This window comes from Podarcis muralis, chromosome 14 (genome assembly GCF_964188315.1).
Source record: "Podarcis muralis chromosome 14, rPodMur119.hap1.1, whole genome shotgun sequence".
Classification (NCBI taxonomy): Eukaryota; Metazoa; Chordata; class Lepidosauria; order Squamata; family Lacertidae; genus Podarcis; species Podarcis muralis.
Window position 1 is genome coordinate 23,070,213 of NC_135668.1, and position 572,079 is coordinate 23,642,291.

General features: G+C 43.2%; 6 protein-coding genes and 1 long non-coding RNA gene across 41 annotated transcripts; 3 read left to right on the forward strand and 4 right to left on the reverse strand.

Annotated features, from left to right (window-relative positions):
• Positions 1-14,035: 14,035 nt before the first annotated feature.
• On the reverse strand, positions 14,036-55,651 carry ASB7 (ankyrin repeat and SOCS box containing 7). 8 transcript variants are annotated; one of them, XM_077918978.1, is made up of 7 exons: positions 55,161-55,469; positions 47,876-47,964; positions 46,232-46,342; positions 44,992-45,086; positions 43,497-43,763; positions 33,256-33,861; positions 14,036-18,488 (listed from the first exon to the last, which is right to left on the reverse strand). In XM_077918978.1, exons 5-7 carry the CDS (start codon positions 43,705-43,707, stop codon positions 18,349-18,351), a joined length of 957 nt encoding a protein of 318 aa, XP_077775104.1. In that variant the 5' UTR covers positions 43,708-43,763; positions 44,992-45,086; positions 46,232-46,342; positions 47,876-47,964; positions 55,161-55,469; the 3' UTR covers positions 14,036-18,348. The 8 variants fall into 8 exon arrangements, with proteins under 8 accessions (XP_077775104.1, XP_028562370.1, XP_028562373.1 ...); XM_028706537.2 differs by lacking the exons at positions 46,232-46,342; positions 55,161-55,469 and adding an exon at positions 55,627-55,651; XM_028706540.2 differs by lacking the exon at positions 46,232-46,342 and having other exon boundaries at positions 44,992-45,078.
• A 25-nt stretch (positions 55,652-55,676) lies between these two features.
• On the forward strand, positions 55,677-141,245 carry LOC114584561 (protein Lines homolog 1-like). Of its 7 annotated transcripts, none has more exons than XM_028706527.2 (17): positions 55,677-55,790; positions 57,985-58,506; positions 58,603-58,692; positions 62,256-62,397; positions 62,621-63,211; positions 67,424-67,595; positions 107,197-107,379; positions 109,356-109,473; positions 112,411-112,529; positions 115,628-115,685; positions 116,247-116,297; positions 116,993-117,085; positions 120,593-120,721; positions 122,057-122,163; positions 124,060-124,216; positions 130,596-130,646; positions 139,049-141,245. In XM_028706527.2, the coding sequence occupies exons 2-17, from the start codon at positions 58,075-58,077 to the stop codon at positions 139,172-139,174; spliced, it is 2,619 nt and encodes an 872-aa protein (XP_028562360.2). In that variant the 5' UTR covers positions 55,677-55,790; positions 57,985-58,074; the 3' UTR covers positions 139,175-141,245. The 7 variants fall into 7 exon arrangements, with proteins under 7 accessions (XP_028562360.2, XP_028562366.2, XP_028562358.2 ...); XM_028706525.2 differs by lacking the exon at positions 55,677-55,790 and adding an exon at positions 55,816-56,098; XM_028706529.2 differs by lacking the exon at positions 55,677-55,790 and adding an exon at positions 56,173-56,492.
• Positions 141,246-155,218: 13,973 nt separating this feature from the next.
• On the forward strand, positions 155,219-328,785 carry ADAMTS17 (ADAM metallopeptidase with thrombospondin type 1 motif 17). Of its 3 annotated transcripts, XR_013390667.1 has the most exons (25): positions 155,219-155,575; positions 159,823-160,190; positions 168,800-168,965; positions 187,454-187,626; positions 194,363-194,446; positions 195,359-195,516; positions 201,969-202,012; positions 231,311-231,416; positions 248,538-248,678; positions 249,839-249,989; positions 255,840-255,941; positions 257,571-257,716; positions 262,142-262,308; positions 263,112-263,239; positions 266,990-267,110; positions 270,222-270,296; positions 276,800-276,880; positions 284,214-284,371; positions 291,318-291,477; positions 292,620-292,755; positions 299,000-299,204; positions 305,756-305,908; positions 319,281-319,458; positions 322,747-327,106; positions 327,514-328,785. XR_013390667.1 is itself a non-coding variant. In XM_028705340.2 (24 exons), the coding sequence occupies exons 1-24, from the start codon at positions 155,491-155,493 to the stop codon at positions 322,896-322,898; spliced, it is 3,438 nt and encodes a 1,145-aa protein (XP_028561173.2). In that variant the 5' UTR covers positions 155,219-155,490; the 3' UTR covers positions 322,899-328,785. The 3 variants fall into 3 exon arrangements, 2 of the variants coding, with proteins under 2 accessions (XP_028561173.2, XP_028561174.2); XM_028705340.2 differs by having other exon boundaries at positions 322,747-328,785; XM_028705341.2 differs by lacking the exon at positions 270,222-270,296 and having other exon boundaries at positions 322,747-328,785.
• LOC114583954 (uncharacterized) lies at positions 319,282-342,033 on the reverse strand. 2 transcript variants are annotated; one of them, XR_013390668.1, is made up of 4 exons: positions 339,488-342,033; positions 329,140-329,193; positions 323,357-323,410; positions 319,282-319,411 (listed from the first exon to the last, which is right to left on the reverse strand). It is a non-coding gene; the product is annotated as an uncharacterized LOC114583954 (long non-coding RNA). The 2 variants fall into 2 exon arrangements; XR_003703616.2 differs by lacking the exon at positions 329,140-329,193.
• A 104-nt stretch (positions 342,034-342,137) lies between these two features.
• Positions 342,138-348,492, forward strand: LYSMD4 (LysM domain containing 4). Of its 3 annotated transcripts, none has more exons than XM_028706717.2 (3): positions 342,138-342,250; positions 345,567-345,855; positions 347,059-348,492. In XM_028706717.2, exons 2-3 carry the CDS (start codon positions 345,580-345,582, stop codon positions 347,641-347,643), a joined length of 861 nt encoding a protein of 286 aa, XP_028562550.2. In that variant the 5' UTR covers positions 342,138-342,250; positions 345,567-345,579; the 3' UTR covers positions 347,644-348,492. The 3 variants fall into 3 exon arrangements, with proteins under 3 accessions (XP_028562550.2, XP_028562551.2, XP_028562552.2); XM_028706718.2 differs by lacking the exon at positions 342,138-342,250 and adding an exon at positions 343,372-344,476 and having other exon boundaries at positions 345,565-345,855; XM_028706719.2 differs by lacking the exon at positions 342,138-342,250 and adding an exon at positions 344,496-344,974 and having other exon boundaries at positions 345,565-345,855.
• A 4,688-nt stretch (positions 348,493-353,180) lies between these two features.
• On the reverse strand, positions 353,181-448,040 carry MEF2A (myocyte enhancer factor 2A). 9 transcript variants are annotated; one of them, XM_028705210.2, is made up of 12 exons: positions 447,565-447,752; positions 431,332-431,389; positions 418,448-418,647; positions 410,610-410,813; positions 388,518-388,655; positions 385,896-386,115; positions 385,728-385,787; positions 368,815-369,005; positions 367,980-368,024; positions 364,426-364,552; positions 361,154-361,280; positions 353,181-359,330 (listed from the first exon to the last, which is right to left on the reverse strand). In XM_028705210.2, exons 3-12 carry the CDS (start codon positions 418,499-418,501, stop codon positions 358,982-358,984), a joined length of 1,515 nt encoding a protein of 504 aa, XP_028561043.2. In that variant the 5' UTR covers positions 418,502-418,647; positions 431,332-431,389; positions 447,565-447,752; the 3' UTR covers positions 353,181-358,981. The 9 variants fall into 9 exon arrangements, with proteins under 9 accessions (XP_028561043.2, XP_028561044.2, XP_028561046.2 ...); XM_028705211.2 differs by lacking the exons at positions 431,332-431,389; positions 447,565-447,752 and adding an exon at positions 447,817-448,040; XM_028705213.2 differs by lacking the exon at positions 431,332-431,389 and having other exon boundaries at positions 368,001-368,024.
• A 57,889-nt stretch (positions 448,041-505,929) lies between these two features.
• LRRC28 (leucine rich repeat containing 28) lies at positions 505,930-558,680 on the reverse strand. 9 transcript variants are annotated; one of them, XM_028707206.2, is made up of 10 exons: positions 558,541-558,680; positions 555,832-556,055; positions 553,259-553,299; positions 548,337-548,374; positions 546,385-546,522; positions 528,193-528,399; positions 519,829-519,931; positions 516,430-516,605; positions 514,388-514,547; positions 505,930-509,163 (listed from the first exon to the last, which is right to left on the reverse strand). In XM_028707206.2, the coding sequence occupies exons 2-10, from the start codon at positions 556,021-556,023 to the stop codon at positions 509,091-509,093; spliced, it is 1,128 nt and encodes a 375-aa protein (XP_028563039.2). In that variant the 5' UTR covers positions 556,024-556,055; positions 558,541-558,680; the 3' UTR covers positions 505,930-509,090. The 9 variants fall into 9 exon arrangements, with proteins under 9 accessions (XP_028563039.2, XP_028563040.2, XP_028563042.2 ...); XM_028707207.2 differs by lacking the exon at positions 546,385-546,522; XM_028707209.2 differs by lacking the exon at positions 528,193-528,399.
• Between the last annotated feature and the right edge of the window lie 13,399 nt (positions 558,681-572,079).

The following is a 572,079-nucleotide window of genomic DNA, read 5'->3' on the forward strand; positions in this document are numbered from 1 at the left end:
AGATTGAGGGCACAAGCAGAAGGGGACGACAGAGGATGAGATGGTTGGACAGTGTTCTTGAAGCTACCAGCATGAGTTTGACCAAACTGTGGGAGACAGTGGAAGACAGGAGGGCCTGGCGTGCTCTGGTCCATGGGGTCACTAAGAGTCAGACACAACTAAACAACAACAACAACAAATCATGTCAGCATCATGTGTCCTCTATTTTTTATTGGCATTGTGAGAGATTCCCCCAGATGCTTTTCTTGACCACAACTCTGAGCATAGCCAGACACTATTGCTAGTGGGTCAGGGATTTGGGAAGCTGAAACCCCCCACATCTGGTGGACACTATGATAGTTGGCTACCCTTGTGCAATAGTATGGTGTCATGTAAAATAAAAAGCTGTCAGCAATGGGTGGGGACTAGAGAAGAGCCCTATTCTGCACAATTTACAAGGGGAAGTCACTCAGCAATGTGAATAGAAAATGAGAACTATAGTTAGCGGTTGGGCATGAGCTACAATCCCAAATAGGAACCACCCAGGAAGCTGCCATATAGTGAGTTGGACCATTGGTCCATCTTGTGCAGCAAATTCACTAGCAATCTGCTTATGCATTCTCTTGCACAACAATGTTCTATGAGTGCAAAGCATTTCAACAGTGGGACAAATGTACCATTAAGTGATTTTAACTTAGTGCTACATTGGATACAACCCACTGTGCTCAGTGAGACTTGCTCCCGAGTAAGTATGTTTAGGATTGCAACCCTATTCTCCTGAGCTTTTGAATTTGGCATGTTTCTCTGCTTTTCAGCTGCTGTTGCTGCTTTTAAAAACCGCCTCATGATTTCCTTACTAGTTTGCTGTTTGGATCAAATGTAACTTTTTAAATTTTATGTAACTTTAAGCAACTTCGAAAGCATTTAATGAAAAGTGGAATAGAAACCTTGCTGATAAATACATAAACAGGTAAGACTAATGGAAGAGTCTATTAAAACTATCTGCAAATGCGAAAGCTTCAGAAGGCAGTCTTCTGAACCAGGAGTGGCCCTCCAGATGTTCCTGGACTCCAACTCCCATCTTCCCTGGTCATTGACCATTCTGGCTAAGGCTAATGGGTGTTGGGAATCCAACAACATCTGGGGGGTATAGGTTAGCCACTCTGGGAGGAATTCAATGTAGTTCTAATGTGTTTCACCTTCTCAGATGGAATTATCTCTCCTCTTCTTCTGCTGTGCTCTGTCCTGGGAGTTCCCCTGACACCTCACTGGAGTTAATTTGGTGTGTGGGGGCTGGGGTGGGGTGGGGGGAGGACAGGGAACAAAAAGTCCTGTTGCGCTAGCAGAAGAACTTGAAACTGGCCCCCTGATCTAACGTGGTTCACTAAAGAAAAGAGAACCCACTGGGGTATTGATGACGTTATTCCCACTCTTGGTAGAACTGTTCTCTCATTTCCAACAGATTTTTCTTTTCCTGGCAACAGTCCTTCTTTAAATGGGTAGATTAACTTCATCCGGGAAGACAATACGACCCCAAATGTCACTTAGCCAGCTCACAAATCTCTCTTTATCTTGCCTTCCCCACAAAGGTTGCCCCCAGAATTTTGTAGACTAAACAGAAAGGATGCGTAATAGCTAATACAAAAGGGTGAGAACAGGCAGGGTATTGAGACCGAATGACACTTAAAATGAACAGGAGGCCCATTTGGGGTGGGGGTGGGGGTGTGAAATTAAGTCTATCTAGTAACTGCAGTGAAGGATGAATAATGCTCCTTAAGAAAGCCTTCTGTATCTAGGAGCAATCTTTGGGATTTTGTCACTTGGTCCAACCATTTAGTCTTGCCTAAGTAACAGCCTCCAACTTTCCACTGCTCTTTAGAACAGAGGGTGGCTAACCTGTGGCCCTTCAGGTGTTCTTGGGATCTCTCCTACCATCAGCCATGGCCAGCATGACCAATGGTCAGGGATGATGGGAGCAAGGAGTCCAGCAACATCCGGAGGGCCACAGGTTCCCCACCCCTATTCTAGAGTGACAAAACCACATAAGCTGGAATAGGGGTGAAAGGAGGCAAAAACTGCCTTTTGCCCCACTTGTAAGAGCCCCACAGATATGCTAATATTGTCTTGCAGCACCTGGAAAACCAACGAATGGATTGCAGCATAGGTTTTCATACACTAGAGCACACCTTGTCATAGTTACAAAGTCTTATATGCAATTGCAGATGTAGATGTGTGTTGGGAATCAAAGGTAGTGGTGGTGATGGAAGAGGAGGAGGAGGAAGCAGCACGGGAAACAATGGGACCAAAAGACCCTGAAATGCAAAAGGTTTGTGACATTTCTCCAAGTTTTTTTGATTTCATGGCGTCACCTCAAAAATGATTTTGGAAAGTTGGGAAAGTTTCAGAAAAGGGCAATCAAAATGATCAAGGGGGCTGCTTCTTCTTCTTCTTCTTCTTCTTCTTCTTCTTCTTCTTCTTCTTCTTCTTCTTCTTCTTCTTCTTCTTCGTCTGCTGCTGCTGCTGCTGCAACCACTCGTAGCTGAGTAAGATTTTCTTCAATAAACACGGTTTGAACAGTCTGTAAGAAACTGTGGAGGCCAATTCTGGATCCACACGTCCTTCCACAGTGGGGACATAGGTTTCTGGGTGGGAGTTGATCATGGTGAGGGTTTGCCAAGCGTGCCTTCCTCTTAGCACGTTTCTCCCTTTCGTCCTGAATTTGAGCACCTTCAAAGTCGATGACACCTTTGGTAAAGGCTGTTCTTCAATTGGAGTGCTCGCAGGACAGTGCTGTGAGTTAAACCACAGAGCCTAGGACTTACCGATCAGAAGGTTGGCGGTTCAAATCCCCGCGATGGGGTGAGCTCCCGTTGCTCGGTCCCTGCTCCTGCCAACCTAGCAGTTCAAAAGCACATCAAAGTGCAAGTAGATAAATAGGTACTCCTCCAGTGGGAAGGTAAATGGTGTTTCCATGCGCTGCTCTGGTTCGCCAGAAGCAGCTTACTCACGCTGGCCACATGACCCGGAAGCTGTACGCCGGCTCCCTCGGCCAATAAAGTGAGATGAGCGCCGCAACCCCAGAGTCGGCCACGACTGGACCTAATAGTCAGGGGTCCCTTTACCTTTACACTACATTTTTTAAAGATTTGCCTTGAGGCAGTCTTCAAACCTCATTTGTTGACCACCAACATTATGCTTTCCATTGTTAGTTGCTTTGGAAGGCATCCACACAACATGACCGGTCCAACTCCCATATGAAGGAAGGTTGTAGCATTGGGGACTTCGTCATTTAAAGAAAAGGAGAGTAAGATGTGACATGATAGATGTTTATAAAATTATACATGACACAGAGAAAGTGGATAAAGAAAATCTTCCTCCTTAGCACTAGAATACCCAAGGAAGCTGAATGTTGGAAGATTCAGGGCAGATAAAAGTCTTCACACAGCACATTGTTAAACTATGGAATTTGCTCCCACAAGAGGCAGTGATGGCCACCAACTCTGATGGCTTCAAGAGAGGAGTGGACAAATTCATGGAGAAGGCGGCAATCGAGGGCTGCTAGCCATGAGGTCTGTGTTCCAGTTGCTAGAAACTGCAGGAGGGGAGAGTGTTCTTGTGCTCAGGACCTCCTTTCAGGTTTCCCACAGGCATTTGGTTGGCCACTGAACAGGAAGATGGACTAGATGGGCCATTGGCATGATCCACCAGGGTCTTCTTATGTTCCTGTGGTGTTGGGTCCCAATATTTAGGGGGGTTGCCCTCTGTATCTAACAAGTATAAATGTCTGCCAGTAGAGGATAAAACTTACAAAACACCTGTGATAAAGCAGACTCTAGTCCTCAAAAACGTATGCCAAAGTTATCAAAAAATCTTGAAGGTGCTACTGAAACTTGCTAAGATGGCTGTGTTCTGTTACAGGCATTTACTGACATTCTCTCTCTTTGAGATGGGCTGGGCCATAAATCAATAAAACGAATAAAGGACAGGAAACTGGGGTGACAGAAATCATGTTCACTAACTAAACCGCTCAAGTTTGCCAAAGCAATCTGGTTTTTCATTTCCTTCGCTCCTGGTGCTAACCAGATTGCCCATCCCTGAAAGAAACAGGAGGCTTGTGGAGAATGAGGAAGCTGCTTTACAGAAAACAAGGAGGCAGAATTCATTACACGGCCCATTGTTCTCATTCTCAGTTGAAAAGAGTGCCAACATACCAAGCGTGTCTCATCTCACAAGGCTGCTGCCAAATAATTAGAAAATGGCAGAAGGAAAACCCCTGTCATTATCAACTTAGGGGCAGTACACATATTTACACTTGCTGGTCAGTGTGGATTCCTGATTTGCACAATTCCTCCCTCTCAGTTATAGGGGTGGAATACAGTGGTGCCTTGGTACTCAAACAACTGAGAATCCAAACACTGCAAGTTTTCCAGTTTGCGAACTTTTTTCAGAATGCCACATTTCTGTTTTGAGTGTTACGCTTCTGTTTTGAGTGTTACACTTCCATTTTGATTGCCACACTTCCGTTTTAAGGCTTACGCTGACAATTTGATTGTTATGCTTTCAATTTGAGTGCCACACTTCCGTTTTGAGTGTTACACTGAGGTCTGTCTGTTTTTGCTATTTATTTTGCCTTTTTGTTTTTGCGGCTTTTTTGTTTTGTTTTTGTGACTGTGTGGAACCCAGTCCAGCTACTGATTGATTGTGTGACTGCAGGACATTGTTTATTGCTTTCATTTTAGGGCTCAATGGTCTCGTTAGATAGTAAAAGTCATGTTAAATTGCTGTTTTAGAGGTTGTTTTTAAAAGTCTGGAACAGATTAATCCATTTTGCATTAATTTCTATGGGAAAGTGTGCCTTGGTTTTGGAACGGGCTTCCAGAACAGATTAAGTTTGAGAACCAAGGTACCACTGTATTGCAAAAATCAAGCTCACTCATGTGTGGGGCTTCAGGTACTGAAAGGTCAAACTCACACCATAGAGTTAAAGCGTATAACTTCTCCCAAAGAACCATAGTTTGTTAAAGGTGCTGGCAATTGTAGGTCTTTGGGGAGTAACTACAGTTCCCAGGATTCTTTGGAGTGGGTGGGTGCTTTATGATGCGGATGTGACCAAAGTATGGTGTTGTTGTTTGGTCACTAAAATAGAGCTAAATGACCACGATGGCGAAGTTTGGATTTCATCGCTCAGTCGTATGGTCACTTCAACTGGTGCATGATCAGTGAACTTGATGTTACCTATGTTCACTGATTACATGAAGGGAATTAACTGTGGAATGAGCAGCAAAAAGTCTAATCTGGATTGGGAGCCATACAGGCATGAATGAAATGTAAAACTGAAACCTTTAGGTTTTTCTTCGCTTCATGTCAAAGGTACTCCCTAGGTACTCCCCAGCCAAAAGAGATAGACAAGGAAGTGTTAACTAGCGTCTAGGCTGGTATCCCCAAGTCTGTGCTCTATGGAGCAGCTGCAGCAACAGGGGGCTGCTCCCCCTTCACCAGGTTATGTAAAGGTAAAAGGTAAAGGACCCCTGGATGGTTAAGTCCAGTCAAAGGCAACTATGGGGTTGGGGCGCTCATCTTGCTTTCAGGCTGAGGGAGCTGGCTGGTGTTTGTCCACAGACAGCCAAGCTGTATAGGATACCGTTCTACTTGAGATTTGGTTAAAGTCACAGGGTAAGTGTATTAGTGATATCTGGAGGGTCTAGTAGGAATCTGCTTGGGGTGTTGTAGTGGTCTCCTCTGTTGTTATGTGTGAGGTGTTTGCGGGATCTTTTGCTCCTGTTTGCATCCTCCCAAACTCCATCAGAAAGTTCATCCTGTTTTTCTTCCGTTGCTTCTCCTTGCTGCCATTCCAGAGATAGGTCAATTCCAAGAGTGTTGAGGAGAGCTGTTGCTTCCAGTCTGTTTGCTGCCATGAGCTGTGTTGATCCTCTCATGATGTTAAGGCAGAAGTCGAAGCCCCAGCAATATTTAATTTATTTTTGCAGTTTAATTATGCAAGCACATAGTTTGTTCATCTTTTTCAGAATCCAGATCCTGAATCATGATAACTGAGCTATAAAAAAAAAATAAGTTATGGATATTAGGTTGATCACTTTGTTCCATTTTGTTCCTCCTTCTTCCTGCAACAGGCAAAACAGACAATTATATCATGGGGGGCCCTCCCTCCCTCAGTTTGGGACCAAGTGCCCTGTTTGCCCCTTCAGAATCATCAGCAGAGATTATGAGGTCTGGAAGCAGGGATTTAAGCCATGAGGCAATAAATTGTGCAGGATCATTCTCTTACACTCCCTCTTCAAAAAACCAAAAATGCTAATTAATTCTTCTTTTTCGCTTTTCTGCATCTTCAGGTTTGCTGTGTACATCTGTATTTTCCTTAATTCTTTGATCTTTTTGCCATGGATTTGGCTTAATTATTTTGTGACTGCAATTGTTTCTGTGAAAGAGTCAAGCTTTGTGTTAAATTAGAGTTGACATATTCCCAAAAGTGAAGATCCAGACAAAAGGCTTTTTTGATCATTTTTAAAGTTTTGTTTTTTTTTTAATCGACCTACTTGCCATACATCCGGGTTTTCCCATTTTGCCAATTCAGCAAAAATCCACCTGGACACCATTTTGCAGCCCGATTCTTGGATGTGTCTGGGAAAATCCGGACATATGGCAGCCCTATTTAAGTTCTGTCAGTTTTGTTTCCATTGTAAGCATTAGTTATTTCCAAATATTTTTTTAATAAGCTCTCCTTTATGGCTCATTGTTGTGCTGCAAATACTTCTTTTAAGATATTGCTACTGTTTTCTTTCTCCAGTGAAGAAGAGGCCTCTTTTGAGAGTGGCACCATCTTGGCTGCAGCCAGCGAGCCTATTATCCCAGGGCAGGAAGAACTGAGTGAGGTCAGCCCATTCATTTTGTTCTGTGGGTTTTCCCAGGTCTTTCTGCCATACTGTTTTCATACCTTGAGGGAGCCAATCGGTTTGGCAAAATACACCTCTGGACCTTTGCTCAGTGGTAGAGTTCAGCCCATGGCATCTCCAGGCAGGGCTTGGAATGTTCCCTATCTGGCCCTGCCAATCAGAGTAGACAGTACTGAGCTGGATGGCCCAATGGTCTGACTCAGTCTAAGGCAGCTTCCTACATTCTTAACCTGCAGCTTCTTTGTCATCATTTAGGCACCAAGCCTCTCACCCAAGCTATTTAGAGAGATGGGCTGATTTTAACCGAACTCTGCCTTGCACCGTTTAACTGTAGTTGTAGTGGCTCCTTGTTTTGTTGATATTGTGTTTTATGCAGTTGTGAACTGCTTTGAAATCAACAAATACATGTTTGAATAAAGGGAAAATGTTATCTCCCAGCAAAGTCGTAGCACATATTGCTTTTGCAATCATGCACAAAGTAGCTTGCAAAGGGGTCTCCCAAGATTCTTTTTATGCCTCTCACTAAATGATAAAGTCTGACATTTAGGAAACAAGGTGTTGAGCCCCCCCTTTCAAGTATCCCCCCTAATTAGGCAAGGATAAAGGAGGTTTTAAACAATGTCATGGCAGATTCGTTCTCTGCATTAACCTCTGTCATAAAGCAGAAAGGGGCAATCAATAAGAAACGAAAAAGCAGGAGTTTGGTTTTAAGTTCGTTTGTTACACTCACTGCTTTTGAACAAAGTTGTCCTTGTGGCCCCTAAACCACCAAGAAGAACAAAAGTCAAGGTCACAATGGCAATACAACTGGGAGGTGGGGGATGGGAGAGCGATGGACCCAAACGTACTATGATCATCCACTGGAATTACTGAACATGGAAAACACAGACAAGACCACCAACCCTTTTATCTGATTATTATTCCACACCAGTATCCAGGAATGGACATATTAAGGTGCTTTAAAAGTGGTTAATTACATTGTTGATCCAGGCAGCCCCTTTGACACAAGTACCTGGAATGCAGAGCTGTAAGTATAACCATCCCTTTGATTCAGTATCCATAAGACCAATTCATGCAAAAACAAAACAAAACAAAACAAAACAAACAAACCCAATCACCCAATTTCTTCTGTATAAATGCTCCATCATTTCCACTGGGTGTCTCCTCTTCCAAATGTAGTTCAGTCTTACCATTCTGCTTAATTTCCCAATATATCTCTAACCACATCCTTTATCCCCCTGCAAGCCAATTGCTTCCAGATTCTAAGCTGCTCCTTGTGGCCAGAGTTCTCATTGTACCCATCACATGTGATGCCTTCTATCACCCGATCAACAAGTATCACCACAATGCCAACAATTCACATGGTTTCAAACAGCAGCAGCTGGATGCACTGGGGTCAGAGTAAACAGTAATGTAAAGGTAAGGTAAAGGTACCCCTGCCCGTACAGGCCAGTCTTGACAGACTCTAGGGTTGTGCGCCCATCTCACTTCCGGGTCACGTGGCCAGCGTGACATCGCTGCTCTGGCGAGCCAGAGCCGCACACAGAAACGCCGTTTACCTTCCCACTAGTAAGCAGTCCCTATTTATCTACTTTCACCCGGGGTGCTTTCGAACTGCTAGGTTGGCAGGCGCTGGGACCAGCGGGAGCGCACCCCGCCGCGGGGATTCGAACCGCCGACCTGACGATCGGCAAGTCCTAGGCGCTGAGGTTTTATCCACAGCGCCACCCGCGTCCCAACAGTAATGTATGCAGAGTGCAAACAGGTTAAATGGGCACCTATCAGGAAGGCTCTAGAGGTGGATTTCCTGCACCACCAAGGGACTGGATTAGTTGACCTCTGAGATACCTTCCAGCTCTATGCTTCTATGCTTTCCTCCCCTGAAATGTGTAGATGCTTTAGAAGTTTGAAGGAAGCAAACAACCAAATCAAAACCAGACCATACAGCCAAAGGCCTGTTGCGATGGGTTGGCAGAATCTATTTGGCAGATAAAATAGCTCATCTTTCACAAGGCATACTTGATTAGTAATGCTCCTGATATGAATCGGGGGGTTTTGTTTTTGTTTTTAATGGTCAGCCATTATACCCAGACAGAGCCTAGACGACAGCAGTCATTACAATGAGTTTCACTGACAGGAGATCAAGCAAGTGAAAAGCAGAGTCACAACGTTTAAACTTCTCTGTAGAACTGGATAAATATCCCTATTGTGTGGTGCTGTGTACAGACTGGGGGTTTTGTGTGCCTGCCATGAGGACGGCTTCCAAAGCAAGCCTATTTAGCAGACCAGCCCTACACACAGACGACTACAATGTTTTAAGAGTGTATACTAAAAAAATAAATGTGACATACCAAACCCATCTCTGCTTTGAAACTGGCATTTGTGGCTTGCAACTGGAGTTGGACCCGACTCCCTCAAACTGGTATTTCATATTTAGCATTTTATATAGCACATCTCAGGTATTCAAAGTGTTTCACGCAAACTGTCCAAGTAACCGGGGCAGCACATCCCATTTCGCCACCTGAGGCAAAACGGAAAGTGCCACTGCCCTGCTGCTGCTTCCACCACCACCTACCTGCTCCTGCCGCTGTATCCTGCTCTGCTGCTGCCACAAGCCCTACCGCATCCACCACTGGGAGAGAAGCACCACCGCCATTGGCACCAGTTTGGGGGAAGATTGTGCCGATTTTGACTGAGATCTCACATCTTGTGTGCTTCGCAAGATCTTGTCTGATTTCAGGCAAAATCTCACCCAAAATGGATGTAATCTTGCCCAAAATCAGTGACTGGGAGTCAGAAGACAAAGGCAAAAGTGTCGAGTGCTGATCTGATGGAGCCTGCAAGCTATTTGTTAAGGAACAGCAACATCTATACAAATGCAATGTACATATGCAATGCCCTCACTTATGCCCAGGAAGCCTGCCAAGGCCACTTACCAGCTCCACATGTTCAAGAGCACAAGGCAGGCTAGAGGCGTTGGGGTCTCATTAGTTGCCTGGAAGAGAATCTGTGGCTGAATTAAAGGTAAAGGGATCCCTGACCATTAGGTCCAGTCATGGCCGACTCTGGGGTTGCGGCGCTCATCTTGCTTTAGTGGCCAAAGGAGCCGGTGTACAGCTTCCGGGTCATGTGGACAGCATGACTAAGCCACTTCTGGCGAACCAGAGAAGCACATGGAAACGCCGTTTAACTTCCCGCCGGAACAGTACCTATTTATCTACTTGCACTTTGACGTGCTTTAGAACTGCTAGGTTGGCAGGAGCAGGGACCGAGCAACGAGAGCTCACCCCATCGCGAATTAGGTCAAGCCTAAGTGTCCGTTTACTCAAGGCACAGTCATGGATACACAGTCCAACCTCTTTGTTTCCAGCATCTGCTAATTAGCACATACCAAGTGAGCAGAAAAATCTGTGAGGGAAGAAGTCCTAGAACTGTATCAGCAGACTTGTCTTTTTTGGAGTGGGGTGGGAGGGAACTCAGCACTGAGCTTCTCAAGTAGACCGGTGTACAACAATAAGCTTGATTATCAGTCTCTCAAACTGAAGGGGAGTGACCTAGTTAAGCCTGGCAGGACAGCTTACTCTATGGCATTAACCCTTTCATGCATTAATTAGACTTAAACGTGTTGGTTATGCCCCTATGAGTTCTCAGGCATATTTTTAAGGGTAATTGGTTTTAATTCTTCGTTCTGGTCAAAGTCTTTTATTAATTTTGCTAAGTAAGCAGGCTAGTTCACTTCTTAATATGATAAATTGATAAATTCAATCTCCAGGGAGGGCTGGGAGAGATCCCTGTCTGAAACCCCAGAAAACTACTGTCAGTCATCATGGAAAATACTAAGCTAGATGGACCAATGACTCCATGTAAGGCAGCTCCCTATGCTCCTAGTCAAACATATTTATGGAAAGAATGCGCTATGCCCTGTATAAATTTCGTTTCACCAACAGCTTGCAGAGAATAATTTCTGTAAACAATAACATGCACCATTAATTATTCTGCAGACACAGGAAACATTATACATCAACTGGGACATAGTTTTTAGCCCAATACAGTTTAGCAGTCCATATTCACCGAAAGCACTGCCAATGGAGGGGGGGGGCCTCTTGAAACCTGGCAAGAGTAAATTTGTACAGCTCACTTCAGCACAATTCCTGTGTCTCTTTGTCCATCCTCACTTTTAAGTATTTTGCTTTGCTTTCCAGTTGGAGGCTGTTAAAAGATACTCAGTGCATACTAGCTGTCCCAGAGAATTATGGATTACTGGTATGGCAGTTCCAACTTTAAGAGCAGGGTTTTCCAAATCGCCAGCTGTTGGTGAACTACAATTCCCATCATCCCTGACTACTGGCCCCACTAGCTAAGGATGATGGGAGTTGTAGTCCAAAACCAGCTGAAGGCCCAAGTTTGGAAAACCCTGTTTTAGAGCATGGTTTTTAGAGTCACTACGGGTTTCTTCAGGGATCTTTATAAGGACCCACCTTGCTGACCAATTTGGACAGTTAATTTGTCCCACTTACCAGTCAATCATGTGACTGATAGGTGGACGGTCAAGTGGGCCCATGCAGTCCTTGGTCCAGAGCGAAAGGTGTTCCCTGTCTATGTACTAAATGTTTGAACTAATCATTTGCACAGAGCTGTTGAAATTTGGTCCAAGCCCAACAAGCAGCCTTAGGGAACACATTGTCCATTTGAGGTATGCATTTTTTTATTATTAAAAAAACGAACTACTAGGTGAAGCTGGCCTTGTGGTAGTATTAAATCCTCTGCATTCTACTGTTAACTTGGTGTCAGAACCCAACAACATATCCTAGGTGGTGGGCAGGGGGAGAGATGGGAACAGAAACCATATTAGAAACTCTTGTGTGTTTCAAGTAGGAATGGGAAGAGCCAACAATATCCTCTTGCTTATGCTAACAGAGTCAACAAAGATGTCATAGAGAAGTTGGAACAATAGTGGAGCTGAGATCAGTGCTGCTTTAGAATTAATGCAGAAAACTCAAGTGAAGATAGAGGTGTGTGTGTGTGTGTGTGTGTGTGTGTGTGTGTGTGTATAACAAGTGCTAGATCAAGTACAAGCAGGAAGAAGGGACGTAGGACATTTGAGACAAAGCAAAACAGCACCTCACCTTTTGGTAGTCCAGGACAGGACAGGTGTTAATTAGTGGTATCAAGGCCAATCAAGGATGCCCAACTTGAAGCCTATGATTCCTCCCCTGCCCACCCACAATGGTTCTGTCAGAATGACAGAGCACCTGCTGCATCAAAAGCAGCACTCGTATGCTCTTTGACCAGGGTAGCAAGCCTTCCCAGGCCACTCTTTATCCAGGCCAAAAGCTGCAGAAGAGGGGATCACTGTTTGTCAGTCAACATCAACACTCCTACAGCTAGGGGATGGGAAACCTGTGGCCCTACAGCTCCCATAATCTGTGACCACTGAGCAAGGCTTGCCGGGGCTGATGAGAGTTGCGAGTCCAACAACATCTGGAGAGCCACATGTTTTCCATTTTTTGGCTAAATGCAAACTTTCTATCTGCCACTGGGAGAAGCATAGCTGGCTCTTTCAGATTCTTAAGATACACACAAAAATGGTTCATCATTGCTAAAGTATTGCCATGGGATACAGAGAGTTCCCTGCTAGGACATGACAGCTTGCATAAGAAGAGGTTTTATAATACTAGATGTGTTTATATACTGTTCCCCTGAGTCAATTCTCACTTTTGTACAGGGTGGATAAATAAACCAGATTTCTTTTAAAAGATTCAGTTATGAGTTTGCTTTCAGAATAAATTGATGTTAAATGCAATCTGCACTTAATGCAAACATATGAAGACGACCCACATATGAGATGCTACTTTTATTAGTAAACTAGGGATAAATCATAATCATCAGTCACTACACATCCCAATAGATAATGAATATATGGCTTGTTATCTGGACCAAGGACTGGCAAGTTAGCCCAGTGATGGATCACCATGTGAAATTTTACTCTTTTTTCATGCCAAACTCCAATTAGCCTGGAGTCAGTAAATATTTATGATTACCTCATTGCTAACCTTCTGGAAGAGGTCACATACCAGCAGTGGGAAGGGCCAGTGTGGGTGGGGAAACCCACTCTCATACACATTTATCACACACTTCCATTCATGCACATCACAACTTATCACACCACACATACCTACCCTCCCACCCCATATTAGGCTTGAAAAAACATTTGAGTTTCCCCCAATTCTAATTGTGAGGAGGAAGGGGAGATTTTCACAGACACTGCAGGGCATGACTATCATATCTATCGTATGCCCTACTCCAGCTGCAATATACATAAAGATCTCCCCACTCTGGAAGCAATTCGGCTTGAAAAACAGACTCCCTATTGCTCCAATGGGGTACCTTTTCCAAGCCTAATTACTGTGATGGAGGGTTGCAGGACAGTTGAGCATGTCCCTGAGGCTGCACTTGGGATACAGGCTCCCCTCACCCCAATTTATAACCAAGCATCAGCCAAAAACCATTGACTTTTACCTTCCATCTCATGGTCTGTCTCCGCTAAGGACCACCTGTCCTTGTGTCTGAATGAGATTGATGTTTTGTGGTGGGGGGTGGGCAGGGCAGTTATATGCCCCACATGTGTTTACTTTCATTAAATACATTTACGGTGATGCAGTGCTGTAACAGTGCTACAGTCATCCAGTTCTTCCCATTAACAGACAGTAAATCTAATCTAAAAATAAGCATTTCTTTTACACCACACTTAGGAAATGTATAGTGTACCTTCTGAAAGTTTTAGGTCATTTTTTGTGGGAACAGGAACCTTCGTGTGCAATTCTATTTAGGGAGTATCTAATAATAAATGGAGAATTTGGATTTTAATTGATTACTTGACACAGACTTTCTTCTTGGTAATTTAAATTGCTGATATAAATTACTATGGATTAAATCCATCCATCCTAGGGGTTTTTTTTCTGAGACAATCACTAAATTCCAGGTCTGAGAAGTACACAATTTCAACAGCCAGGGAAAGATCTAAGTCCAGAAATTGATGGTCATACATTTACAGAAGGCAGCTACTGAGGCAATCTGCCCCAACCGTTGCAATATAAAGAATAAAAACTTTTGAATGGTTTTTTTAAAAAAAGAAATGAAGCAGATTTAAAAGAATTTGGTAATTATTTTAATTCAAAATGACCCAACGCAAAACCTTACATTACAAAAGGAAGAACAAAATATGTTACGATGCTGCTAACACAGAAAGAACTGCATGGAAGATAAGAATGGCGGGCAAAATGGTACATCATCCTTCTCACAGTGAAATTTGCAACAAACTGACCGTATTGAGTTAGACTGGGATTTCAGGTTTCATTAGCCCATCCTTCATTAAAACCTGACATAAAATCCACAGCAAAGGCCTCCATCTCAGGCTCCGCTGAAAGGAACCGGAGCTTGCCACAGACAAGAACCACCAATTTGCTTCAAGTGTGCTTCTGTAGGCAACATTCCCAGTGGACTATATTCTCAGTCACTTGAGGCTGGTGCAAACGAAATGCTGGCTCTCTGTAAGGTAAGCCATGATTTGTAAACATGGCTTTGCTTAAGGAATGTGGGTCCTTCTCACTCCTTCTCTATCAGGGATTATTTCCTTCTCCTTGTCCAGTGTCAGCTTTAACTATGGTTGAAACATTGCATCTGCATTGTGGTTAATGCTAAAACAAGGTTGCCATCTTAACCAGGATCTGACACAGACAAGGGGAATCCTGGTTAGCACTGGTGCAGATATAGCTTTAAACTGAATGGGGGCAGTGGAAGAGAGTTTGTGCTTAGAGAAGGAAAAACTTGTTCATGTAGCTGGCTTCTAATTTGCAAATCAACACTTGCAGGGAGCCACAGTTACTCCTACACTGGGCATCTTTGTATGTATGAAGTACCAAAAACCAACAAATACAAAATGCTGTGTCTTCATGCTGTCCCTATGAGGGCAGATTGTTCCTAATATGAATAATGAAATAAGTCAAAAATGAAAAATGAAACAGAAGCCTTGGGAATTTACAAATATGGTCTCTAATATTGTAAATAGATTAGAAATATGGTAATTAAATAATCTAAAAAACAGACTCTTACTCTGCTGTACATTTATAAACAGAAATATTTACAAAACTCTGGTTTTGTTTTTAAAAGAATGAGGTTTGTGGTTTGCTAATGATCTTCATCTTGTCCATTTCTTTGGTGTGTTTGCCAATTTGTGTTTTGTTTTTTTAAAAAAGCTATATAAAAATGTTTAATATTAAAGAAGTGGGATAAATGCTCTTATCTTTTTTTCTTTTTTTGGAATTTAAGCCAAAACATTTAATGGAAAAGCTTCCATCATTTTTAGTGGTAAAACCAAAATACGTCAACATCATTTCATTCTGATTCTCTTCTCAAAAACAAGTTATGTTTGCTCAAAGAGGTACAAATCTTTCAGGCTGTATAATTGGGTTGCAATTGAGTTGGGCTTGCATGGAGATATGCACAATGCACATTCAACATGGTGCATATGCTATGGAATCTCCTGTACATTAAAAAGAAAGACGACCAACTACCCAGTTAATAAGTCAAAGGCTTGATTTTCTTAGGAACTGGGACCGAAGGTTGCCCCTCCCCACTTTGCCTTCAGCTAGTCAAATGGCTTTACTGAAATAATGGATAACACAGTAGGGTTAAGGGAATTTTACTTTATGGCCTAAGATGTACTTCATTCAAAGTGTGCCAATTATTAAAACATTGGGGCAGGGGGAGAGACACGAAAACAAACCTCAAACAAATAAATAAATGGAATTATACATTTCATTAAATAGCACTTTTGTTATCAGCAATACATTTTATATATATTTTTTGAAGTCACAGCAGCAAGACAGAATAAAATTCACCTTACAATTGATCCCTGAACCAGTAAAGACTACTAGGCTGGTAAGAATGCACCATCACTTTAAGAAAGTCAACCAAACTGATCAAAGCCTGAATCTCCAGTAAACTGGATTGGGGCCTTAAGATACCAAAGAACATAAAAATTCGAAGAGATTGGGAAGCTTTTGTGAACATTTCCTTGAAGATCAAAACAGACGAGTTGCTCCTAGCTCCTTATCACAAGAAACAGGGACCTTGTTGTCCAGACTTGCAAAACCCTTGTATTCACTAAAGACCATCTGATGAAGCATACATAGCTTGAATGCTGTTCCAATTAAGGGCAAACTAAATAGAATAGAACAGAATGATGTACTAGTTGGCCACTGAAATTCCATTTTTTAAAACAAACAACATACATTCCTCTGAAGTAGAATCTTGGTAAGAGAGGGGGGAGGTATGTGTGTTGGGAGGAAATATCTTGCACTCTAAGTCAGTGCTTGCTGAGCAAAAAGTTGTCATTTGCTACCTTAGTTCCTTGTAATTGATTGACAGCAACAGGATTGATGCTTATGAGAATGGAAATTAATGCTGCAGTCATGTACCACTGATTACATAGCTCTATTGATCCTAAATTACTGACTTCTGTTCCCCTTTAAGAAACGAGTGGTGGGAAAGTGACTGGAAACTGCAGAGAGAACTAATAATGTTCCCCAAGTGCAATCTATGTTGAATCTCAGATGGAACCCCAAAGCTCAGGATGCTAAAGCCACTGACATGCAGAGGATAACTTTTATAAACTCATTTCCTTTGTAATCTCAACTCCTATCAAACTGCAGGCTTTACCCAAGGTATGACTAGTAACCTATGCCATAATTAAATATGTGCCAGTTTCAGCCTAAAAAGCAAAGGCTGGGTTCTTGCAGATTTAGATTTTTGCTCAGAAGCTTATCATCTTCCGAGTGAGAAAGTCTCATTACAGTGGGGTTATATATAGAATCTTCAAAATAAAAAAGGTCCAGGTGCTGTGGCTAAGTTTTCTATGGGTATATTATTTATGCTTCAACATACTTATGGAACTTAATTGTTCACACAAGGTTCCCCTTTAGATCTGTGACCTACAGATTTATAGTAAATTTTACACAAATCTGCATGTCAGCAAAGGTATTTTGAGATGCTGTATTTACACCATAGCCCATAAGAACAAATTAGGGGTTTGGTGAATCAGCCCAAAGTCCTAATTAACATCAAGCAAGCTGAAAACACAACAGGTTTCAGGTTATGGAGCCCTTTTAAAAATATGGAAACCCAATTGCTAGGCCAGATTCTGGTTTTAAGAATACCACAGATTAGCCTCTTGCATGGGGGTGAGGGGTGGGGAGGATGAAGTGAGCCACAACAGTCCAAACTAGATGCCTTTGAAATTTGGGAGGGGTAACAAAAATATCTATATATATATCCCAATAAGCAAGCAGCAATTCCAATAAGTAACGAACATCATATTGAGACCAGGGTAGGAATGTGTGTGAGTCACATGTGTGATGGAGAAAATATAAATCGGGGGGGGGGGGGAATTATTGCATATGAGAAACAGGATGCATCGGCTTTGAAATTAGATTAGTTTTCCGTTAATGTTTTTATAAAAAAAGAAATACAGAGAGACCACAGAGGCATCTGAGCAGTGTAAAACCTAATTACAAACAGCAGCGAACATACTGGCATCAAAGGAAGGATAAGACATATGGACATCGGAACTACAATTATTATGTTAAAGATCCAACTTGGGGTTTTTTTAAGAAAAAGGAAGAAAAGGAAAAAAAACAATGAAGGTGGCAATGTTTCCAAAGAGCTATCGTGTTTATAGAAAACTCTGAACACCCTAGTTACAAGCCTGAGCCATGATTCTGAGAAAAGCACCTTATGGGTAGAAAATAGTGACCATATGGAATCCAGTCAATTGTCAGGACTCCTTATGAGGAATAAGCGGATACCCATATTGGTCCTTGGCACGGGAGCAATGCTAGTGGGCTTAATCCAGGAAGCACTGCTGCTATGTAGATCCTTCATTTCAGAGGGTCTTGCCTAGGATTCCCCATGGAACAGAGGCTATACAACAGTAGTGTGTTGTGGATTACTTCCTTAAGTCTCCTACTTTTACTTTGTTTAGCATTCACTCAGCCATCTCACAGTATTACACATGCTACATTGGGGTAGGGGAAGGATCCCTTTGAACAACTGACATTCTGTCTTCATTTCAAAGCTGCAAGTTTAAGTGTTTAAAAAAAGAAGAAGATACTCACCCCTGTGGAGAGGGGTTGGAGAAACCAGACTACAATCGTAAAGTTGTATAGAGAGCTTGGATCTTGTAAACTTGGACCAAGAAATAATAAAAAAGTAAGACCTTCTAGCATTTGGTATAAAACACCCCCCTCCCAAAGAAATTGTATACCTGCCTTCTGACTTCTCGGGGAAAACAAAAAATCAGAAATTGCATAGGATATACGTTGTGCAAGGTGACCAGCCTTTGAAAGGTATCTGGAATATAAACTAATCTTGCTTATCGTCCAACGTTTTTGCAAAAATGTCAGATATCGTCAAATTTGTGTTTTAAGTAGTCTTTCATAACCTTGGCAATTGGTAGTTCGTCAAGTAGTTTGAGGTTTTGAAGGCCTATACACTGGCGGATTTTAATTCGGCATAGATCTTGTAAGTTCCGTGGCTGCCCTGAAAAGAAGATAAAAAGAATATGCCATCATTAAAAGGTAATTGAAAGCTGAAAGCTGAAACAAACAAGCAGAAACTCTCACAAGCACTATGAAGCAGAACAGCTAAATGTGTAGACCTAGAAACTGGTTTTTGTGTGTTCAGTTAAATGTCAGGTTTCAGCTAAACTATCCAAGTTAGAAACTATTAGCAGCAGGTCTCAAGCAGAAGTCTTTCCCAACCTTGCTACCCAATAGCCTTTTTAGGATGCCAGAATGAACCTTGAACCTTTTGCATGCCAACTATTACTATGCTCTAACACTGAGTTGCTCCCTTCCAGAGTTGCCCAAGAACAAATTTTAAGCTAACTGCAGAATGAGATGCACAGAACTAATAAAAAAAGTATTCCCAACTCAAACTTAACCATATAGACATTTGCTTTTAACCACTAGTGCATGATTTTATATTCACATAAATTTATGGTATTTACAGGTGAAGACTGAAAATCCCAGAGAGATTTCATGAATATTGGGGGGGGGGGGCAGGGGAGTGAGAGGGAGATTGAGATTTTCTCCTTTTCTGGACATACTGTACTACAGTGATTGCTAACAACTACAGTTCAGGAAATTTTCAAACAGTATTATCTCAGTAGTGTTCAGACATTCACAACATTTGAATCAGATTGTCACATCAGCATTCACAAGTGTACATTGAAAGTTGAACAACATCTCACATCCAAATCTGCAACAGATCTCCTGAATAAAATGGAAGGGGGTTGGCAGACAATCCACACTTAGGGCAGAATTCCTTAAGAGCTGATTATTAAGCGTCTTGACATTTCCCCCTGATAAGCTGAAGAGCATTTCCTGGGAATGTGCTAACAATGGACATTTCCACTGTTAAGCACCAGTTGCCACATCTATTGGCTCTTGGTGTCTAGAGAACTTATTCATTCTTGGTTGCATTTGAATGAAAAAGGGAGGGGAGGGGAGGATTATAGACCAACACCAGTGAACCTTCATTTGGCAAATGTAAAATGTTATTAGTAATCGGGCAAAAGCAATACAAGTGAAGAAGGCAACAAATCAAGCTCTATCTAATGATGATTAAGAGGTAATACTAAGTGCAGAACCTCTGCCAAGTTTGGAAAGATTAAAAGGGAGATTAAACATGACAATTAAAAGACTTCCAAAGCCAGCACATTCAGAAATACAATGGTATCAAAACTAATTCCATTAACCCTTCTCTGTCTGCTTCCAATGATGGCACATGTTTGAACCATCAAATTTAATGAAGGCTCTTATTAGTAAGTTTTATTCTAGAAGTATAGGCAGCAGCTGTCTGTTCCTTTGGTACAGGCAACAGTTAAAAAGCCTGATTTAAGCAAACACTTATAACCCACCCTATCCCAGGGGCTCAAGTTCAGTGAATGCAATACTACTTCAAAGAGACAGAAGCTGAGAACTGTCAAGCTGGGTACTCCAAAAACTGCAGCTGCTGTCAGGTGAGCCTGCCCACCTTTTCCAGGGGGGGGGGGGGGGAGGCAGCTAACAAGCTCCATTTCCAACACAGACCAGCCACAGCAACTCACTTCCAGGTGTGTATTTTGTACACCTGTATATGGCTGGAGGCCACCTCACCAGTACAAGTGACTTAGATCATCAAAAGGTGCGACCATTTCATAACACTGTTCAGCAAAGTCTGAGAGTTCTGACTATTTGGACCGTTAACCAATATTACCATGAACCTATTCGGAAATGCATGTCAAAAACATTACTACATACTAAATTCCAATTTGATTTTGTGACTGTTATTTTCTCAACTAATAAGGATTTGGAATTTCAATGTTCTTTTTTATATGGATTTGTTGCAATATAAATTATAGTATGTAAGGGATAGTGAAATATAGTATTTAGCTGAAAAATGTTTATAGTTTACAAAATGTCCAGCATTGATGCAACATTATGCACTTCATTTTCTACAATTTTCTTGTATATGGGAGAAGAACAATATATTTTATTCGAGATATGATTGGGAAGTATTGAAATATGATTATTTGAAAAAGAATTCTGAAACAAATTGATATGATACTGATTCAGACTGTGGGATGGATGAAATGAAAGATTTACAGTTAAGATTGTCCTGCTAATATATTGGGGAGTGAATGATTCAAAGTTGATTTGTGGCTATGACTCCAAAAATTCCTGAGAAAATTAATTGGGTATGAGATCCCAATATAGTCTCTTGAGGAAAGGGAAAAAAATATTTAATGAAGGAATTCAAACTTTCAGAAGATAGAGACACAGATAAAGAAGAAAGAATATACTGAGAAACCTAAGAGTGTCAAAAAAGAAGATTAAAAACATCAATGAATAAAGTACATGTTCATGTAAACAACTTTAAAGAACTTGGTGATAAATTGGATAGTTTAGTTGAAAGAGAGAATGATTTTGGGGATATTGTTCCTCAAGTGCATTAGCAAAGAGCATTAGGATGTGCTCAAACTGAAAAATGGTTGAGATTAAAATATTTGATATATTCAATAATTTTAGAGTTTTAGATTTAAATAAGAGATCAGCTTATGATTTTATATGATTATGCATAACTGCAACGTAAAGATACAGTGGGAATTCCATATGTTCCTTTCAATGTGCCCAATTCAACATATGAGTCCTCACTCCAAAGTTCTCCGCTCACGAGGCATAATGGGCAGCTATCATGAGCAGGGCCTTTTCCAAACTGGCACCCACCATGTGGAACATCCTATCAAGTGCGATCTGTCAGACTCCAATACTTTGATTTTATGTGGTTGGTTAAAAAATGGCTCTTTAGGAGGGCATTTGGGCTTAACACATTAGAAGCTACCTGATGTAGAGACAGACCTCCAGCCCATCAAGTTCAGTACAGTATTGTCTACATTGACTAGCAGCTGTTCTCCAGGGTTTCAGACTAGGAACATTCTGAGTCCAATCTCAAGATGCCAAGGATTGAACGAAAGACTTTCCATATTTAAGGAGATGCTCTTCCTCTGAGCTATAGCCCTTACCAAATACTTGTCTTACAAAATTGCTGCTTTCCCCCTTATAACTGTGGTTTTATGAATTACTTTCCATGATTAACACTGTTCCTAAATTTCTTCCATTTCAGAAATTATTTAAAAAGCTGGGCTGCCATCTTTTAGTATGTTGTTTGATGTTCTAATATGTAAGCTACTTTTGAAGTTTTTGTTTTTTAAAAAGTTACTTAAATAAATAAAATAAACTCATAAATTGAGAGATGACTAAATCAGAAATATTTCAATTTATTAGCTGTAAAGTGAAAGTAGCAACTGTAATTCTTAGTTACAACGGACAAAGCATTTATCAGAAGGAGGGGGGGATTACCGGATTTTCAGTCAGCTTTATTAAACAGAAGTAGAGTATTTAGATTTTTGGACAGATACGCTTTGGATTATGTTTGTAATAAATGGGTCGTATTTAAATTGGTAGTATCTCTCAAGAAGGTAATATGTAATGGTAGAAGCAAGTAATGGCACTAAAACAATTATATCTTTTTGAGGTACTACATGTATATTAAGAGATTTCATTTTTTTCATAAATTCAAATTAATATTTATGTAGATTAGTTGAGTTTTTTAAATATATAGATGATGCCCCAGTAGCATTATAACTGGATGCTTGTAAATACAGTAGTCAGATGGAAGACTATATGCGAAAATTAGATAAGCTTTTATTACTTGATGAGAAACTGTTAGAACAAAACAAGCCACAGAAAATCAAATCTCTTAATATACATTTAGTACCTCGAAAAGATATAATTATTTTAGTTAGTGCCATCACTTGCTTCTACCATTACATATTACCCTCTGAGATACTATCAATTCAAATACGACCCATTTATTATAAACATAATCCAAAGCGTATCTGTCAAAAATCTAAATACTCTAAAAAGCTAGAATAAAAACTATGGCAAAATATTTGTAATGGGTTTATTCAGCAGGGGCAGAGGGGGGAAAGGAGGAAAGATCTGGGATTGCACTGGTTATATTACAGCTGAACCTGACCAGCTTTCGTGAAGTTCTTCACCTGCATTTTCTCCCTCTTTTGTGAGTATGTGGTGAAATTCTTCACTACTGTGGGACTGGTTTCATAGCCATATTCCAAATTCTATAATGTTAAAACTTAATTTTATTTGTGATTCTGAGAATCAAATTTGTGAAACTCCATTTGATAAAAAAATAGCTTTTAATGACCTTCTGGGAATATACGTTTAGGTATGTTGTAAGCCATTATCATCATTTTTGGTATGATCTTGAAATTGTTTTGTTAGCCTTTTCCAGGGTATTAATGTTTATTCCTAATGTTATGCAATTTCAATTTTAGCTAAAGGAAACAAAAAAGTAAGACAGAAAACACTGTGCTCTAAAGATTTGTTTTGGAAACTAAGGTGGGGGGGAAGGGAACTGAAATGCTGATGCAATCATTAACAACCTCCTAATTCATTTATTTCTCCCATCTTTCACTGGGCAAGGTGTTTCTTCCATCCCTAACCCCATTTGGGGGAAGAGGCTAGGGCTCCATCCTCAAGAAGGAAGAGGGAACGATTTGTGAATTGTCGTATCTGGCTGTAGCAAGGCGAGCCTGTGCTGACTCCCCTCCTCTGGGTGAGGAGGGTGAACCATTTATTTGGTATCTTGATGGTCCACCCCCATGGCTATTGTGGGGATGGCTACCCTCTGGGGCTACCCTCTGGGGTAAGTCGGCTCCTTGTACTGCTGTTGATATGTTCCACATATGAGTTCCGGCACAACTGGATGGTGTCTGACAAACGCAAAATAAAATCTCAGAGAGGGAACAGTGACTGAGAAATCTAATTAAATTACTTTCCATTCATACAAATATTTGTTTCTACTCACCTCCCCACAAGTTAACTCCTCTCTTAGACTCTTCCCAAGGAAGCCCAATTCTCTACACAAACATTACTTCCAAGTGAGAAGTCTTTGCATTTACATTCTCCCAGAATACAGGCGTACCTATGTCAAATTAGCTGTGTTTCTATGCCATGGGAACCCACAGCCAACTCTTTCATGACAGTGTATAAATATGACGAAGCAGTTGGAGTTTCATGAGTGAGGTCACATCTGTGTAGAAAATAGTCTCATGCAAATTTCTGTGGTAATTAATAAAACTGCCTTGATGTAGTGGTCAGTGACAGGCTATAACCAGGGAGATTCAGCTTCAATTCCCAGCTCAACCTACCTCATATGGCGGCTGTGTGGTTGAAGGGAAAGGGAGGAACCTGGTGCATGACCCCAAATTTGTTGGAGGAAGAACAGAACATAAAAAATGCAATATAGTACATTAATGCTTCTAGACCTGATCATTAGACAATATACTGGAGAACATATTGCACATATTACATATCCAATAGAAGTTGAACAACAAGCGTAGAAATTTCTTTCCTGAAAGCACTGGGACACCAATCTGAGCACTGCTTTCTTTATGCATGTAATGGGGCCACAATGCACAGCTGCACAGCTAGCCTTATATTACAAAGGCTTAAGAAAACATGAATTTGTGCTAAAAATGACCTTATGAGTCACCCCTCAGCCTGCATATTCACTCATCATAGATAAAACCAAGAGATTCCAGAACACAGAAATCAACAGTGTTGTGACTTTTCCATTAAGTGGTTTTGATATTATTCTGCAGTCTTTATAAATAAAGTATACGAATGAGTTACAACCATGAGCTTCACTTGACTTTAAAAGTAAGTTTGCGTATTATGTTACCACAAGAAGCATTTTTAAAATAATCTGAATGGCAGCCACCTTTGAACATTTTTCTGTTGTGGGAAAGGACAGTGAGAGTTGAAACCTCAGCAATTTAAGACCTGCTTAGGGGAACCCTTTAGAAAAGCTAACTTCTCCTGCCGCGTTAACCAAATCTGGCCATTCTCCAGAAAGAAGCTGATTCCTACGAGTGAACAGTCTAACAGATATATGTTAACAGTGTATTTTCTAGCATATTTCATCTGACAGCAAGCACAGACATGTTATAGTTATCATCTGAAGTATCTGAGGGTGGGTGGGTTGTTGTTTTAATGAAGCAGATACGGCAATGGGAAAGTTAAAAAAAAAACACCACTAATGACAAAAAGCTCCATCACAAACAGGAAGGCAGGCACAAGACTAAGACAACAGCCCAAAGACCTAAATATTTTAATTAGAGTCTACAATTCAGCCATTAATAAGTTTGTAGTGCCTTTGTGATTCAGTTACCTAGCACCCTTAATATTATCCTTATACTTGTAATATATGGCAATTTGAAGTCTACAGAAGTTACTAGACCACAAAGTTTCTTATAGAAGCAGAAATATCTTTTTTTTTTTAAAGACCCAAAAGCTCCCATCCCTAACAACTTTTTGTAATGTTTTCCAGCCTGGCCTAAATATACATTTTTTTGTTCACCACAGGCAACGAAACCTGCTGTGATTTTCAAACCTATCTGGCAGCTAGATTTTCAAAGTAGTCATCATATTGTTGTAAGCGAACACCTGCCCTGCTCTGAAAATCCATTCCCATACTAGGGACATGGAATACTTTTCAAAATCTTGTTCTGCCTGGAAAGGGGGGACGGGACAACTTCTAAGTTGTAGAAAACTGATACCAAGCATTATTGTATTTAAAGCATTTTAAGTTACTTTTTCCAAATGCTGAAATGCAGCAATCAAAAAATGAAATACGTACGATACCAAACCTCCAAGAGATATATTAAAATAAAGATAGCTATAAGATAGGATTCAAAACTCTACTTTTGAGTTTGCACAAGATCTCTGGTATGCTCAGCGAGGTGCCTTCCCCCACCCCAACCCTGAAAGCTAGATTTTCTCAAATCTAAAGCCCTGTCCAGGCAATACAGAGAACATGAAAGAATTGCATGAAGCATGTAGGGGGAGTGAAGGTGCATGCTGGCCCCACCTTCACCATCCCCATCTATGCCTTGATCTTTCTGTGTTGAGCAGGAAAATCTAAAACTGGCTAGCGAGCACATTCAATGCAATGCATTTAGAAACCTCCCCATTTTTTGGAAACTGGGTAACACAAATACCGGTATGTTCAGCTAAGCCAATGTGCAACTTCCCTTCAGTCTCTTTCGTTGAATTTAAAAAGGTCAGTTATGCGACCCCCAAGCTTTTAACGTGTGATATTTTAGTGTATTTTTGGTTTCTATGGAAGCCGCCCAGAGTGGCTGGGGAAACCCAGCCAGATGGGCGGGGCACAAATAAAAAAATTAAAAAATTTAAGGGTGGAGTAGGCAGAGGCAATGGGGTGGCATGTATATACCCTACATACTTTACACCCCCATGCATTTTTAACTGCAATCAATCCAATCAATTTCAAAATAGGTTTGTGATGCAGAATGGGGAGGATGAGGAACACAAACTTAAAACATCTTTTGGCATGTAGAACTAATTTTGCAGTTATTTGGATTCTAGCAAAATTTAAAAACCCTCTCCCTCCCTTGAAAAATCAATCAAATAACCATTAGCTCATCAACACTTTTTTTTTTTAAAAAAACTCCCTCACATCTGATGAGCAAGCATTCCAAAACCAGGGGACAACTTTGGCAAAGGACCTGCTCCCTGGTACTGCTGGCCTAATTTGATGCACCGATGGATTAGTGAGCAGGGCCTATTGGCATATAGGCATATGTATGAGGACATGGTCAATTTATTATGGACTTTAAGCACCATCACAACTTTAGTCATTCTAGGCTTCTCAATAGCACACAAGTCGTTCCCCAGATCAGCAACAGTCCCATTACAGGATCACAAGAGCAGCAACTGACCTGCAAACTAGACCAGAAGCACACAATTTGGTTTTCTGTCTGCGGTCTATATGAGGAATAAAACCATCATTGTCAAAAGATAAACTGGTCTAAAATTAAAATACGAATGAATCAAGAGTATCAAAAGCAGACCAATTATGTACTTTCATATGCTGGTATATTATATTTCTCCTTCTCTAGTTTTCCTTGATTGATTGCTGATTCGTGAAATCATTTTAGTTGTGCAAGAGTGTCAATTTAAAAAAATAAAATAATTGCCCTACTTGCCCCCAAAAATCTACCTCCTGCAGCTTGCTTTAGATTCTTGTGGCCAATGATATAACAGAGCTTTATAAAAGAAAAAATTCTCTCTCCCAGAAGAGTTACCTCAATGGGAGAAAGCTAGTGTTTAACCCTCCATTTCAAATGCATACCAAAGCCTGGTTTTAAATGATAGTTTGAGACCAGAAACAATGAGGTTCTTTCTCCAGTATAACATTTCTTATACTTAGCATAGATTAAAAAGAACTTTCCATCACTGCAAAATTTTGCACTGATCATCTGGATGCCCACAAAGACCCAACGTTTCCACTGAAGGCAAAGAAGTGCTTTGTCTTTTTGTTTTTGTTCCACCCCCCACAAAAAAGTAACAACCTAAAATGCAATATAATTCCACATAGCTGGAAAAGAGCAGACTTTCCCCCCTCTACCCACCACCATTCTTCTTTCAAAAAATGTTTTAATTGGTTTCTCAAAAGGAATGTGAGATCATAGCTCCCCCCCCCCCCCCGGTAAGAAACATTTCCCCTCCCCGCCCCACACCCACAAAGCACAGAATCTATGGAGAACATTATTCCAAATGTGAGTTAGTTAGATGCCATGTTTTGTCTAGCTAGTAAAGGTACTCATGTATTTGGTTAATAATAAATTTCAAGGTAGCGATGAACTATATTTGATGTTACTATCTACTGTGTAAAAGGCTTCAAAACAGTAATATTAAGCAAAAGGAAAAAAAAAAGGATAGGTGTGAAATTAAAGTTAAACTAATTTATATCTGCTTTAAAAATTCATATAAAAACCAAAACCTCTTTCATTAGATAATTCAGGTGAAATCTGCAAGTTAAAACGCCATCATAAATGGGCACCAATCCCAGAAAGCTGTTTTAAGGAAAAGGCAATTGTCATTATTTTGATTGCCTATATGATTTATATCAAGTGGAGAGTGAGGTAAAAGAAGCAATTCACACCCCTACGAAATGCACTGTTGCCTTATAGCAATCAAATGATCTATTGCTATTTTTGGTTTCGAAGTAGTGTTGCTTCCACTCTCCCCACTTCATGATTTTAACAGAGTGCACATTACAATCAAATACAAAAAATACAGTTTGATGATCATTTAAAGCCTGAGACATTCACATGCAGGGTTCCTATAGCTTCATGTTCAGTCTTGCATCTGCACTGGAATAAACTTCAATGGTTTTTATTTATGGAACTGCTTTTAAATGTCTGTTCTGTTTTTATATATGGAATTGTGTGTAATTGTTTACACTTTTGTTTATGGTTGTAACTATTTTGTTTTATAATTGTATATATTATTGTTGTAACTCGCCCTGGGAACTTGCAGTAAAGGGCGGGTAAGAAATTGAATAACTGCCTACCCATTTATATTTATGTTAAATCTGCTTGCAAAACTGAAGGGATAAGTACCACTCACCCATTCATTGTTTGGTGACCTGAAAATGCTGCAATTAAACTCCAGCTCTTTTAAAAGCCTCAAGCTACAGGTTCACAACACCTTTTTAGTATACAGACTGATAATACTGTTGCCTATCGCAGCGGCAGGCAACAGCAACTGTATGCAGATCAAAATTCAATAGGAATGTAAGAAATCCACCCCAACCCCAGCATCAGTAAAAGTAGAATATAAAAGTGGTTGAAACTAAACTCCAAAATCCTGAGATAACAGCCGTTTGTCGCAAGGTCTCTTTTTTGTTGAAAGCTTATTTCACTTTGTAGATCAAGCCCAACAGAAGTCCGGCTCATGCTCATGGTGTTCAAACTTGCTGCACACAGTGTACAATTATACATGGTGGTACACTTACAAATGCATTATTTAAATCAGCAAGACTTCAGCATATGTTATAGCTTAGCTCCATTTACAATTAGTACACTGGATATTTCACTTTTATACTGTATTGCAATGCCCAAAGCCAGCCCAACCTCCCTGAAACAGAGTACTTTGGGGGGGTTTGAATAAAGGGATTGTTGGGGATAAACACACAAAACATACGGCAATATCAAAGCACCTACCTGAACAAAAAGCCCAGTTATGTTCTTGAGGCAAACATGCATGCTTTGAAAATGTGCTTGGAATATGATAGCCAGGGAGTTTGCTTTGACTAACAGTCACCCACCTCAGATGCTACATAACCCTTTGAAAGTTTAGCCTCCTATTTTCCATGCCCAAAAGAACCTAGGATGTCTCTTCTCTGAAAGAGTCTGATCCATCTCCAACATACATAAAAGCCTGCCCCCGTCTCATAAAACACTATTTATTTTAAAACTGGCATTTGACTATCAGCTGCCTAACAAGGGGAGATTAGTACTGCATGAAGAGTCTACAATATCACATGCACTATAACATTAGTTCCATAAAAACAACATCTCTGCAAGAGGATGAACTAAGCCATCAGCTACAACCTGACTTGAAAAGCAGAAGAAGTTTATAACCATTAATTGAAGTAAATGATTTTAAAACTTCGTATTAAGTTATAGAATATTTTCCTACACATTGAAAGATGCTGATGCAGGAAAATTGCCCCATTGACCACAACTACATTCCATGAAGTTCTCAATTTCAAAGGATTCAAATTACGTAGGAGTGGAAGCCACTGCACGACTTAAAAACACGGAACACACTTTTTCAAATTTTGGCAAAGAAAATTTAGATTCATTTCAGTTGTAGGTGTCTAAAGAAAGGGGGATCTAAAAGGCTTTCAAATTACTTTTCAATCCACAAATATTTCAATTTAACAAAGGGAGTACAGTAGTATAAAAGATACAAAATGTAATTAAATAATCTCCCTTGAGAAGACTAACTTGTTTAAGTGTCCTCTCTGATTATGATTATCAAGGAAACCACATTCCAAGCATCCAGCCTTAAAGCTGCCTGGTCCCCTTCGATCAATAGAAGCTCCTTAGAGCAGTAATGTGCCTTTTGCTTATACTACTGCAACACTGTAATAAACCTCGTAACTACAGCTTTATACTTTGTTGCCACAAACAGTTATTACCACCTAGTCAAACTGTCAAAGCCAACCTAGAGTGAAATGGGCAGAGGGATGCGTTCAGACACTATCACATAATATAAAATACAGCGCTACCATCATGGCTACAGGTGACAAAGACCTTTTCACGTTGGGGCTTGGAGTGTACAGTGGTGCCTCGCAAGACGAAATTAATCCGTTCCGCGAGTCTCTTCGTCTTGCGAAGCACGGCTATTAGCGGCTTAGCGGCTGTTAGCAGCTATTAATGGCTTAGCGGCTATTAATGGCTTAGCGGCTTTAAGAAAAAGGAAACAAACTCGCAAGAACTCGCAAGACTTGCGAAGCAAGCCCATAGGGAAATTCGTCTTGCAGAACGACTCAAAAAAAGGAAAACCCTTTCGTCTAGCGAGTTTTTCGTCTTGCGAGGCATTCATCTTGCGGGGCACCACTGTATCAACATTGAAGAGCCTTCTCTCAAGCTGAAAGTATTTGCTTTCCCCACATTGGAGGTTTTCGCTTAAGGAAGTGCTGCAACTCAACTAACCACTCCCTTTACAAAAATAAGAATGAGTTTGCACCTTGGCTTTTCATAAGCCTGTTGCAAGTTTGCCAAAAAAGCTGGAAGTGGCTCAATCCACTTACTAATGGACACATCCTGTACTGACTTTTTGTGATGGGAGTACTCTCCCTGCGGTCTTGACTTAGTTAGCTAAAGTACAATATAAACAGTGGTTAAGAGCGGTAGTCTCGTAATCTGGGGAACAGGGTTCACGTCTCCGCTCCTCCACATGCAGCTGCTGGGTGACCTTGGGCCAGTCACACTTCTCTGAAGTCTCTCAGCCCCACTCACCTCACAGAGTGTTTGTTGTGGGGGAGGAAGGGAAAGGAGAATGTTAGCCGCTGAAGGGGAGTGAAAGGCGGGGTATCAAATCCAAATAGCATCCCAGAGGCAGAGACAAATGCAGTAAATCTTGGGAATAAGGCCTAAATCAGGGGCAAGGAACCATGTTCATCCCAAGGGCTGCATGGGGAACGGGACCAAAGGCAAGAGTGGGCCAAGCAATGGATGTGACTTTCCTTTGTACAGTTGCCTACACTGCAGGCATGCTAAAGTCAGCACACATGCACAACCCTTTCCACCCTTTATCCAGGAAGCAAGAGGCATTACCACAGTTCAAGGACACATTCCTGCCAAGTCAAAAGCATTTAAGGAGGGTATGCAATAGGACCAACATGGCCAAGAGAGGCCCAAGGCCATCCCTCACTGGGTGTGCTACACATGGATGCACTGGGCATCAGAAAGAGGAAAACAACAGGTGTAGGGAGGAAACCAGTGTGACTGCTGATTCAATGCTTAAGTATTCAAAGGGTTGTACAAGGGTAGTGCTGAAAGTATGCCAAGCAGAATGTGAGCAAAGCAAGCCTTAGAAGGGATAGGCTCAGAAGAAAATAAGCACAGAGATCTTTCAGCTCAGCCATTCCACAAATCTTAGCCAGTGCTAGTGTGGCATTACATTTTGATGAAGAAAGGCATACACTCAAAATCAGGAGAATACATGCCTACAGCACTGAACATGTTTAAAGGGTTAAATGATTATGACAATAGAAGGGACGTGATGGAAAGAAAAAGACAGTATAGAATCCATGTACAATCCATGAAGGACACTGAAAAAGATCAAAATTACACTGTAGGGTTAAGGAGACCGAGAAGTTTTTAAAAAGGGAGACATTGATAGGAACAGTGCTACTAAAAATTACTTAACTACAGTGGTGAAGGGCAATCCAACATACCTTAGTCGGAAGTCAGTTCGATGGAGTCTAATGGAGCAAAATTCAATCTAGGTGTTTAGGACTGCAGCCTTAATGTTCAAAAATCTGAACATATTAAGCACAATTTTTTTAAAAAAAGGTTTAAGTGTTCAAGAAAAAAACCAATCCTAAATTCCCACATGACACACAGAGGAGGGTGCTAAGCAGGAAGTTGCTAGGGTAGGAGGAAAGTAAGCTGGAAGAAAAACTCTGCAGAGAAAGTGCCTGGATACAAAGTAACTAGGATATGAATGCATTGTTATATGCAAAGAAAACTGGGTGAAATCATACTTCAGAGAAGAAGAAAATGAAGGAAATCTACAAGTCCAAAAAAAAACACTGACAATGCAAATGGCAGTAACCTCTCTCTTTGTTTTAAAGGAAAGGATTAGTTTTCTGGGACAATTTTTTGTAAAATAAGGAAATGCTTTAAAGATCTGCGTTGTTGTTGTTTTTTAGATGATGATAAATTAATGGTTTCTGTAAACTAGAGAGAACAGTGGTATAGTGACGTGAGGGAGAATGAACAAAAGCCCAAACTTCATTAAATAATGCTGAAGCAAAGTTTAGTATTACACCTGTTACTAAATCTGTATGTTAAAAATTAATCCCTCTATAGTTTCAAAGGAAGTACAAATTCAATAATGTGAGCAGATAATTTACATACCTATGACATGCCTCCTTGAGCTTATTTAGCAATCAAACCCCATACATACACATACACACACTTCTTTAATGTAGGAGCCTCAGATACAGCTGAGTTAGTCTTACCCACATCTCAGCAATGACTAGAGAAAAGACAAGTGATTGGTACTGAACAGAATTGGAACTATGGGCTGTTACATGCTTCCTACATTTGACAAGTTCCACCTACGGTGAGATATCATTATCATACAGTGCACACGTAATAGGCTGATTGTTATAATATGGTTTTGTCACAAAAACAACTCTGGCTCTGCTCTATTCTGTATACTCTAGATTTTACTTCAAAAGTAAGCCTGCAGTTTGAGTGGGGTTACGTTCTCGGGATCATGCCTAAAGCCAAAAATCACATATAGGCAAAAGACACTGGATTCAATGGCAGGTGGGATTACCAAAATCATTTTCCTCGAAACTCCACTCCTTTTTTTGCCATGCATGTCAAGCTGAATGTGCACAAGTTAAATGTGCATAAATTGGGGGCTTAGTGACAAAGGAAAACAGTACATATTAACCATGTCAACACTGCATCATAAGCACAAACCAAGAAGAAATATTGTGTCAGGCAACTGCTGGAAAAGGAATTGGTTTGGTAAAGTTTGATCGCCAAAGATGAGCAGAAGACTGATGGTGAAAATAATACTACTTAGTAGTAAGTGGTATCAACCACGAATTGCTTAGATCTGTAATTTAAGAACCAACATACACATGTTAATATCACTGTGAGGTCCAAAGGATGTCAACACAATAACCAGGCTCATTTCGCAGCCCCAAGGGATAAATAATTCAGTATCATCTCCCATTCTAATGAAGAACAAAGAAAAGTGAAAAATAATTTATGAGCAAGCAGCAGTTTTTGAACATTCCTTTGTAAACCAGAGAAAGACCTTGGAAAAATGTATTTTACACTTCTCAGCCTTCATTCTCTGTTACCTTCCTGCCACATGCAGAACTGCTGATTGACTAGGACTGACCAAAAAAAATTCAGGATTTGAATCCAAGTTAGTTCAGGAGGAATGTATACAAGTTGAAGTACAAGCATGATTCTGAAGGGGAAAATAGTGGTTATTCTCTGGGCCTGCCTAAACTTTCAAGTAATAACCAGCTAAGTAGGAAACTCATTTTTCCACCAACTTCCCCCAAAGACCATTGGAGGACTTTGATTAAAGATTTCCAGTATACATACTTGTTACTTCCTGTAGGAAATCCAAACAAGGTCGGCTACTTCCAGAAATACTTATTGAAACTGCCAGCGGAGTCTGTCCTTCATAGTTCTTTGTATTAGTGTCTGCACCATAGTTGTATAACATCTGTGCACAGAGTACATCATCCCTAAGAGCAGACAAGTGCAATGGTGTCTGCCCGTCTTCTAAGCGCCCCAAGTTTGTATCAGCCCCTCTCTGAAGGAACATCCGGCAATAAGAATGATTGCTTTTGATCACAGCATAGCGCAACAGGAAGCCGTTCTGAATGTCAATGTTGGCATTGTGATCTAGGAGTATTTTGACACAGCTGGACCTTTCGCGGATAATAGCCAGTTGAAGTGGTGTAGTACCTTTGTCACTGAGTGGATCAACCTCAGCCTTGAATTCCAGCAGGAGACGGACAAACGAGTCTCTGCCGTAGTGAGCAGCCACATGCAGAGGAGTCCAGCCATCATTACTTTTTGCATTAATGATATCAACGCGGTAGTCTGATTCCAGCATTAGGCGTGCAATCCGAGCTCGGCCGTGCATAGCTGCATAATGTAGAGCCGTGAAGCCTCCAATTAAGTCTTTCACTGTGGGATCAGCTAAAGTTAAACAAAATTGCAATGGGTTAGCTACTATCAGAAGAACACAAAAAGGCATCTGAATTTTTTTCTATACATTGTTACAATTCTTGGGAGGGTGTCCTACTAAATCATCTTACCCAACTATCTTGCAATTGATAATAATTAGTACTTATATTATGCTGTAAGCTGTTCGTTTTATTTACTTACCGTAATAAAAGCAAGCTAGCTAGCTAGATGACATAGATAGAGATATAGAGATATAGATAGATGATAGAGATATAGATAGATGATAGATAGATAGATAGATAGATAGATAGATAGACAGATCTAAAAAGTTAGGGGAAGAGCTAGTCTTCCTCCTTTTTCACTTTCACCAATTGAAAATATGTAAAATTTTACTTTATGGCTTTCTAGTCTTAGCTGATCCAAACAATTTGATAATATTGGCACACAACTGTTGTTTGTATGCAATTTTCCAGTTCAGTAGTAACCCTCAAAATACAAGCTGCTTTACAACTTCAGAGAATTTAAGATGTGGTTTGGCAGAACCAGGGCAGAGGCTGTTGAATAAATAATAATAATAAACCAAAATCTCAGGTGCAGGCTGTATTTTGGAACATGGGTCTATTTGAAAAAGTGAATTTTATTTTTATTTATTAAATTTCTATACCACCCTTCACCCAAGGATCACTGGATGGTTTACAGTAAGAACACACAAAAATACACAACGTAGTAACAAACAAAATTAATGTATTTTAACTTACGGATGAACTCACTTTCCTTTTGAACAGACTCAACATTATTGCATATTAGCCTGGTTCACACATAATGCTGAACAGCAGCTTGTTTAGCCAAAGTGTGGCTTGTTAAGACATCTGAATGCAGCTCAGCAGACTAACCATGATTTGTTGTCTGGCAACATGATACAATGCAAAGTCATGGCTTGTTTTAACCACAGGTGCTAGTCGGTACCTTTCTTGAAGAAGTCTTTGCTCCTAACTCTGCCTGGCAGCAGGCTCCTTTTCTGGCCCAAGTCCTCCATGACAAGTCCCGTCCCCCCGCCATAAGCCAAACCAGGAAAAGACAAAGATGGGGGGAAATGTAAAAGCTACTGTTCTTCTGTCTAACTATTATGACAGGGCTGCACCATCTAACTGATACTTTGCTACCCTGATTGCTAAACCTACTTACAGTAGAACAATGAACTCTTTAGCAGAAGGAAAACACTGATCTTCCACACTATACGCTTTATTTTGTTTTTATAAGGGAAGTATGTGCTTTCAGAAAAGGTGTTAATATGCATGCATCATTTTAATCAGGCCTTTTTAATTGTTTTTAGTGCTGTTGTGATTTATAATGTTTTTAATGGGAACACAGGAAACTGCCTCATACAGAGCAACTATCCATCCAGCTCATGCAACAGCTCAAATTAGAGGTAGATTCACTGAAATTCATATTTACTTGAAATATGAATTAACTGATGCAGAGTTCTTGTATTAAGCTTCATCTCAATTCACATCCTCAGTTTCCACATCTTGGTCAAAAACAAACCAAACAGGAGTACATGGTACAGATTGCTCACGCCGTCCAAGCTCCCCGACCTCCACTGTGCATCCTAAATGCAACTGCTCAAGGTATTTCTATGCATCAAAGCTCCTTCAACTCTAAAATGTCATGCTTGTTTCTGTGTTCTGTTTTGCCTTGCGCTTCATGGTCTTAAAAAGAAGCATGTGAAGTAACATCTGCTGGCCCAAGATGCAGATGTATTGTGGTCTGGCAAGATGAGCTTGTATTTTTTTTTTGGGGGGGGGGGAGTGCACAATGCTGTATAAGGTAAAGAAAGAATGCCCTCTGTGGTTCACAGCATTTCCAAAGTATGTAAGCTACATGTTATTTCAGATCATCTTGATAAAAGCATTTTCTATAAAATGAAAATAATCTGGGTTTGCCATTTCACAAAATTAAGGTTTTTCAGGCACGTAAACATCCAGCCATAGGAGAAAGAAAATAAGGTAACAAATAATAAAAAACAATATCACAGATTTCCCTCTACCCCCAGAAATCTGGATTCATTCTTTAAAAACCCACCAGTGTAGAGTTGATATTCTAACACAACACACATATTTCCCCCCCCCCTCTCACACACAACCTTTCTAAGAGTAGTTTTGCTCGTACATAATTGCCAAGGTGCCTGGCAGTCAGTCCTGCACAAACACACCAGCATTATCTGCATACAAGATTGAGAAGATATTTGCAAGGACAGTTTAAAACATTGGCCTGGGTAAAATACAACTTTAAACCACTTTAAAAACTAAGATTCAGTGCAAACTTGTGCACACTGCTCAAACACCTCTGCTTTGCTTCTCGTCTGCTCCTAACTCTGCTACACTTAAGAAGGAAACAAGCCAGAGGCTGACTACAGGCATTCCATCATTTATGTACATTCAACATGTGTGTGTCACCAGGTATATGTGCATTACGCCATACCTGTGAGTGAATGATAAAAATCGCTGAAACAGCCTCAGAAGAGGCATGAAACAGTCAGAAAAGGAGCGGAAACAGCACCTAGCAATCGCACAGGCCTTTGTACTTGCAGTTCCAAGAGCCCTTGCACCTACCATTGAGGCCTGTGGAGAGTTAGGCGTTTGAGAAAGGAGGTAGGGAGAGAGCAATTGTGTTGGGAGTTTTGGGGGAGTTTTTTAAAGCTGTTCTTTGATGTGGCACCTAAACACAGCATTGCCAACGCTGGAGGAGAAATTGGAAGTGCTGGACTGTTTCTAGAGTGGCGTGAGTGTGTGTGCTGTGGCATGCAAGTTTGGCAGGAATGAATCCAGAATATGTGCCATTAAGGTACAGGAAAAAATAACAACAATAATAATTTATTTATACCCTGGCCATCTGGCATCGGGGCAGCAAGTGCATGTACACATGCAACTGCCATAGTCCCCAACTACATGCCCAGTGTTAGAAACAAGATATGAAAGCTAGGAGCTAAATGGCAACTTAAACCTAGGTTATGGGTGCAACGACAGAATGTCTAGGTGTGTTTTTTTTAATCACAAGAATACAAAGCTGAAAATGAATGAACTGCAGCTAAAATATGATGTTCGTTTTTTACATGGTCTAGTCCTTCCCCCGCTCACCCCCCTAATATTCTTAAGAGGGTCTCTTCTCCAGTCTTCAGAGAGTAGCTGGAAGTGGGGTGGAAGAAAAAGGTCCTCCTTTCCTTTCACTCAGAAGTTCTAATCTGAAAACTTAGGCGCAGGACTGCACCCAGAGCTCAGAAACTGTTTATGCTAATTAAATTACCAGTCACAGAATGTGCCTAGAACAATGGGAGTTTTGAACATTGAGGCCCTGGTGAAGGCACATGAGGCACTGAACCTGTGTCTAGAGGACATAAACTGCTAGAGTATCCCCATTAATGGCAGCACCGTGCACAAGAAGACTCTCAGGCTGCATGTGTGCTTCAAGCAGCCTGCAAATGAGTTCTGAGCTAACTGCGGTTGGCTAGACCGCTTCAAATGACATTTTAATTTAAAGAATATTGGCACCTATATTGAAGCTGCATTTGTGGACCAGGAGGCTGCCAAACGTGCCCTGACCAGCTGAAGAGACTAAAGTGCCAGCTGCCCATCCCCATGTTCTTTTGCAATACACCATCAGCCCCATCAAGTGAATCTGACCCACAACCAAGCACTTTGGGGTACCAGTCTACACTGCTTGTCATTGTGTGCAAATTGTCCTCCTCCAGCAATGAGGAAGACTGAGTGCCACCATTCCTGCCCGTCTGGTAGGGCTGCTGGTTTTTAAAGGGTTTTTTAAAGGGTTTCCAGAGCTTTAGAGGGTGTTTACAGGCTTTTACAATGGGTGCTATTATACATGACTTCCCGTATATGCACGGTGCCTCAGAACGAAACCCCTGCATAAATGGAGGGTTGCCTATATATGTTAAGTGCAGACCAGTGCTGGTGGTTTGTTTCTCTCAAGACAAACAGAGGAAGCAAAGGAGGAAAAAATGAGGTGAAAAAACAGGGGTAAATACTGTGGTGGCCAGGAAATGAATTAAGAAGTTTTCACCAAGTGCTTTCCCAATGGTGTAGCAAGCCTGAGGTCAGCCCAGCTGCTCCAAACCTTAATCTCATGTTCTTCCTGCATGTCCCTGAAGTTCTGTTCAAGCATAGTTTTTTTGGTTGGCTTTACTGTGAAGCTTCCAATAAAAAAAGATATTTTTCTATGCAATCATCTAACAGGGCTCTAGAACTTCAGGGTAGAGCTGCCATACGTCCGGAATTTCCTGGACATAGCTGGGATTCGGCAGTTGGAAACAGTGGCTGGGTGAAAATCGCTGAAATGTCTTGGAAAATCCGGACGTATGACAGGCAACCCATGTCAATTTTGGTGAACTTCCTTAAAAATGAGCAAAACTTAAAAAAGCTCAACAACTTTTCTGTCCAGATTTTCACTTTTTGAAATATGGCAACCCTACTTTAGGGCAACACTGTTAACGTAACTATCTTGCTCTGTTATTACCTTGTGCAGGTGTTAAACCAAGCACTTTTAAGACTAGCTTTTAACACAAACACACAAAAACCACTCTGCCCAATGAACAATTCCAGAAAGTATATAAGTACTCAGTAGCCACTGGAAGGAATAGAAGAAGCCAATCTATTTAAATTAGACTATTTCTGAGAAAGCATCTGCATGACAACTTAAAAACTCATGCTAAGAGACAGTATTATAACAAGTGATGCTACTATAATCCTATTTAGGACCATGGGTCTTCACTACTGTTGTTGTTTTACTCAATTTTAATCTGAGAATTTGAATGCTTTGAACTTGTTGGTATCTCTTCAATGAAGCCTACCCCTACCCCATCTATCAAACAACATTTCATGTTATCAATCAAAAGTTATACGATTAAAAATATAAATGATTACATGTCAGCTTTTCAAAATCTACTATTAAATATTACTGCATGCTCATCGTCAGCACAATGTTACAGAGTAGAGTGATTTTGAAACTTTCGCTGGAAGACAGTTTGCCCACCACTACTGATCTTTCCTCTGCAATGTGTAGCCAAGGGGGAATGAGGCAGCTAAGCATTGCCCTGTGTGAACTAAGCAACCACCTTAGAACATGCTACAGAATGCTCTGTAATGTCCAGGAGCTGTATCAGTATTCCCTTCATAAAGTCTGAAAACCACTTTAACATACCACTGCCTACCAGCTATCAAAGTACAGCTAATGTCAAATACTTTTTAGGAACTATCAAATATAGCTAATATAAACTGGCAGATATCAAATAGTGAAATAAAAAAATCACTGTATATCGAAGCTATCAAATATTCTGATGAATATTTGCATAACTAGGGAACAGGTGGAGATTATCAGACATCAAGACTCACACAGTAATTTTGAGGAGTAAATTCATTGCAGTTCTAAATCGGTTTTGCAAACACTTGTACTGCCATCTTCTGGCCACACTTACCACAGGAAGGATAAAAAGCGGTCATAATATATTCTACTGGACCTTAAAAGATCATACAATTTGCAATACTTGAAGTTTAAGCTAAAACTTGCCAACTCAATGCATTTTGATCATTTATAACAAGCTTCCTCAAACTCAGCCCTCCAGATGTTTTGAGAAGACAGTTTTTGTAGTTTGTATGTTCTGAGTTTGAGGAAGCCTGATTTATAAGCTCTGCTTTAAAGCAGCAATAGGCTATTTCTGTGCTATTCTCCTAACTAACTAGTAGTATATTTCATGGCGAAATCAACCCCCTCATTAAATGTTCAGTTCCATGTTAGCACCATCTAGAAGGAATGGGCTTCATGTTTATGCAGCACATGCACTCAGACATACACGTACAAGATCTAAGAGATACAATGATAAAGCATGAGAACTATTTCTTGCAACACAGAAATATTTTTCTTTTTCTTACAAATATAGCCAACGGTAAGCAAGCGGAATCTACTCTACTGGAGCAATGTAAGATAATGCAGAAGAGTCTACAATAAACATACTATTGTCAACAGAAGGTGGGAGCTACATGAGCAGAACTGAAAAATACATAATCATGCTTTCCTTGAGTGTTCAAAATCATTCCCATAGTAAAACCTCAGCCTCTAATAAATTTATGTATATTAGATACATGAAGGGGTACTTATGTGGCATACAAAGCTTTGTTGCATTTTGGCAAAACATGATTCACTTGGATCCGTTTGTTCCCTAAGTTCTTGCCTCCAGAGAAATTTCCCCAGTAAGAGGCCACATAAAAGTTCTCAGAGTTTCCCTTTCGTTAAATTCCAGTTTTTCTGCCATCTTATCTCGAATTCACCAATTTTACATTTTAGCACATAGGCTCCAATCCACTTTATGTACACAGTGGCCATGTTCATACATTCCTGGAAACCATTAACTATGGCAGGGGTGAGGAACCTGTGGCCCTCTAGACCAGTGTTTCTCAACCTTGGGGTCTCAAACCCCAGCTGGTTTGGACTACAACTCCCATCATCCCTAGCTAGCAGGACCAGTGGTCAGGGATGACGGGAGTTGTAGTTCAAAAACAGCTGGTGGCCCAAGGTTGAGAAACACTGCTCTAGATGATATTGGGCTCCAAACTTCCATCAGTTCCTGCAAGCACAGCCAACACTCAGGAATGCAGGAGCTGTAGTCCAGCAGCTTATGAAGGGCCACATTTTAGCCACCTCTGAACTGTGGCTTCCCATTAATGCACAAATGGCTCTCTCTTTGCTTCCCGCCCCCCAAGTGCGAACACAAACCCTGGTTTAACCGTAATACACACAATTTCTTTTGTTCAATCCCTGTAGTACAGAGTTCTGGAGCACTGCCCTTAACTAGGGATGGTGAGTCTGTGTCACTTTCACATTGTTAATTCCCAGGTTGTTTGTTTACTATTTGCAAGTTTTAAAACAAAAATAAAATGTCTGTACTAGAATCACATTTAGAATGGTACTTATGTTTCACTACATAGGCTGAAGGCTGCTTTTAAAAAGACAGAAACTTTAAACTGGTAAAATAGCCATTCCCAAGGAGCTTTCAAGACCAGCTGCTACTGTGACTATGTTCAAATAGGGCTGCAAATGACAATGGAAATGATGCAGAAATATACACCAAGCCTCCCAGTGACACTGTACCGGTGGGGGTGGGGTGGAAGAGAGAGATGGGTGCTCTCATGGGTCCAAATCAGATCTTTACACTCCCAGGAGCTCCCTTTGAACATTTGCAATGATGGCTGGGCTTCGAAGCTGCATAGAAAAACTATGTCACCAGCTCAAAGAAACCAAAGACACAAAAACAGCACACCTCTTAAACATTACTACAGTGGAACCCTGGTTTTTGAGCGTCTCGGAAGCTGAATGATTTGGAAGCCGAACGCCAAAAACCCATAAGTGAATGCTTTCGTTTTTTAATGCGCCTTGGAAGTTGAACGGCTTCTGAGGCATGTTTCTCCATTTTCTCAATGGAATTTGCCAACCGCCCATTGTGCCTCGGTTGTAGAACATTTCGGAAGTCAAACGGTCTTCTGGAACGGATTATGTTCAACAACCGAGGTACCCCAGTATCATCATCTACATTTGGTAGTTGGTTTAAACAAAAGTTTCAAAGCACTGCTTTGCTGTGGTTCTGTTCCTTCTTGGATGTCTATTTCCCAAGGGTGATATTTGAGGAATGCTCTTCAACCCCATGGAGCCGTCAATGTGGGGTTTCTCAGAATTAGATTTTATCCCACATTCTATTTAACACCTACATGAAACAGAATTTTGGAGTACATTGTCAGCGATATGCTGATGACACACAGTTTTACTTCTCCCTTACATCTATAGGTGTCTTGGACTGGATGAGAGCCAATAAACTGAAGCTCAATCCAGGTAAGGCAGTTAATGGGTGGTTTTCTAGATTGGATAGATGGGAGGTTGCCTGCTCTTGATGGCATTACACTCCTCTGAAAGAGGTATACTTCTTGAGAATACTACCGGATCCATTGCTGTCGCTTGAGGCTCAGTCCTTCGGTGGTGCAGAGTGCCTTCCATCAGCTTTGGCTGGTGGCCCAGCTGCACCCCTAACTTCTGTTGTCTATGCTCTAGTAACCTCTAGGTTACTGCAACATGTTATACATATGGCTGCTTCTCCAAGTGGTTCAGAAACTTCAGCTAGTGCAGAATTCAGTGCCAGGTTGCTCACCAGGGCAAGATGGTTTGAGAATGTAACACCAATACAGTGGTATCTCGGGTTAAGTACTTAATTTGTTCCGGAGGTCCGTTCTTAACCTGAAGACCACTTTAGCTAATGGGGTCTCCCGCTGCTGCCATGCCGAAAGAGCACAATTTCTGTTCTCATCCTGAAGCAAAGTTCTTAACCCGAGGTACTATTTCTGGGTTAACAGAGTCTGTAATCTGAAGCGTATGTAACCCGAGGTACCACTGTACTGGCCTGATTGCACTGATTGTCAATTTGTTTCCAGGCTCAATTCCAAGGGTTGTTTTTGACCTGCAAAGCCTTAAATGGCTCAGGAATGCAAGACTTCAAGGATCGCCTCTTTTCACATGAACCAACCCAGATCCTGTGATCATAATCTGAGGTGCCCTTCTTCATTTGCCACATCCATGAGAAGTCCAGAAGGTGGCAACTAGAGAACAGGCCTTTTCGATGTGGCTCTCTGTTTGTGGAACACTCTCCCCAAAGAGGCTCATCTGGTGCCTTCATTACATATCTTCAGGTGCCAGTTGAAAACATTCCTCTTCTCCCAGGCCTTTGGCTAATTAAACAATCTATTGCCTTTTAAACTGGGGGGAGTTTTGTTCTGTTTGTGTTTTTTATATTGTAAACCGCTCTGTGCTCCTCAGATAAAGAGCAATATATAAATTTAATAAATAAATAACTTTACAAGAGAAAACTAACATAGCCTAGATGCAAAGTGAATGGATTCCTTGAGAATCCTTGCAACCTGTTATTTCTCTGGTATGTACAGTATTCAAAATACTTAACAGAGGGGAGCCCCCTTGTGGTGGGTTTTGCAATTCCATAGCTTGCTACTCACTTTTTTATTTTTTAGTTCACTATTAGATTTAAATTACAGAAAATTAAAAATACAGAAATTAAGTCCTACCCAGCTTACCTGATCATTTTGTGAAGCCAAATGCAAAAAGAGCCACATTCAGATGATAAAAGCCTAAGCTCAGCATGAGTGAGCTTCATACAGGTATGTAGTTCCTTCATTTCTCCCTCCAGCGAACAAGCCAGGAAGCGGCAGTTAACAATAGCTTCCCATTACACCCAACCAGGAACTATGGTTAATTGCTTTCAGTCAAGTCAAGATCTGGAGGCTAACTTTAAAGTGATGGTCTCCAGATTCAGGCATGACTGGAAGACAAGCTGCCATTTCCCATTTCATTTCCATACTCACACCAAGTGGGAAGCAAAGAGTTCATGAAGTTTGCACATATCTTGACTTACTATGCAGAGATGTGATCATCTGAATGTGGCCACTGCCACAAACAAACAAACAAACAAACAAACAAACAAACAAACAAACAAACAAACAAACAGCAGTTTAAAGTGAAGGTGCAAAGGATAAAATCCTTGATGCTTGGTCAAATTTCACCCCACCTCACTTAAGTCAACCAACCTCCATGTTCGAGGAATACACGGACACATCTTTCTTTTCCTCTTGCTGCTGAGAAATGGAGCAAGGTCCAGCCATTGGCATCTCGACCATTTGGAGAATAGCCCTGCTCTAGCATCTTGCGCACAGTGTGAACATCTCCAGCAGCCACCGCAGCCTGAATCTGCAATTCTTCCTGTAGTTCGGGGTTCCTCCGGCAGTGGTGATGTAACATCCTCGCAGAATCTGCCTCCTAAAGAAGGATCATGAGGTCTCACAGGTCACCTGCAACTGAAACACAGTAAATACAAATCAGAATTGGAGAGAGAGAGAGTGCCAATAACACTCCATAGCAACATTGATAAATGCTACAGGATCCACAAAGCTGCACCCCCCCATGTGCCAGGGCTTTTCAGTCCCCACTACCCCACTGTACCCCCAAAATAGCCATTTGAGAAGGCTGAAGGATCAATTATAAAGTCAACTTTTACATAATAAAATTTAATGGTACTCAAGGTTTTAGAAGCTTAGCATTTTATTACATTCCAAATGAATTCCTAGATATTTAAATTCATGCCATTGGTCAATCAGTTGTTCATCCATTGCCCTTCAGTTTCTGATATTTCTTTCCAAAAATCGTAACCTTGATTTTTTATTTCACCAAGCCTAGACACTTGCCCTTTTACACCTACATGTTTAAGACTGTGAGGGTGATCTGGCTGTGCCATTTAGGCCCCTCATTGCTCTTACTTCCTAAGTATCAATGGACACAACTATTTCTAATAAAATGTCATGCAGCATTATCTACATGTTCCTCAGGAACAGTGGAATTAGCTACCCTGCAATTCACATGGACTATCTATGCATTTAAAAAAATCTTTGGGTTCTTTTAAGATTTGCGATGTATGCATTTGCATTATACAAGTGAACCAACAGTTTTTCTTCCTCCGACTTAGATTTGTGCAAGTGTAGAGGATGGTTTGCCAGTAGAACCAGTAGAAAACTGTTACTGTTCAAAAACTACACTGTTTTTTTAAAAAAAATAGGTTTCAGAAACACTTCTACATACACAGAAAACCATAACTAAAATTGCTTTGCAATCTTTAAAGTTGCTTTGCAGTTTTTAAACATTCTTTAAAATTTGCCTGGATGCTCATATTTTGAGTAGCAACAACTTGGGTAGCCACACTGGCTGCTGACAAAGTTTGGTATTTAGTATTTGACATTTAATATCCAGTATCTGAAGTAGTTTTTTCTCTCTCATAAAAACTGTTTTTCTGTGGCTGGGTATCTATAACATGTTTTATAATACAAATCAAGTCAGGGAGGGGGGAAATTGCAATGAAACTTTCATTTATTGTTATTTGCCTTGGCCATTTATCCCTAATGTTATCACTGAAGATAGCACTGAATGAGTAGATCCTGGATGTCCTCCACTGTTACTACCCTAAGAAAGAGGCATTTTAACCTTTTCTAAAACAAATCAAAGTTTCAAGTGTTCAATTAAAAAAATAGTTACCTTATAAGCAGAGGTCACTTTTTGTTAGTTGTATTTCCCATCTTCATTATACATAACCTTGTTGGCAGGTATAATGTGTCAAGCGAACTGCTTTCCTTGAAATAAAGAACGTAGTCTTGTTAGATCAAAGCAAGCAAAAATAAAAATTGTTCATCAACTCTCAAATGTCACATAGATGTCATGCATCTTAACAACAGGGTGTCTAAAACAGGGTGAAATAACGGAAGCGGTTTGAAAAAAGATGCTTAATTTAAGACATGTAACTTGGCAGGGTAGAACATGGAGGAAAAATGCAGGGTGGACAAAGAGAAGGAAGAAGAAACAGTAACACACACTGGCACATCAGCACCCCATCTTTTTTCTAGTAGGCACATAGATGTACAAGCATCAAAACCCTAAAGGTTATCCTGTGAAGAAGATGGCAGGTGAATGATGCCTCCTCACTATAGTCTACAACATGCTTTCTAAATATTTCTGGGTAAGAAATAATTCCCCTCCGTGAAACCTCTATATGCCAAATAATCAAGTAATAAGTTATGGTTACAGAATAGAAAGGTTATGGAATAGAAATGCCACTACCAGTTTAGGCCTGGTTTGGGGTCCTAAAGTAAGGTTATGGAATAGAAACTACTTTGGTTCCCTGGATGATGATCTCAACCTCTGAGTTGCTTTCAATACTATCAAGCATGGTATCCTTCTGGAGGGACTGTCCAAGTTAGGGGTGAGAGTCTTCAACAACTCAAGGACCACCTATATGCATAAAAACTAACCTGGATGCTGTGATCGCCATCTGAGGCCCTTCCTCGTGTGCCTCCTCTGCAAGAGGTCCGGAGGGTGGCAACACAAGAATGGGCCTTTTCTGCAGTGGCTCCCTTCTTGTGGAATGCTCTCCGCAGGAAGGCTTGCCTGGTGCCTTTGTTACATATCTTTAGGCACCAAGCAAAAACATTCCTCTTCTCCCAAGAACTTTGGCTAATTGAACAATCTATGCCTTTCCAGCTGTGGGCCTTTTGTTTCTGTTTGTTATGATGGCATGTATTTTTGGGTTTTACATTGTAAACCACCCTGTAAACTTTGTATAAAGGATGGTACAAAAAAATATTATTATGAATAATAATAATGGCTTGTATACCCACATGGCCTTTTTATGCACAGGTCATAGGATCAGAGACTCAGTTCCTTTCTCAGGATTATAACTGTCAACATATATAGACAATGTACAACATTCCTCTTTCCTGACCTTCTTTCTCAGTTGAAGGCTCACTCCTATACTTGCAGGGAGTCCGTCAACAGAGCTTCAATGGCACATTAGTGCATCTGGCACTTATTCAGAACAGGATTTGACTTGAATCTAGAAAATGGTATTCAATGCTGCTTTACTGATGTTCCATTTCTGGTGGTCCTATGCAAGTCACTCCAGCTAAACATCAACTAGCCAACTGTAAAATGGGACTCAATGTCCCACCTCAGTGGAACACCGAGTAAATGAGTTAATGATTATAAAGCACTAGGCATATTATTGGTGTGCATATAAATTAAGATTTGAATTCCAATTTAGACTTGTTAATGTTAAATAAGTGTATGAACCAGATCTAGGTTCCCTGTGAACTGTTTCCTTCCCCACATGTTACTTTGGTCCCTTTTGACATTATTAAACAGGACCTTTAGACTGTGGACAGGATGATCCAGTTCAACTATCCAGATTTTATCTTATTTGTATATAAAATGTCATTTATAATTTTATATGCTCATTGTTTTAGAATATGATTGCAATTTAAACAAGTGCAAAAAAAGCTCCTCAAGATCACAAAGACTCCATAAGAGCATTGCAATATAAAATAGCACAAACATTTGAATATACTTTAGCCTTCAGATAAATGTAAATATTTAACATAAGATGAATTTCAATCAAACTAAGATAAAACACTTAAGGCCAATATATTCCACCTTTTGTTGTTTACTTTGCAAATCTTTTGCTGGTGACATATCTTCATATTCCTGCAATACTAAAAAGCCCCCGTAAAACACACTGACCTCACTGAACAAAAACAACATTTGACTCTTTCACTGCTAGAGTATCAATAGAGCCCAATCTCATCAAGACATTTTTTTATTATAAACATACATCAGTCACAGAGGATATCCAATTTCCAGGGATATGCACAAAATGCCATGGTTCAGACAAAAATCTCAGCTTAATAAGTGAAGATACACATGATTTTTGCCCCTACAAGAAATGGGCTGAAGACTTTCTGGTTTAATTGCAGTGCACCAAAAAGGCAATGCAAGATGGACCATGCAGGCCCAAGGTTTTTCCATATCTTAGCATATACTGTACGAATCTGTGCTTAATATCTGAACCAGACAAGTGAAAATTGATGCTCAGAAAATAACAGATCCAGCTAGAAGTTAATCCATAGCTATGAGTTTACTTGGTTCTAGTTGCACTGCCTTCTCTTCACTTTGAAATCTAACTTGTACTACAATAAGTTTATTACCTGTATAAGCAAAAAATATCCAAAATGGAGACCTTTTTACATGAAGGCCACAATCCTATTGGAATACAATGGAGCTTCCTTTGAAGGAAACATGCATGGAATTAGTCTTCAATAATTGCCTATATTGCACACAATACATGCTATGTAAAATTTAGAACAACTAATTCTAGAAGGCCATCCAAATTTTCCAGGGTAACTAGCCAAAATACAAAGAGAAAACAACTACGCCACTTGCATCTCTCAACATTTTGATCATTTTATCACAGTGGAAGCTATGTAAGACATCAGCCAACAGTTACAATCCACTGTCAGCAAGCCAAGAATCTGAGTAACAACACTCACAAAATAGTGTGAAAGCATAAAAAACCAGGATTGAAGTTTGTCACCTGGATACTGGATTCTTCCATTACATCTTTGTCTCTTGACTTTTGTTTTGGATTCAAAATCTGCGAATTTATTCTGCAGCGGCATGAGCCTGGAATGACAAGAAAAACCAGGGTTGCAGCTGGTACAAGTTAATTCCTTACTCTACACTTGTTTTATTACATTTTACTCTACCCTTCCATCAAGGAGTGCAGGGCAGTTTATTGGTCTCCATCCTCAACCCCAATTTTTTCTCCCAACAAAACTCTGTATTTTGTTTTATGCTGTTTCAATTTTTTAAAATAAAAATTGGACTCTATATTTCTAATCTCGGACCTTTGGATGAAGGGGAGAGTATAAATAAATAAATAGTAAATAATCCCTGTGAGGAAGGTTAGGCTGAGAGATGGTAACTATCCCTAGGTTGCCCACAGAATTTCATGATACAGTACAAAGTCAAAACCAAAGTCGTACAGGCCAATTAACAATATTAAGTAGATCCTGCAAGATTAAAAAGGGGGAAGATGCTTAACTCTGGCTAGGCCAGAGGTTTTCAACCTTTTTGAGTCCACAGCTCCACATTCTTTCTGTGACACCCCTGTGGGGCTCAGGAGCCTAAGAGCACCACTTGCCTCCAGAGCTGGCAGCCTCTCACCCTTTTTCGAACACCCTCCCTTGTGGAGTGTTCCCTCAGTTTCCTCTCCTCTCCCTTCGAAAGTCCTCCAGGCAGCTGCTGTTGCCATCCCTGGTCTCTGAGCTGCCCCCCACCCCCAAAAGAGGTGCCTCCCAGAGGCACCATTCGCCTGTAGAGCTTATAGCCAAGGCTGCTGCAATAGAGCACCACTTGCCTCCAGAGCTGGCAGCCTCTCACCCTTTTTCGAACACCCTCCCTTGTGGAGTGTTCCCTCAGTTTCCTCTCCTCTCCCTTCGAAAGTCCTCCAGGCAGCTGCTGTTGCCATCCCTGGTCTCTGAGCTGCCCCCCACCCCCAAAAGAGGTGCCTCCCAGAGGCACCATTCGCCTGTAGAGCTTATAGCCAAGGCTGCTGCAATAAACAACTATGCAAGCCTTTGTGAGGCAGAGACACGAGAAAGCATCAGAGGAGGGAGGGAAGGAAAGAGGGACAGAGGCCATGGCACCCCTGACCATCATTCAAGGCACCCCAGGGGGCCACAGCACACTGGTTGAAAACCACTGGGCCAGGCTATAGAAGACTTCCATGTGATAGTTTTAAAAGACTATGGCTGCAATCCTATAACAGCCTAGCTGGGAGTCAGCCCCATTTAACTCAATGGAACTTATTTCAGAGCATATACATATAAGAGTGTGCTATATAAACAACCACCTAAGGATCATGTCAGAAATGTAAAACAGATGGCCAAAATAATAAGCTTCAGAAATATAGATCTATGATTCAAACACATTGCTGTTATGCTTCAGTAGTCTTAGAGCTACATGGAAGAGTATGTGCAAGTTACTTCTGCATCTACTTGCTGCTTTCGCATACATGCAGTATATCCTTCACTTACAGAGTACGACAAACTTGAGATACCTGTATACATTTTTCATATTTGAAAACTGGCAATGTGTTTGGGACTATTTTGTGTCCTTTTCTGTTATAGCTTGAAACTCATAATCTGCCCCCCAATTAATAACTTATAAAAATTGAAGCACAGTTTCTTTGGAATCTAATAGCTTGTGGGCCCCAAAAAGCACTCAGGAATAACATCAGACTTGCTGACTGTGTGCTGCCCTCCCCGCAAAATTCCTGGCAGTGAAGGGGAAGGGATAAGATTAGCAAACACCCCATTTCCATTTTTTCGGATTTTGGCAACCCCCAAAACGGCAAAGGTTAAGCCTGATCAGTATATTTAAGTCCAGGCCCCTGGAGAACAAAGGAGGAAACAATTATATTTAAAATTAAGGAAGGAATGAGGTTATGACAATACAGTGGACGCTCGGGTTGCGAATGTGATCCATGTGGGATGCACGTTTGCAACCCTCAGCATCCGCAACGGTGCTTCTGCACATGCGCAAAGCACAATTTAGCGCTTTTGCGCATGCACAACTGCCGAAACCCGGAAGTAACCCGTTCCAGTACTTCCTGGTTTCGGCGGTCCGCAACCCCCCAAAAAACGCAACCTGAAGCATCTGTAACCCGAGGTATGACTGTATTAAGTGGATCAAACGTAAGCAGTATTGTTGGTCTGTTGTAGCATATATTACCATGGCACCTTAAAGCAGTGTTCCTCAAGGTTTTAAACTAGGGCTCCTGTTCTGAATAAAAAGTCAGGCCTCTAGCTCAGTACTATCTACACTGACTAGCAACAGCTCTCCAGGGTTTCAGGCATGAGTCTCTCTCAGCCCTACCTGGAGATGCCAGGGATTGGATCTGGGATTTTCTATATAAAAAGCAGGTGCTCTGCTGCTGAGCTACAGCCCTTCCCCTACCCAACCTTATGGCTGTCCCCCAATAAACTGTCTTATGGGTGAGAGTGTGGAGATTCTTGCTCACATGCTGCCTGTGGAAATCTAGGGACGGTGGTCCTAATTGTATACTGGTCTTAAAAAGGGGAATCAGTTACAACATTTCCACCAATTCCCCCCTCCACAAGAAGCAGCCTTACAACAAAGCAGCAGCTATAGCAGAGCTCCCTTATTCCCAAATCATGTTAGTATAATGTGGCACTGGGAATACAGTCATACACACCCCTCCAATATATCAAATGTGGATGCTCCACCAGAGAGCTTTCAAACTCACCCAGATCCTGGCTAGTGAGGGAAGGAAAATCCTAGCTTTTCAGCATCCTGTCCTGAAACTCCTCCAAAATTTCAGGTGATCTGTGCCCTGCACCTCCCTCAGAGCAGCCTGCTGTACAATTTGAAAATCACTCCTTTAAGACTAGCATACTTGCTGTGGAGCTTTCACACCTTGGAAATTCACTGCTACTGTTAATTTGCTGTGTCATACTAGCATTTATTAAATATTTTAGTTTAAAAAAATCTATTTCTATGATCTCCTATATGAGCTGAACATTATATTTAAAGAACTAGAAGAATATCTCCATTTCATGCCTTATGTCTTCCTCTGTTGCCCTCCTCTCTTCTCCTCTCCCCACATCACAATTTAGAGTGTAAGCTCCTCGAAAGAGGAACCCATCTTCTACATCACTCTGTGAATTGCCATATACAGTGGTACCCCGCAAGACGAATGCCTCGCAAGACGGAAAACCCGCAAGACGAAAGGGTTTTCTGTTTTGGAGGCGCTTCGCAAGACGAATTTCCCTATGGGCTTGCATCGCAAGACGAAAGCCCATAGGGAAATGCTGGCGGTCGGGAGCAAAGACTTTCGCCCACAGCCGGCCTTCAGAAGAGGACCTCTTCTGAAGGCCGGCGGGGGGCAAAAGTCTTTGCTCCCCCCCGCCTGCCTTCCCCCCGCCTGCCGGGGGCGATCTTAAAATGCTGGCGGGCGGGAGCGAAGCGTTCGCTGCCGACCCCCAGCATTTTAAAATCTCCAAGGGACAGCAGAGAAGTCTCTGTCCCGGGGAGGTTTTAAAATGCTGGGGGTCGGGAGCGAAGCGCTGCCGACCACCAGCATTTTAAAATCTCCCCGTGTCCCGGGAAGGTTTTAAAATGCTGGGGATCGGGAGCGAAGCGCTGCCGACCCCCAGCATTTTAAAATCTCCCCGTGTCCCGGGAAGGTTTTAAAATGCTGGGGGTCGGCAGCGCTTCGCTCCCGACCCCCAGCATTTTAAAACGCTGTTCCGAAGGGGGGGGGGGACACCTGCCCCAGCCGCCCCACTTCGGAAAGCTGTTCCGAAGCGGGGAGGGAGGGCGGGGACATCTGCCCCAGCCGCCCCACTTCGGAAAGCTGTTCCGAAGTGGGGAGGGGGGGCGGGGACATCTGCCCCAGCCGCCCCACTTCGGAAAGCTGTTCCGAAGCGGGGAGGGAGGGCGGGGACATCTGCCCCAGCCGCCCCACTTCGGAAAGCTGTTCCGAAGCGGGGAGGGGGGGCGGGGACACCTGCCCCAGCCGCCCCACTTCGGAAAGCTGTTCCGAAGCGGGGAGGGGGGGCGGGGACACCTGCCCCAGCCGCCCCACTTCGGAAAGCTGTTCCGAAGCGGGGAGGGGGGGCGGGGACACCTGCCCCAGCCGCCCCACTTCGGAAAGCTGTTCCGAAGCGGGGAGGGGGGGCGGGGACACCTGCCCCAGCCGCCCCACTTCGGAAAGCTGTTCCGAAGCGGGGAGGGGGGGCGGGGACACCTGCCCCAGCCGCCCCACTTCGGAAAGCTGTTCCGAAGCGGGGAGGGGGGGCGGGGACACCTGCCCCAGCCGCCCCACTTCGGAAAGCTGTTCCGAAGCGGGGAGGGGGGGCGGGGACACCTGCCCCAGCCGCCCCACTTCGGAAAGCTGTTCCGAAGCGGGGAGGGGGGGCGGGGACATCTGCCCCAGCCGCCCCACTTCGGAAAGCTGTTCCGAAGCGGGGAGGGGGGGCGGGGACACCTGCCCCAGCCGCCCCACTTCGGAAAGCTGTTCCGAAGCGGGGAGGGGGGGCGGGGACACCTGCCCCAGCCGCCCCACTTCGGAAAGCTGTTCCGAAGCGGGGAGGGGGGGCGGGGACACCTGCCCCAGCCGCCCCACTTCGGAAAGCTGTTCCGAAGCGGGGAGGGGGGGCGGGGACACCTGCCCCAGCCGCCCCACTTCGGAAAGCTGTTCCGAAGCGGGGAGGGGGGGCGGGGACACCTGCCCCAGCCGCCCCACTTCGGAAAGCTGTTCCGAAGCGGGGAGGGGGGGCGGGGACACCTGCCCCAGCCGCCCCACTTCGGAAAGCTGTTCCGAAGCGGGGAGGGGGGGCGGGGACATCTGCCCCAGCCGCCCCACTTCGGAAAGCTGTTCCGAAGCGGGGCGGGGGCGGGAACACCTTCTGAAGGCGGGCGGGGGGCGAAAGTCTTTGTCCCCCCTGCCTGCCTTCCCAGGGGCTTTTAAATCGCCTCGGAGAGCGGAGAAGTCCTCCGCTGTCCCGGGGTTTTTTAAAATGCTGGGGGTGGGAAGAAAAGCCCTTGTTCCCCCCCCCCCCCAGCCTTCAGAAGAGGTCCGGGGACAGACTGTCCCCGGACCTGGTCTGAAGGCGGTTTCCCTAGGAACGCATTAATTGATTTTCAATGCATTCCTATGGGGAACCGTGCATCGCAAGACGAAAAAACCGCAAGACGAAGAGACTTGCGGAACGAATTAATTTCGTCTTGCGAGGCACCACTGTACTTGGATGTCAGTATATTAACTCCCCCCCCCCCAGACACACCAAGAAGAGTGCTATAAAAGGCCACATGTCCACTCAGAACATAGAGAAAGTGGGTAATGGGGGCAGATGTGTTAATCTGCTATGCAGAATCAACTTCTTCCATATCCCACATATGATCACTGCGATCTGCAGGGGAGCTTCTCCTACAACGTCCAAAGATTTCAGAAGCCCACTCCATAGTAATTTGGAGCAGGTAGCAATGTGGTTCTATGGAAAAGCATTCCTTTCAATATATGACAGATGCCCACTACCTGCACTTTCCAGAAACAATTGTAAACATGCCTTCCCAGCTATGTGAATATGTATATCCTGTAAGTGTCTAGCTGGTATAGCTGTTTTATCTGCTGCTCTTTTCTTTACTGTTTTAAACTGCTGAGCTGCTTTACTGCATTCTCTACATTTCCGTGAGACGTGTGGAAGGTGACAAAAATCCTAAATCTCTGAGGTACTCAGAAAAGGCTTCTCATTCTAAACACATAGTTTTTAATCCAAAGAAAAGAACTCACCATTACTTTTCAATTCCTTCATGCCAGAGAAGGGGTGGAACTTGAGCAGAGGTGACAATATAGGTCACCTCATTCCTCACCACATACCCTTCCCAGATCAACTCATCTTGATTTACCTGCTTCCCTTCTCCCAGAGATGGGAAACCCGTGGCCAGTCAGATGCTGTTAGAAAGCAAACTCCACCCGCCCAAACAGAACTCTTATTAACACAACTAACCCACCCCATCATCTTTCCGATTCTTCCAAATGAGTCACATTTATTCCTTCTGAATCTATTCTTATAATCTCCAACTATGTTCCCAAGCTTCCAATTTGCCTCTGACAAAAAAGTGGCCACATTTCATAACTCCCCATCAACACACAACCTAGCACTACAATCTTAACCACATCATTAGAAAGTAAGCCCCACTAAACTCAATGAAATGAACTTCCAAGTAGACATGTACAGAAATTGAAACTAAAGAAACTAAACTAAAGTAAAAGCTTCCTGGTAGCACAAGCTGTTGAACAGTGAAAGACTACTGTACTTCAGAATGTGATAGGCACTTCAGCATTAGAGCTTTTTAATCAGAGGTTAGATTGCCACATTTGGGGGATGCTGTAGCAACAGCACTGGCAGAGGTTGGATTAAATGACCTTTAATGTACCATCCAACACTATGAGTCTTTCACTTTGGCAGGGGGAGGGATATCGTTTTCAGACACTATTATAAAATAATTAAGTTATTTATGTGGATACAATAAAGCAGCCAAGCAACAATTACAGGATAATAAACAATGGTAAGTTGTTTCTTTAGGTTGTACTGAAACACTAGCTCACTATGGCTAGGATGAACTACAAGCAGAAGACAACTAGCACAGAAGCCAAAGAAAAATCAGGGAAGAGAAGCCCCCTCCTCAGCACAAAAATGCAGCAAACTACTACAGGAGAAACAAAACACTCTCTCTGCCTGACCCCAGAAGGGTTCTAACATTTTTTCCACCCTCAGACTCTTAACTTTTATAGCCATTTTTTTCCAGTTTCTTACCAGCCTTTCCCTGCAAGGTCTACATTTTTTTAGTAGCCTTCTTACCTGTCTGTCAGCCAGAGGTCCTAGGATAGGTTATAAGAGTTAAAAACAAACAAACACAATTACAAAAACAAAACAACTACAGCCATAAAGCTAGGTTAAGGAGCGTTCACTGAAATAAATAATTAAAGAAACAGCAGTTGCAAAGGAAAACTGGGTAAACCTAGCCACCCCTTCTGATATGGCGAAGGGGCTAAGCACCCTACCAAACCTCTAGCGGAGCAGGCCCCTCTCTAGCTTGCAAGCAAGGAGCCAAGGCAGATATCCTATCCCTATCCTATCCCTGCCCCTCCTCCACCATCCCAGGTGAGGCTCACCCAATAATAATAATAACAGCAGCAGCTGCTGCTGCTACCGCCTCTCCTCTCCCCCAGCCCGTGCTGCTATTGGGGGAGGGGGCCGCTAAGCCCCTCCCTCTTCGCCGGCCGTTACCTGTCTGTCTTTCCGTCTCTCTCTCTCTCTCTCTCTCTCTTTTTCAGTCACTCACGGGCCCGGCCCAGCCGCCAGCCCGCGGCCACTTCGCCCCCTCGCTGGCGGGGCAAGGGGGGGAGGGCTTGCGTACTCGAGGAGGAGAAGGGAGCCGTAGGCACTGCTGGGAGGGCGAAGAAGAGAAGCGGCTGCGGAGGGAGACTCACTTTGCACCGACCGACTGACTGACTGAGGAGGAGCCACCTCCTCTCCTCACTCCGGGGTCACCGGGCAGGGGCTGACCCCGGCGCCCAGCCAATCAGCGGCCGCGCTCGCCTCCCCTCCGCCTCGCGCCGCAGCCCACCGCCTCTCCCGATTGGGCCGCGCGGGGGTTCCGAGCGCTCCTCCCCTCCCACATCCCCGTTCCCTCCCCCCCCCTCGCTCTCGCTCTCTTCCTCTCTGTCCCCCCCACCCACTCCCTCCGCCTCACCATAAGGGGCACAGTCCCGCTGCACTCCCTTTCGGCACTTCCGGAATCATGGCAGTAACTTTTTTGTTGTTGTTGTCTCGCCTGCTAACGCCGGGTGTAGAAAAAGAGCTTTTCGTTCAGATAGGCAGTGGGAGAGCGGCTCCCCACATACAAAGCGATGGCCGGTAGCGATTTTCCGTTTAATTCCCCTAAAGTTCATGCTGCGCGAATTTACTCTAAACTTTTCTTATCTCTATGGACTCCCACCGGAAGTTCCGGGTATTGGTGTCACTCTATTTTTTGAAAATTAAAAGATCTATATGTTCTACGGTTCGCTGCTAAGAGAAAGAGCGGGGCGGAGCCTTCCTTATCTCCCTCAGTGCCGGAAAGCGCGAACCAGGGTTGTTGTTTTTTGCGACGGGGAAGGCGGGTCGCTCGGACTTTCCAAGAGGAGGTGTTAGCGCTGCTTCGATGGCTAGGCCTAGAAGCTGGGGTGGGTTGCCTAGCAACGCACGGGCGTTCGTTGTAGTGATGCTGTTGGAGGGCCTTGCGGGGGGGGGGGACGGCTTTTCGCTCTCGGGACGCGGTGGTAGAGCCTTGAGCGGGTTGAGTGGACTGTACCACACTGCAGGTTTGGGGGGGGGGGGAAGGCTTCCTTTATTATGAGAGGCAGCGTGCTTCAGAAAACCGGCTGCTGGGGAACGCGAGCAGGAGAGGAGTTACTATGTTTTGGCTCTGCTTGTGGGCTTCCAAAGAGTCAACAAGATGATGGACTAATCACTAATGTTATGTTGCATTTATTTCCCACCCCACCCCCCCCCCGCCCAAGGAGCTCAAGTTGTGCTTCTGCTTGTCTCCTTCTTTAATCCCCACAACAACCCTGTGAGGTAGGTTAGGCTGAGAAGCAGTGACTGATTGCAATATATCTACATGGTTGCAATAATTCAATAATAATAATTTATTATGTATACCCCGCCCATCTGGCTGGGTTTCCCCAGCCACTCTGGGCAGCTTCCAACAAAACACTATACAGCGGTACCTTGGGTTACATACGTTTCAGGTTACATATGCTTCAGGTTGCAGACTGCGCTAACCCAGAAATAGTACCTCGGGTTAAGAACTTTGCTTCAGGATGAGAACAGAAATTGTGCTCCGGCGGCACAGCAGCAGCAGGAGACCCCATTAGCTAAAGTGGTGCTTCAGGTTAAGAACAGTTTCAGGTTAAGTACGGACCTCCGGAACGAATTAAGTACGTAACCCGAGGTACCACTGTATTGGTGTTAGCACTGTGGCCAAGGAACGAAATAAGAACTTAACCTGAGGTGCCACTGTATATCAATTTAACCCCCCCCCCCCAAAAAAAAAACAATTTCCAGTCAGAAAAATAGCCAGGTAGAAGGCTAAACGAGCCTTCGGTTTGATCCAGCAGGACTCTTACATTCTTAATGAACTGTCCTAGTTAAAAAAATAAAAATGGAATTATCCCTCACCAACCACTAGCACATCACAGACGGAGCTGTTATCTGTCATCAACTCCATCCTGTGTGCAGTTCTGTTCATCCTGTGCTGGTGCTGGACTTCAGATTTTGGTTTTTGTAATATATACAGCGTACAAAAGTCCATTCAGCCCCTTCAGGATCCTACCACCTCATTGTGCTCTGTAAATGTATCAGGTTTCAAGGAAGGACTACCAGGAAGAGATGGGTATATTGATAAGTTTTAAGATGAGGCATATGAGGGAAGGAGTAGGATGCAAAAAAGTTCTTGTGCTTTATATTACTTAATATTTGTAGCATTTGTTATATAGCACTCTAAAGATTTCAAAACGCTTCCTATTACAACAGCATTGTGCCAATCATAGTAATAATTAACCTAAGAAACAACCTAGGTTGATTAACCTAGTAGGTTGCATCCTTACTTCTCTTAATGGTCTCAGGTATGGGTGAGTTTTCAGAAATGAACATAGTTCTGAAATGTGTGTTTGTTTAGCTGAAATGTGTATTTGTTTGGCTGAAATGTTTTATTTGCCAAAGCCATGTGTTTTCTTGATAAATTGTATGCAATAGTAGATTTAGACTGCGATCTTATACATACTTTTCTAGGAGGGTGACCTCATTAGTGTCTGCTTCGAATAGACTTGTAAAGAACTGCACTGTTGGGCTGCAGTATCTATTTTTATTGCTATATCCAGCCTTTCTTTCAAGGAGTTCAATATTCATAGTTCTGATATGCTTTATGTCCCCCATAGATATGCATAAGATTGCACTGTTTACAAAAGTACTTACTTCCCATCAGATAACTAATCTAAACTGTTTGGTCTTCTTGCTGATTTAACAATTTCCTGCTGATGATGATATTCATTATTGCCTTTAATTCTAGATGCACCAGAGAAAAAGCTGCATGAAATGATGAACTTTCTCTGCTTATTGGAGAAGCAACTCAGATCTCTGTAATGTGAATGTGCAAAGAATGACCGAAAATACCAAATTTTCTCACAACTGGGCTTCTCTCCAGCAAATGTATGATGATATGCTGGCAGATGCCTTATTTCTGAAAGATAGTCATAGTTGTGCAGCTCTTCTAAATCCTCCTATATCACTGCGACACTTGTCATCAACAAATAGAAAATCATGGGCAATGAGTCTGTTTTCTCCTAACACTGGTGCTTGGAACTCTTCTGATCCAGCGTTTACAGCCCTCAAGACAGATGATGAGCCGGACACATCTGAAAATGTGATTCATTCAATATGCCATTCACGAGAAATTATGCTGCTTCAGTTAACCTTGATCAAGATGATGCTATCCAAAATGCAATCCCAAGGGGTGGCAGTTGAATCAAAACAGAAATATGTAGAGATTATTAGAATTCTTTTGAAAGAAGCCAACATAGACTCAAAATTAGTAAGTTTTGGGGTGCTTCCCCACCCCCACCCCCCAAATAGCTCCGTTGCTAAGATATCCCTTATCTATAATTCCTCCCTTTTCCACTTATTGCAGATTCATCTGTTACTTATTTCTGATAAACAACTGTCTTATCAGGCTTCCAAAGCTTTGGTCTTCCTTGTGCGTTTTCAACTAACAGAAGAGGTGAGTTGCAAAGTGGGCTTTGGGCTAGTTCCCACTAAAACAGCTTTCTGCTTCACTCTTTGTTTTTTGAAGTAGGTGTGTAATTAAGTCAGCTGCATCAATCAGTTGATTTAAAAATCTGTTCAAGTAATTAGGGGATCCTTTTTAAATCAATCATAATGTTTTTAAAGTTCATTATTTTTTATTTAAGTACTTTAAAATCTGTGGATGGCAGATATCTTCTTAGAAAAGGCTTTCTTTTGCACACCAGAGGGAATTATGGGATTTTCTGTTAAGTTCAATGGGGCTTACTGTTGTGTAAATGGCTGCAACTGTGTACCTACATAGAACTCAGTGGGGCTTACTTCTGAGTAGACTTATAGGAGAATGCTGTTAATTGATTAAACAGCCAATATTTCTTTACTTAGCAGGGCCATTTTTAAGGTGGTGTTTGAGAAATGAATCACTTTTTCTTCTTTTAACTAATCAGATTTTGTAATGTTACTCCATCACCCTAGGCTGGTTTAATGGGGGGGGGGTGCTTCTTTACTGTGAGGTGTGAGGGTAGAACAGTCACTCAAAACATGGTCAGACAAAACACTTGCGTCTTCAGGGGCAAGAGAGAGAAGGGCTTTCTTCATGGTAGTGCCTAGATTGTAGAATGTCTTTGTTGGTGAGAGCTTCCTCTCTACTTAACTGTTATTTAATGCTTTACATTTACAGCTTTTATTCTGTTCTTCAGTTGCAAAGACTCTGAGTGGCTTATATAAGATAAAAGCAAGACTGCCTCTGTCTTCAGGCTTACAGTGTTGAAGAAGTGGACAGACTTCATATATTGATGATCTACTTTGTTGTTTTTGCTAGAACCCCAATATACATTAACCAGAATTGGGTACAAAATACCACTAGCATTGAAAGTACAAGGTCCTTCTGACCATATTTTGAGCCTAGGAATTTGTTTTCACTATCTGAACTGAACTTGCAGTCCTTCCACACAATAGTCTGCTTTTGGTTATTCTGGGCTTTATTTCAGTAGTCAAATTGAGGTGGGAAAAGACATTTGTTGTTGCTGCTGTTGTTGGGAGTCAGAAATCGTTGCTATAGCAAAGCACTCAAATATCTTCTGATAGATCCTGATCTACCTTCTGTTCACTCCTTGTCTTAGGTACATGACACAAAATGAGAAAGTTTATGGAAGGAGACAACAGAAATAATGACATCAGTTGTTAAAGCTGCACTGTAATTTTTCTAATGACCAGCTTGAATTGAAACAATTCAGGGAGAGGAGCAGATAAATGCAGCTTGTCTTGAAGGCATTGGCCACTGCCAATAACAGATGAGGAAAGGAAGAGCCTGTCCTGTCTCCAAAGAGCTAGTGAAGTAGCCTTGCTTCCCAGTTCTCCCTCTGCCACAGCCTGCTAGAGTTAAGACTGTTCCTTTCAGTAGGCAGGGGGTAGGACAGCTGCTTTGAAGTACAGTGGAACTTTGATATTTAAACATCTTAGTTGTTGAAATGTGCTCCTGAATGTTGTTGAAATCTGCTCCCGAATATCGAAAACCTGGAAGTCAGTGTTCCTGTGTGTGAATGTTCTTCGGAAGTCGAACGTCCATCGTGACTTCCGCAGCTTCCAATTGGAAGCTGCGCCTTGGTTTTTGAACCATTCCAGGAGTCGACCGGACTCCCGGAATGGATTAAATTTGAGAACCAAGGTACCACTGTATAGATTTTTGTATTGTGCTTTTAGTGCTGTGTTTGATTCAATTACTGTTAGATATATTGAATATTACGTATAGAAATGCAGAATATAGTAAAATAATATTGATTGCTACTCCCTTTACAATTTTCTTAAAAGAATACCAGCATACCCAGACATACCTGCATGTCTTGTGTCTCATTTGTTGCCTGCCTTCTCTCTCTCTATATATATATTTTTTTTAAAAAATGAACAATTCCATGCACATAGAAAATTATCATGTCAGAGAGAAGGCTAAGCTAATTATTCTATTTCTGTAGGAGAGCTATGGGTGATGGGTACTGACTCTGGTGATTCTATAGTGGCAGCACACGTGGCCCCTATTAAGCATGAGCTCTGTGTATGCATGCACAGGGTTCTGATGCAGATTCTCTCCCATGTTCAGCCAACTTTTGCATCCTCAGCGTTTCATCCAGGTGGCCAACGCAGGTGAAGCCTATTCTGCTGTTTCACAAGCCTACTGTATTAGCTTTCTTTTGGTAGTGCAGTACCAGAATAATCAGGCAGAGGGCTTCATAACATAAGAGAAGCTAAATATTTGTTATTCCGTCTTCAGAAGCGTTTGCACACTTAAGGGGCTGATCAAGACAATGTCTGCACAGTGCATTAAGGGTTGCAGTATCTCATGATCCGCTATCCAAATGCAAGACCTTCAACTTAAGCCCAGCAGCTGCTAAGTAGTGGGTGACAACTTCCTCGCAAAATCTGTCTGTTCCCTACAGACCCACTTTCTACAGTTTCCCCCCAAAAGATTTTTATTGAAGTAAATCAAAATCAAACACAATAAAAATGAGAGAGATATGAAAGGGTATCGGGTAGATCATAGAGTTGGAAGGGACCATGAGGATCATCTAGTCCAACCCCCTGCAATGCAGGAATCTTTTGCCCAAGACCATTAGGAAAGCCAAATTTTATGTTGTACTGTGGAGAGGGAGTCCTGTGTATCTGTATTTGTTGTATTTAAGATAAAGTCCCACCCAACATCATAAGAGTTTTTCAGAGTCCCCAGAGCCTTTGGCAACACATAATTTATGAGGTACACCCCCCCCCCCACAATGCTAAACGCTGCATCCTCATTTTATATGAAAGTCTTGTAAGGTTGTCTGTCCATTTGGGGGCAGTGAAAGTTTTAGTAGCTACCAGCATCCATGCCAAAAGTTTCTGAAAGCTAAAACCTTTCAGCTGATTGTCCTATAGATACAGTAAACAGAGCTGCAGTGAGTTAGAATATTTCTAATGATATAGCTGAGCTCTTGCCAAAGGACCGAGCGATTTCCATTCACTTCAGTATTGCCTTCATAGTTCATAATTTGACCCAGAGAATGCAGTGTTCTTTGCTGTGAAAACGTCAAGCCTATTACAGAATGGCCTATCCTCCGTTACCTTCCCACGGCAGCGGTACCTATTTATCTACTTGCACTGGCATGCTTTAGAACAGCTAAGTTGGCAGGAGCTGGGATGTTTCCATCACAGAGTTCCATTGCGCCAGAAGTGGTTCAGTCATGACGGCCACATGACCTGGAAAGCTGTCCATGGACAAATGCTGGCTCCCTCAGCCTGAAAGCGAAATGAGCACCACAAACCCACAGTCGCCTTTGACTGGACTTAACCATCCAGGGGTCCTTTACCTTTTTTTACGTACTATCCATTGTGGAAGCCACCATTGGTCTTTGTGTTCTGAATTCAAGTTGTGGATATTGGGTGTCTCAAGGCTATTCACATGCTCCCAAATGCTCAGGGGTAGGGGAAGAGGTCAGATTGCACCTCTTCAGGCCTATCAGTTGCTTGAACCCTAATATAGATAATTGTTTTCTCTCTCTCTTTTTTCAGGGTTCCCTGAACAGTCCCTGGTTTGCTTTTTGTTCAGAGGCTTTGTCTGGGTTTCCCAAGAGCAGTCATGTAGCGGAATGCCTGTGGACTCTTACAAACGTGATCAGAGAAATTTTAAAAGATGAAGGATTGTGCAAAGGAGGTATTGTTTGAACCAGGTTTACTTTGTAAATAACCTGTAGGGGAAGAAGGCAGCATGTACTAGAATAGTTTGTGTGCCTGAAAATATTTACTGTGAGCTTTTCTGTCTAGAGCAAAAATCAATATTTAGAAGTTTAAGATTTTACAAAGCTGCTTTAATTGAGTAGATGAGCCAAACTGTCTTAGAGATGGTCCTGAAACACTGCTTGATGCTGTCATTATAGGTGGGCTACAGAAGATTCTTACTTCTCTTGACAAAGTGCTTGAAGACTTTTACAACCGCATCCCATCTTCTTATTCTGAGATTGCCCAAGTATCTGCAAAAGCCACAAATGACTTGAGCAGCTTTCTGGACCTCCTTGAACTACTTGTGGCCTCCAGAACTCAGGCACCACTGAACCTTGTCTGTCAAAGGATGTTGCTTTTGAACGTTTCATGCGTGTTGGGTCTTGTCACTTCACCCGTTCATGATTTAATCAAGAAGAAAGCTATCGTGCTGCTTAAGAAATGCATTCTTCACAAGGCTGGCGAAGACCTAATCAAGGGAAAGGTGCCTTCTTCCTCCCACCCCGACCTGCATTTTGACAAGGACAGATTAGTGTTTGCTGGTGTCGTTCTGCAGTTTGTAGCTACTGGGTGGCTGAATCGTTTTTCGCTTAGTGAAAAGGCGAGCCACTATGGAGGCCGTCAGGTGAAGCCAGAAGTGGGTATCTGTTGCAGTCCTGCTCAAGTGACCCTAAGAGCCCTAAGCTTGGTTTTGCTTAAAGCTTTAGAGGTTAAGATAACAGATTCTGCATCTGAAGCTGAAGCCCGAGGTAAGTTTTCAAAGTGGCTTAAACCCTTCCCAGCCATTAGTTTTGTGGGAGAGGGGTACCTTTAGAAAGGAGTGAAAGGTCATAGGCCAATCTCCCTGACTGCAGAAGATGGCGGACTCTCCTTCATTAGAGGCTTTTAAACAGAGGTTGGATGGCCATCTGTTAGGAATTCTTTAGCTGTGATTCCTGCTTTGAACAAGATGACCCAGGGGTGGGGGGTCCCAACTCTACAAAAATTCTGTGATTCCCACATCAGACGGTTACCATTTTCTCTATGTGCCTCTTCTCTAGATTAACAGTTCACGGGAATGGCCATTCTACTTTGTATTGCCAGTTTTACTTCTATAATTGGTGCAGGCTCACAGTTTTGGCAGCACGCCACATAAGGCCTGGCACTGTTGTAGTCTTGGAACAAAAGAATCCCTTCTACCCTGCAGTCGAAACACTTCCATCTCTCCCTTCTGTTTGTGAGTTGCAAGAGCTGCTGGAAGTAACCATTTAGACTAGGGTTTGGCAACATTACACCCAAGGACACAAAGTGCTTCTGAGCCTCCTCCCCAACTCATCCTTGGTCCTGAGGGGGTGAGTGGTTACCTTCTCTGTTGAAAAGTATGTGCTTACTCTTAACCTTATGCCCACCGGAAGTACATATGGAAGAAGAACAAGGAAAGATTGATTAATTACTTGAAATGAAAGTGACAGCGCATATGGGTGGTGCTTTCAGACAGCAGAGTTGCAATATAAGTGGGCAGGAAATTGTACCTGTACATACACATCTTGATCTAAAGAGGAAAAGGAATACTTATCAAAAAGCTTAAAGGGAGAGTGAGCATGACTTTTGCCACAGACCCATGCTAAAAGTAAAGTGAGAAAGGGCAGAAGAAGGGTATACATGCCCTGAAGTGAAGCATAGCATCATTCTGGTTCTTCAGAGTGTAGAGAAAAGGGGGTCCATGTTGGCGTTTGTGAACTAGCCAGCCATTAAAAATCAAGGGTATATGTCCTATTTTGAGCCAATGTACTCTTATTGGGGGGGGGGCTTTTGAATGAGCAATTGTCAATTCATTTTATTCTTTCGTTTCATTGTTTATTTCCTACAAGTTCCTATCCCCCCCCCCCCATTTTGATTTCTTTGGTCAGTTGGTAATTGAAAGGACATACAGTGGTACCTCAGGTTACATACGCTTCAGGTTACAGACTCCACTAACCCAGAAATAGTATCTCTGGTTAAGAACTTTGCTTCAGGATGAGAACAGAAATCATGTGGCGGTGGCGCGGCGGCAGCGGGAGGCCCCATTGGCTAAAGTGGTGCTTCAGGTTAAGAACAGTTTCAGGTTAAGAACGGACCTCTGGAACGGATTAAGTACTTAACCCGAGGTACCACTGTAATCCTAGTGAGAAATTTCTGTTTGTTGAATCCTAAGTTTAGATTCTGTTGTCTGTGCAGGTCCCCCACAGGGGATATTAATTATGTTTGGTAGTAGCACAAGATTACTGTGCTGATCCTTACATTAAAAGGCAAGGAGTTTACCAATGCATTCCAGGATGCATTTCGGCTAAGAAGTAGCACCAGGATGGGGTTAGCAACGGGGATCTGTTTTTATATCAAGTTATGCCGACTGTACTGCTGCCATTATCTACAGTAATAAACCATAGGAAAAGTTCATATTGGCACCCGCATCTACATTTCTTCCTGTCTGTGTATGGGTTAGAGGATAACCAGGAGTGGAGCCCACAGCACTTGCTCAGAAAACCAAAGTGGAGCTAAAAAGTTTAATGATTCCTGTAAGGCAAGACATTGCCTGAAGGCCTATCAAGGCACCAGATAGTTGCTTGGATACATGCTCTCCCAGTACTTTGTTTAAGCTGCAAGCTTTAATCAGTAAATTAAGACGGTTGGATGGTGCCTTGCATGTCTTCTTCAGGCAACTCCTACAGCCAAGCTAGTGCTGGATGTACTGCTCTGCTTTCCTTTGGACCACATCAGTGAGGTCAAGAGAGGGGTCTTGTTGTCTGGGCAGCCCAGGACCTTCGTACACGCTGCCCAGGCTTGCACGCGGGGCGGGGGGGTCACTTCAGTGCTGCTAACTCAGTGGTTTGACTACACCCCAGAGGCACCCTCCATTGTCTCTCCAGACAGACAGATACCAACAGCAAAGCAGCTAAAGCTTTAGTTATGTAAATAAGGACCACTTTAATTGGTGAGGACTAAGCAAAGGTCACTCTTTCCCCCCAAAGGTTGTTGTTTTTTAATTCTGAAGAAGTGTGCATGCACACGAAAGCTCATACCAAGAACTAACTTTGTTGGTCTTTAAGGTGCTACTGGAAGGAATTTTTTTTGTTTTGACTATGGCAGACCAACACGGCTACCTATCTGTAACTTTAATTCTGATGTTCGTATTGCTGTAATAGGAAGTTAAAAAGAAGATGCTAAAGGTGGTTTTTAACAAGTTGTTATAGGTTTTGTATATCAAGTAGTGAGATCATGAAAAGAACTTTGTCTTGAAAATTCATAGAAATCCTAGAACGATGAATTGCTTTTGTGTGTGTGTATCAGCACCCGTTCTTTGTTACTCTGCTAGCCAACTAAAATGGCTTTTCAGATTTTGAGATTACTTCCATCATGGCTTTGGGGGTGTATGTGGCCAAGTAGTTCCAAATGGGGGTGGGAGTATGAGCTGATGTTGAGAGAAAAGTACAAGAATTCAAATTTTCCATGCAGTATAATTTGGCATGTCGCTTCTCTCTAATTAGAAAGTTCCACCCATAGATGTCTTGATTAAGAAATTGGAATCAATTAATTCTTTAAAGGAGAAGCTAATGATATGTATGTATAGAACCAGTTTTGCACATTTCAGAAGACCTAGCCCTCAGGGTTCCTGTTTGTTGTCTGTGGCAGACAATCTGCTGTGTCAGGTCCTTTTTTTACCCTTCTGAACAAAGCATCAAGTTTCACTTTCCTAGAAGCTAGAAACTAGCCTAGGTTATGGAACTCCTCGCCTGCTTGTTAGTATTAACCAAGCACCAAACGTACTTGGTTTCAAATATCTGCACAAGACCCTTCAGTTTTGCCAGGCCTTTTCTAAAGTGTAGCTCAGTCCACCCATGTGAAGCCTTTTATGCTGTTTTATGGCTGTGTTGCATTCACTGGCTAGATACTTGTTTATAGGGCTGTGAGATAAATATTAACCCTTTTGGGGCTCAATCCTGATTTGTCTCACGCTACCTTTTAGTCCAGGGACGCAGGTGGTGCTGTGGTTAAACCACAGAGCCTAGGGCTTGCTGATCAGAAGGTCGGCAGTTCAAATCCCCGTGATGGGGTGAGCTCCCGTTGCTCTGTCCCTGCTCCTGCCAACCTAGCAGTTCGAAAGCACGTCAAAGTGCAAGTAGATAAATAGGTACCACTCTGGTGGGAAGGTAAACAGCGTTTCCGTACGCTGCTCTGGTATGCCAGAAGTGGCTTAGTCATGCTGGCCACATGACCCGGAAGCTGTACGCCGGCTCCCTCGGCCAATAAAGCGAGATGAGTGCCGCAACCCCAGAGTCGGTCACGACTGGACCTAATGATCAGGGGTTCCTTTACCTTTACCTTACCTTTTAGTCCACCTGGTTGTAAATGTTCAGCAGCTGCCCCTGGAATAGTGGTAAATATCTCTAATGAAAGGCAAATAGTGCAAAAGGGGATGCTACTGTGGCACAAATTAACCCCTTTCTTCCACTTACAATTTATTTGTTATCTGCCTGCTTATACCTCCACCGAGCCTAAAAGGCCCATATTGTCACTGGAGTGGGAGGCACAGAGAGAGCAAGAACTATGGTGGTGCATGGATGCATTTCTGGCAATTTTGTCTCCTTTCGCCAGCCAGCTTTGGCAAGATTGCCTGGGTTCGAAAGGCTGTTTTATCATTTAGGCAGGCTTAGGATAATGCAGAATGAACTTAAATTAATGTTACGCCAGATTTGTTCCACAGGCTTCCAGTTGCCTCCCATCACAAGGTATTTGGAGGTAATATGCAAATTCACACTATTTCTTGAAACTTTCCCTCTGTATTCCTTCTGAAACCTTTTAGTAGAGCAGTTAGTGATAAGTACCCAGTCTTAGAGCATGTGCAAAAGGCACACTTGGGAACACTCAAAAGTGAATGTTTGGTTTGATTAAAGGGAGCTTGGCTCACAAGGATCCTTTCTTCTCCTTCTCATTTTTGCTTTTAGTTCATCTGGAGAGTATTATGCACCCACTGCTGGCATTCTTAAAGAGCCATGTGTGGTCATCTCACGCATCTGAACATCCTTGCGCATGGCTCTCTACGCTGTTCATAGAACAAGACGACGACATGTTGGAAGCTGCGAAAACTTTATTAACAGTTCATTTAAAGTTTGAAAGGTTAGTGTCCATTTTTCACTTTTCTGAAGTCATAAACCTTTTATTTATTCATTTATTTATTTTTTAAAAAAACATTGGGCATCACAAATAAGAAAATGATTTCATCTATATTTCAGGTAACAGTTCAGCCTGAAGCTAACTTCAGGGAGTAGGGGTAAAAGGTAGAAATGGGTTTAAAAAGGACGCCATGTAAAAATGAATGTATTACCAAGAAAGTTATTTTTGTTTCAATCAATCCTGGTGGTTGGCAAGACGGAATGTTTCAATGTATGGCAAAAAGGTATTTCTAAATATATGGCAAGGGGAAAAACTGAAAAGATAAAATATTGATAAATGTGAAAGAGAGAGAAGGTTTCCCCCTGCCATATATGAGATTATATTATGAAACATCTTGTCTATGCTGGTTGAAGGAATGGTTGACATTGGAAAAATCTGCATATTTTAGACTTAGAAGGTCATGATGTTTTTGGTTGGCACGCTTATTTGTGGTATGAAAAGGTGGAATTACATAAAGGATTTACAAACCATATAATTAGGAGAAATTTGTATATATGGGATAAATATAAAAATCTGTTGGAGGAAAAAACACCACTTTGGCTTTCACCATTGGAAGTCATAGGAGTAAATAAAAAGATTATGACGGAAGGTGGGCAACTTATAGAAATTTATTAAGAGAGGATGGATGGAGGAGAATTTAAATTAAATGAATTTAAGGATTTATCGGGAATGTTAACAACATGGATACAATATCATTTGAATGAAGTATTTAAGAAAGATGTGAAACGATTTGGAGAACAATTATCACAATTGGAAAGACACCTGTTGGAACGTAATGTTAAAGTGCCGTCTAAAATGTATAAGATATTGGAATGGGAGACAAAGGATGAACAAGTAAAATCATCAATGATACATTGGGCAATAGATTTTTGTTATAATACAGATATGGAAGCATGGGAACAATTGTGGAATACGGGCATAAAATTTACAATATGTTATGCTTTAAGAGAAAATTATATGGAAATGTTATATAGATAGTATCTAATACCTAATAGATAGGAGAAAATGTATAAATCAAAATCGAATTAAGTGTTGGAAATGCAAAGAGAAAGAAGGGTTTTTTTATCATATATGGTGGTTTGTAGTAAGGCTAAAGCTTACAGGGAAATGATATATAATGAGTTGAAAAAATATGTTTAAGATAACATTTGGAAAAAAACAAAGAACCCAGAAGCTTTTATCTTGGAAATTAGAGGTGCAGAACTACCCAAACAGTATAGAAATTTATTGTTGCTTCAAGAATTACAGTTTCACAACACCAAATCAAGGAGTATCATGTCCTTTGGGCTTGTGGGGGTGGCTGAGGTTTTTTTTTAAGAAACAGCAACAGGTGTCTCTGCTGCAGAATTGCAATTGTTGCATTATATATTGGATTTTTGGTTTTATATTTTGATGTTCTGTATTCTAATGAAATAATCATGTAGTGTTTTAGTAAACGGGAACCTTTGTTTTGAAAGCTGGGCTGCAAGTATAATGAATAAATGCAGACTGTAGCATTGATTAATATAAGCCTTTTGATCAGGTAAAAAAAGATTTAATCTGTTTCAAGTTGGAAAACCTTCTCTAGGTATTTCATCACATTCATGTCTACTATGCATGTTGTTTTTCCATACTGATTTGCTTAGTATTCATCGTAGTAAATCATTCTAATAAGTTCAGCATTTTTTTGTTTATTTTAAACCGTAAGAATTGCTTTGCTGGATAAGGCAAAGGATTCACCTAGGCAAGCATTTTTACTCGAACAGCACACAGTCTGATATCCTTGGGAAGCTCACAACATGGAGTAATGCACTGTCCTCATGAGTCCAGATCACTGACCATGAACCAGGATGCATCATCATCATCATCATCATCATCATCATCATCATCATCATAAAATTTTATTATTCATACCCTGCCCATCTGGCTGGGTTTCCCCAGCCACTCTGGGCGGCTCCCAACAGAACACTAAAAACAGAATAAAACTTCAAACATTAAAAACTTCCCTAAACAGGGCTGCCTTCAGATGTCTTCTAAAAGCCAGATAGCTGTTTATTTCCTTGACATCTGATGGGAGGGTGTTCCACAGGGCGGGTGCCACTGTCGAGAAAGCCCTCTGCCTGGTTCCCTGTAACCTCACTTCTCGCAGCATATATTGGTTTCATAGCCTGCTTTGTAGTAGGAGATTAAGCCACAGTTTCCTTGTTTAGATATAATTGGAAACTATGGTTTGACAAGCCCTGGAAATGTTGACGGAGGATGATGTGCATGGGCACCATGCATTACACTGAACTATGGCTTATTATACCAATCTCATTATGTTCGGACCAGGCTATGGTAAATGACAGAACTTTGCTAAAATGTTCACTGATTCAAAAGCAATGAATTGCTTACTCTACAACTGTTAACTTTCTAGGTTCTGGCACAAAGCTGGTCTTTCCTTATATCATTCTGATGATGGAACCTGGGCTGCTTTTACACATCAGAATGGCTGCAATCCCCATTGTATCTTCTTATTTTTGCTGAAAAGTATTTCATTTGATGCCACAGTTCTACTTGATTTCTTGATTTCATCTGAAACCTGCTTCTTGGAATATTTTGTAAGATACTTAAAGCTTCTTGTACAAGACTGGGACCATTTTGTCAAGATTTCTAAATACTTCAAGACCACCTCTAATGGAGAGCTCAGCTTTTCTATGGTGAACTTGCCCTGCCGAGAAAAAAGTGCCTACCGGCTAGACTCAGATTTGCAGGATGCTTCGTATGATCCCCCATCCGGTACTGAGATCCTTTCAACCTCTTTCCCAAATTTTTCTGCACTGTGGCATACTGACAGTCAAGCTGTAAAACCCAGCAGATCTAACCTTTTGCAAGAGTCTGATAATACATCTTTGGTGGGAGCCCTTCAAAGGCTGGTGGATTATGAAAGCTCAGAAGATTCTGAGGTGGAATGGATAGAAGAGGAGAGTTTGGCAGACATGAGGCAGACACCTTTAAATCGAACTTGTGCAGAAGTCACTGGCCTTATGGATGTGGGTGGCCAGACAGAACGATTTGTGTTGCCTCAGGAGACTTTGGATACTTCCTCACCTTTTCACTCCACAATTTTGCTAAATAAACTTGGATCAGAAGAAGGGGTGCTTCAGAAATCAGTGAAGTGTTTCCAACAAGTGCAAGAGTCGGTTTCTAGACTACACCGAAGAAACCTCTTTCCGTACAATCCAAGTGCACTCCTGAAGCTCTTGACTTCTGTTGACACTATTAGTAGCGAGCACAGATCTGCTTCAAAGAAGTTCATAGTCTAAGGATCTGTAGTGCCCATCCCCCGCCTTCTCCCACTTAATAGTTTTCAAATGAGTTTTTCCAGAAGCTTAAAGTTTACCAGAACCTATGGTCAGAGGCACGTTCTTTGGGATTTGTCTATGGGTCATTAAAAGCTGGTCCAACTGGATGAGAAACACGGACTCTTTATAATGACTAATCCTTTGATGTGTTTAAGTGTGGAAGTGTTTGACTGGAGGATATGGTCTTGCCTGTGGGTATGTATAATTCAGACACTGGGGGTGAATTTTTAAAAAGAAAATAATAAAAATAAAATAAAACCCTGAATTTTATTTTTGGTCTCCTTGATATTCCATCCCAATGGAAAGGCATAACATTTCTCAACAGGAATAGCTATCACTTTTAAGAGATAGTAGGGCAGCTGTGTGCTCCATCTCTGGACAGGCATGTACAGTGTCTAAAATAATTAAACAGAATCAAAGTTAATAGTTTTATCCAGTACTGCTGTTCTGCTTATGCAACAGACTTCCTCCTGCACATTGGAACTTCTCCTTCACCTCCCCCCTTGCTGCACCCTCAAAATCTGCTCCAAAAGGTTGAGGGACCAGCCTGAACAAATTTTGGAGGTGCACAGGGAATGCCTGTTGCTCAGTATTTGATGCAACTCAAGAGTTTCAGTCTTTTAAAAAGGTTGTGAAATGAAAGGCATGGGCAAAGGAGATAAAAGTACACTTACTTGTGGCTGCTGCAGAAAATCTGGATCCTGGGAGTATTCTGCCTCTAATAGTCTTTTATAACTTGTTACCCCACTTCAAACTGAACACAGTCCACTTACCATATATGATGGCTTAGCAGGGAATCAACGAGTCTTCTCTTTTTCACCATGCAGGCAGGAAAAACACTGAGTGTACCAAGCACCTGAAACATCACAGCACTTCTCTGGGGACTGTGCTCTGCTTGGTGGGTAACCACAGGTCTGCAGATGTTGTTCTTTGTTTACCTGCTGCATCTGATATATAAGAACAACTCACTAGATATGTATCAGGTCTGCAAAAATTGTGATTCTCGAAGTCAAATGTTGTCCATCCGTCATGATGTCGACATAGGTCCTCGTTCAAATGTTATAGGTAAAGGTAAAGGTACCCCTGCCCGTACGGGCCAGTCTTGACAGACTCTGGGGTTGTACGCCCATCTCACTCTAGAAGCCGGGAGCCAGTGCTGTCTGCAGACACTTCCGGGTCACGTGGCCAGCGTGACAAGCTGCATCTGGCGAGCCAGCGCAGCACACGGAACACCGTTTACCTTCCCGCCAGTAAGCGGTCCCTATTTATCTACTTGCACCCGGGGGTGCTTTCGAACTGCTAGGTTGGCAGGCGCTGGGACCGAGCAACGGGAGCGCACCCCGCCACGGGGATTCGAACCGCCGACCTTTCGATCGGCAAGCCCTAGGCGCTGAGGCTTTTACCCACAGCGCCACCCAAATGTTATACATGCATGCAAAATGCCCAGAGTTGTGCAGTCCATAGGAACATGTCCATTACACACCAATTTCAGTGGGAAATGCCAAGAAAACACAGGCTTCAGTTGCAGGTTTGAAACTTACTGAGTTTCTTACAAAACATTGGGCAACTTAGTATATACAGAGGTAAATCTGTGCAAAGATTCCACAGGAAAAGCCTGGACCGACAGGTTTACTTGGAGCAAGGAAGAAAGAGAAACAGGTAAGAGGCAAGGAGAATTACTGGGAGGGGAGCGGCACTAGGGGTGCAGTAGGCTGCAGTGAAGCCCTAAATGCGATGGGATGGACTCTGAATGTAGTTGGGAAGCAGAACTCACTTTTTCAACTGTCACCTGGGAGCAGTGTTGTATTAGATTGTCCCAGTGGGAGATACAGGAAGCAGAACTTACTCCATCAGCTCTGCTGTAACAGACCAGGTCCCTTGAGCACCTCCTACCCCTGAACTGGGCCAGCTGGTCTTTGAGAACAACTGTTTAAGAACTGGCTTGAATTTGATTCTCTCTTCCCCACTTCTCCCCTCCCTGACCCTTTCCCCTTAGGTTGTAAGCCTGTAGGCAGGGATTGCCTTGTTCTAACTGACTGACGTAAGCCAGCCTGGGAGCATTTTTGTTGGAGGAGAAGGTACAGATTCTGCGAACAAATAATAGTAATAATATATTATGCCAGTTGAGAAAAAAGAGAGAGAAATGGAAAGTTTGAAGTGACCTGCTTCAAAGAGAAAATTACACTTCTCAAACTGCAAAATATTGTGGTTTGGAAAGAATGTATTTCCCATACCAGAAATGTTTCTTCCTGGAAAGAAGATATAAGGAGGGCAAGGAGTTATCTACATAATAAATTGTGCCATTATTTCTCATTTGAAAGCATTTTGTCACTGCACAATGTATTTTTGTGATATGCCTAGTGGGAAAGTAGCAGGAGATAACATTTCTTAATCTTTGCGATTATCTTCAGCAACTTTGCATTGGCACATTGTGGAGACTTAAGCGCCATGCTTTGCTTAGGTACAAATTGGGAAATCTTTTTGCATGTCAGTGATGTAAGCAGGGAGTGTATGGGAAGCTACCGCACATGAATATCTCGTTTTTCAGGTAAAATTGATACTGAATGCAATTTCCAGTTTTAAGCATGGCGATAGGATTTTTCCATTGTAATAGCTGAGAATTGCTGCTGTTTTAAGAAAGCACTAGAGCTTGCTCTTAAGCGTATTACAAATAATTAGAACAATGAGATGCAGTAGAGGGAATATTAGATTTAAAGGTGGAATCCCAGCTGAACCTGTGGACTATGCTCTCTCAACATTTATCTCCCTTTTTGTGAAAAGGGAATCATCCATCTCCCATCATGTTTATGAGGATGGTTGAGACCAGGATTGTGAAAAAAACAAATCTGGAAATGTAAATATAAAGTAGAACAGAACACTTAAAAAGAAAGCATTGTGAAATCCCTCTTAATTGTAATGTTAGTTCATATTATAAAGTTTTTGTAATTTTAAAGTTATTCGTATTTAGCCCTGAAATCCAGTTTCGGATTGAGGGTGGTTTATACATTTTTAAACTAAATGCAACACCGAAACCTCATTACTGAAGAGCAGCAAAGGGACAGTAGAGTAGAAAACATTAGATAAGAAGGTGAGAAGTCAGATCACCCATGAGAATGGAAGGGATTGTGAAGAGAAAGCCCTCTCCTGCTTGTCTCTCTTCCACCGCAGCTGTCCAGCCCCTTTGCAAGCTGCCTTCAAGTACTTCTGCGAGCTTATTCAATCTGGTTAACTTCCCATGTTACTTACTGTTTCCAACCCTAACTCTGTGGAAAGCCATCTAATTAGACTTTAATTTGATTTTGACCTGTATTTTAATTTATTGTTCAATTTTATACCAATGTTATATATCTGACGTTAGCCACCCTGAGCCCGACTTTGGCCAGGGAGGGTGGGGTATAAATAAATTTATTATTATTATTATTATTATTATTATTATTATTATTATTATTATGGTGGGGTTGTAGTCATGGCGCCAATTCCCACAGCCTTCCTCCGAGCGTGGGGCTGAGCAAGGTAGGCTCACTTGGGCTGGGAGGAACTTTGATGGCCAACTCCCTGCTCCCCAGCAACCTAAGATGAGAACTGTAGTCCAGGGACACCTGAAGAACGCCACATAGGCTACCCCTGCAGTAGTTAATACACTTCTAGTAGAAGTCTAGTAGAAGCTGGTGGCTGTGCCGCAACTATGGACTGGAGTAGGCTTTTTCAAGAAGACCTGGGGTGTTGGTTGATTCAAAATGTTGGGCTTCCTGCCCAACACCCCAAACTAGCTGTGCAGGTGACCATAGTCAAACAGTGTCAAGTGGCTGAGCTCTTGTGACAGCATTGAGATTAGACGGTATAATCCTTTCTGTACTTCTATCACTGATTTAGTGGCATTTTTTTGCACACCCCTCCATCATGGTCTGGGTAACCTTGCATTTTATATAGCGGGAGGCTAATCTGCGTTGACCTCTTGAAAATGTCTGAGAACATTGTACCATCCCCCCAAGCCCAAGCATTGACAAGGAATCTCAGGATCAAACAGTGTGGGAGGCAGATTCATACAATGTTAGATATTTAATTTGATACCCATTACATTACCGAAGCAATTTGTTGTCTGTTTTTGCTGTGCTACTTCAGCAAACAGGATTGCCCTGGAGAATGTCGCTTGAGAAAAGCATAGCCTATATGTTCCTTCCTGGAAAGAATCTTTCTTAATGCACTCTTTATGTAGACAGCCCTACAAAGTGCTGAGCTGGGATTGTCTGTTGCTTGGTTGAATCTAGTGACATCTAGCTCCAACAGTCATCGAGTTTCAGGGAGCTGGATCTAGGCAGCAAGGTGTGGCCCTCAGGACTCTTCCCAGGCTCCACCTTTTTTGACCCTGCTGCGTACCCTCCGGTAGTTCTTCCTGGCTGGAAGGTGGTCTTGAATATATCTATATGTCTTGTAATAATATCTCTTGCTTGCCAAGATGGAATAAGCGGGTGAGGATTGCAAGGCTGAAATGTACCCTACTGTACAAAGGTCAATTGCTCCACTCACCTTTTTTTGCCTCTGGCATTGCCTCCCATTGTTATCTGGCCCAGTGGGTTGGAGTGGCATCGTTGAAAACAGTTCCCCACCCTTTCTCCAGGATAATGATGATGAATGACCAGAGTCACTTCAACATAGTGTCTCTCCCACCCCGTGTCAGCACTGTGAGGCTTCCCAGAAGGATGTTGAAAGCTGCCAAGGAAGAGAAATAACTTCTTTATGTATGCTACAACAGCGGCAAGAGTCTTGATTGCACAAGGATGGAGGAATGAGGAAACCCTGACAAAAGAACAGTGGCAAGAGAAATTGATGAACTATGCAGAACTGGCAAAATTGACATGCAAATTACGAGACAAGGATAACTGTGACTTCAAAGAAGAATGGGAACCCTTCACAATTTTTTTAAAAAGACAACAAAATGAATTGGACTCCTTGGCAAGTTTTGAATAAACATACACAAATTTATTGAGTGATAACATAGAAGATAGATAAGATAAGGATGTAAATAGTTTTATCATATGCAGAAGTTCACATTGAATGAGAAATCGGAGAGAGGAGCTGAGGAACGTCGAAGGGGAGGTGGGGGGGGAAATGGGGGGAATAATGAAGATTTGTTTTGATAATTTGCTATGTTGAAATTGTGTATGTGTGTGTATATCTATCTATCTATCTATCTATCTATCTATCTATCTATCTATCTCCAAGGGAATCAGCAAGGCCACAGTGTTCCCTAACTGCCAGTGCTCGCTTGACTATTTCCATGACAGTTTCAGTCGCCTTCCTGTCCAGGAGAGTCCAGTGGCCAGCCTGTTGCACAATGCCATCCCAGAGTCTGAGAATACTTCATTACTAGGACAACATGCCAAGAAGCAATTCTGGTGGCTCACCACCACACTGGGCAGAGTCATCGGTTTCTTATTCTAGCGTGGGCAGCTTCTGTCCCTGACATAAAGGACGGCTAGGAAGTCATTTAGATCCATTAGCCTCTGGCGGAAGACCATTCTAATAGGTCCCTCACCTCTATGCCATTTAGAAGCCATTGAAAGTCAAAACTTAGCCGAACAAGAGGTTAGATTACCAGCAGAATTTACATTACAGGGATGGGGAACCTGTGGCCCTGCAGGTGTTGATGGATTACAACTCCCATCATCCCTGACAATTGGCCATGTTGGTTAGGGATGATTTGAGCTTGAGTCCCAATAGCATATGGAGGGCCACAGGTTCCCCCTTCTGTGCTCTCTTCAGGCACCCAGCATCAAGTATGTGGACTCAGAATTGGCTGTCCAACAGGGTTCCCAGTAAAGGAGGTAGAATCCCAATAGACCACAGCAATTGTCCGACAAGAATTGTGGCTCTGCCAGTTGTGAGATACAGGGTGGCATCTCTGGGATCCCAATGCTTGCAATATCTTGAGTAGCCTTCCCACAAGAATAATTAGAGTATATAGTTTATGTCATTTATACAGTGGTACCTCGGGTTACATATGCTTCAGGTTACAGACTCCACTAACCCAGAAATAGTACCTCAGGTTAAGAACTTTGCTTCAGGATGAGAACAGAAATCGTGCTCTGGCGGCGCGGCAGCAGCAGGAGGCCCCATTAGCTAAAGTGGTGCTTCAGGTTAAGAACAGTTTCAGGTTAAGAACAGACCTCCGGAATGAATTAAGTACTTAACCCGAGGTACCACTTGTACACCTGTGGTCCCAAGTGCCTGTGGAATAATTTATCAGGCAAACCTTGTCTCCTGGCTTAAGTTCTTAGTAACATTTCTTAGTAACATGCACTTAGTAACATTTCTCAAATAATGGGCCTGGGGAAGAGCAGTAGGCCAACTCCCAGTGTGGTGTAGTGGTTAAGAGAGGTGGACTCGTAATCTGTGTTGGAAACTGGCCCCCTCGGGGGGACCACTAGGGGCACATTGGAAGATGGCCGACAATAACATCTCTCCGACCCACACGAGGTAATTAAGAGGCTGTAATGGGAGTATGCAGCCTCCCTGCCCCCCCCAAGGGAATGGGGGGGACTGCCTTTGCCTGCTGTGCCCATAAATCACCCCCAGATTCGAGGGGGTGTGGGCACTAGGCTGAACGCCCTTGTGTGGACTTCGGCTCTCCTGGACGCTGTCTCTGATCGCGCCACTAGCTGCAGCAACTGGAAAATAAACAATTAGGAAGAAGCAAATGCACATATTTCAAGTGAGGAAGGGGGAGTAAAGACTGCTAATTGAAGGGACCTCTACGAAAGAAGACGGGTCGGATAAACAGGAATATATCATGAGAAGACACATCAAGGCTCGGTATGTCGGCAGTGGGACTGGATGGGGGAGGGGGGAAAACTTTTCTTTCTTTCTTCTATGTGATTAACCAATAATCCCGCCCCATAAATCTGAAATGCCGATCAAATGACCTATGCTGGATGATTTAAGACTGTGTGAAAACAAACTCTAACCAAAAGCATGTTTTAAGGAGACCGAGGAAAGTACAAGAGCTTTGGGATGACGCAGCAAAAAACAGCGTCGCCATTTTGGCAAGTTCTGTCAAAAGATTTATGTCTGGGAGGAGGAACGGGTCTGTTTTTATACTGCGGGTGAACCTCAGAGGACTAAAGAAGGCGACAGATTTGTGAAGATTAATGATGGAAAGAGCGCTTTTATCTATGGAAGTGATGATATATGGAAACCATCTCGATATGGCTATTGGACGAACGGGAAAATTCACACAGGATTACAACTTGTTTTATAGCTGCTTAAGGAGATTATCAGAAGAGGTCGTAAAGAGAAGGGAAAATATACGAAAATAACAAGATGAGATGTGGGAAACTGCAAGATAGGATTGGATAGAATTATGAACATTATTTGGACAGATTTGTGGACATTAATGCAGCAGCAAGAAGATGATTGGACCCCCCTTCGGAACTTAAAATATGGGTACCCCCCACAAAAATTTTAAAATTCGGCTTTGTAATTTGGAATTTATGTGATGTGATGTGATGTGATTTGATTGGTCGGTTAATAAAAATTATTATTTTTTTTTAAAAAGGAAACTGGCCCCCTCGGGAAAGGCTGACTCCTCTTCCCAGGCACTCGGGGCCTGTTGCTGGCGATCTACCCTGGCTGGCTTCCGGACAGACCAGGGAGGTCTTCAATAAGCGACCCCTCCCTCCTGAGAAGTGCACACTTCCCCCTTGCATAGCAGCAGGAGAAAGAAAACAGTCTGAAAAGTAGTCTATTTGGTTCTACTTTACTTCACAGACTGCACACTGTACAAAGACAAGACTTCTCTCTCAGAACCGGGTTCGCGTCTCTGCTCCTCCACATGCAGCTGCTGGGTGACCTTGGGCTAGTCACACTTCTCTGAAGTCTCTCAGCCCCACTCACCTCACAGAGTGTTTGTTCTGGGGGAGAAAGGGAAAGGAGAATGTTAGCCACTTTGAGACTCCTTTGGGTAGTGATAAAGCGGGATATCAAATCCGAACTCTTCTTCTTCTTCTCTTTTTCTTCTTCTTCTTTTTCTCTTCTTCTTTAGGGCCTCAGCACTGCAGACTTCACCATAATCTTTTGTTTGTACCAGTGCAAGCTCCAGCTACTTCCTGCATGCTGAGTAAAAGCGGGAGGGGGGAGAAGAGAAGAGGTCTCCCTCCTCTGAGAGGAAAGGGCCAGAGGAGGTGTTGAAAGAAATCAGAAAGAGTGATAAAAGATTATTTTTCAATAACGATAATTAAGCAGAATAGAGAGGAAGGGATGAGGAACATAGAAAGCCACCTTACACAGAGGCAGCCTGTAGGTCCATTTAGCTCAGTACTATTTGCACTGACTGGCAGCCTCTCTGCAAGGTTTATGGCAGGGGGTTTCTCCCAGTCCTACCTGCAGATGTTGGGGATTCATCCAGGGTCCTTTTGGTTTCGAAACGTGCCTTGCCACCAAAGCACGGCATTTCTCCACTGGCAGAGGTGTGTGTGTGAATAAAGTACAAGGTAATTCGAATCCTCGCGACGGGGTGAGCTCCCGTTGCTCGGTCCCTGCTCCTGCCAACCTAGCAGTTCGAAAGCACGTCAAAGTGCAAGTAGATAAATAGGTACCGCTCCGGCGGGAAGGTAAACAGCATTTCCGTGCGCTGCTCTGGTTCACCAGAAGCAGCTTCGTCATGCTGGCTGTACACCGGCTCCCTTGGCCAATAAAGCGAGATGAGCGCCACAACCCCAGAGTCGGCCACAACTGGACCTAATGGTCAGGGGTCCCTTTACCTAAGTGTGAAAGGCAAAGCGGGGAAGAAATTGTACAATATGAGACATGTCCACTGCCACAGACCTGCATATGGTGGCCAGGACAGAAGGTGGTGGGGGTGCCAAGGAGATCATGCCAGCCTGAAGTTGGTGCAACATTTGGACATGGTTTGGGCGCAACAATGGCTCGGAACGAAATGGATCCCGAGCTGGCTCCACCTCACCCCTGGAAAGGCCTGCTTGGGGGCTTTCCATTGGCTGCCAGCAGCAGGGATCATACAGACAGCACACCTGCCTGCACATTCACTACGCAGAAGGGAAAGCACAGTGGCAGTGGAGTAATGCTAATACCTGCTTTCCCCCCCCATCCCCGTCCCGCGGATGGCAGTAGGTTAAGCCTAGCAGGACTAGGTGGAGGGACACCTCTTCCCAGTCCAGCCCCGAGCCCAGCAGCAAGAGGGAGCTGAGTTGCTCAGAATAATTCAAGATGCTGGCAGAGATTGTCCTTATGAGACGGGGACTGTGGGAAAAGCAGATAAAATGGATATAGAACACGTTGTAAATGTGCTGGAAGCAATGCAGTTCCCAGAACAAGCAATATTATTCTACAGTGTTAGCCTTTAACGAAGGGTACCATCCCATACATACTTACATGGGGCATAAATCCCATTGAGCTTAGTGTGGCATACATTTGAGTAAGATAATCATATGCTTACACCGCATGGTCTTTGATAATGTTTATGACTCAGTGTTGAGAAATGAAAGTATAAATTGTAAATCTAATCTGCATTAGATCTAAATTTCCTTTTAAACTTTTTTTTTCCTAAAAGGCACTACACTTTTTACTAAAAACCGACCAAAACTCTCATTTAAATAAATGAAATGAATTTATTTATTTAAATAATTAAATGAAATGAATTTATTTAAATAAATAAATAAATGAAACGAATTTATTTATTTATTTAAATAAATAAATAAATGAAATGAATTTATTTATTTATTTAAATAAATAATGAAATGAAATGAATAAATGAAATGAATTTAAATAAATAAATAATTAAATGAAATGACTTTATTAAATAAATAAATGAAATGAATTTATTTATTTAAATAAATAAATAAATGAAATGAATTTATATAAATAAATGAAATGAATTTATTTAAATAAATAAATGAAATGAATTTATTTAAATAAATGAAATGAAATGAATGCAATTTAAATGAATAAATTTATTTATTTTTAAAAAATGGATTCTTATCTATCCTGCTGACATGTCAATTAAAAGGAAAATATTAAAGGTGGCTTTTGCTGTTAAGAATCAGTAGTGCACTTCATAACTATTTCAAAACAATAATTACATTGCAGTTTTGGTCACAGTTACAGACTGTCTTCTTGCTTTTCAGCAGCATTTCTACTGAATTAACTTTCTTACTTGCTGAACATTACTTTGTTTTATGTAACTAAATAAATGCAAATCTATTACTGTCTCTCCTACATTTTGGGGGAGGGCACTGCTTTTTCCTTGAAGTGCGAACACAGGGTAGCAAAATGGACTTGGACCTGAAAAATTGTGCCTTGTTTCCAATGGACTAATTGCACCATTGCTTAATTACTCCACGATTAAATGTCCTCTTCTGCAATAGCAGTACTGGTTTGATTGCTCCATTCAGGGCTGAGTTTACAATTTGACATATAGATATTGTAGTCTCCAAAAATATGGTGTTATCTTTCATGCATGGAAAGCTTAGATTTCCTCCATTCATGTAAATTTCATATGCTTGCTTGGCCAGATGAGCATCATAGTCATGAAAAGATCTACCGTATCCCAAGTGGGTGTTAATGTTGTTGATCTTGTTACACGGGAAAATGTAGCCTCTCACCTAAAGCATGAAGCAACTTGCTGTTCCCTTCCCCAATCCAGTTGGGAAATATCCCTAGCAAGCCCCACAAACAGAGCACTTAGTCACAAATCTCTTGTGGGAAAGAGCTGGAGGTGATTTGTTCAGTTGATTTGTGTTGCCTCCTCCCATTTAAATTAAAAAGAAATGTTGCGCTTATTACAAAATGCTGTCTTGCGTCAAACCAGTGGAAACCTTTGAGGAATCCACTGACCATGTACAGAAACGTGTGTTGAGATTTCTTAAAATAAGCAACAAGGAAATGGAAAAGACCTTACCTAAACTGAACCTGTTGAATACACAAAGCTGTAAATCATAGGACAAATCTTGGTTGCAGTTCACGTTTTGCCTGGAGAGAGCTAAATCTCAAGCCCAGGTCTCCAAGTGTCCTGGTTTTCCAAGGACAGTCCCAGAATTACAGAAGCTGTGCTTAGTTAGTCTCTAAGGTGCTACTGGACATTTTAAAAAAAATTTTATATATACAGTGGTACCTCGGGTTACATACGCTTCAGGTTACATACGCTTCAGGTTACAGACTCCGCTAACCCAGAAATAATATCTCAGGTTAAGAACTTTGCTTCAGGATAAGAACAGAAATCGAGCTGCAGTGGTGCGGCAGCAGCGGGAGGCCCCATTAGCTAAAGTGGTGCTTCAGGTTAAGAACAGTTCCAGGTTAAGAATGGACCTCTGGAACGAATTAAGTACGTAACCAGAGGTACCACTGTATTTCGACTGCGTCAGACCAACACGGCTACCTACCTGAATCTAGAAGCTGTGCTGGTTTTGCTTTTTCCTCCCCCGTTGTTTCAGTTAAAAGTGGTGGAGAGATAAGGGAGCTGGGCATGTTTAGCCTGGAGAAGAGGAGGTTAAGGGGTGATATGATAGCCATGTTCAAATATATAAAAGGATGTCACATAGAGGAGGGAGAAAGGTTGTTTTCTGCTGCTCCAGAGAAGCGGACACGGAGCAATGGATCCAAACTACAAGAAAGAAGATTCCACCTAAACATTAGGAAGAACTTCCTGACAGTAAGAGCTGTTCGACAGTGGAATTTGCTGCCAAGGAGTGTGGTGGAGTCTCCTTCTTTGGAGGTCTTTAAGCAGAGGCTTGACAACCATATGTCAGGAGTGCTCTGATGGTGTTTCCTGCTTGGCAGGGGGTTGGACTCGATGGCCCTTGTGGTCTCTTCCAACTCTATGATTCTATGATTCTATGAAGACACCCCCTGTCCTTTTAGGAAACAGGAGACCTCTCTCTCTCTCTCTCTCTCTGTGTGTGTGTGTGTGTGTATGTATGTATGTACGGGCGAAAATAGAGTCCTGTTTAAACTGAAAATAAAATACCTGCACCAAATGAAAGTAATAATAATAATAATAATAATAATAATAATAATAATTTATTATATCCCGCCCTCCCCAGCCTTAGCCGGGCTCAGGGCGGCTAACAACAATAAAACAGTACAAAAGTAGTGGTGAAGCTGGCATACGAAGCCCTTCCTAGAATTTAGAAACCAATCCACTTAAAATTCTTTAATTGCAATTCATCAGCAGACAGCCATTTCTTTTAGGAAATGCACAGAGTGTTTATTCCTTTATTGTAAGTGCAGCCTTATACCGCGAGCCATGTGTCCTCAGAAGTAAGCCCCACTGTATTCAATGGAGCTTACTCCCTTGTAACTGGGTAGAGACTCTGCAGCCTTACACTGCAATCCTATACATTTTTTCTCAGAACTAAGTCCCACTGAGTGCAATTTGGGATTTACTCTCTGGTATGTTCCTGATCATTCTCGTCGTTGTTGTTGTTGTCGTCGTCATTACCTGCCTTTTTCCCTGACAGGGACTCAAGGCAGCTTACAGCTAACATTTTATTTCATTCCACTCATCTGTTGATGCCTTCCCTTGCACATTTTTTTTCCACCACAGTCCTGTGAGGTAGTTTAGGCAGAGAAGTTGCAATGGGCTCAAGGCTACAGATGTATATGCACATATATGAAATACGTGTGTCCAGCAGATCAAACTCAGGAGAAGCTTCCTGATGTAGAACAGAATGTCGCTATTTTCATCTGAATATTGGAAGGTGTCAGATGTCATGCTAAGCCAAAACACAGCTTAGCTCGCAGGATTACAACAGCCGGACAACTGACAAGAGAAGAAAAGCAACCACAGCCTCCTCTTTGGGACCCTACATATTTCTTTTTAATGCCATGGTTTGGCTTAGTGTTATGTGCAAACCGGACTACGTTGTGATTCGTCCTTGGCTTTATTTGTTTACTGCATGTCTGTCCTGCACGTGAGCTCATAATAATAATAATAATACAGTGGTACCTCGGGTTACAAACACCTTGGGTTACAAACACTTCGGGTTACAGACTCTGCTAACCTGGAAGTAGTACCTCAGGTTAAGAACTTTGCCCCAGGATGAGAACAGAAATAGCACACTAATGTCGCAGCGGCAGCGGGAGGCCCCATTATCTAAAGGGTTACCTCAGGTTAAGAACGGTTTCAGGTTAAGAACGGACCTCCATAATGAATTAAGTTCGTAACCAGAGGCACCATTGTAAATATATAATAATTTATTACTTATACCCCGCCCATCTGGCCGGGCCTTCCCAGCCACTCTGGACGGCTTCCAACAGAATATTAAAAAGGCGATAAAACATCAAACATTAAAAACTTCCCTAAACGGGCTGCCTTCAGATGTCTTCTAAAAGTCAGATAGTTGCTTATTTCCTTGACATCTGGTGGGAGGGTGAACCACAGGGCGGGTGCCACTACTGAGAAGGCCCGCTGCCTGGTTCCCTGTAATCTCACTTCTCACATTGAGGGAACCACCAGAAGGCCCTCGGAGCTGGACCTCAGAAGGCTGAATTGCTTACCAATATAGTTACGTGGATAATTCTCATCTAGGAACTGTTCTACTTTAGTTGCTCTTGATAGCCTTCTCCTCCCAAAATTTGTTTAAATCTCTTTTGAAGCCATCCAGGATAGCTTTGGGAGTGAGTTCCACAGTTTAACTATGCATGGCTGAAGTACTTTTTTTTTTAATCTGTCCCAAATCTTCCAAATTCAGCTTCATTTGATGCCCAAGAGTTCTAGTGCCGTATGCGAACAAGAACAACTCTTCGCTATCCAGGTTCTCCATGCCAAGCATATTTTAAAAAACATCTGTCACATCACCTCTTCTTCATCTTGTATCTAAACTAGAAAGTCCCAAATACTGCAACTATTTCTGCATAGAAGAGTCGCTCTACACCCTTGATCGTTCTCCTTTCATTCTTCTTTTCTGAACGTTTTGCAACTCTACAACTTGTATATCTACAGACTCCAGGCTTCCTCAACGTCTGCTGATATCTCTCTTTCATGTGTGTTGGCTTTTTGGCTACAGAAGGACATCTGCTCGTCTGCACTAAGTAATATATATGGTGATGGCGATACTGATTTGTAGCTTCAGGCAATCAGTGAGGAAAATTAAGATAGCAATGGGTGGTGGGTGTGGGAAAGAAAGATACCTCCAGTGTTCATAGTGGTGTACAGTGGTGCCTCGCAAGACGAACGCCTCGCAAAACGAAAAACTCGCAAGACGAAAGAGTTTTCCATTTTTGAGTCGTTCCGCAAGACGAATTTCCCTATTTCACAAGAAGAAAGCCCATAGGGAAATCTCCGGGGACCTCTTTTAAATGCTGGCGGTGGGGAGCAAAGCCTTTCGCCCCCCTCCAGCCTTCAGAAGAGGTCCAGGAAGGCTGGCGGGGGCCGAAAGGCTTTGCTCCCCACCGCCAGCATTTTAAAATCGCCCCGGGACAGCGGAGGCTTCGCTGCCGCCCGCCAGCATTTTAAAATCCGCTGTCTCCGCTGTCCCGGGGGCTTTTAAAATGCTGGCGGTCGGCAGCAAAGCCCTCCTGTCCCTGGAGCTTGCGGGGCGGGAGGTGGGGAGAAGGGCTTTTCTTCCCACCGCCAGCCTTCAGAACAGCCTTCTGAAGGCTGGCGGTGGGAAGAAAAGCCCTTGTCCCCCCCCCCCCGCCTTCAGAAGAGGTCGGGGGACAGACTGTCGCCGGACCTGGTCTGAAGGCGGTTTCCATAGGAACGCATTGATTGATTTTCAATGCATTCCTATGGGAAAGAAGACGAAAAACTCGCAAGAAGAAAAAACTTGCGGAACGAATTAATTTCGTCTTGTGAGGCACCACTGTATACTCTTCCTGAAAAAGAGGGGTGGGAGAGAAATTATTTCAACTTGCATTTTAATAAGAACCTACATGAAATCCACACTTCTTGCACCAAAACGTGAACTACAAGGCAGTGCTTCTTCAAAACAATCACAAATCTCTGAATTTAGCACTACATTTCTCCAGCTCCAAAAATATATACATATTGGCAGAAAGTGCATGCAAAAATGTTTTTATTTATAAGAATAACATATTAACATGCATCATATTCCAGGAAATTGCTTGCAATAAGGGCATATATTAGGAGCAATGGACATGAAAATTTATGTATTTTTTTTAAAAAAATGGAAAACTGATGATGAAATGTGGCAGATACTTGAGAAAAGGAAATGAAATGGTCCAATTTGTCAATACATGCTGAAAAACAGTGGTGAACTTTCCCCATGGATTCTCCCATAGCCACCAAGCAGCTGAGGTTAGGACAAGGTGGATCAGCCAAGTGGCTGGGTACAGAAGGAGCAGCTCAGGCTAGAGGGGTGTGGGAAGAAGATGGGGCTGGTCTGCCATCCCATTTCACTTCTCTCTGTGATCTTTCACATTTCCCACATTTTGTTGTAACAGCTGATACAAGAGCCAATGGACAAGATCCAGCTGGCGTACTGAGAACATGGGTGAAGTGGCTTCCTCTGGAAAATTCAGCACAGGCAAATGAATACTTTCCCATGTTGCTGCTTGCAATTAACTGGTGTGTGATCTCATTTAAAAAAGAAAAAAGAAAAGCCCCCCCCCCCAACAACAACACTTGTTGATCCTGTCTGGTCTTTGACCTCAATAACGGTTGATTGATTGACACTTCTTGATCTGTGTTGTTGTTGTTGTTTAGTCGTTTAGTCGTGTCCGACTCTTCGTGACCCCATGGACCAGAGCACGCCACGCACTCCTGTCTTCCACTGCCTCCCGCAGTTTGGTCAGACTCATGTTTGTAGCTTCGAGAACACTGTCCAACCATCCCATCCTCTGCCGCCCCCTTCTCCTTGTGCCCTCCATCTTTCCCAACATCAGGGTCTTTTCCAGGGAGTCTTCTCTTCTCATGAGGTGGCCAAAGTATTGGAGCCTCAGCTGTACAGCTCAGCTATTGGGGTCACAGACTGTTCACTGCCTTAGGGCCCACAGCTCTTCCTAGCAACTGTCAACACCCGTAACAAATTACACTTCCCAGAATTATTTGGTGGGAAGTATAATTTCCATAGTATTCCAATGATTGTTGAATGTTACTTGATTTGATGTAAAAATATAAAAAAAGGTAAAGGACCCCTGACAGTTAAGTCCAGTCACGAACGACTCTGGACTATTTGCTATAGGTTGCTTATTTTAAAGTTATGTTTTATTGTCACATTTTTGTATGGCATTAGATTGTTATAGGGTGTACATTCTTTGTTTCTTCGGCTTGTAAACCGTCTTGGGTATTGTAAGATAGAAAGACGCTATACAAATTAAGAAGGGACGCGGGTGGCGCTGTGGGTAAAAGCCTCAGCGCCTAGGGCTTGCCGATCGAAAGGTCGGCGGTTCGAATCCCCGCAGCGGGGTGCGCTCCCGCTGTTCGGTCCCAGCGCCTGCCAACCTAGCAGTTCGAAAGCACCCCCGGGTGCAAGTAGATAAATAGGGACCGCTTACTAGCGGGAAGGTAAACGGCGTTTCCGTGTGCGGCTCTGGCTTGCCAGAGCAGCGATGTCACGCTGGCCATGTGACCCGGAAGTGTCTCCGGACAGCGCTGGCCCCCGGCCTCTTGAGTGAGATGGGCGCACAACCCTAGAGTCTGTCAAGACTGGCCCGTACTGGCTGGGGTACCTTTACCTTTATACAAATTAAAAGTGATGATGATGATGATTTGTTAAATGGTCTCATAGTGCTTTGAATGTATGGTGTGAATGTGGCGCAGGATTCTTCACCTGTTAAAATGTTGTGCACCTTTCATATGTATCTATTAAAAATGCAGTGTCTGTAATACATATGTACCTTTTTAAAAAAGAAGCTTTTCATATACCACAGGAATGCATCCCATGAAATTGGAGCTCATTTTGGCTCCTTCAGGGTATTCTTTAGGATCGAAGTGGAGTTTCTTACATGAAACTCAGCTTTAAGCTGAAGAATCCCCTCCTGCCACTGCTATATTTGCCTCCCTGATTAAGGGATACCATAAAACAACGACTCTCTCATTTTACAAGGTTGGGACAAGCACCAAAGGCAGCAGATCAGCATTGTTCCACTGGAGGTGCATCCTAAGGTTTTACACAATAGGAAGATTGCCCTGAGTCAGGAATCCTGAATTGCAACTTTTGTGGGTGGGACGCTGAAGAATTTAGAATCATGCACAAATGGGGCGTTACCACAGAGAAAGCCGCTGTGCCTCTTCAGTCTTCTTCACTGGGAGATGTAACGTACTCTCTGGAGTGAAACGGCCAGGTAGGACTTTTTTTGTCTCCTTTCATTCTTGAGCTTCATTCTGCAGTAGCTGGGACTGCTGGTTTGGTTCTTTCTCTTTTTAAGGAATGCAGTTAACGCTAACAGTTGTATGCTGCGGGTCACATTCACTGAAATTAATGAGTTTATGCCAAAAAGAATGAAACAGCTCACCATCCTAATGAATGGCAGGTGTACTAACTGACCCGAAATGCTTTAATAACAGCAAAAACATGTAGGATCTTGACATGTGTTTTAATCTGGCCTTTACCGTGTTGTTGATTTTATTTTTTTGAAGGCTTTAAAAGGCCGTTTTTAACTTTTTTTACTGACAATTTAATAGTTTGATTCTTTTTGTAAACTGCTTTGGGGGTTCTGTCATCTCAGACAAATGGTGTTTGTGTGTGTGTGATTAGATAGATTAAATAGAGAGATGATAGATAGATAGATAGACAGACAGACAGATAGATAGATAGATAGATGATAGATAGATAGATAGATAGATAGATAGATAGATAGATGATAGATAGATAGATAGAGATAGATAGATGATAGATAGATAGTTACGTTTTAGTATTTAGTTACGTTCTCTTGTCACCTTGTAACTGCTGAAATATTTTAATGCAGCCATTGATATTACTTTTTCCTGGTGTTTATTAAAAAAAAACCAGGTAACAGATCCATATGATATTCTGGGAGACAGGGAAAGACTGCTGCTTGGGTAGAGTGCTAAAAACCTAAATTAATGATTTTAGATGGATAAAGTCAAATAGGATACTGTGAGTGAATATGTGTTGCCTCACTCTTCTTACCTCCTAATCCGTTAAACGTGTTGAACTTGTTGTACCTGCAGGTGGTAGAGGGGGAGCACATGTCTACTTTTACATATTGTGTGTGGTATGTAATAATAATAAAAAAATGTTGGCACATCCAAGGTTGGAGAGAGAAGGCAAGCCTCCCACCCTTCTACCAGATACCGTGTTCACTATGTGCTGGGTTTTTTTAAAAAGAAATATGTGCAAGCCTTATTGTGTATTGATAAGTCATAAAAGGGACGCGGGTGGTGCTGTGGGTTAAACCATAGAGCCTAGGGCTTGCCAATCAGAAGGTTGGCGGTTCGAATCCCCACGACGGGGTGAGCTCCCGTTGCTCAGTCCCAGCTCTTGCCAACCTAGCAGTTCAAAAGCATGTCAAATTGCAAGTAGATAAATAGGTACCGTGCAGTGCTCTGGTTTGCCAGAAGCGGCTTAGTCATGCTGGCCACATGCCCTGGAAGCTGTCTGCGGACAAACGCCAGCTCCCTCGTCCTATAGAGTGAGATGAGCGCCGCAACCCCAGAGTCATCCACGTCTGGACCTAATGGTTAGGGGTCCCTTTACCTTTACCTAAATCATAAAAACTGTACACAATTTACATTCTCACAATCAGCTACAGGAGCAACACTAAATGATTAATTCTCAGAAAGCACCTGATATGAAATTATTAATGATACCACACTATTTCTTGGCTAGAATAAATATTGTTACACGCCACACCGATACCAGGTTCTGTAAGTATTTCCTTTTGGACAATGAAGCACAGGAGAGACTGTGGCGTCTTCATGAAATGTGGTGCATTTACACAGATATACAACCTGAGCCTAGGATAGAGGGTGCTCAGGATTACACCCCAAGAGGGTCCATTGCTTCTCTCATAGGTGCAGCATGCTTGGGTCTGCAAAAGGAGAAATCAGTCATGCCCTCTGTGTTTCCTTGTTACAGCTTGTCCTCGCCAGCCCACATAGTGTTCTCCTCTCTTGCTCTGCTTGCCAAACCGCTTGCAAAACTGATAAGCCTTTTGTGTTCACTTATGTCATTCACCCTGAAATCTGAAACCGCTTTGGTCTCTGCCCACCACCAACGCACAGCTGGGGGAGGGGCTCCCCCCCCTCCTTATGTGGCGCATTTTTGCCCTCTTGGTGGCTTCCTGGATGGGCTAATGACTGGCTGTGGTCAGCCTTTCGTTCTTTCAGTGAGCCTCATCTGCTGAGGTGGCCTGGCTCGTTAGGATAAACCAAATTAATCAAACCTTGATTAATTCTAAACTTTTACTTATTCCAGGATTGATGGGTGCCTTGCACACACAGACTCTGGCCTCCAAAATTTATTATGTTATAAAGAACACAATACGTGATAACTATAATAAATGCTGCTACTGGTGTTCCTCAGCATACTATTTTCCTTTCTTCACAAATTGGTATACAGTGGTACCTCGGGTTACATACGCTTCAGGTTACAGACTCTGCTAACCCAGAAATAGTACTTCAGGTTAAGAACTTTGCTTCAGGATGAGAACAGAAATCGTGCTCTGGCAGCACGGTGGCAGCAGGAGGCCCCATTAGCTAAAGTGGTGCTTCAGGTTAAGAACAGTTTCAGGTTAAGAACGGACCTCCAGAACGAATTAAGTACTTAACCTGAGGTACCACTTTATTCAGTTCCCTGGCCCGGAATTTCCAAATCCCTTTATTGTATACACTGTGTTATTACTGGTTACTTAGTCACACTTTCTCCCTTCTTGAGCACAGTAGTTAGTCCGGCAACGCTTAGCTTTCCCCACACTTTCTTTATCTGATCTGTTTTATTAGGCTTCTTATCCCCAGCATGCATTTGCATATAAATATTCTGGCCAGAGTTATAATGAATAAAGCTTCATTCTTTTATTTACATCAGTGGTTCCCAGTTAGCTAAGTACTGTGGGCCCCCTGATTTTCAAAAGCAGAAGCCATGGACCCCCTACTTTTGACAATTTTGATAGTTTTTGTTATGGTACCACAGAACCTCAGGGGTCCGCAAACCACCCATTGGGAGCCACTGTTTTACATAGTTTAATGGCAAATTCACACCATACATTTATTTTTTATATATATAATTTTTATTAAACTTTCTGTTTTACAATTTAGAATATTCATTTAAACAGCCTTAAAATATCAATGACTTCCCTTCTTCTCCTTCCATGGTTCATTTTGCATATCACAAATCCCTGCATATTTTCCATAAACTAAACCATTCAGTATTACATTATTACATCCATCAAGACTTATTTGCACTCTTGAATTTAACTTAATACTGCCATTGTTTTCAAGTGTACACAGTCCCCCATATATTCAGTAAACATTTTCCAATTTTCTTTAAACACCATACATTCAAAGCACTACACTGCCGCTTTAAACAATCATAGTTTCTCCCAAAGAATTGTGGGAGCTGTAGTTTGTTTAGGGTTCTGCCAGGAGGCTCTGTGTGGTCAGCAACTGGGCTATGTGTGCCTAATGATGAAGGTAAAGGTAAAGGGACCCCTGATCATTAGGTCCAGTCGTGACCGGCTCTGTGGTTGCGGCGCTCATCTCGCTTTATTGGCCGAGGGAGCCGGCGTACAGCTTCCGGGTCATGTGGCCAGCATGACTAAGCCACTTCTGGCAAACCAGAGCAGCACACAGAAACGCCGTTTACCTTCCCGCCAGAGCGGTACCTATTTATCTACTTGCACTTTGACGTGCTTTCGAACTGCTAGGTTGGCAGGAGCAGGGACCGACCGAGCATCGGGAGCTCACCCCGTCACGGGGATTCGAACTGCCAACCTTCTGATCGGCAAGTCCTAGGTTCTGTGGTTGAACCCACAGTGCCACCCGCGTCCAGTGCCTAATGAGACCAACCCCCAAATCAAGGACTCATGGGATATCAGCCATCTAAGCTGTGCATGTCTCACTACAAGGGAGCTGTATTGAGTGGCGTAAGGGCCATAGCTCAGTGGTAGAGTATCTGCTCTACAGAAGCAAGGAGTTTCCAGGTTCAGTCCCTGACATCTCTAGGTAGAGATGGGCATGGTCCCTGTCTAAAGCCCTAGAGAACTGCCACACAGTGTAGACAATACTGAGCTTGATGGGCTGAAGGTCTGATTTAATACAGTGGTACTTTGGTTCCCGAATGGCTTATTTGTTAAACAAATTGGCTCCTGAATGCCACAAACTCAGAAGTAAGTTTGCAAACATTTTTCAAAAGCCGAGCATTTGCCGTGGCTTCCGATTGAGTGCAGGAAGCTCCTGCAGCCAATTGGAAGCCGCGCCTTGGTTTTCAAACAGTTTCAGTAGTCGAAAGGACTCCCGGAACGGATTAAGTTCGAGAACCAAGGTACCATTGTATAAGCCAGCTTGTACATTCCCATATTTATGACAGATACAACATTTACAAGTGCTTTAAAAGAGAGAGGGCATTTAGTTATGTATTTAAATTAGAATTCTATTACCATTACAGCAGCCCAAAATTACAGTAGCAGGATATTACATCATAGCATATATAAAGCAAAAAGTAAGTTAAAGAAAGGATGACACACCAGTATAAATGAAGACATCCTCATTTCCCAAGCAGGTGTGGATGACGAATGTCGAGCATAGGAAATAAAATCCCACCAGATGACATGAAAGCATTCTGGAGCCTCCCTGGATATATGCAGTTCATGTTCACATTTTTCTGCAATAGCCAAGTCCAAAGACAAACATAGATTTTTCAGGGTTTTCCATGGCTGAGCTATTGAAATTCTAGCAGCACCTAAAAGTTATTTAGAGCAACAAGTTTTCATGTTGTTAGTCCACATATTCAGTGGATATGTTGTGGGGAGACCTAAACCAGTGATTTAATTATTTTAGATATTTCTCGATATCCTTGAGAACAAAATAATGACACCCAAGGGCATTTTCACCAATGATGGAAGAATGTCCCTCAGGGCCCACAGCTCTGCCAGCAATCCTGTGTTGACCGCAGTGTGATAGGAAGCATCTGCACAGGTGTACAAATGCCATTTGTGCAGAACCACACGTATGGTGAAACAGATTTATAAGGCCTAGCTAACCACAGAGATTTCCATTCAGACTCCTATATTAAGGATTTAAATCCTTCTCCCAAGAACACTTCAGACCCAGCAGGGGACCCAGTGGTAAGTTCTAAAAGCACTATGTAAGTAATAGAGACCAGTGCTTTGCCTCTGTGTCCCTGACTCAATACAATAGATTTAAAATTAGTCAGAGATCTAGAAGCTTGCACTCAAAGTGACTGATCTCCCAATATATGCCAGAGTTGATACTTTTGTAAACAATTGTGAATAGTCTACAGTACAGAGGAAGGTGATTTACAAAACAGCAAAATCCATTACTCCTTATGAGACAACATTTCCTCTTCAATATACCAGGTTTTACCGAGAACAGTGCATTTATAACATCAGAATGACATGAAAATCACCATCTCCCCCGAGTTACAAAACATATGTTTTTGTCTGAATATGGTACCCAAACTGGATTTTTCCTCCATCATTTATATAAGCAGCATCTTGATAACTGTGAATACAGAGTAGCTCCTAGGAAGAGGGCCTTTCACCCAGTTCCACTTACCCGCCCATAATAATCTGTTTTTAAAACAGGTTTTGTAAGTTATGTCAAAGCTGTCTGTGGCACCACTTTCTGTAATAGTAGGGTCTGCTAAGCTGAACTTCCAGAGACTTTTGCCTGTTACATGTTCTTGAATGAGCAGTCATGCTTTTTCATTTCCATGCCAATCTTTTCCATTTCCTGGTTTCCATGCCAGTCTTTCCCATTTCCTGGTTTCAAGAAAAAGGCTTGAATCAGAGGGAGCTTTTAGGCTATGTAGAACATGACTCAGTGCTTGAGTCCTTTGCATGCAGAAGTTCCCAGGTTCAACCCCCAGCAATCTCCAGATATGGCTGGGAATGTCCCTAATCTGGAATGTATTTATTATTATTAATTTATTGCATTTATATCCCACTTTTCCCTCCAAGGAGCTCAAGGTGATATACAGTCATACCTCATGTTAGGTTTGCTTCAGGTTGAGGGTTTTCAGGTTGCGTCCCGTGGCGACCCAGAAGTACCGGAACGGGTTACTTCCGGGTTTCACCACTCGCGCATGTGCAGACTCGCAAAATAACGTCATGCGCAGAAGTGGCGAATCATGACCCGCGCGTGTGCGGACGCGGGTTGTGTTCTTTTCAGGTTGCGAACGGGCCTCCAAAACGGATCTCGTTCGCAACCAGAGGTACCACTGTACATGGTTCTCTTCCTCCTTCTCATCCTTGCTATCTTTGCAACCACTGTGACTGGCCTAAGGTCTCCTAGCAAGTGTTGTGGTTGAGTGGGGATTTGAACCCTGGTCTCTCATCACTCTAACCACTACAGTGACTCGCTGCAAGTCAGCATAGACAGTACTGAACTGGATGGGCTTTTGGTCTGACTCTGTATAAGGCAGCCTGCTACTGTGGTAGAATCCTCAATACCTGTCAGTTCGTGTCCAGATGGGAAATAACTGGGCGAGACCAAGATATGAAGCAAGGCACCCAGTAGGTTATATTTATTAATTGCCGCAGCAAGTTCCAAGTCATCCAAGAAGGAATGGGCTCCATCCAAGGCTCTTCATAATCCTTTTTATGCTTTTCTTAGGGTGTTTTCCACCCATGCACACAAGCTTATTTATTACAGCTTAATATTTCTAAAATGTTCATTGTTATTTGTCAAGTATGCTAAGGGCTGGTTTCTAGCATCTGCTTTGCTCACCAGAAGCTGTCTGCTACTTATTTCTGCTTCTCGCTGGGTAGCTCATGTCCTCCAATAACCAGGGAAACCAAATGGGAACGCTCATTTTTTTGGTCAGCTGCTCTGGTGCAAACCAGCTGACTCCCACCAGAATGCCGAACCAAAAGGCAGGACATTCCAGGATTCTGTAATTCCAGGATGTCCCAGCTGAGCAGTATGGTAGCTGTGTATGTGCCTTGTCAGTACAGTGGTACCTCGGGTTAAGTATTTAATTCGTTCCGGAGGTCTATTCTTAACCTGAAACTGTTCTTAACCTGAAGCACCACTTTAGCTAATGGGGCCTCCCGCTGCTGCCGCGTCGCCGGAGCACAAGTTCTGTTCTCATCCTGAAGCAAACTTGGAGGGTCTGCTGTCATTACACTGAACCTGGAAAGATGGGGAAGGGTGTGTTGCAGGAGTGGGAAGCTCCAAGTTCTTAACCCGAGGTAATATTTCTGGGTTAGCGGAGTCTGTAACCTGAAGCATATGTAACCTGAAGCGTATGTAACCCGAGGTACCACTGTACTTTTGTTGTGACCTTTGCTCTATTGAATTTGTTCACTGTGCAGAAACAGCTATGACCAAGATGGCTCCTCTCACACTATTTTTATGCCAACGTACACCGAAATGGCACCGCTGCAATAATAACATCCTTATGTGCACTGTCATGTCCTATCTAGGGTTTACTCACACATTCACTTTGACAATATCACTTTGGTTTGGAAAAGTAACCCAAGATTTATTCTTGAGTTTTCAGCTCTGTGGTTTGTTTGGAGGAGACAAACCACAAACTGGATTCAGGAGGCATATTAAACCAAAGCATGCATAGCTCAGTTGGTTGGAGCATGATGCTGACAATGCCAAGGTTGCAGGTTCGATCCCCACATGGGACAGCTGCATATTCCAGCATTGCCGGGAGTTGGACCAAGTGATCCTCAGGGTCCATTCCAGCTCTACAGTTCCATGACTTAGCTGGCAGCAGCAGCAGCAGCAGGACCAGAGGCTGTGATTTCCTTAGCAACAGCTTGCATGCTTGCACATTCACACTAGGCCATGCTCTGGCTGGGCGTTACTGCAAACTGAGCCTAAATCTGTGTTGCTCTTATCTGCTGTTTCCCAGGGGCTCCTCAGAATTCTCTTGAGTTAAAGTCTTGTCTTTTCGCACAATGAGTATAACATGACATCAGGTTCTAAGGCTGCAACCGTGTGTGTAGCCCCTTTGAACACGGTGGAATTCTTTTCTGAACAAACATACACAGGGCTGTATGTCTTGGAACGCATCCATCTGATTGTTTCATTTGATTATTCCGTTCCCACTCCTGCAACACACCCTTCCCCATCTTTCCAGGGTCAGTGTAATGACAGCAGACCCTCCAAGTGTCCCTATTTTCCAGGGACATCCCTGATTTAGAGAAGCTGTCCTGGTTTCTGATTTGATCCCAGAACATCCAGCTTTTCCTTAGGATGTCCCTATTTTCATTGGAGAAATGTTGGAGGGTGTGGTGTTATCCAACCCTCGAGTCGTCTGAAGGCAATCCTGTATTGGGAAGTTTTTTTTAATGTTTAATGCTTTATTGTGGTTTTTATAGATGTTGGAAGCTGCCCAGAGTGCTGGGGCAACCCAATAGGATATGTGGGGTATAATTAGTAAAATTATCAGTATGGAATGGGACATCCATATTTTCATCAGAGAAATGTTGGAGGGTGTGTGATAGAGCTAGCAGTCTGTTGATACGCCCTGAATGTTAAGGGCTTGGCAGTTTGGGGATTTGCCCTGGAGTCACATAACCTAGGCAGTTCCTTAGGCCCATATTTTTTCCCCTTTCTAGCAGAGAGTCTTAGGGGCTCCTCTGAATAAAGCTTCTTTTATAAAAGTGCTGCTCATTCTTGGTGCCTGTTGTTGGACCCAGAAACACTGTATGGTGTCAGAAAGTGGATAAACATTAACTGGCAGAAACAGGGGTGCCAACTTGAATAAAATGTTGAATAAAATATTGGCCGCCTCAAATATTATATTTTGTGAGGAGTGAAGGGACCTCAGTCTCCTATGGGCAGAAAGTCTTCTGGCTGAAGGGCTACAAACAGAAGATAAGAAGCTGTCAGAGCTGCACCCAGAGACAGTAAGATCTACATAAATGTTGTTAAACCTTTGCAAAAATGAAAATGCTGCAGCCCCCATCAAGCCTGCCATTGTCAACAGATATTGCAGAAAACTGGAGAAAGTTTAGACAAAGATTTGCACTGTACATACCTGGCAGCAATAGGGACTGAAGGAAAAACTGATACGATCAGTTGCTGTGGTAGGAGAGGAGGCCCTAGACATTTATAATAACTGGGCTCGCTGAAGGAGAGAACATGAAGCTGAATGTAATTATTGATAAGTATGAAGGGTCTGCATGCCTAAAAGAATGAGACTTTGGGGAGGGGGTGGAATAAGTTATTCAGGTGTATACGGAAAGCGGAGCAAACAATGGATCAATATGTAACAAAATTAAGAAAGCTGTGAGTAAGAATTGTGCTTTTGTGGACCTGGGAAAGAGTTTGATAAGAGACAGAATTATTTGTGGTATCAAAGATAATGTCATTGGAGAGCGGCTGTTGCAAAAGGGGGATCTGCTCCTGGACAAGACTATTCAGATTTGCAGGGGCTCATAAACTGTGAAGCACAGGCTAAAGATCTGGACTCAGGGAAAGATGTTGTCTATACTCTGCATATTATTACAAAAGATGGGTGCCAGTGGCATATGCATCTCAGTCCCCCACTGGCACTGAAATTAGATATACACAGATGGAAAAAGAGCTACTTGGTATACTATTTGCTTATAAAAGATTTACTCAATATATGTATGGGGTTACAAAAGTGGGACGCCACCCCCAATCTCTGCCAAGCTGGGGCAAGATTCCCGGGGGTTGCATACTACTACTACTACTACTACTACTACTGCTACAGTGGTACCTCGGATTACAGACGCTGCAGGTTACAGACGTTTCAGGTTACAGACTCCGCTAACCCAGAAATAGTACCTCGGGTTAAGAACTTTGCTTCAGGATGAGAACAGAAATCGTGCTCCGGCAGCAGGAGGCCCCATTAGCTAAAGTGGTGCTTCAGGTTAAGAACAGTTTCAGGTTAAGAACGGACCTCCAGAACGAATTAAGTTCTTAACCAGAGGTATCACTGTATTATTAATACCCTGCCCATCTGGCTGGGTTTCCCCAGCTACTCTGGGCGGCTCCCAACAGAATACTAAAAACACGATAAAAGATCAAACATTAAAAACTTCCCTAAACTGGGCTGCTTTCAGGTGTCTTCTAAAAGTCAGATAGTTGTTTATTTCATTAACATCTGGTGGGAGGGTGTTCCACAGGGTGGGTGCCACTACCAAGAAGGCCCTCTGACTGGTTCCCTGTAACCTCTCTTCTCACCGTGAGGGAACCGCCAGAAGGCCCTCGGAGCTGGACCTCAGTGTCCAGGCTGAACGATAGGGCTGGAGATGCTCCTTCAGGTATACAAGGCCAGGCCATTTAGGGTTCTAAAGGTCAGCACCAACACTTTGAATTGCATCCAGAAACATACTGGGAGCCAATGTAGGTCTTTCAGGACAGGTGTTATGTGGTCTCCGCGGCCGCTTTTAGTCTCCAGTCTAGCTGCTGCATTCTGGAATAGTTGTAGTTTCCGGGTCACCTTCAGAGGTAGCCCCATGTAGAGCACGTTGCAGTAGTCCAATGCAGTATTTCCTAGGTGGTCACCCGGTGTCTGTGTTCCTTTGAGAAGCAAGACACACAGCGGAGGCTGTTGTAGCTTTAAGAAACATGGTTTATTCACAAACCTTTAGTTTGCATGGAGCGAGTACAGAACTTGCAGCATAGTCATATCAAGAGGGGCTTGTTACCCACAGCAGTGCAGCACCACAGCAGTCCAAGGCATCTTTTCCAGCCTCCGCCACCAAAAAAAAAAAATGGTTCCTTCACCACCTCCTGGTACCACCCCTCCATTCTCCTGTTCCTTAAAACTAAGCCTCCTTTATTTATTTCCATGCTAAAACCCAGCTCTTTTGATGTTTAGAAGCACTAATAATGGTTAATCCCTGCTTTTGGGACCCCGTAGCAAAGGAGTTCACCAGATTTCATCAACACTTGTTGATTGACTAGGATTAAAGGCACACACTTGGGACATTGATGTAGTTTAATTAACTCGCCACATGCTAATTGCTGATGCTAATAAGTTGTTGTTGGCATCAATCTGTCTTGAGAGACTATGGAATGCACCTCAGAGGCCTAAGCTTAATCACCATATGGCAGCTATGGTAGAAGTTTGTTCACTTGCTTAAAATACAGGTAATGTCAACAACCAGGGCCACTGAATCCACACCCAGCTCCTCAAAGGGCCTACCAGAAGATAGGAACTGACTTATTTACAAGGCATTCCAAAGATTACTTAATATAGGGCTGCCATACGGGAGGGAATTTCCGGAAGGCGGCAAGTAAACCGAGAAATCATGTTTTTGTTAAAAAACGGATTTTTACTTCTTGAAATATGGCAACCGCAACTTAATAAAAGGTAAAGGTACCCCTGCCCGTATGGGCCAGTCTTGACAGACTCTAGGGTTGTGCGCCCATCTCACTCAAGAGGCCGGGGGCCAGCGCTGTCCGGAGACACTTCCGGGTCACGTGGCCAGCGTGACAAGCTGCATCTGGCGAGCCAGAGCCGCACACGGAAACACCGTTTACCTTCCCGCCAGTAAGCGGCCCCTATTTATCTACTTGCACCCGGAGGTGCTTTCGAACTGCTAGGTTGGCAGGCGCTGGGACCGAACGACGGGAGCGCACCCCGCCGCGGGGATTCGAACCGCCGACCTTTCGATCGGCAAGCCCTAGGCGCTGAGGCTTTTACCCACAGCGCCACCCGCGTCCCATAAAAACAGATTTTTACTTCTTGAAATATGGCAACCGCAACTTAATAGTCACAGATTATTGTTTTCTCTTTCTATAAATATGCACACTGCAAAGTACCAGCAGTAAATCGGTGGCTGCCAGCCTGACAGGGACCTTTGCCAGGCATGGTGTTCCCGATGAAGTCTTCAGCAACAATGTTCCACATCTGCTCAACCATTTTAATGGGAAGGTTATTAGAGCTAATTTGCAGATACCTGAAGATTTACTACACCCTACAACTAATGAAAGTCCCAAAAGAAGGACGGAAACCCAAAAGATAATATTTTGACCAGAAGACCCATGCACTTCCAGAACTTAAGGCAGGAGACAAGGTTTGCCTGATAAATTATCCCACAGGCACTTGGGACCAAAGGTGTACAGTGGTACCTTGGGTTAAGAACTTAATCCGTTCTGAAGGTCCGTTCTTAACCTGAAACTGTTCTTAACCTGAGGTACCACTTTAGCTAATGGGGCCTCCCGCTGCCGCCACGCCACCGCCGCATGATTTCTGTTCTCATCCTGAAGCAAAGTTCTTAACCCGAGGTACTATTTCTGGGTTAGCAGAGTCTGTAACCTGAAGCGTCTGTAACCCGAGGTACCACTGTACAGTTGTACAGCATCTATATCCAAAGTTTTAGGTCTTTCAGAGGAACAATAGAAACTTTGTGTCCCATAACAGTTTTTAATTAATTTAATTTAATTAAACAGTGTTTAATGAGCCTTCCCTGAATGTTTCCCAGAAGTATCAGAAAGTACTGATTCTGACTGCAGTCAAACAATTAGTAAGTCATCCTGTCAAGAACAATCTGATAGCAGAGCCCGCTGGATCCCTATGATGGACAAACACAGACATGTTCTACCATAAAGATAAAATCTCCAGAATGGCTTATAGAGATGTGTTAAAATGTATTATGTACTGTAATTCATTAGCCAAGATCAGTTATCTCCCATAGTAGATGTTTATACAGTTTATGCAGCATAATGACCATACATATCTATAATAATAATATTAAGGTTTTCCCCATACTGTATTTGTTCACGTTTTATAACTTGTTAAAAGGGGGAGGTGTAATGATAGAGCTTGATAACTTGTTGACACCCTCTTAATGTTAAGGATGTGGCAATCTGAGGACTTTCCCCTGGCTCTGAGCCTTCTTCCCTTGGCGGGGGGGGGGGGGGTTTCCCCAGCTGGCTCCTCCCACATTTCCTCTGCGTCCAACCAGTCTGGGACATGATGGTACAACATGCAGGCCATTAAAACATCAAGTTGCACCTTTCTGCTTCTCTTTAGAAACCTCTTCTATATTCATTTGATTTGCAGTTTGTGATTAAAAACTGCACCATTTCATGAATTTCCTTGTAAACAAATAAGGAAATTCTCAGATCCCCCCCCCCCCAGTCTTTTGGTGTCTTGTGTCTTACATACCGGAGTTGTAGACAGTTTCAAGGATATTTATTATTTATTTGCAATCAAGTGGTTTATAAATTTTATGAAATAAATATAAACAAACAAACATAGGGGTCCTTATATTGTTAGAATGGATCTGCATGGGGTAAACAAGGTTGGGTCATTTAGTTATGTGCTGGGTGTGTCATAGCCTCTGGGCCAGTTTCACCTCCAGATGTTTAATGCATCTGGTTTAGCATAAGCTGCTTGTGGATGCGAGCTGAATTGCATATCTGTTTATTCTGATTGCAGGTAAGCCTGGGCGGCATTCAGCTAAGCTTTACTCAGAGTACACTCACTGAGGATAACAGGCATGACTAAGCTTGGTCCATTAATTTCAGTGGGTCTACTCTGAGTGAAGCATAGCTGAATAGCGACCACACATCTCTTATTATTTTTCAGAACTGTGTAGTTTCAAGTTGTGAAAGCTCATCTTGAATGTAATGCTGAGGTTGTATAATCAACATGACTTCATTTTGGGTGTTTGCTGATGCCTATCTTTTCAAAAAGTTGTAATATACTCCTCAGTATTGGCAGTAGTAAAGAATGCCAGGGCAAGTAGATAAATAGGTACTGCTGTGGCGGGAAGGTATATGGTGTTTCCATGCACTCTGGCTTCCGTCACAGTGTCCCGGTGCGCGAGAAGCGGTTTAGTCATGCTGGCCACATGATCCGGAAAGCTTTCTGTGGAAAAACGCCGGCTCCCTTGGCCTGAAAGCGAGATGAGCGCCGCAACCCCATAGTCGCTTTTGCCTGGACTTAACCGTCCAGGGGTCCTTTACCTTTACCTTTTACCTCTCACAGTGGCCAACCAGAAGCTTGTGAGAAGGCTGCAAGCAAGACCTGAGCACCCGTGCTTCCTCCTCTCCTGCACTTTCCAGCAATTGGTATTCAAAGACATAACGCCCCCTACTGTAGAGGTAGAATCATAGAATTATGAAGTTGTAAGGGGTACCGAGGGTCATCTAGTCTAACCCCCTGCAGTGCAGGAATCTCAACATGCAGTTCCCCCATCCAGCTTGAAAACATGCTGGAACGTGCTTAGCTTTGCCAATGTGCTAGCAGTCTTATTGCTGCACCTTTTAAAGACTCTTATTGCTGCACTCTTTTAAAGACACCCAAGTCGGTTGCCATCACTGCCAGATGGGCGGAAATTGCTAAAAAAATGTCCGGGGGAAACATTTTTTTTGTTTCGTTTTTGTGAATTTGACAACTTTGGCAGGGGGGGGGGGGAAACTCAACAACTTTTCTGTCCGGATTTTCTCTGTTTGAAATACAGTGGTACCTCTAGATACGAACGGGATCTGTTCCAGAGCCCCGTTCGCATTGAGAGGTAAATGTAACTAGTGATGGTATGTCTGCGCACGCGCGTCACTTTTCGATGCTTCTGCGCATGCGTGTGACGTCATTTTGAGTGTCTGCACATGTGCAAGCGGCAAAACCCAGAAGTAACGCGCTCTGTTACTTCTGGGTTGCCAAGGAGCACAACTCGAACGCGCTCAACTTGAAGCGTATTTAACCCGAGGTATGACTGTATGGCAACCCTAGCTAGAGCCCACAGCATGGGTATTCTTCCAAACTGCAGATCTGATCACTCACCACTCGGGGCAGCCATATACAAGGCTGAAGTTTCCAGCTCCTGATAGTATGCTGAGTGGCGGAGGAACCTTCTCCAGCACCCGGGGTGGCGCAGCCCATACAGACTGCACATGTGCAGAATCCCATGCGTGCGCACTCCATACAGAATGCCGTACATGCACAGCCCTTACAGACGTGTGAGAGTGGCAGCCCGTACAGACGCCATGTGAGCGGCGCCCACACGGACTGTGGGCGCCCTTTGCTGCTCTACAGCTGGGCGGAGGCAGGGGCCATCTTGTCCCCCCTCCCACAGTGGCACCCAGGGCAGATCGACCCCTCCAACCCCCCTTCCTACACCACTGAGTATGCTCCCCTTTTGTTTTGCGATAAGGCTGCCTTATGGATTAGCTGCTTGTTCATTAAAAGTGCCCAAAGTCCTGTTAAACTTCTGAAGTCCCACTGAGAAGTGTGGCAATACACTGGTGCACAGCGTGACTTGTTGTAATATAACTGCCTCAGCATCCTTTTGCCTAGCCAGAAGGACGAGTCTAGCCTGCTGTATTCCTTTCATTTCTGACTTATTGGAGAACAAGTTGCAGAGCCACCTGGTGCTCTTCCTGTAGCCAGGGCTCTGCGGTACTTTGGCAGCCAGAAAAGCTGGTTTCTGGAACTTCAGTTGTGCAGATGCTCTCTTTTTGCATCATTTAGCCTGCAATGGTTTCTTGTCAGTTTGCCCTTCTGAAAACTGCAAAGCTCTGTGATGTTTGAACGCTGGCAGGGTCAATATAGTAAGCACGGTCCTTCTACATTCCTTGCAATAGAATCAAAGAATTGTAGACTTGGAAGGGATACCGGGGGTCATCTAGTGACTAGTCCAACCCCCTGCAATGCAGGAATCTCAACTAAAGCATCTGTGACAGATGATCACCCAACCTCTGCTTAAAAACCTCCAAGGAAGGAGAGTCCACAACCTCCCAGGGGAGTCTGTTCCACTGTCAAACAGCTCTTTCTGTCAGAAAGTTCTTCCTGATGTTTAGTTGGAATCTCCTTTCTTGTTGCTTGAATCCATTGGTTTGAGATGTACCCTCCGGAGCTGGAGAAAACAAGCTTGCTCCATTTTACATGTGACATTGTGTGTGTGTGTGTGTGTGTGTGTGTGTGTGCGCGCGCGCCTCCAGAAAAGGGAATCCTATCATGATCACCTTACCCCAAATGTATCCACTCATCAGCTTCAGTCGGCAGAACTGACAGTATTACAGAATCCACATTAGACCCATTCCACATTTGTAAGAACCTGATATTTTAGTGTGGCAGCACCTACCCTTTGGAATTCCCTGACTATTGATATCAGGCAGGTGCTTTCACTGTACTCTTAATGATATCTGCTAAAAACATCTTTGTTTAGACAAGCCTGTACAGATGTTTAGAAAGTTGATGTGAGTCTTAATCTATTTTTAAGTCTATTTAACCTTTTTTTAATGTCCTAAATAATTGTTGTTAATTTTTCTTAGTTGCTGTTTTTGTAAACCACTTTGAAGTTTATTTTTTACAATCAATGGCGTGTAAATTTTATGAAGTAAAATTAGCCGCATATGTAATTTCAATTGTTTCCCCACGCTTTGGAGAGTGTAGAGCTTTTTATGTGTGCACATTGCACTATGTTCATTCAGCACTCGGCCAGTGGAGACCCAATTTATGTGGGCAAATGAAGCTCTGCCCCACCAACCTCTGTTAGCTGCCCAGCAGCCCCCTACTTGCCTTGTTACTTACAACCAGATGCAGGCAAAAAGAAAAAATTGTTGCCTCTGCCCGTCATTGGCTCTGGCGCCCCCTACTGTTAGGCTCCCTGCTTTCTGCCCTGCCAGGCACAAAAGGCACCAGCTGCTATGGCACTTGATATATTCATGGAGGGTAAGGCTGTCACTGGCTATGAGTCATGATGGCTACCTCCACTATTAGAACTTAGATAGTGATAGGCCGATTAAATGGGGAGGGGCTATGCAAAATAGGACTGACTCCATTCTCATTGGCTCCTATCAAGATCTGTGGGGTCAAGTAAATTTGGGGGTGCTGTTGAAGAATGGGATGGGGAAGCTGGGGGGAGGGGTAAAATCTGTCTTCTGCCCCCAGGCAGTGGGTGGCCTAGCTTTTCGCCTGCCACAATGACTGGCATTGTGTCAGTTTTCAGATATTTCAGGGTACTTTCGAATGTAACAGAATTACACCCCAAAGGCCTCCTTTTCATATTGTGTTCTGACTTCTGTCAGACCTGCATTTGTTTTCTGTGGGAGTTTACTATTACTGATATAAATTTTTTGTTAAGTCATTTTCTCTCTCACACACAAGCACACAATCAGTTGTGACTGGCATGCTTAAAGACCCTTTATCTTAAAGCCTATGTCTAAACAGCCTCTTTAAAAGGCTGGCTTCATTATCGTGGCATCTGCTCACCGTGAATGAGTGCCTTTCAGAAGTCCCCGTTATAAAGTTCAGCCTGCTCTGGTTTATAGTTCAGTAATAAAAATTTGCTCAAGGCTGTAAGTTGGGGATACAAAGCATTTCTTCATACAACAATTGCGGTTGTTTTTCATAAGGTATTGATGCATGGCACTCTTACAAAAGTTGTTCAGTATGACTTTAGTTTTACCTCATAGATTTATTTTTTTTAAAAAATATGTTTCAAATGTTTGAAATGCTGGCTGCTTTGCATAGGAATCTATCTGTATACACACGAAAACACACACAAAAATCCCTAAAGGCAAAGGGTGAGGGTCCCACCCTCTCTCTCTCTCTGGCTTCTCTCTGCCTACAGAATCCTCCACCCCGTCCTCCTCTTCTTCCTCTTCACCAGACAGCAACTCCCATCCCAAACCTGCCCCTGAGACACAAGCATGAAGCATTATCACAGCCCAGTGACACTTTCCAGCCAGGCAAAAGTACTTTGAGGCTGCATAGCAGAGGCAGTGAAACATGCGGCTTAGTGGCAGGGATCATGGTCCGGGGAGAGACCCAGGGCCAGACAGAGAGGGCTCAAGGGCCACATTCAGCCCCTGTAAGAACACCAGATGAGCCTGCTGGACCAGGCCAATGGCACATCAATTCAAGCATCCATCCTGTTGCACCTTAGTATTGCACAAACCTATCTTAACAACGCAGTTAACTTAACCAGCAGAATAATTTCTTGCCATAGCTTATGCAAAAAAGTCATTTCTATCAGGTGCTTTCCCACAGTTTGGCAAGAGGTATTCAAGCATGTGTATAGATAGAATTCAGATAAGCAAGTATCGCTTCATGTGGTACATGAGAAGTACTCTTTGTCATGTGTCCATTAGTTCTAATGCTGGAGTCACAGTTATGTCTGCAGTTGAGGACACGCACAGGAATGGGAGAGAAATTTGATTCAGTTTGAATTTAAAAGTGAACCTACCTAATTTGTGCATTCTGAAACAGTATATGAACTGAAACATAGCCATCTTTGAAACGAGCCTGTCTCCAAATTGTGCAATGCAAGCAGCAAATACCAAAATAATAATAATGCACATATTTGCGTAAAGTGTGCATAAAAACGTATATATTAGTGAAAATAATACCCAAGAATGCACAACATTAGGGAAAATTGCTTTGCAAAAATGCATATACCGTGCAAAATTGCACGAAGGAGAATTTCATATTAAAATACTGACCTTAAAAAATAAATCACATATCATAAAGTTATAAAATAAAAATTAGGAAGCCACGCATGGGTGAAGGGAAGACATAGGGTAAGATAAGACGCAAGTAAGAAATGACTAGATATTGGTACATAATGAAATGAAAAATGTGAATTTACAAGTATAATGTATATGTAATACTATGTAGACATTTTGTATATGTATTGAGATATCAATCAATCAACAAGGAAATATTGAGAACTCATATGGAGAACCTCCATGCACCCATTATGGGTCACAGTCTCAAGAGTCAGGGTCTGATTTGTACCAAGAAAAATTATCCTTGTAACTGATGTAGAGAAATGCCCTTAGGAGAGGACAACATGACGGGACAGAGGTGCTCATCTGATCTCCCGGCAGGTGAGTCACTGCTATTTAGCAAGGAGGGGCAAACCACACCGGCAGACGCAGCCTGGTGTTTCTGCCAGTGCATTTGCGTCTCTCCTGCTTCTCACTGCCTCACCTGTTTCCTCCTCCCAGGTGAACATTGTCGCCCCACCACAGCTTCCACTACTGATACTTAGATGTGTATATACTTGTAAATTGATTCGCATTGTTTAGTTGGCATGCAGTTGCAGAAGATCCTGTCGTGTTCATGTCTAAATGTTACAAAGCGGTCGCAGTCTCGGTGTGTGTGTTTGTTAATAGACTAGCACGGACTAATTTGCCCTCTTTTCCTTCCACTCAGAATGGCACACATAATAAAATTCGTGAATAGCTGGTTTTGGTGGGAGAACATCTGGATGCCTGCCAACTGTAGCTGGTCGGACTATGAAGATCGCAATGGATACATCTTTCCGAAACCACACCAGTTATTGGTCACAATTCCATATGCTTTTGGGATGTTGGCTCTTAGGTTCTTTGTTGAAAGGTATCTATTTCTCTTTTACTTTTATCTATTGCTTTTCCAAAGCTCCAAGAATGCGAAGGCAATGGGAAGATTGCTTCAAATTGCCCGCATGTAGCTGTAATGTTACGAAGCTGCGTGTAGCTTCATTAGAATTTTTTCTTGTTTGGTTTTGAAGCCTCTTGAAGTAAGTGCCTTGCTCCTTTTTCCCATTCTGTTTCTAGCTGAATAGATTTTTGTAGCATTGAGGTGAGGAGATTATACCTTAGACCACATGCCTCCCAAGGAGCGTCTCAGGATCTAAAACTGAGGTGTGGGCCCAACCTAGAGCAGGTTACTGCATATATTATTATTATTATTATTATTATTATTAAAGATAAGGTGGTGTAGAAAGGCGAAGGCATATGTAAAGAAAGAAATTGAGGGATAAAATACCATAAAACAAAAGTTGCATGCATTAATTCACAGTAATATGCACCAAGATAGGAATCAATGATATTATTATTATTATTATTACTAATAATAATACCTCACCCATCCTTCTGGGTTACCCCAGCTAAGGCTGACCTCACTACTTTATTCATTTTATTAAGTTTCAGCAATGGAAATGAAGTCTTTTGCTATTGCACTGTCATGTCTTAAAATATTTACAAGTGTTCCAAGAAAAATGAATGAAGAATATAATATTTCAACTTTGACTTCTTGGGGAGAGGAGCTTGGCTGAAAGCCAGGAAGGGGTGGAGCCTCCAGTTCTCCTACCCAGGCCATTAGTCTGAGCTGCTGCATTGCTGAAGCAACATCTCTTGGCCACACTCCAGACATCCTTCTCTGGAGAAATTAGCTGGAAAGAGATGGGAGCAATTATATATACGGATATATCAGAAGCAGTTTGTTTGGCAGGTGTGGAACTGCTATGCTAACTTCTTGGCAGGTGCGTTGCTGCTACTTATGAGCAGGGAGGGATGAGGTGGCAGAGAGGCAAATGCACCAGCAGAGCCAATCTGGGCGGTCCTTAATCTTTGCACTGTTCTGACCTCAGCACCACCTCACCTATTTCCCTCCTGGTAAGCAATAGCAATCCTCTTTCTGCAAAGCCAACGCAGTGGCTCCACCTCTCATGTTGTCTCCCTTCTTATCCAGCAGTACAGTGGTACCTTGGTTCTCAAACTTAATTCATTCTGGAAGCTCGTTCCAAAACCAAGGCACACTTTCCCATAGAAAGTAATGCAAAACGGATTAATCTGTTCCAGACTTTTAAAAACAACTCCTAAACAACAATTTAACATGAATTTTACTATCTAACGAGACCATTGATCCCTAAAATGAAAGTAATAATCAATGTACTGTACTATAAAATAAATAAGACAGTATAGTAGATAATAAAAATTGAAATTAAATATTTTTCTTACCTGCACTGATGATAGTCCTTGTTTGGATGGGGGGGCTTTTATCCATTTCCACGGTCACACAATCAATCAGTCAGGAGCTGAACTGGGTTCCACACAGTCACAAAAACAAATGAACCGAAAAAGCCTCAAAAACAAAAAACGCAAAATAAATAGCGAAAACAAAAGCACCAAACTTAATCTGTTTGACTTCCGAAATGTTCGAAAACCAAGGCGCAGCTTCTGAGTGGTGCAGGTGCCCCGGAAACAATTGCTGACAGCCGTATCGGATGTTCAGCTTCCAAAAAACATTCGAAAACTGTAACACTTACTTCCGGGTTTTTGGCATTTGGGAACCAAGGCGTTTGAGTGCCAAGGCATTTGAGAACCAAGGTACCACTTTATTCCTAAGTGCAGCACAGTCCAGCTAAAAGAGTGGCTGATTTTCCATGTGAAACCCTTTCCATAGTCACAGGTATCATTTCTCGGTGTTGCAGTAACAGTAGGAAAAGCAAACTCATCAGCAGATAGCACAGTTTCCACTGAAATCTATTAGAATCATTGCCAATTTTTTTCTCCTTTTTAAAAAAAGGCTCCTCTTTTGCATCTTTCCAGGTGCATTGCTGCTCCTCTAGCAAATCTCATGGGCATAAAGAGTGTGAAGCGTGTCCGGCCCCAGAAGAATCCCACGTTGGAAACCTTTTTCAGGAAGTGCACGAAAAAACCATCACAGGTGAAGGCTTCTTTAAAAGGATGCATCTTTAGTAGATGCCTGTTCGCAAAACCATCGTCTGTGCTTGTCTGCATTGGAGGTATAAGAAGGCACCGTTTTCCATTCCACCCTTCATCTGTCGCATGCAGCACTGCTTCCATTCCGCTGCAGTTCCTCTTCCACCAAAAACTGCATTCTTCGTCTTGCTGTCTTTTTGACTTAGCAGTTAGTTACAGAAATCATGCAAGTTACACGGTCATTACGTTATTCAATCCCATGTATTTCACGGTCATTACGTTATTTCAATCCCATGATTATACATAATCATGTATAATTTGTGGAGTGAAAGCAACAACACAGATTGATTTCTGTTCTGGACAAGGGACAAATATGCAGACATCAGCAATATCCATCCCCATTTCTCTTGAAATTCTCCAACATCCCTAGTTCTGAATGCATATGGCTTTCTAAAACTTATATATCCCACTCGCTAGACCAGTACTGGAAATTCCAAGTGGCTCTCATAAATACATTTTTGTGTACATTTATGTTATGTTTTTATCTTGCGTTTTAGGCCCCAAATCATTAACTTAATAATGAAAATCCTATTCAGTTTACAATTCCCAGCACAGTACAAAATGCAGTAAAATCTAGAATAACAACACCAAAAATTTGAAAATGCTATACATCCATGCAGTCAGTTCAAGTAACACACATTCCCGCTGGTGCCGGTTTAACTAATCAAAGCCTTTCTGGAAAGGAAGACTTCAACATGCTTGAGGCAAGTGGACTCTGAGGCATTCCTGATTTGCCCTGTAGGCTTTGGAGGAGTTGCAGCCACATTTGATCCTCACCACTTCCCCCCACTCCTCTCTTGCTCCTGCCGCCGCCCAGCCTGAGTCCTTGGGCAAGGGCTGGATTTTCAACTCTTAATTAGAAACCAAAAAATGTAAAAGCTGTACATCAAAAGTAGTGTGGGTGAGTGGAACTGACCCCCCCACTCTTCCCATGCTCTGATCCTTCAAGGGACTGTTTCTCACAATTCAGGGAGAAAACAGCAGCAGCATTCAGGAAGTTAAGGCACATGTGAGGCAGGACTGAATCAAAGAATTAAAGAGTTGGAAGAGACGCCAAGAATCATCTAGTCCAACCCCCTGCAATGCAGGAATCTCAGCTAAAGCATCCATGACAGATGGCCACCCAACCTCTGTTTAAAAACTTACAAGGAAGGAGAGTCCACCACCTCTCGTGGGAGTCTGTTCCACTGCCAAACAACTCTTACTGTCGGAAAGTTTTTTTCCGAATGTTTAGTCTTAATCTCCTTTCTTGTAATTTGAAGCCATTGGTTCACATCCTACCTTCCAGAGCAGGAGAAAACAAGTATGCTCCCTCTTCCATATAACAAAGGTAAAGGGACCCCTGACCATTAGGTCCAGTCGTGACCGACTCTGGGGTTGCTGCACTCATCTCGCTTTATTGGCCAAGGGAGCCAGCGTACAGCTTCTGGGTCATGTGGCCAGCATGACTAAGCCGCTTCTGGCGAACCAGAGCAGTGCACGGAAATGCCGTTTACCTTCCCGCCGGAGTGGTACCTATTTATCTACTTGCACTTTGATGTGCTTTCGAACTGCTAGGTTGGCAAGGGCAGGGACTGAGCAACGGGAGGTCACCCCGTCGCAGGGATTCGAACCGCGACCTGATCCCAGGCTCTGTGGTTTAACCCACAGCACCACCCGCGTCCCTCTTCCATATGATAGACCTTAATATATTTGAAGACGGCTATCATATTTCCTCTCAGTCTCCTCTTTTCCAGGCAATCATACCCAGCTACTACAACCATTCCTTGATCTGGAAACCCTGAGTTCCACCCATTTGTATCCTGCTTTTCCCTTTCCTTTCTTGCCTCATTCGCACATCACAGTAAATCAGGGGTGGCCCTCAAGGTATACTCCAATTTCATTTTTTAAAAAGACTGAGGAAGTAGAAAGGTCTCTGCCTGATGATAAAAAGATGTTAAGCTAGGTCCCAGGAGGACCTTTCTGGGGAAACAGTGTGATTTACATAGATCATGTAATTTCACCACAGCAGGCAGTGAGACCATTAGCGTAGCTTCTGTCAAAAGACGAACTGCAGCAGAACGGAAGCAGTGCTGCATGCAGGGAACAGGGGCAAAACAGAAAACGATGCCTTCATACATCCCTAAGGGGGCTACTACTGAAAAGGCTCTTTCTCTCAAATGCCAAACACACTTTCCCCACAAGCATGGGAAGACTTTAATCAGAAATAGAGAAGACGATGGTTTTAGAAATGGTTAGAGAGCAAGCACCATAAGATAGCAGAAGCACATGTGTTGGAGTAAGAAAGGGGAGGCAAAAGTTGGCTGGCAGGATAGTAAATAGAGACAGGTGGGGGGGGGTCCCATTTTCCCAAAGCAGCTTCTGAACCAGTCCTATAAACAAGTGTGGTATATCTCAAAATGGATCAATTTAGGCTGACATCCTGTACACAATTATATGGAACTCCTGCTGAGGTTAGTTTCAGATTAGCCATGCTGTTGGTTAATCTATTGTTGTTATTAATTAATTTTGTATACCGCCCCCAGTGCTTTTTTTCTGGGGGGCCAAACAAAGCATAAACGAAGAGTCTTGTGACACCTTGAAAGACTTAACACATTATATGCCATGAGCTTTTGTGCTCTTTAGCCCACTCTGTCCAGTGCTTGAATAGCCATGAAATCTTATGCCACAATAAATGCACGAGTCCTTAAGGCGTTGTTTTCACTGCAACAAACTTGAGTCAGCCCCTGCCCTCCAGAAAACGTGGAAAATCAATGTCAGAAAGAAGCGCCTACTTCCTAGTGGTGAAAATTGCAGCCTTAGAAATGAGAAGGCCCTTTCTTTTTTGTCTTTACTTTGCCTCTAACCTGTGACACGTGTGTGCCACTGACTTTCCCCACAGTTGGAGATACGTGGATTAGCCAAAAAGTGTAACTGGACGGTGCACCTGGTGGAGAAATGGTTCCGGCGGCGGCGAAATCTAGAAATCCCAACTCTGCACAAGAAATTCCAGGAAGCTTGGTAAGAACAGGCAGCACGGCCATCTGTGTGTGTAGAAAATGAGTGTGCCAGGGAGAAGAAGATGAGGCTAGGAGGACCTTTCTCTGTCTGTCTCTCTCCCCCCCCCCCCCCATTATAGTTGCATGGAAGAGTATTCCACCAAGGGAGCCCAGGGGAGCCTGACTCTTCAGCAGGGGCTGTACCAATTAGGGGATGGGGGTGGGTGGGTAGAAATTCAATTCAGTTCACATTTAAAGGCAAACATAACTAATTCACACTTTCCAAAAGAATCCAAGAACCAAAACGCAGCCCTTTGCATTATTTTCACAAATATATGAATTTGCCCTTGAATGTATGTTATACATATACAAATATTTGAATGTACCCTTTTGGTACACATTTCTTGTCTGGAGAACTGCATTACAAAATTCAGAGAAGGGTGTTGGATGAGTGTGTTTCATTTCGCTTATTGTTTTGAATTTGAATTGAACTGAATAGGATTTCTCCTCCATCCCTACATATGACTAAATCACTCAGTGTGGGAGAGCTAATATTTCATCATTCTGAATATTAAGAATAAAAATTATCCGGTTCTCTGTTCCTCCCATTCCCGCACCCAAAGCTTTCCTGTATTACATCACTGTATTTCCACAGTGCAGGAGTAAAGGCAATTTAAACCTCACCTTGTTTGCCTTTCACGGAATCTCAGCAGGTTCAAACTTGCAGAAGCCTGGCTACCATTTTGTTTTTAACTTTGCCTGTTTAGTTTTCTTCTCAGATCTCAAAATAGCTAAGCGAAACTGAGTTCTTGGTTTCAAAAGCAAAAGCTTAGCTGCCAAAGACCCTTTGGAAATAAGTCCCACTAAATTACACGAGACTTACTTCCAGGTAAATGGCAGAGGTTATTCCGTGTGTAACTTAAGGGTTCATTCTGCTATTCCTTCCAGTAGCACCTTAAAGACCAACTAAGTTAGTTCTTGGTATGAGCTTTCGTGTGCATGCACACTTCTTCAGGTATCTGAAGAAGTGTGCATGCACACGAAAGCTCATACCAAGAACTAACTTAGTTGGTCTTTAAGGTGCTACTGGAAGGAATTTTTTTTCTTTTGACTATGGCAGACCAACACGGCTACCTATCTGTAACATTCTGCTATAGTTCATGTCAACTGGCCAAGAGGGGGATGGGTAGAGGTGTTGCTTAGCAACTAAGCTGAGTGGCATGATCTTCACTAGTAGCGCATCTCTGATAGGCTGTTTACTTCTGAGGGAGTTTTCATCTGTACGGCCCTGGCTTCCAGTTCCTGAGGAACAAACACTCAAAGGAGAATTCTTCCCAGAGACTTTAAAGTGTAGATTGCAAATCGCTGGGTTAAGGCACTTCAGGCAATACACACAATTAATCCTGAATGCACCTAAAGGTCAAAAGATGCTGTCACGCCCTTGCTAATCCTATAAAGAGGAAAGGAACCAACCCAGCTTAATGTAGCAAGTGTTTCTGGAATATCTCACTATGCCCAGTTGGTGGAGCCCTCTGTCCCTTTCGCCTTTGGTATCTCTTAGATCTAGATGCCTGGGGAGGTGTCTCTGCCTCCTGAGAGGCAGCCAGGCCCGGTGGTGCAAAGGCAGAGCTTCTCCCAGTGTCTGACAGCATTGGGGTGGGTGGCGTGGCAGGCACTGTGGAAGTGTCAGAGACAGACTCTGACCTGTGAGGAAGCAGGCAGGACTCTCATTGTGGAGAGGGATGAGATGAGAGAGCAGGTTGAGGGACCCCCACCCCATCCCAGATCTTCACCACCAGGCTTCCCCAATCCTGGCAGAGACACTCACATCATGCTGGAGCCTTCCCCCAGGTCCTCAGCAAGCCCTCCATGTACATCATCCTGACTTGGCCAGCCCAGGGCAGTATGTTTGGTTGAATGTCTTCCTGCTTTGTACAAGGCTTGAACTAAGAAAGTTGAGTTTGCTTAGTGAAGTGTTATCAGGACTTTTTTCTCCCTTAAATGACTTTGCCAACAATGCATGGAATCAGTCTTTTCATGTAGGTATTGCTTTCCCTTCTTTGATGCTGGCTCAGTGGCTTGCGGGTGGCCATACATCTGCAGTCTACCAACAATATTCACCTACTCCTTCCTTCTTCCGCTTCATTACAAATCTTCCACTTCCTTTCATTGGGCTGTGTGATTCTAGCTAGCCTTATATCTGCACCCCCAAAGGCACACTCCTCCGTTGTCTCCTGAGACAGACGGATGCCAACACAAAAAAAATCTGCACTGGCATTTTCCACCAAAAATTAAGGAATGATATTTGACGATTTTAAGTTGTCTTAGCTTCTCATTTTTCCAATCTTAACCTCAGTTCTCCACATTTCTACAGCAATTTGTGTTTGTTTGTTTGTTTGTTTGTTTGTTTGTTTAAAAAGATCATTAAATTTAGCAGCATTTTAATGTGAATTTCACGCACCAAACACATTCGTGTATGAAGTTTTGTCTAATGTACGCATTTTTGCAAGCCACTTGACCTAACACAATGCATTTTGTATGTTATTTTCCACAATTATATGCATGTATATGCACAGTTTTCCCTAATGTAAGTGTAAAATTCTAAAGCATGTCTGTGTGTTCTTGTGTTGTTTCAGAAAGCGCAAGTTTGTTAGATTTGCCTTTAAATGTGAACTGAATCACCCCCCACCCATGATGACCATCAAAACTGCACTTTGCAATCATAATTAGAAGTAGGATTTTTGAATCAGTTTCAGCTAACTACTAGCAGTAATCAGAAACAATGTTAAAGCTCACCACAATTTACCATATTTTTCCATATATAAGACTAGGGTTTTTTTTAACCAAAAAAATTGGTTTAAAATTGGGGCTCCTCTTATACACGGGTAGTGCTGAGGGGTGTTTTCTTAATTTGGAGTCCCCCCAAATAGGGAGCGTCTTATACACGGAAAAATACGGTAACTTTGAAAATGAAAGGAAGGAGTTAGGATGAAATGAGAAGGTGGAAAGAAGGGATCTTTTTGATCTCCAAAATATGTACAGAAAATTGGGCAGCATTATGTCTACTCCAGATGTGTGACTTCTGTGTTCTTAAATCCTTTTTTCCTTCTTTTTTTGCAGTTGGCGATTTATATTCTACTTGACATCATGTATTGCTGGAATTGTATTTCTCTATGATGTAAGTTAAATGGGAGATAACAAGTGAATCTTCATCAAAACTAAGGCCTGATCCTGCTTTCTCTAAAGCAAGATTTGCCATGTGCCCAGAATTTTTCCTTGTTGCAAAATAAGGGCTAGATTCCCAATTTCTCGGCAGTTGCTTGTCATGATAATCCCAAATCTAGTCTTATAAATGGGGATTTATGAAATTTTATTTGATTAAGAAGAAGCCAGGACTGGGGAATTATCCTGCCCTCCTCTTAGTCCAATGCATGTTGTGGTATAGGGGTTTCTCCCCCACCCCCCGACACTAGAACTCTTCAGGAAATCTGTAAGCAGGTTCTCCCACTAATAGTAAAAAGAACCCTGTAAGGTAGGCCGGAACTACCACCCTCATATTGCAAATGGCGGTGAGTGGCAGGTGAGTGAGAGTGGCTTGTCGCAGGCCACTTAGTGAGTTTGTGGCAGAGGTGAGATTTGAACCAGCTCAGTTGCTCAGCCAGTGTGCTGCGCTCACTCTGTAACATGGAAAATAATGGTAATTATCTGCCTGATTCTGTTTTGTTTCGTTTTCCCCTAGAAACCCTGGCTTTATGATCTTTGGCAGGTTTGGGCCAAATATCCATACCACGTGAGTGCTGTTTCTGCTGCTTCTCTTAGAGTTCTAATTATCCCCTCTTTCTGAAAAGTCGTCCCACAACGCTTTAATGGGGTCAGAGTAACCTTTTTGCAAACCCCATGTTGAGTTTCGCATGCCCACTAGTCAAAAAGAGAAGAGTGCATAAGAACATAGGAAGCTGCCTTTTCCCAGGCCAGATTATTGGTTGATTCAGTTCAGTACACTGACTGGCTCTTTAGGATTTCAGATAGGGGTCTCTCCCAACCCTATGTGGAGGTGCTGGGGATTGAACTGCATGCAAAGTCCTTGGCCTCATCCCCCGTAGAAGGGAAAATCTATCCCAGGGCCATAACTGGCCCCTTTCTTTTAGGCATCCTTCTGTTATTCCTTGGCCACAGTGCTAACACCAATACAGTGGTACCTCGGGTTACGTACTTAATTCGTTCCGGAGGTCCGTACTTAACCTGAAACTGTTCTTAACCTGAAGCACCACTTTAGCTAATGGGGTCTCCTGCTGCTGCCGTGCCGCCGGAGCACGATTTCTGTTCTCATCCTGAAGCAAAGTTCTTAACCTGAAGCACTATTTCTGGGTTAGCGGAGTCTGTAACCTGAAGCGTATGTAACCTGAGGCACCACTGTACCAGTGTTTTCTCCCCTCCCCCAGACTGTCTGACTCAAGAGGTAATGGGCATTCTTTCTCTTTCCAGTCTTTGCTGGCGTCCCAGTATTGGTACTACGTCCTCCAGATGAGTTTCTACAGTTCGCTGTTGCTTACTCTTGGATTTGACACCAAAAGGAAGGCAAGTCGTGATGACGGTTCACAATTTACAGTCCACAAATGTTTTATGATTTTCTGCCTTTTTTATTGGAGAAGAAAAACGTTGCACTGCAGTGTTCCATCAGTGCTATACAGCCGTACCTCGGAAGTCGAACGGAATCTGTTACGGAAGTCCTTTCGACTTCCAAAACGTTCGGAAACCAAAGCGCGGCTTCTGATTGGCTGCAGGAAGCTCCTGCAGCCAATCAGAAGCCACAGAAGCCCCACTGGGTATTCGGCTTCCAAAAATAGTTTGCAAACCAATACACTCACTTCCGGGTTTGTGGCGTTCAGGAGCCAAAATGTTTGAGAACTAAGCTGTTCATAAACCAAGGTACGGCTATACTTAGTTTAGTGCTGGGAGAGAACTGGACGCTGAGAGTGCAAGGGCTCATGATAGCAACTCAGAGAAGCCAGGGCACTATAGGGTGAAATGCACACGCCAAAGGCATTTTGAGAGACATGATGTGTATCAGTGTTGATATGTTAATGCTAGGAGACTCCAAGCCAAGATGGCTCCAAGGAACAATTAATGGACACAAAGGAAACTATAGGAAGGACAGGGAAGGGCATACTGAAGGTTATGTTGTTCTCTGCATCAAAGAGGACCTAGAGTTCAACAAGTAAGAAAATCTCAAAGGGGCAGGCTTTTCCCACATAATCACTGTGGGTGGTAATGCTATTTATTATTAATAATAAGTTTTATTCTGCCCTTCCTCCTACATAATACTTTCGGGGACTTCTTCCTGCAGAGGCAAATACACCCATAAGAATTCATTAAAAAAAAACAGTTTCTAAAAACAGTTTCAGCTAAAAACATTGTAAAAACATTCTGCTACCAGGTCCCAAGAGTAATTTAATATTGCAGGTGTTCCCTCGTGAAAGAAGGCAACTTCTTTCAGAACATAAAATTCCCTTCAAATATAGCAGCTTGGGTGGAGGTGTGAACAGGACTGACTTTCAGATAACCTTGCTCCAATACTGTCACTTGCAAGCATTGGCGTTGGCTTGTGCCACAGGTCAGCTATGCCCCACCACAATCATCTTGCTGAATACACTCAGAAAAAGAGACAGAAGGCATCCAACACTGTGTTGGGGTTTGGTAATTGATGGAGAAGTAGTAGCCATTAACAGAGTCTCATCAAGCAAAAGCTAATCAGGACCCTGGACAGCTTCCAGTGGGTCTTCCTGGATGAGCTTTGGAAAATGTTGTCTCAGCACAACATTAGCTCAAGAAATGTTGCAAAACATTGCCCCCCCCCAAAAAAAAAAATCACATATATCAGGCTGAAAGGTGTTTAGAAATGAATAGTTGTGATAAACTGCATGTGAGAAAAGATTTTGTGATAAAATATGTATTTAAATGTCATGCTTTTTAAAGATGTACAGAATAATGTGGATGGGATGGAACGACCTTATGAATTACCGTATTTTTCGCTCTATAACACGCACCTGACCATAACACGCACATTGTTTTTAGAGGAGGAAAACAAGGGAAAAAACATTCTGAATGAAACAGTGGATGTATCATTTTTGTGCTTCATGCTGTGGCCACAGACATGTGATCTGATGGTGAATTTGGGGTGACCCAATGCAAAAATCCTGAGAATTCCTGTGGATCCATGCTTTGTAACCACGTTTTTGCACCATTGTGGCCCCAGGCAACAGTGGGTGCGTGATTTTTTGGGTGCAGGCTGTAGCCATGGACATGCTATGTGATCTGATGGTGAATTTGGGGTGACCCAATGCAAAGATCCTGAGGATCCATGTGGATCCATGCTTTTTAACCACGTTTTTGCACCATTGCAGCCCCAGGCAACAGTGGGTGCGTGATTTTTTTGGTGCAGGCTGTAGCCATGGACATGCTATGTGATCTGATGGTGAATTTGGGGTGACCCAATGCAAAGATCCTGAGGATCCATGTGGATCCATGCTTTTTAACCACGTTTTTGCACCATTGCAGCCCCAGGCAACAGTGGGTGCGTGATTTTTTTGCTGCAGGCTGTAGCCATGGACATGCTATGTGATCTGATGGTGAATTTGGGGTGACCCAATGCAAAGATCCTGAGGATCCATGTTGATCTATGCTTTGTAACCACATTTTAAGTGGGGAGCGAAGGAAAAACAAAGAAGGGACATGAGAGGGGTGTGCAGAGAAGCAGCTGGCTAAGAATGCTGGAGAGGGATAACGGGTGGGAGGAAAGAAAGGCAAAAGTTCCCCCCCAAGCCAGCCATCTCTCTCTCTCTCCCTCCCTCCCTCCCTCCCTCCCCCCCTCTCTCTCCCTCCCCCCCCTCTCTCCCTCTCTCTCCCTCTCCCTCCCCCACTCTCTCTCCCTCTCCCCCAGCAGCACCGGAGCACAGAGAGGAATTAGAAAGAACGACACTCTGCTTGCCTGGAGGGGAGGGGCTTTCCCTGCTCTTTGTTCCGTTTGAGCAAACACAGCAACGAAACAGAGAAGGGTGGGCAGTAAGACCCTGAGGCAGAATGCAGGAAACCAACCACTTCCTCTTTTCAGGTTTCCCTTCTCCGTGACTCCCGATTTGACTTTTGCTTGATTTTTTGGCTCCAGGGACCACACATTCGCTCTATAACACGCACAGACATTTCCCCTTCCTTTTTAGGAGAAAAAATCTGCGTGTTATAGAGGGAAAAATACGGTAACACTTGTGACATTGATACATACTGTGAATAGACTGATTGGTCCTTACCAATCGCCCATGTGTAAATTTTTGCACAGTTCTGTCTTTATGAAAGATGCATCAACTTCCACCTTCAATATGTATCTGGTGGCTGAAAGTTGAATATTTTATGCTATGCTCCTGCACTATACAATATGCTCTATGCTTGAACCAAGCAGTGGTCATCTGCACAAGCTACAGAATGGGGATAGTGGCAATGATGCACTTCAAAGCAATATGGTCCATCTTCAATATGGTACTAATGGTCCCTATATTGATGTGGGTTTGCTACACCTGCAAAATGTAAAGGAGCCAGAGTTTCTGGAAGGAACACAGAATCAGGCAGCCTTCTTTTTATTTATACAACCAAAGCACTTACCCAAAGCGTTGGCTTCTGTGCATCTACCCAGCCCTGTTTTCTTGAGTTCAGATTCCGTGTTTAGGCAGGGGACAGTCAAGATGCTCTCATTTGGCTCCCTTCCTGAATGTCCCCTTTTCGCCACCGCCACTGTTGCTTTTTCTGACTCACTAGCCTTCCCCTCTGGGCTCAATCTGCAGCATCTCCCAGAGCTGATAGAGAAACCATGCAGATGCTACTACTCTTTGTCACCGCTTGCTCAGACAAAGGCAAGTGTATAGGAGGCAGCAGCAAGGGATTGGCAGGGCGCCCCTGGTGGATCATGGGTTTCAGGAGGTGCCCATCAGTGCTGACTCCTGACACTGACCATGATGTCAGGTGTAACAAACACATTTCTGTTAAACTTGTTTGAAGAAGAGGGTTTGAATCATTATTTATTCTTTTCTCCAACAGGACTTTAAAGCCCATGTGATTCACCATTTTGCTGCCCTTGCCTTGATGTTCTGCTCCTGGTGTAGCAATCACGTCCGCATAGGAACGCTGGTAATGCTCATCCATGACTCTGCGGATTTCTGGCTGGAGGTAAAAGCTGTTTGGTTCCCAGTGCCTTCTATTTATAAGATCATACTGGGTTTGTGTTCTTTGCTTTGCTCGTTCAGACATTTGCAAAGACAGTCAATTTTGGCCTATGTCGTTGTCAACCAGTTCTACGTGAAGGGCAGCTGATGTCCCATTGGGAAATGAAAGTGCTTTCCTTTGAAAATTATTTTGCACTTTCAAAGGTCTATATAACAAGCATTTGAGAACTTCTCCCTCAATCTATTTTGGTTGGCTGAGTCAAAAGTGGTAGATGGATCAATGGAGGCTGCATTTGTTTTGATTCGTATATTTGCAAATGATGTGAGACTGTGTGAAGCATTGGTCAGTAGTGCTATAGCCAGCTCTAAGTCTACCCCCCCCCCTTGTTCCTCATGTAAGATGTTGTTTTTGAGGAGCCTAGCAGGTGTCTTGGCTAGGTTTCTAGCATAAAGTTTGGAGGGAACATCCAGAAAACTAATAGGGCGATAATTTGGGGGGAGAGTTTTATCCCCTTTCTTGTGAAGGGACTTCAGGATGGATCTCGAAGCATATTCCTCCCCCCAACTATGTTCCTGTTCCTTCAGAGGGAGTGCAACCCTGTCCAGAACTGGTGAACTACCCAACTCCCAGACCCGAGAACCACTCATTCACAGTGCCTCCATCTCACCAGGATTCAGTTTCAGCTTGTTGGCCCTCATCCATCCAGGCACTGTTTTAAAAGAGTCAGAGCTTCTCCTGAGTCATATGTAGCAGAGAGTTAGAGCTGGGTGTCATACTGATGATACCATGCCCCATATCTCCTAATGACCGCTTCCAGCAGCTTCATATTGTTATTGAACAGCATTGGAGAGGAGCACTGCAGGGAAGATGCTGGCATAGGAAGAATTACACCATTGGTCCCTCCCTATCTGCACTGGGCCAGAAGTATGGAGTGCCGGAGGTGTCAGTACCAGTGGGGTGGGACGGAAGTGCAGTGAGATATGCTTTGATAGCTCTCGCAGGGAGGTTTAGAAAGGACTGGGAGTGGCAGACTGCAGATTAGATGAAAGCCTATGGAAGTAGGAAGCAAGCTGCTATTGATTTATCGAGTTCAATATTGTCAGCACTGACCAGCAACTGCTCTTCAGGCTTCCAGACAGGGAACATTCCCAACTCTACCTGGACGTCTCCAAGATTGAACCAGGGACCTCCTTCATACAAGACAGAGAACCACACCAAGAAGGGCCAGCTCATGGCTGTTCTAGCGCACTGTGCAACCGTTTGATAATCCTGGAGATTTGAAAGAGGGGAATCTCCTAAATTTATGGATGTTGCCTAATGGATTTGTTTGCATTCCAGGCAGCAAAGATGTTCAACTACGCTCGCTGGGAGAAAACTTGCAGTTTCTTCTTCATTGTCTTCTCCATTGCATTCTTCATCACGCGAATGATTTTCTTCCCCTTTTGGTGAGTTGCTTCATATGGACTAGCAACGTGAACACATGTTCAGGGTAAAACAAAGGGTTGTATCCAATGTAGCACTACATAATGGGCCTATCCAGATAGGAATTTCCACTTTCTCAATAGAACTCCCCTGCCTCTCCTGAAAAGTGTTCTACACTTCCCTCAACCATCTGGAGGAGATTTGGGGAGGGTGGGGAGAGCAGAGAAGAGGAGCAGAGCCTAAAGTTCAATTGCGCAAGCGGAGATCCTTACACTGATGGGATGCATTAGTCGGACACCAATATTACAAAATTCAACTTTTGTTATAGTAGTGATTGTGCCCTCTGTTGGCTGTGTTCAAGGGTGAGTGGCATTTGCTATTCAAGAAGGAACACCTAGTCCTGCATCAGCCTGCCTCGGTCCTTAGATCAGAGATGGAGATCAATGGATGAAAGTCAGGTTAAAAATGCCCTTAATAAATGAATGAATGATACTGCCTGAATGGCACCACCCATAAAGAGAGGAAGAGACCTCCTTGCAGGTGTAGAGGGGTTCACTGAGATAAACAGAAGTGGAAAAACAAGCAAACAGGAGCAATTTGAATTGAAAAACTGAATGAATATGGCAAGTTCTGTAGAGGTTATTTTAAATTTCTTTTTTTACTTTCCTTTTTTTTCTGATCCTTTTATATTTCTGAAATAATGAGGCTTGGGGGCTTCCTTTTGAAGAAGGAAGGCACAGAGCACCAATGTGCCTTTGCTTCTACACATGGTCCATGATCTTTGTGTTGCCGTTTGGTATGAGAGGAGCATGATGAGCTTTAGGATAGAAAACCTTTCCTGGCTGCCTTTGATTTGAGCTCTCATCTGTGTTTGTGCTCTGTCAGCATTCAAGTGCGTCTGTTCTTAATTTTAGCATTGCCTTTTTTTTTTAAATAGACTTTTTGTTTTGTTCTGCATTTTACTTTTAACTACTGTACACTGCCTTGATGCCCTAAGGGCAGCATAAAAGTCAACCACAATTACAGTGATCCATGATGTTCTTTGGAAAGTGGCTTGTCTCTCTTCTCTGTGCATTTGGACACCTCTTGCAATATTGCAACCAAATTTTGCATGATGGTTCCTGAGATCAAGGAGAAGGATTTCATCTGTATTTGGATACAGTTGGACACCATTTTGAATCAAGGCGGCAGGCTGAACAGATGGTTCCTCAATCCTTCCCCCTGCAAATATTTATATTTTTATTGACTTTTCAATAATATACATTAAAGGAGCACAATAATATCCATACAAAGAAAAAAAATGTCAATACCCCCCCCTCTTGCCAGAAGTCAGGTAAGTATTATCCATATTCTATAGTATGTCCTTGACCCATGTTTGGTTACTATCTAGTTTTGTATCCCTTCAACACGGTTTTTTATCATAGTTTCTATCACTCAACAGAGATAGGGCACACACCAACATAGTTTTGACAAAGGAAAAGCAACTAGGAAGTCAAGATCAGTACTGATGCAGCCAACATAATGTTCTCCAGTCCACATGTAATCAATGGCCACCAATTGGCCTAGAAAACACCCGGTTTCTCTCTTTTCCTTTCAATACTGCTGCACCATGAGTTGTTTCCTCTGCAAGTGCTAGTCTCCAGGCATTTTTGAACCATAGTTGAACCTCATTCCTGTGATGAAGGGCCAGGTTTTCAACCATGCTTGGGCATGATTTGGTGCCATCTTGAATCAAGATGGTAAATTGAACCTTTCAAGGCTGCACAGATTTCAGCTGCTGGTATCAAAATGGCACTGATCTCTTTGTCTTGTGGAATTCCCAAGCAAAGCAGGGCATGGGGATGTTAGTAAAGGCATACACTGCTTAAAATCCACCAGGGTCCCATGCACACTTTGTCACAATACTTTTTCTATTTCAGGATTCTACGATCCACATTGATCTACCCTATATATTATACACAGACATTCGTCCTAGCATATATCGTCTACAATGTACCTTTATTGATCCTGCAAGGTCTGCATCTGTACTGGGGCTACTTAGTTTTCAAAATTCTGAAGAAATTCATCTTTATAAAGGTAAGACTTAAGCTTCAGCCAAAGCATCCGGTTAAGTGTATGATTTGGGCAGAAGTCCATTTGATAATGATAGACTAGGAAACTCCCAGTTCTCTTAACTCTTCACTTTTTAAGAACTATCATTTACATCAAGGGCAGGAAAACTCAGGTCTGGGGTCCAGAATGCAGCCCTCCATGCCCAGGGCTACCAACTTCAATAAAATATCGGGGGGGGGGGCAGGTAAGTCCCACCCCTCATAACTGATCACAAGACCATCTGAATGGCAATGGCCAGCCCCCTCAATGCCCAGCCCCCTCAAATATTTTATTGGGGGGTCGAAAGGACCTTGGCTTCTAGTTGTTGGCTCCTATGTCCATGTCTCTCTGTATGACCCCTGTATGTTTGTGTTTGCAGTTTTACACAATATTTTAGAAATGGAGCATCAAAACAGCAGTTGTCTGTACAGTGGTGGTCATAATACCGCCCTTCCTTTGCCATCTGGGATGACTTCAGGAGGCTCTCCCTCCCATCTGTTTTCCAAAGGGTTTGCAAAGTTGGCTGTGAAGGCGGCTTGTGTCCCCAAAGCTGTTAAGCAGATTTCAGAAGCCACTTGCTTGGCAGGCCATGTCACAAGATCATCTGTTTATAGAAGTTGGCACTATGCTAGATATTTAAATGCACATCTCTCTGCAGCCATCCCCACTGCTGCAACTACATATTGCCAATTAGATGTGGGCCTCGATTTAGCAAGATTTTGTCTCTGTGTCTAGTTACTTTTTGGTGGTATTCATTCAGGAAGCAAAGTTTATTTTTTATCAACAGCAGGAATTAAGACAATTCCAAATTGTAACCTCAGGGGCAGTACCACTGGCTGTAGGAAATGTGTGACCATTGCCAAAGTTTTCCATCTCCTCCTCTTCCTTGTATCATTGATTCATGCAAAATGAACAAGGTGATCCCTATTTCACTTCATTGGCTGCTGCTTCTGAGGGTAGGGAAACTGGTAGCATGATGAAATCACAGCATGTATTTCATATCACTACACAAAAACCTTAAGAGGAGCGCCTGTAGCTCAGTGGCAGAGCCCAAAAGTGTCCTGGTTCAATTCCCCAGCATCCCCCAGGACTTGGAAAGACTCTTGGCTGAAACTCTAGAAAGCTGCTGCAAGTCTGTGCAGGTCTAGCTCAGGATAACACAGCTTCCCATGTTCTCAGGGGAGAGGCCATAGATCAATGATGCTGCAGATAGATCAATGAGGCCATAGATCAATGATGCTGCAAGAAAAAGATTGAGTCCATTGAGTCCGTGGCATCCTTCCCATACGAAACTCTGGAGAGGGCTGAAATCAAATCGAGTTTGTAACCTAGGCAAATGCAGAGGACATGGACATGGACTCATTATGACAGCACCCTGTGTTCCAGCTGTCTGGCATGCTCTTTTCAGCAGCAAGTAGATGCATATCCTCCTTCATCTCTAGTTCTTTACATGTAGGAACATCAGTTCTACAAGCAACATTTTATGGCTGTGGTTCTTAACCATTTTGGAGGTCATTGACCTCTTTGAGAATCTGATGAAAGCTATGGGCCCCTTTCCCCAGTAAAATGCAAATAAAGGCATAACACTAAGTTTATTGCATTGGGGAATTTTGTGTGTGTGTGTGTTGTTCATGGATGCTCTGATGGTCCATGGACCACAGGTTAAGAATGCTGGCTTTGTGGCTTCAAAATAACCTTAACAACTGTCTGAGCCTTTATATCCCAGCCCAGTCACTGAGATTATCCATTCCAGATGTATTAACACATGTTACAGAGACCCGATTGGCCTACACTGGATGTTGGGCATTTTGTGTTGCAAGTCCGCTGCCTATGAGATACTCTTCCAGCATATATTTGGCAGAGGCATTCTCACTTTTGACTTTCAGACACCTCTTGGAAACCTTTGTTATGCAGACAGCCCTGATCGGTTTTTAGTTTATCTGTATTGGTGTCTGTGTGTGTTTTGTCCTAAACCCCTGGCCTACCTGGCAGCAAGTCAGCTTGTCAAGTATAAAAACCAGGGGTTAATCCACACAAGAAATGTCCAAGGGTCAGGAAACACAGTCCAGGATTAATCCAAGTAGCCAAGTCTGAGGTCCAGGAGGCAGTCCAGAGTCAAACCCGAAGCACAGTCCCATAGAGAGCATCCAAGTCAAGGTCCCTCAACATGGGCAGCTGAGCAGACACAACCCCTCAGCTCTTGTTTCCCTTTTGTTCTTTGCATGCTGATTGCAACATCTGGGCTTGGTGAAGCATGTGACACTCACCTGTTCTGAGCCTACTGAGGAATCACACACCTCTTCCCAGAGCTAGCAAGCCCTACCTGGCTAGCTAGTGAGCTGGGCTGTGGGCTCTTGCCTGTCTCAGTTTCCTAGAGTGCTACTCCTGCTTCTCCCTACTCCTCAGAGAGTAGAGAGGGGCCCCTTTGGCTCTGGTGATGGGTCTCAATGCTCTTGTTCCTGCACATTGATCCCCATCTCCTCGCCATCCTCTGTCACCCTGTGAGTACTTCCTTCCCCATCCCCTTGCCAGGATCCCATTTCTCCTCCTCCTGTCTTCTCCTTCTCCTTCTTCTTCTTCTCATCCTGCCAGTTCATGTCATGTTTTAACTTTGTACACCACCCTAATATTTTGTGATATAGAATATCATTTGTGGTATAGAAATACTTTTATACATAAATGTACTATGCACTTGTGAAGGGCCAGTTCACCAGTTGGATTTCCTGAATTTGTCACCAGTTGGATTTCCTGAATTTGTGATTTTGAAGAAAAGCTTTTGTTTGCCATGTCAGGTTAGGTTAGGGAATAGTAACACAGAATCCACTCCCCACTCACAACCCCGTTTTGTGTGGTATGGGCTACCATCTTGATGTTCAAGGATTTCTGTTGCTAAGAAGCCCATTTTGTTTCTGTAATACAACTCCCTCTTGCAGTTACAATGCCCTCTTGATTCAAGCTTCCAGCATCACTGAAACATGTCCAGAGCCATAATATCTAAACATAGGGTGGATATTTTAGGGACAAGCTTTAAAACATGTGGGGAATTGAGGATGTGGAATGATGTACTGGTGGAAAGTATCTTGCCAAAGAGAATGCGCTGAGATTAACTGCTTTCTTTCCAGAGCTGAATGAATGAGTATAAAGGATGGCTATGCATCTATACTACTGAGGCAAATTAAGGCAGGGCACTTTTAGAGCATGGCTATTAAAGGATACTGCCGTTGTCTGAGATGTGCAGAATGCCTGTAGGTTTTGAGTTTTTGACTTATACCCTATGCAAGCATTAGATTGCCAGGCTGTGTGTTGTGCCACACCCGCAGCATCCAGTTAAATCACTCATATGCCAGCCATGGCTTCCCAAAGAATTCTGAGAACCGTGTTTTGTTGAGGGATCTGATCTCATGAACCTACAATTAACAAACAGCTCCTAGGATTCTCCTGGACTCTTAAAATGGTATAAGAGTGCTTTAAATGGATGTGTGGATGTGACTTCAGAATAGATGATCATGTGATAGAAAAAGCCTAGCTCCTCCTCCTTCCTTTGAGCAGAGCCAATCCAGTGGCTTGGGAAGGAGGGGTTCATACAGATGTAAGTGATCCCTCAAACAGCCCGGTCCCAAATGTTTTAGGGCTTCAGAGATCAAAAACAGCCCCTTAAATTATCCAGCATCCTAAGGAAGAACCAGTCACCTGGGTCTTGCCCATAAAAAGCAAGTCTAGAGTGAGGGCAGGCATCCCCAAACTCGGCCCTCCAGATGTTTTGGGACTACAACTCCCATCATCCCTAGCTAACAGGACCAGTGGCCAGGGGTGATGGGAATTGTAGTCCCAAAACAGCTGGAGGGCCAAGTTTGGGGATTCCTGGACTAGGGTGATGCCTGCTGTTTCCAGGAACTCTTTAACATTGTGAGACTTTTTGTGTGGGTGAGCTGAGAGTTTGTTTGGACCGTGGGCGAGACCCCAGAGGCTGAGAGGGAGGTTGCGTTAGAAGGAAAATGAACTGATATTGATTTATACATATTAGTGACAAAAGTCACAATTTTATATATAACTCTGCATTTTTTGTCTGTTGTTGCTTCAGTTTTTTGTACACCGTTTAGAGGTGTTTTTATGTTTATGGAAACCAAAGAATCAAATCCCTCAGACCAAATTGGGGCAAATGACGCCCAGGGCAAGTGGCGCATTTTTGTGTGTGTACCTCATCAATCACGTTCTTCTTATGTTCTTAACTGACTTTAGAGAGGATGTGCAACCCTCTTTAAAACTGGTTGCAAATCTCTTTCCAGATCAGCTGCCTTTTGGACCAACAGTACCTCTATCTTCTTTGACTTAAACATCGGGGCTTTCTTTTTTGCCCTTATCCAACCCAGAATTGCTTCCAGTCAGATACTCATTCTGGATTTCCTCTGCTTTCTTGGAACTTGTTAATGGGAAAGCAAAGGCAGAGCTCTAGAGAAAGCAGCTCGGATCTGGATGTGGAAGTCCCCCAAGATCAAAAGCCTTGAGGTCCTCAGCACTACCTCTGAGATCAACCCCACTAATCTGGGCAGAGAGACCATTAGAAATGGGATGGATAGTGCACTAACAGAATCCCAAACCTGCCTTAAACCTCTGATGCAGTGGTAGCCGATGTGGTGCCCTCCAGTTCTTGTGGACTGAAACTCCAGCATGGCTATTGGTCAGGGATGATGGTAGTTGTAGTCTAGGATGTCTGAAAGGCACTATGTCGGCTACCCTTTCTCTAACACCCGGGACTGACATTTGAAACTGATGCACTGGGTGGGGCAGATTTAACGTGAACCTTGTGAAATGTTCCTTGGGATGTCTCCATATCTTGCACCCAATTTTGTTTGTTTTTTTTGCTTGCTAGTATTGTCTTGCTTGCAAAGCCTTCAGGGTTCAGAAACTGCCATATTTTGAGCCAATCAGCAATCTCATTTTGAGTAAGAACCTTAGCTTGGTGTTGCTTCAGCATTTTTTGTTGGCTCCTCTCCAAGGGTGTTTCCTACCACTGTAATTTTGGTCTGGATGATTACAGCGTTGCTAACACCTTGTGAGAAGCTTTGATGCGAAGCGATAATGGAAAATCCCAGCGGAGCCAAACTGATTGTATGCTAATGTTTTTCTTGGTATTGGCCATCAAATCTGCCTGTAGTTATTTCTGCCCCAACCACAGATCTTTCACCACCACCACTTCTTTGGCTCAAGATTTTCCTCCCTACTTTTTTCTCTCAGTGTCATATCCGAGATGTTTCCGCAGATGTTTCCACACTGGTTCCATTCAGTTTATTGTAATAGCTGTCAACTAAAAAGATGTAGCAGGGGGCCTGGGAATCCTGCAAAATATCCAGCAATCGCTTGTGGAGAAGTCTTGGTGCCAGCACCAAGGAGAACCTTTCACCCTCCAGATGTTTTTGGACTACAGCTCCCATCATCCCTGACAATTGGCCATCTTGGCTGATGGGAATTGGAGTTCAACAACATTTGAAGGAACAAAAGTTCCCTACCATTGGCTTAAGGTGAGGGTCTTGCCCACCTTTGGTCCTCAAACACACACACACACACACACACATCTGAAGGTGCCAAGGATTAAACCAGAATCTTTATGCATGCAAAGCATGAACTATGAGCTGTCTCTAATAAGCTCTTTAAGAAAGTAGGGTGAGATTGTCTTGTTTTTCATGTTCTCCTTTTGAAAACAGGTTTTCAGGTTTACCTCTATGATCATGCCATTTGGGGGCGGATGGATGTGGGCTAATGGAAGCTAAAGACTCCTGATGATTTTATCTCAGTCTTTGCATAAGTATCAAGTAATGCGGAGAGCATTGTAGAGCCTGGGCCACACCTCTGCCTTAAAAACCTCAGGTTGGGATAGCTGTGTCAGTAGAGCGTGAGACTCTTAATCCCAGGGTCTTGGGTTGGAGCTCCACGTTGGGCAACATATTCCTGCACTGCAGGGGGTTGGACCAGATGGCCCTTGTGGTTCCTTCCAGCTCTACAACTCTATGAGTCTAGGTTGCCATAGCCAATATCTGCCTCTCTTTCTACCATAAACATTCTCCACTGGTTAAAGGCAGACGCTTTTGTAGAAAACCCCAGAGACGTGGTAAAGTATGCTACCGTATTAAAACATTGTCTTCTCCTTCAAGTTCACTCTTGAGTCCCGTTCCCCCCAGTTGTGACAGAAGAGTCCTTGCTGCTACAGTTGCGGTACGTCGCACCATCTTGCTTTCCAGTGTGTGAAGCAGCAGGTCAGGAACTGTTCCAATGCAACAACAAATGAAAGCAGAGCAAACTCAGCATCTTCGGAGCTGCTGTTCACATGTTGGTCACCAGTCATTTTATAGTCAGTTATCCTTTCCAGGTGCTTCCTATCTCACATATCCCAGCCTGGGCTAAAATTGGCGATGACAAGGTAAGCACCAGCTCTGGCATCCGCATGCTCACCCTGGATGCATGCTCCGCCCTGGCGTCCCGGGGCACCTAACAGAATCTCCAAGCCAATGGTAATCATTTGCAAAACGGCACATCAAATTGAACTACTGATTCATCTCCTCTGTGATGCAGCTTGTTCTGTAAATCATGTCTGTGGTGCTGATTCTCTTGAGTTCTGTATAAATCATATTTACCCACAATCGTCTTTTCCTCTTAACCTCTTGTCCCATTGAGATTCACTGGCCTCTCTGAAGGCTCACCTTTTCCTTTTGTTTATTAGTAGACTAACCGTCTTCCAGTAGGGAGTTAGATTGCCCCAGAAGTGGGAGAGATTTCCTGCTCTGGGACATATGTACCGAAGGATTTGGCTTCTGTTCTCCTTTTCGTCTTTACTGATTTGGGACACCGTTGTTGTTTCATGGTTGATCAAAGAAATTACTCAGAACACTTTTGCCATTTAGGACCTTGTTTGGTGAACCAGCTTCTTTTGGCTTAAGTTTCTCTTTTTTTTTTTTAGTAGGTCATTTTTTCCATTAGAGGTCTCTACAATTAGACAATTCTGTCTCCGAAAGTGGCAAGTTCTGTTCAGTATCGAAGAAAGTAATGCACGTTTCCATTTCCTGTTGCTCACATTTCCATGAAGTTAACTGGGAGAGTGTGGGTGGCTATTGTGGTTGTCTTTACCAAGAGCTGTTGAATTTTAGCACTAATTAAAAATCTGATTATACTGCCAGGGATCAGCACATCCTGTGTCATGGAGTTGCAAATCCTGATTCTCCTTTTAATCTTACACCACTTCATTTTAACTGCACCGAGAGTGGCAACACCTTTGCTATTCACTTTCCCCCAAACAATTCATCAATTCCCGTGTGTTCTATATCCCTGGAAGCATCTCTATAGTCTTTCCAACCTCCTGCCACTCAGAATCTCAGATCAGACTAAGAGTGCAGGATCAGACTAAGGGTGCATTTCCTCAACACCCTGTTTCCAGAAGCAGGCAGCCAGATGCAGCTAGTGTTCCATGGACCACAATTTGGGAACCTCTGCTCTAATCTTATGATGAAAAACCTATTGCTCTCCAGATGTTGTTGGGTTCCAACCTTCCATCATCCCCAGCCAGCATGGGATGATGCTAGGGGCGATGGGAGTTGGGAATCCAAAAACATCTGGAGGGCCACAGGTTTTCACACCATTACCATAACATAAAGCTATGGTTTTCCCAGTAGTGATGTATTCCCAGTAGTGATGTATGGAAGTGAGAGCTGGACCATAAAGAAGGTTGATCGCCGAAGAATTGATGCTTTTGAATTATGGTGCTGGAGGAGACTCTTGAGAGTCCCATGAACTACAAGAAGATCAAACCTATCTATTCTTAAGGAAATCAGCCCTGAGTGCTCACTGGAAGGACAGATCCTGAAGCTGAGGCTCCAATACTTTGACCACCTCATGAGAAGAGAAGACTCCCTGGAAAAGACCCTGATGTTGGGAAAGATTGAGGGCACAAGGAGAAGGGGACGACAGAGGACGAGATGGGTGGACAGTGTTCTTGAAGCTACCAGCATGAGTTTGACCAAACTGCGGGAGGCAGTGGAAGACAGGAGTGCCTGGCGTGCTCTGGTCCATGGGGTCACGAAGAGTCGGACACAACTCAATGACTAAACAACAACAACCATAACAGCCATTTTGTTGAGCATCTTTGGTGCCTTATCCCACTCCACTCCACCCCAACCCCCAATTGTGGTATTTGAAGCCTTGTTTATACAGTTTAACAGGCTCAAGTAGTAAATATTTTATTGGGCTGTTTAGCTTCAGGCCACATGTGGGCGTTTGGGTGGGGTGTCCTTGTGTTCAAATGTTCCTACAAGGAAGAAACTCCCTGCATATAGATAAACGAACTGTCAGGGAGAAATGATGCTGAGCCTGTCTTAATAACCTGCTAGCTTTCTATGTTTGTGGAGCTTTCATTGAAGGAGAAACTGCAGTCTTCCTACTTGTAACCTGAAAAGATTCAGACCAAGATCAGCTTTCCTACTTGATTCTACAGGGATTCATCTTGTTAACATCTCCTTATTCATCTTGTAACTTCACCTATCCCAAACATCCTGTGACTTATTTACCTTCCACTCAGCAAATGAACACTTGGGCAATGTTGCTTAAGCAACTCAGCCTACCTGGAACACTGTGGAACTGGCGGCAACTTTGCTGGTGAAAGGATACAGTTTTCACACACGCCACTTGCTGCTCCTATCCCATTCAACTTCAGAATGGCTTTGTTAAAAGAGAGAGAGAGAATAGGGAATGGTGCCATTTCCTCTTCAGCAGCCGAAAATTCCAAGAAGCTGGATGGCTTCTATATAGTGTGAAGCTCTCCTCCTTTTTTATTGACTTCCTCTTCAGTCAAAAACAAAAGCAAAAACCCTTGGCTTTTATACAACATCCCCACTCTGGAATGTGTTTCGTGGAGAGTAAGTTGGCCAACGTTGGAGTCCAAGATCGAAATCTGATGCTGCAGTCAAGAGTGTAAAATGTTCCTGCCAAGGCAAAGATCTTCCTGAAAAGAACATGCCGGTCTCCACCCAATGAATTCTTTTCAGTTTATAGAAAATCAAAGAAGAAAGCGTTTAGTTTTCTTATTGGCCCAGAAACCTGTCAGTCAAGCGAGCTGAACAGGATATGTGGTGAAAAGGAACATCTCAAAATGCCGCATGAAGAGAATCAGCAAAGTGACCTTTTCTCACACTTTCTTCACTTTGGTACATTATCCGTAAACACTTGCCTGGTAAACTCATTCAGAAACCATTCTTACTCCCCAAAGCTGAACGTTCTTGTGGCAAAAGCAATACCCCTTTCAGAGGATTCCGCCCTTGAATGTTTGAGAAAAATACTTGAGGGCAAAAAGCATCAATGGAAGATGTACTTCCTCGGTTTCCTGTACAACCTTTTGTCTTCTACAGGTTTTTCCTCAGCACTTTCATGGCTTCACATAGCAACTGGAAACAGCAATGCAGTAATAAGGGATCTTGGGATTCCTTTCTGGATGTAATATCACTCGGAAAAATCACAAAGGGAAGACTGCAGCTTTTGTGCAGAGAACAGTGCTTTCGATTTTGTAGGAAAATGCTGCCCAGAAAATCCATACCAACCAGATCCACTTCAGTAGTGGGGAGGGCGGCAGTGGTGCTCACCTGACCTCTGGTTCCTGTGCTGCTGCCATATGCCAGGATGGAGAAGGGACAGGGCAAGGTTGGCACATTGCAAATACATCAGCAGCTCCTCTCTCTCTGCAACCATTTGTTCAGACTTGTGAATGTGATTCTGTTAATCAATTCAGGTGCAAGTTCCAACCAGACTCTCAGTTTCATCTTTGTATGTCGCTCCTGCATGACAGGAGTCATTCTGCTCCCATGCTAACACCCTTGGCATCACACAGCAGTGTGCTTTGGTGCCAGCCCCAAGTTCCCAGAAAACTTGATTGTTCCGGGAAACCCCATTGACATGCAAATAATAGTTAGCTTCTTTCCTAGGATTCCAGGCAGCTTGCTTCTCTGTGTGTGAAGATGAGAAACTGTTAAATATAAACCACTGGGTGCAGATTATGTGGGCAAGCAGGCAACTTCCTTCCTCTCCAAGTGGGACAGAGCCACTGTGCCAGCTTCCCAGTAGGTGGGTCACAGTGGCTTAGCAGTGTGGGGAGGCAGAAGGGAGACTGGTGCGGTGCAAACACATTTGCGGGATTGCCTCCGCTGGAAAGTCTGCACTATTCTAACCTCCCTCCTACATTGCCCCTCTCTCCTTCCTGGTGTGGACGAGAGTATTTGAGAATTATTTTAGGGTTGCAAAGATCTAGAATTACAGAGATGGAAGGACCAAAGTGTCATCCAGTCTATTCAATTTATTGAAAGGCTGTATTGCTTGTGAGGAACAGGTAGAAACCCAGCAGAGAGTCTCCTTCTTTAGGTAAATTTCCCCAAGGGAAGCAGGCTTTTTGCACCCATTTTCATAGTCAGGGCTTTTTCTCAGCCGGAACTCATGCCTCCATCCCAAAACCCAGCACCTCACTTACCCAGTTTTGGGGAAACAGAGCAAGGGCTGGCGGGGGGCATAGTGTTGCTGAGGACCACCAAAAGTGACCAAGGGCCGTATGCGGCGGATCACTGTTAGAGCATGAGACTCTTAATCTCGGTCATGGGTTTGAGCCCCACATTGGATGAAAGATTCCTGAATTGTAGGGGGGTGGTCTAGATAACTCTGGTGGTCCCTTGCAGCTGGGATTCTGTGAATGTAGCCAAGCTGTTTCAAAGAAGGTTTTACTTCATCATGCCAGCTTCAGCTAACCTTGCAGTTTTGTTCTTCCAGCTACATCCCAAGAATTTGTTTTCGATAACAAGTTCTGAGAACACCACTTTTCCTTTGTCGCGTAAGCATCCAATCCCCGTTCGCTTCCATCATCACCCCTTGTCAGCAACCTCAAGCAGAAGGTTTTCAGGCCTGGGGTCTTTTACTCCCACACCGATAAGCAAAAGTGACCCTTCCTCCCCCCACCCCACCCCCACTAGGAACCTGGCCAAGCAGCTCCATCCCACCTTGCAAGCTAAGTATGGGCCTAGCCCCATCTGAAGGGCTGAGCAGGCAGAGCCATTTCAACTGCCCAGACGATCTGCGATGACAGCACTCTATAAAATGCACCCCAACCCGAGAAGTCTGTTTTTTGGCTAAGGAAGCATTCATAATGTGAAACAAAGTCTAATAACAAGGAGCTCTTTAGCTCAACTCTAAGCTTTTGTCTTAGGGTTAACAAAGAAATTCCGTAACAGCACCAAAATGCTTATTATATCGGCCTTTGTTTCGTTGCCAGGAGGAGATTTATAATTGGACTCGCTGGGGAAGCAATGGGATGTGATGACTTGTGCGGGGCTGCCTGAGCTTTTGACATTCTCCCAAAGTCACATACCCTGGAGTAGTTAGCGGATTTCAATAACAAAGCCAGCAGAATTTATAGGAAGCCACGGAGTACACGATTAATTGTGAATTATTGTAGTCTCCACCTGGTTAAAACTGAGCAGTAACTTAAGAGACTAGTTTGATATTGAGTGCTGTTGGCTTTTCTGGATTCTGGAAAATGAGAGACGTGGAGGTCATAGAATGGTAGCGTTGTAAGGGACCCTGCGGGTCATCTAGCCCAACCCTCCTGCTATTCAGGAAACTCGACTAAAGTATCCATGGCAGGTGACCATCCAACCTCTGTTTAAAAATTCCAAAGGAAGGAGATTCCAGCACCTTCTGAGGGAATCTGTTCCCATGTCAAACAGCTCTTACTCCCCTGATCCACCAAGCTTGTAACTCTAGCAAAAAAAAAGGGGGGGGGATGATATTTGTCTGGCATGACTTGTTTCTGAGAAACCCATGCTGGCTTAGTAATCACAGCATCCTTTTCTAAGTGCTCGCAAACCAAATGCTTGAATTACCTGTTCAAGAACCTTCCCTGGTATTGGTGTCAAGCTCATTGGTTGGTAGTTACCTGGGTCTTCTCCCCCCCTTTTTTTTCTTTTCTTTTTTTTAAAATGGGGGCAATATTTGCCCACCTCCAGTCTGCAGGGACCTCACCTGTTATCCAAGATTTTTCAAAGCCTGTAGACAGAGGCTCTGAGATTACCTCCGGAAGCTCCTTTAGTACTCCTGGGTGCAGCTCATCAGGCCCTGGAGATCTGAATTCATTTAAAGTAGCTAACCACCTCTTTTCCTAACCTGGGCTGCAGCTCCCTCCTCACATCTTTATTGTGTTATCACCAGGCTGGGCACTGTGAGGCAGAGGAGATAAGTAACCTTTTCTTATTAGGCTTTGCAGGCTTGCAGAGGCAGGAATTGAAACAACCATTTTTTCCAGTGATACAAAGGGAGCAGGGCAAACAGATTTCTCCTGCAACTGGTGGAGATGGGAAAGCTTTTGTTCTTTCAGGATGACCTCACAATCAAACGTGTGGCTATAATTCTTTGCACACTTCCTTAGGAGCAAGCCCCATTGGAGATGGTGGAACTTGTTTCTGAGTAAAGAATCACAATGGGTCTGTGTGTTGTATACAGATCAATGCAGACTGGATTGTACTGATGAACTCAAAAGTTTTAGTACCATTCTGTAATTCTCCCATGATGCATCTGGGTTATTTGAAACTCCCCTCCCATGTGACTATCCATCGTACGCTACTGTCAATTAAAAAGGAAGATTGTCTTATCATCGCATGAATGGATTGTTAATAGGCCAACTGAAGGCCATCACCCAGGCCTATTCACAATAATTTTATTTTATTTTTATATGTGGGGATTAACACGAGTTGACTTTCTCAGTGGATTTAGGGACCTGGAATTATTATCCTTGTAACTATTCAGCCGGGCTTCGAAATGTAGCTCAACACATCCTAGCTTGAGGCAGCTGTTTTTATAGAACGTCTCGAGTCGTGAACTGGTGACATTTCACATAATTTCAGAGCAGATTCCAGAGTCCACTAAAAGAGAGAGAGAGAGAGAGCAACGAAATAGTCTTGAACATGCAAAACAGGCAGAAAGATCTTTTCTTGTGCTTTTCCTCTTTTGCTTGCACTACACAAAAGCAACAGCCTTCTTTATGTGTTCATGGATGAATGTCCCATTAATATTTCAACGAACTTCCAGTTAATACACTGGGGGTGGGGTGGGGTGAGGAAGCATTTCCTCATAAACACAGCCTCGATATCTTTAGACCCATAGGAAGCTACCTTCTGCTGAGTCAGATCAGGGGACCATCTAGTTAAGGATTGCCTTCATTGACTGCCAACAGCTGCCCACTGCTTCAGACAGGACATTTCTACCTGGAGATGCTTGGGACTGAATTTGGTACCTCTTGCATGCAGAGCAGACGCTCTACCACTGAGCCACAGCTCTTCTTGGCTCAGTCACAAGCAAATCCAGCATGTGCACACCCAGAACTGGACAGTAAGCCCAGTTCCTATTCTCTCTCTGTGCTCAGCATGCCTGTTCTTTTTTAATTTGTGGAGGCTTTCCTCCCTGTGCGCTCCTGTGGTAATCATCGCGGACCCCCAGAAAACATTGTTGCCTTTTGACTGCGAATGCAAAGTGAGTCCTTAGCTCAGGAAGTGCCAGTGGGCGATTTGAACAAAATGATACCTCATCAATTGTCTGTGCGGGGCTTTTCCTTTCCTTCTATCTGATGGTGTGCCAAGTTTATCCTACAGTATTTACACTGTGATTTGTTTGTTTGGATACCCTTGTGAGCATTGCTCTGGAAAAGACAAAAGAGAGAACCCCAGGAAGTTTATGTTTTGCGGTCAAGCTGGTAGAGTTTATGCTTTAATTTTCCCTCCTAGCTTTACTCTGTCTTCATGGAAACTTAATAGATAAAGGGGGGTGGGGGACAATGATGGACAATTGCCGTCAGACCAGCTACTAACAGAGGAGTCTTTTACTAATTGTAGACCTGGGACAGATCTGAAAGGCCAGTGAATGAATGCCTGCACTTGTTTTGCAATTTTTATCCCAAAATGTTCTAAGGCCATTGTGCGCTTACCTGTGAGCTCACGAGGGCTTACTTTTGAGTGGAGATGCATGGGATTGCGCTGATGTTGGGTGGAAAAGACTGAAATGGAAGCACCGGGAATATTTCCTCCTGCAAGAGATTGGTGGGTGGAACTTGCTTCACGTTTAAAGTGCAGTGGTAGAGTCGCACAGCTATTTCACACAGCAATGGGTGTTCATTGAGAGAAAATCAGACTTAAACACTGATGAATTTTCAAATGCCTAAGAAAATGTGGAGAACTGAGCATAAGAATGGAAAAATGAGAAACTGAGGGAAACCGAAAGTTGCCCAGCCCTGAGAAGTACTGATGAGACAAGGACAATGTACTGGTAGTGCTAGTACACTCACTGCCCCTCCTGCATCCTACTTGTTCATGAGTATTTTTGATGGAATAGAGTTCCAGTTTTACATGAATCAGTTTTTACTGACCTGTTTTTTCTTCTCTTCCTCCTTCTCCTCCTCCTCTGTATTTTCTACCAAATTATTCCTTGTTCTCAAGCACCTTCGGTTCAAATGTGCCTGGCCTCTGTTTTAGTGCAATGTAACCTGGGACGATGTAAGTTAATCTGTACATTGAGTTTCTAAGCGTGCGGATTCCGGTGTAGGGTGCAGATTTGGCAAGTGTGTTTTCAGATCAGTTTCAACCTCTGATTTGCCGCCTCTTTCTTCTATCAAAAGTAGCCTGTTTCCATTCCTTCTGAACAACACCCCGTGTCCTTTGGTTTAACTATATGTTCTGCTGCTGTAAGCAATGGATGTGTGTGTGTTGGCATCTGTGAACGTTGACTAATACGCTTCCTCCCCTCCCCACTTAGCATGTGAAAGACGAAAGGAGTGATGAAGAAGAAGAAGATTCCTTCAGTGATGTCGAAGAGGAGTGCACCAAAAACGGAAGCAAGAATGGATTGAGCTACCCTCTCCTAAACAACAACAATCATTAGCGTGTTGCCAGCGCCTTCTCCTCAGGGTGCTGTTTGCTGCGCCTGAAACCCATCCTACAGTAGAGAGCTTAGCGTCAACATCTTAACTGGAGTCCATGATTGATTTTATTGCCGGCCAGTTGAGCTGGAAGAGAGCCCAGTTTCTTAAAAGAGCAAGAATAATTTGCTTAACTCGACAAAATGTGTTTAATGGGCCACTTTCTAACACAGTGCATACGGGTGCATGGCAAGCCTGACCTTTTCAACTCTTGAGAATTCTCAAGGATCGCCAAACAGTCTTTGGAGTGTCATCGTTTTGAACCGAGCTGCTCACACATGTAGAATTTGATAAGCGCTTTAAACAGTTTTGCCGAGTCTCTAATAATGTTTTAACATGGTTTCATAAGTGCAGGGTTTTATGTGAAGTTGTTGCCACCAGAATTTTTTCAGTAAAGCATTAGGCCATCTTTGTTGAGTTTCAAGCCTTCATTGGTTGCTTACCTGAGAATTGCTTCTAATTCTCTCTTGGGAGGGTTGACCTTAGGAAGAGGCAGTGGGGACCAAACTCTACCAAGGTTCTTTGTGACATTTTTCTCCAGAATGACGATTGACCATTAAGCCGCTCTGGGAATTGTTGTTAAGTTGGTTTGTTACTTGATGGTAGAAGCACAAGACGTTGTGGGAGGGCCCAGCGGCCACCCTGGTATGTGGGGAGCCTGAGAACATAGACTTTAGACTGAGCCAGATCTATCTTGTTCAGCATTTTCTACACAAGCAGTTCTCCAGGGTTTCAGATAGGATTCTTTCCCCAGTTTTACCTAGAGATGCTGGGCATTGGGCCTGGGGCCTTTTTCATGTAAGGCAGATGCCATACCTTGGAGCTACAGCCCTTCTCTGCCCTGGAAGATGGTCCAAATGGCATATCTGTTGGCTTACCACATGGTGGCTGCATGGAGAGCTGGGAGCTCCTGGTCCTAGCCCAGGTGGTTGCTGACAGCTCGGCACCACCTTCCTACCTCTCGAGTTAGAGATTTCTTGCTGGGCCTCCAGCAGCCTTGTGCAAATTGTGGGTGGCAGTGATCCCATGCATAGGTCATTCTGGAGTTGAAGGACATGGAAGGCCTTGGTTGGGCTATATTGCTTCTTTCTCGGCTCAGTTGTGCCAAGTGGGAATTGCATTTTTTTAGGAAAGCAGCTCATTTGACGATGCCTTGAAGCCCTACAAAGAATTCCTCTTCCTTTATGTTTTTGTTACACTGCTTTGCAGTGAGGTGTCCATTGAAGCCTGCTGCTTTCTCTCTCTAAAAACAATCTATCCTCCAAGAAACCAAGTAACACATCTGGAGTCCATGACTGCCTCTGTTTCAGGTTGGCATAATAATAATAATAATTTATTTATACTCCGGCCACCTGGCTGGGTTTCTGCAACCACTCTGGGCAGCTCCCAACCAAATATTAAAAATACGATAAAAGATCAAACGTTAAAAACTTCCCTAAAGAGGGCTCCCTTCAGATGTCTTCTAAAAGTCAGGTAGTTGTTTATTTCCTTGACGTCTGTCTCCCATTCCCAATGGGCACCAGCAACCACTAGGCCAAACAACTGCCCAGTGAACGAGGCACTGCTTTGTGATACTTCACTGACTCCTACTTTAGAATTGGCCTCTTTTCTTCTCACTTTTGCATCATCTCTGCTCCAAAGTGTTTTTTAAAAAAAACAAAAACAAAAAACCTGAGGAAACTGGAAATAATTATTCTGAGGTTACACAATTCATCCCCCAAGAGATTCCGCAGGTGGCGTCTCCCCAAGCCCCGACTCATTCGGCTGCTTATCTGGTAGGGAGAAAGGGCAGCAGCAATTTCTGGATCAGCCTTCTCCAATCTGATGCCCTGAAAAGTTTTTGGACCGGAACTACTATCAGCCCCAGATTTGGGAAGGCTGATCTAGAGCAACAATATTGGCTCTGTATTCGTGACTTTATCCCCCCCCATTTGAACTGCACAAGTGTTGTAAAATCTCCCCTCTTTGGCCTGGGAGGGGGTGGGATGTGTGTATATTCTGTATGTATAAATTGCAACGTCACCTACCTGTTAACGTGTGTACGTATTTATTTATATATTTACCTCTGCCTTTATATGAAAATGCCCAGCGAGTTGCTTTTTTTGCTACGTTTAGACAAACGTTCAAGAGAGCTAGGACTAACCTTATTGTTGGACCAATCTTAGGTGGAAGCCTAGGACCGCACTTGATGCGAGGAGCTATCCCTTCTTGGCAGTGACTTGGCGTGTTCAGTTCGGCCACTGATTGTCAGCTGGGAATGAAAGAGGGACAGAAAGGGAAAAGGTCAGGAAACAGCCCTGAGCTCCTGTCTCAGCAGCAGCAGCAGCAGCAGATGGATCGATGAGGAGCCTTGTGGAATTGACCAGCATCTGAGACGGGTGAACAGCAAGTAGCCTGTAGGACCAGTGACTGGTTTGGGAAGGGCCATAGCTCAGTCGCAAAGCGCTCATTCTGCACACAGAAAGCCTCAGGTTCAATCTCCAGCATGTTCAGGGAGGGCTGGTGAAAGCATTTTGCTTGAAACCTTGGAGAGCTACTGCCAGCCATTGAAGACAAAAACTGAGCAAGATAGGCCAGTGAACTGACACAGCATCAGGCAGCTTCCTATGAAGAGAAGGGTTGAGCCAGAGATCTTAAGGTGGCTGCCTTGTGCTACTGTATATTAGAAAAATGGGTGGGTGTGGAAAAAGGGCCCCACCAGGGCTGGCAAGGCTGCTTGTCCAAGTGGGATCAGTGAGGAGAACAGAGGCACCAAGGAAATCCAGGATCCAGTGCAGATATGGACATGCAGTCTGTGGGTGGGTGGAAGTTATTATTACTTTAAGATTTCAGGATGTTGTACTTGAGGTTCCAGTACAGAAACTGGTTTTTCAGTAAACCTTTTAAAAAAAATGTGTTGTCTCGTCTTCTTTTGTTACATCAGTTCCATTGTGATGATGATAGCCTGCTTTATTTTTTTATGAATGGTTCCCCGTAAAATTCCTGAAACGTGATTTTGCAATGAGAACATCAGCAATAAAAAACAATTAAAAACAATCCATATGTTAAAAAAAAACATAAGAAGAAAATAAAGAACCACCTGGTGTGTAGTGGGGGTAATTGCAAAGAGAAGGTGCCACCACACTAAAGGCCCAATTTCTATACCATACATACAGGATACCTCCTGATGAGATTTTATCTGCAGTGTGCCTTCTCCTGCAGAGTGGAATGATTGGGGGGGGGCATATAATGGGTGAGATGATATTTTAAATGGTGGCAATTAGAGTTTAAATGTTTGAACTGTGCACTGAAATCCCTGCTTGGAGAAGAACCCCAAGACCTTGACTGTGGAAAATAGGAAAGCTAAGTTTATTACTGGAAATACATGCTGGATAGAAAAGAACTTAGTTCCGGCTAATTCAAGTGGAGATTGCCTCACCAGACCCTCCAAGTGTTCCTATTCAGGGATAGTCCTGGATTTAGAGAAGCTGTCCCAATTTCTGATTGGATCCCAGAATGTCCCACTTTTCCTCAGGATGTCCTTATTTTCATCAGAAATACGTTGGAGGGTATGTTACCCCACATTTGGCTGGTTGACATATCAGCAGAATGGGCGCTAATACAAGTGCCACCACTACAGGGCTTTATATACTAATAGTAACCTTTCCTGGTATCAAATCGGCAACCGGCGCAGATCTCTGAGCACAGGTTTTATATGCTGACAAGGCCTCACTCCTGTCAGCAGTCATGCTGCAGCATTCTACACTAACTGCAGTTTCTGGATCTGTCCTGAACCCCTGGCCTACCTGGCGGCAAGTCAGTGTGTCAAATCCAAAGTTAAAAGACCAGCGGTCAATCCACACAAGCAAAGTCCAAAGGTCAGGAAACACAGTCCAGTGTCAAACCTGAAGCACAGTCCCATAGAGGTTCAGGAGCATCCAAGTCAAAGTCCCTCAACATGGGCAGTTGAGCAGACACAACCCCTCAGCTCTGCTTCACTTGTGTACTTTGCATGCTGATTGCAACATCTGGGCTTGATGAGGCATGTGACACACACCTGTTCCAAGCCTCCTCCAGCTGAGGAATCACACACCTCTTCCCAGAACTAGCGAGCCCCACCTGGCCAGCTAGGGAGCTGGGCTGTGGGCCTTTGCTTTCCTCTGCCTCCTGGAGCCCACTGCCCTCTACGTCTCAGAGCCTGCCGTGTTCTGCTGCTCTGGTTCCTGTGCACTGACACCCATCCCTTCATTATCCTCCATCACCCTGTGAGTACTTCCTTCCCTATCCCCTGCTTCCCCAGTGTGTCCTAAGGGGTGTAGCCAGGATCCTCTTCCTCCTCCCCGTTGTCCTTCCAGTTCATGTAGGGCTGCCATATGCCTTTATTTTCCCAGACATAAACAGTGTCCGGCCAAAAATTGCTGAAATGTCCAGGAAAATCCAGGCGTATGGCAACAGAAGTGTAGATTTGGGGGCAAAAAAAAAAAAAAAGATAAACAATTTTTGTGTCCGGATTTTCACTATTTGAAATATGGCAACCCTAAGTTCAAGACAATATCAAATCCTACAGTGCAATCCAGATAATGAACCAGACAGAGAACTTCTTCAATATATCATGGTTTGTTTATGTGCTAGAGATGAGGGAGGAATTCAGTTCAGATTTTAATGTAAACGTACCTAATCCCCACTTCCTAAATCACAGCTATCTTTTGAAATTCATACTCCTCTAAAATTTGCAATGCTGCTCTCCAGCCAAAAGATGTATACTAAATTTTAAAAACTATATTGGAGGAACATGTGGATGAAAGTTCATATATGAGTAAAAATACATATTACAAAAATGCATTATCTTTGGTAAAATTGCTTGCAAAGAATTGTGCGTATGCCCACTGAAATACCATTGAATCTTTGCAAGAATCACAAAGGGAAGCGGAAATGTGAAGACTGGGAAAAGGAGAATCAGAAAGGAAACCAAAATTGATAAATTTGTCTGTCCTTAGTGTGTGTACGCACATAGATAGATAATTTAGATTTCCCATCCAGTTATGTAAAAACAAAGGGGAATATGTGAGTTTTGGCGTTATGCATGTCCCAAACTGTGAAGGAGGGAAAGGTAAAGAAATTGTATTTTGCTGATTTTGAAAGAAAAACAGGGTCTCCACAGGGATTGTTGCCTAGTTACTTCAGCTGCAGATGCTCAGAACTGTTGACAATGAGTGAATAGAAGTATTTAAAGCACATATAGATATATAGGATTATATGAATAGAAGATCCCTAAGGATGAATATATTGTTGAACACCTACAAAAAAGGTGATGACCACCAGCTGGAACTATTTAAAAAATGGTTTCAGAAGAATTATGGTACTTAAAAACACAGCCATGCACCAAAAGCTATGAAAATCATACATGAAGAGACCCATTTTCCATACCGTGTAAACAGTAAACGTGTTCTACAGTCTCTCATATTGGCATGGCTTAGCCTTGCTTAGAACTTGGCCTCAGGGAATAATTAAACTATGGAACTCACGCCTGCAGGAGGCAGAGATGGCCATCAGCTTGGGTGGCTTAAAAACAAGGATTATAATAGTAATAATAATTTATTATTTATACCCCGCCCATCTGGCTGGGCTTCCCCAGCCACTCTGGGCGGCTTCCAACAGAATATTAAAATACAATAACCTATTAAACATTAAAAGCTTCCCTAAACAGGGCTGCCTTCAGATGTCTTCTAAAAGTCTGGTAGTTGTTTTTCTCTTTGACATCTGATGGGAGGGCGTTCCACAGGGTAGGTGCCACTACCGAGAAGGCCCTCTGCCTGGTTGCCTGTAGCTTGGCTTCTTGCAGCGAGGGAACTGCCAGAAGGCCCTCGGCACTGGACCTCAGTGTCCAGGTGGAACGATGGGGGTGGAGACGCTCCTTCAGGTATATCAGCACCAACACTTTGAATTGTGCTCAGAAACGTACTGGGAGCCAGTGTAGGTCATTCAAGACCTGTGTTATATGGTCTCGGCGGCCGCTCCCAGTCACCAGTCTAGCTGCTGCATTCTGGATTAGTTTTAGTTTCCGGGTCACCTTCAAAGGTAGCCCCACGTAGAGCACATTGCAGTAGTGCAAGCGAGAGATAACTAGAGCATGCACTACTCTGGCGAGACAGTCCGCAGGCAGATAGGGTCTCAGCCTGCATACCAGATGGAGCTGGTAAACAGCTGCCCTGGACACAGAATTAACCTGCACCTGCATGGACAGCTGTGAGTCCAAAATGACTCCCAGGCTGCGCACCTGGTCCTTCAGGGGCGCAGTTACCCCATTCAGGACCAGGGAGTCCTCCACACCCGCCCGCCTCCTGTCCCCCAAAAACAGTACTTCTGTCTTGTCAGGATTCAACCTCAATCTGTTAGCCGCCATCCATCCTCAACATATTCACGGAGGATTCAACATATTCATGGAGGAGAGGACTATCGAAGGCTACTAGCCATGATGCCTGTGCTCTGCCTCCATGGTTGAAGGTAGTTATGCTTCTGAACACCCGTTGCTGGAAGCTATAGAGGGGAGAGTGCTCTTGTGCTTGAAGCTCTGCTTGAAGGTTTCCCACAGGCACCTGTTCTGGTGAGAACAGGATGCTGGACTAGATAGGCCATTGGCCTGATCCAGTAGGCTTTTACATTCTTCGCTTTGATGCACCTTCACTTGCCTGAGGCCTTTCATCAATGGACTTCCAATGGACTTTGTCAATCTGAAACGTGGCTTCTCTTAGCTATTGGCGATCCAACTATTGGTGTTGGCAGCAAGCATAACAGAGCAGTTGCAACAGACCAAAAGCGGTGATGGGAACAGGGTTGGAGGTGGGACTACAACTCCTGGATGGATGGGATTTGGAGTTCAACCACATCTGGAGAACCACAGGAGCCCCATGCCTGGTTTAAAGCCTGCAACTTAAACTGCAGAGATGAGATTTGAGGTGGGGGTGGGAACTGGCAAGAACTCTAGGACCCCCTGCAAGGGAGAAAAGGGGGGGGGGCGACCCAACCTTTCTGCTTTCCACCCTGTCTTCTAAGTCAGCCTAGGTATTAAGCAGCAGAGAGGAAGTGAAGACCTTGACGTTAATCCCTTGTCAAAGAGTGGGATTCCCAATCAAAGAGATGGGGAGATCAAAGGCACCTAATCTCCCCCCTCCCTGACCACAGAGGGCTCCAGTAGGGTTCTGAGAGTTTATTTAGCTGACAGCCCCCCCCCCCCTTGACAGGATTACTGGAGGCTGTGGGTTTATTAGAAGGTGAGGCCAAAGAAAGTGGCCTGAGCTCCAACATATGACTTCTTCTCTCTGCCCACTCTGAACGTGAAGTCATAACAATCTGCTATAGGGGCAACGTTGCTGATGTTCGGTTGCTCCCAACTTCTTCTTTCCCCCCCCCAAGCGGAGAAGATATATCATCTATTTACTCAGCTGGCAACTTCTCCATTCGCCCTGCTTTTTGCTGGGCTGTCAGTTGTTTGTGGGGCTCTGTCTCCCTTTTCCTCATTCTTCATTCATTGCAAGTTCAAAAGGCGTCCCACGGAATAAGAAGGCACCAAATGCAGCGAGCTTTGGCTTTGATGTTCGGGAGGCTCATTTTCATTCCAAGGGCTCAAGCATTTTGGGAGGCCACTGGGTAAGGATCACCTGACCTTCTGGAAGGTGATGTGATTTCAGAAGGAAAGATGAAGAAAACAATATTCTGGCTTTATACACGTTTTGTCTCAAGCCGAGACCCCCTCAAGTATCAAGAGTCTTTGCTATCAGTCATCCTACCCTCTGTTTCTGATATCCATGCTCAGACGGCCACTTATAGGAGGCAAAAATGGCACCACCCACCCAGTGGCGTAGCGTGGGTTGTCAGCACCCGGGGCAAGGCAAGTAATTTGCGCCCCCTAACCCGTGGATTTGCGCCCCCTAACCCGTGGATTTGCACCCCCTAACCCGTGGATTTGCCCTAACCCCAGATGTTGCGCCCGGTGCGGCCGGGCCCCCCTGCACCCCCCACGCTATGCCACTGCACCCACCCAAACACATAGCTGGTGGGGGAGGAAGCATCAACAGCCTCAGGGGGAAACCCTATGTTTTGCAGAGGTACAATTAAAGGGGGACACATTCCAAAACTGCCCAATTAAAAACTGTGTGATCAGTCACCACAGACTGCTGACTGCTGTTTTGTTGTTGTTTTACCTATCACATTTATCTCTCACTTTTCCTTCAAGGAAAAGGGACGCGGGTGGCACTGTGGGTTAAACCACAGCCTAGGGCTTGCTGATCAGAAGGTCGGCGGTTCGAATCCCCGCGATGGGGTGAGCTCCCATTGTTCGGTCCCAGCCCCTGCCCACCTAGCAGTTTGAAAGCACAAAGTGCAAGTAGATAAATAGGTACTGCTCCAGCGGGAACATAAACGGCGTTTCTGTGCGCTGCTCTGGTTTGCCAGAAGCGGCTTAGTCATGCTGGCCACATGACCCGGAATCTGTACACCAGCTCCCTCGGCCAATAAAGCGAGATGAGCGCCGCAACCCCAGAGTCGGCAACGACTGAACCTAATGGTCAGGGGTCCCTTTACCTTTACCTTTCCTTCAAGGAGCTCAGGTGGCACACATGGTTCTCTCCCTCCCTGTTTTATTCCTCACAACAGCCCTGTGAAGTAGGTTAGGCTAAGAGTCAGTACCTGGCCCAAGGTCATCCAATGAGCTTCATGGCCGATTGGGAATTTGAACCCTGGTCTCCCAGGTCCTAGTCCAACACTCTAATCACTACACCACACTGGCTCTCTTTAGCATCACCCAGCAGAACAGCCACAATGCAAGAAATCAGCCAAAGAATGGGCTATTGACTTCACATTAATATTTGAAAAATATTTTTCCCCTGCTCCACTCTCATCCTCTGCATTTGGTTCATACTGCCTTCTCCTTTACCAATGAATTCCTCAAGCCATTGCCTACTCTGAACCATTCCTTAAGCAACTTTGCCTCATGGATCTCTTGACTCCCAGCACCCTTCTTTTCCAGGATCACTGTCCTTTGCCTGAGCCACAAAGCTGCTCTTGCCTCTGCAAATTTTTAATCTCAGCCAGACCAACAACAGTCTCTTCCCTCATAGTTACTAGACTGTGGAGATTGTCAGCTTTGTTCCTTGAACACTTAGAATGTTTGTGAAGACTTTATCATCACAGAAGCTCAGCCAATCAGTGTAAAGGTTTCACGACCAACAGCATAGTGCACTATATTTTTTACTTTCAGTATCTGGCTATATGAGAATTTTAATTGCGATCAATTATCTTTTATCAGTATTTATTTACTGGTCCTAAAATGTCTATCCTACTTCCCCCCGCCAATGGAGATGCTTAAGGCGGTTAACCCTATATAGCAAACAAACAACTTCAAAAGTAAAAAGAAGAAGGCACATCCCCATCCCTGAAACAATCATATTATTATTATGATTATTAAAATGTATACATTGCTCTTCATCATAGGATCAAAGGGCAGTTTACAGCATAAAAACACAGAAACACCTAACGCATTAACAAACAAAAACAATAATCCTCAACACCACCACAGTTTAAAAGGCATAGATTGTTTAATCAGCCAAAGGCCTGACCGAAAAACAATGGCACCTAAAGATATGTAATGAAGGTGCCTAGCGAGCCTCCCTAGGGAGAGCATTCCACAAACTGGGAGCCACCACAGAAAAAGCCTGTTCTCAGGTTGCTGCCCTCCAGACCTCTTGTGCAGGGGGCACACGAAGAAGGGCATCCTCTGAAGAAGGGCCTCAGATGATGAAGGCAGGGTCAAGGTCAGTTCATATGGGGTCCTTAGCTGTTTAAGGCTTTATAGGTCAAATCCAGCACTTTGAACTGGGCCTGGAAACTAACTGGCAGTCAGTGCAGTAGGACCAGGGTTGGTGCCATTTGCTAACTCCCATCCTCCTCCTATTGCTGTTGGTCAGCAGACCAACAGCAATAGGAGGAGGAAGGATGGGATACAGTATTAGCAAATGGAACCAATTATGCTCTATTCAGGTCAAGGGGACTTACTCCCACATAAGTGTGTTTAGGATTGCAGCCTCAGAACCAGTTTTGGTATTGCTAAAAATGATCACTAGGTGGCGGTAGAGTCACACTTCTCTGTATAGGAGAAGGTGAGGACCAATCTTAAGAGACTATGGAGAAGAAATCATCCCCCTCCATTGACTTTGTAAGCAAATGACTGTCAGGATGCATAATGGAATCTGCCAGGTTGCCCCCAAACACTCTGAAACATTCCCCTTTCCTAGGGGCCTGATCCTGGTGAGCCTCCTGGACTGTGACTCCTTTAGCCATCACTGGCCATCTGGGAATCGGACTTAAATGACCCATGGAGGTCTCCCTTCCCCTGCAAACCTCACTGCCTTTATATCACCTAGATATGCACATTTTTTTACAGGCAACACATTATGCAAATACTCATTTAATACATGCATTGTCCTCAATTTGAACAAATTCCCTTGATTTGCACAACGTATCTTGAGCCCAGTTTTGCATAATTATGATTGCAGGTGACCAGAGCTGGTAGTGGAGAAGGAAGAAGAGAGGTACAGTGAAACGTGGAACGTTTAATTAGTATTGTCAAGTAAACAGAGGCCACCAAGAAGAGAGATGTAGCTTGACCGAGCTCAGAGGTCACTGCAAAATCTTGCCAACGCTGACTCTGGGTTTTCAAATCTGTCTGCACATCCATAAGAACCAAACATCTTTTATTTATACAAAATAGAAATTGTGGTGCACTTCCCATACTCACCCCTCCCCCCCCCCAAAAAAAATCATCCAGAAGATGGCCAACTCTGATTATAGGTCTGAGTCTTCGGTTATTATAGACTAGCCTGCCATGACTGCGTTATAGGCTGAAATGAGCAACACACCATGTAGAGTTAATTATAGGTAGACTTCATTGGGCTGTCAGCAGTCCTTTCAATTTTATTAATTGGCGAGCCAGGCTTTCTCTTAAAGGTCTTTCTGTGCCGGCTTTCCACAACCCACGTTTTGAACTACAACTCCCATCATTCCCAGCCAGCACAGGAAATCAGATCAGGAGATAAGGTTGCAGGGACTTGCGGGCGAAAGCTGCTCTATAACCCCTCTGCAGTGCCACAAAGCCAACTCAAAGGTGTAATGTTGGAAAATGTCAATCATTTCTCCTACCTAGGCAGTTATCTTTCTGATGCCAAAATCCAGCATTGCATTGCCTGAGCTTTGTGAGTGCAGCTTTCTCCCAATTGAAGTGTAGCATGTTTGAGGACCAGGACATTCGCAGGGAAACCAAAATGCTTGTTTACGAAGCTATTGTACTACGAACCTTACTGTATGCTTGTGAAACATGGACCACATATAATCACCATATCCACTCCTTGAAAGATTCCATCAATGGTGTCTCTGAAAAAAAATTACACTTGGGAAGACAGGCGAACTAATATCAGTGTGCTGGAAGAAGCAAAGATCTCCAGTGTTGAAGCAATGATTCTTCAACACCAACTTTGTTGGACTGGTCATGTTGTGCGGATGCCTGATGATCGTCTTCCAAAGCAACTACTCTATTCTGAACTTAAAAAGAGGTTTAAAGACTGTCTCAAGGCAAATCTTTAAAAATGTAGTATAAACACTGACAACTGGGAAACACTGTCCTGTGAGTGCTCCAGTTGGAGAACACTCTTTACCAAAGGTGTCATGGGCTTTGAAGACATTCAAACTCAGGACGCAAGGGAGAAACGTGCTAAGAGGAAGGCACCCTTGGCAAATCCACAACGTGATCAACTCCCGCCTGGAAACCAATGTCCCCGCTGTGGATCCAGAATTGGCCTCCACAGTCACTTAGGGTCTCATTGTTAAAACCGTGTTTATGGAAGACAATCTTACTCGGCTATGAGTGATCGCCAAAGATACTATATTGGTTTAAAACAGGCTCAAAGCTGAGTAATCAACACAACTCCCAATCCAGGAGCTCTGGGTGCTGTATTTCTGCAACGATCTAAGGATCTTTGGACAGAATTCACAGCTTATTGGTTTAACCATCAATCCCCTTCCCAGGGAACTCTGGGAATTATAACTCACTTAGGGAAAATAGGGCATAGGGTTGCCATATTTTGAAGAGCAAAAAAGAGGACACATTTGCCAACTTCTACTTTTAACTATGGATCGCTATGATGACTCTCGTTTTACATACCCCTGAAAAAGAGGATGTGTCCTGGAAAAAGAGGACATATGGCAATCCTAAATAAAGGCCCCATCACAACTCTCAGCACCCTAAACAAACTACTGCTCCTATAATTTTTGGGGAGAAACCATGACTGTTCAAAGTAGCATCATAGCGCTTTAAATGTATGGTGTGGGCTTTGCAATTTTGTGGGTACAGAAGGTTACCCACACAATAAATCAGGCACACAAAGGCTTGATCAGGTGCTGAAGATTCCTGTGTGCTCTCATGAGAAAAGGCATCAAGTCACGACTATGTTGCCATGTGTTTGTTCTCTAGGAAGGCCACAAAAATGAACCAGATAGCAGATAAGAGCATTTTAATATATGATGCCTAAGTGTTTTTAGGGTTGATAGCAAGCTCTGTGATATGGCAAGCCCAGATATGGGCTTTCCCCTGGAATGATCTGCACCATTTTGCTGCCTAGCTAAAATGGGCAGAATATCAAATGGATATGCCAAAGGTTCAGTTCTTCTGTATTACCCACCCACTTCATTCAAACCATGCTTGGGAAGGACAGCTGTGGACCCCGTTATATACCTGATGATGCAATTAGGCACACACCCCTTGCACCCCTAGCTCTGCAAGCTTCTTCTGCTTACCCCAGAGACAGGGATGTGGCTGAAAGGATCCAACTTACTCTGGGCGCAGAGGGTATTCACACAACCACTTGATCAGGCATTAGTCCGATGTAGATAGTGTCTCAGACTCACAAGACTATACAAGGCGATTGTCCCAAGCCAGATCTACAGCCTCGTGCATTAAGCACAAGGACAAGCATGGGTGGCTGGAGAACATAATAACTTAATCTGCAGAAGCAAAAGTTCAACCCCATTCTTACCACAGTTGCCTGTCTTCTCTGCCTTTCCCCTCAAACCTCTTCCTACTTCACTTACTTTTTCTATGTATTACTGCTCCCTGTTCCATCACACACTTCCTTCAACCACAGGAAGGAACAGGGGAAGCTGCCTCCTACTGAGACAGACAATTGGTCTAAGCTCAGTACTGTCTACACTGACTGGCAGTGGCTTTCCAGGTTTTCCCAGCCCTACCTGGAGATGCTGGGGAAGGAACCTAGGGCCACCTGAATGCAAAGCAGATGCTATATGGACCTTTCCCTGGAACCTTAGAGAGTTTCTCACACACAGGCTAAAACCATAAAGTTATTCTGCAAGTTTGTGGCAGAGATGACCTCTGAAACTATCTTGTCCCTGGGCTGCTTACCCTTTAGTTTCCCCACCTCCTGAGTTTCCTTCCAAAGCTTTCAGTCCTTAATACTGTCCCTTTCAGTCCATGGGAAGTTTCAGCCCCAGTCAAACTGCCAATGTTCCCTGCTTTCAGCAAAACTGGACAGCAGCTAATCCGTTTCAGAAGCTCCACTGTCACAAATACAATGCTACATAGATATCCCCTTGAGAGGAAGCCAGAGATGCTATCTGGAAGAGGGGAAGGGATGTAGGGAGGAAAGTTACTTTGATGAGCAGCCAACTTAACCCTTGCTTTCCAGGCCAAGAGCCAAAGGGATTCTTATTGCAAAGATGTCTATAACATATGCCTGATGTCTCTGAAGGCTTACTAACTTTGCAATAATGGTTGCAAAACTTGGCTTCTCTGCTGGGTATTTAAGATGACAAAGAGGAGTGGGGGGGGGGGAAGAGAGAGAATAAAATGTAGAACAAGCAGCAGTGGAAAGGTTTGTTTCCTATAAGATAACTTGAGGTAGTCAAGTAGCACCCAGAGGAGAGTGCAAGTCTGGGAGTAAAGGAAGGCCTGGGCACTAAAACAAGGTCAGTAAATGGTTTGGGTCATGTCTGGAAATCCATAGGGGAAGAAGAAGTAGTAGACAGTACTATTAGTACAAGAGGGGATATCTTCCAACACTTTGAAGACAAAATCTGGGGTGCCATCTTCCCCATATGCCCTCTTCCCATTTTTTATCCCAAAACCTGGTGGTTGTGATTGCCTTGCCCCAGATCAGATCCAGGAGCAGAGCTGGTGATAGTGTCCTAGTCTGGAGGAGAAAGCAGCTGTTGCCCTCCAGTGCTGCATTTAGAACCCTCACAGGAGAGAACTTCATGGAGTCGTCTTCTAAACTAGCTGGAGGGTAACAGGTGAGAGAAGGCTTGGCTGCAATTCCTGGCAGCGGTTCTCTGGGGATTCGAGACAGGAGTGTTTCCAAACTGTGCCTGAAGATGCCAGAGATTGAATTATGGATCTTCTGCATGGAGAGCACATCCTCACAGGATGAGCCAGGCATGATCTAGCAGCCTTCCCCAACCTGGTGCCCTCCAGCAGTTCCTCAGGTATCCTGGGTCTGAGCCGTTAAGGGTCCTCCTAAAAGGTAAAGGTAAAGGTACCCCTGCCCATACGGGCCAGTCTTGACAGACTCTAGGGTTGTGCGCCCATCTCACTCAAGAGGCCGGGGGCCAGCGCTGTCCGGAGACACTTCCGGGTCACGTGGCCAGCATGACAAGCTGCATCTGGCGAGCCAGAGCCGCACACGGAAACGCCGTTTACCTTCCCGCTAGTAAGCGGTCCCTATTTATCTACTTGCACCTGGGAGTGCTTTCGAACTGCTAGGTTGCCAGGCGCTGGGACCGAGCAACGGGAGCGCACCCTGCCGCGGGGATTCGAACTGCCGACCTTTCGATCGGCAAGCCCTAGGCGCTGAGGCTTTTACCCACAGCGCCACAAGTGTCCCTAAGGGTCCTCCTACCTGTCCATAATTTGAGGACTGAGTCAACCTCTGTGGGCATAGCATGGTTTCTGAAGAGTTGTTCCCAGAAGCAAGCTGGCAGCCAGAGAATTGGGTGGCTCTTCCTGTCATTAGCTCTGGTGCCACCTACTGCTGGACTCCCTGCCTTCTGCCCTACGAGTTCAAATGGGCACCAGTCACCCCTGAAAGCAGGATGGAAATAAATATTGTACATAGACAAGCGAACTTTGAGCAGCTTACTCTTGCAGACTCCTCCAAGTCCCCAGCCTCAGAGTGTTTCTTGGTCAAAGAAGTGTTTCCCAAAAGGCTCTGCTTTGACCTCTTTCCAGTTGAAACAATCATTCTGGCAAGGTAACTGGAGGCAAAAGGAGGATGGCAGGGCTGCAGGGCTTTTATTAGCTGGGCAAAGGAGAGAATTTTCTGCAGGTACAGCTTCTCTCTCATGTGACAAACCACACACTTGCTGACATTCCTTCTCGTCTACCATTAAAAATGACAACACCCAATCCGCTTGTCCTCTGAGACAGGCTTTTGTATGTAAAATAAATAACTGTAAAAAGGAATCCATCCACGGTACTTTATCTCCCCTCACCCTTTCCTGGTCCTGTACTGTACTTTCAACAGCTAGCTAACATGCGGAGGTGAATATCACGGCATGGCCATAGGGGTTGCCAACTTTTTTAAGCCGCTCCTGTGGCAATGCCTTTAAACAGCAGTCAGCCCAATGCACAGAAACACAGAAGGGAAAACCCCTTTTTTTTCCAGGCACCTGGTCTCCAAGCCAAGTAAAACGTCTCCTGCTGAACTTCTGCAGGTCAACCTGCTAGGAGAGCCCGAGATGGCTGCGCGGCTCAACCCGCCTCTGACCCAAGCGCACCTGAACCCACCAGGTTGCAAAACCAACCAACCGGCATCCGCCTCTGTGGCGCCACCTGGCGGCGGCGCTTCCCTTCGCCCGCAACCCACGTGTACCGCTTCTCCTTTTACAACCTCGCTATTTACCCGAGTGTGTTAATTCCGACGACCAATCAGTGGGCAGGAGGTGTAGCTCCGGGAGGTTAAGCTCCAATCAGCACCTGCGAGTGGAGAAGGGAGGAGATGCTCTCTCCCTCTCTCTCCCCCGCTTCTCCCTCCCCCCTTTCCTCCCTTTCTGTAAACCACGTTGAGTTTGTAGCGCTAATTAATTTTTCCAAAGTCTGGGAGGGCTTCGCTGCAAGTCGGGATTCCGCTGCTGCTGCCGCCGCTGCCGCCGCCATCAACGGCCCTTCTTCGCCTTCCTCCTCCTCCTCCTCTTCTCCCTGCACCGCAGAGCCCAGTTGCGGAGGCCCCTCGGCTGCAATAAAATGTTTGACGGCTCCTTCCTGTCTCTTATATCTCCCCTTCTGTTGCGGCTGCTACTGGTGCTCTGCGGACCGGGCACCCATACAGGTAGGGGTGGCTCTGCGGATTTTCTCCCCACTTCAGTCTTCTGCCTTCTGTGTCGTCTCCCTGGATTTGACATTTTGGAAGCGGGCGCGGGGAAGGGAAGGTTTTTTTTTTTGGGGGGGGGTGGCGGACTGGACTTCAAATTGCATGCATTTTCAAAACGCACACCAACCCCTCGAGATACAATCATTTTGGGGAAGCCCCATATTTGTTGCATCTCTCCCCCGCCCCCTTAACAAGATGCAAAAGTTTGCAGAGCCAAATGGCATGTTCGTTTCCTTCTCTCTCTTTTCCACCCTCCCTTCCGTTATATGGCTCTGATCCCAGTTTTCCTTATCCAAAAGGATGTATCTGTTTCCAGACTTGTATATTCTTTATTCCTGGCTGGTCTTCTTGCAAACCTCAAACCCCCCCCCCCTTCTCTCTCTCTCCCCTCTCCCCTCTCTCTTCTTTTTTAATAGGTTTGGTGAAATGTGAGTACCCCCTCCATACTCTCCCTCCTTCCCTCTCCTTGTGTGTGTGTAATATCTAAAATACTTTTCTTGAACGATGCAAGAAAACTCTGGCGTTGTTCGGTTCTTTATCTCCCTCCCCCACTTTCCCCTTTATGCTGCACAACTAAAAGAAAAGTTGTAGCTACTGGCGGCAAATAAAATTAAAAAGAACCATCACCTCTCTCTCTCCTCTTCTCTTCTCTGCCTGCAGCTGGCTCAGAACTTCCAGGGCATTTGATCTGGGAATATATCTCGTTTATTTCTTAAACTGCTAAATGGGCAGTGCATGGGATGTAGGGAGAGGATATGTGACAAGTTAAATGGAAGGTGATGTGTCAATGGCTACTGACCCTGATGGCCGGAGGCATTATGCTTCTGAATCCCAGTTGCTGGAAACCGCAGGAGGGTAAAGAGCTGTTGTATTCGGGTCCTGCTGCATGTGCGCCTCCTATAAGCATCTGGCTTGCCACTGGGATAATGGGATGCTTGGCAAGGCGAGCCACTGCCCTCATCCAGCAGCAGACTCGTCTTCCATCCTTACGATAGGTAGAACTATAGAATCGTAGAGTTGGACGCTTCCCTGAGGATCGTCTTCTAATCCAATCCCCTGCAATGCAGGAATATGCAGTTGTCCCATACAGGGATCGAACCTGCAACCTTGGCGTTATCAGCACCACGTTGTAACCAAGTGAGCTATCCAAGCTTCCCTAGTAAACGGAGCTTCAAAGGCAGTCTAAATTCTGAGTGTCAAGATGCTAGGGGCAAATAAAGAAGGGAAGGCTGGCAGATTCATGGAGGATGAGTCTACCTGGGACTGCTAGTCATGTGATGAGTGCTCTAGTATGTATGTCTCTTGATGCTGGTGCTGAGAATCACAAGGTTGGGGGCTGGGAGTTGTTGCACTCTGATCCTCCTTGCAGACTTTCTATAGGCACGTGGGTGACTACGGTGAGAACAGGATGCTGGGGTAGGTGGGACTTTGGCCTGATCCAGCCTGGGCTCTGTTTATGCTCTGAGAGGCTACCAAAAGTCCCATGGGAAAGACCTAGTGCAATTGTTCCATTGGTCCATCTAGCTCACAGGATTGCATCAATACTGGTTGCTGGGATTTGCAAACAGGGAGAGTGTTGCCGCTCTCAGGTCTTGCTTTTGAGCATCCCATAGGCATCCGGTTGGCCACTGTGAGAACAAGATGTTGGGCTAGGTAAGAGTTTGCCAGACTTATGGTCTAACTACAGCTAGAGGCCCAACTCCCATCATCCGTAGCTAGTAGGACCAGTGGTCAGGGATGATGGGAATCGTAGTTCAAAACCAGCTGGAGACCCAAGTTTGGGAAACCCTTGGCTAGATAGACCTTTGGCATGACCCAGCAGGGCTCTTGTGTTTCAGCATCATGAGTATGTAACAGAATGCTGGGGAGACAATCCTTAGCCTGACCCAGAAGTGCAGCAGAATGTGTATGAACCAAGGGAATTTAGGTAGCTCAGTTGGATAGAGCATGGTGCCGATAACACCAAGGTTGCAGGTTCGATGCTGCTATGGGACAGCTGCGTATGCCTGCATTGGTCCTCATGGTCCCTTCTAACTCTGTGATTCTTTAAATGCTAACAGGAGACATAAGATTCCCCACCCTATCCTATGCTAGAGAAGAGTCCATAGGTCAGTGCTAGAGCAGTTGCTGTGCATACATAAGGCCCCAGGTTCCATACTTGGCATCTTCATGTAGGGTTGGGAACATGTATACTCAGGTGGCGCAATGGGTCAGTGTGTCTGGCTGTTAACCGGAAGGTTGGTGGTTCGAGCCCACCCAAGGCAAGATTCCTGTCTTGCAGGTGTTTGGGCTACATGACCCTTGAGGTCCCTTCCAACTCTACAATTTTATCGTTCTATGATTCTATCCCTTTCTTGGAACCCTTCGGAGCTACCTCTGGTCAGTGTAGACAATATCAAGCCATGTCACCTTTCTATGTTCCTTAGAGAGCCAGTGTGGTGCAACGGTCAGTTGAATTAGGGCCTCAAGACCACAGTTCAAACCCTACTCAGCCCTGGGTGACCCTGGGCCAGTCATGGTCTTCCAGGGTTGTTCTGTGGATTACATGGGGAGAACAATGTATGCCACTTAGAGCTCCTTGGAGAAAAAGATGGGATATAAATGTAATAAATAAATTGCACACAGAAGGTCCCAGGTTCAATCCTTCTCATCTTCCATTGAAAGAAAAGAGGTTCAGAGAAATATTTGCCCAAGACCCTGGAGAGGCCCAGCGAGTCAGAGCAGAACTGAAATGGATGGGCAGATAGTATGGCAGTTTCCTTTGTTCATTCCTATGTGCCTTTGAGCATATGCAGAGTGCTTTCCATTGCTATTAATAGTTGCCAGAGTAACCACAGTTGACCTTCTCCTCCTCCTCCCCCACACTGACAAAGCATCATCAAAAGATGGACAAATATAAAAAAGGATCAGTTTTAAAAAGTAGTAAAGTTAGAGGTAAAGGACCCGTGATCGTTAAGTCCAGTCACGAACGACTGGGGTTGTGGCGCTCATCTCGCTTTACTGGCCGAGGGAGCTGGCGTTTGTCCGCAGACAGTTTCTCTGGGTCATGTGGCCAGCATGACTAAACTGCTTCTGGTGAAACCAGAGCAGCACATGGAAACGCTGTTTACCTTCCAGTCAGAGCGGTACCTATTTACCTACAGTGGTACCTTGAGTTAAGAACTTAATTCGTTCTGGAGGTCTGTTCTTCACCTGAAACTGTTCTTAACCTGAAGCACCACTTTAGCTAATGCCTCCTGAAGCAAAGTTCTTAACCCGAGGTAATATTTCTGGGTTAGCGGAGTCTGTAACCTGAAACGTATGTAACCCGAGGTACCACTGTACTTGCACTTTGACGTGCTTTCGAACTGCTAGGTTGGCAGGAGCTGGGACCGAGCAACAGGAGCTCACCCCGTCTCAGGGATTCAAACCACCGACCTTCTGATCGGCAAGCCCTAGGCTCAGTGGTTTAGACCACAGCGCCACCCACATCCTTTAAAAAGTAGTAGTACTGGGCAAATAAGAATGATAATAAATGTCCAGCATTTTCAATTTATGACCAGAGAACTCTGCCTTCTCAGTCACAATGTACCAAAGGAGGTTGCATGTTGTTGGAGAGGGGATTCACTCTGCATATGTACAGAGGTGCCCTCTTCTTACAGATTCCAGTGTAAGACTGGCTGGTTCTAGCATTGCGAATAAGGTTCTAAAAATAGGCTTGGCTCTGGTGAGGTTGTGGTTTTAATTTAGACAGGGGTGGGAAACATCTGGCCTGCAGCCTGGCCTCACCATTTGACCCATGCAGATGCTCAAGCCACCAACCTGACTTCGCAGATTTCATGGGGTTGCAGCCCCAAGCAGGTATCTCCTTGCGTTCTTACGACTAACAGTGAATACAGTGGTACCTCGGGTTACAGACGCTGCAGGTTACAGACTCCGCTAACCCAGAAATAGTACTTCGGGTTAAGAACTTTGCTTCAGGATGAGAACAGAAATCGCAGGGCAGTGGTGCAGCAGCAGCAGGAGGTCCCATTAGCTAAAGTGCTGCTTCAGGTTAAGAACAGTTTCAGGTTAAGAACGGACCTCCAGAACAAATTAAGTTCTTAACCCGAGGTACCACTGTATAACCGTCTACCTGGGAGTTGGGTTCTTTGGCCTGTATTGCTGATGGCTGCTAATGCTCTCCCACCCTCCTTTCTTCTCTCCCTCTGTGTCTCTTTTTGCAGTCAATGCGGACCTGGGTGTGGTGATCATCCCGGAGCAGGTGCCCCTTGACAAGATCCCTTCCCTGCAGGTCAGAGGGATCCACTCTGAGGAGCATAGGAGGCGACGCTCTGTGCCTCTGCAGCCTGAAGAAGAGGCCGAGGTGCTGATCGTCCGGCTTCCCGCCGGGCTGGGCTCCGATCCAGGCTCTGACATCTACTTGAACCTTCGCCGAAATGGGCAGTTTTTGGCACCGGGTTTCTCCGTGGAGGAAATTGGCGTGAGCCGAAGCAGCCGCCGTGTGGACTTGGATCGCCTCTGCTTCTACACAGGGCACGTGCTCAACCGCAGCGCAGACTCCTTCGCTTCCCTCAGTGCCTGCGGCGGGCTGGTACTTGTCTCTGGGCGAATTTGCCCTCGATGGGCGCAGTCTGGTGTTGCGGGAGGCCGTTGTTTGGGGAAGAAGAGCCTGTGGAAGAGTGTGTTGGGTGGGGCATGGAGTTAAGGGAGTCGAGAGACAGGAATGTGAGAAGGCGGGTGGGTCCCCTGTACCTAGAAAGTGGGGAGTCCGGTGAGGCTAGGGAACAGCGTTGCAAACCTGTGTTCATTCCCTTACTATTTTCAGTTAGTTACAGGTTACGCTGTCAGTTTCGTACTGACAAGTGGAAGAAAATTGTAGCAGTCTGGCCTGCTACTGATATCAGAACTACAGCCAGCCAGCCATTCCCTTTTCTTAGGTACTCCATTCCATTTAGCCATCATGTTTTCCATTTCCCCACTCCAACCTTCAGGCAGCATTTTGTGGCTGCTGCGTAGGCTCAGTCCTCTTTGGACAGTGCCTGGAGTGCATGCCCTGGAACAGGAGGTGCTCTTAATGTTTTACCCCTGGGGCCTACTTAAGAGGGCTGACAATTGCTGAGGCCTACCAGTCTCAAAATGGTGGAGGCGGGAGGTAGCGTCTGGCTTAATTAGGTGGCTGCTACTGACATGGTTTTCTATTGATCCCTAATCAGCCTCTGGTCATTGCTAAATCCTTTGCCACAGTGTTTTTCATGTGGCAAGGAGTTCTGTAGTCTATCTTGCCTGTATTTCAAAACAAATGTTCAAAACAAATGTTGCTCATCCTGGGGATATTGTAAGATGAGTTTGCTGATCTAGAGGCTCAAAGTAAAGCACACTTACATTCACTTCCTTTTGCTGCAGTTACTCTCTCTTACCCTGTTCCTTTCTATTCTCAGATTATTATTAATTAATTAATTAATTAATTAATTTTCAATAACTTTTGCTGTCTCTAATTTCCTTCAACACCTCCTCAGGTCTTTTCCCCTTTGAGAAGGGAGGCCTCCCCCCTTCTCCCCAAATTTCTCTGACCCTCAGCCATCTTGACTCGCCATATGAGGAGTGCTGACATTAATGCAACCATTAGACCCACACGGCCAGGGGACTAGATGGGTCACGGCACCATGGCTCACTAGTCGTCTCTGGCCCAGCGATTGGGAAACTCTATGCTAAACTATTCCTCCGACGCTCCTTCGCGTTGCTGGCAAAGAGGGCAGACCAGCTTCTGCTTAAAGATCTGCCCTTATGGATCGCATTGCAGAGGGAATCCTGGCTTCGTTTCTGAGGAACGGCAGGGTGCTCCGGGAGCACACCTTGTAAACCAGTAGGGGGCAGCATTCTAAAATTGCAGGCTTAAAAAAAAAAGAATCTCCAGTCTGCAGGAGCTCTGGCCCCTTTTGCTTCTTGTCACCCTGCTTAGCCCTTAGTGATGAACGAGCATTGATAACTCAGTTGGTTAAAGTGTAGTGCTGACAATGCCAAGGTTGCAGGTTCAATCCCCGTATGGGACAGCTGCATGGCAAGGGAGTTGGACTAGATGATCCTTCCAACTCTATGATTCTGTTTTGGGACTGGATCCCTCTATGGGACAACTGCGTAGGAGTTTGGACTTCCAGGATCCCTCCCAACTCTATGATTCTATGGGGCTCAGTTTGGCCTCCCAGTCTTCCAGTCGGTCTAGTCCAGCGGTTCTCAACCTGTGGGTCCCCAGATGTTGTTGGACTACAACTCCCATCATCCCTGAGCTCTGGCCTTGCTAGCTAGGGGTGAGGGGAGTTGTAGTCCAACAACATCTGGGGACCCACAGGTTGAGAAAGGCTGGTCTAGTCGCATTGTGGGTCTCGCCTGTTAACTTTCTGTGGTGTTTCTGTGGCTCTGTAGGAATGCCGATGAGGCTGGAATTCTTCACAGCCTGTCCACCCCGCCCCTTCCCTCCCGCCTCCCCACCTAATGCAAGCGTTGCCCCTCAGGGCAGGAGTGGGCGGAGCAGGGGGGGTGCTTAGTTTGGGCAGCTGTGCTGTAGACAGTCCTTAAGGAAGGAGGGGCAAGCCCTATGCCTCAGGTGAGCACCTGCATCCAGATAATGGGATACCAGCATCTTTTGTGATTGATGTTGGAAGCTGGAGCTGAGCACCACCAATCTTGGAGCTTGAAAATGAGAATGCTCCTTCCCCCCCCCCCCTCGTGAAATGCTGACAGGGTTCTCCACCCACCTGTCCCTTGCTGCAAAGCACACTTTGTTAATCTCATTCATAAATTACCAAGCTCTTAAGGCTCTGAAGCCATCTGAAAAGTGTACAAACGGAACAGGGGGGGGGGGGAGCCATGTAAAAATATAAACTAAATGGGAATTCATTTGTAGTGGCAACTTTTATTGCTTGAGAAGTGATGGTGGTAGAAAGGGAAATTAATAACACTCTGCTGGCAGTTGGGGAATATGTCCCGACCTCACTTACTTGGGAGTAAGCTCCTTGAATCCAGTGGGACTTACTTCTGAGTAGGCATGGTCCACATCCACACCAGGCATTCAAAATGCTATGATACCACTTTAAACAGTCATGTCCCCCCCCCCCAACGAATTCTGGGCACTGTAGTTTAAGGGTGCTGAGACCCGTTTGCCCCCTAGTGCTACAATTCCCAGAGTGGTTTAACAATCAGTCCTGCTTCTCAGGGAACCCTGGAAATTGTAGCTCCCGTGTTTCCTTGGGGGAAGCTATGACTGCTTAAAGCGGTAACACACCTCTTTAAATGTATCCTGCGAATGGGACTGTGGTTAGGTTGACAGACTCTGAATTGTGGAGGGAATTTAGGAAGCTCCTGAAATCTACAATCCGGACGCCCTAACACCCTTGCCCCCATTTTACCTTGTAATTAAAATTGGCAAACTAAGGGTGTTGCCACACAAAGTTAAGAGATGCAGTTCCCTTTTGTATCCCCTATAACATGGGCAGCACAAAAAAGGGTACACAGCTGAAATGGGAAGAATCTCTATACCGATTTGAGTTAGGACCAAACCACTACCACCGACAACCTTCTTCCCTTGCAAGGAGATCAATAACTTTTTTGCCTAGGAGTTGAGATTCTTCTGGATCCTGACATTTCTCCAGATAATCAATCAAATCTTAAAACAGGTATACTGTTCCACTTGTCTGGGAAGCTTCCACAGCCAATTCCCCAGACTCTAAGGTAGTGGGGACCCTTGTGGGGTGTCAAATCAAGACTCTTGCTTTGGCAGGAGGGATTAACTGACCAAACAAAAGTGCATTGCAGCTTGGGGGGGGGGGTCACAGCTAGTTAAAGAGAGATCCTCCCTTGGGCCATAACATGGGTGGGTCTGGGATAACTTCTTGAGTAAACAAAACAGTGCAGACACCAGACTGCCCTCATCAACCAGGCGCAGAAAGACATAGTGGAGAGACCACTAGGGGAGTCATATCACAACTACTGTTTTAGGAGGTGATAGCAAGAGCTAAGGGGAGTGTTAGAAGAAGGTAGGGGGCTGCCTCTCCCCCATGCAATCCAAGCACTGGGTGGGATACAGAGTGGGAAGCAGCTGTTGAGCAGTCCTTTGTACATTTCGCTTTGAGATAGTTCTCCTTTTGAACTATTTCCCAACAGCATCTGAAACATATGCAGCTGCTTTACACGGAGTCAGATCAGTGTTGTTAACTCTGAGTGACAGTCTCCTTCCGGGGCCTCAAGCAGAGGTCTTCCCCAAGCCTGCTGGCTGAGATCACGTCAGCTGGAGATGCCAGGAACAAGTATATAATCAAAGCACTTGTTCTACCACTGGAAACCCCTGTGAGCAATGGCCTACCAAGGCACTTTCCATTTTGGAAAGTTGGGCAGAGCATGGTATTGTCCCGATTCCTGCCGTGACAGCGATGCTCACTGTGTACCATGATCCGAAGCTGAAATAGCTCTGCGGTGATGATGAGCAGGTTGCTTGCAAGCCCTCTGTCTCCTAAAAGCCAGGCAGCATAGCTTTAACTGGAATTCCATCTGTGGAAGAACAAAACCAAGGGTTGTTCGCGAACAGCAGTTGCGTCCGTGACATCTGTGTGCCATGCGTAAGTAAAATAACATGGGCTCAGCAGTAAACTAACCACAACAGATAGGAACATGGACCCTCTCCTATTGTTGGTCCTCTTCCAGCCCTGCTAACTGCATCATTGTTGGCAGAGAACACATTGCGGCAAAAACTACATATCCTGAAAAGCACTACCAAACACATGGGATGGAGGCGCAGAGAACATGATCCTCTAACTATGCCCAGCTGCTGATGCTGGGAAGACCTATCCAGATGTTCAGTGGGGAGCAGTAACTATGGTTGCCTTGATGATGTGGACAGGAGGGGGAGCAGGGAGCTGTGAGGCACTGAGAGAAGAGGATGCTTGACTAGATAGGCTGTTGGCCTGATCCTGCAGGCTTTTGTGTTCTGATGTTCCTGTTGGTGCCAATGGGAGGTTGTTTCTTAATGCTAATTGCCACCACCTCTCTATGCAATTTGTTCCAAAGCTAAACCGTTCTTACTGCCAGGAAACTTCTTCTTGTGTTCCACCTCTAACTTACGTCCAGGAGATCCAGTCCTGTCCTATGGGGCAGCAGAGAACTAATTTTTGCCCTGTTTTGTGTGAGAGTCCTTCAGGTATTAGAAGAGGGATATTACTTCCCACCTCTGTTTTCCCTGGGTGAACATACATAGTCCCTTCAACTTTTCCAAGTAGGCAGGGAAAGGCACTTTGCTCTGGGAAACTGGGGCACTACTCTTTCTACAAGCAATGACAACTCTGTTTTCTGTCTGGTTGGAGCCTGTGTGTGTGTGTATGCATATGCATGTGTGCAAAAGAGAGGCAGGTGGTGGATGATGAATGCAGAGCAATCCTATGTAGGTCTACTTAGAAGTAGTTTCCGCTGAGTTCAGTGGGGCTTACTCCTAAATAAGCCCACATGGTATTGCAGCCTTGTATTTCAATTAGTATTTTCATTGCTGGATTTCTTTGAACATTGCAGATGGAAATAATTGATGTCCTTAATGCCGTTTGCAAAGGAGGAGAATGAGGGGAAAGCTATCATTAGTTGTCTCCTACCACTGTGATTCCCTTCTCCATCTATCCTTAGTTACCATTTCCTTGGCCCCACCTGCCTCAGCAGGCACCATTCGCTGCTGCTGCTATTTTGTGTTTCCTGTACCATGGACCATCTTCATTGACCTCCTCTGAACTTCTTCCAGTTTGTTAGTTCTAGTCTAGTCTCCTCCCTGATCTGCCAGGAATGCATTTGTACCAGAGGGAAACATAGTCCTTGTGAGCGGCCAACCAACAGTCTAGAAAAGCACAGCCCAATGCTGTTACCCATTCCTAGATATTTAATGGTGGCAGAGCTAAGAAGTCCACCTGTGCAACGATGCCCCATATTCCCATGCTATGAAAGGCCTCCCCGGTAAGTGTAATGTGATAGTCTTTTAACTAAGGATGTAAGAAAGCAGTGCTTTCCATTCTATGTTGTGCTGTTTCCATCCCAATGCAGTTTGTCTTCCACCAAAAGGTGCATTAGTTGTGTTGCTGTCTGCTGTGACAAATTTATAAAACGTACCGTATTTTTCGCTCTATAAGATGCACTTTTTCTCTCCTGAAAAGTAAGGGGAAATATGTGTCCGTCTTATGGAGCGAATGCAGGCTGTGCAGCTATCCCAGAAGCCAGAACAGCAAGAGGGATTGCTACACAGCGATCCCTCTTGCTGTTCTGGTTTCTGTGATAGCCGTGCAAAGCCTCTTCAGGGCAGGGGGAGCTCTATAAGACACACTTTTCTCCTCCTAAAAAGTAAGGGGAAATATGTGTGCGTCATATGGAGCAAATGCAGGCTGTGCAGCTATCGCTGAAGCCAGAACAGCAAGAGGTATCGCTGTGCAGCGATCCCTCTTGCTGTTCTGGCTTCTGGGATTCAGAATATTTTTTTTCTTTGTTTCCTCCTCCAAAAACTAGGTGTGTCTTATGGTCTGGTGCATCTTATAGAGCGAAAAATACGGTATATAATTTACATAAACAATCACATTTCAGTGCAAAGGAAAAACGATGCAAGGGGGTGGGAATAAAATGTAAGCAATTACTTACTGTTTGCAGGCATAGACTGCAAGATGCAACATTTTATTCTATAATCTATAATGGAGACTGGGTCCATGTTTTCTCTATGTAGTCTATGCACGATCTTCTTGAGAAAACGGGTTTCATTCTGAAAATAACGGCTCACTGCAGATTGATTCTGCATAACCCCACATGGTACCCATTTGAAAACAGATGTAGGTGGTCCTGATAATGGCGAGGTGTGTATTAACACCTGCTTGATGTGGTTGTGGGTGGGCGTATATCAAGATCACAATCACCGCTTCCTTCTTCATTCACCTGGGGCTAGCTCAGGAAGGAGAAGGCATGGATAACTAAATCAAGGGTTGTATCAGGCAACCACACCCACACTTGTAGACGGCAGGCTCTAGAATCAATGTAAGTTGAAAGCAGCATGTTGGAAGATGAGCATCAACAACTGTGGATTGAGAAAAATGACATTTCTGTGCCGATTCATTTCCGTTCTGGACACAGGACGAATAAGCGAACATTGGCAATTTCCTGTTTCTGTTTCTATTGGAATTCTCCGACATCCCTGCTTTTAACTCTTCCATAAGGAATATTCTAGTTAAGTGATGCAAAATGTTATCAGTTGACATAAACAGCTCCTCAAATGTACTGCAACGCACTTCAGGGCTGTTCAGCTCATTCTAGCTCACTGCGCAGGAGCCCACAGGGTGGTTCTCTTCTGAATGGATAGAACAGCCCTGAACAACATGTGAGCCACCAACACTGGATAGCTCAGTTGGTTAGAGCATGGTGCTGATAATGGCAAGGTCGCAGGTTCAGTCCCCATATGGGACAGCTGAATATTCCTGGACTAGATGATCCTCAGGGTCCCTTCCGACCCTACAATTCTATGATTCTATGGCAACCTGAACGCAGCTCTGCAGCCGTGGATGGGCCTCCATATGCCCAGCTGCTGCCCTGGTTTTTGGATGCCCAATCAGGCATCAAGAACAGGAGGCTTACTGAGGCCTGGGTAGGGCTGCTGGGTCACAGCTGTGCGGGGCCTTTTCAAATGAGGTACCTGGCTGGATTTGTCTGATCTAAAGCAGGCCAAGATTTTTCATTCAGCCAGATCCTTCTAATGTTCAGTCAAAATGTTTCACTGACTGGGGTGGGGAGGATGTGTGATCTCATAGTAAGTGGGGAAACATGAGGGCCCTTCTGGGGCTCATTTGAAGTTTGTTTGTTTTTTGTACCTGGTACCAGTTTGGTTTTCAAGGGAGGGGAAAATGAGCCTGTCTTAAGAACAGAAGATTAGCTCAATTGGCTTGGCCCAATGGCCCATCTAATCCAGCACCCTGTTTTCATGGTGCCCAACCAGATGGCCATGGGAAGCCCATAAGCAGGGCCTGAATACAACAGCCCTGCAATATAGAGGAGGATGCCAGGGCTCTTCTTAAATTGTTTGCCGGATTAGACAAAATAATGAAGGATAAGGCTATTGACAATTTCCCCAATTGGGTCTCCGGCTGGTTTTGGACTACAACTCCCATCATTGCTAGGTAGCAGGACCAATGGTTAGGGATGATGGAATTGTAGTCCAAAACCATCTGGAGACCCAATTTGGGAAACCCTGCTCTAATCCCATAGGCATTTGGTTGGCGACTGTGAGAACAAGGGCGTTGGACTAGATGGACCTTTGGCTTAATCTAGCAGAGCTCTTGGTATGTTCTTGTTCATTTATTGTGATATAGTGATGCCCCAAATATTAGCTTTCCTCTTCAGCAACTTCCAAAGTAGAGAGCCCACACTGGAACTGTGCTTCAGTTATTAGTGTACCAAAAGCACCCTAGAATGTAAATCAAGAGAGGAGAAAGACCAAGCTGATTTATGAACTTTATCCTCACCAGTAAAATTCAGCAATCTTCTTCTTGCCTTGGCTGAATTCTCCTGAAAACGTTAAAAAGAAATGTGAGCAGTTCTCTTATTTTAGTTTGTAATCTTCCTATGAAGCTATATAGCTAAAGTATGTCAATGAGACTGCCCTGGTGTAAGTGAAGACAAAGACTAGCGTGTTGTGTGTGTGTGGCCTGTGTAATTTATAACACATATGTAATGTAGATTGTAAATCACATTAATGCAGTCAGCTGTTCCACATCCCAGCAGTCATATGTACGTGCAGAGAACTTATTTGGGTGGCTGCCTAGCTGGTATAGAACTCTCTCTCAAAAACAACCCCTCCCCCTTGAAATATCTGGCCTTATTCTCAGTCTGTACCCATCTGGTGGGTCTTGCATACAGCTGTAACAGTAAAAAAAAGGAGATGAACATTTCCCTTTTAAAAGTTTGATGTATGCCTGAGCACGCAATGGTGGCCCGCTAAAATTTTTGCTAGAGCTCTAAGTGTGATGTGGTGATAAGACTTAGCCCAGTGAGCTCATAAACATATAGTAGAAATGTTTAAACATCTTTTTTTCTTTTTTTGCCTAATGGAGTGGATATTTCCCCCCCTCCTGGCTGCCAAGTTATTGGATATTCTTGGTCAATGTGATTCCAATGACTTTTTTGTTTTGTTTTTGTGGTGAACAGGTTGGCTATATCCAGATTGGATCAGAACAGGTGCAGATACAACCAGTGAACACTTCCGAGACCTCGTTTGATGGGAAAGAGCACTTCATCAGGCACAAACGAGCCACCAGATCGGCACATCCCGGCAAGCCGGAGATCCCAGTTGAGCCCTGCAGAGTTGTGGCAGGTGGGTTATTGGAAGTCGGTGTGTGAATGAGTGGCCTCCTTGGAGCAGTGGTGGTTGCCGCAGCTAGAGTTGGCCTCGCACACCTGTTCGTTTGCTTGCTTGTATGTTTGCAGAGTTGGAAAAGGTTCAGAAAAAGGTGACCAAAAGGATCAATGGGATTGAGTGACTCCCCTATGAGGAATGGTTGCAGCCTTTTGGACTTCTTAGTTTTGAGAAAAGGAAAGTAGGCGGTAACTTGGTAGAAGTCTATAAAATAATGCATAGCATGGAGAAAGTAGGTAGAGGAAAGTTTTTCTCTTCCTCCACTAAAACTTGTAGACATCCAGGGAAGCTGAATATTTGAAGATTCAGGCCAGATAAAAGAAGGTACGTATTCACACAGTACACGGAACTCGCTCCCACGGGAGGCATTGATGGCCACCAACTTAGATGGCTTTAAATGAGGATTGGACAAGTTCATGGAGGATAAAGCAACCAGTGGCTCCTAAGCAGAATAGCTTTGCTCTGTGTCCATGGTGAGAGGCAGTAACGCAGCCAAATTCCAGCTGTTAGAAACCAAGGAGTGCTGATCAAATCCTACTTACATTTACCAGCAATAAAAACAATTTCAAGTCCAGCACAGATACATAGTAATATAAACATCTCAATCTGAAAGGCTTGAAAAGTGCTGAAAATATACAGTGGTACCTCGGGTTAAGTACTTAATTCGTTCCGGAGGTCCGTTCTTAACCTGAAACTGTTCTTAACCTGAAGCAGCACTTTAGCTAATGGGGCCTCCTGCTGCCGCCGCACCGCTGCCACGCAATTTCTGTTCTCATCCTGAAGCAAAGTTCTTAACCCGAGGTACTATTTCTGGGTTAGCGGAGTCTGTAACCTGAAGCTGTTCATCCTTACTCATCCTGTGTAACCCTTTGGCCTGCCAAAGAACATGGATATACTCTTTTCATATCTATGTTCTGTGCAGGTTGAAGTGCTAGCAAGGTCCAGCTCACAAGGGCTTGAGAGGTAGCAGATGTCTTGAGCAATAGAAGCAAAGATCAGGGGAACCTTATAGAAGTATACCAGCATATCCAACATGAGGGAATGCAGCCATTGTTGTAGCTATAGAGCGGGCAGTGACATGACTGGCCTTCTAAGGTCATCTGATCTCCCAACTGATGACGAGGAGTGTTGTGGTCTGTAGCTTTTATATTCTGACATGAACTCCCCGCCCTGATGGGCATAGGGAACTAATATTTAACCAGTAGAGGCTGCTGGTTTGATCCTTGGAATTCCTTGCAATATACAGTGGTACCCCGCAAGACGAACGCCTCGCGAGACGAAAAACTCGCAAAACGAAAGGTTTTTTCGTTTTCGAGTTGCCTCGCAAGACGAATTTCCCTATGGGCTTGCTTCGCAAAACGAAGCTTGCCCCGGGGACAGCGGGTCTTCTCTTTTGAAGCAAGGGGCGGCGGGGAGATCGCTTCTCCCCACCGCCCCTTGCTTCAAAAGAGGTCTGCCCCCGGACCTCTTTTGAAGCAAGGGGCTGCGGGGAGATCGCTTCTCCCGGTGCTCCGAAGCCGGGCGGGGGGGCGGGAACACCTGCCCCAGCCACCCCGCTTCGGAACGCTGCTCCGAAGCGGGGGGGGCGGGAACACCTGCCCCAGCCGCCGGGCTTCGTAGCGCTGCTGCGAAGCCGGGGGGGGCGGGAACACCTGCCCCAGCCACCCCGCTTCGGAATGCTGCTCCGAAGCGGGGTGGGGGGGGCGGGAACACCTGCCCCAGCCGCCGGGCTTCGTAGCGCTGCTGCGAAGCCGGGGGGGGGGCGGGAACACCTTCTGAAGGCGGGCGGGGGGCGAAAGTCTTTGTCCCCCCTGCCTGCCTTCCCAGGGGCTTTTAAATCGCCCCGGACAGCGGAGAAGTCCTCCGCTGTCCCGGGGCGATTTTAAAATGCCGCCCGCCAGCATTTTAAAATCGCCCGGACAGCGGAGAAGTCCTCCGCTGTCCCAGGGTTTTTTAAAATGCTGGGGGTGGGAAGAAAAGCCCTTGTCCCCCCCCCCAGCCTTCAGAAGAGGTCCGGGGACAGTCTGTCCCCGGACCTGGTCTGAAGGCGGTTTCCCTAGGAACGCATTAATTGATTTTCAATGCATTCCTATGGGAAACCGTGCATCGCAAGACGAAAAAACCGCAAGACGAAGAGACTTGCGGAACGAATTAATTTCGTCTTGCGAGGCACCACTGTATTCGAAAGCAAGTCATAGGATGCTGCCTATTGCCAGGCCACGTCTAGTACTGTCTACATTGACTAGCACCACCTCTCCAGAATGAGGTATTTCACCATCCTACCAGGAGAAGGGGGATGCGGGTGGCGCTGTGGGTTAAACCACAGAGCCTAGGATTTGCCGATCAGAAGGTCGGCGGGTCGAATCCCCGCAACAGGGTGAGCTCCCGTTGCTTGGTCCCAGCTCCTGCCAACCTAGCAGTTCGAAAGCACATCAAAGTGCAAGTAGATAAATAGATACCACTCCGGTGGGAAGGTAAACGACGATTCCGTGCACTGCTCTGGTTTGCCAGAAGCAGCTTAGTCATGCTGGCCACATGACCTGGAAGCTATATGCCGGCTCCCTCGACCAGTAAAGCGAGATGAGCGCCGCAACCCCAGAGTCGGCCACTACTGGACCTAATGGTCAGGGGTCCCTTTACCTTTACCAGGAGAAGCTTGGGATTGAACCCAGAACCTTATGCATGCACAGTCTACATTTTTCATGCTCTACATCTGAGTTATGACCCCTCAGCCAAGTTCCATCTATTTCAGAGCCACCTCCTTCCTAGCAGCATCAGACTTCAGGGTACCTAGAGATGTCTTTCCTAGCACCTGTTACCTGAACATTTTTAGGTGGAGACCCCAGGCATTGAACCTGGGAGTTTCTGGATGCAAATAATGCCAATGAGTTCTGACCTCTCTCCCCTCCCCCCAAGTCCTGCTGATTTCAGTACAGCTTCCTTCTGAATATATAAATTAGGTTAGCCCCATCTGATTGGTGGGTGCAAGGCAGCCTCCCAAAACAATGCTAGAAATAGCTGTGCCCTTGATTCCTATTCTAGGTATGTGACACTTAATGGGAACTTAGAGAGTGAAGCGTGGCTGAACATTTGGAGCAAAACATCAGCAAAATCCTGAAGTAAGCAAAAATGCCAATAAGGCTAATTACATTTTCTGCACACCCCTTCTTGTAAGCAATGCAGATCAGGACCCTGATCAGTTCCAAGTGAGCTGTGCTGTGTTGGCTAAGCTATGAAAAACATTGTTTTAGCAGAAGACTTGATTCTTATGAAGACGGGCAGAGCCTTGACTTCCAGCGGCCTGCCTCCCTGGAAGGCCTGCATGGCTGTGGAGCAAAAGGAACTATAAGAGAGGGCACAGACTTTAAGCTTGTGACATCTGCTTTGTGTTTTACTGGAATCCCAAGATATACTGACTGCAGCAAGGTGTGAAAGGCATACAAGTTTTATAACATCATTCTATCTTAGCTGCTGTTGAGCGAGCAAGGGGTTGTGAGCAACAGAGCAGAGTTGTGCTCACAGGCCGCCACCCCAACCCCCCCAAATCCATTTCTGGTTACCCCTAAGTGCTATTATGCTATTATGCTTTTATACTTTTTGTTTTGTATAAAGCAACTGAAAAATGTAATAAATAAATAAAAATAATTGCCACCCAATTTCAGTCAAAGTGAAATTCCGAAGAGAAACTAAGAACTTCTTAGTTTCTCTTTGAAATTTCAAACAGTAGAGGCAGAAATGTTCGGATTTACAAAAATATTCTGGGCAGGAGTTCTCTACGCATCCCTAGTTAAGTGCAATAGTTACAGTATCTTCTAACTAAGTATTTTCCAGCTAGCCTAGTGAATCTTAAATTTCATGAATTGCCCTTAAGCCCTTTTCTTATTTGTGTGTGTCTGTGTGTGTTTTTTAAAAAAACCATGATTGCTTTTTCTCCCTTTTGCTTCAAGAAAGATGTGATGTCATGGCTTCTAATAGGCTTAGTGTGTTAATGACCTAATTGACTCCTGTCTTGTTTGGATTAACGTTTTTGTGCCTAAGAGGGGAGAGGGTGGGGAAACCCTAATCTGCTGTGACACACAAAAGAGCCTATTCCTTATGACATGATTTGGGGACCAGGTGATCTTGGAGCACTTTTCCAAAGGTTCTTATGAGAATCAAAGGCCTCATTAGAATGGCACCCATCAGTGTGGACAGGAGCTGGCCAGGATTCCATAAGAGACCTTTGGTTCCAGAACATGGTATTTAGGCTGTCACATCTAGGCACAAACTTAAGTTATTCAGAGCAGAAGCTGAAAAATATATATAAGGGCATGCTTTTCATGCCATGAAAATTAATGTGTATATTTGTATGAGGAGGAACCTGGAAAAAAATCTCAAGTATTTTAGGGTAGGCTGTTGAAAGAGCTTTGATGACCAGCAAAATTTATCTTGGTCTTGTATCTACTTCCTTGTGATGATAATATTTACAATGTTGTGATTACAATGTTTACAAGATAAGCATGTGTGACTAATGGAGTGGTGTGTGCATTGTGATGTTATATTTTGAAATGTATTACTAGATGCGAAGACATAAAATACAGGCGATAAAAAAGGGGGAGGAAGCTTTGCAAAGAAATATGTATATTGAACCCAATGCATTTCAAATATCTTCTTCATAACTAGGCATAAACAGCTTGAGTCTTATTTTTCCAGCTCTGGCGGAATTGTAGTTTATGGAGTTGAGAATTTGATGTACAAACCATAGTTCTGTGTGCATTTATATTGCTGGAAACGAACGGTCATTTGCTTGCAATTCTTTTGTGGATAATGGAAGTGACCAAAATGTGGCAATCTTGCAAATGGATTCTATCACTTTGCAGAAAAATCTGGTTGGGGACTATTAAATGTTAAAAATAGCTCTGGCATAAACTGATTGATTTATGTTAAAAAAGACTCTAATTTGTGGGTTCTGAAACAGCTATACAAGTTATGTTACATTTATGGGAGAAAAGAATATCTCAGGTATTTACTGGGGCCAAAGATGACATTCTTGTTTAAGTAAGTGTAGATATCAGACACTAAAAGAAAGGCATGCCTTCTTAAATTAGCTATAAATGTGGTGTTTTCTCTAGGAAATTTGACGTGCCTTTCTTAAGGTCTGTTCCAAAGGTCTCAGGTGGTGATTTAAAGTCCCATTACCTAGAAAGGACTTCTTATAAAATGTGGCTCAAGAGTGTGAAACAAGGCAGATCATCTTCTGAGGAAAAGTGATAATTTAATGCTCATGACACCAAGCTCATAAATTACTCTTAAATGTGCAACTGCCTAAAATTTGGCTCAACTGAAACACATTCTTCATTTAAAGCCTCGAGTCATACTCCAAGGAGAGGTAGGAATTTATTACAACAGAGTAAACTATTTTTAAGAAGTGGGCTAACTTTATTTTTAACACACTTCTTTCTGCACAAGCAAATATAAATGCAAACAATGCATGTGTCTGAGCTAGGATCTTTTTTTCCTTGGGAACCTTGTAATTTTTTGAGAACCTGTAATATCTGCGAGAAGATTGGTAGTAGTGAAATAATTTTTCATTACAGCTCTTCTCCTGTAGTGCACAGTGTATGTGAGTTTGATATGTTCTAGATTGATCATGTTCTTCAAGGCTGGCCCATTAGGACCAACAAGGCCCTGCTCCACCGACCTCAGCCTGCCATTAGCCAGCCCCACCTATTGCCTTCTTAAAGATAAAGGGACCCCTGACCATTAGGTCCAGTTGTGGCCGACTCTGGGGTTGCTGCGCTCATCTCTCTTTATTGGCCGAGGGAGCTGGCATACAGCTTCCGGGTCATGTGGCTAGCATGACTAAGTCGCTTCTGGCAAACCAGAGCAGCACACTGAAACGCCGTTTACCTTCCTGCCAGAGGGGTATCTATTTATCTACTTGCACTTTGACGTGCTTTTGAGCTGCTAGGTTGGCAGGAGCAGGGACCGAGCAACGGGACCGCACTCCGTCATGGGGATTCGAACCGCCAACCTTCTGATCGGCAAGTCCTGGGCTCTGTGGTTTAACCCACAGCACCACCCGCGTCCAATTGCCTTCTTACTTATATCCAATAAAGGAGGTGCCACTGCCTTTCAGCTTCCTCCTCCTTCGTCTCAGTGTTGCTAATCTAGAACTCATTGAAGAAAAACTAGAATTAGCTGGCTCTGCATGTCATTGACTCCAACTGTTCCTGGGCTCTTTGTCTTTTGCCTTCCCAGTCTGTAGGGAACTAGGCAGTTTTTCAGGTATGGAAGGCCCAAGTCATTTAGGGCTTTAAACATTAATGTGAGCACCTTGAATTGGGCCTGGAAATGAACTGGCAACCAGTTCAAAACGGGTTATGTGAGATCTAAACAGAATCCCAGCTAGTAATCTGGTCACCGCAATTTGAACCAATGGAAGTTTCCAAGTCATCTTCAAGGGCAACCCCACGTAGAGTGCATTGCAGTAATCCAACCTGTAGACACGAATGATCCAGCAATGAATCTAAGATTGCCCAAAGGACTTTTACCTCTAAATTTGTAAGCCTATAACTGCATTTCGAACATGGTGCCAGAAAGTTTGAAATTAAAAAATAAAAATTTGAAATTTCCATATAAGGTTTAGTATTCCATTTCCCTGCTCCACCCTCATCCAAGGGTCCAGGTATACATATTCAGGTATCAGTTGTGGGCCATTTCCCCAAACACTTATTCATTGTGACCACATGTTATTCCAGCATTAAGTCCTCTCCACCCCATGTATTTTTAATGATTCTCTCTCCACCATGTTATTTTTTTTCCTGTAGGTTTAACTTGGCTTGAAAAACCCATTGTTATGGCCAAAGGCTGCACGTACTAAAAATAGAATGCAATGTAATGAAACCTCTATTATCCCATATTAGGAAGTATCTGTTGAAATATTAACGAGTGCATTTTTTGATGACAGCTTGTGCTCGATGTATCACGAATTCAGTTTATAGGCTGTGGAGCTTTCAACCATCTTGGATGCCCATGTGAAATTCCCTTACACCATGCTAAATCATTTAAGAATCTAATAAAAAGGCACACCGTTTTTAAACAACTCCCCACTCCCCAATACCTTTGGCTTCTTATTAAGTGACAACACTAAATAGCATAATTTATGGGTGAACAACTTTAGTGGTCCAGGGCTGCAAGTGTAACACAACTCCTGTGGCGGGCAGTTAGAGCCAGGGTGGTGTGGAGGTTGCTGGTTCTGTTGAAACATCTATTCAGTGTGGAGTTCAGTGGATGAGACTTCAGCCATGATGTCTGTGGTCTGTCTCCAACAATGGAGGCAGCTTGCCTCCATATGCCTGTTGCTGGGAATCTCAAGTAAGGAGAGTGCTGATCCGCCTAGGTCCTGTTTTTCAGACTTCCCTTATTTGTTTATTTCCAATTATAGGCTGCTTACTGTCTAGAGATGTCAAAGTAGCATCTGGTTGGCCATTGTGACAAAGTAGCATCTGGATGGACATTGGCCTCATCCAGGTGGCTCTTCTTATGTTCTTATGAGACAGGAACATAGATGTAGCCTTCTACCAAGTCAGACAAATGGTCCACCTAGTTTCAGTACTGCCTACACTGGCTGACAGTGACTCTCCAAGGTCTCTCTTAGCCCTATTTGGATATGCCAAGAATGGAAGCTGGGACCTTTTGTGTACAAAATAGATGCTCAGCCACTGAGCTACACCTCTTCCCTTATAGCATTAGGGTCTATCCCATAGTATGTGAGATATTTCTTTCTCATCCAACTGTGGAAAACTTCTGAAACTGTAAGCAATCTCTGCCCCACTGTACTTTGGTCAAATCACATATTTAAAGCACATGGCTTCCCTGAATAATCTTGGGAACTGCGGTTTACCCTTAACAGAGCTACAATTCCCAGCACTCTTAACAAACTGGAGCAGGGGCATGTGCCTTAAATGTGAGTGTGACATTGGTTACATCTTGGCAGGGCAGATGAGGGCCAGATAAAAATGCTTCACAGCCCGGCCCCCCACCCCCAGCTTAGCCATCTCTGTTACGAATACAGTACCTGGGCTCCAAAGAAATTATTACGAGAGTATAGCATCCAAATGGGCAAAGAACACAACCTCATGTTCGCGTGGAAGATATAAAAACACAATAAACACGATTAAATAAAAATATAAAGCATCATTTTAAAATACAGTAACCAAGATTAAAAATAATAGCTCCCAGATATGAAATAGTTGGCAAAACCTGGAACTGAAAAAGACATCTTGGCACCAGGTGAGCTTTCTTGGGGAGAATATTAGAGATCCAGGGAGCCATGCCAGAGAAAGACATATTCTTGGCATCATCTGCCTCGTATTTGAAGGTAGGGTTATCTAGAGAAGAGCTTTAGAAGAAGACCTTAATACTTAGGCAGGTTCATGTGGAAGGAGGTAGTCAAATAGCTTAGAGCTTTGAATGTTAAGATTAGCATGTTGAATGTTGCTTGGAAACAAATCAGGCGGCACCAGCATAGTCGTTTTAAAACTGGCAGGAAGTGTTTCACAAACCCATCCCCAGACAGCAATTTAGGCTCTGTATTTTAAACCAAGTGGAGTTTCTCCAGTCTCCAAGGGAAGCCCTGTTTGTAAATGTAAAAACGCAGAAGGTTGAGCCGGGGAGGAGGGAAGTCTTAGGCTCATATTGCCAAAAGTTTATTGTATGGTATTGTTTTATGAAAATGGTATTAAATTTGGAAAAAATGTAAAATTAATAAAAATTATTATAAAAACAACTCAGAAGGTTGTGCAATTGCACAGATTCCATTTTTAAAAAGAAAGAAATAAAAGAATATGTTTTGTATTGCTGATGCTTCCTTTAGTTACTTGGTCAGCACTTTGGGGACACTCTCAGGGACACTTTGAGAAGTTAGAGGGAGATGAGCTAAGGCCCCACCTCCTCAGTTTCCCACAATGGACTCCTGGCAAGTTCCATGGCTATAACCATCTCTTCCTATACACCTACCCACTCACACACATCAATAAGTTGGCAAGAGGGATGAGGGCAGAACTTGGCAGCTCAGGTTGCTGGTTGCTCATCCTCTACCTTAGTCGTTCTGATTACTTGGGGTTCTTAAGCAACCTGAGAGCTGGTATTGAATTATCCCCAGTGGAGCCATCCTCTCTCTCTCTCTCTCTCTCTCTCTCTCTCTCTCTCTCTCTCACAACTTCATAAGGGAAGAATGCTGAACTTGCAGGGTCAGGGAGCTTAATCGTATAGCTTGGCTGTGTAAATTGACAACTCCTTACTCAGCAAATCTGCTGCCTGGGTAGTCCAAGGTATTTGCTTACATTACTAGGGATTACAGTGGAGACTACTTGTTAATAATGCAGTTGGGGACAGCACAGGGGAGTCTGCCCCTCCCCAAGAGTTGCAGCTGGGATCCCTTCTGGACTGTCTGTTGCTGGTGGGATGGAGAGTGGGAGGTAGCAGAGATGCCAGCTATTTATTAGTAGTATTAGTAGCAGCAGCAGCATATGTGTTTAATAATTCCCTGACAGGGACTCAAGGCGGCTTACAGATAAAATAGAAAAAGCTAAAAGCAAAGGGGGGACGACGACAATTTTATCATATCTATCTAATCTATCTATCTATCTATCTATCTATCTATCTATCTATCTATCTATCTATCTGTCTATTAATTACAAACACATAATATCACTTAAAACAGGGTTAGGCAGCCTAAGGCCCAGGGGCCAGATGCAGCCCAATCATCTTCTCAATCTGGCCTGCGGATGAATCAGCGTGTTTTCACATGAGTAGAATGTGTCCTTTTATTTATAATGCATCTCTGGGTTATTTGTGGGGCACAGGGATTCGTTCATATTTTCCCCCAAAATATAGTCCGGCCCACCACATGGTCTGAGGGGCGGTGGACCGGCCCACGCTGAAAAAAGTTGCTGACCTCTGACTTACGGTAAAACATATAAATAATTACAGTGAAACATCACAGCAACAGCCCTTTCCTTCAAAACAGCCACTTCCCCAAAACCTGTCGGAATAAGAAAGTTGTCATCTGCCAGTGGAAAGACACATAGGCGCCGACTCCATGGGGCCTGAGGGGGCCCGAGCCCCCTCAAAAATTTTATTGGGGGGGCTCTGCCCCCCCAATAATTTAAGAAAATTATTGGGCGCGCGCAGCGGAAATGTCCTCTGCCGGTGACGTCACCCGGGCCTTGCGGAAAAGGTGCTGCGGGAGTCGCCGCTGCCGTGGCGGTGCCGCTGCAGAAGGGTGAGTGGCGAGGGCGGGACGGGGCCGCACGCTCCTTTCCTCGGCTGCCCTCGTCGCGCGCCTTGGCTCCCGCGGCCGGCGAGGGGAGCCCGGGCCGCGCGCGGCTGCTGCTGCCGCCACCGCCTCTCCTAGGGGCGCCACCTCCCCGGGCGGGAATGCTGCGGGTGCGCGAGGGAGGAGGGCGGCCCCCGGGGGCTGGGAGAGCCGGGCTGCCGTGGCCGAGAGGGCTGCTCTGCCGGGCGCCGCTGACATTGGAACTTAGAAAACTTCCCGGGGCAGGACCCCGGTATGGGCCCCCCCCAATATTTTTTATAAGTCGGCGCCCCTGGAAAGACAAGGAGGGAGCCACAAGCTCTTTGCATATCACTATAATCAGGAAGGTGAATGTTGATAGAATTCAGGACAGGCAAAAGAAAGTATGTCTTCACACAGTGCATAGTTAAACTATGGAATTCAATCCCACAGGAGGCAATGATGGCTACCAACTTGGATGGCTTTAAAAGAGGTTTAGAGCCAGGGGTCAGCAAACGTTTTCAGCAGGGGGCCGGTCCACTGTCCCTCAGACCTTGTGCTGGACTATATTTTTTTTTGGGGGGGGGGGAGATAGAGAACGAATTCCTATGCCCCTCAAATAACCCAGAGAAGCATTTTAAATAAAAGGACGCATTCTACTCATGTAAAAACACCATTCAGGCCCCACAAATAACCCAGAGATGCATTTTAAATAAAAGGACACATTCTAATAATGTAAAAACACAGAGATTCCCGGACTGTCCAAGGGCCGGATTTAGAAAGTGATTGGGCGGATTCATAATAAAGTTTCATACCACAGGTATGAAATTTACGGCATGTAATGCCTTAAGAGAAAATTTAATGAAAATGATTTATAGGTGCTACATGACACCAGTTAAGCTTCAAAAAATCTATCATTTGCCCGATAACAAATGTTGGAAATGTAATGAGACTGAAGGTACATTCTTTCACCTTTGGTGGACATGCCCAAGGATTAAGGCATTCTGGGAGATGATTTATAATGAAATGAAGAAGGTATTTAAATATACCTTCCTGAAGAAACCAGAGGCCTTTCTCCTGGGCATGGTCGGCCAATTGGTGTTAAAGAAGGATAGAACTTTATGTATGCAACAACAGCAGCAAGAATACTCATCGCGAAATATTGGAAGACACAAGATTTACCCACCAGGGAAGAATGGCAGATGAAGTTGATGGACTACATGGAATTGGCGGAAATGACTGGCAGAACCCGAGACCAGGGAGAAGAGTCGGTGGAAGAAGACTGGAAAAAGTTTAAAGACTATTTACAGAAATACTGTAAAATTAATGAATGTTAGAAAAATGTTGGAATGAAGTTATACGGCTTTAGTAGAAATGTTATAAGGAATTAAGTTTAAATAGATTATTAGAGCATTAAAGGGAAAAATAAGGTTAGAATGTGTTAAGACAATTATAGGATAGAAAATAGAGGAAGATGGAAAGGAATTGCTGAAACAATCAATAGAAGTGGAATACAAAAAGGGAGGTGTGAGGAGGTCGTGGAAATTAGTGAAAGGAGGATAAAATATTGAAATTGGACTGTGTTTTAAATGGTTTTTGTTTTGTTATGTTAGTTGTAGGTTAGTGTTTTGTAGTTTTTTTCTTTTTTGTTATTATTATTATTGTATGTTTTTTTTTCTTTTTTTGGTTTTTTGTAGTGTTGTGTTTAATTTGTTGGAAAATTAATGAATATTATTATTTTTAAAAAAATAGAAAGTGATTGGGCCGGATCCGACCCCCGGGCCTTAGTTTGCCTACCCATGGTTTCCAGCCTTTCTCAACCTGTGGGTCCCCAGATGTTGTTGAACTACAACTCCCATCACCCCTAGCTAGCAAGGCCAGAGCTCAGGGATGATGGGACGTCTGGGGACCCACAGGTTGAGAACCGCAAACTCATGGCAATGGGCTTCTGAATACCAGGTGCTGGAGGCTGCAGGAGTGGGGAGTGCTGCTGCACTCAGGTCTTGCTTGTGGGCCACTGTGAGAACAGGATGCTGTACTAGGTGGGACACTGGCCTGATCCAAGAGACTTATTTACGTTGCCATCATCACTGTTGCATTTTTCTATATAAAAAATGAAATGTACCCAGTTTACTCTGTACTAGGGCTTATTTCAGGATGCTAAGGCTGATTACATCATGCAGTTGGTTAAATAAATACTAAATAAACCTGGGGAAATGGTGCAAATCCCCACTTGGCCACCCAGTTCAGTGGGGTGACTTTGGGCCAGCCACAAATTCTCAGTCTAATCTACCTCATAGAGGGGTTGTTGAGGATCATATGGAGGGGAGGGGGCCAATTTGAGCTCTTTGGAGGAATGTGATTATAGAATGAATTAATGAATGAAAGTAAGTTTGCTACTCCTGCTTTGCATAAGGAAGGACCGTCAGTTCAGTGGGTAGAGCATATGCTATCCATGTAGAATGCTTCAAGTGTCAGTCCCTGGCATTTTACCCAGCTCTGCAACATTTGAAAGAGCCTTCAGCAATTATAATAATAATTTATATTAATAAAAAATTTATTATTTATATCCCGCCCATCTGCCTGGGTTTCCCCAGCCACTCTGGGCGGCTCCCAGCAGAATATTAAAAACACGATAAAACATCAAACATTTAAAAACTTCAGATTTTGATGCTTGTTATGTACGTTTCTCTGCCAATCGGTCTTCTGCTTGGGTTTTATGACTTTCATGCTCACATTTAAACATCTGAGTTGCATGGCTTTTAACGCCCGTTTGGCTATTTGTTTATTTTAGCTTGGGGTTTCATTGGCTTCACAGAGGGAATACCATTCCAAGGTTCATAAATCAGATACTCCCAGAGGAGAAAGGGGAGATGTGCTGTTGTGCCTTCAGCCTTCTTCAGCGCTGCTGGAGGGTTTTCAGAGAGCTTCCTTCTTGTCTTGTAATGACTGGAGGCCAGGCCAGTCCAACATAGACCTGCAGGATCCTTTCAGCCTCACTAAAAGAATTCCAAATACTGTTGTTTGTGGCCCTTTCCATCACTCTGTGGGAACATCTAAGGTCTGCCCAAGTCTCCCCAAAACACGGTTGAGTAAAAGACAGTGCTGATCTTTATCCCATTTAATGGAGGATCTGGGATCACTTTCCCCCAACCTCATTGTAGTTGTGAATTCTTGGGGTCACTCTTCTGGCTGTCAGCCAGCCCAGAGTGGTTTAACAGTCAACCTCTCTTCCCAGGAAACTCTGTACTAGGGCTTAGTTCAGGATGAAAATTGTAATTCTGGGAGGGGAACAGGGGTCTTAACAACTCTCAGCCACCCTCAACAAACTACAGCTCCCAGGACTTTTTGGGGAGAAGACATGACTGTTTAAAATGATATCATAGTCCTTTAAATGTATGGTGTGAATGTGGGCCATTCTTCCTCTTTTAGTTCCACACATTTCTTTTTGAAGGCTTGCTCATTGCCAGGCACAGATTTCTTTTCTTTTTCTTCTTCTTTGTTGTGTCCAGCTCCAGCCGTACTTCATAGCAGTTACTCTGGGTTATGAGACCAGAATAACTCCCTCTCTCCCTCTCGCTCTCTCTTTCAAATAAAGGGAAAGAAATACAGTGTAGGGCTTTAACCATGGAGAATAGGTTGGTGGGAGAGAGAGGCGGTGGGAAAGAAGAGTGCTTGAAGGGACGTTCTGAAAAATTCCACAGAACTCTCCTCACACTTGCATCATCTGGTGAGGAACAAGCGGGCATTGGATGCAAAGGCACTCCGAATGCCAGCCGTCATGGCTGCCAACTCCCAGCATGCAGCTGTTCCTCTCCTCTTCCAGTTTGCCTCAGGTTAGTTGCCAACCCGCAAACCTTCTCCCACCTCAATAATGAAAATCTTTTGACAGCCAGCATCAACGGACAGCTCTTGAGTTTTCCCTCATACTGGGTCCCGTGAAACACTTTGTAGCTTATGAGCCAGGAGTTGGCGGTGGGGGTGATGTGAGCGGCAGAGAGGGGTGGCAGTGTTGGAGTGAGGTTGGACGTGCAGCACTTTCAACAGAACACGTGAAGCTTCAGCCCTCCACTTGCAGAGTCCATATTCTGCTAAAACAAGATAGCGAGCCATTTTGGTGACTGCCAAGGGAGATGAGAGGCAGCGCTGCCAGGTTATCAGTTTGGAATCCTGGTTCCGCAGGCTTAAAAAGAAAAAGAAAAACCTAACTTTTTGTTCAGAATTATTGTATGGAGGAGGGGGAGAAACTCCAGCTGTACAGTGGTACCTCGGGTTACATACGCTTCAGGTTACAGACTCCGCTAACCCAGAAATAGTGCTTCAGGTTAAGAACTTTGCTACAGGATGAGAACAGAAATCGTGCTCCAGCAGCGCGGCGGCAGCAGGAGGCTCCATTAGCTAAAGTGGTGCTCCAGGTTAAGAACAGATTCAGGTTAAGAACGGACCTCCGGAACGAATTAAGTACTTAACCTGAGATACCACTGTATTTGCTTCTTGAACCCCTCAAATTTAGCAATAACTGCAGGAAACATAGGCCACATTCAAAACATACATTTAAAGCTATACTATGATACCACTTTAAACAGTCATGGCTTCTCCCCCCCCCCCCAAAAAAAAATATGTTTCTGGAACTGTAGTTTAATGGCAATGATATCTCGAATTCCCTGGGGAATCGGATTGACCATTAAACCCCACAGAGAATTGTCGCTCTGTGAGGGAAACGGGGGCCTCCTACCAGCTCTCCGCGCCTTTTACAAAATATGCCTTTCAGAATTAAGCCATGGCTGTTTAAAGTGGCATCATAGCAGCTCTTTAAGACTTGCCTGAGCATCAGTACCTCAAATTAGAGGAGGATTGGGGGGACGGCAGCCCCCCTCCCCTCATGACTATTGGAAGGCTGCATGGGGCGAGGGCAATATTTGGCCCGCAAACCTCTGTTGAAAACCCACCCCTGGCCCGTATCTCATCCCCCGTGTCTGTTGGTGGGCCCTGTGCCTGGCAGAAGAGGGCAGTCTGGTCTCCAGCTGTGTATGGCTTTTGTTTAATTTGGCTGCCTATTCAGATCCACCCTTGTTCAGTGTTTGACTTGCAGAGGGGATGGGGCAACCTGGCTGCCCCCTACCCAGGCAACTGTTCATAGGGGAAGGTTATGGGGGATGTCTGTGACCTGGGTTAAATTAGGAGGAGTCAGGCATGGGGCTTAAGGAGTTTCATTAAGGGCAGACCTACTTTTCTTGTACAGTGGTACCTCAGGTTACATATGCTTCAGGTTACATACGCTTCAGGTTACAGACTCCGCTAACCCAGAAATATTGCTTCAGGTTAAGAAGTTTGCTTCAGGATGAGAACAGAAATCGTGCTCCGGCGGCAGGGCAGCAGCAGGAGGCCCCCTTAGCTAAAGTGGTGCTTCAGGTTAAGAACAGTTTCAGGTTAAGAACGGACCCTCCGGAACGAATTAAGTACTTAACCCGAGGTACCACTGTAATTCAATCACGGCAGGTCACAATTGGAATGACTCCTGAATTCTCATAGGGATAGATAGATAGATAGATAGATAGATAGATAGATGAGTGCAAAGGGAATTGTGTATTGTACAGAAATCCTTATTTCGTGTGGCTGCAGAAGAATTACGTCTTGCAAATCTGATAAGGCAAAAGTGTGTGCTGTCACTGCCAGGTGACTAGGCCCAACACTCACTTGAACAGTTTCTGGCAAATCCTATAATGTTTAGCAGATCTTAGCAAGCTGCTTTTCCTCAATAGCGCTTATCCTCTGCTTCTTAAAACTGGCAAAATTTATTGCTGGGTAAGAACTGAAAAGCATAAATACCCATCTCCTGAAGTGTAAAAGCTTTGTTCAGCCTCATTCAACTTCTGAGACCTGTATACATTTACTTAGATTCCTGGGTAAATAATTAGGATTTTTGCCAGTCCATCGTACTAGCTGTGAAAACCAGGGATGGTAAAAGGAAAAGTATTGGGGGGGGGGGGCGAGACTGAACAATTAGGATGGAACAAACACTTCCTCCTGGGTCAGGCCTGCACAACTTGTCACCTACAACATACACAGCCCACAAACCATGTAATGAGGGCCAGTAGTCTCATTGTTTCGACTTATTCAGGATGCTTCCAGATTTGAGTTTATTGTGGAATCAGTGTTTTTCATGCATGCAAGTTTTTGTCTTTCTTTTGCAATGTCCATGCATTTCTCTCTATTTAATCCCAGTTGAGAAACACCTTTCTGTGCCCACTCTTTTCTTGCCATGAATTATTTTATAAACTTCTATAATGTACCATCTCACTTGTCTTGTCTCTAAATTAAAAAGTCCCAGACACTGCAACCTTTCCTCATTGGCACACAGTGCTTGGTAGTCTGAGCTACTAAGAGATTTATTCTGGGTAACTGGAGACGGCATCTCTCTCTCTCCCTTGAACCTGGACAAACCAGGTCTGATTTGAGTGGAGGTGGTCTTGCTGGTGTTATAATGGAATTAAATTGCTAACCCTTTGCCAATAGAAGCCCTCCAACTTTGTGGAAATTTGCTGCTACCTACCCTAAACCTCTGTGAATACGGTGGGCTGTATATCTGGCTTAATAATCTATATCCTGTTTTTTGAACACACACACACACACACACACACACACACACACACACACAGAGAGAGAGAAGGATGAGGATTTGCCCAGGCAAGCCTAGTGGGATTAAGCCACTGGTGTGTAAATTGTTGTTATTCATTACCATCTAAAAAAAAAAAGTGAATATATGGTAGATCTTTATCACAATAGGGTATTTCCACAACATGCATTTTTTCTCTTTGCTTCTGTGTGTTTCTCTTTTTTAGCAGGAGGGTGTGTGGTGGGGTTCAATTTCTTGTCTGTTGCTTCAGTTCAGAAGTGGGGGGAGAAAACTATATTGAGTGATGATAGTTGGTGCCTCAGGCAGAAAAGCAATATAGCAGAACGGTTGCCAGACAGTTTGACAGAGGATGGACTGGATGTGAACAAATGCAGGCACTGACGAGACAGAATGGAAGTATGAATGAGCAGAAGGGTATTGGTTTCAGGTGTGCCTTGAGGGGCCCACAGTGGCAGCAGAGGCTTGTATTGTATTATTTAAAAGATCCTTGCTGAAGGGAAATGGGCAGCCTGTTTTGAGGCAATGAATAGTTACTAGTCTGGTTGGGAAGGCAGAATCATAGAATTGTGGAGTTGGAAAGTCATCTAGTCCAATTCCCTACAATGCAGGAATCTCAACTAGATCATACACGTAAAATGGTCACCCAACCTCTGTTTAAAAATTTCCAAGCAAGGAGAGTCCATGGAAGTCTGTTTCACTGTCAAACAGCTCTTTCTGTCAGAAAGTTATTCCTGATGTTTAGTTGGAATCTCCTTTCTTGTCCCTTGAATGCTTTGGTTCAGGTCCCAGCCTCTGGAGCAGGAAAAACAAGCTTGCTCCATCCTCCGTGTGACAGCACTTTAGATGTTTGAAGATGGCTATCACATCTCCTCTCAGTCTCCTCTTTACCAGTCTAAGTATACGCAGTTCCCTCAACTGTTCCTCATAAGGCTTGGTTTCCAGACCCTTGATCATCTTGGTCGCCCTTCTCTGCACATGGTCCAGCTTGTCAATATCCTTCTTAAATTTTGGTGCCTAGAACAGGACACACTACTCCATGTGTGGTCTGACAAAGACAGAATAGAGCAGGACTATTCCCTATAGCTAAACTACACTGGGGAATATAAAAGAGAACGTACCACTGAATATGGATTCAGCAGAACAGTTGTGGGAGCCAGTGGAGATACTTCACCCAATCACTAGCTTGAGAAACCATGATGACTTGGTATATATGGTTGGAAGCCATGTCAGGTGTCACTGGTTCTCAGCCAAGTCCATGGGCTGTAGTGAACTAAGTTATGTTTAGAGCAGACACACTGAAATTAATGGGCCTAGGTAAGTCATGTCTATTATTTTCAATTGGCTACATTCTCTCTCTGCTAGTGTAAGGGCTCCAGTTCCTAGTGGACAGATGACTTTGAATGTGGTACAACAGAGGAATCCAATGTAACTATTGCAGTAGTGGAAACTTGTTGCTTCAAAGTTAAAGCATCAAAGGAGAATATTTAATAGTGCTAGAAAAGATGTTTGAACATGTTGTTTGCTTTCTAGAAAAGAAGAGGCAAAAAAAGGCAAAGCTTACCAATGACTGGAGAGAGCGGAGGAATGCTATTCGGCTCACAAATGAATACACAGTGGAAACACTCGTGGTGGCGGATGCTGATATGGTCCAGTACCATGGGGCAGATGCTGCTCAAAGATTCATTCTTACTGTGATGAACATGGTAGGTTCACTTGGCTTCCTTGAGATGTGTCTGCATTCAAAACTAGTCCTATGTTTTGATGCTTAGTTTTTGTATTTGAGTTTGAACTCTTTATTCATTTTTATATGAAACATCTTAGACAGGCATAGTTGCATCTTAGACAACCATAGTGCAGTAATTGTATGTGAGCTCTCTTTTGACAGCAATGAATCAAGTAATACTGATGGAGAGAAAGGGTTCTTGCAACACAGAGTACGGTACTTCCTTAAGTTAACAACTTCAACATTTAGGATGTCGACTCTAACCAATTCATTTTTGTGCTTTTTATATGACAATTAGTACTCCTCCAAATGCTGTGTACAAAAATGTGTGTGTTAGGGGAAAGTGTGCCTAAGAATGCATATACTAGTGAAAATTGATTCTTGTTAAGAGCACCAAAGAAGAGAAATTCATTAGGCTGCATCCAGTGCTAGTTCTACTCAGAACAGACTTGCTGAAGTTATTGGAGATTAATAACTTCATTTGTTAACTAGGATCATATTTTTAAAAGTCAAAATGCTCTCCTTCCCCAGGAAACTGAGGGTGCCAAGAGTATGGGATAAGTTTATCTGCAATCCCTGATGTGTCCCCCTTTGCACCCCTTTATTTTTGCCCACATAAATGAATGGCTCCTCCTCCTATGCTAGGTAGGATCTGCTTAGTACCTCTGACAGTGCAAAAAAATAACAATTGCCTCCCTTGCCTCTACTAACTACCCACCCTAATGCTAGTGTTAAATTACAAAGGTAGAACCTAGTTTTGCATTACAAATGGTCAATGAGGGCAATGATGAACTTCCATCAAGGCTTGAGGGTGCAAGGAGTCATTGGTGTCTTCCTATGAATGTTGATAAATGTTCAGGTTTTGGCCTTGCAGAGCTTAGTTTCTTCTCTACTCCAACATGGCAGGATGAACAGCTGCTTCTAAAAGAAACCAGAATGTTAATTTTGGCATGTATGCCAGGATTTAAGCAAATAGAGCATTGCTGTCGGGGAGGGGGGGGGATTTATTAATTTGGCTCCTTGCTGTAAGGCATTACATTTACAGTCAAACCACAAAGTAAGACTTAAAATGGCATATTAGCACACACATTATATTTATAGTTTTTTTATATATATAAAAAAGCTAGGATCTGCTTAAAGCAATTTAATATCTGTTTGTTGGGAAGGAAAGCCAGCATTACAAAATATGGTTTTATTTTTGCAGCTGCTGAATGAGGATATGAATTTAGGGGTGGAAATAGATGCAACTCAAAGGAAAACAAAAATAAAAATTATTTCAAAAGACACAGATCAGATGATGGGCTCCTAAAGCCAAATCTCTGCTTTAAATGTCTTTTAAAAGCTTTGAACAGTGCCTTAAGACAACATTGACTTATGAATATATTGTTTAAAAAAATTAAATGTCCCAGGGAAACCATTATGGAGAACTCTAGGTGCTTGGTCTAGACCTGAGGGTCAGGTTTTGGTGGTGATGAGTGCTTTCTGTGAAAGAACTAGGAGTTCAAAGGCATATGGTCTGGCAGAATTATGTAGTACATTCCACCTGGGACCACAGGTGGAGAATCTCATAACTCTGAAAATTCCTTGCTGTAGAGAGCAAGTTCTAACATCTGTCTCCCTGATTTGCTAGTTGTCTGTGTGCAGGAAGTGTTTTGTTTGGCTTTTTGCTATAGTCCAGATATTTGGGTATATTACCACTACCAACCCTCAGCATTGACTACGCTGACTGGGGTTGATTGGATTTGTAATCCCAAACCCTAGAAGGCACCAGGGTGGAGAAGGCTGGCTTGAGACATTTGAACAGGGCCGTCTTTAGCATATTCACTGCCAGGGTACAAAGATCCGCCCAGCGCCCCCAAATTTAGTTTAGTCGCCCCCAAATTAACTTTTATTGAGCTTTTTTGGGAGAAGAAATTGCTCACCTATAACAACAATGCAACGGAAAAAACGTCTTTCGTTTCCTGACACATCGGGAATATTTGATGCTACAGAGTAACAGAGCGACGGAGGAGGTGGGCAGGGACTTTTGCTCCATTGCTTTTCACTGCTGCCGATAGAGAGGGACCAGTATACAGTTAGGTATACATTTGGCGCCCCCCAGAATTCAGCGCCCGGGTGCCCAGCACCCCTTGCACCCCCAGGTAAAGACGGCCCTGCATTTGAAGGCTGGTTGGCATCTGTCTGTCTCAGGAGACAATGGAGGAGTGCACCTTTAGGGGTGAAGTCAAACTGTTGGAAGGCTTGCTGAGATGGGAGAGACATGCTTTTTGCAGCTGGGGTAGATGAAGGTATCCGGTTGTGTTGCTGCAGATGCACCATTGTATTTCTTCTCTCTGTTCTGCTCCCAGTGGTCATTCCTCCTCTGGTCACTTCTGTAAATGCACAGCCTGTCTGTCTCGAGGCTTTTTGGTCTTTGTAACACATCATATACATTGAGGATGCAGGATACATAAAAATAATAGTTATTACCCACATCATATTGTTTCAGCCATCCCGGAAAAGGGGATGGATAATGTGATGTTAAAAATCCTTCTTCCTCTCACATCAAGCTTCCTCTCACATGAGAACACCAAATGGTGCCTCAAGGAATAAAAGCATTACTCCCAAAATAGAGATTAGTGTATTTTGAAGAACAATTATTTCCGCATACAACTCTGCCTCTAAGATGCATCTGCAAGTGGAAAGACCAGGTTTAACAGGGTGATTTAAAATCCAAAAGGAAACTACAAAGGGAAGCCCAACTTTATTCAAAAAATCTAACATATAAACTTTCCTTTTTAATAATGTTCAAGGGATCACTAATTTCATGTTACTGCTTGCAGCTTCAGGAGGCTCTTAAATTAATCACATGGTTTAGCAACAGCTGCAGCCACACTAAGAATATACATTTACAATTTCTTAAGTCAGCCTGTGGTCTTTCTTGAAATAGAGGCAAGTTCATTTCAAAACCAAGAAGAAAGTATATATTTAGGTTAACCAAACAGCAGATTATTTTTAACATCACTGTTCCATAGATTTCAATATCTGGGCATCCTCTTACCACAAAGGTCTTAGAAAGTCACTTAAATTGTAGCTCTGTTCTTCCATTAGGTACATCTGAAGATGACCAAAATTTGATATAGTTGGATATACTAATTACTAGTTGAGTTTCAGGCTCACAAAGCTAGCATTATTTGTCACTATTTTGGGAAGAGCAGGGTTTTTCTCTTGGTTGCTCAACAACCTCCTGCCAGCAAAACAAGTATATTGTCAGGCTCCTATCCCAGAATGCAATAACAGTGGCACTTACTTTGGAGTAAGAAACAGATCTTTGTTCAGGCACAGTATGAAGCGCAGGTCCAGGAGTGGTGAGGGTACATGAGGAAGACGAGTGATCCACAATGAGTTCCTCACACCTCTTCCTCCAAGCTTGTAAAGGGTGAGTCTGCTACATACGCACCTGCGAACACCTCCTATGCAGGTGCAACTGATCCCACCTACAACAGTGACACTTTGTTCATGGTGACAACACTGTGTCCTGTCCCTCTGCCTTCGGCTCCTCTTGTTCAGCATCTCCCCGCTCCCTAACGAATCTCTGCACACCTCAGGAGTGGGGCAGTGGGGAGAGCCAGTAGCTCTGCTTCCCCATCTGTGACACCTGTAGTTACAAAGGGCAGGTTCCCATCCTTCATCTTCTGGTGCCTGTTATCCTGCCCTCCATCAGCTCTATCTCCATCGTCTTCCTCTTCTGTTTGGGACTGCCGTGGCATGCCTGATCTTGATGGGACCGAGGGATTCATGGCATATACTGCTATGTGACTTTAACATAGTGCTACATTGGACCCAATATCATACCAGGCTTCAACTTAAGGACCAGAAATATCATTATGTCCACATGGTGCCCTATGTATTCAGGCATCATTTCCTGCCCTTATCATTAGTCTTTCCTGGTGTTGCCAGGCACCAAGCCCAGTGAGGACCTCTAAGGCAAGGGAGTGCAGCCAAGCAGCTGGAACTCTCCCGGCTCATGTGGCAGGAAATTGCCAGCCACCACTGCCTGTCAGAAGCAGCCAGTGCTTATTTCTTCAAGCATCTTGTAGGTATCAATACCTGTTAAAGGAATACCTTCAGCTATTAGGTAGCTCAGAGACAGTCCATCTTCTGTATTCTCAGGGGCTGTAATATCCTTACAGTGGTTCAGAAGCCAGAAGTGTACTTTGCAGCACAAAATGAACTGCTAGGCATCTATGCTTACTGAAGTCTTCTAGGTCCACTGGGCATCCCCTTCTAGATTGCTCTGCGAGTGTCGGCATTGCCCAATAGCAAGTAATCAAGTTACAGAAAAGTCAGACATCTCATTACAACACATACTCTAGGATTTATGCAACACAAATTTGTGCTTTGAATTTAGCTCCCTTTGTTGGTGGAGAAGAGAATAATTCGAAACGTACAGAAGATGCTTAAGATTTGCAAATATTTCTTGTTCCTCCAATTTTTGAATGAGGTATCTGTGCAATCAAGGAATGGGAAATACAGTTCTGGACTTAATTACGTATCTGTAAAAGAGATGAACTGTCTAGCTGGAATGTACAGTCTGGAGATAACCATATAAACTAGTTTCCTGCGGTGTTTTTGAGCTTCCTAACTTAAGATTGTGCCATTCTGTACTCACTCATATTTCTATTCTCTTATATTGCACATGAATAACTCAAGGAAATTGCTTTTCCATTCTATTTCCTGAAGTCCAAAATGCACCATTATTTCGTTTTGCTTTCTGACAGCACTGTTCTCAGTATTTTTGACCTGCATAAACCACAGTCTTTCAACTTATCTCAATGACTCTAAAATTATATTTTGACCTCAGTGTTCCCTTTGATTATAGTGCCCAACCATCCATTTCCCTCAGAACCATCTATCTTTTTTTCCTTCAGCTGCCTTTTCAATGCCTCGTGTTTTGTTTGGTTTTAAACCCATATATTAATTTTCTTTTTAGCCCTTGGAGAGCTTGTTAAAAAATATTGTTCTTCTTAAGAAGAGCTGCCTGTGGATATGCAAGTTATCAGATGAGTCAAATTTAAGGAACATGTGCTTAGCATTTGTGTACATAAGAGAGCTGGTTTGGTTTACTATGTCGGGGCTGGCAGACGTGGAGTCAAATCCTAGCTCTGGATTCACAAGGAAAGGCACAATTTAAACCATGGGCAGACACTCTATTGAAAAAGGTATCACAGATTGCACAGGCAGAGGAGTTTGTAGAAACTCTGAACACAGGATGTGGGCCTGTGAGGCTGCAACAAATTCAGGCTCTAGTGCTACACTAATGCCTGACAAAAAGCACTCCCCCACCAAGGCTATTGGGGTGGGTGCAGATTTATTATACCTCACATCAAAGTAACGCTTTCTCTTTGACTTAATTTGTGGCAGAGATGGATTTAGGGTAGGGTGGGTGGTTCCCCTGCGCAGGGCACCAGGCTGGGAGGGGGTGCAAAATAACCGTTGCCACCACCTATATTTATATGGGTACCTACTGAGAAGATCCACAATAAAACAACCGTAAAGGTAAAGGGACCCCTGACCATTAGGTCCAGTCGTGACCGACTCTGGGGTTGCGGCGCTCATCTCGCTTTATTGGCCAAGGGAGCCGGCGTACAGCTTCCGGGTCATGTGGCCAGCATGACTAAGACGCTTCTGGAGAACCAGAGCAGCGCACAGAAACGCCGTTTACCTTCCCGCCGGAGCAGTACCTATTTATCTACTTGCACTTTGAAGTGCTTTCGAACTGCTAGGTTGTCAGGAGCAGGGACCGAGCAACGGGAGCTCACCCCGTCGCGGGGATTCGAACCACCGACCTTCTGATCGGCAAGTCCTAGGCTCTGTGGTTTAACCCACAGCGCCACCCGCGTCCCTAAAACAACTGTACCAAAAGGAATTATTGTGAAAATAAAAATATGCTTTGTGAGGAGGAGGAGTCCAATTTTGTCCTCGCTCAGGGCGCCATATTACCAAATTCCATCCCTGTTTGTGGCACGGTTGCCGAAAAGACTGGACCCCACTGTTTGTTTCTTTATTATTTAATCCTTCGTTAAAAATCTGAAACAGCGTCCGTAGTCTGGTGTCTTAGAACTTTGAATTAGTTTCTAGTTACTAGTGAGTTGTGAGCCAAACCTGGGTTACAGTCTCCCCTAAAGTGCATTGCCCCAGGGCTACAGCTGCCATTTTCATTTTATTTTAAAGACAAGGAGAAAGAGAGGTGAAGTAAAGTAAGCAAATTAATTCTTGTCAGGCAGAAGTTAGGTTGGGGAAGGCCCATAGCTCAGCAGTACAGCATCCGCTTTCCATGCATAAGGTCCCAGGTTCAATCCCTGGCATCTCCAGGTAGGGCTGGAGTGTTCTTGCATGAAATCCTGGAGTGCTACTGTCAGCAGTGTGGACAGTACAGAGCTAGGTGGATCAATGGTCCGACCTGCTATAAGGCAGCTTCCTGTGTTTCTGTAAGGCCGTTGTAAAAACTACTGAGATATGTGCATGAAGCTATTTGCTTGAAAAATAGTATGCAAGTTATTTAAGTACTGTTAATAGAATTAAATTCTTTGTACTTGTGGCAAGTAGTTTAGTATGTTAGTTCATGGTCATTAGATTATTTGCCGAATAAATCGCAGGGAAACATTTTTGCCTGAGTTAACTTCTTTCCATGGAATGATATTCTGAGCTTGTTGTATGTTACTGCCTTTGTTCAGGTGTACAACATGTTTCAACACCAGAGCCTTGGAGTTAAAGTCAATATTCGAGTGACTAAGCTTGTCCTTCTTCAAAGCCGTCCTGTAAGTTGGTGACAACCTGCTATGGTGGTGTTTTTATTTTGCTCAAAACAACTGTCTGAAATTGTGACTTTGATAACCATTAAATGATAGATGGGTTTAATAAAACAGCATTGAACAGATTGCAGAGTTCCACAACCCATGTGCTGTAGCCATCTTTGGTGAGGTTTTTTTCACTGAAGTGAGGAAGTGGCAATTTACCTGAAATTGACCTGGATCCACTGGTGGGCTGCAGTTACAGTAATTTCTGCCCCAAGTCTGGAAGCCCATTGCTAGATTTGCCTTCCTATCATCCTTAAGATTGACTGCTTTTGATTATATGTATATATGCTCCTAGGCAGAGCAGGGTTAGAGCAGAGCCTGAAGAAATCTAGTTGAGTAGGGAGAGATTGTGGAGAAATCTGCCAGGGCACAGGCACTGCCAGGGCATAGGCACAACCATGGCAGAATCTGGAAACCAGGGACCAAAACTAAGCTAGACCCTGGTAGAGTATTGGCAGAACTGTAGAGAATCTACAGTTTCCCCAGAAATGATTTTACAGATCCCATTGCTGGTTACTAGATAGAACATGATTTTATTGCTTGGGCTGCTAAAATACTGTTTGGCAATCTTCATCCCACTGCTCCCTGTAGTACTAGTGCAAAGTGAAAATGCACCCCCTCTGCTATTGCAGCAGGATTTCTTTCCCATGCAATGTGGTCCTCTCGTCTAGGCAGCTGCCTCTGTGAAAGCTAGCCCTGGCAGAGTTATTCCTCTGGTCCATATTAGTTGCCCACATTTTGTCCATATTAGTTTGTCATGAAAGATTCTTGGTTCATGTTCTACTGATGGCCTACTCATTGCTTGCAGATTTGCCACCTGGGTTGATCCCCTCCCTGCTTTGTGTCTCTTCAATTCCTCTTTGTTTCCTGAAGGCCAAGCTGTCCATTGGGCATCATGGGGAGAGGTCCCTGGAGAGTTTTTGCCATTGGCAAAATGAAGAATTTGGTGGCGCAAAGTACCTTGGAAATAATCAGGTGCCGGGAGCACGAGATGACACCCCTCCAGTGGATGCTGCTGTCTTTGTCACCAGGTAGTGATTTTAATTCAGATTGATTGATCCCCTCCAAGACTGGCATTTTTTTATTTCAGGTGCATCCTGCAACATGTTCTTGACACAATAATAGTTGTATTACTGATGGTGGATTTGTTCTGCTTTAGTTTGTTTTGTGATGCTTCCTCAATGCTACCACATTATTTCTGCCTGGAGGGGCTATAGGAAATCAAAAGCATGACAAAAATACAACAGAACATTTCTGGTATGAAAAGTTACTGGATTTCAGCAGGACATTGCAGGAAATGCACTGATTGGAAATAAAGCAGTATGATTGCCCCCAAACATTGATGGGCATAAGTAGTATTAAAAGCAGGATCACATGTGACTGTCCTAGTATAATCATGAGCACAGATAATCATGAATGAACAATAAAAAGGAATGTCTGGAGGAACCCACTGATGACTCCCACTGGCTCTGGGTTCTGAGAGGCTCTTGGGCAAGATGCTGTCATTTGTCATATGGAGAGATGGAAAGAGATTCTTAAAGCAGTGCCTACCCTATCCCAGAGTGCTGTTTACAAGAGACATCCCTTTACTCTTTGCTCTTCACTGGGGACTTGGGCAGGGTCTTTCATTCTGTGTTGTGTCCAAAGAAGCTGAACTCCTCCTTGCTTCTTCTGTCCTGCCCTAGTGGAAAGTGGAACTGGCAGAACTATTGGCACAATGGGCTTCTTTCTAATCACTTATCCTTATTAAATGCCCAACACTGTTATCAAGCATTGGCCATTATCAGTAGCAAAACCACATAAAAGGTAAAGGTAAAGGTACCCCTGCCCGTATGGGCCAGTCTTGCCAGACTCTAGGGTTGTGCGCTCATCTCACTCTATAGGCCGGGAGCCAGTGCTGTCCGCAGACACTTCCGGGTCACGTGGCCAGCATGACATCGCTGCTCTGGCAGGCCAGCGCAGCACACGGAACACCGTTTACCTTCCCGCTAGTAAGCGGTCCCTATTTATCTACTTGCACCCGAAGGTGCTTTCGAACTGCTAGGTTGGCAGGCGCTGGGACCGAACGACAGGAGCGCACCCCGCCGCAGGGATTCGAACCGCCGACCTTTCGATCGGCAAGTCCTAGGTGCTGGGGCTTTAACCCACAGCGCCACCTGCGTCCCAGCAAAACCACATAAACAGTCTTAAATATGGGCCATGCTGCCTATTGTGGCTGTCCTCTGGAGAGCCCCTCCCTGTTTCAAACTTAGGGCTTTTCTCATCACCAGACACACACTGATGTTTGCTTATTTATACTCCTGCCACCACTGGGGTCTGCTGACCCTGACTTTACAACTTTCTTCTCTGCTTTTCTTCCTCCATCCTTGTTACACATCTGTATTCTCTCCCCTCTTAATTCACCAGAGGTGGTGCTGCTTTCCTCCATCCCCTCTTACACATCTGTATTCTCTCCCGTCTCAATTCACCAGAGATGCTGCTGCTTTCCCTTACTCCTAATGCAGTCAGTATCTTTCATCTCTTTCCCTTGTTTCTTCTGGTTCAGTACCTGGCTCTATGCTTGTTCATTCTCAATTTCACACTCACTCACACATTCCTTCTCCTTGCCTGCCCTCCTTTCTAGCCCAGCCACGCTCTCTCTCTCTCTTCTCCTTCTCTTGCGCTGGATTCCATTCATCTGCAGTCTCTTCGCTGCACCTCCTCCTTTCACTCCCACTTCCTTTCCCCATCTCTTTCTCAGTGGCTGGGACCTGCATGCAGTGCATCTCTCACCCCACTGTTATTCTCTGCCAGGTTGAATAGTGCTGCATCCTTAGCTTGGTCACCCTGCTTCATCCTTCCTAGGTTATGTTCTGGTCAGACTGCCAACACCTTAGCATGCTGGAGAGCTTACCTTGCTTTAGATTCACAGAAAACCTAGTTGAGTTACTGAGTTTAAACAAATACTATGTTTGCAAATGGTTCATATGTATATTTGGTAAACCCTTTTATGTGAAAGGTTCACAATATTTCCAAAGACATGTGCCAGCCAGATGGTGAGATGGGGAGAGCCATAATTCCCACCCCCCCTGTGTTGCATTTCCCCCTCCTTCATAATCCCTTGGCGTCAACATAGTTATTCATTTTTAAGATTCAGGGTGATTTGCAAACCAAATACAATTAAAATAGAAGAACAGTTTTAAATGGTCAATAGAGCCTCATGAAACTCAGTTAAAATCTTATCACAGAATTAACAGCCGAGCTTAAAGTCCCTACAGGATGGGAGAGGTCTTAACCAACTTCAAAAATATCAAATGGGGCTGGTCTAATGCACGTGCTTCAGCAGGGGGATCCTCAGTGAGGTTGCCACTGCTGAAAAGTCTTGGCTTATTACAGTCTAATTTCAGAATCCCAAGGCACATGGATTAGGGCCCCTGTGATTATTGCATATAGACCTCTTTGGGTAGCATTGCTGGAGAAGCAGAGTATAGAAATTGGGGGGGGGGAGTGAAAGCGGGTGATACCTTAGATTCCCAGATTTACCTGTGCTTTAAATTAATTAGCACCCTTGCTTCAAAATGTAACATTACATTTACATTACATAATGTAATGTGCTCTGGTCCATGGGGTCACAAAGAGTCGGACACGACTAAACAACTAAACAACAACAACAACATAATGTAAATTAATTAACACTCTTGCTTCAAAATGAGGTTAAGTGCTAACCTCTTGATCTTCTTTGAACCCTGTAGCTGAGATGTGATTGGATTCTCTGATTTCTCTCCCCACTTCGATGTAAGCTTTAACACACACTCAAGCACACTATATTGTTGAGAGGGGCAGCAAAGGTCCAATATTTTACCTATTCTCCTTCCTTACCCACTGGGTTGATTTACCAAATGGAATGCCACATGTACTTAAGCGTTTGGAGCAGCTAGTCACTCAGGGAAAACTTGGGACACCCTCCAAATTATATGGATTTGGAGACGTTTACAGAAGTAATAATAGATGGGGCGCTCCAGCTGCCACTGGTTTGGATAATGGACTCAAAGATTAGCTCATTTTGTGAGAGAATTGGGCACCATACCAGTGCAGGGCTTCAGCAAAACCACATCCACCCTGCAAAATAAGCCAGCGCTGTGTTGCCACAACCTTTCCCTTCCTGTATATCCTTTTGCTTTTGTTTTTTTGTCCTGTTTGAACTTTCCCCTGCATAGGAAAGGACAGTGTGTCAGCTGGAAGATTTCTTGGCTCAACTCTTTTTGGTTTCTGTGGCACAAAAGTTAGCATTTTCAGCTAGGTGCTGCAAGCTTCTTCATTAAACGTTGGCTTTCAAAATGCATGTACATGTCCCTGGATGCTCCCCAGTGTGTCCAGTTTGGAAGGGCTAAGCCAGGGAAAAGCAGGAGCTGGTTTTTCAACAGCTGCAGCTGCTACAGTTAGCATAAGAACTAAGCTCTTAAGGGCCAGCCTCTAAAAAGGAACTTTTTTCTGGATTTTGTAGGGCAGGCTATGTTTGTTTTGGGCAATGGAGGAGCCAAACGCAGCTTATAACTGGGAAGTTGTATTTTAAATTTCTATTTATGTGATTGCACCCCACCTTGATAGCATGCTGTAACATAAGAAAAGCCAAGACAATCTACTCCAGCATCCTGTTCTCATGAATGCCTCTGGGAAGTCCAAAAATGGAATTCTCCCCAACTGTGATTCCAACCAGCTGGTCTTCAGAAGTATACTGCCTCTAACAGTGGAGGTACAACACAGTTGTCACTAGTAGCCACTGATAGCTTTATCTTCCATGATTTTGTCTAATCCTCCTTTAAAGCCGTTGGTGGCCATCACTGCCTCTTGTACGAGGGAGTTCCATAGTTTAACTATGCATTTTGTTTAGATGAAGGGCAGTATTAATAATAATAATTTCACCTTTGCCCTTTGCTTTCTGCAAGCTTTCCTGAAGCTAGAGGGTGGGGGCACAATTAAAATGATTTTCTGATACATTATTTTCCTTATGACAAGATGTAGCATGCTTGAGGAGAAGGACCAAGGAAAAGTTTTCATAGGACTGTGCAGAAACTACCCTGAGATATTTCCCTAATCTTATCAGAAATTCTTCTTTTGCTGCCCTTGAAGTTCCACAGATGTTTCTCTTCTGCAATAATTAAATTCACCTCGAAATGTCAGTTCTGGTGAGATTTGCCAGTAATTCTCTGCTAATTGCTGAAAAAGAACCTTTATTTGATGTGCTCCTTCCTTCCTTCCTTCCTTCCTTCCTTCCTTCCTTCCTTCCTTCCTTCCTTTCTGCCACACCACTCTACACTGAGCTCCCTGTATCTTATCTCTCTCCCTCTGCACTGGCTGCTACTGGATCTGATGCAGTAGGCAGCTTCCTTAAAAATTGTGTCCTTCACTTGTTGTCTGAAGTGGTACAGGCCTCTTTACCGCCACATTCAGCTGTGTGCATATATATGGCCTCAGAGCTATTCCATCACAGAATGTGGCTAGTGGTGGACTGACAGTCAAATCTTTGTTGTTATGAGCAATGGCCAACAGATAGGCCAGGGATTTTGCCTCTGAATCAAGTTAAGATTGTAGATGTGGAAATGCATTTTTGTAATGCTCTCACACTCTTGCACATACAGACACAAAACACCCGTCTATAAAAAGCTAGGACATTAGGGAGAAAGGTTTGGCATAGTTTTGTAGGTTACTAGTGGAGATTAGTGTAGACACAGCTCATAATTCTACCACCTCAGTCAACCTCCCCATTCTGCATAATGTAAATACGCAGCTAGCTGCCTACATTTTCTTTCTCTGTTCCCCTTCCTGCTGCCACGTTAAGAGCTCCCCAGTGGACCGTTTGGTGTTGAGGGATAAGATGATTTTGCAGTCCTGTCAATCGCAGGTGGCTAATTTTGCTGCACTGTTTTCTAGTGTGGAGCAGTGGGAGCATCCAGGGAATCGCCTGGAACCACCAGCTCCCATTGTCATAATTTTGGTACCAGAGTGCAAGAGGGAGAAATGTCGTGTTTTTATTTGCTAAGCTAGCAAGCCCCTTAGGGGAAGAGGCTTTTCCAGCCGTGGCCTCCCGCCACTTACTCAAAGTTCACAATAAAAGCATCTGTTTGATTTACCAGTTTATATAACATAATAAATCCTTAAATAAACTTCTGTCGAGCTGGCTCTGGGAACTCCTGTGAGGGTGCTTGCGCCAGCTGGGTCAAGAGCAGAATGTCATCAGCCGCCTTGTGGAAAGGCTTGTATTTCAAGCATTTAGATGCAGTAGAGCAGCCCTGGATTCCTTTGGTTCACTGGTAGCAGCTTAAGAGTTTCTTTTGCTTCAGCCTGAATTAAATCCTTTTTGATGACTCTCCTGAAAGAGAAGCCTGGAGATGGCTTTGGGAGGAAAGAAAAATGAAAGCAATGGATTGACAGTGTGCATTTAATAAATTTTAGTTATGATGCATTGAATCGCCAAGGGTAAAGATGGGTAGAGCATGGTTAGTGCACTAGGACTGGATCTGGAAACATTTTAACTGTATGGTCAAGATTGGGGTGGAGGGGTTGATTCTGCAAGTTTGCAGCAAAAGCTGGCTTTGGATAGTGCCAGCTGGATGTCACACCAATATGCCTCTGGTCTCGATCCCTGGAGCAACTGTTTTTAAAAACCCAGCCAGATGGGTGGGGTAAAATATTAATAATAAAGCTTTATAAACATATTAGTAGTTTATTCCATTTTATGAAACAAACAGCATACAATAGTTAAAGGAAAAGTACAAAAACTTTAGAACATTACATTCATAGTTTGAAATTCTCAAACACTCTCAAATATTTTGGTTTTGTTAAAAATTAATTGGAACAAAGTAACGAGGTGGGTAAGTCCACCTAAAGCCAGAGGACTCTTTTTTTTTTTTTTTTTTTTGGTATTGAGGGCCGCATTCCCACTTGGTCAGCCCTCTAAGGGGCCTCATGCCAGCGATGGGCACAAGCAAGGCGGAAGTGGGCAAGGCTATCTACTTGCCCATGCTCAAATACAGCACACACATCCCGCGCATTTTCTTGTACACTCAAGCGCACGCACACACCAAACTTGGACAACATTTAATGGGGATTAAACAGACTGACAGAGGATCAGTTCTAGCAGGGCTCTTTTGATGTCTATATACACTCATGCACCTGCACACTAACTCTCTCCTGCCCCAGCAATTAGGTCATGGAGGAGAGCATTTCAGACCAAATTGCTGTGGGGAGGGTGACCTCGGAGACTGCAGCTGCCGAGAATGCCCCTGAAAATGCCACCCACACCCGGGTACCACAATTAAATTTAGAAAGGTTTTCTATTTGCTCCGATAGAGCAGTTTTTCCAAGCCTAATCACGTTGTGTTTAGTGCATATATAAATGTTCAAGACTGGATTCAATGGTTTTATTATATGTATATGCTTATTTTAATGAATATGTTGTGCATCATAGCCTTTCGTGTTTTTAATTACTATTTATTATTTTTAGGACAGATTTTTGTGTCCACAAGGATATGCCCTGTGACACTGTGGGTAAGTAACTGAGCGATTACGTTCCATTTTTATGAGGGTTGGTGAAACCAAGGCACTTAGGATGGTGTTGGAATCCAACTCCCATCAGCTCCAGTCAGCATGGCCAGTGGTAAGGAATGATGGGAGTTGTAGTCCAACAATATCTGGAGAGCCACAGTTTGCCCAGTTCTTATCTATGTTGCCTTTATTTTATATGTGGAGTTTTCTGATCAAGCTCAGAAACCACTGTCACTTTCCAGTGCGCATAAAACATTATGGGTAACTTGCAACTTACAGGGCATTTAACTTGTACGCATTTAGCTTTACCTGCTTGGCAAAAAAAAAATTTAAAAAAAATTAAAGGGAGAAGACAGAGGGTGGGCGTGTGGGCAAAAAAAGTTTGGCAATGTCACCCACCATTGAACCCAATGTGTTTTAACGCAGAATAACCCCAGCGTAAGTTGAGTCGCCTGTACATAATACATTTGCATATTCATGTTTATTCCCTCAACTTTTTCTACACTGTGTGCTAGACCTGGCAATTAATTCATCTTTGCTTAATTGGTTTGACATTGTGACACTGAAAATTGTAGAATTGTACAGTGAAGTTGCTAAGGCAATCAGCATCTGGGTTAACTCTTGCTAAACTGAACTATTCTTCATTGTAAATAAGAAATGAATGTCCTAAAACTGAAGCTTACAAGGTATAAATCAGAATACTTTGAATTAAAATGCAAGTCAATTAAGGGAAAAGGAATGTTCTATAAGAGTATCATGTACTGCTAGAGCCAAACCCTGATAGACTGGGAGTGGGGAGCATTTTTTCAGTCTGAGGGCCACATCCCCTTATGGACAATCTTCCAGGACAGAGGCACATACCAGTGATGGGTGAGGCTAGAAGCAAAGGTGGGTGAGGCAATAAATGCAAATTTTACCTTTGTACAATAGAAGAGTTTCTGCACATGCTCACACAGCCCTCTCTGTCTTCTGTCCAGCCAAACAAGAGGTATTATCATAGTTCAAGGAAGCAGTGCAGCCAGGCTAAAACATATAAGGAGAGTACAAAGAAGGGCTCTTAAGGGATTTATCCTGGAGAAAGGGTGTGCGGCCTGGGGAATGTTCTGTGGGCCAGATAGAGTGGCCCCTAGCATAGATTTTTGTGGTAGAAAATAGTAACGTGCAGTAGATAGACTGAAACTGGGAAAATTAAATATATTTCCAGGATCCATCCTTTCTTAGACGATTGCATGGCAAGGATTGTACAGTAACTTCCCTGTTTATATCAATGGGAATTTGGCTGGATCATGCTGCTTGGGTATATCTACACTACAAGCCTCTATCAGTTTTCTTTCTGTTTAAATGTCATAGCTTCCTCCAAATATACTAAGGAATTGCTGAATGCGTTAGAGATCCCTAATGCCACTTCTAGAACTGTATATACCAGATTCTCTCTCTCTCTCTCTCTCTCTCTCTCTCTCTGTGTGTGTGTGTGTATGTATGTGATTGACAGCTAAAACAGCTTTAGTGTAGGATCGCAAGGTGAAAAAGAGGGCAGAGCTCCTATACCAGGGGTACCCAATGTAGAGCTCTCCAGATGTTGGACTACAAATCAGATCAGTCACAGGTAGCATAGCCAGTGGCTAGGATGAAGGGAATCCATCAACATCTGGAGGTCACCAGGTTGGCTGTCCCTATCCTACACCTTTAACACTTGTGTAGAAGCAGGAATTTCAGTAGGTGTAGCATTCATAACAAGTAGTACACTGTTTGATGCTTTATTTTCTTTGCCATACCTGACCTGTTCATCCCAATGCACCTAAAAACATGGGGCACATAATATACATAGAGAACAAATTCAAGGATAAGGCTAAGGCAAGTTGGTTAACCTGTGTCTACTTGGGTTATTTTGCACATTTTACGTAATTATGTTGGTTTTTGTAGTTTCATTGACTTTTTTTTCTTGCATGTAAGCTGCCTTAGGGCTTCTAGAAAGGTAAAATAGAAATGTTTTAAATAATAAAATGTGATAGTTGAGGACTCATAGTTGAGTATAGAGTATTTATAGTATAACTTACATAGTTCAGTTTAGTTGGGTAGGAGCAAAACTCCAGTCCTTAGAAATGTGTATTTTGTGTGAAGACTTTATTGCATGTTTCAGAGAAGTAGATATTTTTTCAGCTTTAATATTTCCTTGCTATATCTGCTTTCTGTTAACATTATAGCGCTAAGCATATTTTCTCAGAAGTAAGTCTCTCTGAATTCACTGAGATTTATGCCCCCAAAAAGTGTGTTTGGGATTATAACTGTAGACTTTATCAAATATTCAGTTTGTGTTTGCAGATTTTAGTACAGTCATAAAGGGGAGGAATTTGGAAACTTCCACTTTTGACTAACCAAAGCTTGCTGTGTTGCCTGTATCTGCACGTATTATTAGTTTTAACCATGGTTAGCTTAAACTATCCAGCTTCAGTAACTGTGGTTGAAAGTTAGCCTTTCTGAAACTAAACAATTTGGTCTGGTGTCAGTATAAGGCATCTTCTTATGTTCCTAATGAGCACAATTCCCTCTTCGGCTGCCCAGAGAACTTTTATGTTAAGTGTCGGCACACAAATAACATAAATTAATTAATTTAAAATGATGGCACAGTGGCCAGTGTTTCTGTGTATTCTCCATTCAGCTTGTATTAAGCCAGATATATCTAATGATCCAGATTCTGCACAAACCGAAGTATTTTCTTGGAAGCTGTGCTTGCTGGAGAGAAAAAATGGCACCAGGCGGCTTGCATTTGTATTTTGGCAGGGTGTGCTTGCTGGAATGGATTGCTCAGGGAATGGAATTCAACTGCCAAGGTAGCTTTGAAGGTTACATAATGACTCAACCAAGCTCAAAAATGGGGAAAAAATATGTAGGTATGTATATGCGGGATAAGACTGTGCTGGCTGCTCCAAGAATCAGAACAACCACATTTGTGTTGGAAAGAGTCTGCTGGCACTTAATGTATTTGCTCAATTGGTTACCTGGCCCCAAAGGACAGCTGAATTCTTTCTTTATTTGAAAAAAGAGAGAGAGAGAGAGAAAGGAGGATTTAATGGAAAAGGCATGCAAATTTCTTGCAATAGCATTGTAAGCAGCGTAACTGCAAAGAACCCACAGCCTCGCCCCCGCCCCCCACCAGTACTGAAATGCAGGCAGCCTTGCTTTTATGCCGTTCAGGGTTCCCTGTTGACAGAAGCTAGTTAAACAGTCTGTGGGCTGCAGCCGTCAGCCCTCAGCCATATCTCTCGTGTTGTGACTTGAATCAGTTCTCCTGTTTCCTGCTGAAATCTCTGTTCCAGCCACGCTGCCTTTGAGCGAGCCAAACAGTGAGAGTTCAGCGTCTCGCTCTTAATATCCTGTGGAAGGAGACTGGACGAGCTTTGCATAGCTTGTCAGAGTCTAACCTTGTTTTGTAGGCCAGCATGTTTGTAACCCTTTGCAGGTTTTAGGGCAATCTCCTTTGCTCTTGCAGCCCAGAATGAAAATGTGAGACATGAATTGAGTTTAAAGAGTCACGACTTTTTTTTTGCAATAGCAACTATCTGCAATTGGATGACCTTAGCTTAGCTATTTCCTGGGGGCATCCCTAACTTGAGGATAAAGCTGGGAGAAGTTCCTGCCCTCTCCCCATTTGAGTGACGTCACCAGGCGCTGGATCTGAAAATTACCTCTGTGACTTTCTTTAGCCACTTGCATTGAAGGCAAGTCAAGAGAGGCTGCTGGATGCTGGTCAGCATCATTCAGAGCAGAGGTTGGCAACCTTATCTGAGGATGGGCCAGTCGACGGTAAGAGTGGGCAGCGGCAGGGGGCACCATGGCCAGTTAGACACTTTATCCTAGGCTGGATCTAGGCACATCAAAAAAGCGTTTCAGGAAAACGCGCTGTAAACTTCATAATGGGAAATCACATTGGTGAAAGACGGGACTCCACAGCACCCTCTGGTGTCACAGTGTTATAATGCACATAAAACACCTTTTCTTTACTAACGTAGCTGAGTCACCTATTCCCTCTCTGCTTGCATACCTGTTAGTCGTTACTGATTTTGAAGCCAACAAGTCCAATTAAAATGCCTCCCCATCCTGGGATAGGAACATAGGAAATTGCCTTATATCAAATCAGACAATGGTCCATTGAGCTCAGTATTGTCCCCACTGGTTGGCAGCATCTCTTCAGAGCTTCAGATAGGGGTCTCTCCCAGCCTTACCTGATGATACCTGGAGAGCTGGGGGATTGAACCTGGGACCTCCTACATGCAAAGCAGATGCTCTACCACTGAGCTATGGCTCTTCCCCCATGAAGGAGAATTTCATACCATCTGCATTTTTAAGCAAACTGCCCTGATTCATATCTCCTGGACTAATACACAGATTGGAACATAGTTGCTGCCCAGATTTTATAAAGTCCTTACCAAACTTTAAGGTACATACTCGGAGATTAAATACAATAGAAAACCTTTGCTGAGATTAAATATGTTTTTAAACATGCATTTTGTGATGCAATTATTTTAAATGCATTTAAAAACATGTATTTTAAATGCAAGCATTGATATGGATTTTTTTAAAAAAATGACAGATGAATGGCAGAATGGACAGCTTAGAACTGACACATGTATGAATGAAGACATGTGAAACTGACACGACCAAACTTAGAATTTTTCTGATGTGGAATATACAAAAACAAAACAAAACAAAACAAAACAAAACAACCCAAATGAGGTTCTCTTGGCCAGTTATGAGAAATCCCCATAAAATTCATTCTCAGCTCACAGAAGGACAGTAAGTTAGACTTGCTGTGCAATGAAAAGATGGGTGGGTGACCAGGAATGAGGGCATCACTGTCAGTGAGATGCAGTGATTAGAGTGTTGGTCTGAGATCTAGGAGACCAAGATTCTGACTTAGCCTTGGAGCTCACTGGGTGACCTCTGGCCATGCACTTACTCTCAGCCAAACGTACCTCACAGGGTTGGTGTGAGGATAAAATGGAGAGGAAGAGTAACCATGTATGCCACCTTGCGCTCCTTGGAAGAAAGGTGGGATATAAGTGTAATAAATAAATACAGTGGTACCTTGGGTTAAGAACTTAATTCGTTCTGGAGATCCATTCTTAACCTGAAACTGTTCTTAACCTGAGGTACCATTTTAGCTAATGGGGCCTCCCATTGCCACCACGTGATTTCTGTTCTCATCCTGAAGCAAAGTTCTCAACTCAAGGTACTATTTCTGGGTTAGCGGAGTCTGTAACCTGAAGCGTCTGTAACCTGAAGTGTCTGTAACCTGAGGTACCACTGTAATAAAACTGAAATAATATTAAGACAAGCTGCATTTCACCCTTGTTGGATTGTTGTTGCTCCCTCCTCTTCCACCACCATGTGAGCCCTCAACTTGCAGTGTGTCTTCTTACATGGGGGTAAGGCAAACTTGCCCAGGCTGGAGGGCAGAGGAAAGTCGGTGTTGTGATAAGACTGGGCTTTGGTTCCGTCTCTGTTCTTTGCCTTGCTTTACTACTGTTTTGAGGCTTTTCTGTGAAAGGTTTGGTACACAGAGGCTGTGAAGGAAGAGTTTATTTGAGATGATTCCTCAGGCTTTGGTTTAAATCTCATTGACCACTTATTAGAACCTGATGCAGGTGTGCTTCTCCCAATCTCTTTTGTTCAGAGATGGGGAACAGGTATTCTCTCCCCCCTCCCCACCGCCGGAATGTGAATTCCCCTCCCGCTATAATGTTTATTCCCCCCTCAATAATGTGAATTTGTAATTATGTACATTGGGCCAAAATGTGCCACATACTCTCAACTAAAAAGACTAGAAAAGCTTTTGTTAAATAACGAAGTAAGCCAAACCGTGTCTCACTCTATATTTGGTGCCTTGCTTTGTTTTTGGGTGTTGTCATTTTAATTCTTATTATGACTAGAGATCTCAAAAGATGGAAGTGGGCTGGGCCTCTCTGAACCTACGAGAGGGCCTGCCTGGCGGCCACCTGCTAATCATAACCCTCCCCCCTATGCCATGCCTTGAAGCGATAAGAGCATAATAAAATCCTCGATGGTTCAGGTGAAAGGTCCAGCATCCTGTTCTTACAGTGGCCAACTGAGAGACCCACAAGGAGGGCAAAAGAAGGACAGCTCTCTCTTCCATTCATGATACCCAACAACTGGTATTCACAGGCAATCCAGAACCAAACAGATTGACTTGACTTTGGAAAAGGCAGTTTCCTATGTCCTAAATTGGCCTTCACCCTGGGAGTTGTGTTAGTCATTAAGAATATAAGAGAAGCCCCAGTGGATCAGGCATCTGGTCCAGCATCCTATTCCCAGAGCAGCCAGCCAGATGCCTATAGGGAGCCCTCAAGCAGAACCTGAGAACAACAGAACATTCAAGACATTGAGGGGGCAGGGAGCAATGATGACTGCCAGGAGGCAGCTGGTGAGAGTACTTCCACTGCCATCACTAAATGTTTTGACCAGCCCCTCCCCCAAATCAATGAAGTAGTGCCTGGCTCATCCTTCACCTCTTCCAATTTTCCACCAAAAGTACTCATTTGAGAATTTTCGGCTCAGCCCGAGTTTTATTGTGTGCTATATATGGTTCATATCTTACCTCAATGGCAAGTGTGTCATTCCAGCTGCAGTTAAAGATGCCCTCCCTTTGCAGTTAGCCATTCAAAACTGCCAAAGTTTTCTACATGATTGTATCCTGGTATAGTAAATCTAATTGCTGTCCTTAACTGGGAGAGGTAATTTTGGTTTTGCTCCACCCTGTTCACTTTGCTAGAATCTTTGAAATAAACATTTTTAGCCGTTTTGTGCCTCAGTATCAGCGTGCAGAATATTGTCTACCAAAAGCAACCTAATTCCAATTTCATTGTAATTTAAAGCACATCCTTTACGTATCTCAGAAAGCAGGCAATCGTATATGCAGTTGGACTGGCTGAAGACACAAGCCGAACTGATGTCCAGCTAAGAAACTTCAGCCAAACAAATGTCAACAAAGGCTTTTTGGAATCCTTCCCAGCTACTGGGTGTGTGAGGCATGAGGTCTGTTTGGAGGCAGATGTGGACGGAATAGCTTAAGCGTGTTAGAACTGGAGGCGGGATGTTCCATGGAGAGAATTGCAACTCCTGGAGTTTATCACTTTTGGGTGTTGCCAAAGCTTTAAAATAAGGTCCAGTGAGAACTGGAGTGTATTGCAACGGGGGGGGGGGGGGAGGTTTTGTAAACACTTATTGGAGACCCAAAGAGCACTTCATGGCCAATATGCAAATATTTCTTCCTTACAGTTAGCTTTTTAAAACTCTAATTCCATGTACATTTACTGGCAAATGAAGCCCACTGAATACAGTGGGATTTACTTCTGAGTAAACACACTTGACATTGGCTTGCACAGCTGTGGTCCTCACACTTATTCGAAATCACTGGGACTGTCTGAACATAGCCAAGTTTAAGATGGGCCAATGATCAGATTCCAGACCAGGCATACAAACAAGTGGGATGAGGCAAAGAAAGGAGAGGCGAGTTTGTTCTAAATATGAGTGGGTCCAACTGAGGTGCTAGGCTTTATGGTACAGATAGATCCTGACTGGCTTGTGGGGTCAGCTTTCAGAATCCAGGCTGGTGCTGAAGTCTAGAGCAGTGTTTCCCAACCTTGGGCCTCCAGCTGTTTTTGGACTACAACTCCCATCATCCCTAGCTAGCAAGACCAGTGGTTAGGGATGATGGGAATTGTAGTTCAAAAACAGCTGGAGGCCCAAGGTTGGGAAACACTGGTCTAGAGGGCTCCCTTGACTCACAGAACTTCTTATGAGCAGCACTGGACGTAAGGCATTGGAGACTGGCTGCTGGAAGCCCTGTTTTCAGACCCCACATTCCCATCAGCACTTTGCAGACTTCTAAGTGTAAACATGCATACGATTGGACTGTATAGCTTGAACCCTATGCACACTTATCTGGGAGTAACTACCATTAAACACAATGAAACACATTTCCAAATAAACATGCATAGCGGTCAGGCATTACCTTAGCTGTAATTATAGGTTTTGCTAGTATTCTGCAGTTTATTTTAAAAATGCATATGCTGCCTCATTTTCAAAGAGCTTAAGCTAATAAGTGAAATTCAGTACTCCGGAGTATGAACATTAAAAACTCAGCAACTTCACTGCTGAGAAAATGCAAATCCCAACTAATCTCAACATTGATATAAATCCATACTCAGATTCTTGCTGATGATTGGCCTTTTGCCACTTCCTTAGGATATCTCCAGGAGTCTTTCCAGATGTATGTATTTGCCACCTACAGTGGTCATGGACTAGTACTCAACTTCTTGTGACAGTGTTCTTGGAGTTTACATTTTGCATGCAAACAGTAAAGCTGTGCAAGCCACTTGCGAAGATAACACAGTTTCCCCTTCCATGCCATTTCAGCCATCAGGGACAGTCTTTTAGCATTTGTTTAGTTTGGATTTAGGTTCTGGTGCTGGTATTTGAGTTCTGTGGCTTACGGGTTGAAAGCATTGGTTCTGTGTATCTATTTTGCTGGTGTCTTAGAGCTCTGAACAGTCTCTTCTGTCTGAAATATCTGCTTTGGGATGCCCTGTGCCCCTGGCAAGAGCTTAGAACTTTATTAAATAACTGTATACCTTTATTAATAGTGCAGGTCTTTGACCCCTTTTGTATGTCATGTGAGTAGTAATGAAATATTATGTTCCAATTGCTTATGAGGAAGCAGGGTTAGAATTGTTGCATTTTTTTCCTGAGTGTCGCAAGAGAGCATGAAGGTGTTGAAGGCTCTACTGTGATTGTTCATTAGTTGTGTTTTTAGTAGGACCTCAAGATTTAGTTGGATAATTGGTAGGGGCCAATTTTATTCAGAAAGAACACATTCCGATTAGCAGAGTTGGCATACATATTTTTAGGATATTTAGGTCTCTCTGTGTTGCTGTAATAGGGAATGCAAAACTTTCCAAGGTTTAGCTGGTGTAAAACGATTGTGACAGCTGGTATGATCAGATTGGGAGCGATACACATTCAGCATAATTGTGTGCGCGCACACACACATTTATGCCTGGAAGCTGTTTATGTTGCTTTTAATCCAGAGGATTTGTTGGGAAATGTTAGGCATCCCATCACATGGCATTTCATATTCGGTTCCTCAGTAACAGGGACCGTTAAGCAAAGTCAGTGCAAAATTGTTGCTGTTTAAGCTGTGGCTGTGGCAAATATTTTCCACTTTTGATATTCAGTTTGAAAGTAGCCCATTCTATGCAACGGAATAGATTCCTGGGGGTTGCGGAAATCATTTTACTCAGCATTATATTGTTTCTCTAGGGTATAGGAGGTGTTAGTTGTTGTTGTTGTTGTTGTTGTTGTTGTTGTTGTTGTTGTTGTTGTTATTATTATTATTTATACCCTGCCCTCCCCAGCCAAGGCCGGGCTCAGGGCGGCTAACAAGCAATAATAAAAACAAGTTGAATGAATACAACTTAAAAACAAGATTAAAATACAACATTAAAATATTGAAACATTAAAATATTAAAATGCAGCCACATCACAGGAGGAGAAAGGAAAAAGAAAGAGGGGGAGGGAATCAAATTGGCTCCAAGCCAAAGGCCAGGTGGAACAACTCTGTCTTACAGGCCCTGCGGAAAGAAATGCAGATGGGGTAGTACCTCTGGTGGGGGACATGCCATGCTCCTTCTGGGGTAGTTTGTCCACCTTTGGTCCCCAGCCTGTACTCTGCTCTCACCTGTGGTTCCTAGAAGCTGTCAGCATGCGACAGTGGCCACACCCTGGGAACAGCTTTGACTGGCCAGCTAAGCCAATGAGTCTCAAACCCTCAGTGAGTTAGGGACTTCCCTTGCATGTGAAGACAAGCTCAAGCAGATTGAGCGGACAAGACCAATAGTGGGCCCAATGGTCAAGAAGGCATTTTCTGCTCATGCTATAGAGCAAATTGAGGGGCAGATGGGGCTCATCAACCTGGGAAGGTAGCCCACCTAGGAGAAGGAAAACTCTGATCCTAAACCTCCTTTGCTTTGTGGGACATCTTTGAGAGAAGAAAAGGCTAATGAGTAAACCCTATACAAACCTGGCGTGGAGTCCCTGTGACAGTTGGCTGGTGCCTTGTACACCTTCTTCCAGCAACTTCTGCAGCCAAACTGGTGCCAAATGTATTGTTCTGCTTTCCTTTAGACCACATCAGCGAAGCTGAGAGGGGGGTCTTGTTGTCTGGGCAGCCCAGGACCTCCATACACACTGCCCAGGCTTGTGCCTTGGGGAGTGCAAAGAACAGCTGCTGTTTGATTTGCATACTGTTTTAATCAGGTAAGGTAAAGGTAAAGGTACCCCTGACCGTAAGGTCCAGTCGCGGATGACTCTGGGGTTGCGGCGCTCATCTTGCTCCACAGACAGCTTCATGTGGCCAGCATGACTAAGCCGCTTTTGGTGAACCATAGCAACACACTGAAATGCCATTTACCTTCCTGCCGGAGCAGGGGGCGAAGGTATTTGTCTACTTGCACTTTGACGTGCTTTCGAACTGCTAGGTTGGCAGGAGCAGAGACCAAGCAACGGGAGCTCACCCCGTCGCGTGATTCAAACTGCCGACCTTCTGATCGGCAAGCCCTAGGCTCTGTGGTTTAGACCACAGTGCCACCCACGTCCCTTTAATCAGGTAGATTCACATTAAAATTCTAACCGAACTGAATTTCTCCCCATCTCTTATCTAATGTGAGATTATGGGTGCTTGTGAACAGACTCATATGGGGTACCACAGCCAATAGAATTAAAACTCAGTGGTGGGCAATTAGCGAGGGCAAGGAAGAGGAAATGAAATGAAGCTATTAAGTCATGTTTGTGTGTTATCCTCATAAGAATGAATGAATGAATGAGTTAGCCTCATAAAGGAATTATAAGAAAGAGTGGGACCACACTGCTGCCCTATCCCTGCCGTTGTGTATGTATGACCATCTCTGCACATTCAGCAAAGGTTTGAACAGAGAAGAAATTCCCATTGCGTAAGTTGCATGGAGGAGCTTGTGCAATTACAGCCAGCTTCCCCTTCAGATCTTGGTTAAACATGCAAACACCAGGGGGTGGCATTGACAGGTTGCAGTAGCAGTTAGAGGGTGGGGTGATGCCACTTACCTGATATCCTAGTGAGATCAGGGCAGTGCCAACACACTGCTAGAGCCAATTGCACAAAACTTGTTGGTTCCTTGCTCCTCATCTTCCTAATACTCCACAGTGGTAGTGGTGACAGGAGATCACGTAAGCAGTGCCCCCACCACCACCCAACCACTTCTCGTAGGGTGGAAACATTGCTTTTATCTTCCTTGAACATTTTTAATAGAACGACAGGATAAAAAAACCATTTTAATAAACAAACAAACAAACAAACACAGGTGTGTTTACAACCAGTGCTGAAAAATTGGAGGTCATTGCCAGCATGAAAAGAAAGCAGTTTCAGCCTTAGATCAGATGGCAGGAATTTTCACCTTTTCGTTTTTTGAAGTGAAATTCACAGAGTGGGAAAACCCCAGAGGCGGAGCACTGATTTGGATGGTGATATCAGTAGGACTGAGGGGGGAGTTGCTTTGGTTTGCATTTTACTGTGAACCTACCCAATTTCTACTTCCTAAAACAATGCACAAACTGAAATGCAGCTATCCTTCAAAGCGTGCACTTCTGTGAACTCTGCAATGCAGTTCTCTAAGTCAGTACAAAAATATGACAGTGTGCATAATGTATATAATAAGATAATGTACGTATGAGAGTGCATTATATTGGGGGGGGGTTGCTTGCAAAAATGTGTATATTGCAGAAATTGGATTTAAAAAATAATACATTTGGATACATTTGCATTAAAATGCTGACTTTTGTTCGTAAACTGATTTGGAAATGCAGAGAACTGAACTTAAAGACTAGGAAAATGAGAAACAGAGAGAAACCAAAAGTGGCATCCCTAGTATCAGCACCTGATCTACAACAGGATGTGTTAACCATCCCATTGGTTGTGCTTGGATGCCCTTAAGCTCCCAGAAAAAGGCTGTTACTAGTGGAGTGGCAGAAATTGTATCTTACCTTTTTGTTTCTTTTTATGCACAAGCAATGATGCAGCAGGTCTGGGGATGGAGGGGAAATGATAAAAACCGAAACGAAACCTTAGGTGAAGCAAAAAAACAAAGTGGGGGGAAGCAGTTGGAGTCTGAATGAATGAAAAAAATATATTGTTACCTCACAGTATGCTGACATGATAGGAGATATCCATTGGCAATAATTGCATGCAACGCCTCAGTGAATGTGACTGAAGCTTCACTTCCCTTGTGGGCTGAGGTGGGGGAGGATGTCTGAATTCAGAGTAAACGCTTCAGGGCCAGAATGTGCTGTGGCTTGCTTCTAGGAAGCACGGCGGTTCTTGTGTTTTCTTAGTATTTAGCTATCATATTCTTACATTTGACTTCCCAGGTTTACTGGGTCATATCCAATATTCATTCTACTTAGTGTAGTTTATAGAAATGTGTATTTTGGGTCCATTAATTGCAGTAGGGCTACTCTGAGTAGAAACATAGTTGGATGCAACCCCTTACTTCCTTCTAGTGCAAGCATTTTATTTTTGAGAGTTTAACTTTTATGCTGATTTGGTCTCTTTTAAAGAAGTGTCTACCAAATTCTCAAAAAAAAAAAAAAAACCAGTTCTCAAACTTTTTCTTTTTGGGGACCACTTCAAATTTCCTAGAATGGAACAACTGATGGAACTCTTAAACTTCCTCTGTTCTGCAATGCAAAACTGGCACACAGCACATATTTTAACAACCACAATTTTCTAACATGAAGGAGATGCCTGTTTTTGTGAGCAAATTTCTGTAAAATTGGTGTAATGTTTGTCAGCTTTAGCCTGAGGTTCAGCTTTCATCCTGCTTCTGCATTTGGACTCAAGGGCAGCAATTGACGAAAATCCCCATCTTGTACAGGGACAAGAATAATGAAATTATTAGACTGCACCAGCACTGTATTCACTGTATTCTGAAGGTCATAGGACAGTTCCCACCCCCCCTCTCTCTCTCACAAAGGCGTAGCTGGGAGAGGGGGTTGTGGCACTGGGCACCACACCGCACTTATGGTTGGGCCTGCAGCGCGCCTGAGCCATGCGTCTCTCCTGGGAGTGATATGGTGTCTTGGGTGCCTGCAGGCTCTGCATTGCCTGAAACGGCAGTGTGGGGCTTGCGTCTGCCTGCCACTTCCCCTCAGCCGCCCCACAGCTGAGGGGGAGGCGGCAGCCAGACTCTTTGGATGCTCCACAAAGTGCGCTCTGTCCCTGGGCACAGGGTGCACGTGGTCTCCTGGTGCCCGAGCGGCTAGCTATGCCTCAACTGCCTCCACCCCCTCTCTCAGGTTTCAGGGAGCCCCACAGGCAAGTAGGTGATCGCCCCACCATGTACATCTCTAGCGTAACCCAAAATTATTGGGACAAATAACAAGGACATCTGTTTGATTCAGCAAAGCAATTTTTATGATAAATTGCATGTGAAAAGAAGCTATATTTTAATCTTTAAACATCTCCTATCCCTGCCATCAGCCTCCAGACCCATAAAGTCAATATAATCATAATATATTATTCAATACAGCATGTCAAAAACTCCCTTCTGGGAAAAATGGATTCAGCGTACGGCTTTGCAAATAGAAGGCAAGCCGACACAATGCAACTCATTTGTCTCTAAAGCCTGTTAAGATCGTTGAGTTGCAGATCCCCAAGATAAGCAAGCTAACATTGTTCTCCTACTCATTCTTCTGTGGTCTCTGTGTTGAAGCCAAAATGTAATTTAGAGCTTTCATTTACATAGTCCTTTTTGTACTGCCATGTCTTTTTAAAAGCTGTCTAATGTATTTACCGACCCACGTTAGAAGCTTTTTGAAAGGGAGTGTTAGTGAGGTCAAGGCCTTGGCCGGCTGTTTCTTTCCAAATCAGATAGGACTGTAGAGATATGTCAGCGCTCAGTATAAAATAAGATAAAACTCCCTGTGCACGCCACCCAAAACAATTGACTATTGGAATTATCAGCATGTAGAAGTGTGAGGAGGTGAAGCCAGTGGAAAAGTTGGCTCTGTGAGTGAAGATGCAAGGTGTCTAAATTGGGAAACATCACTACGCCATATGCAGCAGCATCAGTTCAGAGTTCAGACCTTCAGAATCGTTCCATTGAGACGGTCCAACTTGGCCTTGACCCAAGTAGCACAGAAACAAGTTGTGTCTTGCCAGCTCAGTGTCTGGATGCTTGTAACCTTTCTAAAAATAAAGGACTACTTCTGAGAGGAGCATGGCTCCTTCATTTTACTTATACCCTTAGGACTCTGAAAATGCAAGGAAAGCTGATAAGACATTCTTCAACTCGACTAAAGTTTATTCCGTGCATTTCCACACGGTCTATATTTAAACTGGTTTAGTACTTTTTTTCATCTCTCTGGGAAACTCTTACTACTGGAATTCTGTGAGGGGGCCCTCCAGTTGTCAATTTTATTGTTCGTTTGTGATTTTTTGTCCTCATGATGCTGTTGGGGCGATCAGGCTCAGTTCTGCTTTCCCTACAGCTAAAGGCAGGACTTGGAAAGACCCTTTCCTGAAATGCTTTCCTGAAATCTTGCTGCCAGTCAATTATCTAATTCTGAGCTGATTTGTACAGGTGCTCACCTTGGACTCACAGAAGCTGTTCAGTCCAAGTTCCTAAGGCAATTTTTCTCCGTCCCATCCTGTGTTCCAAATGCTTCACTGCTCTTGGAGGCTAATCTTCCTTCTGTTGAATTACAGATTTGGCATAGGACATTTAATTATTGGTTTTGGCTGAATTTAACCCCCACCGGTCTATTAACCCTAGTATTGAGAGACCGTCGTGAAAGTGCCTGAGTGACTAAGTGTGACTAAGAGTGTCATCCAAAAGCTTTATTCCTCTGGCTTATCATCACAACAGTTATTAACATTGGGCTTCAGCAAAGCAAAGAATGTAATTAGACAGCACCTATATGACATTGAACGACAGAATAATTTGCTCTCCATAAAGTAATTTAGTCCATGGTATGATTATTTTTCACCCAGTCTTCTTGACACATTGGCACCATACTTGCAAAAGTTAACAGTTCTAAGATACAGATGTGCTTTCACTTATGCAAGACTGAACATACTGCCTTCAGCCGTACTTGAGGGTCGATTTCAAAAAATTCTGCTAGAAAACCATTTATGTCCATGTGGAGATGACAGTATTGAATCAGTAGCTCATGTACTGCTAGACTGTGCTCTTTATAAAGATTTGAGGAGTGAGGTTATTACCCCTCTACTACTATCTATACCAGGCCGCTCAACCATCGCTACTGTGTCATTTTTTTTGGCAAATAAAGATAACCAGGCAACAGCAAAAACTGCTAATTTTTAAGCAGCGGCAATTAGAATAAGATCTATTTAACTTTCTAACAATGCTCAGCTTTTTTTTTTTTTTTAAAAGAAAGCCTATTGGTTCACATGTTTTATCTGTGGCTAAAGGATCATGTATCAATTCTGTCATTTGCATTGATATAAACCTCCACAACATATTCTGTATAGCTAACTATTTAGCTCTGTTCCCCGGGGGAGCGGGTGGCGTTGTGATCTAAACCACTGAGTCTCTTGGGCTTGCTGATCAGAAGGTCAGCGATTCGAATCCATGCAACGGGGTGAGCTCCTGTTGCTCTCTCCCAGCTTCTGCCAACCTAGCAGTTTGAAGGCACACCAGTGCAAGTAGATAAATAGGAAGCGCTGTGGTGAGAAGGTAAACGGCATTTCCGTGTGTTCTGGTTTCTGTCACAGTGTTCCGTTGTGCCAGAAGGAGTTTAGTCATGCTGGCTACATGACCCAGAAAGCTGTCTGTGGACAAACACCGGCTCCGATGGCCTGAAGTGAGATGAGTGCTGCAACCCCATAGTCACCTTTGACTGGACTTCACCATCCAGGGGTCCTTTACCTTTACCTTTTCCTATCCCCAGTACCATATATTTTATCTTATTGCTATGGCAAGTGGCTAATGCAAATAAAGTTCCTATGTATCATCTATCTATCATCTAGCTAGCTAGCTATCTAGCTATCATATGTCTAGCTATCAATTCTGAGCTAAATGGACTAATACAAGGGCTTTCAGTGTGGTTGCCCCTGTTCTGTGGAACAGCATTCCTGTCAAGATACGACAGGCCCCTACTGTCTACACTTTCCAGAAACAACTGAATATTTTTTTTTCTTCTGAATACTTTTCCCACAGCTGGATGAAGAATTCTCTGCCATGGGTGTCCATTTCGTTTTTAAATTTATCTTCTGTTATATATTTGTGCTGCCATATTGCTATGAAAGTTGATAGCAATATTAATGCTTCCTGTGCTCCTAACTTCTGCTTTTTCTTCTTCATTAAATTTATATACACCCCTTCGTCAGAAAACCGCAGGGTAGTTTACAAAATGCAACCCGTGTCACTGTGTGTTATATCTGTGCAACATACAAATCAAAACAATTATATGAATGCAACTCTAATACTAAACATTATATAACAAAACACAGATTCTCATTAACAGCAGCAGCATAAAAAATGATGAGAGGAGAAAATAAGCAGCAAAAAAGCAGCAGTTCCCAGTCGCTTGTCACAGGACCACAGGCAAAGAGATATAGGAGAGGAGCCCTTTAGCCCAAGCAGCTCTCAAAATAATAAAATACCTACAGAGTGGGAGGTTCAGGAGACAGATAAACTCTGCTGCCAGCTGCCAGGTGTTCCCCTCCCCCTGCTCCTGTCTGCATCAGCCTTTGTGTTTGAATGCTGTGGGCTTCGAAGCACCAGTGACTCTTTATGATGAATTCCATGATAATCTCTTGCTCAGAAGTCTTGCTTAAGACTCGTGTTTAGTCCCATCATCTTTCCCTTCTCCCTTCTTTTGGCACTGCCTCCTTGTCTCCATCCAAAATTCTTTATTGATACAGATGGTTTGGGCAAACTGGAAAAGAAGGAAGTCTCTGAGTTCATCTTAAAATACTGAATGAAAAGCTGACTTTCGAAACTCTGCAAAGTTTGCAGAGCAGTTGTCCTTGGTACATTTTTAGCTGCGGGCGGTTTTATTTATTTTTTATTTATTGAATTTACATCCTCCCCGCTCAAGGAGCCCAGGGTGACAAACAGATCTATAATTTAAAAACAAAAACGAAGCAAAAACATTCTAAAACAGTTTAAAACATTCTAAAAGCAACTACAATTTTAAACTTCTAAAAGCAGTTATATTTAAAAAACATTCTATAAGCGATTTTCGGCCTGAAAAGCGAGATGAGCGCCACACCCCATAGTCGCCTTTAACTGGACTTAACCATCCAGGGGTCCTTTACGTTTTCCTTTACCTTACCATGGATAAATAATCTGAACTTTGGCCTTACTTTTCACTCTAGGCATTAGCATCCTAATTGCAGTGCCTGAGCCTTCGTTAAGGATTTTCCTGATCAGCCCTCAAAATATTTAACAGTAACTGAAATGTTGAGCAGGGAAATGAATTTTCATTTCCACTTGATTTCTAAGCAAGCAGAAGCAGCCTACACCTCCTATACTCTCTAGGGTTGTCAGAGGGTGGGATTGTTTTGGAATGTGGACATCAGCACATCAAAGCTGAGTAAACATTAAGATGATGCTCTACTTCCTCTGCTTTGGCTAATCCCATAATTGAAGGGGCCACTGTGTCATGCCAGATCTGTGGCGTTTATTAACTTGCTCTTGGGTCTGGAGAGGGAAGAGGAGGGATTGTTTTAATGGGATAATGAGTGTCCTGCTGTACAAAGAGCAGATGTCAAAATGAAAGAGGGTTTTTCCTGCTTATCTTGCTTTCACTCTGCCCTGGTCCCCTGTTATGACTTGGTGGGGGGCAGTTTGATGAAGATAAGCACATATATACATATGCTGACTTTCTTTAAAATACGGAGGAAAGGATTCAGGCAGGGCTTTCCAAGCATTAGGATAATAGCTCTTTCCTGTCAAAGAATTGATCACCACCTTGGTCCAACCAGCTTCATCTCCTTGTTGGATTTTGTAAACCAAGTGCATGAATCTAACAAAGCCATTTGTCCAAATCTTCATGTTGTGCTATCTGAAACTTTACCATTATTGTTCAGATTTGGATTTGTGTTTTTTTGTTTTGTTTTTTTAAAAAGATTTCTTACCTGCTATTCACCATGAAGTTCTGGGACGGTTTACTACAATTTTAAAAATACAATGGGTTGTTAGTCCTACTCAGAGTAGATCTATTGAAATTGATGGACATGAATACCAGGTTCAGTGGCTGGTTGGTTTTCAGCTAAGGTTTATTCTGGGTAGACCCATTAATGATCCTAACTTAGCCATTTTCAGTGGTACCTTGGGTTACAGACGCTTCAGGTTACAGACTCCGCTAACCCAGAAATAGTACCTTGGGTTAAGAACTTTGCTTCAGGTTGAGAAAAGAAATCACGTGGTGGCCGCAGGAGGCCCCCATTAGGTTCCTCAGGTTAAGAACAGTTTCAGGTTAAGAACGGACCTCCAGAACGAATTAAGTTCTTAACCCGAGGTACCACTGTAGAACTTTGTTGCATACAATTCAATGTTATAAACAGTTAAAACAGATTACAGTCAAGCTGTGGTCCTAAAAATATTGTTATGAGTTTGTGAGTGCCAGATACCTATAATTCCTGGACCCAGTAAGTGTTAGAATTTAATCAATGCTCGGAGTGTTAAACTAGGTGTCGAACACTGAACCCTTGGATTCAGCAGTTTCCTGATGAGGTAGTTGCCTGGGAGAGAAGCCATTCAGAAAACAGAGGAAAGGTCAGACAGCAAATGCATGGGGCCCCCTCACTCAATTCACAACTCCTAGTCAGTGAGAAGAAGAAGAAGGCAGCGTTTGAATTACAGTTTTAAAGGTATAATCTAGGAGGGGGGAAAGTTGCAGGCGGGTAAAGGCAGCAAGCTGGAGAGAGGGTCAGAGCACAATGGTTGATTTTTTAATGAATGAATCCTGCCATGGGATAAACAAGACCCCCGTGGACTGTTAATGCTATGATCCCCTCCATCATAGGCTCAGGTTGTATATATGTGTAAATAAACCATATGTCATAAAGACACCACAGTCTCTGCTGTGCCTCATTTCCAAAAGGAAACACAGACTCTGGGTAAGTGCATTCAGCATTCAGCAATACTAGACTGTGCAGTATTCTGGAGGCCTAAACAGACTGACCTGCCATAATTCTAGAATCTAAGTTATGGAAGACAGAAGCAAATTTACCCTGAATTCTGACACCACACTAGGTCCTTGGTCCTTCTGTGCATTTCATATGTTAAAAGAAAGTACTTCTTCACACAGTACGTAGTTAAACTATGGAATTTGTTCCCACAAGAGATAATGACGACCACAAAGCTGGATGGCTTTAAAAGAGGATTAGACAAAATTCATGGATGAGAGGGTTATTAATGGCCACTGGCCATGTTGGCTGTGTTCTGCCTGCACTCTTGGAGTGGAGTATGGCTGAATACCAGTTGCTTGAAACTGCAGGAAGGGATATTGCTTTTGGGTTCAAGTCCTGTTTTTGGGATTCCCATAGGCATATTTTTGACCACTGTGAGGACAGGATGGACCTGGACTAGATGAACTCTCACTTGATGCAGAAGGACCGCTCTTATGTCCTAATGTCACAGTTTATGGTGATGGATCTGTGGTAGTGGGCACACCACATCCAAAGCATTTCCTTGCAGGCATGAATTTGGACATTGGGCACATTTACTGTAATAGAATTTTAAAAATCACTGGTAGAAAAGTTTGTGCCTAGTTTTTAGCCCTGCAAAGGAATCTTCATCGTCTACGTAGTTTAGAATTGGTAAAGGCTTTATTTGTTTCCAGTGTGGTTTTCATTAACTATAGTGACAAAGACAATTGTTGCTAAGGACACCAGTTTCCTTTCATGGAAGTGAAATCATAATACAAACCAGAATTTGGCATCCTGTTGTCTAACCAAAGTTGGGACAAACTGATCTGTGTCAGCAGATGTTAACCCCTTGTTCTTGCTGAGGTTGAATTCTGAGAGGAGGTTTCAATTTATGGATCCAAAGGGTACTTCTCTGAAATTCCAGAGCATAGAGCCAGTTAACACAGAAGCCCATAGGTGAGCTTACATGTGGTCAGAAGCTTTTGGGTGACTGTTGCAGCTTTTAACTCTGATAGCTAAAAAGTAACCATACAGAGCCCCTGACTGCCCATTTCTCCTAACCATCTACACTTTCAGCTGCAGATTTGGTCTACAGCTATTTGCTCCGGTTGGTGGCTGGACTCCTTCCTTTATTCCCGACGAGCTGGGTGACTGAGCAGCCTCGCACCTAGATTTTTCTGTAACAAGATAGCAGCCTCCTGAAATAGCAGAGGGGAATCAAGGAAGTTGCAGTGAAATTGACTATCCTGTGACTTCCTTGTTCTTGTCCGCTGCTACAAAAACCAGATACTGCCATAGGGCGGGTGAATGAGTGGTCAGCTGCACCAAGAGAAGACTGAAATTGAGCTCTGTATGATTAATAATCGCAACTGATAGCTGTGACAGTCGACTCAGAGATTCTTTCGCAAAATACAGTGTGAACTGGCCCATGGAGTTCTTTGAGGTTCTTGGAAGGGGAAGCTTATCTGTGGCTATACTGGTCTAGTTAAAGTTATTGCTTCTTTACCTATTTTGCGTCTTTCACCCCACCCCCAAAGAATTAGAGTTTTCCTTGACAAATTAAAAGTAGCAGTTAATTTTTCATTAATTGACTTGCTAACAGCGCTGATTACATGATTCTTGGCTGTCAACAGGAGCTCCTGCAAATAATCATTAAAGGATTAATGGAGGGGGAACAGCAGGGGTCAGCAACCTTTATCAGCCGTGGGCCGGTCCACCGTCCCTCAGACCATGTGATGGGCCGGACTATATATTTTTTTCGGGGGGGGGGGGGGGGAATGAACAAATTCCTATGCCCCACAAATAATCCAGAGATGCATTTTAAATAAAAGCACACATTCTGCTCATGTAAAAACACCAGGCAGACCCCACAAATAACCCAGAGGTGCATTTTAAATAAAAGGACACATTCTACTCATGGAAAAACACGCTGATTCCCGGACCGTCCGCGGGCCGGATTGAGAAGGCGATTGGGCCACATCCGGCCCATGGGCCTTAGGTTGCCTACCTCTGGGGAACAGCATTAGCCTTTACATCCACCAGCATTTGATGTATCACCTCTGCAATTAGGCAATGTCCTCATGGTCTGGCTGTGTTGCTTTGCGAAATTGTAAAGGGCTCCTTGCAGTGCTAAGCAGAGTCCTTTTTAGCTGGCAGTAGAGTCAGCAGCTGCAAAATGTTTACATGTAACAACTGGGATAAACCCATTTTTTAATAGTTGCGTGCAGTTTTTCTGTTCAAGTCTAGATAGCATCATATGTTCAAACTCAAACTCAGAAGTTACATGCTGCAATTACGCAATTTCCCTCGGGGAGTAATTTTTAAAGGAACCCTGCCAATACTTGAAAATATAGCGCTGATGTTGCTTTGGCTGGGCATCTGATGCTCCTGTGTCGGGGTTGTTTTTAACATTAAATCATGCTGGTTTTTGGAAATGAGTGAATTGGCTTAGGTATCATCTGTAAGACAAGAACTGTATCAAGGAAGACCCTCTCCCCCGCTCCACACCCCCAGCTCCAGATTAAACTAAATTGCAATAGTTGGTGCGGTTACATACACTGGATATCATACAGTAAACCTTGCACAACAGTGGCTGAATTTGGAATTGATCAAACACCAAAGGAACACCAACTTTGGCTTCTCCCGCTGATTCACTTCCACATAAGCTGATTTAAAATGTGGCCTCTGGTGTATTTTTCCCCCCAAAAAAAGATTTCCCAACCAAGCCTGTAGAGACACACACACACCACAATTGTTCAGACCAAATATATAAATTGATTAATTGGAGCCATTTATTCAACTCCATATAAGCATGACTTTAAAAGGCATAAGACCTTTAAAAGCCATCCTCAGCTTGAAAAGCCCACAGCTCTCCAAACTGCGAAACATGGGACTCTTAAGAGGCAAGCTAGACATAATGTTAATATTCTCTCCCCCCCTCTCTTTAAATAGCACCAGGTCCCAGCTGGTATCTTAAAAACTGAAAATTAATGTTGTCAAGTATTTCTGTAGATAATTGCCTTGTAAACCTAGTTGTGGCCTGAGAGCCCATCCCTTTTGTGTAAGAGTACAGTGGTACCTCATGTTAAGAACTTAATTCGTTCTGGAGGTCCGTTCTTAACCTGAAACTGTTCTTAACCTGAGGTACCACTTTAGCTAATGGAGCCTGCCGCTGCGCCGCCGCCACACAATTTCTTTTCTCATCCTGAAGCAAAGTTCTTAACCCGAGGTACTATTTCTGGGTTAGCAGAGTCTGTAACCTGAAGCGTCTGTAACCCAAGGTACCACTGTACCTACAAGTGTGACTTGCAGTTTTTAAAAGTTGCAGGAAAACTTTTTCTGTCTTCTGGTCTCCCTTCTCCAGGTTCTGCTGAGATGGGTAAAGTACAGGTAATCATTATCCAATCATGGGTCTGTCTTTTTTCTGAATTGAGTGGCCACTAAAGTATTCTCCACCTTATTCTCTGAGGATCTTACCAGAGATTTGTGCTAGATGTTTCCCCACTACTATACCAGAGGAATCCTAGACCTGCAGAGTTGAGAAGGGCCACGAGGGTCAAGGAAGAGAATGAAGCCTATGTGTTGGTAGTGTTGCTCAGGCAAAGCACTTTTGGTCTTGGACAGCCCTTCTGCATTGCTGGATACTTTCTTATTGAACAAGTGGTTTAACTGACCTGCATAACTGTGCACACACTTGTGTACAGTCCTTACTTCTCCACTTTGTGTGTGAGACATTTTGCCCCAGGGGAGTAATTTTAAAATGGCATGTGTTAAGTTGTGGGCGAACATATCAGACGACACAGCGATTCTTCCAAAGCAGCTCTTTATTTGTAAGCTGGAACAGAACTGAACTGAGGAGCTCAGCCTGCTTATATAGAGCTCCAGAACAACGTAACTGTTGCAACTTTCTAAAACTTATCCAATCACTGAATGTCACTTTCAATCCTTCATTTGCATACAAACTATCCAATCACTGAACGTCACTTTCGATCCTTCATTTATATAACTATCTACAGTATCCCCCTGCTGGCCCAGGGTGAGAACTTCAGTACATAACACCCCTCCCCACCGAGATAAGGCGTTAGTTACAATCGTAATGGTTTCCTTATATACAGCACTACACGTAATGGTCCAATTAGGCACAAAAGCATATTGGTTACATTTCACATACTTAGACCAACAGTGATACATGTCCAACAACATAGTCCTTTAAATAAGTTGGGCGCTTGGAAACTCTGCCAGACCGCCGGGGACTGGTAGCCAAGTCCGGGGGGCCACACAATTCTTGCTGAGGCTGTGGTGCGACCCTAGGTGGCGTTGAAACCAAATCCCCTGGATCCGCTGCTGTGGGTGGAGCCTCCGCAAGTGGAGTTGGCGGAATGTCAGGCACGGCAGTGGTCTGAGTCTGTGGTAAGTCTGGCAGACCCTCTGAAGCGGCTTGGTTCAGCTCCACGCCAGCAGTTTGCGAGAGAGGTGTAGGTGGAGCCTCACCATCTGTAAGTGTCTGTTCCAGAGCCACGAGCGCAGTTGGGGGCACCACGGTAGTGTCCAAGTCCCCAACCCTGCGCCTAAACTGGTCTATGTGCCGGCGCCACAAGCGTCCGTCTTCGAGTGCCACCTGGTACGAGCGAGGTCCAGTGACTCTCACTACTGTGGCTGGCACCCAAGGAATGTCCCCCACAAAGTTCCGGGCAAAGACCTGGTTTCCTGGAACAAATGACCGTGGCGCATTGGCACAGCCTGGGGGTTCGGCCACAGCAAAGTCTGGGTGCAGCCGGTCGAGCGGGGATCTGAGGCGGCGGCCCATAAGCAGTTCGGCAGGGCTCTGCCCTGTGGCCGCATGAGGGGTGATGTGTTGTATGAACAAGTATTCGGCGACCCGCTCGTGCCAGTCTCCCCGGTCCTGGTGCGCCAGTGCCTCTTTTGCCGAGCGCACCATTCTCTCTGCTTGCCCATTGCTGGATGGATGAAATGGTGCCGTTAGGACATGGCGGATGCCCAGTCCCCAAAGATAGCGCTCAAAAGTGCCTGACGTGAACTGTGGTCCGTTGTCGGAGAGAAGGACATCAGGACACCCATGCGTCGCAAAGAGGCCTTGCAGCACCCGGATGACGGCCTCGGTAGTGGTGAAGGGCATCAGGGCCACCTCCAGCCATTTGGAATAGGCGTCTACCACTACCATAAATGTCTGGCCGTGAAAGGGGCCGGCCAGATCGATGTGTACCTTCGACCAGGGTGTCTTGGGCATCTCCCAGGTGTGTCCCTTAGCTGCCGGTGGCGCAGGCCTCGATTCTTGGCACGCTTGACAGGTGGAAACCCAAGCAGTGATGGCATCCTTACTGCTCTCTCCCTGGGGTGAAAGGGTGAATTACTGGTTTTTGTCTGCATCTCAGAGAACAGCCTCTGAACTGAAAGGAAGCTGCCCAGCTAAAACACTTCTTATCACCTGCTGACACACAAGAGGAATTATTTGAACATATTGCCCCCTCCCCCAAGTCTTAAGAAAATCTTTTCCAAGGACTTAGGGCTAATAGGGACATATTTCTAAAAGACTTAATGGTAAAAATGGACCCATGGTCAGTTGTTTCATAGTATTATTATTCATGCACCCAGTATATTTAACTTTTATTATTCATTGTCCTATTTGTGTTATTGTCCGTTGTCTCCTTATTACATACAGTATATTTTTTAACATTGCAAGTATATGTTAATATTTATGGGTCATTTTGCTGATTGTGTTCTTCCATATAGGAGCCCTGATGTTCAGTTTTGTCCTCTGGATGCTGTAACAAACACCTCATCATGTAATTAATTAACTATACCAGATACCCATATAAGCCTATAATTCTCATGTAAGCCTGAATTTCAGCTTTCCTTGTACACCACCCCCTTAATCGCTGGCAATTTTCACTTATTTTCTTTTAGCACATAAAGAGTATGATGGCCAAACTTTTCCCACCAAAGGTTTCGAAAACTGCAAAACAGCAGAACATGATGGAAAGTTGCCACATAGAGGCCCCTGCATTGTACTTGGCTTTTTAATTAAGTGTTAGTTTATTGGCAAAAGGTAGAAGATTTTCTACTCAACTGCATCTTCCAAAAAAGGGTAAACTATCTGCCCCCTTTTTAACATGCCAGTTAAGAAGGGCTTAAAATTGGTTCTTTACTGAGAACATGTCCAAAAGACTCTGAAGCTGAATTGTGCTAAAACAAGGGGTGTTGCTATGCTGCGTGCCGGCTTATTTCAATCTGATAGGATATAGCTCTCATTATAGAAGGGGTTTGATTTGGCACCAAGCATGCTGGCATGTGTTAAGCACGTTGTGTAGCTGGGCTCACACCATAGGTGAAAAGCCCTTTGGGGCTACTCTAAAATTCTGTGTCTGCTTTTCCCCCAAGATACTGCTCCAAAAAAGAATAAGGATGATCAGAGAATCTACAGAGTTGTTGAGTTGGAAGGGACACACACAATAGCACAACCCCCTATAATGCAGGAATCACAACTAAAAAATCCACTCTAAAAACTTCCACTGAAAGGGAGTCCACTGTTTTCTCAGGTAGTCCATTCTACTGTTGGACAGCTCTTACTGTCAGCAGTGGCAGAGGAAGGGGTGTGTGGTAGGGGTGGTCCGCCCTGTGTATCACCACGGGGGGGGGGGTGACAAAATGCCGGGCGGCACTCACCGCGGGGACTGCAGCGCGCCCGAGACACATGACTCTCCTGGGAGAGACATGTTGGCTTCGGTGCGCGCAGACTCCACGCTGCCCAAACAGTCCGCCTGCTGCCTCCCCTCCAGCCGTAGGGCGGCTGAGTAGGAGGAGGCAGGCAGACTCCCGAAGCCCCGTGGCGCAGCTTCCTCCACTGCTGACTGTCAGAAAGTTATTCTTAATGTTAAGTCTTGTAATTTGAACCCTACTCTGGAGAAGCAGAAAACAAGCTTGCTCTATTTTCTATGTGACATGCAATAAGAACGTATAATGTAGACTAATTTCACAGCATGAACCCAAATATACAGTCACTCCATTTTGTATGAACAGTCATGAGCCTTTGAAAGTTGTCACTGGTAAGGGGGTGAATATTATTCTATTATTATTAATAAAAATTTATAAGATTCATAAGTTCATAAGATAAATTCTATGTTATTGTGTTTTATTATGTTATATATTATATATTATGTTATATTGCATTAAACAACAACAACCTTATAAGCAAACTGGATGAGAATGGCCCCTGTATAGTGCAGCTGGATCCATTGTCTCACTCTATTAAAGGCAACTGAACCCCAGGCCACCTCTGTGTGGGAGAAACATTTATTGCAAGTAAATAGATCTCTTGTCTCTTAGCTGGGGGTGGGGAAACTAAGCTTGAAATAATTAAAGCTGCTATTGAAGGATTGTGGGCTTTAGTTCCCCCCTTTACAATTAAATAAGGTCCTAATTAAAGTAAAAAACAAAACAAAAAACTTTAGATGGGTGCATGTTTTGTTCATACATGCCTGAAGTGTTTACCTAGCTTTCTGAATGTTGTGCTTTCAGCAAAAGGTCACCTATGAAACCTTTTGGAAGCAGGTACCCAGAGAGGTAATGAAAGCAGAGTGAATAAAGGATACTTCCTTTTTGAAAATTGGAGTGGAAGTGACTATTTCTATCATATACTGGATGACTATGTGAATATAAGTTTATTGATAGCTATGACAGAGCCAATAACAAAATTCAGACAGCTGGTGCTCTTCTGAACACCAGATGCTAGGTATTATCAGCAGGTGATAGAGGTGGGCATGAGGGTAGATTGCTCTAGTGTGCCCTGTCTGTGGACTTCCATGAGAAATTTGATTTGACCACTTTTGGCCAACAGAATACTAGGCTTAAGTTGTCAATTATATGAACAGTCTATGTCAACTGCAGGCCTATGTTCCATTTGATTATGAGCCTACATGTCGGAACAGGCTTTTGGGCTGGCTGTGCAAAATATTTACACATATCCTACCCTGCAGCAATTGCAGCCTCTGAGCATGATGTGGTGCTGGTTATGCAGCAACTTGGGCTTGCCAATCAGAAGGTCGGTGGTTCGAATCCCTGCGATGGAGTGAGCTCCTATTGCTCTGTCCCAGCTCCTACCACTCTTCAAAAATATTTGCACTGGCGTTCAAAAGCACACCAGTGCAAGTAGATAAATAGGTACCACTGTGGCGGGAAGGTAAACGACATTTCCATGCGCTCTGGCTTCTGTCATGGTGTTCTGTTGTGCCAGAAGTGGTTTAGTCATGCTGGCCGCATGACCCAGAAAGCTGTCTGTGGACGAACACCAGTTCCCTTGTCCTGAAAGCTAGATGAGCGCCGCAACCCCATAGTCGCCTTTGACTGGACTTCGCAATCTAGGGGTCCTTTACCTTTCACCTTTTATGCAGCATCTAGTAATCAAAGTTAGATTTTTATTTTTAATTTTTAAAAAGCATAATCAATATTACAAAACATAAGAGTACAATTGTATTTTCCAGATGAATAGAGAGTCAATAATGTCACAGAGACTGGATTATGACACATAAAGGAAATCTCACCAAATGGCATCTTCCTTACCCTTAGAAATGTGTAATTTGTGAGTTATTTTCACTGCAGTAGCCAGTCTACATTTTCTTGAACCACAACGGGAGTTTAAGTTATGTACTGGACCAAATAAGTTATCACTGCAGCCAACATCCAAATAAGAAGTTCCTTAAATCAGAAAGTTGCTGTTTGATCATTCCACAGATTCAAAAGGGCAAATTGAGGGGAGGCCTGAATGGAAAATTTAATTTTTAAAAATATTTCTTTAAAAAGTCAGTCCAGAACTTAGTAGATGCCAGAGGGCATTCCCATTGGAAGTGAAAAAATGTTCCCCTGCTACCGCAACCACAACAACCTGTGGGGTATTTGAAATCATATGAGAAACTGCACAGAAGTACAGTGCCACCTGTGCAGAATTTTTAAGGAATATTCCCTTACATAAGTTGAGGTTGATTTACAGATTGTAGGTGTCCATATTGCATTCCACTTAGGGTCATCTAAGCGGAGGTCCTTCACGCAGGTAACTTTAAAGCCTTCTAATAAGCCTTTAGAGATATCAAGAAGTTCCTTATAAATGATAGACCTGGGGTAGCTCAGTTGGTAGATCATGAGACTTAATAATTGTGGGTTCAAACCCCATGTTGGGGGTTGTACTTGGATGACCCTTGTGGTCCCTTCCAACGATTATATGAATTTATAACAGATACCAGTTCTCTGCCTAGATGACCCAGATTTAATAAATCCTTGAAATTGAATGAGAGGTCTAGTCTCTTTTGACTCAGGGGCAGGATCAGCCTGTAATTATTGTCACTTATAGATAAATAGCCAATTAAGCCCCGAATTTCCTATGACTAGCCTGACTTGCTATGCTCTGTAACTTTGATTATTTTGTTTTGTTTCGTTTGTAATTTTGATTTTGCATAAAAACAAAGTTAGACTACATCTCAACATTTGGCTTCCATTCCTAGCTATCATAGACCTATGTATCAACAGTTTTTATCCATCTTCATGAACTTGATTTTAAAAGAAAAAGCCACTTTACAGTGTCACGTGGCAATAAATGTTAAAGGCTGTTGATAATTGCACCAAGAAAGTACTTCCTTTTCGTTTCCCTGCTTCCATTCAGATTCATTAAATCCCAAGTCCTAGCATCCTCAAAGCAGGGGCGGATACCCTGCGACCCTCCCAATGATGAACTTTCATCAGCCTCATCCTCATTGCCAACAGTCAGGGATGATGGCAAATATAGTCCAGCAATATCTGGAGGGCTACAGTTTAGCCACCTGTCTTAAATTAACTTCTCTCTACTTACCATTTTGATGATTTTTCACGATTTTATATACCTCTGTCATACCCCTCCTTTCCATCCTGGTGCACCTCCTCCTTGGAGCAATCTGTGAGCAAATTGCTCGGTATTATTCCTTAATGACTTATAATTTTATTTCTTATGACAAGCTGCTTCAACGTGTTTGTGAAAGGCATGAGCTGCTTTTGCTGGCACTGATGGAACCCTTCATTATCTTTTACAGGAATTGCCTATCTTGGAGGCATCTGCAGTGCGAAGAGGAAGTGTGTTCTTGCAGAAGACAATGGGCTGAACCTGGCATTTACCATTGCTCATGAACTGGGACACAAGTAAGAGGTCACCATTATATTTGCAGCAGTGTCTGAGGGTGTTGTGACTAGGGTTGTCCATACAGGTTATGGATTGCTGCTGTTGTTGCAGCAGCTAGTATTCCTAGTGAAATTTCATATTTGTTGTGACTGGATGGTAGTGAGTATTTCTTAAGCAAAGCGTAAGTGAACTTCCAAAGAAAACCAAATATTTCAGTGAAACTAGTAAAATTAGTTCAACATTTCCCAAGGCGGTCTCTGGATTTTACCAATTTGATATTTGAGGTCATTTTGAAAGTTCCCACCTTTAGATGAATTGCCTTAAGGAATTCTAAGAAAAGGCAAAAGAGTTTCTGTAAGACCAGCAGAAGAACAGCAACATTTCTTAAGCATGCTTTTGTACATTGCTAATGTACACTCTGACAATCGATAGAACCTTTATTATAGATGAAGTTTACATTTACACAAAGTTAGCATTGACTGCCCCTACAAACTTCAATCATTCCTCTACTGTCCAAAAATCTTCTGGATCCAGCAAATAATAGCAAATCAAAAATGCATTTTAAAAAATCCAAATGTGAATAATTGTTGAAATGCAGAAACCTAGAATGTTGAGTAGCATATAGGTCTAACTAAAATTGCTGGTATAAATTAGCTATTTGTTTTGAAGATTTGCATTTAATAATTTAAAAAAATTAAACAATGCAAATACATACTTATGATTAAGCTGTGTCTTAGTCATATTGGCCATTGTGATACGGTTGATGGCTGTCTGTCCTTTGCAGTATTCAAAGTTGGCAGTGCTGCCTGAAGCCTGATAGACCATGGTTATAGAGAATGTATTGCTGTTGCACTGTATCCTACAAATATCCCATAAGCATAGGTTTGTTCAGGCTCGGGGAACACAATTATCTATCTATCTATATCTATCATCTATCTATCTATCTATCTATCTATCTATCTATCTATCTATCATCTATCTATCTATCATCTATCTATATCTATCTATCTATCATCTATCTATCTATCTATCTATCTATCTATCTATCATCTATCTATCTATCTATTTGATATAGCATGTACTGATCCATTAAAAAAAGCAACTCACATTGGTTTTCCACTGATAAAAAAGACTATGTATGTTGAGCTTAAGGATAAAGAATTTCAGTAGTTATACATCAGTGGAGTAGATCCTTTTAGGTAAAGGTGAAGGACCCCTGGACAGTTAAGTCCAGTCAAAGGCGACTATGGGGTTGCGGCACTCATCTCGCTTTTAGGCTGAGGGAGCTGGCGTTTGTCCACAGACAGCTTTCCAGGTCATGTGGCTAGCAGGACTAAACCACTTCTGGTGCAACAGAACACCGTGATGGAAACCAGAGCACACAGAAACACTGTTTACCTTCCCGCCACAGCGGTACCTATTTATCTACTTGCACCGGTGTGCTTTTGAACTGCTAGGTTGGCAGGAGCTGGGACAGAGCAACGGGAGCTCACCCCGTTGTGTGGATTCGAACCGCCAACCTTCTGATCTGCAAGCCCAAGAGGCTCAGTCCCAGGACTGACTTTACGAACTTCTGCAAAAGGTCAGAAAAAGAATCAATGATTCTATTTTAAACTCATACACTTGCATACCACAAAAACTAAAATGAAAAGGGAAGAAGGGAAAAACCCTCAAAAGAAATCATTGGACACAGATCTGCAAACATTTTTAGTGTTTGCATGGTCCTGATGATGCATTACCTTTTAATAACAAATATTTGCTTTAAAGTCAATCTTTAAGAAGAATAAAATCTTTGCTGAGTTTAGAAGCAACTTTTCCCCAAATACATATTTTGAATACTTAAAGGAGTGGATGAAGTTTGTATGGGGTTCAACATCATGCCTTCATGTAAAAATGAACTCCACTCATAATAATCATAATGTTTTTGAGGCTTATTGTACCTGATAGTGTTCAGTAACTGTAAAAAAGAAATACGTGGCTTCTCAATTCTTGATGGAGTACTTGGGGCAGGTACAGGAAATATTTCAACTCCTACCAGACTTGACAAGATGAAAACGAATGTCCTGTTCCCCTTCCGTTGACACTGAAAGGCGGCCGAGCCAAACTGGGAATGGTTTCAACAGAAGTGAACGATGGGAAGCCTTGTTTTTATTTGAACCATATGAACCAGGCTGTTATATCAATTCTCAGCCTTAACAACACACTAATCTTTGAGTTGGAGGGTGAGAACACCATTGTTCTGTGTCAAAAAGATTTTGCAGAAACTAGCTCAGTAGTTTTCCAGCTTCTGAAGAATCCACATTTATCATCACCATCATCAATATTATTATTTATTAGATTTCTTAGACATGGTTTACAAAACAGTCTCAATGTGGCGTACAGGCAGTTTAAAACATACAAAATATAAATAAAAATATAGCAAGGACACACAACCATTAAGCTTACCATACTAAAACCACACCATTCTACAAAAACCTGAAATACCACTCTCATAACTTCCAGTTAGACAGATGCTGGTGAAAAATAATAATCAATCCATTAGTCTCGGGATCTGGTAGGTACTTGTCAGCTAAGTGTTAGGGTCCTGAGTTGTGTATGGCTTTATAGGTTAAAACCAGCACTTTGAACTGAATAATTAGCCAGCGCACTTGGTCCAGAATTGGTCATATGTGGCCAGACTGGCTGGGACCCATTATCAGTCTGGCCACTATATTCTGCACTGCATTCTGCAGTTTGCAAACCATCTTGCAAGGCAGTCCCATGTGTTATTGTAGTAACTTTACCTGGAGGCAGGTATTTTGGCACCTGAGGCAAACCACAAAATGGTGTGCCCCCTCCCCACCAAAGAAGGAGGGGTGAGTGAAGACCTACATCAGCGCACCCATTTGAAATCTGTCTCGGAGCCACTTCCTTTGTTACCTTAATGGCCCCTGCTTAGAGGGCCATTACCTCACCATGAAGCTAACCTGGCTACTCCAGAAAATGTAACTGTGCTGGATCCAGGAATTAGAAGGGGACTCAGGCACACAGACCCACCCACATCCTACAACTCATAACAGTATGCTTATATCTGTCGTATGGTTAGGTTCTTCTTTGTACCTGGTGCCTTCATTACATATCTTTAGATGCCAGGCAAAAAAATGTTCCTTTACAATTGGCTTTGGCCAATTAAACAATCTATGGCCTCTTGAACTGTGAGGGGGGGGGTATTGTTTTTGTTTTTTACCATGTTATGTGTTTTTCTGTTTTTATATTGTAAAATGCCCTGTGATCCTTGGATGAAGGGCAGTATAGAAATATAATAAATAAATAAGATAAAAATAAGATAATATATATACCCGGAAATTCCAATGGAGAAACATAATTCAGCACATGTAATATGTCTGATGAAAAGTTAGGTATCCTCCCCCCAAAGTTCTTTGCCAAAAATACCTAATCTTCCATATTTGTAGCTTTCAGCAAAATCTCTTGGTAGAGCTTCCTGGTGTGGGTTAAAAGGGTAAGATGTATTGCTGCTTGACAGGAGGAAAAACAAATGATGTCTGTTCAGATCAAAGTTTCAGTTTTGGCACTCACAAACAACCTCGGCTGTTACGCTGTGGAAAAAGTGAATGAGCTTACTAATTGATGTGTCGGATTCTGAAATCCTCCACTCGTGTTGCTTGGATTTACTGCAAAAACATTGCTACAGACAGCTGCTTTATAAAAAGTTTCAGGCAGAGTTTATTCTAATGAATGAATCCATTAGAGAGTGGATTAGTATATACATGAAACATCTCCTTGTGTATTGAAGCTATAGATTCTCACATTGCCCTCTTTCTTTCTTTCTTTCTTTCTTTCTTTCTTTCTTTCTTTCTTTCTTAAAACCCTGTTCTTAAAAAAAACTCCCCGCCTCCTATGGAAGTTGGATTTTTGGAAGGCCACATATTTATTTATTTATTTCATAAAATTTATACACTACTTGATTGTAAAAAACCTTAAAGCGGTTTACAAAAAGATAGAACAATAAAATCGAGGGAAAAATAACAACCATACAAAAGTTAACATATTAAATTGGATTAAAATTACCTCAGCTTTTAAGCATCTGGGTAGCAGGTTCCAAAAAGGGTACAGTGAAGGTGTCTGCTTGATTTCAATAGGCAGGGAGTTCCCAAGTGCAGCTGCTACTACACTAAATGATTAAGTTCTTACAAATGCAGAACGGGTATTATATGGCACCTGTACCACTGCCAGTTCCAGCAATTAAAGCAGTTGAGTGGGCACAGGTGATATTTAGTAACATATGAAAACACTCGTAACCAGCTAGTTTGTGAAAATCCAGCATCCACATTACTAGTTGTTAAGATAAAGAGGAAGTCCATTGACAATGGTTTTCAGAATGGAGGCAGGCACAGAAACATGTGAGAAAGAACCACATTATTTTGGCCCAATATACTTTATAGTCCACCATTCTTTCAACACTCTTCCACCTGATGTTCCTGAAAAGCAGAGTTTGGAGAAGATACAATCCTCTGCTGTCTTATCCCCACAAACTGGTATATTGCTTCTGTTCATGGTGCTATTGTTAATTGATTTGGAAATCCAGATTTTTTAGTTAGGCAGCACCAGATAATGGTGTTATTTAGATGCATTTGAAAACGGATTTAAACTATTTTCCTTTGTCTAGACAGAATAATGGACAAAGGGTCCCTTCAGACTGTTGTTTTATTGTGGGTGTATTCTGCAAGATGTTATTGACACAGTAATAGCGATTAATGGTGGATTTATTCTGCTTTATTGGTTGCTCTTTGATGCTTCCCCTGTGCTAACATGTTTTTGCTGTCCGGAGAGGGCTATAGCGCAACACAAGCAGAACAAAAATAGACCAGAACATTTGTGGCATAGAAAGTTATGGGAATTTGGCAGGATGTAACAGCATATGCACTGTATGGAAATGAAACAGTGTGACTGCCTAAAAACTTTTGCAGATGCAAATGGTATTGAAAGCGGGACTGTGTATGACCACTCCAATAGCATAATGAGCACAGATCATTGTGAATTTGCAATAAAAAGGAAGGAGCCCATAAACTTTGCAGAATGTTTTATTGGCCAAGAAAGAGAAGGAAAAAACTACATGGTTCCATGCAACTTCTGATGGGTACCCTTCCTGCCCTGTGGCTTGCACACAAATATCTTCATGTAGAGCAGAGGTTGAACCAGGAATGCCATGGTCTAAAGTCTTCTGCAAACCCAAGTCTCCTGTACAAGTCATATCATCCCTAAACATTGACCATGTTTGCTGGGGATAATGAAAGTTGTAGTCCAACAATATCTAGGGACCTAAGGTTGTGGAAAGGACATTCTAAAGTTAGAAACTGTCCCTGCCTGCAGTTTTTTGCTGTTCAATTTTGGATTAGCCACTGTAGTGTGTGTGTGTGTGCTTGAGCTATCGTTCTCCTCCTCCTGCTTCCCGTTTGCTCTCCCAGCGCCCCTGCGACTTTAGGATTGATACCCTGTGTGTCTCTCTGTGTGTGAGGGATCGTTCTCCTTCTCTTGCTTCCCGTTCACTCCCCCAGCGCCCCTGCAACTTCCAGTGCCCTGCGACTTTAGGGCCGGTTCTCTGCGTGTGTGTGTTTTGACCTCACTGCGCCTGTTGGGGGAGAGTGTTGGTCGCAATTTCTCTTGATTTGTCTCAGAGTGGTTACTATCGTGGTTTCCTTTGTTTGTCTTAGTGCATTGCTTTTAATTATCTTTAAGTGTGAGTGTGAGCGTTTCGGCAGCTGCCGAGCCGGGGAGGAGGGAGAGAAGCAGAGCCTGCTTGTTTTAAAGGAGCAAAGCGGGAGAGGAGCCTCTCCTGCATTATTAGCAGCATCCTTCTCCACACACCCCACATGTGTTCCTTCTCCCCTTAAACTCCTCTCCTGCATTATTAGCAGCATCCTTGTCCACACACCCCATGCGTGCTCCTTGTCCCTTGAGTGCTTTTCCTTCCCTCCCACTTAAAACGTGGTTACAAAGCACGGATCCACATGGATCCTCAGGATTTTTGCACTGGGTCACCCCAAATTCACCATCAGATCACATAGCATGTCCATGGCTACAGCCTGCACCAAAAAACACACACGCACCCACTGTTTCATGGGGCCGCAATGGCGCAAAAACGTGGTTACAAAGCATGGATCCTCAGGATTTTTGCATTGGGCTACCCCAAACTCACAGTCAGATCACATGTCTGTGGCCACAGCATGAACCACAAAAATCATACATCCACTGTTTTGTTTAGAATATTTTTTTCTTGTTTTCCTCCTCTAAAAACTATGTGCGTGTTATGGTCAGGTGCGCGTTATAGAGTGAAAAATACGGTATTTAAGCACCCCAGACTGTGGGTGCACCCTCCCACAGACATTTACCAGGAACCATCTCTAAGCTCCTATCCCAATGTTTCTTGTAAGGAAATGTATCTAAATGACTGCAATCACTGCACTCAGATAGGGATGTAAGGAGGTAGTGATTTCTATCCTGCCCTGTGTTTGTTGCAACCAGACTCTTTCCCACCCACTACAGTCCAGCTTCCACTAAACCCTACATTATTCATCTTGCTATCTGCTATGGCCAAAATAAACATAATTATTTAAATAATGTTTGTGAATTTTTTTAAAAAAATGATAGCAAATGCTGCTTGTTTTTGCTTGCACAATTTCCATTTCTGACCTCAGACAAACATGTGAATTGTGGCAATTTCCATTCCTGTTTCTGCTTCCAACAGAATTTTCTGACATTCCTACATGGACCATCCTCATCAGGCATAGAATCAGGGAACGCAACATCTGTACCTGCAGTTGCCATCAACATGAAGCCTTTGGATTGGCTAGGCCCAGTATTAAATGCCACAGGACAAGCATTCTGTCAATGCCTGCTCAAAAGAGCAAAAAGCCTTCTGCCTGTTAATCTCCACACTCCAGCACAAGCCCTCACCTCCAGCAACAGACTGCAGGGACCTTGGGTTTAGGCAACACACATTCCAAGCCTTATTCTTAGTTCAACTGCCTTTGGAGCATATTGAATCGGACAATCTCATTTGCCATCTCTCTCCCCTCCCCCTTTTCATCGCTGTGTAATTATTTCTTACTCCCAGGAGATGGGACTGCTGGGACCCCTTTCATTAGCTTGCCATTTCTGATGCATCTTGTTGAACTGAAGGTTTAGATGAGAGCTTAGGGAGCTTGTGTCTGGGAGACTTTGTCACGCAGAAGTCTGTAGGAGCAGAGAAAGATGTCAGAACACAACCACAAGCCTGAGAGCGACTTGTCTCCAGCAGTTACGAGGCCTGCACCAAATTATATCCCGCTGCACACAACCTGTGTGTGCAAGCTGGAGATGATAGAACGTGGGCACACAAGTGAGCTTTCTCAATTCCCCAAGCAGGAAGTCGAAAAAAGCAATTATCCAGATGTGTGAAGTGCAGAGATTTGCCTGTAATACATATTAAAAAATTGAAATATTTCACAAGGGACCCTTGGAACAGCCCAGAATAAATGGGAGGGAGATTCCGGTATCTTGGCCACCACAAACAACAAACTGGCTGGTGGCCATTTCTTTTCTTTAGGTTTCCTGGTTGCTGGCTTCACTCAGCGTTGCACAGGCTACGTTGCAGACATTAAGCCAAATAATGAAGCAGGCCAGAGAGAGGATTTCTGGAATGTCATAACGACGACTTAGGGATGTTTGTTTTAAAACAAACCAAAAATCCCTCATGTTTCCCCTAGAGGTATGTTATGGATTTTAGTTTGCACTTACAGATGGCTGTCATTGCATGAAAAACAAAAACTAGAATCTCCTTCTGAGATACATGATTCTGCATTGATAATATGATGCTCAGTAACTCCCCTTTTAACTATGATTTCCAAAGACACATACTGCAGAAATTCTGCTGCAACAATATGTTGAGGTTCCGAAGAACAGGCATTTCAAGTGGCAATAACAAACTAACAGAGCAATCCAAACTATAGGAAGCCAACATAACTTACGCCAGGGCAAATCATGCCGGTACAATTTACCTCTATTCCAGATTCTGTCTAGGAACAGAGCCGGGTAGATTATGCCAGTGCTACTTATTGTTACTCCAAACATCATTTGATAGCAAGGATGCTGTCAGAGCCTGGCAGAAGGAAAACAAGCCTTTAAAGTACCGTATTTTTCGCCCTATAGGACGCACTTTTTCCCCTCCAAAAATGAAGGGGAAATGTGTGTGCGTCCTATGGGGCGAATGCAGGCTTTCGCTGAAGCCTGGAGAGCGAGAGGGGTCAGTGCGCACTGACCCCTCTGCTCTCCAGGCTTCGCGGACCTCTCCGCGGTTGCGTTTAATCCGGGTTGCGTTTAATGTAAGGTGCCACTTGGGTGCTTCTTATCGCCATCACGACATCATACTTTGCTAATCGTTCTGTTTGCACAAGCATTTCAGCTTGCCAGATGAAATTAACCCACCACACCCTTCTGTATTGTTCTGGGGCATAGCTGTCAACGTTTCCCATTTTTGAAGGGAAATTCCCTTATTCCGAATAGGATTCCTTGCAAAAAAAGGGAAAAGTTGACAGCTATGTTCTGGGCATTCGCCAACTGCTGCCCCCAAACCAATTGTGTGGGTGCAGGGGAGGAGAGAGGAGAAAATCCAATTGCACAAGTGGGATTCCTTGCACAGGGTTTCCGCTGACAAGGCTGGTTAGTTGAATCCCATCAATTGAAACAAAAGAAGTCGCTTTATACTGAGTCAGGCCGTTGATCCATCTATCACAGTACTATCTACACTGACTATCTGCAGTTTTCCAGGGTTTCAGACAGAGTTCCCTCCTAGCCCTTCCTGGAGATGCTGGGGATTGAACCTGGGACCTTCTGCATGCAAAGCAGATGCTCTTCCACTGAGCCATGGCCCTCCCTCTCATTTGTTTTCATTTCCCCCATTGACTATAGCCCAGTCTTTCTCTTTTGTTGGCTTCAGGCCATTGAGGTTTAGATCTTTGTGGCAAATGGGGGAGGCCAATGCTAAAATTGCCTGGATCATGAATCTTGTGTGAAATCACAGGCTGCACCAACTCCACACTTCACCACCCACTTTCCAGTCTCATGCAGTAAATCCCAGCTACCCATATTTCCCTTTATCCACCTCTGTGTCTTTTGTGTGTGCCTGCCTAATCATAGAACAACTAGGGGAAACTGCAAGGCAATGTAATGAGCAAATAATCCCTTTCTTTCATGCCATCTAAGCATGCTCTTTAGCTGTTGGCCTTAGAACCAGGAAAACCTGCTAAACTGCTGGGACTACAGAAGCCACGGTGCTTCAATTAAACATCCACACGTATATATATGTAAGATTTGCTTTCCTTGAGAAACAAGGCATGCATCTTTACCTATTGCACATGCTAACTTGTCTTGCATCTGCAGTATGCACACTCTGCAAACAGTTGCACGGAAAGCATTCCTGCTCTACTTGAGTTTGCGTCATTGGGCAAAGGAGATTACTGCCAACAAAGGCCATGATGGATTGAACCAGAACCATCCTGGCACAAAACATCTGTAAGCTTTGCCAGCTCATTATAGCCTAGCTATTCCGTGTGTCTTTGGCTTACTCAGCAGAATGAGCCCAAGTGGGGGTAGACAGCTGAGCTGCAGTGCTGTTGATTAAACTAAGATTATTTTGGCTAGGTTTCTCGAAATGTCTCAGCACTCCTCGCATTTTCCACACAGTTCCAGTATGTTGAAGTAAAACTCTGCAAGATGCTTATAAACAATGCTGTTTTTCTGGCACTGGGACATTTCGCTGGGAATGTTGGACACATACTTCAGGAAAAGCTTAGAGGAAGGGGGTAGAATTGGGGAAACTTGTTCCCCGTGGAATACAGAAGTCACCAGATTCTCTTCCCACCTGCAACTGGATAAGATGCTAGAGGGCAACAGTTGCTGCAAATCGCGGTGAAAAGAAAAGAAGGTAGATTGCTTGACTATTAGGATGTAATGTAGACATCTACACATCCTCCAACCATTATTCATTAGCTATCTTCTGATCACTAATAGTAGCCGCCATTTGCCATAGAAGCCAATCGGGAAGGGTGTGTCCAAACAACAAATCTGAAAGGGGATATGTGTTCCTGGCACTGATGCAATCCCAGAATTAACAAGCAGCTACATTTGTCCTGGGGATGCCTAGAGCACATCTGACCTTCAGATCCACTATTTGGGCACACCCTTCATTATTGCCTTCTATGGCAAATGGTTATTTGTGTTGACAGGCAGAAGAGAGGATATGGACTTACTGAAAAACATACCTGTGATATATTGGGAGTAAAGCAACAATGTTTGCAATAAGTTACCTGAAAGAGGAGGGACTGGCAATGGACAGAGAGGCAATCGATTCTTCTCTTGGCGATTCCTTCTTGAGTACATGTAAATTGTCTTTCCTTGGGCTTTTACTTCCTTCCTACTTCTCCTCCAAGTCAGTTAGTGTTAGACTTCTTTTTGTTATAACCTCATGGCTCCATGATTGCCATATTTGAGCTTGCACCCACAATGGCTTTGTTTTCCAGAAGTAATAAATCTTAAGTTTCTTTATTCTTTCAACCAGCAGTCTTACCAGACAATATATTTCTGTGCTCTGATACCAAACTCCAACATGATGGCATCACTTAGAACGTGGGTAGGCAAACTAAGGCCCAGGGGCCGGATCCTGCCCAATCACCTTCTAAATCTGGCCCACGGACGGTCCAGGAGCCAGAGTGTTTTTACATGAGTAGAATGTGTCCTTTTATTTAAAATGCTTCTCTGGGTTATTTGTGGGGCATAGGAATTCGTTCATTCCCCCCCCAAAATATATATATATATATATATAGTCCAGCCCCCCACAAGTTCTGAGGGACAGTGGATCCAGCCCCCTGCTGAAAAAAATTGCTGACCCCTGACTTAGAAGACATGCGAGATCCCATCCATTTACAACTTAATACCCTCAAAATGTGTCTGTTGTTCAAGATATGTCAGCTTCCCTTGCCTTACACTATAATTCAACTTAATATCAATACGTTCCGACAAATGTTTTCCGAAACAAAGGTATCTCTTTTCAAGTGGCTTATTCATACTCTTATATTATTATACAATAACTTGATTTCATTAGCTCTGGGTTTTATAGGCAAACAGGCAACCCACCGCTGCTTGCCAATTTCACTTTTGGATTCATCTTATATGTCTTCTTTTGGGAGTTGCTTTGATACCAAGCCATCGCCTACAATTTCTTCTGTCACCTTCTCCCTGTGGAGAAGGCAGAGAAGACTGCACAATGCACTTCTAAAGCAGTTTATGGAGCAGCCAAGCCAAATGGCTCTAGGATTTTGAATTATCTTTCCCAGCTGCTCCGATACGAGTAATAATGGAGAGCTGGGAACTATGAGGGGCTGTCAACTGGAATGCAGCCTTTCTCACTTCAAAAGGAAGTAGAAATACCATTGATGGGCAGGCAAAACATGGGTTGGGACATGGACACAGCTGAAATTTCATACCCTTTTGGTGTTAGACTTCTTGAGCTGGAGGATTTTGTTGCTAGCAAATGGACTTGCGCATAACGTTTGTTGGATTACAACAGAGTTTGGAAGCTGGCACCTGCTGAGGAAGCACTCTCCTGATGAATAAAATATCCATTTTGCATGCTTGTAGGCAACGGAGAGAGATTAATTCATTAGAGTGGGGTTGAGTTTCTTTACTCTTACTATGTGTCAAAACACCTGTCTGTAGGCATCATATTATGTTGGCAGCAGAGGCGTCACAATACATTTTTCTTGCTGAGGTGAAAGGCAAGATGGCCGCCACGCTGCCATTCCACACACCGAAGCCTATTGAACTGGCCACTGCGTCTCACTTCAACACAGCAAATAGAATTTTCCGTAAAATTATGTTGTTGTTACTCTGTTCCATTTCAGTGCAGAGGAAACGAAATACAAATGGGGGGACGTAATCACTTATGTAACGTTTACAGACTGAACGCATTGTATTCACTGGATTGATTTCCATTCTGGACATGAGGCGAATAAGGCAACTTCTGTTTTTGTCAGAATTCTCTGACATCCCTAGTTGGAAGCTCTGCTTTCCAGACCAGGCAAGGATAGAAAACCAGGCCGGTAGTAATGAAACTTAGGCCTAGGCAATCCAGAGGCCTTATATGTCTGTCAATCACAGGGGACACTGTTGCATGTCCCATTTTACTTTTATGCCTGAGGATGCTAAGCAGGCACAATCCTGGAAAGGAGCCCCTCAGCCTCCTCCTGTGAGGTTCCAAGGGTTGTATCCAGTGCTAGTTCTATTCAGAATTGACTCATTAAAATTAATGGACCTACATTAGTTATGTCCATTAATTTAAGTGAGTCTACTCCGAGTAGAATTAGCACCAGAGACAACCCCCAATTCAAACTCCAGCTTCTGTGGTGTAGTGGTTCGCATCTCTGCTCCTCCACATGCAGCTGCTGGGTGACCTTGGGCTAGCCATACTTCTCTGAAGTCTCTCAGCCCCACTCACCTCACAGAGTGTTTCTTGTGGGGGAGGAAGGGAAAGGAGAATGTTAGCCACTTTGAGACTCCTTCGGGTAATGATAAAGCGGGATATCAAATCCAAACTCTTTTTCTTCTTCTTCTAAACCAGGGCCCTTCCTTCATTGCTTCTTTTCTCACGCATGGGTGCCTGAAGATTTGCCGGGCTAGGCATTTCAGAGCCGAAACACTTTTAACATATTGAATCAGTTTAGCAACTGGCCTTCTTCCAGTGTTGCAGCTTCAGTATGAAACACCAATAAAAATTCCTAGCATTCAAGTCCACTGAGGACTGAAGAGTGAGTAAAAAAAAACCCCAAAAACTGGGGTGGGTGGGGGAGTCTCTGCATTGGAAAGGCGACTTCCAACTTGCATCATACTTGGCTCTTGCATCAACAGCAGGATGCGTCGTAGGTGGAGCTGCAGCTCCTTTGTCCTTCAGGAAGCTTCAGCAATGCTTCACGTTTTTCTTGGCACGTTGGCCCAAAAAGTAGATGTTTCAACACAGCTCACCATAAAACTTTTATTGGGGTGGGAAAATGGCCTTGTGGCATTGGATGGAAATCTGCAATGACCCTAAGGGGGAAAATTCAGCTTTAATGGGACAAAGAAGAAGGGCTTATGTAACTGTTTGTGAGTTTTCATTGGGAAGAATGTTCTTCTGCATCGTAATCACTGGGAAGGCTCCCATCAATTTTTAACAGGAGTTCTGGTCAAAGCCTCAGGGCAGTAGCTAGACTTGTGTGTGCGCTGCGCTAACCAGTTCCAAATTCTGCACAAAGAAAGTCTAAGTTATTTGACTGGGTTAGCTGACATAAGTTAAGCAAATACTGTGCATGTTGTTTATTTGCATAGTGTATCCATGTAGTTGCTTAGGGGGGATGTAGTTCTCCATAGGGAGGATGAGGCAGGTAGAGCACTAAAGCCCAGCTTCTGAACCACAAGAGTCCTATTCAGACATTATCGCTTGCATGTACAGCAACAAGAGCAGGGTTCAGATCCATTCCGACTAGCACAACCCAGTGGCATTCATGGATGTCTGCAAGGGGGGATTTTTGCGTACAGCAGTACATGCAAAGGCTTCCACACAACATGGAACTGCAACTGTGCAGAGTTCCAGGTTGCATGGAAGCCTTCACACATACAGATTTGTGTGCAAAGGCCCTCTCCCTGGAGGCATACATACAAACATACATCATTTTATTTGTATGCACCTTTCCATAGTTAAAACCATGCTCAAGGTGGCTTATAACATGACATTGTCTTTACATAATTACAAACATAACAAAAGTAGTCATAATAAATAAAACATCAAAATGTACACAGGTGAATTATACAATTTCCACATATATCATGCTATGGCCTTTTAAATGTGTTCGTGGGAGGGGGTGGTGGTTGTAGGTTTGTTTTAGTTTTATTGTGTATTTTACATTTTCATTTAGTTATGTTATGAACCGCCCTGTAACCTTTGCATGAGAGTGGTATACAAATCAATCATCATCATCATCATCTAAGAGAAAGATACAAAATATCAGTAACAGCAACAACCCCCCTCTCCCGCTGGAATCAATCAGAGCCGCACCCTCCCAGGCCAGGTAGGAAAAGGCCTGTAAGGTAGTGAGCAAGTCTTCCTGGACTCACAGCCAAGATGGCCTTTGGCCATTCTCACAGGTGCTGGGGGCAGGGTAGTTGGCACATGTGATAATGGGCATGGATACTCAGGAAGGTCTCTTCCTTGCTCCTATGTTGCACTCCACAGAAGGTATAAGTCCTGGATAAACTTATAAGTCCAGCTTGGTCCCCGTTTTGTACTTTCACCAGAGTATGGCATGTACATTTTCCAGCTTTGCTGCACTGCTGTAAGAGCTAGAAAAATGGTCCCGTCCCCCAGAAAAACCATGCATGATTTAGTTAAAACTATATACAGTGGTACCTCGGGTTACATACGCTTCAGGTTACAGACTCCGCTAACCCAGAAATGGTACTTCGGGTTAAGAACTTTGCTTCAGGGTGAGAACAGAAATTGTGCTCCGGCGGCAGCGGGAGGCCCCATTAGCTAAAGTGGTGCTTCAGGTTAAGAACAGTTTCAGGTTAAGAATGGACCTCCGGAATGAATTAAGTACTTAACCCAAGGTACCACTGTAATGAAGTTGTGCCTGTGTTTGACCTGTGAGGTAGCTTCTTTGCACAGACAAGTTGTACTTTATGCATGCATGAGCCAGCCTGTATGTGATATAGGACACACTTTCCTTTAATTTCAAGGGTGAATGGGTTGAATGTAAAAAAATTACTTTAACTAAGAATGTTAATCTGATTTGATCCAATAGTCTCAACCTTGACATCTGCCCATTGTTTCTGGCCTTTCTAGCAGCTGCATATGGCTGACTTCCTACCCTTTTCGCTACTCCTGCTTAGATTAACTATGAAGAGGTTTGTGCAAGAAGAAGAATGTGTGACAAGAGAAAGCAGGGACTCATTACAATATTCCTGTTTTAACAGACCCTTAAAAATAAAAATTCCCTCTATTCTGTTTTAGGAAATTCCCTATGGGAATATCTAAGACTAGTTTTTCCAAAGGGGGAGAAGGATGAGTATATTTCATACCAAAAGCTTCAGACCTGTGATCTCTGGAAAGATTTTCAAATGTGCTATTTCTGGAATTACTTCAGTGAATGGGAAATTTGCTCTGTTATTTATTCGTATTTGTCCATTAGTTTATTTTAAAGCAGCAAGTGCTAGCTACCAGCACTGATTAACAGTCATTTTTAATTGCATGCATAGCCGTGAGAATATATATGCTGATTGAATGGAGGCATCCCAACTCAAAGCACAAAGGCAATTACTGACAAACCGCCCCCCTTCGCTTTAGCCTTTTAGGCATGAACAGATGTGAGGAAAAGACAGAGACCTTTGTAAAGTGGCTCAGAGGAGCCGCTTTCCCAGAATTCCCTTTAAAATGCAGCTCATTGGAGGCAAGGATTACATGACCTCAATTGCATTGTTAGGTGAGGTTTGTGGGCCCTTTGCTGCATTGAAAAGAACAGTTATTCCTAAACACACAACACCTATCAAGTCACAGACCATCAGCCATTAAGAAGCAGTTTTGTTTTATAAAATAGTAATAATAATAATAATAATTAATAATAATAATTTATTTGTACCTCCCCAGCCACTCTGGGCGGCTTCCAACAAAGATTAAAGATACATTAAAATGTCACACATTAAAAACTTCCCTAAACAGGGCTGCCTTCAGATGTCTTCTAAATGTCAGGTAGTTGTTTATCTCTTTGACATCTGATGGGAGGGCGTTCCACAGGGCGGGCGCCACTACCGAGAAGGCCTTCTGCCTGGTTCCCTGTAGCTTTGCTTCTTGCAGCAAGGGAACCGCCAGAAGGCCCGCAGCGCTGGACCTCAGTGTCTGGGCAGAACGATCTGGGTGCAGACGTTCCTTCAGGTATACTGGGCCCAGGCCGTTTAGGGCTTTAAAGATCAGCACCAACACTTTGAATTGTGCTCGGAAACATACTGGGAGCCAATGTAAATCTTTTACATGCCTTTCCTTGTAACTTGGTTATTGGCTGTTATCAGATTACTCCAGACCTACCAAGTCAGATGCAGCCCACTAACCTAACAATTGCATTAATGCCATTCCATAATTGGGCATAATTGTGGCCACAAAAACCCAGCAGCAGTGGGAAGACCAGAGAGACTTGGGCTCAAATCACTTCTCAACTATGAGGTCATTGGATGGTCTTAGGCCAGCCATTATCTCTCAGCCTGATCCTATTCACAGCCCATTTGTTGTGAGGTTACATGGGGACAATCCCATTTACACTGTGTTGAACTCCTTGGAAGAAGGGATGGGTTGTTTCCCTGCCTGGTTTTCTTGTTGCTGTACAAGTTTTCATTTTCCATCTAGGTAAATGTGCTCAATGTGATCTCACTTTCAAGTTTTTGAAGGTGGTTTTACAGCTAATTACTGCATTTAAATCTGGTGCTCCTTTAAGGACAGAGCCTTGCATTGTGTCCAGGTCTTTACACAAAGGCGCCATTTGAGGCCATTGGCTTCTGTGTTCACTCTTCCATTGTACCTTGTGATTGCCAGGTATTAGCCCTGTACCCTGTGTAGAGTTACTTACCTGGCTGAAACTGAAAGATTTCTTTCCATTAAGCTAGCAATGACAGACAGAAATCCTCAGTTCTGCATCCTGGGTCACTGATCCGAGTGACATTGCTGTGTGTAAGGAGCCCTGAAACAGCTAGATTCTCATCTCTGATAATGTAGAGCGGAAGGTGCCTATCTTGGCAGAATTGGGACCAGAGTCAAGGTGGAATGTTGTGGCAGTTCCACAAGAATGGGAAATGCATGAAGACATTGCTGCCAACTGAGTGGTACCAGCATGCAAGCCAGTCTATGGGACTCTAGTGTAGCCACAGCTTGGATTATCTGGCTGAAAAACTCTTTTCCAGTACTACAAATCTGCCATCTCTTAGAAATAAACAATATATTGTTACTTTTTGAAACTGAAATTGAGAAACTGCAAATGCAAGTGTCCCCATTCACAGTATTGGTTTACTTATTTCCTTTTCTTCTCTGACAGCATGGGGATGAGCCATGATGATGACCACTTGTCCTGTGCTGGAAGATCTCACATCATGTCCGGAGAATGGGTGAAGGGAAGGAATCCCAGTGACCTATCCTGGTCTTCCTGCAGTCGTGATGACCTTGAAAAGTTTCTCAAGTAAGAATGCTGTTGTCAGCAAAGCCTTTGAATCACAAGACACCAGTCTCTTGTCTTCTCTGCAGAAATGATGAACAGTTTTCAATGGTGGGTGCCAGAAGGTGGAAGCTGTCTCCTTTGAATCCTGGGGTTGCAGACATTACTGGCAGGAGATCAGAAACGTTATGATACCCATATTTTAGCACCTTGACAGCTTCTTGACAAGAATCCCAGTTTTGCTGTCCTTTTCCAATCAAACCTTGCCAGTGTTTTGTGACAACTGAAATATGTTGGTTTGAATGAAGAATCCAGTTCTATGCTTTTGCAATGTTGCCATGAAAGAAATAAAGAAACATAACATTCTTGAGTGATTCTTCTTCTTTGGGCCAAACCTGGCATAAGATATACCATGGGTCTTAGTTCTCCCATCCTCTCCATAACATCTAGCAGAACAAATTATGCATTTTCCCAGTTTTCACTGCTGGCAGCCAAGGGTCTGGAGTAGAGGTAGGAAAATATAGAATGTTGTGATGTCATAAGATAAGTTTTCTACTAGATATTATGGAGAAGGAGAGCAGAGCTAGACACGTGATTGTCATTTTTTGTGGTAGTCACATTTTTACCATTGTGCCTAGTTTGTTTCTTAGAATTTCTGCCAAATTCTTCCCAATGCTGAATTTGGGGAAGGTCTGAACTGGAACCAAAGTTTACCCAAAACCCTTCATAAGATTATAACCATTTCCCCCCTTTTAGCAGCTCCATTATAATCCCTTTCTGAGACCATAATCCATCAGAACATTAATTTCACGGTTAACTCTCTGGACTGTAGCCAACACATTTTGTCATGGGAATCTGATATTTGATATTTTCGTTTTTATTGTGATATTGATGCTGTTAATTCTGTTCTGTAGATTTTCAATATAAGCCTCCTTAGGCACTCATTATGGACCAGAACGGTGTTGTATACCTTTTTTTTTTTACAAATCAAATACATAGCACAGTTTCATACCAAGCTGTCACTTAAAAAGGAGGTAGTAAGTATACATAGTAGTACACTGTTGGGAGGCATGTTTTGAAGGAGTTGCTAAATTGAAAGTCCATTATATTGTGAAAATACAGTCATTTGATGAAATAGAGCAATGCTTTCACAATGCCCTTCAAAATATGTTTTATCTCTTCAGGTCAAAAGTTAGCACCTGTTTACTGGTAACAGACCCACGGAGCCGTTATGTCGTGCGACTTCCTTACAAACTTCCAGGAATGCACTATAGCGCAGATGAGCAATGCCAGATTCTCTTTGGAACCAATGCAACTTTCTGCAAAAATATGGAGGTAAGATAACCCATTTGGGACATAAACAAGCTGGGGACCGAACCATAAGGCCCCAAGCAGGGTTTTTTTTAAAAAAAGTATGCCCACAGTTTCATTTATAAGGGCAAATTGCTTTGAGATGGAAGTAATAAAGAAATTTATTTTGTACATAGCATGTAATTCTGCGCCTGAGAACATGAACTCAACTGCAAAGTCAATGGCAGCTCTGTTATGGAGTTTCATCGCTCCGAAGGAGGCCAGTTTGGGTGGCAAAATTTATTCTGGCCCCCAGACCGCTGTGTGGTTTACAGAGTGGCCCTTGAGAATAGAGACTTTGGCCATTTCTCCTCTAGAGGTCGCACTTAGAATAGAGAGAGTATTTCGTAATTCTGCTCTTTATTTAGGGAGGTAATTGTTTCAGTAAATGCCCCCCTTCCCCTTAGTAAAAAATCCAGGAACTTGAAATGTGATATAAAACAGAAAATAAGAGCCATTTATATTTTTTAATGTTACATAAATGAGACGTGCCAAATTAATAAAACTTTTCACTGTGTGCTGTAGCAGAGGGAATGAACTTCAAGCCTTAACTGTTCCATTTTATTTATTCTGGATCGGGAAGGCAGCTAATGCAACATGAAAACAATGAGCACAAAAAATATTTTAAAAATCTTCCTAAGTAGTGTTTTTCGGGGAATGTGGACCACCAAGCTCGCTGTTATTGAGAGACGTTCTGAATGTGTATATCTTTAAAGACCATCCCAGGAAGTGTCTGTTAAAAGAAAGGACATTCTCAATTATTTTCCCTTTGAGAAGCTGGTTGGCTTTCCTTGGCTTGAGGCCTTTATATATACATATGCATTTTGCTGCTTGGCCTACTGCAGTAGTTTTCAACCTTCAGGAAATCCTTTCTGTGCTGCCTTCTCTTGAGGAACCCCTGCACATCAGCTGTGGAACCCTTGAGAGTTGCACAGGATTCTCTATAGGGCAGGACCTTATAGCTAGCACAGTGAGTTAACTTGAGGCATTGGCCAACAGTGGCGTAGTGTGGGGGACAGTGGGGGCATGAACTCAGATAATGCTTGCTGCTTGCCTGAATGGAGGATAGAGAGGGGTGTGTGTGAGTGAATGTGTACAGAAACTATACTGTACAAAGGTAAAACCCACATCTGTGGTTATTCCCACTTTCCCCTCTATCTCTGCCCACCAATGGCATGTGGCCCCTGAAATGTGGCACAGAATGGAATATGGCCCTCAGGCTGAAAAAAGTTCCCCATCCCTGAACTGAAGCCAAGGGCAAAATAGTATGTTGGGAACGCCCTCCCAGCAGATGTCAAGGCAATAAACAACTATTTTACTTTTAAAAGACAACTGAAGGCAGCCCTCTTTAGGGAAGTTTTTAATGTCTAATGCTGTATTGGTTTTAATATTCAGTTGGAAGCCGCCCAGAGTGGCTGGGGAAACCCAGCCAGATGGGCGGGGTATGAATAATAAATTATTATTATTATTATTATTATTATTATTATTATTATTATTATTATTACTATTATTATTGGGAGAGGTGGTGTACAGCCAAATGCAAAATGGTGGTTAAGGTGGGGAGTCACTATTTTTACCTGCTGTATCCTGAGCCATGCTGTGGCCTAATATGTACAAGTATAAATCTATATCTGAAGTACTAAAGATCAAGAATAAGAGAGGGCTCTGAGAGGTAAATTATGTTGAAATCCGACTTCTTTCAAAGTAGATGTGTTAATGGCTAGGGTTCTATCATCCAGAATATCTACAAGAAATAAGCAGAGTAGAGGAAGAGGGCTAAAATGAGAAGTTGGTCTAAGTTGCAGAAAAGATTGGCAAGCTGTTTTAGCCAATATTTATCCAGTAAGACAATATGTGAAAAACAGAATATAAATATAAACATTTGTTACAAAATGGAAACAAGCTTCAGTAAATCAGCCCTACTCAATTTTGTTGAAATTTGGTACAGTGGTGCCCTGCAAGACAAATGCCTCGCAAGACGAAAAACTCGCTAGACGAAAGGGTTTTCCGTTTTTTGAGTTGTTCCGCAAGACAAATTTCCCTATGGGCTTGCTTCGCAAGACGAAACGTCTTGCGAGTTCTTGCGAGTTTGTTTCCTTTTTCTTAAAGCCGCTAAGCCATTAATAGCCGCTAAGCCGTTAATAGCCGCTAAGCTGCTAATAGCCGTGCTTCGCAAGACGAAAAAACCGCAAGACAAAGAGACTCGTGGAACGGATTAATTTCGTCTTGTGAGGCACCACTGTATTAAAAAAAGAGTTTGAAAGATAACATTCAGTAAAACAACAACAACGCATAGTTCTCTCCTTGTCCCTTACCTGGAAAGCACGGGTCCAAGACCTTGACCTTGGAGAGTCAGAGTAAAGAACAGTGTGACTTGGAAACCCACACATTTCCACATGCACAACTAGTTCACCAACATAGGGATGAGCCAAATTTCATTGGAAATGAATGTTCTGACCATTTTTTTAACTGTTAGAGAATTTCAGTCCCCCCTGGAGATTATTCAGTAGAATGGCCTCCCCAATTCACCTTCTGCAAATTTGAGGCACAATTGTCCATCCAGTTTTAATATTGTGTAATATTATTTTACTATTGTTCAAGGAAATGAGGGTTATGGCCCCTACACTTTCTAATCCTCTCTTAATCCATGGCTTCCTCTCCAAGAATCCTGAGAACTGGAGTTTGTTAAAGGAGCAGAAACCCTTGTTACGAGACCCTTAACAAACTCCAGTTCCAAGGATTATCTGGGAAGAAGCCATGTCTTTTAAAGTGGAACAAAAGTGCTTTTTATGTATGTGTGGATGTGGTCTTAATGTTGAATGGGACTTTATTGTTAGTTCATGTTATAGGGTAAAAGAGGAAACCAATACTACTGAATGGAATAAAGTCATCCTGTGTGGGATTTACAAAAACCAAACTTTTATCGTTGCGGGTAGGGTGGGGAAAACATAAGCTGGATTTCTGTCTTCTGTCACACTAAGGCAATTGTTTGAAAGGAAAATTGCAGCTCATAGAACTTACATTTCCCCCAAATTATTTGCCTCTGTACTATATCCAGTGTAAATCAGGTGACTGGAGCAGAATGTTTTATATCTCTTTTTAAAGAATTTGCTACCTTTCACTTGCTCTCATATTCATATTTCAGTATAATGGCAAAAAGATGAACCCCTTGATCCCAGCACCAGCTGTTTCCCCCAAGATTTATAGCCTTGTTAAATAGCTAGATGCAATGCACTTTGACCTTGACATTCTTCAGAAGTTTAACTTAAGTGGGTGGGGGGCATGATTATTGGGATGTGAATACTGTAAATGCTCTCTAACTGGAATACAAAAAATTCTGCTTTTCAAACTGGATCTCTAGCAAACCCTGGGATTCCTAGATATTTTATCAGGAACTCTTCAATGAGGAAACCAGCAGTACTATTCTTTTAAAGCTGTATTTAAATTGTACTTTGAATTGTCGTTGTTAGGGAATTAATTCCAGCTGTCAGCTTTCTTGGTTGTTTTTTTTGGGGGGGGGGGGTTGTTATTTATTGAGCCCATTCCACTTCATGGCACTTCCTTTTTCACCATTTTGAAGCTCTCTTGTTGCGAACTGCCCTGAGTGTGTGTGTGTGTGTGTGTGTGTGTGTGTGTGTGTGTGTAAAATATATGTCTGTTTCAAAAAAAAAAATTCTGCCTATGTAACCAATAACAAAGTGGTGTAGAACTGAGTTATGATCCTTTTTTATTTTAAATTTAAATTTCATATTGGAGTGCTTTGTGCCCTCCCGCACTTCTGAGATCCCTGCTTTCTGACCCTGAAGGCCTCTGCCTTCTCCTTCCTTCTGCTACTGATGCTTCTCTCACCTTCCCTGAACGATCTATGTGCCCTAGCCTTCTTGTAGTGTCTGAGCAGTTCAGCTAGTGACACTTCTGCCTTCTGTCTCTTCTATAACATTAAGGCAGCTCCATCAGTCATTGCCCACCAATATTACACATCACTTGGTATACCACAATACAGATCTTAACTAATTCAAAGGAAGCGTAACTGTAGTTTTGCATTGCTACACCAGCCCCTGTGGAAGTTAATTCAAAGCTGCTTGTGTTTCAGTTTCTCAAGCCCTTTTCTGATTTATAGCCATCACTTTAAAAATTATTTTTATTTGGATATTCTTAGATTCCCACATTGTATTTTACAATTCTATTTAAAGTTTGTTCTCCCTCCTTTTCCCCCATTAAGCCAGAGTGCCTTTTGACAATCAGCCAAACTGAAACCCATGCAAACATTTTTGAGACATTCCAGTAAGTGTAAAATGGGTTGTAATACATAATAATAATAATAATAATAATAATAATAATAATAATAATAATATTTTCTAGTAAGAGGAAAGTCTTGCAATATACAGAAGCAGTGAAACCAAACACTTAAGCTTCATATAAAACAGCAAAGTGAAAACAGTCACACTTTTTAAATAACCCAACTTACGAAAACCATAAAACCCAAGGACAGCAATTAGACATGTTATTAACTTCACATGAGGTGGGGGTTTTTTGTATGTTTTTTGGTCTCTGAGCATTAACAAAAGTAGAACTTCTTTGCTGGTTCATTGCCATAGTGTCTCATATTGAATGTAAATGGACTGTGAAAAAAGACTCTATGAATTGAAACTGGAGACACTGTATGTACTTTTCTTTGTTTATTTGTTTGTTTTGTATCACAAAAAAATCTTTAAGAATAATTAAATTAAACACACACATACATACACAAGACCCCAGTTGTGTTGGTGCTTTGAGGTCATCCCAAATTGTCCTAGTAAGGTTCTCTGAGGATCTTTTTAAGGCACATTTGCAATTCAACAAATTGTATGATACAGTTCTCCAGCCAAACAATGTCTAAAGCTAAAGGTACCCCTGACCATTAGGTCCAGTTGCAGACCACTCTGGGGTTGTGCACTCATCTCACTTTACAGGCTGAGGGAGCCGGCGTTTGTCCGCAGACAGTTTTTTCGGGTCATGTGGCCAGCATGACTAATCCGCTTCTGGCGAACCAGAGCAGCTCATGGAAACGCTGTTTACCTTCCCGCTGGAGCCGTACCTATTTATCTACTTGCACTTGACATGCTTTCGACCTGCTAGGTGGGCAGGAGCTGGGACAAAACAACGGGAACCCACCTTGTCACGGGGATTCGAACTGCTGACCTTCCGATTGGCAAGCCCTAGGCTCTGTGGTTTAGACCACAGCAACACCCGCGTCCCAAACAATGTCTACAAAGATGCATATATTAGAGAGAAATGTGCATAGACATGCACACATTATTGAAAATTGCATACTTACCAACATGTGTATATTAATCAAAGCTGCATACAAAAAGGGAAGGTAAAGGTAAAGGACCCCTGGATGGGTAAGTCCAGTCAAAGGTGACTATGGGGTTGTGGCACTCATCTCGCAATAAAGGCAAAGATGGAGGGAAACTGGCGCAGATTATGAGCAGAGAAGAGAGCTGTTGCAGGGATCGGGAAGTCTCAAGCTCCCATATTAATCTAAAATAAGCAGCTAGATTGTTTACCAAAAACATCTACTTTATTTCTTTGGGGTAGGAGGAGGAGAAATGGGGGGGGGGGGATATGGTAGAAATAAAAAGTGTCACATTTCCCCCAGTCAAGTGTGTGTGGATGCATATTTCCAGCCCAGGTGCTGAAAACATAACTGTGTTGTTCTTTGAAAATATCACTTTGCTTAAAAATGAAGCCAATCAGATACTTCTGGATTCACATGAGAGGCATCCTCCCTCACAAAAAATAGCTGATATATCCAGAAAAAAGGATGAAATGCCTTTGCTTTTATGTTGGCAGCATTTGATGTGTGCTGGTCTCTGGTGCCTTGTGGAAGGAGACGCATCTTGCAAAACCAAATTGGACCCTCCTCTGGATGGCACAGAATGCGGAGCAGACAAGGTAATCCCCCTAAGGGAGAATCCAGGCCTGGTCTTTTTATTTATTTGCTGTGTCTCTATGCTGCCTGATAGCAATTTTTTCTAGCCAGTCGACAGTATCAGTTTTCTAAGAGTTGCCCTTCCACTTGCTTTTCAAGACCATTTTCTACTCAGATAATGTTTGTGCATGTTTTCTTAGGAATCATTGTGTGGGGTGTGCATTAATTACATTATGGCAAATAGTTGGTGAACCTCAATACAGTAGACCAGAAACTTACGTGGAGGTTACATTCTGGGGGTCTTGTGGCAAAGGCAAAATTGTGCATTCAGGAAGACACACACCCACATCCTGAAATTGAAACCCCATCCCTACCTGTTTAATGCTGTTGCACTGAGCAGATAAGATCTTGGGAGCCTCAGAAGACCTTCCAGAGTCCTCATGCTACTCTCCTAGAGGTTGGTAAGTGCAAGGCAGAGGGCATAGAAATTTCCACAGCAGGAAAGCCTAGCACAGAAATATCCTTTTAAGTCTTTTGCCTTGCTTTCCAGGCTCTGGGAAGGTTGTACAAGTGCTCTGGATGCTGTTGTGAAATCTCACAAAGCCCCTTCTGAGGGCTTTTTTCAGGTCTCCCATCATTCATTCATTCATTCATTCATTCATTCATTCATTGGCAAAGTGTGCAAGGCTGTGATCATGTAAGTTAACTGCACATAAGTTTTGGGCCTACTGTACTCTTACTATTGGCAGTATCAGTATCTGATACTGGTGTCTTGTTATTGTATTGAAGAATCCTCTAAGCAGCTGACTACAGGCTTCCAGATAAGGTTTCCCCCCAAAAAATCTTCCTCAGTGTTCTCTTGCTTCTCCAATAAGCAGAGCAGGCTTGCGTCTCGGAACAGATAAATCAGACAGGCTGTCTGTCTCTTTGTTAGAGCCTGCCCCAGCCAGTCGACATAGTGCTCCAAATGATTTTCCTTGCTTGCATCATCCAAACTGAAATCCTACATCCCATAAACCCTTTTGTCTCTGCCCACTAACACACAGCTGGAGGAGGGGTACCATCCATCTTCCACTGGCATATTTCTCGGGATAATTGCTTTATTATTAGGCTGCCTATCAGTATGTTTTTTTACCAAGTTTCCTATTATGCTTTTATCACTGATGTTCTGTGATGTGTTATTAATGTTGTACACCGCCCCGGGATCTTTTGATAAAGGGCGGTATATAAATTGAATAAATAATAATACTATCACCTTAAAAGTGTTTCAAGGCCCTGACTGCAGTTTTTACAACTGGGAGGACTTCAGGAAAATTTATCTCCAATTTTTATTTACCCAATTCCAAGAGGACATTGCCACCGCAAGGGTCCAGAACTATGGGCACACACTCCAACCATGAAGTTCATTGAGTGACCTTGTGCTGGTCACCATCTCTCAGGGTTGATAAAAAGATGAGAAGCATGTTTACCACCTTGAGTTGCCGGTGGTAATGCTGGTATACCTGTAATTTCTCTTATTTCAGCTTAACAAGTGCTTCCACTTGTGCTTAACTACATCCTTGTAGCCATTCCCTTATTTGTTTGATGGGTCTCAAAGCACCTGTGGCATTGAAGTCATTGGCCACACTATTCTAACCCCTGTTACATTCCAGTGGTGCCGAACTGGGGAGTGTGTCAGCAAAACTCCCATCCCCGAACATGTAGATGGAGACTGGAGCATGTGGAGCCAGTGGAGCATGTGCAGCAGGACATGTGGGACCGGTGCCAGATTCAGACAACGCAAATGTGACAATCCACCGTAAGTTGCCTCATTTCAATGAGACATTAAAGCCTGAAGGCATCTTATCTAAACTAGGACGCTGCTTTATGCTGAGTCAGACTGTTGGTCCATCTAGTTCAGTACAGCCTACCCTGACTAGCAGCAGTTCTCCAGGGTATCAGCTATCTTCTAGTAGTACCTGGAGATGCCTGGAATTGGACCTAAGGTCTTCTGCATGCAAAACAGATGCTTTGGCTGAACCAAACCAGGGTTGGACAGTGCCTTGACAGAAGACCTCCTGGTCCTGGGGACCCTATGTATGCCTCCTTGAGTTTCACATAAAAGCTGTGGTATACAAATGTATTAAATAAAGTAAGCTGTGGAAGAGGCCAAAAGATGCAGCTGTTACTTCAGGATGCTCCTTTGTAGCTTGGTCTGCTTTCCTTGCCATTTCCTCATTTCTTTTGTGCATAAGCTAACTCTGCAGCACACATCACTCAAAGCTGCAGCATTGCTCAAGGCCCAATTCTATGAAAAATCACAGAAATTACCATGCTGTGTGCCAGTCTCATCTATAGTTGCCTAGATGGTACACGCTATGTGGATATCTGGGGTCAACAAAATCTGCATGAGCAGACAAGAAATATAGTGTGTGCATCAACTTCAGTAAAACTAAATCTCCCCAGTGCCCCTTACTTTAATGCACCAGATTTTTGCGCTGATTTTTCACATTCTTTTGCTCATGTAAGTTCTTGGCTCGTAAATGGCACGTGATCCTGTTTCACTCTCTCTCTATAGATTCACTTTATATTCCTGTCTGCATTCTTTGTTCTTCTGCAGCTGGTTTATTTGCTGTCCAAAACTATTGATTGAGGATTTAAAAAATACTTCGTTTGGGGAATTCAGTAATGTTGGTGGTGGTGTTCTCTGCCAGGGATGGAGGAGAAAATTGATTTTGTTCAATCTTCCAAAACAATATGCAAATCAAAACCCAGCCATCCCACTTTCCTGAATTTCCCCCTAAAATTCTTACCTTTTTCTGAATTTTGCACTGCTGTTCTCCAGCCACGTAAAGAGTACAAAAATGCATATACTGGGTAAATGTGCACGCCTCAGGGAAAATAACATACAAAAAAATGTGTTATATTAAGAAAAAGTGCTTTGCAAAAAAAAGTGCTTTGCAAAAATGTGTATATTAGGAGAAATTTACACTCAAATGTTGATGAATTTTGCGGAGGGTTCTTTTTTAAATTACTAAAGGGACAAGGGAGAGGGGTAAAAGGAACTGTGGCTCAGGCCCCACCCCTAATGACATATGTCTCCTCTGATCCCAGAATTAGCATGGATGTCTGTGGCAGGGAAACCTGTGCGTCTAGGCGTCCCTGACTCCTGGAGCCCTCCATTATCAGGGTTACAGGAGCCAGAGAAAACGAACATAAGAAGAGCCCTGGTGGATCATGCCAAAGGCCCAACTAGTCCAGCATCCTGTTCTCACAGTGGCCAACCAGATGCCCATAGCAAGCCCACCAAAATGACCTGAGCACAACAGCACTCCCCCCTCTTTTGTTTCCCAGCAAAGGGAACATGCAGAAGCTGGGACAGGGCTGGGGGAAACCCTGAGTCATCTGCCAGGGGCAGAGGTGAGACTTCACAGCCCTTTCCTCCCCACATTGCTCCTTCATGTGAATAACGTCTGAGTGATTTGGTGGCAAAGGTGGGATAGGAATCCTGGGTTTGGTAGCTCACAGTTCAGCATCTTAGCTACCATGCTACTACTCTCTCAAGAGTTTTGTCTTCCTTCCTTCCTTCCTTCCTTCCTTCCTTCCTTCCTTCCTTCCTTCCTTTGCCATTGACGTATTTTCATTTCTAACAGGCATCTGACACCTTTTCAAAAAAGAGCACAAGCACACATGGAAGTTGGCTTGCAACAGGTCCAGCTATTCATCCATCTAGCTCAGTATTGCCTGTTCTGACTATCCATAGCTCTCTAGGGCCTCGGGCAGAGGAGGGTGTTTGTGCCACTTGCAAGCTGATCCTACCTGGTCTCCATGCTGGGCAGGGGAAAGCCCCTCCCCCCTGAAATCGCAGGGAGTTGCTGCCAATCAGAGTAAATTCTGGACTAGATGGAGCCATGGTCTGACTCAGTGCCATAAGGTGACTTCCTGTGTTCTTATTCTTTTAACTAGAGATGCCAGAAATGGAGCCTGGGACTGGGACCTTCTGCATTCATAGCAGATGCTCTATCACTGAGCTGTGGCCCTTCCCCAACTTCGTTGATTAAACACGTGTGTGTGTGTGTGTGTGTGTGTGTGTGTGTGTTTGGTAGTGGCACGGTTCTTCACAAAAGACACTCTGCTCCTGGCATGGTGATGCAGATGAGTTCCAGCTGCAGATTGGAATCTTTTATGGAAATTCTGCCTGGCTAAGGAGGATTTAGGAATTGGATGTTTTAGGCCTTATTTAGATAACGAGGATTAGATCCCGGGAGCTTTAGCATGAGCTTCTCCCACATGTAGCATCTGAGACAGGAAAGCATTTGGGTTTGGATTTTATTCAGCGGATTCTATTAACAAGGTAACTTGTGTATACAGAGATCATGTTCCCCACCCATACTGTGCAACCATTCTGCATGCTAGAACTCAGCAGCTGTGTTAAATGTAAAGAGCTTTAGAAATCAATGAGGGTGGTAAGTGGATGTTATAAATGACAGTCCAGTGTGGTGAGTTTTGAGTTAAGGAGGGCCAGTAGCTGAGTGCTGGATCATATGTTCTGCATGCAGAAGGTCCCAGGGTCAATTCCTAGCATCTGGTTGAAGAATCTTTTGGCTGCAAAGGACCATTGCCTCAGATATTGGACAGATGCTACCCATTGAAGTAGATCCTGTGGTTCACAAGCTCCTCCACCTCCAGACCGCTTGAAAAATTCTAAGGAACTTAATGGATTATATAATAAACGTTTTTGTTCTGTAAACCAAAGCACATGCATAACTCTTAATAACTGTAGTCCTTCTTTCAAATGCAATGGGTTTGCTTGTTTTCATGAGCAAAGTCATGCGAAGTCAACTTCACATAAAGTTGTTTATCAGCTTTACTCTTGGGACAGGTTCAGCATTTATCTCACTTCTGTATTTAGACTTGAAGGTGAAAAGTAATGAAGATCCCAAGTCTTTCACCAGCAGCATACTATGAAAATCATGAGCACTGTTTGTTAGCTTGTTTGATAAGCCAGCCCTGCTCAAAACAGCCTGTTTCATTAGGAAAAAAGTAAATAAATAATGGCCAGGGCCAAGTACAGATATTCTCTATTGTTCTGCATCCTTACAATGGAACATTTGATTGAAGCTTGTGGTCCACAGGCCAATGGTTGAAAGCCACTGCAATAGAGAGTAGTGGGCTCGATGGGCTCTTGTTCTGACTCCCCATCAGGCAGCTTCCAGGGTTACAGTGTCATAGTCAGCAGAAAGGTACCTTTTTGAGAGGAATGAGGACTAGTGGTTTTGTTGGTTAACCTTCACCTCCCAGTTAACTGGCCAGAAAATTCTGCTGACACAAATGCTGCTTATTTCATGGCAGTGTTTTAAAAAAAATTATTTTAGTGGTTGGGATTAAGAGTGGTTGGAGTCCTGTTGGATTCCAAGAAGGGTGCATATGGTCCAGTATTCTGTTTACAACCGAGGGTCTTGCAGATACTACTGGGAAGCCAGAAGCAGGGATTAAAGGTGATGCTCCCGAAAGCTGATTTTAAGAGGTGTACTTCTTCTGGGAATGCATGTTCCATTTCCCTATCATGATTAATATTTGGTAGACCTCTCCTGGGAAGTTGTCTTTCACAAGCCTTACTTTTTCCCCTCCTTTGAGAGCTCATCTAGCCTTAAAGGTAAAGGGACCCCTGACCATTAGGTCCAGTCGTGGCTGACTCTGGGGTTGCGGTGCTCATCTCGCTTTATTTGCCGAGGGAGCCGGCATACAGCTTCCAGGTCATGTGGCCAGCATGACTAAGCCGCTTCTGGCAAACCAGAGCAGCGCACGGAAACACCGTTTACCTTCCCGCCGGAGCGGTACCTATTTATCTACTTGTACTTTTACGTGCTTTCAAGGTTGGCAGGAGCAGGGACAGAGCAACGGGAGCTCACCACGTGACGGGGATTCGAACCGCCAACCTTCTGATCAACAAGTCCTAGGCTCTGTGGTTTAGCAACTCAAATTGCTAAAATTCTGCTCAGACAGACACATGTGCTTCCAAGGTCTACAGTACATTCTCCCTTTGCTAGGTTAAAAACACACACAAGTGTGTTACTTCAAATATGAAAAAACAGCCCTCCTGCATGTGGGGCCTCCTCTGGTTCATTCTGCTGAGTGGGATCCTCTAGTTCCATCTGTGAGTTCTACCCTGAAAACAGCATCACATTTATGATCCGTTAGCTGTCTCCTGCTAATGGCTACCCATGCTTTTCTCCACTAACAGCCCTGGACCCGGAGGCAAAAACTGCCGTGGCACGAGTGTCGAGCACACAGTTTGTGAAAACTTGCCCTGCCCCAAAGGGGTGCCCACATTCCGAGACCAGCAGTGCCAGACTCATGAGAGGTACACCAACAAGAAGAAAAGCCTTTGGACTGCTGTCATCATGGATGGTACATTTCTGTACGCTTGTACATTATTTCCCCCTGCCTCCCACCCTTCAGTACGGTTTTTTATTTTTATGGTTTTGTTTATGTATTATTTTAAACTTACTAATTTGGAGTAACTAAGTGATATACACGTATGTGTGGCAATTCATTTAGAATATATACTGTGCTGGCTTTTCAATGACCAAATAGGCCAGTACTGTTGTTTTGGTGGTGATAGCTTAGATAATACAACTTACTTATTTATATTTATTTTATGGTTTATAAGATTTTTTGCCCACCTTTCATCATAAAGTTTCAGGGCAGGTTATAGCAATGTAATATCTAGTTACATAAACAGATGCAACTGTTATAATTATAAAAACAAATTAAACCTACTATTGTACTGCATTTTCTTCTACAGTGTTCCATGTGATTGTTGGGGGCCAAGCATTCGGAATTGCATTGCCTGTGGGTTTGGTCTCCATGTTTATATAAATTAATACATGTAAATTTACATCTTTTACCATACAAAATAGTGGGTTGTATCCAAAGTAGCACTATTTGCTAGCATAAGGATTTCTGCTTGCGCGGTGGAACATCCTCCCACTCCCCCCCCCCTGGTCCCCTAGATCTGAAGAGAAGGGAAGGAAGTCCCATTGCACAAGGATAAATTCTTTCACTGACAGTTCACATTAATTGAGTACCATCTTATCTGTTGTATATCATATACTTGTCCCAATAATTTTCAAGTGCTTTGGGTACACGACATGACTAAAGTCAATATTCTTGCGTGGTGTTTTGTTCGTATGTGTGTATTTCTTTTTCAGACAAGCCCTGTGAACTTTATTGCTCCCTGTTTGGAAAGGATTCCCCTGTGTTGGTGTCTGACAGGGTAGTTGATGGTACACCATGCGGGCCTTACGAGACTGACCTCTGCGTTCATGGCAAGTGCCAGGTGGAGTAACTTTTTTGTTATTCTCTCTAAGCAATAATATTTGCCTTGTGCATGACTTAACTATGGAAGATGATAATAATGAGGATGATATGTTAAGCTTCAGCAAAGGCATGTCTGTTGGGAAAGGCTAGCGGGCAGCATAAAGCGTGTTCAGGGAATTGCTGGAACTGTGACTATGCTTAGCTGTGATTACATCCTCTTGTAGGACCACAGGGCCTCAGTTTTCAGGTCGAGAACTGTTTATTTGAAAATGCCCCCACATGAAAATTATGCCTCTAGGTCACATCTTCCTGCTGCAGTGAGAATTCTTGAAAGCTAGAAGAAATGTGAATTTGCACAGATGGCGCAGTCTTCTAAAATGCAGGTTATGAAGACGTTTTCATATTGAACCAAAGTTCACCTGACCATATATATGCAAAGCTAGGTTTCTATGCTAAGCATTGTTTATTTTATTTCATTTCATTTATCTCACAAGATTTATATACCACTTACAACCTCAACATGTTTTTCAAAAAGAATAAAACAATTAAATTATTGGTCAAAAAAACAAACAGTGAAAACCAACTATTTAGAACATTAAAAAGTGTGGGTGTTGCAACCCTAAAAGACTGTTTTGTTTTGTTTTTTACAAATGCATTGAAGTATTATGTTTTACTAGTAACAGTCCCAGTTCTATAGATTGAAGCAGCCAAGTGGGCATGTATGGGGTAAGGCAATCTTGCAAGTAAGCAGGTCCAAAGGTATTAAGGCAACGTTTCTCAAACTTGGGTCTCCAGCTGTTGTTGTACTACAAACTCCCATCATCCCTGACCACTGGTTTCTGCTAGCTAGGGATGACGGAAGTTGTAGTCCAACAACCGCTGGGAACCCAAATTTAAGAAGCACTATATTAAAGGCTTTATATACTAGTAGCAACACCTTGAATTTGGACCGCTAGCACATTGGCAACTAGTGCAGGTCTCTGACCAGATGTGTTATATGCTCACAGGGTTTCACTTCTGTCAGCAATTGTACAATCTGCACAAACTATAGCTTCCAGATCAAGCACAAGTGAAATCCCCAAATGGAGTGCATTGCAGTAACCCAATATTGCATGATGATGTGCACTTGGTATATAAGACCTGAACAGCTGGAGGTGGTTAAGTGATGTTCTTCAAGGGTATTTGCTCAATAGCTCAAGCTTCTTCTGGGGGACGTCTAGTGCATCCTCTGGTTTCTTTGGATTCTTGTGGCTGCCAACTTGGCCAACTCCTAGGCACACCCCAACCTTCTCAAACACCATTTGCTAACATCTAATTTATTGACACAATTTGGGTTGTTGTTTTTAATCAGTGACCTGGATGTAGGCTGCTTGGAGAACTATCTGACCTTGTTGTAAAAATATACGCTAAGTAAACAAAACACGGTTACCTGCATTTCTTGCACACAGGCGCGCACACACACGCACCTTCTTTTAATAGGCATGAGCGTTTTCTTCCTGATTCAACTGTTTCCACCACTGATCATTATTCTCTACTTTATACAATAATTCTCTCTTTGTAACATCCCAGCTGGTTGCTGAATTCAATAATAGCATCTTTAAATACTCTAAAGTTCTATGTGAGTGTTGGAAAATATCCAAAAACAAGAATGATTTGAGAATCGGGTTAGCAATGTTTATTAAGAGCACCTCTAGCTTCCCCTCACCCCAAGTTTTGGAATCTTGCCCCTTGTACAGTATTCTTGTTTCTTTTCTTTTTTACTTGCAAAATGTAAGCCCTTTCCCAATGGAGTTTAAAAGTTTCTGAAAAGAAGGGATTTAACAACATCTAAATTTCTGTAACAGCCATCACAGATGTTTTGCAAAAGGCAGTCACCCAATATCGTAAGGCAGTGCTCCCAAGACAACAGCTAAATGGCCCTGATGTACGTGGGAGCCAAAAGACACTTAGGATGCAGTCCAAATCCCTGACCAGCAGTGGCAGGGTTTAATGGAGTATAGTAGCCACTGCCGCATCCACAGCCCTTCCACCCGTGCCAGGTGGGGGAGGGGGCAGGAGTAGTTCCATTACACCTGCACTGGAGTCTAAGGTCGAAGGAGAAATTTGATGCAGTTTGCATTTAAAGGCAAAGCTGCCTAATTTATACTTTCCAAAACAAGCAGAACACAGTCATTTTTTGAAATTCTACAAAATATGCAATGCAGTTCTCCATGTGTACATAAATGCATATACAGTACTAGGGTAAATTGTGTGTGTAAATGCATATCATGGGAGGGACGCGGGTGGCGCTGTGGGTAAAACCTCAGCGCCTAGGACTTGCCGATCGCATGGTCGGCGGTTCGAATCCCCGCGGCGGGGTGAGCTCCCATCGTTTGGTCCCAGCTCCTGCCCACCTAGCAGTTCAAAAGCACAATTAAGTGCAAGTAGATAAATAGGTACCGCTTTCTAGCGGGAAGGTAAACGGCGTTCCGTGTGCTGCTCTGGTGCCGGTTCGCCAGAGCAGCTTCGTCACGCTGGCCACATGACCCGGAAGTGTCTGCGGACAGCGCTGGCTCCCAGCCTCTAGAGTGAGATGAGCGCACAACCCTAGTGTCTGTCAAGACTGGCCCGTACGGGCAGGGGTACCTTTACCTTTTTAAATGCATATCATAGTGAAAATAACATACAAGCATTCATATTATTTTATTATTGTTAGCCGCCCTGAGCCCGGCTTCGGCTGGGGAGGGCGGGATATAAATAAAAATTTATTATTATTATTATTAGAGGGGAATTTTTTTTTCTTACCGTGAATTTCAGTTTACAGATTGGGGGAATGACATTCCTGATAGGGATGGCTCCCCCTTCTAGAGACAGACAGGGTCTTCAGATTCTTGTGTCCTCTTCAGGGGGGAGGAGTCATCCGGTCTCTCCATACTGAGTGGCAGGCACTTAAGCAGAACCCTATATGGCCTAGGACCCTCGTACCTACGGGACCGCCTCTCCTGGTATGTCCCACAGAGAAATTTACGGTCTGCAAATAAAAACATCCTAAAGATCCCAGGCCACAGAGAGGTTAGGCTGGCCTCAACTAGAGCCAGGGCCTTCTCGGCCGCGGCTCCAATCTGGTGGAACGCTCTGTCACAAGAGACCAGGGCCCTGCAGGACCTGACAGCCTTCCGCAGGGCCTGCAAGACAGAGCTATTCCACCAGGCCTTTGGTCAAGGCGCAGCCTGACCCCCTCCTCTGGCAATCGGCAATCTGCACAGAATTTTGCTTGATGGTTGCCATTAATTTGATCTTAATTTGATTTAATTAATTTTATAATGAATGTTTTTAGAATGTTGGACTATTTTGATTGTTGTTAGCCGCCCTGAGCCCAGCTTCGGCTGGGGAGGGCGGGATATAAATAAAATTTATTATTATTATTATTATTATTATTATTCACAAGGGAGGAAAACACTCATATACACCGTAAGATATTAGGTGAAAGCACAAAACTAACTCTCCAGAACGCCTCCCCATACCCAGCTGCAACCAATCACAACCTCCACCTAGGGTTGACAAATGCTGAAGTGAATCAGGCCAAAGGAGGGCAGAATGTTGGCAAAATTCTCATTGATTTTTTAATAGATCCGTTTTGCAGTTTCCCTTTCTAACAGCAACTTTGGCCCTACCCAACAACACCTTTTCTAATGTCCATTTTTCCCTTCGCAGTCCTGTGCTTAATCAAAACAGACCCCTTTGCAAATATTTTCCATCAAAATAATGAAGAACCTCTTGTTATCATTAGAAAATTGGCTGTGATGGGATCATCGGATCAGCTGCCAAAGAAGATCGTTGTGGCATCTGCAATGGAGATGGCAAAACCTGCAAAGTGGTGAAAGGAGACTTCAACCATACTAAAGGGATGGGTGAGTAGATACTGGGCAGTCTCAGTAGCTTGGCATGGGAGAAATGAAATGCAAAAAAAGTCTGTGCCTGCAGAAGTTAAGGCATGTGCTGCATTCTGAGTGCAAAGTTAAGAAATTCAACTTGTTAATAGCAATGTGATACTCAGCTTGATACAGGTATTGACTGAAGTCACTCAATTTTGATTCAGACTTTGCGGTTTCAAGACACTCTGCCCCAAAGGTCTTTACATTCCAACGCTATTGCCTTGCGCTATCAGATTTCAGAAGGATAGCTCTACTGGTCATTATTGTTCCCTGTGTGCTTCCATCTTGTTTCACAATGAACAGATGCATAGTCCAAATCTCATGCTCAGATCAAGAGTGAAGACAAGTGGCAGACAAGGCATGCTGTGAACTACCATTTAGAATAAATGTGTGTGCCTGCCTTGCCACTGTACTATGAACATGTGGTATTCTGATTTTCAGCCCTTGGGTGGCCATGTATCCTACTTTACAGACAACATTCCTCCATCTAAAGGAGTTCCAGAGGACAGTCCTTCACTTCAAGGTGCCTTCTGTCTGGTTCAAGGTAAAGAACCGTAAGAAAGCAGAGGCCTTGAAATTGCCCAGCAACAGTTAGCAGGCCAGGCATAAAAATCACTTGGTCAGTCTTTTCCATGATGGTGAGATGTATTGTATTTCTGTCAATTATAATAACTAAAACAGCATGTACATGTTTTATGCAAATCTATGTGCTCTTTTTTGGCAATGCTCTACCCCCCACTTTCATTGACTCAATCGTTTTAATTGGTTGGTGCACAAGGAACAATCTTGGCTAGGGGTTTCAAAGAATTCCCAGAAATTATTATGGGTTGTTGATTTATTATGTTAATATTTTGGTTTTATTATTGCTGTTGTTAGGAACAGTGTATGTGAAACATATTTTTGAATACTGGATGATATTTTCTGTTTTATTAACTGCTTTGGATCCCCTTTGAGAGGGGGAATAAAGTAAGGGTACACTTCTTTAAAATAATAAAACAATTTATTAAAAATGAGATCCATTCTCTTGTGCATTTCCCATTCATTGCAACAAAGCTCGTCTGGGGTTAACCGTTAAGAGTTGCAGTGTTTGGCATAATCCTAACTTGGCCGCATCTGCCATGACTACTAATATCTCCAAGGTGGGCCAAGGACAGACTGTGAAATAGCATATCAGAATTTTATTTATTTATTTAGGCTACTTATGAATCACCTTTCCTTCAAAAAGAGCTCAGGGCAATGCACTACAAGCAAAAATTTAAAATGAATATCAGTTCAAGTAGAAGTTATACAAGTAGAACTGGTTAAAATACTACATGAAGCTACATTGGAAATAACCAAGTGGTGGAGGAGGGCAGGGGTATGTGTGTATTTGAACCATTTCACCAGTTCAGGTACTACATTCTTGAAGGATGGCAGCATCATGCTTCCTTTTTTTCTTAAAAAAATTAATGCCATAATCCATGAGGACAATGAATGGCGCCAGTGATGGGGGGCCTTTGGCATCCCCTCTGGTGCTGTGTTTAAAGGTGGTGGCAGCTGGAACCATTAATTTTTCTGCTCTTAATGACCACTTACCTTCTTGCCTGTGAGTAGCAGTTGCACCCTGACGTAGCGCCTCCTCTTTCACCCAGACACACAGCGCTATTTTAGAATGTTTCCCCGTCCACTCTGGCTGCCGTGGAGGCTCACAGGTTCTCGCCAAACCCCTCCTTCAGATGAGCCAATCCATGGGTGGCCCGGGGGGGTGTGGCCATCTACTTATCCCAACCACTCAGCACAGCATCCAGTCAGCTGAGAGCGTCACCCACCCTTCCCTTCCCTTCATTAATAGTTGATTACTGCTCTAACCATTTCTTTTCAACTAGCCAGGCTTTGCTGTAGTCTTGTGATGGTTGCCGTTTTCAGAGCCAGGAAGGAATTTTCCTTGCTCTGCAGGTTTCACCTTCCCCATAGCATTAGTCACAACTTTGGCAGTTTAGACCTTGGGCGGAATCCTGTAGTTATTCATCTAATCAGGGTGTGGTGAAGTGGTGATTCACCCACCCCTATTCCCTGCGGTGGTGTTAACAGGGTACCCCGTTAGAGGGGTCTGGAGGGAAGTGTCTGTCCAAAGAGCCAACTGCATAGGGCTAGTGGGCCATAGAGCTTCCCTCGGCGATTGGGGGCCATCCATGTAAACCTGCGTTTTGCAGTGGTAAAGGTAAAGGGACCCCTGACCATTAGGTCCAGTCGTGACTGACTCTGGGGTTGCGGTGCTCATCTCGCTTTATTGGCCGAGGGAGCCGGCGTACAGCTTCCGGGTCATGTGGCCAGCATGACTAAGCTGCTTCTGGCGAACCAGAGCAGCACACGGAAATGCCGTTTACCTTCCCTCCGGAGCGGTACCTATTTATCTACTTGCACTTTGATGTGCTTTCAAACTGCTAGGTTGGCAGGAGCTGGGACCGAGCAACGGGAGCTCACTCCATCACGGGGATTCAAACCGCTGACCTTCTGATCGGCAAGTCCTAGGCTCTGTGGTTTAACCCACAGCGCCACCCGCGTCCCTTGCAGTGGATCCCCCAAATAGACCCTGTAATGCCTCTGTCCCCCCAGCAGGGGGGGAAATCAATAAAGTTGTGGCCGTTTAAATCCCAGACAGTTGTTGTGTCCATTCATTTTACTCAGCAGTTAGGCGCGCCGGAAGGGGGGACTGTGGCTGGGCACACATTGTTAATTGCTGCTCTTTTATTTTGTGTTATAATAGAATGTGTTGCCTTTTAAAATATATAAATGTAAACCGTTCTAAAAGTTATAATTGAACTTGGTCAGATATTTAAATTTTATAAGAAAATAATTCATTTTTTAAAATGCAGCAGGTTATAAATTTTACTTATATTGCACAATTCTGCCGAATGCTGGTGACACCTCTGCTTAGAGTTACCCTTGCAGGCACTGTGTTAGATAAAGCAAAAAGCTGTTTGGAATGAAACTGTAATATCTGCACACTGGTCTCCACTGAATGACCTCATATTTTGTGACTGCTGACTCATGAAAACAGAGTGAGTGTTGTAACTAAACCCATGCCAATTCCTTTCTTTTTCTCAGTATCCAATAGTCAATGTAAGAAGGTTTCCACGTGTGTGATGGCAAAGGCAAAGGGAGTCCCCAAGTGTTTCTCGTGTAAGAAGCCTGGTTGCTCTGTGTGGTGCTTCTGGGGTAGATGCTATTTGGTGTTGGGTCTCTCTCTCTCTCTCTCTCCTCTGGTTGGATCAAAACATGGAAATGGTATTGTTCTAAAGGAAGGAAGGAAGGAAGGAAGGGAGGAAGGAAGGAAGGAAGGAAGAGCTGTTGATAAATGTGAAACCCTTTTGCATATATATTCAGCACGACTTGCCGGGATTGCAACCAAAATGCACAAATCCCTTCTTTATGAGGATCTTTTGGCTGTCCTCTGTGAAAAATCACATCTTGGGAAATTCATTATCCTTGCTTTTTGCCTTGGTATTTCTGATGTAACTCTTAACGTGTAGAGTTGGCTGTGTTTCAGCTGTAAGGGCTTATAGAACAAATAGGGTAAATTGCTAGATTATGCAGTAGTGAAGTGGCATTGTCAGAGGTGCAGGTTTCTTTTGTGATAGTCACAGCCACACACTCTCACATCCATGCCCCTTCTAATATTATACAAGAATGTAGTAGTAATAATAATAATAATTAATAATAATAATAATTTGTTATTTATACCCCGCCCATCTGGTTTCCCCAGCCACTCTGGGCGGCTTCCAACAAAATATTTAAATACAGTAGTCTGTCAAACATTAAAAGCTTCCCTAAACAATAAAAATAATGAGGGATGAATCGTAATAATCAATGCTGATCTCCTTGGGTTCCCCTTTATCTAGATCTACTATTTTCTGAGAACATACTGTGCTTTGTCTTCTGTGATGTTCCATTGTACATAACAGAACTTGCACACCTTATGTTTTCAGTGTTCCTAAATGCTTAGCTTTGGAACATACAGTGGGTAAAGAGCTCCCCTTTCATGCTGAATGGCTGAAGACAGGGACACTGCTGCAGAAATAGCAGTGTATCTTTGATCCACCGCCTGCCTTGACCCCTGACAACTACACCACTGAGTTTATGCCTTTCACCTGAGCAGCCCAGTGAGTTTATAGTTCTCACTAAAGTTTGAGGGCACCATCTCTTATTCTATGCATCTGCCACACAGGTGAGAAGCTTACACAAAGCCCAGCAGAGAGCAGCAATGGAGGGGGTGCACTTTGCTTAAGGACACATAACCAATCAAATATATCCCCATTTGGGGGCCTAAAAATGTGTGGGAGTGAGCTGGAATATTGAATGGAAAGGGGGGAAATAAGCATTATGGGAACCTGTTGCCTTGCAGATGTTGGACTGCTCGTTTTCAGGACCACATCAGCTTATACTCGCATACTCCTTATTTGTTTTAATTATTTAAAAGCTTTTCTAAATCCACTTAATGTTTTTTTAAATCTCTAAGCACTATATGCAATATAGAACACTGTTCATTAAAACAAAAATACAACATAAAACCAATAAAAAGTATAAAAGCAAATAAAACAAAGATTTGGGGGATTCATCTTAAAACAAGGCCCGATCTTATGGGTTGAGGAAAGCCAAGGCAAAAAGACAAGTCTTCACAAGATGTCTGACGCCTCTGATGGTTGCTGTATCACATTTGGCAGAGGGGAAGGGCATTCTGCAGTACAGGCAAAAGCAGAAAATGCCTGTTTCCAGGTCACCAACTTTTGATATACTGTAATTTCCCCAGTTCTAAGTGATCTTACAGGCCTACAGAGGAGCAGGTAGTCTTTCAGGTAACCTAGTCCTGAATTTTTCAGAGCTTTATATATTAGCAAGACCTTGAACAAGGTGGCTGATTGAAAGCCAGAGCAGTTTCCACAGCACAAATGCAGCATGTGCCTGGCCAAATGCTCCATTCAGCAACCTTCTGAGGGTTATATTGCTTATCCCTGTTCCTACGCACACAGGGTAGGACTACAGGCAGTCCCACATGCACAAAGCCACTGTGGGTGGGTCTGCTCTACTGGAAGTTTCTCTTTACGTTGCGCCAGGACTTTTACATCCTACATTGGTGCAATAAGGCTTGTTTAGAAATTGGTTTTTCTTTTGACCCATGCAACTTGTAACATGAGGTGGAAAGGAAAGTTATTTGCAAGTTTTGCAGCACTTACAGCCACGGTATAATATCTGTTTCACTGAAGAGATCACTTTCCAGAAAGATCCATACCAGCTTCCTCACTGAAAATCACACCAACATCTGGTTTTGGCTGGCTGGGAAAACAGCTTTGCCTAGTAATAGAAATACTTCGACAACCTTGCTTCCTCCCCCACCCCCTCTCCGGTACTTATTTCTAGCCTTCTCGGTGAAGATACAACAGGCTACCCTTCACATATTAATCTTCATGGTGACGAAAGTCTTGGTTCTCCCTTTATCCCTCCCTTCCTCTATCTCTGTTCAGGTGTCTCCTCTAATTTGACTTCTACCATATAATTTATATGCAGGATTCTCTTCAATCGCAGCTTTGCATTCCTGAAGCATTGATGTAATGCAGGCTATCCAGAAAGATCATTGCACGCCAAAAAGAGAGAGCGCTATTCCCAAGGTGGAGCATGTTTGTGTACAGTGCTATGAATTATCAAATAATGAGGTGCTCCTTCAAAGCATCGTCCTTAGAACAAAAGTGCTCTCACGTTAATGGATGGATGGACAGGACATGTAGACAATGGTACCATCCCACAACTGCATATAGTTGATACTGTCAAACCTGAATCATCAGAGCCTAGAAGAATAGGCTGGATACTGTTGAAAATATGGGATGTCATAATTCTGGCAATGGGACTTAAGTTGCTCAAAGTCAATGAGACTTGTTGACCTTTCTGGTGGAGAAACTGCAGGTACTAAGTGCTGAAGGAAATGTGGCTTGCATATAATGGAAAAGGTATTAAGGGATGCAGGGGTTTTTCAAATGTTGGCAAGCTTATTTCCATTAATTTATTAATCCCTTGCGAAGCAACATATGAATGAATTCCAAAGCTCAAGAGAGCAATAGTGGAAATGAGTTTGCATGTATCCGTAGTAGATTTATTGAATTTGCAACCGGATTAGATTTCTGTAATCTGTTGTTGCTAAAATCTCCAACTTTTTTTATTTTTTTGTCCAAAGGAACATGCCCAAGAGTTTTACCATGAGCCCTTCAAGAAATTAGATTCAGGAGAATTGTACCTCTATTGGTGGCCAGCTGTTTCACATATTGCACTTTAATAAACCCAACAGAGAGCACCAGCCTATCCCAATTCTCTAGCTGTTTGCACCTGCAGGTGTTGTCAATCATCCAATTGCTACATCCACATTTTATTTGTTCAGCTGTATGCTAGATCTGAAATTGGGCAATAGCTTTAAAGAGCTAAAGTTTGAGAGCTCTGCATACTATACTATGCATTGTTGTTATCATATTGTCCATGGGAGGCTGAAGCGTTGAAGCTTGCCCCAGGTCAGCAAATGAGTTTATGGCTGAAACTGGAGCAAACCACAGGTGTCATGCTCTTTAGCCACTAAATCTATATGCCATAATTCTTGCATAGTCCATGGAAACACAGTTCTATGGGAGTTCAGCCAGCAATGGTCCAAGGCAATTGTGAAACGACACAACTGCACTGTGGTGTCTGGTGCCTTCTGGATAGTCTATATTGATTGCACTTGAGCTTCTCTAAGAAATGAGCCCTATGGACCAAAGAAGACACAATAGCAGCTAAATGCATTATTAGCAAGCACATCAATTGAAATTTATAAAAATGCACCTGTGGGGGTTTTTTGTTGTTGTTGAGGCCCCAGCTTGGAAGGAAGGAATTCTTACCCATTTCCTCCCTCTGTGGTCCCAATGAAATTACACCCCTCCCCAAATCTGCTATTGCCCTCCCCCAAATGGGAGAATGGAGGTGTGTGCCTACTACCAGCTTTTCTTTCTTTGACCAGTGTGGATGCCAATGCTGCATTGAACATCATGTCTACTGTGGCCAGAAGCTTGTAGTTGTGCAGATATTTTGCCAGAGATAATAAAAACTCCATTGAAGGGTTGCTTTCCCACATATTACATGTGGACAAACATACTTTGAAACAGAAGATCCAGTAAAGGCAAAGCAATCATGATTTGTAGTAATAGTGCAACCAATACCAGAATTGGAATTACATTTAAATAAAATTAATTGGCTCATTTATCAAGCTTATGAATAAATGGCTTGGCTTTGCTGCCTAAATTACATTTTTAAAGTGGCCAAAAATAAAGAGGTTTTCTCTTGTAATGTGGGGAGTGGCCTGCATTTGAGAAATTATTCTGCTGTGATGGATTCCCTGCTTTCCTCTGAATGTTGAAATTGGTTGGATTTGTCCAGCAGGTTGAGTCATTTGATGCCACAATTTTAGAAGGATCTGGCTTGGAAGCCCTGGAGAGCCTGGGCCAGGCCAAACATAACTTGAATTAATTTTCTTTAAAAAACAAAACAATAAGAAAACATTAAGAAAACACATTGTAGATTTTGGGCATGTTCCAAGGTGGTGAGAGGGTGTGACTGTCATGTGTGTCATGTTCTTGTAATAGTGTCATGTTATTAATCACTCATCTCCTATGTGTTCATGTCTGGTAGTCATTGTTGGTTGGGTGTGCTTGTCCGTGCATGAGTTTTGGCAAAAGATTTTTGCCATTAGAGAGTGTGGTGACTGCAGTATCATTTTAAGTCTTGAACTGGACAGCGCACACTAAAAAAACCGCCAAAAACCAACACCATACTATATGTCAAATGTCTGTTTGGTTTGACCATTATGGGTTACATTATTGTGGTAAAAGCATATTTAAACAAAAACCCACCACTACATGCAAGTAGAGGATGGGGAAGAAATCCTATTCAGTTCACATTTTAATGTGAACTTGAATTTTAATGTGAACTTGCCTAATTTGCACTTTGCAGAACAAAATGCACACAGAAACTTCTATTCTCGGAATTTTTCTTTTCTCTGAATTTTGCAATGCAGTTCCCTAACTAATGTATATATTAGGACAAGATGCAGATAAAAATGCATATGTTAGTGGGGGAAACACGAAAGTGCATCACAGGAGGAAAAATTGATTTCAAAAATGTATATACTGCATTAGGCAAAATTGCATGTTAAAATGTGTATCAGGGAAAAGGTGTAATAAAATGCTGGTGAATTTTCTTGAGGGCTTAAAATTTGCAAACTGATAGTGGAAGTGTAGTGAACTGAACATAAGAATGGAAAAAATGGGAAATGGTAAGAAATGAAAATTGACCCGTTTGTCCACCCCTACATGGCAAGACAATTATTATTGCAGCATGCTTTGTGGTCACCGAACTGCTGCACCCATCCAGCTGGCCTTCACTGGTGTCTTTATACAGATCCCTGCTACCACTGTGTTTTCCGTTTTCCCTCGGGGGGGGGGGGGGTCAGGCTGCTTCTCTTGGTAACCTGACGAGGGGAGAAGAAAATGAAAAAGGTAATGTGCAGTCAAGGTGGGGAGATCCGGTGACATGGAAATGCAAATTGAGGTTAGGAGAGTGAGACAAGAACAAAAGGGGAAACTAAGAATGCACATTGAAATAGGTGCCCTTGGGTCATATCACTTTCCTACTTGTTGCCTCTAGCAGAGACCAGATGAACATGAGATCCCCACAGGTTTGGAGAAAGAAGGGTTTGCAATATATCATCTAGTGGGCTGACCCAACAATTACTTGATTGCTGCAGATGCTGCTGTTTAAGCCCATGATCAGTAACAAATGCTCTTGGACCTTTGCAAAAAGCATACCTGAGGGTTGTTGTTTTTCCAGAGGTCATTCATACAGGTTAAACTATTAAATCACCAGCTCTTCCTTTATGCCAGGCATGGAGCAAGAGTACAATATACACGAGCAGGAACTCAGCTCCCAAACCTGATCATTTGAAGACCTTCAGCACAATTGCTATTTCTTTTAAACAGACTTTGCTTCCTTATTTTTTGTTTAATTAAAATTTTATCCCACCCATCCTCCAATGAGCTCAGGTGGCACACAATGAGCTCAGGTGGCTTCTTCTCCCCCCATTTTATCTTCACAACAAATTTGCAGTAGGTTAGGCTGAGAGGTGGGTAACCTGCCACCCTACTTATAGACAGAGATATATGAAGCAGTTTCCTGCAAACAAAAATAGCTAATGAATTATCTGGTCAAGGAGGTGTAGCTGAAATACCAGGGGGCTTCTTACTTGTGTCAACAAGGTTTGTTGATTTAGGATCATAAGCCTATATCTGCAGCTCCTGGAGCAACCTGACATGTCTCTGATAATGTCAACATGCACAAAGTACATCAACGAACTAGACTTTTATTCATTGCAATCTCAGATGTGGAAGCGCATTTAAGATGCACCCAGAGATATTTTCTTCCTCCTCTTCAGGTCATATTGCATGACAATGAAACTTGAATGCCACATCATAACATTTCAAAATGTGAATTGGAATTGGCTTTTAAAAAATAAATTATGGAGTTCATATGTTAAATCACAGGTACCCAGTGTCTATTTTCTTATTTATTTGTTTTCTGAGATACTATGATCAATGTGTCCTTTTCATTTGCCCCAGGTTACATTGAAGCAGCAGTGATCCCAGCTGGGGCTCGACGGATCCGTGTGATGGAGGATAAACCTGCCCACAGTTTTCTGGGTAAAAGAGAAAGAAAGAACGAACTGGTGGCTTGATCTTACCCTTTTGTTTATGTTTGTACTTTGCTATCCTGAAATACAGCAAATTGTCTCCAGCCAAGAAATACTCAGAGTAGACCCATCAAAATTAATAGATCTAAGTTCATTGACTTCATTAATTATTGAGAGAGATTTGGTGAGATATTGGGAAATCATCTGATCCCTTTGTCTCCCTTTTGCAGGGATTCACAATGGCTGGTTGCCCCAAGCAGTTTTAAACCTGGGCAAGAATTGTATCCACTCCCATCCACCTTTTCACATGTGTCTGCTAGGGAAAAAAGCTTAGGCTAAAATGAACCACGCTTTTTAAAGAAGTAAAAGACTTTACACACAAAACATCAGAAGTCACAGAAATGAGGCTTTAAACATGTTTCCATCCAGTGAGCTGAAAGATTTAAAAAGAAGGTTCCGAAATCATTTTCAAGAGAAAATAATTAGTTACAATCTCAGAAACAAAACATGCAATCCTCATGTTAATGAAAGGAAGCAGATTGTGTGAATCTTCCTGTTGGGAAGATTTACCACTTGGAGTTTGGGGACCTGGAAGCCAGAGATGGTCCCTGCTCTTATATCTTCATTCTTCCAAAAGAAAGAAGTGTACTAACCTGGGAGAAAACAAAGACTACAAGTGCTTCCAAGTCCCTGGAGGAGAATGAGATCCTAACCAGGGGACTCGTTGAAGCTGCTTCAACTTAACCCTTTCATGGGCCCAGTGTAAGGCAGAAACTATCCCATATTAATTTATATGGGTCTGCTCCAAATTCAACTAACTTGGGATACAACTCAAAGTAAGAGATGAAGTACTGTCTTTTTGCTCTATGAGACTCACTTTTCCCCTCCTAAAAAGTAAGGGGAAATGTGTGTGCGTCTTATGGAGCGAATGCAGGCTGTGCAGCTATCTCAGAAGCCAGAACAGCAAGAGGGATCGCTGCTTTCGCTGCACAGCGATCTCTCTTGCTGTTTTGGCTTCTGGGATTCAGAATATTTATTTTCTTGTTTTCCTCCTCCAAAAACTAGGTGCGTCTTATGGTCTGGTGCGTCTTATAGAGCGAAAAATACTGTAATATTGACTTCTGTAACTAGCTGACATGTGCCATTGCTCTTTGATCCCCAAATATTCCAAGGGCTCCTTTTAGGACTGATAAATGTGAGCTGATTTTAGGGGAAAGTGCCTCAAGGCAGAGATACAGTGATAGCTACAACTGTAATTGTCTAAACATTATCATTACCAGTACCACTGTTACTGAAAGCTGGGACCTATATCAGGATGCTGTAGTGTTTTCTGAGGTGCCAAGGTGTCCTCTCTTTGAAGCACTGTCAGAGAGTATTTCTGTGTTTGGGGGAATTCTCTGTTTAAAGGGTTATCCCTCCTAGTTTACAGATAAAAAGAAGCATAATAAAGGAGAGCAGGAGTTTCAGAGTTGACCCTGGACAGCAAACTGAGTAGGCACACAAGCTGCCTGGCCCTAGTCCTCGCTGCTATAGTCTTTGTATTTCAAATATAGTAGTTATTTTTAAATTTGCATCTGTACATAAGCATGTGTAAATATGTGCCCACCTTTGTGGCAATGCATTTCTTACTTCCTTTCTTCAATGTATAAGTAGCCACCCTGGCCTTTCCTCACTCCCTGCTCAGTGCTGTTGTTAACGATACAAGGCACTCATGCCCTCCTGTTCAAGTGATTCTTTTTCAACTACCACTCAACATTCTGTGGCTATTGAGCCACATCTGATACTGAAGCAACTCAAGCCTTCCACTCCCCCATTCACTCCACAGAAAAGTTTTCTATTTTACTTCTCCAACAGACACTCTTGGACTCTGGGGTTTGGTTGGGTGGGATAAGGGGGGGGGGGAGAGAGAGAGACCAGCAACACTTTTTTGTGCTCTACAACTGTTGAGGTCTCCCTAAATATTTTAGTTCCTCCCTCCTTGTTTTGGCTTCATTTCTGTCTGCACTCACCACCTGAATTCACCATGATAGGGTGTGGTTATTGGCATCCATGTACACAACAATTTTACAGAGTAAGAATAAGATGACATGTCCCTGCACCAAGAACCTTACAAATTTGACAGAGCAATGGCAAAGGGTGCATAACTGTGGAATGCAGTTCCATGTGACAGCAAACAAGCCCCATCCCTTATGGGTTTCAAACGGGCCTTAAGTAAAACTTTGCCTTCTTACCACTGCCTTTAGCAACTGATTAGATGTGAGCTACAGAACTTCCTGACTTCTGCTCTGCCTGATTTTGATATTTTTAATATGCTGGTTTAGAATTGGTCTCCTTCAATTTTAGTAATGCTTTGAAATATTGTATTGGGGTGTGTGGGGGAGAGAGAAGGTATGTTATTGCCTTAAACTGTGTTTTCTTGCATGTTTGATGCACGGCTGGCTTTTGGAAGATTTTTCTTGAAAAGGGGGCATTCAAATATATTACATAAATTTATGATAATAAACAGGGCAGGGGGTGTTCTTTCGGTTCAGTTGCACTGTCACCTACAATCCCTACAAGGGGATTGGTCTAGACTCTATGAGCTTGTAATCCTCAAACAATGGTGAAGCTAAGCAAGTGTGGGGTTCATCGATACATAGGTGGAAGCACCACATCTGCCCTTCTGAGCTTTCTAAAGGAGCAAAATGTTCCTAATAAATAAATGGCTATGATACAGGCTGCACATCAAAATGCTTGTCTTAACTTGTGTGTGATCTCCTCTATGTCCCATGGCTGATCAAAGCCCTTTCTGTGCTGTCAGTTGGGGCAGTTGCAAATGTGAGTAAACCCTGAGGTGACAGAGATATGCTATGTTTTTGGGGAGATGGTGACAAAATTGAATACCAAAGAAAATTTTGATTCTGCAACCTTGGATTACGCAGGTCAACACATTTGCTGTTCTTTTTGTCTATGCAAGAAGCCTCAGATCAATAGAAATGGTCAACCATCTCTCTAGCTTTTGTGATTTCTCTAGTCTAGGCATTGCCTGCACCCGCCCAGCCCTATTTCACACCTATAAGAGCTAGAGACTTGTCATTTTTAAGATGGGAGCTGGGATGCTCAGGAAGCTGCATTCTACAACAAATACGACATTTTTTTCAGGTTCGTCTCCTCCAGGAGGCTGAGTAGCATCCAAGATTACAGTGTGCCATTCTTTGATCTCTTGCCTGCTACTGCTTTCATTTCTGCTTACCCGGCAGCCAGTTTTGTGGACTAAAATTACGCCTACACGGAAGACTTTGACATAGCAAAGCTTTGGAGAACAATGACTGCCAGTGTTCTGGGGCATTGCAAGTCCTGCTTTTGGAAGCCAGCATTTTTATTTGTCTTGGTTGGATTAATTTGGATGCTTACTGCCAGTTGAGCTTTGTCAGATGTCACTTAGGGTGAAGACAGACATAATGTAGCTCAAATTGCATCTGCAGGGCAAGCTGGACTAGGTGGCAGTCCTTTTTCTGTGGCTGGTCCTTTAAAAAGAAAAAGACTGAGTGCTTCAATATTCATTTATCTCTACAGTAATTTGTTGTCAGATAGATAGATAGTTCAATTCTTTATTATTATTACAATCACAGAACAGCCACTAAATTGCAGCCAAACAAATGCAATTTGCAATTTACAGGCCAACAGATAATATTTATAAATACATACATACATACATAAATACCCCTCCCATCTGGCTGGGTTTGGCTTCCAACAAAAGATTAAAAACACATTAAAACTTCCCTAAACAGGGGATTATTGCAAATTAAACACATAGCAAAAAACAACAACAACAACAAATATATGTGTGCATTGTCATATGTTCACCGCCGTGCGTAGGATGGATTACTGAGCACTACCATAGTTAGTAAGGAGCTTTAACCATCTAGTTCCTAGTGGCGCTGTGGAAAATAACATGGTGTGGAAATGTGGAGAACGGAACGAAAGCTGATAACTGATAATTCGCTCATTCGTATTTCTAAGATTTCCTTTCTCTACCATCCTCCTTGGTTTCCATGCAGAGCATGGGGTGGATGGCAGGACATAGCCCACCTGCTCAAATGCATGGAATTTTTGATGACCTATGGCTACCATGCTTACATACAAGACTGGGGAGAAACTGCATGTCAGTTAAATCCTGTGGGCATTTTGCCTCACTCTGTTACATGGGCAGAGCCTGCTGACTGACTTCCCTGTTCATTCTAAAGTGTACTGCTGCCTCTGAGCTCAGAGATCGACTGCTTTGTTATCAAAGCTTTGCAGCAGAACATGGGCAAGAATCCAACAGGGTAAGCAGAATAATTAGGAAATCAAAGTACTACAATTTCCTGCCACTGTAACTTTAATAAGGCCTCAGGTTTGTGCAAACATAGCTGTGTTTAAGCTTGGAGTGAGGGCTGGAGCTAATTACACTCTCAAAGCTTAGGCCAAGGAGGTCTTGTTTCCACTGTGGACTGGGTAGGGCGCATTGGAAATGAACCCAGCTTCACGTTGAATTGATGTTCCATTTGCTGGGAGCAGTTTCTTTCCTCCTACGTCCATCCCACGCCGCCTGGCTTAGTTGCCGTTGCAAACTACCTTGAACAGGAAATGCCTTATAATTTGTATCCATAAAGCAGGGAAGTGAATTGGAAGGAGTCTGAATTGAGCAAAAGACTGGACTTTGATGCAAGCTTGGAAGACAGACCAATGGGGTCAATTCATATCCAGGAGGAAAAGAGATGTTTCAAAGAGCCAGACATGGATAAATATAGTTGTTGGCTTTCGGGCTATATAAGCTTTGAGTTGTTTAATTAAAATCAGGAGCTGCAGTTAAAGTAATGAGAAGCTTAAGTTAAAAGGTGCCATATCAATAATGATTATAAAGTTTTTTCAGGTCTGTCCAGGCAACATGATTAAGGTTATGCAATAGGGTTAGGGTAAACTGAAATGGGAACATAAATTGCCAATGTTCACTTATTTGTCGAGAGCCAGTGTGGTGTAGTGGTTAGGAGCGGTAGTCACGTAATCTGGGTAACCGGGTTCGCGTCTCTGCTCCTCCACATGCAGCTGCTGGGTGACCTTGGGCCAGTCACACTTCTCTGAAGTCTCTCAGCCCCACTCACCTCACAGAGTGTTTGTTGTGGGGGAGGAAGGGAAAGGAGATTGTTAGCCGCTTTGAGACTCCTGAAGGGGAGTGAAAGGCGGGATATCAAATCCAAACTCTTCTTCTTCTTCTTCTTCTTCTTCCATGTTCAGAATGAAAATCAATCCAGCGAATGTGATTGATATTTGTTGCTTTCAGTCTACAAATGATACGTACTTGATTACATTTTTCACCATTTGCATTGCTACCGGTGATCTGGAGGAGAGCTTAGCATAATACATGTTTGGTGGCATGAAGATGAATATATTTCCCTCTGCATAATATTCACTTTATTCAATTTATATTCCTCCCAAAGGAGCCCAGGGTGGAATAGACATATTAGGGATTTGCATATTCTGTAGTGATGTAGCCAACTTTTGCAAGTCCTTGGCTTTATCCGAAGCAAGCATTGTCATCTGAGCTGAAGAAGAAACCTCTGCTCCCTGAAAAATAGGAAAGATGTTCTAATAGATGCACATGTAGAAATAAGTAATATAATTTAAATACCAGTATAATACATCTTGCTATATAGGGGAGAGACTATGGGCCAGGTGACCTGTGTGCCAGCTCAGTCGGCTGTCCAGGTGCTGCTAGCTGTAGATGGGCAACTTCAAAGCCTGTGTACTCATTCCTCCTTAGGATTTTTAAAACCTTTAAACAAGACTTAGACTGGACAGCCTTTCAAATAAAGCAGGGGAACCTCAAGCCCAGAGACAAAGGCAGCTCCCTAGTCCTCTCTGTATGGCTCTTTGGATTCTCCCTAGTCCTAACCTCCCTAGGACACACCTGTCAGCGACCCTACTCAAATGTTTTGGCCCAACTGGAATGCAGTTTTGCTTGCCTGGGTGGAGAGGTGTGTGCTTAGAAACCTCTAACTTTTGCATGACTGGAATGTTGCCTATTGTACAAAAGGTAAAACTCGCATCCATTTCTCCACCCATATTTTGCCTCTTTCTTCACCCACGGCTGGAATGCAGCCTTCAGGTTGGAAAATGTTCCTTGCCACTGAAATAAAGGACTATCCTTTGCAAAGTAGGATGCATAACTACCATACTCAGTTCCACCCCCACCCACCCCTCTACCTGGCTCTAGCAGCTGCTGCTCCCACCACCACCATCCCTAAAACTGCCATAGAAGCAGCCCAAGTAAGGAAATAGGGAAAGTCCTACATACGGCCACAGCCAGGTACCGGTAATAGAGGGGATAGATCTGTCACCAAAGTATCTCCCAGATGATACAGGTTGGGGTCCATATGATGGGTGGATTGAGTGAGGAATTCAGATTTCATTGCACTTCTGATAATGAAAAGGGTTCGTAGCTGGGCCTGGGGAAACCAAGCTATTTCTTGACCCTTATTCTTATTTTGATAAATAGCTTATTTGGTTGAGTCCAATTCCACATCAATTTTAACAGGGCTTGTCCATCATTAATTCTTTCTACTAGGGCTGGATGAATCTGTCATTTTGTATTTCTCTCTGTTTCTCGTTTTCCCAGTCGTCAGTTTTCCACATTTCCACAGTAGATTGTGATTTTTTTTTAAAGTCCTTGTGAAAATTTATCAGCATCTTTGTGTAAATTTATCTAATATACATATTTTATAAGCAATTTTTCTTTATAGATAGATAGATAGATAGATAGATAGATAGATAGATGATAGATAAATAGATAGATAGATAGATGATAGATAGATAGATAGATAGATAGATAGATGATATACACACACACATACATTTTTTCAAGCAGGCTGTCTCATTTTTATATATTTAAAATTATATATATTCACTAATATAAGTGTTTTATGGTCATTTCCCAACAATATACACATCTTCATACACATTATTTAGATGGAGACCTGTGTTTGAGGTGCCGTCTCTCCCTTGGACTAGCACTTGTTTGGCCTCAACCCCAGAGGCTGAATTCACTTATGATGCAAATGACCCTTCCTCAGCTTCATCTAAGGATCCTGGCTCCTTGCCATCCAATAGAGCCTGATTCTGTGTTTTTTTGTAATGCTGGACCTCAGGTCATCCTCTGATGAGGAATCCCCTGGCTGAGACATGACAATGAGGAACACTTAGGATAATCTCTTAGGACCCAGAAAAGGAACATCTGTCAACCTAAATGAAATTGGACAGCAGCAGTTTCTCTCTGGTGAGGTATTTGCTTTCCGTTTCATCCCATGCTGTTTGGTTCTTTCCAGCTTTGAAAGATTCCAGTAAGAAATCCATTAACAGTGACTGGAAAATCGAACTTCCTGGTGAGTTTCAGATTGCAGGAACCACTGTTCGGTATGTGAGAAGAGGTCTATGGGAGAAAATCTCAGCCAAAGGACCAACTAAAATACCACTCCACTTGATGGTAATTTGATGCTTTTTCATTGTCTGCTTTCAGTGTTTCATCATGGTAGAATTGTTTTTTTGGTGTTCTGTATTAACTACTTCCTTCTTCAGTTACAAGAGTAACTGACATGCAGGCACCAAAGACAGATAGAAGCCTCCAAACTAGTGTGGTGTAGTTTGTAACATATTCAAATTTGAAAAGGAGGATCTGGGTTCTAATTCTCTGGATAGGCCATGAAACTGGGTAACATTGAGCAATTGGTAATGTACTTGAGCAAAGGGTAACGTACTTGTCAGGGCTGTTGTAAGGTTAAAATGGGATAAGCCCATCTTGAACACCATGATCTCCTTGCAAGAAGAGTGCAATAGAAATTTAGTAGGTAGGGTTAGTTCCAAAACTAAACCATAGATACTGGGGGGGGGGGGCATTTATGTGAACTGTTATATCAAACTTAAGCTTCTTTTAATGGAAGATATCTGCAAAGGAAAAGCAGAACACCCAAAAGAGTTCTGAAAATTAATGATAAGCCAGCAATGATAGCTTTAATATGAGAGATGTGAGCTGATTGTAATTTATATTCCAGAAAAAGCAAAACAGACGGTTATATTTATGTCTGGGACTTTATGTGTTTTCCATGATTTGATATTATTATTATTATTTAATTGTTTTTAATATGTGGCTTTTATTGTTTGCAACTTCAATAACCTGTCTGAAAAGCTGCTTAAATCGAAAATAATCACAATAAAGAGGAAGAATAGGCAACATTGTTTAAACCAGTCTTTTAGACTTGTTGCCTTCCAGATGTTTTGGACTGCAACTACTATCATTCCTGATCATTGGTCATTGCCAGTTGGGGCTAATGGGAGTTGTAGTCAAAAACACTTGGAAAGCGCCATTGGTTTCCAAACTTTCTGACTTCAAGGAACCCTTTCCACATTCATTTGCCTGGTGAGCATATGCCACAGAAATCCAGTGCATCATGGAAAGATTCTGGAGCATATGAACATATGGTTCATGCGAGACACTCACTAGGCCTTTTTGCCTTATCTCTGCCCCACAAGGGACCACAGTCCAACGTGTCCCCACAGTCCTCTGCAGTTGCACATTGCAGAGGAAGATAAGCGAGTCCTAGGCTGGCTGCAATTTAGCCACTGATATATTTGCAAAAGAAAAAACAAGGATTACATTACCAGAAATAAAATATGCTCATACTAATCCATATGCATCGATGTTAATTTAACAGTACAGTAATTACAATAATTAGAAATACATCTCAACCTCCTGGATGAGGACCATGACCAGGTGAGTGTTGTCCCTGCTCATTCTGCTGTCCAAGTGCTGTTAATGTTTGATGGGCATCTTCAAGGCCCTTGATGTTCTCCCTTATAACCATAAAATTGTAGATTTGTTAATGTTCTTAATTTTTAAACCATACCTGGCAGCTCTTCAAATATGGAGTGCCTTCAAAGTGGTGGGGTGGCTGTCCTCTGACAGTCCTTCAAAGGGAGGGCTGTTCTTTGTGATGTAGGACTCGTGACCACCTAACAGGTTGTTTTTCAGGGAAACCTGTTCCCCATTACCAATCTTCTCACTGAGGGCCTCTGCAGCTTCCGAGGGTCCTCAGGATTCCCTGGAATGCAGTTTGAAAACCACTTGTTCTGAAGACTGTTAGAACAGCATTGACTCACAAAGCGCAAATCACCTGAGTGAAGACATCTTGACCTCCGTTTGAAACCCAATTACCCACACAGCCAAACAATGGCATGAAATCTATTTCATATGGGCCCTTAGATTCTCTAGCCTTGTTCCCAGATTGAGATAATAAAGATATCTCTCTCTCTCTCTCTCTCTCTCTCTCTCTCTCTCTCTCTCTCTCTCTCTCTCTCCTTTTCTTTTTTAAAGAAGGAGCTTGCCTTTCCCCCTCTTTCTTCCCCTCCTTTAAATACCCAAGGCATTTCTCCAAATATGTTACTGTAAGTATGTTCCTTGGATAAATGAGTGTTTGTGTAGCTAGATCTCCTTCAGACCTCCACTTGGCAACTGGAGGCCATCTCAGCCCACGAGATGCTTCCAAATACGACGGCTTCCTCCGAGCTGTACAGCAATGTCGTTAGCATCTTGTTTGCTTAAATAAGAGCAGGGTGGGGCTTCACGTCTTGTGCTGGCGAGTGTTTTGGATCCTGCAAAAAGCTTTAAAACTATAGCTTATTGTCTGGTTTGTCTTAGCTTTGGCTTCCAACTCAGACTAATAAAGCTCCTTCTGTAGCTACAGATGTGTCTTTTATTTCTCCCCATCTTGCAAAAGATATTTGTCTGTTTTCGTACAGATCGGCACACACACAAAAGTTTTTAAGGCGATGAGTGCCTGCTTTCATAGAATTAAAAGGACTGGAAGGGCCTCAAGGGTTATCTGGCCGAACGTCTTCATGAAGGCAGGATCTACCAGACCCAAGCAGATGTTTGCTGGAGTGCTCTCAGCCCTCAGCACCTTCACTTAACACCCAACCTTAAACAAAACAATTAAGCAGCAGTGGATTAGCACACTGTCAGGACCAGTCCTGGGGCATAAACAGCTAGCCTGAACCCAGACTTAAAGGTAAAGGGACCCCTGACCATTAGGTCCAGTCGTGACCAACTCTGTGGTTGCAGCACTCATCTCGCTTTATTGGCCGAGGGAGCCAGCGTACAGCTTCCGGGTCATGTGGCCTGGCATGACTAAGCCACTTCTGGCGAACCAGAGCAGCGCACAGAAATGCCGTTTACCTTCCTGCCGGAGAGGTACCTATTTATCTACTTGCACTTGGACGTGCTTTCGAACTGCTAGGTTGGCAGGAGCAGGGACCGAGCAAGGGAACTCACCGTGTTGCGGGGATTCGAACCGCCGACCTTCTGATCGGCATGCCCTAGGCTCTGTGGTTTAACCCACAGCGCCACCCGTGTCCCCGAACCCAGACTTAGGAGTGTGAATTTTCCACCCCATAGTCGCTGGTGGTATTTGCAGAGGCAGATAAAGTGGTGCTGCGGGGACAACATACCCTCCAAGTGTCCCGATTTTCCCAGGATGGTCCCAGAATTACAGGAGCCACCCCTGCTTCTGATTTGATCCTGGAATATCCCGATTTCCCCTGCCAGCTCTGCCAGCACCAGGCTCTGGGAGAAGGATCAGCAGGTGCTTGTCCTGACGATGGCGACTGCGAGGAAGCATCCCATTGCCTTTCTATGGTTGCCACTGGCCTCCTCTTTTGGGCAGCTCATAACAGCTACTGGAGAGCTGGCCTTTCCTCACCTTCTCTTGAAGGTGTTGTACATAATCCCTTCCCTCACACATTTTTTATTTTACAACAATGCTGTGAGGTAGGTTAGGCAGAGAGGTAATTGGCTCAAGGTGACAGCTGTATATGTGTATATGATGTATAAGTGTGCAGCAAGATCAAACGTGCGAGAATCTTCCTGATAACAGAATTGTTGTTTAGTCGTTTAGTCGTGTCCAACTCTTCGTGACCCCATGGACCAGAGCACGCCAGGCACTCCTGTCTTCCACTGCCTCACGCAGTTTGGTCAAACTCATGCTGGTAGCTTCGAGAACACTGTCCAACCATCTTGTCCTCTGCCGTCCCCTTCTCCTTGTGCCCTCAATCTTTCCCAACATCAGGGTCTCTTCCAGGGAGTCTTCTCTTCTCATGAGGTGGCCAAAGTATTGGAGCCTCAGCTTCAGGATCTGTCCTTTCAGTGAGCACTCAGGGCTGATTTCCTTCAGAATGGAGATAACAGAATAGAATGTCCCTATTTTCATCGGAGAAATGTTGCAGGGTATGGGGGACCAGTTCAGCCCCACTGGGCATGGAGCTGCAGGGGGCACCACAGCTGTGAGGTGGAGGATGCAGTGAGTATTCTCTGCAAAATGCAAGTGTCTGTAGCCATGTCTTCAAGGTTCTACAGGATATTTGGGGACTAAGTACAAAAGTGATCTTCCTTCAATTACCTCAAAAGTATGTTTCTTTTTCAGTTTCCACTTTGATCTCATTTGCGCTAGGTTAAAAATTAGTAGGACGCATTTACTTTTAGGCAGCATTACTTTACTCTCATCAGCCCCAGAAAGCATCGCCAATGGACAGTGATGGTGCGAGTTGTAGTTCAGCAACATCTAGAGGTTCTTCAAACTTGGTTTAGTTTTGGGTTTGTTTGTTTTTACAGGAAAAATGATTTTTTTGGTCTAATTTCCAGTTGAACATGGCAAGAGTGACTTATCTTCCATGAATGCCTAGTAACTATTCCCATATGTACCTGACATAGCATCCTCTTGCTGTTGGGGGTAGGGAGATTGAAAGACTGTAGCAAAAAAATAATTTTTCTGTGTCAGAAATGCTCAGCTTTACCTCTCCTGGCAAGCACTTTGCCAAGCAAGATGACATTTGGGCTTTGTGTTGTGCAATGCCCCCTTTAAAGCTACAGCTACTATGATCGGCACTCCTTCACTTCTCTTGGCAAAGCACGATACTAACGTATTTTTCTCACCATAGGGCGCACCCAGTTTTTTGGGGGGGAAATAAAGGGGGGGAAATTATTTTTTTTCCCGGGCACGGGGCTGGGGCGGGGGAAGCTCGAGCTTCCTCCGACCCCAGCCCCCAAACAGGCAGCTCTCTGCAAGCCGTGGGAGCGCTCCCGCTGCTTGCGGAGAGGTCCGCGAAGCCTGGGCGCGCTGATCTCAGCGCGTGCAGGCTTCGGCATGCAGGCAAGTCTCCGCAAGCAGCGGGAGCGCTCCCGCTGCTTGCGGAGAGGTCCGCGAAGCCTGGGCGCACTGATCTCAGCGCGCGCAGGCTTCGGCATGCAGGCAACTCTCCGCAAGCAGCGGGAGCCCAGCGCTGGGCTCCCGCTGCTTGCGGAGAGGTGTGCGAAGCCTGGAGAGCGTGAGGGGTCGGTGCGCACCGACCCCTCTCACTCTCCAGGCTTCAGCGAAAGCCTGCATTCGCACCATAGGACGCACACACATTTCCCCTTCATTTTTGGAGGGGGGAAAGTGCGTTCTATGGTGCGAAAAATACGGTACTTTCAAGAAACCATTTTCTCCCTTCTTTGAATTTCTATAAAGTGGTACCTCGGTTTATGAACCTAATCCGTTCCGGAAGTCCATTCTTAAACTGAAACCATTCTTAAACCGAGGCGAGCTTTCCCTAATGAGGCCTCCTGCTGCTGGTGCTCTTCCACCGTTTGGATTCCATTCTTAGACCAATGTAAAGTTTGCAAACCGGGACACTACTTCCGGTTTTGCGGAGTTCATAAAGTGAATCGTTCGTAAACAGGACTGTTCTTAAACTGAGGTACCACTGTACTGCCTTTTATCATAAGCTCTCAGGGTGGTTCACAGAATAAAATTGTTAATGGTCATTGACCAGGATAACTAAATAGAACTTCAGTGTTTAGAGATGACTTACCTCTGAGAAATCATGTGCTGGGGGCAATGGGAGGCAATAAAGAAGGCGAGCAATTGAGACCTACTAAGGCAGGCATAGGTAACCTTTGGCTCTCCAGATGTTTTGGCCTACAACTCCCATGATCCCTAGCTAACAGGACCAGTGGTCAGGGATGATGGGAATTGTAGTCCAAAACATCTGGAGGGCCGAAGGTTGCCTATGCCTGTACTAAGGGAAGACTACGGTTGTTGGAGTAGTGCTCCATTTCCCCTAATGGAGCAGCCTCCACTGTTACATGGGCGGTGTTCATTAGCTTCTCTGTGCAACCTTATAAAAGGCAGCATTTGATTTTACCTATTTTGTCTCATTCCACAAAGTCTAAGCAGTAGCAGATGCCTCAAGCTGTCAGAGGGGCAGATCAGTTCTAGTTGGCACCGTTCCCTACCACACATTAGACAACACACTACCATGTTTATTTATGGCTTGATTTGTTCAATGGGCTCCTTAATACCTCCGGCTGTTTCAATAAACTCATGTACCATTTCACTGCAATGAGATACAGTGTCACCTGCCTGCTTGCCCACCCATCCCCCTGGCCTTCCCGTCTTCATTCCAACCTGTTCCAAGTACTAGCACACCTTCCAGCACACCTGAAGCCTCCCAAACAAATTTAAACTTGTACAGTCAATGGCATCTTAATTCAACAGAATCATTAATGAGTCGCTTTAAGAGTAAGCTTGGTTGGTTTTCACATTTCCTGCAGTCGTAATTACTTCTAGCTGAGTTGCCAGCAGCAAACTTGGGGAAGGTGTGGGGAGTTGAGACTGCAAGTTTCACATTAAAGGTATAATCTTATTTATTTATAGGCCTTTACAAGCTGCCTTTTCCCTGCCAGATTGGCACAGCATATAATGAGGACAATAAAACAATATGAAACTACAATGCACAGTTTCTAAAGCATTACACTGTCAAAAGTCCTCCAAGTTCAGAGGGAAAGTGTCATCAAATGCCAATTGCTAGCAGGACAACAGCAAGGGTAGAGGATTGCTTTCATTCTTGGCTAGCTCAGCACCCCTGCAGCATCACAAAAAATACAGGCTTATGTGGGTGATTTAGAAAATATCTTTCCATAATAGTTAGGTGATTACTGATTTTAACTTTTTAATATTGTTCTTATTTCATGGTTTTATGTATAATTGTTGTAAACCATTCTGATCTTTTTAATGAATTGTGGCGTATAAATATTTTTATAACTAAATAAATTTAAATCTAGGTTTCAAGGTTTTTATAGACGCATAGTTTTACAGTAGATCAAACATCCTTTCCTTCCAGATGATCTCCTCTGTGGAGATGGATTTGCAACCACAGGGCTTCTACTCCCCGGAAGTAGACCGTGTTGTTTATATTTCACTCATAAATCCCTTGACCTAAACCTTTTATTAATATTATTATTGGTTGCTTTGCCATTTTGGTGATTTCCATTTATTTGTCTTGCCTCCCCACCCCACACATGCCAGCCTCAGCAACTGTCTGTCTCCTGCTCTCTCAACTAGGTGCTGTTATTCCATGACCAGAATTATGGGATCCACTACGAATACACCATTCCTGTGAACTACTCTGCTGAAAACAGAAGTGAGCCAGATCATCATCAGGACTCCTTGTACATATGGACCCATAGCGGATGGGAAGGTTGTAGTGTGCAGTGTGGAGGAGGTAAAGATTTTGTTTGTTTAAAATAATTTATCTAAGGTGGTCCATTAGTGTAGAAGGCCAGTACTCAACCTTGCAGCTGTCTTTGTCTCACTGATAGTGTATCTCCAAGGTCTTGGGCAAAGAGGTATTTCCAACCATGCTATCCAAAATCTTTTAAGCAGGAGATACCAGGGATCAGTCCTAGGACATAAGAGGAGCCCTGCTGGATCAGGCCAGTGGCCCATCTAGTACAGGATCTTGTTCTCACAGTGGCCAGCCAGATGCCTCTGGGAAACCTGCAAGCAGGCCCCAAGCGCAAGACCACTCTCCCCTCCTGCAGTTTCCAGCAACTGGTATTCAGAATCATTACTGCTTCCAAATGTGGAAGGAGAGTATATCTGTTGTAGCCAGTAGCCCTTTGCAAGAGCAAATTGCATAGTTTAACAAAACACTGTGTGAATAAGTACTTTCTTTTGTCCTGAATCTTCCAACATTCACCTTCGTTGAATGTCCCCAAGTTCTAGTGTTAGGAAAGAGGGAGAAAAACATCTATTTATCCACTTTCTCTATGCCAGGCATAAATTTATGATATTCTGTTGTTGTTGTTGTTGTTGTTTATAAAATTTCTATACTGCTCTTCATCCAAGGATCACAGGATGGTTTACAATCTGGCACCTCTTACTTACTTTTCCTCTAAACCAAAAAGCCCCAAATGTTGTAACCTTTCCTCATAGGAGAATTCCTCAATCCCCTTGATCAGATCATGCACAGCAAGTTCTCTCCCATCTGAATCCTTAACTGAAGCATTTCAGAATTGCAGAAGAAAAGCTTTTCTAAAACAACAACAGCAACAACACTGTAGCAGACAGATACCAGGCCTCGGAGCTGAGAAAGCCCCATTCCAAATTAGCGAGCTTCAAAGGCTCCCAGATAATGGATATGGGTGAAATTAGATTCAACCGTTCAGAAGAGTTATCTTGCAGTGCTCTTTGGCTTGGAGTCCCATATCCGTGGGGTGTTGCTGGGGAAAGTAGCCATGTTGGAAGATAGGGACATGTTCACAACCAAGTGGAATTCAGCAAACAAGACATTTCTTTTAGTGAAGAAAAAGAAACATTTAGATAATTTAATGAATGACACCGCCATCCCCATTTTGCATCCAGGAGAACGTAAAACCATTGTGTCCTGTACACGGGTTGTTAACAAGACTATGATACTGGTGAACGACAGTGCCTGCCAGCGGGTGACCCGTCCTGAGCCTCAGGTCAGAAGATGTAATGTTCACCCCTGCCAGTCAAGGTAAGGATCCCATTACAGTCGTCATAAACTTTTTCATATATAAAGGTTCATTTTGCATTGTCGTCTCCCATGCACTATTTATGTGATTGCATGAGCATTGTAAATGCAACAGAGAAAGCACAAATAAGGCATTTGTAATAGAACTGAGCCTTCTCGCCAATGCAGGTTTTATACTTATACATTAAAAACTGTTTTAAGCCTCATTTATAACACCCCTGGAGCTGCATGGAACTGCATCCAAATTCCTATTTTTCCAAGCATACCGATCTACAAATGCATTTGTGCATCTTTGCCTTGTTCAGCCATAAAGCTCCTTTTCTACTTATTTGGTAGATCTGCACCACCCAACCTCTCTTTTTTACTCTGCTGGGGGATATAATGACTTGATATATTAATTCTTAAACATCATTGATCCAACATACCCAAGGGCCCCTTCTGAGAGTCACACAAGAAAGGGTGTTGGGAGATCATAGAATGTGCATTTTTCTACACGTTATTTGGTTGGTGAAGCACATCACAGAATTTGTACAAGTGTGAATTTTGAAAGATGGCTTTTTTCCAATTTTCATATTGCTTCAGGAAGCGCAAATTAGGTAGATTCACCTTTAAATGAAAACTGAATTGAATTTCTCTCCCATCCTTCTTTGAAACCCCAGGGGCCGGAGTGTGGGAAAGGATGAGCTAAATGGACCAATGGATTAGTTGCCAGACAGCTTCTTAAAGAGCATAATGTTTCTGGAGCGACACAAAAATGAGAGAGATTAACAGAGCCCTTCCATTCCCTATGTTTTATTGTGATCCTTCAATAACATCTTTGTGCCATGTCAGGAAAGCCAGGGCCCCTAAGCCAAGTTGCCTCTGAGATGGTAATCCTGTGCCTGGACTGTACCACTTAAGTTTACATAGATAAGTACTCTTCCATTTAGAAAAACGTCTTGCACATAAGAAACTGAATGTATTTGCTACCTCATTCAGAACTAGGCTATAGAGAAGGTATTTGCTGTGGTTGTCTCCAAATCCCCTGGTGACTTGCCAAGTTCATACATTGCTCATATATGGTCAGAGGCTTCTTTTCTTTACTAGGGACTAGCTTAGTCTGGGCAGTCTGCTTGTGTTTAAGGTAGGCCTGTGTCAGTTAGGTTCTAGTTATTTATGGTGTTATAATTAATTAAAACTGGTTGGTCTTAAGTGGATGCTTGTCATTTGTGGGGGTGTTCAGCTACCCTCCTCTCAAGCCTTCACGGCAGTATAGATTTCTAGGCAGATTGAGAGAAAAATATCCAAAAGAATCATTGACAGAGAGGTAAACCAGCTGAAGAAAAATAATCTGGTCTCTCTGAAAGAGTTGCAAAAGGGAAAAACACACCATTGAAAAAGATCTGTAAAGCTTGAAACATGTCAGGTCATTCTCTAAAAATAAATCCAGCTTTCCGCAGCACCTTTTGGGCCTTTTCTGTTTGCCATGGAGTGGTCCAACTCTGGTTTCTGGTCTGTGTGGATTTCTAGCCCACCTGAAGAAGCTTCCGGAACCGCCTTCCTGTGCCATTTCTGACCCCCAAACTTTCATTTTCCTTTTGCTAGCCCACAGGCAAAAAAAAAAAAGAGTCAGGGTTGATCCAAGGGTGGTGCCAACCCAGCCCAGTTTTGTTGAGAAAGGGAAGTCTAAATTGCCTTACTCTATGGATTTTAATCCTTCCCCTTAATATAATTCCAGAACTGCTGCTTTTGGTTTGGAGTTCCTGAGCCAATTTAGAGTTACAATAAAGGGCCATTATCCTCGGCTGGACAACTAGAGTGTGTGGCTCTCATTGGTTCGTTTTGCCACCAGCACCATGGCAACCAACAACCACACAGTGCTTCACATCCAAGCAGGCCACGCCTCTCCCTCTCTCCTAACATTTTCTCGCTCCCTCCAGGTCGACCACACATTCACACTTCGGAAGCTGCCAAATGGAAACGTTTTCCGAAGCACATTCTCTAAGTCTCTGTAGAATTTAAATTTCCATTAGTGTTTGCCCACCCAGATATTAGAAATGCATGCTTGGCATACTCTCTGACCGAGAACATCTTAAAGAGACCTTTCTCTTTCACCATGACTATAGTTTATTTTGGTTTTTTAAAGAAAGAAGCTCTGGGTTTGCTTTCAGAGTTCAAGCAGAATTATTATAGCGTTGTTGCAAGAACTTCTCCTGTTTTCTACATTGAGCTCTACTCTCTGGTTCTCATAAGAGCTACCGCTTTGATTTCTCTGTAGTTTGGCCTGCTATTTGACATTATTGCTACCAGAAATTCACATGGTCATTCTTGGGATGAGATGGGAGAATCTGTCAGTTCCGCTTTTCTGTTTCTCATTTTTCCAATCTTAAATTCAGTAAAAGTCATCAGCATTCTTTAGTGTAAATTTCTCTAAACATACATGTGTTTGTATGCAATTTTGCCTAATATATACACTTTTGCAATGCAGTTTTTGTGTGTTATTTTCACTAACGCATTCCTCAGTATGTTCATTATTGTCCATGCTATTTAGCTAGAGAACTGCATTGCAAAATTTGCGGAAGTGTGTATTTCAGAGAATGACTGTGATTTGGTAGATAAATTGAGAAATTCAAACTTTATAAGGGATGCTGAGGAGTCAAAGGGGATATGAAGGAGAGAGAGATGATGCCCTACACACTTTAATCTACTTTAATCTGTAGAATTTCTCCTTGTCTCCTCTTCCCCCCATCTGAAATTTGGCATGTGAGGGTGGGAGGCAGGACCACCTCTGCTGTGCCACCTTGTTGTTAGTGGCACTTTAAAAAAATCTGCTTATGCTGTTTAAGTTGGTGTCTTTTATTTTTAATGCTGGACTTTTAACTTGCCGTGCAATTTGTTGTTTTAATTAGCATATTCCTATTTATTGCATTTATTGCATTTACTTCTGATGCTGATCTGAGAGCCGGGTCTGAAGAGTGGCAAATGAAGTTTAAATAAATAAAAACCAACCAGCATAAACAGTCATTCTGATTAGTTATCTCTAAGAGAGAATTTTCAGCATCCCCAGCAAAGTGTCATTCCCAGAATTCTTTGAGGAAGACTAGAATACTTGGAATTGCCGTACTGAAAACAATATTAGTGTTTGAATCCCCAAAGAGGCAGAGTTCTACAAACCGTCTGAAAAAGTTCCATGTTCCAATAATTCCACTCAAAACTGGTGAGAAAATTATTTTTTATAATTTATCAGCAATGTGCAGATCTCGCTCCCCTAGCCAAACACTTTCCTGCCTCTTTTTTCTTCCCCCTTTGTAAAATCAGTTTTATAAAAACATTTTTAAAATGCTCATTAAAAAAATTTAGAAAGTGGCACTAAAAAGATGGTTGACACAGTGTCGGTGGAAATTTGTCCTTAACAAAGTTAAAACTCAAGTTATTCCACAACCACCCCCGTGCGTGTTGCAGCTTTGTACCGAGTTCATGAAAGGACACTTATGCCGGACCTGGACAAGAGTGCAGTCTGGGTTGTCCATTTTCCCATCTGTCATTGTACTGAATTCCTGGCTTGTCTCATGCCCGTCTTCCTGTTTCCTTACAGACCACCGAACTGGAAAAGAAAGTGAGAGGCTGTCTCCTTTCTGATTCCTCCCATTCCTTTCCCCTTTAAGTGAGGTCACAGCCTCCTTTTTCTCAGGACTGTATGGTGTGCGGTCGAACTGTCAGTTCTGGAGGCAAACAACCAGGGTGGCTCCTACCAAGTTTTTCACTCCTTTCATCTCTACTGTTCTTCGCTCTCAATCCTTTTCTCTCCTTTCTTTGCCAATAGCTATAGATCACAGGGAGATTACAATGCCCTTACTAGACTTAATTCAGCAGGGCCTGGACAGCAGCCATGCCTGCTCCTGGAGAGGACAGTAAATTAGTAAAGCAGTCCCTCTCTTTCCCCTTCCCAGCTTCATCTCACCACCCCTGTCTGATTGGGACTTTAACAACACATCTGTAATTTGTGCTTCAGTGCTTAAATAGTGTCCTGTGGGTGTCCTTTTTATTGCATATTCATGATTATTTGTGCTCATGATGCTATCAGGGCTGTCACACGGGTTCCCACTTTCATTATGGTTTGCACCTGCAAAAGTTTTGGTGCAGTCACTCTGCTTCATTTCCACTCAGTGCATTTCAGTGCATTTATTTTTTATATATACAGTGGTACCTCGGGTTAAGTACTTAATTCATTCCGGAGGTCTGTTCTTAACCTGAAACTGTTCTTAACCTGAAGCACCATTTTAGCTGATGGGGCCTCCTGCTGCCGCCGCGCCACCGGATCACGATTTCTGTTCTCATCCTGAAGCAAAGTTCTTAACCTGAGGTACTTTTTCTGGGTTAGTGGAGTCTGTAACCTGAAGCGTATGTAACCCGAGGTACCACTGTACCACAAAGTTTCTGGTTTATTTTTGTTTTGCTTTTATGGTGCTGTAGCCTCTCCAGACAACAGTATTGTGGCAGCATGGGGGAAGCATCTCAGGGCAACTAATAAAGCAGAATAATTTCAGCACTGCAGCACTGTGTGTGTGTGTCAGTAACATGTTGCAGAATACTCCCAGGCTTTTTTAAAAAAATGAGTCTGGCGGGCCCCTCAGTGCCTTGGCATCAGGTTGCAAAGATTAGTTTGGTTGGGAGGCAAATCAAGTTGACAGGTCTGAAAGACAGACCAGGATTCCAACTTCCTGAAAAAAGGGTGCTGTGATTGCCACCTCCCTCCCTCTCCTCATGCATTTTTCATGTTCACACAGGGCTATTGTTCCAGCTCTTCACTTTGACGAGGAATTCCTGTAATTACAGAGGGGATCTTCCTCTGTGACAGGTCATAGGAAGCACTTAGCAGAGATGCCATATAGGCATTTATCAAATACATTCCTCTTTCCTTGATTCTTCCCATGACCTCCAACTCAGAGTCACTCTCAAAAAGTTCCACTTCTGCTGCTCAGGTCTCAACAAAATAGCAATTAGTTATATGGGGTGATTGGAAGGGCAGACTGACAAAAGGTCTGTAGAGTCCATATCTCTGGGGACAAGCAGATATATTTCACAGCACCTGGGAATGTAAGGCTACAGGATTTTTCATTGTGAGCTGATCATAATGTGAATCTTATTTGCAATGTGATGTAGGTAGCTGTGTACTATTTGTGTCAATTGTTTGAACAAAGCAGATGACATAATTGCCAAATGTCCCCTGGTGGTTCTGTTTTCCTCTTCATACTCTGACCTCATCACTCCTGAAATCTCCTCTTGTTCTTTTTACTTTTCTGATGGTTTTACCCCTCTTGATGGTTTTAGTTGGTCTGCTTGGATATCACAGCTAGAAGCAGAGGAATCCTGGCCCCTCTTGGATTAGCTCATGCCACAGAAAAGCTAGCATTAGCAGCTGAGCATCAAAGGGGGCATGGAGACCTTTAGAACTGGATATTCAGTGCCCATGAGCAACTTTGCTTCAGTTAAACAGCATAACCATGGTCTGCAAGCCACAGGCTCCCAAATGACCCTTGGTATAAATGACTTGGGTGGTTTTTATACAACTTACTTGCTTAATGAAAAGAGACGGGCAACACTTGCTGTTATGTGATTATATTAACAACAACAACAAAAATGCTTGTTTAACCTGGAAGTAGGCTGTATGAATTGTGTATTGCTTTGTAACAATTTGTTGGGTCTCTGGACCGTAATAAAGATTGTTGTTGTTGTTATGTGATTATATACTTCTCATTAAGGCACTTAAATTGCAATCAATTTGCATCACTAAACAGGTATAGAGATCTAGCTCAAGGATTTGAGCTGCAGAAAGAGGGCACCCCAGAACCCCCTACAAGTTTAGTTCTGAGGTGCATTGCCTGTAAGGGGAACTGGCCATGCCAAAAGCATTCCTGTCTTTAAACCAGCTTACACAAGGTAGGAGGACACTTTTATCTGGGCCCAAGGAAGAAAGGATTAGTAATACGCATCTAGTGTTCTTCAGTAACCCAGACTTGTTGTCCTACATAATCTTCCACCACCAGGAAATTGCAGGGGTTCTTTTTGTCCAGATTTAAAGCCTCTTAATTCTGCATTAAAAATGAAGGGTTTCAAATAATAAAAACCTTGGACACAAGTTGGTGGGGCCTGACACCCTCCCAGGGTAGGCACAAGAGGCAGTGATTGATGAGTGGCTTTGTATAAATGCCTTGTGCCTCAAAGGGCTATGCCCCTATTGAATACCTTTTCTCTCTTTTCTTAACAGGTGGGTGGCTGGGCAGTGGAGCTCTTGCTCTGCAACCTGTTCCAAAGGCATTCAGATCCGAGAAGTGGCATGTGTCTATCAGCTGCAGAATGGCACCTATGTCAACACTAGGGATCTTTACTGCCTCGGCCCGAAGCCGACACCAATACAAAGCTGTGAAGGTCGAGACTGCCTTTCCATATGGGAAGCATCGGAGTGGTCTAAGGTAAAGAAGTCTTGGTGGGAGGAAAAGGACAGAAATTCCACAATAAAAACCCCAAATTGGAGTCAATCCTACTTCATGTGATCCATAATTAATCTAATTTTAAAGATAAATATCAAGGGGGCATTTTGTGGAAGTCTTAAAATTAATATTTTTTCCTAGGCTATTAAGAATCAGTGTTTTCTAGCCAGGATTAGCCAATGTGGTGCTCTCCAGATCTTGTTGGACTACAACTCCCTAATCCCTCTGGCCACTGCCTATGCTGGCCGGGGCTCATGGAAGTTGTAGTCCAACAATACCCAGAGAGCAGCACCCTGATGTAGGTGCTTTTACATGCCCCAAATAGCACCTGCAGATGCAGATTCACAGAATCCAATTCCAGAACCTAGGGTTGGGACATATCCAATGGCACCTCCTGAAGCAGCTCAAGTTGGTGGGGTTTGCCCCCGTGCATCCATGCTATATCATATGATGAGTTTGAGTTCACAAAAGCTTATGCCATTATAAATTTGTTCGTCTTTAAGGTGCCACAAGAATCTTTTATTGTTTAGATGGTTCAAGAAGTACCGTATTTTTTGCTCTATAAGACTCACTTTTCCCCTCCTAAAAAGTAAGGGGAACATGTGCGTGCGTCTTATGGAGCAAATGAATGCAGGCTGCACAGCTATCCCAGAAGCCAGAACAGCAAGAGGGATTGCTGCTTTCACTGCACAGTGATCCCTCTTGCTGTTCTGGAGTCTGAGATTCAGATTTTTTTTTCTTGTTTTCCTCCTCCAGAAACTAGGTGCATCTTGTGGTCTGGTGCGTCTTATAGAGCGAAAAACATGGTACATTCCAGAATTTTCTTCAGGTCAGCAGCACACATATAACACCATCGAGGGGGGTAAAACTAGTCACCACGCAACAGAGCCAAATGCCCTAGGTGTATTCACAGAGTCGTTTTCTCAACACACAGTGACTCTGTATGTATTAGGAAAATCAGGCAGTGATTGATGTAAGACCAATTTTAGTAACACGGGTCCAATGCTTCTCCCCACTGACCCAATGTTCTTCTGCTGTGTTATCTACCAAAACTTGCTATTTTGGCTTGTTTGCTCAAGGTTGTATCAATGAGTCTTGTGATTGCTTTTAGGGAAAAGATTTTAGGAATATCGCTGCCAAGAGGTTATTTCCACAAAAGTAATATTGTGACTTTTAACAACATTGAGTCCTACCATTAGCTCTGCATAATCTTTTACGGTGTAGTTCATATTTTGCAGCTGGCATTATTGAGTTCCTATCACAAAAACTTTTAAAGATGTTTTCTGGCTCTCTCACAGGCTTAGAGGGGTGAAGGATCAGCTGAATGTTTAATATAATGAGTGCCTTGATTGATTTCGGACTCCTGTCTAAATTAAATGAGGAAAGCTCCTTAATTAAGTGTGTGCATGGCATTGGGTTTCAGGGTTAGCCAATCCTTAGCTTCTAAGCATCTGCATCTTGAATTTGTTCCACAAATATGAATTGTGCTATGTGAGAGATTCATCAGATAAAGGATCCAGCTAAACCACTTCTTTGCAATACATGGTTTTTTAATAACGTTAAAGTGAGAGGTGTGTTTTCCTTTAATCAATTTTGTGTCTTGATTGGTAAATGTAAACAAGTTGTTTTGTTAAAAAAAAGCCTCAGATGGGCATTTGCTGTTAATTGACCTAATGCTACATGTTGCTGAGAAGGAGAATAATTGTTACGTCATGTATATTGTACATGGTTAATACAGTTTACTTGTAGCATGAATAATCTTAAAATGAAATAACAATCTCAGTGGTGCTGGTGGAAATTCCTGTATATTTCACATGAATTGTTTTGGGTTTTTCTGGCTGCCCAACTTGAATATAATGCAAAATGTAATCTGGTTTTTAGTCAAACTATTACGTTCTTAAATCATAAAGCGAAGGTTCAGTTTCATTGTGGAGAAAAATAATGAATTCTTACTTTAATGGGGCACAGTAGCAATTTTTTGAGATGATGCATTGCTCCACCACATTCAGTGGACTGACATATATGAAGAGGAATGTGTGGATCTGGTCCTACTTTATATAGTCATTAGTAAGATTCCCTGCTTCTGCTTTTCAGGGCCTTTTAAGTTCTGGTTATGTTTAAGGGAAAGGGCCATAACTCAGTTCCTTGCATGCTGACAGCCCTGGTTCAGACCTTGGCATCTCCCATTAAAAGGATCTCAGGTTGCGGGGCTGAAAAAGACCTTTGTCTTGACTACATACATTAACAAATGAAATGCATCAGCCCTGCTACTACCAATCTGAACAAATCTGCTTATACTTCTCGTGCATAAACTTTGCAAAAGCCAGACAAGTTTCCAGCAGGGCTGACTTGTCACCCCAAGTGGTTGGGCACAACTCGCACGCATTTACACAATCCAAGAGGGTCTCATCAGGATTCCTTTCCACCGCTCAGAATATGTATTATATTGTAAGTCGCTTTGAGTTTGCTTTTTTATTTTTTTAAAAAGCAACTCGTAAGTGCAATCATGGAAAAGAGAAAGAAGAAATACCATGGCCAGCTCCATAGGTTAACAAAGCCGGGCATTTGGCAAGGCCCTAAGACTAGTAGAAGGCCCACTGACCTTGCTGCCTACCATTCTTATATTGCACAGAATAACCAGTAAGTTCTGATGCAGCAAAGGAGAATTCTCAGTTTTCATGTCCTGCCTCTTCTGACTTGAGGAGACCTACAGAGGGTGCCGTGCCCAAGGACCAACAGAATCCTGGAACCAACACTGCAAAGCTTAGAGTTCAGATAAGGAACTCAATCAGAAACTTGTGCCCCAACATTTTCTGCTATACTGCAAGGCATTTGGGGCACATCTCTGTTATCATATGCTGAGAATTTTCACATTCCCCAAAATGACACTTGTTGCACCCAGTGATTACAGTGCAGTCTGGCTGGTCCTGATTTCCTGTTTTAGAGGAGGAGACTAAAGCAGCTGGTAAGCCTTTTGAATCCTTTCCTGTCTTGTGTTTTAATGCTGCTCCACAGCACCAAGTTATCCAGCCTCCCTCTCTTTTTTTGAGGATGGTTACAGCCGGCCACTCATTTCAAGACCAGCTGTTGAGTTTCAGCATCCTTACAATCTTAAGGAATCTTTCCCAGTAGCCAGCAGAATTCTATTCTTGCTTTCACACTATGAAGATGTTACTTTCCACAAGGGGGTCATGCAATGAGCAGCCATAAATTAAGTGGAAGACTTCCCAGATTTTCTTCTTCTTCTTCAATAAGTCACTTTGCAGTTGCTGTGAAGTATTTCAAAGCATGTCTGTTTGCTTGCCAGCTCATAAACACTTGTCATTCATGCCCTTAACAGGGTCAACAGGTCATGACTGCCTGGATTGTATTTTTTTAAGACGATTAGACAGGCATGCTGAGATCTGCCCGTTTATTGTAACGTATATCAAGTTGAGTCCTGTTTCCATCCTAGACCCCCTAAATAGAGAAACTTATTGGAGCGCATTCAAAAGATCTCATGGAGTATCTGATATCTCCAACTATTTATTCAGTGTCAAGTCCACAGTTTCTTCTGTGCTGATCCCTTGAAGGGTGTGTGTGTGAAGATTGATGCTCCAGAAAAAGTTAGTGTTTTTATTAGGACAGAGCAGTTTCGTGAACATTTTCCGCAGTGTCAAAAAGCACCATAACTGCTTGGCAATGTTGCTTACTCGCTTATTTGACAAATATTATCCTGAATAGTCTTTGTTTGCCTTTAGTGACATCATCATATTCCTGATTGGCTAGAAATACTCATGTGACTAGGGCTGGAAGCATTACTCTCACTCTCTTTTTTTCATAATAATTTTTATTAGTTTTCAATTAGTCCAATAATAGCCTTATTATAACAATACCAATTATAATACAATGATTAATACTAAGTGTTCAACACCAAATTATATAATTTAGATAAAGTGCCCCCCCCCCCCCGCATGCTAGATTTGATGGTTTGATTATTTTCTTTATTTCTGCATTCCAAAATCTTATTCATTTCATTTGCATTCCGGTCATAATAATAATCCCCTATACAACAACTGCAATATTAATAACTCCTATTTGTGTTGACGCATCAAATGATTTGTAAAACTGCAAGTGAGGAACTCAAACTATATCCTTGTTCCTCCTGTGTGTGGAAATTATTCTGTCCATGGTGTTCCTTCCTGTCCTTGTACGATGTTACGTCTTTCTTTCCCCCGGTTGTTGCTGTTATCCGTCATGCCTCAGGGGAAGCTGGTACCCCATTGTTGTTTCAGAAATTTCTCCATTGCTCTGTCCCATGCTTCACAGACTCCTTTCATCGTTCCTTCCAACTCAAGATATATAAGCAATTATACTTCCAATTAAATTAAATTCCAAGTCCTCTTAGCGTTATTCAGTTCACTTTGTGAATAATAAAGGGGAAGACTCAGCTCTAAGTTTCCATCGTAAACCTTTTGCAAAATATTGCTTCCCTCCCTTTCCCCCCTTTTTTTACACACACAGTTCCGTTTGATGTTATATTCCATATTTATAATCCATTTTTTTCCTTCCTCGCTTGTACAAATATAAACTGAACTAACTTTCAGAGGAGGGTTGCCGAATCATAAATGTAGAGAAGGAAACTTTAAATAAAGAAACCATAGGCTCCCCTCCCACCCCACCGTCTTGCACTGAATGAAGTCTTATCCAAGTTCAAACCTTAAAGTCCTTGCAGTTGGTTTGTTCCGCGGTTTGTGATCCCATCTCTTCTAGCACATGCCTGTACTTTAGTCCAATTAAGCTCCAATTAACAGGAGAACTTCTGCTTCTTAATGGCAGTTTTGGAAGGTTTTCGGCAGGCGAAGTGCTTTTGTACTCAGCACCTCCCTGCCCCCCACATTCCTTGCTGGAGCGAGAACCAGGTACCTAGACAAACTGCAAGTAAAGCCTGTTTCTCCCCTCCCTCCATCCCTGGGGGGAATTTGCAAGGATAATAACCCTCAACAATCCTTGCTTTTCCTTTGCCAACGATCTCCCGCTATCGTGGGGTAGAGTGGAACTGGAAGCCAGCATTACTCTCACTCTTAATTAGCTGTATTTGCCCTCTGTGATGTCAGCATGTAAGCCAATCTAGTTGGCTGCATAGTGTTGTGACCTCACCACATTTAGTATATGAGCTTTGATTGGCTAGAACCATCCTATAGAATTCTCAACCGAAACTAAATAAACAAACAAAATACCAAAAAGCAGAAGAGGGAAACAGGGAAAACAAAGTGAATACATTGTGCATGATCAAGAGTATGGGTGAAAATATTTTATCTCCCTGCCCCAAAGCTAGAAATTTTAGCCTGAAAAGTGGAACAGGCAAGCACTTGGCACAGTTCTAGATTTTATCTCAATGGATACATTGATGGTTTTTGAATGGATGTGGCAAGACAAGTAACATAGTCTTTGGCAGAAGAGGAACTGCAGCAGAATGGAAACAGTACTGCATGTGACAAATAAAGGGCAGAACAGAAAACAATGCTTCTTACATCCCTAGTTGCATGTAATTATGTGTTCAGGAAGGCCTATGCAAAAGCTACTGCTTATTAGTAGGGGTTTCGTGTGAACAGGATCCCTGATTGTGTGGATGTCCCAAGGATACAAAGCCCCTATGTAGCAAGCAGGAGCTTGCACTGGGCATAGAACCATGTGCACATGTGGTTGTTGAAAGAAGCTGTGACATCGGGGACAGAGCTAAATATTCAGCCATGTTCCACACTTTTCCCTGCTAATGCCCTACACCAGAAGTTCACAAGCTGATCTGTAGCCCGCCAGTGATCCATGAACTTCAATGAGGTGGTTTCATGATGTGTCCACATTAAACATTTGTATTGGTTTTATGTGTTTTTATTGTTTCCTTTATGTCACAGATTGCATTACAGTTTGAATTTAAAATGTGGCTCACAATATTTTAAGTCTGAAATATTATTAAGCTCAGTTTTCCTTCCAATATTATCTGCCAGTCAAACTAATTTAGAATCAGCCTTGGTGTGTAGCATAACCCCCCCCCCTTGTTTTTGCACATTTAAAATGAAGGTTTAACAACTGTATTGGTGAAACTCCACCTCACCCCATAATGGGGAATGTATTGATAACAGTGCTAGTTGTCTTCATGCACACCATACATTTAAAGCATGCACACACACTGCAGCACACTGGGAACTGCAGTTTGCTTCTCACAGGTTTATAATTCCCACCCTTAACAGATGGCAGTTTCCAGGATTCTTGGTGTGTGTGTGTGCTTTAAATGTCCTTTGAAGATATGCTGTGTACATAGCCTTGGATGGATGATGGCTAGAGTTAATGTCAAACATCAATCTCCCACCAGTATGCCCACAATCTCCCAGTCAAAATTTTATGAAGATTCTTGTGAGAAACATTTGGGAAAACAGAACTCTTTACATCTGAAACCACTTAGGAAAAACTTGTTGGCAACAATAGATTTTTGCTCCGTTTTCGTCCAAGTCAGTTTTCATCAACAACCAATGATTGTGCCCATTGCTTTGCAGTGCTCGTCCAACTGTGGGCAGGGGAAGAAGAAGAGAACTGTCACATGCACCAACCCCCAAGGGAAGTGTGATTCAGCCACTAGGCCGAGGGATGAGGAAGAGTGCGAGGATTACACAGGCTGTTATGAGTGGAAAACAGGAGACTGGTCCAAGGTAAGGCCATGCTTTCAGCCCTGTATGGAGCCTTAATTCAGTAGAGCAGATACGGCAGATACAGATATGGTTATCTCTTAGTGACTGTTAACTTTTAGAGAGACCACAAGTCTGTGATGGAGCACATCATTTCAATCCAGAAGGTCTGCCTGAAACCCTGGAGAGCCCCTGGAAATAACTCTACCAACCTCCATCTGTTCCACCACTGCCATTGCAGACGTTCTTCTTTGCTCATCTTAACTCTGTTTTCCAAGGGATCCCTGCTGGAGAATTCTGGTATCCCAGGATGCTCAGGGTGCAAGAGGCTTCCATGGTGTTCTCTTGGCCCAAAACAGCCACACAGAAGAAGGTTTCCTACACAGAATGGAAGTTGTGTCAACAATAATGGGCTGGGTGGACTAATGATCCGATTCGGCATAAAGGCAGCTTCCTGTGGCTCTAAGCCTCTCTACATTGCTTGCTCTCATGTTTGCAGAGGGAACTGTATACACTAATCAAACCTTTTACATGTAGAGCAATATAGCTAAGGAAACACTATTCCCATTGTCTGAGCCAAGGAAATCCAAGGTAAATCATAGAAGCATGAGAAAAATGTAGGAAAATTCAGTTTAGCTCTGTTAAAACTAGGATTGCGAGCATGGATGGAATCTTCAAGAACAGGGTGGAGACGTTGATGGCGTGCCCATGTGAAATTATGCCCCCATAGCTGCTTTATGGTTTCCAAACTCTTGATACTGTGCCCATGTATTATTAGCCACTGAGCCAAGGAGAGGAAGCTGTTCCTCAAACACCCATCTAGTTAGGAGGACTCGAAATAAATTCTCACAATAGTTTATTGTCACTTCCAAATTCTCAAACTGGAATTGAGCCTACCCCATTGGAACAGGAATTAGTAAATTTGGACTGAGATCAGCAACATACATATAAGGCCAAGAAGCCACATTCGTAAATGGGTCTACGGACGACATTTCATTGTTGTGAGGCATGCTTGTTACTTGAATATGTTGGGGATTTTCCTTTTGCAGAGGGTGACTGAATAAATGAGCAGTGAAGTAACAGGAGATGAGCCAAGAGGGAGAGGATTAAAATATGGCTCCCTCTGTGTGGATTGGTGGATCTCTTTAAAATCTTTCCTTCAAGGCCGACCGGAGCACCTTATAAGAAGGCCACATAGTTCAGACGTTCTAACTTTGGCATTCTGGCTATGCTGAAACACTTACTGGGGCAGCTGCAGTACAAGCACATCCCTGGGGCTTCATATGATTCCTTTATACATGGGCAGTATGTGACCATATAAATCTGGTTTTGTGGAGTCAAGCAAATGTTAGGTTAAGAAAGTAGAGACTATAGTTAGTGTCACAGATTTACACCTTTTTGTTTCACCTTTAATTCCCAGGATCCTTTGACAGTTTTGTTCAGTAAGGTGCTGAGAATTCTGTGGTAGAAAGCCAAAAATTATCCCTTTCCAGAATGCAGTGCGGACAAATATTCTGTTAATTTTCCCTTAGTGTATATCAAGTCCCTTTACATTACTAGATTCCATGTTTTCACAAGGAACAGGAATTTCCCAGGAATATTGTATTCTACCTTGGTCATATAAGCCTGTGGAGGGGGGAGGGGAATATTTAAATACTTATTTTATATATCAATGCATCTATTCCTAGACTTATCCTCAAAATACACATTTTTGTATGCATGTCTGCACCTTTTTCTTGAGCCAAGATCCATATTGCAAGATTTGAAGAAGTGTCAAATCTGATGGATAGTTGCTTTAATGTCTGTGCATAGTCTGGAAGCTGCAAATTAGGTCAATTCACTTAAAATGCAGTCTGAACAAAATTCTCCCCCATGTCTAGTTAATAGACATATCTTATCTTTGCCCACCTAATGGTCTTTAAACAAAGAAGCTGCTTTTTCCAAAAGAATACACAGAATGCAATTAAAAGCAGACAGGTTCAGTAGCTTCACCTTAGTTTCCAAAAACTAGAGCTGAATTATGTTGTTAGTGACTGAATTCTAGCAAAAAACAACAACAACCCACCTAGTCCATTCTGGGTGAAATTTCCACTTTTGACCTGTTGACAGCAAGGGTGTTTGTGGTCTCAGGTGGCCAAAGTAAGTGTGACTATGGGTCCCTTCAGACTGGTGTGTTATTCTGGGTATATTCTGCAATAATTATTGACACTGACCGAGGGTCAGTGTTGGATTAATTCTGCTTTGTTACGTACTTATTCTACAATGCTCCCCTACGTGACCACATTATTGCTGTCCAGAGAAGCTGATGCACAACAAAAGGGGATCAGTAACCAAACGTAGAGCATTTGTGATATGAAAAGTTATAGGATTTCAGTAGGAAATTGCAGGATATGCACTGATTGGAAATGAATTAGTATTACTGCTCCCAAACCTCTGCAGGCACAAAGAGCATTGAAAGCAGGGTCATGTATGACTGCCCTGATAGCATCATGAGCACAAATCATCAGATGTACAATAAAAAAGGATGGCTGGAGGGGCCCTATATGAACTTGCATCTGAGAGAGGGCCTTCTCACTTATTCACTCCCTGCTAAGCCAATATTTAGGTCACACTGAGAATTTCTATCACCAAATGTTTGGAATTTTGAACATTATATTATTCATAACCTGGAACATAGAACCAGAAGGGCCAGCCAATATAAACAGCCACTGTGTATTAACAGGTGAAATAACATTTTTTGAGGCTTACAAAACAAAAACCCCTCCTCTTCAGGCTATGAATTGACCATAGAGTCTATTTTTCAGAGTGGAGCATATGAAATAGTTGCAGTGCTCTCCAGTTTTCCCCTTCAAACTGTCATAAAGCAGGATTTGAAAAAAGTACAATGACTGACAGCTGTGGAACTATGGCAACCAAGGATGGTGCAACTGGCAGCTTATGTTTCTTTCATTTCTGGGCAAGAGCGGAATTCAGCTGATACTAATTCACTGAATTAGCCCTTGGGGCCCTCAAATAATTATCTAAAGCCATCGGTCTCCTATTTCATACTGAAGCCTATGGGTGGAACCCAATGGCTGTTGCTTTGCTGATGGAACACATCCATCAGCAGAAAGAGGGAGGGGGCCATTTTCAGTCATTCCTCCTCCTTCCTGGCAGATAGTCTATATCTGGCTGCAGCCCCCACCCAATCTGTTCTGGAGGGTTAGGGGACTATCCAAAAAGCCATTTGCATGCAGCCTGCTTACAAACACAGCCTCGAGAGCAATGCTCATCCAGGAAACTACAGGGCATGTCTCTAGTTAACAGTAAACAATTATATATAGCTTCACAATGTTAAAGGTGGTTCACATTTAACCGCCACCCTATAGGCAAGTACTATTGTCACTGTAGGATCTTGCCTCAGGCTAGGGGTGTAAGAAGGCACAGATTTCTTTTCTAACCCATGTTCATTGCATGCAGAGCTGTGTCCGTTCCACTGCAGTTTGGCTTCTGACAAAAGCTATGCCATTCTGTCTGCTGTGGCGAAATTCTACATAATTAATTGCAATGAATTAAATAATTCCACGGCATCCCTTTCCGTGCAAAGGAAACACAATGCAAAAGTAGGGGTGGGGGTACACATCTTCAGTTTTGTATCACTTGCAGACAAAAACAGCAGCAGCAAATACCGATCATGTTCTCTGGATTGATTTTTGTTCCGGACGTGGGACAAATAAGCAAACGTCATCCATTTCCACTCACACTCTCATTTCCATTTCCACTGGATTCCTCCACCAACTCTGCCTAAGGACCACCTAGTAATTTTCATGGCAGAGAAAAGAGTTGAATCAGGGACTTTCCAGCTCTGACTCTTATCAGCCACTCTGCAGCACTACTAACACTTTGCTACTGCTAGAAGACTTTGCTTTCCTAGAAGACTGGAGAAGGCAGAGCAGAAACTGGAGGCAGAATCACAATGTGCATTTATTTACTTATTTCAAGTAGGAGATAAATAGCTATGTATTTAAGGCCTGCCTATGATAAGCAAGCAGCCCCCTTCTTTTCCCCCCTCGCTGGGTGGCAAGCATGGGAATCTGGCAGAATGCCCATGTTCCATGCCCCCACTCCAAGCTGGGAAACGAGTCTTACTTTCCATGTCACACACCTGACTGGCAGTGCCTCTCCACGAGGCCCCCCGGGGACCCATATCCGCCTAGAACACATTTTGAAGCATCAGCAAGAACTTGGCAAATGAGAGAGCATTGAGAAGGCTCCTGCTGCTGCTGCCAAGTCATGTCACTCATGATAAAGTGCACTTGAAAAATTGCCTCTAGCCACCTGCCCTCCCCTGCCGTGAGGAGCTGCCAATTGCTTCTTCGGCATCCTTGTTTCTGCAATCCTGGCTGCAGGTATCCATCCCAGTAGGACATGTGAAACCTGGGGAAAGTCTCATTTCCTGTCAGAATAACCTCTCTTTTGTGCCGTCCCCCCCAAGATGTCTTCTGTGCGGGATTATCAGTCATCCATCATTGTGGGAGTAATGAGAGACTTCTAATTGCAACTGAATCATTTTGGCAAGATCAAGTGTAAACCATATTCTATAAAACCAGGGAGAATAAAGAGAGAGAAAACAAAAGGAATCCAAGGTACGCAGGGGGAAATTTTATTAGAAACAATCTTTCTATTAAACTGTATTACAGATTACGTTCTGTTTTAGCTGTTGCCGCAGGTATAAGAGCTATCATGACATAGAAGCTAAGATAGGTAAAGGTAAAGGGACTCCTGACCATTAGGTCCAGTCGTGACCGACTCTGGGGTTGCAGCGCTCATCTCGCTTTATTGGCCGAGGGAGCCGGCGTCCAGCTTCCGGGTCATGTGGCCAGCATGACTAAGCCGCTTCTGGCAAACCAGAGCAGCGCACGGAAACGCCGTTTACCTTCCCGCCGGAGCGGTACCTATTTATCTACTTGCACTTTGACGTGCTTTCGAACTGCTAGGTTGGCAGGAGCAGGGACCGAGCAACAGGAGCTCACCCCGTTGCGGGGATTCGAACCGGCGACCTTCTGATTGGCAAGTCCTAGGCTCTGTGGTTTAACCCACAGTGCCACCCGCGTCCCGAGAGAAGCTAAGATACTGGGTAATAAAACTGGGCAATAATACAGAAAGGCCCCATTAAAACATCACAAACTTGTAGCCTTCACCAAAGCCTCTTTGCTCATTCTCAAGTCAATTTTTTTCATGCAGTCACCCATTAAACCAGGGGTGGGGAACTCCTATCAGCCCCTGCAAGTATGGTCCAGGAAATCGGCCAAACGGGAATGGCATTCAAATCGTTGGCAGACTATAATTTCTGCCTCGAAATCTCATAACTCCCGGAAATTTTGGTCCTTAATAAAGGGAAGAAACACGAAATATCCCTTAACGGTGATCCCGGCCCCAACATGGGAGCAGTTCCTGAGAAAATATTTCTCAGTGGCAGAAGCTCCGGCCACTCATTGGAGACCTTCTAATCCCCTTCCCGTCTGGCCCAATACCGACCCTGCTGAAATCCTAGAATTGATAGCTGAGCTGAAAACTGGTAAGGCCCCTGGGCCAGATTTGGTCCCAGTTGAGGCCATAAAGCTTCATTCTGCATGGTGGGCAGGGATCTTAGCTAAAACGTTTGACGCAATAAATGCCTCGGGCTTAATACCAGGAACGTGGAAGGAGGCCATTATAATTCCTATCTACAAAAAAGGCCCTCCCGGTGACCCAGGGAATTATCGGAATATCAGTCTGCTATCGTCCATTGGGAAAATATATGCCCGTTTCTTGCTGAAAAGGCTGATGAAGTGGTCAGTTGAGGCTGACCTGATTGGACATGAGCAAGCTGGATTTAGATCAAACCGATCCACAACAGACCAGGCAATTATTCTTTATCACTTAGCCCGGAAATACTCGACACCTCGACGGGGCCAACTTTGCGCAGCTTTCATAGATTTGAAAGCTGCATTTGATAGTATTCCGAGGAAATTGCTATGGGATAAACTTGCCTGCTGGGGAATAGATAGAAGGCTCCTGTGGCTTATCTCCCAACTTCATGCCGGGTCCGTGGCCAGGGTGAGATTATCCCCTGCTGGAGACCTGACTAACCCAGTGCCAGTAAATAAGGGTGTACGCCAGGGTTGTATTTTAGCGCCGCTTCTTTTTAACTTATTTATCAGTGATATGAGGAACCCATTAGCCGTCGCACAAAAATTTATCCACACCCCTCGCATAGCTGATTACCGTTGTCCTTTACTTCTCTACGCAGATGATGCGGTACTACTCTCTTACTCTAGAGTGGGTTTAAGGAGGGCATTAAAGATTTTTGTGAGATATTGCCATTCTAATCATCTGTCTATCAACCACACCAAGTCTAAAGTACTGATATTTTCAAGGAGTCGAAAACTTTATTCTTGGAAGCTGGAGGGCACGAAAATCGAACAAGTACATAAATTTAAATACTTAGGAATTTATTTTCAATATAATTTAGGGTGGAAAGCGCACATTGAATATCTTCAAAACAAGACAAAAGCCCTATCACACTCCCTCCTCCGTTTTTTCTACTCTGAGGGGGCCTTATTCATCCCTGCGGCCTTGAAAGTGTATAGCATCAAAGTGATGGCCACAATGGCCTATGCTGCACCTTTATGGGCTGCCTTTGCAAACCTCTCACCTTTAGAGACACTTCAAAGCCAATTCTTACGCCGACTTTTAAAATTACCAACATGCGTAAGTAATGCGGCCATTCGCTTAGAAATGAAGATCCCCTCAGTGGAGTTAGTCATATGGAGGAGAGTTTTGATCTATTGGATATCCCTATGGCATAAACTCCCGAACCACTATCTAATTCAATGCATGTGGCGGGATGACTTCACAAATTTGTGGTCAGGAAAAATCCATGCCAAATTGCTGTCCTATGAGATCTCGCCCACTGAATTGCTCAAACTGGATCTAAATGTGGCAAAAAGGTGTATAAATCAAAGGCTGGATGATGTGGAGCTATACCAAAATTTCGTAGCTGGTGGTGGAGCCTGCTCGCCGTTAAATTTCGGCATAACCCCTATCTACCGCGCTCCGTCCTACTTAACATCGCTTATGGCTGTGTCTCACCGTTATGCCTTCATTAGAGCTAGGTTCAATGTTTTTCCAACAAACGTGCTGAGACATAGATTCACTAAGGGCCAAGTCCCTTCAATGTGTGCTTGTGAAATGAAAACATCTGAATCTCTACATCATGTTATGTTTATCTGCCCTTTGTACAGTTCAGCCCGTGCTAGTATTCTAAACCCCATAATCCAGCCTATGGCTGACAAACCAGTAGACCTACAGCTTGCCTGGGTACTTCAAGATGTGGATCCTTATATTACCCTACAGGTTGCTAAATTCCTAACAGCCGTCCTCTCGCACAAGAGACGGAACGGAATGTTAGCTGATTATTGATAGTCACAAGAATTTTCTATAATGACATCAGATATTGTTTTTAGTGTAGTGCCAAATTTTTTAATCTTAATCTTAAACTTTTTTATGAATGGCTAATATCCGTCCTTGTGAGTGTGAACTGTGTTATACTACTTGTGGTTTGTATGAGTCCGCTGTTTTATTTGATTTGTTTTGTTGTGTTGTGCTTCATGATGGGCTTAATAGCCGAATAAACATTTGTTGTTGTGGTCCAAGGCCTGGGATTATCGGAGTTGTAGTTCAGCAACATCTGGAGGGCCACAGGTTCCCCATCCCTGCATTAAACACTCAGTTCACATCCAAACTATACATTTAAAGCACATGGCTTCCCACAAAGAACCCTGGAAACTGTAGTTTGTTAAAATTTATGGGAATTGTAGCTCTGTGGGGATAAAATACAGTTCCCAGGATTCTTTGGGAGAAGACTTGTGCTTAAAATGTGCTTTAAGTGAATGGTGTGGCCATGAGCCTAGCCTCAGCCTCCCACATCTTCTGTAGTATGGAACGGATAATATTGCTCAGGGGAAGAGGATATTGATGTATTTAGGAAAATTGGGTAAGTGAATGCATAAGAACAGGAGAGGTGTACATGGTCAGGGACTGCAACTACATAGTGCTTTGAAACCACAACCCAAAATGATGAGATGCAGCCGTTGCAGGCCTCTAGGTCGATTGGGAAGTGACAAGGAGAAATTCCATTGGATTAACTTAAGAAAAGTTTTAGTTTTAGGTGGGTTGAGCCAAAATACATCTGGTAGCACCTGTCTGCAGATTACAGGTGATATTGTGCTGTTTAATCATGCCCATCCCCCATTTTACATACTGGTTTGTTTTTGGAGCAACGATGAAATGTTTGCAAAGAGATTTTGAGGAGGGTTTTTTTAAAAAAATACGAGACACAGCCAGCCAGACATTTAGAACATGTGATTCTTCAGCCCATGCCAGAGGGCTTGTGCAGATGGAATCCTCATGGACGCGTACAGATCCTCTGTGTACTGCTCAACATGCAGATGTTGCACGTACAAATGTCGCCTGCAGAAATTTCTGGTGATGCAACAGTTGGGTTTGCATTCCTTCCTGCAGCTCTTTGCAAGATTTATTATTGCCCCAAGAAGGAAAGCAATAAGGTGATAAGGTTGCCAGAGCTCCTTTAGGGAAAGTGCACGGGAGGGCGGAGGGGGGAATTATCAGTAATGTTAGATGATCAGATCTTCACATTTTCAGATGCTTCATTTGCAAAGGAATTTTACACTGGTATCACCTCAGACTGGGTTGCTTTGTGCAAAGTGGTTCTATGACTACATGCTAGAAATTAAGACAAGGGACTTCTGAGTCATCACAACCATCAGGAAAAGTCACCTTCTCCATTGCAGAAAAGACTTATTTCCACTGCTGGTCAGTTGCAGTTTTTGAACAGTGCTTAAGCGTGGCTGGGGCCACAATGCAAAAGGGAAAAGGGATGGGGAGGGAAAAGGAAAAATTAGGGCACCAGTTCTGATAATGATCATCTGGGATGGAAAGAGCCAAAGTTGGCCAGCAGAACCAATGGAGCAGGTCAGGCTTCCCATCTCTCCCTCTGCTTTAGCTTTTCATGTGTTCTTCTTACCAACTGCATCCCCCTTCCCCTCTCTTCCTACTTTGGCATACGCATATTTCCAGGAAGCAGATGGATTTATGTACTTGTCATCTTGAACTCTCTGCTCTTTGAAAATGGTGAAGTCATTTTTAATTACACGCAGAGATGAAAATGCTGGCCCCATCTTGTTCTCAATATCACCTGGACTTAAAAAAGACAGCTTGGAGGCAGTTGGGGGGGGGAAACTTGGTAGGTAGATGCCCCTTTGCATTCTACAATATACTTCTAAGATACCTTTTTTTCTCACCTCGATGTAATTTATTCCTTTTCCCAATGTTGAACTATTCCCCTTGAATTCAGAAGGTGTTCCATTTCTTACCCCCACTGGAATCAAACAAATCATTTCCTTGACACAAAAAACTGAAAGATGGTTTTTGACAAGACTGGGGACAATCGTTATATAGCTTTGGTGTTTCTTTCCCTCTTTGTCCTTTGCTGTCTCCCCCCCCCCCTTTTTTTTTTTTTTTAAAGCTGTGAAAAGTACATATCTTAAAGTCTGCTATAGACTAATTAGATTGCAGCTCAGGTGACCTTGGTGACACAGAGTGCCTTCCATCAGGTTTGATTGGTGGCCCAGCTGTGCCCCTATCTGGACAGGGATAGCCCAACTTCTGTTGCTCAAGCTCTGGTAACGTCTAGGTTAGATTACTGTAACATGTTATACGTGGGGCTGCCTCTGAAGACTGTTCAGAAACTTCAGCTGGTGCAGAAATCAGCAGTCAGGTTGCTCACCAGGGCAAGATGGTTTGAGCATATGACACCAATCCTGGTCCAATTGCACCAGCTACCTATTAGTTTCTGGACCCAATTCCAAGTGCTGGTTTTGAGCCATATAGCCTTAAACAGGTCAGGACTGCAATACCTCAAGGACCTCCTCTCCCCATATAAACTTACCCAGATCCTGCCCATTGTCTATGTTCCAGTAGTTCTGAATTTATGATACTAAAAGTAGTTGTTGGAGTTGATTGAATGTTTATGAAAAAAATGTATCACGTACTGATTAATGCTGGAAGCTTTAGTCCAAATTAATGGCATGGACATGCAGGACGTTGATTTTGCAAATCATCCTTTCAGGATCCAATCCTTCATTTTAGGTTATGAAACTACAGCCATGTTCTGTCGGTGAATGATTTACTGGAAATCTATCTGCTACATTCAAGTCTACTTTTCTTTCAGCCTTTAAAAAAGAGTAGGATAGTTGGTTGAGAAGGGAGAGGGGAGCAGTTTTATGCTTCGTCACAGCAAATCACTGGACCTGAGGGAAGCCTTTCTGTTCCGTCAGCTCTGCCCCCTGGCCCAGCCCGTATCCAAACCTGCACCCCCATTTGCCAATCCTGGGTGCAGGTTTGGATCTGGTTCATGATAGACGGTGCAGGCTTACGCCCCTGCCGCCCCTGCAGACTGAGCATTGATCCTGAGCCACCCTTGTCGGGGCTTTTGGAGGAGCCTCTGCCATCCTGCGATGCCACCACACCAAGAGGGTGAGCAGACATACCACCTGATACCTACTCCAAACAAGAGTTTTCCCAATATATATCTACCCCAGCATCCAATGCCAGTTGCAAATCTTTAATCTTTAAGTGGAAGGCCCATACAAGTCATACTACAGCCAATGAGTTAGAAACAGGCATATATACATCCTACCAGACTAATCTTACCTCATTTTTTAAAAATGGATTACTAGTGTAGTAGATTGTTGGACTGCTGTGGACATAATTTATCTTTATTTCTGTAAAGCATTTGGCTACAACCGTCTTTTTTAAAAAAAAGAAAGTACAGGTATAGGGAGATAGGGAATATCTGGCTTAGCTACGCAGAATATTATAGTTCAGCACAAGCTGAATATGTGTCAGCAGTGTAATGTGGCTGCAAAAAGGTGGAGCTAATGCAATTTGCAGTTGAATGTTTAGAGAAACCTTTTGATGGTAAGAGCAGTTTGTCAATGAAAGCAATGGTCTAGAAGAGCAGCCTTTCAACCTTGGGACCCCAGATGTTATTGGACTACAACTCCAATCATCCCAGACCACTGGTCCTGCTAGCTAAGAATGGTGAGAGTTATAGTCCAAAATCATCTAGGGACCCAAGGTTGAGGAAAGGCTGATCTAGAGTGGTAGTGGGCTCTCTCTCACTGGGGTCTTCCAGCAGAAATTGGACTGGATTTGCTTTATTAGTTCAGATGCTATGTATGCCCCTCTTCAACTTGCTGATTCTCTGAATCAAACATCAGCCACGTAAGACATCAATATGAACGTGCATGTGTATATGAAGCAGCTAATAGAATTTTTTAACATGTCTGATGAAATTATTCTTTAAGTTCTTTTTAGAAATGGATATTAACCTAGCAGGGAGAAGGGTTCCAGTGAAGTCTGCTCCTTACCATTCTTATTTTATATGTTCGGGGATTTCTTCTTTTGATGGGGACCATTTAAACACACATTTCCATCGCCACGTCTTACAGGTTCAACTGGTGCACTGTTGAACTATATATCTGGACCAGGACGTCAAAATTATCTCCCAGTGAAATCAGTGAGACTTGTCTCCCAGTCAGGCTGTATAGGATTTAACATTTTTGGTACAAATTACAGCATTATCAACATTTACTTCCCTTCTGCCCTTAGCACCCTTGCTGTTCCCAAAGCACAATGCCATGTGTGCAAGAATCCCTCATGTGTACACTTTTCTGTATTCCCTGTTTCCTGGAAAGCTGATTCCCACCCCCATCCCTAAAATAAGCCAGATGTCTCCTTAGCTGCCAAACCCAGGCAGTTCAAGATAGATGTTAAAGTCTGTCTTCCTGGCACTGAAAAGACTAATTGCATAGCCTAGGTGATGATCTTGGTTTCCCAGGAGAAGCAATCAAACTAAGCTCAAGGCAAGGAAAGAGAAAAAACACACACACTTGGTGGTTCTTTGTGTACTGAGAAGCAGAGCTGGCAGAAATTGTGGAAAAGGCGGAGGAAACCTTGAATCTTTGCCCTCTCTGTGGGCTCATAGATGCAGACACATAAATGTAGAGGCAGGTAAACATTTGCCGTTTGCAATACAGACCCCTGAGTGGTGTGTATGTGTATCTCCACACAAATGTGCATCCATTTTGATTTGATAAAATCTTCATAAACATGAGAGATACTAGTCAAGCAACAGGTAAATTCGTATCCCACATATGACATGGTTTAGGGGCATAATTGTGACTCTTCCACTGACCACAGGCTGCAATAGATCTTTTGCATGCTTCATGGCAGGATCATGCAAACGTGTGTTAATGCTTTCAAACCCTTTTGAAGCTGGGAATAGCTGTGAGAAGGGCTGGGCATTGTCGAGAAACCAGGTCTGTCTGCTTGTGTTGAAAGGACCACCCAGATAGATTTATATGGACCTAGCCCCAAGTGTGAGGATATGGTTATATTTAGTAATGTTAGACTTCCAAGCTACATATGGAGGAAATGGAGAGATCAAGAAGAGCAACAATGGAGAGCATACATGCATCATGTGTTGGCAAGGGAGGTACAATGTATATCACCATAGGTGTTTAAAGCAACAGGGTCAATGCAGAGAAGTGAGAGTTAACAGCCAAATCCTATGTCGCTTCAATTTGTTTCTGCTGCTGTTAGCTGCAAGTTGAGTGGAACTATCAGAACAGCAACCTGGTCGGGGGATTTGCACTTTCCTGGTGGTGCAAGGAAGGCAGCTGAGTCACTTTCCCCATTTGCATGGGAAAATATAACATATTATGTTTATTAGATTAGAAACAACTTGGCAGGGAGAGAACTTTTTTCACATTTCACAATAAAAGATGTTGAAGTATGTGTGCCTGTGTAGAAGACATTGCAAATTTGTTTTCATAGTGTGCAGATGACTGGAACATGTTAAAAAAAGTGCAGGATGCACCAGTTCTGACCAGGGGCCCCATTCCTGATTTCCAGTGGTCTTCCACTCCACCCCACCTCACAGACTGGACTGGAGCCTCTTTGTTGTCTCTGAACGGCCACAATAGCTTCTCCCCTTGTCTCAAAGGGTTGTTTCCTCCTCCTCTTCCTGTGGTGTGGGCCCTGCCATGAACGGAGACTGGAAGACTCCTGAGGGACAGGGTTAGCCAGCAGAGCTCAATTGCACAACCTTCTTTAAAGGGAAGCTGTCCAAAAATATTGCGGTTTGAGCATCAGCTAACTGCATTACTTGCCAGGGATTTTCAAAGCCAATTTGGGCATCATCTGATGTCATCCCAAGAGCCTCTCCGCTGTCTTCATGGGCCTTCTGACTGTTATATACAATTCACCAAGGTCACCTTCTCTTCTCCAGTGCTCCTCAACTTGTGGGAAAGGCCTTCAGTCCCGCGTGGTACAGTGCATGCACAAGGTCACGGGGCGCCATGGCAATGAATGCCCTGTCCTCTCCAAGCCTGCAGCCTACCGACAGTGTCACCAAGAGGCCTGTAACGAGAAGATCAATGTGAACACAATTACCTCACCAAGACTTGGTAAGTATGGCTGCATTTGTCACCCTAAAGAAACAAACTCTGAAGCTAGCGACCATTCTCAAACGACTTTGTGTTGATGTGTAGAGTGTCAGAACAGGTATGGCTCGGCAGATTTGCACAGCAGGGTTAAAAGCACCTCAGAGGATGGGGCATTTAGATCAGGAAAACTGCACCCCTCCCCTACTGATGCTATTCTGATCAATCCCATCTCTGTCCCACCAGCATTACTCTGACTGGAGCCCCCAACATTGCTTAAAAGTGGACAAAAGCAGCAGGAGATCCAATAACGGCTTGATCTGTAACATCAAGCTTATTTTAGTTATTTCACAATATTTATATGCCACTTGATTATAATAGAACCTCAAAGCAGTTTGCAAAAGGGGAGGGAACAACACTAAAATTATCAGTAAAAAAAAATCCCAGTTAAAAACACATATTTAAAGCATTCAAAAATAATTAAAATCCGCTATAAGCTAAAACCACATTAAAATACTGGGATGGCTTCTACATGTCTGGATAGACTTATTCAGCCACACCAAGTATATTTATATATTTGTTTTATTTCACGTGTATATATGTACCACTTGATTGTAATAAAACCTCAAAGCAGTTTACAAAAATAATAAAACAATAAAAGTAGTCTTTAAAAAGCATTTTTAAAAAGCGGCTATTCAGAACCTTCAAAAAAAGATGCCTGCCTGATGTCGCTGTTCGGCCTTGATTAAATGCAATTAACATGTCTAGGGGTTCCCCCTTCCCAAACAATGTCCATGGAAGGGTGGGGGAACCAGACTGGAAGCCACAGGCAAGGGGGCGTGAAGGTTCATATCTTTCCTTTCTTCCACTGCAGTCCTGATGAAACACCCCACCCCTGAAATCACTACTACTCCCAGGAGGAAAGCTTTTGTCTAGTTGACCCTCCTGACACACGTGGATTCCCTCTTCTGTGAGAAGGAAACATTTGGCCTTAATTTGGAAAATGTCCACTTCAAATATTTCCCATGTATGATAAGTGGGAGGTCCCTGGGTATACAGTGCTCTGAACAAACATTTTTAAATGTGCCTGCTAATTGCGAGGGCTACAAACTTGTGTTTAAAAAAACAAAGCACACACACAAGTGAAAATGGAGATTCCCAGGAAGTCAAGTACTGAAGTAAACACCCACCCTAGTTTGCCAGGTCTTAGCATAGTGCTCATGTGTGTATATCAGGAGTGAGGAACCTTTGACTCTCTAGAAGTTGCTGGACTACAACTCCCATCAGCCCTAGCAAGCATGGCCGATGGCCAGGAGTGATAGGAGAATGTCATTCAGCAACACCTGCAGGGCCAAAGATCTCCCACACCTGCTGTATATTATAAAACTCTGAGAAGAGATTCAGCCAGGGCACCTCCTGCATCGCTGATCTGTGCCACCACCTTCCTCCCAGATCAGTAAAGGGAGCCTCTATGTTCACCTGGCACCAGTAGGGGTGGTGGAAAGGACTGGTGGAGGAGCAGCTTCAGACCCTCCCAACCTTAGACTCTGTATATTTCATGAGAGCTATGGCAGCAGCACGGGGCCTGCGTGAAGTGGTTCAAGTTTCCCAGCAGCTATGACTTACTAGGCAGCCTTAGGCAAGCTTCAGGGTGACCAGGTGGAGATGGAGGAGAAATGTGATCCAGTTGGTATTTAAAGGCAAATCTACCTAATTTTCTCTTTCCATAACAAGATGAGAACAGAAACGCTCCCATCCTTCAAAATTCACAATTCTCCTAATTTTGCCATGCACTTCTCCAATCAAGTACTGTGCAGTGGTACCTTGGTTTTTGAACATAATCCGTTCCGGAAGACCGTTTGAGTTCTGAAACTTTCGAAAACTGAAAACTCAGTAGCCGACAGCCAGGCCTCAGGATCTTGCACTCAGTGGAAGCCGCGTGGCATGTTTGACTTCTGAAGCGTGTTCGAAAACCAAAGCATTTACGGCATTTGAAAACCAAAATGTTCATCAACGGAGACGTTCGAAAACCAAGGTACCACTGTAATGTGTTCAAAAAATGCACATGGCAGTGAAAATTATGCAAGAAAAATGCATTGTATTAGGGAAAGTTGCTTTACAAGAATGTGTACAACGAGGAAAACACCACAGTAAAATCCTGACAAATTTCCATGAGGGTTCTTTAATAAATGAATAAATAAATAAATCTCAGGGACGCGGGTGGCACTGTGGGTTAAAGCCTCAGCGCCTAGGACTTGCCGATCGAAAGGTCGGCGGTTTGAATCCCCACGGCGGGGTGCACTCCCGTCGTTCGGTCCCAGCGCCTGCCAACCTAGCAGTTCGAAAGCACCCCCGGGTGCAAGTAGATAAATAGGGACCGCTTACCAGCGGGAAGGTAAACGGCGTTCCGTGTGCTGCGCTGGCTTGCCAGATGCAGCTTGTCACGCTGGCCACGTGACCCGGAAGTGTCTGCGGACAGCGCTGGCTCCCGGCCTATAGAGTGAGATGGGCGCACAACCCTAAAGTCTGGCAAGACTGGCCCGTACAGGCAGGGGTACCTTTACCTTTACCTTAAATAAATCTCAAACAGATGTCAACAACTGAACTTAAGACTGGGACAAATAAGAGATACAGAATGGATCAGCTGTGCCTAGCTATTCCTCTGCATGACTGTTAGCCCTAGTGCATGCATCCACACTCCAGAGCCTTGATCATTCTGGCCTGCCTTCCAAGTTTGTTGTAAAGTTTATTCAGGTGATGTGTTTGAAGTTAATTTAACCACACAGGGAAAACACTGCCCACAGTTCAGTCCCCAGTTAAAATGACTTGGGGTAAGAGCAGGGGTCAGTAAACTTTTTCAGCAGGGGGCTGGTCCACTGTCCCTCAGACTTTGCGGGGGGCCAGACTATATTTTGAAAAAAACAACGAACGAAATCCTATGCCCCACAAATAACCCCCAGACACATTTAAATAAAAGCACACATTCTACTCGTGTAAAAACATGCTGATTCCTGGACCATCCGCGGGCCGGATTTAGAAGGCGACTGGGCCAGATCCGGCCCCCGGGCCTTCGTTTGCCTACCTAAGGGTAAGAGGGCTGGGAGGAAACCCTCAAAAACCACTGCCAGTCAGAATACCTGGATAGACGAGCTAATGGACTGGGCTCCAGATAAGGCAGTTTTTATATGTTCATAAATACAGAGTATTGTGGGTTGTGTAACCCTTTCCCTGTGGTCCCAGGCTCTTCCCCAGAAAACTTTTTCTATCTTTTTTTTCTCTCTCTTCCTCCCGCCCCACATTATATTCCAAAAGCTGCTCTGACCTACAAGTGCACAGGCGACCAGTGGATGGTATACTGCCGCGTGATTCGGGAGAAAAATCTCTGCCAGGACATGAGGTGGTATCAGCGCTGTTGCCAGACCTGCAGAGACTTCTATGCAAGCAAGATGCAACTGAAAAGTTAATGACACCCGCCTTTTGCTCCTTTAGGGTATTACAGCTCCTATGTACTGCTTCATAAAAAAAATGTGTCATTAACTTATGGAACTGCCTGCCACAAGATAGTGGCAATAGCCACTTAGCTTAGATGGCTTTTTTTTCTTTTTCTTTTAAGGATTAGACAAAATTCATGGGGGGGGGGATAGGTCTGTCGATAGCTAAACAGCCATGAATGCAAAATGGACCCCCCCCCCAAATGCACAGAGGCAGTCTACCTCTGAATGCCAGGTGCTGGTGACCAACAACAGGGGATGGCCATTTCCACTGGGCACCAGCGGCACCTGGCTGGCCACTGTTAAAATGTCAAAATGCTTGAATAGATGGACCTTGGCCCAGTGCAGCCAGGGAAAGTTGCAAGCTTGAGGGTAAGCTGCCTACCAGATCTTCAGCAAGCCACTCAGACTTGGTGGATTCCAACGCTTACCTAATAGGACTTGAAACTCCTTTTGCAGACCGGGTGAACCAAAGCAATCCACGACTGAAAAAGAGAAAGAAAGAAAAATTCGTCTCCAAGCCAATCCTAGAGATTTTTATGATGTTTTGACGTTGTGACTTCCCCCCCCGCCCCCCAGTAATATATAGATTATTTCCAGCCACTGGATGGCTTGCTACCATTTTCCTTTACTTAAAAAAAAAAAAAGGAAAAGATTTGAAAAGTGATTAAATTGACTAAAGTTACATGTACCTCAACAGGGTAAGCCTCTGGCAAATAACTCAGTGTAGATAGAGACATTACTTAATGCTTCAGCCTTTGGCTTCTACGTTCCATTCCCAGCCCGAAAGTGCGGGCGGAGGCCGGGTGGCTTGAAAGCAAGAACCATTAATGAAATGCTTAATTTTTTTATTTTTTTTAAAAAGAGGCATTGCTAGAAAAGCTCCTGAAAGCCAAACAGCAGTGGATGAACGCATCTGAAATCTCTGCAGAAAGCTCGCCACAGCTGCTGCCAGCATTCCACTGAGTATAATTTTAAAGGAGTGAAAAGAAGAAGAAAACCGAATCAAGGGCTGACATTCCGCTTCCTCTCTGCCAACATATATTCTCTTTTGCCTTGTTTTGTTTTTTATTAAGGTGCTTTATTTATCCAGTGTTGCAATACATAAATAGAAGACGACTGTAATGATCCCAGGAGACCCAGTTTAACTCAAAATGCTTCATAACTCTACAGTGGTACATCAAGTTCAATCGTGAAGTTTTCCATCAGACCAGTTTCAGTAGCCCAGCTGAGCTGCATAAAAACATGCCTGGCCCACTGCACCCACCACTGCAGCTGCATAATAAACCTCCACATGTGGCACAGAAATTTCAGTGGAAGGGTCAGCGCTAAGCATTGAAAGCTTATGTCCGGCATGGGGAACCTGTGGCCCTCTGGAGGTTGTTGGACTCCAATCTCCATCAGTCTCAGTCATCAGGGCCGGTGGTCAGGGAAGGTAAGAGCTTTAGTCCAGTAACCTCTGGAGAACCACAGGTTCCCATTCCTGTGCTGCCTATTATTTTGCAACAAGTCTGGACATCTGTGCGGCGATCACAGTATTAGAATTGATGTGTTGAATCTGGGGGACAGGGGTTAGCAGGAAGAGGGGTTAAATCTTCTCGGCTCTGTTATTTTGGGAGAGAATCGTTACTTTATCTCTTCCTGGGCAGAAGGCATATCCCTGTTTCTCTTCTTCCACACCCACACTCCGGTCTGGACATCATTTATCGTTTCCAATCTGGACCAGTGGAGTAGTGCCACAGAGCTGCCCTCCCAACAGCGGCATTGATGTTACAGCTCACCTGGATGGTACAGAGGCAGGACAGGGCTGCAGGAAGGACCCAGCACAGCATCACCAGCACAGCCAATCTGGATCTCCTACTGCGGTGCTGAACCTTGCTGCTGTCCCACCCCACCAGCCCTCCCACTGTTCAGATAAGCAGCAGCGACACCACTGCTGGGAGGACAGCTCTACCCCACCGCCCCAGCCACTCTTGCATTCAGTGGTGGGAATCTTTTCTCCCTCTCTCTCCAAAGAAATAAAATGGAGTAGAAATGTCATTTCTGAGGGTTGCTGTGGAAGACCGATGCAGCTCAGACGGTACCTTTCACAGGCTCTATGGCAAGCAGTGCTGTAAGCAGAGAGAAGCATTGCCGCTTTCATGGGTGTGCCAATTTAAACATGTTCTGTTAAACAAAGTGCATTCAGGTCAGATGTTTGCATCTCCAGCCACAGTGCTGAAGATTAAGCTGTGAATCTCCACCTCAACACCTTCGCTACGGTGACAAGTAGGTAGCAAATGGGAGGCTCTGCTCCATGAAGCCACTCTGTCCTCTGCAACTCTGTTGACTGGAAGGCCAAGTTCATATTAGGACATTCTGACACCCCTAATACAGAAATGGCCCCGAGTTGAAATCAGAACTCACAAAGATCTCTGGATGTGCAGTCAGACATGCATTTTGTTTTTGTTTTTTAAAAAGTTCATCCTAATGAAACGACATTGAAATCAATCTACTAGACAAATTGGTTTTTAAAAAACCCCTCAGGCATGGCAGATGTCGGACAATGAACTGGGTTTTCCAGTGTGCGGACCTGGGATCTTATCAAGATGGAAATAAAGATAACGGTGCTCAAAAATTCAGGACCAGCTTCTAACCCTTCTCAAGGCAATGGGAATGTTTGGATCAAAAGGAGCTTATTCACTCGCTGAGCTTCATTGGTGCTAGCCTGCTTCTGTATTATCAGGTTGTTTGTGGGGCAGGGTTCTGTGGTTCTTTATTCTTTATACATATAGTTACAGGCAGGGCTGCAACGATGACTTGGCAGCCATATGCAAAGACACTGTGTAGTCTTGGTGGTGAGTCTAGTACATCCTTCCCCAACTGCCTACCCTCCTGTTGTTTTTAACTACAACTCCCATCAGCTGTGCTCCTATCACTCCCCAGCATCATATGACTGTGCTGACTGGGGCTGATGGAAGTTGTAGTCTAAAACTTCCCTAAGATGGGGAAAGCTTACACGTTTTGGATTGGATCCATTGCTAGACCTACTCAAGAGTACACCCACTGAAATGAATAGACATGATAACTAACTTAGGCACATTACTTTCAGTGGGCCTCCTCTGAGGTAGGCTAACCTTGGCTACAACCCTTTGTTTCTTGTCTAGCTTATGGGAGCTAACCTCAGATCTAATCCAGAGAGTTTGTGTTGGATTGGGACCAACTGGACATTGGCTGATTGATGGTGTACACAAGTCTCATTGGTGAGTGACTGTGGTAGGAATTCGCTAGGAGTTACTTCTGAATAAACATGCTTAGGACTGCACTTTACTGGGAGACTTGGGTTCAAATCCCTCCTCAGCCTGGAAGCTCACTTGGTGGTCTTGGGGAAGTCAACCTAAACACGGTTACAATAAAACAACCTGACTTCCACTACTCTGTGAGCTTCCGAGATGAGGAATATGTGATAAAGGTAATATATTCCACCACCCCGCAAAAAATAAAAATTTGCCCAACTTTCTCTGGATTCTGTCAAATTTCTGTACAGTGTAGCTACTAATTATCCAATCCAGTTTATCTTGTTGAGTTCACTTGGCGTTTGTAGTAATGCTTTTGGCCTGTGTTATGTCTTTATAGTATTCCTTATTCTCCTCCTCAAAATCAATCATAGAAAGACCTTCAGACTGCATTTCAGGCCTCTTTGCTGGTGTCTCTTAGATGTTATGGCTACATCTAGGAAACTGTTCATGAACGAACCAAACCAACATACTAAGGCGATCCCTGGTCAGATGCTTCTAGTAAAATGATCATCCCATCCTCATTCTGCTTCTGCTCTGTGAGATCAGGCCCATCCCAGGCTGATAGCCTGCCTGTACCCTCCAGAGTGCCAGTGTTGTGCCAGGGTTCCTTTCAGACCCCAATCCAGCAGTTCTGTGCTGTGAAAAAGTCTTGTTTGGGATGGAGTGGGTAGCAGGCTGGCCTTTGTGCTAGGAGGACTGGCAGAGAAGCTTCAACTCATTTCCATCACTTTGGCACTGGTCCGAATAGCCAGACCTCATCAGCTAGCTCACAGCATCATGGATTAGGCTGCAATCAAAAGAGCCATGATCCTGCATGCTGAAGGTATTGTTTGCCTTGCACTATGAAATGCTAGCCTTGCAGATACAGAGACTGGGTTGTATGACTGAGAATTAGTTTAGATGGCTTTTTTTAAAAGGGTGTAGCCAAATCCATGGGAGCTAGGGCCTAATTGGTGTTAGCAACAATTGCTAATGGAGCCTCTGTACACAGAAGAAGTGTACCTCTAAATATTTTGTGCTGGGGATAAACAACATGGAAAGGGTAGCCCCTTCAAGGCACAGATGGTGTGCCTTCTTGGAGGATCACTGGAAACAGAACCCTAGGCTAGGTCTTCCTTTGACCCAACATGCCACTCTTAAACTTATGCTGTATAGCAGGGATGGAGGACTTGTGGTTTTCCCAGTGCAGTTGGACTCTATAATTTCCACCAGTCCCAGCCCAGCATGCCTAACAGGCAGGAAAGATGGGCAATTGAGTCTAGCAACATCTAGAGTGCCACGGGCATGGAAGCCAACTCCTAGTGGTTGAGGCCCCTTCAGTCCCCTCCAATAAAATATTAGAGGGGCTTAGTTGAAGAGCATTGCTGTTCAAATGGTTTGTGTGTGCTGTGTCATGTGATGGATTATGCAGGACAGGGCTTACCTGCCCCCCAATATTTTATTCAAGTTGGCACCCCTGGCCATGGGTTCCCACCATCCCTTCTGTACAGTGAATTAAGTGCTTGAAATTGAGGGCAGTTTCCAAAACGGTTGCTGAGATGGTGCAAGGGTTTGTTCAAATAAAATTTGGTTTTGAAAAAGTCTGGTGGGCCATTGCAAGATCTGAAGCAAGGCTGAAGTTCACAGCATTTTCTTTTTCACCTTCCGTCTCCTAAACCAGTCCTATTGCCCATCTCCCCATTAAACGCACAGATCTTTTGTCATGCCATTGTGTTGTCCCTTGCACAACAATCTTCCAGCAGTGCAGCAAGTATGCCAGTAAGTGACTTTAATCCTACATGCAACCTGTTTTTGTGTTGTTGTTTTTTAATTTACCACGCTTTCTTGGGAAAAGGAAAATCCAGATTAAATGCCATTTTGATGCCAGCAATGTTGTGTGTACACTGCAATTAACATGGGTTCATGTGGAGCATCAATGCCACATCAAGCACCCGCAGCCAGAATATATACAGTGGCTGTGGCTTCTTCATCTGTACTTACTGTGTAGGCACCTGTTGGTTTCAGTGTAGCTACAGCAACGCCTTTGGTTTGCTTCCTTTGAGCCCAGCCCTACAAGGGTAGGAATCCCATTGTCTAAAATCCATTTTCTATGTGCTGCTTTTAAGTACTGTACATTTGTAATTGCACAAGTTGTCACATACGGAGTGTAGATTCTCACTATCATATGGTGCTATCTTTTTGTCTTTTGTCTATATGATTTTTTAAAACAAACAAACAAACACCTTTGCAGTTGGATACTGATATTTTATTTTATTCTAATGCAAGGTAATAATACCGTGTTACGTTTTTCAATACCAAGTGCAAAAATGTGTGTGTGTGTATATATATATAGATATAGATATATTTCCCAGTAATTAATTTTCATATGAACTGTAGCCATTGGTAATATTTCTAATTCCTTGCCCCACCCTACTCTGGTGCTGTAAACAAACAATAATAATAATAATTCCAGTAAAGCATAATGCAACAAATTGTAAATTAAAAGAGATTCCAATTTGGGGATTTTTTTTAAAAGGTTCAACATGTATAAGATAATAACAGCAGCAATAACAACAATAATAAATGTATTTTTTCCATAATAATTGCAAGCCTTGCTTTTACCTGTATCATGCAGACCTGAGTTGCTTCTGGATAGCTTGCTCTGTTGGCACCATGATCCTAAACTCATACTTGCTTTCTCTTGTGCAGAGAGAGTCAGTTCAACTGCATTTCCAGCAGGCCAAAATTGTATTTAGCAGGGGCCTCATGTGCAGCCACAATTAAGGCTGCAGAATCCATAACGGACACAAGCCAATGGAACATGATGTGTTATGTGTCATCATTGGCAACATCTGAAAAAGCATGGACTAAATGGCCCTTTGACTGCTGCAGCCCCACCAGAATATCAGGAAATGAAATCACTTCCTCTGGGTCCTAGCCCCTCTCTACAGTCATACTTCATGTTGCGTCCGCTTCAGGTTGCGTGTTTTCATCTTGTGTCTCGCGGCAACCTGGAAGTAGCGGAACAAGTTACTTCTGGGTTTTGACGCTCGTGCATGCACAGAAGCACTAAATCGTGGCACGTGCAGACGCGGCGCTTCTGGATGCGAATGCTTTGAGTTGCGGACGTGCCTCCAGGACGGATTACGCCCGCAACTTGAGGTTCCACTGTAATTGTTATGATGGGGCTCAATTTGCCCAGGGAGTCAGTTGCCAACTGCCCCACAGGCTCAAGCCAGTGTGCTCTGCACATTAGTGGTTAGAGCATCTGCTTTGCATGCAGAAGGTCCCAGGTTCAATCCCTGGCATCTCCAAGTAGGGCTGGGAGAGACCCTCTGCATGAAATGCTGGAGAGCCTCTGCCAGTCAGCATAGACAATACAGAGCTGGAGGGACCATTGGCCTGGCTTGTTTTAGGTAGCTTCCTGTACTTTTATTGAGGCAGTAAAACACAGTAAAGAATGTTGGTGCTGGCACAGCTGCAAGGCCCTTGTAACAGCCAGAGCTGGACCGAAAGTGGGGCATGGGGAGTGGCAACACCCTGAACAATATTACTGCTCAGGCCAAGAGAGACTGGAGACGACTCTTCTCCCACAAACCCAATGCTGCAATCAAACTGTATGTACTCAAAACTCTAGTTACCAACTGAACACCAAGTGGCAACACTCGGAGCGAAAACAGACCACTGGAGAGGCTACGTGGGAACAGGGTAAAAGGTAAAGGGACCCTTGACCATTAGGTCCAGTCGTGGCCGACTCTGGGGTTGCGGCGCTCATCTCACTTTATTGGCCGAGGGAGACGGCGTACAACTTCCGGGTCATATGGCCAGCTTGACTAAGCCGCTTCTGGCGAACCAGAGCAGCACACAGAAACGCTGTTTACCTTCCCACCGGAGTGGTACCTATTTATCTACTTGCACTTTGACGTGCTTTCGAACTGCTAGGTTGGCAGGAGCAGGGACCGAGCAACGGGAGCTCACCCCGTCACGGGGATTCAAACTGCCGAACTTCTAATCGGCAAGCTCTAGGCTCTGGGGTTTAACCCACAGCGCCAGGGAACAGGGTACAAGTGCCAAATCAGCCCATTGAAGGCAGCCCTAGAAGCTTAGCTGACTATAAGCTCCACGGTACATTGACCAGCTTCACTGCTGGAGAACTATTGCTTCGCTCTTGGAGGTAGCAGCAGCCAGAGACCATCAGTGGAAGAGGTGAGCTGTTCATCTGGCTTTCCTCCACAACTGCTAGAATTCTTCCTCCTCTTGAGGAAGCCACCCTTTTTGCACCTTTGGTTGGCAAAGGGAAGCCTGCCCCAGTGCCCCATCTCACCTACGCAAAATAGTCTGAGCATATTACACCAATCCTAGCCCGACTGCAATGGCTGCCAGTTAGTTTCCAGGCTCGATTCAAAGTTCTGGTTTCAACCTATAAATCCTTAAATGGATCAGGACTGCAATACCTCAAGGAATGCCTCTCTCCATATGAACTTTCTCAGACCTTGCCATCTTCATCTGGGGGCTTTTTTCATATACTCCCTCCATGAGAGTTCCAGAGGGTGGCAACATGAGAACCTCTTCTGTGGTGGCTCCCCCTTTCTGGAATGCTTTCCCCAGGAAGGCTTGCCTGGCCCCTTCATTACATATCCTTAGGTGCCAGGCAAAAATGTTTCTCGATAACCAGGCCTTTGGCTGACTAAACATTCTATGACTTTTTCAATGTGTTTGTGGGAGGAGGGGCTATTAATTTGTTTATGGTTTTTGAATTACGTATCTTGTGTTATCATTTTGTATTTTTATATTGTGAACCGCCCTGTGATCTTCGGATGAAGGGCGGTATACAATTTTTAATAATATTAATAATAACCATTCCTCGATCCAATGCTGCCTTCCCAGCACAAGGAGGCTTCCTGTTCTTGGAGGTATCAGAGGTACTAACCGAGGCAGCCTCCCATCGAGGCTATAAAACGGCAGCAAAACACAACAGGCCTTGTCCAAAGGTCGCTCTCTATTAACACATCATTAGCCTTGGAAGAGTCCATCATGCGCAGGAGCCAGATGAGATTGTAATTGTTGAACTCCCTAAACAACAAAAGGCCTGTGGGGGCTCCCTAGGAAGCCAAGAGGCATTGCATTAAGTTGGGAGGGTGAGAATTAATGCTGTAATAGGTTTGGCTGGAGGCATTGGAGACTTCTGCCAATAAACGCCCTCCTGTAATTTTGAGCTGCATCTACAGTGGGTCTGGCAGGTACAACCAGCATAGGATTGGATGATTTCCAAGGGACAACAGCCCCGTGTACCTTCCCTCTTGCTTCCAGCTCCCTTTGGAACAGTCTTCTATTGAGTTCATCGGGGACAGGCAAAACCAGACCATTACAGTGCTTCAAAAAACGGTGCCTGAATAAGAATCCCAGGGCGGCTGGGGTTTTTTGTTTTACTTTTCAGAGCATAGCAATCGCTCCCCAGTCCTCAGAGTCCACCTGTTCCCTCCACTCGCTCTCAAGTCTTCAGAGAAGCTGACGGCTTTACCAGTCTCTTGAGAGTTTACCAGCAAGCCAGTCTGACTGTTTGTACATTAAGAGGTTTTCTCTGGATGGGAATTCCTTTCCAGCAAGCCAGATAATGGAACACCTTCTCATTTCAATCCCCAGAAATGCAGCTGAGCATTACCAGCCTCCTTAAAAACAAAACAAAAACCCTTAAGTCTAAAGCTCTTTAGAACTGCTCCCTTGGGTAGATGAATCAATCAAGGTTTTTTTACCTGCAGATAAAAATGTACACAAAATCTGTGGGGCTGGCAAAAAAGAAAGATGCTGGCATTTTAGCTTTGAGAGTGTGATCCAAAACCACAAGTTCCCCTTGTGGCCAACAAGTCAAACAACCCACTGGGGGAAGAGCTGTGGCTTGGTGATAGACCACCTGCTTTGCCAGTAGTAAGTCCCAGGTTCAATCCCTGCCATCTCCAGGTTGGGCTGGGAGACACTCTCTGCCCGAAACCCTGCAGAGTAGTTGCCAGTCAGGGTAGACCAGGGGTGGAGAACCTCCAGGCTGGAGGCTAATCTTGGCCCACCAGTGAATCCAGTTTGGTCCACAAAGCCATTATCCTCAAAGCATGCCCATCTGCCCTGATGAGGTCTGGGAGGCCTGTATTTAATCCTGTGAGTTGGCTGTGTCCCATGTTCTAAGTAGAGAAACATGTTGTGTTGTGTAGTCAAGGCAATCCCTGCTCATCGACTGATGAGTGGAGATTAAAGCACTTCTCAAAAGCGCTTTTTGAAACAGTTCATGCGTTTCTCCTGAGAGGGGGCAAGAGAAGTGTACAAGCTGCTTCAAACAGCACTTTTGAGAAGTGATGTAAAGCAGTCCCCACACTCCCATTTCAACTGAAATGTTGAGTGCAGGGGCTGCCTTAAGGCGCTTTGCAAAAGCACTGTTTGAAGCACACACACACACACACACCCCTTCATTTAAAGGAGAAGGGGGCGGCTGCTTCAAATAGCACTTTTAATATTAGACAAGCACCATCTCTGTTGTCTTTTTGGCACCTACCGCAGACCTTCCTCTTTCACTAAGCCTTTTGAAGGTTGTATCTGTAGTGGAATTGTCTTTAGATGTTTTTATTGTTTTATCTTTTGTGTGTTTAATGCCCTGGATTCTTTGGAGAGGAAGGAGTAAGAGGGGTATAAGTTTAACTGATCGATTGACAACAACAACAGCAACAACATTATTATTAAAAGCCAATGACTTCAGTAGAGATCCTGTAAAAAGGTCTGTTTCCCATAGACAGTTAAGTCAGAAACAAGAAATCTAGTAGCTAGACAACCTACATTAATACTGGGTCCTAACCTTTGCCAGACAAATTTACTTGGAGGAGACTTTCCAGTTTTCTTTAGAAGGCATTTGTTATGCAGGCAGCAAAGCTGGAGTGCGAGCTGTCACTTGGCCCAGCTCCGCCTGCATTTTCTTGAGCCACGCACATGTCTATATCATGGGACTCCAGGAATTTCCTCCAGCTCTCAGATGGAGAGTGGAAGCTGCTGGCGGGACAGAAGCACTCTGTCCAACAGACTTGCTCCATGACCTAAAAAAATGCACAGGTGGTTAACAAAACTTCAGCCATTTCTCTCTCGCTCGCTTGCTGTTTTACAGCCTGCAAATTCATTTGCTTCCCCACACGTTTCTCCCTGGCAAAATCACATAAGGTGCATCCAAGACAAGTCTACTTTCTTTTCCATGAATAATTGCAGTCGCCAGTTGCACCAGCAGTAATTATTCAACTTTGAGGGTAATTAATACATGCTGTGCCTCGCAAAGCTGCCTTATACGCACTCAAGACCATTGCTCCAACCAGCCTAACCCAGTGCTGATGAACAGCAGCTCTCTGGTGACCCGAGCAGAGATTTCCCTCAGCTCTGCTGTTAGAAATCCTTTTGTTGAGATGCCAGAGCTGCCTCATTCCTCTTTTTATCTAGCAGCGACATATCACAGCAAATTTCCCAAATGCTCTTGGGTCCTCTGCAGTCTCCTTCTGGAAGTGCTCACTGCAGCCTCCCTCCAAGCTTCAGGCTCTGTAATCTGACTGCATTGCCATACTTCTCTCAGAAGAGAAGTCTGGGGACGGAGGGAGGGAGGGAAAACCAGTTGCATCTCAAACACCAGTTGCATGACTACTTCCCCATTCCTTGATTTTAGTATGGACAACGCATCACTGCCCATTAGCCACACTTCTTTGAACAGGGACAAGCATACTTATGAGATAACTTGCATTTGGTCACATGGCAACCGTCCTAATCTCTCATTTTGCGATGTTTGGTCTCAAACAATAATCAAATTATTATTGACGGTATAACTGAAGGTTTCAACAAAACAGGACTAATGATATGTGCGCACACATGTAGGTTTATTAGAAGTTGGGCTCAGCAAAGCAAAATATTTCCCTATCATCACCTCCCACATTTTTAATGCTTTATTGTTAATTGTTTTATTTCCTGCTAGTTACCGTACATCTCTTCCCTGCTTCTCTGTAGAACAGGTTCAGGGAACCTTTAGCCCTCCAGATGTTGCTGAACTACAATTCCCATCAGCCCTGATCATTGGCCATACTTGCTGAGGTTCATACTTGCTGTAGTTCAGCAACACCTGGATGGCCAAGAGTTCCCCATACCCAGTGGTGTGCCGTCAGGAGACTAGGCTAGCCCCCTAAATGCTCCCAGTAAATTAGAGTATTAAAGTATTAAATCCTGGTGCCTCCTTCCCAAAGCCTAGGACTCATCTGCCTGGCTTAGGGAGGGAGGCGTAATACTTCAACATGGTCCAAGAGCCACCTTCCCAAAGTCCACCCAGATTTGGGAAGGAGGCAAAAGGGCTCCAGCATCCTGTTCAGCTTAGGGAGGCATGATGCTCTCTCACACACAATGTCAGGACAACATCACACATATGATGCCCCCAACATCACCCTTGCAAGCTGGCGCCTCTGCCAATAACTGTACCCTTAAGAAAAAATTCACTGCATGCCACTGCCCTACCCATACCCTATCCAGAACATAGATCTCAGGCAGGCTACAGCTCAGCAAAACTAACACCACTAAAACTATCATAAAAGAGCATTGCAGGACTGAGGTTGGGCTAAAATCACTACCAACCATATGATTCAATAGTTGTAAGACTGGGGTTTGGAGAAGAGGAGGCCTGTTGAAATGGTCAGACCCATTTCTTTTGCTAAGCCAACAGCCTTACGTAGGCAAGTCTACTACATACCCCCTTTGTTACGAAAACAAGGGGCAATTTGTTGCCAAAGAAATAGAGGGTGCTTTGAGGCAGGCAGCTCCTTCAGTCAATTCTTTTTCCTGCGTAAGCTGCGTGTGGAATTGCTGTTGACTTTCCACAGCCTAACCTGGTGATGCTGGGGACTGAGCATGGGGATTCTATGCATGCAAATCATGCGCTCTACTGCCACAAGTTTCGAGTTTGGGCCCTGAGGGGAATTTGGAGATGGCGAGGTCAGGGAAATCAGCCAGGAGGCTGGCACCACCGCTTCCAGAATATACTGCCTCAGACTTCTTAGAACCCTATTTTGGCATTTAATGGTATATGAAGTTGTAAAATAAATAAACAAACCCACCTAATGGTAGGGCCAGCCCCAAAGACAGGCTTTGTGGCACACAAAGCTCTTGACTTCCAAAATCTTGTCCCTTCGCAGCCTTCTTCAGCGAATGGTAGAACCACCTCTGCCAACACTCCCATTTGGGGTGAGGATTAGGTATTTCCTGGCCTCAGACTCTGTCTGAGCACCACACAGGCATCTTTTCTTGTGGCCCCTAATTACACAGATCCAGCCTGACCCTATTTCATCTCCTCAGCAGACACTGTACCAACTTATGACCAGAATATATAGCAGAAAACAGGGCTTATTACATTCACAAGGAGCTTGTGAGGAGACATTTTGTTATAATCTATGGCAACAGCATCACCTGCTGACTAATTGTTAAATTGCTCCTTCAACGTTTTCATCCTGAGGGGAAATTTGCACCTTGCTTGAGGGAAATTTTCCCTTGAGATAAAGGACACTTGTCAAAAAGAAAATAAAGGATACTTATCAAATTATATACACATCACAAACATGGAAGTGAACTGGAATCACAACCAATACTTTGCCAAACTTTATGCCTTCAATAACCTGTTACCGAATAAGGCAAATAACTATCGTACCCAGAAGCATTAAAGAACCTTTTAATGAGGGTGAAAGAGGAGAGCGCAAAATACGGTCTGAAGCTCAACATCAAAAAAATGAAGATCATGGCTACTGGGCCCATCACCTCCTGGCAAATATAAGGGGAAGAAATGGAGGCAGTGAGAGATTTTACTTTCTTGGGCTCCATGATCACTGCAGATGGTGACAGCAGTCACAAAATTAAAAGACGCCTGCTTCTTGGGAGAAAAGCAATGACAAACCTAGACAGCATCTTAAAAAGCAGAGCCATCACCTTGCCAACAAAGGTCCGTATAGTTAAAGCCATGGTTTTCCCAGTAGTGATGTATGGAAGTGAGAGCTGGACCGTAAAGAAGGCTGATTGCCGAAGAATTGATGCTTTTGAATTATGGTGCTGGAGGAGACTCTTGAGAGTCCCATGGACTGCAAGAAGATCAAACGCATCCATTCTTAAGGAAATCAGCCCTGAGTGCTCACTGGAAGGACAGATCGTGAAGCTGAGGCTCCAATACTTTGGCCACCTCATGAGAAGAGAAGACTCCCTGGAAAAGACCCTGATGTTGGGAAAGATGGAGGGCACAAGAAGAAGGGGACGACAGAGGACGAGATGGTTGGACAGTGTTCTCGAAGCTACAAACATGAGTCTGACCAAACTGCGGGAGGCGTGCTCTGGTCCATGTGGTCATGAAGAGTCGGACACGACTAAACGACTAAACAACCCAGAAGCACTGAGTGGGATGAGATGTAAAAATTCCAGAATTTTGAAGCCATGGGGGAAGTGTTTGTATTTCCCCCTCCTATTCTGTTCTCAAGGGGGCGATTTTAAAAATGCAACCCTTACTTCCTTATCAAGCCTAAACTTATCTTTCTGTTTTAACAACACGAAATGCATCATATCTAAGTTAGTTGTTAATAATAACAACAACCAAATGTTAAATTTAAACATGCAATATTTGGTTGTTGTTGTTGTTGTTGTTGTTGTTAATTAAATTTGTATACTGCCCTTCATCCACAGATTTCAGGGTTGTTCGTAACATAAAAATACAGAATAAAACCACAAGGTGCACAATAAAAACAAGAACAAAAATAAACGAAACAATAAACTCCACTTAAAATGACATAGAGTCTATGTCATAGGCTGTCAATCAGCTAAAGGCCTGGTTGAAGAGGAACATTTTCGCCTGGTGTCTAAAAGTGTACAATGAAGGCGACAGCTGAACCTCCCTGGGGAGAGCATTTCCACAAACAGGGAGCCACTGCAGAAAAGGCCCGTTCTTCATGGAGGAGGCACCCAAAGAAGGGCCTCAGGTGGTGATTGCAGAGTCCGTGTCCTTGACGGGTCAGCAAGCAGGACGTGTGAGCAGCAGTGCCCTTGTGATACCCATCTAATGGCATTCCTCCAGCAATGGAAGTAGAACATAGCCCCCGTTGGCTAGTAGTTATTCATAGCCTCATCTGCCATGAATCTTGCACTTCAACTCCCAGCAACACCCAGAGGGCCTCAGGCTCTCCATTCCATTTCTGACCTCTATCCTTTAATATGAGTGCTGTAGAATATCCAACTATAGATAAAGAAATACAAGGAAGAGGACATGGGTAGGGTGTATCTGGTTTGCTTGCACAAGGCCCCAAGTCCAATCCATGGCATCAGGTAGGGCTGGGAAAGACCTCTGTTGATAGCCAATGTGGTGACCTCCAGATGCTGTTGGACTGCAATTTCCATCAGCCCTGATCATTTGGTTATGGTATCTCGGACTGATGGGAGTTGTGGTCCAATGACATCTGGAGGCTTCCACCACATTGGCTATCCCTGGTGTAGACTATGCTAACTTGGTATAAGGAAGCTCCATACGTTCTTCTAAATGCAGCAAGAGATGGCAAGCCTGTTGTCCTTCACTAAAGCTAACCTGTTGTCCCATTAGACCAGTGTTTCCCAAACGTGGGCCTCCGGCTGTTTTTGGAATACAACTCCCACCATCCCTAGCTAGCAAGGGATGATGGGAATTGTAGTCCAAAAGCAGCTGGAGACCCAAGTTTGGGAAACACAGCATTAGACAAAGCAAAATATTAAAAATTGCAAAAAAAACCCACACACACATGCTAAGTGCCAGAGGTTACCAGCACAAAAGGATTATAAAAAGACCTCCCTTTCACTGGCCACCTTTGAGTTCTGAAAATGCCTTGACTCTTTGCCATTGATCTCGTTAAGAGGGATTCCCACATGGCCAACTATGATGAAAAAGACAATCTGCCATCTCACTAGGCTCCGCTTTTTATTAATCCCAGATTAGGAATCACGTCGAAAGTAATAATCGCTCAAACGATTTATGGGTTGCAATATCTAATTGTGCAAGTACTGGACAAAGCTTTCAAGTTGGATGCCAATTTGAACAGCTGCAGCCTGAGCCTTGGCTGGAGAACACCCAAGTGTTTTTAGAATGATATATGCAAAACAAAGGGAAGTCCAGTCTAGGGCTCTGGAGAATTATCATTATAACAGTTATATATAAGGGAGGCAGGACAAATCTGACTCAGTTTGGATTTAAAGGCAAGCCCACTTAATTTGTACTTGCCAGAATAATACACGAACCAAAATGCAGCCATCCTTCAAAATTCACACTTCAAATTTTGCAAGGCAGTTCTTTAGTCAAATAAAGTGCAAAAAATCATTTTCCAGGGTAAACTGTGCATACAAGTGAAAACAGCATACAAAAATGCATTATACAATGGGAAATTGTTTTGTGAATATTATGCAAAAATTGCATACAAGAATGTGCATATTAGGAGAAATTTGCATTAAAATGCTGGTGCCTTCCATGTGGACTTAAAAAACAATAGCAGCAAAGCGGTGTGGAAATGTGAAGAACTGAATTAAATATTGGAAAAGTGAGAAACAGAGAGAAACAGAGATTGACAGATTCATCTACCTTTCACATAGAGTTATCCTGCTTCATCCTCGTGACAATTATGTTTTCATTTGTTTTAAATATGGGTGAACTGCTAAGCGTTTAGAAGTATCATAGAATACCATACAACAAAGCAGGTAATATAAGGTTCCAAAAAATGGAGACAAGTTCCTATCAGCGAATAGACTTGCTCATCTAGTAAGGCCTGGGTAATTTTTTAAAGGTGTTAGAATAGGATGAAAACTATGCCTGTCTAATTTTGAGGGAAGATGTGCTCCACAGTGCAGCTGCACTAAAGGTTTAGTCTGAAAAGTCACATACCATATTGTATTTTTGTCAAGTTGCTGTGAGACTTTTTATTGTAAAAAGCAACTGATGAAATGAAATCTAATGATAATAATAATAATAATAATAATAATAATAATAATAATAATAATAATAAAAACAACTTGGGTCCCAAAACAAACTGAGTCCCAAGTTTGTTTAGTTAAGAATCATGCCTGCTTTGGCACAAAACCACACACATGTGATAACACATGTGAGGCTGTCAGTAGTTTTGTCACACACAAACATTCTCCATCCAAGGAACATCTTATTAAAATTCTGTGAAAGAAAGAAAGAAAGAAAGAAAGAAAGAAAGAAAGAAAGAAAGAGAAAGTAAGTGCCAAGGTAAACAGACCGGCGCCAAATTTACATACCTCGCTCAAATCAGCTTCTCCCCAGGCAGTGATGTTGCGATAGCTGGAATTAATTCACTGAGGAGGAACACACATATCCCCTGTGCAGAAGGTTAGATTGCAAGGTCTTTGGGGCAAAGATCTTTCAACTTGCACGTTTAAGCTCCTTGCCCATGAATGTTGCTCTATTAAAAAAAGAAAGATTTCAAGAGAGGAAAGACAGAAAAGCCTATTTAATCCTTTGCCAACCTGGTGTCATCCAGATGTTTTGGATTACAACTCCCATTAGCCCCAGACAGCACGCAGACCCAGTTGGGATCCAGAACATCTGGAGGGCACTGGGTTGGCAAAGGCTGGCCTAATGCATGCCATATTGTTTGATCCAGACCAAAGCCATGGGCGATGCACAATCAGTTCCAAAACAACAGGGTGTTGTTCTCCAGCTCTGTGTCTGAAGTCTGCTGCTAAAACCTGAATTGTTCTTTTGATCAGCAAAAGGCTCCTAATAGCCTGGCCAATTGCATGGTCCAACAATGGCAGAGGCCAAGGAGAACCCAGCTGTACCAAGCCAAGGGCCCATTAGACCAGCACTCCATTCTCACAGTGGCCAAGCAGATGTCTCTTCGGAAGCTCACCAGCAGAACCAGGGGCTCCCAGAGGGTTTATGGGGCCTGGGGCATGTGCAACTTGGAGTTCCCCTACAAGAACTCAAGAATGTGTGTACAAAGGGAGGCATGTGAAAATTATTGCTTGCATGGACTGCGTGCGAGCAGTGGCGTAGCGTGGGGGGTGCAGGGGGGGCCGGCCGCACCGGGCGCAACATCTGGGGTTAGGGCAAATCCACAGGTTAGGGGGCGCAAATCCACGGGTTAGGGGGCGCAAATCCATGGGTTAGGGGGCGCAAATTACTTGCCTTGCCCCGGGTGCTGACAATCCACGCTACGCCACTGCGTGCGAGAAGCAGAAATCTCACACGCAGCTCTTGGAAAAAGGAGGGCCATTCCCTGGCAAGAGCTGGCACAGTTTACATCACAGACAAGCTGGAAGAACATAGTAAATGTGTATCAAACATATCCTACAAAATTAGAAAGCAAGGAACAAAATAAAGTTGGAAACACTTTCTGTGTCTAGGTGCATGCAACAGGAATTGCAGGTCTAAGCAAAGTCTTCCTTGTCTTCATTGATGCAAAGTTATCCTGACTTGAGAGCCAGTGCAGTGTAGTGGTTAGAGTGCTGGCCTACGACCAAGGAGCCCCGGGTTAAAATCCCCAGCCTTCCACCAGCAATATGGAGAGAATGATACTGGACTATCTGGACTACTGGACTATTTTACAGCCTTGTTGCAAATTTACTAAGCTGATTTTAGGCCTAGGGCTTGGAAAAACTCTGGGGGTTCAGACCTGCGTGACCTCGCCCAGTCGCTGTCTCCCAGCCTCACCTACGCCGCAGGGTTGTTGTGAGGCTAAAACGGGGAAGGGGAGGAAAAACAAGGGCATCCCCTTGAACTCTTTGGAGGAGGTAAAGGTAAAGGGACCCCTGACCATTAGGTCCAGTCGTGACCGACTCTGGGGTTGCGGTGCTCATCTCGCTTTATTGGCTGAGGGAGCCGGCGTACAGCTTCCGGGTCATGTGGCCAGCATGACTAAGCCGCTTTTGGCGAACCAGAGCAGCGCATGGAAATGCCGTTTACCTTCCCGCCGGAGTGGTACCTATTTATCTACTTGCACTTTGATGTGCTTTCAAACTGCTAGGTTAGCAGGAGCAGGGACCGAGCAACGGGAGCTCACCCCGTCGCGGGGATTCGAACCACTGACCTTCTGATCAGCAAGTCCTAGGCTCTGTGGTTTAACCCACAGCGCCACCCGCGTCCCATCTTTGGAGGAGAGGGTGGTATAAAAATGCAGTAAATAAACAAGGCTGCATCCCCTGTTCCTAGGAATTTGGCTGCAACAATTACCTCATAATAATAATAATAATTTATTATTTGTACCCCGCCCATCTGGCTGGGTTTCCCCAGCCACTCTGGGTGGCTTCCATAGAAACCAAAAACCCCACTAAAATATCATACATTAAAAACTTCCCTGAACAGGGCTGCCTTAAGATGTCTTCTGAATGTCAGGTAGTTGTTTATCGCTTTGACATCTGCTGGAAGGGTGTTCCACAGGGTGGGCGCCACTACCGAAAAGGCCCTCTGCCTGGTTCCCTGTAGCTTTGCTTCTCGCAATGAGGGAACCGCCAGAAGGCCCTCGGCGCTGGACCTCAGCGTCCGGGCAGAACGATGGGGGTGGAGACGCTCCTTCAGGTATACTGGAGCAATTTATTCTTGACAGCAATTATGAAGCGGCCTTCATACGAGGCCCCAGCAAGCTCAGCCCCCTGCTACTGCTGCTAGAGTACTGCCTTTCCCCACACCTTCCAATATCTATGGGGAGCAAAGAAAGAAGGGGGTTAAAAAACAAACAAACAAGGCTGCTGTTCCTTTAAGGCCAACGCGCGCTTCCCTCCTCCGCCTCCCGAGGCACGTTCCTGCGCTGACCTCTCCGCCGAACTTGACTTCAAGGAACTGCTCTACGCCCGCCTCCGCCCACCAAGCCCTAGCCGTGCCCATTCTAGCAGGTGATTGGCTGCGATGCTGCTCTTGCCCGCCTTTCCTGGGCCATTCCGAACTATCCGGCCGGAGAGGCAGCCCACAGCAAGTTCGGGTGAGGCCAAGCAGCTGGGGCGAGAGGAAGGAAGGAAGGAAGAGGGGCAGCTGGGAAGCAGGTCGCCTGCAAATAAAAGCAGGTAGGGCTGAATGGTGGTTGGTGGGGATGGGAGTATTAGATCAGGAGCAGCTGATCTGGAAGGGACACCCTTGAACCTGGGAGTTCTGGGTTCCCCTTCAACTGGGGGGCTCCTCTGTTCTTTGTAAGGGCTGCAATTCTAAACCCCACACTTTCCTGGCAGTAAGCCCCATTTGATTGAGTGGTACTTGCCTCTGAGTAGACCAGGCTTTGCTTTTGGAGGCGTTTGGCTCGCAATACTAAAAACCCACTTTCCTTGGGAGTAAGCCTCATTAATTCACTAGGACTTGCCTCTGAGTAGATCTGGCCAGGATCACGCTACAAGTGTTTCCTTTTATTGCTTGGGAGTGTGGGCAGAGAAGAGAATTTGCCTGGGTATTTACACACACACACACACACACACACACACACACACACACCATTTTCCATTGCAATAAACAAATGATGTGTAGGAATCTTTGCTCTTTGCTCCAGGGGCTTAGAAAGGGAGCCAGGGGTGTGTTGATGTGGAGAGTGGTTTTTCTTTTTAACTTGTACGGCTTTCTTTGAGGTGTGCAGGTAGGACTCCTCTACCCCATACACAGAACAAGGCAGAGGATGACTGAGGCATTGAAATTCAGGACTGCAGCACTTAAGACTTCCGGGGTGGAGGGTGTGTGTGTCATAGTTTGGGATGCTAACTAAAGCTTTGTTTGTGCATCTAGTAAACTAGCCCAGTAGGTTTGCGGTGCGGGGAACCTGTTGCCCTTTTGTGCTAGTCAACTAATTGAAGGGATATGGTTTTGCTTTTAAGCACATCCTGGAGTCTGTATAATACAGTCCACATTTATTCATGCTGTTTACTGCCTAATGTGTGGAGCTGCTATTGATGTGGTGCCCTCAGTGTGGGCCTTTTAAACAGAGACTCAGCAAAAAGAGCATGAGGGCTCCCAAAGAGGGCAGGGCCAGCTTACGTCAAACTGTGCTGACACACATTACCATCTAAAGGCTCTTTGTGTGCCAAATTGAGTCCAAAGTCCAAAATTGCACAACTATTTTCTACTAGGATACTTCTTTTGATCTGGTTGGAGGGTAATGGGGAATGCAGGTAGCTTTAATTGGTCCCTTCTCTCCCCCCCCCCCCCACCCTGTAGTTTAGGGCAATGTTTTTTTAAAAGCAACACCTACCTCCTCCTCCCTCTTCTTCAGCGATCACTTGTAGCCGAGTAAGATTGTCTTCCATAAACATGGTTTTAACAGTGAGTCTGTAAGACACTGTGGAGGCCAATTCTGGATCCACATCCTTCCACAGTGGGGGCATAGGTTTCTGGGCAGGAGTTGATCACTGTGAGGGTTTGCTAATTGTGCCTTCCTCTTAGTGCATTTCTCCCTTTTGTCCTGAGTTCGAGTGTCTTCAAAACCCATGACACCTTTGGTAAAGGCTGTTCTCCAACTGGAGCACTCACAGGCCAGTGTTTTCCAGTTGTCAGTGTTTACACTACATTTTTTTTTGGATTTGCCTTGAGAGAGTCTTTGATCCTCTTTTGCTGACCACCAGCATTACACTTTCTATTTTTAAGTTCAGAATAGAATAGTTGATTTGGGAGATTATAATCAGGTAGGTTAGGGCACAAATATGATACGCTGCCAAAACAATAGAAAGTTGAACAGCGATGTCCCCTTATCTGGCATCATTCTCCTGATGTACAGAGGAGAAGGCCTTGAGGGGCCTGGGAAGGAAATCCTATGCTGATGAGAGCGAGGGTGCTTTCATGCTACTTGAGAGCCTGTTGGAGGCAGCATCTGGCTGTGCTCTGTTGGAAACAGGATTTTTGGCTTGATGTGGCAGCAGGGCCCTTCTTATCTGTTCTAGTAAGTGAGAACAGCAGTAGCTCTTAATTTTCCCCAAGGATTAGATCAAAGACCTGAGAATAAGATAACCTGAACATGTGGCTCTGATTTTCCATTCTTGGATTTAAAGAAAAAAGACTACTGGGTGGGGGCAGAGTCTATGGCCCAGTCATGATTATTTATCAAGGGATGGGATAACTGAAGGTCCAAACCAATTTTGAAGGGGCTACTCTGAGCCTTCCCTGACGCAACTTGCCGGTGGACAAGTCATCAAAGCAAGGCAGGCTGTCCTGGGACATAAAGTGTTCTGAAACAGGGCGTGTAAGTTTTCAAAAGATCTTTAGCCTTGGAAGGCAGAGAGTCACTCCTGTCACGGGGATCTCTTAGCACCTGGAAGGTATGTTCAACCTTTGCTTTGGGGACGGGCTCAGTGATAAAGCCAAAGGACCCAGGTTCAATCCCTGCTGTCCTCCTGTTTGAAATGCTGGAGTGCTGTTGTCAGCTGCTGCAGACCAGGGGTAGCCAATATGGTGTCTTCTAGATGTTGCTGGATTACAACCCACATCTTCCCTGTTGCCCATGACGGCAGGGGCCAGTTGGAGTCCAACAAGGTCTGGAGCGCAGCACATTGGCTATGTCTGGTGTAGACAGTACTAAGCTATGCAGGCCAGTTGTAGAAGGCTGTTTCAGTGTTCATCATTCTATGTTCTCAGAAGCTCAGGGAGGGATGGCTGGGGAAGGGCTTTGTCTGTGGCAGTTGTGGAACTCCTTCCCCCCATCCCCAGCGGTACATCTGGCACATTCATTATCCCGATTTGACAAATGCTGAAGACACAGCTCTTTACTCTGGCATTGGACACTTGAGGTGCATATTTTTAGCACCCACTTTATTTCTGTAAGTTGTTTTAAACTGTTTTTAACACTGTGTTTTAATTGTTGTTACCCGTCCTGGGACCTTAGAGTAAAGATAATGATGGTGATGATAGTTTATAAGTATGTACAATGAGATAATATGTATTTAAATACCAAAAAAAAAATATTGCAGGTTTCCCCCCCCCCCCTTAATCCAGATTGTTCTGACCATTTTCTGCAGCAGATTTGTGGATGAACTAAATGCAGAACTGATATGGAATAGACCAGACATAGGTTGATGTCTCCATCCCTTCTCATAACCGTGTATGAGATGCAGGAAGCTACAGAAATAGCCAAAAGGGAAAGTGCTTTTTGAGGTTTCAGTATTGAAGATGATAAAAAGAAAGAAGGTTGTCAGAGTATGAGTCACAGCAAAATCTAAAGGATGGGCACGGTCTGAGTCCCTGTCCTAGAGCTTACTTAGCATAATGAGTAATCTGAACCCTTCTGCCATGGCTGCTGAGCTAAGCTTCATCTGTGGCATCCCAGATTCCCAACTGTTGTTAAGGTATATTGCTCATTTTATGATCATTTAAAATAATAATACTCCAAATGCTTTGTGTTGTGTTGCAGAGGTTTTTGTAAAGCATGAGGCTGAGTGAGGCACTGACTCAGCCCTTCCAGGCTCCTGCCAGCATCCGAAAGTTCTCAAGCAGCCAAGTTTACCTGTTCAGAAGCAGGCCGTCAGATTCGGATGACTCCTCGTCAGAGGAGGAACTTGACGTCATGGAATTGCGAGCGAGGGGGAAGGAGCAACGGAGGCGCAAGGCTGCCGCAGAGAAAGTTGGGGATGTGGTTCTGCTAGAACGCCAAGTTAGCAAAGACGACAATCTGAACAAATTGGCACTGCAGTATGGATGCAAAGTAAGAAGTAGCTTCCTTGGAAGCGATTGATGACGTCCGTGGTGGGGGTTTTGTTTTGTTTTTACATTTCTGGCTCAGAGCCTTGCAGGGCTAAGGAAGAGCACTCTGTTCTGCTCCATGGACAGGCAAGATGGGGGAAGGCATCTCCTATCCAAGGGCAGCCTTTGACAACCAAGTCAAGCTGAGAGTTTCCAGGCTTGCATGCCAATCATTTTGTTGTTTGGGTGGCCGAGGAGTAACAACTGTTTAGCTGTTGTAACTCATCTGGTAAAAATAGCTGGGTGAAACGGCTTTGAAGTTGGAACGAGAGTGTCAGCTGGAAAAAAAGGTAGCCAGTTATGGATTGCTGAATTCTGTGTACTTGGGGAAAGAGTAGCTCAGTGGCAGAGCAGCTGATTTTCATATAGAAAGCCTCAGGTTCAGTCCCCAGCATTTCCAGGTAGGCTTGTGGAGCTGCAGTCAGGCAGTGTGGCCAGTTCTGAGCCAGATGGACCAATGGTCTGACTAGGCAGGCAGCAGCTTCCTATGTACTTGGGTTTGCAGGAGAGGATGTTTGCTCCCTGTCCCATCAACAGCATAGGATGCTGCCTTTTAGCGCATCTGACCATTTGCCCAGCCTCAAGGAACTCAAGGCTACATCCCTCAGAAACTGCTCAGCTCCCAACATCTCTGTCCATTGGCCATGCTTGCAGGGGCTGATGGGAGTTGTAGTTCAGCAACACCTGGCAGGCCAAACGTTCCCCACACCTGTTCTAAATGGAGATCATTATCCCAGCTGGTCACTGCATTGGATCTGAACTGATTTTGTGTGAGTATGGCTGTTGTCTTAAACTGCTTCTATGTATGTGTTTTAAAAATTGTTTCTATATATGCAGTTGTTTTTATATATGAAACTCTTTCATATATTCCAGTGTGGGCCAAACTTGGGTCTCCAGCTGTTTTTGGACTACAACTCCCATCATCCCTAGCTAACAGGACCAGTGGTCAGGGATTACGGGAATTGTAGTCCCCAAACAGCTAGAGACCCAAGTTTGGCCAGCACTGATATATGCATTTACTATATTATTGCACATTGTTTCAGGTGTCCCCTTAGAAGCGATTCATGAAGTGATTGTTTGCATTAGAAGGAGCTGCTTATATACAATGAAAAAAGAGCTCAATAACTGACTTCCCACCCCATCTCCCCTTTCTGAATTCTCTTAGGTTGCAGATATCAAGCGGGTCAACAACTTCATCCAGGAGCAAGACTTGTATGCGCTAAAATCCATCAGGATTCCGGTCAAGGTCAACGGCATGTTAACAGAGACCCAGGAAGCGTTGCTGCCTGCCCAGAGAGCTGGTCTGTTGTTACCTGCTGAACCGTCTGGGTCCAAAGAGGGAGACGGCAGCTCCAAAGACACCGAGCAAATCGATCAGTATTTCAGAGGGATCGACCAGGACATTGAGAAGGCAACTCTGCTGGATGTCTCCCCAAGCACAGACTATTGCATCGAAAAACCAAACCGGTCACCTTCAGGGAGGAAGGAAATCGGTGCTGGAGCAGACTGTGGGATCCAGTGGTGGAATGCAGTTTTCATTATGCTCCTCGTAGGAATCATTTTGCCAGTGTTTTATATTGTCTATTTTAAAACCCAACAGCTGGAAGTGACTACTACCTCCAACACAACTCTTCCTGTGAACAACACTGACGGGTCAGTGAGGGGGACACCCGTCCTCCCTGTGCTTAAAGAACCTCTGCCCACTATCCAAACCCACAGAGGAGGAGACTTCCTTCCGTCAGGGGGATGACTCTGTCTGTTACCCCACCCCTCAAAAAGTGGAGGGGAGTCTCTTAGCTTTGAAATAATGTTGTGGGATGAGCCAACAACAGATCAGTTGCTTCTTAAGTTGATAGGAGCTCAACTTGGAAATGAGATCAAGGAAGACCAGGACAGAGCAAGACATGGACAGTGGCTGGTCAGTCACAAAGGGAATGGTGGGCTGGCTCACTTTTAAACAGCAAAAGGGGGTGCAAGTGAGGGTGCAGAACCTGAACCCTCTTGTAGGTTGTGTGCTCCCCAGTACCAGTCTTCAGCCAGATATCAGAAGCAGACTCAGCTGGGGGAAGGGCACCTAGGGAGAAGGTTCTGCACTCCTCCCCTGTGCACCCTTTTTGCTCTAAAAATTTTGGCCACATTTGCACCTTACATTCTAGTTGGGGCTTCCCCCAAGGCATCCTGGGAGCTGTAGTTTGTTAAGGGTGCTGAGAGTTGTTAGACCACCATGATTCCCTTCATAGAGCTACAATTCTGAGAGTTCGCTGGGAAGAACCATTGATTGTGAAGCCAGCCTGAGAATGGTAGCTCTGTGAGGGGAATTGCAGGTGGTGTCTCTTAACAACTCTCACCATCCTTGACAAAATTACAGCTCCCAGGTTTCTTTGGAGGCTCGTTAAAGCGGTATGACAGCACTTTAAGGTGGAGATGTGATCATATCCCCCCTTGTGTTATTGGGGGCAAATCTCATTTTATGCTTGCTGCCTCTTTCAAGACTCTGAGGTTTGGTCTTTCTGAGGAAACAGGCCTAGCCTATCACCTGGGCTATATAGATATATATTTAAATTAACTGCCGGTTTATTAAAAGTCATCTTGTCTTAAATGGCAGGAGCAGCTCCAGTCTTCCTTTGCATACAATAAAGCTTCCTTCGCATATACACTTCTGCTAAAAAAGAAGAGAAGAACCTAGTCGTCATCTCAAGCTTGGTTTACACATACACAAATACATGGGAGATACAAGGTTTAAGATTTCTATTTTACTTGCATCGCCTCCTCTTTCTCTAATGAGCTCAGGGTGGTGTTGCTGGTAATCTTCATCCTCTCTCCTCCCCATACCACACACTCTCCACCGTCACTGCTTAGGGAAGGGCTGTAGCTCAGCGATAAAGAGCCTCTGCTTTGCCTGAAGAAGGTGCCTGGTTCATCTCTAGGTAGGGCTGGGAAAATTTGCCTGAAGAACCACAGTCAGTCTGTGAATAGCACTGAACAAGATGGACCAATTGTCTGATGCACTATGCCCTTTCTGACGAGGCTGTTGTAGCCACTGCTGAACTAAATGACGGCTATTCCTTTTAGGACAGATGCAAAGGTTAAAGGGGAGAGCCAGTGGATTGGAGTGGTTAGTGTGTTGGACTAGGACCTGGCAGACCAGGGTTGAAATTCTTGCTCAGCCACGAAGTTCCCTGGGTGACCTTGGGCCAGCCACTGCCCCTCAGCCTGAGCCTACCCTACGTAAAAGGCTTGCTATGAGAGTAAAACAGGGAGGAAGAGAATATAGGCCACCTTGAGAGCTATTTGGAGAAAAGGTGGGGTATACAAGGCAAGCAAAGAGTCGTATGTGGGCACTCCTGCCCCATTTTTCTCATAGCAAGCACCAGGGCTAAGACCCCAAGCCCAGTGGGAGGGAATCTCCTCCCTCCTGAATACAGATGGTGGAGACTCCTCCCATTTTCACATTGGCTCCTTTTGCAAGTTTGACTTCAGTGCCTTCAGCCGTATGTTTCTACCCATTGCTCCCAGAGGTCCTTCTGGTAAGATGGCAAACACAAAAGGCAGAAAAGAAAATCTATTTTTTCAAGGCTGCCTTTCCCAAACTAGCAGGTGTGGCCATAACCAATGTGGAGCCCTCTAGCTGTTTGCTTATTTATTGTTAGATTTAAACATCACCTTTCCTCTAAGGAGCTCAGAGTGGCATAAAGAGCGGTCCTGCTTTCTATTTCATCCTCACACCAAGAATGGGAGGTAGGCTGGGCCTAGAGGCAGTGACTAGTGGCCCACTGCCTTCCTGGACTCAATTCCCATCATTCCCAACAACTGGCTGTGCTAGCCGAGACTGATGGGAGTTGTAGTCCCAACAAGAGATGGAAGGACATCATGTTGGTTATCCCTAAAGCAATTCAAAATGGCTCTCACATTGGAAGTGTTCTCTCCCCCCCCCCCCCCCGGTGTAGCTACTGTATATTGTGTTGTTCTTTTTGTACATGATGCACTGGGAGAGCACTGCCCCGAAAAGCAGTTTTATAGATGCTTTGAATGACTATAACTGAGTGAACAGTATTGTAGCCCAAAGTAGTTACCTGCCTGTTCCTGTGGCTGAGCAGGGCCTCTTCAGACCAGCAAAAGCTATTAGCACCTACGTTTTCTTTACTTCTCTCCATAAAGCATTAATTTGGGAATGGGGCAGGACACACACACACACACACACACACACACACACACTTTAATCACTCCCAAAGTCTTAACTCCATGCCCATGGAAACTGGCAAAAGCTCATCGTAATGGAAAACAGGCTAAATCTGTTTCAGCTGCAGATCTTTCAGACAGCAAAACACGACACTCCCTAAATGTTCGGGCCAGAGCACAAAGTATTAATTTCCATTCCACCTCTCTCACAGCAAACCTGACAACACATTTACAACAAAGAGGAATTTGGTCCAGAACAGTATGGCAGGGCGGAAGGTGAGGACTGTGTTCAGAAAACTCTGCAAGAAGCCCCCTTTTTATTCTGTGATATCAATCAAATAGCTATAAAGAAAAACAAACAAGACTTTTAAGATAGGAAATCCAGAGCAGTGACCTTTAAAAATACTTGCATGGAGTTTCTCATGTTGGCTAGACACATGTCAATCCCAGCCAAGGATCAGGCATGACTCACCAAGCTTCTCTGTCTTGCAATGTGTTGTTTTTTTAAGGGGTTCAGCAATAGAGTCTGGACTCAGCACAGCTCCATACAGAAAAAAGAGAATACACGAATGGCTGAAGAAATCAGCTTCCTGACAATCTCAGCTTTCATTTTAAAAAGCTTCTAGTCTTTGTGGCAATAATTTATCATATTATTATTTATACCCCACCCATCTGGCTGGGTTTCCCCCAGCCACTCTGGGTGGCTTACAGCATATATAAAAGACTGTACATCATCAGACATTGAAAATTAAGTGGGGGACATATCTAGTGGTTTAGGCTTCAGTGTCCTTGCCCTTCCAACAACTAGCAAAAATAAATATTAAAAAGTTTGCATAATGTATGCAGGCCACATAATTCAGATTTTCTTGGTGGAGAATCCCGATTACTTTAGCACAGAAATTTAAGGGCAGAGTACACATAGGGAACTATAAGAGAACATTTGAGAGGCATCCTTATGCCAGTCTAGAGCAGAGGGTAGCAGTGGCCATGCCCTCCAGCTGTTTGGAGTACAGTGCCCATTGAGGCTGGGTGGTATAACAATATATCGTCCAAAATCAGTTTGAAGTCCACATCATGGTAAGCTTCATAACAGTTGGCATGGTGATATCACGATGTGTACATGTGCTATGTAAGAAAACAAGATGTGGGGAAACCGTAATCGGGTCATCACCATAGCTGTCAATGTTTCCCTTTTTAAAAGGGAAATTCCCTTATTCAGAATAGGATTCCTCGCAAGAAAAGGGAAAAGTTGACAGCTATGGGTCATCACTTCTCTCATGATTCCTGCCACCCATGTTGCTCTGTACTATAAATAACAGCTGTAACAGTATGTTAAAGGTAAGTAAAAATGTATCAGTTTTAGACTCTTAAGTAGTAGCAGCTGCCTGGACATTTCCCCATTCGCCTCTACATAGTTCCGTCCTTATTTCAGACAGCAGTATATCGCAATGTTTAGCTGGTGACATATCACGATGTTGAAAACCAGACATTGCTCAGCCCATCAAGTGACCACTGACTATAGCCTAAGACAGGAATAGCCAATGTGCTACCCTCCATGTGTTGTTGGGCTACAATTCCCACCAGCTTCTGCATACCAGTGGGTGGGGATTTCAAGGGGGGGGGGTTGCACTTGCATCCTGCTTATGGGTTCCCATAGGCATCTGCTTGGCCACTGTGAGAATAGGATGCTAGACTAGATGGGCTTCTTATGTTCTTAAATACTATGTTCAAAGTTAGAGCAATTGGATTTATTTCAGTTTTAATACAAAAAGTTTATGGTCTCTGGCAGAGAACTTGGGTTTTGGTTTTGGTTTGGTTTGGTTTGGTTTTTGAAAGAACATTTAGTATACCAAAGTGGAGGATACTTCCTATTGGAAAAGTTATGCCCGATGCTTCCTTGTTTCCTACTCACAGGGGCCACAAATCTTGTAAATAATGTTAAGTGCTTTGTTCCAGCTCTGTTCAGGATCTTAGAACTTTATTAGTTAACACAAAGTTGCACAAAATTCAGGTTTAGGTGGTAAAAAAAAAAAAAGAGTCAACATACAGGCATTTGTGAGAGCTAAGAAAAACAACAGTGAATTGATTTTAAGCATCTGTAGCTACACTCTTGAATATTTTTAGCCCAAGGAACTCAACAAATTTTCTGGAGCCACTAATAAATCCAGCCTCCTCTTCATGCCAGGAAGTAAAGCTAACACGTAGGTGAAGGTGAGAGCAAGAATCAGCTTTTCTAAAAAGGTATGATTCAGTCCAAAGAAACCAAAGTCATTTTCAGTGGTGAAGTTTAAAACTAGGCCAGCAGAAAGCATCTTTCGCCACCTACTGAATAACAGAGGCACTGATGAACAAATGGACACAGGAAGGGTGTGTCTATTAGTTCATGCAGGTGTAGTCTACCACATGTTCCAGATAAAAACAGGTTTATTTTTATATCATTCAAGTAGGCCCCACCATGTCTGCATAACATGTTAAAAGGTGTTTTTTTTAAAAAAAAAGTTGGGGGAAATTGAGTGACAACACAAGGAAGACTGCTTGCCTTTGTAAAAATTCCCTCTTCTATACAACTACTTAAAAGCAAACTGGGGTGGGGGGGTGGGGAGCAGACAAAATTCACTGCACAGGCAACTGATTTATTTATTTTTTTAACCTAGGCATCTGGGCAGAAAAGGGGGATAAGTATGAACCTTGGAAACAAATGTTGAAGACCAGGATTAAAAGCTAGTCATGCATTTGGGGGAAAAGGTGAAAGAAGCAGAGAATCCAAGGAGCTCCAGATGTTGAACCACCAATTCCCATCAGCCCCAGCCAGCATGGCCAATGGTTAGGGGATGATGGAAACAACAGTACAAGAACATCTGGAGGGCCACTCCTCTTTAAACAGTGAAGTTTAAGCCAGAAGGAAACACTTTTTATTCCATCTTGTTTTACCTGGCTCACAACTGGAATGCAGGGTGGGATACACCTTCAAATATATGCAAGTGCTTCATTTGTACCTGTAAGCCTGGATCTTTACGGGCAAGGAAAGAGGACCAAATCCAAGTTTAGGTGCTGACCGAAGGGAAAAGATTTGAGAGCTTCAGTTTAAATATGAGAGAGAGTCCGATATACACAGTAAAAGCCAGTATTTTTACTTTAGTGAATGCAAGATACAAATATTTTACAACAACTTCTAGCTTTTTCTTAACCATTTGATAAAAAGTTCACTAGAATATTTATTGTATAATGAAGAAAAAAACACCACATTCAGGGAAAAAGATTAACTTAATTTTTTTTCTTAAAGATTCGTCTCAAAGATGGCAACAAAGTCCAGCTTGTGCCGCCAGACGGCTTTAACCGCAAACAGCTTCGTCTGTGAACTGTTGACTACAAACATTTACCAAATACATATATTTTTTTCTTATTTTAAAAAAAGCTTTTCTTTTTAAATATAGCAAAGCAGTGTTTTCTTGCACAGCAAAGTGAGGAAATTTCCCAATATTTTTTTTTTAAAGTCTTTTCACATTCTAAATTTTAAACTTCTTCCCATGGTTGATTTGGCAGGAGTCATTTATGTTCCTTATTTACTATATATTTCTTGTGCGCACAGTAGACTTGTCAATGCATTAGTGTCCTTTATAGTTTAAAGGCTAAAGCATTTCCAACATGCCTTACTTCTTTTTTTAAAAAGAGAGATACCAGGTACGAACAAGTCAGTATTGCTATGTCCACCATATGCAACATTTGACCCCAATTCTAGCAATCTGGATTTGCACAAGATTTAATCCAATTGCAACCTTCAATTAAAATGCCATTGATTCTACTTACACTTTATTTATTTTTACTGTCACAATATTCCATGGTTCTAAAAATAAAAGGGGTGCGTGTCTTTGAATAGCTTCATTGTACAAGCTGCTGTTGAATTTGCAAAAGCTGAATCTTAGCAAGATTGGTACAGCCCTCTTAAAGAGCCAGTAGCACCTCAGAACCTGTTAAGGAAAGAGGTTGAGATTGTCGCTTCTTTGAAAGCACTTCCCAGCCCAAAGCACCCTGCATTTGAAAAGCTAACAGGACCGGCGTGGCAATTTCTCCCAAATGGGGAGTGTGGCACAGGAGCTCTTCCAAGCAACAATTCCCCTGACGCAGAAACCACACCATGTATTTCCCTTCGCATCTGGAATGGCTTAAAACAGTTGCCCTAAAAACCTTGGGCTTAAGGGGACTGAGAGATATAAAGCTACTTTGGGCATAGCAAAGGACCTGCAGGCGCCCAGTATGATTTTTCAGCAAGTTTAAATAGCACCTTCTTCTGTCTCCCCGACCTCTGCCCTGCAATGATATAGCGTAACTCCCTTCATATTGCAAAAAATGGTTTTCTAAGAAGCATGAGGTACTTTTGCTCAGAAACTGGAGCTTGTTTGAGACTCTGGCCAAAGTGGGACCCTCAAAAGCCTCTGCTGCCACATTAGCTACAACACTTGGGGCTATACCCCATGCTCTGTCTACTAGCACAAAGTTTCTGGTGCTAGCAGGTGGAATTTGATGCAGCAGTTGCGCTAGCAGAAACTTGTTCGCAACAGACGTCGCAATCTATTGCACAACCAAATTACAAGCAACCTGCTTACGAATTCTCTTGCGCAACAACATTTTACCAGTTGGGGGGGGGGGGAAGCATACTGCTAAGTGACTTTTAACTTTGTGCCTTGCAATATTAAGGTTTTTATTCAATGGAGCAGTGCAGTGGGCCTGGGGAAGGGGGCTCATCAGTGTACCAGCCTAAAGGCATTCTGGGCCGTTATGGGGCCAGGTGCTTCAGTGCAAAATCTAGTATTTGGTACGAAGGAATAGCAAATGACAGCATAGAAACACTGACTCGCTCCCATGCCAAAGTACAGGACAGAGCTGCGCACACACACAATCCTCTGCCCTGCTGCAACTATCTTTATCTCTAAGACCACTGTGTAAGACTTTCAAAACATCTAGAGTTACATTATTAGTGTTAATTATATAAAAAAAGTCAGCATGTTTTGTTTTCATGATGTAAAGCTCTTTTGCAGGAGACAATGGATAGGACCTGATCCTGGAACAAGGAGATTAGCTGAAAGTTAACAGTCTGACCCTAAGAACGGATTATTATTATTTCTTTAAGAAAGAAAGAAAGAAAATTGGCCGGCTCGATTCAAGTACAAAGCCAAAACTATATATTTTTCTTTTCTTTTTTTAACGGGGGAAAAAGTTGATGTAACTCGTTACAAACCTGCATAGGAATAAGAGACTATTGGGATACAGTCAGCAAAGCCATCTCATTAAGGCACACAAGAAATCAGACAGTAAATGTGAAATGAAGAACTCCCATTCAAATGTACAGCAAAGTTCATGTAGGTGCATAAATAGTGCAGGAGAATCATACCAATCTGAAGCATCAAAAGGATCTATGAAGCGGTGGTGTGGTTTCTGTGTTAAGTGTGATTTTTTTGGGGTGGGGGGGAGGGAGGAAGCTGACAGACCACTGGGACATTTTCTGCTCTACCCTATCCAGACAGAAGTAACAGTACCTAGTGTGCATTAGTTCCTCAAAATGCTTCTAAGAAAGAGAGATCCTAGAAGCTTATGCATTTACAGAACCCTTAATGAAAACTAAATCGGAGCCAGCTATAATCCACCACCAGTTTGTACAGTTTTTACATAAGGTGGGGAAGAATTATAGGTGAAATGAATTATACAGGGCATAGTTTTGCCCATACCTTGCTTATCTTTAAAAATAAATAACTAGGGCAGCCACTTGAGGATATATTACAGAAAAAATAAATTGAGAGCTCCTATTCAACTCTTGGCTCTTGCTTAGTTTTATTGATATTTTGCCAAAAGTTAGAGAGAGTTTATGTTGTTTTAAATCCAGATTTCTAAGTAACAAAGGCTTTACTTTCTCCTATAATAGGTTAAGGGCTTGGGGGGGGATAGTTCAGCTACTGCATGTGTTACTTTGGCATGCACGGCCAATATATGCTCATTAAGACCAAGCCAAATGCAACAGTATATTAAACGTTAAGTGCACATGTTTTTGCTTTATTATAGATTTTGTATTCTCATTTTGTATTTTTCTGTTGTGAACCGCCCTGGGCTCTTCGGATGAAGGGTGGTATGCAAATTTAATAAAGAATAATAATAATAAATATCAATGGGAGCAGTTCTCCTAATGCAAACAGCAGCTTTGGAAGAGTCAAGAACTGCAACAGGAGAGAGGGGTTTATAATCCTACCTCTACCAATTTGAATGCTTTAAAACAGGGGTCCCCAAACTGCAGCCCATGGGCCAGAAGCAGTCCATGGAGACCATTTAACCGGCCCATGAGCCACCCCCGAACCGAGCTGCCCACTAGGCGAGTCCCCGCGTGCTACGCTAAACCAGCACAGCAGGGACTCTCTTCCCCGGCTCCAGAAATTGCTTCTGTGCATGTCTGCAGCACCAGAAATCGCTTCTGCGCATGCCCAGATGCCGGAAATCACTTCTGTGCAGGCATGATTTTCGGTGTCTGGGTATGCACAGAAACAATTTCCGGCGCCGCGGACATGCACAGATGTGATTTCCGGCATTGCACTGCACCGGCCCGGCCCGAGAAGGATCTCCATGGGAGTGATCCGGCCCATGCCCGGTAAGCCTGGCCGACGCCTGCTTTAAAACGTGTGCACATCAAAATGCAAGGACACGTTCAACACCATATCTAGTTTGGCCCTAAAGATGTAGCATGTACATACTCAAATATGCATCACAAAACATGTTTGGTTATGTAAACATGCCACAGGGATCTGCTGGCCTACTGTTGCTCCCTGCAGTTAGATGTTTCAGAAAACGTGTTGTTTCCACAGGTATCATGAGAAGCAGAGCTCTCAAGCTGTGATTGTAGAATCAGCGCCCCCTACCCGCCACACATGCAAAGCACTGACCAGCCACATCACTTGAGGTGGTGCTCTATTTAAAGGATACCGAGCATTAAGAAAAGGAAACTTCTGAAACACTTTGTCCCCAACCCACACACCACTTCAAAACCCTTTTATTTTTTGCTTCTGATGTATGTTTCTGCTACTTCAGCATGAACAATAAGGTAATCTTCCCCACCCCCAAAGAGGCAGTTTTAAAATAACAGGTTGTAACCACCTTAATTCTACTCAGGATAGACCCACTGAAATTAGTTGACTTTAAAGTCAGCCATGTCAATTTCAAACCAGTCAACTCTGAGTATGATTAACCTTGGCAACAACCCACAGCCTTTACCCCCCCCCCCCCAAAATGCATTTTATTTTCTATTTATGCAGGATGAACTTAACACCAGGTTTTCTGGATGGGATTGGAAGGGTGGGTATCACTTTGCTATCTATATACATATATTTATATATGTATATATACACACATATATGTATATATATATTTATAAAATGTATTATGAAGCCTTACCATACAGCACAAAAATGTTTTAACACACATTCACCACCAGTGAGTGGGGAACGGCCCCTTTTTAAACACCCTCTGAAAAAATCTGGATAATATTAATTAAAATCCAAAAGGAAGTACAGTATATTGAACAAAATAGTAAATATTAAACAGTGAATACTCTACTTAATAAGGACCTCGCCTTTTTTTTTCTTCAAGTTGGCGTCAATCCACAAAAATATACTTTTTTAATCTGGCGAACGTACAATACATAGGTACTTACACCAAAAGGTGATAATATATTTAAGATGCTATATACACAAAGTTTGGCTCAAATTTTAAATTTACATATAGAATAATAAGTATTCATGGCTTATTTTTCCCCAAGGTTCTGCCTGCAAGATTTTTTTTTTCTTCCTCCCCTAAAAACAAAAGACCAAAAAAATAGACAATCAAAAAACAAAACTATATTCTACAAAAAAAAAGCGCGACACCATACAGCTTTGGCTTATATAAATAATTCATAGCAGAATGTGTTCAAAAGTACTGTATATAACTTTCTATATAGTCTTAGAGAAGGGTATGGTTTCTTTAATAAAAAATATACACAAGCTAAAATTGTTTTTCTCTATTTTTTTAAAAAGGTAGGAGGAACGTAAGAAAGATTTCAAACATTTTCCAATTATAACTTAATATATTAAAATTTTCTTTACGGACTATCTTCTAGTCTAATATCTTTTGAATATTCCATGCACGTTCTTTGTGTCTCTCTTTCACACTTGGTAAAAGGGAAAAAAGGGGGATACCCTTAATTTGACCCAGTATAGTTTTGCACGTGCAAATACAGGTGTTGGGGTTTTCTTGTTTTGTTTTCAACATTGCCAGCCCTTCTCCATGCACCCTTTCGTAAGAGAGAGAGAGACCCATGCTTGATTGGGTAATATAAAGGTCATTCTATGTACAGTATTGCTTTCTTTTTCTACGGCTCTGCTGCTACAAAGCGTACTCTTAACTACAGGGGACAGTACGGCTGTTGGAAAACACACACACACAGGAACACGACTACAGGCGAGCCCTCACGCCTCGGCCATCTAGTTTGGTAGATTACATACGGGTACGACATTTATTTTGCAAAACAGGTTACATTATTCAAGGAGCAAAGTCCAGGTTAAGTGCCAGACTAGACCAAAACCTAGGAAGGGTTCTTTTCTGTTATACTGTGTTTTAAAAACCACGGGGCATCTGCAGCTATAGGAGGAGTTGGTATTTAAGTGCCTGCTGATTTTGTGTGTGAGGGAGAGAAAGAGAGAGTATGTGTGCCTTGCTTCACACACTCACACATGTATATGTATACAAAGATATATATATTTATATATATGCATGTATGTATATACATATAAATATTTCTTTCATGTCCTTATTTATAAATTTAGATATGTCAGGACTGTCCATTGGGATAACTCAAAAGTAGAAACGGAAGGGAGAAAGGGAGAATGGGAAGCTTATGTCACCCAAGTATCCATTCTCATCCGCTTTACGGTCGGGCTCTCTCTGTCTTCTGAATTGGGGGGCCTTCCCAGTCCAACCGGCGAGTGGAAGTCACTCCTCGGGTCCTCCCGGTCGCTGCCATCGTACGAACTGCTGGAGCTACTGAGACTGTCGACGGGAGAGCGGCCCATTTCCTGACGTGATTGTTGCTGAGGTTGCTGCTGTTGTTGTTGCTGCTGCTGCTGGGGGAACGCGGATGGGGTCACCCGGTCTCGAGGAGGCGAAATTGGCTCGGACTTGATGTTAATGTTTTGGTTGGTGTTAATAGATAAGTTGGAACCCTGAGATAACTGGCTTCCAGTCCTAGTAAAAAATTAAAACCGGAGGTGGGGTGGGAGGAGGAAAGCAACGTTATTTATAGGGCTTCACAGAGATGAGCTATAAGCAAGGCACAGCCCCGTCACCCAAACTTTCAGAAAGGCAAACACAAAAGGAAACGGCAGGGGGAAAGGAAAAGCAGCAACGCTGGACAAGACTGAGAACAAATCTGGCTGCATGTACGCAGGTTTTAACATACCCTTCTGTTCCAAAAGACAATGGGCTAGTTTGCAGGCAACGCTAAACCATGGCTTGGCATTACATGCCTGAGCCTCTGAATGCCCCCACCCTTCCCTTTCCACTGTGTGACCAGAAAGACAAGCACATAGAGATTCCGTTCTGCTTTCCCCAATTTCTGGCTTGTTGGTATGTTTGAACAGAAGTGTGGTTTAAAAAATAAACTCTAGTATGTTAAAACAAATCAAGGTTTGAAGTTAGCTTATTTTGCAACTGACCAACTGCATTCCTCCTGGTTGTGCAGGAAGAGGGCTGTAGCTCAGTGGTAGAGCATCTGTTTTGCATGCAAAAGGTCCCAGGTTTAAGCCTCAGCACCTACATGTTTCTTTAATTTCTTTTATTCAAGAAAATTTATATACCGCTAGAATGTAAGGAAAACCTCTGAAGTAGAGTTGGGAATGTCCCTTGCTTGAAAGCCTGGAGAGCCACTGCCAGTTGGTGAAGACAGTACTGACCTAGATGGACCAGTGGCCTGTCTCAGTATAAGGCAGCTTCCTATATTCCTATGAGGGGAGGTGGGAGTTTTTGAGTCCAAGGCTTTGATGAGACTCACAGAGGCTATTGCACCTAACCCTAAGTCATGGTTTAGCATTGCGTGCAAACCAGGCCAATTGCTATGCACAACAGGTGTTCATGCACCACCCAGATTTATGATGCTGAGACAGTCCAGGACAGTGCATTATTATCCAACCAATGGAGCAAGATTTATATACCACTTAATTAAAAAAAATTATTAAGCGGTTTACATAAAATACTCATTAAATAGATAAAAACAGACTTTAAAAACAGCACACTATAAAATTTATCAAAATATAGATACAATCAACAGTTTTAGAAACAGGTGTATGTAATAAAATAATGTTGCCCTTTGGTGTTTTAGCCACTACAGAACAAGCTACACTGCTGCAATCCAAAACAACCCATCCAGTCAACTGCCAGGAGCAGCTCCCAACATAGAGGGTGCAGAGGGTGCCTGAGATCACTCATTCCCCAGTCTGCTTAATGAAACTGTCACGAAGGACAATTAAAAAAACACCAAGTTTGTACATGACTAATAGAGCACTTTTAAATGCTGCTGTTGCTTCAATTCAGTAATAGAGGCCTGAGTGCTCAGATCGGCAATCCATTTAGAGCCATATGCGCAAGCTCTAAGTGTGTGCCCTAGTTCCTGGCAACCCCTCCGCTTAGTTTCTTCATGGTCAAGTCAGTTTCATTTGTATTGGAGTATTTATTCAAATGAAGTGAAGGTTAAAATATCACTATTTGCAGGGTGGGGGAGGTGCGCTGGACAATGAATGCACAAGCAGGAGCAGAAGGATTTCCCTACAAAATAACTTTCCAAGCCCACTGAGTTGCAAAACACCTACAAGTCACAAATCAGTATGTACACCGATCAAGCTACCCATGTATACCCAACCCACTCAAAGTGAAGTGTTAAAGAACATTGTGCCTAACCAAATAGGGCCAAGTCTGAGCTTGTGGGCTAAATGGAAGAGGTGCCTAGTTGGGTGTAACTTAGCAAAGGCTGCCAATCCTCCAGGGAATGGGGGCGGGAGTGTGTTCCCACTTACACAAGGGAGCTGAGGGCTGCTTGTCCTAGATGATGCTGTTGCCAGGCAGATACTTGTCCTAATGACAGCATTCCTGGGGAGTTAAAACCCTGCAGGGCCGACAGGTCTGCACTAGTCAAGGAATAATCTGAAAGGAAGAAAGGAGCAAGAAAGGGGAAAAAATTATTTGTACCATGTATTCATCAGAAAGTGTAAGTTACAGATTCATGGGCTGACACCAGCCAGCACTGTGTTGAGGACAGGCATTTGAATCCATGACAACTCCCTCAGGCACTCTATGGCAGAACGGCTTTGAGCCTGGTTTGGAAGACTGTGATCTTAAAACTGCTAACTTCACCTCAAGACCCAAAGGGCGAATTTTCTCTATACCATTATTAAAAAGTGTAATTCACACATGCCCTCCATTCAAGTGACTCTCAAGGCTAGGCCCAAAGAGAACTAATGGTTCTAAAGCTATATTTCCCCCCTCTATGTTCCTGTATAATCCACTCAAAAGAAAATGGACAAATGTAGCCCTTTTCTTTCTTCTCTCTCTTGACCTTCACCTAGTCTCCTGTGTAGTGCTAAATGGCTCAGGTCAGGTTGAGTCCCAAATCCAAGCTTTTTTATTGCTATATTGCAGGGGTGGGTAGGTCTGGTTCTGGAGAGGGACTCACACAGTCTGCTGATTTATGGTACCTTTGCAGCATCCCTGCCCCTTGCTACCCACATTCTCTAAGTCCTGGGACCTGACAGATGTTTTGAGGGCAGTTTGGGGATTTTAAATGTTCTTTTTCTTTTCTTTTAACACCCATTGGCTACTAAGCTCACCAAGCGAGACGAATAAAAAAGCATACACAAATAAATTAGGCTATTAAAATTTCAATAAAACCACAAACACATTGTAATACAAACACTTCCAATGTACAAACTTTCTGCATGCCAAAGTTACTCCCCAAGAATGCAGAGGCAGCTGCCTAGTTTTGGGGTGCCCCTGGTTTCACTTCCAAACTGATAGGCACTCAACCACCTGAATTCACTGTCAGATTCACTGTTAAAAGTGCATGATGAAATCTACAGCTTTAAAACCAGCACTTTGCAACCCCTGCAAGTTCACGGCAAGCGAAACTAGTAAGGAATGTTATTCGGACAATGAAATTTGGTAAGGCAGAAATCCATTCTACACCAGCAAAAGTTGCAAATGCTGATATGAAAGGAGAAACTCCAACATCAGACTCCAAGTAGCATGGATTTTACATCAAACTCATTCCTTGGAAGCTATGCGATTGGTTCAAAAGGGACTCTCCCAAGTTACTCGTAGCTTTGTCTCATGCCCTTTTGGTTTCCAAGGCATATTGCTACCATCTTTCCAGACTACAGTGCCATCAAAACAAAAGGCAAAATAAACCCCCCACCATTAATTCTGCTGTTATTTTCGCTCTTGGGGGATGAATGTTGAAACACTGGCAGGAGTTGTGAGCCTGTGCATGACAGTCTCTTATCTGCTTTCTGCTTGCAAGTCAAAGTACAAGAATCCTTGATAGAATTTATATACCAAAAATGAATTCTAGGTGCACATTCATAAGGAAGGAAAGAATGCTGGAATTAACAGCAAGCTCCCATGGACAGCATAACAAAGACTGAAGAACTGCATGTTACCTGTCTTTTTTTTTAGACCCATTTTTCATTTTACGTGCTGCGAAGTGGCTGACTCAAACAGTTGAATCAACAACATCTCTCTCAAAAGTTGCATGAATGCAGCATGCAAAACTAAACCTCTATGTTCTTGACCAATTAGATATTTGAGTTTTAAATCTAGGATATATAGTACTTAGAGTGTTATCACTACTGATTCACACATAAGAAGTTATTTCAGTTCATAATTATCACTTGTTATTCCTTTGAATTTGGAAAGAGAGCTGTAAAAGCTTTTCTACACTTAATCACGTTCTAATACAGCTTTATATATGCTCTACCCTCTTGGGGGGAAAGGAGATAAAAGTGTGTTCCCGTGAGACAGATACAATTTTCATCTCCGGGTGGTTTTTTTAATCCATAAATTATCGTCTAGGATATCAGAGACTGAAGTCAAGAGAACTTCCTTGGACTTCAAAATCAAGAATACTTGAGTATGCAAAATCAATCCAAAAATCATAATGCATGTTGCTTTTGTCTCTGTTTTTATTTATTATTATTTATTATTATTATTATTATTATTATTATTATTATGTTTTCATTTTGTCTTTTTATGTTGTGAAGCGCCCTGTGATCTTCAGATAAAAAAGGTGGTATACAAATTTAATAAATAAAATAAAATAAATGTAAGTCAGATCAGAGACATCTTTTAAATTAGGTCTGAATGTTCATGAAAGTGGTGTGAGCATCTAATAGGGCCTACAGCACTATTAAGAGAGGTCAAAGTCCTTCAGTTATATTTTAACAGGAGCTTCTAGGGATTGAATTGTCTTTGAGTTTAAACCTCAGATGCTTGATTACGCATCTCTCCAGGAGCTCATCCCTGCAAATTTTCTGTGCCAGCAAGTAGGTGATTAGGATAAGACACACCAACTGCTGTGCCAGCACAATGTCAAAGGAGTCCAATATGACATTGCCATAGATGCTTGAGTTCCTATAGCAAAAACAGGGTAGATGGGATCTCTCAGTGACCACACCAAATGCTTAACAAGGTACTAGGTTATTATTTGTAAAGACAGGTTTTGTTTTTATTTTCTGGGGTCTCCTCACTGCTTGCTTTTTACCAACAAGACTTATTTTGTTTTTAACTTCAAGCTTTCACAAAGCAGCTATGACAGCTTGCTACAGAAATGTCTGCACATTAGATATTGATAAGTTCAGGGACTAAGTCAAACTATCATGATTTAAATTAAAATAACTATCTAGCATACTTCAGAAAAATGTTTAAAAGGAAAAAAAGAACACTGGCAAGATATAGCTGCCTCAGAGATTCAAACAGCTGACCAACATATTACACAGAATGAAGTGGCAGAATTCTGGAGTGTACCACTTTGGACTGCAAGTGAGGCAGGTCATATTCTCAACTATAGAACACCCTTCCATGGTGCCTACTACTTTGCTATCATTTGGGTGCCAGGCAAATAACTTTTAATTTCACTGGCATTTAAACGCTTAGCTTTTCAAATTTAAGACATTTAAAAGACCATTAAGTTTTTATTTACTGGAGTTTTAAATCTTGTGTTATTCTCAGTGGCTTCTCCCCCCCAAAAAAAACAAAACCCAGGGGAGAAGGGAGAGCAAACAAGTGAATAGCTTACCAGTGTTGTAAGCTGTAGGCATTGCAGAGTACACCAATCCTTGTGGGGGCAAGCTTGGAGTTGTCACAGACACAACTGGTGTTGCAAGAGGCTGCGTAGACTGAGAGCTGCTTAACCGCTGTGTGTTCTGTAAAAAAATTTTTTAACAAGAACATAGAACCCAGTTAAGGCAAATCCACAATGAAATTTAATCACAGGTTGAGGCAACCTCTTCCTTGTCTAGTGTAATATTTCTTGAAAGCCAAGACAAACCATCAGAGAGAGGGAAATGTAAACCTATTTCTGAGCCACTGTCATTCAGAGGGGAGAGTGCTGGGATGCCATGACTAACCTAGGACCAGTCACACTCAACTCCATATGAGCATTCTGTAAAATGGAGCATAAGAGGTAAGGCCATAAGTAGTACTAGATGAAGTAATATAAAATGCATTGTGTGCAGTATTATCAACCCAACTGCACCAAAAGGAGATTGTGCACACACCACAAAATAAATGCAACTCTCCAAAGTCACCCTCCTCGCTAGTAATATGCCTTGTCAAAGAAGAGTTTCTACAGATGATACAAAACTAGTTCAGGTCCACATGTCAGAAGCTGAGAGGGCTTGAATTTGTTTGGTTTCTTCGGTCAAGGTGCAATGGAGTGGGTTTGGGGCGGGGGGCGGGAATTGCTGAGAAAAATGGAGCTGTCTAAGCAACTGAATTTCAAGACTGAAAAATCTAGCTCTGCGACAAGCTAAACCCAATAAGCAGGTCAGGAAGCTGCCCGAGGTGCTAGATTTCAAGAGAGGCCAGGCTACTCTGCAAAACCTACGGTGAGCTGGTGTGGGGGGTAAAGAGGAAGAGAGAAATATGTAGCAGCCTCTGCCACTACAATCTGGGACAGTACTGTATTATCTCCCCAATTGCAGCCCTTTCCACCTGGTCTACTCATTTATGCAGCACAGGGAGGGTGGAGAGGTCCGGTCAGGAAAACCCTTGCGAAGACCTTACAATCCCTATTCCCTGTCTAGAAAAAAGCATGGTATGGAGAAGGCACACTGAAATATTTGCCTAGAGCAGCAATATAGCCTGAGCTACCTTCAACTTGTATGACAAACGTATGACCTAGTTGCTTGGAGGAGGGTTTTTTCCTCCAACTAGCTGCATACTTTCCTGCAGGAAGCAACTCACACCACCAGAGGGCAACCCTTTCCTATAGCTTGCATACTTGAAATCACTCTTTGCCCTTGTCTATTGAAATTGAGAGCTACTTCAGCGTTGCACTTTTGACAGGTTGCAAGATTTAGCACAGTCACACACACACCCAACGCAAACAGTGCAATTCTGATGGAAGGAGAATGTATGGATGTAACAAATAAACACAGCACAATAAAGGCAACACTGGATGCTTACACGGAATTAAAATAAGCATGCATCTCCTTTGAGTGGTTTGTAGGTGCAGTGCAGATACACGCCAAGTCTCATGTGTATGCGCTCAAATGTTATAAAATGTAAAAGCAGCCTTCAGCTAGATGACCAGGACTGCAGACTGAGTTTGAACCTTGTAAGCAAAGCAGTAGGTGCCTTGCCTGCATTTTATGCATTCATTATTTGAAATGGGAGGCTTTAGCGTGAAGCTCATCATCATACTAGAAATGCTTCAAATTAATTCAAGGAACATCTTCCGTATTTATGTAATGCTTCATCACAACAGTTCAGGGGAAAGCATTTAAGCTGTGGATCTCATACTTGAGAGGCAGGAGAAACAAGCAGCCTGTTGAAGTGGACTCTAATCCTCAAAAGCTTATGCCATCATAAATTTGTTGTGTCTTTACAGTGCACACACAAGACTTGTTGCAACAGACTAACACAGCTACACCCTCCGCAAGTTGTTCATAGGAACCACTGGGCCATGAGTGTGAATCACTGGCTAACCTTATGTTGACCAACTCTGCACATCTTTAGCACCCAGTTTATAAAACCATCTACTTCACAGAATGTGAATATGGAAGGTGCCAAAATAGTTATTTGCCTTGTGCCTTATGGACATTGACTAGATGGCCTTCCAGATCCCTTCCAACTATTATTTTATGTGTTTGGCATTTGCCAGTTGGGTGCTTGTAATGTGAAATGGTAACTTCATTCACACAGATTCCATGGGTCTATTCCAATGAACAGACAAATCTGGGACTTAGACTCAACCCCTCTGTCACTGACAGCCATCCAGTTGAACTAACCACAAGATAGGATATCAGACTATTCACATTGCATAAATACCACCCTGTGAAGAGCGTGGTCTGAAAAGCTACAATTTTGCTGTATTTTGGAGAATGAGTGAATTATGGAAAGCCCTTAACGTAACACGCTAAACCAAAAGGTTGGGGTTTTTTCTTTTTTGTAACTGAACAGTTATCTGCCCTGCTTCTTATGAAAAAGCGGAACTACACAACAGATTATGCACTGAGGTCCTAAAGAACTTTGCTGTGAAACTAGCAGAACTTTGCTGCAAGAACCACAAGACAAGCAATACAAACTCGACTTAAAATAGCACACGATAGTGACTTCGTTAGCAGAATTCTGCTAAGTGCCCCTTGTTACTTTAGCATTTTCCTAGGGAAAAGACGTTTTTCCCTCTGGAAGTTGAGCACAGGTGCAACAAATTACAGGGCTTTTGATAATCACTAGCGCTTAGCATATGGATGCAGAGAAGCAAAAGGTTGTTTGTTGATAAGCTCCATTACACCTTGTACAGAACTTTATATTTCGGTTTGAAAACACACACGTAGTACCCAGCACGATGCATTTGCCAAGACAAACACAGCAATCCCATGCTTTCATGCAACAAGAGCCCCATATCAGCAACATGTCTGGGGTTAAAATAATTGATAAAAAGCACTACAATAATTCCACACAGGTTTGTAATAAATCAGTTCTTTCCAAAATGATTGCACTAGAACAGCAAAGACAGCCAGGTTCCAGTCAACAAAGAAAGAGCTTTATATGTGCCAGAGACCAAATCATAAAAAATACTTTGTGAAAAACCTTTTTAAAAGGCTAAAACATTTCCCCTCCCCACTAGATTGGAAAATAGCTTGTATGTTTCTTTTGGTAAACAGGGAACCCCCTTGTGGTTTGCTTCTCTTGTAGAGCATGAAATTAACTTGATCTCTAAAATGGTGACCTCACCAGGAATGATGTAATCTCCAAGAAGCAAAGCAGCAGCAGCAGCAACACAGGAACTGTATTACAATTTGCAGAACTTCATGAGTGAAGTAAATCACTGCAGAGTTTGACATGGAATATAAGGTGCCTTAGAAGAAAATTTCAAGGCTCCTCAATGTGCACAGTGGACAGTTGCTGTTAGAGGCTCTGTTCCAACGTTCCCCTTTGCAACACCACTGGTAAAAATATTAACGTTTTTGGCAAATATTTATTAGTTTTCCATATTCTGTTGGTCAATGTAGAAACTTGAAATAAACCAATCACAACCGGCTTCTCTCTGCAGCAAAGGGAATGTTGGTCTAAGCTACAACAGACAGTTAACATGAAAGCTCTCTGGATCTTGATGTCTCATACCAAATAGGAACCCAGACTCACCAACTCCAATTCATCCTCCTCCGACTGTACTCAGCAAATAAGAGGAATAATAAGGTTACTGAGAATAGGACAGTATTCAAGAATGAAAGAGTCGTGTTGGTGCTTAATGAGCTAGTTATTTTTAGCCTCACTAATATTCCAAAGTTACGATGTGATTCAGTAGGCAAAGAAGCATTACATTATACTATGCCAGCTTCCCAGAAGCATCTAGTTGTGGGGGAACTGGGTGCTAGGCTAGAGAGAAAGCTCTAACCCAGTAGGACTCTTCTTCTTCTTAGTATAGTAAACTTACAGCCTGTCTACTGACTCCTATTGTCAACACACAGTTGATGGGAAAAACACATTTAAAATGATCAAAAGCAAAGGATCCACACCCAAATTTGACCAATTCACAGTTACTTTAGAGAAGCCTCAATGTACTTTGCTTGGAGAAAAGCAAGCCCTTGCGCCCTTGAAAACTGCTTCCAAAAAAAGCCCACTGTTTGCCAAGTTCACATGTACATGCCCTCCAGTGCAGGAATATGAATCATGTTTACAGTACCATCTGTTTGCCCTTATAGATGGGCATGCTCTGTTGACAGTGCCTGCGTTCGAACGCAACACTAAGCCATTCACTGTGACCACTTCGCTCCTCCCTTCGTTGAGCAGGAAAACAAACCATGGAGCGCCTGGCTTTGTGTAACATCTGAACCAGTGCTTGCAAGTTTGTTTCTCACCAAACCACATTCTCAAGCCAATGTTTGTTCTTAGCTTCCTGATCAAGGTCTCTTTTGTCTTTCTCCAAGCTACTAATAAGTCAAAAAGCTAAACTTACCAATGGAGGCATCATGCCTTTGCTAGAGGGAGGGATGACAACCCGGAGGTCTGGCTTGCGACTGTTCATTCCAAGGTTGCCCCCGCCAGGGGGAGGGGGAGATTTTGTAGGCATCCCTTTGCTTAGGCCATTCCCACCCCCGGTGCTGCTAAGCAGGCCTGGTGAAGCTCGTGAATTCACAAAACCATTTCCTGTAGTAAGAGAAGAGGCAAAAGAAGTCCACCTTAAGACAAAGATAAATGATCATACATTATGTGAGTGAACATATGGGCATCAAGGTAAAGGTAAAGGTACCCCTGACCATTAGGTCCAGTCACAGACAACTCTGGGGCTGCTTTTGCATGAGCTTATGCAAGCACAGTAGTGTTAGAGGGCAATCTGGAGATCCTTGGGAAATGGTCAGGAGCACCTCAATAAATGATCAAAACTGGTGGAGAAACATCCCTGAAATACAGCTTCCTGATTTGCCCTCTAAAGTGACAGCTTTGGGAGAATGTTGATACACTCTAAAGAAGGGGATCCCAAACTTTCTTCTCCGCAGACAACTTTGAAAATTGCTGAGGCTCTTGGCAGACCACTCAATAATTTTTTAATTGCCGTAGCAAATGTAACATGCTGTGCTAGATGCTGTAGGACTTTTTAATTTTATTCAAATTGTAATGTTAAGAAATAAAAAGCAATAAAAATGGAATTTAAAATCTGTATGACTATTTGACACACCACAGCCCCATGAATGAAGTTTGCGGACCACAGTTTAGGAACCTGTGCTCTAGGGCAAAGAGTAGCCGTCTGGATTTTGTTTGACTCCAACTTCTTTCCATCTGGAGGGCAGCACACTGGCTACCACTGTTCTGGGTTCAGCTTTCAGGTCTTGCTTAGCAACGGAGAGGCCTAGCCAGCCTGGCAATGCAGGATGCATGGACACATCCCAGAATCACTCACAACGTCACCTTTGGTGGACGTGCCCAAGGATTAAGGCGTTCTGGGAAATGATCTATAATGAACTGAAAAAGGTATTTAGGTATACTTTTCTGAAGAAACCAGAGGCCTTTCTCCTGGGCATAGTCAGCCAATTGGTGCCAAAGAAGGATAGAACCTTTTTCATGTATGCTACAGCAGCAGCAAGAATACTCATTGCAAAGCATTGGAAGACGCAAGATCTACCCACCTTGGAAGAATGGCAGATGCAAATAATAGACTATATGGAACTGGCAGAAATGACCGGCAGAATCCGAGATCAAGGAGAGGAGCAGGTGGAAGAGGACTGGAAGAAGTTTAAAGTCTATCTACAAAAATACTGTAAAATTTATGAATGCTGAGGGCTCTGAAAATGAAATGAAGGGGTTTCTAGCGATTAAGATAAACAAGACTATAAAGGGAGGGATAAAGGTTTAAAATAAATAATGAATGATCTTGCTGAACCAATTTTTAAAGTGGAATACAAGAAGGGAAGGCGGGTGGAAGTAAAGAGAATAAGGTTTTGAAAGATACCAATATGAAAGAGTGTTTTTTATGCTAAATTTTTTCTTTTGCATTTTTTTTTTTACTTTTCTGTTTTTCTGTTTGGATTTTTGATGTTTGTGGTCTGTTTTTGTGTTTTTTGTTGACTTTCGTTGTCTGTTAATTTTTTGAAAAAATCCTAAATAAATATTATTTAAAAAATCGGGGGGGGGGGGGGGACAGAATCACTCACAACGTGCAGGAGTTCTGCAGCAAACAAGTAACTGAGGAAAGGATCCCCTGGAGCAAGAACGTTTGATGAGCAGTGATCTGCAGGAGAGTTGGGTGGTGTGGGTTGAGAAACGCTCCATTCTACAGGCTAAAAAATCAGGTGGGGAATGTACACCTTTCCCTGAGGGAAATGAAAGTAAATGTGTGGAGATGGCACCACTTTAAGGTATGATATAGCAGCTTGACTGATGAGAAGGTGCAACAGTCACAGAGATGTTCTAATGCCATCTGTTCTTTAACATAGCGTTTGCAGTAGCTTTGGCACTCTCGTCTGACGCAGGGTTCTTCGCACTCTCATGCCACCAAAGGAGGCATTAGATCCTGCTGACAGTAGGAACACCAGGTCTTGGCTTACATGACATCTGATGAACTTCTTTGGGGGTGGGGAAAGCAGTTAAAAGACCTGAGAAGTGTGTTGACAGATTTTATTTTTTTAATTGTTTGTTTTTAAATTAAAAAACCTCACTGTGGATCCAATCCAATATACAGAAGGCCTTGTGGCACCTTATAAACAATACAGTCATGCCTCATGTTACGGACGCTTCAGGTTACGTGTTTTTGGGTTGCGGACTGCAGGAAACCCGGAAATACCGGAACGGGTTACTTCCGGGTTTCGCTGCTTGCGCATGTGCAGAAGTGCTAAATCGTGCAGAAGCGCATGCGCAGAAGCGCCAAATTGCGCTGGCACAGATGCAGCGCTTCAGGATGTGAACGCTGCAGGTTGCAGACGTGCCTCCATCATGGATTACATCCACAACCCAAGGTTCCACTGTAATGCATTTATTTTGGCATAAGCTTATGCTGCAATACATTTGTCAGGCTTTAAGTTGCATCAAGACTCTTTGATGCAGCAGACTAACACAACTGCCCCTCTAGAAAACCAGCACACAGTTAATCCCATTTATCTTAATGATAAGCAATTATTTCACATAACTGGGAGCAGGACCACAGCCAGCATGTTCACAGAAAACACTCATGTTTTGGATAGTTCAACCTCATTTGCACATAGGACCACAAAATCCGGAAGCAACTTTTTTTGCACTATGGCTGACATACTGAAAAGAAACATTCCACACTGCAACATTTTGTTGAGGTTCCAGTTGTCCATCTCCCAATAGCAACCTGTCAAGTTGTAATGGGATACGATGTGGGTCTCACAAACACACACAAAACGCCCCCCAAAAGGCCTCTCATTTTGTTTAGAATGGAAAAGAATTCTGAAAAACTTACTGAAATAAATGGAAATTGCACAGGAGAGCCTGGAATATAGTAGTTGCTGCAAAGAATTCTTGGTGCTTATAGAACAATAGACATGAAAAAACCTATTATATTCCAACAACTACATTTATCCTAAGGTGCTATTTCTCAACATTCTCTCAAAAATATCACACCAGGAGCATTTCTTACCCCAACCAGGAATTTTTTGTTAATAGACTACGAAATGTTGCAAGCAAGTAGGTTATAGTATTAATTGGATCAGAGTATACCCCTGTGACCTATTTTATTACAGCAAGTAATAAATTTCATATTCAATTTAGAGGCATGCAAAAACCAACATACAATGGGCTCTTCACTCCATGTCCTTAAGCCTCCTGAGCAAATGAGCTAAGAATAAGTTAAGGAAGTATGGTAGTAAGAAAACCACCATTCTAACTTCCTACCTTTCAAATCAAATTCTGCCAAGGAACACCCAGAGTCCAAAGCACATTCTAAGGTTCATACCAACCAGTATTGCTGGTCCTCAGTGTCACCATGCATGATCCAAGAGTGGGCCCTAGAATAAACTCAGCAGTGGGGGCCAAGCTCTCTTTCCGGGAAGCTTATTTGTTATTAAGTGGTCTTATTAAGAAATCCCAGTAAGCATCTGAGGAATCCTGGGAAAGTGTTTGAAAACCATAGGACAGAATAATATTTCACACTTCTGTGTGAATGTGAACCTATTTAAAACATCACCTGTGGTAAGAGGGCAGAATGCCACCTAAATATGTAGATATGCCTGCAGTGCTTGATGTTGAATGTTGTCAGGCCATTCCATCCTGGTTGGTCTGTCCTCCATCTCTTTTCTCCAAGTCTTCCTCCCATTATTTTTCTGTTAAATCTTAACAAGCCTGTCCTTTCTAATCCCCTTTTTGCCCAGAACTAAGTGTCGTAAAATCCTTCTAATAATCTGGCCCATTCTGGTTGTCAGGTATTTGTGGGGTGAAGAGTGAAAAGTAATTGTCCCCTCCCGCAAAGGGCAGGGAAGATACGTCAGGCCAACAACCTCAAATGTTAAAGTTATGAAGTAGCTGAGGGATAGGGGTGTATTTGTTCTTTGATAAATACTGTAGCCTCTTCATGCTATTCTGAAGCACTCTACAGCTTCCCTGCCATTCCAGAAAGTGAGATAGACAACGCTCATGGGAGCCAGGCAATTCTTTAAAAAAGAAACAAAGAAAGAATCAGGTCAAAGCTGCATTGTGGCTAAACGCCATTGCAATCTATATCTATATCTATATCTATATCTATATCTATATCTATATCTATATCTATATCTATATCTATATCTATATCTATATCTATATCTATATCTATACAGTGGTACCTCGGGTTAAGAACTTAATTCGTTCTGGAGGTCCGTTCTTAACCTGAAACTGTTCTTAACCTGAGGTACCACTTTAGCTAATGGGGCCTCCCACTGCTGCCACACGCCGGAGCACAATTTCTGTTCTCATCCTGAAGCAAAGTTCTTAACCCGAGGTACTATTTCTGGGTTAGCGGAGTCTGTAACCTGAAGCATCTGTAACCTGAGGTACCACTATAGCTATATATCTATATCTATATTGACAGGCTCAAAGGTATACAACAAATCACATTTGCAAATTCTGAGGTTACTATGCATATAAAACACAGCCAGGCTGTCAGACATGCTGCAGGCAGCCTCTTGGGCAGTCTCACTCTCTGGAACACTGGAGAAGCTATGGAGTGCACTGAGGGCGGTTTAAGTCAAAGTGAGAACATCTCTCACCCTTTGGCCACCTTGTAACTTAAGGGAAGCGGCAAAGCTGTGCTCTCCAGAACAATTTTGAAGTAATAATTCTTTCCTACGCCGTCAAAGGGACCGTAAATCAATTGCCTCCTTCTCTCTCTCTTTTTTGTGGGGGTGGAGAGGGCAGATTTCCCAGAATTGAAGAGAAGGCTTCAGCATGGCATTACTCTTAGGTAAACAAAGTTGTTGTTTTGTTATAATTCCAGTTTCAAATTTTGCAACTGTGTGCATTTGAAAATTGGGGCTGTAAGGCTCCCATTGTATCTTTTCTGAATGCAATGTACAAGTGTCCTTCAGAAGCACACATTTTTAATGTCTGAACAATTGCACTATGGCTGTAGCTTAGCAACAGTATTGCACAAACCGTAAATATTCTCGCATGTGGAAGAACATGCAGTAATTGTAACCAGGCTGAAAAAGATGGGAATCTGGTCAAGCATTTGTCTCTGGCCACATACATACACACAAGAACAGGTTGTGGGACCCAAGCCCAAAATGAAGAGCCAGAGAAGGCTGGTTGACACAAACAAGTCAACCGATAGGCGGTATTTACAGAACATGTCCAACTGATTTCTAAGAAGTTGACACTAAGCATCTAACCAGCTCCATCTGTATCTTACTAGTCTAGAAAAAAAAATTGCTGGAGGAAACCTGGAAAAGCAAAGGGAAAAAACTAAAAAAGAGGAGCCAACCTGATGCCCTTAGAACGACGCTGGACTCCAATTCTCATCAGCCCCCTATTAGCAGAGAGCTGAAGATCATCTGGTGGGCACATTGGGTACCCTGCCTTAAAGAGTGACCAACTGCAATTCACTCAGCAGGTTGCACCCATTCACCAGAACAGTATCAGCCAATGAAGTTGGCTTTAGGCAAAAACAGGATGGACCACTCATCCAGTTATCCCATCACCACTTGCTCAGACTGTGGCCTGAACTTGGAACCTTCTGCATGCAGGACATCTGCTACCACCAGCAATGACTCTTCCCCAAATGGGATGCTTCAAGGTGTGTCATGCATAAGCTTACTCTGCTGTTCAGAGTCACCATGGTATCACAGGGAAGGATGCAGGACCAAAATTGTGTCTGCAGGCCTATATGTACTATGATGCCTAGGCGTAGCCGGGGGGGGACGACTGCCCCTCTAAATGAAGTAAATCAATTAAAAAACTGAGGTTCGTCCCCCCAATGAAGCCCGCCCCCTAACATAAATCCTGGCTACACCCATGCTGTGATGCCTCTTGACATCAGAGTTATGCCTAAATTTATCAGCAAGCTGCCATTAAAAAGTAAAAAGAATATTTGCACTATGAAACAAAATGGTAGCTAAAGCAAACAAACTTATTCATAAAGTGGTACCTTGGGTTAAGAACTTAATTCGTTCTGGAGGTCAGTCCTTAACCTGAAACTGTTCTTAACCTGAGGTACCACTTTAGCTAATGGGGCCTCCTGCTGCCGCTGCACCGCCAGAGCACGATTTCTGTTCTCATCCTGAAGCAAAATTCTTAACCCGGGGTACTATTTCTGGGTTAGTGGAGTCTGTAACCTGAAGCGTCTGTAACCCGAGGTACCACTGTACTTGAATGGTAGTATGAAGGAGGAATCAGGGCCACAAAGCCTCCTCTCAGGGGATCCAGAGAAAGGATATCAGCTAAGCACAGGGCCCAAGCAAAATGGGCTGCCCACCATACCCTTTGGGGATCCAAGTGCACACGTGTGTTGGACTTGACCACTTCTCCCTTATTTGGAAAGCAACATACGGACGAAGTCTCTAACATCTGCTTAAGAAAGCCTGCCTGGCACTTTAAGAAGCAGAACGCATCACATGTTTACTCTCATCAGTCAACACCTTCAAGATAAAGGCTAATGTATCATAGCACTCAAGATCACTAATATTACAGCCCACATTTACCCACTAAGCTACCGACAATGTTAATTGTGCTTGAGCATTTTCTTATAACACCACAGTCTACTTGCTTCGCTGAGGTCTATTAGAAACTGAATTCACAGCCATACAAGACAGCTGCTTGAAGCTTGTATATTATTCAAAAGTCTTTTAACACAAGTCTAAAAGTCCATGCACGAAGCATATTTACCTCAGGTAATCCCCCTTAATTGCAATGGGGTTTCTTCAAAGCAAATAAACTAATGAATACTTCCTTGAAAATTCTGTTAATCTTAAATGGGAATTACATCAGTGTGGGGTACTTTTTTTAAAAAACCAACTATTCCTATTACTCTCTTCAAGCAAGCAGGCAGTTCTGCTTTTCCTTCCACACCCAATACAGTCATTTCCTGCAGCCCTTCTTACAAGGGACTGTCAGTCTTTCAGAGAACATTTCATATCCTTTAATGGCACTGTCAGACATAAGCCTCTCTCAACAGTGCCGAGCCTCACTCAGGCAGGCAGACTGATGTGAAGCACTCTGCCTGCCAGAAAACAGAGCCATTTTCTAGATAAGGCATCAAAATAGGAAAGAGAAGATTGTGTGCAAGAGATAAGCAATACTCTCAACTTAAGCGTTCTCTCTCTCTCTCTCTCTCTCTCTCTCTCAGAGAGAGAGAAAGAGAGAGATATATATTATTGTGCATGACACTGTCTACACTTAAGTCAGGAAGATTACTTCTCCCACAACATCCGGAAATATATTTGTTCTTCAAAATCTTAGAAACTGCCTTACTCAATGCAAACCTTGGTAACCCAAGAATATCAAATTATAAACCCAAGTGAAAGGGCAGTTAAAAGCGCATGATTTTTTAGCATAAGGTCAGGAGCCAGAGGCAGATAATGATTACAAGATGATGTAATAGTCAGGCAGCTTTCCCAAATGTAGCCAGGGTAACCCTTTGTATGCCAGCTTCCTCTTCTCAGCACAATGCATGTGTGTGCACACATTAGAGACAGTAATTTGCACCTTTTAAAAACATGTGAAAAAGAGAAAAAGAGACTGTACTGGTTACCCCTGGGAAAGCATTTGAGAAGAGGAACTGTTGTTTTTAATTAAAAAAAAATTCATCCACTGCAAGACACATTTTTTAAGAAGCAATTTCTGCAAGTTATTAAAAGTACTTTCATAGATAGAGCAGATCTAATGGATTGTGTGGCATGAATGAAAGCCTTGATGACTTTCCCCCTTTTTCTTTCTTAAAGGAAATGTTAATCAGGTTAAACCAAAGTATAATAATTACTACCAATATGATTATCTGAGGGGGAAATGCTGTTTTGTGCGGTAATGTAAAACCAAAAACCAGTAAGAATACCAACTATTCTATCACCTTCACATTTTTAATATGGTATTCCTAGCTGTATGCCCTCTAGTCCAACATTCTTTAATTCTATCATTGTGCTCTATGTTCCACAATACAAACTGCACCACAATACAAATTACACAATAAAGACAGATGCCTGGAAAGTACTGCCTGCCTTCAGTGTTCATCTGAAAGTGATGTTAACATCCACAATTCATTTTTTTTTATATATATGACAATAGAAAAACTGGAAGCATGTGTGTGGTTTAGAAAATCAAAGCTTGGACACATTGTGAGAGTACAGAAAAGAAAGAGCGTTTCAATTTGTGGTGTTCCCCATACTTCAGGCTTTTTATTATTTAATTAACTTATACAATGGTACCTTGGGTTACAAACAGTTCAGGTTACAGGCTCCGATAACCCGGAAGTAGTACCTCAAGTTAAGAACTTTACCTCAGGATGAGAACAGAAATTGCGTGGTAGCAGAAGGCCCCATAAGCTAAAATGGTACCTCAGGTTAAGAACGGACCTCCGGAACGAATTAAGTTCATAACCAGAGTACAGTACCACTGTACTCTGCCCCTGAGGTTGTTTATACTTAAGACAATACAGGCCAGGTTCACACTTCACACTGAGTTATATTATCCTTGCATAATGTTTGGGGCTGTTCCATGCTGAGATAAGCCATTCCTTGACTCGGTGAGTCATCTGAACCCAGCCTTGTGGCTTAGTTCTCTCAGAACAAGCCACAAACAGCAAACCAGGAACAACCCTTGGTTACAGACCATGGTCAGTCTGAAGAGAGCTAAATGGCATGCCCAGGTTCGGAAAATATGCTAAGCCAAATAATGGCTTAGGTCAGTGCAGCGCAGCAGTGAGATGACTGGGGAGGAGCAAAGCAGACACAACCTTCGGAACAGCAGCAACAAAATGACCCCATCTCCACTCTAAATCACAATGCTGAAATTAAAAAATCCCAGAGAAGATATTTGTGTGCAGGGACTGTGCACTCAAAACAAATTCTTAGTCTCAGAATTCTTTAATGCTGGGTGTATGTCTTTTGTACCAAGCTCTGGTTGATGTTTCTCAGGACCCTAGTAAAAAAAACCCAAGTAAATCCTGTAAGATCAAAGTCTGTCAACTTTAGAAGACAGACACAAGCATAGCCTCACACTCTTGGGTTTTAGGGATTAGATATAGAACCTGGTAAAAAGACATCAGCTACAATTGTTTTGAGTCTTACGTTAAAATTTTGGTTACTGGTTTTTTTGTTTTTATTCTTAATGTTAATATTTTGGTTATTTGCTTTTCATGTTTTGTAATGCCATCTTTGGTTCTATACTTTGTCAAACAGGGTTGCATATTGGTACCTTTTGTATTTATCATCAATCTCATCCCTGAGATGGCATCCCCTTCCTCCTTCTCTCCCTCTCTTGGAAATCGCAAAGTGTCCATTTTGCTTTACACTGATGACCTAGTCCTGCTCTCTTTGAAAAAAATTGGACTCAGAAGGATGCTGGTCAAATTTGGCCAACTGTGCAAAAAAGAACACCTAAAAGTTAGTTATGCCAAAACTAAGGTTGCTGTATTCGGTAAAAGACTTACCAAGCCTAAGTGGACATTAGATGGTCACACCCTTGAGCAAGCACATCGGTTTAAATACCTAGGATTACTTATTGATGAAAAGCTTTCATGGAAACCCAATCTGGATGCAATCAAGGTAGTATCTGCCTGCTCTACTAGACAGCTATACAGGTTCTTCCATTCAAAGGGGGAGGCAGTTAATCAATCCAACCATTAAGGTCTACATGTCATTATCATATAGCTTTGATATTTAATAAAGATTGTGAGTCCCACTAGCCAGTGTTCCTCCAGGAAGGTATTCTCAGAGCATTTTAACAACTTGATTCCTTTTCTAGTCTAACCTTCCTGTGTGTTAACTTTATTTTACTGCAACACCAATATTATTTACATACCAACCATGTGAAACACTGAGCTGCTTCTCTATCAAATTAGGACACATTTGCCTTTCAAATGTGGCAGCTGTCTATCTACCTCCCACCCCACCTCACCCTCTCAATAAATTATAATTTTTCTATAACATCTGGTGATACTAAGCAATCAACCATGGGAAAAGGCTTTCACTGGCTGCCAATTCATCGGAGGCCACTTCAAAGTGCTTTTAACGCAATACAGCCTAGGTCCCGATTATCTCAGCAAATGCCTCCTTCTACATAAGCCTACTCTCTCAGCAACTGAGATCTGCAAGGCTTTAATTCAAATTACAACTCTTTTGGAGATTGCTTTGCTTCTTGAGGAGACTTTTGGTTGTGGTCCAGTGCTTTGGAATGCCCTCCCCCAAGAAGTTCAGATGGCCTTCTCCCTGATGCATTTTTGCATTCATTTTTATTAAAACAACACCTAAATCAACAAACCTTTTATTCAAAAGAGTAATAGATACACAACTGAATATGCAATATCTACTCATTTAGAGTAGGCAAATATTATGGTACAAGTTTTGGGGAAACTATCATGCAATTCATCAGCTGCATGAAGTGTTACCCTCAGCAGGTGTGAATGCAGCTGGGGTGGGTACAATTTTGCTGGACAACTTTTAGCATTTCCTTCCCATTTAACTCCAAATGGAATTAAAAATGGAAGATTAGTTTGGACATTTGAGAAGAAATGGCTTGGTTTCCCCCCAGTGTTTATAACTATTTATATGTGGAGGGTTTAAACTTAGGATGGCATAGGATAAACATAGTCCTCTAGATGTTACTGAACCACAGCTCCTATCAGCCCCAAACAGCATAACCAAGTATGATGAGTTTTGTAGTTCAGTAACATCTAGAGCAGTGGTTCCCAATTAGGGGTCCAGGGACCCCTGGAGGTCCGCAGAACACATGCAGGGGGTCCTTGCCTCCCCCTCACAGCTAATCTTTTTGTCATTTTTGCATAGTAATATCTCAAATTTTATGGTCTGTTTTAGCACTGTGTGATTTTTCGATATATTGGCCAAATTCTGTTTTGAAATCACACCAGGATAACTATTTTTACTTGGCAATATGCAGCAATATATCACTCCTCGCATGAGGGAGAACAGGGCAGCCGATTTCAAGGCACTGCCAATATTGCACAATGATCTCAGCCGATATTGCTGCTTATCTGAGCTGCCTTCCTTCACGCTGAGGGAAAACAGGGCAACTACCTCCCTCTCACACTGATGGAAAACAGGGCAGCTGATTGCCCTTCAAGGCACCGTGGCACTACCTTCCTCTGGCACTGAGGCGAAGTAGCCATAGTGGACAGCCACAGTGGACGTGGGTCTTCGCTGGCTGCCCCACTGATGGCGGCTTCATGCCCCCCCATACCCATACCCTCCCACTCAAAGCATGCAGTAGAGCAGTGTTTCCCAACCTTGGGCCTCCAGCTGTTTTTGAACTACAATTCCCATCATCCCTGACCACTGGTCTTGCTAGCTAGGGATGATGGGAGTTGTAGTCCAAAAACAGCTGGAGGCCCAAGGTTGGGAAACACTGCAGTAGAGGTGACTCCACTTCCTCCCCCCCCCCATCTGATCTTTGTGGCTACTTCTTCCCCTCACCCTCACATCTGATCTGCATGCACCCCATCCACCCGATCTCCAAATTTCAGACACTGTGATATGTCAGAATATCACAATGTTTAGCTGCTGATATATCAGGATGTTGAAAACCATATATTCCTCAACCCTAGTCTGTTTTTTAGTATACCTAAAATCCTCTGCTTACTAGAGGCTACACCACATTTTGTTCCAAAAATTGCCTTGCAGATGTAGGCTACAATAGATTTATCATTTTTTTTCAAAAGTAGGGGATCCGCAGCTTGGCTTTTGGAAAATAGGCCAACCTCAGTAATTAGCTAATTGGGAACCAAAGACCAAGGTTAGATCTAAACTGATATTGCCCTGGGGCCAAGAGTGCCTGTTGTTGGCAACGTGCCACTGCCCCTGTCCCCACCCAAATATGCAACATTTGAGTTTTGTAAAGCAAAACTGCATCAGGTGCCTGTCTCATATTAGATTATTATCTGTCACACAGAGCAGGTGCCCCTTAAGAGTCTCCCAGGCAGACTAAAACCCTGGTTCTGTCTCAGTGCCTCAGAGGGAGTTCATTATCACATTAATTTCTAGCATAAATTATAGAAAGCCAATTGTTAGAACACATTGCCTTCAGACAATTTAACTTTGGATATAAGCACCAAACATCTGATAAGGGATATGGCTCAGTGTAAAAACTCAAAGCTCCTTAATTGTTGGGACAATATGATTCATAAATTAAAACAAGAGCTAAATGAACAGTTCTTTGAAACATGAAGATTTTAACTTCTGGCTTCAATACAATCTTAACTGTCTCTCTTCTTGCTTTAAGCGTCCACAAAACTGTACCCTCTGGGTGGAGGAGGAGAGAGATACAATTTGATGCATGGCTGGTTTTTTCAGCCTTAATTACAGATATTAGTATTTGTTCAGCCTTGAGACAACCTAAGAATGACTGTTTTCCACAGGAGATTAACATTTCAATACTTCTAAGGGAGGTGCCCATCACACTCAGATCTTTAACTGACTATACTACAGTATTCTTTAGATGTTACAGGAGTGATGTTAAACCATTTTTCTGCTGTTTAATTCACACAGTAATGTTTAAGAGTTTAGGAGAAAGAGGCAAAGTTCAGTAATAGAGCACCTCATTTGCACACAAAAGGTCCCAGGATTAATCCCCAGCACCTCCAGGTAGACCTGGAACAGAACCCTTCCTAAAATCCTGGATAGCTGCTGCCAGTCAGCTAGAGGGACCAATGGTCTGACTCAGTATAAGGCAGCTTCCTATGTTCCAATATTGTTCCTATGTAAGAAGACCCTGTGTAATGGAAAACTGCACTCCACTTCACCACTCAACTATCAACCCCTGAATTCTGCTTTGGTGACAAATGTGTGATAAGAACCTAAGTGATAGGAATCATCATTGGTCAATGTGTTTTCAAATATTACAGCAGAGTAGCAGGATGAATCCTTGGAAGAGCAGCTCCAATGTTGCCACTGAAAAATCTAAAGAGCATCAAGGAGAAGAGAGAAAATAGGGAATTGCAAAAGAAGAATTAAGATCTAGTTTGAAATATTACCACTTGCTAAAAGAAGTTATCTGGAGATTTAGGGTGCAATTTTCATCAGTATGAAAACAACACACAGCTCTAGCTCTTGTTTTGACATACTCATCCCAGGGAGGCTGTGAAACCCTTGATGTGGTGTCTGGATTCAGTTTTGGGATGAATGAAACCATTCAAGCTAAAATTTAATCAAGACAACACAGAAAGACTGTGGAAACCAACCAAAGTGTATGGACGTTTGGAACCAGACTAGGGTGGGGTTACATCCCTCCCCTGATGTAACTTCCTCAGAGTTTGGGGGTTCTCCTGCACTTTGTGTTGTCTGTGGAAATCCAGCGGTGGCTAGGATGCCTTTTACAGTATGTGTTCAGGATGATGCGGCATATGTGATTTTACCTAGGGTTTACCCTAAACTACGCTACACATGCACTAATAACATCCAGACTTGAATACGTGTCTGCTTTTGAAGACTATGTAGAATGTTCAACTGGTGTAAGCTACTTTCGTGATACTGGATTTTCAATTCCATGTTGTCATTTTATGCTGTGGAGTTGCCCAGAGGACTACTTATTAGCAACCTTATAAGATTATAGCACGTCAGTAAATAAACTAAACAAACATGTGCCCATCTATATGTTGATGGGGGAATTGGGCAACCCTTTGCACTGGTTGCCCATGGATTTCTAGGCCAATTTAGTAATGATCTTTAAAGTTGCCACTGATTTGGGGTCACATTACCTTAGAAGGACCTGCCTTCACCTGTATGAACTTGCCCGTGCTCTAAAATCAGCTTCAGAGAGTCTATAATAGGTCTGCCATTTATATCAATTCAGTTAGTGTGCACAAAAGACAGGCGCTTCTCATGGTGGGCCCACATTTGTGGAATTCTATTCCAACAAATGGGCATATGGTACCATCAGTACATGCTTTTAAAGACCCATTTACTCCTTGGCAATGCTGAATGAAAAAATGAAACATTTCATCTGTTTTAAATGGTTTAATGCTGACTGTTATTGTTGAAATGTTTACTACATTTTTGGATTATTATATACATACTTGTGGTTTTGGGTAAGTTGCCATGCGACAGCTTTGTCCTAAAAGGTGACCTAAACATATTTAGATAAATAAAGTAATGTAACAAATGCCTGTGGTTTGTTATTAATTTGTATTCCAGTTTAAGTGGGTCCTCTTTCAGAATGCATCTGCTAGACTTCAGTTTGTATTTTCAGGATGGCGGAGGTTAATTCCCACCTGCCACAGTGTGTCACTGGCAAGTAACTGACAAGTCACAGCATCCTGACTAAATACTGGATGATGACCGTTCAGTAATACAGTGAAACTTGAATGCCCTAGCGAAAAGCTACAGTGACATATTTAAATTTATTACCAAGTTGGCGGGGGGGGGGGGGCAGATCCAGGAAGTGGCAGAGTTTCACTTCTGATGGGCTTAAAATGCTGCTAGATTTACTGCCCTAGTTTGGATGTAACACACTCAGCTTGCTAAGCAATAGTTTAGGAAGCTCTGTGAAGCATCTGTCCTGCACACTCCCCAGTCCTCTTCTCTCTTCGTTGACATGCTGATCCTCTACATGCCAAACAGGGAAGTGTGGTTTAATGCCAGTTTACTAACCGGGATTTTAAACCATGGTTTGAATGTAAAAAGAAAGCATCACTTCAGCTAACCAGGATCAGCATGTGTCAAAGGGAGGAAGGGGAGTGGAGAGTTAAGCACTCCTTGCTTACAAAATTGCATCCAAAAGGAGCCACTATCATCTGCATTACAGAGTTGTTGTAATGGTAGCTAATAGTTTAATGCTTAATCTTTCATTTTTCAAGGCTACTATGGAAGTTTGGAAGTCTTGGGAGTGATTGTTTGGCACCAGCATTCTCTCCCCTGACTCCCCCCACTGGATCACCCTGAATTTAGGCACAAATATAAATATACTCAATTTAAAGAATGGAAATCTAAGCATTTGTATAGAATTAGAGATGTTGTGGTGAAGGGCCACCTCACCAAAGAACATTTTGAGGGAGAAGTTACAAGGTGTTAAAGCCTTGTGGCTCCAATTTAAGCAGGTGTGGTCCTTTGGGAAGGAGGGAGCTTATGAGAATGGGTGGCATGCTATGGTCCTGGACACTGTTTGAAGGTTTATGCATCAGGTTGAGCCAGCAACTGAGACCGTCTGCTTCAGTAATCTATATACTGCTTATTAAGTAATCAGTGGGTGACAAAACAGGTCTCCAGGGAAGGAGATATAGATGTGCACTGAAGATGTGGATTGGGAAAGGATATGCGGAGGATATGCCAGCATCCAAGATGCATCCATAAAGGTACTCCTTCAATGGCACTGTACACCATCCAGGTTTTCTGTACACCAACCAAAGAACTGGTTGTGCATCTTTTGACAGTGGATATAAAAAAAAGTTGGTAAGTGTTGGAAGTCAGTTAATGGGCCCTCTAGAGAGCAGTAGATGAGTGTTGTTTGGTCCATAGCCTTCTCCAAACATTTGTGAGTGGTACAAGGCATCATGAAACATAACTGGTTTGATGAAGTTTGGCCCCCTTTTTAAAGTTACATTAATTAACTATTAATCTTCACTGGTCTGCACCACACTGTATGACAACATGGAGAACCCTCCATACCTGGATGTGAATTTACCTGTGAATTGGGTTGCTTAATGATAATTGTATTGTAACAGGAAAATCTCTTTTGCAATTGTATGCTACCTTTTAAATCACATTGCATTGTATTTTTTGTTTTAAAACCTTTAATAAATACATTTTCTAAAATTCTGTCATTCATAAATACTGCATAAAAAGTAATTGAACTGCAGCCTAATTTATATCCATTTTCATGCCTAAGCTTTTACTAGAATTAACAGTTCTGCAGAATGCCAGAGCAAAAGCAGGAAGGGCTAAGGTTCTCATTGCCAGCATGCCATCTGCAACCTTAAATTCACATACATACAGTCTTTGTTATCAAAGGACTTCCAGACATTTTTGTTTTAACTTATAACAGTGATACTGGAAAACTGGGCTCTAATAGGAAAATCAATTGATTTCACAGGAATGATTCTATGCTCTCTGACCTGAGCTAACTGATCCTTCCCCATCAAATGATGTTGTGAGTGGGCACGTAATATTGACAGCAGGTGTTCATGCCATCTTCCGGTAATTTGAGAACTGGAACACAGATGCCTCTACACTGATTGAAGCAAGCAGCACCACTCTCCACTTTGTCAACAAGTGCAAGGAAAATATCTGGAGCTCCCCTTCAAAAGTCAAGCTGACATGCAGGCCTACAGATTGATGCCACTCCCACCCCTTTGGAGACTGCTCTTTTTCAGTGCGATTTACAGAAAGTTACGCAAACTGCCGACTGGCAAAAGCCAAAAGCTCAGAGTTATTCGAGAAGCAGAGAGAGATAAAAACATGCCCATGGGCTCTATCATCCTTGTAGCTAATTCCCTTCAACAATGCACTTAGTTCAAAATAGAAGAAACTACTAGGAAGATTCAAGTCTCATTACGACTTTGGATGCCAAAATTTAGGGTAACCACATTTTCTAAGCACTTACACCAAAAAGGACATATCCAAGAACATATTACATATAACAAGCAAAACATAAAAAGTAGCAGATATCCTTTCCCACAGCTCAGAAGAGTCAGTCCTGAAAGAAACAGTCTTTGCTTTGATTTCTTCATCCGTTCCTAAGCCAATTAAGCCTCTTGCAGTATTCAAAATGCAAAACTTTGAAACTTACCCACTGGGCTCGAACCAGCTCCATTTGGCACCGAGAGATCAGTTGTGGACAGCATACCACCTAATTGGGGGATACAGAGGAAGAATATTTATTTCACTCAGATAATGCAATGTGCAAAAGTAAAGAGTGAGAGCTTGTTGAAACTTGGGGTGAGGGAGGAATGCTTACTTGCACTGCCTGTACTTGGTGGTCTCTGAGGACCTCCTGGTGACACATTTCGATGCAATGAGGCTTGAGGAGGGGTCAGCATGGTAGAGTCTGTCAAGGTAGAACTTGCTGCCAGTGCTGAGGATACAAGGGAACTCCCAGGATTACTGTAGGTTAAAGTATTGGGGCTGGACACAGGAACAGTGACCGACATTGAGAAGTTCTGCGGAGGTAACCCAGGCTGAAAAGAGTGGGGGGAAATCATGTGAGATTTAAAGAGCTACACTTTCCTCAAGTTCTAATCAAAATGTTAGAAAACAGCTTCTTGGTTTCTAAAAGGAGTTTTGAAGCATACATACAGAACACACACATCTTAATTATGTAATGCAAACTATTCAAATTTGTTACATACAAACCACACTTAGCACTCTCAAAATTGGTTAGAGATACCGATAATTACCAAGAGCTACAGATAATCACTCCAAGTTGATCACATGGAGATATGTTTTACAAAATATCGTATGTAGAAAATGAAAGATGTTCTGGGCATCTGCCCATAACTTTCTAGCAAACTTTTAAGAAACATTTTGATTATTGCAGAAAATGAAAATTATCCCTTTGCAATCAGAAACAGTATTTGAGAGCACTTAAGCATGCAATGAAAGAGGGAGGAAAGGATGTTACTGGAAAATACAGCATACTATTTCGACTTTAAAAGTTCCAAGGCAAACCTGATTCTTCACATTATGTATTTCTATAGAACTATGCTGAAAGTTCCAAAAAAAGCTAGAGAGTTGTGCTATTATATTTGTATTCATTAGTAAAACTATTTCAAGTAAAAAATGAATAAATTAATGCAAAATTCTTTACAATTTAGCTTAAGATTGGATTTGAAGGAATGCAATTTATGTGTGTGTTTTTTTAAAAGTACTATGATAAAGTACATGCAAGCATTACATCTTATGTTAAATCCGGTGTCTTTGAAATCCTTCCTCAAAAACCCATCTGAGAATTGTTTGGTCTCTAGTCCCCAGAATCTATTCAACTATACCTAAAAACATGTAACAGAAATGACTGCATATTCTTCCACAATTCACTACCACCCCCACTACCTCTTGCTTATATCAATTGTAAGGCCCTTATATCAATTTTTGGCCCTTATATCAATTTATAGATTGTAAGGCTGTCATGACAGGGACCTCTCCTTTTCAAATGCCATATACTTGGATGGTGCTATATAAAATAAGAAGCAACAAAAACAGCTTCCTTATAGTTTGACTGGTAAATAATTTACCATAATATGGCTATGTTATTTTCTATTGTTATATGAGCAACACATCATCACTACAAGGTAGAATTTTGCCTTAAATAGCACACTGAAAAATTCCTTTAGCAATTCGTTTAAAAGAGTAATAAATCACAGGACTTTATTTTTAAAAAACCCTTCTTTTGGTGTGTACAGAATGCTAGTCTTGGAATCAACAAAATGAAAGAATATTAGGACATATTTAGCCATAGAAACTAACAAGGTTTTGAAAAAAAATGTCATAGCTTCTGCCAACAAAATTGGGAAATTATAGTTGTGCAATCATGTTTATTTTCATTTATGTAGAATGCTTATAGCCTGCTTTATGGTCTTAAACACTCTCAAAGTGGCTTACAAAGGTTTCTCAAAACAAAATCACACTCAAATATGGCTTCCCTTATAGACTAAGGACAATAATTATCTGACCAATTACTCAATGGAATATGCTGATAATCCTCTCTCTTTCAACGATTTTCTTAGTGAGGGACAAAAACAACTGATCACAATACACAGACTGCCTTAACTTTTTAAGAGTTACAGGTTTAGTGTACTTTTACTTCAAAGGCATCTGATTTCTATACCAAGGAATACCCAATTCTGAAAATATATTAATATAAAAATATCGCAGCATATTTTTCACAGATCTAGGGTGATACATGGCAAAATAACAGAAAACAACTACTGTGGTACCTTGGTTGTTGAATTTAATCCATTCCGGGAGCCCATTGGACTCCCAGAACCGTTTGAAAACCAAGGCACAGCATCCGATTGGCTGCAGGAACTTCCTGCACTCAATCGGAAGCCACGGAAGCTGCATCAGACATTCGGCTTCCGAAAAACATTCGCAAACTGGAACACTGACTTCCGGGTTTTTCAGGAGCCAAGCCATTGGAGAACCAAGGTCCCACTGTAGTTTATTGAGAAAAGACTGAAGAAAGAGAGGAGCCTGTACAGGAGCCTGTACAGAATGGATTTCTCTAGGCCTGAAAGGTTTCTACTAGGCCTTGTTTGATTTCAGCTAACAAAGTAGACACTGTAAGCATTTTTGTTTCTCTGTGACCAGAAATTTAATGAAAGCAGTGCTTCTTAGGAAGTGGACTGTGTAAGAGGCTTTTCCTGCTGCCTTCTAACTCACATACAGCATACAAAGTGCCTTTCTCAGAGTTCATACAAAAATCCCAAGATTTCTGTCTCAGATTCATGCATCTTGCATGAACATTTCTGCTTTATAAGCTCGTACCACAATGTCATCTTTAATGTAGCTTTCAAAGTTAAGGAGATGTTGCAAAATGTTCTCATGCATATAATAAAGTCACAAGCCATACCACAGTACTCACTGCGATTTTATGATTCCGCATCATATTATCAAACTCTTCATTAATTTTTTTATATTTTTCTTCTGTATGTGGCGTGAGCACATATGAAGTGTCAGGGTCCGGGCTGTCGCACCCTCTGTTTTCCTTCTTGTTCAGAGCCTAAATAATGAAGTTAATAAAAAGAATCAACAAATAAAAAGTAGGAGCTAAGAAAAGTACTTACAGGGCCTCGCTTGAAAATAAAATCACTATCTTCATTTAGTTTGCTGAATCTGTCCTCCGATAGTGGACTGTGCTCAAAGTAATCGTCAGCATCAGGGCTCTCACAACCATTAAGGCCTTTCTTTCTTAAAGTCTGAAATACAATTGGAAAATTCACACAGACAATACTAAACTTGCCATAATTTTTTAATCGCAAATTTGCATTAAGAAGGTACACACTGTTTTACAACCAGAGCCACTGAAATAAGTGTATCCATATACACTGATACTTTAGTATTGTTAAACACATGCAGTTCTATCCCAAAGTCAATGGGCCTACTCTATGAGGGCTAGCACTGGATACAATACCTACAATTCTCTCTTCCCCTCTTCCCCTGCCCTTTATAATTGCTACAGACTTTTCTAAGAGATGGGGGTTTCTGTCAGAAACTGTAATAGCTCATCGACCACTACCTATTTTCTCTGGCAATTAAAAATAGCCACAAAAGGATTTGTGAGGACAGTTTGTAGGCACCAGCCCTGTGTGAACTGAGAGCATATCCTACAACAAGGATGGACAGAAGATAGGGAATGATCTACCTTGCAAGGCACTCAAATGATCATTTAACAAGTAAAGTCATAACTAATCCAGGTTAAGAGCTCCTGTGGCTCACACTGCACATTAAACAGGGTTCAGCGTTATTTTTTCTCTTGGCTCTTTAGAAGCCAAAACTGCCCTGAGATCTGGAATGAAGGGAGCATAAGCAAGCAGAGGCAGCTTAATCCTTTCCCCCCTCTGGCACTGTTTGAGCTCAGAAATCACCCTCCCCAAGCTGTTAAGAGTGTTCTCTTTGTGAATTTTTGAGCCAGCATAAAAAAGGTTGAGCAGCTTTTTTCTGTCTTCCATCTTCCACTCCAACATTCTATAATGTGCAACTTATTTTGTAAATTTAAACATGTTGTGTAAACCAGAGATTTTGTTGAAAATAAAAATTTCCTCAAGGTGAAGGCATTCCTTGGAAGACAAACCAACATAAGTAAAGTTCCCTGGGCTTTGGAACTTTGAAAACTACTATTCTAAGCCGTGTTTAAAATCCAACTAACAGTAAAACTGTAGGTGGTTTTTTTTTAATAAAAAACACTAATGGGAAAGTATGTTCTGAACCCAAGTCACTCTCTCATAATATGCTATGAATATGTCATGCTTAGTTTACAAACTAGAAATCCAATCGGTTGATAAATAATAAGCAGCCATGGTATCCAGAAAGGAGGAGAACATATCCCATTTTACTACTTATAAGATTTTGCTGTGAGAAATACTGGGAGAGAAGCTTTAGTCAAAACTATTTGAACTTCATAAACACCACTGGAGAAGTTGAACTCTAATGGTCTTCAAGCAAACCTACACAGATCTCAAGCCGTTATTATCTTGTAATTTCTTAGCAACCACTGCTAGTAACAGCTTGTCTTAATGTAAGACAACGATAAGACCAAAGAAGGCCTATCTAGTCCAGCATATTCTATTGACAGCGGTCAACCAGTTGTCAGACATAAGTGCAAAAGTACTCCTGACCACCTGAGATTCCAAGCAACTGTTATACAGAAGCATACTGCCTTCAACAGTGGATGTAGAACATAGCCATCATGGCTAGTGGTCATTAATAGCCTTATCCTCCATGAATACAGTATGTCTAATCACATTTTAAAACCATCCAAGTTAATACCATCACTGCATACTGTAGAAGCAAATACCATAAACCAGGCATGCCCAAAGTCCATTTCGGGGGCCTAATCCAGCCCCTGTGGCAGTTTATTTCCTGGGGTAAAAACCTAAACAACTCCAACCCTAAAAAAAAGTTCAACAACTTTGGGGTAAAATCCTAAAAAAGGTAAAAAGTATCAACCCTAAAAAAGGTCAGCAACTTTGGTTGGCCCTCTGGTTGGCCCCCACGGCCCTTCACTTCATCAAATCTGGCCCTCTTTGGAAAAAGTTTGGACACCACTGCCATAAACTATATGCTGTATGGTATGGCTTGGCTAGTAGCTAATGAGGCCTTTTGGCATTTAACCCTCACATTCCTCCTTTCTGCAAAGCCAGGGTGGGTTTTCCATCCTGCTTCTACAACCCTTTCTCATCCTTTCCCAACACCTCTTTTCTCCCTGTCCTCTCCTATTTCACCCCATCCTACCCTCTTGACTGATATCAGAAGAGAGGGAAAGGGCGGGGGAGCAACTTTGCCTTTCCCTCTTTCCTCCCCCCAGCTACTTTAGCAAGGCGACCAGAGAACTATATGGGTACAGGTTGCTTCGGTCAGGAACTTCCCTTCCCCAATTTTGGTAGATTGGTTTCCCCACATTACCTCCCGATTCCAGCACTGGAATGAATTATAGGGCACTCTGTGTGTGGCTGCCTCTACGGATGTGGGGGATGTCACTGCCCTCCTTTATGGATCTCTCCCAAGAGCCACCACCCAACATCTTGGTAAGAAGGTCTGCTGCAGGCAGACAGGCTCCTCTCAGGCTGTCTTGGCTCCTTCATTCTCCTCTCACTGACTTGTACACATGCTGTTTGCTCATGCAGTAAAAGAGGGGTAAGAGCTGGCTGCAAATGTGTACAAGAGTGCTGCTGTGACAAGGGCCTTAAGCAAATACAGATATAGGAAGTTTTGGCTAAATTTCTTTCCTAGCAGCTCCAAAGTACACTTAGCATTTCACATAACACAATCAAATTATGTAAAGCTCTCAAGCCATCAGTTAGATATCATTCCTTCTCAGGTTACTTGGCATGGTGTTGCAAGTCCCACAGATAGTGCCTGGAACTCCCACTAAATCAGCATTCTCAGGAAAACAGGTGTAGCTTTCGGCAACACCTGTCACAACACTTAGCAGCACAGTCTAACCAATCAGGTGGATATGTATATGGACTTAACCATACATGGCCCTGCTGTCCAGCACTTTGAAAGCTGCTAACCCTCCCAAACCTTCAACAAGGCTAAGCCTGCCAGTCTTCTACACTGATATCAGCAGGGAAAATGCTAACACTACAGTCTGGATTACAGTTAACCTTTACAAATTATTGAATACTATAAATAGATTTAGAAAGTTTGTGGCATTCATACCAGAATACACACATTTTGCCCAACATGTCTCAACACTTTATACTTGAATAGCCAGAAAAAAAGAAATGTAGATTAAAAAACACTATCTTAAATTAGAAAAAAAAAGTACAAGCCAGAGGCTGCTGACCATTTCCAAGAAACACAGCAATCTTATTTTGTGTGTGATGTATGTATTATATTTTAATCTAGAAGCATTGTGGAGTGTTCAGTCTGTGTATTAAAGGAAAAATCTAGAATCAATTCATCCCACACTCTGAAGCATATCCTTTTAAACTCAGAACAAAAGAACATATGCACTCTTCGTAATTGTTATTTTTATCGTGTTAAGAATGGATTTAACCCTGCTTTAACTCAGGAGGAAGGAAAAGGTTTCACAATCTCCCACTTCAGATTCTGGAAACCCTCACTCTAAACCAAGTTCTTGTCACTCTTGGGCCACTTAAAGTTACAGTCTCCCATTTCTGATGAAACAACTCAAAGCCAAGGCATTTGGTCTCCTAATTGCATACACAGAAACATCCCTTTGCGGGCCCAACTCTGATAAGAGTACCACTTACTTTATCGTTATCAAGTACCATAAGAGTAAACTGTTACTCTTTGTGTCAAGGGAGGCACAAGTGGAATGCTCTAATCTAACTGGGCAGAATCAGTGGGCTGTTTTCTAACAGGCAACTATGTCAGGGATAACCCACCATGGCTCAAAAAGTGAGAAAGACCCAAATGTTAGGAATGCACCTATGTGCGGTGCAAAATAAAAGATTCCAAAATCTTTTGCATCACTTTGCATCATATCCTCTATTTGGTACTTCATATATTTTGAGTTTTGTACTGTTTAAAAAAGCTTTTCTAAACAAAATGCAAGGTCAGCTGCTGTGTCAGAGAGTCTTCTTTGTGGAGACTCTTCTTTCTCCACAATGAGGGACCAACAGATTTTGTCAGCCAGTAACATCTGTGGTTTTCAGAACTCAGCCTCTCTCACAATTCAGGGGCAGGGAAGAGATCTCATGGCTGATACAACACTGTGTTCAGAAGCACTTGGAAGCAGAAGCAAGATCCTGTAGGTGTCAAGGTGCTTCTGAAGCTCAGTATGATATTGGCAAGAACTCATGCACTCACATTGTGAAAGCAGTGAGAAATCTTGTTTCCAAGTGTCCCCCAAAGACCAGTTCAAGGTCAGGTATGCACCATTCTCTTGAAAACAACATTTACAGGGTGGTAGCAGGATGGCACTGTCAAGAAGCAGGTTACTATTATGATATTCATAGAAGCACTAGATTGAAACCGTACAGACACTGATTTTGGGGCTGCTAGGAACTGGAATCCAGTAACATCTGTGAGGGCCACAGGTTCCCCATCCCTGGTGTAAATCCTGTTTGTACAAAAAGCTGCACCTGAGCACAGTCAAGGGGTTACAGGTAAACATTATTCTTCAAGTTGCTCTCACTGTGGCCATACTAGTGAGGTCTCAACCATGGCAGCCGAAACGCAGCTCCTTTCCTACACTGCATCAAGTAAATAAATCAAGGAGCCTCACCTGCTTAGTTCTTTCAAAATGTATGTTCATGCTCTCTGTGAAAGCCTTTATAGTAGAGAAGGGAGGTGGATTCTTTTAATATTCATAACAAAGAATATTCACAACAACTAATAGCAACTCTTGCTGTCTCCTTTATTGCCTCTGTGCAATCCGACAAATGTGACAAATGTGACTTTTCCAAATATTGATAAAGTGAAGAAACTCTGCTATACCACACTTTCCATTCCTGCTTCTTTCAATAGCCTGCTGCTACTTATAATTCCCCACCACCACCAACATGGCCACCTGCAGTTTTTGACCCCCCTAATAGTAATGCAACCTTAAAGAAGAAAGACTGTCCAAAGAATATACATATAAGGACACAAGAAGTTTTATCATAAGCTGTGAAGAAAGAGCAACAGGCTCCCTCAAGAGATGGCTCCACAACAGGAGAAACTTGTCAAGTAACCCTGTCAGAAACTGCTTCGCAAAAACAAAAACATGGGAGAAAGCCTATTAAAACATCCAGCAGAACATGATGTGCAGATATGGCCCTAAAGTAGGTTTAAAGAAGAGTTCACCACTGGCAATCAAAAATGAAAAAATCAAAAATGAAATCTGCAAATTTTACTAAGGGACAACATCAACACTTACTGGAAGAATTTCTTCCAGTAAAGCAGTGCATCTCTTGGACTTCATCAAAGGAGAATGTTATGGCATCCCCATCTGACATGCTTTCATAAATAAGTATGGGAGATACTGAAAAGGGGTTACTTTCAATTCTGTGAAAGGAAGACAGGAAATCATGGAATACTACCACTCACCCATGCAACGCCGCCTTCAGTGGGGAGATATTGCCATGCTGCGTCAACAAGGATGGCCCTTAATCTGCCATGGCTCAATTTAAGGCCCTTGTAAAAATTACCAGGGGCAGAGAGACTGGTTCCTCCTTGATTCCAGAACCTGACACTTTATTATTTTTTCAGATGGCAAAGAAATCTACATCCATTATGTCCCTAAAGGGACTCTGCAGGAACCACTCTGCAGATGCATCAATTCAAACACATATTTTTTTCTTTCAAACAAAGTGGATTATTACTGGGTTAACATTATGATCATAACCTCAAAACAGATTAGGACCTGAGATTAAAGGTTCCCTAGCATATCTTCTGTGAAGTTCCATCCCCATCTCACTTATCTATATATCAGCAGTAGCAACTGTGGGGACATGGATCATGAAGGCAAAGACTGAATGCTTACGGTCCTAGTCTCATGCACTCCAATCCAAGAGAACTCTGTTTCTACTAGTGGCTGAGCCCCTGATCGCGTCACTCACTAACCCCCACCAACCCACCCCCTTATCAACTCTCTCCTTAGACCTCACCAAACCCACCCTCCTTCCCTTAGACCTCCTTCTGCTCATATTGCCTGCCTCATATCAACAACACTGTTTCCGTCTCAGCAATAGAGGGTGAGGAGAAGGAAGGCAGTAGGTGGTGGCAGAGCAGGATGGTTGTTGGGGAGTTTCCCTGTCCTGTACTGACTGTTCCTCTGCAGCTTGCGGGGACCAGCCAGCCAGCTGCCTCCAAGTTATCTGTGTGAGGCAGTCATCAGCAGAGCAGGATGGTTGCTGAGTAGCTGCCCCACCCTTTCTTGACAGTTTTTCCATAGCTCACCTAAGCACCTACCCACATCCATCTCCCTCTTCTGCTTCCCTTCTTCCTCACCCACCAATGCTGCTGTGATGGCCCAACACTCTCAGAAGGCTGTTGTCATGTTGTAGCTTGCAGCAGCATTTGTTGGCAACCAAGCAAACTGCAGCATGACGACAGCATTACCTTATTATTATATGTATGTAAGCAAACTGCAATTCCACAAAGACCAGCTGCCTTTGGCCACCTCATCATCACAATCAGCGCCCTATTTCCATAACGGTGAATCCATGCTCAGAGCGCAGAAGGATGCAGATAGTAGAAGGTCACACTTCAATGAAGATGAACCTTGTCATGGTTGGAGGCAGGGGTGGGGGGTGGGAACAGAATGGAGTAATGATCAGGAGCTAGGACTGGTCAACCTTCACTGTACTGACAAGATCTGGGGGACCAGAACTGGAGTAAATGAAAGTAAAGGTATGCCAAATGGACAAAAAGTAGCGGGTGTCATGAAGTCCGGGAGATTCTGAATGACATGACCCTCGTATACAGAACTCTGACAAAAATCCATTGCCAGTGCCTTCAAATTACTGCCCCACTCCTACAGCATATAGGTCTTGGCATGCATACTATTCAGCTAACGATAAAATCTAATGCATAATATACTATATAACAATAAAGGTGTTAATAATAATTAGGTGACAGCATATTAAAAAGATGGTAACAGTTAGGAGCATAATTATAGTAAAAATTATTGATTAACAGAGAAGGTAGCAAAAAAAGACCCCTAATGTGTCAGTTCAGTGGCCAAATGTCTGTTTAAATAAAAAAGTTTTTTGTCGTCCTGCAAGAAATAGGGTGTGATAAACCTTCCTCAGTAAGGAGCTCCAAAGCCTGGGAGTAGACACATACTCTTAAGAGACCTCTGGTGTCATGAATAGTCCAAACTGGAGGACTCTAAACTGAAAATGTCCAATTCCATATGTAAGTCTAAGAAAAGACCAGCGTTTTTGGTCTGATGGCCCTGCAAAAATATGAGTTCTAGATGTCCAGGACTGCAAACTGACCATCTTTACAAAACAAATGGACAATGGTCTCTACTGACAGCTCTGAGTTTGCTAAATGGGTCATCTACAATCAAAGTAACTAAAATAAAAACCTTGTAAGCATTACAATGCAAAACCCACTCTATGGCTCCATTTTCCAAACAGTTGACTCCTCATCTAGCAATAGGAGTGATGGAGCTACCCTGGAGTCTGAAGGCTCAAGTCAAATTACATACCTGAGATGAAACCCAACCCATGCAGTTGAAAGAACTGGGGCAATATCTAACCATTCATCCCTGAAAACTGCAAGTTGGTTGGCAAAATATACATGATGGCTGAAGTGGCTCTGGATGGAAGCAAAAAAATGATGTCTTGTAGAGTTCATCCTGTCATTATGGAATCCTGGGCAGTCTGATGCAATGGCATATGAAGTATTACTGCAAATCATACAAATGCCAGCACAGTTAAGACTAAACTGGGACCTTTGCTGATAGAAGGATTAAAAGAAAGAAATGATGCCCCAAGAAATGCTGTATTTGTGAATGTTCTACCTGAGAAATCAGAATCTCTTCTATGTGGATCAACTAAATGGATCTACTCAGAACAACTGTTACTTGCTTTCCCCCTCCAGTACATAATCTTTTCCTACCAAATCCAGTGAATATTCAGAATTTGCTAAAAGTAATTCATTACTTTTGCTAGTGCCGCATGTCCATCCAGAGTAAATATTGCTAGAACAGGGTCTGGTAGAGCCTTCATAGTCAATATCCTGTAGTTAGCTTTTTCAAATCTATGCTCTTCAGTTAAATGGCATGTACCTTCGCCATCTGAGAGACAATCTGTCTGCTTTGTGGACTGGAAGCCACTGCTACTCTCGGGGGCCAAGATACCCAGCACCAAAAAATTAGCTAGGTTGCTAGTCGCTGGCCTGGGAGCTTCATCAGGCCCTCTAGGGAATTTTCCCACCCACTCAGACATTGCTATTTTGGTTGCAAAATAGGAAGAAAAATTAAAGTAGACACAGCACTGGGGAGGGCAGATAAGTATAAACCTTTCCATCCAGCCCAGTCATTTGATGGATACACAAATTGCCCCCTCTTCTGTTACCAGATTTATCATTTAAGTGGGGAGAGGGCAATTATCCCCCTCGCCAGCTGACCTGCACAGGTCAGGGCAATGTGCCTCTGTCTGTGGTTTGACCATGGCCACAGCCACCGTAGCATGTGGCCCCCAAAGGGTTGGTCAAGGTTAACCATGCTGAGTTTAGTGGGAAGGGTGACTCAGTAACTGCCAGTTCAGAATCCAAGGGATAGATTTAAGCCTGGTCTCTGTACTTGTTCTGGCCTGTCTAGTAAAATTTTGACAGATTGCTCATGGGGTTTGCCTGAACAGTTTAGGGAGAGAAGATAGTCAGTAGGGAGCCGGCAAATTTGCTGCTACGCTCATCACACTTTAGAAAAGAGGTGTTCCATAGGACAATCTGAGGGCCCCTGCTACAGGACTGAATTTAAAAGATTTTAAAAACTCCAAAAAAATTTTTGACAATTTATCCAGCTCAGAATTAAAAAGCTAGGAGTTCCTCACTCTATGGTAGCAATATAGGAAATGAATTGAAGTTTTTTATTGTTGTTTAGTCATTTAGTCATGTCCGATTCTTCGTGACCCCATGGACCAGAGCACGCCAGGCACTCCTGTCTTCCACAGCCTCCCACAGTTTGGTCAAACTCATGTTAGGAGCTGCAAGAACACTGTCCAACCATCTCATCCTCTGTCGTCCCCTTCTCCTTATGCCCTCAATCTTTCCCAACATCAGGGTCTTTTCCAGGGAGTCTTCTCTTCTCATGAGGTGGCCAAAGTATTGGAGCCTCAGCTTCAGGATCTGTCCTTCCAGTGAGCACTCAAGGCTGATTACCTTAAGAATGGATAGGTTTGATCTTTTTGCAGTCCATGGGACTCTCAAGAGTCTCCTCCAGCAAAATAATTAAAAAGCACCCATTCTTCGGTGACCAGCCTTTATGGTCCAGCTCTCACTTCCATACATCACTACTGGGAAAACCATAGCTTTAACTATACGGACCTTTGTTGGCAAGGTGATGTCTCTGCTTTTTAAGATGCTGTCTAGGTTTGTCATTGCTTTTCTCCCAAGAAGCAGGCGTCTTTTAATTTCGTGACTGCTGTCGCCATCTGTAGTGATCACGGAGCCCAAGAAAGTAAAATCTCTCACTGCCTCCATTTCTTCCCCTTCTATTTGCCAGGAGGTGATGGGACCAGTGGCCATGATCTTAGTTTTTTTGATGTTGAGCTACTGTGCCTTAATGCTACAACGTAGCGGTCAAGAGGAGAAAAGGGGCTTCCTCACTCTTCAAAAAGCTGTGGACATTTATGTACATGCAAATATCTGATTTGTGGTACTGAACTGAGGACACGAGGGACAATTCCAAATATTATATAACTAGTATGGCACTATATACTGAATATGGACATCCAAGACATGGGACAAAATGCCTGTTCAGCCATGCAGCTCACCTGGTGACAAGCTGATTACACACGTTTACATCATAGGAGTACACACAAAAAATACTTTTATCTGTGACTTACACTTCAATCCTCATTCCACTCATACATAAAAGCAAACACAAGTGATGATTCTATTTTATGCTTAAATATTTTGGCACTATTCCAAAGGATTTCTATATCCTAACACCTGCATAAAATTCACCATGATGCCTAATACAAATACAAGCATATTTTTAAATAATAATAAAAAACCTCACACACAATACCCAGCCTGTTATATTATTCTGTAATCCCTAATGTCAAGCAACAATTTGGCTGGATTTACTAAAACAGCCTGGTACAATGCCAGCTGGAATCAGTTTCAGTTTAATCTAACCTTGATTGAACAGTATATTCAGTTTGACTTTGTAGGTACTCAAGATTTATGCGACTGGAGGATTAATTTTTAAATGCAGGTATTAATTTCCAGGTGCAGTGGAACTCTACCTAAAGTTTAATCAAATTAAAGAACATGTAAAGGCTTGCATTCACAATTCTATTTACAATTTGCAGAAAAGAGCCATCTTCTGTTATTATAGTATAGCATATTCAGTATGCTACACAATTCCAATAAAAATTAGCATTCATAAACACGCATAGGAAAATATAACCCCCATATAGCATGAAATATTATTTACATCTAACGTTAATAAATTTCTAATATTTACAAATAAACATGCTCTCAGGCCTTTTTTTTATATACAGTCATACTTCTAAGCGCTCTATTGTGCTCCGCGCAGAAGTGCCGCTCTAGTTGCGGACTTTTTGGGGTGCGAACAGCACCCTGGAACGGATCGTGTCCGCAACTAGAGGTACCCCTGTATATAACAATGCTGTTGCAAACAACATAAAATACTTCTAAGACTGAAATCCTAAATACACTTATTAACACACTGCTGAAGAAAACAAGACTCACTGCAATCGATGTGGCTAGGAATAGGTTTATTGTGACACCAGGCAGGATAGAATGATCAATTACATTTATATTAAATTACAAATATTAATTTGCATTTATATGGTTAAAATAATCATTATGAAAAATGTTTTGTATTCAAAATTTCTCCTTCAAGGTTCACTTTGGATGATCTAAGTGGAGGGGGGTTAATCTACAAATACTTCTGCTTTAATTGCACACATAAGCAATAAACAGTTGAGTCAACGGGTTGCTTTCCAGAGAAGCACAAGTCACAGAAGTGGTCACGAATGTCTACCACTTGTATTTATTGTATTTTTAATATTCTGTTGGGAGCCGCCCAGAGTCGCTGGGAAAACCCAACCAGATGGGCGGGGTATAAATAATAATAATAGACATGGGGCAGGCTTATGAGTCGTGGGTAGGCGGTGGGCCAAATGTCACCCCCCTCAGCAAAGACACCCGGGGTGGACTGCCTGCACCGCACCCCCCTTCCTCCGCCACTGAGTACATCACAACAGTCCCATGCTCAGCTTGCCCTTGACAAATATAGTATTTGGGAGTTTCCAAAGCAATTTGCAGTTCTGCCTAGATGGCCACAGTTCCTATCCACAAAGCCTCTGGGCACACATAAAGATAAACTTTAGAGGCAGGCCATAGAAAATTCAACAGTTTGTTACAATGTCAAAGTTAGAATGCTTCTGATTCTGCAGAACTAGTTTCTTTTTAGGTCAAGGGGGAAAGCCCATAAGTTTCATTTTTCTGGAGGCAGGTAAACCAGAATGTGTCCCAACATGCAACTACAGAACAAAATTCTGGATATTCATCATCCTGAATTATTACTATTTTAGCAACAGGGTTTTTTGACAATTAAGTGATTGGCCAATAAGTTTTCCCATATTATCAACCTTTTCAAAAATCACCAAAGGAGCATGGCATTAAAATAATTCATTTTGCTGGGGGGGGGGGGCATTTTGTAACTGTCAGCTGGATAATTCCCCCTTCCAAAAAAGAAAGTAAGCAAAAGGCATGTGTCAAAGACAAAACACACCAATTTTAATACATGACAAACCAAGGACTTATCAGATATTACACTTGCACTGAACAGGCCAACTCACTGGATTCCCAAAGATCCATCAAATTTTCTTAGCTGATGGGGTCCAACAGAAGCAAATTTGCCTTTGGGCTTTGAATGAGGCCTGTCACAAGCTACTGTAGTTCTTTGAGGACCTATCTACATCAATCATAACGATCTTGCTAAAATCAAGAAAATTTAAAAATATAATTCTAAGTGAGGATAAGCCCCCTCCCAATTTTCATAAGGACCACAACACTATGATCCAATGGGAGATTTTTTCCCCTATTGCTAATTGAAATACTGTATGTGCTCTGGGGATGGGTGCTGCCAATGAGATTGTGGCTGTGGAGGGAAGGGTTAAACTACCCCTCCCTGTGTGCCATGGTCCTGAGGGAACTAGCCCTAAGCCTAGAATTAGTTTAAAATATTTTAACACAGATACAACAAGCAAATTTATCCGTGTATCTTTTCACTTGAAAATAAGAGCGCTCTTCAAGGAAGGACAGAACAACGTAGCAAAAAATGGCACACAAACATTGACATAAGTTCACTCATTTAATTTCACCCTTCTATCAGCATCATGAAGTAAATGTCTATCTGAAAATCCAGGTGTCTGCTTTGCTTTAAGATCGGTTATTATAGAAATAGATGCAGGTGTTTGGCTGCTCATCAACTATTTCTGGGCCTGGAACAGACCAGAAGACCCTGTAAGGTTCTTATTTTACGCAGCCTTCAAAGCAAACATACTGAACTATCAATCTTTAAATGAAAACCTCTTCCTGTTCTAGAACTAAATCAGACTATGAATGTACTACACATTTTGTGTATGAAGACATATTTATTCAAGCTTACATCTGGCAGAACTGTGCTGGTTCATGTGTGTGCGTTTCACAATAATACTGATATATGTTTTTGAGTCTTTATTAGGACAATATCCTTCAGCATCTTCATAGAAAGGCAAAGAATTATTAATAGACTGCATAATACCTCTGCCTCTAAAACAAGAGTAGAGAATCCATTTCAGCTCAAGGGCCACATTTCCTTCTGGGCAACTTTTTAGGGATCACATGACAATGATGGGTAGAGACAATGGGCAGAGCAACAAATGCAAATTTTAAAATACACCCCCCTCTCTTCCACTCAGACAAGTAAGAGGCATTATCAGAGTTCAAGGACATGCTCCAGTCAGGCAAAGCAGGGCCAGTGAGGGGTGTGGGTTGGGGAGAAATCAAAGGTCCCAATAGAGGCGCCTGGAGTGCAGTATTGGGTCCGTGGCTCTGAGGTTCACTACTCCTGCTCTATAGTTCAGTTCTCCCTGTCTGGGGCATGGTGGGGGCTGACACTTCCCATGCAGGCAAGGCTACCTTTGAAAGCATGGCTCTGAGTACATTCATGTTTTCAAAAGCACTCTGCTGGCCTGAGACACCTTTTCCATGTTCTTTACAGCTTCTGCCTCTGGCTTGGGATTGAAAGGGCAGAGTTCTCAGAGGTGCTGTGGGCTGCATGAGGTACATGCACTGACCATCTGTGCTATCCGAAGTGCACAGTAATTCAAGACTGACCATATTTTAAAAGCAGCTACTCAGCCCAACTCAACACAGGCCAAGTATGCTGAAGGGATGCAGCCCCTTGCTTCCAACGCAGAAAATTTAACTCTCTAGCAGTGGTCACTTTCAGCCAATTGGAAACTGCAATTGTCACATGTGGCAAGTGAGAGATTCCATTTACCAGAGTCAGTAAGAGCCACTGAGTGATCAGGGCCTAAATATGCTAAGCTGCTCTTCAAAAACGCAGCAATTTTAACCAAAACTGTGAACTGTTTCAGTAACTGTTTCTGTTGCCACTTTTGCACACTTCACTTTCACCCTAGTGTATAGGAGAGCATGGAAATTATGTTCAAATCTTGAAAAATACAAAAATATATTGCTGAATAAGTCTCATTTCTTTTGTACCTGTTCCCGCCCAGTGATAAAGCAAAGTGGGTTAAGCAAGAATAGCACAGTAAAAAGCTAAGGCAGCAAGTGAACCAACATTCATGTTGAAATTCTCTGGAAACCTAACTCATGGCCTCCCACCCCTGCACTAAAGCCATGCTTCTGCATGCGATTTCAACATTTTAAAATTGTACTTCAACTTAAGAGAGATATTAAAATGTTCTTCTTCCCGTATGTTTGACTAGCAGAGATGCTGTTTAGTGTCACACAGGACGAAAAAGAAGGTAGGTCATGTTTTAGACAACTGCCTGAACTATGTCACTTTAAATTAATGAGGGGGCTGTACTGAATAAATGCTCTCTTAATAGAAGAGGACAGAACTAGTAGACAATGACATGCAATTTCAGAGCTTCAAAGCTACCGTATTTTTCGCACCATAGGACGCACTTTTTCCCTCCTAAAAAGCAAGGGAAAATGTGTGTGCGTCCTATGGAGCGAATGCAGGCTTTCGCTGAAGCCTGGAGAGTGAGAGGGGTCGGTGCACACCGACCCCTCTCGCTCTCCAGGCTTCAGGAAGCTATCCGCTAGCAGTGGGAGACCCAGCTCTCCCACCGCTAGCGGAGCGCTGCATTAATCCCGAAGCTTGGGGCGTGCGGAGCTCAGCGCGCCCCAAGCTTCTGGGTGCCGGCAATGTCTCCGCTAGCCCTGGGAGAGCCCCGCGACGTCGCGCGGCTCTCCCAGGGCTAGCGGACCACTGCGCTAATCCAGCAGCTTGGGGCGTGCGGAGTTCAGCGCGCCCCAAGCTTCTGGGTGCCGGCAAGGTCTCCGCTAGCCCTGGGAGAGCCCCGCGACGTCGCGCGGCTCTCCCAGGGCTAGCGGACCACTGCGCTAATCCAGCAGCTTGGGGCGTGCGGAGTTCAGCGCGCCCCAAGCTTCTGGGTGCCGGCAAGGTCTCCGCTAGCCCTGGGAGAGCCCCGCGACGTCGCGCGGCTCTCCCAGGGCTAGCGGACCACTGCGCTAATCCCGAAGCTTGGGGCGTGCGGAGCTCAGCGCGCCCCAAGCTTCTGGGCGCCGGCAAGGTCTCCGCTAGCCGTCTAGCGGAGACCTTGCCGGCACCCAGAAGCTTGGGGCGCACTGAGCTCCGCACGCCCCAAGCTTCGGGATTAGCGCTCCGCTAGCCGTGTCTAGGCTGCGGATAGCAGCCTGCTTCCCGGAGCGTCGGGCGCCCTGAAAGCAGAGCTCCCGGCGCTTCGGGAACACATCCACAGCGTGGGGACCCTTGCAGGAGTTCCCCGCAAGGCTCCCCACGCTGCGGATAGCAGCCTGCCGCCCGGCGGGTGGGGCGCCCTGAAGCAGAGCGCCCCTCGCGCCAGGCATACACCCGCAGCTTGGGGAGCCCTGCAGCAGTTCCCCGCAAGGCTCCCCAAGCTGCGGATAGCAGCCTGCTTCCCGGAGCGTCGGGCGCCCTGAAAGCAGAGCTCCCAGCGCTTCGGGAACACATCCGCAGCGTGGGGACCCTTGCAGGAGTTCCCCGCAAGGCTCCCCATGCTGCAGATAGCAGCCTGCCGCCCGGCGGGTGGGGCGCCCTGAAGCAGAGCGCCTCTCACGCCAGGCATACATCCGCAGCGTGGGGAGCCCTGCAGCAGTTCCCCGCAAGGCTCCCCAAGCTGCGGATAGCAGCCTGCCGCCCGGCGGGTGGGGCGCCCTGAAGCAGAGCGCCCCTCGCGCCAGGCATACACCCGCAGCTTGGGGAGCCCTGCAGCAGTTCCCCGCAAGGCTCCCCAAGCTGCGGATAGCAGCCTGCTTCCCGGAGCGTCAGGCGCCCTGAAAGCAGAGCGCCCGGTGCTTCGGGAACACATCCGCTGCGTGGAGAGCCTTGCAGGAGTTCCCCGCAAGGCTCCCCACGCTGCGGATAGCAGCCTGCCGCCCGGCGCGAGGGGCGCCCTGAAGCAGAGCGCCTCTCACGCCAGGCATACATCCGCAGCGTGGGGAGCCCTGCAGCAGTTCCCCGCAAGGCTCCCCACGCTGCGGATAGCAGCCTGCCGCCCGGCGGGTGGGGCGCCCTGAAGCAGAGCGCCCCTCGCGCCAGGCATACACCCGCAGCTTGGGGAGCCCTGCAGCAGTTCCCCGCAAGGCTCCCCAAGCTGCGGATAGCAGCCTGCTTCCCGGAGCGTCAGGCGCCCTGAAAGCAGAGCGCCCGGCGCTTCGGGAACACATCCGCTGCGTTGAGAGCCTTGCAGGAGTTCCCCGCAAGGCTCCCCACGCTGCGGATAGCAGCCTGCCGCCCGGCGCGAGGGGCGCCCTGAAGCAGAGCGCCTCTCACGCCAGGCATACATCCGCAGCGTGGGGAGCCCTGCAGCAGTTCCCCGCAAGGCTCCCCAAGCTGCGGATAGCAGCCTGCCGCCCGGCGGGTGGGGCGCCCTGAAGCAGAGCGCCCCTCGCGCCAGGCATACACCCGCAGCTTGGGGAGCCCTGCAGCAGTTCCCCGCAAGGCTCCCCAAGCTGCGGATAGCAGCCTGCTTCCCGGAGCGTCAGGCGCCCTGAAAGCAGAGCGCCCGGCGCTTCGGGAACACATCCGCTGCGTGGAGAGCCTTGCAGGAGTTCCCCGCAAGGCTCCCCACGCTGCGGATAGCAGCCTGCCGCCCGGCGCGAGGGGCGCCCTGAAGCAGAGCGCCTCTCACGCCAGGCATACATCCGCAGCGTGGGGAGCCCTGCAGCAGTTCCCCGCAAGGCTCCCCAAGCTGCGGATAGCAGCCTGCCGCCCGGCGGGTGGGGCGCCCTGAAGCAGAGCGCCCCTCACGCCAGGCATACACCCGCAGCTTGGGGAGCCCTGCAGCAGTTCCCCGCAAGGCTCCCCAAGCTGCGGATAGCAGCCTGCTTCCCGGAGCGTCAGGCGCCCTGAAAGCAGAGCGCCCGGCGCTTCGGGAACACATCCGCTGCGTGGAGAGCCTTGCAGGAGTTCCCCGCAAGGCTCCCCACGCTGCGGATAGCAGCCTGCCGCCCGGCGCAGGAGGCGCCCTGAAGCAGAGCGCCTCTCACGCCAGGCATACATCCGCAGCGTGGGGAGCCCTGCAGCAGTTCCCCGCAAGGCTCCCCAAGCTGCGGATAGCAGCCTGCCGCCCGGCGGGTGGGGCGCCCTGAAGCAGAGCGCCCCGCGCGCTAGGCAGACATCAGCCAGCCCCACAAGCTCGGGGGACAGCAGGGAGGCGCAGCGCCACTATCCCGCTGTTCCTTGACCTGGTTCGGTTTCCCTGACCTGCTTTTGGGGGGGAAATAAAGGGAAAAAATTTTTCCTTCATTTCCCCCCCAAAAAACTAGGTGCGTCCTATGGTCCGGTGCGTCCAATCGTGCGAAAAATACGGTATATCGCTATCCTCGAAGAATAAAATTAAACTGTAAACATAGTTTTGGTAGCTTGCTTTTTGTAATGCATCACACAATCAACCCAGATAGTTAACTTCCAAAGATCTTTAGATGCTCTAAAATGCACTGCAACTAAAAGTGGCACTTGAGTTTAGATACCATTAATGGATTCTACACTTGAAAAAGCAGACCTGGTCAAGATCATTCATAGTAGGTTCAACTAGTGTAACACTTCTCCCTAAGGTCACCTTTGAGCAGTAGTCCAAAATTTCAACTGGTCCAAAATGAGGCAGCAAGACTTACAAATTTTCTCAGTGTATGTCAGACTTTTATGCCAGATCCACTAGCAAAGATTTGTTTCCAGGTGTAATTCAAGGTGCTCATGTTAACCTTTAAAGCTCTAAACCAGGGGTGGGCAACCTTTGGCCCTCCAGATGTAGTAGGACTACAGTTCTCATCTTGTCCTAAGCAGTTTGGTGCAGGAATATTTGAAGAATTGCTTCAGGATACATCTACCTATTCCTACATTTTCATCAACATCTGAGGACTGATGTGTCTTTTCTGGAAAATAATTAACTGAAAAATTTTCCCATGCATGTAAATCACATTAGAAAACGTTCTGATGCTTAGAGAGTCATCTAATTTAACATGATTATTTTGCTTGTATTTAGCAAACAAAACTGAACTTTTTGAAACCATCTTGCCTAATATTTGTCATTGGACTTCATTTGTGGTTACTAACCAACTTCTGGAATGGAAAATTTCCACAGGAGCAATCAAGCACTGGAATTTTTTCAGTTTTGGAAAATTCTACTTCCTGTCATTGCTTCTGAGGTCTTGCTCCATGTCTCTGCACTCAGAAATGAGTGGGGTGGGCACAAGGGACAGGACATTTTCAATTGTGGTGCCATGACTGTACAACATCCTCCCAAGGAAGTATACTTGTATTTTAGTGAGTAGTAGGCGGCGGGGGGAATCTAGTCATCCAAGGAAGGTTTCTGAATGCTGATTAAGTATGTGTGCCACTGAATATTTTTATTTCTGTTTGTGATGCTGCACTTGTGCTTTTCATGCGTTTTCAGTGTTATACTGCTTGTTTCATTTTTGGTGATTTATTACATTTTTGTAAGCTTTGTTGGAGGTCTCCCAAGATGAAAAATGAAGCATACCAAGGACGGTGGTGGGATAAATAAAATTCTAGCAGTGCTAAACTTTAAAGTTACAGGACTTTGTTAGAAACTTCTGAAAGTTTGTATTTATTTTTATTTGCATATTTATACTAGCTATTGCTTAATACATCTCAAATACTGCAAGCAGCAGTGTAGTACACACCCTTCTCTTACAATCTGATTTAAGTTAAGTCACAAAGCAGTACTTGCTCTCTTGGTTGCTGAAGAACCACTGTGAGCCTGGTAAGCAACGCAGAGCCATCCAGCTCTACCTGCATTCAGAGAAACCCCCTTACCTAGCACTTTATCCTATGATGCCATTTTCTCGCTCTCTTGAATCTTCAGACCTATAGGATGGAAAGTTGCAGGACTACCCAGAAACTGACCTCTTTGTTGCCTCATCCAGTGTTGCCACTGCTGCAAAAACCCTTGCATTACGCATGGCACTGCATGAATTGCACCATGCCACAAGCACTGAAGGCTATCCCAGTGCCAGACCCAAGTTTGCTCCTGATGCTGGCACAATGCCATGAACTGTGAAATATAACTATACAATTACATAAAATAAGGTCTGCTGAAGGTCAATGAAGTGTTGCAATTTAGTTCCATTTTCATCCACTCACTATAATTTGCTGGAACAGCCACACAAGGCATGCTGCAAGCATAAAGAGGTTCCATGCCCAAGCAAAGGGGGGGGGGGGAATCCATCAGCTGGCCTCATTTCCCCCCGCCCTTTTCCACTTCAATGCTACCATTGCACTATGAAAGTAACCTTGATTTTTACAAAGAATCAACACAAAGGATAAACATATTTACTCACAGTAAATGCATTTACTCCAACCCTAAACCTTCTAGTCTAGATTTTACTGAGAAAAGGGGGAGGAAGGATAGTCAGACAGACAGGGTACAAAGGGAATATATCCAGAAGTGAAAGAAGCTATTGTGATACTTATAAATATAAGTTCATTGGGTAATATTCTAGATATTTCATATGGGAGGAGAGATTCCCACTGGACAGATTAATCACCGTCATCATTATTTAGATTTTTTAGCATTAGGTTGCAGGGCAGGTTACAACAATTTACAAATTTTAAAAACAGTTAAAACAGATTACAGTCTGTAATCGCCCATGTGTTACCTGAATGTAACAGCTAAATTTTCTTGGCTGACACATAGACAAGATACTTCCATGTACAGAAGGCTCTAGTGCACAGCAAGAACTGTTGTCCATCTCTGCATATCCACAAGTATCTATACAGTATTTGCCAACCCAATAAAGGAAGAATATCTACAAATGAGCAATTCAGAATGTTGACTAAGATTATGCGTCCCACCCATCTTCACCTCAGAAACCATTTGCTACTTGCCTAAGAAGAGACACCACCCAGCTTTATACAATAATTTTCATGGTCTGGACAGTCAGTAGATTCCTGTTGCACAAGTAGTACACTGAACTTGAGAACAAAGATTTATTTGTAAAGGTGATTAGTAATTATGAAAGGTAACCAATTTTAGAGTCAACAAAAGAACTGGATTTACTCACTAAAGCATGGGTGGAGAATCTGTTGCCCTTCAGATGTTATTGGACTTCAACCCCCATAAGCCCCAGCCAGCATGACCAATGGTCCAGGATGATAGGAATTGTAGTCGAACACCACCTGGAGGGCTAGAGGTTTCCCATCCCAGTGTTATGGCATATAATTTAGTTTGCCCCATGATGACAACTTATCTGTGTGGATACTAAAAGCAGGAAACTAAAAAGTCTCTGGCTCTTGGAATTGTGACTGGGATTTTTTTCAACAACATTCAGGGTTGGACAATCTAACACACAATCCACACTACAGCAAGGGGAAAACGAGGCTCTGTCAACTGAGATGAGCCCAAAGCTTCATCCAAACCGTGGAACATCAGAGAAGGAATGATTCATGGCCCCTCCCTAGCTCCGAAGTTCAACTGAAGTTTGGGGTTATCTATTTGGCTCTGTGTTTGCCAGATACAAGTGCAGAACAATAACAAGTCCCCATCCTTTATCTCTAGCTCAGAGCTGCTAATGGGAGACAGAATCTGCCAAACAGGGCACTCTGAGCACCAATCAGGTGAAGAATCAAAAGGAAGTCAACACACCTATCTCCAGCTTCAAGCTAGGAACAGAATTCCTCTCCTCAGCTCCCAGCTTAGAGCTGGGGGGGGGAAAGAGCAGAGATGCATTTCAGAGAGATGTAGCACAAGATTGGGCACAAGAACCTGCCCCCTGGGGGTGGGAGCTAACATAAGCAAGTTTCCAGTTGTTTGACAACACTCAACATAATCAACTGGACCTTAATATAAAGTCAGCCCAAAACAATGCTATAAGTCAGGTCATGCGTGATCAGAGAACTATGAAAATCCCAAACTACTACATGCTTCCTTCAGTAACAATGCACATACTAGTTCATAACAAAACACAAGCTTCAAAAAATAAAAGTGTACAACTATGGGAGTAAACCTGGAATGAAATGTAGTTCAGCAGAAATGAGAGTATGGTTCCTCCACAAAAGACAATTAGTGAAATTGCCTGGTTGCAAAAGAGTCATATTAAAGGCTGTGCTTAGATTTGATTGGGTAAAGAAGAGTGGATGGAAAAAACATTCTGTAAAAACCGATTTTAAAAAATCTAATTTAAACACATATATATTATTCTGCAATACAGACACTAAATTAGTCTAACATAGCTGGTGGTGGTGGCAGCAGTGGAGGAAGAACAAGCAGCCCAAAAGGGCTGCTTTCGGGCTGCTCGTTCCTCTGCCACCACCGCTGACAGTGGCAAAGGCAGAGGAGGAGGAACGAGCAGCCCAAAAGGGCTACTTTCGGGCTGCTCGTTCCTCCACCGCCACCTCTGCCGCTCACAAGAGCAGGCATAGGAGTCGCAGTTGGGAGAGGCACAGCACAGTGCTTCTCCCAACTGCGGCTCCTGTGCCTGCCCTTACGACAGGTGGGCAGTGGGACCAGTGGCGAGAAAGGGCTCCTTTTGGACCGCTCGTCCCTCCGCCACCTGCCTGCCTCTCTGAAGTATAAGCCATGGGGGGCTTTTTCAGCATAAAAAATGTGCTGAAAAAGTCGGCTTATACTCAAGTATATACGGTATATCTCAGAGATGCCAAGAAGACAGAATATGTTATTGTTCAATATGCTCAGTGTATTTCAGCAAGAATGCTTTTATCAAGGGCTTGCTTTCTTATTCCTTAGTGAACTCGTGCCATACAAGCTCTTCTGTAACAGAAGGGTTTGTGATCATTTGGCATCTTTGCAATTTATTTCTCCTTTCTGTTTGTCATCCTTGGGTGCTTCCTAGTTTTGGTGTGTTTCAATTAAATCCATGCAATGCCTTTTGAGACAGATTCCTTCAGGAGCAGCCTCCAGTGATTTATTCATGTTTGTTACCCATCTTGGAGAGCTTTGGATAAAGTAATGTATCATTTAAAATACTGTTGATTGAAATTAATTACTTTGTTACTGTACAGAAGGGTATGGTTGGCTTTACTAAAACTAAATGAGGTATGAGGATTCATTCATGGTTACAGTTTTGTTACCTCGACAATATCAGAGTTGGTTCTGCTCTCATGGGGTTCGTTGTATTCTGTATACTTGAGTAGAACTTTGTCCATATCCGTGCTGGCATATTGAAAGAGTTTGTTAGAACTGTTAAAAATGATGAGTGCTATTTCACAGTCACAAAGCACACTCAGTTCATAGGCTTTCTTCATTAATCCAAACTTCCGTTTTGTGAAGGTCACCTAGACAGAAGAAGTGAGAAAGGAATTTGAGAAAATCCACTGGCAAGTGAGTGAGTATGGACTCGTTTACAAACGGACCCTCAAATTGTCACCTTTATACATATGAGCAAAATAGGTTTGAATTCATCATCATCATTTTATTTGCATGCCGCCTTTCCATAGTTAAAACAATGCTCAAGGCAGCTTACAATGTGAAAAGATTTACATAATTACAAACATAACAAAGTAGACATAAAAATAAATGAAACACATCAAAAACTGTATAACGAAACTGAACATAAAAAGATACAAAAAATTAATATCAGTAACAGCAGCAAAACTCCCAACAAAACTAAATACCCCAGCTCAAGAGTCTGTTCAGCAGCCTCAGCTTTTTTAGTCAGTCAGGGTCCTGACTCCAAGGCCAAATGGAAAGAGGCTAGCAAGGCAGTGGGCACATCTTCCAGGTTTCCAAGCTGATTTGGGAAACCAGGACATAAAATCCAAGCAACAGCTAAATACAGGGTAATATTACTTGTTACATGAAGGTTAAATCTAGGTTTTATGCCAGCTAAGCCATGTAACCACTGGTTGTGAATGATTACACAAGGAAAGGGGATCCAATAATTTGTTGGCACTATTCAATACCCACTACATCAGAGGGAACTTATGTTGCCCTATGGGCTTACAGACAACATGCCCTGATGTAAATTGATTAGAGGTTTTCTTACAATCACATGGTATATAAATGTTGTTTAATAAAATAAGCAAGTGTACTCTCAAGACGGCTCAACTGGCCCCCTCCAACTGAACTTTGTCACTCTGCATCCCATGTTTATGCCTTCAGCCACAATTTGATGCTATAGGAAGGTCAGGCAGAGAGTTCCTGAGCTCCCAAGTCATTTAGCTCACTATGGATATCCTGGCCAAGCAAAACAGGCATAAATAACCAGACTGTCACTTCCTGAGCTGGACGTGCAACAAGGTCAGTGTGACTTGGGAGGGGGGAAGTATCTTCAACAGAGAACAAACCAATAAACCTGGTTAGAAAGCAGAGGCCCAGTAGATTTTAAACTAATCTAATTCATTGTGCAAATGTCTGGAGACTAAAACAAAACAGAATGTTTGAGGGGCAACACACACAACTTTCACGCACATTTCATGAACATTTTGGTTCTTCAAGCATGGGAGTAACGTAGCTTCAACGGTGCTCTTAATCAAAGCAGATATATTACTTGTCTGAAGTACAGGGTTTGGGAACATGCGACCCTTCAACTAGTTCTACTCAAAACTCCTATCAGCCTCAGCCAGTTGATGGTCAGAGATAATGGGAGTTGTAGTCCAACAACATCTGGAGGGCCACAGATTCCCATCAGTGATCTAAGGAATGTAGAGAATCTAGGATAGCCTTCCTTATTGTTGTTACTAAAAGCTATTCCATTATAGAAGCTAGTGTGTGAAACTGCTCCAAGACTCAGGCTTTTCCCACAGAAACACAACCAAGTTGGTCCCACAGGAACACAGAATTTCTACTGCAGAAGAATAAACCAAAGCATTATAAAGTTGTTCTTTATCTGAATCCGTCCATGTGCTCATTCGTGCTTCTTTCTGGGACACTGGCCAAACGTGTGTAAGAAGTGGGACCAAGAGTCAAATAAAGTACATAGATATACACAAATCTGGCACACATCCAGAAAGGAAGTTCACATAGCCCTGTTAGGAATGCATTCCTAGATGAAATTATTTCATGGCAAACTTCACGGGGTGGGGAGTTTGTCTACCAGATACTGTAACTAGAAAAAGAATATCCAGACCTGCCAAAGACAGAGCTTAAGCATGTCTAATCTACAAAGTTCTATTCAGGAATTCATCTGCATAATTTAAGAAACCCACAGAAATGACTGAGGTGAATATGATATGTGGTTAGCAGCTCTAAAAACAGAACAGACTCTGTCTACCTGCCTCTAGCAGCAGAACCAATTCTTCCTACATATTGTAAGCCAAATCTCTGCAGCATAGAGGCACATCTGGAAATCTAGCAAACTGTTGGAGGCACTGTGAAATACTCATTTCTTAGAAGAAAACTGGTGATGCTCAGATTCCCTTCTTCAAAATAGGCAAAATACCTCCCGGGCAAAAACAAATAAACCCCTCTCAAAAAGCAGGCAACAACCCTCACCCCACAAAAAGGAGCAGGCAGTCCGCTCACCTAAACATCAGCAACAACAGAAAGCTTTAAAATCTCAGTTTAAAAATGGGGGGGGGGGGTAGGGCACCCTCAGCAGATACAGGGGGGCATTTTGAGATTGCCATGTTGTCCATGGACACCACATGGGGGTATTCATTCTAAACCAATTACAATATTCTGCCAGTGGACAGAACATCTATTAATACCTTACCCAAGATTTTCTTAGAACTATTCATTTTATTCTTATGAGTTTTAGAGAAACAGTGAGGTGTCGTGCTCAGAGAGCTGGACTAGGATCTGGGAGAGTAGTGTTCAAATCCCACTTGGCCAATAAGTGACTTTGGGCTAATCACTGCCTCTTGACCTAACCTACCTCACAGGGTTGTTGTGGGGATTAAATGAGTAGGAGGGTGATATAAATTCAATAAATAATAATAACAGCTACAAATGCACTTATGAAATAACTGGAAAAGTTTTACGTTTTGGTTCAGAGATGCAACCTTTAAAAAGTGATAACATATAACCCATGACCAAAAGATTCTCAAAGTTAAACAAGCATCGATCAGAAGAGTTATGATTTAGTTATTGTTCTCCGCTCAATAATTTTATCTGACTCAGATAATGAGCTTTACAATTAGGTCAATGCACCAGCAGCACTGCTCTAAGTACAGATGGAATTGGGTTTTCCATTAGGCTGCCTGCATTAGCTCCATAAGCTGAAATGATTTCTTCAAGTAAAAACGGTTGTCATACAATTGCTAACCATTTTCAAGAATAAGTTGCTGGAGTAGTATATGTGTTTGTGCTGATAAAAAAATGCTTTTGGGGTACAAAATTCCTAAAGCTATACTATTGTGGACATAGGTAACTGTTCAAGAAGCTACAGAGCTTAAGCCATAAGCCCTTTGGAAAATAAAAACAGGCAGATTTGTAAACAGTAAATTCACAAGTGGTTTTAGATTTTGTGAAACACAATGGCACAGGCAAAGGCTCTGGGTAGGTGAGGAGTAAAATATGGACCAGAAGCAGTAAGAACTCTCTTGCCTAACTTCAGACTACTTTGAAGCAGGTCACAGGACATGCTTACAAACCTTTGGTGATATAAAATGATTGGGGGGGGGGGAGAGAAAGGAAATTCCTGCCCATGCAGTATCCTTCCCACAGTTTCAAAAGGATGGGGCTGGGGGAGTAGTGCACATGCAGGTCTTGTCTGTATACATTCAGAGCAACAAAACACTGTAATTTAAGGACAGAGATTGAATAGAAGCATGTAAATCCCAAAGGTCAGGTTCAGGGTATCTGCTCATCCAGCAGAAAGAGAGAGCTGCTCTTGGTAGGTAATTCCAATGTTTGGAGGGATCAATTGTGCTTGTGATAGATGAGGTGGTAATCACTGTATCTGAACATGTTTGACACTTAGGGGTGCTCTTTTTTGTTCCTGAACAAGCATAGACAGTGACCAGGAGTGGCTTTTGTCAGCTCAAGCAATTTTACCTATATGCGATTTTTGCTTTATATGCATAACCCTTGGAACTGAACCTGCATGTACGATGGGAGTTGCCTTTATTGTAATGCATTTTACAGGGATTGTCAATGAAAACTATTCCGAAGCTCATGCAGGTGAAGAATGCTGTAGCTCACCACCTAACGAACACTGGAAAGCAAAAATGAATTGAACTGTACTAGTTATCTGGCGTTTCTGGGCCCAAGTGCAAGCTGCTGATTCTTAATTTGAATTCCTTCAATGATGGAGAATAAACTGGAAGATCATTTCTCCCTTGAGCTGCCTGGACAGTTCGTCAGTTTTGAAGTAAAGACATCTGCTATAAGGTCAAATACACCTCTTTGCTTAGGACCTTATGCAGAGATTACAAGACTTATTTCAGAAGGCTTCTGGAGGCAATTAATAGGCAGTTCCAAGTTCATTTGATGTTTACAACGTTTCACAAGCTTTTTGATTTTGGCATCTTATGTTTAATTGCCATATTTAAATGTTCTGTGATATTTGTATGTAAAACTGCTTGCAGCATAGAAAAGGTATATAGATGTAAATAAGAAGTTTATTAACACAGACTATGCTTATGTAAAAGGTCAGCTCAAGGAGAGTTGAAATTAGTGAAATGCAACAAATTTACTTTTGCTGTTACTTAAGGTAGGTATTACACAATGAAATGGACAACTACTACTATACTTAAGGGTCAGACTGTATGTAAGATACAGAGGAGACAAGTGAAAAGTATTCCCCCTGTAATCGCACTAACCCAGTTAACTGGCACTCACAATAATTGCAACAAACTTCTTCCAAACCCCAATTTCTCTTTTGCTTCACATAGCAGACAAGGAAATTTACCAAAATGTATTATCTAGTTCTATATCCATATATTGCTCAGCGCCAAAAAGACATTACATTTTTAATCCATCGAAGAGCACAGAGTGATATACATGGCTCTCCTCCCACCTTCTCATTTTACCCTTACAGGATGCCAGTTGCTTCAAATTGCCTTTAGAAAACTGCATAGTTTGGGCAGCAACTGCGAGCCGATCACCCAACTTATGTCTCACAGGGAAAAACACACTCCATTGTGGCAAAATAACAACATAATCACATAGTGACAAGTTCCTCAGACACACCCCTGCTCTCTGACTATTCTCAATAAATTGAGGCTTATCCTGTGACTTCTAACTACATGGTAACAAGCTATACACAACTTGGCTTCCATGTGTTATAAAGTTACCATTTGAACAGCATGGTAATCCATGCATATCTCTTAATAAAAGTTTATAAATGGTTTGCAACAGTAAGAATGCCAACAACATTCAATAAAATTACAAAAAATAAAATAAAAACCAGAAAATATACAATTGTGTATCACAAATAAACCTGAGCAGTATACTAAATAAAAATTTTAAATGTAAGCATCACGAGTCCAGAGAAGTTTGCTTAAAGTTAAATTTTCAAAAGGCTTTTAAAAATCATTCCTGTCACCACCTGACAAATTACCTGAGAGAGACCATGGAGGGGTGCTGTCACTGATAAAGTCATTTTCAAGTGACAATCCACTAGTCATCAAATAAGCTAGCAGGATCTCCTCTTAAGATCTTAAAGATTAATTTAATATGATCCAGGGAGGCACTCATCAAAGTATCCTGGTCTCACATTGTTTAGGGCTTTAAACATCAACAGCAAAACCATCAACTTGGCTCAAACTATATGGCAGGCAGTACCTGAATATAAGGCTCCCCCCCCCCCCCCAATTCTGACCGTGAAAAGTTAAAGTGTGGCTTAAATTCACGACCTTACAAAAACTGGCTTTTACGATATCACTGCTGAAACAAACATACAGTAAAACAGAACGGGTGTGAGCGCCTGCTGAATTTTAAGGGAGCTGCTTATATTTGGGTATTGTCTTTTTTTCTCCCCCCCCCCCTTGAATTTTAAAGGTGCAGCTTATATTCAGGTGAGGCTTATATCAGAGCCAATACAGTATATAAACCTGGGTGTCTCATTAAACACCCTAACAAATGCTCCAGTGGTGGGGTTAGATTAGTAAGGGAGATGATAAGCAACTGGTAGGGTGGAGAGAAGGAACAGTCTAGATAAGTAAAGCAGTGGATGTCACCCACCCACTGAGTAACTTATAAGGGTGGCCTCAAGTGCAGCTTTCTTCTTCAGGACAAGCAGTTACTTCTTCAGGACAAGTAGTTAATCTCAGCCCACCCACATGTATTGCATACCCAACCATTTCACTGACACTGTATGGAGATTTGCCCACACTAAAGCAATCCATCTTAGACTGAATCGTAAGTGGAACCGCTATACCCAAGCTTCAAGTGAACAGCCAATTTTTCCTCTTTTGCAATAAAAACATCTAAAACCAGAACAATGCATTTGAGAAAGCATAAAATGATTTCAACTTTGCACAACAGTGAAGGGCAAGCCTTCTCAGTGTTTTATTAAGTCCATCAGGGGCTTTAATATGTTTACAGAATCTAATGTTCTGGCTTTGCAAAAACATAACAAAAAATTCTTATAAGGTCACAAACCTGATAAGCATTTGCAAAATGCTTTTATACACTTAATTCATGGGGAAAAGTTCTCTTATGGGGAAAAGTTCTCTCTTAATTGTTAACAAAGAAGACTATTTGATGATGCTGACACTGAGTCCCTTTGATAGCCCAGTTACAACCATTTATTCCATCTAGCTCAATTATATAAATGGCCTACAGCTCATTCAGGCAGATAAGAGTTTGTAATTACCACTACAATGACAGTCTCATGTTAATTATAATCCCCCAGAGTATCAGTTACTTTGTATACAGGATAGAGCTGAGGTATAATCCTATCTGAAGAGGAATGTTTTAAGACTTCCCTCACTATGTACTTAGTAATAATAGTTTAAGACAGATAGCGCTGCCACTATCTTGTGTCTGTAAAGGAACACACATAATAAAAGTACAGCTAAATAATAGCAACAGCATATTTCCAAACAATAACTGGCTGAAAACATGAAAAGTTTCCTTACTACTGTATTCATCTTACTGAACAAATACAGTTAAAATGCTGATTTAATGTCAGGTGCTGGAGGTTTCCCCCATAAAAGATACAAGTTTGTGTTTGATTTCGCCAATAGGTTAAACTGATATCTTCCACCACCACCCCCTTAAGTCAGTAAGTGTCGATAGTTTCAACAGGAAGCTGGCATAAACCTCTTTTTGGTAGTAAACTTTGAGAGAAAAGAGTACTAGGGCCCGCTTTGGAGCCTCTCTTATAGATTGGTGTATCCGTGTCAATGGAAATTTGTATCCGTGTCAATGGAATTTTGCCAGATTAATATGTAGGGGGTGGGGAGCAGACAACAAAAGAGGCCAACCAATTAAAAAACAATATTAGGAAGATGCAATTTACGAAGCTGGTAAAAAATATCTAAATCAGTGATGGCCAAACTTGGCCCTCCAGCTGTTGTGGGACTACAACTCCCATCATCCCTAGCTAACAGGACCAGTGGTCAGGGGTGATGGGAATTGTAGTCCCAAAACAGCTGGAGGACCAAGTTTGGCCATCACTGATCTAAATGTTGTCATGGCTTAGAACTGCTAGGATTGTGAGATCTTAGTTATTATTCTATATTTTATACTTTTTCTTATGGGTCGTTTGGTCACATGACTCACACATGACTCAAACAGTATCTGCTCTGTCAACAAAGTGTGTGGAGCCAGATGCCGTTAAATCAAGTTATTGGCAAATTAATGACACAATTACTTACTTAAAGCATTTTATCCCCATTCTTCAGCCAAAAAACCTTCCATAGCACCTTATACTGCATAAGATCAATAAAAGTAAGACAAATCTCCAAACAGGCTTACAATCTAATAGCCATGGCACAAGAGGAAAAGGAGATGAGGAGGACTCTGTTATTGGGGAAGCCATATGAAATGACTACCTTTGCTTAACATTATTATTTCTCACCTGTCTGTTCCGTTCGTCCATTATTCTTGTGATCTGTATTTTCTTCCTCCCCATTTTCACTTTCCTTCTTTATAATCCAGAAGCACACAAGTAAAAGTATCCACAAACTTTGTATCCTAGCACATGATAGATAGTTGTCTTCCAGGACTAAAGCCTAAATTCTTTTCCACGACCATGCACTGTGCAGTTGTAACGAAAGCCTAGAATGGAAAAACATTAAAATTGGTTTCTGATGTCAAAAGTACATATTTCACATCACAAATGCTTACATTTTACAAGTCAAATGCAAGACAACCCAGCCTCTTCTCTGATCAGAATGAAATACAGTGAATTATATCATATGATGTGTTCAACTGTACTCTGATCAAGACACAGACTTCAGTCACAGAACCCTATTCAAAAGTTTGCATTTGTTAGTTACCCAATGGTTTAGAGGTACAAAAGTCAAGAACTCTTTTTAAAAAAATAAATCCTGAGCAAGTCCTTCAGCTGCAACTATTTTATTCTATCAATGCAATTTTAGAAGTATCACAATTATTTAATACCTTATTGTGGACAGAAATGTACCAATAACACATGCTGCAATGGTGCAATTTATTTCTATTTTATATATTACATTATAGAAGTCAAAGTATTTAGCAGTTGTGTTTTAATATGAACATGCAGAAAATTAGCAGAAAAGCAAGACTCTTTCCAATATTTTGCAATATGAAGTTGAACTAAATTGAAGCCCAAACTGCCTGGGTTTTGCTCCACCAGTTACTCTCCTGGTTCTTCTTTCTGGAGAATAGTGCATGCTCAAATAGAAGATGCTATTCAAGAACAAAACATCTTTTGAATGCCGTTTAAAAATAAATCCATTCTGAGACTTCTCCATGTAGCACTCCATTTTCCCAAAAGACTATTTCACAGGAACATACAGGCTGACAAATAGCTGAGAAATTCAAGGTTATATTCATTACTGTAAAACTTGCAAGTTTTCACACATCACTAACAAACCAATTACCAATCCAACACTTCTTTGCTGCTTGCAAACTTTTCCAATAAGCCTGTGTCACCATCCACATAAATGAAAAGGCTTGCAAGCTGAAACGTGTGCATATGTACTGGGGCTTACAAGTTACATTTTCCTTAAAAATGTAGAAACTTCCCCAGAAATGAGTAGCTTATATATATCAGAGACTGCAATAAACTAAGCAGACACTACACATTGATGTTTTGAGAGCCAGTCAGATATAATCCAGGTTAGTACCAAACACACTTTGCCTGATTCCACCCATTGTGAACTATGGTGAGAGAAAGCCAGGAAGGAGGAGAATGGAATCTGCTTGTGGGGAGTAAAGGGAACACAAAGTACAAGTCTGTGAGTGCTCTCAAAGCAACAGGTTTCTAAATTGACCGCATGACAACCCAGGTACGGGAAAGGTAGGAATTGGTTAAGTCAACATAAAGGCAAGTGAATGCATTAAGCTACCATGCATGCAAGCAACAATATATAGACACACAAGGCACTTTGAGCAAATGAACCTTCCTATCTTTATTATTCTCCATGGGCAAGGTGTGTGTGTGTGCGCACATATTCAACATTCAAAGAAAAAAAATATCCCCACTTGGTATCCTCAAGCCTTGGGCCTATGGCCCTATGTAAAGATGCTCATCTTGAACACAGATCTGCAAATACACTTCATCACTGGCGAATAAACCTTTTGTTTAGCTAGTGCACAGAATCAAGCAGTTCCCAACCCTTTCCCTGAGCCTATAGAAACGTCGTGTCTTCACTTTATACTCCAGAGATACTAAATAAGCAGCAAGACTGCTTGTTGCCAGTGTGAAATCAGGAAAGAATGGGAAAGAACTATTATGGACTGGCTATCAAGACCAGCCGTGGTCTACAGACCGTTGGCCCCAATCCAAGTCTGCCAAAGTAATTAAAAAAACCAGGATTGATTACAGAGTTTGCAGTCTTCTAAATCTTTCCCATAAAGGGGGAAATGGCTTACTGAAATCAACACAAATTGTCTGTCACCTGTCACAAAATGCACTACCTTTCAGCCATGTATAGGAAAATGGGCAAATGCACTAAACACAATTCTCAGAGTTAATAAGCAGTGGCAGCACAAGGAGATTAGTCAGATAGCATTTCACATTCACCCTCAACTGAGGATACAGCCATGATATTCTGATGCAGCATTAAAAATGGATAAGAGGAATATAATTTGAGAAATTCCATTTGAATATTCCTCTGACATCTAAGTCTTGTTTTAGAGCTTAGAATATCATTAAAATGTCCAGGAGACAAAGTTAGAAGAAATTGAAAATGGACACATGTGTTACCATTGGCTCAGAGTGTAAAATACAGCTTCGTTTAGACAAAGAGTGCCAATGTGTCCTTGATATAAATATTTTTTATGGACTATATTGGGGGGGGGGTGAACAAATTCCTATGCCCCACAAATAACCCAGAGATGCATTTTAAATAAAAGCACACATTCTACTCATGTAAAAACATGCTGATTCCTAGACTGTCCGCGGGCCAGACTGAGAAGGCAATTGGGCTGCATCCAGGCCCCCAGGCCTTAGGTTGCCTACCCCTGTACCAGACCAACATATTTGCTGACTGAACAGAGAAGACTGCTTCTGTCCTGATGACATTATGTATCTTAAAAGGCAATATAGAAAGGACAAAGGTAACAAAGATACAGGACTGAACAAGGCACCAGCCACTCAGTTTTAAACTTCACAAAATATCCTTTTAGGACACAAGCTGTGTCCTACATTTTATTTATTTAATTTGTCTGAGGATCTCAGGGTGGTTCACAGCATAAAAATACAAAATAAAAACACATAATATGTAATAAGAACAAACAAAAACAGAACAAACCCATAAGGTAAAGGTACCCCTGCCCGTACGGGCCAGTCGTGTCCGACTCTAGGGTTGTGCGCTCATCTCACTTAAGAGGCCGGAGCCAGCGCTGTCCGGAGACACTTCCGGGTCACGTGGCCAGTGTGACAAAGCTGCTCTGGTGAGCCAGCGCCAGCGCAGCACACGGAAACGCCATTTACCTTCCTGCTATAAAGTGGTACCTATTTATCTACTTGCACTTAGGGGTGCTTTCGAACTGCTAGGTGGGCAGGAGCTGGGACCGAAAGACGGGAGCTCACCCCGCCGCAGGGATTCGAACCGCCGACCATGCGATTGGCAAGTCCTAGGCACTGAGGTTTTACCCACAGCGCCACCCGCGTCCCTACGAACAAACCCATAACCCCCCCCCAAACAGACATGGGGGTTACAGGGACAGCTTTATATCAGAAGTCTCCGTCTGACCTTTGACACAGAAACAAGAGTCCTGACACCCGAGTGCTGCAGTTTTTCAGTTAAAGACGTTTTTTATTTAGATAGACTTTGGTCACCTTCCTCCTGGTGTATTCTCTTTTCTCCTTTGTCATTTTACCCCTCTGTAAAATGAGGAACGCTAAGACAGTTACAGTTCACTTCAAAAAAAGAAACTTTCCAAAAATGAAGTGATTGGTAAAAAGGAAGCCGAAATGGAAAGGGAAAAGGATTCAATATGAGGATATTCAAAACCATAAGCTCAGCTAGAATTTACAGCACAGATCAAGAAATTGCCATCAAGCTAGTTTTTAAAAAGCATCGTCAAGGAAACTAACCGATCGCTTTTTCATAAAATGGAAGCCTGGCCCAAATGGAGAACAGAAAGGAAGGGAAATAATTTTGAAAAAGGAATGCAGTTGGACATTAAGAGATGCAAAGGGGGGGGGGGTAGTGGAGTATATTGACTAAAGCATTGACACCAATTTTAAAAATATATTTAAATAAATCAGAAGCAGGGGGGCTTTTGACAAAGTCCCTCACCAAATGCTCCTGGGTATACTTAACCTGTCATGGAATAGGAGAATACATTTGTAATTTTGTCATGACACACACTGAACTCCAAAGTGGAACCCTTGTGCAACAGTGCTTAAGGCATACATTTTTATATGTTCAAAGTTATGAAATAACTTCTTATTTATTGTTGATATATAGTTTTGTTTAAGGCAAGTACTAACCAGTTTTTCTTGGAAGAACTCCCCACACCATCTGCTTTTACAAAGGAAAAAAACCTGATTTTGTGAATGGGATAGCTGATGACATTTTATTATACAAACTGCACACTTAAAAAAAAAGATGGAGTACTGATCCATATGTAACGTCTTCTACCACCTAGTTTTAAACTTGCTAGCTTTTAAGTCCAACTAACTTCAGTGAAATGTACTCTCATGTGCGTCTGCCTCAGCACTTTGATACAGTTTGATACAGTTTGTAAAAGTCTCTCTGGCTGAGCAGAATATTGTAGATCAGAAAGTTAGATGCAATGTTTCTTCCCTAAGCAGAAGCAGGTCAAAAGCTTGAAACGCCGACACTGATCTGTTTTTCCTAGCTGCATGAATTAAGTTATAAAACCAGGTAGCATCTCAACAGTCAATCCAGAAAAGCACATCATAAGCAAGTGGGAGAGCAAGGAAGAATGATGTGGGGAAGATGCGCTACGTGGCATCTTGAAACAATAGGAAAGAACCAGTGTTCGAAACACCCATTGTTCTAGGAGAATTTTGCGACAGAAAATTTCATTAGTGCGAGTAGTTTCTGAGCTCTGGGTGCAGTACTAAGCCTAAGATTTTGGATTAAAACTGAAGAGTGGAAAGAAAGGAGGACCCTTTTCTGCCTCCCCACTACCAGCTACTTTCTGAAGACTGGAGAAGAGACGCTCTTAGGGATATTAGGTGGGTGAGGAAAGGAAGGACTAGACCATGTGGAAAACAAACATAATATTTTAGCTGCAGTTCATTCATTTTCAGCTTTGTATTCTTGTGGTTAAAAAAGTGTGCCTAGACATTCCATTGTTGCGCCCATAACCTAGGTTTAAGGTGCCATTCAGCTCCTAGCTTTCATATGTCAGTTTCTAACACTGGAAAGAATGCAGTTCCATCTATTCCAGGTGAAGAGAATGGCGCAATGGGGCACAGCTGTTCAAAGGGGGTTGTTGCCTGAAGGTCATGGAAAGGATTGGTCTTATCTACTCCTACTACATTCCCAAAACAGCCCACCAGGACTAGCTATGTATAGCTCTCATGAAAACAGCATTCAGGTTTACATTTTTTAAAGGATGAATCATGTGCTTATATTTCCTATAAGATGTACTCAGTTCATTTTGGTTCCCCTTTAAAGGTTGCCCCTTGGAATCATAGCTGTACCTGAGAGCTCCATTTATAATAGACTTTAAGATGATTTAGGCTTCAATTTTACAAGCATCTACCTTTAACCCGAATGAACATCTATTTTTTTCTGAGTAAGCATGCACAAGATTGGGCTACCTAAATGGTTTTAAGCAGTAAAATTACTCAAATCTGAAGACTTGCGACTGAAGGTTTTTATTGAGTTAAGAGTCTCAAAATGTCATTTGCTGCCTAAATGTGCAAAATACTTTATAAATCACCACAAACAGGGCTTTAACCTTTCAAGGCAAGCAGAGACAATAATCTCAGGTGGTGGGTGTGGAGGAACAGTGAACTGGCACGCATACATACACTGGGACCCACTACTGGGACCCGTTTCCTGCTTGGCAGGGGGTTGGACTCGATGGCCCTTGTGGTCTCTTCCAACTCTATGATTCTATGATTCTATGATTCTACTCAGTTGTCTCATTGTCTGCTCAACAATGCCTGCCAGCCAGCCAAATTCTTTGCTGCACCCTCCCCATCTTCCCTGCCTCACTCTAGGAAAGGCAAAGGCGCTAAATAACTATAAAAATTAAGGCAATTTCTAGCCACCATAGTAGGAGCAGAAGCACTCTCCCAGGATCCTGCTGCCCCTCCTGAGTGAGGCAGGAAGAAGAGGAAGACACGAGAGTCAGTGCTGATGCTACTAATGCAGCAGCAAAAGGACAAAGCAAGCAAGCAGACAGAGAGGCAGAGAAGTGGAGTGGGGGCAGCAGCAATAATTCCAGCAGTACCATCTCTTGCACCAGCCTTGACCACAAGATATGCAGATCAGTCATCCCCTCCCCGCCCCCAATGTTAGAGTGAGGGAACTGAACTCAATATAAAGCAGGTAGTCCAAAACCACACAGTAACAAAGCATACAGTGCTTGTAATAGATGATCGTTTGTGTGCTGAAAAAGGCATTATGTGCTTGAACTTATTCTTCTGGCACAGAGCAGTAACCCAGGAAGTCTTCAGTTAACCAGAGTTTCCTAGTTAAGTCTTAACAGGGAACACTGGTTATCAGACTCTGAACAAGTCTGGATCTTTAATCATGGTTTGAAGTTCGCTTCAGGTCATAGCTTGCTCCAAATCTGATAACAAGGATCTCCTGGTCCTGACATAATAGACATCTATGGTTAACTGAACATTTCTGGAGTCAGCTGCAGCTTACCAAAGAGAGAAAGGGCTGCATGTATGGGCACTGGACTACACCAGACTGTGCAGTGCACAAGCAGACAGCTTCTTTAACCTTTCCAATGAGCTTGTTTTCCGATTGTAGATGGTTTTTTTTTTTTGGGGGGGGGGGGTTCAACAGCTTATTGAGTTATTAAAAATAAAAAGTCCTGTCCAACTTTTGGCACACACACGTTTCAATTGTGCCACCACGTTCAAGTTCAATGAAGGATTAGGACTATGTAAGAACAGTATATTATTCAAATTATATGAAATTCAATCAGAATATTATTTTACTTTCCAAAGCATGCATTGCAAGCTGTTGTAACAATCAGTTTGATTTCTACATTAGAATATGAAGCACAGATTATCCATACACTAACACGATTATCACACATTTGAGCTTTAAAAATACTGTCAAAGCGGATTCATTTAATCTATTGACACTTAATCAAGTAGCACAGTTTTTACACTGCAGTGGCTGACTTACAGTCCAATCCTATATACATCTATAAAGTAGCCCCACTAAGTTCAATGTAGCTTATACCTTGGGCAAAGAGTACAGACCAGGGACATCCAACTCCCAAGAGACTGTGAGCTACTCACAGAATAAAAACCTGGAAGTGATCTACAAATTGTGGGGGGCAGGTCAAAACTGTCAAAATTGATGAGCTGTTTTTACGGAGGCAAGTCTAAATTCTTGACCTTTTTTAGGGGTGCAGGTCAGATCGCCAGAGGAAACTCCATCTTCCGTTCTTGAAATCATGCACGGATAAAGGAAAAAGGGAGCAGGCAGGGCCAAATGCTCCCCCCCCCAGGACATAAATGAGCCCGCGATCGTCCACGATCGACTTTTAACAATTGGGGGTTGACCTGTCAATCGCGGTCAACCTGCTGGACATTCCTGGTATAGACCATTTACTAGTTTCCTTCATCCAACTTATACACTCACCTCAGTCTCATCTCAGAGTAGACTGAAAACTAATCAAGATCAGGAATCATATCCATATGCTTTTAAAGTGACATGGGTGTCTGCTACACACACTCATGGAGAATCCCAACAGGGCACTCCTTCCCCCCACTCCATCTCCCAGCCTATGCCCAGAAACAATGGGATCTTAGGGGATAGAAGGTCCATTCAAACCTTCCAGATCCCCACTCTGCACAACAGAAAAATACTTTTACACCTTTCACAAGAAGCACTAATTAGGTGCTTAAAATGAAGTTTTATAATGGATGTTCCTAGAAATTGAGTTTTATAGTTTCACATTTACATGCCATTATTGGTACCATACAGCTTAACACACATTAATTAAACTGTAAAAGATGCATTTTCCAACATCATGATTTATGAGTAAACTCTACAAACAGATCATAGCAGAGATATGCTATAGGTCAGAGGTCTTTGCGAATCTGACTCAGAAAAGGAAATCACTGCCAAGGGATCCAAGGCTGGCAGTACATCCCCTACGCTTTCGCTATCTGCTTGCTTGAAGAGCTATAGCAGCTGAAGCAATGACCATTTATGATTGGCTGGGAACAGCTGATATTACAGTCACAACAGCTGATATTACAGTCACAGCAGTCTACTATTTCAACTTGCATCAGCAATAAACAAGGGTTAGGGGACAGCGTTTATTCACTGTTTGTAAAAATGATTTTCTGTCTAACTCTATGCATTCGTGGAAACTGCACTGCTGTAAGTGATCTACTTTGAAATAGTTGTCAGTTAAATTGTTGTTGTGCTTTTTGCTAAATAGAGGTGGCTAAAATTATTCTTATTCTTATTCTTCTTATTAACTTTTATTCGTATCCCATCCTCCCCGGCCAAGATTTTAGCAAATCTTTCCTGCCTATCAGTTAATTACTTATCATGTAGTTCTGCAGCTTAGAATTTTTCCGTTTCTAAAAAGGCACTATTTCACAAAAGTACTAACCAAATGAATGAATACAGCACCAATAAGTGACTTTTTCTGATGTGCTTAGCCTTCTTCTCACATTTTATATTTAATCAAGTACCAAAAGAGCAGGATCATGGCTAGTGACCAAACACAAACAAAAAAGGAGCCCCCAGGTGGCTTAGCCTTCTGAGGCCCAGGGGAAGTGTACCTGGCTGCCCCTGACCCTGCCTGGTTTTGAGAATGGTTTCAACTGTGGAAAGACTGCATTAAAAAAAAAAATGTATGTATGTAAGGTTTTTTTCCTTAAAATGTAAACTATGTTTACAGAAACGTGTGCTGTTGAATTGTCATGTCTTAAAATATTGTATTTACAAGTGTTCTAATAAAAATAATTTCTAAATAAAGTTCAGACAAGTCATGAACGTTCATGCACACATATTATTATGTTTATTATTTATTAAATTTGTATATTGCCTGATACCTGTAGATCTCAGGGCAGCTCACAATATATAATCACCATATAAAAAACACAAAATACATAATCAAAACAGGAACAAAGACAACCAAATAATCTCCACTTCCACAACGTATTTTAAAAGGGCATCAGATCTCAATCAGCCAAAGGCCTGGTTAAAGAGGAATGTTTTTCCCTGGTGCCTAAAGATGTATAAAGAAGTTGCCAGCCAAACCTCCCTGGGGAGAGCATTCCACAAACAGGGAGCCACTGCAGAAAAGGCCCTTTCTCATGTTGCCATAAACAGTGCACATTAGATTATCATGGCCTTCCCAGAGGGCCCAGGTACTACCAAGTCAAAGCAATAGGATCCAGGAGCTATTGCCCTGTATATCACTACAGTTGCCCTTGCAGCCCAAACACATGATTATGTTCTCCTGTTTTAAGTTCTCCCAATTAACACTGTTCAATTTAATGAACATTTATTGTTCCACCAACGAAATATCAGGGATATTTACTTTCTCCCTCACTGAAACAGTAATTTTCTCAGTAGCTACCAGCCCTTGCTTGTAGTATATTTTGGATCAGTCTTCAAGCAAGTGGTCTTGCTTAGCAGCCTGGTCCAGAGAACCAAAACAGAGATGCCTCTCTTGTCTAAGCAAACGTAAATATGCTAGGCTTATTAACTACATGGATCACATGGTTTGGGATTATGCTTCTAGTCTGCGTAAAGGCTCTATTTAGTTACAACCCTTATGTTCTCATTGTAATAGCAACCAGTAATGTTTGCTCCAGTAATCTAAGCTTCAAAATAGAAATCCAATTTAAAACAAGTCCATTTTCTGGATAATGATTTAACTCAAGGCAATTTAAATATCATATTTCAAATACAGCCAATTGTGACATGATGCAATGCATTCTTTTTCCTATGTTGCTTCTGGGATTCCTTGTTCATCCTAAGAACTATTACCACAGTTCCTCTTCCCCAAAGCAGAAGAAAATTAAGGTTAGCTGTTAGGCATGTTTCCATCAGAAAAGAATGTACTGGAGTCTTATAAACGTTGTTGATTCTTTAAAAAGAGAGAGAGAGAAAGAGAGAGAGGTTGCACTTTCTCCAGCACCCTGGTTAAAGAAAGAGTTTTGATTAAAGCAACATCAGCCCTATTTCCCAAACACCTCCAATTCTACAATGCTGTTCTTTTTACTCCTTTGTCACCATACTGGACAAAGCATTTTATTATATTTTATATTATTTTATATTTTTAGGAGCTACAGCCTTCTCAACCTGCAAATTCCAAGGTAACATAAGACAAAGAGGCTGAATCGCTCCCTAGAGTCCACTGTGCTTCAGTGGTCATACCTAAAAGGAAGCTTTGCTTGACAAGAAAGCATGGCTCATGACATCACCTTACTGTTGTTGCATAGCCCAAAATTTAGAAAACGTATCTCATTCCTCTTGGCTATTGAGAAAATGATACAAAGAGTGCCGGATTTTAGAGCTATCAAGGTACAGTATCAACAGGAGTCTTGCTCTGACAACCACAGTTAATTTTCCCTAGAATATGATAGTGCAGTCCTTTAGAGTTACTCCTTGTTGTACCATAGTTCCCAGAAGTCTCTACAAGGGGGGGGGGGGGGAGGCAGGAAGCAGAGAGCTAGCTGTGTTAAGAAAGATACAAATTAGAACTGTTACAGAAAGAAAGAAAGACAGTAACAGTTCGCTGCCTAAAGTGATTTCATAATTAGACAAAACTTAAACATGCAACAAAGAATTTCCAAAATTATTACACGCCCACAAAAGATGGATTACGGAAGAAGCAAAGCAAAACAAAGCAGTGTATTTTTTTTTATACCGCACAAATTATGAAGTTAGATTTTTGTACTTAATGCCTTTTTAAGATTAAGAACTGCTATTAAAAATTATTACTTATTTACTAAAAAAAAGTTTTAAGAAATTACTAGTAAACTAAGTCCTTTTGAAGTACATGTTTAGAAAGTCTGCAGGGTCGATTTCATGTCAACTTTCACTGGAGTACCTCAAGAAATTCATTTATTCTCCTGAAAGAGAAAAAAATTCAAACAGGAATTGACAGCTTGAAGCCAGCTGACAACATGTGGCAAGTAATACTCTCTAAGATGCAGGTGCAGTTCCAATTGCAAGTCTTTATAAAGCTCTAAGCAAAAACAGGACACATCAGCTCCCTCTCACAAACAATACTGTGTAGGACGGCAGTTAGCGTCAACGTACCTTATTTGAAAGTTACTCAAGTATCCTATTAAGCACATTCCATAATTCACATATTCAGAACTGATATGGACAATATTGCTCTGTAATTCACATATTCAAAATTGATATGGACAATATTGCTATGTTCAATTCTGGCAGCATAACATACTATCAAGTCAAGGACCAGTATTAAGGATCTGCTGTGCTAGGCTGACCCCTAGGTCAGTCTGACATAACAGGCAGTGTGTTAGCAGTGCAGGCATGCAAGACAAAATAAATGTTAAGAACAATATTTTGGACAGTCACAAGTCAAATTTATTAACTCTTAAGTTATTCATTCCAGACTTGTAACCATAACCAACTTGAAAGGCTCTTAAGAATTTTGAATCTTTGCCTGAAACCAAGAGCTCTGATAACCTTGGAAAGCACACTTTGGTCTACTGTGGGGCTGGGCCATGGACTGACTAACTAAGGCCCGGGGGCCCAATCTGTGGACGGTCCGGGAATCAGCGTGTTTTTTACATGAGTGGAATGTATCCTTTTATTTAAAATGCATCTCTGGGTTATTTGTGGGGCCTGCCTGGTGTTTTTACATGAGTAGAATGTGTCCTTTTATTTAAAATGCATCTCTGGGTTATTTGTGGGGCCTGCCTGGTGTTTTTACATGAGTAGAATGTGTGCTTTTATTTAAAATGCATCTCTGGGTTATTTGTGGAACATAAGAATTCGTTATTTCTTTCTTTCTTTTTCAAAATATAGTCCGGCCCCCCACAAGGTCTGAGGGACAGTGGACCCGCCCCCTTCTGAAAAGGTTTGCTGACTCCTGGGCTGGGCAATATATCAATATATTATACAAAACTGGTTTGAAGTCCGTATTGTGGTAACAGTTTTATAATATTTGACACGGTGATCTATCGTGAATCACAATGTGTGCATGTACTATGTAACAAACAAATGTGGGAAAAGCTGGCCATCACTTCGCTCATTATTCCTGCCACCCCTATTGCTTTGTACTATAAAATAGAAGTTGTAAAAGGGTTTCAGTTTTAGAACCCCAAGTAGTAGCATTTGCCAGGACATTACCTCATTTGCCTTTACATAGTTCTATCCTTAAATCAGACATTGTGATATATTGGTATATCATTAGTCTACTGCTCAACGGATTGATCTTGTGACAGCCCTCTCATGATATCTATTGATTTTATTTGTGGGATTGGTCCATGTTATTCCCATTGCATCCTGTGTCCTGTCTCAACTAGGAAAGATGGAAACGTGTGAGTATCATCCCATGTGCACCTTAAACATTCAAGAGGCTGCCTCACTCTCAGCTTCCTTTTCCTGTCCCACGTTCCTTTATTTTCCCACAGTTCAGGTGTCTGATAGTAGTACTGACCCCATTACAACTTAATGTCAGGCACATTTTTGTAAATTCATTGTGAAAAATTTAAGATTTTGCAGTGATTATGTATGTTTCGGCTATCATATATGCTTCAGCAATCATCTATTTTAAAGATATGGTAAGAAACATTTTTTTGTTTTCACTATAGCTACAAAATAGATCCATTCTGAAAACCTTAACACACTATTATAAAAACGGCAGTGCATTGAACTGAACATTGAAGCTGAAGTTCCAAATGCAACATTAACACACACCCTTCACAACCAGTTGCCAAGAAAAAATACAATAGGAATTTAAAGCTTTGAAAAGATGTGAAGCATTCTATCCTTATTTCAAATACGAAAAAAACACATCTTCCAAGACAGAACTTTTAATCCATGCAGCCATGAAAGTGGGCCAAAAGTACTTAATCCCATTTAGCTTAGAAACACCCTCACACATGGCTAGAAATATTACTTTAATACATACATATTCACATTCTGAAAAGCTGCTGCTTCCTCCCATTTTCATTTTCTGCCTCCTGTACCTATAAGAGCAATTTTTATTTTTATTTTTCATGCAGCTATTTTTGTGCAAGAGCACTTCTGCACAAAAGAGCTGTGTAAAAAATAATAATATCATAAATATGCCTTCAACAACAGCAGGTGAAAAAGGGCGGGCTGCATCCTTCCTTTGGACTGATAGAAACAACATGGGAGTCGGGGTGAGGTAATAGATCGCATCCAGCAAAACGTCACCACCCTTCTAAAGCCTACCCACAGAATGTGCTTCAGTGCACTCAGTCATGTAATGTGTGATTTTATATTGGATTTTCTTCCCCTATTGGATTATTCAGAGACTGGGAATATCCAGATTTTGGGGGGGGGGGTTACGGACTGCTACTTGGATGAAGAGGACATCAAGTGGATTCTACACACACACACACACACACACACACACACACACACAGACAGTTGAAATACACATTATCTCCAGCATGGATGAGTCCTAAGTAAAGTAAACAGAGAACTGTTACCCCTTCAACTCTACAGTAGAACAATGCCATATGAACTTTTGACATGCACAGTTGACCTGTGAAGATCTCTGCCACTAAGAGTAGCACTGGTTGTACAATTTGGGGGTTTTTTAAGTGAGACCAACAGATGGACAGTTCTCAAAAATGCAGACAACTCAGTTTATCTACTTTAATGCTTTGGATTATCACCAATATTTTAGTACAGGTGTAAATGGCAGAGAGAAGCGCAATACAGTACTAAACTAGTGGGATTTCTTTATAGAACGACTGCACATACCTGTATGGCACATCAGTGGCCGAAAAAAAGGAAGGAGTGGGAACAATCACTCTCTTCAAAACAAAGACTTCCTAACCTACCGGGGAGGCAATTCGTACCCCTCATAAGCAGCCGCTACATTAACAAGGACCTAAGCCTACAATTTAGTCCTGTTATAGCAACTCTCATCAGTTTATAGTATGAAATAATTATTAAGAAGTGTGACCACTATGAGCTAGTGTCAGTCAGTCACCAGTACTCCATATATTGAAAATTACAGCTGTTTTAACCTCTAAAGAAGATTCCTAAACTGTGGTCCATGGGTATCTGTGAAGAATGGTGGGAGCAGCAGCAGCTCCATCATTCTAGGAAACTGGTGGTCCATTTGGAAGGTTAGTGGGACACACTAGAAGTGATGGGGCAGGAGAAACTTCAACAGTGGAAAGGATTGGAAATAAGAAAGACGGAGCATGAGGCAAATCCATATCAATGTTTTTCTGTGTATTTATTGATTTAACCACTATTGTATTTTTATGCTCTCATTATAATTGCTAAAAATTCGATTGCTAGATTAAACAAAGGCCGTAACAGGAAACTGTCTAGAACCTGGCAGAATAATCCCATTAGGACATACTTTTGCTTCTGGATTTCATTAAGTAGTTTATACCCATGTACAAAATGATACTACAAAGTTGAAATATTTTAGTATTTCAGATAAAAAGGGTCACTCAATATTGTCATTGGCCTTTTCTGCGTATTGGAACAGCATCACCATTTCCTCTTCCTTATATAGGTATAGGTATAGGAACCCCTGACCATTAGGTCCAGTCGTGACCGACTCTGGGGTTGCGGCGCTTATCTCGCTTTACTGGCCGAGGGAGCCGGCGTACAGCTTCCGGGTCATGTGGCCAGCATGACTAAGCCGCTTCTGGCAAACCAGAGCAGCGCACGGAAACACTGTTTACCTTCCCGCCGGAGCGGTACCTATTTATCTACTTGCACTTTGACGTGCTTTCGAACTGCTAGGTTGGCAGGAGCAGGGACCGAGCAACGGGAGCTCACCCCGTTGCGGGGATTCAAACCGCCGACCTTCTGATCAGCAAGTCCTAGGCTCTGTGGTTTAACCCACAGTGCCACCCACGTCCTCTTCCTTACTGCATGCAAAATCTAAAAAACATATATTATTTCTCATTTTCCTCTTCCAAATGAAGCCTACTTGATTGCTGTTTCTGTATATGTATTTGTGTATAATACCATTTGCTATTCTTGATAATGTATCAGTAAAAATCTTATACTAGAGGTTTAAGTGATAAATTGGCATGAGATAACTCATAAGTATTTTCCCTCTATAGGAATTGTCACAATAGTAGTATCTAGTCATGTTTCAGGTATAATGTACTGTTCCTCAATAGTTCACTGATTTCAATGGCTAGTTTGACTAATATAGAGGAAAAGATTTTGTAATACAGTGGTACCCCGCAAGACGAATGCCTCGCAAGACGGAAAACCCGCAAGACGAAAGGGTTTTCTGTTTTGGAGGCGCTTCGCAAGACGAATTTCCCTATGGGCTTGCTTCGCAAGACGAAAGCCCATAGGGAAATCTCCGGGGACCTGTTTTAAATTGCTGGCGGTCGGGAGCAAAGACTTTCGCCCACAGCCGGCCTTCAGAAGAGGTCCTGGACCTCTTCTGAAGGCTGGCGGGGGGCAAAAGTCTTTGCTCCCCCCCGCCTGCCTTCCCGGGACAGCGGAGACTTCTCCACTGCCCCGGGCGATCTTAAAATGCTGGCGGGCGGGAGCAAACGCTTCGCTCCCGACCCCCAGCATTTTAAAATCTTTGGGCGAGTGTCTGCAAGCCTCGCGCGCCCGGCAGGAGGTCCCGCCGGGTGCGCGAGGCTTGGGGCGGCAGCCTGTCACCCGAAGCACGGGGAGCCCTTCGGAGGGCTTCCCCTGCTTCGGGCGAGTGTCTGCAAGCCTCGCGCACCCGGCAGGAGGTCCCGCCGGGTGGCAGCCTGTCACCCGAAGCACGGGGAGCCCTCCGGAGGGCTTCCCCTGCTTCGGGCGAGTGTCTGCAAGCCTCGCGCACCCGGCAGGAGGTCCCGCCGGGTGCGCGAGGCTTGGGGCGGCAGCCTGTCACCCGAAGCACGGGGAGCCCTTCGGAGAGCTCCCCTTGCTTTGGGCGAGTGCCTGCAAGCCTCGCGCGCCCGGCAGGAGGTCCCGCCGGGTGCGCGAGGCTTGGGGCGGCAGCCTGTCACCCGAAGCACGGGGAGCCCTTCGGAGGGCTTCCCCTGCTTCGGGCGAGTGTCTGCAAGCCTCGCGCGCCCGGCAGGAGGTCCCACCGGGTGCGCGAGGCTTGGGGCGGCAGCCTGTCACCCGAAGCACGGGGAGCCCTCCGGAGGGCTTCCCCTGCTTCGGGCGAGTGTCTGCAAGCCTCGCGCGCCCGGCAGGAGGTCCCGCCGGGTGCGCGAGGCTTGGGGCGGCAGCCTGTCACCCGAAGCACGGGGAGCCCTTCGGAGAGCTCCCCTTGCTTTGGGCGAGTGCCTGCAAGCCTCGCGCGCCCGGCAGGAGGTCCCGCCGGGTGCGCGAGGCTTGGGGCGGCAGCCTGTCACCCGAAGCACGGGGAGCCCTCCGGAGAGCTCCCCTTGCTTTGGGCGAGTGCCTGCAAGCCTCGCGCGCCCGGCAGGAGGTCCCGCCGGGTGCGCGAGGCTTGGGGCGGCAGCCTGTCACCCGAAGCACGGGGAGCCCTCCGGAGGGCTTCCCCTGCTTCGGGCGAGTGTCTGCAAGCCTCGCGCGCCCGGCAGGAGGTCCCACCGGGTGCGCGAGGCTTGGGGCGGCAGCCTGTCACCCGAAGCACGGGGAGCCCTCCGGAGGGCTTCCCCTGCTTCGGGCGAGTGTCTGCAAGCCTCGCGCGCCCGGCAGGAGGTCCCGCCGGGTGCGCGAGGCTTGGGGCGGCAGCCTGTCACCCGAAGCACGGGGAGCCCTTCGGAGAGCTCCCCTTGCTTTGGGCGAGTGCCTGCAAGCCTCGCGCGCCCGGCAGGAGGTCCCGCCGGGTGCGCGAGGCTTGGGGCGGCAGCCTGTCACCCGAAGCACGGGGAGCCCTCCGGAGAGCTCCCCTTGCTTTGGGCGAGTGCCTGCAAGCCTCGCGCGCCCGGCAGGAGGTCCCGCCGGGTGCGCGAGGCTTGGGGCGGCAGCCTGTCACCCGAAGCACGGGGAGCCCTCCGGAGGGCTTCCCCTGCTTCGGGCGAGTGTCTGCAAGCCTCGCGCACCCGGCAGGAGGTCCCACCGGGTGCGCGAGGCTTGGGGCGGCAGCCTGTCGCCCGAAGCACGGGGAGCCCTTCGGAGAGCTCCCCTTGCTTTGGGCGAGAAGTCTCTGCTGCCCCGGGCGATCTTAAAATGTTGGCGGGCGGGAGCGAAGCGTTCGCTCCCGCCCCCCAGCATTTTAAAATCTCCCCGGGACAGCAGAGACTTCGCTCCCGCCCGCCAGCATTTTAAAATCGCCCCGGGACAGCAGGGGCTTTTAAAATGCTGGCGGTCGGCAGCAAAGCCCTCCTGTCCCCGGAGCTTGCGGGGCGGGAGGTGGGAAGAAGGGCTTTTTTTCCCACCGCCAGCCTTCAGAACAGCCTTCTGAAGGCTGGCAGTGGGAAGAAAAGCCCTTGTCCCCCCCCCCCAGCCTTCAGAAGAGGTCGGGGAACAGACTGTCCCCGGACCTGGTCTGAAGGCGGTTTCCCTAGGAACGCATTAATTGATTTTCAATGCATTCCTATGGGAAACCGTGCATCGCAAGACGAAAAACTCGCAAGAAGAAAAAACTTGCGGAACGAATTAATTTCGTCTTGCGAGGCACCACTGTAACTTGCTGTGAAGCCATCTGGATCAAGCATTTGATTTCTTTTGGCATTAAGCAGGGCATGTGCATGTATGTGTGAAAATCTGTTCATGGAAAAACTTGGACATCTTCAAACAGCTTATTAGCAAACAACTTATATGGTGGCAATACATTGATGGCATCTTTATGGTTTAGACCAATGGTAAAAAGGGCCTTAGGACAATTAAAAAAAAACTACATCAATTCTATACACCTAACTATCAACTTAACCTTCAGTAGCAACACTGAAAATCCAGACATCCCTTACTTTGGATGTCCTTCTCACCATTAAGAACAACAAAATAATCACTAAACTCTGAAACAAACCCAGTAATGTCAAAAAATACCTATACCAAGAACGATGCTAAGCAAAACATTTTTTTTTAATTGTCTACAGCTTGGCTCTCAGAATCAAGCACACTTGCAACAACAAACAACAATATCTAAGAAGGATCAGCGAACACCTTCTGCCTAGAGGATATTCTCTTCTTGTAATTGATTTCTTTCTTGTAATTGTAATTGCAGCATCCACTAGGCCTCCATCCTGTCTAGAAAAAACCTCCTCCATCAAAGTAGGTGTCAATAAACAATGAACAACACGTCCTATTTGTGGTAGCTGGGAGACGCTAGATGGAAATCTATCACCTGGCGATCAGAGAACGCTACCCATTGTTGGCAAACTCTGAATGTCTTGCTGAAGCTGTCAACAAGCCTCCTATTAAAGCAATTCACCAGCCTCCAAGTCTTCACAAACTATTACTGAGAGCTCTACTTCTGCCACCTATCAGTAATTCTAAATTTTGTCCTTGTAATTCCAATTCCTGTAAAACCTGTGGAGCTGGACAGGATAACACAGAAGGGAATTTTACATACTCCTCCTTAAACGGTAGGAGTGAGATAGAGTATTTATTATGTAATCACAAATGTGCCCCTTAACTAAGAATTTTGCAGTGTGGTGAGAGCCAGTGTGGTGTAGTGGTTAAGAGCGATAGTCTCGTAATCTGGGGAACCCGCTCCTCCACATGCAGCTGCTGGGTGACCTTGGGCCAGTCACACTTCTTTGAAGTCTCTCAGCCCCACTCACCTCACAGAGTGTTTGTTGTGGGGGAGGAAGGGAAAGGAGATTGTTAGCCGCTTTGAGACTCCTGAAGGGAAGTGAAAGGCGGGATATCAAATCCAAACTCTTCTTCTTCTTCTTCTTCAGTGGGAGACCAACTGGAGAGTGATCATCGGTCTTTGTGACAGGTTTTTAGGATATGATGAGAGGCAGCAAAGGAAGTACAGTCTGAAGTGGGATCTCAATATCCAGTTAAAAGTAGAGGAAGCTCTACTCAGTGAACAGATTATTAGAAATAGACTACTGTAGGGGTTGGCAACCTAAGGCCCATGGGCCACAAGCAGCCCATGGGGGTCATTTAACTGGCCCATGAGCCACCCCTGAACCAAGCTGCCCGCTTGGCAAGTCCCCATGCGCTGCGCTAAACTGGCACAGCACAGTGACTCACTTCCACGTCACCGTAAATCGTGTCTCCGCATGCGCAAAGGCTGCAAAACACATCTGCGCATGCGCATATGCCAGAAATCGCGTCTGCGCAGATGCAGACGCCAGAAATCGTGGGAGTGGGTGCAATCTGGCCTACAGAGGGATCTCTGCTGGAGTGAACCGGCCCAGGTGAGGTAAACCTTGCCGACCCCTGGACTACTGGGAACAGAGAACTATGATCCACAGCCCATCTATTTTAATATTGTGCAATATGCAGGTATTATTTATTCAAACAACTTGCCTTACAAGTCAAGCCATCATCCTATGTGATGGTTTGATGCAAACTGTACACAGGCAAGACATGATCTTTGCATACTGAGCAGGCAAGTTTGCTAAACCAGAGCTACTCCTTGGTTTCTGCTGCTAAGGTTACTCTTCAGTTGACATATGGGGTGGAAATCTGGGGCATTTTGGGACCTATTCATTTCTACGGTAGTACCCAATAGATTTATTTGTACATAACTGGTCTCCTACCAGGAACGCCCACAGCTCCTCTGTGGGGAAAAGCTGGAGTAATGCCAATTTTATATTTCATTTTCGGGGCAATTTTCTCTTATTTTTTAAAAATCAGATAAACAATAAATGAACTGGTTAAAATTGCGTATAATAGAGCAGTCTCAGTCATCCTCCACAAATACCTGGACAGCTAATAGTAAAAGAATGAGGACACATGGACTAGGCCCAGCGCCTTTTTTGCTGCTGAAATCCAACTTAGCCATTACAATATTAAAGTGTGGCTCCAATACCTGTTTACAGAACTGAACATGAATGCCATTACTTTATCCAGATTTTATGATACTTTCCCCACCTTAAACTCAAGCCGCAGGGAAGAGAAAATACTTGCCTGAAGTAAATCCACATTTTCTCTGCAAAGTACTTTCAGGCCCACATTTTCAGACTATGAAGCCAATTGCCTGGAAGGGAGATTTAAGAAAATCCCCAGAGATCAGTGTTTTTGCATATGCAGTAGCCCCTGGATAGAGGATGCCACACACTATATGTATACTGTAAACTGTATAAAATAACTAAGCAAAGATAGAGAAAACTTTAGTGGTGGCTGATGCCCTCAGTGGTATGGATAAGATTTAATATGGGTTTTCCAGTACAGATAGGTCTGTAATGTTTAATACAGCTAAATTCACAGTGAAGGCTACCCAACTTAGACAAGGTCATGTGGCCTCTCTTGGGAACTAATATTTTTCTTTTTAAGTATGTCTTATTTATTGTATAGGTCAAGAATTTACTGTTATGCATAATTATTATGAATAATTTATGCTCATGTTTCTTTTTGGGTAACATCTGTATTTGGTTGCCTTTTTAATCAAATTGGTTCTGTATCACCTGTGTGTATTTCATGGAGGCAGTTACCTTCAATAGCACAAGGATAGGTAGGACACAGTACATCACCTGCCAGTCCTGCAATCTCTGTTAAGGGATCCCTGACCATTAGGTCCAGTCGTGACTGACTCTGGGGTTGCAGCGCTCATCTCACTTTACTGGCCGAGGGAGCCGGCGTACAGCTTCCGGGTCATGTGGCCTGGCATGACTAAGCCACTTCTGGCGAACCAGAGCAGTGCACGGCCGTTTAAATCCCCGCTGGAGTGGTACGTATTTATCTACTTGCACTTTGACGTGCTTTCGAACTGCTAGGTTGGCAGGAGCAGGGACCGAGCAACAGGAGCTCACCCCGCCGCAGGGATTCGAACCGCCGACCTTCTGATCGGCAAGTCCTAGGCTCTGTAGTTTAACCCACAGCGCCACCCGTGTTACCAAGTACAAAAACCAGGATGTCATATTCAGTATGCAGGTATAACTACAACTGACCTTTGCAAACACTTTACAAACCACAAATGTGCAATTTTATTCAATTAAGTGGAACAACCAATTGATAAAACATTTTAGTTCTGAGAATCATATTCTGTCTGATGTATCAATAACTACAACAGAGTTATCAACTGAACGTACAATGTTAGCAAAGAAAAGAAACTTCTGGTTGTGCACAATGGACACAGTATTACCACACTATTTCAACCTGGATGATAGTACCAATATCAGTTAGCTTCAGCAAATGAAGTCCCTCTGAACATTGCATCTTCAAAACTCTGTAATTGCCACTTTGGCAACAGTACCCTCTTGTTTTTATCAGAGCAGTTGACAAAGGCTGGAGCTGAAATGTTTTGCCACATCAATGAAATCTGTCTTGTTATTCATAAATATATATGCCTTCTAACATTTCTTTTTCTGAAAGTATTCCATGCCAACCTTCAATTGTTGCATCGTGGCGTCTTAATTATTTTTAATAATTGTGGCTTCTTAGTTTATATGCAATAATTAGACTACTTTCTCTTTGTTTTGTTTAACACAATGCCCCAACACCTTGCTATCCTAATTCCTCTAATGCTTCTCCCAATGATTTTCTGTGCTGTGATACCATACACAAAGAACAAGCAACCACATGGGTAAGGTCCATGCTAATAATCACTACCCTACTATCCCAGCAGGGTGACAAAAGGGTAGAAAGATTCATGGAATTGGAGCACCAATATTGGAGGAGCCATTCACGGACACTTGCGAGCAGTACAGGAATCACAGCATAGGGAAGCAGCTTCCAACTCCCATGGGTACATGTGAATGAGGTCAAGGTCACCTTTGCTACTTGTTTCAAAGGTTGCAATAAAGACAACAGCTCTGGCAGCTTAGAAGAACAGAACACCCATAAATCTGAATCTATTTCATCCAAATGCATGAAGTAAACTGGAAAGAGGGTGGGTGTACAAATGAAGATTTGGGGGGGATGACTGAAGGGGGATTGACTATCCAATATCCTTTTATTTTCAGTTAAAACTTCAGTTTTTGCACAAGTTTAGACTTCAACAGTGATGGTGTGACCACAGTTCAACCTACATCAGAAAATCAGAAGAATTCTAAGAGAAATTCCCTCATCTGTATCCTAAGAAGCCCCAGTGCTCTGAACATTTGTGACATGCCTTCCATTAATCTTCAAGCAATGTAACATGACCAAAAATGAAACAAATGAAATCGGGAGAACTAGGCTTTCAGCTGTCACATTCACCAGAATTGACAGCCACTATAGGCTGAACGTGACAAGTCATTGCCGTTTCAATTGCTGATATCCAACCAAGAAAATCCATACTTTCATTGTATCCTGTGAATATCCTTTGTGGCATCTATACCCACAAATAATTTATTCAGAACATTCCTATATAAAAATGTTCTTTATAAGTATCCACCAAAAATCATTACAAGGCTTTTGAACTCCAAATACAAATAGACAAAATCTAAGTGGCGGATTTACTGATCTTTAAGTGTAGCATGTTAAAAAAAGGAGCATTCGTTTTTTTAAAAAAACACAGAAGCGAGGGAAACAAAGCACATACTAACTTATTCAAGAATACTGTGGAAGAACTAATAATAATTTCAGTTCACTACATAGTGGGCGTAGGAATAAGACTTCCTTGGTGAGGCATTTGTTTTCAACTGTTGCTATATTTTACTCATTCATTGGATAGTATGCCAGATACAGTTCTAAATTAGACAGTCGTCCACATGCAGTACATTTCAGGAAGGCTTATTTAAGGAAAACTCAGGAAGCTGTAATATCTTGTAACAAGCCAGTTACAGTATGAGAACTGAAGATGAGATGAGAAAGAAAAAGTGGGTCAAGAATAGAGTTGCTATGGCCAAGTTTGTGGCACAGCCTACAGATATGAGACAATATACTATTAACCAAACAGCTGTTTGTTAGGCTTCAATTCAAGCTGTTTTTCCTCAGTGGCATAGCGTGGGTTGTCAGCACCCGGGGCAAGGCAAGTAATTTGCGCCCCCTAACCCATGGATTTGCGCCCCCTAACCTGTGGATTTGCCCTAACCCCAGATGTTGCGCCCGGTGCGGCCGGCCCCCCCTGCACCCCCCACGCTACGCCACTGTTTTTCCTGCATTGTACTAGTAAACCTATTTAAATAGTTATATTGTTTGATGCATTTCTCCTGAGCTAGTAGTTTGATGCACTTTCCCTGAACCAGTAAGGTGTAATTTTAATGTAAAGTACTTACTTTACATCACACAGTTCACTTCAAGAGCACAATAAGCACATGTGCACACCTTTTTTTTTTTTAAAGAAGGTTGAGCACACGAATGCAGTGATGTACATGACTAATTAGCTCCAGGCAATTTGCTCTTCAGCACGAGGTTGATCCCCAGAGCACAGAGTTCTACCTCCTCTTTGATCCCACTAATCCCTGTACACTGGAAACTCCCACACTCATTTTCAAAGCCAAAAGGTCAGGCAGCAACACATATGATGTCACAGCACTTTGACAGTTGCAGAGGAACAAACTTCTTCCACATGGCAATGAATTCCAACAATTTGTTCAAGAGCACATTGTATCCATATGAACATTCATAAGTGACAACTGCTGCGGGGCTGGATCGAGCTGTTCTTTACCAGTATTTCCAGCAGATAAGGCCAGCAGATAAGTAAGCATAGGACTCGTTTGCACTTAACGCTAAACCACGGAACATGCTGAAAGAAGCCCAAGCACTCCCCTCTTTTTTCCTGCATGATAAGGAGAACACCTACTACTGTAGTATTTCATTTCAGTTTCCAGAAATACTAGCCTGCTATGTTCAAACCAGAAAACGGGTTAAAATTGGGGTAGGCAACATGGTGCCCTCCAGGTGTTGCTGGACTTTAATTTCTGCCATTGACCCATGCTGGCTGGAGCTGTTGGGAGTTGTAGCCTAATTGTATCTGGAGTTCACTATCCACACTGACTACCCTTGGTTTAAAACAAACACTAATCGATTTCTAAACAAGTCAAGTTCAAAGCATGACAATTGCAAACCAACTAATTTGGCTTTGGTTCATACATAATGAAACCTGAGGATCTGCAGAAAGTGAGACTATAGAATTCCTCCCACTGTAACCTTGGGCTCATTCCAGCTTGTGCACATAACACTGAAGTTTAGCACTATAGGCACGAGCTGGAACAAACCCAAGCATTAAGTGCAAACCAACTCATTCAACATGCATTAGTATTAAATCATATTCTGCTTAATAAATTTACATTCAAACATACAGAAAGTTGAGTGTATCAGCATCTAGTCCCCTCATACATGCATTGAACAACTACATGTACACATACTAGCCACCAAGTTATGACCTAGTGAATCAAAAGTGAATGTTCCAGAAACAGTATATATTTCTGTTAAAAGAAAACCTTTTGGCAAAGTAAACTCAAGACATTTGAATTGTTGGTATCAGTCAGCACATGAAAACATTTTTATTAATTATTATTATTATTTGTTGTTGAACTAGATGTGATTAACATATTGCTCCTAACGATTTGTTGAATAAAACAGAATCTCTAAATGGAACAAGATTATTGCAGTGGCTTTTTTTTTAAGTATGTGAGCTGCAAATATTGGAGGCTTGTGCAAGAAAAATTAATTTGAGCTTTTAAATCTCTAAGTTTAAATCCATGTTATGGCAAGTATCACAACTTTGGGCCACTTTGCTCCAGATGTGAGCTACACTACCTTCTAAATGGTTATCTGCACAATCATATGTGATCATAAAGCTAGGTAATCACAACATGCAGGGGTTGGGTGAAAACTATGATTGAAGATAAGGATCTGATCAAAGTCTAAAGAAATCTTCCCATGTATTTTCTGTCTGAACTCCCATATCTTCAAGACTTAAAGAAAGTCTCTGAAGAATAATTTAATCCTTCACAATGTGGAGGTTTTCAATCTTGTTCTGTAAATGCCCATACAGTACTAAGAGAGATGAAAAGTATACATTTCTGGGTATTTTACAGGGCCCTTCATATTTGAGATGTACAGATAGAATATCCAAAGCTACGGTATCATAAAACTATTTCTGAAATTAAAAGATAGACCCTGGAAATTCCATTCTTTACAGGTACGGTAAATAAGGGAAGTGTAGATTAAAACTTGGCCATTTTCTTGAAACACTTAATTGGGCTTAAGATTTACAAGCACTGATAACCACTTTGGGGGGGCCCTTTTGAGGTCCAGGAGGCAGAATATATTTGTATACAAATATATGAGAGTTAAAAAGTTTATGGCATTTCTTGCCAACCTCAATATTCAGCAAGTTTCAAATACCCTTGGATTTGTATCACGCTTTCCTTCTACAGAGATAGCATTGCATACCTCACTAAAATAAAATAAAAAAGTTGAAAATAAATGTTTTGTAACAAATTGTCATCTATCAATGCGTAGTTTATCATCTACCACAACCAGAAGAAAATATAGGCAATTGTTACATACTACTAAATATGCATGCCCTTCAGCTCAAGATGGCATTCTCTTGTTTCCTCAACTACTGAGTAAGATGACAGTCTAACCAGACTGTGTATAATTTTGGCCAAGTAGGATACAGAAATGTGAATCAAATATGTTCAATAATGTGCACACTAGCCCTCAAACACAGAAAACTAGTGATGAACAGTACACATTCTACTACCAATTCATTCACAGATTCAAATGAAGGTGACAATGTGGCAATCATTTAATAAGACACAGTGTTTCCTTTTGCAGTAAAGCATCAGTCTCTTTTCTCACAGCATTATTCTATACAGTCATACCTCATGTTACAGATGCTTCAGGTTACGTGTTTTCAGGTTGCAGAATGCGGGAAACCCGGAAGTACCGGAATCGGTTACTTCCGGGTTTTGCCGCTCGCGCATGCGCAAAAGCACTTAATCGCACCAGTGCCTGTGCAGACGTGGCACTTCAGGATGTGAACGCTGCAGGTTGCAAATGTGTCTCTGTCACGGATTATGTCCGCAACCCGAGGTTCCACTGTATTTTGAAAGCTTACATAGGAGCAACAACCAATGTGACTCCTGAACAAACCCCATTCACTGAAAGATCTTAAGCTAAACTTTCATATTAAGTCTCTTACAGGATGTTTAACAACAAATATGGCTGCTTCGAAAGAATGGTTCTATTGAAAGCAGTGTTAAATTTCATACCAGAATCTCATAGAATCATAGAATTGTAGAGTTGGAAGGGCCCCAAGGACTATCCTGCCCCCTGAAAAGCAGGAAATTTTACAAAATTATATCAGTCATCTAAATTTGCTAAGACCTTATATACATACACCCCATAACATCTCACTACCTTGCATTTCCAGATGCTACCTCTCCCTTCTCTCCCCAAATAACTTCACCCAACACAGGAGATACATTACGACAGCAGTGATTAGGTACTTGTGCATTGCTAACCCTTTCAGTGATTCCAGTGGACAATAACCCAAACTTCAGAGAAACGGTAAACTTTGCAGAATTGTTTGCAAAAATTGTTTCCTCCACTTCAACTGACATTATATTCAAGACACTTTAAGAAGCTAATTTAGACCATAATATTATGATTGATTGCATGATAATAATCCTATAGATTGTCATACCCTACAATCTGTTAGCATTGTGATCCAGAGAAGATGCAATGCAATGGATGCATCTGAAATAAATGAATAAACCCTTTTTTATTCTTTCCCCAAGGCTTTGGGAGGACAGGTGCTACTTGAAAAGAAAAAAGAATATTGTTGCAACTATGGAAAACTAAATTCTCCCTTTTAGTCCTAGAGTTTCAAGAGGAAAAAAATGTGCGAGGATAAACATCAGTGACAAGGCCTTGCAACTCACTCACACAGTTCTTTATACTAGTAAGCAACAAAGACAATCAGTCACACACTCAAAGGGAAGAATGTCTACCAACATGTCATTAGAACATTAACAAGGACAAAATACTCGCTTAACACTTTGATTCCCTTATCAACAGCAGGGTTCCTATATAAACAGGAAAAGAGTGTTGGAAAAGTCTAACTTTATAAGCTGAGCTAACCTCTAATGGGCTTCCTCAAATGGAAGTGCTGTTTTAGATGAGACAGAAAAAACTCAATTCCTTTGTAATCTTTATTTCTTCACTGGCAGTCAAAAGAAAGCTTAAAAATATTATGCATTTTTGGCGTGCAATTTTTTTTACTGAAGTCTGCTAACAACACACAACACAACACCTTTCCAGTATCAAATTATCTGGCAAACAACAGAAACTGTTTCAATGGACATCTTCCCTGCTGCCCCTTCCAAAACAGGTACATGTATTGATCTTACAGAATACGGAGAAGCATTTCCAGCCAAAACCTGCCATTTATCAAGGAGGGTTCTCACAACTCTAAGCAAAACAAAAACAGAGGAAAACAAATGTATCCACTTCTCTACTCACCACAGACAAGACTGTCATCCCTTCCATTACGTTAGTTAGCTCTTAAAGGCCTGTCTGGACCCTAAACAAACACCAATCGCTTTCCCTAACCTGCTTCCCATATTCTCCACCCACCCATTAAGAATCCTGTGTCAGATTCATAAAATGAGGGTACAGTTTTACCCCAAAAATGAAACATCCCTAAATTCAATTCCCCTCATCTCCACATACCAACCCACCATTTCTTAAAAAGAGGGAAATGGAGAAAGCGTAACTTCCAAAATCTCTTGCTCTCACACTCATCCACGTCAATGCATAAATTACTCTTATCAACCTCTCAGACCACAGCTAAGGGGAACAGTGGAAGAAAATGGGACAAAAAAAGATATCTCTAGGAGACAATGTGAGCGAATTAATAGTCTATGAGAGGGAACATGAATCTGTCAACCAGAAGCCTGCCTACATCCTTCCTTCCTTCCTCCCCCCCATCAATGTTTCTTGTGTACAAGTCTAAGTAGAAGGAGGGGGTAGATTTTCTTTTGCACACACTCATTCCCCTAAAGTCTCTCTTATTCCATAACTCCTCCCCCTTAAACAAATAATAACCAAGCATGCCTTTTTTGATGTCTTAATACACTGCGAGTCCGGATACGGACAGAAAAAGCAGAAAATAGATATGAAAAACATTTATTCCAATCCCCTGAAAATCAATGGGGAAAGGACCCAGAGATTTGGGAGGGGGAGAGAAGAGAGAAAGAAGAGGGGAGAAAGCAACACAATCTTTTAACGCAGGCACCACAAACCACTTCAGCTATTATTTTATCTTATTATGACCCAAACTTAGCTCTCCAAAAAGTGCCTCTTCCCAATCTTGAAACAGATGCATAACCACCACAAAGTATTATGTCTTATTGTGTGTACGTGTCTGGTGTTTATATATATATAATCATGTAATTTTTATTTGACTGTGGCATTAACTTAAGCATGTGTGTCTGTAAAAAAAATCCATATATACATGCATGTATATCTGTATATGTACACAGACAATACGTTCAGATATTTGTGTTTTATACACACACACACACATTTTGCTTACAGCCATGATCAAATCAGAATATACATAAACATTTCACACACAAGTGCATATACATACTAGGGTATACACACACACACAAATATAGCCAAACATGTGCATTTCTGCTTCCCAGACTATATATGCGTGCATCTTTGCTACCTATTATTTTCATGCAAATACTACAAAAACTTTAATTTCCCCCTTTCACCGCCTAGCCTCATCCTCTCACCCCAAAGTGCAACTATTTGAGCTAGACGGGTATACGGAGACACACACACAAACACATGTGTGCATTTTTTTTTTACTGCTCAGAGACTGTATGTGCATTTTAGCTACCAATTATCATCATTGTCATCACACAGATACTACAGAAACTTTTGATTTTCCTCACCTGCTCACCCCAAATTGCAACTGTTTGAGGTAGGAGCGGGGGGGGGGAGATGGTGGCAAAGGAGTTGGAGGGGGGGGGAGAAGCAGAAAGAGGGAGGAACCTTCTCCCTCATTTTCTCTCATATTATGCCCCCCTGAACCCCTTAACTCCATCACCTTCCTAACTTGGGGTAAGGACTTGAGGGGTAAAATATATCGCATCCCCCCCCCCCACAACTCCTTGGCCACCTTCTCCTCCAACAGCCCCCCCCTTTTGCCGCTCCCCCACCCCATAAATGAGCACCCGCGCCCACCCTCTTCGCTCACCCGTTTGCCTCTTTCCTTCCTCTCTCGCCGCCGCCGCCTCCTCCTTCTTCTTCCTCCGCTGCTCCTGCCGCCGCCTCCCTAACTGACGCTCCTCCGGAGACACTGACACCGGCGCACGGATATCCACGGGGCGCTATTTTTAGGCAACACGGCCAAGGTGCTGCCGGAACTACTTCCACTCTTCCCCCCACCCCACCCCCGCCCACTCCCCTTCAAGCCTCTCTAGGCGGGCAATATACGGGCCACACACACCCTTCGCTCTCGTCTTCCTCCGCCGCTTGACACAGCCGCCGTCCCGCTTCCCGGGCCGGTTAAGTCAGCGACAGGACCCGCGGGTGCTCGAAAAGCCCGGCGCGCGTCCCTAGGCTCTCTTTGGCTCACTTCTTTTCCTCTCAGAGAGCCGCCGGCCGCGAGGACTATGTTTCGCTTAGCAGTAGGGGAGCGGTTCGGCCTCTTACGTTCTTCACACCGTCAGGACCCCGATGCCACGAGGTGATTGGGCGGAGGGCGGGAGAAAAGGCTGTCAAGGTCCAACCAATGGACGGGGGAAGCTGCCGGCCAATCAGCGAAATGTTAGTAGGCGGATACCTCTGCCTCTGTTTGACAGAGTGGCGGCTCCAATCAGGGCGCGATACACAGGATAACAAATGACCAATCGGAACTGGGAAGCGCCGTGGCGCTGTTCCGAGCGGTCCTTGACAGGGTGTAGAGAGTGTAAAGAGATGCACGCATGCGCTCGGAGCGTCCTCGCTGGCTTCTTTTTTCCTCCAGGGAGCAAGTGACGCATAGATAAGGGAGGGGAGCGGGGCGCATGCGCAGATGGAATGATTCCCTCCAGTTTACCTCGGCGAGGATTGGTCGGATTTGGAATAGTCTGAGCTTTCAGCCTCCGTCGCTAGACAAGATCAGTATACGAGACTTTATCCTCCGCGACCCAAAAAAGCAGACGCGCCACGCGACGCATAATATTTTCACACGCGCGCGAGACACAAGCCTGGAGACACGCGAAATATGCGTTGTGACAGGAGAAGTGTGATTGGTTGAAAATCACGTCAATCACGTCGCTCCTTGCAAAGGGGGAAAACACTTTTCCTCACGCAATTTCTAATGTAATGTAAAAATGTCACTTGTTCTGTTCTCAATAAAACCAGCTTATTTTTCTACTTCACTTTTAAAGCTCGTGGATAATTTTACCACTAGTTATAGTTTGTTTGGCTCTATAAATTATTTGTGTTTTTTTTTAAAAAATCAAATTGTGTTTGTTGGTTTGTTTTTTGAAACCAACACTTTTCACCCAAACAGGACACTTAAGAGAACAATAAAACTGTTAAGCAACAAATCGTTTTAGGTAGACCGTTTGGATGTGTCCCTGCCCTTATTAAGCAGTATATAGTTCTAATTAAATAAATAAAGCAGTGCAGGACTTAATTTTGTGAGGGAGATGCATACTCGCTGCAATCTTTTATTGACCCATTTATGCTCAGAGCTCTGACCCTTAGAGCAATGGTGAGGAACCTATGGGCCCCCAGATATTCTTCAACTACAGTTCCCATCATCCCTTTCCATTAACCTTGGCTGATGGGAGCTGCAATCTAATGACAGAGTCCATAATTTGTTGAAGCTTCCTTAGTGTTATGGCCTGAGTTGTATTGCCTTAGGCTTTGAGTATTGCCCTTGAGTTCTAGCACTCTATTTTAGGGGCTCCTCTGAATAAAGTTTCTTTATTCAGAGGAGTTTCTTCTTCTGCCTGTTATTGGATGCAGAAACATTACCAAGTCCAACAACATCTGGAGGCAGTTACAGATAGGTAGCCGTGGATAGGTAACATCTGGAGGGCCACAGATGTGCCTTCCCAGCTTTAGACCAGATTTGCCCAACTTGGGACTGCTCAGCCAGCCCATGACTGCCCTCAGGAAACCTCTATTTTTGTTGCCATCTGGAGAGCGAACCTAGACAACAACGTGGCCATCATTTTCATGCTCAATCACTGAAATAAAAAGTGGTGTGTGCGTTATTTTTAACAGTAAAATGAGCATGAGATAAAAAGCACTGAACTCTCTGAGCTCCAGCACCTTCACTCCCCAACCATTTTTCTGTTGTCCCAACTCTAATACCAGATAAGCAGTGGCTGAAGCAACGGGATAGGTAATGCAAGGAAGTGGAGAAGTTCTACCTTGAGATATAGGGAATGGTTTACATTAAAAGGTGACTCTTTCAAGCAATGACATCATATGAGATTGTGGGACAGGATTGGGGAGGCTGTGCCCCTCCATAGGTTGCTGGACTACAAAAGTAATGATAGTGAGGTTTAACTGTGGATTTGTCCACATTTTAGCTGGATAGCAATGTTTGAGAGGGCTCTCACGAGGACAGTGCTACTTAAATGGGAAGCTTAAATGGGAAGCACATTAAACGCAGCCTTGTATTCATAACTTTCATAGTCTTCCTATTCCCCCACAACAACAAAAATCCCAAGAATATATGTTCAGAAAAAATGAATTTCTGTTAACTATTTTTTAAAAATGCAGGGTTGAACTTTAGTGTTTGCCAAATGGTAAAGCAAATGGGAAATACTGGGCATATTTCACTTACCAAACGCCTTCAGGGTGTCCACTTGTGCACTGGGGCCTTCTCCCTCTCCTCCCACTGTATAGGGGGGTCAGGAGAACCCCTAGAATAGCACACAGGGGGATGGAAGGGGCAGATCTGTAGATAGAATATTTGTAATAGTGTGACGTTGACTTTCACCCACTGTCTCTAAAATATAATGTGCAAACAGTTTTCAATTCCAGTATGTTTAAAATCCTTGATATTGGTAAAAAGCACTACATATTAACCTTTAACATTATAACTTTTAATACAAGTTGTAGGCCAGGATACTCTCCATGTTTTTCAAATATAAACCCCTATCTCTTTAGATGTTTTGCTCATTCCTTTTAAAAATGGGTGTTAATGTTTCATTTTAAAAGTGAGTAAAACATTTCCAAAACATCTCCTGATTTTTATTAGCTATCTGTGGTTTTGCCCATTAAATATTAGCAATACAAAAGCTTTTGGCTGAAGACTCAGCTGGTGAGGAAAGTCTTGTCACGCTTCCCAACACATGTCATTTCAATTGATTCAAATACTTTTCTGACACAGAACAGAGTCAAAAGTACATGGGTTATGTGTCGTATTGAAGTTGCCTCCAGCACATGCATGCAAATATTATGCAAATTGGCCATGGCATTGTTTCAAGATGGTGCTCTATCATGGTGAACAAATATAAATCCCAGATTGCAGCCTCGTAGAAAGCTCAGGGTATACAGACTTGGTATATAAACCTCTTGGTGACCAGAACTATGAATAATGCATTTCCAAACACTGGATAATGTTCAGGTAGTCAGAAATAATCCTAAATTTATACAGTAATGGTGGCTCCATTTCTACCTGCATAGTCTATCTGCTGGCGGCATAGATCTCCTGTTGTTTGGGCCTCTTACTGATGTAGAGTATCTTAGCTGTCTCTGACAACAGGCGCTCCTGGCAATGTTTAAATCAGGGTATTTCCCATTCCTCTCAAATTGGAAGGAGCTCTAGGATTGTCTGAGTCATCCTCAGTGTATTAAAAGCTCAGCTTCAGCTAATGCTTAATGTGGGGTGTGCCCTGACATTGTAAAGGATGTAACAAGTAAGACTTATGCTGCAACATTGCAGCTTGCCTGCTCGCTGCTCCACGTACCCTGGAAGAGACGTTTTGTAGCTCTGTTCAGTTTTTCAAGGTGGGGGAGTTTCAGGAGTGTTAAAGGGAAAAAATGACCTTTTCTCTCCCCGCCACTTTGCCAGCCTTCCCTTGTTAGAGTCGCCAGTAAAAGACTAAAGGTAATGCGGGTGGCACTGTGGTCTAAACCACTGAGCCTCTTGGGTTTGCCAGTCGGAAGGTCAGTGGTTCAAATCCCCACAACGGAGTGAGCTACCGTTGCTCTGTCCCAGCTCCTGCCAACCTAGCTGTTCGAAAGCACGCCAGTGCAACTAGATAAATAGGTACCGCTGTGGCGGGAAAGTAAACAGCATTTCCATGCACTCTGGTTTCTGTCCAAGTGTTCCTTTGCGCCAGAAGCGGTTTAGTCATGCTGGCCACATGAGGCGGAAAGCTGTCTGTGGACAAACACTGACTCTCTTAGCCTGAAAGTGAGATGAACGCCGCAACCCCATAGTCGCCTTTGACTGGACTTAACCATCCAGGGGTCCTTTACCTTTACTTAGTATAAAACTATACTCCTTGAGTGGCAAAATTAGTGATTTCCTGGACATCCCAACATTTTCCAGAATACTGCAGCCGCAAGCAGACCTAGCCCGTGTCGGAAGTGTCATTTTTGCCAATTTCCCTCAGAAACAGCTCAAAAACATCTAATTTCCCTGCGATTTTGCTCAACAATTTTATGTCTGAATTTTCACTTTGTGAAATATGGCAACCCTACGCAAAATGTATAGAGTTTTTGCATGTTAATAAAAAGCATATATGATCTTCTAGTGCTATCCCTGTGCACATACTCATGCTGTTAATGAATTATTGAAAATGAGAGAGAACCATGTTTAGTGAAATATTTATTGTAGGCATTGCATTCAAATTACAGGTTCAGGAAGTACAGAAAAAAAACAAAAACACTCCCTGACCATTATAGTGTCACTTGCTCAAGCAGCACAGATGCCTTTCTAAACAAGCATTTTCACGCTTATCCAGAAGCACAGAAAGAAATCCTTTTGTTAACAAAAAGCAGATAGATCTGACTCAAGGGATACCCACCCAGTGTCATTCCTTGAGTTGTGCTCACAATGCTTATGAACACACCCATTGCCAGAGCATATGGACAGGGGAACAGGAAGGGCTGAGCAGAAGCATTGTGAATCTCTGCATTCCAACACAGAGTGATGCAAGGTTGTTTGGGGATCTTCTCTGTGGACACATCCTAGTTATGGAATTCTCTTTGCCCAACCCACAAATTGAGGTTTTGTTTAGGCTGAATGTTCTTAACCTGCACTCCACGGACCCCTGGGGGAGTCTGTGGATGGGCTTCAGGGGGGCCGAGAACTGGGCACAAAACAAATATAACACAATAAAATACACTATGTTCAAAATGTTGTGCTTGTGTTCATTTTTCTGAAGGCTGTCCACAGTTTTCATCAGATTCTTAAGGTGTCCTTGAATCCCCCCAAAAGTTAAGAACCACTGGTTTATGCAGGTTTTCTATTAATCTATAAAGGTTTTTATGCTGTGATATTTACATTATCTGCCGCATAATCCTCTTTTTATTTTATGTTGCTCCTTTTCCATTTCTGATTTTTATTTATCTGCTTATTAGCCACTTTGGGAACCATTAAATCAAAATGCTAAAAACACAGGTTTGCTTTAGGGATAAAGGCGAAATTATCTCTCTATATTTCTCATTTTAATGAAAAACTACCTAATTTGTGCTTCTTAAACCAATATCTGAACTGTATCATAATTATCCTTCAACAGTCACCCTGCACCAAAATTTGCAATGCAGTTCCCAATCAAACAAATTGTAGAAAAATGAGCCTCTTTGGGGAAAGTATGCATAAAAGTCCATATGTCCATATGTCAGTGAAAATAGCATACAAAAATGTATTGTATTACAGGAAATTTCTTGCAAAAATGTGTCTATTATTCAAAACTACATACATGTGCACTTTAGCAAAAAGTCACATTAAAATGTTAATTTTCATGAAGTGGTTTTTTAAAATTAAAAAATTTAAAAATTTAAAAATTTAAAAAAATCACAAATCACTGCAGAAATATCGAAAACTGAATGTAAGATTGGAAAAATGAGAAACTGGAAGAAACTAAAATTGACAGATTCATGTACACCTGCATTACATACAAACACTTCCCTAAGCTGAATGTTAGGTGAGTCTTTGGCCTTGTGACTGCTATCATAACAAGGCACTACAATAAAAAAATAATGCTTGCTTCCTCCCCCACCCGTATCCCTTGCAATGTTGACAAAATGTAAGTTAAACTTTACAAACTCCGCTTTATGAACTGCCTCATATTTCCATGCTGTTATATAGGGCATTCAATATTTCAATTGCCTTGGGAATATTTGCTTTTCCAAGATTTGTGGCCAAAGTACATAAGATTAGATCAGACACAGCTTGTATAAGAATGTTGTAATGGGGGTGGAGGATACATTTGCCAGACTGAAGTTACAGGTAAAAAGAAAGAAAGAAATTAAAAGCAAATCTCTTTCAAACACTTCCAAGTGCCGATTGCAGATTTGTTCTTCAGAGTCAGCTGCCACAGATGAGACTTTTAAAAATTTGTTTTCCCCTTTATTTCAGTCCTTAAATGTCAGGAGAAATATTTTGCACACTGTACCAGAGCAATCCTGTACCCAGGTTACACCAGCTGGTTGTTACAGGATTTGGCGGAGCCCGCAGCATGTTGGCAGGGTGCCAGATTCATTTCTGTGGCTGCCATGACGGATAATCTGGTCTGGAAGCTGTAGCTTGGGACTGGGGAGCCTCAGGACCAGGGGCCAGATATGACCCTCTAGGTCTCTGTCTCTCTCTTTCTGGCCTCTGGGGCTGTCTTCAGGCCACACCCCTTTCTCCTCAAGCCACACCCCTCACCAGCTCTCCTTCGAACTTTGCTTGAGCGTTTTTGCCTGGTTGGAATGTGTCCTTGAGCTCTGATCATAGAGAAGGAATGTGTGAAGATTAGCAGCAAGAAGTAGGAGGAATGGGAATGACAAGCTGGAATGAAAAGACACAAATGATGGCTTTTTGCTGTCTTTTGAATCCCATGCTGTCCTTAAGGAGGGGAAACACACCCTCACAGGATGTGAATGCTCTGCAATACCTCCATCTAGGTGCAGGTTATATATATGCATGAATAAAACTATATATCCTAAAGGCACCACAGTCTCCGCTGTGCCTCATTGTCTCCCAAAGGGAACACAGACCCTAGCAAAAATGGCAACCTCTGGAACCTCGCACCACTCATGGAGTTTGGGGTGGCATGAACACTATCTTTTGTCATATTTTGTATTGTTTTAAAAATGGTCCCCCCCCCGTTTGTATGGTATGCCTGAGATGTACAGGAACTCATAAATCGATAAAATGCATTGCAATAAAGAAACAGAATGCCTTCCCCATGAAAACGTAAGACAAGCTTCCTGGATCAGGCCAATGACCATCTAGTCCGGCATCCTTTGCAAAGGGTGGCCAACCCGATGCCTGTGGGGAGCTTGCAAGCTGGAAATGAGCGCAATGGCATTATGCCCACCTGCGATCCCCAGCAGATAGTCTTGTCTGGCACCCACTTTTATTGTCCCAGGTTTTTAAATTACAGCGGTACCTCGGGTTACATACGCTTCAGGTTACACACTCCGCTAACCCAGAAATAGTGCTTCAGGTTAAGAACTTTGCTTCAGGATAAGAACAGAAATCGTGCTCCGGAGGCGCGGCAGCAGCAGACGGTCCCATTAGCTAAAGTGGTGCTTCAGGTTAATAATAGTTTCAGGTTAAGAACAGACCTCCGGAATGAATTAAGTACTTAACCCGAGGTACCACTGTATGAGTTTTTTACTCCACTGAAGGTTTGATTTACGGCCTCCTTTTTATTTGCTTTCTGCTCCAGCTTTCTCTATGCCATTTTAGTTTCTGATATTTTTTTCCATTATGAATTTCTTGGATGGATTTTATTATTCTGTGATTATTATTGTATGTTAATGTCTTGTAAGTCATGCAGAAAACAATGTTATTGGGCATCATATAAACGCTCTATATGAATAAATAAATAAATAAAAATGAAAGAGGGAGAGGGAGAAAAATGCAGATCTCACTGGGATTCACACTCATCCGCTGGAGTTTTCGCACCATGCTGCTTATTAACATAAACCAACCGCTGGGTGTGTGGGTGTATGATTTTTTTAAATGAAAAATCAAGAAATTAAATTCTAATTGCTTCCCCATAAATGGCCCTAAGTATAAATAAACAATCTTTGCATATAAACCATGAGGGCCACCTTAGTAGATGAAGACCAGAGATGGAAAAGTGCTGCCACCTCAACGCTTTTAACTTTATTTTGCTATAGTTTTAAGAGGATGGAACCCTTTACAAGCCACCCTTTATTCCAGGTAAATTAACCTAGATTAAGCAATTGTGCCTGCCACTCTTTCTTTTTTTACAAACTATTTTGATATTTTATTATTTTGCAACATCTATAATGTTAATTTTTATTATTGCAAAAAAACAAACAAACACCAAACACACACACACACCAGCAATTAACATCCAGGGGGTTCAGAATCCTTTATATGCTTTTACTGTGATTTTGTTCTGAGGGGATAAAAGCAGTGGCAGCTGTTTTGGGCTGGTAGGGCAGAAGGCGAGGAGACCAACAGCAGGTGGCGACAGAGGTAATGACTGATGTTCTGTCCCCATCTTTAACCCTGCTGAATTGTTCAAGGGCCAAAACTGAGGCTAAGGAGGAGGAAGCTGACAGGCATTTCCAGCATCTGGAGAGGTTGTAAATAAGAAGGCAGACCAGTGGGGTTTGGTTGAAGACAGGCAGTGCCCCATTTGCCCCAATATACCAGCCTCTGTGGGCTAAAATATAGTTTGTTTGGAAGCGCTAATGAGCTAAAACTAAATTTAAATAGACTAGTACAGATTTGAATTGGTGACACTAACAATAAACTGGTTTGGTGTTGTTTTTTAATTAAAACGTCATGTCCATCTTAACAGTGCAATTTATTCAATTGTAGGGTGAGGGTGAGGGACGCGGGTGGCGCTGTGGGTTAAACCACAAAGCCTAGGACTTGCCGATCAGAAGGTCGGTGGTTCGAATCCCCGCGACGGGGTAAGCTCCCGTGGCTCAGTCCCTGCTCCTGCCAATCTAGCAGTTCAAAGGCACATCAAAGTGCAAGTAGATAAATAGGTACTGCTCCGGTGGGAAGGTAAACGGCGTTTTCGTGCACTGCTCTGGTTCACCAGAAGTGGCTTAGTCATGCTGGCCACATGACCCGGAAGCTGTACGCCACCTCCCTCGGCCAATAAAGCGAGATGAGCGCCGCAACCCCAGAGTCGTCCGCGACTGGACCTAATGGTCAGGGGTCCCTTTACCTTTACCTTAGGGTGAGGTCTAAACCATGTCCTACCCCCCACCCCCCAAAGGAACATGATACTGTTAATTTGTTGAAACTGAACAGATCTGGGTCTGAGCAACACCTGGCTTGGAACTCCCTAGACGAAAGTCAGAATACAAATGCAATAAATAAATAGAAAAGTGACTCCACGACTCCACTATCACCAACAGCCACTTGCATTGGGGTTCTGGTAATGTGCAGAAGCATTAAATGAAGTTGATTGATCAACGGTTTCTCAAGACAAATGATTAATCAACTAGAAAGAATGAAAGCGAAGGCTTTGCCAAAACACAGCCCATAAATAGCTATCGGTTAATAAAAAGTGGGCTCTTAACAAAAGCATTAACAGCGGGATAATATGCATGTCAAATCAGAGGTAAGGCCCATTTCATTTCATTTCATTTCAATTGTATAAAAATTGTATAGTGCCCTTCATCCGAAGATCACAGGAAGGTTCACAACATAAAAATACAGAACGAAAACACGAGGTACATAATAACACAGCAGAAGCAAAACAAGCCAATAACCCCTTTCCCACAGACACATTTAAAAGGCCATAGGATGTTAATCAGCCCAATGCCTGGTTGAAGAGATCAATGTGACTTAATCCCAGGCCATCTGCCAGAGATTCTTTAGCTGTGATTTCTGCATTGCAGAGAGTTGGACTAGATGAGCATTGGGACCCAGGGCTTTCTTTACCTGGGGGTGCAAGGGGTGCAGGGCACCCGGGCACCCAATTCTGGGGGGCACCAAGTGTATTCTGGATCGGCAGCAATAAAAAGCAATGGAGCTAAAGTCCCCGCCCTATTCCTCTGTCGCTCTGTTACTCCATAGTGTCAAATATTCCCAATATTCCCAACGAGTCAGGAAACAAAAGCAGTTATTTCTGCTTTGTCATTGTCACAGGTGAGCGATTCTCCTCACCCCAAAAAGATCAACAACTTTGGCTTCCCCCCTCTCAAAAAAAGCTTGCCCCCCCTTAAAAAAAATTGGGCGGCTAAGCTAAATTTGGGGGCACTGGGCAGATCTTTGCACCCCAGCGGTGCACATGCTAAAGACGGCCCTGTTGGGACCGCTTCCAACCCTACAATTCTATGATTCTAAGTGCATATAGAATTGCAGCCTGTCACTTCTGTAGCAATCAATGGCATCAATTCCATATTTGTCAACCTGGGGTGTTCTTTCTGCTATAGACAGAATTAAATTTCTCACACCATTCCATACCATCTTTAAAGCATTTTTGAGTATGGCACTCATCAATGCCTTTGAGCTTCTTATCTTTTGTGAGTCTGATTGGTCTTGCAGCTGTTCTTGCCTTCTGATCGTTTGCTGGTTTATATTTTAGAGTTGATTATCTAATTTGCTTTATTTTACAATTCAATGTTATGCATGTTTATTTAGTAGGGAATCCTGTAGTTTTCAATGGAGTGTTGAGGGCAGGAGTGTTAAGCTGCTTTCTGAACCCGTTACTGGGGAATACACACACTCTAATAATCAATCTCAAATATATGATTTTTGTTATTGGGAGAGTTTAAAACTAAATTATTAGTTGGGCCCACATCAGGTTAGTCAATCAATGGAGTTTAAATTAGTCATGACTAACATTTCACATTGATTTCAGTGGAAGCTAAGCGTGACTAGCTTGGTTTTGATTCAGCCTATAATACTGTGAACATATTCATTATCAATAAATTATCAGTTCAAAGAAAATTATTGGAAAGTGGAGACAGAGACAGAGAGAGAGAAGGAAAGAGTACAATTCATTTGACCAGTGCAAAGCAATCTTACACAACTTGACTCAGAAGCAAGCCCCAGTTCTTTCAGTGGGGTTTACTCCCTGATAAGTATGTTTAGGGCTGCAATGCCTGATGTCATTTTTTGTGATTGCTCTAGCACTCTTACTAATTTTCATGCTTCTTTAATTTAATCCATTCACTTTTAATTTATACGTATAATCTAAAGAGAACACTCCAGTTAAAACACACAAGATGCTACCCATGGGAACTGGAAAATAGAAAACCTCTCCGTTTCCAGTTTTCCATCGGAAACTGGAAATCTATCCCATCTGGACAACATGTCTGATTGGACATGGCATATACATAATCATAAAATGTGCATGCACATAAAAATGTGCACATTACATCCTACTTCGAGCCAGACTTTTCAAGGCCCCAAGAAGAATGTGAGAAGTAAAAAGAGCTCAATAAGTCTGGGCATGTACAGATTGGACATGTGCGCCACTGAGTAACCACACCTCTACAACAGGACCTAGAGCAGGGAAGGACATTGCTGGACTAAAACTCCCATCATCCCTGATCATTGTCTCGGCTGGTTGGGGCTCATGGGAGTTGGAGCGCAACATCATCAGGAGGGCCACAGGGTTCCCCTTCCCTTGCTAAGTGTGACTATTAGGCAGACTTCAACCTTGCATCCTCTGATTTTAGAAATTAAATACTTGCATTAAGTGGTAACTGGTTCAGGGCCAGAGAATGCGATCTTCTGAATGCCTCCTTGTAACACTATATACTGGCGTGCACAGAGATATTAGCGGACGTTTCAGTTTCCAAAACGGCAATTGGAGTTTTGTTTTCACAGGCTCCCTTCGCTTCCTGCTTTTGCCATATCTTTCCATTCATTAAACTGCAGCTCGCAATTAAACATTCTGACATAACATAGCTGGGATTCTTGAGCCGCAGCCTTAACCAGAGCTTCTCACAAGTTTCCTTCAGGCGATTTTTAATTTTCATATCCTTCTGAGTCTGTGCCGCCTTCTTTTAACAACCCTGAGGAGCGGGAGAAAAACCACCCAGGCCTCTCTTAGGAACTGTATTGTCCCCTGTGTTTTCTTAGCGCACATATACCCCTTTTAGAAGTGTGTGATGACTGTGTATTTATAGAGCTAAGTGTGTACATACGCATATTATACAGTGTGGCACTTTACACAAGGGAGGTGGGGGGAAGGCAGCTGCCTAGGCATAGCTCCAAAGAGGCTAAATTAAAGTTTAATATTCCTTTTTGTGAAAAGTATTACTTGGCCCCATAGTGTTACAATGCAGACTGGCACTGATCTTCCTCCTTGGGCAGAAGACTGTACTTGATTCAGGGTCACCAAGCTGGCACAAAGTCAGGAGGGCCCATAAGGATTCCAAAATCCATAATCAGACCATGCCTTTATAAGACCAACCAAAATGTCGCAAAATTTGCTTTTGAGCTCATTAGAATTCTAAACGGGGGGAGGAAGGTGGTGTGGTGTTAAAGCCATAAAATATTCTTCCAAACGGGGTTTAATTTGCAAATGGGTCATTGGCAAGAGAGGTTTCTTTCATTCATTCATTCATCATTGGATTTTCCCATTTGGCTGGCATTTTGATGCCAACCATTGTGTGAATGTTGCAAAACAAACGTGCTTCCCCCTAAGACCGGACATTTTGCACTAAAAGAATTGATGGGGAAAGGCACAAGAAAATGGGGATGGGTGAATCTGTCCATTTTGGTTTTATCTCCATATCTCATTTCCCCCCCAATCTTTAAGTCCACTTCTCCACATCTCCAGTGCTTTGCATTAAAAAAAATACTCCTCATGAAAATTCATCAGCATTTTTGTGTCAATTTATCCTAATATACACATTTTTCCATGCAATTTTGTGGAATATAAACCTTTTTATTAATTTTTTTACAAAGCAACATAATGCATTTGTAAAGGTTGTGTTCACTAATATAGGCCTTTTGATGCACACTTTACCCAAGTGTAAGCATTCTTGTACACATTACTTGTATGGAGAACTTCCCTGCAAAATTTGGAATCTTGCAAATTTTGATGGATTGTTGTGTTTCATTTCCCATACTGGGTTAGAAAGTATGAATGCAGACTAAGTCAAATCCCCCCCTCCACCACCCCATTCCTGCTGGAAAATGTGGGATATCAGAATGAATGCTCCATAAATAGCTGGTGTTGTCTAACCTCCCCAGAAATTTTGTGCAAACAAATCAGGACGAGTGTTGTATGAACAAGTCTTTTGCTCCCTGCTTGCCTGAGCACCGTTCACAGCCCACCCTTTCTCCTCTGAAATGAAATTGACAAAATGACCAGGTGGGGTGACCTTTGAAGAAATCATGTCAAAGAAAATCACACACACAGCTCCAACCAACTAATGGGCGAGGGTCAGAAATAAGGTGTGTATGTGTCTGTATATGAGGTGTGTGTCTGTCTGTGTGTACATAGCAGTGTGGCAGTTTAGAAGATCTATTGAGACAGCATAGAACTGGATGAAGATAGAGATTCGGGGGGGAACCTTGTAGGGTAGTGGGTTGCTTGCCCTGTCGGGGTGCATTGTCGCCTCTGCTTGTACTCTGTTTGTACATAAAGTACTTAGTGACTTATATAGCAGGCATCCATTCTCCAAAAGTAAACAGCATGCCCTTGGAGCCTGCTGCTGGCTGCCGAACTCAGACTTCTGTCTCTTTCACTGGCGACATTCCAACTCCCACTGTTCCTGTCCAGGGACTTTTGTGCTCTAGCTACCAGTAGCCACACACACAGTGTCAAACATACAAACAAACAAACAAGCAGAATCAGAAAAACAGCAGGAGAGCAGCAGAACTTAAACACAACCGTTAATCCAAGACCAAAGGGGGCTGCTGAAATGTGCTGAGTAAAGATGAAGCCTGGCTAGGATAGCCATGTGCTCTCCTTTACAGAAGACAGTCCTCAGTTTGAAGGGGTTTCAGAGGACAGTCCTCTGTTTTGAGGTGCTCCCTGTCTGAAGGGTTGTCTGGTTCAAGTCTGGTTCTGGCCTCATCTCAAAAAGGAGTTGGGAAAGGTTCAGAAAAGGGCAAACAGAAGGATCATGCAGATGGAGAAACTCCCCCATGAAGAAAGGCTGAAGCATTTGAGACTTTTTAGTTTAGAGAAATGGCGAGTAAGAGGTGACCTGATAGAAATTCATAAAATTATGCATGGCGTGGAAAAAGTGGATGGAGAAAAGTTTTTCTCATAATATGAAAACTTGAGGGCATCCAATGAATCAGAATGTTGGAAGATTCAGGACAAATAAAAGAAAGCATTGATTCATGCGGTGCATAGTTTAACTATGGACCTTGGTCCCGCAAGAGACAGCAATGGCCACCAAGTTAGAAGGCATTAAACAAGGATTAGACAAATTAATGGTTTTTGATGGCTACTAGCCATGATGGCTATGCTCTGCCCTCACATCTGAAGGCCACTGTGAGAACAGGATGGTGCACTAGATGGGCCGGATCCAGTAGGCCCTTATGTTTTTATAGTTTGAAGATAAAGATGGAAGAGCAGGAGGGGACTTAAAGTTAGCAGTCACCAACAGTTAGAAGCTGGACCGCAGACATAGGTCACCTGTTCACTGTCTTACTGAAGAGGGTGAGATGCATTTCCTCTGGAAAGAGTTCCATGATTCCGGTGCTACTGTTGGTGAGGTCAGAACTTGTGTCTGGCTGATCTTAATGAATGGCTTGAATTATGTCTATGGATATATATATGATTTCCATCCTGGCCTGTGTTCATCACAATCAGCACTGTGTCAGTTCTGCTACAATTCAACTTCCACTAAAACATACACTATCCACATTGCTATCTGCTATGGCCAAAGGTTGCATATAACTAATTGCACAATTGATCTCAATGCATTTCAATTGAAGGGGAACATTAAAAACATGCACTAAACAATGTGATTATTCTCATAATGTTTGTGTGCTAAAAAAACAACAGTAATGAATACTGTTCATACTCACTTGTGTGGTTTCCATTTCTGACCTCTGATGATAATGCAAATTTTGTAGGAATTTCTGCTCCCATTTCTGTTTCTGATAGAATTCTCAAACATCCCTAATTATCTCCTGATATGACTCCACTAAGGACCCCTTCAGACTAGTGTGTGTGTATTCTGGTGATGTCTTCTGCAGCATGTCATTGATGCAATAATAGCGTGTTAGTGGTGGATTTATACAGTATTTATACTGTATTAGTTGTGGATTTAAACTGTATTGGGGTTATAGTGGATCATCTACATATCATTCTGTTTTATTAGTTGTCCTGCAATGCTTCCCCAGTGTTACTGCATTATTGCCATCCAGGCTCTATAGCACAAAAAGAATGGGGCAACAGCAAAAAACAGGGAAATGTGTGAAAGGTTACAGGATTTCAGCAAGAAGCTATGAGACATGCACTGATTGGAACCAAAGCAGGATGCCTGCCCCCAAAACTTTTGCAAGTACAAACAGTATTGAAAGTGGGATTGCATCTAACCACCATGATACCATCATGAGCACAAATAATCATGAAGTTCTAGAACAGGCATGGCCAAACTTGGCCCTCCAGATGTTTTCGGACTACAACCCGCTACATCCCTGACCCCTGGTCCTGTTAGCTAGGGATGATAGGGATGATGGGAGTTGTAGTCCCAAAACATCTGGAGGGCCAAGTTTGGCTATGCCTGTTCTAGAACATAAAAGCACTCTTAGCATGTGCACCACCAATTAACCAGAGAACCAGCGTCAAGGCATTCATGCTTTCCTGCATCTCTTTCTTTTCAAAAATTTAAGCACGGGTAACTCATAAACAGTCCCTACAGATGCACAGATCATTTGTTTGCCATTTGTTCATTTGAATTAAGCCTCCATCTGGCAAGTTCTTGGATGTGAAATCTGGCCCTGCCTTCTGGTATGAAATGTTTAAACAGGTTTCTCATCAACACATTGTGCTGGAAAGCAACACAGCTATGTAATTTTAAGAGGCAACGTTTCAAAAACAAAATAGCGAGGGCTGGGAAATTGTACCGAAAGGCAACTTTGAACATGGTAAAATGCAGTTTAACATTCAAGATTCCCCCCCCCCCCACACACACACTATTTTTTTGGTAAATGTTATTTTCTAAAGTGTCAAAACATATATACAGATTATTTAAAAAATGAAATACTGTGGCTAAAATCCAGCACAGTGTTAGGTGGGCTTGCTTGGAAGTGAATCACATTGATCTCTGTGGGAATTACTTCTGAGTAAATGTACTCTGGGATAGGGATAAAGTATGTTCAGTTTTACAATTGTGGGTCAAATATTTTGAAAACAATTGTGTACAGTTGACAACGCTGGCAGTATTAAAGTAAAATTCAACAGTATAACATACTGAAGTGATGTAAGATAGGAAAATAGAATTAGATGGATATAGCAAAATATGCAGGAATGGTGGATAAGTTAAACGAACCTTGGAAGGGGAGGGAAGGAAGTTAATGAATGCATGGTATAATAGATGATGTTTAATTTGAAAGTAAAATTTGAAAAGTTAATAAAAATTGAAAATAAAATAAAATTGTGGGTTCCCCCCTGCCTCTCTTCTCCCTCTGTGTCTATTTTTCTGTGAGCTCTTAAAACTTAGATCTATATAGGCAATTCAATTGCATTTAGCTTCCCTGAGTCCTTAGGTCCATAGAGGCAGATACAAAAAGCAATAAACAAACAGCCCTGTTATGCAGAACCTCCAGTTTGTGGGCCTAATTGCAGCCAGCACAGCTCCCCATTTGGCCTACAAGGCCATTCCTCAGAAACCATGCCCCCTTGTCCCACACCTGACATCCTATGTCGCAGACTACAAAGGAACAACCAGGAGCATTGTTCTTTTGCAAGCAGGGCTCACTGTCAGCCCCAAACAGCTGATCAACACAGACACAAAGCCCCGCCGCACTAAGGAATCCACCATTTCCCCTTCTGCAGATGCCTGTATTATGAACATCAAGGGATATAACCTTTCTCTCTGTCTTTTACATAATTAATAGTTAAACAGGTCTGTTTGGATGGGCATTGATCACAGGAAGATACAGTGATACCTTGGTTCTCAAACTCAATCTGTTCTGGAAATCCATTCGACTTTCAAAACGTTCGCAAACCAAGATGCGGCTTCTGATTGGCTGATTGGCCCCAAAAACAATGCCAACAGCTGAAACGGATGTTCGGCTTCCAAAAAACTTTTGCAAACCCGGAACACTTACTTCTGGGTTTGCGGAATTCGAGAGCCGATATGTTTGGGAACGAAGCCATTCGGGAACCAAGGTACCACTGTACTTGATTCAATGAGAATCAGACAGATAATGATGAAGAGATTCATTGAGTTTAGTGGGACCCTATTGGATGCCTAGAGTTGCACTGTTTGAAACACCAGTGTGAGTTTGTTGAAAGATAGTTGGGAACCACTGCGGACAACTGACAAAGTACACCAGCAGTGATGCTTCTAGACAAGAATTTCCAAAACCACTGATTCATTGGAAAGCTACAGAACCAAGCTCTGGAAAAAATTTCAAGCATTCCAAGGTAGGATGTTGTCAATCTGGTGACTCCCACTCTCACCACCTCCAAACTAACGGGACATAACAATAAATATAACTTGGGGGGCGGCGGGAGAATGTTCAATAATGCTGGAGAGAATATTTCTCTCTCCCTCCCTCCCTCCACCACGTTCTGGCTTGCAATGACACTTTTACACTTGGTGCCATCTGAAAAGGCGTGTCCCAGGCACACTGGCAGGTTCTGCAGAGCTATTTATCATGCAGTGATGGCAGAAAACAGGTGAGCTGCCTGCCTGCCAAGTTTGCCTTCTCGATCATTTGAAAGATGAAGGATCAGTACTTAAAAAAACAAACCAGTAACAAAAAACCCGCAACCCCGCTAACAAACAAGATCCACTCATTTCACGCTCAGTGCTCGGCATTATACAACAACAACAAAACTCACTTGCAGCAAAGAAAAGAAGAAAGAATGTAATTTGATATCCCAGAGAAAATGCACAAGGCCTTCAACATGCTGGCTTGACGATGATGGAGTGAAAAGCATAAGAAGTCATTTATGTTCACAGTTGCTGACAGAATCTCATGCGTTCTAGGCAAAAACACCCACGGAATATCCACATCCATATGTGTTGCATATTGCTTTTAGAAATCGACTGAAATCGACAGTGGAAAACAGGTATAAAGTTGGCGTAAAGGTCCTAATGGCTAAAGGTAGAAAGAGCTATGGAACATCCAGTTCTCTCAAGTACAGGCCTGGTGCAACCCTAGCTCCTCTTTGGGAAATTTTCCACGTCCTAAATTTAAGTTCTTCTCTCCATTCCTTCAACATTTCAGTCCCCTGTCCTACTTCTGGCTACGAATGGCCAAATAAGCCAATGTTGGTTTCTCTCCATTTCTATTTTTTGCAGTTTTACGTTTGGTTCTTAACAGCGGTTCAGGAATTGTTTATTTTCAAGTCGTTGTGAAAATTCATTGGCATCTTAGTGCAAATTTATCCCAATATACCCATTTTTGTATGCAATTTTGCTTAACACATAGAGTTTCATAAATCAAGTTTCCGTAACATGATGCATTTTTTGCATGTTATTCCCCCAATAATGCATTTTTGTATGCTATTGCCACTACTATATGCATTTTGTGCACACTTTGTCCCCAGTATACATGTTTTTGTACACATTGCTTGGCTTGCAAACTACATTGCAAAATTCAAGGAACTGCAAATTTCGAAGGGTGCCTGTGTTTCAGTTTGCATATTGCTACAGAAAGTGAGAAGTAGGTAGGTTTGCATTTAAATGCAAACTGAACCCAATTTCTCCCCAGTTTCTATTTCTGGGAGAGTTTCATTTTTTATTTTTTATTTTGCTGAGAGCCATGCCTGAGGAAAAAAATCCTTTGCATTGCTGAGTTGAATTCAAGCTGGCAATTGAAAGGAATTTTTGGGAATGCGCTCTAGGCGCACTCCTGATGCTTCTTCATTTTCAAGCTCTGACTTGAGGTTTCTCACGCCTGATATCATATACGATGTCAGGAGCAAGGAAAGTGGGTGTGGTTTGCCTAAAATAGCCAAGCGAGCCCAACTCCAAGGCCTGGCAGGCCTCAGGAAGCCTGTGCACCAGAGGTTCCCCACCCCTGCCTTAGACCTGTCATTAGAGTGTTCTTTACCACAAAGTCAAGAAACAGCACAACCTGTTGGCAACTAAAAAAATAACTATACAATGCATGTCAATGTGGAGGTGCTCCATTTTGGTTATATCAACAGTTTTCAGTAACACCAACAAAACCAGAACAGCAGCCCTGCAGACCAGTTGAAAACTGGCAGACCACTTAAACCTTTTGCCTTCTACGAAAGATAATGTGTGATAATGTTCACTCTATAAAGGGCAATTAGAAAGAAATAAGAAAGCAGGCAAGGGCAGGGCTGGCCAAGGGCAGGCTGGGGTTGATGGACCAGCCTTTACTGGTTATGAAAATCATGGGCCCCAGGCCAGGAATTTGCTAGTCCATTGGAAAAATCCAGACCTGATCCAAATGGTCTCCATCTCTGTTGTCAGGGAAAAAATGAATCCTGTGCAGCTCCAACTATAGATCATTCTCAACTATTTTGCAATCTTTCAATAGAAGGTGTGGATCACACTCATGGGCCACCAGTGGTTGGCAGGCCTTCATGTGAGAACCTCTGATCTGAATACAACCTCAAACAAACGCCAGCGCTTAGGGTATAATAAACACAGGTCATGGGCTGACCTTATCCCAGTGGTTCCCATGGTCTGAGAACCTGGCCCATTTTCGTTTTCGGCATCTTCTGAAGAACTAGAAGCCGCCCAGCTCCTCTCTTGCTGTTTCAGCTTGTTAATTACTTCGCGCTACTAACATGAACTGCACATTTCAAGACACATATTCCTCCTGGGCTTTGTTTACTTGTTATTATACTTTTAAGTGTCATCTGAAATTCCAGATGATCGCTCACTGTGCCCTAGATTGTGGTGCTACCAGAGATGATTTATCATATCTGAAGGGAAGTACGGTCATATCTGTAGGAAAATGAAGATGCAACACGGGGGGGATAAAAGGGAGTTAACACAGTTCCGGCTGTAAAAGGGGCTGAGGAAGATGACATTTAGGTTCCTGTGCAAGATGTAATTTCCATCTGACTGGACTGGGCACATATCCAGCTTTTACTTCAGCCCCAACTTCACACTAAGCATAGCTGACGTCTCTTTTAAAAGCTTCACAGAACAAACTGACTTGAAGTGACTGTTTAGTTTTTAGCAGAAGGAGGGAAAATATGCGTTTGGTAGCACGGGTGAAGTCTGAGCTAGTGTACTGCTTAAGGAGCGACGTTGTTGTAAGGAGGAGGGAATATCTGGCGTGGTTCACAACTGAATGTGAATCTTCCAAATCCACACTTCTGAAATGGTACACGGACCAAAATCCACCTGTCCTCCAGAATTCATGCTTCTCCAAATTTTGTGATACGGTTCTCCAACCCTGAATGTTTAGTACAAAAAATGCACACATTGGGGGAAACAAAATGCCAAAATGCATGATATCCGGGGATCTTGCTTTCTAAAATGTGTATCTTAGGTAAAATTGCATAGAAAAAATGTGCATACAGAGCAGACAAAATTTTGTGAGGGCTTAACAAAATCGCACATTGATGTAGCAAACTGAATTTAAGGTTAGGAAAGAGAAATTGTGAGGAAATGAAATCCATAGATTTGTCCATCCCTAGTTATTAGTACAGACAGGAAAATTGCTCTTGTGGTTGCTGGAGAAGAACGAAAAGCTACACCTGTTGAAATTCCTTCTTCTATTCATTTTTTTAAAATGCAGCAGCCCTTGTAAAGACTTAGGCCCCATCTGTATAGTACACCGAAAGCACTATGATATCACTTTAAACAGTTATGGCTTCTCCAAATGAATTATGGGAATTGCAGTTTGTTAAGGATGCTGCAGGTTGTTAGGAGACCCCTATTCCCCTCACAGAGCCACCATTTCTGGAGTGGTTTAGCAGTCAATCCCTGTCCACAGGGAACTCAGAAATGTAGGTCTGCTTAAAGTGGTATGATCCTGCTTTAGATGTATAGTGCAAATGGGTCACTGTCATATCACACAGATGCACACATACACCCCCTCATTTGCTGTTGTAGTTGGCATTCGTCTGTCTTGAGAGACAATGGTGCTTCTGGGGGTGAAGTCAAACCACTGTATTAGCAGCACCAAACTGACCTCCCCAGGGCACGAGCCTGGGCAGTGTGTATAGAGGTCTTGGGCTGCAAGACAACACAACCCCCCTCTCGGCCTCATGGAAGAGATCCAAAGAAAAGCAGAGCAATACGTTTGGCACCAGCTTGGCTGCAGGAGTTGCCAGAAGGAGGGTGTACAAGATGCCATCCAAACATCTTATGGACTCCACTCTGGATTTGTCTAGGGTTTAATCCTTGTGCATTCTCTTGTGCAATACTATTTTGCTGGTGCAAAACATTTCCCCAGTGGAACCAGTATACGGCTAAGTGACTTCAGCTTTGTGGTACATTGGATATAACACTTAGTAAAAACCAAGAGTTTTCTAACTGCTGTAAATATATTAAAATACGGTGGTCTCTGTCTCATAAGCTAATCATTGAATAGACACCATAAAAAAGGGGAAAGGAATGGGGAGAGGAGATGAAAGCAAATGGATAATGTATAATAATATGTAAAATTATGATAAAGATAGTCACCAGATTAAAGGCATTTTAGTTTATTAGTTTTAGTTGACTGACTCATTAATTGATTAAATGTGTGTAAAGTTGGCATATTAATAAAACAATGGTCGTAAGGAGAGGGGAGTCTTTATTTTAAGGTGTTCCAACTGAGGTTACAGCAGGCATTTTCATAGAAAAGGCATTCCTTGTTCTCTGCCACATGGGACAGCCTTGGGATAAAACAATTTATCATTTCTACATATAGTAGCAGCATGTAGACATCTTTAGTGAATGTTGAACAATCAATATATTTTGACAAATACTGTTTGAATGAAAGGTATACAGTTATTCTTATATTTATTTTTGCACAGGTTTAAGGCTGAATACAAAAAACTACAGTGTGCACAGATCAGAAGTATGCAAAATTCTCACATATTCATCAAGGCGTTTGCCCAAGACGGAGTCTGATTACTTTGTTGGTACCTCTGGAACAAATGAACATGTCTTCAGGGCTCTTTGTTCCTCTGGGGGGGGGGGGACAAAAAACCATCCCATCCAAATGTTGCCTTTGCATCTCCCCCTTTTGAAATAACTACCAGATCTCCTGTGCAGGTAAGATGCAAAGGATTTTGCTTGGACATGCTGCAAAGGAACAATGAGCACTAAGTTCTGTTGCATTCTGTTCCCATCTAGCAACTGAAATCTAAAGCAGCACTCAAGTTTTGCCAGAGTTTTATAATGCCAATTGCTTCCACTTTTCTAAAAATACAGATTATATGCCCATGTATTCATAGAGATGTGAGGCTGCAAGCGACACACCCAGCTGTTCACCAGCATTGTACCCAATTCTATCCCAATTGTGAGAGGACGAGTGCCCTTTACCATCAACTTAATCATGTCCGCCCTCTCAAAGAATACCAGTAGAAAAGAAAGATGACCAAATGTTGTACAGCCAGCTATTCAAGCATCAAACTCCTACCTCCTGATGAAACAGAAAGATCAGTTCAGCTGTACTTTGGAAGTCACAGCATGTGACATCAAAGATCACCTGTAGTGTTATCACCCGGGAGATGATCAGAACAGGAGAGCACATTGCTGCTCTCATTAGGACCCTTTGAATTTCTCCATCAGCCGACCTCTGCCTCTCAAATCACCATGAACCAAGATAGAAAATATTAAATGAGGTCATGGGGGCTCTCTCCCTCTCATCTGCTTTAAACGGCACGGGAGACATGGTGTGACAGATCTGTCTGTACAATTTCCTCTGGCTGCAGATATGTTTTTGTTTTCCAGTTTTCAAAGTCATAAATGATGGGGGGGGGGGGTGTTTCTATAGAAGTTTTCAGATTGTGCTCTGGGAAGCACTGCAATTAGAAGATCCATCATGGCGGATGAGGTTCTTTTGTTTTTCTGAGAGACAAGCTTCTCAGTCATTATCAATGTCCCCTTCCCCACCGTGCCCGACTGCATAGGAACACTGCCCACCTCTGCCTTGTATTCAGTTTCTTAGAAAAGTTTTCTCCCCACCCCCCTTTTAGACTGACTAATTTGTCTTCTGTGAAATGGGTACTTTGCAACAGACCATGTCAACACCAACCATTTTGTGAATTTCAAATCTAATACAGATTTTTTTTAAAAAAAGCTTAAAAGGCATGTTGGAGAAGGAAGGTGTTCAATAGGTGCCCAAAAGACAGAATGTGATAACTAATGGAAGCTCCAAAAGGTCAGTGCCACCACACTAGTGGCCTGATTCCTAAACTTTAGAGAATAGACCTCCTGATGAGATGGTGTCTGAAGAGGCCCTCTCCTGCTAATTGCAGTGGTTTGTTGGGTATGCAACAGATGATTATTTGGGGTATGCAATGTGCCCCGTACTGACAGGGAACATGCGCAAGAATGCTTTGCAACACACATGGGTTTTGAAGGAGAAACAGCTCCCCACTGTGAGTTGGAAAGTTACTATTGTACAGCAATTATCTCTAGCATCCTGTTCCCACCATGGTCAGTGAGATGCCTGAGGGGAGCCTATAAGGAGGACAAGAGTGTAATAGCACTTGCCCCACATGTGGTTTCCAGCAACTGGAATTCAGATGCAATCCTTACAGACCGAAAGTCTGACTTAGCATAGGGCAGCTTCCTATATCCTAAACCAGCCTTACCCATGGAAGCTCTTGTGGTTCATAAGAAGAGCCCTGGTGGATCGGAGAAAAGGCCCATCTAGTTCAGCATCCTGTTCTCACAGTGGCCAACCAGATGCCCATGGGAAGCCCACAAGCAGGACGTGACTGCAACAGCTCCCAAATTGTGATTCTAAGCAACTGGTATTCAGGTGGGAGAAGAAAAAGCTAAGGAGTAAACCCCAGACAAATCCCTAAGATGGTTGGATGGCCCCTTGTATGCCTCCTTCTAGCAACTCCTTGAAATATACTCAGAGTCGCAAAGTGATTTCATGCTCTTTATTCAGCTCATAGTGGTGAGGAGGAATGAATGAAAGTCCCCTCAAAGTATCTGCTTTATATACATTATTTACACAATGGGCTGCACATGACTGGCTAATTCCGGAATTCTACTGTAAGCCAATCAGGTTGTGGATTCACTTCTATCTGGAGCATGATTGGGTGGTTCCTGCCAACCAATCATACTGCTGCATTGTTCTAGGACCAATCAGACTGCTGCATTCTGAATCCTATTGTTCTAGGACCAATCAGACTGCTGCATTCTGAATCCTATTGTTCTGGGACCAATCAGACTGCTGCAGTTTGGATCCTATTCAACTCAGTACATAACACTCCTGCAGCCAAGCTGGTGCCAAACGTATTGCTCTACTTTCCTTCGGACCACATCAGCGAGGCCCAGAGGCGTCTTGTCGTCTGGGCAGCCCAGAGCCTCCATACAGACTGCCCAGGCTAGCACCCCAGAGAGGTCACTTGGGTGCTGCTAATGCAGCAAAAACAACACAGGAGGCAGCAGTTGTGAGATACTGGTTTCTGTAGCCCCAGCAAGTGCTGTGATTCTCCAGTGGTTTGACTTCACCCCTGGAAGCACACTCCATTGTCTCTTGAGACAGACAGATGCCAACAATCTCCTCTGAGAGTGAAGGTAGTGCATTGCCATCATGGCTAGTAGCCACTGTGAGCCTTATCCTCCATGAGTTTGTCTAACCCTCTTTTAAAGCCCTCTAATGGTTGGCTTTAGGGACGCGGGTGGCACTGTGGGTTAAACCACTGAGCCTAGGACTTGCCGATCAGAAGGTCGGCAGTTCGAATCCTCGTGACAGGGTGAGCTCCCGTTGCTTGGTCCCTGCTCCTGCCAACCTAACAGTTCGAAAGCACACCAGAGTGCAAGTAGATAAATAGGTACCACTCTGGCGGGAAGGTAAACGGCATTTCCGTGCGCTGCTCTGGTTCGCCAGAAGCGGCTTAGTCATGCTGGCCACATGACCCGGAAGCTGTACGCCGGCTCCCTCGGCCAATAAAGCGAGATGAGCGCTGCAACCCCAGTCGGCCACGACTGGACCTAATGGTCAGGGGTCCCTTTACCTTTTTTAATGGTTGGCTTAAGTACTTCCTGTGAGAGTGGATTCCATAGTTTAATAATAATAATATTCTCATTTATACCCTGCCCATCTGTCTGAGTTTCCCCAGCCACTCTGGGCAGCTTATGGCATATATAGAAACATAGTAAAATATGCAGTGCTTTTTTTCTGGGGGTGTGTGTGCAGGGGTACACATACCCCTAAACATTTTGTGACTCTAAGTTTGGCCTCATTGAAGGGCAGTATTTCAATATGAGTAGAAAAATGAGAGTACCCCTAAACATTTTTTTGGGGGGGGGAAGCGCTGAAAGTATGTGCTCTGTGAAGAAGTCCTTGTCAGCTCCTACCTGCAAACAGGACCTGAGGCAGCTCCTTTTCATTATTTGCTTAAAGAGCTCCTGGTATTCCTCATGGGGTATCTTTGCGTAACAGCCACCTTCACTAAGGAACTGCAAAAGCAGGACGGAGGGAAGGCAATAACTGTTAATGAAGCCTGAGGTGGAATCAATGAGCCAGTGTCAAAATGGCAGCCACAGGCAGGGTGGGGTGAGAGGAGAGGGGAGGGGAGGGGAGGGGAAGGGCCAAGGAGGAAGACACTGGATTCACCTTCCCTGTCTGCCCTAAATAAATTGTTTCAGTTCTGGACCTATCCAGAGTTGGGTTGGGGGGGTGAGTTTTTTTGCTGAGGCAGAAAATACATTCTGTATTAAGTAACACCAAATTCTGCTCAGGATAAGTGTTGCCAATTAAATAAATCCATAACACAGGAAGTTGCCTTATACCGGTAATAGACTTTTTTCTTTTTCTCTCCAATTTTAAGGGAGCGGCTTATATTCAGGTATTGTCTTTTTTTATCCCCCCCCCCCCCCCCGAATTTTAAAGGTGCAGTTTATTTGCAGGTGGAGCTTATATTCGGGTCAACACAGTACAGTGGTACCTCGGGTTACATACACTTCAGGTTACAGACTCCGCTAACCCAGAAATAGTACCTCAGGTTAAGAACTTTGCTTCAGGATGAGAACAGAAATCGTCTTCTGGCGGCGCGGCAGCAGCAGGAGGCCCCATTAGCTAAAGTGGTGCTTCAGGTTAAGAACAGTTTCAGGAGCTCCGGAACGAATTAAGTACTTAATTCGAGGTACCACTGTACTATGTCAGGCCACTGGTCCGTTTCTAACACTATTGCCTTCGTTGATGGGCAGCAGCTCTCAAGTATTACAGACAGAAAGTCTCTCCCAGCCCTTAGCAGACTTGCTGGGGATTGAACCTGGGACCTTCCGCATGCAAGGCAGATGCTCTGCTGTTGAGCTACAACCCAAAGTGGCTGGCTGGGGTGGAGCCACTATGTTAGCTTCTTGGCAGGTGGGTTGCTGCTGCTTACTGGGAAGAGTGGCAAACACATCAGTGGAGCCAATTCGGCACTCCTGCCGGTGCAGGAGTGGCTGTGAGAGGAGCTAAAAGTTCTGCTGCTTAATATCCCAGGTCCAGTAGCAGTGGGTGGGTATCCTATCCTGGATCAAGGCAAGGTTGTTTCATATGCTCAGTTGATAGACAAGAGAGAGAGACAACTTGCAACACAGCGTTCAGAAGCAGCGCTGTGTTCTGATTTATGGATGTCTCTGTGCATTTACCTGTTTGGAAGGAATCAGCTGATAATTTTGAAACTTAAAACAGGGGGGAGGGGAGAGGGAAGAGTTTGCCACTTGAGGAGACCAAGGTTTGGTCTTTCTTCCAGTGCTCATCCCACAGTCAAACTTCCTGTGCCTGCTTAGCAAAGGGCAAGAGGCTCTCCACACCACCACACAGCCAAGAAGAACAGTGTTTAGCCCAAGGGGATAAGATGCGACTTGGACTGGTTTTGTGCTGTCTGGAAGCGTCCTGTAAATACTGATATTTTTCCAGAAGGGAAGCTGGCTGGGGCTGATGGCACGTAATAGGAGCCATTTTCTCCTTGAAATAACTTTGCCCTTGTTAACACCGAGGCCTTGTTTTCTGCTCATAAATAATGCATCCCATTTCTGGGTCTCTCTCTCTCTCTCTCCTGCTTACATGCTAGTGTCAGATTCCACACTCTGCTTTCTGGAGACTGGCTTTCTGGCTCTCTGAAGAAAAGGAAAACAGAGAGGAGGGGGGTGGGCAAATTCAGGAAAGACGTAACAGACCCACAAGGCTTATTAGGCTTAACATCACTGCTCCCGATCGTGGTTTCATTTAAAGGCATCTGAGTCTTGCATCCCCCCGCCTTCCCCCTGATGCTGTCATGTGCTTTAGGTACCCTTTTCCTGGCATGCACAAATAATAAATAACACACACACCCCCACAGCAGTGGGCCACATGCATCTTGCCCGGGCTTGTTCTTTCCAGATTCCTAAATCGCAGGCCAACGGTCTGAGATGGCACACAGCACTGTGGGTTCGCAACAAAAGACCTCCGAGCTTTTAATTTTTCATATCAGACCCTTTCTTGCCATCCTGATGGTTTCCTTTTGATTGATCTTCTTTGACATCCCGCAACTGCTCCTTGTGTTTCCGGAACAGCCGCCACTGCTGCAGACCATCTCCTCTTAGGACTGGAAGAAATGTTTCCTGCAATCGTGCTTCGTTTTTCTTTTTTTGCCTCCTTTTAATAACGTTAAATCTGTGCACGGCTTATGGCAGTGCACCTTTATGCACGCCTGTTGTTGTTTTTTAATAGAGAGGGAGGGAATTGTGGGTGAGGGAGGATTTCTCAGAAATCTTGTAAGATTGCAAAGTAGCTGTGAGGTGTGCCATGTCAGGAAACGAAAAAGTGAGTTTAAAACTGTTCTGCTCCTGGATCTGTTCTGGGGTGGAGAAGTGTCCTTCTAGGAATGATGAGAGTTGTCTGGCTACATTCAAAACATATTGAAAGTACATTTCTTCCCCCAAAGAACCTGGGAACTATAATTTACCCTGGAAAACTATACAGCGGTACCTCGGGTTAAGTAACCTGAAGCGTCTGTAACCTGAAGTGTATGTAACCTGAGGAACCACTGTAATTCACAGCACCCTTCCCTCTCACCCCACCCCGCCTGTGGCTGCCATTAACCCGAGGAACCACTGTCATTCCTAGCATCCTTAACAAACCACAGTTTCCAGGATTCTTTTGGAGGAAGTAATGTGTTTTAAATGTGCAGTGTAAACAGAGCCTCAGAACCACTACTGGCAGAAGGAGGGTAATTCCCTCAAGACCCCTCCTGTAAGGCTTCTGACTGCCATCAAGTCAGCTCTCTGAAGGAATACCTTCCCCGCTGGCCTAGATTTTATCTGTAGCGCTTCTTCTGGATCTGATGGGGAGGAGAGCGCTTCTGGGAAACGAATGCTGTTCATCAAGGCCAACTTCTATAACTGCATTACAAGAACTGTAACGTAGAAGAATTGCAGCTGAATGTTGGAAGACTCAAGACAGACAAAAGAAAGTACATCTTCCACAGCACACAGTTAAAACTAATGGAATTTGTTTGCACAAGATGTAGCAACAGCCACGAACTTGGATGGCTTTAAAGTGGGATCACACAGATTCATGGAGGGTGGGGTTATCAGTGGCTGCTAGGCATGATGATGGTGTTCTATCTCCACTGCTGGAGGAAGTAGGCCTCTGAATACCAGTTGCTAGGAATCAGAAGTGGGGGGCAGACGTTGCTGGTCCACCTAGCTTAGTTTTGTCCACACTGACTGATGCTTGCTGATCGGAAGGTGAGCTCCCATTGTTCCGTCCCAGCTTCTGCCAACCTAGCAGTTCGAAAGCACACCAGTGCAAGTAGATAAGTTTGTACCTCTGCGGCGGGGAAGGTAAATGACGTTTCTGTGCACTCTAGCACTTGTCACGGTGTTCCGTTGCGCCAGAAGCGGTTTAGTCATGCCGGCCACATGACCTGGAAAGCTGTCTGCAGACAAATACCGGCTCCCTCAGCCTGAAAGCAAGCTGAGTGCCGCAGCCCACAATCGCCTTTGACTGGACTTAACTGTCCAGGAGTCCTTTACCTTTACCTATCAATAACCTACAATCAGGGCCTTTTTTGCAGCCGGAACTTGCCGGACCTCAGTTCCAGCACCTCTTAGGTGGGCACCATTGCCATTCTAAGAGAACAAGGGAAGCGTTTGTGGTGCATTCTGGCACCTTTACTTCTAGAAAATTGCACTGCCTACAACCTTCCTCAAATATGATGCAAAAAGAGAAGAAAATCAGGGACAGAGGAGGGAAATAATCAAATGTTAGTTCTGGGGTTACTGCACAGGCCCCTTCTGGGAAAGGAGGAGCAAAAATTACAGCTGCTCCCAGCCAAGCTGATGGGGCAGGGGGCTTGTGGCCTCACCTCTCCTTCTAATGCAGCCAGGCTTTATGAGGGACTAAATTTGATTTCACTGTTACATTTATATCTCACCTTTCCTGCAAGGAGCTCAAGGTAGCCTGAGGGCCAGATCAGGAACACTGGCTTCCTAAGATGGAGATTCCTCACCCCTGGTGAAGCCAGCTCAGTGTGGGTCACTCACGGAAACAGATGAAGCCTTATAATGAGCCAGACCAATGGCTCAGTACTAACTGGCTGCAGTTCTCCAGGGTTTCAGGTGTCTCCTACCTGGAGATGCCACTGGAGATTGAACCTGAGACCTTCTATGTGCAAAGCGAATGCTCTGCCATTGAGCTGTGCTCTGGAAGAGCCACTCAAGCACAACCCCTAGCTTGGTACCTTTTTCTTGCAATGCTTCCCTCCCTCTTCTGGGTTCTCTCCAGCATTAGATCAGCCACAGAGGAAGCTGTCTGGCCGCAGACGAAGAGAAATCTGCAAGTGGAGCACTAACTCAGGCAGCGGAGGATGCAGGGCAAGATGTGGGCTGCACAACATACTTCAGACATACCCAAAACAAAACCACGGATGGAGAGGAAACAGCATCCAGGCCATCGGGAAGCGCACGCTTTGATCCGCGCCGATTGCTCTGGGCAGATGGCACATGGCTGCAGGAAGCAGGATGTTTTTAATGCTGCGAGCTGGAAAGCTGAGATGTACATTACACGAAGGTATTGTGCTCCATCAAAGTGACTCATGCACCTCTCCGAAAAAGCAAAGCAGGTGGCCAAAGAGCTAATATCCCTTCGCTAACAGTTATCACAACTCCCTGCATGTCTCCCCCCCCCCCCAGCATTTGCTTTGTTTTAGGAGGGATCCAGGATCTGTCTCGACTGCCAGAAGTTATTCCATTACCACTACAGTGGTACCTCGGGTTAAGTACTTAATTCGTTCCGGAGGTCTGTTCTTAACCTGAAACTGTTCTTAACCTGAAGCACCACTTTAGCTTATGGGGCCTCCTGCTGCTGCCACACCGCCAGAACACGATTTCTGTTCTTATCCTGAAGCAAAGTTCTTAACCTGAAGCACTATTTCTGGGTTAGCGGAGTCTGTAACCTGAAGCGTATGTAACCCGAGGTACCACTGTATTTGGATTGGCGTTTGCTGTGTGCGCTTGTGCCCCTAGGAGAAGGATGGAGTTTGCAGGACTCGGCCTCACGTTTCGCAGCTGTGCTCCTTGCTTTCTCGACATGCCCACACAGACGCATAACAGAGCTATATACCATGCATACGTAGGACATAAGAGAATCTTGCACAGACAGACACTTGAGCAGGGATTGGGAACCTTTTTTGGTCAGAGGGCCACATTCCTTTGTGGGCAACTTTCCAGGGGCCTCATGACAGAGGTGGGCAGGGCCACAGGCAAAAGCAGGCGGACTCTTTACTATGTGCCGTAGTCTCCATTCCAGCCAGACAGAAGTCAGGTGTTTCTACACAGACACACCCCTCCATCTGCAGCTCTGTTGTAGAGCATCAGCTCTGTATTTTTAAGGTCCCAGGTTCAAACTCTGGCAAAGTTGGGTAGGGTTGGAAAAGACTCCTGTCTGAAACCCTGAAGAGTCACAGTGTATACACAGTGTATCTACAAAGCTAGATGGACCAATGTCCATGCATAAGGTTTCAGGTTCAACCCCGGTATCTCCAAGTAGGGCTGGGGAAGAATCCTGCCTGAAGTGCCTGGATAGCTCAGTTGGTTAGAGTGAGGTGCTGATAACACCAAGGTTGCAGGTTTGATCCGTTATGGGAAGCTGTGTTTTCCTTCCTGCATTGCAGGAGGTTGGACTAGATGATCCTCAGGGTCCCTTCCAACTCTACAATTCTATGATTCTAGAGCTGCTGCCAGTCAGTGTGGACAGTACTGAGCTAGATGGGCCAGTGGATTGTCTGACTAGTGATAAGGTGGCTTTCTGATGTTCCAAATGTGTGTAAATTTACTCCAACCTTCAGTAAAGCTTTGTTGGATCTACACAACCTGCGCAAAACATAATCCGTCACAAAACAATAGATACTAATAGAAAGCCTCTAAGAAACCAACAGGAATGCCAAAAGGGAAATGCCCAACATCTTACCCCAAGGAAGATCACTTTGTCAAAGATGGCCAAGCCTCCTTAAGGAGTCGGTTCCAAAGTCAGGCAACATCCTGCTTGAAAAACAATATTAAAGATTTCACAGCAAACAACAACAACAACGCAGAGCCCCAGGGAAGAATCAGCTATGGTCCCTGGATATAACAGACTCAGAACACACTGGACTGCTTCTTCCCAGCCTCTGCCAGCCAGGTGAAAATGACCTACTTTTAAGAACATAGGAAGCTGCCTCTTACCAAGTCTGACCATTGGCTCAATCTAGCTCAGTACCGCTGACACTGACTGGCAGCAGTTCTCCTAGGTTTCAGACAGGATTTCAGTCCCACATGGTTGGGACTGAACCTGAGACTTTCTGCATGCAAACCAGAAGCTCTAACCACTGAGCCCCTTTCCTCTCACCCTGCAACTGTGGGAGCCCTTGATTTCTGTGGATCTCTGTTCATTGCATCATCCTCTCCTGCAAAGCTCTCTTGATGTTCTTCTGTGCACATCATTTTGTGTTATCATTTTGCAAAATCATTTGCAATGTGTGGTTTATTGCAATTTTGCACGCCCGGGATCTATGTGAACCTGCTTTCCCTCCCTCCCTCCCTCCCTCCCTCCCTCCCTCCCAGGAATTTCACAAGTTAGTCATGGCGGCCTCTGTGCCGCCTTCCTTGCTTATTCTGCTTTATTTTGGTAATAAATTTTCCCATACAAATCCCAACCCTGAAAATCCCGTCTGTGTTTCAGGTTCCTAAAAGCAACCGCTTGTTTAAAAAAACAAAGCCCTGTTGAAATTTCCGAACTTCTTTGAGCTAACTCAAGAGGGAAACAAGAATTAATCATATACACTTTTTCTTTAAGCAAAGAAAAACCATCTAATTAAAGCCACAGCAGAGCATCCGAGCCCCCAAGCCACCTCCTCAAGTTGTGGAACTCAAGCTCCCAGAATTCCCTGGGAGGAGGGATTGACTGTTAAGCCAAACAGGCCAAGCTGGCTGGGTGGATGGGAGCTTTAGTTCTGTAAGGGGAATAGGGTTCTACTGCTGACTCTCAGCACCCTTAACAAACTACACTACCCAGGATTATTTGGGAAAAGCCACGAATATTTAAAGTGGTATCATTGTACTTTAAAAGTGTGGTGCATATGCGGCCTAAGTTAGGGTTGCCATATTCCCAAAAGTGAAAATCCAGGGAAAGTTGTTGAGCTTTCCCCCCTCGAAATAAAGTTTTGGGTGGGGTTGCCACATACCCACGACATTCCAGTCCTGCCTGGGCCTTCTCTGCATCAGGCAGCTGTTGGGGGCTACTGCCACTGCTGCAGGGGGAGGCATAGGCAAAAACAAACATGAAAACACCCCCCAACACTCCCCCTGGAAAAAGCAAAAACGGCCAGGCTTGCGACAGATGTTGCTCCAGTTGTGCCGCCACCACTGCTGTATCGCCTTCCTCCCTACCCAGCCAAGGGAAGTAACCTCTCATCCCTTCCACTGCCACCAGGGCGCAGCTTCCCCCTGAATCCCGCCCCCAAAGAAACCTCTGGGGAAATGTTCTGGGGAAAAACCAGAAAACTGGGGAGGGGGGATGGGTTGCCATACGTCCTGGAAATTCCAGATAGCTCTTTAAAAAAATATATTAAAATCCCCAGACGCTATTTTAGGCATCCGATCTCTGGGCACGTCCAAAATTTTTCGGACGTATGGCAAGCCTAGGTAAGTTCTACTTAGAGTAGGCCCACTGAGATTATTGGACTTAAGTTAGTCATGTCCATTAATATCAGTGGGTCTATTCTGAGCAGGACTTGCATTAGATGCACTCTCAAAGACTTCAATTTGTGTGTGTGTGTGAGAGAGAGAATTGCTTGGTTCTGGCACACACAAAATATTATTTGGGTCACAATTATTTAATTATACAGTAAGTGTTGCCTTTTGCACCAGGCTCTGCCTGGTGGATCTCCAGCTTCTCTCGAAAAACAAAGCAGATCTCGCAATGCTCTGCTTTAGTCTGACTCCTGTACATTGCATTCTGGTTCTTCAACAATGGCTGTTATGCAACTATTTGGAAAAACCAGAAGAGTGTAATTTTGAAGCTATACTGGCCAGTGGGGGACAGGCGGAAACACAATTGTCCTACAAATATAACTCAGTAGCTGCAGGACCTTTTGGTGTAGTGCAGACATGGCCAAACTTGGCCCTCCATATTATTTTGGAACTACAATTCCCATCATCCCTGACCACTGGTCCTGTTAGGGATTGTGGGAGTTGCAGTCCCAAAACATCTGGAGGGGCAAGTTTGGCCATGCCTGGTTTAGCAAAAAGAGGAGGAAGAGAGAACGTGATGTAATTTAACAAAATGGCGCAGGCAGGGCATGTAGAAGGTGGATAGAGAAAAGTTTTCCTCCCTCTCCCGTAACACAAGAAGTCATGGACATCCAACAAAGCTGAATGTTAGAAGATTCAGGACAGATGAAAGAAATCACTTCTTCAAGCAGTGCAAAGTTAAACTATGGAACTCACTGCCACAGTGAGTCAGTGATGGCCATCAAGGACTTACCCACATTTCCTCTTGCCCTGCTGCTTCCCCTCTGGGGAAAACCACTCTTTAGTGCTCAATTGGAACAAATTGGGGTTTTCTCCAGATTGAAGTTTGCCCCAGTTGAGCAATAAAGAGCAGGTTTTCCCTAGGAAAGGGGAGAACTGCTTGGACCCATGCTTTCTAGGCACAGGATAAGTGGAAGAGTGCCTAGCTTTAAAAGAGGGCTAGACAAATTTATGGTGGATAAGGCAATCAGTGGCTACTAGCCATCATGTCTATGCTCTGCCTCCATGGTCCACTTTTCCCTCTGGCTCCCTCCATCATTTGCACACAGCCCTTGGAAACTTGCATGTGGAGAGCTGCGGCTCTTGGATGGAAAAAGCTTCCACAACCCTGGTCTAGTAGGATCTCCAGGACCCTCTTTCTATGAGGGTCCACCACTCCACCGAGCATTGCAACTGAGATTTGAAGGTTTGTGGCCAAACATGAATAAAAAAAGTTCGAAACCTGATTCTGCTTTCTTTCTTTCTTTCTTTCTTTTAAAAAGCAGAAAACTGCCGGGCCTCACCTTAGTCTCTCACCAACAGTAACATGAGAATCGGAGCAATAATATTAACAGTCGTAAAACTGTTCCCCACACCCAGCTGGGGCGCTTCATAAAATATAATAAAATACAATTAGCATTCCAGGCACTTACATAAGTAGAAGCACAGGAACATAATAGGGTGCCTCATACTGAGCCAGCCCAATTGGTCCATCTAGCTCAATATGCCAAACTCATAGTCCCAAACTATGGTCCAGAGCATGGGTAGGCAAACTAAGGCCTGGGGGCCAGATGCGGCCCAATCGCCTTCTCAATCTGGCCCGCGGACAGTCTGGGAATCAGTGTGTTTTTACATGAGTAGAATGTGTCCTTTTATTTAAACTGCATCTCTGGGTTATTTGTGGGGCCTGCCTGGTGTTTTTACATGAGTATAATGTGTCCTTTTATTTAAAATGCATCTCTGGGTTATTTGTGGGGCATTGGAATTTGTTCTTTTCAAAATATAGTCCGGCCCCCCACAAGGTCTGAGGGACAGTGGACCGGCCCCCTGCTGAAAAAGTTTGCTGACCCCGGGAGGTGCCACCTTGCACCGAAAATTGAGGGGGCCCTGCGTCACATGCCCAACATTGCATCATCAGAGGAGAACAAATGTAGAGCACAGTGTGACTTCAATGGTCATTGGCTCTTCTTTCTCACGCTAAGCCTCCTTCTACATCGGGGGACCCTCCTCCCTCCCAAAGGATATGGGGGGCAGAACAGCTCAGACCCTATGAGTTGGTACCCCTGCTATGGTCCATGGACCACCACTGGTCCACGAGCTTCATTCAGGGTGTATGTCCTCAGTGTGCCTGTCTAAATACAATTAAAAGTCATACAGCACCTAGCACAGCACGTTACAGTTGCTACAACAGGCAGAAGAAACATGAAGGGGTCTGTCAACACACACACAATTTTCAAATAGTTCATAAAAGGGAAAGTTTGGGAACCACTGGTCTAGAGTGACCGGCAGTGACTCTCTGGGCTTTCAGGGCCAGCCCTACCTGAAGCTGCCAGGAACTGAACCTGGGACTTGTCCATATGCAACACAAATGCTCTGACACTGAGCTATGGTGCTTCTCAATGCAATGTACTGTGGGAAGCAATCCTAAACTAAAGGTAAAGGGACCCCTGACCATTAGGTCCAGTCGTGACCGACTCTGGGGTTGCGGCGCTCATCTCACTTTATTGGCTGAGGGAGCTGGCGTACAGCTTCCGGTTCATGTGGCCAGCATGACTAAGCCGCTTCTGGTGAACCAGAGCAGCGCACGGAAACGCCGTTTACCTTCCCACCAGAGTGGTACCTATTTATCTACTTACACTTTTTGGGGTGCTTTCGAACTGCTAGGTTGGCAGGAGCTGGGACTGAGCAACGGGAGCTCACCCCGTCACGGGGATTCGAACCGCCAACCTTCTGATCGGCAAGTCCTAGGCTCTGTGGTTTAACCCACAGCGCCACCCGCGTCCCATTAATCCTAAACTACCCATGCCCTAAACAATTTGGGATCAGGCTACCTTGAAGGACCACCTACACCAGGCATAGGCAAACTCCGGCCCTCCAGATGTTTGGGACTACAATTCCCATCATCCCTGACCACTTATCCTGTTAGCTAGGGATGATGGGAATTGTAGTCCCAAACATCTGGAGGGCCGGAGTTTGCCTATGCCTGACCTACACACATATTTAACAACTTTTAAAAAATGGGATGGCATTGTGTTCCCGCAGAATTCCCACAAACAAAACCACAGGGAAGATACAGAAACAGCTGTGCTTGCCACATACTGTGGCCTTGTTTCACACCAAGCCACCACTTCCACACTGATTTTTCCGTTTTCTGGGGATAGACAGCAATGGTCTGTATATCTGGCTTGCCTGCAATGACTCCACCATAAACAAACGGAAGACAAACAAGCAGCGCGTCTTGTAGCACATGACAGACTGAACAAATGTATTGTGACATAAGCATTCGTGGGGTGCAGATGACTTCATGCATCTGATGTAGCAGACTGCGTGCCATGAAAGCTTGGGCTGTAATAAATGCCTTCGTCTTTCAGCTGCCATAAGATTCTTTCTTGTTTTCGCTAACACAGCTCCTGGAAATCGCTTCACCACGGGGACCAATTTCTTTTCCCATCCACCTGTGGCTTCCCTTGTAACGCAAAACGGGGAGTGGGCAATTGTTCTTCTGTTGATGCTACCAATTCATGGCAAGAAATGAAGCTATAACAAACGCCAACTGACATCATTAGCTGAGGGTAGAAAGTGGCGAATCTGTCAATTTTGGTTCCTTTCTGTTTCTCATTTCCTCTTCATTCTTCAATTCAGTTCTCATTTCCACATCAGTTTGCAATGGTGAATGAAAATTCACCAGCATTTTAGCATCGATTTCTCCTAATGTATTTGTGCAAAGCTATTTCCCCTAATAGAATTCATTTGTGCACATTGTATTCACTAATTTGCAGTTTTTTAAATGTACCCTTTAGCCATGTATATCCATTTTAGTATGCATTACTTGGCTCTGCATTGCAAAAATCGGAAAAGTGTGAATTTCAAAAAAAAGAAATAAATAAAAAGGCTGTATTTCATTTCGCATATTCTTTTGAAAAGTGTGGATTTGGTGGGTTCATCTTTAAATGCAGCCTGCATTTGATTTTTACCCATCCCTGGCAGAGCAGAGTAAGTTCTTTGGAGTGAGCCCCATGGAAACAAATTGGAGAAACTTGCATACAACAGAGAACATGTATTCTTCTAAGCTTTTCCCCACTTATTTCTGCAGGCCTCATGCCAGAAAACCTCCCTGCAGATCATGCCCTCCAAGAATATTCACATTAGACCCTCTCTCGCTTCCTGCAAAAATAAATAAATAAACGCAGTTCCACTCCAGTGACAGTTAAGGACTTGCAAAATTCACAGGATTATAACAAGTCAGCTACAGTGACAGGAGGGGGGGAAATCTCCCTGTTCTTCTTGCGCCTTGGGCAGGCTCCCTGATTAATCTGGTCTGGTTTTTGTCTGTTGCACAGCAGGAAGCCAAATCCAGCTCAGGACTGGACTGGAAATATTTCTCACGCTTCTGTTATCATAGACAAATTGTAACAGCGTGAGTATTGTACAACTGACACCAATGCCCATTGCTTGACAGGAAGCAGAAAGGGCACAGCTATGCTGCAGCCTTTTAATTAATTGCATTTCTTCTTCTTCTCCTCCTCCTCCTCCTCTTATTATTTCTAGCCTGTCTTTAATATATACATGCATTTTTATTGCACTGGGATCCGCATGTAGGTTTGCCACTATGACATGCAAACTTCCTCTCTGCCCCTTGCTACTACCCATCCACTTCTTCTCTGGTTACTGAAGGCATCTTCCACACCATATAATGCCCAACGCCCAAACTTCTCTTGCTTTAGAACTGGCGGCCACTACCATCCTAGCAGCACGCCAGACACAATTAGGTCTCATCTATGGCTTTGGATTTAATGCTGTGCTTGTAAGTTGCCTTGCTGGCTGTTGCAGTGGGAAAACAGGATGTAGTACCTTGAAAACAAAGAGATGCCTCCAAGATCACAGCGGTGCTCACACAACAGTGTTCTGAGTTCCTGAGCTGATGTCGCTGCAGTTGCTGCTTTTAATTTTCTAATGATCGCTGGCACAGCTGTGGAGCATCATGCATTCCAGAGATTGTGGTTAGGTTCATAGTTAGCTTAGTGGTGCATTGTATTTATGGGTTTCACATAGACATCTGGTTGGCGACTGTGAGAGCAGGGTGCTTGACTAGATGGGCCTTCTTCATCTGATCCAGCAAATTCTTCTGAGCTGTAACAACTCCCATGGGAAAGGCTGATTTAGGGCACAGGAAGCTGCCCTATGATGAGTCAAGCTGTTGGTCCCTCAAGCTCAGGATTTCCTCAGAACGCCAGCAGCTGGGACTCACAAGTAAGGAGAGTGCAGTTGCACTCAGGTCCTGCTTTCGGGCTTCTCATGAGTGTCTGGTTGGCCACTGTGGAAACTGGATAGTTCAGTTGGTTAGAGCATGGTGCTGATGATGCCCAGGTTGCAGGTTCAATCCTCGTATGGGACAGCTGCATTGCAGGAATATGGACAAAATCAAGTTTCCCCAAACTTGTGTATCCAGCTGTTTTCGGACTACAATTCCCACCATCCCTGACCAATGGTCCTGCTAGCTAGGCGTGATGGGAGTTGTACTCCAAAAACAGCTAGAGACACAAGTTTGGGGAACCCTGGACTAGATGATCCTCAGGGTCCCTTTCCAACACTACAATTCTATGATTCTATGTCTAGGTGAGCCTTTGGCGTGAACCAGCAGAGCTCTTCCTATGTTCTTTTATGCATGCCAGGAGGCAGAAATGTGATGTACAAAGAGGGGGGAAGGCTGACCTGTGCTTCCAGGTCTTGGAAGAACATGAATCATCCATTTTCAGGTCATTTTAGTGGTAGCAAGATCAGGGCGGGAAAGCAAGAGAGTGCACAAGGCTATGAAAACCGAAATGTAGGTCATGGATGATCACAGCAATAAAGTCAGTGTGTTCTTCTCGGGAACAGGAAAGAGAAGGCACTCCTGATTTCTGTACAGTCTTTCAGTGGACTTTTATATTCACCCTCTTTTTCCGGAGCATGAAAGTAACCCCTTACCATCACTAACTAGGGGAGAGGAATGGCCTGCCTTTATCATTTTTAAATGCATTTATATATGCCGGGAAAGGATTCTGTTGCTGCAACATCTATGAGATCCTTTCAAGAGCTGCTAGGCCCTGGAACCAGGGTTTTAAAATCATCCCATCATTGTCACACATTTGGCACAGCTTCATCCCTTTGCATATTTTAACATATTTCCAAGCAAATTTCATTTCACGAAGCTTGAAAGATTTAAAGCTGCTCCTCCTCAAAAAAAGAGAGAGGAAGCCCCCCCACCAACAACCATATGTGTTCTTATCCAGTGAAAATGTCTTGAGCTTGACAGCACTTTTAAGCCACCATTCTTTTCATTAAAATGGTTGCAGAATACCCCTGGGAGCAGGGAGCGGGCTGGGGAAGTGGGGCATTGTATCATGAGCCTATTCCTTCTCTCATGTTTAAGCAGATTCTGTGTCACATCCTGCAAGCCATTTCCCTCATGTTGGAATGAAAAAAGTTGAAAAATAAGGGGTGGGGGAAAGGAAGAGGGAAAAGGCAAGGCCAATGACAAAGGACGGATGCTTGTGAAATCAAAAGGTGTCAATCACTTAAGTCAACCACAGCATATATATTTTTTCCTTCGCTGGGCTCAAGCAAATCCTTGGCTAATGATGGTTTAGAGCATGGAACGAGCTAGTTCAGTTTCACAAAGCCCACTGAATCGGTTCAAAAAATCTCTAAATGGATTGGGCTGTGCCATAGAATCGTAGAATTGTAGGGTTGGAAGGAATCCCGAAGATCATCCAGTCCAAACCCCTGCAATGCAGGAATCACAGCTAATGAATCTCTGACAGATGGCCAATCAAACTTCTGTTTAAAAGTCTCCAATGAAGGAGAGCTCATCACCTTCTTAGGTAGCCCCTTCCACTGTCAAATAGTTCTTCCCTTTATAAAGTCCTTCCCAATGTTTTGTTGGAACTAGACACAGTACTCAAGCTGGAGTCCGACTAAGGCAGAATAGGGTGGAACTCTTACTTCTCTTGATCTGGACACTATACTTCTGTTGGTGCAGCCTAGAATAGCATTTGCTTTTCCCCCTTTTGCTCCTGCATCACACTGTTGACCCACATTGAAATTGTGGCCTTCCTCTTGTTGTTGGCATCCACCTGTCTCAGGAGACAATGGAGGAGTGCGCCTTTGGAGGTGAAGTTTAACTGTTGGAAGGTTTCAGCGCCTGCTGTGGCTGTAGAGACCAATACAGGAGAGAGATGTTTTGTTGCAGCTGGGGCAAATGAAGGCATCTGGTTTTGCTGCTGCAGATGCACCATGGCGTTCCTTTTCTCTGCACCCCTCCCCTTTCGTCCTCTGGTCACTGCTATGAGTACATGACCTAACTGCCTTCTAAGACCCCTAGATCCTTTTCACATGGGACATCCACCTTGGAGTTTCATTTCACGTATTGTTTCTGGAAATGTGAACCCGGAAGGTTTTGAGAACTGAACCCCATCTTTACCCCCTAACCGTGACCAGATTCTGCTCAGTCTTTGTCTCTTGCCCAGCAAAGTCTATTACACCAGCTTGGCTCTGAACCCACCAACCTCCCGTCTTCCTCTTATGGTGCCAATGTAGATATATTTAAGTTGCCAACCCACTTCCAATCCATTTTTTTTTTAAATCAACTCCAGGCCAGAGTCTGGGGCAAGGAAAGTAAATATTGACTTCTCACTAATTCTGGCGCAAAAAGTGAGTCCTTTTCACACAGCCTGGAAGTGCATAAAGTGGGTGCGTGGAGGAAGGTAAACTTGTTTGTGCACTGAGCATGCATGCATAGCCAAAAGGACATGCACCATGCCAAAAAGTAGGTGAAAGAGAACATAGATTTGTATAACGTATATATGGTAATAGATATGGATGCATAGTGGGGAAGGCTGACCCAAGCGGCTTGCCTAGTTTGCTGCCCAGGTGCCAACTTTTTGATGGGCAACTTTAAGGCTTTCCCACTGTTAGCAGAGTCACTTAAATAACACATATGGAATCCAGTGAGAAAAGAAACTGATAATACGTTATTGAGGGGAAACAGAACAAAAACAGTGTATAACCTGAGGAGGAAGGAGCAGAGAGGGTTAGTTTTTCTTCCGTCAGGCCTTGTTTGTAGCAGGGTGACATTCAACAACAAAATATACAGGTTAATAACTTCCTCAGAACCATACAGAATTCATGTTAGCTAAGCAAAGATCATGCCACACTGCCTGGTTGCTAGGCAACATTATCCCACCCCCAGATAGTTGGCACTGAGAACATAATTAACCCTTAGGTTACTAATTGAATGATCCCTGCTGCTGTATTTGCAACACCTCCACTCTCTCCTTTCTTATGGTTCCTCTTCTTTAAACTGGACATGGATTAGACAGTCCAGAGGGAATGAAGAACAAAACTTTAGGTTGTATTCATTGCTAGTCCTGGTCAGAGTAGACCCATTGAAGTTCATTACTATCTTAGGTTTGTTAAGTCCAGTGGGTCTGCTCTCAGCAGGATTAGCATTGGATACAACCTATTGAGTTACTTCCAATGTTATCATGCTCAAAGTATGCCCATGGAAATTAATGGATAAGACTTAGGTCCATTAGTTTAAATGGGCTTACTCTGAGTATAACTTAGTTCCTACAAACCCCTTTTTTTGTATCTGGCAATGCCACTTCTTTTTAATCAAGGAGCTGCAATTCCTTGGTATTGGCCTTAAATTTGGAGTTGCAGAATGCTTTCCATCTAATTAAGGGTTCTCTCTCCCATTTAATCTTCTGCCTCATCAATCAAGCAGAACTGTTATGATTATATAAATATAAAAGGAAATGTTTGACTTTGAGGATCACGGTGATATTACAGAGGACCAACAGACAGGCCCCTTTCACCCTCTTGACTTTATTGTGTAGATTCTGTGGTTCCAGGCTAGCTCTAGTGTCACTGTGCTGACAGGCAGAGAATGCCTGAGGAATTAACTCTTTATTATCAAAAAGCACACTTACAAGCTAGGAAAAGGCATGCTCATCAGTCCTACATCTCTCAGCTACTCCTATGTGTGCACTCAATGAGGCAGTTGCCACAACAGAGAGGCCCTGTTCCCGACCTCAGTTGTATCTCTCTCCACCCCTCCAAGCCGCACGTAAGCAGGTGGAGACTCTGCCTGTATGTAACCTGCTTCTGCTCCTCCCTCTTCATTCCTCTTTTGGTCCTGGGAGACAACAGAGCAAGAGAGGTGGGGACAGGAGGAGGTGTGGAAGCCCTTGACTTTACACCTGCCTGACCTATCTCTCCCTCCTCCTGCACCTGTTCTTCACTCTTCAATCCTGCAGCCAGTGGTGGATCTACATTTTTGGGAGCCTGAAGCTTGAACTGTCATGGGGGCTCCTTCACAACCAGCAACAAGGTCTAGGTAACTACTGCTATATTCTTCAGTGGGGTCGTTCCATGACAGATCACCACACCTTTACAATGTCTGTGCTAGTGACTCTCAAACTTTGGGACTGTTGAAATATATACAGTACAACAAAAAATTAATCCATTTGACTCAAATCAGTGCGACTCAAATTGAGTCCACTAGACCCCAATTTTTTAAGCAATGTGGACTAAAGTCGCTTCTGGGGCCCCTCTAGAATTAGGTACACTGAAGCTTCGATCCGCTCCTACCTGCAGCTTCTCCTGCCTCTGACTCTCATCACCTGGCTACTACGGTTTCCCCAGTTCACAGATCCCTTCTTCCAAGTCAGTCTCCAAACCCCCTTCTCCCACTAATCAGGATCCAGCCACCACTCCTCGGTGTCCAGCCAGTTCCTGACATCTAGGTTGGAGGGAGTCTCCAAAGAATATAAGAAGTGCCTGCTGTTGTTTGTTGTTGTTTAGTCGTGTCTTTGACTCTTCGTGATCCCATGGACCAGAGCAAACCAGGCACTCCTGTTTTCCACTGCCTCCCGCAGTTTGATCAAACTCATGCTGGTAGCTTCGAGAACACTGTCCAACCATCTCGTCCTCTGTTGTCCCCTTCTCCTTGTGCCCTCAGTCTTTCCCAACATCAGGGTCTTTTCAAGGGAGTATTCTCTTCTCATGAGATGGCCAAAGTATTTGAGCCTCAGCTTCAGGATCTGTCCTTCCAGTGAGCACTCAGGGCTGATTTCCTTAAGAATGGATAGGTTTGATCTTCTTGCAGTCCATGGGACTCTCAAGAGTCTCCTCCGGCACCATAATCCAAAAGCATCAATTCTTTGGCAATCAGCCTTCTTTACGGTCCAGCTCTCACTTCCATACATCACTACTGGGGAAACCATAGCTTTAACTATACGGACCTTTGTTGGCAAGGTGAGCCTGCTAGATTAGACACATGGCCCATCTAACCCTGCATCCTATTCTCACAGTAACCAACCAGGTGCCTTTGGGAAGCCCGCAAGCAGGACCCGAACACAAGAGCTGTCTCCCCTACCAGTTTCAGCAACTGGTATTTGGAAGCATTGTTGCCTTTGACCAAAGAGGCCTTGACAGAGTTCCTTAGCAGTGAGCCCCTTCCAAAGGAAGAGGCAACAGTGATGGTGAATAGCAGGAGCAGGTGGAGAAGCAGAGCAGAGGCCCTCCCTTGCTAATGAGTCACTGCTGTTTAGTAGGAGGGAAAGATAAAGCGGGTAGGGGAGGTGGTGTGGTGCAGACACAGCAGCAGAGCCACTCCATTTTCAAAGAAGTAAGAATTTAGAAGGATGGTCCAGGTTCAGGAAATGCAAATATTGTTTCAGGAAATGCAAGGTAGGTAGATTCACCTTTAAACAAAAACCGAATCGAATTTCTTCTCTGCCATCCTTTGTTGAGCTAGAGAGTTTTAACTCCAAGTCAGCTATTTTCCCCTGGTATAGTTTATGTTCTTGGCTCTTCTCAAATAACACACTTGAGCTCTTTGCCAAAAAGTGACATTTAATACAGGTTCTGAGCAGCGTGGGAGACGAGAAGAGACAACATCTGGCAAATATTTTTCCATTACAAATGACAAAGTCCAAACATATTTGTGAGTGTGCGTGTGCGTTTTGGAGCACGTTGTGCTTTTGCACAGCTTAGGATAAGGGCCAGTTAGCCCACACTCCTGTTATTTCGTCATAAAAAAAGGTAAAGGACCCCTGACCGTTAAGTCCAGTCACAGATGACTCTGGGGTTGCGGCGCTCATCTTGCTTTACAGGCCGAGGGAGCCAGCGTTTGTCCAGACAGTTTTTCCAGGTCATGTGGCCAGCATGACTAAGCCACTTCTGGCGCAACGGAACCCCAAAACCAGAGCAGAGCACAGAAACACCGTTTACCTTCCCACTGGAGTGGTACTTATTTATCTACTTGCACTTTTGGCGTGCTTTTGAACTGCTAGGTTGGCAGGAGCTGGGACTGAGCAACAGGAGCTCACCCTGTCGCGGGGATTCGAACCACCAACCTTCTGATTGGCAAGCCCAAGAGGCTCAGTGGTGTAGACCACAGTGCCACCCACATCCCACATCTTTCGTCTCATATATATATATATATACACTGGAATGTGCTCCATGGCTTTGTCAGATGCCAATACAGGGGTCGGTTATGAAGCAAGGTTGCACCTTTGTTTGAAAAACACATTAAGAATGGAAGAAATGAGCTAGTTATTTTCATACTATATTAATTGTACAATTGTAGAAATAGTTGCATCATTTTTTAACTGAGTCGGTACTTTTTATCTTACTGTCCAGTACACTTTGGCTCCCAAATGCCGCAAACCCGGAAGTGAGTGTTCCATTTTGTGAACGTTCTTTGGAAGCTGAACATCCGACGCGGCTTCTGCGGCTTCCGATTGGCTGCAGGAAGCTCCGCCTCCCCAATTTTCTATTGCATGGTGGCTATTTTTTGAAAGCCAAATGGTCGAGAAACGTGTGTTCTTCCCACTTGAGGCACTTGAACCAGCACCTTATCTGCTCAACAAATAATTCTCTGCCCATTAGGCCATGCCACAGTGACCTTTTTCTATTGCCTGTATTCTATGACTTGACATATAAAAAATAATTTAAATTATTTTTACCCTTAAAAAAAAGTGTTTACTTCTGCTTCACTTCGAAATAAGACTCAAGATTGTATTTCTGGATGGATCCCTGCTATCCAGAATTAATCCTGAGTTCCTGTGTAGTGCATCTAATAAGAAGGAAATAGGAAGAAAGTTTTGATTTAAGAACAGAGAGCGTGTTGGAGAAGTAAACGCCCTGGGTCTATTGTTCTGGTATATCAAAGGGGTACTAATAGGCAAGGGACTCACACGCTGACCTCTCTTTTCATTTCAAAATCTGATCCTTTGCATGAAGGACACAGGATGAGGGCCTGGAAAAGAACAAACAGAAGGAACCACCTCCCTTAAGTAATTATTTTTAAAACATGAACAATCATTGATGGAGCACCCGTATTCTGCCCTACTTTAAGCTCTGAAGAAGATTAGATGAAAAGTTTCCTCCCTCCCTTGGCCAAACTCAGTCGAAACTTTGATCCTCAAAGATATCTTAATAGCCATTTGCAGCTTTTCATGATTTTAGACTGGCTTTTGGGAGAGTGGAACATTTTCTCCCCACCCCCTTTTACATGTCTGGGCCTTTTCCCAGGGTTGAATCTTTACAGGGAATAACTTGTTGTTTATCTTTAGCACTAACACTCACGCAGGAATCTTTTTATATTTCACTGAGTAAAGATAGAAAGTTCCCAACACTACTATAATCACCTTCCATTTAACTAGGGTAAGATCTAATCTGGGTGCACTTCTCATTGTAGAATTTACACAATAGTAGAGCTTGGTCATGAAAACACGATGCCTTTTTAAAACACATTTGAAGCACGTTCATTCCCTCAAAGAATTATGGGCATTGTAGTTTACCCCTCATGGAGTTACAATTCCCAGCAGCTCTTAACCAACTGCAGGGCTCCAGGCCTCCTTCACAGGGAACATACTCGCCAACAGTCCTCCAGTAAAAATAAGGACGTCCTATCCCATAATAATAATGAAATATACTCAGAGTTGAGAGTGGATTTCATGCTCTTTATTCAGCTCATAGTGGTGAGGAGGAATGGAAGTTCCCCCAGTATGTCTGCTTTATGTAGCCCCACGTGATTGGCTAATTCCAGGATTCACCTGTAGGCCAATCAGGTTGTGGATTCACTTCTACCTGGAGCTGGATTGGGTGGCTCCTGTGGACCAATGAGACTGCTGCATTCTGGATCCTATTGTTCTAGGACTAATCAGACTGCTGCATTTTGGATCCTATTCAACTCAGTACATAACTAATAATGATTTTATTATTTATACCCCACCCATCTGACTGGGTTGCCCCAGCCATTCTGGGCAGTTTCCAACATATATAAAAACATAATAATACATTAAACATTTTAAAAAACTTCCCTACACAGGGCTGCCTTCAGATGTCTTCTAAAAATTGAATAGTTACTTATCTCCTTGGCTCAGGGCGTTGCATAACTCCATACCCCCCAACATTTCTCCAATGAAAATAGGGACATCCTACCATACCCTCCAACATGTCTCTGATGAAAATAGTCCTAAGGAAAAGGGGGACATTCCGGGATCAAATCAGAACTCAGGGTGGCTTCTGTAAATCTGGGACCGTCCCTGGAAATAAGGACATTTGGAGGATCTGAGGGAAGTCTGGGAATGGTACTTCATTGAAGGGATAGAGTCCTCCTAACAATTCCCAGCACCCATAACTACAGCTCTCAGAATTCTTTGGGGGAAGCTATGCCTGTTTAAAACGGCATCATAGTATCTTAAATGCATGGTGCGAATGTGGCCGTAGAATGACCTTGAAATGTGATGATACCTGTTGATGACCTCAGGCCTGGACAGAGACCTCTGACTCTGGCACGGCTGGAAAGTGGTCTATAAGAGAGTCACATCTGTTGCTCTGCCCTCACCCGCTGAATAATACTTTTATTATTTATACCCTGCCCATCTGGCTGGGTTGCTCCAGCCACACTGGGTGGCACTTTCGACTCTGGCCCTGTCCATCGCTGGCAAATGGCCCTCAGACCTTTGTCTATGAGGGAATGCAGCTTTCTGGCAAAGGCTCCCCACCCCTGTGCGTGTGGGTCTATACAGAAGCTACCAGCTTCAGTGAGTCACACAGCCTAATTTGGAGGAGCCTCTTCAAAAATAGGTGCAGCCTGTAATGGTTAACAATTAAGGCTACCGCACTGCAGACCACTTCAAAGCCGGTCTTGATGTAGACTGAGTTTTCTTTTCCCTGCCAAGGAGGACTTCCTTGTCACACGGAACAAGGAACAGGAGAAAATAGCCCCTCTGCACAGGAGACCATCTATTTGCTAATTAGCCAAGTCGAGTTTGGGCAGGCAGGTGGGCTGGCGTAGCAGGGTAACAGTGAGCCAGCCAGCCAGTTTCCAGCTTAGGTAGGTTTCGGTTCGAATCCACCTGGCATATCGTCCTTGGCGAGGGCAAGAGCGCAAAGAGCGGCAGAACACGTTCTTTGCTGGAGGCCATTGGTTCAGTGCGTGGGTGGCTGCTTTTCTACATAACGCTGCCAAAGGAGCCTCGGGACACGGGATGGTGCATGGCGGAGGGGGGAGAGCATTGGGAGGGACAGGAGACACACATGCTTTGCTTATTGAGTCACAAAGGAGCACAGATGCAGAGGAGAATACCAGAAAAGTCTCATGCATTGACTAAAGAAATAAATATATGTAGGCACCTGATCAGTGGTAGAGCACATGGAAAGTTGCTGCTGCCAGTCTGTGCAGGAAGAAGGTGGTTCTCAAACTCTGGCCACCACTTAGCTGTAGGGAAGGTCATTCTCGGTGGACCATTTAATACACTGCTTTTTTAAAAAATCTGAAAATCAAAGCACATACATAACTCATATTTTTTTCCACAGCAAAAGCGCTACCATCAAGACTAGCACAGTAGGACTAGCACAGGACCCAGGGCAGTCTACATGGATGTAGCCAGGATTTGATTTTTTGGGGGTAGGCTTAATGTTGGTGGGCAGAACTGAGTTATCTGCAATGCAACTGGTCAGTTAGTTAATTATTTTTATTTATTTTCTTGATTTGGGGGGGGCAGCTGCCCCCTGCTCCCCCCCCCCATGTCCATGGCAGTCAAACAGGAAGGGCTAGTAAATTTTTCAGGGGGAATGAGACAACTACACCAGTGTTGTATGATGAAAACCAGGCACCCTAAACTAGGACCTTGTTAGCTTGTTTGATAATTTGGTCTTGGTCAAGAACAGCCGTGATCTCCAACATCGGGGGTGGGGGGTGGGGAGTAGATCAAGTGCAGGATCAAATGCAGACTATTCTGCCACCTTGATTGGATTAGAGCAAAATTTGAGAACCTCTGACAAAGTGCTGCTTTTGAACCATAAGTAGGGAAATTAAGGCCTGGGCCCAAATGTAGGCCTCTCCTTCCAGCTCTCACCCTTCTCCATCTGCCCACGCCTCTTCCCAGGTCATGTCCCTCACTGACTCTACTCCACACCCACCCTGAGTGCTTTTGCCCAGCCGGATTGGATCCTTGAACTGTGACAATGCCTTTTGTTTGTCTGGATGGAGGTGTGTGTTGAAAACCCCTGAATTTCGTGTGGCTTGAATACAGCCTACTATACAAGAAGAGGCCTCATTTGTTGCTCCACCCACTTTTTGTACCTGGCCACTCCACCAGAAGGCTCCCCACGAGGGAATACCCACCCTCCAACATTTCTCCATTGAAAAGAGGGGTCCCATTCCATAATGATGATTTTACTATTTATACCTCACACATCTTATTGGGTGGCCCCAGCCACTCTAGGCAGCTTCCAACATATATATACGCTGGGGTTGCACGCTCATCTCGCTCTATAGGCCGAGGAGCCCGGTGTTTGTCCGCAGACAGTTTTTCTGGGTCATGTGGCCAGCATGACTAAGCTGCTTCTGGCGAACCAGAGCAGCACACGGAAATGCCGTTTACCTTCCCGCCAGAGCGGTACCTATTTATCTACTTGCACTTTGACGTGCTTTATAAACCTGGTCAGCTTCTCTAAATCAGGGATGTCCCTGGAAAATAGTGAGGGTCTGGGAATATGGCGATTGGGCTGAAGAAGGCTCTGATTGAGCTAGCAGGACTGATTGTTTGACTTGGTGTAAGGCAGCTTCCTTTCTCACCTTATCTCCTGAACTTGCCACCTCAGGAGAAGTTACTTGAACCACAGAACGGATTGAAGAAGCGTTGGCCATCTTGGAACTCTGGTAAAAGGAGAGCAAGCAGGAGCCGTAGGCTGAAGCGGACTCAGAAAACTTCGGCTACATGGCGGATACAACAAAGGCCTCTTGATCAATGTAAACAACCTTTCTAGTCCAGGAAACAGTGAGAAGTGAGAGAGAAATGAGGGAGAATTGGCTGTTCCAGACCCCTTGACTGTTCCTGACTGAAAAAGATATTTTAGGTTTGCTGTTCTCCAGTGTTAACAGAGTTTAAATCAAACAGAAGCACCTCCAACTCGCAGGGTGTCCTTCTGCGGTCATCATTGGCAGGATGAGTTGAGTTTCCTGTAAAAAGCTTTGCTGAAGTCTCTCTGAGAGGCTGTAAATCTGACACAGAGCCACAAGCCAGCTTATGCCAACACCGTAAAATGTGGGTCTGGGCACAAGAATATATGGAGCAGGAGGAGAAGACAGGTGAGGTGAGGAGAGGTGAGGGCCTGTAAAAGGGTAGGTTTTGTGCACGATGATGGCCATGTAGAATTCATATAATGGGATTGCTGCCAGACCTTTTTGTTCTTTCCTTTCTAACCCTTCTGACAGCTTCAGGTTTGAGCTCAGCCAAGTTGTTTCAGAATTTTTCAGTGTCAGCTGTGCAACTATGAAATGCTTCCTTTGTCTACCATGATTTGGGGGGAACTTTATAATAATATTCCATACCAATGTTTCCTCCCCACCCAAACTTTCTGCATCCGCAGAAAAAGCCCTGTGCAGTTCTGAGGTGGAACCCTTGTGTATTGCCAAGGATTCGGGGGCCTGTCCAAGGGTGCACACTCTGATAAGGGAGGACATTGGCCAAGCCTATTGAGTCTCCCCTCTGCTCTGCATGAATTGATAGTGTTTCTAGAGACAGTGGCGCAGCAAGAGGGGTGCCGGTGGGTGCAGGCTGCCCTGGGTGTCACCACTTAGGGAGGTGGCAAAATGCCGGGCGGCACTCACAGCGGGGCCTGCAGTGCGCCCGAGCCATGCGTCTCTCCTGGGAGAGACATGGTGGCTTTGGTAAGCGCAGGCTCTGCGCTGCCCAAATGGTCCACCCATTGCCTCCCTCTCAGCTGTAGGGCGGCTGGGTGGGAAGAGGCAGGCAGACTCCTCGGAGGCCCCACAGAGCGTCCTGCCCTGACTGGCCCAGCCCCTGGGTGCCACCCCAGGCACCTGATCAGGTTGCTCTGCTGCTGTCTAGAGCAACACTCAATAAGTCTCTGTAGCTGCTTATCTCCATTTTTTTCCCATTACAGTGGTACCTTGGGTTATAAACACCTTGGGTTACAAACACTTCGGGTTACAGACTCCACTAACCTGGAAGTAGTACCTTGGGTTAAGAACTTTACCTCAGGATGAGAACAGAAATTGTGCGTGGTAGCAGCGGGAGGCCCCATTAGCTAAAGTGGTACCTCAGTTAAGAACGGTTTCAGGTTAAGAACGGACCTCTGGAACGAATTAAGTTCTTAACCAGAGGTACCACTGTACTGAGGTTTCCTAAATTGCATTAATTTGCTAGCAGAAGCAAAGTAAACTTTGCAAGATCTCAGCTGCAAAGAATATTTTGCATGAGTCTTACTCCTTTTGCAGGGAAATTAAGACTGTAATCCCAAACACGGTGAATGAGTCCCACTGAACACACTGGGACTTTATTCTGACAACAGGTACTTAGGATGCAGTGTAAGAGACATTTTGAAGGTTAGCATACACAAATAAGAGGCATTAAGGATGTAATCCTAAGAACACTTAATTGGGAGTTTTATCCCCCTTGAACTCAGTGGGGGTTGCTTCCAAGTAGGCAGGTACTGAACTGCACTGGGAATCCACATTGTCATTCTTCATATAGGTAGCAGTAGTAGGATGGTCTTTGTAAAAGGTTGGTTCATTAACAGGATACAATTTACCCAATTTCACAAAATTTATACACCTCTTTATTATAATAAAACCTCAAACTGGTTTACAGAAAGAATAAAATAATAAAATTATAAGGGTTTTTTTGTGTGTGTGTTTTTAAAACAATAACAAAACAACAGTTACAAACATCCCAAGAATAATTAAAATCGAGAAGCTAAAAACCAGATTAAAACTGTCAACATTCTGCACGGCTGGATAGCCTTGCCTAAACAAAATTGTCATGAGTCAGGGAGTTCCAAAGTGTGAGTGCAGCCACCCTAGAAATACTAGTAAGGTTTTCAAGATAGAACAGATGGTAAATTATCTTAGCAGCTAGCTCCTGAACCTTTCTCAGCTCAAGGGCCACATTCCCTCTGGGACAACCTTCCAGGGGCCACATGCAAGTGGTGGGCGGAGTGATGGATCTGACTCCTGTCTCTGGACAGCAGGCTACACTGCAGCCATGCAAGAGTCAGAAGTTTCCATACACCCACCCACAACTCTCCACCTTCTTTGTTAGCAAGAAGCATTATTGCAGTTCAAAAGAACATTCCAACCAGGTGAATGCACTCAAGAGCATGGAGCAGGACTTGTGAAGGGGGTGACCTGGGGAGGGACCAGGGAGAGTTTCAAAGTCCCAACAGAGTTGCTTGGAGGGCCACATTTGGCCCCTGGGCCTGATGTTCCCCACACCCCAGCTTTAGGAGCTGCGCACAAGGGGAAATGCTTGCAGCCTTCCAGCACTGCAATAGGGAAAAGCTGTACCTGGTCTACTTCTACATTCTGTGCAATTCTGAAAAGGACAATTTTTGAAAAGATGAGGACCCAACAACACTGCAGAGAAGTAGGTAGGAGATCACAATTGATATTTTTTTTAAAGACTGGAAACAAAAAACAAGTGTGCAAGGGCCCGCCCACCTGCTGACAGGTGCGGTGGCGGAATGGAGAAGACAAAAGCGAGAGTTCTCATAGGGGGAATATTTGTGACAATACTCAAGGCGTGGAACTCCATGTCCCATGAAATTCATCAGCCCCCCACCCCGTATTACATTTCCAGTACCTTCTGATGGGTTTTTATTTTATTTTTTCAAATTCTTTTTATTACTGCTGGCTTGTTTCCTCTGCTGCCTGTATCACCTATTAAATTTCACTGATTATTTTTCTGGTGCGATATTGCTTTATTTGATGCATGGTTTTAATCTGTCTTTATCTTTTCTGTGAGCTTCCCTGAGTCCCGTTATGTAGTGGAAAGGCAGGATATAAATCTCCTTATAAATAAATAAAGACACAGAGGAGGAAAACAAGGCAATTGTTGTTTCCTTGGTTCCTTTCTAAAGGGCCCTACCCTCTCTTCCAGTTGAAATCTTTTAACAGAGATGTGTCAGAATGTTTAAGGAGAAGGTTTATCCAAAGCATGACAGTAAGTTTCTTCTTTAAATCCAGTCTGCAAAATCAGGGTAGCTGGCAAGCATACTTCTTGCATATTCCAACTCTGATGCTGTTTCCTCTGAAAATAGTTCCCTGTCTGGTCTTCACATAGGCTCAAGGGAGAGGAAAAAACCAGAAGCTTAGCTCTTTAAAAAGAGTGAGCGAACTTCTTTTTAAATCCTTTCATCTAACTTCTGGTTTCTGAGAATGAGTTCTTTGCATATAAGGATAACTTTCAAAAGCTGTAAGCAGCAGAATGGTTAATGAGGAACCCAACCCAACCCAACAGTATCATTCCCTTGTTTTGGCATGGCATCCATCCACTCAAAGCCATTTTTCTGGGTGTGAATCCACTTTCACCTCTTCTGGAGAACTGCCTTCTCCACTGCACCAAGCTCTCCAACTGGAAAGCTGGCAAGGAGGACCATGTCATGTGGTATCTCACCGTCTCTGCGATTCTCATTAAGTTTTCCATCCACCCATCTACGGGAAGAAACAGACTCGGCTTGTTGCTGCCTCGCCTTTTGGAGTCTGTCCTCCTGTGCTGAGTGCCAAGGTGCAAACACCCGGCTCCAGGTTCAGCAAGCTCTTAGCTCAGTCGCTTACACAACACAGAAAAGAGCTGGTGGAAACCAGCACAGTCCATGCTCACACTGACAGATCATGCTAGATCAAAAATGACTGGAAATGTCCATTTCTCTCTCCTCTCCTCTTTGTAGAACCTAGGAACCAGCAAGTTATGAAACAGATTCTGCGGCTACCAATAATTTAATTAACTTATTTTGAACATAAGAAGAGTGAGTCCTGCTGGATCAGGCCAAAGACCCATTGGGTTCATCATCATCTTATTAATATACCACCTTTCCACAAAAGAATTTTGCTCAACACAACTTACAACAAAGAGAACAGCGATACATCTCAAAATCAAGGACCGCAAAACCAATTTCATAACAGGAATAATAAAATAGCAACGCAAGAGCTGATGTAGGACTATACAAAAAAATATAATCCTGTAAGTGTAACAACAGTCAGTACAGTTGCAAGATTATACCTTGTAGAAATAGCAAAAACACGGGCGCCTGAGAGTTTTACCCTGGTTCTAAAAACACCCACCAATGATGTAGCTCACAGTTCCTTTCCTGCAGCAACACCTTGCCAAGTTTCCAAAGGCTGGAAGTCTCATATGCCTTAGACCAGGGGTCAGCAACCTTTTTCAGTCGTGGGCTGGTCCACCGTCCCTCAGACCATGTGGTGGGCCAGACTATATTTTTTTGGGGGGTCGGGAGAACGAATTCCTATGCCCCACAAATAAATAACCCAGAGGTGCATTTTAAATAAAAGCACACATTCTACTCATGTAAAAACACCAGGCAGGCTTCACAAATAACCCAGAGATGCATTTTAAATAAAAGCACACATTCTACTCATGTAAAAACATGCTGATTCCCTGACCGTCCGCGGGCCGGATTGAGAAGGCGATTGGGCCATATCCGGCCCATGGGCCTTAGGTTGCCTACCCCTGCCTTAGACCACAACCTGTGTTTTGACCTGTCCTTACCAGATACCCAAGGCAGCAAGGCAGGCCGGTAGGTGCAGCACCACAGATAGCTCCACGTGAGAAACGTGCTCTGATAGAAGAGAGGAGACAGAGGCCATACAAATCTGTTCCTCCAGTAGGCCTTTCCAGGCTACAGCTCCTTGGCCTAGAGACTGGGACTCTTATAAGGTGGAATCTGTGACTTGCAGACAAGCACTCTCTTCCCCTGCCCCCTGCAGTCTCTTGTACTGCAGGCATGGTAGTAAATAAAGTACAATTCCTCTTATGAGTCAGACCCAGGGGATTGCAGTCATGGGACTTCTGCCTCAGCTTCTGCAGGCTTCTGACTACCACGCCTGATGTTCAGTGGGCTGAGAACCACCAGTTTTGGGCTTTGTCTGTTCTGAAACACCAGGACCTTGGTTTGATTCCCCAGTTAGCAGTACAGCAGCTGCAGAGTTGACTGGCTCTTCCTCTGGCTCTTAAGCTTAAGGTCAAAATACTTTGGGATCATAATCCGGAATCTGAAAGTGAAAAGTAACAATCATATATCCCTTTTGTGCTCATTTCTGAATGACACGTAGAGTGATATCTCTACTGGAACTTGCAGAACAAAATGGCATCGTGCCACTTCATAGTAAAGTCTGCTTCTCTTTGCTTTGAAAACTAAAAGGCATCGTCATTTCAGTGAGATGGCTTGTCTTGCAACCTGCCTCCTGAGGTTGGGCAGGGCCACACTTCTGTGGCTTAAATTGCCGACTGGAGCCAGGAAGCTATTCCGAGAATAGCTGTCCTGGCTGGCATCACCAACTGCTGTTGTTGCAGTGGGTGTGTGAGAGAAGCCCATAGCACAGGCCTGATAAATGCTGCAGCAAACTAAAAACAAACATGCAAGGGAGCCAAAACAGTCCCATCAGCAGCTGAAGGAAACAAGCAAGTTGGAAAACAGCAGTTCAGCACCTTGAATTTCTCTCTGCTTATCACTCCATACGAATGATGGGGATGGCATGTAACTTACTGGTTGGGATCCACTAGTGACCATGGCCTGATCTAAAGTGGGTCACAACAGGATTACTACCACCATGCAAAAAGATTAAGAAATGGGTCCTCAAATGCATGTTGGGATTAAGTGTGGGTCCTAGGTCTGAAAAAAAGTTTGCACGACCTACTTCTTCTTTCTGCTCTATATATTTTTCAGAGCTGAGATTAATTCTGCTGGAACTTTTACCCAGATCCCTTGGAAAAGGGAAGCATGAATGCATGCTTTCTAGCTCTTTTTCTGCAGGGGGGGGGGCATGATCAAGGGGAGAGAAGTGAGTAGAGGGGGTTGCACCCATGGCACTCACACAAAAATCCTGTGTATCCACCCCACCCCCAAATGGGCAACTCTTGCCTTAGTAGACGAGCCCAGAAGTTCCTATGCTGCAGGTCATTGCCCTTTCAGACCAAAGTAAAGGTGGATTCACACCCTGATCATGAACACTACATGGAACTCTCAATATATGATGTCCTATCAAATACAGTGCAGCTCCTGAAGAGTTGAGCTATCCAGTGTTGCAGAGTGTGAACCAGGCCAAGGGTGTTTGTTGGCCAGCCTTGAACCATTTTAACTTCACCTGTCACCAGCTTCTTATTCATGGCAACATTCCTAGCCTACCTCCCCTTCCTTGTTTTCTCCAATATAAGCTGCAGAGCTTTCTGGGCAGCAAGTAAGCAGGTTCTTGTGCCATGCCTAAGCACACGCTGTCTTCACTGTAGAGAGGTCAAGAGAAGTAACAGCAGAAACATTTATGTAAGATGTAGGGATATATTGGAGGATCATGCAATTTCTGAAAAAAGGTAGGGGGTGTGTTATTACCACCAAGCAACAGACATAGTTGCAATCCCCCCTCCCCTTGTATTTTTTAAGCTTTGGAAGATTATTTTGGTGCTATTTGTTTCATTTGACCAGAGGTGAAAATATTAGTTTGGAACACCCCCCACATACCCAAAGGTCAGATAGTTAACCGAAGAGCTGTATTCCAAATGTCCTACAGGTTTAGCCTGCCAAAGGACAAATCCAGCTCTGCACATTTCTACCTTCCCTAAGCTGCTTACATCTTCTTTTAACAGATTCAAATTTCCAGGAAGATATTAACCTATGTTTAATTAAACATCTGAGCAGCCCTGACTGCAGACCTTTACCCCTTCGCCACCAAGATTTAAGGCATGGATGGGAATTTGTGGTCTTCCCAGATGCTGTTAAGACTTCCAGATTCAATCAGCCTCAGCCAAGAGAGTCAGTGGCCAGGGATGATGGGAGCCGAGAGTCCCAACAACTGGAGGGCCACAGGCTTAACTAGTTGTCATTACCTAGGTTCAAAGGGGGGTTGCTATGCCTTTAAGAGCCATGAAACTGGGAGAAGCCCTACAGGAGGCTCTTTTTTTGCCTGCTAGAAGTATTATACCTGCTGAGCTTCTTTTCCATCCTCTTATAAAACATCAGTGTCTTTGCTCAGGGACTGATAAAAATCCCTGCACTAATCTATTGCATTTTTAGGTCTGGGATTATGATCTTCATTGATCCAGAGGATAAATTCAAGATTTCTAGTTTATTGGAACCTAATAGAAAGATCTTTACATGGGCTGGAGCTTAGCAAAATGGCCATTTCCTTTTGCATTCATTTACCATTTGCCGCATTCTTGAGATTCACTCCCCAAAGGGTCTTAACTGTGCAACTTGTTCCACCCTATAGAATACATGATTATTATCAATGGGAAACAGTATCATCGCTGATGGCAGCAGCATCCAAAGCCTCACACTTGATTAGGCCACAGCTGTGAGCAATGAAGAATCCAGTACCGTACATGTGAGAACTGAGGCTAAAGCAAGAGACCATACACTTACCTGGAGCAGGGCCACAAGCGGCTAGAAGGGTATTACAAGTGGTGTGTGGGAAGACAACCTTCCTGCAACTTTGTGCCCCTACAGAGTACAACTCCCGTGAGCTCCAACCAGCATGGAATGCGTTTCTAATGGAACAGTCTAATAGAACAGCATGTTACTTGCGCTCAATACCCATAGGTTCCACCGTATGAACATAATTGGTTCCTGAGAAATGGTCTGTAAGGCAAGCACTCACGTTACGAGCTGACGGTTTCCATGATTGTCTATGGAGAAAATCCCAATGCGTTCCTGTCCCTGACTTTCAGTAGTTGTGTTTGATTGGAGAATCTTTCGAGGAGCTGAATAACTGCTCATTGATTTGTATATTGTTTGGATATCTGAATTGGAGGGTAAAAATTAGGGTAGAATTTTTTCATGTGAGGATAACCGAAGAGCTGTATGCCAAGTGTTCACATAGTGGGATTTGCTTGTACATCTCTTGATGAAAAGGTGTGGTAGTTTCCTCACTTTCTTTAGGTCAGGGGTGAAAACTGGATGTGGGAAGGGGGCAGATCCAGCCAACCCTCCACAGGCCACTTTTGACAGCGGCTGGGGCCATCCCCGTCAAATCACCTGATGTCATATAGTGCAAAATCCCAACACTGCTGAATTGAAACCACACCTGCAAATCTAACGTTCCTTTGCAGCTGCAGGTTGAATTTGGCACTGTTTGAAGACAAGGCTTTACCTGTCCCCACACCTACCCATACATCAGGTGACTAACAGGTGGGTGTGGCTTGAGCCAAATGGGCCAGGTGGGGAGGTTGCCAGGCCACAAGCTCCCCATCCCTGCTTTATGCTGAATTGGAATCTGACCAATACAAGTAGGTTGAATTGCTTTCAGTACTGCCGGAAGACTGGCTCATTATTAGCTTTGTTATCCACCATTTGGCTTCTTTGAACACATACACACACTGGCCTACCAAACAGTTTAAAAAGCACAGAGAAAAACAGACAAGATGCCTCAGTTTTATTTTGGTGTGGACGCGTACAGAAATAATTGCAATTAAAGGCAAGCTTCACATTTGAGGGTTGCTTCATCTTTAAAACCAGCAAAGCAGGCAGATTTCTGCCCATGTAGTCAGAGACAGGCTACAAGTTACAGCTGTGCATTTAGAAATGAGAGGACCTCTGTCCCATTACGTATCCCAACAGGCAGGAATGGCTGAAGTCCTGCCTTAGATCCCACCTACCCAAGGAAAGCAAGCCCTGGGCAAAGCCCAAGGAGCAAGGAGTAGCTTTGGGTTTTGGGGGAGGCTTCCAATTTGAGAATTAACTGTTGTTCTCCTCCCATTAAACCATCCTTTCCCAACCTGATGCCCTCCAGATGTTTTGGACTACAGCTCCCACCCAAACATCTGGAGGATGCTAGGTTGGCGGAGACTGCAATGAGCTCTACCAGATTGGTGACTTTCTTTCAGAGTTCCAAATGTTGGGGTTTTTTTAAAAAAGCAGCAACGAGGGGAACTCCTTCCCTTGTACAAGGAGTGATTCATTACTCCTTTTATCTGCCCAGACCTGGCATCAATGGGCAAACGACAGCTCCAACCATAGCCAGCACCATCATCTCTTATTTTTAACTCATAAAAAAACAACGGCCCAGTACTGAGGCAGCTGCAGCAGACTTCCATCATTTTCCATATCCTCAACGCCTCTGTAGCCCAACCCCTACGTGTGAGGGTTGGGGCCCAGAGACATTTGATAGAAGTGGTGACAACGGCTGTATCTGCCTTGTCCAGTCCTGGGCTGAAGGAGTACTGGGTGGCTAGACCTTTGCTGCTTTCAGCATCCTAACCTGTTCCTTCTGCTCACACCTGGGGAGGCTGACCAGGGAAAGCCTGGGCCCCACTGGAGGGCACTTTGCCCAGGGCCTTGCCTTTAACTTGCTTGTTAAGGACCAGTGTGGTGTAGTGGTTAAGAGCAGTAGTCTCGTAATCTGGGGAACCGGGTTCGCGTCTCCGCTCCTCCACATGCAGCTGCTGGGTGACCTTGGGCTAGTCACACTTCTTTGAAGTCTCTCAGCCCCACTCACCTCACAGTGTTTGTTGTGGGAGAGGAAGGGAAAGGAGAATGTTAGCCGCTTTGAGACTCCTTAAAGGGAGTGAAAGGCGGGATATCAAATCCAAACTCTTCTTCTTCTTCTTTGACCAGAGCCCTCACCTCAACGTGGGAGGTCAGGGAGAGTTAGGGATTCATGCCACTATAGCATTCACTGCCTATTGGGATACTTACTTATGGGCTCTTCAGAATTCTCAGCGGTCAGCTTCCTGAGGAAGTGAACGAGGCAAAAGTATTCTAGATGGTGGTCACTTCAGACTGCAGTTTGAAACTAGCGTTTCCGAATGCTCCCCAGTAAAAGAAAGAACTCTCATGTGTGCATTGGGTGGGGGAAAGATCCAAGTCCTTCTCTGATGTGCTAACTTGTCAACTGCAGAGAACTTCTCTTGGTTGAACTTCCTGGAGATTGCTCTGTTTAAGGAAAGCACCCATGAAGAGCCAGCAAGAGGGAAAAGATGCTCTCTCTTTTTGCACCTGCAGTACATTGCAAAACACCCTCTGCTTCCCAGACTACACAAAGGTACCTGCTCCTGCTCTGACCAATATTGCATTTGCCACCCAAATGCACGTGAAATAGTTTGCCACCTCCTTTCTTATGCTGCTTTAAAGATTGCTTTGGTATTTCAGAAAGTTAGGTACTTTGAAACAAACGAAGCAAAACAGTCTCATTGGGTCAATGCCTGTAGCCGATTTGTGTCTGGAAAAGAATACCAATACCAATGTGTTAATGAAAATAAATATTTGTAAACCACTGACCCAGGACTGTGTTTTGCTGATGCTTCTTTTTTGTTTGTTAAAAAAAGAAGAATAAGTACGTTACACCCACATGCTGGGCTTCCTGCTGGCTTGTGCTGGTAAGAGCAATCAAAGCTTCCAAGAAACAATCCTCAGAGCAGTAATGCTATTGGTGAGGCACTTCTTGAGCACAAGCAAGTTAAAATGCTATCATAGCCCTTTAAAAGTTATGTTAGGAAAAAGTGAGTTTGTTTCACTCTCCCTGCTGTGGCCTCCCCAGATGTCAGAATGTTTGACTGAAGCTACTCTGGAAAAATCAACCAGGGTATTGAAACTGCAGTTATGAAGACCACACCATTTTACACCTTAAAACAAGCACCATTCACATTACTTTTGAAGTCCCCCCCCCCTCAAGTGCACAGTAAGTAGGGTTAAGTATGCAACCCCTTGACTCATCCAAACCTACTGCTGCCTTTAACCCTCCTTGGCTCTGCAACAACTCAGGATTACAAGTTGACAAGTCCGATATTTGATTTCTCGTGGCTTCCAGCGGTGGTCCCTTGAAGGCTTCCAATCTCACATGCAAGTGTCAGTTCCAAATTCTCCTTACCCACTTGCAAGCAGACTCCAGCAACTGGTATGCAGACAAGAGTTATTTTCCATGAACAGATTTGTAATTCCCATTTATTGTCAAATAGGCAGTTAAGAGAAAAGGAGAACACATTTGATCCTGAATGGAAAAATAGAGAGGGGTGGTGGTGGTGGAGAGAAACAACATGGCCAGAACAAATAAACTGCTACCTTAAATGGCTACTCTTAAGAGGGCAGTAGCACACAGCCAAGTAAGGAGGAAGTTAAAGAAAAGTTTAAAAGTATTGCAAATGGTTGGTTAAAAAAACAGTTTATATCATCCGAGTGGCTGAAAGCTGCTTTGAATGCAACTAGAATCATACGTGCAAAAACACGAGTGTGTCCTGGAGGTCGTTGGCCTGCTTGATGTTTGCTGCGTTTTACATTCTGCCTGGGCAGGAACAGGAAGGTGTTAACCTTTATGGAAGCTAGAGCATCAAAGGGCTTCCAAGAGAGTTCTGCCTTTCATCCAAATTTGATAGGGGTGCAGGATTGAAGTGGCTCTCCGTGTTCCCTGCCGGGCACTCCTCCGGCTGCTTTGGCACACACACACACGCAGACGCGTGCAAACACACAGACACAGACACAGACACACACACACACACACACACACAAGCTGTATCCCAGCACCGTCAGGAGACAGCCTAATGCAGCTTTAAACTGGCGCTGCTCCTGAACAGCTTTAAGTATTTATCAACTCAATAGGTCAAAAGTCTGCAGACACTGGGTGGAGCAGCAGTATGCCACAAAACTAACAGTTGTCCTCCTGGAATAGAAAAATGGAAAAAAAGAGAGAGGGAAGGAGGGAGGGAGGGAGGGAGGGAGGGAGGGAGAGAGAGAGCAGTTGTCAGCTCAAGATTAAAACATTGGCCCTTGTCCACAACACACAACTTTTCTGGATAGTTTAAAAAAACAAACAAACCAGGAGGGAGGATTAAGCCGTGGTAAACTAAGTACACAAAATATTTGAGTTTGTAAAAATAGCAAGAGGTTTTTCCTCTGTCAACATAAAAAGAAATTCAGCTAAAAACTTTTGCAGGTTTTGTAGCTCTGAATGGCATGGGGGACATGGAGAATGCCTTGATTTCTTAAAAGGGTGGGACAACGTATTTTTTTTTATTCATGCCCCCTCTTTTAAACTCATGCTCCCCGTTTAAAACATCATGTTGCTTTTTTTTAAAAAGCCCCCCCCCCAAAAAAAAACCCCCAGAGTCTGGATGGCCATTTGTCATGGGACGCTTTAGCTGAGTTCCCTGCATGAGTAGGGCGTTGGACTAGATGCCCCTTGGGGTCTGGTCCCTTCCAACTCTACAATTCTGATTCTAGTAATAAAAACAAAGGGGTGCAGCTAGCGTGCTTCAGGCCCCTGTGCCCTGTGGTTATAATATGCAGTCCTAGGACTCCTGAAGAAGTTAACGCTTGCCACCCTTTAGACACAGGCACAGATCTTTGCACAACTGGTGTGAACAGTTGCTCTTCCCAGCTGTGGTGCCACCTACGCCTCCTTTAGTATCAGACAACTTCCCCCTTCTTCTGAATGATGAGTAGGCATCAGCAAGTGCACCACTGTGTGCCTGCACACTCTTGTACTAAGACACCTTTGTAATTCTTTATCCTAAGCTCTTTTAAAGCAGAAGCAAGGATGGGCATTTCATTGCCCTAAAACCCAGGGCTGCCACACGTCCGAGATTTCCCAGACATTACCAGGATTTCAAAAGCAGAAATGACATCCGGGGGCAGGGAATATGGCAACCCTGTATTTGAAATATGGCAACTCTACATTTGACAATCCTTTCTCAATGCACTACCCCACTCTTTTTCTAGCCAGTGACAACTCGTTTAATTTTTACACGTTTAAAACAAACCCACCCTCCAACTGTGGCCACCTGCTCCAGGTCGATTTCTTCAACCCAAAGCTGAACGGCAGAGCTACCAAGTCCACAGGGGTCAACAAGAACTTTGCTGTACAGTGGTACCTCGGGTTAAGAACTTAATTCGTTCTGGAGGTCTGTTCTTAACCTGAGGTACCACTTTAGCTAATGGGGCCTCCCGCTGCCGCTGCACGATTTCTGTTCTCATCTTGAAGCAAAGTTCTTAACCCAAGGTAATATTTCTGGGTTAGCGGAGTCTGTAACCTGAAGTGTATGTAACCCGAGGTACCACTGTATTTGCATGGATGGGTTCTCTAGCATGCAGCAAAGTAAGGAAAATGGCAGGTACCTGGGTGCAAATACAGTGTTTGTTGGTGTTTAATATATGTTTGGCATTCCTTCATTTCAGTGCTGAAGTCGTTGCCAAGTATTTCAGAAACACATTGATCTGATTAATGGGAATTTAGTACCCTTTGGCTGTGGTGGCAGAGGGGAAGGGAGCGTTGCCATAGGGCATATGCCAGCGCTGTATACAAAGCACATAATCTACCTTAGCCACCTGACCAGAAGTTGAATAAGCTGCCAGATGTGGTGTGGGGGAAGCCACACCCTTTACGAAGGAGACTTTAAATATACGTGAGCAAGGTGGAAAGTTGGTTGTTGCAATCAGAGAAACTTTCTGAGAGGGGGAGGGGGGGCTCTTCCAAAGCAGTGTCTTCAAAGCCATCTGGCTGCTGTCCAAATTTAAGAGGCTCATTTTGTTCTCACTTCATAAAGCTCTGTTACTTACTGAAGGGGGAGGAAAAACCCATTATGGCTACAGACACAGTAGCTGTAAACAAGAAAACAAGAAAACTACACCATCTACTTGGTATCAGCAGACTTTTCTTCTAGGAAGGCTTTAGGCAGCTACGGTTGGGCGGGTATGGAATTGATATTTCCTTACAGCGGATTGCTGTTTTCAGTCTCCTGGAGGGCCCAATTCAAATCAGGAACTAGTCAATATAATAATGTTCAGTAAGACCTGCAAGGTAAACCCTCCTTGCAACCTCACCAAGTGTGGTGCTTCCAGGGGTGGCACATGGAAGTCCTTTGCTGCTGTGGCACCCTGTCTGTGGAACCTTCTCCCCCTAGGCAAATTTGGCTCCCTCTTTGAACTTTAGGTGGGGTGTGAAGATTAACCCTTTTGATCAGGCCTACAGCATAAAATTATGCCTTTTGCTCTTTTTAAAATGTGGTTTTAATGTATCTACTGTTTTGTTATATTTTGATATGACTGATTTTGCTTTTGAGCCGACCTGAAAGGATCTTAGTCCTGAAAAGTGGAACAAAATAAGTAAATCTAACAGCACTTTACTGTCACTTTGAAGGACCAGCTCCATCTGGATCAAAATCATCTGTCAGAGCTGATCTTTTGAGTGGTGGATAGTACTGGAATCCTTTTCTCTGCCAGAGGTAGGGCCCTTTTCTGTCTTTGGTTTCCATGAGAACTTCATCTAGGGCAAGAATGGGGAACCTTTGGCTGTCCTGATGTTATTGAACTTCAACTCTAACCATCTCTGGCCTTTGGCCAGTCTTGCTGAGGCTGATGGAAGTTGTAGTTCTGCAATGTCTGGAGGACTAAAAGTTCCTGGGGAGGCTTCCCTGTCTCTGAATCAGACAGAGAGAAGACTCGTTGGTCCTTCTGTTGGAACTTTTTCCCAGTTGTACTTCTTTTCATTGCCTTTTGTCCCGTGTCTTTATGGGCCTGTTGACGTAGCTTTTGATTCGGGTGTCTTGGTACTGGGAGGAAGAAGAGGGAGGACGATGGCAGAGAAGCCTGGGAGGCAGAGGAAGAGTCCCTGCAGCAGGATCTGTCATCTTTCCCTGCTTGTTTTGGGCCTTGCTTGCAGCTGTGTTTGCTTCTCTTCCTCTTCTGTTTCTTTGGGGAAAGACCACCTTCTGTTGTAGGGAGTGCTGTCTCTTTCCCCCTACCTTGGCTTCTTCTGTTCCCTGGGCAATCTGCCCCTGCACCCGACCCATTGTTATGGAGGGAGAAAGTGGGAATCGGGAGTAGAGAGGATTTAATTTACTCATCTCTGGGCATCTCTTAGGAGTTTGGCACTAATCTCAGGCCTGGCATGGAGGACGCTGGCTGGCCTTCCTCCTCCATGTTATTGGATGTAACCTGTTCCATGCTATGGGTCATGGATGAAAAACCCTGTCTTCCTCCTACTCTGCCTGAATAAGTGAGAGAGTTGGGACAATTTGTGACATTTAGGTGCACAGCCTGTGGGTTTTTGCTTGCCTCCTCTGTGCTCTTGCTCCTGCCACTGTGTCTCAAGCCTGCTATCCACGCCCGAGGCTAGACATCATTGTGCTCCTTCATTGCCAACGGTGCCAGGAAACAGCCAACTGGCATCCACCTTGTTCCCAGCCACTATGGAGAAGGCTGGGGGCAGAAGGGAGAGGGATGACTGGGGCTACACAGCCCTGTGGTTGCTGGTTTTCCCCCGTCACCTCTAACTCAAAGTGGCAGATTGCAAGGAAGGGGGGAAAGACAAGGAAAAAGAAAAAGAAATCCCAAAACCTAGATGTTTTAGGCTTTAGGGGCACCAACTGGTCCAAAGCGCTCTAGGCAGAGGCAGTTTAGGAACCAGGATGCATCTTCTTCCTGGAGAGGACCGTCAAGATTTGGACCTTGGCAGTTGCCCAGGAAGAGGCACCACCTTGAAGTTGCCAATTGCCACCACTAATGTCAAGTAATAGCTACTCAGCAAGGAGACTTCCAGCAGCATATTAAGGGCCCAAGCTAGCAAAGCAGTTTTCCTGCCACAAGTCCGACTGGAGGGAAAGGGAGTTCTGCAAGAGCCATTCTTTGCTCTCACATTGCTCTCATTAAATTAAATGAAGTTTATTGAGAGGAAAGCCTCCTGGCTTCATTGTGCACATCCACATAGCAATGGCCAGATCTTCCATTGCTAGTCCTTCATCATAAGTTGAGCAGGACACCAAAAAGAAGAAGAGGTTTTCCCTTTTCTCTTAGCCAAACTAGATTCCACAAGATTACAAGGCAAGTTGTAGAAGGCCTGGCTTCTTGATTTCCTTCTCTTTTTGAGTTTTACACAAAGAGGCTCATGAATACTGTAAGTGGACATGCTTTCTTTTCATGCATGGATGAAAAGTCTCTTGCAGAAAGGGCAACTGGTTCATCCTATTTCCTGCCAGAAAGGCAGCCACCAACGGCTGCAATGCTTTGCTAATTACCATCGGGCTCTGCTGACCATCACAATGTCACGAGATACAAATTGGGTGTATTGGCCCTTCATCATTCAGTTCTGATTTGAAGTGATGAAAGAAACATATAGTTGATAATTTATCTGTTAGTCGAATGTCACCAATATATACAGGCTACTTCTTTAGTCATGGGGAATCAAAGTATGATCACCATGGGGGAAAGCTGCATAACAGAACTTTTTAGACATGGACGGCTTCTTTTCTGAGTTCTGAAAATACCAGCATTTTCTTAAAAAGACAGACAAGCTTCTAGCTCTCCCGGATTCAAAGGTGGGAAATGAAGGTAGACTGGCAGTGTGTTAAAGGTGCGGGCTACTTGGGTGCCAAGAATATTTGCAAACTTTCTCTCCCTCCCCTTTAAATATCAATATCCTACCTACACTCCCTATTGCTCTCAAAGGGACATTAATTAATTCCAAATTACTCTGCTTCCTAGTCAATGACCAAGCAAGCTCACAACACTGGCGGAAAATGAACCTTCCAAGAAACTTGCCAATTAAGCAATTCACCACTGTGAAAACTTATCATTTTGAGGAAATATTATATAATCAGTTGTACAGTTATATGGCAAGATTTCTGAGTGACGCTATGAAAGTACGTCACCATGCAACACACTTTTTTATGCCAATAAAGGAGACTGATTGAGTGATACAGTTGTACAGTTGCTGCTTGCTATCAAGGTAGGCACTGGAGCCTTAGGAATAAAGTGAATATGGTATATGAAGTCAACAGACTGAAAACGCATAAGAGTAGCACAACCATGGCCCTGTGTAGATGCCTTTCCCTGTAACTGAAGCCCTTGCATAAGGTCTAAACCCCCAATGTAATTTCCCCTGTAATTACCCCTGATGCAATCCAGCCATTGGCGTCTCTCTCAGAGGAAAGAGCTTTGGGTAGACAATAGTAAACATGGGCTGGCTGCAACGGTGGCAGTGTCCCAGAGGGCAGTACAGCAATTCCAAGAGACTCCTGGGTAATGAGATTGGATTCAGGAACTTCAAATCTAGAGGTGGGGAGGAAACACAGAGACGGTGACTTCAACAAAACAAATTCATAGCTATTTTAACATTACAACCAAGATGGACACACTTGAAAAACAACAGCTTTGATGGTAACCTGGGGGGGAGGGGGAGCACAATAACAGAGAATAGCTCTGCTCACAAAAAAAATAGATTGCTGCTTGCACAAGCTCTCTTGTTTTCCTCTTCACGGAAATCGTCTCCAGTTTTCAGATGCAGTATCATGAAATGTCTCCTGCTTTCTGTCTTGCTTACGTTTGGAATGAGAGTTGGAATGGTGGTTATATTATGCAGCAAGATCATCCGTGAGTGTGTTGAATGGCCATCTGTCATGGACACTGTCGTTGAGATTCCTGCATTTGCAGGGGGTTGGACTAGATGACCCCCGAGTCCCGTCCAACTCAACAATTCTATGATTAATCTAAATAGGTTTACAGGGCCTAGTAATCTGCCCCTTCAACACTAGACTTCTAGACTTGCACCTCAAAAGCTTGAAATGCTACCAAAATGTAGTGATAAAACCTATTATCAAGCAGTAACAGTGATTTTAGCTATATAAAGGGAAAGATCTCAAGTGCATTATTGCTAGTCACCATACCTCCTCCCATTGATTAGCGCCAAATTCCCTGCAATATGGTGCATAGTTCTGGGCCAACATTCCATTGCTGGCCTAAATAAAAATAACTGCGTCAAAGAGGTATGGTTGGAGTAGCAAAATGCTGGCTTTTAACTTTGCACCGTTTTCTTGGCAATTGGGCTCATCTGCTCATTCACATCCATCCTAATTATGTTTTTCCAGCCTCCCTACTTCCCAGAGTAAGAGATCATTAGCTCCCAAGGACTTTTGAGATATAGCTTGACATTCAAGTTCCTGTTAGGAGCTGAAGCCCCATGTGGCGGCATGATGCAAAATGCAGAGAAGCCATGGGCCAGTTTTCAACAAAGAGCCTGAACTGGGGCAGAACTAAAGCAGCTCAGCTGTCACGTTGCACTGCAATGGCCAACGGGCTGCAAGCGCTTCTTTCTGCCTCATGCTTAACGAGCCTGCCAGCTCTGGAGCTGGCTGGAGAAGGAGCTGCATTGTGGGATGATGCACTGCCTCTTGCCGCAGGAATATTATTATTTCTGCTTCTCTACTCTCCCATTAAAAGACAGTTGCTTCTCTGCTGCGGACTGCGAAAAGACTCTGGCCTTTTCTACGCTCTGTGCAAGAAAAGACTCCTAAATGCCTTTTACCTAACACTTGGCTGTCTTTTTGGGCCTCTCGTTCTTGTTGCAAATGTAGCTCGGGAAGCCATTTGATTTGGAGTTTTGAGAACCTGAGTCAAATTTCACAGCACACTGAAAGTCTACATGCTTCAAGTACTGCGCTTACCATAAGCTTCTTCTTCTCACTGTAAGCTTCTCTGTTTAATTTACAAGTGTCCTAGACACTTCATAGCTACCCAACTCTTTATACTCCTCCTTTTGCTTCCAGCAGTTTCAATATGCTCATGAAACACCATCTTTTAGTCCTTTTTCCGTCTCTGTTCCTTGGAAATGAATTTTCTCCCTTACTATTCTCACTTCTCCCATCTACAAGCTTTCAAAAAAGTTCTCAAAACACAACTACTCTCTTATGCTTTTCCCAATTCATTTCACACCTCTCCCATCTACATACATTTAACTACTCATCTTTATGGGGCTGACATCTCATTTCTTGGTTTTAATTTTTCCTTCCCTTCTGTCCTTACTTTTTTTATGCACCCTAACAGTGAGGGCACAAAGAAATATGATGTCCATTTATAGTTGTTTCACTACACAGTCTAGATATTTAGGTGCTTGATAAACATTAATGTTGCAAGAATGCAATCACCGTTCAGCTACCTTTTAAAAGCCTGCAGTATGTGTTATACAGCATCCTCATGGCCATCTCTTGCAAGGGCAGAACGCGGTCTGACTCTGACCCAATTGACTTCACCTCTGCTGGGAGGAAAACTGTCAACTGTCCTGATGAAAAGGTAAGAAGCTTCACCTCTGACTTCTGAACAGGAGAACCACAGCTGGAAAATATTTGAGGAAAGGGGAAAGCTGTTTAAAAGGAGTAAAATATCATGAAAAATCCTACCCAAGCCTTCTAAAGATACTTGATACTTGAAAGTGCGCCAACCCGTTTCAGCCTGTCTGTGCATTACGTCAGAGGAGAATGATCCAACAAAAATAAATATTTTGAGTATATTGGACTCCACATATGTATAGGAAGTAATTGTTCAATAGAGGTAGATATTGGCAAGTGTATTGCTGCAATTGCCTTATTGAAGCGTGTGGTGTGAGTTTCTTCAGTGATGATATTCTTTTTTGGTCTGAAATTGTTATACGCATCAATTTTGTACTGGTGAAATGTATTTGCAGATGTTCATGTACTTTCAAATTATATTCCTGTAGCACAGGGATTAGTGGAGGGACAAAAATGGACTTTCTGAGCCCTTATGGTTGCTAAGAGACTTATACTTCAAGCCTGGAAGGATAAATATCCACTATCTATTATGAAATGGTTTAAGGACCTCACTGCCATGGTTATGTATGAACATATTTCATATAGATGTCTAGTTCCTGTTCATACATCTATTATGACATCTGGAAGACATGTCTTAATGCATATGTTTAACGTAAGATCCATGCACTGATGGTTACTGTATCTGTAATGTGAAGTGATGGTGTTTTTAATTACTATTAGTACTATTCATACATTATTATTATTTTAATAATAATTGCACAGAATGGAATTGTTTTAATTAGTTTTTAAACAATATATGATCCCAATGGGATGCATATCCTCTGTATCAATAACTGAACAAGATCCCACATTAAGTTATTGAAGTGAGGTAGGGAGAACATTGCTTCATGTTGGTATAAGCAAAAACCAAATCCCAAGAACACAAACAATGCACATCTGTCATGAGGATCTTGTTGGAGGGACATTTCAAAAAATTATTGTGTGTACCTTCGTACAAGAAACCAGGTACTTCCGACACCCCAATAACATATCTCATTAATACACTGTTTTCAAGGCTGTGCTTTCGTAGTTACCATTGGCATTCTTAGCTAGCGCCTGTGTACATCTTAAGGACATAAATGTGCAAAGTGGTCTTTCCTTGCCAAATTCTGAATGCCAGTGTAACTCAAGCTTTCCTAGTATAATACAATTCCAAAGATAAACATGTGTTTGTTTTACCTGACCATCAGAGGTCTCTGTGTTTAGAATCAATCACTTTAGAGTGATCGTTGATTTCCCACCTGTCAGGCTAAATAAAACTAACTACCTTAGAGCTACTAAAGCATTACTGCAATGCCACATAGTTGTGCAGGATTTTCTTCTTCCTACAGAGCTTTCCTTAAGAAAACGCTTCCTGGGCTCCACAAAAAATGAGAGCACGAGACAAGAAATGTCTGCACCTACATCTCAGGAAAGGAGGAGAACTTACTGTATTACAGGGAAGGACACCCAGCTTATAGGTTTCTCACATGCATGAAGACTACAAAGCATCATGTTTCAAGAATGGGACTACAGAGTCTCCACAGACAAGACACGTTTCTGTGTTTACAACAAAGCATGCTAAGACTTTCCAGTGTGACAGTCCCAACTTGAGTTCATCATATTTCATTAGCCTCAACAGATGCCAAGACAGTTGCACACAAAGCTTTCTTCAAACTGTACTAGTGTGATGGCTTACCCAGAAGGCTATGATGAACACTATGCAACTCTAGGGTCACAAATGATTTAAAGCAGAAGTGGCAATGTACTCAAGGAAATTAGTTCAAAGAGATCATAGTGAAGAGCGAAGGTCAGTATGTGAACAGGAAAGAGAGAACAACATGCCCAAATGTGGGCTTTCTGGAGTTTGGTGCATTCTGCCAAGTGACTCAAAAAGAATGAAGCGGAGAATATGATGAGTGGAGAAGCCAAGCACTGCTTCCATGTTCTTGAAAGGAAGGCTTTTAAGTTAGACTGTTAAGATCCCTGCTTAGCCATGAAGCTCACGAGGAACCTTCAGTAAGCCATTCCCTGTATCAGGCAAGGATAAATCATAAGGATATATTATAATGTGGCCTCAGGATGGAACATGAAAGAAATATGAACCCTCTAGGTTGACACCAGCTGCACATTAGCAATTTCCAGCAAGTTGGCTGCAAGATTTACATGCCAACGATATTACTTAATACAACATAGTTAATTCTGTCTTCAAAGGTGCTGCTTGGCATTAGCAAGGAACGGTATGCATTTATCTTCACGATTCAGAGACAAAAAGTGAAAGAAGCAATGCCTTGTTTCAAATTTTGCTATCTCTACTACATAGACAGTATATATATTTGGCAGTCATTAATGAAGAAAATGTGCAGCTCACCCTTTCACGTATCACTACAACATTGTTCCAAGAAGGCTACGTGTTCGCCTCTGTGGCTGCTACTTCTCAGCATCTACCTCTTTTGCCAGATATATGCTTTTTTTATCCAGCATAAGAAAAGTGTACAGTATCCATATAGATCAATTTACATAACCACCTGACAGAAGGCAACTGAGACCTACAGCGGGTTATACCTGCAACTACCATTTTCTTTAATGTACATCTTTTCAAGTTTTGCCAAGGGTGCCTAAAGCACACAGAGAGATGCTTTTTAAAGCACAAATGAATCCAAATTAAACAGAGGCATGCTATCCTGTTTGCTAAGGGAATACGTTTTGCCACAAAATTACCGCCTTAATATGAAAAACAAGTATAAAAAGATTCAACACACTGCCCCACAGTACATGAATAGGGTTGTGGTTTTTCTAAAAAGCAAAATACAGGTAGAAAGAAAGTCTGGTCCACATTATACTTTTGAGGTATTTGGTACTGAAACACCCACAGAACACTATGCATCAAAATACACTGACAGAGCAGAGTCATAGAAATATTTAGAAAATGTTTGAGTCAATACTTTTATTCTGTTGGCACCATGCTTCATGTTGAACGCTATCACCCCAAATGTCCTAAAACATCAAGAAACACGACAGACAACCAGTCAGGGGCTTAGCACTGTAAGTATTGGATATTCAGCAAATTAATGTAGGAGATTTAGCACAATTGGAGGGTACTGGCAGTCAAAGTAATCTCTTCAAAGTAATGTGATGTGATGAATAAAAATCACCCACAGTAAAGTTTAACTTGAAAGACACAGCCTGTACTTGTTATGGGAAGCTTCAGAAGATAAGAGGCTACACAGCAACTTAATTCATATACTTACCCACTGCAGCCAATGACTTTATTATAGAGGTACGAGGGAAGTCCCTTCAGGTGAACATTGTTATCCACATAAACATACTGAAGTTCTCGAGAACGACCCAAATCTGGATTTAAAAGGAAAAGAAAATGAAGGAATCACAACCCTGGCAGAGATATCCAAAATAGTTAAAGACACATTATTTGGTTCTGCGTCAATGAACACTCATATCCATGGCGGTTGACTAAAAAAATCTCTTATTAGGAAAATAGATGAAATTTGCTGAAAAGCAAGGAGAGAATTCTCCAGTGTAAATTCACCCTCAAGTCAATCCCCTGTTCCTATTTCTTGTCTGGGAAGCAAATGAAGCATAGACTCACTCTCAATACATTATAGTATAGGAGTCTTATGAATTGGTGGAGCTAAAAGGATGCAAAGGAGCTCCAATTTTCTTAAGTGATCCTTTTAAAGGGGTTGCCAAGTCTCTCTCTCAAAGATTATTTGACTCCAAGACAAACAATGATGTTACTAGTAAAGAAAAAAAGTACTCTCTGAAAGTGTGCAGATATATACTACACATGCACACACGCACACACGCACAGTATCCTTTTGCAATCTGAGCTGCTACATTCTTTATAAGGAAATACAAGCTCCCCTCCCCGGTAATGGACACACACACTCAAAAGCCTTTTCTAGGGTGCATAGTTTTGATGTAAAAACCAAACCTTTAAGGAACCATTCCTCTTCAGCCCACCAACTTCCTTTCACCTATTCTGACTTAGCCCATAATCCACTGGGGAATAAGGAACTATGGACGTTCATTACGAGTTAGGTGAGGTGTACCATTTAGAGAGTTGTGGACCACAAAATCCTCCTCCAGCCCTGCAGCACATCGCAGTAGTCAAGCTTGGACAGTGCCAGGAGATGTATACCTAGGGCAAGACTCTTGTGCCAAATTATGCAAGGAAAGAGTTTTATGTTACGTCTTCCCCCTCCAAAAGCTGGTTTTGAAAAGACCTAAAGACCTGCCAGACCTAAAGTTGTATTATGAAGCTGCAGCGTTCTGCTGGCTAAAAGATTGGTTACTTCTTGAAGATACGGATGTCTTGGATTTGGAAGGTTTTAATAATGCGTTTGGATGGCATGCTTATTTATGGTATGACAAAGCTAAGATAAATAAGGCCTTTAAGAATCATATTGTCAGAAAATCAGTTTTTAATGTCTGGACAAAATACAAAGACTTATTGGAGAACAAAACTCCGAGGTGGCTGTCACCCCTGGAGGCCAAGGCTCGAAAAAGAGCCAATATGGAGGCCAATTGGCCAAAATATTGGGAGATAATAGAAAAGGATGGGGATAACTGGAAATTGCAGAGTTTAGAAAAGATGAGAGATAAAGTGAGAGACTGGTTACACTATGCTCAGATTAAAGAAGTGTTTAAAAATGACAAAAAGTTAGGATTCCAAGTGGAGAAGTCAAAGTTAGAAACTGAACTGCTAGAACCTAAGACTAAAGTACTTTCAAAAATGTATAACTTGCTGCTGAAATGGAACACACAAGACGAAATGGTAAAATCAACAATGATAAAATGGGCTCAGGACATCGGGCACAATATTATGTTTGAAGATTGGGAAAGGTTGTGGACCTCTGGGCTGAACTTCACTGCATGTAATGCGTTGAAGGAAAATGTGATGAAAATGATGTATAGATGGTACATGACCCCTGTTAAATTAGCTAAAATATACCATTCGTCTGATAGTAAATGTTGGAAATGTAAGGAAAATGAAGGAACATTTTTTCACCTCTGGTGGACCTGCCCTAGAGTGAAGGCCTTTTGGGAGACAATATATAATGAATTAAAAAGGGTGTTTAAATACACCTTTACTAAGAAACCAGAGGCCTTTCTCTTGGGTATCGTCGACCAGAGTGTGTTAAAAAAGGACAGAACATTCTTTATGTATGCAACAACAGCAGCAAGAATATTGATCGCCAAGAACTGGAAAACTCAGAAGCTACCCACTGTGGAAGAATGGCAGATGCAGCTGATGGACTATATGCAGTTAGCCGAGATGACCGGCAGAATCCGAGACCAGGGAGAAGAAAGGATGGAAGAAGACTGGAAGAAATTTAAGATTTACTTACAAAAATATTGTAATTTGGCTGAGTGTTGAACCGGATGTCAGAGTAGAAAACAATTGTCTATCACTAAATTAGACTTAAGGATGAATTATATGCTAATCAAACTAAGACTATGAGCAAAATGATAATTTGTTTGAAATTAATATAATAATGATGCAAGTGTACGCGGGAGGTGTGGGGGAGTCCTATGCAACAACTGAGAGATGTTAAATTGACAATGATGAATTGTGTTATTTCTGATGTATGTTTTATGTGAAAATCTTAATAAATATATTATAAAAAAAAAAGTACTCTCTGAAAGTGTGCAGATATATACTACACATGCACACACGCACACACGCACAGTATCCTTTTGCAATCTGAGCTGCTACATTCTTTATAAGGAAATACAAGCTCCCCTCCCCGGTAATGGACACACACACACAAAAGCCTTTTCTAGGGTGCATAGTTTTGATGTAAAAACCAAACCTTTAAGGAACCATTCCTCTTCAGCCCACCAACTTCCTTTCACCTATTCTGACTTAGCCCATAATCCACTGGGGAATAAGGAACTATGGACGTTCATTACGAGTTAGGTGAGGTGTACCATTTAGAGAGTTGTGGACCACAAAATCCTCCTCCAGCCCTGCAGCACATCGCAGTAGTCAAGCTTGGACAGTGCCAGGAGATGTATACCTAGGGCAAGACTCTTGTGCCAAATTATGCAAGGAAAGAGTTTTATGTTACGTCTTCCCCCTCCAAAAGCTGGTTTTGAAAAGTGTGTTATGCTGGGTCTGTTCACATTATCATTCTTTTTTTTTCCCCAGAACAAACTAGCCTTATTTTAACCATTTATTGCATTTTTACACCATTTTTATTTTGGCTTTTCACCAACGAGGTCTGGCAGCATTCTGTTCCCTTCCCATTTTATCCTCCCAACAAACCTGGGTCTCCCCATTTTATAACAAACTGATGAAATTTGCACCTATTCTGCTAATACACTGAATGGCGCATGATTATTCTTTGGATTTCATACTTCTCTAAATTCTGTGATACAAATTTGGTAATTTATTGTTTACCAAAATGCTAAACAAAAGTAGTATTTAAATACTTTTTGGGGATAAAATATGTACTTTAAGTTTGCATTTCAATCTGTATTTAGAAATACAAATGATTCATACGCCTTTTGAAATCTCAGATCAATGCAGAAATGAGAGAGAATAGACCAGAAATAGGATTATCCATGCATTTATTGTTGTGTGTAAGGTTGCACTTAAACTACCCAGAAATTTAAAGTTGTTCGTTCAAAATATGGTGATGAGATTACTGAATGTCACCATCTGCTTAGAGCATTCTCATTGTTATTTTATAAAACAGGTGCTGGTGCTGATCCACATCCACAAAGCCCTCAACCTCGGCCCTCCAGATGTTTTGAGACTACAATTCCCAACATCCCTGTCCACTGGTCCTGCTAGCTAGGGATCATGGGAGTTGTAGGCCAAAAACACCTGGAGGGCCGAGGTTGAGGAAGCCTGGCTTAATACCACCTGCTCCCAAAGTACCTGCCTATTTATTAAGCTATACTGTACCTCAGATGCCCTGCTCCAGGTGCTATTGCATCCTGACTGCAGAGGGTGATAACCAGAGACAGGGTCCTTTGACTGGTAGTTTTGAAGAGCTCTCCCTAAGTTTGTCTTTGTGACACATGGTGAAAACTTTTTATTCTGTGGTTTTAAGTACATGGTTGTGTTTTTTTTTTTCATTTTTGGTTTTGGTTTCTTGTTGCTTGTATGCCTGGTTTCAGCTGCTGTTTTCAATGGTGCTGTGATTTTAATTTTGGTATTAATCATTGCATTTTAAATTGTTTTGTTTTGTTTCGGATGCTGTCTTGGAAACTTTGGCTGAAAGGCGGACTAGAAATCTTTCAAATGAATTGATAAGAACAAGAGTCATTTCTGAGACCTGTAGAATAACCCTAATTTCTTTTCCACTGAGAATCAGAGAATCTTAAGAGTTGGAAGGGACCCCAAGGGTCATCTAGTCTAACCCCTTGCAATGCTGAAGACTTTTCAGGAACCAGTCCTCATGCAGCTTAGAAGCTTGCGTAACATACACACAAAAATCAATGCACTTGTTGCCTTAGTACTTGCTACTTTTCATCCTGAACTTCTCAAAAAGACTAAAAGCAGTATCAGGCCAAACCACAAAAGATTTTCTAAATGCTTAGTAGTTGCTCCTGTAAGTGGGTCTGCCCACCCTCTGTTGCCATTAAGTTTTAAGCATCAGATAACATAATAAATATTGCAAAATGTTCTTTGCCAAAAAGACATTCCTTCTGAGCTTCACAGATTAAGGAAGCTGCCCGTCTGAAGCTACAAAGAAAGTTTTCATGTGGCTTTAAGCACTGTAGCTTGTCTAAAACATTTCCACTTTCTTCCTACCAGAGTACAAGATCAAAGCCTTTCTATTAGAACTGACCAAATGGTAAGAGTCCTGAACAAACCCCAATTCAAGAAATCACCTCCCCCCTTTTAACCTCAAGGCACTGGCATATGCATTCCACATGGCTGAAGATGGAACAAAAGGTCTTATGTGCCTGCACTGATGTTCATTAACCCTACAGTGAAAGGAAGCAGGGAAAAGAGGGGACAATAAACCCCTATGTCTACCACATTTAGAAGAACGAGACCCAGTTGTTTAACACTATGGGCACGCAAATGCTCAATAAATGTCTGTGCGCACACATATATGTAAGGTTTCAGTTATAATAGGTAACTAAAAAGGTAAAGGACCCCTGACAGTCAAGTTCAGTCGCAGACGACTCTGGGGTTGTGGCGCTCTTCTCGCTTTACAGGCCAAGGGAGCTGACGTTTGTCCGCAGACAGTTTTTCTGGGTCATGTGGCCAGCAGGTCTAAGCCGCTTCTGGCGAAACCAGAGCAGCGCACGGAAATGCCGTTTACCTTCCCACCGGTGCGGTACCTATTTAACTACTTGCACTTTTTGGTGTGCTTTCGAATTGCTAGGTTGGCAGGAACTGGGACCGAGCAACGGGAGCTCACCCCGTCGTGGGGATTTGAACCACCAACCTTCCGATCAGCAAGCCCAAGAGGCTCAGTGGTTTAGACCACAGCGCCACCCGCGTACCCCAATAGGTAACTACTACTGAACTTATACATTGGCTTGCAATATAAAATACTAAAGTACAATAAAAACAAAATATCGAGCAAATATAACCAAATAATAAAACAGCAGAGCTAACACATTACACAGGAGTCTACAGCTTCTGGAAGGCCTTGCTGACTAAAGCCCAAAATCATATTTGCCAGCTTGCCTCCTCTCCAGCCCACCTCCCATGGATGGGATCTAAAATGGTTAAGTGATTAATGTTTTCTCAGACAATGGCCTTGTCCACACGACGCTTTGAACCACGGTTTAAGCTAAACTATGGTTTAAAACAAATGAGCAATGCGTTAGTGCATGATAAGTCCCTGAAGTACTCCTCCCCACTTCTTTCTTCTGTAGGTTGGGGAGGAAAGAAACCAGAGCTGGCTTACCATTACAGTGGTACCTCGGGTTAAGTACTTAATTCGTTCCGCAGGTCCGTTCTTAAACTGAAACTGTTCTTAACCTGAAGCACCACTTTAGCTAATGGGGCCTCCTGCTGCTGCTGCGCCGCCGGAGCACGATTTCTGTTTTCATCCTGAAGCAAAGTTCTTAACCCGAGGTACTATTTCTGGGTTAGCGGAGTCTGTAACCTGAAGTGTATGTAACCCAAGGTACCACTGTACATGTGAACTGGCACTTACGGTTTGTTCCCTAACAAACAATGATGGTAAGCCATTCCCCCCACCCCCTTGGCTTACAATCAGAGTTTATTGGAGGAAAACAGGAAGGCAGCCTCTGCTTTGCTTCCTCCCCAGTGGGCTGAAGAAAGGATTGGGGGAGAGCAAGTGGGTCTATTGAGTAGCATGTATAGTTTGATCCAGTTTGCATGTTACGTTAAATTACAGTTTCTGGTATCTGCCAAATACTGTCGGGCACCAACTATGGCTGAAGACCAAAAACTGTTTTTAAAGGTGTTGAAAGTGGCTTCACATCCCGCAGTGTATATGCATAGACCCACATTCTGTCTCTCTCGTCCCACTGCCATCTCTGTTCAAACAAAGAGAAGTTGTTTACCAGATGAAGAAAGTATGACAACTACACATACCGTGGGCATATATCTTACTCTCAAACTGCCTTCATTTACCACCTGCCTCCAGTTTATTACCAGCTGATGTATTTTCAACATGGGTACATTAACATGCAAAGGTCTATTCAGAATTAAAACAGGCTTGTCAAATACAGACTCATTATATAGCTATTTCTAAAGACATTTCTATATATCAAGAGATGCAATCAACAGTTAAACTAATAAATGGAGTGGTTGTAACGTATAATTTTGCCAGTCTAAATAGATGAATTCATTTATTCAACTCAATCAGAACATTATTACAAATCCAGAAACCACCAAACCTAATTTTATAGCATTTTTTTTCCTTGTTAGTATGTGGGTTTGTTTTTTTAATGTATTCAGTAGACATAATTGCAACCAGCCTGTGGAACATGAAATCTAGGACGGCAAACATGCACTAAGACAACTTGTGTGTGTATCTGTGACCATTTAAACCAAACTATGGCTAAAGCCCTCTGTAAAGAAATCTCTCCTACAAAGCAGCAAAAAAGGAAGGCTTTCATAAACTTCATTCACCAGACTAGACAGCATTTTACATATGCATATCCCTTAAACCTAAGGCCACAGTCTGTAATTATTTTCTGACATAAGTAGTCTCTTCAGAGAAAGCTCAAGACTTCAGTAGTCATTCAAAAATTCAAAAATGGGGCTTTCCAGGACAGGATTTTAAAGGACATCTTAATGATGCCTCTGTCACTGCAATACTTGTGTGGTTTTTTAACAGGTACAAAATCATACTCCTGTTTTCCATGGAAAGAAAACAATTTCAATCACAACAACAATTAAGTTTCAGTCACCTCAACTACGCAAGAGGACTTGAGTTGGAACACTATAGATTAATGTTGTTGCAAACAGGGATTTAGAAGTAAATATTGGAACAATGATGTTATCCTAGAGTGAAAAAGTGGCATTCCTGGCCAGTTGATTAAATAATAAGGTATATCTCCTCATTTTGTATATTTAATAGTAACAACAACAACAAAAATAGTTGTATTTCTTAACCTCACTTCACAAATCACCCCTAAGAAAGTAAAATAACCCAGTGAAGACTGGATGGGAACTATTAACTTTGGCTAAGGCAACAGTTCATCAAAGCTCAGCTTGAAGGCCTATGGTCAATTATTCATCAGATACCCTTGGAGTTTTGAATACAAAAGAATGGGAATTTTAACCTGGTATGATAAATAATTAGTGTACAACTTAGGGGATGTATTTATCTTTCCCTGTTTTTTCTGATTTTACTTTATCACAATATTAATCTATTACTGTATGTACTGTTATGTAATGTTATTTACATAATTTAGTTTTAAGACAGAAAGATACCATAACAGGAGCCTGCTGGAACAGATCAGCGGCCCATTTAGCACAGCATCCAGTTCTGACAGTGGCCCACCAGATGCCTATGGGAAGCCCGAAAACAGAACCTGAGTACAGCAGGTTTCCAGCAACTGGAATTCAGAAGCACACTGCTTCAGTCAGTGGTAGTAAAAAGGTCAAGGTAAAGGACCCCTGACAGTTAAGTCCAGTCACAGATGACTCTGGGGTTGCAGCGCTCATCTCGCTTTACTGGCCGAGGGAGCTGGCGTTTGTCCGCAGACAGTTTTTCCGGGTCATGTGGCCAGCATGACTAAGCCACTTCTGGCAAAACTAGCACAGCACACAGAAACGCTGTTTACCTTCCCACTGGAGCGGTACCTATTTATCTACTTGCACTTTGAAGTGCTTTCAAACTGCTAGTTTGGCAGGAGCTGGGACCGAGCAATGGGAGCTCACCCCGTCGCAGGTATTTGAACCTCCGACCTTCCAATCGGCAAGCCTTAGGCTCAGTGGTTTAGACCACAGCGCCACCCGCGTCCCCCCGACAGTGGTGGAAGAACATAGCAATTGTGGCTAGTAGCCATTGACAGCCTTATCCTTCGTGAATTTGTTTAACCCCTTGTGAAAGCCATCTAGGTTGGTGGCCATCACTAGATCTTGTGGAAGCAAATTCCACAGCTTAATGAGGTGGGCGGGAGAGAAAGAGAGAATCACTCACCAAGTGGTAAGAACGCAAGGCGGTTTCCAGCCATTGACAATTCATTAAGATTAGGAAGTTGGCAGAGATGGCGAGGGACATACCACAGATGGTTCCGGTCAGCAGTTAGGTACTGAAGAGAGAGGCACATATGCAGCTTTTCAGGCAAAGTTATCAAATGATTGGTTGAGATGTCCAGCGTCTGCAGCTCCCTAAGGTCTCCAACCTCTACACACACAAAAAAACACATCAAATTTTATTGCATTGTAGGCCACAATATTTAAAGAGCAGCTTAACAGGAGTGCTATTCAAAAGGAGAAAAGAGCTTATGTATTTTACACATTGCGGCATCCACTGTCATACAGCACCATTCCCAAGGCTTGTTATGGCTACCCAAGATACAAGTGAACACCATACAGGTTGTCTCCAACTAGCTGGGTCACAACTTGTGCAGGACTAACCTACCCTATGAAGACTATGGCAGGCTCTGAACAATTTCACAGCATCTGCTAAGCTTTCTTATTTATGACATACCATCAATCAGGTTACTGGAGATGGTTTAGGATTACACACATGGTAGTACTGCACTTAAGAGATTCCTTTGCAACTTAGATACTTCCTTTGCCATAGCCTCTAGAAGACTCTGTTCCCAAAGCTGTGCTAACTCCTTTTTATGATGGCTGCCTCCAACAAGTACACATGCAACTATGTTAATTTAAAGCTCCATTAGACACAATGGAGAAACTGATAGGTGCAAGGAGAAGCTACTTTCCCTAAATGGGGGAAAGGCTCACAAATCGATATGAAAATGTTCTTGTAAATTCTCATGGGTTTTCTGCAAACCTTGCAATGAAAACTGCAATCATCACATCTTGATTAAAGTAAGATTGCTTCCAATGACCATGGTAGGGCAGGAAGAAAGATTCCAATGCACACAAAAAACCTAACCACAGAATCGCTATACGAAATGGGGGGACATTCCCATGGGAATCTGCTTGGCTGCTGTGAAAATAGGATGCTGGGTTAAGATGGGCCCCTGGCCTGATCCAGCAGGGCTCTTCTGACCTTTTGCTTTTAACGGCATACAAATTTTGCACCTCCCTCAAGATACTGACTCAAAAGTAAAGACAAATTGTGATGTGACAATCCAAAGGTAGAGAAAGCACTACTTGAGGGAGGAAGAAGCAGGGTGATGAAGTGGTGAGTTAACAGCCAGCAGACATGGGTTGGATTCTTATCTGCAACCAGTGGTGTACTGGGGTGCAGCTCAAGGGGCTTTTTCAGAGTGATGATGGCATTTGCTGGAGGACCAGGGTAACTGATGGAGCCTCTTTACTCTGACAAGTGACTGAGGGTTCATCCATGCTGTCATTTAATGTGGATAATAAGCTTCCTGTAGCTCCATTAATTCTCCGTTGTCCATAGGACATTCTCCTCCAAATCAATGCCTTCCCACACTTTCCTCTCCCTCAGTCCAGATCTTCTCATATTAGGGATACTCCGAAAATGAGAAAATCCAGATTGAAAGTGTGGGAAGGCAATGAATGTCATGTGGACAACTGAGAATTAAAGGAGGAACAGGAAGCTTACTGTCCACATTAAACGACAGTATGGATGAGCCCTGAGCTGATAATGAGGTTTCACATTTTTACATTGCTCATGACAGATTAGCATACGGGAAGTCAGATAAATGAAGCAGAGTTTGGATACTTCTCCCCTTTGATGGGTTCCTACTTCCTACTGGCAGTTTTGATAGTGAAGTTTTTTGTTGTCAGATTGTATTTCTAATTAAAAAGTTAAAGGTCAAACTTCAATTGGTTAAAGATATTTCCTTAAAGCTCAATGTATTTTACAAGTTAAACCCAAGCAATCAAAAGCACTGAGCACTGCTTAGTTCAATGGAACATACTTCCAGGAAATGATACACAGGATTGCATTCATACTTATCTTGATGAATTGGGTATTATGCTATGCACTGATGCCCTTTGGTGAAGTTCATGCATGTGTAAGTAAAGAAATAACATAATGGATCAGCACAGCTGCCTGCATTTTTGGACTCTCCTCAGGGTGTGGCCATGGGGCCTGTCACAATGAATCTCAAAATGTACAACTAGAACACTGCCAGAAACACAGAGAACTGAACTAGAACCAGGTGAGAAGACTGGGCAGACATATTATGAGGTATGGGAGAACTGGGGGGAAAGGCAGAGAGGCCAAGATGTGGAACTCCCACTGGGTTTACTGAGTGGGAAGGCGGATCTGAGTCCACTCCTCCATCACCCTTAAGTCTATAGACAATGTTACTCTTAACACTTGGAGGTGGGTATGAGAGAGGAAGTAGGAGCAGAAAGACCCTGAAAGGTGACACAATTTCTCAACTTTATAATAAAAACTATGAACAAATATGGCTGAAATAGTGACTCGGGCATTTAAATACTTTAATTACTTTTCCTTGGCATAATAGGGTTCATGTCTTGTAATCTTGTCATGTTTAACCATTATGTCTATGTTATAAATAGTTCTGGTCGCTACCTTCCATGCATTCACATACCTGTGGTTTATTTATTTTGGTTTTATTTTATGTCTGTATTTATTCAACTGTGGTCTATAACTGTAAATGAACTGTGTGTGTTTGTCACCACAACTTGCTTGATAACACTGTATTTTGCAGAATCTCTTGTAAACTATTTTTTTGAAAATTACTACCCCCGACCCCCAAAAACCTGTAAAATAGCAAAAACAGGTTTTTGAGCCTAAGAAGGTTAATTGAAAGTTTGAATTCCTTCTCTATAAAGTCCAAATAGAAACCGACAAACAATAGTGACAACAGACAGAGCTTGACTGCTTCAGAAATTCCTTTACGAAATGGATGCCATAGGGAAAGGCGATGTTGCAGGCTATCAAGACTTGGCAGCTAGGCTATGAGAAAGTTGGTTGAGCTTTGCAAAGAATAGCCAAGGTAGAGTCAAGATGGTATGACTGAGGGCAGGTAAAACACAGTAGCAAGGAAATGAAAAGAGAAGAAAGGAGGAACAGGGCCTACAGCTAGCTAGGCATGGAAATATTTTGAAGGAGGGTGGGGGAGCCATGAAGAAACGGGGGCAAAGGGGAGACATACACAGTCACATCAGCTGATGCTGCACAGACAAGAAAAGGGTGGGCAAGCACAGTGCCCGCAAGCTATGCAAATGTGCGGGAGAAAGCCCATACATTTTTATTCTGCATTCACGGGTCATAAGATTTCAGCTATATGCTAGCTATGTTATGCCCCCCCAAAACTGATTTGCTGAAGCTCAGCCACTCTCGTTTGCATAGCAGAATGGGCTTGTTTTTACATAGAGCATAGCCAGTGGAAGGAAGAAAGCTTCCTACACAATGCCAAAAACCGCTGACTGGCAAGTAAAAGGCCCAGCTATTTTGAGATACAGCCTCTCCTCTGCCACTAAAAATAGTCCTGTGAAGACCGCCAGGTCCAAATCCTTCAAAGCTACAGTTGGCAAACTGGCAGGAACCCAGGAGCAGCAGAGGCCAAGGTATTTTTCATATCTTAGGGCGAGACAGATCTATTTCTCATCACCACTGCCTCTCCAGCAAGCATTCGTATCTGAAAATCCCATCTTCTTCTTATCCTTTGTGTTAAAGACACATATATCTAAACAAACAGTGTGATCCCTACTTCAGATTACATTAGGTGGGTGAGGACTGGATTTCTACTAAAATCCCCTTGTGCTGGTGGAACAAAATGTTACTGGGGCATAGTGGATTGACATTGTATTGCGCTAGTGAAACTCTGCTAGGCAAGGGGCAAAAAATGGGCAGAGCTGGAAGCAGCAGAGCCTAGACAGAGAGCCTAGACATTATAACTGGAAAATAGGTGGTACAAATAATTGAAAACACGCTCTGCTCCTGGAGTTGATGAGAGGTCCCAGAAGCCGTTAACTATGCAGTAAAGATTCTGGCCACCTTCAAAGTAAAAAAAGCAGCACGGTACAGTGGTACCTTGGAAGTCAAACAGAATCCATTCCGGAAGTCCGTTTGACTTCCAAAACGTTTGAGAACCAAGGCGTGGCTTCTGATTAGCTGCAGGAAGCTCCTGCAGCCAATCGGAAACTGTGGAAGTCACTTCTGGTTTTTGATTGTCTGGAAGCCAAAATGTTTGACTCCCAAGGTGTTTGAAAACCAAGGTACGGCTGTGTTAGCTTACAAATAAAAATAAGAACAGCCAAAACATAGGGGGGGGGGCATCATTAAAAAACAATTAAACATTGATAAAATTAAAACTATATCTAGATGTACATAAACATCATACAAATAATTACAATAAAAATAGCATGGCACCAGCCCTTTAATTAAAAAGCTCACAATATAATTGTATGTTATTCTATTATTATAAAGCGAGATGACGTCTGCAAGCCCAGAGTCATCTGCAACTGTACCTAATGGTCAGGGGTACCTTTACCTTTAATTCTATTATTATATGTTCTTCCTAGCACTGAGGCAAGGCACAGGATGACGGTTAACCGTATAAAAAAGTTTTATACTTTTTAATTTCAACATCATCCCCTAAAGAGATACATCCCCAAACACTGCCATCAGCTCCACTGGATGTAGCACACAGAATGAAGAGCATCTGGTAGAAACGCCTTCTCTCAGTAACTCTTTCTCAATGGGGACCTAGTCACATGCAATGTCTGTTGCAATGGCTGACCATCATGCCTCGCAATCCTTATGTCCCTCTTCTCCACAGAAGCCACCAACAGACCCATAAGAAAAGATGTTCTCCACACTTGCCTCCACGGTAGACAGATGACAAGCACATTCTACTGCAGCTACAGTGGCCAGGGACAAATCTTCTGCCCATTGGCCATCCCTGCTACTGTTTTTCTCCTAGAGCTCTTGTACTTTTGGAAGATACTTGACAGACAGAAACGTAAACAGGTGAAGCTATACATAGCTCAAGGAAGTGATGGAGAACGCTGCACCTGTTACTCCCGTCTGACATGTAGATTTCAGGAGTGCAGTGGCCCTGGAAAAACAAAGAAGGCAATCCCATTCCCCTGTGACGTTGTCAGAATTAAGTCTGCTACTGAATCTTTATGATGGCTAAAAGACAGGGAATCTTCTTCCGCCCAACCCTTGTTACTAATCTGCATGATGATATCTGCAGATATCTGCATGATGGTGGGCACGGGGTTTCCCACAACGCCCCATAAGTGTTGGGGGCTTGCCAACAGCTTTATTCCTAGAGCACTAGAGGAGGAGGAGCAGCCTGAGAACTCAAATGTCCTCCTCACTTCCCCTCCCGATTGCCACTAGAGTAACGGATCAAGCATTGTTGCTGCCATTATGCTCATAAATGCTGGTACCTGGATCTGCTGGGAAAATAACCAGCAAAACCTGACAATCAACCAGGCAAGTCCTAGGAAAACAAAGAAGGCAGGCTTTTTTTGGGGGGGGGGGTGTCACATTTATGGCTGCCAGGGCAAGACCCCATGGCCATATGCTTTTAACACTGTATTTCTTCTCTGTGGGGTCCAACCAAGCTCATTGGATTGCTCCTCTCATAGTGGTGTGCACAGTGTTCCTAATTCATGGGGTTTCCATTTTCCTCCATTACAGAAAGCTTGTTGCTCTACCATGAACAATAATACAAATCTTAGCAATGTGAAACTCTTTACATTGGGATACGGAACCTTATTTTTCATTATCAACTGAATTCCTGAGAAGTGAATATTCTCCAACTTGTACAGACAGAAAAGTCCTTACCTGAAGATACTTAAATAAAGGATTGGATGGTTTTCTCCAAAAATGTATTTTTTAATATGCACTGATGCTGCAGATGTAAAAGATTATCAACAAAAATGGGGAAGGATTTACAAAAGGAAATTCCTTGAGAAATCTGGTCTTTTCTTTTGGAGCTTGAACTTTGTTTACTGTGAGCTCAATGTTAAGAGACAATTGTATAAAAATGGCAATGTAATGGCATTTAACACCTATTAAATTAGATTAGAGATCTTTAAAGTTGGCAATAGTTAACAACTATTGGTGCTGTGCCAACAACTGAGATATGTTACAATGCTCAAGTATTCTGGAAAACAACTGTCCAAGTAATATCAACTCTTACTAAATTTTTGTACTTATAGATCCTCATGTCTACTCAACTTTATACCGAAATTTGCTTAAACACAAGGCTGTATTTAATGTGCTTGCGATTACTATACTGACCTATGTTACTAATTGAAACACATAGTAAATACATTTTATGTTACAGAAATGTGCTTCTTGCATGGAGTGTGTGTTTTAACTTCTGCATGTTTTGATACATTAAATAAAATTAAAAGAAACAAATATTCTGAGCATTGATAGCGAAGACTCGAGTTCCTGTGCTGTGGGGCCCCTGTCACCTATTGGCTACTGGTAAATTCCATTTACCTATTCCAAACATAAAAGTCAACAGCCCAATGATAGAACTAGTGAGATCATATGCATGAAAGGAAAAATGGAAGACATTGGCTGGCTTCTTGCATCAGCTGCAGAAATACTGCTTAAAAATTCAGTTGCTTTGTATTTCCTAAGCATTGTTGGAATGTGCTACACTAGAGACAAAACCAGGTTTCCTGAAAGCTTCAGAAAGTTAGGCAAGGGCCTCTTCATAGAGCAGGTTGACAGCTGTCTGATCTTGCTCCAATCCTGCATTTCTGTTTCCCCTCCTCTTCCGCCCTCTGCATTTGCTTTGCTTCTTCAAGTCACTGATATTACAGCAGGGACTCAGCTATACAGCTGCAAATAAAACGTTTTAAGTGCGTTTTAAACGCAATATACAATGTGACACTAGATGGCAATGGTGAGCCTTATGGAAAACTCCATGTGTTTTTAAAAATGCTTTTTCAGAACAGTTTTTATATGTGCATAGATTCCACCCAGGTTTGTTTTCCATGTCCACAAAGTCACCTACCTAGCTCTGTTCTCTGTGAAAACTACCATCTGAGACATCTAATTGCCGATCTGGACTCCTTAGCTGACATGGCTCTTTTGGCTGAAAACATCCACATTCATATGTCATGCTGAGCGAAACAGCAAATAACAGCTCTACCTCCTCCAACTAAGGTTACACTGGAAAGTCTCCTGAATTTGTATGGGTTTGCAGAGTTATGCACACAGCTGCATGATCCCTGTTCCAGAGACAGGGGCATTCCCTACTTAGCCCATTGGATTCAGGCAGCTGTTCCCATTTACTTCTTTCTTATAGTTTTCTCACACGGCAACTGCTATTCCATGGCCCTGATGATGGGAAAAGACAGGTGGACAAGCACAAGATGTAATGGTGATGCCCTCACTTGCTTCCCTTCTGAGTCTCTTTCGCTGAAGAGCACTAAACTTATCGGTGCAAATGGAAACTCAGAATTCCAAGTGTACAAGTTGAAGCACAGGAAAAAACCATGCTGAATCTAACTATTTTAAGTGTCTGTCTGCAATTATACATACACAATTCAATACAATTATATTCATAAAAGCAAAATAAAATATTATTTACAAAGGATACCATCACCATACAGAACCACCCAATTTGATCATTTTTTAGGTACGTATGCCATTCCTAATCAATTCTCACTGGCAGATGATTCTTCTTCTTCTTCTTCGGACTATGTTAAAATGCATACATTTACATTAAAAACACCACCACCAGTGTATTGTTTTGATGCTACAGCCTGCCGCTCTTTATCTGAATTTTATCACAGTGTTCTCAGAAAATGATCAAAGCAGCCCTGACAACTTAATGTTCTTTTAACTTAAGTATAGCTGCATAACTTCCCCTCTGGTCTTTTGGCCTTTGGCTCAATATGCCATTGGAAACATCAAAGGTCAGGAGACTCAAATCCTCCAACCCAGAATAAAGACACAATGAGGGGTAAAGTTAATGTCTGAGGAGAGGATTAAACTATTTACAATGTGGTACAGGAAAGCTCAGTGTTCTTTTATGAAAAAGCAGTTCATTACTACTTGAAAAGCATATTAGCTGATAGAACAACTACTTATCAAGGTAGGAATAAGCCCTACTTTCAAGGTAAACAAATAAAATAAGAGATATTCACTTTATTCTGGAACTAGCAATATCTTCAAGTTTACATTTGGCATGCATTAACACAGATTTATGTATCTACATTATATTTTTATTTATTAAAATAGGGAATACACTAGAGGAGACAATGGGAATAAGACTTATCAGAACAACTTCCCTCAAGGCACTCTTCCTTTTGCACATAAACTCTGTAAGTGAAGAACTTGAATCCTAATCCTAAACCCATTAATAAATCACACTAGTTGATTACATAACCAATGTTGAATTAAGTTCCCACATTGAAACAGAAACAAATTAAACCGCTTTTCTTTTGTATATAATTTCTACCATACATACTGAAGCTAGGCAATTCTACATGTGAAACAAAAGCAAAGAAAAATGGTAAAGCATAATTTAAACAGTGTATCTGAATGTGCTTTCATATCCATCATAACACACTGTGATGGGATAATAACATAACACCGGTCTTGAAAGACCTACATTGGCTCCCAGTACGTTTCCGAGCACAATTCAAAGTGTTGGTGTTGACCTTTAAAGCCCTAAATGGCCTCGGCCCAGTATACCTGAAGGAGCGTCTCCACCCCCATCGTTCTGCCCGGACGCTGAGGTCCAGCGCCGAGGGCCTTCTGGCGGTTCCCTCATTGCGAGAAGCAAAGCTACAGGGAACCAGGCAGAGGGCCTTTTCGGTAGTGGCGCCTGCCCTGTGGAATGCCCTCCCATCAGATGTCAAAACGATAAACAACTACCTGACATTCAGAAGACATCTTAAGGCTTCAGGGAAGTTTTTAATGTATGATATTTTAGTGGGGTTTTTGGTTTCTATGGAAGCCGCCCAGAGTGGCTGGGGAAACCCAGCCAGATGGGCGGGGTACAAATAATAAATTATTATTATTATTATTATTATTATTATTATTATTATTATGAGCTGCTTGTGCGTAAAATGCAAGTCCCTCAGAGTTTGACCCGGTTCTCAAACCTCTGCCTGTGACAGAGCCCCTCCGGCATGGCTGCGTCAGTCGCTAGCAGACTCCGAAAGTGGTTGCTTTCGGAATCTCTTCCAACATAAAAGCTCCTTAACGGAAACACGTCTTCTGGACTCTCTGCGTGACAGTTTCCGGCGAGGAGTGGGTGTCCCTATAGGAGGTCCTGAGACCTCCCCACTGTTTTCGCTGGAAGCGTCTCTGAGCCATCCCTCTGACTCACTTTCCCTTGGAGTTCCTTCTCTCCCCCTACTGGTTCCCTCTTCAGCTGCTGCGTCTCTCTCAACCTCAGTGAGCCTTTCCACCTCCTGTCCTTCCGATGGCAGTTCCCTGACACACACACACACAAACCCCTTTCTATGAACAAAAGAATGGAACACTAAGCTATTTCAGACTTTATAGCGACAAAAAAGTCTGCAGCTAGTGTATAGTGGCATTACAGGTTTTACTACGCACTACAAAATACAACATGACATTAACAAAAGGGGTTTTCAAAAGCAAGATTTAACATGGTGCCACAAGTTGTATCAGGCAAAGAGTTTACAGCACAGTTCCATAAACAGATGACTTCTGAAACACAGAGTAGCTCAGGATTTTGACAGAAAATGGTCTTCTGTTTCTATTGTAAAAAACCTAGAAGATTTAATAGCATTTTCTATAGGCTATGCAAATCATTTTAATTCTGCAATCTAGTCACATTTGTTAGTGTTTGCCCTAAGTGTATGTGAGCTCAAAATCTAAAACCAAAAGGAATTACACAACAGGTTTACACACTTTCCATTCAAAGACCACACCAGAAATTATTGAACAGGGTAAAGGGAGGGGAAGCAGATAGATAATTCCCCTACATTATATCCAAATGGCATTTCAGACCTTTTATTAACCCTTCTTTCCTCCAAGGAGATCAAGGCAGCATACATGGTTATACCCCTTTCTCAATTTTATCATAACAACCCAGTCATGGCTAAGTGGGGATTTGCTCTCACTGGCAAATCTGCTAAAAAGAAGACTGGTAGTACAATCATAACACATGTTATTATTATTATTAAACAAATATCATTATTAAACTGTTTCTTTGTAACGTCTTTATGAACAAAATATATAGGACTACAACATAAACCAAGATCAATGCACTGGATGCATCGATTTCAGAAATCCCTTAAACCAGTGAAAAAACAGAACAAAATGTAGGGGAAAATATGTGCTAGAAACTATGCCAATCTGTGTTTTGCATACTGTCAAAACTGTCAACTAGCTCAACACGGTAATCAAAGTGCATAATGTTCTCTATCAGCAAGCTAAGAAAGCGTTCCCATTCCATCCTGATTTCTGTGGTAGTTCAAGACAAATAGCATAGAAGCATCCTTTTTCCTTTCGAGTGTTTTCCTGGCTGCAATAATCTATAAAAAAATAATGTACTAATTAGATACAGCCCTTTGAAAGCAAGTACTCATGTTTAAAGCAACCTACTTTGCTTAGACTACAGCATTGCTTTAAACGTTGCCAAGGGGCTGGCAAGAGTTAAATGCTCATGTAACAATGTTCTCCTCAAACCCCCACAGGTCCATTCACTTAACACCATACTCCTGGAAGTGTGCCTGACATACCAAACCCCGTCCTGTTGCACATATTTTTATGCCTGTTACTAAATTAGGAAAGCAGGGGGAACTGTGCCTGTGCCAATTGTGAAACAGAAAGGGTCAGCATCATTGGTCTGCAGCAGGATCAGACAACTTGGTGCTCTCCAGATGTTGCCAGACTACAGCTCCTGTCTTCCCTGACCATTGGGCCATGCTGGCTGGAGTTGAAGAGGGCTGAAGTCCAACAACATCTGGAGGGTACCATGCTGGCTACCCCTGGATTTACAGCTTCTCTGTTAAGCCAAAATCCTTCCAAGGCTGGCACATATAATCTTTATTGGTGCATGCAGCTGCACTGAAATACAATGGCACACACAGAAGAAGAAAATTAAAGGCTATAATCAAGATTTCTCACTCCCAGGAATATTCTGCAGCACACTACTGAAACCACATATTAGAATTACAGATTACTGTATCATTTAACTACCCAACGATAGAACTGGAATATAAAATTGTTATGTTGGACATTTTGAAAAGCAAATGTAAAATGTATTAGTTTAGCCAAGAAAAAGGGCAAGGATTTTAAGTACTACTTCTTCATGACAACATTGCTGCCATAGTTAGTACTTACCGGTAGCTCTCTTGAGAAATACTAAGTAGGGCATTGAGGAATTTTTGAACAGGAAAAAAACAGCAACTGGGAAGCATTTTAGAGGGATCTTCATCTGCATGAATACTAAACACATATGTTGTATTTCTTGGCAACCAAGGAGGAAAGTTCTGATGGGGATGGGGGAAAGAAGGGAATAGAACTTTTCAGCCCCAGCACATTGGTAGATCCAAACTACCAATGCAAATTGCTAAGCAAAACAGATTTTGACATAATGAATGATCATTCCCAGGTTATATTATAAATGCTCACAGTGATGAACATGTAGTTACAACATACTTTGCAAGATTAATGGTACAAGGAAGCATGAAATTAGATGCAATACAAAACTACAGGATTCTATATTTAGAAGTGGTATCCTCTGATTCTTAGGTCTATAAAATACACTGTTCTGAAAATAAGATTCACCTACTCCTTTAGATAACCAGATAGGTATTTTAAAATGGAAAAAAAGTTTCACCTTTCTGACTACACTCAACATAGAAGCTGACTACAGGAAGCCTGTAAGACGATTTAGTTTTGGTTGAAGGCAAAGTATAAGGCTAAGACACAGTGTAGGATATGCAGAGTAAAGTTTTAAATAATGTCATGCATTTTGTTTAAGGAGAGCAAAAGCTTCTACCTTCCCCTTCCGGTCATTTCGGAGAGGAGAGAGGAGTCCACGAGCCTGGGCGGTTGTTCACATCACACTAATCCATGGTATTTAGTACTAGGTTCAGTCTGTCCACACCCTGTTTGAAAGCCAGCACGTGTAGGAAAGGACACCCAAGAAAGGTTTGTGACCCCTTTTGCCCCACGGCATGTAAAATGTGCTTTTCAAAGTTATGCACAAACTAGCTCTTTGCAGGCATAAAAACCTTGGGGGTACAATCATGGGCAGCTCATCTCAAGTTCCCTGTACTTAATTATAACCAATTGGGCTAAAGGCATTTACTCTGAAGTAGCCTAGCTAAATTCTGGAGTATGTTGCTTCAGGACTGCTTTCAAAGTCCTATTTTCTTAAGGCAGTAATTCAAATAGTATTTGAAAGGCAACTTTACCACAGAATGGCTTGGGAGCTTAAGTCATTGCCAACTCTGCTTAATTAATTCACTACCATAAAAGTTGGCAAAACATGAAGCTTTTCACTTAGTAAATCTATAATTAACTGTTAATGTTTGCTGAGTAAACATAAGCCTATATTTAATTAAATCTTACAGTAAGATGCTATAACCTGAAAGTTTTATAAGCAACATGCTTCTGAAACAAAAACTTAAGAACTTCCAAATCTTGTTAGACATTAAAAAATTAACTTAACTTTATTGTGCTTATAAATAAAACCAGTATATGTTAATAAGACCTAGTTGTCAGAACATTCTTTCAAAGATATGAGATAAAGAAAGCATAAAGCTTTTTTCACTTGTAACAAAATCTGATCTTGACAGGAGCATTGTCTGCAGCAATGGAGTATTAAGGCATGAATGTAGAGTTATGTCTGAAGTTGCCATGTCTTTCCTACATTTCAACATCTGTACTAATTAACGTGAGAGTCAGAATGGAATAATCCCTGTACACAAAGGCCCCACTGTTGGAATGCTCATTATCCAAAATCTCAGTTATCCAAACACAAAGAATTATACCCAAACCTTGCCACAGACAACTGGTTCAGATATCCAAACAGCTGGAGTTTGCACACTTCTTTACTTGTTTGTGTTTTGTTGGTTGGCAGCAGCCATTTTGGGCAGAAACCATGGAGGGAGGGAGGGAGATTGGACAAATCAGTTTTTCCTTTGTTTGGCTTTTTCACAGGAAGCATGCACAGGTCACTAACAAAGTTGTATAAGAATCTTAAGCAGCAACCTAACCAAAGATTAAATAGATCAGCTGATGACAATTACTCATGTCTTAGGCTCCAAGGTCAGCAGGGCAAAGTTAGCAGGACTATACAGCTGATGGCCTGTTTTATGTTGCCAAAGGATGTCCAAATTCTCTATGAGGTTGCTGCATCACTCATCAGTTTCATAATGTAGAGGAGTAACATGCAGTTGTTCTACTGAGGGCAATGAACATAATGTACATCAAAACCTAAGTAAGATACAGTACACTCAAGTTGGGATAAAATAAAAACTCAATTTCTCGTTCCAACCAGAGATGAATGGCCGATGAAGATGATGGACTATGCCGAAATGACAAAAATTGACTGGAAAAATCAGAAACCAGGAAGAGAAGAATTTTAAGAAGGAATGGGAAAAATTTATAATGTATTTAAGAGAACACTGTAAGCAACTAAAAACTTTGGCAGGATTTGAGTAATGCTTGTAATGTACGAAAAACTATGTAAAAAAGGGTTATTTTTCTTTAAAAAATTAAGAGAAAAGAAGGGAAGCAGTTGGGGAAAGTAACCATGGAAGGGTGGAAGGAAGTCAATGGATTCAGGGAATCCTAAATGATATGGATGATTTGTTTGAATTAAAATTTGTTATGTAAAACTTATTAAAACTTATCTTAAAAAAAACCTCTATTTCTCCCGGTGAAATGCCCACTACTCTTTCTGAAATTTGTATACTATTTAAGCTAGTAGCCAGCACCATATCCCAGGAGATTAAATCTCAAAAATTAATTACATGCTGAGTGAAAATATTTTAATAAAACCACAAAACATAAACATAAACTGTTAATAATACTTTTTGACATGCCTTGCACACAACATTTCATTTGGTAGATAAATAGGTTCATCACTGATATGTCATAAAGTGGTGAAAGAGACAAGGGTTTCACGCACCTGTTAGTTTATTAACAAAATCCAAAAGGAAGATTAATGTCTATTACTGTATTAGGACCAATTAAAATGTCACAAAGAGTTGGCCTGCTACATCTAGCTAACAAGGAATTGAATGTGCAGCCTAGACTTACTTTTGCAGTACTCAGAAAATTTGGGAGAGGAAACAACATAGATAACAGAAATTAATTAGCATCCAGAATATTGGAGAAAATACAGAATAAGCCAGGAAAAGAATAATTCCTGAAGGTACCAAAATTCCAGGTTCTTACTCAGAATCATTTGATTGAATTACTGCCAGAGATAAGCACAAATTGCCCTGCAACATCCATTTTAAAAATTGCTTCACATAACCACTGATGGCTTGAAACAGTTCACTCAATGAAAAAAGAAAGAAAGAAAGAATAAAATAATGGTTTCCAATGGTTTGTATGAGTGAAGAGCGAATCCAAAAATTTTCTGGTTGATTTGAATGAGCCAGTGTAATTACTGTCTCTATTCAGAAACCAAGAAGGAAAAAATGTTGTGTAATAACCTCAAAAGTTTTTCTTTTCCCCTGAAATACACAAAGATTATTTAATCCAAGTGTTTCAGTTTTGGCTAACCATATTTCCTTTTCCACTATTGAACTTGTAATGGTTTGGAATTTTTCAAGATTTAGTTTGCGGAATGTATAAAGTTCATGTAACACTTCAAAGATGGGTAAAAAGAGGCCACACAGATTCAACAGCAGGACCTGGAATTAACTCTGCTTGCCTGATGCCAAATCCTATGATCTAATCACTGGCTGACAAGAATGTCTTTATATTTATCAAAGGGAAGAGTTATACTGCAAGCATGCCAAAATGTGGTAGGTGTTTTCTAGACAAAGACACAGTCCATCTCCTAAATAGAGCTGTTCATCTCTTTAATAGCATTTTAATTAAAACTTATGTAAGTCATGGGCATTTAATTAGAGTATAACTACAAAGTAATAATTTAAAAAAACTTAACCAATAGCTGATTTTTATCTACTGCTCAGTACAGTGGTACCTCAGGTTAAGTACCTAATTCATTCCGAAGGTCCATTCTTAACCTGAAACTGTTCTTAACCTGAAGCACCACTTTAGCTAATGGGGCCTCCTGCTGCCGCGCCGCCGGAGCCCGATTTCTGTTCTTATCCTGAAGCAAAGTTCTTAACCTGAAGCACTATTTCTGGGTTAGCGGAGTGTGTAACCTGAAGCGTATGTAACCTGAAGCGTATGTAACCTGAGGTACCACTGTATCTGTTAAACTTCCAAATCTGATACTGCTAAGAATTGGGAGGTTATGGGGCAAAACAGAGAGTATTTCTAAAATCATGAAGGATATTTCAATAGCCCTACAGACAACAACACTCACACATTACAATTCTATGAACATATTTTATAGAACAGTATAGTGGCTCTGAGCAGGGAAGAGGGTAGTTCTCTTCAGGGTTGGAGACTGAAGATGCCAACAAAGGGACTAATATTAAGAGATGGTGAAGAAAGTGCACTGTGGAATATGACACCATGAAGACAGAGAGGCAGAAGGAGCATAAAATAAGACCTTTTGCTTTTGAGGTGTTGGGAGCAGAAGCCCAGGAGACAAAAATGGGGAAAGTTGGCGGATATTTCAGGTAGACTATATAAGAGAGGCCTATAGGTTTTTGGAGGGATGATCCTGACACCTGAAGGCAGCCCTGTATAGGGAAGCTATTTAAGGCTCAATGTTTTATTTTGTTTTTATATATGTTGGAAGCCACCCAACATATTATTAATATTACTACTATCAGTAGTATTAGAGAGTAGGCTATGAATGAGGAATACCCTAGTTCACATCCCCACTCTGGCACCTGCTAACTGAGTGATTTTACACAAGTTACTATTCCCTTAACCACAAACCCTATATCTGTAATATGAGGAGAACAACCTTTGTTATGGGGCTACAGTGGTACCTCGGGTTACATACACTTCAGGTTACATACACTTCAGGTTACAGACTCTGCTAACCCAGAAATAGTGCTTCAGGTTAAGAACTTTGCTTCAGGATGAGAACAGAAATCGTACTCCGGTGGCGCGGCAGCAGGAGGCCCCATTAGCTAAAGTGGTGCTTCAGGTTAAGAACAGTTTCAGGTTAAGAATGGACCTTCGGAATGAATTAGGTACTTAACCTGAGGTACCACGGTATTGAGAAAATTACAGAAGAACATCGAGTTAGAGCCAAAGTTGGTCTTCCTGCTCATAAACAGTTTTGCACAAATGTGCTAAGTTAAACACACTTAGTGGCATCCTTGTTCCACTGGCAAAATGTTTTGTGCCAGTGAAAGATTGCAGAGCAAAAGAATGCATAAGCAGGCTGCTGGTAATTTTGTTGCACAAAAAACTGTGTAATCTGTTGCACACTGAGCTTCCACTAACACAACTGCTACATTATTTCTTCTGTTCTGCAACTCACCTGTCTGCTAGCACAAGACAGACAGAGAGCACTGGATACAACCCACAGAGAGCATCCCTGGCAACACCAACTTAAGAGCGCTCTGTGCTTAACATGGCATCTCACCTAGCAGGAGGCTATTTTAAAAGCAGCTACAACCATTTCACAAAATCAGCATTCTTGCTGATGGAAATGTAGCTTACACTGGAGTAAGCTTCATCTTACTAATGCTGTAGGAATACTGTACTTTGTAAGCCCACTGCAAACCCCTTGCTAGAATAGAGCGAATAGAACCTATCAAGCTATTTAGAAAAGATGTCACAATACCAACCATCCCACTCATGATCTTGATAAAGAGAAGCTACTTAAGAGGGATTATGAGCCAAAATACTCATAGGCTTTGCAACCATGAAAGGAAACCTGTTTGAAAAGTGCTTGCAAAGTAATGACAGAAAGAAAGCACTCAATGAAAACAGATCAGCAGAGTCAATTTCCTAGCAGAAATGGAAGATTATCACAGGCTGGGCAAGATTAATACACACTGTGCAAATGAAAAACTGACAGCATTTGGGGGAAATAAAGAGCTGGTTAGAGGTCCTTAGACAAGCTGACTCTGCACCAGCACTTCAATGTACACTGGACCTTTAGCTAGACTCTGATGGTTACTAACTAGTGATATATTTAGCTATTTAAGAAGTGTTCACATGCCTAAAGATTTGAACACACAGGAGGAAGACGTTTAATGTCCCATTTTCATATAAATGGAGGAAATAAATGCCGCTTCCTTGTACGGTAAAGACTATTTCCTAAGCAACATGCAGTCAATCATTCCATAATGTAAATTATTCTTTCTGAAGTTCTCCTTTTTTGAATCTGTTAAAGTCATGTGTTAAGTTCTGTAAAAATACTCCCGCTCTTCTTTGAACAAACCTTGCTTTTATAGTGTGCGTGCACAGCATAAATTTTAGAAGTTCAAGAATATTCAGACATTCTCTTTTGAAATTGGTATTTCTGAAACATTAATGATAATTTTTAGAAGTTTTCAGTAAAAATATGTTCTGGATTTATGGAATGTTCACAATATGATACATTTTGAATTATTGCCACCACACATTTGGCTCCCTGATTCAGTGAAGAGTTAACGTAGTCAGTTCTGTTTCTGCACTTAATACAGTGCAGGGCTGCAGCACCTTTATAAAGATGCACAACTTATTTTGCAAAAAAAGCCCAAAACTTAAAAGTGTAGTCTTAAGCTCTCTTACTCTGCAGTAAGCCCCACTGAGACTCCATGCAAACGTGCTTAAGACTATGCTGTTGTCTTGGTAAATTCTGTCCTTGGTAAATTCCAGTTGAGGCAGCCTTCATTCATTGTGACCAAATTTCCTCTGAAGTTCCCATTTTAAAATACAGTTAAAGGCTTGGCACGCTCAAAGATGATTGTGATGGATATTCCGCCTTCAGCAAACTCACTGTGTTTTCACTAAAACAATCATTTAATTTTAACCCCATATTCATCTCATAGGTAGAAAGCAATGAATTAAGTTATTGCTTATAATTTAAGCAACCAGTATGTCAAGGACAATACCTAACAGGCTTAACCAACAAGCCCTAACCATTTATCTACAAGCAGAATTGAAAATGCACACAGCAAATTATCAACAGGAGTAATCATATCAGTTTTTTGAGCCAGAAAGCTGCTGATCCCTTACCTGCTGGCAAGTACTTCAGCTGGTTATTAGCCAATCTAAGATGGCGTAAAGATCTTAGGCGGCCAATCTCTGGGCATACAATTTCAAGAGCATTGTCACTCAAGTCTAAAAACTGCAGTTTAACGAGGGAGCCAATTGCTTCAAAGAAGAAGAAAAATGACAAGGAATAAATCCGACCCAATAAAAGCACCAAAACTTTAATAAAAGAATGAGATAGACTTCTATGATGGCTGCATTCACACATAAAGCTGAACCATGGTTCTGCATAATGTACAAGAGTTGGAAGAGGCCCAAGCAAATCTCATGTTCATGCACTCCACCCCCTTCCAAGGTGCCAGGAGGACTTTGGCAGCGTTTACTTTCATTTTCAAGTAATCTCAGCTTGTCACTGCATGTGAACCAAGGATCATGGTTGTAACAAACACTTGTCAGTTTTAAAACAAGCCAGCTTCAAGCAATGAGTAAGTGCTGCCAAATTTCCGCTGCCGGATGTGCAGGAGGAGAGCAGTGCACAAGCCTAATGCCCACTCTTGATCATTTCAGCTCATGACGTGGTTTAATGTGGCATAGAAACACAGCCAGTATCTCATCCCTACATGCTGAATAAATAGGTGGCAAAACCATGTCAGAACTGAGTATTACTGGCAATTTAGTTTTGAGGAGTGGGCTAAAATATGTTGTATGATTGTGGGTCTAATCCAGCCTCTCCATTTCATCCATGAGGTTGTTTCAGGAAAGCCACATCTACTTACCCTACACCTGACACTATATATATAAGGGTGAGGATTGGCTGAATGGGTATTTACAGGCACTGTGCAGTGCTTCCCAGTATGCAAGAACCATCTTGCAAAGCACTTTATGCAGCACTTTCCAAAATGCTGAAAGCCAGCTGGCTGTCAGTACAATGTACTTTGTGGGCCCTGTGCTTGGTGTTTCCGAAGCCACAGCCTACTGGGATGGCAAAGTCATTGCACAGGCATTTCTGAAGTGCCCAACAATCAGAGGGCTGTTGGGCATTTGGGAAGCGCTGTGCAAGGGACTAGGATCTGTCACCTGATGTCATTAGGATGTCAGATGGAAGAGGAACAAGCTTGTTTTCTGCTGCCCAGAGGGGAGGATTCCAATTACAAGGAAGGAGATTCTGACAGAGAGAGCTGTTTGATAGTGACATGGACTACATCAGAAGGTGGTGGACTGGAGGTATTTGAACAGAGGTTGAAAGGCCACCTGTCAGGGATTCTTTAGCCATAATTGCTGCATTGGGGGAGTTGGACTAGATGACCCCTGTAGTCCTCTCAACTCTACAATTCTAGGATTGACAGATGGGTTGTCCTTACCCCTACGCCCATGGGAGTAGATAAGGATTTGACTTGTTGAGATGGAACTGTCCCCCCCCCCCACCGCTATACTCAATCCATACACCCCATGTTATTCTACTTTGAAGGTAGCTTAAGTTACAATAATAAAGACCTATCAACAGATAGCAAAGCAGATTCAAGGAGAGGTACCCGAGATTAAGTTGCAGCTAAGATTCACTTGTAAGGGTTGAGCAAGTGTTAGCTCCCATTTCTGTAGGGAGAGAAGTGAAAACCTATAGGTTTACATTCTTTGTTTGTATACTGTATTACATTATGCTTGAGGCAAGGAAAAGGCAATTTACATAGCCAAGAGTTGTTGGGAAAACAACAGAAATAGAGATACAGGTGCTTTATAAATGATTAATAAGGTTTAAAATCATCCATCTAGTCTTAACTCAATACAACGGTTGTGGTCATCGCTTCACTTAAGAGCATTGTTTTACTAAATTACACTTGGGCTTTTTTTAACCCTCAAATTAGAAGCAACACACATATTTAGGTATTTGAGAGTTTAAACATTTTCATTCATGCAGTGTCTTCTTCTACAATTAATGTCAGAAACTAAAGATATTTTGAACCCAGAAGGGCACTTACCTTCGGGTACAACAACAATGTTGTTTGAATGGAGGTATCTGAAAGAGAACAGAACATTTTCAAGGGCCGGCTGATAAGAGCAGGTGGCAAATATTCATAGATGAAACTTGATCAAAGACAGCATGCTGTATTTTTTCTTCCTTCATTTCTGCAAAGGTAATGCTCATATGGCAAACTATGACTGATAGACATTACCTTGAGTTTTGATCACTCTGCCTGAAACAGGACTCGCACTTCCAAGTTTTCCTGAACCAGATTTCCTCTTCTTTCATATTGAGATTAGATCAAAAATTTCACATTTGTTACCAGGCTGCTCTGTACATAATGCAACTACCATCATATATGGTTTCCAAGACAATGCCTTGTGGGAAGGAACCCAGGAAAGAGAATAGAGAGGCAGACAAGCAGAGACCTACGTCTTCACCTACTCCCAACTGGGCTAGTTTTTGTTTTGTTTCCAATGTCTGGCTTTTAACAAATCCATGCATTTTAAAAAAGCTGTGAGCCTTAAAAAGCTGGGTGTTAAATCTGCTAAATAAATATACGTTTTGGATCATAGAAGAATCACAATATGCACAGCAGTTGTTTCCCTAATACTCACTTTGTTGGCAAAGGTGTAAGATAAATATATAAATAAGTCATGTCAAACAGCTGTGTCATATGACTGAAACGAAGTAGCCTGAGGTGAGTGTGTTGATACATTCTCCCTGCTCTAAACCAGCCCAGGGTTAGTGGGCACATAGAACCTTTTAGCTGTTTCCTCTCAGCAAGGATCCCTGTGGAATTCATTCTGTGACTGAGTAAAGCATGCCTCCTATTTAGTTCTCAGAAGTAGGTTTGAGAATGTGATGGAGAAGCTCATAGGGATACCATTCACAAGAAGTGCCTTCACATGGCCCTCTGGCACTTGGGAGACTGTGAAAAATCAGTCATGGAATCAGCCTTATCAGAGTCCTGAAAAGTCATTTTAGACAATTTTTTCATACACCACAAGAGTCAGAAGTGCAGGAATCATCAGATCGTTTTATATTTTTACAGCATCTTCTCAGATTTATTTCAATATTTAAAAAATTCTAATGTCAACATTCATTGGCAAACTGTACAAATGGTGTTCTTGTTTATTATTTAAGTTTACATGTTTTACTTTATTCTATAAAAAGGATAATCATCAAGTGAAAGCATACTGACAAGCCCAGGCAAGTTGAGGCCAGGATATAGAAAGCTATTTTAGTTTTGTCCGAGCGTTTGCATGTGCCCCGTTCCATCTTACAATCTGTTTTTGAAGGTCCATTTACTTTCAAAAGCATTCTGCCTTCTGGCATGGGAGGCTGGTATTCAAGAAATACAAGCCCAAATAACTTGTGTGGTTCTTTGGATCCTGGTCTATATTTACCATCATAGGCTGGTAAAAATTTATATAGTGCTCTCTGGTGGTGAATATTTGCAGTTACTGCTATTCAGAAATAAGTATGTGCTATTCTCTTCAAGTTGAGATTTGCTAGATGTGTCAAGGTAGTTAGATGTTATTTACTGCTTGAAAATTGAACTTTTGCTCATTCAACATAGAAAAGGGGTGTGCAGGATAAGTAACCTGATGGAAGTATTGGATTGATTCTTGCTTCGGGAGAATTCAAACTTGAAGGTATTATGGTGGCAGAAGATGAGAAATTATGGCTTATGGTCAGAGTTCCAAGCTGAAGTTTTGTTTTTGTTTTTTAAAGGAATCTATATTAAAGATTCTGGACAGTGCTATGGAGTTTGAAAACAAGGAAGATTTTCCCCCATGTTAAAAATAGCCGTCCTGGAAGTAGAAGGTACATTCACAAATTAAGGACCATGTGGTAACTCTGGATCAATTAGGCCAAACAAAATTCTCATATGTTCTTAATCAGGATCCCAAGAATTACATCAAGCATGCCAAAAGTTTTGAATGTGCTCAGTGGTGTGGTTCCCTTCTTTTTTTTCTTCCAAAAAAGGCTGTTAGCTGAAACTCATTGAAGTTTCAGAAACAAATTGATACTGCAGAGGGATCTGTTTTTCAAAAGATTACAAAATATAAGAGTGCAGCTGTTTAGGAAACACCAGTTCAAAGACCCAGTGAGCATGTGGAAATAGCCATGTCACTATTTAGATTTAACCTTTGCATGTCAACTTTAAAACTTGGATTTCTAAATACCATAATAGAAAGAGAAATAGTCACCAACAGAAAGATTATGTAAATCAGAATCAACTGCTCCATGAGGTTAAATGTTTCTATTCATTTTGAGAGCTGTTTCCAAAACAACAAGAACTTTACATAATTTTAATTCCTAGAAGTCAGCACTAGTTTTTATTAACCCAGATGGGTCACAATACCAGGGATGCTAGGGAAACTTATTTGATGATCCAAAATCTGTGAGCCTACCATAAAGCAATGCAAATTATAGCTATAGCAAGGAGTTTCATCCTGCTGACAACTAGTGTGCCCTTTTTTTCATTGCTGCTCCTCAGTTAGGTTTTACTATCTGATACACATTAGGAAGATTACTATTATTATGATTCATCCTGCATGCAGATCCCAACCTTTTACTATCCAGCAAAAGACACAGGAAAAAGGGTTAGGGGGCATGACATAATTAATACAAGAATATTTAATGTGTATTAAACAAGCTCTCTCTGGTTTTCAGAGCTTCTAAAATTACCCTCCCTCCAAACCTTAATTTCAGGCAGGATTTTCTTATGGCCTCATCAGATAATCTTTTAAAGTGCCTGGTGGCAAAACATGAAGCATATCACAAACGCTGTACTTCAGCTTCATTATGAAATAGAATTCACCTCAGACAAGATGAGGCAAGATTAGTTCTTGAGTAAGCTACAGGCCATAGTGACCTGTAAGGCCTAATAACTGCACTGCAAATGCAAAAACCAGGAAGGTGCAGCTTTCCAGGGGCAAGAAGAAAAAGCTCAAGTTTAGACTACACTCCTTGGTTATCTATGCCATGTGACCCAAAACATCTTTAGTTCCACACATGCCTGTGACAGCACAGTGACCCGATAAAGTCCTGGATACAATCACAATTCCAAACTGACTATTTAAATTTGCAAAGGCACATTTTCATGTTGCCATGCTTACAGGAATTGCTGCCAGGAAGCTGCAGCTGAAGGAATTCTTCGTCAGCTAATGGTCGCATCACTGTAGGATGCTTCTTGTGTTGTATCTGTTCATAAATTGATTTTGGAGACATCACTGAAAGGAGGTATATAAATCCCCACTTTAATAAAATTTAAGGCTTTTCAGTCACAAATTAGCTGCAGTGCATCAATAAAATTGCTATCATATTTGCAAAGCTAAGTAGGATCCAGTATAGTTTCTAATTGGACGGAAGACCATGTGTTGAGATTTCTATATTGTAGGGAATTGGACTCATTGACCCTCAGGGTCCCTTCCACCCTACAATTCTATGATTCTGTAACAGTTTACATATGAAATGTGCAATGGGGTTGACTATATTAGGAATACACGTGGTGTTTACCAGTCTCTTCTGCCCCCTGGCAGTTGATTTTATAATCCAGGTTTTAGGCTCCTTCCTTGAGAGGTAAGAGGCAGAAGGAGCTGTAGCTGGACTGTGGGATTGGCTGTTGGGTAAAGATGGCAAGCCAAAGAAGCAAACAGTCGAAGGAGATATAGAGCCTTGCAGTAAGAAACATTCACTATTTTCAAAATGTAAGCTCATTAATGGCTGATAATTTAATGGAACCACCAAATACAAAGGTGGCATGCCTATGAGTATTAGGCGCTAGCAACCGATAACAGATGTTTCTCCTAGATCAGAGGTCAGCAAACTTTTTCAGCAGGGGGCCGGTCCACTGTCCCTCAGATCTTGTGGGGGACAGGACTATATGGTTTTTTTTGGGGGGGGGGATGGAGAAATTCCTATGCCCCACAAATAACCCAGAGATGCATTTTAAATAAAAGGACACATTCTACTCATGTAAAAACATGCTGATTCCCGGACTGTCCGTGGGCCGGATTTAGAAGGCGATTGGGCCAGATCCGGCCCCCAAGCCTTAGTTTGCCTACCCATGTCCTAGATGCATTAGCCAAGCCAGAGTTGGAAGCAGAATACCGGATGAGATTAACTTTAGTCCAATATAGAAAGATAATCTACGTTCTTAGCCAATGCAAACAGCAGTCCTATTTGTGAACATACCCCCCCACTCCAAAACATATTACAAATTTGCACTTGGAACTCCCTGCCTGTTGAGATTAGGCAGGTGCCTTTGCTGTACGCTTTTTGGTGCCTGCTTAAGACGTTTTTGTTTAGACAAGCCTATCCAGACATGCAGAAAGTTTACATGTAGTTTACATGTAGCTTACAGTTTATTTTAATTCCCCTCTGAATGTTTTTAATACCTTTTTTAAATTGTATTTTATTGGTAATATTAATGTTTTATCATTTTTTGTAAGTGACCTAGGGTTTCATTACAATCAATTAATTTTGTCAAATAGAACAAAACAAAAAATATTGCCTTCCAGTAGATTTTACAAAAGCAATATTCAAAAATTAGTGTTCATTCTGGATACTTTTAACAAAAGAATGGGATTTAAATTCTACATTTATTATATTTCTATGAAAAGATAGACTTTTTCAGTTCTCTGAGCAAACAAACTAGGAGCTACAGCCTGAAAGCAGCAAATCTTTGGCATGGTGGTCCCTCCAAGCTGTCCCTTGAACCACTACCTTGAAGCATATGAAGAGACAGCACATGAGTGAAATTAGGTCATGGAAAGGCACTAGGACAAAACAGACTAGCTCTTTAACAAACCAGATTGTTCCAAAACAAATTGTAAGATATTTACTTATATAACTTCAGCACCCTACGTTCAAGAAACTCATTAAACTAAAGGGCAGAATATAAGGAACAAGACACCACACACTCACAGTTCCACAAGGTTTGGAAGCTTCTGGGCAAGGTTTTCCGGCTAAAAAAGAAAATTGTGAAGTTTTTGTTTAGTTTTTAAAGAAAGACTCAATATCTAACTGGCAAACCAGTTTGCCAAATTCAAGATGGAACTAACATGAGGCTCTGAGTGTCAGAAATCCAAAACAGGGAACAACTGTTTTATGTGGCCCACCACCCCATCTGGCACTGATAATGAAACCTGGCTTAGAGCCTAGACTTGGATGACAGCGACTGTTGTCACTGGAAAGATGAAAGAATTTCAATATGCCAAGAAGGCCTGAAGATATCAACACACAGAGGGTGGAGCTAGCTTCCAAATTGGGCTCTAGAAGAACAGCAGACACCTTCTACACTAATCAATCAAGGTGCCAAAATATTAACAAGTGTGATTAGCATCTTCCAAGTTCAACATGTACTGATAATGCAGAGAAACTCACATAGCATATACATTCTTTAGCGTGTAGCAACTTAGAAATGCCCACTGAATATTCAGGTGACTTTACAATAGCCTAAGGCAGAGTCCTATTAGCTACTCTAATGTTAAGTCAGTATGCCAATATTTTTCAATTACTATAATGCATTCTCCAGACAGCCAGAAGTCTTCTAAATATGGAGATCTTCTAAAGCAACATATTATAAGAGATCATGTTACAGCAGCCATGTCATGCAATTTCCACATGAAGTGCATGATGTTAGTTTTGTCTTACACAACTCTGCAGGGGTCCTATTTCACAAACAGATTGCCAGTGTATTACTGGCAGCCAGATATTTTCTTTACTGTGGTGCTGGAGCTTGATTCCAGGATAATATTTTGAAAGTCTTGAAAGCTCACTTTCACCGGGAAAGGCAGCACGTTCAATCTGTGTGCCTCTCATGCCCCAATTTATACATGACAGTTTGCAGCTTTTTCCTACATAGTGGTTTTCAAGCAAGAAAAAGGTCAGACTTGAAGTGCTGCTACATTATACCAAATATATCTTTTATGTTCAACTAGGGTAGGACTGCCCATTTCAACACTCAGATTGCCATCCTTCCTTTGGCCAGCATTTCCCTGTTGTTTTCAAACACAGCATATGCAGTATAGTTCTTAGCCAGAAGCAGTCTCATAATTCTTCTGCTTGTTTTCCATGCCATGCTGCAAAAATCTTGAGTTGTGGTTTCCACCTACTGGGGAATTAACGCTAAAACACACTGATTTCCCTCCTAAGCAATTTTGGTAGCCTTAGCAGCACCTGGTGTCCTTGTTATTAGGTTCCATTTTTAAAACATACATTCATAAATAGATCATGTAAGTGTAGAAGATAAAACAAAAACTAGCTCAGTTACTTTACCAGCACTTGTATAAATTGTATAGGCAACCAAGTCTGAATAAATTCTAATGAACTCTTTAATGTGTTCACCAGCCTAATAAACAATATTCACTAGCTATTCTAAGAAACCTAAGAATCTTGCCTATTTATTCCTACAATGCTTCAGGATGTCCCTGGTTAATATCTCACCTCTTCCATGATCATAGTAGTTAACCTTATGTAGATAACAATCTGCCATACAAGCATAACAGTGTTGAAACCAACAGAAACATTACATTCGTAGTACAATTTCTGCTCCTGCAACAGAACTTCCCCTTCTTTTCCTAATCCTGCAACTTCACCCAATCTACTCTGGAGGGTTTGGGAAATTCACAATCTGATTAGGGACATATGATGAAGTGGAGGGAGTAGAAGTTCAGTTCATTGGATTCAACCCGTAATTTACAAGGCTGTTGAAATAATTAACAAAAAATAACTCCCCATGAGCTGGGGAGAAGGAAAGCACCCCATAGCAAAAAGAAATAAAATATACTGGCAGAAATATACATTTTTTTTATTCCAGGCTCTTCTTTTTAACTTTTCAGAAAGAAAATTTGGCATGCTTCTCAAAGTTTTTCCTCTTTTAAATATAATGTTTTCCAACACATTATATTGACTGGTATGAAGAAGCACCAGAAACACAGGAATAAAATGAAATGTCGGGGGGTATTTTATACCCCATATGCTTTTCATGCATACAAGTTGAAAACTGTAGGAATTAAGTAGCTGAAATTTGATGACTTGGTTACTACTGTGCAAGTGAGAAGTCCTAGAAGAATTTAGTTATATCTGCAGTCAAAAACACATACAGTGTAGGATTGTGCCCCAGCACTGCCCAAAATGATTAAGAGCACCCAGTAAAAATGGCAACATTCTCTGAGTGTAGGATCTCCCACCCAGGGGATATTCAAGCATGTCAGCTTCTACCTAGTCTGAAGTGGTCTGGTCCATACATAGGCTTCCAACCACTTCAGTGAGAGCATTGCAAGGGCAATACAGAAAACATTTCCTTATTCCAACTTCAGGTCCCTAATGTGTTATTGGCCAAGTGCAAATACTGTCGCCCATATCAATGCATGGCTATCATTTACATACGGTACAGTATATTGAAAAAATTAAGGTACACTCAAGGACAATGTCCTCCACATAGACCCTAAGCATCAACAAATATTTTGCTAGTTGTACATTTAAAAAAGTCATACCAAGGTAGTCAATGAATTTCTTTTCATATAGAGTCTCTCCAAGTATTGCAGTCCTTCATCCTTCAGCAATTCTAAAGGGAAGTGATGGAGATTTCGGTAATTTAAGAATAAGTTCTTGTGCCTTTCTAGCTTTGCCTCCAATATTGTTTTACAGAGTTCTGATGCCATGACAGGTTTTGTCCCAGCCACCATGTTAGAACTCTACTCATCACAGAAGTTCATTTCTAAAAGGGAAAGCAAAAGACAAGTAGTGTTTTAATAGGGCTCTTACTTGGTTTTCCCATAGCACAATTTTTCTGAAACATGCTTGTTTATTTTAAACATTCCTACATCCCCCTGTATTCAAAAGACAGGTAACAAAAGTAGAAACCAAATAAATATGAAATTGAAGGAATTGTGGGGGGGATGGGACCACACAATACAGCACTAAGATCTCAAATCTAAAGCCATGTATATCTATCTACCTTCAGGGAAAACAGATATCCGACTAGTTAGCAAGAAGCACTTTTCAATCAATGAACTATTAGTATTTGACATCAACATAAATTATTTTGCCTAGGAAAGTAATGAATGGCTGGAAACAGAAGACTTTTTGAAGATTCCTGAAGATGATTTAGGGGATGCATTCCCATTATGTGTACTTAAACAGGCACACTTAATTTGTTTCACTGTTGCCTCTGGGCAAATAAGTTGTGCAGATTTTCCAATACAATACAAAAGCCTGTTTATTAGCAGAGAAAGTGGGGTAAGCATACACATCATGAACAGTAATTTCCTTCAGTTATTTCAAGACAGATAAAAGCTGTCTCCAGACTATAGTATACCACACAAGCATAAAAGCTAATACAAGTAGAGTTATGGCACAGGAGATTTCATATTAAGGCTTCAAACTCCCAAAATATATTTATTTGAACGAACTTGTGCATTTCAGGAGTACTAGGATTTAAATCAGTCAAAAAACCAGCATGGACTACTTTTCCTAAGACAGATATGGAGAACTTCTACAGATGGCAGCCCTAACTACAAGACTCTCCTAAATCAGAAGCAATAGCAAGAGGGAAAGGGTCTGAAGGGTACCAAGGAACATTGCATAACAAGGAAGAAGAAATGGTGGTAAGAATGGCTGAAGCCTTTCTGCCACTCTAAGCAATGTTTCTTCTTGATAAATTCTGGGGCATATTTTCATGTTTTGCAGATATCAATGCAAGCCTAAAACAACTCAAAAAGGGAAGCTGGCATGGTAGGCAGCCTCTGAATCATGCCTAACCTCTATAGTTGAGCGAACCCCATTACTAGGCTAGGCTAGGCCCCACTCCAGGCAGAGGAAAAACGTCTACATGAAAGCCACAAAATGAATGCATATATATGTCACAGTTTGCATATGTGGCATGACACTAACACTGGTCACAGCTTCTGTTCCAACCTATATGCAGCCCAGGAGATGCATCTGCTTGTTCACTAATAAAAGGCATGCTTTGTGTATATGTGTATAGGATTCAATTCTCTGCATCTTCAGGTGATGTCAGTCAAGAGTAAAGTGGAATAGCTAACTGCTGCCCTCCAGATGTTGTGAACTACAGCTTCCATCATCTCTGACTACTGGAGATGCTGGCTGAAGACAGTTCAAAGTACAAAATGTCTGTAGGACTTGGCACAATGGTGGCTATCCCTGCTGTATACAGGGATCCCGAAGCAGAAGGACAAACTTTCAGACAACAGTATAAAGCAGCTTCATTTGTTCCATGACATGTGGAAATCCCACCTGAAGACTATCCTAAGATATTCATAAACCAGGAAATAACACTGGACATAATTCAACCAGAAGGAGTACATTTCACCCTACTAGGATACTCTACCACTAGTCTGAAGGTGTATTTGAACAAAGAAGTTTCAGAAGGCAGCTCCAGTGTGAATCTGGAGAACTACAATTATTCAGGAAGTTCAACTCTATTCATTTTTGTCTGCAGAGTCAATAGTTTCCTTTCCTCCTTCCCACTATAAATATTAACTTAGCATTGCTAAGGTGATTATTTTTGCCAATCAATAATGTTGTAAAAGTCGTCATGCTTATTCTGCATAAATTCTAGCTTTGGCCCAATTGTCTCTCTACCTGCACCGCTTGCATATAATTTCTCTCTGAAATTTATAGTTCTTCCGCCCCACACATGCAGCTGCCAACCAAGGATTTAACATTTAACACATCTACTGAAGTGGACTTCTGCCCACAAACGCTTATGCCACAATAAGATGTCACAAGACTTCTTCCCATTTTTTAATGCAACAGAATAACACGCCAGCCCCTCTGGAAATATTAGGGTTCCCATTTTTATTTGCTACAAGCCGCCTCGACATTTCCCGATAAGAAGCGAATAAATAATAATAATAATATTTTTTCGAGGGGCGGGGGGACTGAGGGAGAAAACACACTAATGAGAATGAAGGGGAGCCTGGAAGGAAGGAAAGGGGGTTTATGTCCTAAATGCGGTTTAATCACCGTCACAGAGAGACCGTTGTTGGGGGACGGGGATGGGTGGCTAGGTGGGAAGAAAGCGCATAATTCCCCCTCACACGTCTCCATGGCAACAACGCCTTTGTCCCGACAGCGGGAGGCAGAGAAGGGAGAAGCAAAAGCCGTCTCTTCTCCACTCCTCACTTCGCTGGATATGCCGCTTGGGAAAGGGAGGGCAGCGAGGGGGCGTCGCAACTCACCTGCGTTTCTAAGCTGAGGGGGGCCCAAAATAGGAAGCGCCCTCACGCAGCACAACACGGGGAGAGAAGGGGCGGGGCAGATGGGGGGGAAGACACCAACTAACATCAACATCCGGTTAACGAACGGGAGGAGCGGGGGAAAGAAGAGTGGGTGGGGGGAGAACGCTGATTGGAAGCTGGAAGGGGCGGGCCCAGAAAGTCGCGCGAGAGCTTACTCGCGCGGCTCTTCCGCTCCGTGTCTTAATGAATAAATCGGGCGGCGCTCTTGAATCGGGCACGGGCGAGAGACGGGCGCATGCGTGGCATTGCTTTCTTCTTCTCCATAGGTCCCATAGCTTGTGCTGCTGGCATTGTCCCTGAGCTCTTCCCGCCTTTTTTGAGAGAGTGAGAGCGCGTGCGTGCGGGGCCACGCCCATAACCGCTCTTTTCCCTCAGCAAGCGCGGCCTCCAGTTTCTCTTGAGGGGAAGACTTGGCTATGGATAAACGGTACGCCATGAAATCACATCCCTGCTGCCCCTTCGCTAGTTAGTTTAGGGTTGCTGGGAATTGTAGCCTAGATTTTTCGGATGGGGAGGGAAATGTCCCTCCCCATATGCTTTAAAATTTCAAACTCCGCAAATGACAGATGTATGGTGTGTATGCAAGCCTCAGGTGTGTTGCCACTGAGGGAGATTTTGCCTTCTTTTCCTCACCTGTTTTAAGGTCCTTGTTTTTCACGGCTGGACTTTCAATATATATATTCGGGGTGGGGATGGAAATTGACCAACAATTAAAGGGAAATTTAAGAGGAAAATCCTCTGAAAAACTAAAAATATTTTTGCTGATACATTTCTGCCACTTCTTGCGTAAGCAAGGAAGATCTGTACCTCTGACTTGAATAAGGAACTGGAAACAGCAAATAAGGAACTCGAACAACAATTTCCCTAAAATTTGACAAGTCTTTCTTTCAAGACAAGTCTGGGATTCATTATGTTAAACATAAGATAAATGTATACAATGAATAATATTTTAAGCCAGAAGGTTGTCAGTTGCACCATGAATTCCCTTTCATTCTCATCTGTTCTTCAGAATAGAGTACCTAGTAGCTAGGTTGCTGAAATGTGAAATTAAGATTTTCCTTATTGTTTTAATATCATCATAGCTCCACAGGACTTGCCTCACCATCCATTTTCAATTAGCTGCCCACAGGACAGTTACACTGGATTTATTGTGCTTTATATACACTCACATAAACTACATGTAAGGTTGAGTAGCAGGAAATTTGATCTTGCAAGTACCAAGTGGATGACGAGTTATTTCTGTTTGGTTTAGTACCTGGAGTGAAGCCATAATGCAACTTCATGCTAAGCATGCCATCATCTTCCCCGGTCTCTCTGTTTATTCTTGAGAACCAGGAGAACTGGGGCAGCTTAAACCTTCTCATTGAGAATTATAGAATTGTAGAGTTGAAAGGGACCATAAGGGTCATCTAGTCCAACCCCCTGCAATGAAGGAATCTTTTACCTAACATGGGATTGAAACCCACGACCCTGAGTTTTAAGAGTTTCATGTTCTGGGTCCTCGTAACCACAATCAACATCTGCAATAAAATTTAATCATTTTAAATAATGAAACTAATACAGTGGTACCTTGGTTCTCAAACTTAATCCATTCTGGAAGTCTGTTTCAAAACCAAAGCGTTCCAAAACCGAGGTGCACTTTTCCATAGAAAGCATGTAATGCAAAACATAAAAAGTTTGAAAACCTACTTCCGGTTTTTCAGCGTTTGGGTTCCAAGTTGTTCGTGAACTAAGCTATTCAAAAACCAAGGTACCACTGTAATTACTTTGATTTCTAGCTCATTTAAATGTTCAACTAATTGTGTAAATGATGTTCACTGATTTTACTAGAATTGAACCTATTTGTACCTAAGACAGGTAAATTTCAGGTTTGGAATGGAGAAAGCTTGAGAAAAGTTCCAATGATTTTCTGAAATTTGTAATAAACTGTATTTTGTAGTAATTACTGTATTGTTCTGAAAAGGAGAAATAGATAAAATAAGTGAAATAAGATTTGCCTTCCGTTCTACAGATGCAGATGATTAAAAATACATTACCACAACATGTAGTTTCAGAGTTTAATCCTAATATGCTAGGTCACTAGGAAAGAACAGGGCTAATGCCACATATTTTTTCTGAAATACCATATGAAGTTTTCCATTATCTCATCTACTATTTTAAAATCCACCTTGTAATACTTTCCTTTCCTTTTCCCTGAAGTTACTATGCAATTCAAGACTTTCAGGATGGTGAAGTTTTTACTTCACAGCTCTTGTTAAATACCTTTTACCAAGACTTTTAAAATAGGGTTTACACAATAGGGTTCACATTGTGTGTGTGTGTTTTCTCCATTCCATCTCAAGACAAATTGTATATCAATAAAGTAGAATGGCTCAAAACCCCAGAACAATTGCTTGAAATTTATTTTTTGAGCTAGAAATAAAGTACCCAGTTCCTTTTTTCTTATACACTTTTGTACAGTAACATGTAATACTGTAGTTTTACATTTGGATAGAAGCCCTATATAACAGAAGAGCAAGTGCCTCTTTATTTTAACTTAATACAGTAATGCCTAGATTATCTTGTTAATTTTTTGTTGTTGATGCAGCAGTGCTTAACTGAGCGTTAAGAACAGTGAACTGTCAATGTTGTTTACACTGACCAGTTTTAAAGTCACTTGCTGTGTTTTGAACAGTACTCTACACTGAAGAGCAGATGGCGCTGTTGCATATCTATTGTCCAACATCCAATTTGAAGAAGTAGAACACCATAGTTATATATATATATATATATATATATATATATATATATATATACATACACACACACACACACACACACACACACACACACACAGTATAATGAACTAGGTGGCGTAACGATGTAATTAGGGTTGTGTGTGTGTGTGTTCATCAGGAGCAGGGGTCAGCAACCTTTTTCAGCTGTGGGCCGGTCCACCCTCCCTCAGACCATGTGGTGGGCCAGACTATTTTTTAAAAAAATATGAGCAAATTCCTATGCCCCACAAATAACTCAGAGATGCATTTTAAATAAAAGCACACATTCTACTCATGTAAAAACACCAGGCAGGCCCCACAAATAACCCAGAGATGCATGTAAAAACACGCTGATTCCTGGATTGTCTGCGGGCTGGATTGAGAAGGCGATTGGGCTGCATTTGGCCTATGGACCTTAAGTTGCCTACCCCTGATCAAGAGTCATAGAGGCTCCTGAATTTGGTTGAGATTATAATGCTAGGAAATTCTCCCACAATTGCTACTTGCCCTATGGAGGGAAACATACAGATGTTGTATGGATGCCTGTCCATGGAAGACTCTGGTTAGATCAGGAACAGCTTCAAGCCCTGACTGTCCTTTAAAAGCAGGCCAGTTATACACAGTATGAAAAGTGAGTGATAAGATTTCCAAAGAGGAATATGCCTGGCCTCTTGGTGGCATATAATGTAACATTGATAAGCTTCTACCTGGATTTCTCCAACTACTGTACACTGCTTCTGATTTTTCCACAATTCCAAAGTTCTCAAAGAAGTACTGTACATTTGAAAACTTACTCATAAATAAGAATATTTTAAACAATGCCCATTTCATACAAACTCACGACAGAGACAGTTGGAAAACAGGAAATTAGAGTTCAGTTTTCTGTGTTATGTATATACATAGTTACACTTTTAAAATAGGGTGTCAAAACCGTGCTCCAGTTCAGGTCTTTCCTGAGAACAAACCCCATGGATTTGATTGAATACTGTACTGTGAATAAACTTGCATAGGACGGCACTGCAAGTGTGTGCTTCCAGCTACACTTGTGTTGTGGTATGAAAATAATCCAAGCTTGGCATGCCTGAAAGGACAACCACTGTCAAACTTTATACTAACACTTCTCCCCAGTACAAAAAAAGTATCCAAGACATTTCCATTTTGTTTACAGCATTTACATAAATGATATTCAGTTGGAATCTCTTGGGGAGCAAAGTGTACTTCAGTATAAACCTTTAAAGGCCAAAATGTAAAAAAGAAGGTGGAGACTGGCAGCCTTGTTAGGAATTGTTTCGCTCTCTGCAGGCCACCGCTGAACCATTTCAAGGTTGTGTGCTTTTTAAAGTATGCAGATGTCTGCATGTCACACAACAGATATTGTAAAGACCTTTATTTAGCTACCTTTCCTGCCACAGTCAGCAGCAACTACAACAGAGCTTTAAGGTAAAACAATATTTTAAAAGTGTTCTTCAGAACGGTCTCCTCTAGCTACAATAATTACCCAGTCCATGTGTGATTTTCAGCAGTAGTCTTCAACCTTAATTAATCCCAACCGTGTGACATAGGACCCAGTTTATTTTCTGCTTATGTCCATTTTTCTCCTTTTATGTCTGATGTAAGGGACAACTGCATATTCCTGCATTTGGAGATGATTCTCGGGGTCCCTTCTAACTCAATGATTCTATGATATCCAGATGCAAAGGAGGACAACAGAGTGCCTTCACCTTTTACATTGTGTAGGGGCAGCTTCCCATACAGAGGGAGAAAAGATGAACCTTCCAATATCCAATTTGCCACAAATCTGAAATACATATGCTACTTTGCAATGCTACACTTCCATGTTTTTGTTTTAAGCTGTACAACAAAAAGAAAGTGGTGGTGATGCTAGCCAAGGTCAGAGAGTTACCCACTTGTGGATCCCGACCTACTATGAGTCTAAGAAAGAACTTAGTTATGTTTAATAGAGGAGTGGATGTGAAGAGATGGACAAAATTTTTCATATGTAGTGGGAATGTGACGTGATAGTATGGTTCTGGTGAAAGTTTTAAAGGAATGTGAGACATTAATTGGACAAACTATAGCAAGATGCGCATTTAGATCTGCTGTCTATTTTTGATGGAAATAGATCATACAAAGAACAATATTTTAAGCATGTCTTCGGTTAGCAAGAAACTGAAAAAGCAGGGCTGCCATATCTACTGAATGGTGGCATCAACAAATCTGGAATATAGCCTTATCGGGAAAACTGAACAAATATGGGCAACAAAAACTCAAACAGAGCCAAACACCTTTTTTGCAACATTGTAGGATTTTATTTGACTTTATAAGTAAACAAAAGTGATGATTAGATTCATTCCCCATCCATACATGGAAATCTCTAGAGGAATACTTTAGGATAATTCTTGTTTTATTTTGCTTTGAACTTACGTTCTCCAACACAGCAGTGTGACAATCTGCTCCTACATTTACTGTGTCTGTTATAGAAATAGATAGAAGTTTTTAAACAAACAAACAAAAAACTGTTGGATCTACCCCTCACCCACCATTTCTAGTTCTTGTGAAGCAAAGCACTTATATAAACTGCATTCTAATATTTGTTGTCCACATAATGGTATAAAAATGAATAATTAACAAGTGGAGAAGCCCTCTCTGCTGAGGCACTTGCTATGGCTATATGAGGTCCCAGCTGTGAGAGCCATACTGGGAAAGAAATCTACCAGAAGCCCTGAAGAGCTAGATTGGAGATTAATTGAGCGGATTAGACTGTAAATTTGATTCAGTCCAACATAAATCCTTATATAACATCCCTGCATAGAATATATTAAAATGACAATTTCATTTTTAGTGGCCCCAATCCAAAAAAGTCACGTGCAAGAAAGTGTGATGTTCAAATAACTAAAGCCTGGCACAGCAGATGGAAAGGCTCATTCCTATTTACAATACAAAAGAGAATGGACAGTAAAGCACATGCAACATACATGCAGATTTGATGGTTCCTGGCTGTGCTTGTGCCATGGTAGCCAATGAAACATATATGACTGTGGCACTACAGTCCTATTTTGAGGACTGGGCTGCCAGCTTGTTATTAAATGGGATACTCTGTGTACATGTACTTTTGGAAATGTGTTAATTGTCCTTGCTTGGATCTTTGTGGTGCTAAATTAACCTGGGACCTTTAGAGAAGCTCTGGGACAACAGGTGCAAGTTCCTTAAATGAAATGGCCCCAAGGACAAGGTCCAAACATAGTACTTATTTCACACCAATCCGCAAACTAAAGATAATAACTACAGTGGTACCTCGCAAGACGAATGCCTCGCAAGACAAAAAACTCGCTAGACGAAAGGTTTTTTTGTTTTTTGAGCTGCTTCGCAAGTCGATTTTCCCTATGGGCTTGCTTCGCAAGACGGAAACGTCTTGCAAGTTTGTTTCCTTTTTCTTAACACCGTTAATACAGTTGCGACTTGACTTTGAGGAGCAACTCATAGAACGCGGTGTGGTAGCCTTCTTTGAGGTTTTTAAAGACTTTGGTGATTTTTGAAGCTTTTCCAAAACTTTCCTGACACCGTGCTTCGCAAGACGAAAAAAATCGCAAGACGACAAAACTCGCGGAACGAATTAATTTCGTCTTGCGAGGCACCACTGTATCTTGTTTAATCAGCATTTTATTTATTTAAATAATTTATATCCCTCCTCTCATAAAAAGCTCAAGGCAACATTAAACAGTGGACTGCAGAATCAAAGAGATCCTGGTGAACTGCTGCCATCCCTGTTTCTGCATACTTGCTGTAGGAGTGGAATACCAAGTTCCAGTATTGCATAGGGTGCCGAACTTCAGAATGAGTAAATCTAGGCTGAAATCTCCACTTGGTAAGTTACTGGGTCTAGGACACCCAAGCTTGTTGGGTGTTCTAGACCCAGTAACTCTCAGCTTAACCTGCTTCACAGAGTTGTGTCAATTAGGGGTGTGTCATTTAGGTTATACTGAGCTCTTTGAAGAAACAGGTAAACGTGTAATAAGTAATGATAGTATATCATAGTGTTGCACAGTTGGCTGAGTTGTGAGCCTGAATCTTGATTAATTTCAGGATGAATACTGGCTGTTCTCTAAGAAAGAATCACTTCCACTCCTCTGCTTAAAAACAAATCCGGACTATTTTCAATGGCTTAAACAGCTGGCACTTTCAGACCTCTGCTTTTAACTTTTTGGATCCTGTTCTCTTCTTTTGGACACTGCTCTCTGTATAAATGCTGATGGAGTCACTGGCCACAAAAACATTGTTGTTTAAGGACTTCAGCCCTGAAGAGGCGGAGACATACTGGCTCCAGGCTGAGGGACAGAGATCTGACAGAGAGGTGCATAGTTAGCATTTAATATATGTAAGACATTAACATGCTCAATTTGCTTAACAACAGAGCTGGCACAGGAACATTTTGCATATAGGTAAGTTACATCTTAATAGAGATTGCTTTGCTGAGCTGAAACAGTTTTGTAAAATGATATGAGTGAATAATTTAACAGAGCTGCAGAACTGAACTGTGGAATGCTATTGAACTCCCAAGGTTATATAAATTATAATATTTAAGCACACTGTTACTGAAATTCCCCTCATTTAAAATAGGACATTCTCTGATTGCTTCCAGATGAACTGTTTATTAAGCAGTTATCTTGATTTGTTTACACAAAGGGTTTTCTTTTTTTGGTGGGGGGAGTAGATGATGGCAACTATTTACTGAGTATTCACTGTTATTTGTTTACAGTTCTTATGACACACTTTCTAGGGCATTCCCCCTCACTTTCCTTATTGCAAAGAGCCTAGGGTTGCAGAAAAGTGGGTTTGTTGTGCAAGAGTTACAAATCAAATTTAATGACACCACCTGAATTTGCTGGTGACTGAATGCGACTCAAAAATAGCAACAGCCTGGACACTCCCTTTACACCAGCTGCTTTATTTACTTATGTAAACAACTAGCTAGTTTAGTTGGTTGCATCTCATCCCAAATCTTGTCCCTGATTAGGAAATTAGTTCTGGATTTCTTCAAGTGAAAGTTAATAGTCCTTCACAATAAGTGTTGGATCAATCCATCAACCTCTGGTGGATGATTTAGAAGGATTGGTTCTGGCATCACTTTTGCCGTGTGTGTTTGCCAGTATCCATACTCAGCAGAGTTACATCTCAACGCAGCTCCTTCCTTGGAATTGTCTTTGGGGTTGAAGGTACACACAGTAGGCAATAAACACTCATGGATGCCATAAAGATTCAGTCAAGTGTAGAGGTTTACTTGACAGGCATAAAAGCATATTGGTAGCAAATATATACAGACATTCACCACTGCCGTGGTCAAGGCATGCTTAAGAGTCCAACCAGGGTCCAAGCCTCTCTCTGCTCTCACCGCAAGATGCAAGCCAGAGACTCACAACAAATTACACAAGTTACGCAGAACCATTGTTATCAGTACTTCCTGTCACATTGCATATGTCCATAGAACAGTTCCCACAGAAAACGTCCTTGCATAGACAAAACAGTCTCAGCCTTCTGCTGCTTCTTGAAACTTCTCTGTTCTTCTCTGTTTCTGGAACAATGATTCTCACACACAGAGAATATCCAAAAAGAAGAACTGGTATCAACCACAGCACCCTTCATCTTTGTTCACCCAAACATAATGGATGTCCTTGGGCTTAATTGTTTCCCCACTATTCCTCCCCTGCTGAAGGACATACCTATTTACAGTTTAAGGTACATCTACCTATGCAAAAATCCAATACACCTGTTGTTTCTTTGCTAATTCATGGAGATGCTCCAAGGTCCCATTCTATTTATTTGTTTGGTGCACCCACAGGTTGGTAGGTAGGGATGAGGAATAAATTCAATTTAGTTCACATTCAAAGACAAATCTGGTAATTTGCACATTCCAAAGCAAAATGAGACCCAAAATGCATCCATCCTTCAAAATTGGCAATTCTCTGAGTTTTGCAATGCAGTTTTTCAGCCAAGTAATATGTACAAAAATGCACAGACTAGGATAAAATGTACATAAAAAAGCAAATGTTAATGAATATAATATACAAAAGTGCAGTATGTTTAGGGAAATTGCTTTATAAAGATGCCTATCAGGAGAAATTTGCACTAAAATGCTTATGAATTTTTTAATGCAAACGTGTGGAAATGTGGACAACTGAACTTTAAACTGGAAAATTGAAAAACTGAAATTGACAAATTCATCCATCACTGTTGGTAGAACACACAAGCAGCTGTTTTTAGGTTTTCTTTTCATCCATTAAGTAAAAAAACAACAACACTTAAATTTTGGGATGAGAAAGTGCACAGCAAACACTCAAAAAGGAACTTCGGTGCTTCAGTGGAAAATGAGGGCAAGCTAGAACTGGAACAAGAGACACCCAGTCAGCTGTATCCTTATTTGGTCCTCTCATCTTTTATGCTGTCATTCCAAACAACAGGGCTGACAACTAACAAAAGGATATTTACTTGGTTAGTCTTCTGCCTTATTTGAATTTAAATGAAGTTACATATTACGATAACTTCTATAAAGGTGCCTTTTTGAGATACTGTGATCTTTAGCCATGTGATGCCGTAGCAGTACTGAAGATGAGCAGATCTGGATTTGGCCAGAGCCTGGATGCGAGGCCTCCTGGGAACCCTGCATACTCTGCTGCAAGCTTCATAGAGAAATGTCACAACTGAAGCTTGGGGGGGGGGGTACTGCACTAAACACTGGTATTTGTCAGGAAACTACAGGATCGATCTGGATTATGGCTAATGTGGTGTGAATGTGTCTTAAAAAATTAGCAGTGGGAGTGCACTGGATGCAGAATAAGCAGTAATGTGAACATATCCTGAGCTACAATGGTGCAGGGCAGGGGGATGTAATTGCCTTGAGGTTTTTTGAATATTTAGCTTTACAACTATTAGTTACTGCATTCCTTTCTAAACCTTGTGACAAAAGAGAGTGTGAAGCTCACAAGGCAGTTTGCCCAAAGCAGAGTAAACTCTCTTGCCCATGAAGCCTTTTTAAGTATTACAGCTGTCCCTGGAACTCCTTGTCAAAGTTTGTTGTTCTGCAGCTAGCATGCCTATTTTTATATTCCCCTCCTGGGCTCACATCCTAAAATCTCTGCAACATGCTGAAGTCTATGGGGATTATTAGTGGCATATGTATTTTCAGGGTAAGAACTCACATGGACATGGAATAGGAGAACTCTGATAAACTTTCAGATAAGTCATTCTGATTTTTCAAACTAAATACCCCCCTCCAGTTTCCTTTCTATTACTTTGTTTAAAAGCAATTGGAGGGAGAGGGAAAGGAATTGGTTTATCATGTCATTTTATGGCCTAACATTAGGGTTATGCTGCCCCAACCAAATTTTGGTTGATTAAAAGTCCAGAATTATTGGTTAATTCTTTCTTAGTGGAAGCTAAGGATAGTAAGAAATCTTATGTTTCCAAATAAGAGACACCCATCAGAACTTGGGGAAGCACTTTCTCCCCACCACCACCCTGCCTCTTAGAGAGAGAGAGAGCGCTAAGAAAAGTAGCTGTGTGTATGTGTGTGTGAGAGAAATGTCTGAAGCATTTTTGCCAGAAAAAGGCAAACAGCAAGCTGTGGACTGGTTGAAAGCACCCTTGAGGGTGCAAGCGCTCTCTCTGGATAACTGATAGAGCAGGTGTCACCAAAGTTGCACCTGTAGGCACAACAGTGCATTTGAGATTTCCCCCAGCTGCCCACAAAGCCGCAGCCCACAAAACTGGAAGGAAGAGACCAGAGGGAGTGGCACCCACAGTACTTACTTAAAAATCCAAATGTGCCCACAGGGCTAAAGAGGTGGGTGAGCCCAAGACATAGAAAATTTGCTGCCTTGTAGAGGTGCTTCTTTGTTCTAAAAAGAACTCTGATGGATCAGACCAAAGTTAGTCCAGCAGCATCTTTCCAACAATGGCCAGCCAGGTGCCTCCAGGAAATACACCAGCAGGCCTTGAAAGCAACAGCCCCCTGTTGCTCCCCAATGGCAGGAAGGGCAAGGTGTACTACCTCTGAATCTGGAGGTTCTTTATAGATTCCCATGACATATATACAGGCATTGATAGATAAAACTTGGGGCCATCACCCCAGTCTTATGGCAGCAAGTTCCACAAATTATTATTTATACAAGTGTACTTATATACTAACGTAAAATATATACTTATATATGTACTTATAGGGAGTGGGTGGCGCTGTGGTCTAAACCGCTGAGCCTCTTGGGGTTGTTGATCAGAAGGTTGGCGGTTCAAATCCCCACAACGGGGTGAGTTCCCGTTGCTTTGTCCCAGCTTCTGCCAACCTAACAGTTTGAAAGCACACCTGTGCAAGTAGAAAAATAGGTACCACTGCAGCAGGAAGGTAAACAGTATTTCTGTGTTCTCTGGCTTCCATCACGGTGTTGTGTCGCACCAGAAGCAGTTTAGTCATGCTGGCCACATGACCCGGAAAGCTGTCTGTGGACAAACTCCATCAGCCTGAAGCAAGATGAGCGCCACATCCCATAGTTGCCTTTGACTGGACTTAACCATCTGGGGTCCTTTACCTTTTTACCTTTATTTATATACTGCATTTCAGCATACAACAGAATTTTGAAATATATATTAACACAAATTAAAGATGTGTTTTGTGAAGAAGTACACTGTCATTGTATGTTTGCAAGTAAAGCAAATTATACAAAAAATGCTGTAAGTTTGCCCACATTCAGAGGAAGCCACATGAAACTTCTTGGGAAGTGGGGCCACCCAGAAACATAAGTAGCAGAACGTCAACAAAAACCTTTAACATGATACTGGTAGCTTTTCAAGTCCCTTCTGTGATACCATCATTTCCACAGATTTTACCACCACTTTAAAGCTTGTCTATAAGGACTGCTGTTTTTCAACAGCTCAGAAAGGGCTGTGGCTGAAATAGAAGAGGTTTATGTATTTATTTTGCTGGCATCCCTTGTTAGCCCTGTCAAACATTTCTTGAAGGAATTTGCAAGCAGCCCTATTTTTAACAGCCGCACTATATTATCTTCATTACACATGAAGCTGTTGGAACATTTCTGAAGATAGGTTTGACTTAGTGGAGGAGGGCCCAAGTGTCACCCACACGCCTGTTGACTATCTCAGTTCTCAAAAGTTTGACTCCTATGCACTTGGGAGGGATCCCTGGGGGAAGCTGCATTCTTCCTGTATTACATTGCTTTGTAGAAAGGTGATATGCTGAGATTTTTTTATGTGGTGTTTATTTTTACAGTATGCTTCCTTAATATTAAACTAGCAAGACACCAGCATGAGGCAGGTGCAGTAGTAGCAGCAAGGGACCTATACATTACAGTCAGGGCTATCTCCAGATTTGAGGAAGCCTTTGGCAAAGTGCCCTGTAGTTGTCCCTGCACTTCCAACATTTGACAGATGGCAGATTCAATTGCCCACAATGCTCCAAAGTGCCTGAATTATCATTGCTGCAGTGCACTGTGGGAAATTAAAATGTCCCTACAGGGTGTGTGTGCATGCACCATTTTAATTTTCTACAATGGTCTTGAGTTATGCTACACTGGCCGAGGTGCATCATTGTGGGAAATTTATATGTTCAGCCACTGCTACCACAGAAGCCTTCAGCCTAGGGTCCTGCCAAGATGCTGAGGTCTCACCATCTTGCCAAGTTTACTAGACCTGATTAAAGCATTTTCTGAGAAGAGGCATTACTCCACCACCCCGTGTAGTCCACCTCAGTGGAAAGCTGAATCACCAACAATGGATGGACATTTTGTTCCCAATGCCACTTCCCACAACTGCAGCACTACACTTTCCCTCCGTATGTCTCAGTTACATGAGACAAGTAAAAGGCAAAATTTGAAGAGCACCACAGGGGGAAACCTACCTCTTGTCCTTGCTGACCAAGTGTTTATCTCTCCTTTAACCATTTCTATTCATTTACTTTGTCCCATAGGACTTAATAGAGACCCCTGAGAGTTGCCTACCCCTAATCTGAATAATCCCACCCCTTCACCTGTATAGCAAAGGTATGTCACATCACAGCCATTCCCACAATGCTATTTACTTCATTGGGGTACCTTTCCGTTTGTATAGAGCAGTAGCTCTCAAACTCGCCTCCTATCATGGACCACTTGAAAATTGCTGGGGGTCTTGGGTGGACCACTTAATCAACATTCATTGTCCTTGTTCTAATGAACAAAGCACATACATAAACTGTATTTTAATAGCCCTGACTTTCTAAAGTGATGGAAAGTTCTGTAAAGTCTGGTGCAATTTCCCCCCAGTTTTAGAAGAGTCAAGTGGATATTCTCAACTGTTCCATAAGCTTTCCATGGATCACATGAATGGGGATTTGTAGACCACAGTTTGAGAACTTCTGGTACAGAGTGTGTGGATGGAACCCCAAGATTTCATGTGAGAAGGTCCATCCTTTTCTCAACTGAGCCGGCTTTGGAGTTTCAATCTAGGTTGCAGTCAGTGTCAACTCAGTACATCAGTGCTATTAAGTTCTCTCAACAACAAATAGGAACGTGAGAGACCATATTACAGAGCTTTCTAAGATGCTGGCCAGACAGGATGTATTTCAGAATCTGTGAATTATAAAATACTTCTATTTCATCATGCATATAATGCCATTAACCAAATAACAGGAGAGGTGTCTACGGACGTGTGTGTTATCCAATAGATTTTTCATCCTGACCTCTCT

Bases quoted from the DNA above. Each gene is read 5' to 3' on its own strand.
- ASB7 (XM_028706537.2), bottom strand. From the start codon at position 43,707: ATGTTACATCACCACTGCCGGAGGAACCCCGAACTACAGGAAGAATTG. The intron at 33,862-43,496 runs GTTGGTTGACTT...GTTTAACTTTAG, and splicing joins TGTATTCCTCGAACATGGAG to CTGATCCCACAGTGAAAGAC. The intron at 18,489-33,255 runs GTATGTATACTG...TCTTCTTTTCAG, and splicing joins TTTCCTACAGGAAGTAACAA to GGCAGCCACGGAACTTACAA.
- LOC114584561 (XM_028706527.2), top strand. From the start codon at position 58,075: ATGACCGAAAATACCAAATTTTCTCACAACTGGGCTTCTCTCCAGCAA. The intron at 107,380-109,355 runs GTATCTATTTCT...GCATCTTTCCAG, and splicing joins CTTAGGTTCTTTGTTGAAAG to GTGCATTGCTGCTCCTCTAG. The intron at 124,217-130,595 runs GTAAGACTTAAG...TATCCTTTCCAG, and splicing joins AGAAATTCATCTTTATAAAG to GTGCTTCCTATCTCACATAT.
- ADAMTS17 (XM_028705340.2), top strand. From the start codon at position 155,491: ATGTTTGACGGCTCCTTCCTGTCTCTTATATCTCCCCTTCTGTTGCGG. The intron at 249,990-255,839 runs GTAAGATAACCC...TTATGTTGGCAG, and splicing joins CTTTCTGCAAAAATATGGAG to CATTTGATGTGTGCTGGTCT. The intron at 255,942-257,570 runs GTAATCCCCCTA...GTTACATTCCAG, and splicing joins CAGAATGCGGAGCAGACAAG to TGGTGCCGAACTGGGGAGTG.
- LYSMD4 (XM_028706717.2), top strand. From the start codon at position 345,580: ATGAGGCTGAGTGAGGCACTGACTCAGCCCTTCCAGGCTCCTGCCAGC. The intron at 345,856-347,058 runs GTAAGAAGTAGC...GAATTCTCTTAG, and splicing joins CACTGCAGTATGGATGCAAA to GTTGCAGATATCAAGCGGGT.
- MEF2A (XM_077918989.1), bottom strand. From the start codon at position 418,501: ATGGGGAGGAAGAAAATACAGATCACAAGAATAATGGACGAACGGAAC. The intron at 369,006-385,727 runs GTAAGTTTCAAA...CTCTTACTACAG, and splicing joins AGCTGGTTCGAGCCCAGTGG to GAAATGGTTTTGTGAATTCA. The intron at 361,281-364,425 runs GTAAGCTATTCA...TCTTCCTTTCAG, and splicing joins GCCTACAGCTTACAACACTG to ATTATTCCTTGACTAGTGCA.
- LRRC28 (XM_028707206.2), bottom strand. From the start codon at position 556,023: ATGGTGGCTGGGACAAAACCTGTCATGGCATCAGAACTCTGTAAAACA. The intron at 516,606-519,828 runs GTAAGTATATGA...AATATTTTCCAG, and splicing joins AAAGTCATTGGCTGCAGTGG to CTGTGGTTCTCCTGTTCAGA. The intron at 509,164-514,387 runs GTAATTACAGGG...TTTCTATTCCAG, and splicing joins ATGGCTGGATTGCATCAGGG to GAGGACAACTGTTAGTTTTG.